Here is a 555,563-nt window from a genome sequence, read left to right on the forward strand (position 1 = left end):
CTGGCATTCCTGGAATTGACCTTTGCCTCCAGGTTTTAATCTGCTTTGAGACTCTTTTGAAGGCTGGGGAGATTGGGAAAGAGAGACAATTTTATTTTCCAACACAGCAAGTCCTGGGTTGGGGATGTTTCCTCTTAATTCTGTTTGAGAACTGAAGATTTCCTTCTTTAATTCATCTATCTATACCTTAATGGGTACAGTTAAAAGCAATCAGCTGGCCTTTTCAACATTTTGCCTTTTAATCTCCTCAGGAAAATCCACAAGTTTATTGGTGTATTTTCTATATTTCATGTTATTTCGGATGATAGTATTGCCACTTATTGCCACTACCTAACACAGGTCACTTCTCCAGCCTTAAAACAATTTCCTCACAGTCCTTTCAGCTTCCATTAACAGTCTTTTTGGACTTCGCACCTTGCCTGATCTCAAAACCAATGTCATAGGTTTAGGTTTTTGCTATAGAAACTCCTCACTTCTAGGTAAAATTATAATTTTAGTTGTATATTGCCATGCAAAAACTACCCCCCAAACTTAGTAGCTTAAAATAACATGTTTTGTTTCTCACAATTCTGTGGATGACGAATTTAGACAGAGCACAGCAGGGGTGGCTCATCTCTTCTCCAAGTCTTTTGGTGAAGCTAACATACCCAACATGGCTTCTCCAACTACATGTCTGATGCTTCAGCTGGGATGACTCAAAGGGCTGGGGGCTGGCTAGAGTGACTTGCCTGGGGTCACATATGTCTGCATTCTCAATTATCACTGTTGACTTGGTTCTTTGGTTCTCCGTTGTATAATCTCGGTATCTCTCCCTCTCCTCATAGCCGCTCTATGTGGTTTCTCTAGTGGGGCAAACAGACTTCTAAGATGGCAGCTTAGGGCTCTGCTAGAAGCTGCTAGGTGTTCTGAAGACTTAGGCCCAGAACTAGCACAACTCCACTCCAACCACATTCTCTTGATTAAAGCAAGTCAGAAGAGCAGCCTGGATTCAAGTGGAGGTAGATAAACAATGTTGTGAATATCAGGAATGATTCATTGGGGAACACCAGTATAATATAATACAATATCCATAATATAATAGACTTCCAATATCAATTAGAATTGGCATGGAAGGTGAATCCTATTTGCTATTCCAGTGTAGTGGTTTGAAATTGTATGTACCCCAGGAAATCATGTTCTTAAAGCTAATCCATCACTGTGGGTGTAAACCTGTTGTAAGCAGGACACTGTGATGAGGTTACTTCAGTTAAGGCAATAAGGCCCAGGGTGCGTCTTAATCTTCTTACTGGAGTCCCTTATAAAAGCAATGAATACAAAGAAAGAGAGAAAATCCACAGAAGCAAAAAGCTGAAATCAGTGAAATCTGGAAGAGAAGGGGGAGACCAGCAGATGCCACCATGTGGCAGAGGAGTCCAGGATTGCAGGCAGCTAGTCTTCAAGAAGAAAGTATCATCTTGACGATGTCTTGATTTGGACATTTTCATGGTCTCAAAACTATAAGCTTGTAAGCTAATAAATTCCCATTGTTAAAAACCAACTCATTTCATGGCATCTCCTCTAAGCACCCTAGCAAACTAAAACACTGATCCATTGCTAGTCCTATTTGTTATAATCGGAAGCATGCCATGGCTTGAAAACAGTTATAAACATCACATAGCAGCATTGCCACATGCTGGCTCTGAGACTTCTCCCACTGTTGTATGTTCCCTTCTTCCCCTCTCCTTACCATTAACCCCACACGTCCCTTGAGAGACTCATGTAACCATTATTATTTGCTTTGGTTCCTTCACTCATATTGCGTATGGAGAAAACTTTTTCAGATTGCCTCTGCCAAACATTTACTATTAATAGAAGTTCTCATTTCTGGGAGGCCAACTGTTGCACCAAACTACAGAACAGAGATATCAGATAACTTCTACTTATGAATGGGGGGCACTTTCATCTCATCTGCTCTGGAGCAAATAACAATTGAAGACTCAACCCTAGGAAGAGATGTAAGGAACACTGAGAATTTATCTACCAGAGGGTGTCTTGCCACAGGGTTAATGGATGGGCTGCAGAGGTCTGTGAACCCTTGAAAACTGCATGCAAAATTTTGAATGTTTGTGCATTTTCTGGGGAAAAGATCCATTAGCTTTCAACAGATTATTAAAATATTCTTTTTTCTGGAGACTCTCTGACTCAGTAAATGCTAAGAACTTGGTCTTATGTAGAATTATGTGATACGCTTTTCCCATCACTCAGAGGCCAATTTGCAACTTTTCTTGTCTGAAACCATGTTTTCCCACTGCCAGTGTGAAGAAGCACAGGCCTGATCAATCATCCAGTCAAAGATAATAGAGATAATAGCATTATCATCCAAAAAATTACAAGTATGGTCTTATTATTCTCTACTGCATGGTCATTTATTCTCCTCTTTTTCTGTCTTCCACATGACCTGATTTTCTTCCTCTCTCCATATCTTTCCATATCCAGTTCACCTCCTGCATGCTCTATTTTTTTTAATGTGCCAATTGTTAAGATAGCACTATTACCCAAATTGATCTACCAATCCAAAGCAATTCCTATCAGGATCCCAGCTCACTTCTTTGCAGAAATCAACAAGCTGATTCGAAACCTCATATGAATTGCAAGAGATCCAGAATAGCCAGAACAATCTTCAGAAAGAATTACAAAGAAGGAGGACTCAAACTTCCCAATTTCAAAATTGGTATTAAGGCAACAGTAGTCAAGAGAGTGTGATACTGGCATAAGGATAAGATGTAAACTTCAAAGGAATAGAATTGAGAGACCAGAAATAAACCCATGTATACAGTTAACTGACTTTGACAGGGTGCTAAAACCCTTTGGTGGGGAAAGAATTGGGTTTTTTGACAAATAGTGCTAGGACAACTGGATAGCCACATGCAAAAGATTGAGATTGGACCCTTGCCTCATACCATGTACAAAAATTAACTCAAAAAAATTTTTAAAAGAAAAACTAATTAAAAATAGATCAAAGGCCTAAATGTAAGATCTAAAGCTATGCAGATAAATCTTCATAACTATATTTGACAATGGTTTCTTAGATACAACACCAAAAGCACAAGCAACAAAAGAAAAAAATAGATAAACTGGACTTGCTCAGAATTTAAAACTTTTGTGCATCAAAGAATACTATCAAGAAAGTGAAAAGACAATCCACAGAATGAAAGAAAATATTTCCAAAATAAAATATATGATAAGGGTCTAGTGCCCCTAATATATAAAAAAAACTTTTGCAACTCAACAACAAAAAGACAAACAACCTAATTTTAAAGTGGTGAAATAACTTAAACAAACATTTTTTCAAAGTTGATATTGAATGGCCAAGAAGCACATGAGAAGATTCCAAATAGCATTCGTCATTAGGAAATGCAAATCAGAACCAAAATGACATACCACTTCATACCTACTAAGATGGCTATTAAAAAAAAAACAAAACAGAAAATAACAAGTGCTGTGGAGGATGTGGAGAAATTGGAATGATCCTACATTGCTGGTGGGTATGTAAAGTGGTACAGCCATTGTGGTAAATGGTTTTGGAGTTCCTCAAAAATAATTACCATATGACCCAGCAATCCAGTCCTATACTCCTAGATATATATATCCAAAAGATTTAAAACGTATGTTTAAACAAAAATTTGTAAATGAAGTGTTCCTAGCAGCACTTTTCTCAATAGCCAAGAAATGGAAACAACCAAAATGTCCATCAATGGATGAGTGGATAAATAAAATGTGTTATATCCATATAATGGAATATTTGGCCATAAAGAGAATTTAAGCTTTAATACATGCTACAACATGGATTAAATGAAAGAAGTTGGACACAAAAGACCATACATTGTATGATTCTATATATTTGAAATGTCCAGAATGGGCAAATCTATAGAGATAGAAAGTAGATTAATGGTTGCTTAGGGTTGGGTGGGTGGGGAGAGGGGTGGTACGGCAGGAATGAAGGGATGGGGGTGAGGGGACAGGGATGGAGGAGGGAATAGATAAAGGTTAGGGAGTTTATTTTTGAGGTGATGAAAATGTCCTATATGGACTGTGATGATTGTTGCACCTATCTGTGACTTTACTAAAAAAATAATGAATACTTTAAATAGATGAATTGTAGGGTATGGGAATCATATCTCAATAAAGCTGTTAAAAAATGTTCCAGCTATATCTCCAAGTATGACTTTATCTATTTCTAATATTAAATGGCCTGTACATTATAACTGGAGGAAATTGAATCACCTTATGCCCATGCAGTGACTTAATCTGAAACAAGAACTGGTAGTTTATTATAATGAAACTCTGGTGCACATTTCCTAGTATCTTTTATCTCACTCAGAGATGTGCTTTCCCTTTAACTACCATAAGAATAGAGTTGACATATGTTGTAGGATATTATTTTAATTTTAATTCTTCCAATGATCTCCAGAAACATCATGTATGGAAGTGCAGAAGTTTTTTCCCTTAATTTTCAGTTTTCTATTCCTTATTATCTATATCCAAAATAGGACAGAGGGAGGAGAAAAAAATTGATTTTCCCATTATCATGGCGAAGTAGTCTCTTTGTATGGATTCATCCACTGTATCAGTCATGTACACCAGAGAAACAGAACCAAAATATAATGCTATATGTCATATAATATTTATTTTAAGGAACTGGCTCATGTGTTTGTGGGGGCTGGCTAATCTGAAATCTGTAGGGCAGACTAGCAGGCTGGAAACAATTCAGACAGACTTTATGCTACAGTCTTCAGGCAAAATTTTTTCTTCTCTGGGAAACCTCAGGTTGTACTGTTAAGGACTTCAACTAATCGGATGAGGACCACCCACATCATGGAGGGTAATCTCCTCTACCTAAGATCAACCAATTGTAGATGTTAACTACATGTAAAAACTACCTTCACTGCAACACCTAGATTAGTCTTTGATTAAATAACGAGGTAGCAAGTGCACATGTAAGACTAACCATCACATCCACTAATGGCTCTTGCTAATTCAATTCATTAAGCATCAAGTGAACCAGCTAATTCCAGTGCTGGATACAAAGAGGAGTAAAACAGATTATCTGTCCTCAAGTTGCTTATGGTCTAGCGGGAGAGCCAAATAAGAACACATGCAGATAGGAAGGGGCCATGGAGAATTAGACTTCAGGTCTAACATTCTCAGAGAGAAAAGAGGAACAAGGAATTGATTCTTATTTCCCATCTCTGCCTTCAATCTCTTCTACAAAACTCTGCTTGTGATATTTCTCCTTCATTGCTTTTCCTAAATAAAGAAACCAAAAGGCTAAAAGAGAAGGTAGACGAGCTTCTCACTCCATAAACTTTTTGTCTTTTTTTTCCCTCCTTCCTTCCAAGCACTCTCATTCCCTTGCTCTCTGGCCCAGGCAAGGACACTTGCGCATTTTGGCCTCCTCTGTTCTGGTCAAAACAGTTCTGACCCTTTCTCCTTCTCCGTTACTTCACCTCATAGACACCCTTTCACACTACAAAACCATCCTGAGCAGCTCATATGTCCAAGCTCGGTGCTAGACCCTGGAGACTCAAAGACAAATCCAGTCACTGCTTAGAGAAAACCTGTTTACAAAACTCTCAATCTCCTAGGGATCTATCTTGCCTCCATACTACGTTTCTCTTTTATTTCTCCCACTCTCTCTCCTCAGACTATTTTTATTTCCATCTCCACTGCTATTAGGGGCCTCCTATGAGAAGGAAATTATCTATAATGGAACAGGAACATTAAAAGCCTCAGTTTCCTTGGAAATTATTGAACTCACGAGGGGTTCACATTGGGTTTTGAATTTTGAGAACAAAGTCCTAAGAAACTTTGTTTTTCTAACCAGATTATTTTAACACTTGCCCTTAATAGCTCTTATTCAGATACTGTTTTTCTTTTTTTTTTTTTTTTTTAATTTCAGGCCATTAAACATCTCCATAGGCTCCAATCAATGCCAGGATATGAAAGAATGCCTTTCTGATTCCTAAACTTGAACTAAATACGTCCAAGCCAGGAAGCCTGGAAGCAGTTGATACCCACATCTCTGCATGGGCAAGCCAGGATGTGCACATGGAACAAGGTGTTGCTGAAGGACCCAGTTGTCAGCTTTTGAGCAGTCATTCAATCATTCATTCACAAAAATATATTCTGAGCCTTACTATGTAGTAGACACTAAACTGGGTGTTGGAATTACCGTGGTGAACAAGACGGACAATCAAATATGTGTAGTAATTCTCATGAAGTGTCCTATGTGCTGTGATGTGATAGCACTCACTAAGTGTCACACACTGTGCTAGGTGTACTGTATTCTGATCTCATTTAATGCTTACAACATCCCTATGAGCTAAGCATTGTTATTCTCCCCAATTCACATATGAGGACTTCAGAGAAGTTAAATAATTCATCAAAGATCACAGACCTCTGAGCTTAGGTCTCTCTGACTCCATAACCAGTTCTTGTTTGCCACACTATGCTGTTTCCCATAAAACTAAGATACGGTGTGATGCTTGACATCATAAACTTGACTGTTGTCAGGACTGGGAGAGGATAAAGTGAAGCAGTGTTAACAGGGTCTCGATCTACTCATGTGCAGGAAGCTCTCTTATGAGAATTAGTAATAAAATAACAACATGCTTTATAAAGTTCATTTTCTATGACCCAAACCATTTTTTAATTCCAGGAATGAAAAGAATCTCTGTAAAATGAATAAAAGTGATAAAAGGATTTTTTAAAAAAAGATTCTCACTCATTTTCACAAAGGCTATATTCATATTTCCAGGGCTTTGTCTGAAATTCAAGAATAAAAAGACAATAAAAAGACTAGCTTCCCTTCTTCAGAAGAAAGAGAGAAAGAGAGAGGGAGAGAGATGGGGAGAGAGGGAGAGAGAGCAACGAAGAAGAGACTATACATAAAAGCACAGTTACAAATTCTGTCTCTGGCCAAGGTCAACAGGCTGCCTAGGTCCAGATAACCCCAACTGGGACCCAAAGTTTATAGATGCCCCCACACCTCACCCCCTGAGGTTTGATGGGACATATTCTTACAGCTGTTGTTACCAACTAGCAGGTCAGAGGGAAGTGGCTATTCTTTGACTTCTCCTGGGGAGATTTTCTTCTATCAGCACAAAAGGTAAAAACCAAAATCTTGCAAAAGGAAGAGTTCTCAAGAAAATGGATACAAAAAATAATCTACTTTGGCAAAACTTGTTTCATACAGAATTTTCTGCTACACATTTATTTGCAGTTTGTACATGTTACCTTGAGATAATTAGAACAGGGACTGCTAGCTGGGATGCTCAGATTCTAGTTCCAGCTTTGGAGTAACCAACAGGGTGACTTTTTGTGAGTCATTTCACCTCATTGGGTTTCAGTTTCCTAATCTATTAATTGAGAGTATTTGGACTTCATCTCTCTTCTTCCCACTCTAATAATCTGTGATTGTTTTGCATGAACTATAACTGGGTAATTACTTAGCCTGATCATCTCTCCACCAGATGACTTCTCAAGGGAAACCAGACAACAGTATAGTATATAATAGTATATAATAGTAGAGTATATAGTATATATAGTATACAAATAGCCATATTTATATCTGAACATGCGGGCCACCCAGCCTTAATGGCCTTCCTCATGCCTGGAGAAGTCTGAGATAGGGCAAAACTTAAGAGAAAAATTAAAGCTAAAGATGGCTTGTATAACTTCCTGACCTGGGAAAACAATAAAGTTCATGCCAACTGAATCTAAAGGGAAGGAAACTAGATTTAATGATCTATGTATATGAGGATAATATTTTGAAAATGTTATTCCTCTGTGTATTTCCAATCTCTTCTAAACTATGTTTCGCAGCAACCATTCCATAGTAAGAACCCAAAGGAAGTGAAGAGAGTGAGAGCCACTTCAAACAGGAGGAAGGTGTGCGTGTGTGTGTGGGTGTGTGTGTGTGTGTGTGTGTGTGTGTGTGCGCGCGCCCTGTAGAAGGAACTGGAATATCACTGACTTGCTGGACAGCCAGCTTACCAGAGGGGTCACCATAGTGGCAAAATGACCCTGTGACAGAAGCCAGTGGGAGTCACAGCCTGATCTCAGGAGGATACTTGGCACTAGTCAAGTCAGAAGAAACACCAGGCCCTTAACAAGCAGAGAGAAAAGAGGTCTCAAGTGTCCACTGTACCTGCCAGCTGGGTGAGCAGCAGCAATACAGGAGAAGGGTACAATCCGGCAAGGCCAGTGAGCGCTCAGAGAACAGCCAAATGGTCTGCAGGAAAACTTCTAGGGCCATTCCTCACTGCCATGGGGACAGAGTAGACTCCCCCCATCCACCTCTGGAGGGGGAGAAGCAAGAGAACTCTGAAAGCCTGAGCATTTACCTGAAAGGAACTATTTTAAACCAAAAAGAGACTGACATACTGTTAATTGGCTCATTTAAAGTTCAGGTTTGTTTCCCTGCTACCCCAGGGCTGGAGAATCCTGAAGAAAATTCAATCAGTTTTAGAGAAATAAAGAAACTACATTTTCTTTGTACAATTGGATTGTGTGAGTAAATTTGAAATCTTGCTACACCTGCTATGTAACAGGCACTATACACATATGTTTTCATAGAGTGCTACCACAACCCTATGAGGTAAGTGTTATTATATTCCCATTTTACAAATGAAGTTGAAACTCTGAAAGGTTAAGTAATTTGCACAAGGTCACACTGCTGGTAAGTGGCAAAGTTTGTATTAGAATCCAAGATCATCTGACTCCTATACTTTGCTCTATTCACTGTACTTCTGTGCAAGTCAGGGTAGGCTAACTTCCGTAACAAGCATTTCCCAAATCTCAGTGGGTTAGCACAATAAAATTTTGATCCTTGCTCATGTTACAGTCCAAGTGGGCTGGTGGATGAGGCTCTGCTCTACATAATCATTCAGAGACCCACACTCCTTCCATCCTCTAGCTCCACCCTCCTCTAAATACTCAGAGTCATCTCCATTCAGCCAGAAAACACAGGAGGAGAGATCATGGAGAATGTTTGCATAGGATGAATTTATGGGCACATCACTTCTGCCAACTTCTATTGGCTGGAACTCAATGACATGATGCCACCCCACTGCAAAGAAGTCTTGGAAATGTAGTCCAGGTATGCACCTAAAAGACAAAGGAATGGGATTTGATAGACATATAGCATTCTTTGCCATGACCTCATATACTCATAAACCTAAAAGACATATATGGCATCTGTCATAGTTTGCCAAGGTGCTATGACAAATATCACATAATGGGTTGGCTTTAAAAACAAGCATTTAATATTTCACAGTTTTGGAGACTAGAGGTCCAAATCAAAATGTCAGTAAGGCCATGCTTTCTCCTGGAGTTGGGAGAATTCTGGTGATGGCAATTGTTTTAGTTTTCTAGGCTGCTCAAGAAAATACCATGCATTGGGTCAGCTTAAACAATGGGAATTTATTAGTTCACAGTTTTGAGGTTAAGAGAAAATCCAAATCAAGGGATCATCCAGACAGTGCTTTCTCCCCAAACACTGTGGTGTTCTGGGGCTGGCTGCTGGTGATCCTTTGTCCTTAGCTTGTCACATGGCAAGGCACCTGGCAGCCTCTTCTGGTCTCTCCTTTCCCTTACAGTTTCCATTGATTTCAGCTTCTGGCTGCTCCCCCTGTGGTTTTCTCTCTGTCTCTGAATTCCATTCCACTTGTAAAGGACTCCAGTAATAGGATTAAGACCCATCCTGATTGAGGTGAGTCATACCTTAACTGAAGTAACCTTATCAGAAGGTCCTGCTTACAATAAGTTCATGCCCACAGGAATGGATTAAGTTTAAGAATATGTTTTTGGGGGGTACATACAGCTTGCAACCACCACAGCTGTCCCTGTCTCATGGCAATCTCTCTTTCCTCTCTGGCTTCTTCTTCTGAGTTCATCTGAATTTCCTCTTTATAAGGCTTCCAGCCATAGGGTTTAAGGCCCACCCTAATTCAGTTTGGCCCCATCTTATCTAATAATAAAATCTTCAAAAGTCCTAATTACAAATGGGTTCATAGTGACAGGAACACAGATTAAGACTTGAACTGGTCTTTTGTTGGTAATCATGATTCAATCCCCCAAAACAGCATCTTCCCCACCTCTCTTTCAGAGAAGTCAGATATTCCTGCCCTTAGATATGAAGGTCAAAATTTAGAAAATTAGTTTGATAATCAAAAGAGTAAAGATAATAGATACAGGCAGTAAACCTCAGGTTTGGCTTGATGATACTCTGCATTTTTCCATGTTATCCATGATCCACTTTGGTTTCCTAAAAAGAAAAACAGCAGCTGAGATCCATGACTTTCGCATGTCCTCTGAGTTTTCTATAGGAAGAAAGTGAGCTATAGGTGATTCTAGTCGCTTAGTTAAAATCATAGCATCATTTTACGATATGTCCACTGCAAATGTTGGAGTTCCTATGGGAGGAGAAATGCAAGGCAATATGATTGTTGCACTATAGTCCTGGACTAGCCCTAACTACCTGGGCTTAAATCATTCACAAAACTGAAGATAATAATTATTTTGCAACTAAAATGAAAGTTACCATGTCAGATTACATTTTGTAGTCCTGAGACTGGTAGGCACTAGATGACTGTTTATTTATTTGATTTTACCAATAAATTCCTTTTAATGGACATTATAGGAAGATAGGCTTTAAAATGTGTCTTTGACTAGAAAAAGGACAATACTTTGCTTTTTAAAATGATTTATGTCTTGCAAGAATATTCTTATGCTGATGCTCAATGCAGATGTGGGATAAATAACTTGGGGATGTTTACCATGCGTCCCTGACTTAGGATGAAATTAGTGATTTTCCATCTGTGCTTTCTTGTATTCTTTAGGGTTTGATGGAGGAACCACAGAGACCATGGGTACTGGAAGGTAGAGCAGGGGGCAAAATATGGATACTAGTCCCCTACTCTTAATTCAACCACAGAAGCTCTGCTACCATATAAGATCTGAAGAACGAATGCTAAGGTTAAAGACATTGGAAAACCACTGGACTAAACCATTGGATTTTCCCAGGCAACTTATATGGTATAAAAAAGTCTGCCTTTTCCTCTATGTCTGAGCAAGAAGCAATTAGGCAGGTGGTAGTGAATAATCAGTCTATCTTTCCCAAAGGCAATTTGGAGAGAGGAAAGAGCATAGATTTTGGAGGTAGACAGACCTGAGATCAAAATATGGATTTTACTAGGTATGTACAGTGATATACTGAGCTTGCAGGATGGTTGTGAAGGATGTGGAAGATCAAAGATTTAAAAGGGAGACAATATATTATAGTGGTTAAGAGTATGGGGTCAGGTATTACACTGCCTGACTCCAGGCTCTGCCACTTACTAGCTGGATGACCTTGGGCAAGCTAATTAACCTCACTGATCCTCAGTCTCCACATCCATAAAATGGTTTAAAAATAGTACCCACATTATAAGGATTGCATGAATCAATGTATGTAAAGCACTACCACAGTGCCTGGCACATAATAAGTGTATAGCAATAACAACTGTTACAAATAATTATTAATAAAATTACAAGCATAGATCCAGACACACAAAAGACATTCAATAAATCATAGCTATCATAATTTTAATGCAAAACCTTAGCTCAGAAAAGGTGAACATAAACTAAAGGGAAGAAAAAGGAGAAGGGCATAGATCGGTGATATAGAGTAAAAGAGCGATTTTTTTTTTTTTAAGCTGAAGATGACTAGAAAAATTGAATATAGATAAGAAAAAGAGCGAGGGTTGTCTGTGGGCTTGGGGAAAATGGTATATAGATAGACAGACATGGGGGCAATTCCATGCTCAAGCATAGCCTGTTACCATGCAAGAGGAAAAGCTAGGAAGTCTGGCATGACTCAGTGGGCCTCCTTCCAAAAGCAGGGCACTGTCTTCAGACAGGCTCAGATAAAATGCACATGAAACAAGGAAGCCAGCTAAAGCACAGATCATTTTATCAGCTTTGCTAACCCACACCATTTACCTTTCTGGGATGGCATCCAGTTCCGGGCTAGACTCAGGCAAGGAGCAGAGACTAAGGTCAAGGAGGAGTGATGGCTAGCTAAGAATGGGGGCGACTCTCCAGTTGGGGTTTTAGTTTTCAAGCCAGCTCCTGCCTATCATTTCACAGGCAAGTGTACAGAGCCCAGTTGTGCAAGGCTCTTCTGCATTAAATAATAGACAAAGGAATTGTGTATATGTAGTTCCTGCCTTCAAGCACCTTTGGATCCAAGACTCATCAGAGTCCTTTTCCTAGGCAGCCCATCAGGCAATAAGACCAGACAGCAACTTTGCAAACTCATGTTTTATCTTCTTAATATAAAAGTCAATTCCCTCAAATCATCCATTAGAGGCAAAAGAAGAAAAAGAAAAAACACCCTACAGTAACTTTTAAAATCCAAACTGATTAATTTCTCAAATGAATAATTTAGATCTTAGTCATGAAATCATTTGGAAGAGCCTCTACTTTAAATGATTTCATTCTACACCTTTCAACACCTATTTCAAATCCTTAGTGTTCATCCCATCTGCTCCATGACCTCCAATACAACCAAAGAGAGAAAGCCAAGACTAATGGCAAGGAAGGGTTCCCTTCCAATTTTGAGGTGGAGAGGGCAGGTTTGGGTAAGCTGTAGTCAGGTCTTTGTGTGTGTGTGTGTGTGTCTGTGTGTGTGTGTGTGTGTGTATTTTTCAAACCTTACATCCAAGGAGCTGAAAATTAGCTTAATCCCTTCAACCTAAGCAAATAGCTCAGTAACTGTGCATGGTCAGGAACTGAGACGTTAATCTAGTAGTGTGAACTGGAGATTGCATGGACTACCCTTCTCCAATCATTTGAGCACAATAGATTGCATCTCCCAACTAAGATCCAGTGAATATATTCTAATCTGCCTTTAAGGATCAAGGTCATTATCATAAATGTAAATTGTCATCATAAGGTAGCTGTGTGGAAAGATATGCCGTTAACAGACATGTCAGATATATGCACAAAACAGAGGTTAGGACCACGGGTTCAAATCCTGACTCCATCTTTACTAACTGGGAGACCTAGACACTAATCTCTGTGCCTCAGTTTGCTGATCTATAAAGTGGGAATCATGATATCACTTACCTCATAAGGTTGAAGTGCGGACTTAATGATTGCTGTAATCCAGGTATAAAGCTTAATGTAGTATCTGACACATAGATGGCACAGTCCCAGTTATTATTATTCATGAACATTGCATCACAGACTGTTTAAAGAAGCACTGTTACCTCTCTTATGCCTCATCTTTATGATTCTCCCATACCATTGAGAAATAAAAATGAAAATTTTTCTATATGAGCTGATATGCACTCCTTCCCTAAAACCTCAGGCTCCAGAATCCAGCATAACTCAAATTCCTGCACATAGTAAGTGTATACTAGCTGTGTGACCTCAGGCAAGTTACTCAATCCTAAGTCTCAGTTTTCTCATCTGTAAAGTAGGAATAATAGTAATAACTCTTCAGAAAGAACTTACGAGCCTTAAATGAATTTAAATATTAGGGCATTTAGCACACTCAGTATTAATATTACTAAAGTAACAAACTTTGCCTCTCTGGCTTGAGGATCCCTTTCTGGAAAATTAAGGATTGAGACTGGATCATCTCCAGGTTCCCCATCAGGGCAAACATATTTTAAATTTCTGAATCTATTGCCACTTTACAGATGCAGAAACTGAGTCCCAAAAGCGATGGTTTCCCAGACCATTACCCTCCTGACTAGACCCTAAATAGCTTATCCTCTTTTAATTTACAGGCCTACCAAAATCTCAGGCCTTTTGAATGTTCAACTGGAATGTTAATTATGGGAAATTCCAGAATCCGTGGCTTAGAGACAAATTCTCATTTATTCTGTTCCCTGGCGCTGGGAACCCTCTTGCCTTGCCTTCAGAACACCAACTTACTTTCCAAAGCCCACTAAACTGAAGCCAGATGGCAATGTCACTGGCTCCTGCAGCCTCAGGCCCTCTCAGCCATGCCAGTCCTCTGAGCTCCATCCCCTAGTAGTCTCTGGTTTCTACCCCTTCTCCCCCCTCCCTCAGGTCTCAATGGTGAGTAAAGAAAGCATTCTTTCTGTCTGACCTCCAGAACAACTTTCTAAACCCTTTTCTGGGCCTGAGCCACTACTAACCAGAGAGAACTACAGGTTCATCTGGTTCTTATCAGATTTAAAAACTGTCCATTTATTTGAAAGAAATCATTTACTTGTCAAGCTTTTGCTTATTTTAATGGTGATGGCATTTTGCACACTGTAATGGAACATTTCACCAGCTGACTCATCCATTAGCTTGTTTGACTCCACTCCCCATAAAGGGGCAGCAAAGGATGACACCAAAGAGATGGCAATGCTTGGCATTCCTGGAGGCAACTATGCACTAGCTGACCTGCGTCCCTTTTATTGCCTGCTCTGCCGCCTGACTTCATGACTTGATACATTAGTGTAATTCAGAAAATCAGGACTTATTAGATGGCACAAGTTTCTAAGCATCCACTCAGTGGTGAGAAGCTTTGGGAAGAGTGGAGTGGTGGTATTTATAAAGGGGTGAGGTTGTTGTGTGGAAAGGGTCTTTAAAAATCCTCAGGATAGTCAGAAGATAGAAAAAAAACCCAGTACCACTAACTTATTTCAACTCCCTAGTGTACCATGCTCTTCCAGGCAATGAGCTTAATGCTCAAGTGTAATCTTTAAGGGTAGGAGCATTTTCAAGGGCAGAGGCACTAGTTAACCCTGGTGGGTGGCTCCACGGGGTGACAGGCATCCATCAGACCATGCTCAGCTCCTTCAAGTGAAGACAGAATGAGGAGACAGACAGGTGCATGGCCATTGTCCCTGAATGCCCCGAGTGACCTCTCCCTTAAGAAGCCCTATGGTCTTGTATCATCGTGAACAGTAGTACATGGCTCTTAGCTGCAAACTTTCACAAATACTTTTGGTTTACCCTCATTTTACAGGAAAAAAAAAAAAAAAAAGTTAGGCCTTCAGGAATCAAAGGATTTTCTTTAGGTTATGTGTCCAGTTAAGCAAAAGAAAGGATAAGACAGCTGGCCCCTGATCTCTACCCAAGTCCCCTCCCCAAGAGGTCACTCTGCCTTCTCTGTGCCGGACAAGACTCTTTAGGATTTGGGGCATTGATCGGAGTTGCTCAGGAGAGCCTGCCTTGTCTTCCTCCCTGGAGGCAACCATTCACATTGACAAGGGAAAATGAATTTTGCCAGGACACCAGACAGTGTCTGAGACACCATCCTTTTTCTCCTCCAAGTATTCAACTCCCAGAGAGTTAAGTAATCTGCCTACTGTAGCAGAAAGCCGTGTCCATTTTTATTCAGAGCTATTTAATACGTATTAGCAACGTGCCAGGCACTGTTCCATAATTCCCAAGAGTCTCCCTACTTACTTTGGACTGATTAATGCTAAAACAATTATACACCCTGGAGTTTCACTCTAATGCCGGCTGTGACCCGCCCCCAGCACACACACACCCTTGAGACCCTATGATAAGTACAAGTGTTATAGCAACATCTTTTTTAAGCTAAGTCACCTCCCGTGAATTCTAAGGCAGACCAGCTTTACATCCAGTTAGCATGACACACACCACATGTGGCTGATCTCTCACTTTCCCTCAAGAATTTCCCAAGAATCCTGCCCCCACCACGCCACACTGCTCTCCCCACATGTCACTGTCACCCCATGACTTTGCTTCTGCTGTTTCCTTTGCTTGGAATCCTCTACCCTCCCTCCCACCACCCTCACCCCACTCGTGAACACTTCATCCTGTCCAAAGCCTTCCCATCCTAAATCTTCCCCAGAGACTGCCTTGGTCTCCCAAGTCAGAAATCACCTCTACTCGCTCGAACTCCCTTTGCATTTGTTTCTTGCTCCTCTATGGCATGTATCATGTTTTAACTTGTATTACATCTTCTTGCCTTAGACTTAGTCCCCTTGCCAGTTTGCAAGGCCACTTGGTCAATTACCAAGACTTCCTCATTTTGGCATCTCCACATTGCCTGCCCAGGGTCTTCTTCAAAACTTCTAACTGCTGCTTTGATTACTAAAGTACTACACCCAAAGGCTAACTAAGCACAGTAGATGATCAAGAAAATATACCTGTTGATAGATTAGGAATGTGTGTCCTTATCCCTAAGAAACATTTTAAATAGGCCGTGCAAACTTCAAAGCATCTTTTATTCACCAGCCAGCTTGCAAGTAATGCAATGCAATGTGCTAAAAGGAAAATTCTTTTAGATGTTTCATTTGTTTGGGAACCTTGCATTCTATGGAGATTTTCCTTCCTGCTGGAAAACATCTGGTTATAAAATGGAAGAAATTAAGTTTTTCCTCATATTTCTGGAAATATTATTCTTCCAGGGATTTTGTTTGTTCTCACATGCCCAGAATGGAGAGGTAAGGAACTATGGAGCACATGATACCTCTTTGGAAATTTCAGAATTCTACAAGTATAATTCTCTCAGTTGCAATTATAAGGGTTATGGATCTGCCTCATCATAAGCTAGGCAACTGTAAATGAGAATGACCTAAGCAATTACCCAAGATGGCCATGATTCTGAAACATTACAGCCCTTAGCCCCTTGAACCAAACACATTCATAAGTACCCAAAATTGCATGTCTCTGAAACACAATCATTTCCAAAGGAAATAATCACAACTCATTAAGGATCTTTATGTTACTAATGAGACTTGGTCAAGTCACCATGCTAATCCAGGCCAGGTCTGCCCAGCTTTTGGCTGATATCCATCACTTAGCGAGCCACTGAAGTAGATCTTGCCTGGGAGGAAGACTTTTCTCATAGAAGGTAGCTTACCTGCCTTTATAAAGGACTTGGAGGGAAGCAGAGTCACACAGTGGAAAGACCATGGGCCAGAGGAGTCAGACAAACACAAACTCACATCTGGCTCTGCTTCTTAAACTGGCAGAGCCTTAGTTTCCTCATCAGCTAAATGGGGAAAAGAATACCTACCAGCAGGGTTGTGGTGGGAAATGAACAAGATACTGTAGGTAAAATGCCTTGCACCTAGAAGATTGCTGTTAATGTACTAGCAAATTCTTTACTTTGATTTGTACATGCTGCATAATTAGCATTTGCACACTCCTCATCTTATCTGTGATAAAGGTAAGGCAAGTACTACAAGTTCAGCATCTGAAATGGCTGATATTTGACATTTTGACCTATAAAAATGGATTATGAATCCACCTAATATTTCTCCATTTTCTAGAGAAGGAAGTTATAGAACCTAGAACTTCTGTCTCTCAGACCTGGTTTGTTTTGCTGAGTGATCAAACAGTTGTTAACAACAAAAGGGAAAAGACAAACACACCAAAAGAAACAAGCAAAAACTATGAGAAGACATTTCAGAGAAGAAATACAAATGGCTGATAAATGCATAAAATTGGACAAACTTACCAGCAATCAAGACATACAAATAAAACAAAAATGAGATGACTTTTCTTCCTCCTCTCAAATTAGCAATTTTTAAATGTCACTCCCCAGTGTTGGAGAAAGTGTAGGGAAATGTACATGCTCACACATACTTGACAGGAGTATAAAACAGCATAATGTCTCTGATATTAGTTCAGAATATGTACAAATACCAAAAACAATTCAGGAGTCAATGCTCAGGAATTTATCTTGAAACACACCCAAAGATTTAAATTCAAAGATGTTTATTACAGCGTTATTTACAAGATGAAAGTATGAACAATCTAAATGTCCAAAATACAGAATTGATGAAATAAATTTAACAACACTCTTATGTAATGTGGACTCTGTACCCATTACAAATCATGCTTTAGGAACTTTGAATAGGAAGTGAGATACGGTAGGTTAGTATAGGCTGGAGTGAAATAGTGACACATCCCAGAGTAATTTGGGCAGACAAAAAAAAATATATTTACAGCTTCCCCCTCCCCAGCCCCAAGGATCTGGGGGAAGGTGCGGATGTGTTGGACATCCTCACCTGGACTGGTGTTGATGTTGTCACAAACATTGGGACTGGCAGTTTGATGTGTTGAGCCCTCGATCATGGGACTTGCCCTTATGAAGCTCATTACTGCAAAGGAGAGTCTAAACTTGCATATAATTGTGCCCAAGAGTCTCCTCCTGAGTACCTCTTTGTTGCTCAGATGTGGCCCTCTCTCTCTCTAACCGAGCCATCTCGACAGGTGAACTCGCTGCCCTCCCCCCTATGTGGGACCCGACTCCCAGGGTTGTAAATCTCCCTGGCAATGCAGAATGACTCCCGGGGATGAATGTGGACCCAGCATCATGGGACTGAGAGTATCTTCTTGACCAAAAGAGGGATGCAAAATGAGACAAAATAGTTTCAGTGGCTGAGAAATTTCAAATGGAGTCGAGAGGTCACTCTGGTGGACATTCTTATGCACTATATAGATAACACGTCTTAGGTTTTAATGTACTGGAATAGATAGAAGTAAATACCTGAAACTACCAAACTCCAACCCAGCAGTCTGGACTCCTGAAGGCAATTATATAATAATGTAGATTAGAAGGGGTGACAGTGTGATTGTGAAGACCTTGTGGATCATACCCCCTTTATCTATTGTATGAATGAGTAGAAAAATGGGGATAAAAACTAAAGGACAAATGGGGTGGGATGGGGGGATGATTTGGGTGTTCTTTTTTCACTTTTATTTTTTATTCTTGTTCTGGTTCTTTCTGATGTAAGGAGAACGTTCAGAGATAGATTGTGGTGATGAATGCATAACTATGTTATCATACTGTGGACAGTGGATTGTATACCATGGATGATTGTATGGTGTGTGAATGTATTTCAATAAAACTGAATTTAATAAAAAAAAATCATGCTTTAGAAGAATATTTAATGACATGAAAAATATTGCATTGCTATATTAAATAAAACAATAGGTTAAAACTTTGAATAAATAAGATACGGTTTTAATTTTGTTATTAATTGTACATACACACACACATACCCAAGCATAAGAAAAAATTCCAGCAAGAAATCTACAGCAAGAATAATTGCTAAAAAATGCAGATTTCTTTCTTTTTCCTAATTTTTTGTATTTTCCTAGATTTTCTTTAGTGAATATGTATTTATTACCAGAAAAATATTTTCTAAAATATTAATATTTTAACCTGAACATTCACATTAAACAAAAGAAGCAATTTTCCTAGAGAACAAAAAGGTAATCATAATCCTCATGCATCATCTTGCCAAATAAAACACTATCTTGATGTGCTGACATATGCAAAAATCCTGCTTAACATTATAACAAAAACAGAGGTGCCAACCCCGTCACAGTCGGAACATGATTGAACCTTACCCAACCATCGACAATGGATATGGCAGATGGAGGAAGACCAGGACATAGCATGTAACTCTCTCACCAAACCAGCAATCAATGTGTTCAGGACATTGAACACAAGGCACCTGGGTGCCCCAAGATGTGAGCCAAGTTCAGTGATTGGGAATCCAGTAGTTAGTGAAAACTGGAAGGTCAGACAGTTGGGAAGCTTCAAGTAAGAGAAATGAACTACCATCTATTAAATATATTTATGGGACAAAAGGAGTAAAAGCAATCCATTCCTCATAGCCTAAAAGATTTTGGATGCATCTGTTGTGGACACATTTTTAATTTCCTTTCCTTTCTTCCCTCACCCATTTTATAATAACACTGGCTCATTCCATGCCAGCAGGGCTGACATGACGACAAATTACCTTCTCCGCAACCCACATCGGGACCTTATGTTGTCCTAAGCCTACCTCATAAAGTCTTCCATCCTTGTGACCACAGTGATGGGTTCAGAGATGTGTGTATGACTCAGCCAGGCCAATCAGTCTTTCCTGGTATTTTGCCAGAATTCTTGGGCAAAATAATTTCTTGGGACTGCCAGCAGCCATCTTGCCACTCATAGAGAGAAACTATGTGAGAATTAAGCTAAGCAAAGAAGAGAGAGAAATAAAATCATTGCTCGAATTGCTGGATCCAACTATCCCTGAAGCTAGCCTTTCTCATGAACTTCTCAGGGACTTGAGCAAATTAATATCCTGTTAAAAAAAAAAAGTTATAAATCAGGCTTCTAACACTTGCAACTGAAATATTTCTTTTTAATACAGCTTTCTTCTCCTCTTCTCTGTTTTTTTCAGTATGTGACTGATGCAATTAAATGGGTTTGGGGGGCCCGTATCCCTGAAATAACTAGCAGGTACAGGAAAAAGTTCTTATGTTTCATGTCTCCTTTAGCCATTAGCATGGTAAAACCTAGAGGACTAAACAAGTGTGAGGAAGTAGAGAAAAAGAGCTTGACCTTAAGTTCACAGGGAAAAACTAGACTTTGATTCCATGAGCTCCTTTCCAGTTCACCAGGGGAGTGAAGCCAAACCCTAGGTATTAACAAAATATTTCCTCCTTGGAAAACATTAATAGTTACCCAGAAAGCATGGAGAAGGGGCTCCCATATCCCCTCACTTTCTTTCTTATTCCTGAACATGCAGATAAACCACATTTTGCAGCCTCCCTTATGGTCAGATGTGGCAATGTGACTAGGTTCCAGTCAATAGAATATGAGTAGAAATATTTTATTTTATGCATTCAACAAATATTTCTGAGCATCTAAAATAGAATTCAAGGGGGGAGGTTGGGTCTTTGCAAAGAGTTAAAGGTCCAGTTTTCCGAACTTGGACACAAGGGACAGAGTACTGGTGGCAGTGACATTATTTTAACCTCAAGGGTGATGGAAAGGAGCTCCTTACATAACTTCTGCCATGGTCAACATTGTTCTTAGAGTCTGGTGTTGGGAGTGCAGTGAGGTCCACAAGTCGAGTTGAAGGGCTCATAACCAAAAGGAGAAAAAGGCTGCAGAATTCAGGAGCCTGAAGGGTCTGACCACAATGGACAGTAGCTATGCATACCAATCTTTGCTAGTCCCCTCTCTATCTGTTCTCCTAAACACATGAGCATATACTCAGCACACAATGCCAGGCATTTAGGAGGCACTAGGACCACAGAGAAGATTAAGACAGTTTCTTCTCAGGTCATACAGTTATACACAAGGTGTTATGGGAACCTAGGAAGAGGAAGGGCCTGAAATCCCTTGGAAGGTTTCCCAAAGAGCAGTTATTTGGGTTGACTCTTGAGTAGCAGATCACATTTGTACAAAGGAGGAGATGTCTGGAGATGCAGAAGAGCATGGCATTTGCAGAAAATGGCAAGAACTTTTGTGTGATTGAAAGATAATTCCAGAGACTGATGAAGAGGAAAGATTGTAGTGTATCTGAGAAACTGCAAACTTCTCATTATATGAGCTAATATTGTAGGAAATAAGAATAGAAAGATGAGAAGAGGTGAGAACAGAGAGGACATCCACCTGCATGGATAGGACCCACAGGTATCCATTCATTTAACAAAAATTTCTTGTGTTCATACTCTTGTGCCAGATACCATTCTAGGTGCTTGGAAAACATTAATGTCCAAAACAAAGATACCTTCCCTTAAGGAGCTTACATACTAATGTGGCAACAGACAATTAATAAACATAATAAACATGCAAACTACATAGTAAGGTAGACAATAAGCAAAAGAAGAAAGAGGAGAGCAGGATAAGAGGGGTCAGGAGTGCTGAGGTTGGGGAAAAGAGGGTGTTGCAGAACTAATCAGGTGGTCGGGGAGGGCCTCATTGAGAAATGATATTTGAGCAAAGACTTGAAGAAGGAAAGGGAGTCAGCCAAGCAGAAGAAGAGCATCTCTGACAGAAGAAGGGAAAAAAAAGATCCTAAGGTTCAAGGAACAGCAAAGAGGGCCAGGGAATCTGAAGTAAAGTGAGCAAGGGAAGAGAATCAGGAGATGAAGTCAGAGAGGTGATGGGAGAGGTGGACTTTGTGGGGCCATGCAGACTTCTGTAAGGATTTTGGCTTTTACTCTGAGTAAATTGGGGTGCCAGGCTGATGGGAGAGCCCCAGTGGAGAGCAAGACACTGAAGATGCTGGAGAGAAGAGAGAAGAGCTATAGTGATGTCTTTCCATAGAAGGGGTATGGGGCTCAGTGCACAGGCAGAGGGCTGGCTTTAGACTAGATGGGAGCATGGGTAGCTCATAGTTCACCTGTGGGAACAGGCCACAAGGCAGAGAGTGTGGGTGCAGATGGTAGTAGGTGGCTGGATGTGGGTGGAAGTCTGTGGACATTCTCTTCTGATTGCTTCAATTTTCTCATTGAAGTAGGAAGCAAGGTCATTAGCTGAGAGGGAGTATGGGGGAGAGGGGTGGGGAGTGGAACTGGTTAACTGAGAGAATGAAAGGACCAGGAGCTAATAGGGTGTTTGCCTGGCAACATTAAGGAACCACTAAGTAAGTGGCTGTATGATTTTCTCCAAGTCATATTCTACTGCAATGATGCAAGTGGAAGAGAATTGGATTTAACCAAGATTGTGATTTCACCAAATAAGTTTGAAGAAATGAGAGAGGGGCAAGGGAGAGGCCAGGGCTTAAGGCAGGACGTGAGTATAATGATTGAGCAAGGGATTTAAGCTCAGTTAGGAGAATGAGGACATGAAGGGAGTAAGGGAAAGCAAAAAGTTAGATGAATCAATAGACTATGATCCTGGTGGATCAAAGGATTGTATACGGGATTCTAGAGAGAATGAACTAGAAAGATAGGAGGGAGTGGCAAAGAGTGGATGCATTAACTTGAGATTCTAGAGGAGCTGCCATTATTGGAATGATAAGGCACAGGAGTGAGTGGCTGAGGTAGGGTCAGAGACTTAGACAAATCATGTCTGGGTGAGACAAACTGGAGAGAAAGAGTCATGGGTCATTGAAGCCATGTGGTGATTGAGCATCCCAGAGAAAGTGTGCAGAAGGAAGAGCGAACAGGGTGGAGTACAGAGCCCTGGAGAGCACAATGCTGGACAGAAGGGAGGGGCCCAAGGAGTGGCCAAGCAGGAAAAAGAGAATCAGGAAAAACAAGTGTCATACAAGCCAAAAGAGAAACACGGACGTTGTGCCAGTTTGAATGTATTATGTCCCCCAAAATGTCATTATCTTTGACGCAATCTTGTGTGGGCAGACCTATTAATGTTGATTAGATTGTAATTCTTTGAGTGCTTCCATGGAGATGCAACCCACCCAACTGTAGGTGATAATTCTGATTAGAAAGTTTCCATGGAGATATGGCCCAGCACATTCATCTTGGGCCTTCATTAGTTTACTGGAGCCCTATATAAGCTCAGACAGAAGGAGCAAGCTTGCTATAGCCAAGAGGGACACTTTGAAGAATGCACTGGAGCTGAGAGAGGAACTGCAGTTTACAGAGACATTTTGGAGATGGCCTTTTAAAGCACACTTTGCTCTGGAGAAGCTAAAAGAGGACAAACACCCCAAGAACGACTAAGAGTGACATTTTTGAGGAACTGCAGCCTAGAGAGGAACATCTTGGGAGAAAGCCATTTTGAAACCAGAACTTGGAGCAGACACCAGCCACGTGCCTTCCCAGCTAACAGAGGTTTTCAGAACGCCATCGGCCATCCTCCAGTGAAGGTACCCGATTGTTGATGCATTACCTTGAACACTATGGCCTTAAGACTGTAACTTTGTAACCAAATAATCCCCTTTTATAAAAGTTGATCCATTTCTGGTGTTTTGCAAAAGGGAAGCATTAGCAAACCGGAACAGACATCAAGGGAGAAAGTTTGCCAGCAGAGTCAGATTCCTCAGAGGTAAAGTAAGGTAAGGACCAAACATTGTCCATCAGATTTGGCAATTAACACATCATCATGTGAAGTTAGTGGCAGCTGGTGGGATGAGGCATGAGGAGGAGGTAAAGAAATGAAGGCACCAAGTGTGGACCTCACTCTTTGAAAACGCTCAGGAGCAAGTCAAGCCAGTCATTAGACTACATGATAGTTAGTCCCCTGTGGCTATAAGTGGAGCCAACCGACAGGACCTTCCCTGGAAATGCAAAATGAAAAGAGAAAATATAAAAATGACTTCACTGCTTTAAATCATGCAGATCAGTATGCACACATCTGTACAATGCTGTTGTCAAGACAACTGGCACAGCCTCACAATCCCACCCCTCACTTCCCTCATCTGTCACCTTGTTCTGTGCCTGTGGGTGCCTGCCTTTTTCTCTCTGTTGCTGCTAGATAACCTTAATTTAGATGAGGACCTGCCCATTTCAGAAACAGTGAAATCGTTATCATCTTTGAATTGGATTATTGCCCATTTGAGGTGGTGGGAGTGAAGAGGGCCCGAGGCAGTCACGAGATGTAGGGATGAGCATGACAGTGTTTAATGGCTTAGGCACAAAGCCATATGTCAGCACAGCCAAGTTACAGTCCTAGCTTGAAAAACTCAGCCATTCGTTAGAACAAACTCCTTTAAAGTCCTGATACTTTCTTATCTGAGAAAATGGGAATGAAAGTACAAACCATCTATTGCGCAGGATTGTTGGAAAATATATTTTGAATAACTACAAAGTATCCCCAGGGAATCCAAGGCCTTACAAGTGAAATTTTCATTTATTCCAGGTGTTATGAAATCTTCTTGGTCATTGGTTGGTTTAAACTATAAATATGGAAAGCATTGTATGTCTCCTAACTTACGGACAAAGGCATATAGTAATAAGGTGACTTCAAGATAGTCAATGGAAGTATCCTCTAAGTTTTATAGTATAATAAACAGAGTCATTAATATGAGGTTTGTGTCTGGGGTTGATAAGAAACTTTCATAAATTCAAGGGAGAAAGCTACCTTTGTACCCCAGATCAGCTGTGCAATGCCTTTAAATGTCCTGTAGAATTTGCAATGCCCTTTTTATCAAGGACATTTTGCCTGTCCCTGACCCAGTTAAGAAAACAACTGTCTAACCACTAACTCATTTCTACCCATTCTTCCAAGTAACGTGGGGCCTCAGGATGCTGGAGACTGGTTCAGTCCTCTGGGAGTACCTGAAGCCAGAGCCCAGCTGCCTGTGCCAGGTTAAACCTTGGGGCAGCCTTCCCCTCAGCCAGGCTTGGGCCCTGGGTGCCCTGAACCAGGCCTGTGCTTTAGATCCTCTGTCCACACTCTTCTGCCATCGCCTTCTCCTCTCCTTCTTCCACCATTATCACCTGCCCTATTATGGGGAACCTCTAACTTTAACCAGGATGAATATGGGTAAGTATGCTTCAAGAATACTGTTATCTTACATATATACAGTGTGTGATAATTAGTAGTAAGTTCTCCCATAAATTGTCTTATTTGAGCCTTATAGCCACTGTTCTAGTTTGCTAATGCTGCTGGAATGCAAAACACCAAAAATGGGTTGGCTTTTATAAAGGGGGGTTATTTGGTTACACAGTTACAATCTTAAGGCCATAAAGTGTCCAAAGTAACACATCAACAATAGGGTACCTTCAGTGGAGGATGGTCGATGGCATCTGGAAAACCTCTGTTAGCTGGGAAGGCACGTGGCTGGCATCTGCTCCAGAGTTATGGTTTCAAAATGGCTTTCTCCCAGGATGTTCCTCTCTAGGCTGCAGTTCCTCAAAAATGTCACTCTTAGTTGCTCTTGGGGTGTTTTTCCTCTCTTAGCTTCTCTGGAGCAAAAGTCTGCTTTTAACAGCTGTCTTCAAACTGTCTCTCATCTGCAGCTCTTCTCTCAGCTCCTTTGCATTTTCAAAGTGTCCCTCTTGGCTGTAGCAAGCTCGCTCCTTCTGTCTGAGCTTATACAGTGCTTTAGTAAACTAATCAAGGCCCATGATGAATGGGTGGGGTAACACCTCCACGGAAATTATCCAATTAGAGTCATCACCCACAGTTGGGTGGGTCGCATCTCCACAGAAACACTCAAAGAATTACAATATAACACTGTTACGTCTGCCCACACAAGAATACATCAAAGATAATGACGTTTTGCGGAATATAATACATTCAAACCAGCAGGGCCACCTCATGGGAGATAGGGCAAGCGCCAGTAGTAGCACCTCCATTTTACAGTTGGGAAGACCAAGGCTTAAGTGTATTAGTTAGGATTCTCTAGGGAAACAGAATCAACAAGAGATATGTATAAATAAAAGATTTTATAAAAGTGTCTCACGCAACTGTGGGGATGCATGAGTCCAAATTCCATGGGGCAGGCAGCAAACTGGCAACTCCAATGAAGGTGTTCAATGAACTCCTCAGGAAACACTTCACTGGCTAGCAAAGAAGTGAAGGTCTGCTGTCTTTCTCCCTTTAAAGTCTTCAACTGATTGTGGATGAATGAAGACAAACCCTTCATTGATGTAACCAGTCACAGCCGCAGTCGATTGATGATTTAACATTCAACATTTGTGGCTTATTAACCAGCCACAAATGTCCTTGCAGTAACGGTTAGGCCAGTGCTTGCTTGACCAGACACCTGGACATCATCACCTGGCCAAGCTGACATATGAACCTAACCCTCACAGCATGCATGAACAGAATCATGCATTGAATTAATTTCCTATGGATACTGTAACTAATTACCACAAACTTGGTGTCTTAAATCAACACAAATTTTTTCTCTTATGGTCTGGAGTTCAGAAGTCTGAACTCAATCTCAGGGGGCTAAAATCGAGGTGTCTGCAGAGCTGTTCCTTCTGGAGGCTTCAGGGGAGAATCCGTTTTCTTTCCTTTTCCAGGATGGTTGCTGTCCTCATTGCTTGACCAATGGTACTAAATCACAACTCCTTTTCTCCCACTGCTTCTCTCATCACACTGCACCTTCCTCTTCCATAGTCAAATCTCCTTCTGCCACTGTTTTAAGAGGATGAGTGTGATGACATTTTGGGTCCACCCAATAATCCAGGATAATCTCCCCATCCCATGATCTTTAATTTGCACATCTGCAAAGTCTCTATTATCATATACACATTCACAGGTTTTGGGGATTAGGAAGTGGATATCTTTGAGAGTCATTATTCAGACTACCACACACATCAAGGAAGCAGCAAGGGTCCTACACTCCCTGCTACCCTCTCTTTGGAATTTACAGTTACTGCAAACATTAGTTTCTTTCTTGCTAAGGAGACCCCAGCACTTTTTCACTTAAGCTTCTGGTCAAGGGATGAGCAAGAGGCCCCTCTGAGTCCCCTGTGGACAGGGTGGGCTACATGGAAACTGACCATCTCCCATAAGTGCCTCCAGGAGGCTGCACATTGCTTTCATGATTCCATACCTGAGCCTTCAGTCCTCTTCTCCCAGTACATCTTTCTATCTGTCTGTCTCTCTCTCTGTCACATTGAGTTCCATGCCCTTTTCTGCCTCATTCCTCTTCACCTCGTCTCTGTGGGTTGCTGCTCCAGTTCACCAGGGTTGACAGCATCCTAATTTAGTATCATCTGCAGTTTTCATTAATCTTCTGTTTACTCCCTGGTAGGTCTAGTCGTTAATGGAGCTTTCACCCTTTCATTGCAAAATGCCAAGACCCCCCACCCCCAGGTCACAAAATGGCCCATCAGAGAAGCTGCTGTGCATCACATCTGGCAAAGGAAAAGCAAACACAAACAGAAAATCAACTCTTCTTTGGGGCAGTTAATTGAAAAAGTCACTTGTTCCTTTCTAGGCCCCATCAATTTAATACCAAGACTAAAATATAAAAGAAAAAATTTGCTGAGAAAATTGGACCCATCCCAGGTGAGGGAGTTCTATGCATCCACTGGCTGAGAGGGGCTAACTCCAAGGGTTTCCTGCAGGTCCAGGAGCCTGAGATCACCTCTGCAGTCTGTCCTAGGAGGCTCTTCTCGGCTTTGGTCAGCACCATCTACCTTCCCCCCATGACCACCCATCCCCTTGTTTCAGGGAAACCCATGGGTAGGCGGCATTGTCTCTATTTGATAGATGAGAAGGTGGGATAACAAGGTCAAGATCACACACCTGTAAGTGCCAGAATCAGGGTTTGAATCTACATATATTTGATTTCAATATCAGCAATGAGTAAAAACTGGAGGCAAATGCCGTGTTTACCACACCCTTTCCAACCGCCATCCAGTGGACCCATTCTGGGAATTCAGAGCATTCCTGAATAGAGATTTGAGTCAACCAAAGCAGATGTGGAAGAAACAAAATCTAGATGTGAAGACTTTCACAGTCTACCTCCTCCCATCTCAAATTGTTCAATTTATACAATTACCTGTTACCTGATTAATTTAGATAATGTAATTTTTTTTAAAAAATGTTTCCTTTGTCTTTATTTTTTTAACTTTTTCTATTGAAATAATTTTAAACTTACAGGTTAATTGCAAAAATAATACAAACCCCATGCAGAGAACTCCAACATACTCCCTCTTCCCCCAGATGCCCAGATCCACCAATTTTAACATTTGCCACATTTGCCACATCATTCTATCTATAATTCATCCATTTTCTGAGCATTTGAGAGCAGATGCACACATCTTACTCTTTGAGCACATAATATTACCATGTACATTTCCTACAAAAAAGGATATTTGCTTATGTAATCACCTCAACTGTAGTTATCAAGCTTAAGAAATTTAACATTGACGTAAAGTTTACATTCTTTATTCCAATTTTTTCTTATGTCCCAATAATGTCCTGCTGAGCCTTTTCCCCGCCACTCTTAAATCCCATCCATTATCATGTACTACACAGAATTGTCATTATCTCTTTAGTTTATCATCTTCCTTTCTTTCCTTTCTTTTTTTTTTTTTTCATCCCAGCCCCTCCTGAGCACACCATTCACTAGGATGAATCATATTCATGATGTTGCAATACCCTCACCACCATCCATTACTAGAACTTCTCCTTCACCCCAGACAGAAACCCTACACTCATTTTGCATTAACTCCCCATTCTCCTTGGCCCCTACCCCTGATAACCTATACTCTACTTTCTGTCTCTATGGTCTATGAGCTCGCATGTTCTCTGAGATTTTCTTTGTGGTTATCATGGAGCTTAAATTTAACATCTTAAATCTACAATAATCTCATTTTCTTTGATACCAACTTAACTTTAATAACATACATAAACTATGTTCCTTTACTCCTCATCCCCCCTTATGCAGCTCTTGTCACAAACTGCATTTTTATTCATTATGAGTTGACTTACCTTTACGTTTTATGTGTTGGTCTTTTAGATCCTGTAGGAAGTAAAATGTGGAGTTACAAATGAAAACTACCATAGCACTGGGACTTATATTTACCCATGTCATTTTCTTTACTGGAGATCTTTATTCTTCATGTGGCTTCAGTCAATTGTCTAGTGCCCCAGAACTCTCTTCAGCATTTCTTATAGGGCTGTTCTACTGGTGATAAACTTTCTCAGCTGTTGTTTATCTGGGAATGTCTTATTTTTAAAAGACAATTTTGCCAGATATAGAATTCTTGGTTGACATATTTTTACTTTCAGCACTTTAAATATGTCATGCCACTGCCTTCTTTTCTCCGTGGTTTCTGATGAGAAATTGGCATTTAATCTTATTGAGGGTGCCTTGTACATGGCATGTTGCTGTCAGAATTCTCTTTATCTTTGGCATTCAACAGTTTGATTATAACATAACATGGTGTGGGTTTATTTGAGTTTATCCTGTTTGGATTTCCTTGAGCATCTTGAGTGTGTATATGCATGTCTTTTGTTAACTCTGGGAAGTTTTCAGCCACTATTTCTTTGACTATTCTCTCTGCCCCTTTCTTTCTTCTCCTTCTGGGAATCCCTCAATTTGTAAATTGGTACACTTGATGGTGTCCCACAGGTTCCTCAGGCTTTGTTCACTTTTCTTCACTTTTTCCTCTTTCTGCTCCTCACACTGGATGATTTCAATTGTCTTATCTTCAAGGTCACTGATTCTTTATTCTGCCAACTCCAATCTGCTATTGAACCCCTCTAGGGAATTTTTAATGTCTTTAACTGTGGTCTTCAGCTCTGGTTCCTTTTCATAATTTCCTTCTCTCTATTGATAGACTGTTTGTGTTCATCTATTATTTTCCTAATTTCCCATAGTTCTTTATCCATATTTTCCTATAGGTCATTGAGCATATTTAACACCATCTTAAAAAGTCTTTGTTTGGATTATCCCAGGTCCGATCCTCCTCACTGATGGTTTCTAAAGCTTTAATCTTGTCCTTTGCCTTGGCCATTCTTTCCTGTTTCTTTAAGTGTTTTGTAATCTCTTCTTGAGACATTTTGATATTTTAATGTGTTATCTCTGGGATTTAGATTCTGAGGCATCTATTCATTAAAGTTTTATCCAGCTAGTGTTATAATAGAGATTTCCTTGAATTCCAGGAGCTAACAACAAGAACAAGAACAACCAAAAAAGCAACTTTCCTGGTCTTTGCAGATTGACCTGTGCGAGTGCTCTCCTTCAGAGCTTATCCATACAATGAGTTTAGAGAGTAACATCAGGCCAAAATGTAGAGGCTTCCTGCTCCTTTCTCTACCTTGACATCTTGTCTTGGGCATGTGAGTGTGGCCCTGGGAATTCCCCCATTTACATGGATACAAATGGCCCTTTTTCCCTAGAAAACAGTTTCCTCATGGTTCCAGGTACTGCAATGTATGTCCTACAGCCAGCCCCAGGCAAGTCACTGGACTGGTCTCCCACAGCATTCTGTAGAAGAGCTCTGTGAACTGTCTTCTACACACAGGGTAAGTTCTGGAGCACCAAGTCCCTGAGGCCACCCCAGAGAGATTGGGCCAGACGTATAAGATCTCAGTACTGCACAAAGGTTACTCTGCTCTCTTCAGAATTACGACCAGGAATCTGCACGGAAAGCATGGGCCAGCACCTTACAAAGCCAGTGAGGAGCCAGCCAGGGTGACAGGAGATCTTACCACTTCTAAGTAGTCTTTTTCTTGATTCAGCACACACCCTGTTACTGCAGTCTTTTAACTGTTTTCTGGAGCTTTGAGAAAAATGTTTCTGCCAGTTCTTGCTGATTATCAATGCTTCTATGGGTGGACAGAGCCCTAAAGCTTCTCTCTCCACTATTTTGATGGGGGCCAGATAATGTACCTTTTTTAAAACCTGTTGGTTTCTGGTTAACTGTACTGCCCAACCTTTCCAAAAAAGTGTCTTTTGTTGAAAATGTGAATTGTTTGTTTGTTTGTTCTCTACATGCTCTGCTCTTTGACCACAAGACAGAATGGAGCCTACTCATAGAAACCTTCCCAGCAGAGTACGTGTGTTGTTTCCATTTCTTTTTCCCTTTTCACCTCTGGACATGAGCTTCAGAAAGCCTGTGTGGGTCATCAGGCTCACCTGGATTCATATTTACAGGCCATTTCCACGGCCTTGTCAGTTTCCTGTGGGCACCCGAGTTTCATGCGTAACAGCGATGGATCATTAGTCCAATTAAGTCCACAGCTTCTATAAGAGGAGATGGAGCACAATATGTAATTTCAGCTTTTTTGTGTGTATGCGGGTTTTCAATCCTTCCATGAACTAAATCATTTTATCAGTTTTTTAATTTTTTTTACTTGTCTCATTAAACTACAGAACTGGAACATACTTATGAATGGTTTCTTTCTGCTTTAACTCGAGCAGTTCCTGACATAACAAAAACTGGTAATTAACTGGCTCGGAGACTTTTACAATAGCCTCTTTAAATAAGTTCCAGCATGCAGCATTCACAGCCCAGACGTTGCTGATACCCCGCAATACACCCTCTATTAAACAAGTTATCATTTCGTGCCATCGTCTCCCCTAGCTCTTTGCTACTGTCGTTCTGCTTGGAAATACCTTCCTCTCTCCAATTTCCTTCTTTAGCAAAGCCATTCCCTGTATGTGTGGCTCCTCCCTCTCCATTCCCAGCCAGGCTCTTCACTCCTCAAAAAATTCAGTCTTGCCAGCATCATAGGGCCATGACTTGGGTTTCCTAAGGTTCATTTTAAATTTAAATGCAAAGACTCAATCATGAAGAATGTCACCTTGATATTGGCTTTCAAAGTGAGAGGTTGTTGAACCCTGCTCTGCTATTCCATTTCTGCTTGCCACTACCAACCTTGGCAAGGACAGTACCAATTTCTTTCTGGAAATAATCAATTCAGCAAATTACCACAAAAGCCCCATAACTGTTCTCTCTGCCTACAAACTTTCCCACCCTCATCCCCTAGCTTCTTTTCCACACAGCAGCCACAGTGCTCTTTGAAAATGTAGATTAAAGTGTGTCACTCTCCCGTTTGAAAGCCTCGAAGGTTCCCTCTGCCCTTAGGATAAAATCTAATTCCTTACCAAGGCAGGCATGACCTGGAACATGCCCATCCCACCAGGCTCATCTCTTACCACTTTGCTCACATGCACTGTGCTCCTGCCTGCCTCAAAACCTCCTCAAAGCCAAGCTCCTTTGCTTTGGGGCCTTTGCATTAGCTTCTCCCACAGCCTGCAAAGCTGATCTTACAGCTGGATCCTTCTTGCCCTCATGTCTCAGCCCAGAAGTTACCTCTTCTGGGAGCCCTTCCCTGGCCCCTCTATAACTCTCCCTCCCCACCCCCATCAGTCATTCTATTACCCTCCAATTTTATTTTTAATAACAATCTTACTCTACAATTATTGCTACAGTCCTTTGCATACCTGTACCTCTGTCTCACCCTATAGAATGTAAGGCCCTGGTGAGCAGCGAGCTCATTTGTCTTTCACTGTCACATCTACAGCAACTGGCATGTAACAGATACTCAGGAAATGTTTCTTGATTGAAGGTTTTTATGACAGGAGCAGTATTTGGCACTGGAACTACAGTGATGACCAAATCTCTGCCCTCTGGAGGTTCACTTGTATTCACAGTCTAGAGGAGGAAACAGACAATATCGTTTGCATTCATATATACTTTGAAAATGCAGCAGTGATATGCTGCACAGGGTGCCGTTGGAGCAGAGCCCTGCCCTAGTGTTCCACCACCATGGCCATCTCTACATCTAGGAGAGGTGATCTTTGGCAGAGACTTGGGGCTGAAAGTGAGTGACTGTGCCCTGAAGTCAAACACCAAAAACCAAACTTAAAAGAAGGTGGGTTCTGGTTAAATACACCAACCCTGTTACTAACTCACCCTGCTGTGCAAATTTATTAAAGCAGTCTCCAAACAAACAAGTCTTAAAACTAATCAGGAAGTGGAAAAACATAAAAATAATCCCCAGCCCACAACACATACCCATGAAAACAAGAAACACCAAAAAAAAAAAAAAAAAAAAAAAATTCTATATAAAACCTGCAGAGCCAACTCTGTCCTCAATTAGTGGTGCATGCTGCCAGCTAAAGTCAATGGAGGTTTTCAGTCCAAAAACAGAGGCAGGATTTGGGGCTTACTATGCATTGCATTCACTTTTAGGTAATAAATCAGGACCATCAAGTGGGTGTGCATTGGCCTCCTTGATGTGGTAATTAAGCTGAACAGTATAATCTTCCACCTCGAAATTGACGAGAGCTCACAGCAGCCACTGAAGATCTAAAGTATGTAGATATTCCCCTGTATGTGTTGTGTTGGCCATCATTGGTAGGAAGAGAACTCTTGGCAGTTAGACCTATACCCTGCCCAGGACACCACCTACACAATCTGGAGGTCCCAGTGCAAAATGAAAATGTCCCTTGTTCAGAAATTATTAGGAATTCCAAGATGGCAACAAGAAAGCATTGAACCAAGTCCAGGGTGCCTCTGAGTGCAGGGTTCTGTTCAGTTGCAGAGGGTACACACTCACGAAGCCAGCCCTGATGGTGGGAATAATTCTGGAAAGGAAGCTTAGGATCAGGTTCAGAGAACTCCATCAGGGTCACAGCTGATGATCTGGGGGCACTTCCCATGTGCCAGTCTCTGTTCAAAGCACTTTACATGACTTAACTCATCTTTTCCTCACAACAAGCCCATGAGACAAAAAGCTAAATTATTCCCATTTTATGTTGAAGAAACTGAGATTCTCAAGGTCATGCAGCTTGTTAGTGACCAAGCTGGGATTCAAACCCAGTTAGTCTAGCTTTAGTAACCAAATTCTACTGCCTCTTACCATGTTCATCAACGGACACACCATTCTATGTCCCTCTCGTTCTGACAAGTCTCTCACCCACATCTCCTGACCAATTCCCACTGCACATCCTGCTTGAATTCAAGTTTCTGCTCTGTGGATTGCCACCTACGTGACCTTGAATAAGTTCCTTGACTTCTCAAAGTCTCCATTTCCTCATCTGAATACAGGAGATTAAAACAGGGCCTATCTCTTAGTGTTGTGAGAAATTATTGAGAGAATTGAAGTGTCAGGTGCATAGGAAGCGCTTATAAGTGTTAGCTACTATTGTTGCTTTTGCTGCTATTGTTGTTATTTGCAAATCTTACATAAAAGACCTCAAGCTGATTGCCGCCACTTGCTTGTCTCTCCCATTTGTGGAATTTCTAGAAAGGACAACCTATGACCTATCACATTTTGCTTAGGAATTTCCCATTAGACTAATAATAACAATAATAATAATAGTTGTCATGTATTGAAATTTATATACCAGGAACTTTATTTAGATTGTGTCATTTATTCCTCAAAACCTAATGAGGTTCTCTGTACTTCTGCAAAAATTTTCTGTAAACCTAAAACTTCTCTAAAAAATAAAGTCTACTAAAAACAAACAAACAAGCAAGCAAGCAGATGTCTTACTGAGGAGTCAACAAATGGTGCTAGGACAATTGGGTATTTGTATGCAAAAGAGTAAAAGTAGGCATCTACCTCACACCACATGCAAAAATGAACTCACATGATTTCTTAAATATGATACCAAAAATACAAAGTGCAAAAGAAAAAACAGACAAACTGGGATTTGCCAAATTAAAAATTTTCATCCTTCCAAGGACACCATCACAAAAGAGAAAAGACAAACCATACATATCCGATAAGGGACTTATGTCCAGAATATATAAAGAGCTCCTACAATTCAACAATAAAAAGTCAAATAACGCAAGTAAAAATCACAAAGGACTTGGGTAGACATTTCTCAAAGAAAACATACAAATGACCAAGAAGTACATGAAAATATGCTCAACATCATTAGCTACTAGGGAAATGCAAATCAAAACCACAATGAGATACAACTTCCCACCCATTAGAATGGCTAAAATAAAAAAAAAAAAAAAAGACAATAATTAGTGTTGTTGAGGATGTAAAGAAATTGGAATTCTAAGTCAGTGTTAGTGAGATTCTAAAATGATGCAGCTGCTTTGGAAAACAGGTAAGCGGTTGTTCAAAAACTCAAACACAGAGTTACCATATGACCCAGAATTGTAGTCCTAGGTATATACCCAAGAAAAATGAAGATATCTGTCCATGCAAAAATGTGTAATGAATGTTCAGAGCAACAGTATTCATAATAGCCAAAGTTAAATGGAAACAACACAAATGTCTATCAACTGATGAATGGATAAACAAGATGTGGTATATCCATACAATGGAATATTATTCAGCAATAAGAAGGCATAAAGTACTAATGCAAGCTATGACATGCCTGAATTTTGAAAACATTATGTTAAGTAAAAGAAGCCAGTCAGAAAAGATCACATATTGCATGATTCCATTGTATGTTATGTCTAGAATAGACCCACCAAAGAGACAGAAGTTGCAAAGGGATGATGGGAATGGGAATGGTGAGTGATTACTAATACATACGGGGTTTCTTTTTGAGGTGATAAAAATGTTCTGGAATTAGTGGTGATGGTTACACAACTCTGTAAATATACTAAAAACCACTAAAACCACTTTAAAAGGGTGAATTTTATGGTATGTAAATTATATATCAATAACACTATTATTTAAAAAAACCAATGAAGTAGGTCTCATTCCCTATTTTGAACAGAGGGAACTGAGGTTCAGAATAACTTAAGTAACTTAGAGTTAAAAGCGAGGAGGTTAGAGCTACTATTTGAACCCCTATGTATCTCATGTCCACATCTACGTCCTATGCACTAAACTGCCTGCAAAGCTTTGGGAATGAAAAGATGTTCTCCTCCTAAAAAGGAAGAGGCTACAGCTACAGCTGGCTTAGATCTGAGGTCACATAATCCAATCCTCATTCTCTTGAGTCCTTTACCGCCAGCTTGATCCCAGGCCCCAGGCAGATGGACATACTGCGAGGTGCATGGGAAACCTATGAAAGGTCACAAACCTTATGTCAGTGTGCCACCAATCCAGACTCTGGCCCATTGGCTCTGATCGGGAAGCCTTTCCCGACAATTGATGGTAATGGCTGAGGCTCAATTCAATTGCTCAGAAACCTCCATCCATCATTAGGACAGCAGAGTGACAGCGTTGGCCTTGCTGGACCTGGTCTTTCACATTCACAGGCTTAATGCAAGTGGATGGTCCTTTGCCCCTAATGGTTCCCCCATTTCGGAGCACTGAAGCTGCTCCTGAAGTGGTACTCAATATATACTCCTGTTATTTTTTATTCTAGTATATGCTATATGCAATATATATATATATATAATTTTCTGCTGATCTCTTTTCCTCTACTCCCTCAAAGGAGGGCTGGATTCCATTCATTTTTAAATTTCCCACACCATGGAAACTTCCCGTCACTTATTAATGAAAATTCTAGCACAATTTCATGAGTGTGTACTGTGTGTCAGGCTCTAGGTGAAAGTTTTAATGCGAAGGATCATTTTTTATTCTCTCATCAACCCTGTGAAATAGAAACTATTGCAAACCCAATTTTACAGCTAGTAAATGGCAGTCCAATCAATCTCTTTGAAATGTCTCTGAAATTTCTTCTTGATCAGTGTAAAGATTCTTCTTTCTGGCTCACCCTGGTAAAGACGTGGGATTTGGTTTCAATGATTTAAAGCTTCTTGTTTAGACTTGGCAAATAGAGATGCCAGGCAGAGTGGTGTCAAGTTGCACTTGACAGACAAAAAGCACTGCCTTAGGTAAACCCACTGCCCTCCCCCTACATGGGACATGACTCCTGGGGATGAGCCTGGACCCAGCATCGTGGGATTGAAAAAATCTTCTCGACCTAAAGGGGGAAGAGAAACGAAACATAATAAAGTTTCAATAGTTGAGAGATTTCAAATAGTGTCAGGAGGTCACTCTGGAGGGTATTCTTATGCACTATATAGATATCCCTTTTTAGTCTTTAGTGTATTGGAGTAGCTAGAAGGAAATACCTGAAACTGTCGAACTGCACCCAGTAACCTTGATTCCTGAAGATGATTGTATAACCATGTAACTTACATGGTGTGACTTTGTGATTGCAAAAACCTTGTGTCTCACACTCCCTTTATCCAATGTTTCGGACAGATGAGTAGAAAAATGGGGGCAAAAATTAAATTAAAAATAGGGTAGGATGGGGGGATGGAATGTTTTTGGGTGTTCTTTTATACTTTTATTTTTGTTCTTATTTTTATCTTTTTTTGGAGCAATGAAAACGTGTAGAAATTGATTGTGGTGATGAATGCACAACTATATGATGGTACTGTGAACAACTGATTGTACACTGTGGATGACTGTATGGTATGTGAATATATCTCAATAAAACTGAAAAAAATTAAAAAGCACTGCCCTTAAATTTGATTATAATCACCATCTTAGGGGCCAGCTGCCTACAATTCAATCTTTCCATTCAGAGGGCTAGTTTATACAATGGTGTGTGTTTGAGAATTATCTTTGTTAGAATTTCTCTTTCTACACTAAAGTAAAGTGAGAAATGGTGGTGTATTTTTAAAGTCTGAGTAATTTAGTTGGAAGCCTTTTTCTTTTTTGGGGGTAGAGGTTGGTATGTTTTCCCACTATTTGAGATTGTTTTACTGACTAAGGTCTATGTCACTCACAGTCTGACAGTGGGTAACAATTTTCTGGAGTATAGGAAACCACCTTTAGTGACTAAAGCAAATCAGAAAAAAAATGGGACTATTGTTTGTCTATTCATAATTGACTGGTTGAAGAACTTGAGGCTGTTTTACTCACATCCCAAACACACATAATGTCCTCTTTTAAAACCAGTTATTCAGTTCAAAATCCATCAACCAGGATTTGAAAGGGGATTTCCTCAAGTTCTTTCTTTGTGACATCAGCCATGGGCAGGAATCCCACATCTTTATCCACTGTGCCACACTCATAAAGGCCCAATTTACATCCTTCCAGTTTCAACTTCACACTCGGGGACAGAATTTAAGACCTGAGTTCTCACTGGCGCGTACACGTGAATAACTGTGTAAACTATAGAATTTCCCCATGGCCACCTTCTGTTGGCCCCGCACAGTCTTAGATTGCCGTTTGTGTCCCCATTAATGAGGTCACCAAGGCTTTTCTGTCCTTGCCACTTCCCACCTCATCTTACCACCATCAAGAAAGTGGGGAGTTTTGTGGTGTTCTTTCCCTATTTTGTGTCACTTTTGGTTTTGGTATGCATTTGTTTTGCTTTCTTTCCTATGGACAAAGTGAGATTTATGAAACAGAACTTCTTTTTCTCTTTAATGATTCCTCTCTCTTTTCTTGGATCCTAGCCCTCTCCCCTCATCTGGTGCTCCATCTTCCCTAACCTCTTTCTGCCAGTAACTCAGCACCCTCATACTACCGGTTGACTATCCTGAACCTGCTCATGGCCCAAGGAGAGAGAAGAGGAAAAGGAGGAGGGGAACGATTGATTCCAGTCAAGCCCAGAACAGGCTGAGTTAGTTTAGGAAAGCCAAGAGCTACTGGAAGCTGGGGTAACCCAGATGTCACTCAGAGGACACCCAGCTCTTGGCAAGCAGAGAAGAAACTGGCCCAAACCCACCCGCTGCCCATTCTGTTGCCTTTGGAAACCCAAGCCTCTTTTCCAGATTTCTGTTCATTCTAGAGGTCCCTCTTCAAGGTCTTTGACCCTGACTTCCTAACTTGCTACCTCTGTCCCACACACATCAACCCCAGTGTGGAATCTCGTTCTTCCTTCATGTTCTACAATCAAATTTTTAAAAGCCCTTCAACCAACTCTTTCACAGTTTTATTAAACTTTATTGAAATGTCCCAGGAAGGTTTACACTTTCTCTCCCCAATCCCATCTCCACTCCTCCTCCCCTCACTCCAAGATTCCTCTCACCCAGCTCCAAAATAATCTCCATTTATGCACAAAGCAGAGTCCCTTCTGCCACCGAAGCCTGCATGCTTTCAGAGACGTTTGCCCAAGCACTCACAAAGGCATTTTTTTTTTAAAACCAAAGACACTTCTCCCCTAAAAGAAACTCTGTTGCCAATTATTGGAATAACAGAATTTTCTCTCCCTGTTACCCTGGGAAATCCTGAAATTGTGCAGAAAATTGGGAGATGTCATGTTTTGCTGAGATGTTGATGGAAGCAAAGATGAAGTTAAGCAATAGGGAGGAAAGGCTGGCAGGGACTGAACAGGTAGATTAAGACTTGGGCTGCACAGATGCCAAGTAAAGAAGGGAACTGAGAGAGAGTGAGAGAAAAGGAGTACTCAAGGAGAAGAAAAATCGTTGGTTGGAGAAAAACCTCAGTGTCAAAGACATCAGACAATGATAGCAAGATAATCCCTCATTGGAGCTCTGCTGCCCCAGGAACTATTTGTCAGTGCTATGGAGACTTACAAGGACTCACTTTCAGCATAGCTGGGAATTTGAGCCTCCCAGAATGCCAGGGTATCATCCATCACTCCTGAGTCATGGGCAGCCCTGCCAGAAAAATGAGGCGTTTGAAGTTCAGCTCTGAATTTTGGGATCCTGGGTTCGTACAAGAAGCTTCCGAGTACTTTTGCTTCCCTCAGCATCATCCCCTCACTGCAGCTTCATCAGCTGATCTCAGAAACACTCATTGCAGGAGGGGAGAGTGGCAGGTTCGAATCCTGACTGAGGACTTCACTACTGTGTGACTGTAGGCAATTTTTTGTGACTCAGTTTGGGTCTCGGTTCCTTTGTCTATTAAATGGCGACAAAAACACCTGGTTTTCAGGGTCGTTAAGAGGACTAGAGACACTCTAAAAGGCACAGGGTCTGACACATAGCAGGGGCTCAGTAAAGGACAGCCGGTTCCATATATGGGTGGTCATCATTTATGCTTAATTATCATCACAAACAATAAATGCAATATACCCCATTGATTTGGTTGCAAGCCTTATTTAACTATGCTCAGTGGTGTAATGGTAAATATATGCCACTGATTATAGATAAATTACAACCGGATAGGAGGAGGTGCCGATTTGTAGCATTTGCTGATTTCCACAGTGTCAACACTCCCATCATGGCGGACTTCAAACTACCGGCGTGACGTCACTGAGCGCACAGGTGGGAAAAGATGACGCAGTTGAGAGGCATCTGAGCGTCTCCAGCATACCCCAGACTATAATGCTCAAAGCTCTTCAAATATGTTCAAATATCACATACTGATGTTCACAAATTACAGTCAGGCACTTCCAACTAAAATAAAAGAGGAAGAAGACATTGTACAATATTCCCACTAAGTCAAGAATAGCCTCTTAACAGGAAGCCAGGATCGCTCCTTTGGATCCTCTTATTGCCACTTCTTGTCACCATGCCAGTTTCAAGATTTTTAAAGAAACAAACCATTAAGGGAGCATTTGTATGCCTGCACATGTGTGTGTGTGTGGGTGTGGGTGGATGTGCACGTGCACTGAGCTTTTCCCACCCTCTTCTCTGGCTATCCACATAAGTACGAACTACATTTTGAAAATTAGCCTTGACTAAACTCTACTAATAGCTTGTAACATTGATTTAATGAAAGATAAGAAAGGAAAATTACATTCTTCCTCATTTAAACACTAAGCCCTTTTAATTGTTTTATTAAAAAAAAAAAAAAAAAACTAATTTCCCCCTGCAATTATCAATATATTTCCATCACCCCAGGAAATAAAAAAGGCTCCTTTCAGGGGCAATTTTAACACCTGTAAATCCCCCAGATGTTAGAATAAGTCTGTGAGAGCTAGAGAGGAAAAGCTCTTGTTTTCTAGTCTGGCGGTTTCTCAGTTCGCTTTTTATTTTTTTAATCTTTTCATTGTATTTTTGATTAGTGCTGGATAAATAGTGCTTGAATTAAAAATCCTGCTGTATGATTATACTCAGCATTCTTGCTACCAGTTTCCCAAATTCAACATTTAATGAAAATATATGTGGGTATCAACATAAGAATCAAGATGGTCATATTTAGAACGAGAGCGGGCTGGAGGGGTCATCTCATTCGACCTTTGCTCTGCAAATGAGAAAACTGAGGTTCAGAAGATACCATGATTTGCCTGCAGGGAATTGCATGGCCCTTTACATTACTCCAGTCTATCAGAGCCACTCGGCCCTCCACCCTCCCTCCCATCCCCTACACACACACACAAACACACACACACACACACACACACACACACACACACACACACGGGAGGATAACTTTGGCTGCTGAAGCCAAAAATTTGAATATGGAAAAAGTATGATACTAATACAAAAGTACTGTATAAATATTTATTCAATCAATAAATATTTATTGAACACCTGCTAGATGCTGGGAATGCCATTTGGTATTATATAATTTTATTTTTGCTACTATATGGTTTAAGCTGATAAATACTCTTTCCTTAAGCTTCACATTGTTAGTGTTACATGCAGCCCTCTCAGATGGAAAGAAACCATTTAAGAAAGCACTTGTAGACTTGCCCACTATTTTTCTCCAGAAACTTAACTGCAAGATACCAGAAGGTCCAGATTTCTTTATAACAAAATCTGGAAAATTTTGCTCTTTGTTGTTTCTTTGTTTTACTCTAGACTTTATAAAGACAAAAAGGATTTATTGTAATGATCAAACATTTACTGTAGAAGGGGAATATGACTTCATTTACTAAGCAAATAACTTAAACATGATTACCATAAATTGGTAAGTTCTTCCTAATCAGTCAATGTCATCAATAGAAAGAGAATGACTCCTTGAATTAGACAGTTTCAGGAAAAGAGCCGGTTCCAGTGTTTACCTGCTGGGTGTACTTTGGCAAGGTACTTCAGTGCTCTGAACCTCGATTTCCTTGTTGGAAAAAAATGGGTATTAGCCTACTTAGCTTAAAGTTTTGTCAGTAGATAACAACGTATGTAGGTATGTAAAACGTCCAGCACAGCACCCCCACAGGATAATCACACTGTATGTGGGAGCTCCTTCTCCTTTTTCTTGGAAGGGGAGTCAACCAGAAAAAAAAAAAATAACTTCAGGTGGATGAACTAGAGGAGGGTATGGATATAAAAAGAAAGGGGTGGGGGAAATGCAAAAAGAATTGCTTAGATCTGGGACCCAAAGATTCAGGAAAGGAGAGACTGCTAGCTAAGAGCAAGTGGGGTTCTTTCTAGGAGTGCTCTTTGTGCAGTGTGAATCCCCAGAAGTTTCAGGAGAAGGCAACCTTCGCACAGAGTGAGAAGGTAAAAGGGGCTTTCTCTCAGTCAGAGAACTAGCACCCCCTACAGAAGTTCCAGTCAGAAAAGCAAATGCTAACCCACCCACAAAGATATTTACACTCTCAGCCCACAAGTTCTGAGAGAGACATTTTTATATAGCAAGACTGTGAGGCCACTCTTAGAGTTGACAACTTGATTTCCAAAGCCTAGTGTTCTTTCAGTGGTCTTCCAAATTTGGGGAAAGCTCCAAAGCAGTCCTGAATTCAGAAAATACTTCTGGAGTCCAACTGCTCTCTAGCAGTTGAATCTGCATGACTCTGAGCTGTTCACTTCACAGCCTGGGATTTCTACCTGTGACATATTTTAAATCTGATTAATTCATAGACCACCCCATGGGGCATAAAGAATTCTTGTTAGCTGTTGCCATGGCTTATGCAGAAACAATATTGATTCTACATCAAGATAATTCTGCTGAATAGAAAATAAAATAGGAAACCATCTAGAAGAACCCTACTCCCCATTAACGGACATGTTAGTAAGGGGACAGTGGTGATATAGGCCACAACCAGTTTATTTTCTAATACAGGATAAATATTTTGTTGTTGTTATTTTCATTTTTGTTTTTTAAGTGATTATATGGGAGGGATAGGGGATATTCCAGTCTCTAGGCTGTATAATAAATTACCCCAAACTTAGTGACTTAAAACAGCAATCCTTTCATTATATCTCATGAATTTGGTAAGTCAGGAATTCAGGCAATGCTCAGTTGGGTGATTCATCTGCTCTGTGTGAAATCAATTGAGCTTACTCTGTGCTACTCAGCTAGCAGATTGCTTCAAGACAGCTTCACCCACATGTTTGCCATCTTGGTGGGGATAGCTAGAAGGCTGGGCTCCATTGGGACAGCTGACCAGGGCACTTACACTTGACCTCTCCAGCATGGTGGTCCTCGGGGAAGTTGAAAAGGCCTAGGTTACTTTGAAGAGATGTTGGTAGAAATGTGGATGCCAAAGTTACTTCTGATGAGGCCTTAGAAAAAAATGAATTTACTGTTGGAAACTGGAGGAAGAGTGGTCCTTGTTTTAAATTGACAGAGAATGTGGCAAAATTGAGATCTGATATTGGATGGAAGGCAGAATTTTAGGGCAATGAACTTGGATATTTGGCTGTGGAGATTTATAAGCTAAATGTGGAAAATGCAGCCCGTTTTCTCCTTGCTGCTTATGGTAAGATCTGAGAGGCGAGGGATAAGCTGAAAAGTGAACACCTGGACACAAAGAAACCAGAAATTAATGGTTTGTAAAATTCTGAGTTTCTAAAAAGTGAGTCCCCAGAAAACAGTGCTCCATGTGAGGTTTCAACTGAACATGGAACCAACCAGTCAGAAATTTCTATGGAAGTCAGGTTTGGCATTGCAGTTATCCAGGAAGGATCTGTGGAAAGTTCTTTTGTTTGATTATTTGGACTCCTGAGTAATACATGCAAAACCAACATATTTTTTGTTTGTTTTTTCCAAGATCTGTATAAATGGAACCACTGCCTGCCTAAAGGTACAGAAAAGGGACAGATTGAAGGAAAAACAGCTTCAAGGGCAGGATCACAGAAGCTGAGGTCTGGACTGAAGACATCTTCTTGGGCCAAAAGAGTGGACCCACACGTGCCTGTGGAAAGGATGAGTCTGCCCCGGAGTTGGAGAGAACAGGCCTTCTGTACCATTGTTCAGGAAGGGTGCTACCACCCCAGTTTTCTCAGGTGCCCCAAGGATTGCGGAGAGTCTGGCCATCACCCCAATGCTTGACAAGGGTAGACCCTATGTCCCAGGGATTGCAGAGGCTGGTATGCCACTTGATGCTTGAAAAGTTGGAGCCTTCACCTCAGTATTCAGGGAGAGCATGGCTGCTGAGCAACGCCTTGGAAGGGTTGGTGTTGCTGTTCCATCAGGCCCAGAAGAAAAAACATCTTTCCATAAATGACTCTCAGGCCTTGAAATCTAATGGGTTTCAGAACTGTTTGGGACCCATGACCCCTATTTTCCTTCCAATTTCTCCCTATGGGAATGGGAATGTTTTTCCTATGTCTGTCCCTCATTTGTATATTAGAAGCAGATAACTTATCCTCTACGTTTCACAGGTCCACAGAGGGTAATTGTACTCTAGGACAGACCACATCCATAACTGATTTTGATGAGACGTTGTATTGCTAGTGAAATGATTTAAGGCTTTTGGGATATTTGTGATAGAATGAATGCATTTTGCATAAGGAAAGAACATGTCTTTTTGGGGTCCAGAGGGTGAAATGTCGTTTGGAGCTGTATGTAGCCCAGAAAAACATATTCTTAAGTTTAATCCATTCCTGTGGGTATGAACCCATTGTAAGTAGACTTTTTGATGAGATGATTTCAGTTAAGGTGTGACCCACTTCATTCAGGTTAAGTCTTAACCCTCTTATTGGAGTCCTTTATAAATGGAATGAATACAGAGAGAGAGAAAAAGCCACAGAAAGAAGCTGAAAGTAGCAAAGCCTGGAAGAGAAGGGAGACACCTGTAGGTGCCGCTATGTTCCTTACCATGTGGCAGAGGAGCCAAGGATCACCAGCAGCCAGTCTTAGGGGAGAAAGCATCACCTTGATGATGCCTTGATCTGGACATTTTCTTAGCGTCAAAACTGTAAGCTAACAAATTCCCATTGTTTATCCAAACCCCCATTTCAAGGTATTCATTTTAAGTGCCTAGGAAACTAAAACAGGTGGAAATGAGACTTAAAAGGGCATGATTAATTACCATCAGAGGGTCACTGAAGTGCATGCTTAGGAGGGTGGGTCTGGCTGGCCAACTCAGAACTTCTGCCTTCCTGGGTGTATTATGCAAGTCTGGGTCAGAGCTGAATTGTTCATGAAAATAGAAGAGAATCAGGATGCTGTCACCAGGGATCCTCCTTGCCCACCCCCCCCCCCATGCAATTCTCAGCCTCTCCTCTAAAGAAGTACGGAACAGATAATTAAAGGATGCTGTGTCACTGTGTGGTCATAAATCCCAGGTCCACTCTAGCCATCAAATATCCCCCCCAAAAGTAACCGTGGGTCAAGGTTGGGTGATGGTCACGGTGCTGGATCAATGAGTTTGAGACTCAGGGTGCAGTTCTGCCTCCTCCAGGCCTTGCTCTCTGGAGTTCACTCTGAAAGCTTTGGTCCTAGTCTTGATCAATATCTTGATTTGCAAAATAGGGATAATAATATTACTACCACCGCTGTAGGATTTTTGTGTGAACTAAATTAGAAAATGCTCATAAGCATCAGTGAATACTGGAGGAGGCATTATTGTTATTGTTTTGGGGTGGTGGTGGTGTTTTTTCCCTCTTCCTAAACACTTGCACAGCTGCCTCATTGGCTACAGAATAGTTTCAGAATAGCATAGGGTTGATCAGTGTCACCTTCACCATTACTAAACTATCCCTGTCTAAAAAGTTTGGCAAATGGTTCTCAAATTAAACAAAACATAAAAGATAATCTACCATGTAGGAACACACAGTGGTTGATATTGCAATACAGGGGGCTTGCATTCTCCTGGAACCATTCTTTCTACCTTGGAAACAGTCATTTTCAAATAAATATAAATTCCAATAGCGGCAGTGCCAAGACCCAGTTGTGACAAAGTGGCCAGTCAAGCCAGTGAAGTTATGTGTTATTAAGAAGAGAGCTAAATGTTTGGTTGAGTTGGAAAACCAAGTAAGGCTGGGGCTTCACTTATCAGGATAGTTTTCTTTGGGATTTGGGGTAACCACCTACTTTCCAAATGCCTGAACATATTCAGAAGTCAAACCATCCAGGCTTCTCTTAGAAAAAATGAGGTGAGCCAAAGGACTCACCTGAAGGTGATTCAGCGGAGATGCCTCTCCATATAGCTCTGCTTGTTCTCACCCTTTGCAGATGTAAACATGCCATGAAATGGGACAAGACCCTTGTGAACCAGCTTTGCAGGTGCTTCATTACTCTGCTAATATCAATATTAATTTTTGCAGGTTCCTTTTTCGGAGCATCAGCCTAGAGTTGCAACTTGTACACACCCTGGTGTTTGGCAAGGGGCTTTGTGAGCCCGCTCTAAAGTCACTGTCCCTGCCACTTCCCCCGTGGCACCATGCAAAAATCTGGTTCAAGCCCAAGACTGCAGGGAGAGAGGAGGAGAAGCAAAGTCAAGCCACCTCTCCCAGGCCAAATTGCCGAAGCTGAAAATGAGTACCTGGGTATTATGTGCTTGCCTCTTGGGTGTTTTCGCCGCCAGTTTCCTACTTGGCCGCATGTGCACATTTAATTAACGCTCTGCTCATCACCTTCTGCAAGTCATTAATAATGATGCTCTGTAGATACCGGCCTGTTTCAGAGCCTGCCAGAAGCACACCACTGGCCGCCATCTCCCAGCCATCCCAGGGCCACCCACTGGCTGCTCACATGGCCTTCCAGCCAGGTTTCAACCTATGAGTCCTTGCTCAGGACCAGCTCGGGTAAATTCCTCTTTCAAGTGAGATTGCTGGATGCATTCATTTCCTTTCCTTCACCCGCTAATGTTGTGGAGTGTTTTTTTTTTTTTTTTTAATTCTATTAAAAAATGCAATTAAATTTGTCTCATGGAATTCGCTCTTTAAAAATCCAGACAGCTGCTTGCTCATAGTGGCATTATGCTCTTGATTCTTACACATTTTTTCTTCATCTCCATTCCATTACTTTACTGAGGATTAAAGACGGGCTTACCAGATGGCAAATGCCAGGATCTCTTCCTGCCCCCACCTCCCATTTGGAAGCTTGGTATCATATTGGCCGTAATACTCAGCCCAGGTTCCTCCATGCGGCTTTTGGAAGAGATGAGCTATTGTTTCCTTTATATTCATTAGCTAATGCCTAAACCGCAATTAAGGGGCAGGGGGTGAGGAATTAGAAAACCTAAGTGCTGCTCCCACTAACTTCCAGGGGTCTCTCTCCTTGTGCCTCAGTTTCTTCATCTCCTCAGTCTCACTTCTTCCCCAACCATTTCCCAGCCATAAAGCATTCATTAGGCTGTGAAGTAAATGAGGTAATGTCTGTGGTGAGATGGTTTGTGCATTTCCAAAGAAAGACACCATATAAAAAGCATTCTGATTGCTGACAGTTAGGGATGCTTAGGATTTGGCCTGGCTGGCTTTATAAACTCTTGAACTGCCTGCTTCTTGCAAAAACTATTTTTATCAGTTAATTACACATTTTTCTTATTAAATAACAATGTGAAAGCATTTCTTACTCATTTTCCTGCCACAATTAATTTAATCTGCCTCCCTTTATTAAAAGTCCAATTTTTTTTTCCCCCTCATCTTATCTACTCTGATAGACTGGTAAAAGCCCCACAACTGTTCAGCTCCTTTGATTAACATTAACCCATTCTACTTCCGTTCTTTTTCTTGCCCCAAATTCCTGAAACAGTCTCTTTCTCTTGCAAAACTGTGTGTCTGATTTCTAAGGAGGCATCAAATACTAAAGGACAGAACTTGCCCCCACAGACAGATTTCCTTCTCCTTTTCTCTCTTGTGCCCTCCCTCAACAGTTCTCAGAGGTAGATCAGATTTTAACCCATCCCTAGATTATATTCTACACTGAGAGTACACAGAGAGGGGACAAGAGAGTTAGAAAGGAGAGCAACTGGTCATGCTGTATTTCAAATCAGATGCATGTGATGTGACCAGAATTGGGGGAAAGGAGTAGGAAGAGAAAGCCAATGCCAGTGGCATTTACCACACTTGGGGACTCTTTTCTAATATTAATGATTATTATCATTAACCTCTTGACCTGGAAAGGGGACATACATAAGGCAGGCCCTCACATGATTGTTTGAACCCACAGGGAGAGAATAGACCCTGGAGAAAAAAAGCCAGATTTTAGAGACAAGATGGTTAGCCACAACAATTACAGAAATGGTAACAGAAAAAAATTTTCATGTGTATTTTTTATTTGCCCCACTTGACTTGTGTTAAGTAGGAAGCTCCTAAGATGGCCCCCAGTTATCTCCACCTCATGACAGTCACTCCTTTGTGTAATTCCTTCCCTTTGACTATGGGCTTGTCTTATTGTGATGCCCTTCTAACAAAGAGAACACTGTATAAAGGATGGCTGTCGCTTCCAAGATTAGGTTACAAAGAGACTGTGGCTTCTGTCTCAAGTACCTTCTTCAGCTGGCTGACTCACTGCACTCTGAGGGAAGCCACTCTCCCTGCTGTGAGCTGCCCTGAGATGGAGCCCATGCAGCAAGGACCTGAGGATCCACCAGAGAGGAACCAAGACCCTCAGTCCAACAGCCTGTGAGGAACTGAATCTGACCACAACCACATGACTGAGCGTGGAAGCAGGTCCTCCCCCAGTTGAGCCTTCAGATGAGATTGCAGCCCCAGTCAACAGCTCAATTGCAGCCACACCAGTGACTTTGAGCCAGAGGCAGCCAGCTAAGCCACACCCCGATTCCTGACCTGCAGATACTGTGAGATAATAAATGTTTGTATTTTAAGCTGCCAAGTCTTGGGATAATTTGTTACTCAGCAATAGATACCTATAAAAGCACTGCCCCCATAGTAAAGTCCATCCAGATTTCCATGACATAGTACAGTACCACTGCTCCCCTATCTTTTGTCAAGAAAATAATTAATCAACCAAAACTCTCTCTCTCACTGAATGTGGCCTTAAAACCCTTCAAAACACAACTTTCCAAGCAGCTACTCCTAATTAATTCATTTGGCAGATGAGAGAAAATCTATTCACCATCCCTGTAAAAATGTAAAGAAAATAAGACTTGGAGTAAGAAGACCTGATTTCTACTTACAAGCCAAGAGTCTTATACTCTTTGAACTTCAGGTTCTTCATTGATAAAATGGACATACTTTGGGAAGATGATTTGGGGTATAACTAGCAGAATACTGAACTAAAAATAACATTAAAAGGCATCCCTCTTCTTTCCATTCTACCGTCTTCTGCATGTTGGCAACTCCCTTTATGGTTGCAAGATAGTTGTAGCAACTCAAAGCCTCATGTCCTCCCAAAACAATGCCCCAAGGCATGAAAGGGAAACAGCCTTGACTTGTGTCCCATAAGTGAGGAAAAATTTCTTGAGAAATCCCCCAGCAAACTTCCCCCAGACCTGACTTACATACCTACCCCTGAAGTAATCACTGGCTAAGGGGAGCAAGATTACTATGAATGGTTTCCCCCATATTTCACCACTGGAGGCTGGGAGAGGACTAGCCTTCCCTGAAGCAGATGACGATCCAGCAGAGAAAAGCTAGCAAAATATGAAATTCTGGAGCATGAACTGCCTGTTGGGTGAGTGTGTTTGTCTACATAGGCTGGAGTCTAACATTCATGGCTTAACTCAACAAATGCTTATTTCTTGCTCATACTACATAACGAGTGCAAGTCAGTGAAGGACTCTGTCCTGCTCCACAGAGTTATTCAGGGTCAGGCTGACAGAGGCTCCACCTCATCAGCACAGGGTCTCAGGATCTACTGAAACAGGAAAAGAGAGAAGCCAGAGAGGCCTTTCCTGCTCCGTTACTTTCACTCACACTTTGCTGGCCAGAATCAGTCAGTAGCTCCATCTAACTGCATGGAGGCTAGAAAGTGTAGTATTCCATGTACCTGAAAGAGGAAAATGAAATAGGAATTGGTAAACAGATGGCTTTGTCTTGACCCAGTAGGTAAACAACAATGACTGCAGTAAGATCTTATCTCCTCATAATGCTTTGTGAGGTTCAAATGATATAATGTCCTTATTCATTACTCAAACGTGCATTGAACACATAAGATCTACCAAGAACTGGGCTGGAAAAAAGTCATACAAGGATCAGTTACCCTCTCCTCATAAATATAACCATTAAGAAAATAATCAAACATCCGAAAGTCATTCAAAATTTCCTTGCCCTTTTCTTCCTCTTCCAGGCCCCAAGTATTCACTCACAAACTGTCTTCCTATTGTTAATTTCAAAGTCTTGGCAATGCTGCCAGGAGGTGTTACAACTAGAAAGGACAAAGGACTAATCTGAAGTGGCTGAGTGTCCAGGGATGTGTGGCAATAGATGGCTGAAACAACTTTATAAGCAACTCAGCAGATATCATCTTTTCCATCATCTCCCTCATCTCAGAGAATGTCAAAAGAGTGAGTTCTCAACTTGTTTCTTTCCAAACCTCTTTTTTTTGTAGCTCCTTTGTCTCTTGAGAGTGATGAGATTCCTGCTTGAATCAATTCTATCAATCCATTCACATCTCTCCTCAAGCCCTCCTTTAGCCAAAGTTATCAGCAACTCAAAGTTTGCTGGTTTCACCTCTCTCACAATGCCAGCTTATTATAGGTGGTGTCATGATTTTGTTAGGATTGGCCAGCCTGCATTTACAGATAGACTCCAAATGTCAATGACAATAAAAATTGCTCACTAGGATTGCCTGTTTGGTTCGGTTCAGTAGAGAGGATTTCTCTAGCCAGTCATCAGAAACCCATGGTTTCCAGGGTTTCCCAGAGCACTGACAGCCCCATAATCTAAAGAGGACAGATCATGGTGGAGTGCACGAGGGAGATTTTCAGTGGACCAAACCTGTATGTGGCACCCATCTCTTCTGCTCACAGACCACTGGAGAGAATTCAGCCATGTGACCACACCTAACTGAGAGTCAGGGAAATATAATTTAATTGTTACCAGGAAGTAAGGAGAACAGATTTTCTTAGACAGTAAGCAGTCTCCCACACATTCACCCACACAACTTCCTATTTTTCAACTTGGCAAAAGCTGAGACCACAGAGTATTTTTATAAAGCAATGTACTCTTTGGCCTGTCAAGGCAAAGCTTCTTCTGGGAAAGAATTCACAAATCTCGTGGTACAATTAATGGACAGAGATATGACCTACCACCCATCTTTCCTGTGGTATCCCTTCACCTAACTTCTTGGTAAAGTCTCCCAATTAAGCATATGGTGTTACCTAGACATTTCCAACATGGGGACAAACAAATTGATGTTTCCCAAGTGTTATGGTTTGCTAATGTTGCCATTTTGCAAAATACCAGACAGGGATTGGCTTTTATAAAGGGGGTTTATTTGATTACAAATTTACAGTCTGAAGGCCATAAAAGTGTCCAAATTAAGGCATCAACAAGAGGATACCTTCACTGAAGAAAGGCCATTGGCATCTGGAAAACCTCTGTTAGCTTGGAAGTCACATGGCTGGCATCTGCTATTCCTGGGTTGTGTGCCAGCTCCTCTCTCATATCCTGTGCATTCTTGGTTATTTCTCCCAGGATGTTTCTCTCTAAGCAGCTGGGGGTCCTGTCTTAGCATATCCTGGGGCAAACTCTGGGATTCATCTCTTAGCTAAACATCCTTCTGTTTGCATCTCCACGCATGTCTAAACATCAGCATAAGCAAATATGTGGTCCTTTGTGGCTCTTTTTAAAAGACTCCAGTAAACTAATCAAGACCCAGGCTGAATGGGTGGGGCCACACCTCCATGAAAATAATCTAATCAAGTACTGATCACAGCTTTTGATTGGCAAATTTAGACCACTGGTCCTGGCTCTGAATCATTCTTTTAGCCTGCCCCAGACAAGAACCAGCCTAGTCAGGTTTCAACCCTGCCCCTCTAAAGGGTGGAGCCAAAGGAGTTTTAAAGACACACTGCCTAATTATGGCTACAGAGAACACTTTGCCAAAGAGCACCATCTGCTGCACAGATCAGGAAAGCATGGGCTTGGGGAGCCAACAAAAATGCTTTTTGAAGTCTTTCCTGACGCTCTACCCAAGGGTCTTTGGAGCTGGTCTATGCTCCCTTCATGGGCCCCTGGCCCAGGAAAGTCCTCTCCAGGGTAACCTTCCTCCTAGAAATTGCCCTCCAGGCAAAAACAGCTAGAGGCAATGAAAAGAGAGTAAAAACATATATAAATATATATAGTATAAAGGCAAAACAAAAACAGAGCAGCTCAAAATTCCTGTAGAAGGAACAGAGGAAAGGAAGCTTTCTCCTGAGGATGAAACAATTGCATGAACAAAAACCTCAAAAACTGTATACCCAGGGCAAGAATTAGATGTAGAAGAGTTGAATAAATCTGATCAGATAAATACAGGCAATTCTAAAGGTCTAGAATAAGTTGAATCAAGTGTCAAAGAAGAGCCTTAACACAAAGCCAATAAACAACAAAACCCTAAACAAGAGACAGAAACTGACCTTTAGAGAAAAGTAATCAAGATAATTAGATGACTACACACATCAACAAAAAATAATAAGCCATTGTAAGAAACAGGAAGATGTGGCCCAGTCAAAGGGACAAGTTAAAAAGTTGGAGGAGATAGAATTTGGAACAACTAATCAAAGATGTTCAAACAAATCTCCTACATCAATTCAAGGAGATGAAGAAAAATAGGGCCAAAGAGACAAAGTATATTAAGGCACTGGATGATCATATAGAAGAATTTGAAAGTATGAAGAAACATAACAGAATTTATGGGAATGAAAGGCACAATAGAAAAAATTTAAAATACAATAGAGGCATACAAAAGCAGATTTGAACAGGCAGAAGAAATAATCAGTGAACTAAAAGTAGAGCATTCAAAATCTTACAGACTGAAGAAAAAAAGAGAAAAGAATGGAAAAAATTAGGCAGGGTCTTAGGGAATTGAATGACAGCATGAAGCACACAAACATATGTGTTGTGGATGTCCCAGAAGAAGATAAAGGAAAAAGAGCAGAAAGACTATTTGAGGAAATAATAGCTGAAAATTTCCCAACTCTTATAAAGACATAAATAAACTTGTCCAAGAAGTGCAATGTACTACAAACAGAATAAATCCTAATAGGCCTACTCTGAGACAAATACTAATCAGAATGTCAAATGCCAAAGATAAAGAAAGAATCCTGAAAGCAGCAAGAGAAAAGTGATTCATCACATGCAAGGGAACAGCAATAGGATTAAGTGCCGATTTCTCATCAGACATCATGGAGGCAAGAAGGTGGCATATGATATATTTAAGGTACTGAAAGAGAAACACTGCCAGCCAAAAATGCTTTCTCCAGCAAAACTGTCCTTCAAAATTGAGAGAAGTCTAAATAGTCACAGATAAATAGAAAATGAGAGAGTTTATCAACAAGAGATATGCCCTTCAAGAAATACTAAAAAGAGTTCTGCAGGCTGAAAAGAAATGACAGGACAGAGGCTTGGAGGAGATTGTAGAAATGAAGATTATCAGTAAGGATAACTACAAGGGTAAAAAAAGTGACAAAAATAAGATACAACAGATAAAAACTAAAGAATAAAATTGTTGAAGTAAGAAGCCTTTACAGTAATATCATTAAATGTTAATGGATTGAACTCCCCAATCAGAAGACATAGATTGGCAAAATGGATGTTTTTTTAAAAGAAGCATGATCTATCTATATGCTGTGCACAGAGATGCACACAAGGACACAAATATGTTGAAAGTGAAAGGTTGGAAAAAGATATTCCACAAAAACAGTAGGCAAAAAAGACCTGGGTAGCCATACTAATATCAGACAAAATGGGCTTTAAATGCAAAACTGTTATAAGAGGCAAAAACAACATTATGTATTAATAAAAGGGACAACCTACCAAGAAGATACAACAATCATAAATATCTATTCACCTAACCAAGGTGCCACAAAATACAAGAGGCAGATAATGGCAAAACTGAAGGGGGAAATAGACATCTCTACAATAATAGTGGAGACTTCAATACACCACTTTCATCAATAGATAGAACATCTAGACAGAGGATCAATAAGGAGACAGAGAACTTGAATAATATGATAAATAATCTAGACCTAACAGATATATAAAGAACATTGCACACAAAACAGTAGGATATATATTCTTCTCAAGTGTTCATGGGTAATTCTCCAGAGCACAAGTTAGGGCACAAAAAAAATTCTCAATAAATTTAAAAAGACTGAAATACAAAGCATTCTCTCTGACCATAATGGAATGAAGCTCGAAATCAATAGCAGATGGAGAACAGGAAAATTCACAAATATTTGGATGTTAAATAATGCACTCTTAAACAATCAGTGGGTCAAAGGAGAAATTGCAAGAGAAATCAGTAAATATCTTGAGATGAATAAAAACAAGAACAGAACATGTCAAAACTTACAAGATGCTGCAAAGGCATTGTTGAGATCAAAATTTAATAGCCCTAAATGCTTACATTACAAAAGAAGAAAGAGCTAAAATCAAAGACCTAACTGCACACCTGGAGAAACTAGAAAAGAACAGCAAACTAATCCCAAAGCAAGCAGAAGGAAACAAATAATAAAGATCAGAGCAGAAACAAATGAAATTGAGAATTAGAAAACAATGAGAGAATCAACAAAACCAAAAGTTGGGTTCTTTGAGAAGATCAATAAAATTTACAAACCCTTAGCTAAACTGACAAAGAAAAAAAGAGAGAAGATACAAATAAATAAAATCAGAAATGAGTGGAGGGACATTATTACTGACCCCACAGGAATAAAAAGGATCATAAGAGGATACTATGAAGTACTGTATGCCAACAATTTAGACTACTTAGGTGAAATGGACAAATTCCTAGAAACACATGAACAACCTAAACTGACTCTAGAAGAAATAGATCTCAACAGACCAGTAACAAATAAAGTGATTGAATCAGTCATCAAAAACCTCCCCAAAAAGAAAACCCAGGATCAGATGGCTTCACTGCTGAATTCTACTAATCATTCCTAGAAGAATTAATAGCAATCCTGCTCAAATTCTTCCAAAAATATTGAAGAAGTTGGAACACTAATGAACTCATTCTATGAACCCAACATCACCCTAATACCAAAGCCAGAAAAAGATACTACAAGAAAAGAAAATTACAGACCAACTTCTCTAACAAATATAGATGCAAAAATCCTCAATAAAATGCTTGAAAATAGAATCAAACAATACTTTAAAAGATTATACACCATGACCGAGGAGGTTTTATCCCAAATATGCAAGGGTGGTTCAACACAAGAAAACCAATTAATGTAATACACCACACTAACAAATTGAAGGAGGAAAACAAAATGATCATCTTGATTGATGCAGAAAAAGGATTTGACAAAATTCAGCATCCTTTCTTGATAAAAACACTTTGAAAAATAGGAATAGAAAGAAACTTCCTCAACATGATAAAGGGCATATATGAAAAACCTCCAGCTAACATCATACCCATTACCCCCATTACCTATGAGATCTGGAACAAGACAAGGATACCAACTGTCACCACTGTTATTCAACATTGTGCTGTAAATTCTAGCTAGAGTAATTATGCAACAACAGCAACAAAAACAACAACAACAACAAAAAGGCATCCAAATTGGAAAGAAAGAAGTAAAACTTTCACTATTTGCAGATGACAAAATCCTATATATATAAAGTCCTGAAAAATCTACAACAAATCTACTAGAGCTAATAAATGAGTTCAGCAAAGTGGCAGGATTTAAGATCAACAAGCAAAAATCAGTAGTGTTTCTATAAACTAGTAATGAGCAATCTGAGGATGAATCAAGAAAAAAATTACATTTACAATAGCAACTAAAAGAATCAAATATCTAGAAAAAAATTTAACCAAGGATATAAAGGACTTGTACACAAAAACTATGAAACATTGCTAAAAGAAATCAAAGACGACCTAAATAAATGGTATGATACTCCGTGTCCATGGATTAGAAGACTAAATAGCATTGAGATGTCAATTCTACCCAAATTGATTTACAGATTCAATGAATTCCCAATCAAAATTCCAACAGCCTACTTTGCAGAAATGGAGAAACCAATTATCAAATTTATTTGGAAGGGCAAGTGGCCCCTTACAGCCAAAAACATCTTGATAAAGAAGAACAAAGTTGGAAGACTCACACCTCCCAACTTTAAAGCATATTACGCTACAGTGGTCAAAACAGTGGCATAAAGATAGATATATTGACCTACGGAATTTAATTGAGAGTTCAGAAATAGACCCTTACATCTATAGCCAATTGATTTTTGGCAAGGTTCCCAAGTTCATTCAACTGTAACAGAATTAGTCTCTTCAACAAATGGTTCTGGGAGAACGGCATATCCATATCCGAAAGAATAAAAGAGGACCCCTATCTCGCATATTATACAAAAATCAACTCAAAGTGGATCAAAGACTTAAATATAAGAGCCAGAACCACAGAACTCCTAGAAGAAAATGTATGGAAGCATCTTCAAGATCTTGGGGTAAGCAATGATTTCTTAGACTTCACATCTAAAGCACAAGCAATTAAAGAAAAAAATAGATCTATGGACCTCTCAAAATTAAAAACTTTTGTGCTTCAAAGGACTTAGTCAAGAAAGTGAAAAGGCAGCTTACTGAATGGGAGAAAATATTTGGAAACCACATATCTGGTAAGGGTTTAACACCCAGAATATATAAAAAAATTCCTACAACCCAACAACAAAGAGACAAACAATCCAATTTTTAAATGGGCAAAACACTTGAATAGACATTTTTCCAAAGAGGAAATATAAATAGCTAAAAAGCAGATGAAAAGATACTCAACATCACTAGCTATTAGGGAAATGCAAATCAAAATCAAAATGACATATAATTTTGCACCTACTATAATGGCCACTATTAAAAAACAGAAAACTACAAGTGTTGGAGAGAACATAGAGAAAAAGGAAAATTCTTTCACTGCTGGTGGGAACATAAAATGGTGTAGCCACTGTAGAAGACAGTTTGACAGTCCCTCAGGAAGCTAAGTATAGAATTGCCATAAGATCTGGCAATCCTGCTACTAGGTATTTACCCGGAAAAATAGAAAGCAGGGATGCAAGCAGACATTTGCTCACTGATGTTTACAGCAGCATTATATGCAACTGACAAATGATGGAAGCAATCCAAGTGTCCATCAACCAATGAATGGATAAGCAAAATGTAGAATATACATATGATGTAATATTACTCAGTTATAAGAAGGAATGAAGTCCTGATGCATGAGACAATACAGACGAACCTTGAAGACACTATGTTGAGTGAAATAAGCCAGGCACAAAAGGACAAATATTATATGATCTCACTAATATGAACTGATTATAATAAGCAAATGCACAGAATTAGAGTCTAGAATATAGTTTACCAGGAGATAGAATGAGTGTAGAGATTGGGAAGCTGATGCTTAATTTATGCAGAATTTTTATTTAGGTTGATTATAAATGTTTGGAAATGGATAGAGGTGATGGTAGCACATTGTTGAGAGTGTAACTAATAGTGCTGAATTATGTGTGTGACTGTGGTTGGGAGAGGAAGTTTAGGGTCATGTACTTCACTAGAAGGAAAGCTAGAGGATAAAACATTGGACTGTATAACACAGTGAACCCTGTTGTAGACAATGACTATGGTCAATAGTACAAATATAAGACTGCTCATGAACTTGAACAAATGTATATCACTATTACAAGGTGTTAATTACAGGGTGGAATATGGGGAAAAATGCATATACCTAATGCAAACTATGGATTATAGTTAACAGTAATATTTTAATATTTTAATATTCTTTCATCAGTTTTAACAAAGGTATCACATCAATGCTAAGTGTCAATACTAGGGGGGGTTCAGGGATATGGGGTTTTTCTTTTGGGAATAATGAAAATGTACTAAATTTGATCATGAGGTTGGATGCACAATTATATACTGATACCATGAGCCAGTGATTGGATACTTTGGATGGTTTTTACGGGGTTTGTGTGGTTTGTATGGTGAACATATCTCAATAAAACTGCATTAAAAAAACTGGATTATGGTGATAAATGCACAACTCTGTGATTATACTGAGAGCCATTGACTGTACACTCTGATGTATGAATATATTTCTAAAACTACTTTAAAAATAAAAAAATAAAAAAAGAATAACAGCAGGAGTGGGAAGGCATGACATTTAAGCTAAGACTTGAAGGATAGAGCTTAACCATGAAAAGAGAGTGGAGGGGAGAGCATTCCAAGTAGCAGGTATAGCACATGCAAAGGCTGTGTGAGGGGAAACAATTTGACATGACTAAGGAAAAGAAAATCAATCAGTCTGGCCGTAATTGGTAAGGCAAGAACTGGCGGGAGATGAGACTGGAAAAGTGGGCAGTGGCCAGATCATGAAGAGTTGTGTAGTTCATGATGAGGAATTTGAATTTGAATCTCAATGATATGGGAAGCCATTGGGGGTTTTAAGGAGTAGAGTGACATGATGCCACATATATTAAGATTACTCTCTGCTGAGTATGAATAGAGGAAGGAAGTAGTTAGACTGGAGGCAGGAGGTAAGTTGGGAAGCAGGTGTAGTTATCCAGGAAAGAGATGATGTTTCCCTGGGCTAGGTCTCCAAGGAGATTGAAGGTATATTTTGTTAATAAAACCGCATAACTGCTGGCATTTCATTGGTTAGGGAAAAGAGTGACTCGAGGATCATTCTCAGGTTTCTGTTGAGCAAAGAGGAAGATGAATGATGTAATTTATGAGTTGAGGAGGAGTTGAGGGATAGAGACACATTTTGGAGTGGAGCCCCATGGTTTTATGTGGGGTATGTTAAGTTTGAGATATGTATGAACCATCCGAGTCATTGTAACCAGTAGAGAGTCACATTGAAGAGTCTGGAACTCAAAGGGGAGGTCTGTGCTACACATATAAATGGGGAATCATCAGCATATAGATTATTTAAAATCACTCAGAGTGGCCAAAGTAAGGAGTTTCCTCCTCTCAGCCCCTCTTGCTCCCCAGCCTGCTCCAGCAATATCGATGACTTTCATCTTGGAGTCTCTATGTAGCAGCGGCTGAGGCCTAAGAGGTTTTGCACAAGATATCCAGAGGCTTTGCTCCTTCTCATGGGCAGCTTGCTGTTCTCAGAGGGCTGAGCATCCTGCCAACCCATGATTGTTCCAATGTGCCAACCCCTGGTTGGGCAGAGCCCTAGCTGGGCTCTATACAGATGCTATGGATCCTTGGTTTGGGGAGAAGATGAAGACAGCATTCCCAATTCTTTCCCAAGTTTATACAAAACGTCATCACCTAGGCCCAAGAAAACCCATACAGCCCAATATATACAGCGACCTAAATCCTATGGACATTGGTGAACACAGATACATACACCCCATCCCTTCAACAGAATTGACCTAAACTTTGTGAGGTTCACATGTCCCTAGAGATGATCTCATTTGCCTGCTTCAAAAGCACTTTGGTCTGCACAGCCTGTAGCAGCAAATTTACACTTCAAAAAGCAGACAGCTTTTTCCACATCTTATTCACTTAATGGGTGAGAATGTAAAATTAGTTCCGTTGCTGATGAGGACCTTGAGCCAAATGAAAAGTGTTCATTTGTCAGCACAGACTTACAGCCTGAGACATGATTATATAGCTAATCCAATAATGGGTTTTGATGCCGAGCATTTATTTATATACAGTATGTCTTGTTATCTGTTGATAATCAGGACCTACAATTTACTCTTTCTTGTGCATGTAGTGTGAAATAGCAACATCTCCCAGACATATTGCATTTAAGAACCAACATGCAAACACATATCAAAAGCGCCATCATCAGCAAAATATTTTATTTGCTTTCTTTTAAAACAAGAAAAGAGAAGCAATGCTTGAATTCAGGCTTCTATATTTTTAAATATAAATATTAAATAATGTGGGAGGTCTCTCTCCTAGGATTGCATAAGGGTTAAAAAAAAAAAAAAAAAAAAAACCCTAGACAAGCAAGTTCTTTTTCTTGCTCTCTAAACATTCTGAGGGTCAAATCCCAAACACAGTTTTACATATACTTTAATAATATGAAACAAAAAGATACCCAGCAAAAACCTTCATGCCACCACCTGACTCTCTGGCTACTGAATCTTACAAAATCTTACTCTGCTTGTTGCAAAGATGCACATTATCACCATGTGAACATGGAAACTGTAATAATTATCTCAGGCAAAATCTTTCTTTAAAAAATAGTAAGTTAAAATTAAATATAAAACCCCCACATTTCTATAAACTCTTGCAGAGACAACATACTGCTACATTATATTGTTTCTTACCCTATGGATGAGCATAAATGTTTATCACTAAAATACAGGGACACTTTCGGCCTAATACAAACATAAAATGCATAAAATCCAACATTTAAAACAAGCCGGCATTTTTATAGGTATCGTAGAGTATGATACATTGTAATATATCCCAGCTATAATAAAGCCTATGGGTAAGGAAAGGCATGTCAGGATTAAGTACTGTGTTAATTGCAGCTGGGTAGCACACCTGTACAAATCTGTGAAAAATCCTATAACACTCCAGGAAAGTCAGTGCGAGTTCCTTTCCACGCTACCATCTCTTGGACGGGCCTAGAAAAGCTCACAACAAGGAGGCATCAGAAAGCCGTTATCTCCAGCTGCCACTTTTCCCCACTTAACAATCTCCAGCCCAAATGAGACTGAACGGACCAGTCACTCCGTGATATATGAGAAGAAGGGGGGCAAGTGCACTTTTTTAAGCTGAAATTTATTCCGCAATAAATACTTCAATGTTGGTGTGACATGATGTTTTATTGGATTACACTAGTTTGCTAAAGAAATCACTTTGGGAATAGCAAAGCTTGTGGTTTTGTGGGTAATGCATTTGTAGATGTGGAGGCTTTACACTGGAGAGTGCTGGAGATGGGTAATGAGCCAAATTAGGAAATGGCTAAATACATGCAAATCTATATTATGGCAATGCTTTGCTTCCTAAGTCCAAGAGGTTTTATCTTTGAAGTTGTTGCTTTACCTAGGCTGGATAATTCATTAGGTTTTGACTCGGGTAAAGAATAAATGAATACAGCATACATTACATTCTTACTTCAGTCGCAGAAACAAATCTTTCTTGTACCAGCCAGTGTAATCTTCAGAGTTTTCGTTATATAAAACACCTCAAGAAAAATGCACCTTGGTAAGATTTACACTTTATTACTCTAATGATTCTACAAACACTACCACAATGTGATGAAAGACAGAGCAGTCCCGGACTGATTGAGAGCTAATAAAAATCAGTACTGAAAACTGAAAAGAGAGCACCCTTATCATCTTTCTTTCATTTAGAGCTGATTACTAGGGGATTATAATGCAATCACAGCTATGTGTGAGAGGTAGCTATGGGAACCAGTTTTAACTGTTTATCTAGCCAAAGATCTTAATTTAAGTTTGAACACTCTGATTCATTTATATGTAAGACACCAAGGAGACAAAATGCAGAAGAAACAGATGCGCACTTGTTCTTTCCATTTAACTTCATAAGCTACCAGCCAATTTGTCTTTCAGGGACAAAATTAATTTCTGATGACAATGTGAGCAAGTAATAAACTAGAAGTTCCTGTCCTGGGAAACTTGTTAATGCCATGTAATGTTCTGGAGTTATTTAGGAGGGGAAAAAGGAGATTTGCTCCTGGAGTTGCAGGGACATCTGCAACAGACTTGCCTTTGTCCCAGCCTGTAGTCACTCTTGCAGAGGTTAATGACACCTTTTCTAGACGTTGAGTTGAGAAAGTTCAGAAGAAACAGGGTTGCTTACTATTTCTTTCCTAAGGGGTATTTTTAAACTGCTATTTTTTTCTTCATATTCTCTCCCATGATTCAGATTTGCTCATAGCACAAACCTCCACCCCATTGCTTCCCAGCCCTGGCCTGGGGGCAAGGCAACTAATGATGGGATGGAAATGAATCACAAGGCCTCTTTCTTGGATCTCATGTTGTTAATAAAACACAGCCCTTTAGACACTAGTGCAGCGCACCCAAGGAGTTCCATGCCAATGCATAAACTTCATAGAGGAACCCAAGATGTATTCAAGGAAATTCCAGGGATGGGATCACATGTGCTAACCTACTGCCATCAAGAGTGAAGGATGCCGGCATGTTTTACAAAACACATGCACATGCAACTCAGATGGAAAATAAGACTGGCATACCTCGAAAGTACTGTATGAAACAGTCTATGCCCAGGTCAGTAACCATAACAATACGCTAATAATAAAAGCTAGCCTTTATTGCACTTTTACTGTATACCAGAGCATAAACACTTTACATCCATCATTTCATTCAATTAACATACCTATCCTGTGAGGAAGTCATTTTTATGGCCATTTTATAGATGTAGAAACTGAGTCACACATAAATTAACTTGTCCAATGTCACAGCTAGCAAGTGGAAAAGTCAACATTTGAACTTGGTCTGCCCGACTGCAAAACTTATGTTTTCAAGCTTTTTGCTCAAGCCGAACCTGACATCTTCTTTATCTTGGCCAGTATGGTTTCCGGTCCTATTATGTACCCTGTTTTTAGTATCTCTAAACCATGTTCAACCCTTAATCCTAAACCCATATCCTTCCTCTCCCCGACCCCTGACTTCCCCGGCCTGTATTTTTCTGTTCGCTGGGGGAACTCCCCCCAGCATAATGGCTGTCCATTAATGTGTTTTTAAAACCTCGCTCTCTCCCATCCTCTGACAGTTTTCATATGCTCCACATGAAGGAGGCTTTTCCAGAAATACTTTTGAAGAAAGTCTAAAGTAAGCTGAAAAGTATTGCATTTTTCATCTCAACAGGGAAATGGATTTAAGAAAAGGAGAGAAGAGCCTGCAGGTCTTTCAGATTTTAAAAAGACTTCAACACACTGCTGCATTGGCACTGGGAACATATCTGTTACAGAAGCCACGAGAGCATCTGCATTTATGCACCGAAACGGTTCCCTCCGTCCTTGATCATGATAATGACTTAGAGTTCTGCTGAGCCTTTCATCCAGAGGGAGGCCAGCGCCCCTGCAGAAGCCAGCCCAGCAAGAAACTCCCACTACCACCAAGTGCTCTCTCCTCCAAGGTGAAAGGGGGAAACTGCTCCATTAGGGGAAAATTGAAAAGGGCAAGAGAACACTGAAAACACTATTTCCAAGGAAAACTAACACAACCATCAGACTCTCCATATTTATTGCCCCATCTGGAACTCAGGCATAAAAGTGCAGTCCTGCAGAAACCATCTATGGGGCATCAAGAGCAATTCATGAAAGAAGGGAAATGTTTTCTGGACCCAGAGAAAGCCCTGTCATGTGATCACCAACACATTTTACTAATATCCCTATTTCCAGTTTCCTAGTTCAGGAAACCAAGGGACATTCCTTATGACAATTCTCACATGCTTCCCCTTGCCCTGCAGGAATCAGTACGGTGTTCGATGAGCATGAGTAATAAAGACAGATACGAGCTGGTTTGTTGTACGGGGAAGAATGGGATCTAGCACAAAGCTGTTTTCCTTACCCATACAAAAGACTGTGTGACACATAACAGGGTGTGCTATCGGTCTGTGGGGGTGGCCACCTGTGGGTTTTAGGAAATCAGGTGAAAGTCAGACTCACTCTCTGCAGGGCACATGTTTGGAGTTGCCTCTCCAGATGTATGATGGATTTGCCCTGATTTAGGTGCACACTGTTACCTGACCCTTTCTATAGGGTCATTTGTTAGGAATTGCTGCAGTCTCTTCTTCCTAGAATTCCTACCTCCTCTTTCTGTTCTCACTCCTCCTCATCCACCAGGAATATTCAACTCAGGTGTCATCTCCGGGCAGTCTTCCTTGAAATCTCTGACGTTGGGCTGAATTCTCTCCATCTATGTTGCCGTAGCCTCGTATACATACCTGGGAACTGCACTTCCCAGCATTGTGTGATAAATAGGCAACAGTTTTTGAATACTTGGTAAAATATTTCATTTAATCCTTCTAATCACCCAAGGTACTATTATCCCCATTTTACAGGTCAGAAAATTGAGGGTCAACAAGTTTGAAGAGCCACAACTAGTAAATGGCAGAGCTGGGATTTGAAAGCAGGTCTTCCTGTCCCCAAAGCCTGTGCTTACCCCCACTGGTTTCAGTACCCTGAGTTGTATCCATTTCAGTTTTCTCAGCACCTACCACATTACCAGGCATACGCAGACCCTTGACACACACTTGTTGAGCTGAATGCCACTGCAGGAGGTGCCCATTTGGGGATAACTAGAGCAATTTCGCACTCTCCCAGTCGACTACTCTGATTTGCCTGAGTAACAATAGAGAGTTAAAAAAAAAAATGTAGAAACCTCTAAGCAGGGTCCTTGGTGTCATGCTGACACACCAGAAAATGTGTTGTCTTCCTGAATTCAGGTGTTCTTTTCACTGAATTCAGTCAAACCAGTTCTGCATATTGACACGGGAGGTGTAACTTATAGCGATACAATTGTCATGCATCACTGCATAATCACTTCAGTCATCCATCGCTGTCCTTCCCTGTCAACGCTGCTGCTGCTGCTGCTCTGGCAGCAGCTATATATTTCCCCAGAGAATGAGCATGGGGCTGAACACCCTGGAGTGAGGTCTGGCAGGAGAGCCCCTTCTCCTTGGGAGAACAAGAGTCCTTTCTGTCTGAGAGACAAGCAGCCCTGTTCATCATTCTCTTTTGTCTCCACACCCAGGAACTTGAGCCCATCTGTTTTGTCTTCATCAGGGGTCTCCCTTCCATCCCTTCCCATCGTCCCTGCTACTGCCCTAGCTCATCTTGATCAAGTCCCTTCTGGCTTTCGGCCTCCTCTTGGTTCAGGTCACTCTGCAGGCCCCACCAAATCATTCCTTAAGTGTGACTTGTTTAATAGCTCACCCCTTCTTACACCCAAAGCCTATGAATGGTTCCTCGCTGTCTTCAGGATAAAGTCTAAACTCCTTTGCTTGGCATTCAAGCCCTCCACCATCTGGCTTTAGCTTACCATTCCAAATGTGTTTTCCTCTATTCTCCAACCCAGTCCCCCTGAACCACCCAGCTGGTCTCTTCACTGGATTCCAAATAAAGCTATGCTCTGTACTGGACCCTGTGCATCCACACCCTGCCCTTTCTTCAAGACCCAGTCCCAATGTTTCCTCTTCTTTGGAATCCCCAATGACCTTTCCCTTCTGGGAACTCTCATAGCACTTCCTGTCTACCTTACAGTCACTGGTTTGGTACGTGTAAAGAGTAAGTGTCCAACTACAAAGTCCAAGGGAACAATAACCACAAGACTGCCCTCGCATCAGACACCAGCTAAAAGTTCAAGGGTCTCCTGGACCACCCTTACTTCAGACAAACTGGCTACAAATTTTGGGGTCCCCACAACTACCTCTCAGGTTCCATAATTTGCTAGAATAACTTACAGAACTCATGGACGCTCTGTACATACCCTTACAGTTTTATTATAGCAAAAGGATACAAATTAGAACTAGCCAAAGGAAGAGACTCATAGGGCAAAGTCTGGGAGAATTCCAAAAGCTTTTCTTCCATCATTCTTGGAGATATATTAACCCTCACAACATCTAAGTGTGACAAAACTCAAAAAGTACTGCCAACCAAGGAAGCCCACACAGACTTCAGTGAGTTTTTATTGAGGCCTCATTATGTAGGTATGATTGAATCATTGGCCACATGGTTGAACTCAATCTCTAGTGCCTCTCCTTTCCCCACCACCCCTGCCCCCACAGGGGCCCCAACCCTCTAGTCATATGGTTGGTTTTACTAGCATGACTAGCTCCCATCCTGAGTCATTTCTCCAGCATAAACTTTCAGGTGTAGTGGAGGGGCCCATCACGAATAACAAAGACACTCCCAACCCTCAGGAAATTCCAAGGAACCAGGGACAAAGTCTAGCCAAATTCTTTATTATACTGTACATCATTGTATATAGCTTTGTATTGTGATTTTACTGTGTGGATATTTGTGTGCAAAGTCCTTGGTGAAGTTATAGGCTCTTTGAAAGTAGAGATCATCTATCTCTTCTATTTGCCCCTAAAGGGCCTAGAACAGACAGTATTTTATTAATTATTCCAAAGCTGTTTAGTAAGACTTGCATTTGGCCTGAAACTGTCTATGTACTCTCCCCTCCAAACATACCAGAGTCCTTGTGGTTCCCCAAATGTGCCATTTCAGCTCTTATTTTTAATTATTTGCACAAGATGTTCCTTCTGCCTGGAACTCTTAACCTGTCACATGCCTATTTTCCTGGAAAGCTGCCTGGTCTCAGCTTTGATGTCATTCTCTCCAGGAAGTCCTCCCTGACCCCTCAAGACCAGATGATTTGGTTCCCCAACCCCCTAACTTTAATCCAATCAGCAATTATCATGCCATGCATTAGTTAGGCCTCTGTTGGTTACATGTAATGGAAAACCAACTCCAACTAGGAAGAACATTTATTAGCTCAGGTAACTGCAATGGCCAGGATGGAACTGGACTCGAAATGTGTAGTCAATTCACACTCATTCTTTTCTCTCTTCTTTCTCTCTCTCTTTCTCCATCTACTGACTCTGCTTCTTTCTGTGCGGTCCTCATCTTCTATGCATTAGAAAATAGAGGCATGAGGGTAGGGTGGGGAGAGCATGACTGTGGAGGCCATTGGGTTTCCATCATCCCAACAACCTCAGGGGAAACAGAGCTGCTTTCTCTCAACAGCCACATATTAAACCTTAGAAAATGATCCTGATTGGCCTGGCTTGGGTTTATTCCTAAGATAATCACTAATCTGAACCACTTGCCTCACCCCCCACCCTATGAGTGTCATGGGGGATGGGGTGAACTACTGTGACTGGCGCTTTCCCAGCACCACTTGGAATTAGAAAAGGGAACTTCCCCATAGGAAGGAGGAACTTATTACTAGATAAATGGGGGAAGGATACTAGATAGGCCAAAACAATAGATGTACACTACACAACATCTATCTGCCTCCTCCATTTACTGAATGCTACCTTAAGATGCTATTATGCCTTGGTCACTCTCTCTTCTTGACACTTGGCACATGAAGATGCCCGGTCAATATTTGATGAATGAATGAATACCCTGAGTGTCAAATACCTTGAGTTCTAGACAAAGAAACAATGTCATGTTCAAAAAGCATAGATTTACATGCTGTGGTCACTGGCTACTGCTGCTTTGCTTTCCCAGAGAATAAGACAGTGTCACAAATGGGTTCTTGGAGGGCCTGCTCAACAAATCCATAAAGCATCATCCAAAGAAGAACAAAAACTTACCTTGGGTCTGCAGGATGTAAATCTAAGGTCAGAAATCTACCTCCTTAGGCCTGAATCCATTCAATTCTGTGATCATAAAAATATCCAGAGCAAGGCTCACCCTCATCAATGACATCCCCAGCAGTGGGCACCTTCAAGGAAAGTCAAGGTCAGGGAAGCTCTCTCTCCATTGAAAAGAAGGCTGTCGTGTCTCCTGTTCTGTCTGGAAAGAGGAAGTTGTATCCTTTATTTATATTAAAGAAACTCACATTCTTAAAAAAAAAAAAAAAAAAAAAATCCAGAGCAGCTTGCTATCAAGACAGAGGACAGCAGGGAGATGCTTCAGGAAAATCAGCATGAAGGCTTCCACATTTCTCATCATATGGGAGCAAAGAGAGGGAGCAAGTAAGTTACTTTATTTGGCCATCCTGTAAGTATATGCTCACAGCATAAGAATAATTCCATTCAGAGATCATAATAAAGTTTGGCTTATATAACCCTGTGTGATGGTAAGCTCTTTGAGATCAAAGATCCTATCTTTATCTCCTTGTAAGCCCTGTAGTGATTGGCACAACAAAGATGCAGAAAGAGGAAGCTGGAACTAAAGTATCTCAACCCATCTGGCGTTTTTACCAACCTAATTTTACAAAATGTAATTTTGCTAAATCTGATGTGATGCTGACTTTCAGAGACAGAACCGCCATCTTGATTGCTTCCAGAAGAACCTCATTTATGATGGTGTAGCTCTTCACCACTAAGGCAAACACAATGCTTTTAAAATCCATTTTTAAATGTGGGTCTTACTCATTTTTCTGTTATCTGCCAAATTCCTGCAGTCTTTTTGTAATGAATTAGGCACCACAATATAATGAATAAAGTGTTCACACCCAAAGCTGTATAACTTTAAACAATTTTGGCCAGAACACACACACACACACACACACACACATACACCCCAACCATTATCTTTAAAGAACAAGTTTGTCTTTAACTTAAAGAAATAAACTTAAAGAATAAGTTTTTCTTTAAAAAATAAATCCTTTTAGAATCCCCTTGCTATGAGATGGAAAGCCATACTCCTTAGTCTTATAGCACTAAAGCATTCACAAAAAAATTTGGAATAAATATTAAGAAGGCTTTATTTAATTCTCAAACTCATTAAAATTTTGGTTTATCACTAAGCAAATATTGCCATTTAATAATTCATCTATTTTACTTTCCAAAGTCTTCTGTTAACATTAAACTTAAAGTGGTAACATTTTTATTAATACCATTGACATAATTAACTATTCTCTATCTTTGTGTCTGAGCTTTCTGTCATTCTCTCCTGATCCTTTACAGCTTCCGTTGTAGCCTTCTTAAGCACCATTCTAATCAAGTTCTCCTCCAAATCTCCATTGGCTAGATTAAGGTTCAAACTCCTTAGTTGGTGTTCTGGGTTGAATAGTGTCCCCCCAAAATTCATGTCTACTCAGAATCTCAGAATCTGGACATAGAGTCTCTGCAGGCAATATTAGCTAAGATGAGATCATATTGGATTAGAGAAGGTCCTAAATCCAATATGACTGGGAAATTTGAGCACAGCAGCACAGACGGAGGGCAGAATGCTATCTGAAAACAGAACACGCAGGAAGAAGACAGCCACACAAAGATGGAGGCAGGGATTGGAGTGATGCAGCCACTAGCTAAGAAACATCTGGGACCACCAGAAGCTAGGAAGGGGCAGGAAAGGAACAGAGCCCTTAGGACCCCTTAATTTCAGATTTCTAGACTCCTGAACCGTAAGAAAAAATTTCCGTTGCTTTAAGCCACCCAATATGTGGCTCTTTACCAGCCCTAGGATACTAATATAGAACTTGTACAAAGCGCCAGCCTCCTTGCTAACTCCCCTTTTCCCTCACTGTTGCAACCCTGATGCTCTCTGCTGATCTCACCAATTTCACCAACTAAACACTGAGCTCAGCAGCCTCAGCCACAACCCTCTTTTTTGCCTGGAGTATTTGCCCTGTCTTCTCAACCAGTCTAACTCCTATCCTTTCTACAAAGGTCAGAGTATGTCTCACAGCCACAAGCCACCTTCTGGGAACCCTCAGGCCTACAGCTAGCTCCACAACCTGTGAATTCACGAACCTGGAGTTCTGGTCTCTGGCTTGGCCCTTGAGTACTAAAATGGGACCTTGTCCCTGCTGCTCCCTACCTTTCCCAGCATATATTTTCAATTCTGCTGGGTAATGAGCATGTTGAGGGCAGAGATCTTACCTTGTACTTCTTTGGATTCCCTTCACCGTTGAGCTCAACACTGTAGCAGATTCCCGACAACGGTTATTGTCTTTTTTTAAATTTTTTAACTTTTTCTGACATGTCCAAAGACACAGCCTAAAACTCATAAACTCAATTTCATCAGGAAGTACCTCTGAAAAGAAACACAATTTGAGGAATATTCTTTAAGACGATGGTTCAGCAGTTTTCTAATATGTTCAGAAGAAGGAAAGAATTGAGATATATTCACATGAAAGAGAATAAATATACCTGTAAAAGAAATGCCACATTTGATATGAGACTGGATAGTATTTTTGTTTTGTGGCTTTCTACATTTCTATCATTATAGAAGAAACAGTCTTCTATTTTCAACTACTTAACCATTCCTTCTTCATTCAGGATACATGTTGGCTAAGAAGACAGTGAAGTAGAAAGTGAGTAGTGTTAGTTAAGAAAATTCTCTCCAGAGAATTAATTCCTTTGTAAAGTGTTGGGTAAGGAGTTTATTTAGGGAAGGAGAGGACAGAATAGAAAAGCTTGAAGTCTCCTAAATGTGTCTCAGTATTACTTCATTATCTACTTTGAGGTGGTGTATATACCAGAAAATCAGAAGCATGCATATTCAGATGCAAATTCAAAATCACAGCACAGGGAGTTCTGGTTCATATTGTGTCCTGAGCACAAATACCTGCCTCCCCTTCCCCAAAGATCCTGTGAAATTATAGAAAAGAAACATTTGAAAGTAAGGAAACCAAAACAGTTCAGGAAAACTAGAAAGCGACATCAATGGACTAGAAATGGAGGAATTCCTGGAAGATAGAAAGTGCATGGGATTAGAATGAGAGAGAAATGAGAACTGAGGAAACTGCAAGGAAGTCCTGGATCAGCTCCAAGCTCAGATTCAACAAATAGCAAATGCAATGCTGGAGGATTAGGGAGACGTGGCAGGGTAGGGTGAGAAATCGTAAGAGCAATTAATTAAAGAACTGCATTTGGAACAGCTGAACCAAAGAAGCAATCTTCCTACCCCCACCCCATGCCCGCACACCAGCTAACAATTAGTGACTTTTGCCTTCTGCTGAAAGCCTGGAGGATTGCTCCCTAGAGAAGGGGGGTGATATGCCTATTGAGGGGTACTACGTAGGGGTTGGGCCCCTAGGTAGGAGAAGAGTACAGCCCAAGGTCTGCAACAGCTGCCAAGGAAAAAAGCTGAAAAAAGTAAAGCCACTCAGCCTTGAATAGGATGATAAGTCATCCTGGTTGACCAGACAGTCCTTGTTTGTGTCATAATCCCCATCCAATTATTGATAGTTTTCCTTTCACTTTAAAAACTATCCCAGTTTGAATAATAAATTACATGGTCACCTTTTCCATGGGTGAAATAAACTGAAGCCATGTTTCACAGACCAGGCCCAAGACTCCATGTGAGGATTCAAGCCTCTCCAAACTCATCTCTGTCTATGCAAGTTGTCATCCGTGCAATGGATTCTGATATCATTTGACCAGCGTGCAAACAGACACAAATGCACAATGCAACCTTTGAATTTGTTTGCCACACTAGATGTTCCAGGATGAACAATTAATATTTTAAAAGATTATCGTTAAAATGAGAACCAAACTTTAAAATTCTCTTAGAAGATTTGTGGACTACTAAGAATATGTCTGGACTCACATTTCTAAGGATCACTAAATATGTAAGAAAATTAGGAAAAAGGGTGGAGGGGGAACAACTCAGAGAGAACAGAGACTGTTCAGAAAACTGAAAATAGCTTTTAAAATTCAATTAGTTCTGAAACAATTCAAGAAGATAATTTTTCCAACAACCACAAACAAGGTGCTATTTAAGAAAAAAAAAGCATTGAAAGAACAAGAGAACAAAAAGTATTCTTGGAAATAGAAAAACATAAAGCCTAGATAAGAAATTCAATGGACAATCTACCTGATTGGATGCAATATGGATGACAAATTGGAGATCTAGCAAACAAACTCCAGAGAATTTCTCACAATATGACACAAGAAATCAAGGTAAAAAAATATGAGAAAAGGGAGAGATTCATGGGGTCAGTAGATATTCTAGAAGCAGAGGACAGAGACAACAGAGAGGAGGATAGGAGGAAATAATCAAAGACATAATACATGAAAAGTTCTTTAAACTGAAGGAAAGACCAGAATCTCCAGATTTAAATGATGATTAGTATGAATTACAAAAAAAAAAAAAATAGAAAGATCCATATCAAGATATATCTTAATGAAATTTCAAAAATTCAAACATAAAGAGAAAATTTTTCCAGAGAGAAGCAATAGACTCCTTGCAATAGAATGAACATTGGATTGACATTAGATGCCTTAATAACATTTGATACTGGAAAATAGAAAATTTCAAAATTCTAAGGGCAAGTTATTTCAAACTGAGAACTCTATATCCAATCAAACTGCAAATCTAGAATGAGGACAAAATGAAGATATTTGCAGAAAAGCAAAGGCTGAACAGATTGCCACCATGAACTCCACATGGCAAAAGAGATTATTCAAGGAGGCATTCCTGAAAAGAAAAAAAAAAAAAAGGAATCCGTGATAGATGGCTACATGAAATAAAACAAAGAGTACAGTTGAGCCAGAAGAAATTCATAAGGGAAAAAGAATCCATTTGACTTTAACATTCAGAGCATTCTCTTTTGAGGGAAATACTCTGAGGATATGGGATTACTTTTCTTTCTCTGTAGGCCCCACTACAGATTCTTTGGTTTTGCAATGAATAATATTTCCATAACCATAGGACTATTTTTATTGGATTTTAATTTTTTAAATCAAACTATAAATTATGCAAAGAAAATATTACAAGGACAAAACAAAATGTAAATATAAACATTAACAATGAGAAATTAATCAAAATTGAGAATAAAGAGAAGAGCTACAAAAAAGTATAAGTAAACTAATCTAATTTGTTTAACGCAGATAGTAGATACTAATTTCAATGAGTCAAGAAGCAGGTATTTAAATATGTTAGTTAAAGTTATAAAGATAATTTTTGGAATAGCTAGATATAACAAACAAACCCTGAGAATGGAGTGGAGGAGATGAGCCATATTGTAATTGCACTAAATTCTTCATGTTCCATAACAAGGAGTCAATAGATACTATCCAAAGTTGAGAAGTCAGTAGGCAGAAGTGCACAGTTTAAAGTTATAAAGGTAACTACTATAAGAATAGAAGACAAAAATTGTTAACAGTTCTTTTTTTACTCCTCTTTTTACTATTTGCTATTTTTATAACTCCCCTTTTTGTTACAGGTAAATTTGTTATTTTTATCACTCCCTTTTTTACTGATTTTTTATGTGCGTGCATTACTTTTCTAATTTAAAATAACTAGTTTAAAAGCTTTGGATTATGTACCCCTCACAATCAACAAAGACCAAAAGAGGGGACCTGATTCCTGAAATACTTTTGGAAATACCTGCTTTTAGAAATAACCAGTTTATATTTACTCAGGGACTTTGATTATTTAGTTGGTGCATTATCTAGACTTTTGGCAATTTGTTCTGTTACGTAATGTTTCAAATTCCATGCTTTTGTTCTCTACCTTTTTATCGTACCCACTTTTCTTAACCTTTATTACTTACATTTCCTTTCAAAAGTTTAGACTGGAGAAAAAGTTCACTAAATTTGGGGTATATTCTGGAATTTAATCTCCCCATGTTATGCGTTTCCTGCCCCACTTCAACAGAAGAAAGAATCAATATTGGATATTCTGTTACTGCACGGTCATATTATATTTGAATAGCATTGGCTTAATATGAAGATAAATCTTGATTCTTACCAGAGGAACTTTTTATCTTTTTGGGGTGTGGGGAAGTTTTCTTTGATATTATTATATCAGTTTTATAATAAAATGGGAATGAGAATTGAAAACTGTTGATGTCTTCTCTAAAACAGAAACCTCAATCCCTGAACAAAAAAAGGTGGTTACTGAGTTGACATGATATGTCTAACTGCACATCCTCCAAAAGTCATCCCCAGGTCGGCAACAGAAAAGATCTGTCCAGAAAAATAAACTAATAGGCCCAAATCTCTGCCATTCCTAGCACCTTTTCACCCAAAGGGGTATATTGTCAGCTTCACAAGTGAAGACTTTGGGGCCATCTATCAGATGAAATTTGCCTTCCTTTCCAGTCCCTGCAACATTTTGCCAAAATGAACAGACTGAGGAGGGTTTAAAGCTAAGGAAAAAAATAAGGAACAGTTGAGAGTCTGACAGTAAAACTGAAGTGGTTACTGAGTTGAAGAGAATAAGCTTCCCTTGGCTTTAGAATGCTGGACACTGAGTTTCCTAAGACTAAGAGAAACTCCAAATTCCTTCCTCCAAAACTGTCTTCTCATATCCCAATTCTCCCCACCCCCACCCTGCTTTGCCACTGCACCTGAAATCTGCTATTAAAACGTTAGTGCTTAGGAAGGAGATTTTTGCTTTACTGGAACCTCCTCATAATGCAAATTGCCCTGAAGCACTAACAAAGGAAGCTTGTTGTCCATATTCTCTGGGATGAGTTTATCAAGTTGTCTTCCCCAAAATAAATCAAAAAAGGAAATAGGCTGGACAGGGAGAAGTGAGTTTGATGGGTGGTAAAATCGGAAGGATGAGCCTGGATCTTAAGACCCTGCCCAGGGAACGGAAGGGGAAGGAAACTCGTTTTCACTGAATGATTATCTCCCAGGCTCTGGTCTTCAGGCTGTCACACACAGCTTCCTAGCAGTCCCAGGAGTGGGGATTACTCTTTCCATTTTCCAGGTAAGAAAATAAAATCTCAAAAACATTCTTTAACTTGCCTATTTGGCATCTATTACTGCATAACAAACAACCCCAAAATAGAATGGCTTAAAATAGCAATTTAATACAGGTATAGTTACATAGTATCTCATACACTGATGCAAAGGAAACCAGAGAGGAGGGTTGGGCAATTGCAGAGGGAGGCATCAGGGAGAAGATTCTAACAAAGACCTGAAGAAGATGAGGGAGTAAGTTCTGCCCACATCTGGGGGAACGGAGTTCCAGGCGCAGGGAACAGCAAAAGCAAACACCTGGAGCAGTAGTCTGTCTGCCTGGAGTCCTTGATTCTCTGGCTTCTGTGCTGGGAACAGGGAGCAAGGGCAGAAACATTCACTCTTTGATTCATTAGTGTAACAATATTATTAACATACCACGTGCCAGCATTGTACTCAGCCCTGGAAATACAAAGATAAATAGGCCTCTACCCTCAAAGAGTTGACAATCTAGACAGCAAAACATGCAAACAGAAATTCTAACCTGGTGTAAAATGCATGATAATGAACGTAAGCAGTATCTCAGCAGGCAAGCCGCTCTGCTTAACTGAAAATGTCTGTTCTCAGTCCATCTGTTGATGCATCAGAGAGACAAGGGTTGTGTTTTGTACTCGAAATAGTATCTCTGCCCATATCCTCAAATATTACAGAGTCATAATTTTTATTAAATGCAAATTTTATTATTGCACTTTAAAGCAAAAGTACTGGGTAAACTGCATAATATAATCACCATATGACTATCACTTTGAGTTAGTATTGCAGATACTTCTAACTACTTAATTATTTATTTTTAAAATATATTCCAATATTTTAATTATGTTCAGTTAAGTGTACTTGAATATTTGCAGCACTCTGCATTATTTATATTAGAGAAAAAGCAGCCTAAATCAAATTGCTCTGGCATTCCATGATTTGTGCTTGCACATCTCTTAAACAGATTTATATATAACTACCAAATGGTTATTCTGGATATGCAATGATTTTAAATTTTTATCTAAATTTTATTTTAATGTACCACAAAAATGAAATTTATTGGTTTCTTTATACTGGTAAGTATCTTATCTGATTATTCATATTCAGTATTTGAGGAATACTGACTAGAGCTGCATACTCTTCAATTAAATACAAATGTGTAGATTTCATGTCATCGTTCCTAAGCCCCATTCCATACTCCCTCCACCCCCATCCCATTCCTGGAAATATTCTAGATTTGGATAAATCAAATTCTCTAGCTGCTAAAGGGTAAAGAATAAGGGAAGCTATGTCGGCTTAGAACAGCACCATTACAAATGGGCAGCAGGGAGAAATTAGAGACCGCAAGGGAATTTGCTATCCTGTACTAAGGAGCATAGCATATTACTGCTCTAAGGGAAGAATCTTGATGGGGAAGCTTACACAGATGTGGGCACTGCTATAACTGGCCTGAAAAATAATGAGAGGCTGTGCTGTTCTTTGGTATCTGTCCAATGTCTTTGCAAGTTTCTAAATTCATTTAAAAGTAATTTTCACCCAGAGGGTAAAAAAATATTAAAGTTACAGTATTTCAATAACCTTCTTTATGTCATATAAATCCAATAGACAGATGCCCACTAAAGAGATTACAGCCTGACTACTTAATCCCAATTTGGATGTTTTTAAAACAAGGCAAACCTGGCCTTAAATGCAATGTGCACAATTTAGCTAAATTTAAAATAGTAATGCAAAAACACGAGTAAAAACATAGCCAGAGAATCTCACCGGTGGAAGCCACCCCATAGCCACCTCTGCACACTATTCTTCCAAATCAAAGTCTGGGTGAATAAAGAATGTACCCATTTCCCGGTCGAAAGTACACATGGCTCCTAACAGACCATCTCGAAGCCTGGGAGAGGAAAGCTGCTTAGACCAAAAGTGATTTCTCAAACTAGGGCTGGGTTCATAGTTTTATTCAGACAGGGACTGGGCTCACAACATTCTCTGCTTTCCTTGGTTATCCTAGATTGGATTCTTTTCTAAAAAGAACCGGCATATTCTCAATACTCACGGACATGGTTTGCACCCAGGGCAACGTAGAACCGTGTTACAAGCCTGGGCTTAAGACCCAGACTGCCAGGCTCAAATCGCTTCCCCACCTCTTACCAACTGTGTGATGTTAGGTAAATTGCTTAATCTATCTGTGTCTCAATTTCTTCATGTGTCAAATGAGGATAGTAAGACTCACTCCATAAAGTCGTTGTGAGAATTAAAAATCACTAAACAATGCTGGCCCACGAAAATAAGATTTGGCTACTATTATTGCTTTACTATTAGAAAACCAGACACCAAGGCTTCTGGCACTGCTTTGTGTGATGAGAGTTTGGGCAGATGGTTACCCCTCTGCCATTTCACTTCCTCACCCACCTTCATCCTCCTCATTTTTCTTGCTGTTTGCCACCTTCTTCAATCTCTGTGAATAGTATGTGAGCTCAATAAATATTTGTTGGGTGAATGAAATCCCAGGTAGATAATCCTTAAGAACACTTCCTGCTGGGACACAGCCACCATGTCTGTGAAAGATGATATATGAATGAAAGGGTCTCAGCTACTCCTAGCACCAGTCTTGCATGTCTTTGGTGAATGAAAGGAAGGGAGGAAAAGAGAAATGGACAAATGGAGGGAGGAAGGAAAGAAAGAAGTGAGGGAGGGAGAGGCAGATCATGCCCTTTGCCCTCAGAGAAGCTAGCAACAATAATCCCAGTAAAGTAGTAAAAAGTAGTACTTTAGAATAACATACTGTCCTTTGCTTAACTCACAATCAAGACCTATTTGCATTTTCTACTGAATATATAGCAATAAAATTATAAATTTCATGTTTTAAAATATCTTGTATAGCACCTTTACAATAATAAACTTCTAATATTATATATTCTAATATTATAATTATAATATTAGAGTATTATAATTATAATAAAGAACTTCTATTCTTCCCTTCAATATATGGAAGTGAAATCCTCACAAGAAGTAGAAATGATTGTTAAATAATTCTGAAGCATTTTGCTTCTTGCTCGGGGAACTTCAATAATTTCATCAAAAATTGGTCCTAATAATAATCATAGTTTTACCTTCACAAATAAAACTCATTCCTCCCACTTGAGTTTCTCATCAAGCTCTGACAATGGACAATCCAAGCTTGGATATGTGGAGATGTGTCGGCTCTTCCCTCTCCTTCCCCAAATGGGGGAATCCAACATTAAGTTGCCAAATGAGAAACCAGGGCAATTAAATTCATCCCAGCTCTGTTCTTCCCTGGCTCTTTGACAAGTTTCCTTAATTACAAAATAGAAATAATCTCTGCTTCATAGGTTGCTGCAAAGATTAGGTAAGGAAGGAATAGACTGGTAAAGTGGTTGGTATATGGTAAGCTCTCAAAAAATGTTAGTATCAATATCGTTATTATTAGTTGTATTTTTACTAAGCAGAGAAGTGGCCTTGAACAAATCATTTTAACTCTCTTGTTCCCTTTTTCCTTATCCATAAAGCCAGAGTTCAGACAAGATCCTCTCTAAGGTCATTTCTGACTACAAAACTGATATATTTGTAGAGTTTTATATTTTATAAAGCACTTTTGTGTACATTTGATCATTCATTCTTCACTACCCTTTGGGGATAGGTGGTATTTCTCCCCATGTAAAGGTTAGAAAATAGAGACTAAAAATAGCTAAGGAAATTGTCCAAAACAAATGTCAATGAGAGAAAAGTCAGGACTCAAGCCTCAGTCCACTGACACCAAAACCATGTTGTTTTCAGTACACAGCACTAATCCCCTTCCCCAAATTTTGTACATCCATCCCATCCTTTCCATTTCTAGTGTCACCGTCTCGGTTCAGACACTCATTCACTCGGTAATTTATTCATTTACTCATTCAATAAATATTTATTGAGTGCCAGACACTGAGATATGTAGTGAGAATACAATGGTGAACATGAAAGATGTATTCCTTCCTTCGTGGAACTTACAGTCTAGTAAAGGAGGCAAACATTAATTAGATAATAAGAAAATGTTAGATTAAAACCATGGAAATAAGATGCATGTAGGACTCTGAACACATAATAACAGGATTTGAACTAAATTGGAGAAGTCAGTGAAGCCTTCCCTGAGGAAATGACAGCTGAGCAAATCCCAAAGGATGAAGAGTGGTGGGAAGAATCTGTCAGAATAGAAAAAATAGCACATGCACAGGCCCTGCGCTCGGAGGAAGCATGGCACATTCCAAAGACTCAGAGAAGGCCATTGCAGATGAAACCACATGAGCACTAAGGAGGGTAATTCAAAATTATGCTGTAGAGGCAGGCTGAGGCCAGGCCACACAAGCCTACACCAGTCTGTTTTGCCTTTGTCTTAAGAGTGATGAGAAGCAGAAGGCTGACATGATCAGATTTTAATTTTGCAAAGATCATTTTAGCTGCAGTGTCTGAAAGACGCATGAGAGGAAGGCAACAGTGGATGCAAACGGACTGGTTAGGAAGCTCCAGATGAAAGGAGACTAGCAAAGCTAGGGTGGTAGTAGAGATGGAGAGAAATTGGTGCATCCTAGAGGTATTCAACAGACAAAGTCACAGAATATAGAGGTGGATTAGATGTGGGATGATTTTGACAGGCTCCTAATTGTTCTTCCTGCATTTATTCTTTCAGGACTATGAGCCATTCTCTGTGGCACTGCAAAACAATCAGTCTTTCAATACTGTTTTTCCTCCAAAGAACACCCACTGCCCATTTTCTATACATATTATTTCTATTACCTAGAATTCCCTCCCTTCTGTTCTCCACATGTACAAATTACATCCATCTTTCCACGTTATACATAAGTCCCTCCTCATTCATTAAAGAATCATCAAATGTTTATTGTGCACCTACTTACTATATTCCAGGCATTGTTCAAGGTGATGAGGGTACAGGAGTGAATAAAACAAATCCCTGACCTCCTGGCTCTAGAATGTTAGAAACATCTAGATCTTGACATTCTGGATCTCTCTGATCCTCCTTCTAAAACTTAACATACCAAATTTATAGACCACATCTCGCAAACTAATGTTGTCTCAAGTTTTTCTATTTGTCTCACTGTATTAATCTTGTCTCCTCAAATAAAATGGAACATCCTTGAAGGTGGAGATCAAAGTGTTAGTTACCTTCCAACTCCTCTCTGCCACCACCTGCAGCACACCAAGTACTTAAATTACTTGGAAAGATTGATAGCAAAATAAAGACCTTGTATTTGCAGAACTTTTAGAGTAAACAAATGCTTTCATATTCGTATCATTAGGACAAGCTCTAAACCACGAAGTCCTCTAGAAATGTGTTGTTGCTATTGTCAATGCCAATATTGCTACTAATGTTGTTGTAGGTTCACAATACTTCCTGACTAGACTTTAAGTCTATTCGCAGTCCTAGTTCTGATGGGTTGTGAATGATAATTATTTTATAGTGGAAAATCTACATGTAGGGTAATATTCCTTTGTCAGGAAACAGTTCTCACTACTGAAGAACAATCAACATCCATTGACAGCAATGTAAAATAACGTGGACGTCAGAGGCATATATAAATCCTCATTTCTTCTCTGGCTGCAGGGAAGCCAAGTTCCAAAGGAAAACCTCCCAATAGATAGTCCCATATCAGCTTTCACCATAGCGTGTCTATATATGAAACTATCATTGTCACTAGTCAGAAGATTATCCAACCAGCTCCAAGCACACTGCAACTTGACACCACAATTCAGAAGGCTTCACAATGTCCTATCTTCAATTGCTAATCAGCCCTCAATCCCCCAAACTCCAGAGAACAAGGATTAAGACAGTCACTTTTTAGATACATCACCTTTTGTGGAAATCCATAGAAAAACAGATTTGAAAAGAAAACAAAAATATAAATTTTAACAAAGACATATTTTTCCCCTTTAGGAACAAGAGTCAAAATTCATTGTGCCAATAAAGGCTTTGCATTTTCTTCCATCACAATCAATGTCTTCAAGTGACCTGACTTGCTGAGAGTTTTGCATGGCTCTTTAAATGTGAGAAGAACTGAAAAGACTCAAGGAGTATCAGACACTCACTGCTACCACACTTCATATAAAATAACTTAGCAACATATGCCTTGAGTGGAATACGTCTTCATGTTTTAGAGGCATATCAAGAGGTGATTATCAAGGACTTAAAGATCGACCCAAAGAATCACATTAAAAATCATAAGGCCCCCAAAAGCCTGTGAAAATGCATTTTAGGGGAACATGTTTTAATAACATTTATTGTTGCACATGTTCAAAAACATAATTTAAATAAAGTGTTTAATATGTATAGTTTAACTGTTTTAACACATCTCCATTTTGGCATTTAAATTACTATCTAATCATGTAACTATAGTGGCCACATTTGGGGGTACCTGTGCTCACCTTATTCTCTGGGGATTTCTGCTGTTCCCTCTGGCTATACATGATGGGTCCAGAGGTAGACACTTGACCACAGCCGGCACAACCAGATTCTCTACTGGGTATTTGGAGTTGGAACCAAGGAACCTTTCATCAGACTCTGTAGATACCTGAACATGTTAAAAACGTCTTTATTCATGTGATCTGAGAAGGAGAGAAATCCATGCAGAGAGAGAGAGACAAGAATGAAGCAAATATATAAATAGGAGAAGAAAATAGAAATAAAGAAATCCCTGATTTCATTTATGTTCCCAATTTCATTCTGGTTCTAGAGCCTGGGCTGCATTCCTGCTCTAAAACCTTATAACAAGTTCCCTCATCTTTGTATAATCAAGTTCAAATTGGTTTCTGTTGCTTGCAATCAAAGAGCCTTATTCAGAACACTCTTTAAAACAGTCAAATGCAACCTGGTCTAGAAGGCGGTGGATTCATTTATTCCACAAACAGTTGCCAAACCAGGCACTGAAGACCCGGCTATGAGTTAGTCACATGCTCAAGAAGTTCATGTTTAGTTGGGGAGACAGAGAAATAAGAAGTAAGAATGCACAATGTAGGCAGTAAATTCAGTGATGGAGGGTTGTATAGGAACAGTGGGGCTGTAAAGGAAAGCATGGTGAAGTTCACCGGGGGGAATCAGAGAAGGCTGTACAAAGAAGGTGATGCTGACAGGACATCCTGAAAGATGACTACTGTAGACAAGGGGAAAAGCTTTCCCAGCAGAATGTTGTGCACACACAAATATGAGTGGAATGAAACAGCATGATGAGTTTAGGGAACTATAAAGAGTTCCATGGCACCTGGTTCAATGAGGGGAATAGGAGATGAGACAGAAGTAGACAGACCATGAAGGGCAGTATGGCATTCAATATGATGAATATTAGGCTCATGGCACTTGTCTCTAAAAAGAAAGAGCTCAAAGACTTTGCTGTGCCCTCCAAGCCTTCTCATGTTCCTGAAGATATGGAGGTGGCCCTTACCTCACTTTTCAGGTAAGAAAAATGAGGCACTGACAAAGTAAAGGTCATGCTCTTTCAAGTCATCTGAGAACTCGAGTTAGAGCTCTAAAGGATGGTGAACTCTGTCCATTCTTGGCCACAGTCATGGAAAGCTTCAAAAGAGGACATCCCTGAGAAAGTAACCCCAACACTGTAGGGCCTGGAAGGGGACGGAGATTAGAAATATGGGTTTCTTGAATATAGTCACAGAATTCTATAAAATCACATCAGGATTTGTCTCAACAGAAGAGCCCTTCTGAACATTTTAATAAATGCTTTTTCAGTTATATCTGTGTTAGAAGACTAATGGGAAAGAAAAACAGGAAAATATTTTGAGAGAACGGTTAAATGATGAGGAGAACTCCAAAATCTCATGGGCTGAACCTCAAAAAGAAAGGAATAAAGGACAAATTCCAAGAAGCAGTGAAACGTAGACAATAAAGAAAGCAAAGTCAAAAAGAGAGAGGTGTGTGTATATTTGCTCAGGGGGGAGGAAGTATTGAATTTTGAAGCAAAGCTTATATGAGGATTAATGGAGATAGAATCATTTACCCAAAGCAAGATGTGAAAATAAAACAAACTTCCCTCATTCAACTTTCAACTCAAAAGTTTTAGTAAAAAATACTTGCAGGAGGGAAAAAGAACAGGTGGGACTCAGAGTTTCCATTCTGAACTATCTCAAAACAATTATTGATAATTGCTTATCCTGACTTGAATTATTTCATTCTAGAGAACCAGATGGTCCGAGCTAGTCTTTTTATTTGTCAGATTTAGTGAAGTTCAAACAAATTTTGCCACCACACAAAAATTTAATAAAGTCAGAGGAACGACTAGTACTTTCTCTTAGGCTTTCTTAGAGCTCTAATCCAACAGCTCTGGCAGGCTGGCCTTAGTGCCTGGCCTGCTGTCTTTTTATGTTGGTCCTTGATTGCAAAATAGCTCCAGCTGTTGAAGGACTTATTAACTCTTTCCCATTATAACTATGCAAGAAAAACAAAGGGTTCCTCTTGGCCCAGCTCAATGCTAGGTCAACTAAATCCAGTCTCAGAAACATGTTCTGCACCCAGGAACATTCACTCTAACTCCTCAAACCCACCCTCCTCCAAAAGTCCTTCTTAAACTTGAATGTGCATATGCATCACCCAGGGATCTTGTTAAAATGCAGATTCTGCAGATTCTGATTCAGTAGGTCTGGGGTGGGATCTGAGACTCTGCATCTCTAACAAGTGCCTGGTGATCTTGATGTGCTGGCCTATTGTCCACTTGACCTAGAGAGGTCTTCTTAGAGGGTTCCCAAAGATAAGCATCTGAACAATCGTTTAAGAGGCTTAAAATACCCATCGGTTAAGAAAGGTGAATTCAAAGCCGAAATGGCCATACGATATTAGGAACTTTTGTAAAGCTTTCGTATCAGCTGCTGCAACAATGTCCCCCAAAACAGTGACTTTCACAACGTGCCAGCTGGAGGTTGAGATAATCACAGCACTTCAGACATGGACTTCATTGCCAGGGCTGATAATCAGACCAAAAAGGGGAAGAGAGCCAGAAGGCATTCAAATCTCTGGGCGAATATGACTTGCAATTTATTATCATATGGAAAGCATAAGTAGCAACAGCATTGTGATTTTTTTTCAGGATATAGAAAAATTGATAACATCAGAGTTGAGCTATCTCCTGCCACTCTCTCCTCCTGATGTCGTCCCATCCTCTGCAGACCTGGAGGGCCTGGCTTATCTTCATCTATCAAGGGGTCATGTGTGGTTACCCAAGTTAGATAGAAAGATTGCAAAAGAAGCGTGACAGAGCGAAGGACCCTTTGCACCACAAGTATAACGTTTGGAACAACTGACAATTATTATCCCAGAAGTATGGTTTTGTCTGCTATGGCTCTGTTCCTGTTTATAAAAGGAAAAGTCATGGTGATGGTGTTGGGGAAGCAGATTCCACGGGTGTAGCTGGAATCCTGGGGCCCATGTCTTCTTGCCTTCATATTTCTGGTTCCTGTCCCTCATCATCCTGGAGAGCTTCTCCCTCCCAAGAAAGGTGTCATGACTCATATCATTAAGAGGCCTTGGCTGTCTTTGGGCGATTTCTCAAATTTTTTTTTTTCCCTTATTATCAATCTGCCTTTCTTAGCAAAGGTCATGAAATGGACAGGGGACGTCTCATCTTCGTTATAATCCACTGTTTGAAACATTTCAATTAAACTTCAGATCAGGCCCCAGAACTGAGGCTGTTTTAACGAGGGTAAGTAATGACCTTCTGTTGCAGGTGGTTTCTGGCACACCATCAGTTTTAATTCTTCTTGATCTTTCTGCACCCTTTGATAGCCGGGATCAAGGGTTCCCTTTATATGCTTCAAGCATGTTAGAGGACTTTTAGAGACTGCACTGACATGGTTTTCATCCCTGCAGTCTCAGCTGAGCTGGTTGTCACCTGTAAGTTCTCCATGCTTGTTCAATTTACCAAAGATTAAAAGACAGCTGAAAGAACCGGGCCCATGTGCTAAGCTGTAAGTATCTGCATGTGTTCCCAAAGTAAGTGAACATCAGGAGGAATCCACGGGGACAGTGGGATAACCCCTTTGTTGCACACTCCCTGGGTGGAAGGAAGCCATGCAGGAGGACGCGAGAGAAGCAGTGTGGGCACGGTAGGCTTAAGGGGGCACACACCGGGAGTGTGCCTGTGTGCATGTGTATATGTGTGTGTGTGCACGTGAGTGTGCCTGGAATATGAGACTTTCAAAAGTTGCACTGGTTTCATATAGTGGGGTCTGGCTCTTGTGAAATTTCATTTCCTTAACTGAGACATGGATACCTTAAGGGAAGTAATGCATTTGAAAAGGATTTATCACATTTCTCATTCTGGATAAGGGGCAGGAAGGACAGATAAAAACCTCCTTTCCTTTCAATATTGAAGAATTCCATTCATTTTACTCATTCTTTAATGATTATTGAACGCTACAGTGTCCCAGGCTCAGTGTTGGGCTATCCCTAGGGAAACAGCAGTGAATAAGACGAAAGATCTTTGTCTCAAGTTTCACCTGTTCTGAAAGATTTATATTTTGAAAAAATAAAAATAATTGAGCAAATAATGGTTCAGAACAAAATGTGAAAGCACTGCTCAGGAGAGGGCCAGGTTCCTGTGTGAACATCTGTCGGACACCCTGCCTGGTCCAAAGGCTCACATTTTGGTCTATGTTCCTGGGGGAGGAATGAGGTTGTCATCCGGGCACCACGGTGGTGAGCAGGGCTTGGAAGAAAAATGATGGTATCCTCACCAAGATGAGGCTGTTAGCAGGTATATTAGGGTGTGGATGTCAGGAACTAACAGCCTCAAGAACTTTCAACATTTATTCCAAGAAAACACAGTTAAATATCTGTGAATTTTTGTGATTCAAACAGCGGAATAGCCTAGTGGCCAAAAGCTTAGACTCAGGAACCAGAATACCTGGTTGCATTCTCAGCTTGGTCACTCGCCAACTGTGCGATCTTGGGCAGGTTCCTTAACCTCTCTGGGCCTCAGTTTCCTCAATTGCAAAATGGGGCTAGTATGGGTGCAACCTCATGAGAGTAAGCTGACAGTTAAATGAATTAGCAAGGATAAAGTATGGAGAACAGTGCATAAAAGTGTTCACTAACGTTCTGAAGGTCAAATACACTTGCCCATGTTGGGAGCCTGAGTCATTCTCACCCATCAAGGCTGCTTCTTGCTCTTCTCTTTGCCAGGGCAGTTTGCCTCAGTGGGGCTGCCCCCAGCATGGCTTTGCCTGCCGTATCTGCTGCTTGCTTCCCAGCGTGCTCCCATCTTCCGCAATGAGGACTGTCCTCCCGCCAGGATGCTGGAAATGGATTATTTGAAAGAAATGGTTTCCTGCGCCTTTTCGTTCCTTAAGCTGTTCTCACATGCAACCAGACGGTTTATCAGGAAGGGTATCAGCAAACACAGTGTGCTTTACTGCCGTCAGACGGCACTGGCACTGAATTGAAAAAGCCTTAAAAATGGCCATCAATCATTTGATATACGTAGGCAGTGATCTATATTGATATGGCTCCAGCTACCATCTGAAATGGTTTGTCTTTCATTTTACCCTTTATATGAGGGTTATTACGGTGCACACCACTTACAACAGACATGGTTATTATGGACAATTGGTTATAGCGGACGAAAACTGATTTCCCAAACCAAACATATTAAATCCAATACATTTTTCATAGGTTATAACCGACAGAAACCTTGGTTTCAGCTGACATTTTCCAGGGGCTTTAATGGCATTACTATAGGACTCCAAAGAGGAAAAGAAGGGATGGCAGGTATCGAAATGAGGCTGGGGAACACCAGAGGTTTCATTTCTGACAAAATAATTATCCAAGGGTGGGAAAGTATTATAGAGTTAACCCCCAGAGAGCCCCTGCTCAGGTGGTAAGGTGTCTGTTAGCAGTTTTTCTGCACACCCCCACCCCAACTGTGGGCCTCATGATGTCAGTGGCAGGGGAAAATCAAGAAAATGCACAGCCTGTCCAACACAGGCCTCCTTTCCAGAAACCAACTGAACTGCAGCTGGTCACATCTTGGCCATGAGAATCTCTAGAGCAATGAGCATTTTTTATTTCTTCATGATAGTCAGGCCAACTGACCCCTTTAAAGAAGTATTTTAAGAGGTTGAATAGGGCAGGACAGGCTAAATGACCTTTGGAATCCATGCCTTGAATTCTCTGTTTCTTCCTAAGCCTGAAGTCATGGGAAATGTGTGGAAACCAACATCTGATTTTTTTAGCACCACAATCCAGCTCACACCATGTGGTGAGTTCTCTTTTCTGGGATTCTTGCTCCACAGAAGTTAAGACTAAAGGTCAGCAAAGTTCACTAGCTGTCATCAGATTGCAAAGTAACTTCCATTCTGCAACGTGTCTACTCACCAAAACCCACTCTTATACTCCCCTTTCTGCTGCACCCACCCCTTTGGGTAGATGGAATAGATTAAAAATGAAGCAGCACTTTGGTAGCTCAGAATGTGGACACCTCAAGCAGATGTGAGTTTGGAGTCAGTGAAATGTGTGTTTGAATCTTTGCTTTACCCCATAATAGCAATGTCACCTTGAGAAAGTTTCTCATTTTTATGGAGCCTCATTTTCTCTTCTGAAAAAAAAATGAGATGATGGTGCCTATGTCAAATGATATGAGATTATTCTGAGATATCATAGATGATGTGGTCTAGGAAGTGCTGGCACAGAGTAGGCCCACAATGAGAATTGGGGGGGCCCTCCTATGTCCTCCCATAGCAACTCTCAGACCTCTAGGTTACTACTCTTCACCCTGTGTTAGCACTGCTGTCCTTTTCTGCGGACCCACCCCCACTTTCAGCAAGCGTTCCTCACTTCATCTGAGTATTCTCAGTGCCACAGGCACAATAGGTGCTTGCTAAAAGTTGGTTGAAAATACATATGAATGCTAGTTTCTTTTCCCACTCAGGTTCCTTCCCTTGGGCGTGCTTAAGATCTCAGCTTTAGGAATTCTGACCTCAGAGTTTTAGTTCCGAGACTTTGAACACTGCGTTTCCCAATAAAAAATGAAGCAACCATCTCTCTGTTCCGTCTTTCCTCACTTGTTCAGTTCTGCCTCCTGCTCCACCTGCAGGAGGTTGGCTGTCCATCTCTTCTGGGGTTTCAGCCCTTATCAAGTTTGAGCACCCTAGTTGCCCCCTTCTCAATCAGCCCAGTCCCTGCTGGTCAGAGGTGGGCAAAGGTCCTCTGCAAGCACAATGCAGAGTAACTGAAAGAGCATGGCCTAGGAAGCAGACAGCAAGCGAGGGCCAAATCCCAACAGCAGGCCCTGTTGTGGGGGGAGCTGCATCTCCCAAAGACACATATTGAAGTCCTAACCCCCAGTACCTCAGAATGTGCCCTTGTCTGGAAGAAGGGTTGTTGCGAATGGAATTGGTTAAGATGAGGTCACATTAAAACAGAGTGAGCCCTTAATCCAATATGACCAATGTCCTTATAAAAAGGGGAGAAAACACACAGACAGACACAAGGGAAGAAAGCCCTGTGATGACGGAGGCAGAGACTGAAGTGCTGCGAGCCAAGGAATGTCAAAGATGGTCCACAGCTACCAGAAGCTAGGAAGAGGCAAGGAAGGACCTGCTCCTGGAGCCTCCTGAGGAAGCACGGCTCTGGTGACACCTTGATTTCAGACTTCCAGCCCCCACAACTGTGACAATGAATTCCTGTTGTTTTAAGGCACCCAGTTTGTGCTGCTTTGTTACAGCAGCCCCAGGAAACTCATACAGGCCCTTAAACAAGCCTCAGTTTCCTGATCTGTAAAGTCTATGGGATCCAGTGCTGGAATACATGGGAAACCACTTTGAAAACTGCGGAATTCCTATGCAATGGTTTTGAGACAGAATTGCACTTAACCTTTAAGGATGCTATTTGAATACTTCACTGCTCAAGTGACTCTTAGACCCACTTTCAATCAAGATTATTCTTATATAATTGAAAACTAAGCAGCAAAGCTCCAGGCAGCTCTCATTAGCCCACTGCCTGGGACCATCCACCCAAACAGCTGTAGACATCTCAAACTTCCTCTCACAGAAGACTTGTCCAGAAACTCAACTGAATACCCAGTTCTAACCCTCTGCATCAGCCATTCTCCCCAAAGGGTTAGGACCCTTAGCTGTGTGTGTGTGCCTCTTTCAAATGCAGCCCATTGAAATCCTCATTGGTCATGCTATTGACAGCAGCTGAAAACAAGTGAAGCTCAAATCAATCAAGTCAATTAATGGATAGTAATTACTGTCCAAGTTTGGGTGGAGAAAGAATTTGAGTGAGGCTTTGGCTGAAACCAGATTTAGAAATCTTCTATGGATTTCACTTAACCCAGTTAGCTGTTATCTTCCCTTTCTCTGTCTCTTCACATTTTTCCCTGCAGTCACCACAGAGAACTGAGAATTTTTAGTTTACCAAATGTATCGTTTGGACCTGGATTGCCTTGAGCATTTTCCATTAAAAACTGCTGGACTTCCTGGGTCCCACCTTATCAGATAGTACATTTCCAAGAAAGAGGCCCAGCAGATGAGAATCTGATCTAGGCTTCTTTCGGGCACTTGTGGAAATTGGTCCTCTAGGGAATTCCTTGTATTTTGTGCTCAAAGAAACAACATTTTTACATTTGGTGTTTGATGAATGAACAAGTGATTTTCCCCCCTAAATAGATCAGTCACAAGCCTGCTCAAAATACAGGGGATCTGTGCCTAAGAGCCTCCTCCCAGATGCCTCTTTGTTGCTCAGATGTGGCCCTCTCTCTCTAGCTAAGACAACTTGGCAGGTGAAATAACTGCCCTCCCCACTACGTGGGATCTGACACCCAGGGGAGTGAATCTCCCTGGCAACGTGGAATATGACTCCTGGGGAGGAATCTAGACCTGGCATCATGGGATGGAGAACATCTTCTTGACCAAAAGGGGGATGTGAAAGGAAATGAAATAAGCTTCAGTGGCTGAGAGATTCCAAAAGGAGCTGAGAGGTCACTCGGGTGGGCACTCTTACGCACAATATAGACAACCCTTTTTAGGTTCTAATGAATTGGAATAGCTAGCAGTAAATACCTGAAACTATCAAACTACAACCCAGAACCCATGAATCTTGAAGACAATTGTATAAAAATGTAGCTTATGAGGGGTGACAATGTGCTTGGGAAAGCCATGTGGACCACACTCCCCTTTGTCTAGTTTATGGATGGATGAGTAGAAAAATGACGGAAGAAAAAAAAAAAAAAAGGCACCCAGTGTTCTTCTTTACTTTAATTGTTCTTTTTCACTTTAATTTTCATTCTTATTATTTTTGTGTGTGTGGTAATGAAAATATCAAAAATTAATTTTGGTGATGAATGCACAACTATATAATGGTACTGTAAACAATTGAATGTACGCTTTGTTTTGTATGACTGCATGGTATGTGAATATATCTCAATAAAAATGAATTTAAAAAAATATAGGGGCCCTGCATTTTGAATGAAGTACACCAAAAACAAAGGCAAACACTATAATGCCTCACTAGTATGGACTAACTAGAATGTGTAAACTCAGAATTGAATCTTAGAGCACAGCCTTTCAGGAGAATGATTATTGTAATGGTCCTAGACTGTAAGCTCTTACAGCAGTCAAATCTATTCCTGACTTGTAATGGCTATCTCCAAACTCTGAGATGATGATACCTTTGTGTATAACCTGATCAGTCTCTGGAACATTGGGTATCTGTGTGACACCTGAAACTCAGAGCTAGAGCTCAGCAGATATGAATGTCAGTATTAGTGCATACAGCAACTGTTACAAAAAAAACAAAAAAAAAAAAAGTTGAAAAAAGCCCAGACTTCAATTAGAGAAGTGAATGAAGCAGATCTGATTAAGACTAGGGCAAATCGGGCCAAAGGGTAAAGGTCGAAACTGACTGTGTTTTGAACTTCAACTTCCATGTGAGACCAATGAAGAGATGTTTATTTGGTGCAGGACCTATATCTTCTAAACAATATAACTTCTATAATTGGTTTGTTCAAATACCATAATTACATGGAACTTTGAATAGGAAGTGAGATCTGGTAGGTTTGTATAGGTTAGTGTGAAATAGCAACACATTCCACAGTAATTTAGGCAGAGAATAAAAATATATATGCAGGGCCCCCTGAGGAGCTGGGGGGAAATGCAGAAGTGTTGGACTTCCTCACCTGGATTGTTGCTGATGTTCTCACAAACATTGAGGACTGATGGCTTGGTATGCTGAACCCTCTATTTTGGGGCTTGTCCTTATGAAACTTGTTTGTGGGGAGCCGCTTTCCGGGTTAGGGCCTGGTGGACACGCCGCGACCTGCTCTAGAGTAGCCCCCGCCCATCGTTTGAGCCAAGATGGCGCCCGTATCCTGCTTCCGCATATGACGCATGAGGCAGCGGTTGCTGCTAGCCTATTGTACACGCTTACGTAGTGCCAGCACATTGGTTGTAACTATTGTATATAAGAAATTGCCCGGGCTAGCCTCGGGGAGACAGCCCACAGGGAGCCGTGCCTGACGGCCGCATAGAGGTTGTTCTCCCACGGGGTGTAGGGCCTCGTGTGGAATATGTAACAGAGAAAGTTTTCTTCCTGGCTCCAGTAAAGGGCTTGCATTCACTGCCATTGTGTGCCTCAAGTGTCAGTTTGTCTGTGTCTCTCCCTCTTTCCCTCTGTTCTCCTTGCCGGCCGAGGACAGGACGCGTGGGACCGAGCGAGAAGGCGACGGACAAGTGGTGGCCCGTACGGGGAAGACGTGTGGCTGTCGAGTGGCCACATCTACTATGTGATTTCCTTGGGCCACGGGACCAGGTAGGCCTGTATGGGCCCTAATGTGAGTTGTGTAAAAGGGATGTTGCCTAGTACGAATCGTCTTTTGCAGCTCGAGAAAGAATGTGCTTACAGTGGAGGAGCATTTTATAATGCCCACAGTTTCTAGGATTTGTAGAGAATTTACGACATAAAGGGAATCAGAGACAATATTCAGGGGGCCAGGAAACTCTCTCAGGACTGTAATAGTAACCTGCAATTCAACCCACTGCGGTTTTTGTGGTTGAAAAAACACTGTTTTGGGAGTGTCCCCTTCCACACAATACGCCCCTGTACCGGAGCTGGAGCCATCCGTGTACACGGTGAGGGCGTTCGCTAGTGGCCTAGACGAAGTCACTTTGGGAAAGATTACCGGATGTTGGGTGACAAACTGTAAGAGGGGGTCTTTGGGATATTGGTTATTAATACATCCCGAAAAGGTGCATCGGAGAACAGCCCACTGATCTATGCATCCGGTAAGCACCTCAATTTGTGGGAGAGAGTAGGGTACTCTAAGGTTTTTTGGTGGTTGGCCAAGGTGTTGGATGGCCTTCTTGATGGCCTCCAGGGCCAGATCTGCAACTGCGGTAGGGTAATGCTCTAAAATCTTTTTTGGAGAAACTCCGGGGTGGATCCAGAGTAATGGCCCCTGTTGCCACAGCACCGCCGTGGGCTGTGACACCGTCGGCAGCAGGCAAGCTTCGAAAGGCTTATCAGGGTTTATTCTTTTTAATGTGGCACTACTGAGTGCCTGTTCTACTTGGCATAGTGCTTGTCTCGCTTCAGGGGTGAAGCTTCGAGGTGAGTTTATATTAGAATCCCCCTTCAACAGGTCGAACAAAGGTGTTAGTTTGACATTGGGTATTTTTAGGTATGGACGGATCCAATTGATATCCCCCATGAGTTTTTGTAGATCATTGAGAGTGTGTATATTGTCTAGCCTGAGAGACACAATTGGGGGGATCAAGTTAAAACCCGTTAAAGTCGATCTCTCCGGGTTAGGCGAGGTTCTACAGAAACTATTGCACAGTGTTTCTTCCTGGTTCTCTTGGCCCAATTTAACTAATTGGATCCTCATTGCAGTGGGATTATTGGTGGGATTAGTCGTTGTTAAATGTTTGCTAGAACGCCTGTTTCAAGCGCAGCAGCAATTGCGTGTTACCACTATGATGGCTATGACTCCCACCTCTGTTACCCCCGATAGTGACCGATTTATTAACCATACCCCTTCCTGGTCGCCTCAGGTGGGGCGCTTTGGAGCAAAATTTGTAGCGAATCGCATGGCTGTTTCTCGGGTGTAAAAGGCGACACCAGTAGTCATAATTTTGTCTCAGGTGGGTCTCTAGGGCAGAGTCCTAGTTGTGGCCAGACTGGACCCTAGCCATTGCACAGAGACACCTAGTGACACCCCCGACTCTGGTTACTGCTGTTCCTGCCCCCGTCGTTGTTCCCCAGTTGCCAGGCAAAGCACTGCAGGGAGAGTCACGTTGCTTCCAGCTTACGGACTCTCCGGTCTCCATATGACGTGAGCATTCTGGTTGGTGCTAGAGGCTCCGCCGCTGGATGGCTGAGGCCTAGTCCAGACTCCCCAAAGCACCAAAGAGGTTGTGAACCATTTGGGTTCACGGGAGCACGCTCATCACTGGAGACACTGGGTCAAAAATAAATAAGAAAGGGGGAGATGTGGAAAGCCGCCTCCCGAATCGGGCCTAGCGTATGCGCTGCAGCCTGCTCTAGAGTTACCCCCGCCCATCGAGTGAGCCAAGATGGCGCCTGCATCCTGTTTCCGCATAGTGACGCATGTATCCGCCACCCGCTCCTACCAATCGAAATCCTGTATACGCGATACTAGCCTAGAAGCTTATTGGTTGTTAATTGTGTATAAAAGGTCTTACCCGGACGGGGTAGGGTGAGACAGCCCACAAGGAGCCGTGCCTGACGGCCACATCGAGGCTGCTCTCCCACGAGGCGCCGTGCCCCGTGTGGGAACCAGTAACACAGAATGTTCATCTAGCTGTAGTAAAGGGCTTGCTTTCACAACTGCCGTGTGGTTCGAGTCGTGATTCATGACCAGGTTAGTTCGCGCAGTCTGCATCTCTCTCTCTCCTTCCCTGTTTCCCCTCGCCGGCCGGGAACCGGGGACCGAGCGGGGCAGCACCGGACACTTGTTACTACAAAGGAGAGACTAAATGTGCTTATAATTGTGCCTAAGAGTCTCCCCGAGTGCCTCTTTGTTGCTCAGATGTGGCCCTCTCTCTTCAACTAAGCCACCTTGGCAGGTGATCTCACTGCCCTCCCCTCTATGTGGGACCTGACTCCCAGGGTATAAATCTCCCTGGCAATGCAGGATATGACTCCCAGGGATGAATCTGGATCCAGCATTGTGGGATTGAGAACATCTTCTTGACCAAAAGAGGGATGTGAAATGAAACAAAATTAAACCGAATTTAATCTTAAAAAAAAATTTCACCAGCTGAGAGATTTCAAATGGAGTCAAGAGGTCACTCTGGTAGGCATTCTTATGCACTATACAGGTAACTCTTTTTAGGTTTTAATTTATTGCAATAGCTAGAAGTAAATACCTGAAACTATCAAACTCGAACCCAATAGCCTCGACTCTTGACGATGATAACAATGTAGCTTACAAGGGGTGACAATGTGATTATGAAAACCTTGTGGATCATACTCCCTTTATCCAGTGTATGGATGGATGAGTAGAAAAATGGGGACGAAAACTAAATGAAAAATAGGGTGGGATGGGGGGGATGGTTTGGGTGTTCTTTTTCACTTTCATTTTTTATTCTTCTTCTTATTCTTTCTGGTGTAAGGAAAATGTTCAAAAATAGTTGGGTGATGAATGCATAACTATGTGATGGTACTATGAACAGCTGATTGTACACCATGGATGATTGTATGGTATGTGAATATATCTCAATAAAACTGAATTTAATTTAAAAAAAAATACAGGGGTTCTGTCTTCTGGTTTGATGATTAGCTTCCCACTAATCCCAGTCCAAGCTCAGCCCTCAGAGAGCCCTTGTTTCTGGGGTTGGGCAGAATGGATGGATTTGCTCGCTCAGGAGCAGCCCCCTCAGTCTAGTGAACCCAAGGCCCAAAGGTCCACCCACTATAAGCTAAAATTACCCTGCCCGACCTATTAGTAGACAGAGGCCATCCTTCAACCACCTCCATATGCTGCTCTCTTGCACACAGGTATCCTCTGCAACAGGGAGAGGTAGAGAGAAACTGAGGCGGAGAGAAGCTCTTTTTTTGCCTTTCTCCGTGTAATAAGTGAGTAGCAGAGGCTAATAATAGAATTCCTCTTTGCTCTAAGCATTGGACCGTATTTCTTCCCAAACAGCTTCCAGCTGCTCCATTTTCTGCCCCAGCTCTGGCCCAGGAATTCCAGCCCTGAAGTTTACCACATAAACTCCCTGTGGCCTCTGGGAGCACACAACCCCTCCCCCCCCCCCAGGAAGCTGGAAACGCTAAGTGGTAATTATTTAGTGGAATAGATCAGACTTGTAATAAGAATTTTGCCAATTAAAGGACATGTGAAAGAACTACCTTCATACAATCTCATTCACTGACTTATTAATCCATTTTTTAAGTATACCATGATTCAAAAACTTCCTTTCTTCATAAGTGGTAAGAATTTCCAGTTAAAGACAATCATTTAATTCCAGCACCCACTATATTCCTAATGAGCTTTATAAAGGAAATTACCAGTTAAAGAGAACTGAAGAAATCTTCATGGGATAAAGTAAAAGGTCCTTAACATGATGTTGTGTCCTCAATAAACAGAAGCAGAAATATACACACACACTCGCACACAAAAAATTAAATACATGTACCCATCTATAAATGTCATCTTTTCATAGACTTTTCCATACCAGAACTTCACAGTCAAGCTACACACCAAAGTTGTGATTCTCCTCATTTTTTTTAAGAGTATGGGTGGGAGAGACAAAGGACAAAGCAAGACAACTTCATTGGCTTAAACTTGCCTCATGAAAATAACGACATTGATCAAACTTATAAGACCTGATTCTAAAGGAAATTATTTAAGCTACTTCCAAGTGAGCACAGTATAATAAAAAAAATGCACATAAGATGTAGTGTTATCATCTAAAGGGCTAACTTTTGCAACCTATTAACCCTGCTTTCCATCGTGTGAAAGCAGATAGGCTGCTCTACCACCTACAGCAGTGATTTAGTGCAATCCCTGGGTACAGCACCTTGGTGGGGTCTGACAGACTATAAAGCTTCATGCGGCTTTGTATTTTTCTGGTACATAATACAAGAGAGGAAATAAAATCAGCTATGTATGAGAAGGGAAGAAACTTCCTTTTTTCCCTATATTTACACTTTTTAAAATTTACCATTTTTCCCTGAGGGTATAGAATCACTAGTGTGTTTATTAAGTTCACAACTGCACACACACAAGCCAGGAAATACCAGAAAAAAAAAAAAAAAAAAAAACTTCACAGCAAATCTGAGTTGCCAGGGCTGCCTGTAGCATATAGTAAAGTTAGACACAGCCCTACCACTCAAGCACTCCAAATTCTGAATGTGCCAAGGAAATTATTTCTTAATCACTGGGGGTTTTAATCCATTTACCCCAATTCTCCTCTGCTCCCCACCCCACAGCGCCTCCCAAGGCATTCTATTTATCTGTACATTTCAGTGTACTACTTTTTAAGTCTTGAAACTAGATTTTTGTATTCTATACTTCAATCACGGAGAAAGGAATTTAGCACAAACATTCCAAAGGAAATTCTAGTAGGGTGATGAAACTAAGTGTGGAAATTTTTGTCTCAAAGGGAATACAGGTTTGGGAAAGTTCTTATTAAGCAGCAATTTTCCATGGACTAAAACTGAACTCTTGTCCCTGCTACTGTAAGCACATTTTTGAATGTCCTTTGTACATCTCTGTGTTTATTGGTCTGAATGAATCCTAAAAATGGAAACTTGAAGGCTATGGGGCACTTTGTACTTTAAGGTTGGTACAAAACAAATCACAAAGTACAAATGATTTCTCTTCTTCCCTAGAAAAGAAAAGTCCCCTTCCAGGTGTGTCCTGGTGAAAACTCTCAAAAGCCCAAAAGGAGATACAGAGAAATAATGCATCCATAGTTTGGAGCTGAAGCTCAGACACATAATTTCTAGTGGCCTGCACTTTCCTCCCCTCAGTTCTTGGAAATGAGGGAGAATTGCGACTTCCATTTTTAAATATAAGGAATCTTAAACTATCAGTGGCTTCCATAAACAGCCACAGACAATGTGGGGCTGTCAGGCCACACCCAAAGATAAGAGCAAAACCAAGGTCTAAAGCCCCAAACTTGATCATCTCGACTCTGAGAAACCTATTAAACTTATTCAGACAATTGTTTGCTCAAGTTTCTTTAGAAAGTTGGCCTCTCATCACATAGGAGAGACAGCACATCTCCTCATAGCATGTGATATTCTGTTTTTGGCTGAGAAAGCTGTACCCTACATCGCACAGCTCTGCAGCAGGACCTCTTTCTACTTAAACACTCTCGCTTCCCACATGAGCTGCCATATGTCTTACCCTTCATAAGAAGTTGGGTGTGAATCCATTTTTATTTTAGCAAGGACTCTGATTCTGTTCGTCATTAATCTTCCCCCTTTGTCTCATCCCTCATCTCTTGCCAAGTGACTTTTCAAGTACTCACTGAACTTATTTTAAAGGACAAAGCATTCTTAAACTCCCTCTGTTAAGAGATGTCATGAGGAATGAAGAAAATGGCTAGAAGAATTTTTTTGTTTAATGAGGGATTTGTGGAAAGGCTTTCACATTTTAGTAAATGTCTTTCACTAAAGGAACCCATTAAAGAAAGAGTGCACATTATTCTAGTGGGCTCTACGTAGACACCAGTGCAGTGATTCTCAAGCTTTGTTGTCCTTAGGAAATCCTGGGGAAGTCATTGAAAATGCAGAATCCTGGGTCCCAGGACTAAGTAATTCCTGAGGCCCAGGAATCGATGTTTTTGAAAGCTCACCGGGTAATTCTGATGCAGTGGTCCCTAGACCACACTTTGAAAAACACTGCTCCAGTGGATGTTTTTTCACATCACAAAGATAATTTGCAGCCCTGGCTGGGGAGAGCCTGGATTCAGGATATTGGAATGTTACGAGGTCAGAGACCGAGGGCTTGGGCCAGGGCGTGGGGGCCTGAGAGGTCAAAGTTTGCCTGCCCACTTCTCTTCTGAATCTGAGTGACTTGGGTTTTCTTGTTTTCTGGAGTTCCAAACTCACCCATTAGCAAAATAAAGAGCAGTCTGTTCAAATTCTTTCCGTGAATCTTTCCCGGGTTCCTTAGGAGCAAAAGGCCTGTGTTCTCCCAGGAGTTGGCTTTGCTCTTTGTATAGCTGTGTGTTTCCTTCTTCCACCCAATTGTCAGTACTTAGCCTATAAAAATCAGTTTTTTTTTTTGTTCTGAATCACATTTTTAATGTGTACCATAACTAATCTGGACTTTGAAAATCAAAATGGGGTGCACATGTGACCCGAATGCAATTTTTTCTCAATAACTGGAGCTCTTATATTTAATTTTGCTTAATGACCTAAGACATGGATCTACAAGGATTACTATTTCTGCCCCCATTCAATTCACGCACAAAGTAGAAATTCACATAACCTGGCTTTAATTTCTTTTCATATAAATAATTATTTCTCCATTTAAAAAACACGTTAAGATGTTTCATTTCTTAATCAGCTAATTTGACCAGGAAACAAAGATGCCTTTTATTCACATTTTCTTTGAGTCCGTGTTACTGTAGTAAAAGTTCCCCACAAGATTTGGCCTTCGCTCACAAGGTTTGCTGCTGCCAATTAGTTCCCAGAGTTGCTATTTCACAAAAATGCTTCTCACTTTTAAAAAATGTAATTGAATGTCTGTTCATCACAGAGTTTCTTGTGTTCGAGCCCAGGGTGTTAAACATTTTTCGGGTTGACTTGGGTCAGCTTTGAAAAATTTCAGACAGTGAAACTTGAGAAGGGACTGTATGTTATAGTGTGTCCCTCACATCCTGTTAGGTATTAAGTGGATATTTAAAATGGAGTTATTATACCTCTAGACTGACTTAAAGTGAGCCGTAGAGTTTACAAGACTATTAATTAAATGAGAGGATTGCATGGGATGCACATGTAGTTTCATAATCATTCACATTGGCCCAGAGCTGCCCTTCAATTTTCAGACTAATTAAAGTAACACATTGAACTGCAAATTGTAGATGGCTGCATTTCTGCATAGATGCTAACACTGATGAAAGTGGAATGGTAAATTTTTCTGTTTTAAAGGAAGGGAAAGGAGTGGGAGAAGAAGAAAGAATTCGCCTGAGTGAACCTGACTCCTTTCCATTCATGGCTCCCCATTTATTCCACTCCTGGATCAAGTTTTTAATTTAACAAGACTGCATTTTCAGAGAAGGAGGGGGTGCTTTCAACCCCATCTGTGTGAGGCCAGAGTGTGCCCCACCTGGTGGTGCAATTGATTCTTGAATTAACTGGGCTTTATTTCAGTACAATAGAGCGATTGTTTAGTTGCTTTTAAGCACTAGGATTCTTGGAATCTGATGGGCAAAGAAAAAAAAATTAAATCAGACTGCAACGTGCAGCTCTTTGGGCTGCTAATTGCATTTGACCCATTATCCTCCACAGCTCTGGTTCAAACTCTGACACGGCTGACTTGGAGTTTGAAATGTAAATGGAAGGGCTGCTTTTACAGGTCATCCTACTACTACAGAAAGTCTGTCTCTGGAGCACTTTCGGAGGCCTGGAAAAGAGAAGAACCAGATAGGAGGAATTATCCCAGGGATTGTGCAGCCGCTGGCATTTGGGGCTGGCAGGCACAGCCACAGGCTCCTTCTCCAGCACCACCCAGCACGGGGAGCCCCGGATAGAGCAAGTCAGGCTGCCCCAGAAAGTGGAGGCGGAGGTGTCAAAAGTCCATGCTTTTGTCTGTCCATTGCAAGACTTAGCAGCTGAGGGATATCTCCCCTCCTACCTCCCACTCCACCCTTAAAAAGGATGTTTCACTGGCATAGAGTTAGCAACTCTTTTTCCTGAGTCTCTAGCTTTATCCTCAACTCAGTGGCTGTGCCTCCCCACCCATAAAGCCTCTTTTAAAAGACCACAGGGTTTATAAAGATCCTCTCTTTCTCTATAAAGAAAAGTTCCTCCACTCCCCAGAGGCTCATCCAAAAGAAATAACCTGACCGGCTCCCCAGCTTGGGTCTAACACAAGGATGGGAGTGTTCACCTTCGCAACACTTGCCTTCTAACCACAGCTCACTCCCTAAAGGGCTCCACCCTAAGTTTATTTAACAGTGACTTTGAAAACAGGGCGCCATTGGCAGCAAACTGGACAGGGGATGTCCATCGGAAATGGGAAGCCAATACCCTGCTCCACCCAACTGCTGGATCTTAGCCCAGATCTTCCAAAAACCAATATCTTGATTTTTAAATTATTTGCCACTAATTCCTTTTTTTAAAATAAAGATTTTTATTAAACATTGTCAATTGCATTCAGTAAAAAACAAAAACAGGGCCAGGGCCAGCACTTTTACATTATGGAGCTGGGCCCTAAGAGGAGAGGAGGGAGAAGGATGGAAAGCATGGGTGGGGAAAAGGGTGATTTCCAAGTCAGGCAGTTCTGTGGGCTCAGAGGCAAATTGCAGCTGGGAGAAGGAATTGGATCCAAGCCCCAGCTCTCCAGCCTGGAGAGAAAACAAGAGCTGGAAGGGCAGGGGATGGGGGACTTCTGGGAGCAGGGCTACTGATGACACAGAAGAACAGGCCCAGAGAGCCATGAGTCGTCGGGGTGCCCCACATACTGTAGCACTGGGAGCTGCATCTATGTCTAGAGGGGCTTTGGGGTATTACTTCTGGAGCCTGACTGCCCCAGTTCAAATCCCAGCTGTGCTACCTACTTCCTGTGTGATCCTGGCCAAGTTACAAAATGCTTCTGCCTCAGTTTACAATATGCTAAAATGAGGACAATAATAAATAGTAACTACACAATAGGGTTGTTGTGGGGGATTCAATGTGAAATCATGTCGTTAAGACCAAGGTTAAGCCTCATCTCCTTGTTTCCTCAGTTAGGTTCAGAAGTTCCATTTAGGATCTCCCACGAGTACAAGCTTCAGACAACAGCATTAATACAGAACAGATCTAGGAGGCCTGGCCTCTGGCAGGCTGAGTTTCTGGTTTTACAGAGCTCACCTTCAAGTGGAGGAGACAGAAGCAGCTACACCTGTAAGAGAGCAAGGGGGATGGTGTCTTATGGTCCTCAAAGCACCTCTTGACCTTCTTTAGGTCCTGTCTTTCAGAGCTCTCCACACCGCCCCTTGGAGGTTCCTGCCCCACCGTCTGTGCCAAGGAGACCACGCCTTGGTACCCCAGGCCAGGCTGGGGTAGGCTCTCTGCCCACTACCATGCTTTGACCTCTCCCCAAAGATCAGGAGTCCAGCCTAATCCTGCTGTCTGCTGGATTTGACCCCGATTCCTTTTCTCATTGGGAAATGAGAAGACGATGCTTTTGTGAGAGTGTAATTATTGCTCCTGTATGTGTTAAAAGATGTATAAGGCACTGACTTCGGCAGTTCTGCAACAGAGTCATCCCACCCATGCTCTAAGGTCAGAGATGGGGAGATGTACTGTGTTTGGGGCCAGGTCTACACCACACCTGGATCCCTGTATTTGCCAGTAAATAGAAGCACATGGAGTTATTAATCAGCATTTATGAGTCCATTAGCATTCATAACTAATGTCAACACAAGATGATGAACTAAGCTGGATTGTTTGGGAAGGAAAGCTGAGGGAGGAAACTACCCCCCACCAACTTGGATTCGTATAAATGTTATTTCCCTGGAGTCAACCCCCACCTAGGAGTCAGCAGAAATAAACACAAACACGCAGGGCAAGACAGCAAATTCCCTGTATATGAGGATGGACTCTCCAGAGTTTCTGGTTCCCATTACTAATCTAGTTCATATTGAATGGATTTGAGACTCGGTGTAAAGAAAACATACAGTAGCAATATTGCCTTGCAGGGTGGTCACATGTGATTCTTTTTCATGAAATTTTCAAGATGAAAGGGAAATCACATCAAATTCCACCACGCTTCAAGTAAGGAAACCTAAAAGTTAGTAACAGGCTGGGTCTAGAGTCTCCTCATCTCTACTTCTTTTTCCATGACTCAAAAATGGGCAAAACTGATCCATCAGATTTGGGGCTAAAAATGTCATTCTGGCCCAATGTTATCACTTCCTTCTAGAAGGCATGCTTCCTTCATTTGCTCTTTTAGGACCAAGTAGCACTCACTTCCCCTTTTGGTCAATGTTTCAGCCTCAGCTCAAGAAGAATCAGTAGCAGTCAATGTCTGTACTTGGTTCTCATCGAGGCAGGGCAACCAAGTGAACGGCTATGGAAACCAGCCCACTTCTAATGGAAACAGGATGGAAATTGTACTGGGATTAAAGAATCCAGCTAACAAGGGACATAAAGAGGCTTTTGGGGGCCAGTGACAGTAATTGGGTGCAGGAGGGAACAGAGGCTTGGTTAGAAAAATAGAGACCCCCCTAGAGGGCTTTCAGTGGTCAGTTCTTCCATCAGTTTGGAAATGTGACCATTCTGATGCGGATCTACAATGTTTGAACTTAAATAGTGTTTTTAATAGGCAAAAACCTCTTTTTAAAGCCTCTCTCACATTCAATTTATACTAGGTGTTTTGGTCACAACAAGTTACTCAGAAAATGATGGCACCATGATTTTGATCGTAGCCCCACCTCTCACTGTTGTCTTACACAATCTTTGCTGTATTAAACTTTCATCTAATTTCTTAAAGATCCCCTGTCTCTCTCAGTTAGGATGCCCAGTTTCAAATCTGACTTTCAGTAGCAGAGCATCACAGCCATTCAGCTCCGCGTCCCTGTGTGCAGTATGTAGGTTGACACCTCAGGTTGTGTTGGAACATTTGGCATTAGATCTGTGTGGACTAGATGGGAAATGAAGGAAGACCAAGTGCCGACCCAGGACACAAACTGTTCAGATCGCAAAGATTTTTATGGATCCTTAATTTGGAATGGCTAGCCCAAATGGGACATCCTGGTAAAGTAATTTTTCAACAATATCACATCGCTGCAAACAAGCATAGTTTCTGTCCTAGTAGACTGACTGCTGTTTCTCAATCTCATTGTTGGTGATTTCAACCCACTATTCTGTATTCTTCACTGTTATTAGTGAATGAAACACCACAGAAGCCAAAGGTGACTCTACCTTCATCCACATAGAATATTGGATTCTACCTGGAATTCAGTGCTGACATTTGACTTGGTCAGGAACTTGTTGCCAAAGTAATTCACATACCTCCTTGTTTCCTTAGACATAATGGTCTTTCTTGACTTTTTTCCTTTTTTGCCTATCAATTTCATCACTTGATAGCATATCATCTGATCTCTAGAGTTCATTGCCTTCCTTACATTCCCTTGTGATGTATTCAGTTTTGTGACCAGGATTGTGTGGTAGTGGTATTTGGATTCTCTGTCTTCATAATTATCACCAGTGGAATGTCTTTCTACCACATAACCTCCTTTTCTCTTAATTCTGCAAGACTAAGCTTGGGCATGAACTCCTCCTAAAGACCTGCCATCACTGCTCTGCTGATCTGACCATCAGGTTAGATAAGGTATTTTTCCTCTGTGCTCATTGCTACCATAAGCACTTCCCATAGAGATTGTAATAGTTTGGTTAGTATATTTTTCCTCCACTAGACTGTTCATTTCTTAAGGACAAGGGCCATGTCTTATTCCTTATTCATTTTCATATTCCCTGTACCAAGGACAAAGCCTGTCTATAGTATATGCTCAATAAGTGTACAATGAATGAATAAAAGGCCTCAAATAACGTAAAAGGTTGTGGAAAGATGGAAACAGCATCCAACAGTCTAATCTGGTGTATCAGAAATGAAAGCATTTATTTTGAGTCCAATGGTAAGGCAACCTGAAACACAAAGGAGCTGAATCACTAACAGAAGCCATATATATCTCCACCAGACCAAGCCCTGCAGACACAGCCCCTACACAGTAGCTGGTGCAAACTATAGTTGTAGCTGCTCTCAAAACTCCAAGTGATAACATTATTTCCCTTCTCCATTGACCATTTTGGATTCCCTTCACCCTCAGCCGACTCTTCTGTCTGGGTGGTTTACCCGGTGGGATGACACAGACCCTCACTAGGGTCTAAGTCCCTAGTCACAATGACTTTCTCAGGCCATGGCTGCTGCATTTGTCCATTTACCATAAAACTTGGGTAAGAGAATACCAAAAGACAGCCAAAGTGGATCACTGGATGCTAAACATAGGTCTCTCTGCCCCCATCATATAAGAGCAGCCCTACCTCTTGATGGTCAAGGTCAATTGCCACTGCTAAGAGTGTGGTCCCTTGGGATATGGAATCCAGCATGCCCAGGAGGTAACAATTGCTTAGAATTCAATGGGACTCTTGTTGTGTCCCATGATAGAGGCTTTCTCCCTTTGGAAGCCAGCACCTCTAACCAGGAGGAGTCCAGATTCATGGGGAAGGAAGCACAAATTCTCCCAGTGAATTGCTGGGAGTGATGGTAAGCAAAGCCACAACTTCTTTCAGGCTTTGGTGCCTAGACCTATATGTTCTTCCTATTGGGACACAGTTCCATATAATGGTCATTGATTTAGAATGTATATGCCCATCCTCACAGATACCAACCCCAAGCTGGTACTTCAATAGGCCATTCCATCACTCCATCAGACCAGCTTCTTTTATGTGATACTATGTCATAGGACTAGTGGGTCCTATGGTATATGTCCACTGCTGTACTTCCTTTGCCATAAAGTGGGTCCTTTGGTGTGATATTATGTTATGTGGGATCCCTGTCAATGGATAAAATACTCTGACGGTGCTGCAGGCTAAGGCTCTGCAGTCAGGAAAGGCAAACCCACACCTGAAATATTGTTTTTTCAAGTTAAAATGAAATGCTTTCCCTTTTCGCAATGTAGTTAACTTGCTGGCTGGTTGGTAATCTCAAAGGATAATGACATGCTGCGGACTCAGAATTGGTCTCTTTTGCTAACAGCTTGGATGTTGGGCAGCAGAATAGCTATATTCACTTGGAGAGTGAAGCCCGTACTTGGGACTCATACATCGTCTCCAACCCTGCCACCATGGCTATTCCATTTATGTGCCCACCATGCCAACACTAGGATGATTAAGGGCAGAGGCTGGCTGATGTCAGTTGGCAAAGTCACTCTTTCTTCTTGGTTGTTCCATGTCTCTTCTGTATTGGATGCTGTGCAGAAAAGGATTAATCTTGTCCAAAAAAAGGTTTGGCCCCTGCCCATCTCCTGAAAGGTAACTTCTAAGCCCTTAAAATGCCTTGCCTGATAAGGGTGTCTCTGTTTACCTGGGTGCCTTGGGCCACACCTGATAGTCTGTGCTGATGATGTGAATTATGGTGGGGCCTTGAGCCACATGGTAACAGACTGGCCTTTGGAGGGGCTGGGACTGAAACCAGCCACATGGGTGGTCAGCTATGCCTGCATGACCAACCCCTCATAAAAACCCTGGACACCAAGGCTCAGGTGAACTTCCCTGATTGGCAATACTCTATGCATGTTATACTGGAAGAAATAAGTGCTGTTCACATAACTCCACTGGGAGAAGACAACTGAAAGCTTGCACCTGGTGTCTACTGGACTTTGCCTATGTGTCTCTTCCCTTTGTTGATGTTGGTCTGTAATCTTTTGCTGAAATAAACTTTAATTGTGAGTATAATGGTTTTTCTGAGTTCTGTGAGCTCTTTTACCCAATCATTGAACCTGAAGGTGGTCTTGGGAACTCCTGAACAATAGATGCTCTCCAGTGGTTTTAACATGTGATACAGAGATCCTCACACTGCATTCCCACTACCAAAGGAGTCCCTTTCCCCTAGATTTCCTTGTCCCTGATATTCCAATTTTCTCCTTCCAAGTCCCTGACCATTTATCCAAGCTACTTGCCATTGCTCATGAGTTCATGTATAGTCTCTTTCCACACAAAGTGGATGAGCAGATGCAACACTTGAAGCTGTGCCCATTGGGAGGATTTTCCCTAACCTCTGATTTTCAGGGTCACCCCTGAGCAGGGCTGTAGTTCAGTGGCGGTCCATTTTTGGCTTATAGCCACAAATCAGGCCAACTTCTCCGTGAATCAAACTCAGCCTTGGTTCTCCATCAGTTGGTCATAAGAATGACCATGTGGTCATAGGTGTCCACTGAAGAAGAGGGCACATAGTAGGAGTCTAGTTCACCTGACTGTGCAGCTGACTTGCACCTTCCGGCCCTGCTCATGCTCAATCCCAAACATACCACTTCCATTTAACAATGGATTACTTCTGGGCTCACCTACCCAATCTTATGACTTGTTGGGTCTGACAGAAACCAGTCCATGATAGGCAATTCTGGCCTCATAATCACTTGATAATTTTTCATCAGATGCTCTATCTATACCAGTGTCCCAAAGCATATCAGGAGCTGTTTTTCAGAATGTGTATAATGTGTTCTCTGGACCCTCCCACTGATCAAAGTCATCTGGTAGATTTTCCAGCCTTACTCAGTATATCCACTCTGGCATCCCATTTCTCTGAGACTTTTGATCTTTTCTCCCACCAACCATCATGATAATTCATTTCTACTTCATTTTAGATGGGTTATTAGTACCATTTCTGAGGATTCTTGTCCCAAATTATTAAATCCTCTATCTCAGGAGAGTGTTCCCATATTGATAAATTCTTCCTTATCCAACTTTATTTTCCACCCAACTTGATCCAGTACTCTTAGAATCCAGTCCCTTAAAAACTGTCCCAGATTCTGCCAATACATGTTGGCTAGATCCTGCAGCTCCTTCAACATACAGCAATTTGTCTCCCCTAGAAGGCACCATACTTCCCCAGCCAGGCAAGGTTATGACTGAACCCTAATTATTAGTCTGGCTGCCAAGAGGGGAAGAGGGAGAAAACCTGAGGGGAACATTTGTCTCACAAGGCAGAGGCCTCTGAATTTCTTCAAACAAGGGGGGAGTAGTGCTAGCCTTTAATAGAGGGGAGGGGCAATCCTGCAGACCCAAAGGGTTATGGGATATGGAAATCTCAAGATGTTCAAGTGCACCAACTCAGATGTCCCCATATAATAACTCAGGGTCCCATCAGAACCCTGTCTTTGGCATAGCACACCTAGGTTGTGCATTCAATCTGCCCTGGAATTCTGCTAATCTTGTGATTAAGTTCTGGCTTGATCTTCAATTTTTCCTGCCTTCTATCTACAGAAGATGAGACTCATTTTATATCCAGACATGAAGCCTTCTGGTTTTCACACTGAGCCTTTAATTGCTAATTAATCACTTTCTTTTTCCAGAGCATTTATTGCCCCCAGCAATACCCATCCAATGCCATTGTTTTTATAGTTTCTATTTTCCCCATAATTCTCAAATTCCTGATACTTTCACCCACTAGTGCATTCCCTTCCTCCAGTATACCATCCCAGGTCACAACTGCTACCTTGGGCCAGGCTCTATCTCTGCTCCATCCACCCCGAGAGATGGAGTCCTCATGAACATCCAGTGGGTGTCCCAGCTCCAGAATCTTGTCTTAGACCTTTCTAAGACCACTCCTGGTAGCAAATGTTTACGTCGATTTCCCTGAGAAGTTGGCTTTGAATCCGAGATTTATGTGCAGAAAATGTACTAGTGCATGCTCTTGGGAATCACCATTTGTAGAAGAGAAAGGAAAGCAGAGGAAACAGGACTGGGCTGAGGGAGAGGTTGGGCTGTGATTCAGTCAACAAAAGCCTCAGCAATCTCATAGATTTCTTTGAAGCTGGTTGGCACTTAAGAGTTGTCCCAAGTTAATGTGAGGTAGACAGACTCATCTATGCCTGCAAAGACCAGTCTTTGGCTACAGACTACTCCAGCAAAGGGGATGTGACCTCGGGTGAATAGGTTCACTTAAGCAGAGGGCAATTTGCAGAGAAGGCTGACAGCTGAAGCGACATCTGGGCGGTATGGCATAGCAATTAAGATAGAGTCCAGCTCTACCTGTTATTATCTATATAAACTTGGGTAAGTTCATCACATTCTCTGAGCCTCAGTTTTCTGATCTGCAAAATGGGAATGATAATAATGCCTACCTCAGCCAGTTGTCAGAAAGATTAAATAAAATAATAATGCAATTCATCTTAAAACAGAGCCTGGTATATAATAAGCACTGTAGCTTCCTGTATTTGTAAGAAGCTTAGAATTTATGTGGGAAGCTAAGGCTAAACCATAGGATAAATCAGAAACAGTTGCTAAATTGTGTGTAGTAGAAGCTTAGAAGAGATGAGGATCAAGAAAAGCAAAGAAAAGCGGTTTCAAAGAGGAGATGGTCAATGGATACATGGAGTTTAAATGGGTGGAACAGGAGAAGACTTCCAGGTGAGATATTTTTAATAAGAGCAAAGGCTCAAGAAACAAGCATGATATTTGTGGGGCAATGAGGAAGCCAGCCTGATGGCTGCAGTTCTTCATACCCTGACGTGGACTAGAAGGGGAAAAGTATTATGGAAAGTTTAGAAATCCAGGCAGAAACAGCATCCCTGGAGACTCCCACAGACCATAGTACAGTTGGGTTCCAAAGTGGTTTGAGGAGCATCCCTGTGGAATTGGACATCTTGGCAGAAGAGGGAAGGGAAGAAGATGGAGAGAGGGAAGAGAGAGGGATGAGGAGAGAGAAGGCTGAGAACAAATCAGGGATTAAAATCCAATCCAGATAGCGAAAGGGAAAACCAGAAATGAAGAAGAAAGGTAGAATCAATAGAGCTTTAAGAAACGATGGCCATTTAATTTCAGATGTTATAACTAAAGAGTTAGAGTGTTGTCAAAATTAATAAGAGTTTGGGGCTAGGTCAGCCATGTAACTTCCTTGGGAAAGAATACAAATATGCTTATTAAGAAGCCCAATGTTTTGCCATATTATAAATAGTTCTGAAAATAATGTCCTTTCCTAAAATGGCTACTTTTTCAACAGGTGCAATATCATACCATCTGCCTAACAAAGAATCTAAATGTCACTAACTTCATAAGACAGTAATTGGCTGCTAGAACCCTAGTTTATTATGATGGTATTTAATAATTTGTACCTATGCAGCATGTAGGGGAATAAAATGCTTTGTAAACGTTAGCCCTCTAACTCACACATTAACTCCTTGGAAAGACAGTAAGCATGGCATTCCCTTTTTGACTGGTCCATTCATTTAACAAACATTATTTGGGTTTCTACCTGCTAGGCATTGTGATGATGCAGAAATTCTGCTACATGGCATTTGATTCACGTGTGCCTGCTCCCCATCTAAAATGGGACCTTCCTAAGAGAGGAACCTCAACTTTTTCCTATGTGAAGTCCTGGGGTCCAGCACTGCACCTGGAAAAAGAGGAGTTACTCCGCAAGTGTTTGTAGATTTTTTTCCAAATGAAATATTCAGAATTAACTATAAGTCTATGCTAACGTTATTAAAAACATAAACCTAGAAATTCCTGACTTCTGAGCCATTCCTGGTCACTAGACCTTACTTTCTAGAGAAACTTCTGATCTAGCCTTATGCCTGCTCTTTTAGATGGTAATATTTACTCATCCTCTGAACACTGTAGATTATGCAAATTTCCATAGCCTTTGGCATTTACCGTGAACAAGTAGAGGCTGAGGCTGGACCCCACACCAAGATCTGCTTTTTCGTAAAGATTTTTGGCTTCTATGAAGATTTTTATATTGAGTGGAAAAATAGTATTCCGGATCTAGAAATCACTCCAAGTCAATATCCTCTTGTTAGTCTGAGTTGGGTGTGGGAAAGTTCCATTTGGCAGTTCTGATTAATAATGGGTCCCAATTGCTATCACGTGGCCAGCACAAAATAGAAATGAATTGGACACTGGGACTTCTCTCCAACTCAGGCCTCGGAGTCTCACTGTGTGGGTAAGACCATGCTCCAGCCAGATTCTTCGCAGGTGTCCAATAATTGAGCCTCCTTGTAAACATCCAAACCCATCTTGTGCCATCACAAAATCCCAGGGAACTAAGATATAGAGTCACAAGTCTGTGCCTGAAGCTTGCACCTTCTCTCCCTCCCGCATCCCAATGTAAGGGCCATTAAAAAGCTGGATTGCTAGGATTTGGAAGGTCACCTTGGCTTCCAGAACCAAGGCAAGGGCGGCGTCTGGGCCCACTCATGAAATCAGCTCTCCAAGCCCCAGGAATGAAGTGGCACCAAAAATTACAGGTGCTCCATTCCAGGCTTACAGTCACTATCCACGGTACAGTCACAGAACAAGGCCCATTTTCACAAATGTCCAAAATCAGACCCCAAACACTCACTAGGCTAGAATACAACTAAATAAGTTGCTGGCCATTTTAATTATTCAAGTAACCAACCCCCAGATCAATTTTTCTTTAACTTTTGCTCCATAACATTGCTCTGAGAGTGGTGGTATCAGTCTACTGCTCCCTAAAGAGCTACAAATAAGTCACATTTAAACAGTGCATCTGAAGAGGGCTGTTTCAGTTTTCCTGATCCTTTGAAAAATATGGCCTATATCACTTAGTTGAATTTTACAGTTAAAAAAAAAACCTCTCACTTTCTTTCTTTTGCCTTTTAGGGGAAGAGGGTGGCACAGTCTGTCTGCGGCTGAGCCCACAGTCGTGCATGAAAGTTAATATTTCCAGAACCCTGCGTGGGATACCTTTCCCAGAATTCATGTTCTCAATGGGAAACTGAAATAGCGCATGAGAGTTACCCTAAGTAGATTTAAATAATTAAATTCAAAAATTCTCAAACCACTTGCTGTTTCAAATTTATTTCTTTAATAACAACTCAGACTCAGCAACAGACTGGATTAAGATTTCATTTATTTGAAATTTAAGGTATATCCAGCTCTGGGTGTTGTTTATCAGTATTTAAGGGGAAATTTGTGCTTGGTGAAAATGAGGAGACTACAGTATTATAAATTCATTTCCTCTATTATAAGCAGGGCCACGCCTGCACACTGCAGCTGTTCCAGAAGGCAGTTCTCGCAGGCCCGAGGGCGAGTTGCACAAGCAGAAGACCCTTTGTTTCACCACGAGGGGAGATTTGGCCGGCCCCACACCCTCAGCAAGAACTATTTCCTCAGTGGCGCCAGGCAGTTGGGCAGGATCATCTGGGGTGGTTTTCATGTGGCGAAGCAAAGCATCCCCGGGAATTCCAGGGCGGCTTCTAAGGATCCATTTTCATCCCTGGCCTCAAACCATTACTTGTACAAGGCCCCCAGGATGGAAGGCCACGGTGGCCTAGGCCCAGCGCACTGACCTCTGAAATAACCCACACCGATACATTCAGCAGAGCAGAGAGCAACTCAGAGAACAGGTGTTACATCGCAGGTAACAGCCCCGTGGTACTTACTATTCATACTAACAATTTTATAAACAAGTGAGTTTCTTATATAGTCATCACCACCCCCAGGCATTCATCTTCTTTTTAAGTACAGAAACCTTAATTAGATTTTGACCACAGACCCGGATTTGACTTACCCTGACAGGGTTTCCATTAGTGTAATCTGTGGGGGAATTCACTGTTTTAACATCTGTGTGCCTGAGGCCTATCTCACATTTACTGCAAAACTCTGAAAAGCCTCCCTTGTATGGCTGTATGTTTCTTCATGCTCCCAATTTCACAGAAGTCATTTCAGCACCAAACGGTAATTAGCAAAGGGATGGGCCTCAGCTGACATGAATGCAATTTATTGTTTTCCACGAGGCCCTGAACCAAGCAAACAAAGAACACAGTCTAGCTGTCTGGCATTTTATTAACTTGTATTGTGCGGTGCACCTTACTGAAGGGAGATCTCCAAGAGAAATTCAGTAGTTGGTGTGTGGCAACATGCAGACTTTGGAAGAATATTAATTTCAATACAATTAGGCAAGTTTTTGTGGTACCTCCGCCTGTAATATAGGACAGCCACTTTTATAATTATCTTCCATATTAACTTTATCATCACCAGACTTTTGCATAAATGCAACCTTTCATCTTTAAAATGCCAACACTTCTTCAATTTTGGCAACCGTACAGCACTGCTAATTATTTGCTCATTATGTGTGGTTAACTGATGAATCATTAATAAATGAATGAATGGCTAATATATTTTTATGGTAATTGGAGATATAACTGATTGCAGACTTCCTCAGCTTCTCAAAACGGCACTGAATGAGCAGTGGCTGCCTAATTGTTTACAGATGATAATAATGCCCCCACCCAGTGTTTCCCACAGTTGTGGTTTATCACTGGCATATTCTCTTCAGTCCAGGGTAGTGGCTCACTGAGGACCAGTCTGGACACAGAGGAGTGGGCAGCAGCAAGCTTCCTTTACTGTATTTCTGCCACCTCATTTGTTTCAGCTCAGTTGACACGAAACCATGTATGGGCCTCACGGCCATTTGCTAGCAATTCGAAGACTCCTCATGGACTCTTGTTTGCACAGACATTGGCAGGCCTATAACTATGACATCGTTGTGGTTACCCCTAGTCAAAAATATATAAAGACTCAGAAGCTGACACACAAACACACACGCCATCCAACTGCCACTTGTCTTGCTTGGCACACCCAAAGGAGCAGTGGCCGGTGGCCATCCAGCCTGGCATCTCTGTGGTTGAGAAGCTAAAGGACACCCTTTGCAAAGTTTGGTTGGGAGCCTGGAGTTCAATTTATACCACCAACTGAAGTCCAGAAAATAAAATTAATCCTCACCTCCACGGTTAATGGGTCTGGAGATAACTGCTCCATTACATAAATTATATCTATAATGCTGCAAATCAGTCTCCACCTATAGGTTAAAAACAAAGGTCTGTATTTGTTGACAATTCTCGTGAAAATGAAAGATAGAATACTGGCCAAATAAGGCTTGTTTAGCTTCATACAAACAGACGGATGATCAAGTTAAAAATGCAAAGGAGATTACCAATTCTTAATTATAATTATTTAACCAGGTGGGTAGTTTCTTCTAATGAACATTTCCATGAAAACAGAATAACTAATGACAGTCTTAAAGAAGGCTTTGTCTTTCCATGTACTAATGATCACATTTATAAATATGCAGCAAGGCCCCCGTGTACATTGCTAATGATAAGTAATTAAGCACCAGGCGTGGGAAGCTAGTGAAAAGGGCCATGTTAATGCAAGAGAGGAAATTAAAAATGCAATAAAATAAGTTGCCTAGAAAAGATTAAATAAACTTCTGGCTTCCCCTCCTTCCAGAAGGAAAAGAATATTTTCCCCACTCTCACAGTAAAGCCATGTCAAGCCCTCCAACAGCTGGTTATAAAGTCAGATAGTAAAAGGTATCAGCTTGCTCCCTGCCCCTATCCCTGTTTTATCCTATTGGTTTGCAGGCAGAGGGTGTGGTTAAAAGTAAAGGGCACTTAAGGTCATTGGGAGAGAAGATGGGCTCCACAGAAAAAGGAAGTAGTCTGCCAGCAAGGATGGATACCTACCATTGGCAAATTAAACAAGACATTTGTTGCTATTGCTAATGTACCACTTCTTTCTTTTTTTTTTTAATTCAAAATTTCTAAAATTTACACTGTGTACCCACCAAGCAACAACTTCTCCTTTCCTCCTCACCCCAGTCCCTGTAAAGTCCAATCTACTTTCTGTGTCTGGGAATTTGCTATTTCTGGATATTTCATATAAGTGGGCTCGTATAATATCTGTCCTTTTGTCCCTGGTTTATTTAACTCAACATGATGTCTTCAAGGTTCATCCATGTTGTAGCAGGTATCAGAACTTCATTCCTTTATACAGCTGAATAATATTCCATTGTGTATATGGATAAATTTTGTTTATCCATTCATCTGTTGATAGACACCAGGTTGTTTCCACCCTTTGGCTATCGTGAATAATACTGCTTTAAACACTGGTGTACAATCTCTCTGAGTCCCTGTTTTCAATTCCTTTGAGTGTATACCTAGAAGTGGGATCACCTAGTTATACGGTAATTCTATGCATAACCTTTTGAGAAGCCACCAAACTGCTTTCCAGAGCAGTTTTCACCATTTTACATCCCCAGCAGCAATGCACAAGAGTTCCGATTTCTCTACATCCTCACCAACTCTTATTTTCCATGTTTGTTGTTGTTGTTAACAGCCATCCTTACCACTTGTTAACTAAACCATGATGCCCAACCCGGGTTTTTTCTCTCAGCTTTCAGATGAAAAAAAGAGGATAAGGTAGGTGCCTCTTTCAATACAGTGGACTATTATCTGCCTCTCTTAACATTATCTGCTACTGGTCTGCTTCCCCCACACTGTATCATCTAGTGCCACACAGGTAGAGTGAGTGCTTAATAAATGCTAAATAATGAATGAATGAATGAAGAGGCCTTGAAACTCACTCCCAGTCCAAACTGCCTTGCCACTTTTGACACTCTGACCCACTCGAAAGAGATGAGGCATTTCTCTCTTATTTGGTTCTTGAGAAAGGCCCTGATTCTTCCTTCAGTGTATCATCACCAAAAGGAACAGAAATTTGAAGCTTTAACAAAAAGTGATCTTTGCAAAAAACCATACAGTTGGTTCTAAGACTCCTGTTTAGGGATTGAATAAGAATCCCAGCATTTTCTTTAAGCATTAAATACACATAAAATGAGTAAGTGGCTTTCTTGGCAAAGGAAAAGGGACTTGCATTCAGATCTCCAAAGCTCTAAAATAGTGTAATTTTAATTCTTTTTTCAAAGTGTCTTAGCGAAGCTCTTACACTGCTGAAGATTTTCTCTTTCAAGCATTTTAAACTCACTGATCTCAAGGGTCTCTAGATCTCCACATTCCCTAACTCCACCATGTGGTTAAACCCTCAGTAAGGGACACTAATTTTCTGCTGCTGCAGTATAGGGTTAACAAGAAGGCAACCTCGATCTGAAGAAAACAGCAGCAACAAATGAAAATTAAAACTCGGTTCGATATTTTGGGCAGGTTTTTTTCCCCCCTCTTCTTTCTTAACCATGTTCTAAGAAAAGAGTCATAAAGCAGAAAATCCAGGGCTTGGCTCTTTCTTCCTTGTTTTAATACTCCTTCTGAATTCAAATGAATCATTTCCTTTTACATAACATTTTCAACAAGGCCACACTTCTTTTGTTATCAGAGTGTTGTCATCAGCAAATCTGCTCGGCTCTTATAAAGGCAGTTTAGTACCTGACAGTGTACGTGCGCCTCGATTTGCCCTACAAGTAAGGGTCGCCCGGAGAACCTCCGAGGAGACGGCAGCGCCAGCTCTCCTGGGGGGACACCGAAGGTGCGTCTTTCAGCGACCTCTCGGGCAGGCCTTTGGTTTCTTGGGGTCTGCTGGTTCTTCCCCTCCCGCGTGAAGCCCAGGCCGGCGGCGGAGACGCTCTGCGAGCTTATCCTGACCCCCAGCGGCAGACCCTGTCATCTGGCCTCCGCTGGTTCCCAACTCCCCTCGTGCAGCAGAGGCAGAGGCGAGCACCGCCCTAAGGTTCCCCCAGATCTGGGGACTCGGGCACCATTCGCTTTAATTCACAATTAAGACAAACTTCAGTTCTCACAAGAATCAACTGCGTGCAATTTCGCAACTGCGAGTTTCACAATTCAATTCCCTTGAAGCAAAACCAACAGTTTCCCTGAGGTTTTCACTCCACACCTCTCTGTTTGTTGTTGAACTTCCCCCCCAAGTTTCTCTTCCCACACACGATTTGATTTCAGAGGCCATCATGGAAACAGTTTAGTTATGTTTCTGGGGGTCCCCGCATCGTCCCTGCCCCGGTGCTGAGTCAGTACTTCCGCGAAGCCCCAGGACGAGAACTCGCTCTGCCGGCGAATGTTTATTAACAGGGAGAGCAGCGTGGCGCTCCCTGGGACACTGGGGACGGGCGGTGGGGATTTATGGCCTTCGCCGGCCCGACTGCCTGTTCAAGCTCTTTCGTTCCGTCAGCCGCCGAAGTCAAACAACCTGAAATAAAGCCTCGGCGGCCATGAATAGAATGGAGTCAGCAAACACTCCTGACCCTAGCGGTGAGGTTGCCAGATTTAGCAAACAAAAACACCGGGCGCCCAGTTACATTTGAATTTCAGATAAACAACACATAATTTTTAATATAAGTATACCCCGTGCAATATTTGGGACCTATTTATCCTAAAAACGCATTTGTTGTTTAGCTGTAATTCAAATTTAACTGGGAGAGGAAAGGAGGTGTTCTGTGTTTTATCTGGCAACCCTACCTAGTGGAGAAAGGAGAGGTTCTGTTTTTGTTTTTACAGGTCATCTTCTGACCAGACATAATCCAGGGGACCTCAGATCCGCCTAAGAGTTAGGCAAGGATTTCAATGGTAGGAAAATAGTCAGAACTTGGATTCACAGAGCCCCTTAGCACTGACCCATTTCTCAGCCTTGCTGCCCCATCTCTCCAGTGCAGAGGCGAGTGCCCCCTTTCCCACAGTCAGCCCTTCCATCTGCCAGAGGCACCCTTGCTCTCAGATGTTGAAGCAAAAGCCAAAAGCAAGGTAACTATTTCTAGGGGGTAATAGATTATAAACTGCAGCCTAGTTTTCAAGGGAGAGAAGTGGCTACATTCTAAAACTGCTGTTTGTATCCACTGGCATGTAAAAGGGAGCAAAAAAAAAAAAGAGTTTTGAATTACTATCTTCCATTTTAAAAAAAAAAGGGCTATGGCCTTGGGAATACTGTACGTATCTGTTACCAGCAACCCTGAAAACCACCTCTGCAAGCTTGTCAGTTAAACCAAATGTTAAATGGAAAATATTTGGCGGGATTTAAAATTAGACCCGCACACATTACTTACAGATGTTTCGATGAGAAACACTTGAAACTGAACCACGCCAAGTAATAAACCCCACAATGGTGTTTTTTTTATACCTCAAGTTAATTTTTATTATATAAGTAGCCATATGAAGAAGGTATTGCATACTGCTTAAATTAAATACGGAGGAATGGAATCAGCAGTATCCCTTTACAGCATATGGCCCAGCAAATCAAATTACAAAGCTTTCCACATCTCATTAACTGCAATGAGTACAGTGAGTTTTCTAATAAGTCACATCTTTTTCATGTGAGTGGTGAGCAGTGACTTATTGTAAGAATTCACGGGATGACCCTTGTGCTGAAATTAAGAACTAATCTAAAATGGGCAGGGTCATCTGGTCAAGACTGATCATAACATTTCCTCATTATTGTTTTAGTTGGCATTGAAGCATATGTTTTCCTGGTGCCCCAGCTGAAAAATGCCTTTGATAATTTCACTGACAGCAAATAACCCACACACTGCCATTTAATGAGTTAGGGCAGGATTAGCTGACAATAAAGAATATAATATAAATGTTTTTATTAGAACTGATTTATTTTTTAGCTGGAATAAAAAAAAATCACAGGAAAATGCAGAGCTGCCTTCTACCCTGGCGATAGCCAGCCACCTTAGCAAGGCAAGTGAAAAGGCAGGCCATACAGAGCCCAGGGCTGGCCAAGACTCCCTTTTGGCTGCAAATGGTGAAAGGCAAATACCAGCTGGAACCCACACTCAGATGTCTGGTTCCTCCTTTGCACAACAAGAAAAAAAATACTTCTATAATTGCTCATCATGTGGCCTTTGGTAGAGATGAATTACCAATTTACAGCCTCTTGTGTTTGGAGAGAAGCAAACTGTGCTCTTTTGAGGCAAGAATCAAGAACCTAAAATCATTCAAGCTTTCTTGTTTATAAGGCCAGAATGAGGCCAGAAATCCATTTCCCTCTATTCCAAGCCCTTTCAATGACAAGTTTCTCACCATCTGCACTAATAAATATGGACTGGTGTGTGTGCAACCATACACTGTGGAGATGAGAAGAGTGAAAGGATTTTAAATGGTTGCAAATTGCCCTCCTGCTGAGATAACAGCAGTTTGCCTGTGAGCCTCAGTTGTTACACATTAAGAATGGGCATTTGGATTCTATTTTGCACAGCTGTGAGAGAAGGGGTACATTTTGGAACTACCAGAGAGAAAAAGGTCTGCTGTTCTTTCTGGTTGCCTGTTTCCCAGAAGCTTTCTTCACAGCTCCAACATGGTGAAGGGGGATAGGACAAGCAGACCAGTGCCTGGAGCTGGGGGCAAAGAGATCATTGAAAATGGTGAGGTGAGCCCTGAGATGGGGATCATAAGCCCCTAAACTCCACAGAGATCAAAGGGATCAAATATTGAGGCAAGTCCAGAAGGTCAATGTAACCCAGGGGGTAAGAAGGTCAAGGTGAGTTTTGCAGAAGGGTCAGGAGGCTTAAGACTGGTGCTGAAGCACCACAAGTGGTCATAGGGAAAGCTCTGTCTTTGGAAGATACAAAAAAAAAAAAAAAGAAAGAAAGAAATAGTAAAAGAAGGTAGTGCAGGTTAGCAGAGCCTAGCGGTTAGTGTAGCATAGAAGTACACCCAGATAGATTAAAGCTGAGCACCCAAGGCTAACTGATAACAAGAAGACTCCTATGTTTCCTCCCAGATAGAATGGAGTGACTCCATCCTCAACCTAATATAATGTGCAATTGTAGAAGCTTCAAAGAGATCAACAGATGATCTACGAAAGAGTCACAGGAGCAGAACAGCAGCCACAGTTAGGCTGGGGTACCCTATACATCAGAAAGTGACCCTTAGGCCAGAACACTTCTAAATGATCCTCCAACAGAAGGCAACCTACCTCAAGACGGGAATGCGGAACCTAAGTCGCCTACGTCCCCTCTCAGTGATCCATAAGTGAGGGGATAAGGGCCCTGGAAAGGAAGGGGGACTGAAACCTCAAGTCCAAGGGAGAAGATGGAGAGCAAGAACTGAGCCCAGGTAAGACAGTGAGATCAGGTTTGTGAAGCAGAGACCAGAAATGTCACATGAGGAGAGACTCTTAACAAGTACCTGAGGCTGAGCCCATAGGAGGAGGAGCAGTTAAGCGTGCCAATCCTTCAGGAACACCCAAGAAGAATGTTGAAAAAACAAACAATGAAAATTAAAAATATATTAAATACATGACAAATCTCTGTTGAGGGGTTGGTAGTTAACATGCAAGGTAACTATTCAGCAAAAGTATACATGGTTCATCTCTAGTGTTGTTTTAAGTCTTCAAAATGAAACCTGCAGTAGTTATTACTCACCTAATGTCACATTTCAGTTGTAACTGAGCCTGGCAAGCCTTCATATGCTTAGACCCTGGTTACTTAACTGGAACCTAAACAAAGACAATCCTTGAGTATTGCTAGGTAACAACAACAAACTAAGTAAGATTTACACAGCTTTACAGTTTACAAAGTGTTATAGCTTTTCTCATTTACTCTTCATTACTATGTTGTGAAGAAGGTGGAACAAGCATTATTAGCCTTACTTTAGGAAAGGCAACTTACCAGTAGCTAGGAAGTCGAAGAACCAGATCTCAGACCCACGTCTTCAAAGCCCAAACCTCATATAATTTCTATCACAGAAAATATCTTTTATGTACTCTTCAGATAACACTTTAAACTGCTCTGGCAGACTGAGGAAATATCCATGTTCTACTGTGGAGGAAACGTGTTCAGGGCTTGAGGCAAGAGTCTTCAGAAGAGACCATCCTCACCTAACCTCCCTGAAAAAATCTCTGTATCGAATGTGTTGTGTGATGGGCCTTCAGACTTTATTCCTTTCCTGATGGGCACAGACAGCACAGTGTTACCAAGATTACATTCTTAAGAGAGATGAATTCTGGTACCCTCTTGGTAGCTGCTCAGTGGCTGTGCTTGGAATTCTAGCCATGACCGTGCTTAGAATTACAGCCATTGTTGCTCTTTTGGCAAAAGAAGAACATGAGAAAAAACTCATGTACAGACCTGGAAGCATGGACTTGGACAATAGCCAAAGGGACCATGGTAATCAACAAACCTACATGGCTTTACAAGCAGCACAAACCAAGGGAGCATCTGGCTCAAAGGAGGTTGGTATTTGGAACTGGAGTAACCAAGGAGTACCTCATGCACCTTCGCTTCTTTCCCTCTCTCTGTCTCTTATCCCTCCCTCCCCCCCCACACACACACCTTTTTCTACCTGTACTATTGATGATGCTCAGTATATAGTCACTGTCTAAAAGGAAATGGGCACTCTCTGCATTCTCTCTGCATTTTGCACCCCCCAACTCCAGCAGGTGAGCAGGGCCAAACTTAGAAAGGTTTCTTGTTGAAGCAATAAAAGCATCGGATGAATGTTAAAAGTTGGTTGTGCAAGTGGTTATGAGAATTCTGCCTCTATTTAGAAGGCATTGGAGACCTTCTCCTTCACCACAGTTTCCTATGCTTGGTGTTACATCCTTCCCACGCATTTGCCCAAAGTAACCAAGCACAGAAAAGAAAGCCCCAGCACACTTATGCATATAATTGACACAAATCGTGAGCTTTATGTTTACGAATAACAAAAAGGTTTAAACCTAGGAAACATTCCTTCTATTCCTATCTCCCAACCCCCCACCCCTGCCTTCTTTTCTAAACCTCCCACATGCTACCTGCTGACTCTCCACAGTTTCCTATGGCTCTTGTTCATTCCCATCAGTTCTAGCTTCTGGCAGTCTCACCATTCTCCATCATGTCACCCCCAAACTCCTGTCCAGTGTACCCCCAGTGCTGAAAGAAGTCCCTTCGTGTTTTCGGTACTGCTTTCCTTTCTTCCTTTGAAGCTCCTCTCTCTCACTACAGGAACAATTCCTGGTACTGTATTCCCAAACCTGCAGTTCATTGAATTCCCTAATGTAGTTAAGTGTTGGAAAATTCATCATTCACAAGCTGATTGATAAGGTCTTAGAGGTGGGAAGGGACCTTTGAATCACAGAATTTGTCTGTTTTCATATTTCTCCAGCTTGTGACAACTTTCTGCAAAATGAGGTTCTAGACCTTTATTTCTAATGTTCTAGATGTGTACAACTTGCTCAAGGCCACACAGCTATAGTGTACTAAAATGCAGACTAGAAGTAGAGCCTGCTCCCTTTGTAAGGCGCTCTTGTTACTCTGTTACGTTGTGTGTGCGCACCAGCACATGACTTGCCTGCCTTGATTCCTCTATTAAAATGGCAATCAAAGTATGAATAACTGTACAAATTAGACAACCTAGGTGAAATGGACAAATTCCTAGAAACACACAAACTACTTATACTGCCTCAACAAGAAACAGAAGATCTCAACAAAACCAGTAACATATAAAGTCACTGAATCAGTGGTCAAAAGCTACCAACAAAGAAAAGCCCAGGACCAGATGGCTTCACTGGTGAATTTTACCTAACATTCCAAGAAGAATTAATACCAATCCTGTTCAAACTCTTCCAAAAAATTGAAGAGGAAGGAACACTTCATAACCTATTCTATGAGGCCAACATCACCCTAATACCACAGCCAGATAAAGATACCACAAGAAAAAATTGCAGACCAGTTTCCCTTATGAATATAGATGCAAATATCCTCAACAAAATACTAGCACCCTGAATCCAACAGCACATTAAACGAATTATATACCATGATCAAGTGGGATTTATCCCAGGTGTGAAACGGTAGTTCAACATAAGAAAATCACTTAATATAATATACCATATTAATGGAACAAAGGGGGAAAAACACATGGTCATCTAAATTGATGCAGAAAAGTTATTTGACAAAATCCAGCACCCCTCCTGATAAAAACACTTGGAAAACTAGGAATAGAAGGGAACTTCCTCAACATGATAAAGGACATGTATTTAAAAAAAAAAAAAGCGAACATCTTACTCAATGGCAAAATACTGAAAACTTTCCCTCTAAAATCAGGAACAAGACCAATGTCACCACTGTTATTCAATATTATACTGGAAGTTCTAACCAGAGCAATTAGGCAAGAAAAAGAAATAAAAGGCAACCACATTGGGAAGAGGTAAAATTTTCCCTATTTGCAGATGACATGATCCTACATATAGAAAATCCTGAAAAACCCACAACAAAGCTGCTAGAGTTAATAAATGAATTCAACAGTGACTGGGTATGTGGTGGTTTGAAATAGTATGTAACCCAGAAAAACATGTTCTTAAATGTAATCCATTTCTGTGGGTGTGAACCCATTGTAAGTAGGACCCTTTGATGAAGTTACTTCAGTTAAGGTGTTGGCCCAGCCCAGTCACGATGGGTCTTAATCCTATTATTGGAGTCCTTTATAAGTGGAATGAAATTCAGAAAGAGAGAGAGCAAATCACTGGGAGCAAGAGGCTGAACATCGACGGGACCCAGAAGAGAAGGAAAGCACCAGGAGATGCTTCCATATGCCTTACCATGTGACAGAGGAGCCCAGGATTGCTGGGAGTCAGCTCCAGAATGCCAGTCTTCCGGAAGAAAGCATCAACTTCATGATGCCTTGATTTGGACTTTCTTTTAGCCTTAAAACTGTAAGCTAAAAAATTCTCTTTGTTTAAGCCAGTCCATTTCATGGTATTTCCTTGGGAAGCTTAGGAAACTAAAACAGAGTACAAGATCAACATGCAAAAATCAGTAGTGTTTCTGTACAATAGTGATGAACAATTTAAAGATGAAATCAAGAAAAAAAATCCATTTATGTTAGCAACTAAAAGAATCAAATATCTAGGAATAAATTTAACCAAGGATGTAAAGGACTTGTACATGGAAAATTACAAAATATTGCTAAAAGAAATAAAAGAAGACCTAAATAAATGGAAGGACATTCTGTGTTCATGGACAGGAAGACTAAACATTGTTAAGATGTCAAATCTACCCAAAGTGATTTACAGATTCAACACACCCCCAATCAAAATTCCGACAGCCTTCTTTACAGAGACAGAAAAGCCAATATGGCTTCCAATATGGAAGGGTAAGAGGCCTTAAATAGCCAAAGCAATCTTGAAAAAGAAGAATAAAGTTGAGGACTCATACTTCCCAATTTTTAAACTTATTACAGTGCTATAGTAATCAAAAGAGTATGGTACTGGCACAAAGACAAACATATAAATCAATGGAATTGAATTGAGAGTTCAGAAATAGACACTCACTTCCATGGCAAACTGATTTTTGACAAAGGTGCCAGGTCTACTCAATAGGGAAAAAATAGTCTCTTCAATAAATGGTGCTAGGAAAATGGGATATCCATATGCAAAAGAATGGAAGTGGACCCCTATCTTATACCATATACAAAAATTAACTCAAAATGGATGAAAGACCTAAATATAAGAACCAAATACATAAAACACCTAGAAGAAAACAGAGGGAAGGATCTTCAGGGCCTTGTGTTAAACAACAGTTTCTTAGACTTTACACCAAAAGCACAAACAATACAAGAAAATTAGATAAACAGAATTTCATCAAAATTAAAAACTTTTGTACATTAAAGGACTTCTTCATAAAAATGAAAAGACAACTTACAGAATGGCAGAAAATGTTTGGAAACCACATATCCAATAAGAATTTAATAGCCCAGCTATATAAAGAATTCCTACAACTTAACAACAAAAAAACAACCCAATTTAAAAACAGGCAAAAGACTTGAATATAAATATCTCTAAAGAAGATATATAAATGGCCAAAAAGCACATGAAAAGTTGTTAAACATCATTAGCTGTTGGGGAAATGCGAATCAAAACCACAATTAGATACCATTTCAGACCCACTAGATTCACTACTATTTTAAAAATACACAGAAAATAACAAGCGTTGGAGAGGATGTGGAGAAATAGGAACACTCATAACCTGTGTGGAAGACAGTTTGGTGGTTCCTTAGAAAGTTAAGCATAGAATTACCATATGACCCAGCAATCTTACTTTTGGGAATATCACACAAAGAATTAAATGCAGGGACTCGAACAGGTATTTGTACATCAATGCTCATAGTGGCATTATTCATAATTGCCAAAAGATGGAAGCAACCTAAACGTACATCAACAGATTAACAGATAAACAAAATGTGTTATATACATACAATAGAATATTATTCAGACATAAAGAGGAATGAAGTTCTGATACATGCAACAACATGGATGAACCCTGAAGACATCATGTTGAATTAAATAAACCAGACACAAAAGGACAAATATTGTATGATCTCACTGATATGAAATAATTAGAATAAGCAAATTCCTAGAGTCAGAAACTAGAATACAGCTTACCAGGAGTTGGGGTGGAAACTGGGAATGGGAAGGTAATGCTTAATTGGTCCAGAGTTTCAGTATGGGGTGATGGAAAAGTTTTGGTAATGGATGCTGTTGATGGTGGCACAAAATCGTGAATGTAATTAACACCACTGAATTACATATTTGAATGCGGTTGAAAGGGGAAATTTTGGGTTGTATATATGTATATATATATATATATATATATATATATATATATATGTATATATATATCTAGAATAAAAATTTTAAACAACCATAGGACTGTACAACACAGTGAACCCTAATGTAAACTATGGACTATAGTTAATAGTGTAAGTATAATAATATTCTTTCATCAGTTGTAACAAAGGTGTCACAGTAATGCAAAATGTTAATAATTGGGGAGTATATGAGAACTCTGTGTTTTCTGCATAGTTATTCTGAAAACTTACAACATCTCTAATAAAAAGTAAATGTTTAAAAAATGGCAATCAATTTGAGACAAAGCACAATTCTTATCTTTCTACCCTTAAATACTTGAGTATTGGCTACTGAATTTTGTCTCCTTAGAGGCAAACACTATATTATTGTACCAGTTTGGATGTATTATATCCCCCAAAATGCCATTATCTTTGATGCAATTTTGTGGGGGCAGACATATTTAATCTTGATTAGGTTGGAACCTTTGAATTATGTTGTTTCCATGGAGATGTGACCTACCCAACTGTAAGTGACACCTTTGGTTAGGGTGTGACCTGTGATTGAATGTTTCTATGGAGGTGTGGCCCTGTCCATTCAGCCTGGGCTTTGATTAGTTCACTGGAGTCTTATAAAGGGGATCACAAACAGAAGGACTTCAGAGCAACTGAGAGTGACATTTTGAAGAGGAGCTGCAGCTAAGAGGACAAAATGCCCCAAGAGCAACATTTTGGAGAACAGCATTTTGAAATGCAACCTGGGAGCAAGGGAATGCCAGCCACTTGCCTTCCGAGCTAACAGAGGTTTTGCAGATGCCAATGGCCTTTCTCCAGTAAAGGTACCTTGGACACTTTATGGCCTTAAGACTGTAAATTTATAACCAAATAAACCCCCTTTATAAAAGCCAATCCATTTCTGGTGTTTTGTGAAATGTCAGCATTAGCAAACCAGAACAATTATCCACCTTTATATCCTCCCACTATCAACCACTACCACCTCTTTTGATATATTCATATCAAAGATGCCTAATAAATGCTTTTGAATGAACACGGGAAGGAAGGATCTCCCATTTTTTTGCTATCCCAATGAGTACTGCTCACCAATTAATTGGAGCCGGGTTGCCCTAACTGTTAGCCCTCCAGGTGTATTTTCCTATGGTCCTGGCTCCACCATTAAATAAGTGTCATTCAGAAATTACATAAGCTTACTGTGCCTCCATTTCCTCTTCTCTAATATGGGGATAAAATAGAGCCTACCTCATAGAATTGTTGTCAAGGTTAAAGAGACAATCCATAACAAGCACCGAGAAAGTGCCTGGCAATACATGACAAGATGCTCAGTAAATATTAGCTATTATTACTCTATACTCTATGTAGTGTAAACCTTGCCACATCTTGTTGCAGTTCCTGGTTAATTTGTTGACTTTCCAGAATGACTGTAAGCTCTTGGAGGTCAGAGGCCAAGTCTTTCCTGGTCTAATCCCCACCATGGTGGTCTGGCTGGTGGTAAGTTGTCAATAAAAATGTCGGAATGCATGCATATGAGGATGAGAATCAGTGGGGTAACCCCTAGATTGTGTTGATGAAAAGGTGGATTGTTCACTGATATTTCATAGCTGATAGGAAATTCCATAACCTTTGGACACTATAGATGATTGCTCTGGTTCAGGCTCCTGAGCCATTTAAGAATAGGGGGTGTAACAGGGACTACTGCAAAGTGGTTAAGAGCACAATGGCAAAGCCACAGCATGGATTTGAACCTGAGCTCCACCAGTTACCAGAGTGTGGCCTCATGTTATGCAACTTCTGTGCCTCTGTTTCCTCATCTATAAAGTGGTAAAATAATACCTACCGGGGAGTTTTTATGCAGATTGAATGAGTGACTATTTGGAAAGTGCTTAGTGCCTAGTTTACATAAGTGATAGCTGTTATTATCAGTAGTATTATCATCAAATATCATCACCACCATCATCATCATCACTTCTGAGTAGAGGACATGATACAAAGAAGACCTGAGAGTTAAAACAGATGTGTTGTATTGTGTTCGCAGCAAAACCTTTTGCTGCAAATACAGAGAATCCATGGCACGGTTAAAAGGCAATGCTCAAAATAAACATGATGTTGTGCCGTCGCAATTTAGCTGTCATTAATGTACTGTTGGAATTATTTTAGGTTCACACAGTCAGAGCCACACTTGAGGGTAGGGGGTGATAGGAACAGCATATTCAGAAGAGTTTCTGATTTGCAAAATACAAATGCTGCCTTGCCCACCAGCTCCCACCACAAATACTGCACTCCAATTAGGTGAAAACACATCTGCAGCCCAGCACTCCTCCTCCCATCCTGCTGCGGCCGTGGACCACTTTTCCCTCCTTGCCAGCTCTTTCTGACATAGATTTGCTCATCACGCTGCAGTTCAAGGACCCTCCAGGAACCTAGGGAGGCCATTCCGTTCTTTGCTGCTGTGTCTCCAAAGCCGTGGGGCTACCTGAGAAGCCAGCTGCTAACACAACAGCCACCCCCTCCCTGGACCTCGCCACTGCGAGACTGCAGCTTGCAGAGGATGTCCAAGAAGGCAGCAAACCAGGACTTGGGCAGGTTTTCCTCCAACCTCCTGCCGGAAGCAGGGGAAGAACTTCACCAGCTGTGCAAGGAAGATAGCAGGACCCACCTCAGGGAAGATTTGGAACACTGTGGCTTCAGGAAACATCAAGGAAAAGAATGTTAAGGCTCAGAGCAATTAAAGAGCAGAAAAGGGATTGAAGGAAGGAATGAGGAAAGCGTTTCAGTTCCTATTCCTTATTCTATTTGACCATAATGGTTATTTTTTCCTCCTGTAACCCCAAGTAGTAAGGTGATCTGGAGCTCACCACATTTAGCCACAGATTGAGTTTTAAATTTTTCATGATTAGCTATCTCACCGCTATCTACCTACCTCAAGATTAGAAGCTGCCACTATCTTACAATTCTTTTATAAGGGCTGAACTCAAAATCTCATGAATGGAATTTATCTCATCAGTTGTAAAGATGCACTGTGGTTTGTTATCAGAGAGTTCTTTGTTCTAGCATTTGCTCAATCCACCTATCCAGTTTATTACATGCACTACTTTTTAAATTGCAAATGCTATGTTGTTTGCAGAAAGAAAATTACAACAGAACTTGTCATAAACCTATTGCTGTTAGTACCTTTTCTATCACATCTGTTGCATATCATGACCTTTTGATGTTTAATACCCAAATCTTCCCCCATTCCCACACACACACAAACTAAAATGAGTCTTTGAAGATACATCACAAATGGGTCAAATTTGCTCAAGATTCATGGCTCTTGCATAATACTACTACAAAACACTTTTGTGCATATTTAAGTAACTTTTACAAGATATTAATACATGAATATTATTTCCTTGGGATAGCCAAACTATTGCATCACAATCACAATGAGTGCCCAACAAGTTTGGGATGACTGGCTGCCAACAAAAAATTAGAGAATGTGATATCAGTAAGGGTCCCAGTAAGGACCCAAAATGTGGTCCAATGGGTGTCTCATATGTAGAGCAAGACGGAAAGCTTCTTTCACTTACTTACCTGGTCATGTGCTCATTCTGCCTGACTGTGGTGGGCAGAGTCCATCTATTTAACATACAATTTTCATTTTTTTAAAGAGGATACTGTCCCTCTTTTAATTATGCAAATAATGTTATAATAATGAAATCAGAATTACTTGTGTCCTTCCCGTGAACGGCATCATGCTCTTTGGAGAGGCAAGGGAAGGGTGGAAATCTGCATGCTGGAATGTGCTGGGTTTGTGGCACTGCTCCTATGGAACACAAGATAGGCACAAACCTCTTGAAGCTGGGTCAGAATCCAAGGTAAACTGCTTCACAAACACTCAGCCAATAATAAAATGTTTTGAAAAGCACTTAAGCTTAATGGGTTGAGGTGTTAACTCAGTGGAAGCTTCTGTTACTATGGAGAGGGACTGTGCAAGTACAGAGCAATCCACAGGGCTGGAAAGGAAACGCCATCAGAAAGAGTCATGCACACACGCACAGCAAGCACACAAGAAAGAGGCCTTCTGCCCACAATGGGCAGCCAACCTGGCCCAAAAGGACAATGATGATGTGCCCAGGCGAGGTCTGCTGAGTTCCAGGACAGTCCTCAGATAACCTTGATGTCTCTTGGTTTGAATCAACCCTGTGGATTCCCCACTCTCCCCAGGATGACACAGATGGATCTCCGAGGACCAATCCCAACTCCTCTTGGCCTTCAGCCCAGTTGCTGAGGGCCATACCCAGATGTTCTGGAGTTGTAGATTGGTGGGTGCCTGCTGGTGTCACAGGTGTACATGTCACATCCCCAAACCTCCCTGACCCATAGCAGGCTGGGGAGATATCACCAGACCCGGGAAGTTCTCCAGCAAGAAGGATGATTTTAGCTCTTGCTGAGTACTCACTCAGCAAGTGGTCTTGATTAGTCATATTATAACGTAGTTTCTTAACAAATGAAGCATTACCTTTAAAAGGATTTCAATCTCCAAACTTCCTTCCATTGCATCATACCCTAAATACTCTGGTTCTAGTGCCCAAGCCATCTGGCAGCCAGTCCAGTTCAAGGGCTGACAAGGGAGAAAACTGGTTCATCCTCACACCATTCAACACTTGCATTCCTGATGGTCTTCTATGGTGCAAGATGTCCCGAGGGGCTGAGTCATCAGCCAGTTAAGTGCCTTCTGCCCCATACTGTTGAGTCATTCAGAACCGTTGCTCTTGGCTCAGCAACAATTTAGTAATTGAAATATATCCTTCACCAGGAATATCAAGTCTCCTAGTCTAAGATTTATGATGTTCTTTGAAACAGATCATGTATTTTTTTTAGATGAAAGAAAAAAAACAAAATAATCATTTACCCACAGACAAGTTTCTTCGGGCGAACCTTGCCAACCCAGGTGGAGACGATGAACACTAAGGGTTTGATTTTTCTAATTACACACATCTTTCAGATAGGGGGTAGGTGAAAGGACATGTGATTCCACTCCCTGTAGTCATGATTGCTCTGTTGCAGCTAATCAAACTCTAATTCATTAGAAACTGGGACAAGAAACAGAAGAGAAAAAGAAATAATGGCTTCCACCAGCCCTTAGCCCTACAGGAACCTCTGATTAAATTTGGCTCATGGGCATCCTAGAATGTGTGAGCCCTGAGAGTAGAGGCCTCGTGTAGCTTGTTCACCAGTGCATCTGCAGCACCAAGATAAGAGATAAGTGCCTGGCACATTGTTGACACTCTATAACTATCTGATGAGTTAAACAATGAATGAATGAATGAATGAATGAACAAATGAACAAACAAACTGGGCCAGAGTCATTCAGAGCAGCAGAGGAATCAAATGTCATGGTGGATCGAACATGCAATTGAAATCAAATGTGTTGCATTGAGTCCTATGAATGCCATCTTCTGACTGGATGAATCTGAGCTATTTCCCCACCACAAAATGGAACTAATAATGATAATATATATTCCATAGGTTATTTTGAGGATTGGGTGATATAATTCATGTAGAAGTACCAGTTGCCTACACTAGAAAGTGGAAGTTACCGTACATCCCACTGCCTCACTCACGCCATGCTCTGTTGCCCTCTTAATCCTACAGATTCTACCTCCTGATGTCTTCCATATCTTTGCTTCCTCTCTCTTCCCACCACCACTGCCTTAGTTGTAGTTTTCATGACTCATCATTCAGATAACTCTAGTCCCTTGAGCCTGGCTCCTCCCCAAGAACACTGATGCTCATGGGGCTGGCTCCATGGGTGAGTGGCACAGGTCCCCAAACTCAGAAGGGCCCCACGGGCTCTGTGCTCTGTTAACTGCCATCTTGAAGATCTTAAAAATTTGATTTTGGGAAGTAAAGTCTGATGGGACAATGGAGCATGTGCTGGGAGCCTTGGCTCACACATGGTTTCACCTCCTACAGCCTCCCCCAATCCCAGGATGGGTTCTCGGCCACCCACTCCCCTGCCCAGCCCTGGTGCCCTGGGCCCTATCTTTCCTCTCTTCTCCTAGCCCCTCCCAGTGACCACTGACCCTTCTCTACTTCCAGCAGGGGCCTAGGTGCAGGTCCAGGGAGGGTCAAAGTTGGATGCATCTCACTCACAGCATCTAGAAGTGGAGCATGGCAGTGGCCAACCCCACCCCAGGCTGGTAGTGCCAGAGCACATTTGGCAGACAACTTGGTGCAGGTAAGCCTCTTGCCCACCTCCAATCTGGGTTTCTAGTGTGTCCAGACAAGGAAGTTGCAATGCCCTTGGGAGTGGCCTGCCCACTGTGGAATGCGTCACTGGGCCTGTGGAAAGGAGAGATGCCTGATTCAACTCTCCAGCCCCTTATGGGATATGACGCATCAATCCAGTTGCTAGTGGAAGGGAGAACCCAGTAGCTGGTGGGGCACACATGTGTACCAAGTCATAGGGTAGGGCCTCCAGTCTACCCATGTGTATTCCTGTGTCCCAAGGAGTATGACATTAAATAGCAAGTTTTCAAAACACAATGACAGGTTGAGAGACTGCAAAATAAAGGCAAAAGCTCTATTTTCATACCTTTAGCAGCACTTTTTTTTCCTGGTTTCTAAACAAGGGGCCTCACATTTTCATTTTTCACTGTGCCCGAATAGCTAGCTGGTCCTGGCTGCCAGCACAACTTTGATCATGTCACTCGCCTGTGAAATTCCTTCGGTACATTCCCATAACTCGGAGCATAAAGTTCAAGTTTCCTGGCTAGGCTCTCAGATCCTTCCTGATCTGGCACCTGTTCATTTCCTTAGCCTCATTTCCTTCCAGTCACCCTGACTCTCCCACCTCCTTGGCCGTCTCGAAACATTAGTGGCTTCCGGAACGTGCCATGCGCCTTTCCGTCTCTGGTCCTTAGGTATTCCCTCTGCCAGGAGTCCTGTATTACTAGTCCTCTACCCACACTTTTATCTGACCATGTTGGCTTCAGCCTCATTTCCTTGCCAGAAGGCATTGCCAACCGCCCCCAGCCCCCAGGCTGAGCTGAGTGCTCTTCCCCTGTGCTCCCACAGCTCCCCCCGCGCTGGGACATCTCTGCCATGGCCCTCAAAAACTCTGACCTGTGATCACTGATAGACCCACCTGGCCTCATCACCGACTCCACCCAGCATGGTCCTGATGACATGGGACTTTCTATTCCTAGCACCTGGTGCAGTGTCTGGCACTTTTTTTGGAAACTGAATTTATTACTAAATTGAACATGCTGTCTCTCTCTTCTTAGTGACATCATGTGAATTAAACAAGTCATCATATGAGCCCTTTTCTCCTGAAAGAAGAGTCTTTTAAAATAACAAAGATGCCCAAGACACCATTTTAAACCTATTTTATAGACCTACCACTTTCTGATCATATTACCTTCATTGATCCCTTGGGTTTCAGCCCTGGCTTATCACTAATTCTTAGCCACAGAAATTGGAGATAGAAAACACTGGGTTCATTCTCTTAAGAGAATAAACTGTTTATCCCTGCAATTCATTCATAAAACTCTAGCAACTGGCTGACATTCTCACAAACACTGGGGACTGATGGCTTGACATGCTGAGCCCTCTGTCTTGGGGCTTGCCCTTATGAAGCTTTTTACTGCAAAGGAGAAGCTAAACCTGCCTATAATTGTGCCTTAGAGTGTCCCACTGTGTGCCTCTTTGTTGCTCAGATGTGGCTTCTCTCTCTCTAACTAAGCCACCTTGGCAAGTGAATTCACTGCCCTCCCCCCTACGGGGGACCCAACTCCCGGTGTAAATCTCCCTGGCAACGCAGGATATGACTCCCAGGGATGAATCTGGACCTGGCATCATGGGATTGAGAACATCTTCTTGACCAAAAGGGGGATGCGAAATGAAATGAAATAAAGCTTCAGTGGCTGAGAGAATTCAAATGGAGTCGAGAGGTCACCCTGGTGGACATTCTTATGCACTACATATTTAACAATTTTTAGGTTTTAATTCATTGGAATAGCGAGAAGTAAATACCTGAAACTACCAAACTCCAACCCAGTAGCCTTGACAATTGAAGACGATTGTATGACAATGTAGCTTACAAGGGGTGACAGTGTGATTGTGAAAACCATGTGAATCACACTCCCTTTATCCAGTGTATGGATGGATGAGTAGAAAAATGGGGACAAAACCTAAATGAAAAATAGGGTGGGATGAGGGGGGTGATTTGGGTGTTCTTTTTTACTTTTATTTTTTATTCTTATCCTGATTCTTTCTCATATAAGGAAAATGTTCAAAAATAGATTGGGGTGATGAATGCACAACTAAATGATGGTGCTGTGAACAGTTGATTGTACACCATGGATGATTGTATGGTACCTGAGTATGTCTCAACAAAACTGAATTAAATAAAAAAAAAATTTCTAGCAACTGAATCCTAACACATGGATCTTCCCTCCACCCCTTCTCTACGGAGACTGATGCCCCATCCAATGGGACTCATAGTCTGGATCCTGGAATCTAGTCCTGTCCTCTCATTTTACAGTTGGAGATCTAAAGAGCAGGAGACCAAATGGGTGCTCCCCTCCCCCATCCTGACCCCTCAGCCCATGCTCTTTCCATAGGCCATCTGGTGAACTTGGCTTTTGTTTCACCCTTTTACCCACCTCTCTTTGAAGATACAAGGTCATCCTTGCTTTTGGGTTTCTTTTTTGCAGAATCTCTAGACAGCCATGTTATCCCATCAACTGTCTATTAACTCAGAACCTATCAGCCTGTATTAAACCAAGCCCTGATTCTGGCATTGTCTATTCTCACTTCTCACTGGAGCTGTTTTTTTTTTCCCCCTTAATGTCCATCAGGTGGTTTATTGAAAATTGGAAAGAGAGAGAGATGAGACTATTGATGAGCCGTCGGTGACAAGACAGTATAGTTTACTTCACAAAGTCGAGTCACCTGAATTATCCAGGAGCCTATGTTAAAGAAATGATCCTTGTTGATAATGTAGAATTGACACAGTAGCCACACAAACCACATTCAATATCTCTCTAAACCAGCTGCTTGCTTGCTTCTTGGGACAATGCACTTGATCCTACTGTCATTTCACAAACAGTCCCCTCCTTCTTCCTCCACCATTAATGGATTAGTTAGTAAGCTAGTAGGTCCATTCCAGAAGCTTTCCCTATATACTGGGAATAGCTGGTTCTATTGTACACATCCCTGTCACCTTGCTTGCTGTCCTCAGGTTTCAGAAGTGTCATTAAATATCCCTTTAAAGAAACACAGGGACCCCTAAATGTGGCCTCCCTTGTCACCTCCCCCTCCCCACACTGTCTCCACCCTTCAGGCACATTCTAAACTTACAGAAATGTGGCCAGGAGAGAGTTAGACTATTTAGTGTGATGCAATACAGCCTGTTCAACTTTTGCATAGCAATTCAGCAAACACAGTTTTAAGCATTCAATTCTACTTCTACAGCTTCTTAAAATTCCCTGCAATATAATTATACTGATGGGAATGCAGAAAGATAATTGCTTTTAGAGGAAAGTTTCTCCTTTGTTCCATGTTCATCTGGCTTCCAGAAATGGAACAAGAGCCCTTGAACAGCAGAAATACACATCCATGTGTCTCTAGTTATCATTTATTTACAAAGACAGACCTTGACAAATGTAATTTGCTCAATAAAATTAAAAGGATGCACGATAATTCACTTAGACAAAGAGATTTGAAAGGGGACGTCATCGGCAGCAACGCCGTCCATCATCCCAAATGATCAGCTGACTTTGAAGCAGTGGCAGGTGCTCCCCTTTTGGAATGCAGCATTGACATAGTATTTAGGAGGGGGAAAAAAGAAAGAGAACTAGGCATTGGAGCAATTCTTTATTCAGGCAATAATTATACAAATTAGATCTATGAAAGCCAGAGAATGACTGTGCCTTGAACCCTGTCTGTGTGCATAGAACAATGGAGAAATTAATAATTAAATCTATTACATATGCTCATAATTCAATACAAAAGATACCTCAGTAGTTCAAACACTCCTGTATTTTCATTTGAATAAGGCTTTCACACATTCTCCTCATTATATATGTATTATATTTTAAATTTAACAGCTTATTTTGTTGCCTTTATGTTTGAATTAATAAGGGCACACTTTAATGCACTAATAGGGAATTGCATTAGCTGGCTTTGCAGACATAACTTTGAAAAATCCCCAGTTCCCCAAGGGTGAAATCAATTTGCCCCATAACATGTTGTCTCACAGACACATCTGGAATCTTGGAATAATAGCTCCCCTCTACAAGCTTCTGATTTGGGCCTCTGTATTTGAAAGAGGAAACCTTTGCTAAATTGAGCAAACCCATCAAGATCATCCTCTCGATTTTGTAATCTCTTAGCCAGCTAACATGGTTTCCAGGCCTGGCTCATGTTATTTTTCCAGAGAGCAAAAATAATTTTCCTATGAAAGAGTAAAGGTTTATTTTGAATACAATCATTCCTTTTCTCATTTTTCTCTTTCTCACTCCCTCTCTCCCTCTGGTTCTCTTCATATCCCTATTTTTAACGTTTCACACTGCCTCTGAGCCATGGAGACTTAAAAAGCTAAGGAAATTAAGGAAGTGAAAAAAAGGAGAGAAAGGAAAGTATGTCTTATAGCAGGTAATGGTAAAAGACCCCCATAATTACTGGAGTGCCAATTAATAGCACTAGAGTTACTGGAGTTCTGGGAGGTGGGGGTGACATTTGTTCAACTGGAGCACTGAAACCCCTGGGAGCAAAAGGAGACATCAAAATGGGGGTCCCAGTCACCTAGAAAATGGGGTGACTCCATTGGAGCATTGAATGCTAAGGATATGGCCAATGGAAAATGCCCTTCTCTCTGCAACCCAGAGAAGAGACAAAGAAGTCAGTAGCTGTGAGAGAGAAAGAGAGGAAACCCAACCAAATGCTCACATCTTGGTGCAAAGCGGCTGCCAGCATAGCCGATGCCGCCCAGGCTTGCGTGGAGGCTGCCACGGCGGTATGACAAGGAGTTTTGTGCCTTCGGAGGAGCGCCAAATCCAATGATGCTAATTGCATTGCAGATTTCTAGCATCATTAGCAATTCTTAAAATTGCATTTGCCCTGCTTAAGTTGTCTATTTTCAGCTTGGTATAGGGAGGGAGCAGGTCTCTGAAGGGGATTTGGTTTCAGATAAATTCAATTGGACACGTTGGCTTCAGGTGTGCAGGTGGAGGCTGGCCATCAGGGATTCACAGACCAGGAAAAATGCTTGTTTGTCTTATTTTAAATGCTGATTGCCGGGAGAATAAACAAAACCCGCAGCTAAATGGGCCTTAAAGGAACACTGGGAATTTTGGAAAGAAAGAAAGCCTTACAGAATAACGGTTGGAACTAGCCCTGTGGGTCCTATGGTGACAAGCAGTATCCAACCACCCCGAGCGGTGGAGTAACTTGCATTGGAAATAGTTGGTGCAGAAATAACCACTCCTCCCCTCTCCTTTTGTTTGTTTGTACTTAAAACAAATGAATAAAAGCCAGATGAATTGGTGTTTCTGCTTTGTTTGTTTCCTTAAAGAGAATATATTTGCTCATTAGGAAAGCTAGACAGCCGGCTCCAGAAACAAAGCCCAAAGTCATTGTCTCTTGTGAGCTTTGGCAAGAACACTGTCCCCCAACATTCCCCTGCTCAGGCATCTCAGTACTGTTGGGAAGGGAAAGAGACACCCCAAGAAGAGAGCAGAGGTTGGAAGCAGGCTCTCCCAAGGCTGCTGGCTCCTGCTAATGGGGCAGGACCCTGTGCATCTGGGTTTTCCACTTCCATGTTACAGAGAGGCCACCACACCATCCTCACACAGGGTGGCCTCTACTCGGACTCTAGCAGCAGAAAGGGGGCCAGTCCTGGGTATTTTTTTCCAACAATTTATCCCACGTAATTAAACTGCTAAGCACATGCATACATACACACACACACACACACACACACGCATACACTTACAAATGTATATATTATGTATACAGCTCTATATATAAGCACACACATAAAGGAAGTGTATGGTTTTTAATTGCGCCATCTTTTAAAAATAATTAAGTCAGTTTCAGTGAAATATTGTTTAAGGCTGCTGGCAGGCTAAGGAGCCATCTTTAGCAGAACATTAATAAACGGAATCACTCGCATTAGGAGATGGCCAGGCCAGCGGTATCTTTTGCATTCATAGTATTAATAAACGAGCTCAGCTTTCTGACATGGGCTAAAGATCACAGGGTCAGGGCCACAGGGGCAAGTGCAGCCAAGTCCAGGTTCCCTTCTGCCACAGACAGTCCTCAGAGCTGCAGTGGAGTTCATGGTCCTGAGCTGGAAGAAGGGTTTGCCTTGTCTCAGAGAGGATCACAGCAGGAATCAAAGTCCATTTGCTCTGACAATGGGATATCAAGGCGACCCACCACCAGGCTGGTCAGACATTCAGAGCTCCCTGCACTGTCTACAGGCCGTGCTGCACCAGAATCGGGAGTCAGGCTGTGGGTGACCAGAGCTTCACGTCTCTGTGTTCCAGTTTCTTCAACAAAGTGAAAAGCAGATACTTGGATTGTCAATCCCATAATATCAATAAGATCAAAAAGTATAGAGGATTATTCAAATATGAGGGAGTGAGAGAGTTAATATTTTAAGCTCTTAAAATGAGGGTAGTCAGTCTCCAATAGCACATGGGCAATCTCTGCAGGATAAAACCGGGAATTTAGATAGGACTTTTCTTTATGGTTTTGGCAGCAGGGGGCATTTAGTGGCAAAGGAATATTGGGTTTGGGTTTTAATCAAAGGAATGATTTGCACAGTCGTATATTGAGAAATCTTCACAAACTGTACTGACTTTCACCAAAAGCAAAGAGACACACTTACTGCTATGTGCAGTTCCATGGGAAGGAGGTGACCTGTATAAAATCCCCATTGTACAAAGGAGGAAGCTGACATGCACCGTGCCATGCCATTTATTCCCTGTGACTTGGCCACGTCATGCATCCCTCCTTAAGAGTCATGGGAGAAGAAAGCAAGCCAGCTACCCTCTCTTCCTTCCTACTAGGGAGAGGAGAGGATGATGTAACCCATAAAAGGAAAGAAAACACTAATAACTCTGGGAACATTTCTCCTAATACCAGACAGGGTGGTTTCTGAAAGATCAGTTTGATGAAATACTAGAGGAGGGGCTCAGATGGGATCACGGTACCAGCTCCCATTTATCGAGCCCTTGACATTTGCCTGGAGGGCATGCCCTGTGCATAGTAATTCATCATCCTCACCACAAACAACCCTATAAGGTAAGTGGTGGGGTCCCATTTTAGAAAGAGGAAACAGGCTCAAGAAGTTAAACACCCTGCCCGCAGTCCCAGAGCTCACACATACTAGACACAGGATTCAGACCCTACAGGGCCCGCAAATATGAGGCCCTGTGACTCCTGCAACCATCTCTGACCCCCCTCTCCCTTTTTCCTGGGCCAACTCTTCATGATCTGTCTAGCTTTTCTCTGGCCTCGTAGCTGAGGCTAAGGTAGTTGAAATTTCCATCAACTTCTCAGCCTCCACTCCAATTGCCAGGAAATCCCCCGCCTCCACGCCTAGCCAATAACACGTGTGAAGTCCTAGGTCAAGCAGACATTGTACTAGTAACATGGCAACTTCTGGGGAAGAGAAAGAAACTATCCTTGCCCTCAAATCACTTTCAGATCCTTCCGCCCTGGCGAACAGAAAAAGAATACCCGCATTGTGCTTCCAGCACTGAGACAAAGGGGAAGGGACAAAACCGCTCAATTCCTGATTCTCCAGAATGGGGAAGTTGTAGGAAGCCTCACTCGGATCGCGAACGCGGATCCGGCCTAACACCAGCGCCTGGCGGTCACGACCTGTGCCGAGTCCTTGAAGAAAGGAGCCGTCAGTTGGTGGAGTGTAACGGGGAGCCGAGAACAAGAAGCTCTTTTTCTGGATGAGGCAGAAGAAACGGATCAAGGTGTAAGTGGTGATGGGGTCCGGACGTGAGAGGACAAGAGTTAGCTTTGAAGCTAGGCAACTTATTTTGATTCGAGAGGCAATTGGCAATCACTGCGGGGTTGCGAAGAGGGGAAAGGACGTGGAGAGAAAAGTGGAGCCCAACAAGCCGTTGGTCAAAGCCCGACTCTGGGCCTCGCGCCCGCCGGGCCCGGTCTCCGGGTCCCCCGGCCGCCTCCAGCGGGCGCTCAGGGCAGCAGGGCTGGAGGAGAGGCGCGCCCAGGACGCCCCTGGCTGAAGAGCCTCGTGCCCCATTCGCCTGGTGCTTACACTCTCTCCCACCCGACAGTCCCCACAGCAACCCCTTAAGGCCACCTCTGAGGCGCCTATCATGCAAGCATAATTTGCATCGTTTCTGCAGCCTTTTAAAAAGAGAAAAATAGGGAGGTGCATTTAGCACCCAAAACCCTTGTAATGATGCCACTGAAAGCAAATGAATCATTAACAACGCACCGGGCCGGAAGTAAGGGGGCAGCAATTGATGAGGAACAAAAACACTTCAGTGTTTAAAAGGCTGAATTTGAGACTCCTAACACCATATGCAGCATGATTTCCACCGCCGTGCAGGAAAACACCAGGCTGTCCCCGCAGAAAAGAGCCGTGATTTTGATGGGAGGTCAGGGTGGCAAGGGGCAACCAGCTGGAACCCTGATCTTGCGTGGAAAGCCTGAGAATTCCGCCGCGAATCCTCCCGGGCTCCGACAGCGCCTCCGGCCGCGAGAATGTTCCTGTGGCGCCACCTAGTGTCCGAGGCGCAGACAAACGCCTTGGCGACAGCCGCGAGGACTGAGGGTCAGTCCTGAGACCTCAGATTCAAGCTCCGGTCCTGGGGATGGGGCGGCCCGTCAGCCCCGGGGGCCTTCTGGCTGTGGATCAGTAAGACCTTTCGGCCCGGCAGAAAGTCCCCAGACCCTTGTTCTTGCTGCCACCAAACCTAAATAGAAAATATGCCAGAATGAGTGGAATAATTGACAGTCCCTTTCAATTAGAAGTCCCTGAGGTGATGTCTGGTTTTTCCTAAACACAATGGTAAGTTGATTATTAATTCGTCTAGAAAATCTGTAGATGCTGTCATCATATAAACATGAGTCCCAGAGCAGAACTGAGCCTTGGACCATCCTGGGGCTGCTGTGTCTGAGAAACACTGAACTCCAGTGCTTTTCTGTCTTTGATTGGGACAAAAAAAAGAATCTTTATTTTTATTTAGTGGTAAATTGAAGACCTCCAGAGAAGAAAATTCTGCAGTGTAATGGAAAAAATAGAGATCTGGGAGCCTGGATACTAGGGTTCTGTTCCCACTTATCTGTGTGGCCTTGGTGAGAGGAAAACACTTTTTACCACTCACAGAAATGCTGAAAGGTCCAGATCACTCTCTCCAAGGGATAGATGAGGGAATAAGGACTCAAGGAAGTTACCTAAGGTCAGACAGCAGGTCAGTGGCAAAACCAGGCTCCAAATCCAAGCACAAGACCATGCTCCTTTCACAAGACATTGCATCTCTCTGTGCTTTGGCTTCCTCATCTGCAACTTGAAGGGGCTATACTAAGTGTTCACTTGGTCCCTTCCAGTTACAGCACACTGATTCTAAAGTTTCATCAGCCCTTTAAAACCCAATTTTAGTGCTCACAAACCTCCTGGTGATAATAAAAGGGCCTTTAAAAAGGATTTATCCACCTATCATTGGATTTTACTTTTGGCTATGGACAAAAGAACACCGAAACAAACGTGTTGGAACATCAAACCACCTTTAAAATTTAGGACAGTGGAGAAAGGAGAAAATCTCCACAGGGTGTGGACTGATAACTTTTAGATCCTGTGGCAAAAACCAGACCTGCAGGGCACTGCTTATCTCTTGCAGCCACTGGCCTCTCAGGGGGTAATTGTCTTCTGATAATTGTTTAGACTTGATAAATACACGAAATCAGGCAGCCAGCAGTTTATCTGGCTACCAGTTCAGATCCGGACAGAACTAGATTAAGATGTCAGGCACATTTGCAATAACCTCAACGATAAAACCTTCCTATCTGAGGCAGTTTATCTCCTCCTCATGGGTCATGTTGTCCAGTAACTGCCAACTCCAGAAGAAGGAAGGAGGAGAACAGGTCAGGAGCCTGAGAACCTGGCCTTCTCGCCTTGACCCCTGTCTTTCTTCCAATCCATACAGGTCATTGCTTGAGGGGGAAGGGGGATGGCACTCTGCCTTTGCCTGGAAAGCTTGGGGGGAAGATGTTGGCACACCTTCTTAGTGGGGGAACTGGGCAACTAGATCCCAAAGCCAAGGTCACCTAACTCCAAGATCAAGTGTTCCTCATGGGCTCTTCCTGTACCATAAAAGAGAAAACTAAGGGAACATCATAGCTCCCCAGCAAAGCTAAGACCCTGAACTGCAGCTCAGAAGATCTTGTCCCTCGTGGGCCACAAATCCTCTACGTGACCAAAGGCAAATTAAGACTTCTCTGGACCTTAATTTTCTCAACTCTGACATCAGGGCTTTGAACTAAATAATTTCTAAGACCCTACTGAGCCATTTTATAGACCTGGATCAAACCAACAGGCTTGACTAAAGTACCGTCTCCCTTACATTCCTCCTCAGTTCCCTTTCCCTGCAGTCCCCAAACTCCTTCCCAACTGTTAGCATCTGACCCTGCAAGGAGACCCGCCGGGCCACTTCCAGGTCGATGGACACTCCCTTTACTTTTCATCTATTATCAAGAAGTGGGGCCACCTGTTGCTCATTTCCTCCTCCCGCTTTTTGTCCTTTCCACCAGTGGACTCTCTTGCCTTCCTTACACAAGATCCCTTGGGGTCAACTATTGAACAACCCCAACCCTCGTCTCCATCTTCCTTCCTTCCTCCCCCAGCCCTAGAGCAATTGTTTCTGTACAGAAAGCCATCATCCCTTGCCGGGCAGCAACCAAAAGTTGTGTTCAGTTGCCCTAAAGGCCTGGCCAGACATCTCTCTTTTTTAACCCTTCAGGGCTTATCCATAATTGAGCAGTATTCCACTGAGAAAGAGCCTTCAAAAAAAAAAAAAAAAGGAATAAACCATTGTTTGTCCAAGAACATTTTCTCTCCCAGCAAGAAACTCATAGTAAACTAGGAACCTTGCACCTTATTTTCCCTTGTGGTAGAGAAGGGCAAAAAGATGTACAGCCTTTTTCTGGGAAGAGAAATCCTAGAGGGTTGAGGTAATTCCTTTGTGGTGGTAAGAACACTCACTTCTTTCAGAGCTCCCCTACTGTGCTGGCTTCAAAATAGGAACTTACTAGGTGTTGGCTAATTGGGTGAGTGGATACAACAGTTTTGATGGATTTATTCAGTGTCATAGAGTTAATAAAAGATGCCAGCAAAGGATCACTATCCCACCCACCCTTCAGACTGATGTCCCCACCCTCCACTTCCTTTTCTGTCCATCCTCTGACCAAAGCCATGGGAAGCCTTGTAAGGAAGCCCCTCTCCTGACCCCTGGATCAGTACCCTCTTCCTGGGTGCCTCGTTTCGCCATCTTCCCTCTGAGCAACGATGATTCATGGCTGATATTAGGAAGAAACAGCATCCTTTGATTCTTTCTACCATTTCTCTTATCTTTACAGGGTTCTTATTAAGCAGTATCTTCAAACTTATTTATGTGGTGTCATGCTAAGAAACAGTGTTGTCAATGTGCCACTTTCCACGAGCACTGAATTTAATATAAATAAGAGATTCACTCCATGCAGAATCTTCTCTAGGCAAAACTGGGAGCTGAATATCCACAATAAGGGGTTAGAGAACCCCTAAGGATAATCAAAATAACTGCAAATTTTCCTTCTTGGGGTAGTTAGAGAGCTCTCTTTTTTCTTTCCTCCTCTTGAGGGATGGACCTGAGGGAAGCCATCTTCTTGCTGGGGCACAACTTCATAGAAGCCAGCTCAAAAGTAAGGACACAAAATTATGGGGGGCTACAGCTAAGGGATCAGTCATTACCCTTTATTTCATATTTTTGTTAGTTCTTTTTTGAATGTGTAAAATACACATATAGATGCTTTTTATCCCTATTTTCACATTGAAAGTGAACAGGCTAGAAGAAGTAGGAAAAGGGAAGAAACTAGCATTGAAACAGCGATGTGCCAAACAATCGAAGCTTGGCATCATTTTTCCAAGGTCCTCCAATTTTGGCCAATGAAGGAAGGGAGTGGGATTACCCTCTTCTTTCATATTTGAGTAAATGTTAATATTTTTAAATGGCTTATATGCCCAACCACAGACTGTGGCTTGCCCCCACAGGATCTCCATATCTTGACTGGGAGCTTCACTTTCTTCTAGTCAGACAGACCATGCTTCTTCAGCCTCCGTTATTACACCATGCCATTCCCTATGGCTTCAGTGCCTCTCCACTCTCCACACCCATATCCCCAATCCTCCTCCAATTTTCAAGACTCCTTTAGGCTTCATTCCCATTAAGTCTTCCGTGATTCCCTGCCTGCCCAGTTCCATCTGAGTGGGCAGCTTATACCAATGTCACCTCTGTGTTGTAATACTCTGCTTATCTTCTGCCTCCCCACGTTACAATGAGCTCTTTGACAGCACGGTCTTGTTCATATGTTCATCCCCAGCACTGTTGGTAGAATTGTAGGCCACCACTTGCCAAAATTACCCCTCAGTGTTCTAAGAAAAAGATGCCCTTTCTGGAAAAGTGTGGGTCCATCCCTCTTACCCCCCCCCCACACACACACACACTATTGGCTCCCAAGCAAGGTGTGACCAGCATCTGATCTCATTGTCAAAATCAGAAAAATGCTCCCCCTTTTCCTAGTGGGCACAGCCCTGCAGCAAGGAGCAAGGCTTGGAAAGCAGTAAATGAGCTGGATTTCCATACCCACTTGCTCCTGCCTCCAGGCAGCCTGCTCCCCCATATTGGGTGGCCCTGGTTGAATCACTCACTCACTCACTGGAACAATGGTCCACTTCTCCTCTCTGGGGCTCCACTTCCAAGACGCCAGTCTGCTTTTCTACTTTTCTTCCTACCACTTCCCACCTAACCATAGCCAATCATGAAGTGAACTGCCTGTGTATCTCCAAAGACACAATGCCCCATGAAACCCAAACACAAAACCCAAAAAAGAGACAGGCTGGGGACGTCCAGTTTCTTCCAGGCCCATTGCCCATCTCCATTCCAGCCTGGACACGTGGGCTCATTTACATGGTTGGTCTGGAGGCTTTGGAGGGTGAAAGTGCTCAGATAGTTTTATATGTGTTGCTCATAATTAAACCTCCCCTTCAGGGTTTCTTGCCGCCTTTGGTTTCTGTCTCAATCTGGAGCAAATTTAAGCAAAGGGTTAGGCCTCTGTGTTTCCTTGCTTTAATTAATAATTCATAATAAAATTTAATCAAGGCATAAGCTTTTGTGGAAGGTTATAAAACACTTTTATTTGCCCTGGAGATCAGAATGACCACTTTCTAAATTGGTGAAATGACTTTTCTTCCCCAGATGAGGAAATTTTACTCCCAACTGTAAATTTCAACTGTTTGCCATATGTAACCACAGAGAATCTGTTTATTGACTTAGTATATTAGAAGTAGTTAGGCAGGAAGAAAAATAAACCCAAACTCCAGACATGAGAAAGTGTAGGGAAGGAATAAACAGTTGGAATTAAAATCTAGCAAAATTAGCCTCAGAGAATAGCAGAGAGAGACAAATGACTGAATACACCTCCCAGAGGAGACGATGCATCTAGTAGCCAGATTGGGATACCAAGAGATTGACTGGATGGTGATCACAAGCCCTTTAAAATCTTTGGAGAAATAAGCAGAGAATGCAAGGGGAAAAAAAATGCACAAGCTTTCAGACATTGGAAGAGTTCTCTAGGGGTTTGAGTTGAGCCCTGATTGTTAAAGTCTTTAAACATAAGACAAATTTTCACCTTCTTGGAATAGCAGAAATGAGTTCTTGTCTGGTGTCAGAGGGCTGATCTAGACAGGGAGTAACTCCAACACCCATCCATGGACAAAGCCATACCACTGGAAAACTACTTAAAAATACAGATTCCTCAGCCTCCACTTTAAATCTCTTTTAAAGCTCTGCAGGGTGCCTCCAATACTCAACCAGTTTTGGTAACCAGTAGTCCAGATGACCTTTAAAAGTCCTTCATCTCTACCTCTCTGAGATTTAAAAAAGTTAGATCAAGGGTAGAAACACACAATTTGTGCAAGGAGAACTTGGCACTATCCATGATTCAGACAATAATGTATAATAATCAGTTCTCTTTAAAAATTATTGTAAAAACAGCAAGTTACTAAGTGTGTGGTTTACCTCATTTAATCTTGCCAACAACCCTGAAAGGAGGGTATTATTCTCCTGTTACACATGAGGAAATGGATTCTCAGATTGTTGAAGCAACTTGACCAAAGCCATACTGCTAATAAGTAGCATGGATGGGTTTTGAACCCAGGTCTCCAGACTTCAAGTACCAAACTCAACCCTTGTGACCTGTGTGGATCAGCCCTCCTTGAAGTCAGGCTAAGGGAAGATCAACAGGTGGTAAAAGTTACAAAGTGGTTTATTTTCCTTGGCTGCTCAAGCAAGTACTGTGCAATGGGCTGGTTTAAACAACCAGAATTTAATGGCTCACAGTTTTGAGGCTAGAAAAAAGTCCAAATCAAGGCATCATTAAGGTGATGCTTTCTTCCTAAAGACTAGAATTCTGGGGCTGGCTGCCAGTGATCCTTGGCCCTTGACTCCTCTGTCATATAGTAATGCACATGGCAGCCTCTCCTGGCCTCTGCCTTCTCTTTAGGGTTCTATTGATTTCAGCTTCTGGCTGCTCCCTCTGTGGCTTTCTCTCTTTTTCTGTCTGAGTTTCATTCTGCTTATAAAGGACCCCAGTAATAGAGTTGGGCCACACCTTAACTGAAGTAGTCTCATTTAAAGGTCCTGCTTACAATGGGTCCGCATCCACAGAAATGAATGAAGTTTAAGAACATGTTTTTCTGGAGAACATGGCTCCAAATCACTTTACAACAGAGAAGCGTCTGGAAGGTCCAGCTACAAACCCCAAAGAGCACAATTTCAGGCCAATAAAGTCAGCAACAACACATGGACTCCTTGGGGCCTGATGACCATCAACAATTTTCCAATGTGAAAAATAACTCCAAGAAATACATCTCTGATCCTAGTTTGGTAGTGTTAGCTTTAATTAAGAAGCCTGAGCCCTTCCTCATTCCACCTATATCCCTCCTCCCCCTCCCCAGCTTCAGCCCTACTCTTATCCCCAAAATTCCTGCGTACTGTGGCCAGAGTGGCTGCATACCCAAATTCACAGCATTTTTGAAGGAAAGTGCTAATGTGGAGTCCCTGAAGGGCCTAGGAGTCCCCAGCAAGATGTAGAATTGTTTTAGAAAGGGAAATGGACTAGCTCAGACCAGTACATTTAGTTATAAGAAAAGTAAACCGCAAATGAGTTCCTGTGTTCCTAAATGCACTGGCCTCCAAGTGAAGGGGGTCATCATGGAACAAGAAGGTCCCCGCTGCCTGAGCCTGCTGCACGATGTGCCACCCAGGGACAAGGATGGGCCCATCCACGTGTGTGAGCATCAGGAAGGCTTTGGGAGCCCATGCACTGAGTGCTTGGCCTGTTCCCTAAATCCTCCCTCAAAGACTATTTACTATTTTTAAATTATATCCTTCCTTGTTCCAAACGGGATTGGAGATACCTTATAGAATGCCTATATGATAAAGAAACACAAACTACAGCTAACAGAAAGCTGTAAATAGAAAATGGAATATAGAATGAGGCTATATCAATTCCCATCACATACGTTTATTTCGGATCAGGAGTACATTTGGCTTTGCTTCCTAGCTGCCATGGCAAATGTAGAGTGTGGGGGTGGGGTGGGGAGGGCACCTGACCCATTGGAGAGTCCAGTGAGCATAAGATGATAAACAAACCAGACCCTCAGGAGAAGTTGGACTGCTTCAGATACTAAAATCAGGAAAAAGTTTCTCCTTGGAGCTCCACCAACAGTTGACTTTGGAAGATCATAAATAATGGTCTCCACAACATGCTTACAGTTGATGCAGCAGTGATGTTTCCAGGGGACATTTCTCAGCCCTCAATATAGGTTAATATTGTTGATGGCTTGGCCCTAAAATGCAATTCAGTGGAAGAAATACCACAGGCAAAGGGGATATGATGTAGTCTAGGTAAACATGTTGGATGGTTCGAGGGGTTGGGAGAAGACACCGTCCATTCACATGGCCATGGGGAGAGAGCCTGCCTGTCCCCCCTGCAGTGACCTCAGCACAGGTGCAGGGCCAAATGGCAGCCCCACCAGTGCCCAGTTTAAAAGTGAGACTTTCAAATAGCCTCTTGACCATCACCAGAGTTAACCTTGATGTTTTGCCAATGTCCCCAAGTTCTCCAGCCTCAGCTCCCGTCCTAGGAGGCTGCAGGAAGGCCAGTCTTTAGCATGTTCTTCCTGTCCCAGGTATTTCTGAGAATTCCTGAAGAAAACTTCCATGTCCCAGAGATGGGGCCCATTTGTCACTTGTCTTGCTGCCCACGGCCATTGTTCTACTCCCTCTAGGTCTCCTCTGGCTTTTCCTGGTTCCCCTGTAGCAGTGTGCCCCAAGTATGGGCACAGGCCTCTTCCTTAGTTCCCCCAGAACATAACCACAACCAATCTATAATACTGAACAAGGTTTTCTGGAAGCTTACAGATAGCAGAAGGGAAATACAAACAGAAAAGAAAAATTTAAATCCTAGACTCAGGGAACCCTAACTAACACTGTCCTTTGCCCCAAATTTGCCCCCACATTTCAGGGGCCAGCCTACTTTCCCCCAGTGAAATACTTTGACTGTGATCTCTCCAACCAGAAGCCAGATTCTCCAATACCTTTCCGGGCCCAGCAAGAGATAGAAACATCTCAGACTGGTTCCACATCCATGCAATAATCATCTCTGAGAAGCAACTCTACACACAAAGAAGACAACCCATTGCATTGTTGTACAGAATTATTTAGCTCCTTTTTTGACTCAAACACATGCATTCCAAACAGGGTTTACTTGAACATGATCAAAATGCTCATTAACACACTTGCTTCAAAATAAAGCACAGTTTCCCTCAAAGATGAAGCTTAAAGTTGCAGTAAGTTTCTTCTCGTTTCTAATTATCATATTTCAAAAATTGGGAGGTGCCACCTAAGTTCAGGAAGCACCGTTATACTCGTTTCCACTGCAGTGAAGCAGAAGGGGGCTGGACCCGTTCGTCCTGCCAGGCGTACTCTTTCTGACAGTGGATAAGATTGCTTTAAATGTTTGTGGCTTGGTAATTTTTGGACTCATTTGCAAGGAAATGCAACTATCTGAAATTAAGGTTCAGTCAAGCAGGGCACTAGCTGAGGATTTCTTTTGTTTGTTTTGTTTTGAAACCATGGACTTGCTCTACAAGATTGTTATCACAACATCTAGCAAGAAGGCTGATGGCTTTAATTCACTGTTTAAAATCTCTTCATTCCCCCTGATGAAGCTCGGATGAAACGGCCGTAATTGAAGGGACTATCCAGGTAGGGTGATTGGCTACATATGGCTGAGTACCAGCACCACTAGGGGAAAGACCTGGCTGGAAAGCTACCTGGCATGGGGGTTGGTTTCTGTAGTGGTTTTATTGTCACCGTCCCCAACAGGGAGGCTTTGGGCTCTGACTTCTCTTGGCAATGTGTGGAGTAGAGTGTTTGGTCAACTTCAAAGACCCATGGAACTTCCTCAGATCTTTATTTCAGATGCAACCCAAATCTGATTCAAACTTGTGGAGGGGGGAGTGGAGGGGTGCAATGCGTTGATCTTAGTTTACTCTTGGCAAAACAGATCTTCCTGAGTCTTGGGGGGTTGGGGGGAAAGAAACCAGCTTAGATAGAAGTAAACAGGCTCTGAGGCCCTTTGGACGTCAAATAACACTAGCAAAACAACCTTTAGATGAGTTAAGTGTAAATCAATCAGAAACACATGGAGCACATTTCCTTGAAACTACACAGGGGTTTACAAATTACAGGCACAGAGGGTTGGCAAAATACAATTCAGGTTTTGCCAAGCCTAAAATGTTTGGAGAAGATTTAAAGAAAGTAGACTGACCCAAAATGCCTCCAACTTTGCCCATCCCTAACGCTGACAATATCCCACATGACCACAAGCATTTAAGTGTGTGGGTTTTAAGAGTTTTATACATTCAATAAACTTAACTACTCACAACAAACTGAGATTCTTTTCCAGATGAGTGTTTATAGAAAGCTGAAACTGCCAATGACCACACTCAAAAAGGAGAAAATGTCTACCTTCTGAGTTGGGCCAAGGAAACATACTTAGATATTTAGACTCACAGCAAAGTGGAATATTCCAAGCATGAAAGCCTGTACAGTGATTAGCTATCACTGCATATTTATGGAGTACAGGATCTGCTGCTTTTCCCTGGCTTGGGTCTGTCTTTGCATGACTAGAGTAGGCAGCATCTTGTGTCACTTTGTTGTACATAGGGAGTGTCTCTATTACTTTGTGACTCTCCCACACGTGGCAGCCAGCCATGAGGCATTTTTGTCTCCAAGAAAGGTAGTTTCAGTGGAACTAGGGCACCCAAGGTCCAATGTCTGGGTTTTGAGATTCAAAAGTGAAATTTCATTAAAAATATCAAAGATTTGTTAGACCCCACCCACTACTCTGTACGCCAAGATGAGATCAAATCCCCAGGTGGGATAGGAGGCCAGAAGAGCTGACAGAAAGCAAGAGGGTCCCTGAGAAAGAGTCCTATTTCAGATGCCCCTGCCACCCTCCACCAGGCTAACTCTTGGAGGATGAAGGGAAATGAGAGAACTACCAGAGGGGCTTGGGGGTCCAAGAGAAAAGGATACCTCTGCCCTTCTTTTCTCTGCTGTGGGGTAGTAGCATCACAAAGGATCTCGGCCCCCAGCATGGGCAGAAGCAGCAGAGTAGAAATGGCTACTGATGGGCCCAGATTGAGAAGACTGGTACAGTCTTCATTGGAGAAAGGCCATTGGCATCAGGAAAACCTCTGTTACCTGGGAAGGCACGTGGCTGGCATCTACTTGCTCCCAGGTTGCATTTCAAAACGGCGTTCTCCAAAATGTCAGCTTTCAACGGGCGTCTTCAAAATGTGTCCCTCAGCTCAAAGTTTCCACAGTCCAGGAGCAGTGTGGGAAGGCAGCAAAATTTCCTCCCAGCCCTCCAGAAAGTGTCAGATGTACACAGGCCTTGCAGTGGGGAGAGAGAGTGCAGCCACCAACCTGCCTGGGTGATTGCCAAGGATCAGATACAATCCTCGGAGGCTGGCATGGACAGACGAGCTGGGTTAGAGGCCCCTTTCCTCCTCCGCCCACCATGGCATGGCACTAAGAAGCCACCCAGGATGGAGACACAATCCCGAAAGATAGAAAGACTATCCAGAAGTAACAAGAATGGGGACTTGAAATAGGAATTACATTGATTTACTAAAAGAAGGTAATGTTTCTTGCACAAACAAGCTGTGGCCTGAGATTCTTGCCTTTTCGTGTAGGTAAGGTCACAAAGCTGGTTGGAGGTGGTGTACCTTTTAGATGTTCAGGATGTACCCTGACCTCTAGGAGAAACACACACACCTGCCTTCACTCCATCCGAGGAAAAAAGGAAACTTGACCTGGGTCATAAGGGATGAACTGAGGCTGTGGGAAGGGGTAGAGATTTGCACTGAAAGAGTAAAGGATCTCAATGGAACTGGAGCAAGTCAACAACTCCATTTCACTGTTTGTCTCCTCACTTCCCTCCTTGTTTCTGTCTTCATGGGTGTGCTGGTTTGGATGTATTATGTCCTCCAAAACTCCATGTTCTTTGATGCAATCTTGTGGGGGCAGATTGATTGAGCTTTTTGATTAGGGTGTGACCTTTTGATTGGATGTTTCTATGGAGATATGACCCACCCAACTGTGGGTGATGACTTTGATTGGGTAATTTCCACAGAGGTGTTACCCCGCCCATTCAGGGTGGGTATTAATTGGATCACTGGAGTCCTATAAAGGAGTTCACAGACAGAAGGACCTGAGAACAACTGAGAGTGACATTTTAGAGATAGCTGCAGCTGAAGGACACATTTTGAAGATGGCTGTTGAAAGTTGACATTTTGGAGAACCCCATTTGAAACGCAACCTGGGAGCACGCAGACATCAGTCACGTGCCTTTCAAGCTAACAGAGGTTTTCTAGATGCCAATGGCCATCCTTCAGTGAAGGTACCCTATTGTTGATGCCTTACCTTGGACACTTTATGGCCTTAAGATTGTAACTTTGTAACCAAATAAACCCCCTTTTATAAAAAGCCAATCCATTTCTGGTGTTTTGCAAAATGGCAGCATTAGGAAACTGGAACAATGGGAAACCCCAAACTTCTTTGTATGACTGAGGTGGTAAGATGGGGTCTGGAAACACTTGGAAGACAACATTTTCCCACCCCACCCCCAGAGAAGGCCTAGAAGGTCCCCAGGGAACACACCACAATAAAGCAAGTGTAGAGTGAGCCCCTCAGGCGGCCCTGCCCTCAGCCTCAATGAGAATCAGGCCTCTCTTGTCTCATCGCTTCCTCCTGGCTGGGGTCTTTCTCTTCCAGTCCAAGGCCCTGGGGTTAAGGCTGGGCCTGGGCACAGGGCAGAGGGCAAGGAGGCCAGGCAGATACATCCACAAGGGGACGAGCTCCCAGGTACTGCACAGAACAGGGCAGGAGTTTGGTTTCCAGGCAGAGAAAATGCAAATAGTAATACAAAATACAGGAGAGGTAAATTTTTTTTTATCATTAAAAAACTTGTCACTCCTATGGTGGGGATCTCTGAGACTGGCTTTGATAATTTCTGCATGTTGGTGCTTGACAGCAGGTACAAACTGGCCTTTCCAAAATGAATGGAAAATTGGGTCCTAAGGGTAGAAGCTGAAATTTCTCTTTGCAGCAGAGACGGTTTTTTTTTCCTGGGGTTTCCCTTTAGAGACTTTCTGGGTCTTGTAGGTGTAAATTAAGTGTCTCCTTTGGTCCTGACATTAGCGAAGCTTTCAACATGCAAAGAACATACTTTAGACAGGGATGTCAGGAGCAGGAAGTCTTCATTATCTAATAATATGGGGAAGGACACTTAATGAGAAGCCATTTAATGGAAAAACCACAATTTTATAGTAAATAGGGAAGAAAAAAGGTTTAGTTGGAGTTTGAAAAATTAAACACAAAATTGTGCAATTAAGCATTTTTCAACTTCTAGTTAAAATTTGAGTTATAATTACAAACATGTTAATTCTTAGACTGAACAAAGAAACACATCAAGATCATACTGGAAAAATTTTTCAAAAAAATTGCACAATAGCACTACATCCTTTGTTTTATATTTTACTTTAGAGCCAATCATATAAAGATAAATTTTTACAAAAGAAGTCAAGCGCTTTATGAATTCCCCCAAAGTCTTCTTGGAATCATTTTTCTTAAAATATTTTTTAATATAGAAGTTGTAGGTTTACAGAAAAATCATGCAGAGTTCCCATGTACACTCATATTAATAACACTTTGCATTAATGTAGTAAATGTGTTATAATTGATGAAAAAATATTGTTCTAATTGTACTATTCGCTATAGTCCATAGTTTGCATTAGGGTTCACTGTATTTTACAGTTCTTTAAATTATTTTTAAATTTTTTATTCTAGTAACTTATATAGAACCAAAATTTTCCCTTTTAACCACATTCAAATAAATAATTGAGTGCTGGTAATTACATCCACGATGTTGTACTACCATCACCACAATCCATTAACAAAAATTTCCGTCACCCCAAAGAGAAGCTCTGTACCAATAAAGCATTAACTCCCTATTCCTTACCCCCACCTCAGTCAGTTTACTTAACTCAATTTGATGTCTTCAAGGTTTATCCATGTTGTTGCATGTATCAGGACTTCATTTCTTTTTATGGCTGAATAATATACCACATTTTATTTACCCATTCATTGGTTGATGGACAATTGGGTTGCTTCCATCTCTTGGCAATTGTGAATAATGCTGATATGAACATTGGTGTGCAAATAGCTGTTTGAGTCCCTTTTTCAATTCTTTTTGGATTTGTACCTAGTAGTGGGATTGCCAGGTCATGCGGTAGTTCTATACTTAGCTTTCTGAGGAACTGCCAAACTGTATTCCACAGTTACTGCACCATTTAATATTGCCACCAGCAATGAATGAGTGTTCCAATTTTTCCACATCCTCTCTGGCACTTGTTATTTTCTGTTTTTTTTAATAGCAACCATTCTAATGAGTAGGAAATGGTATATCATGGTTTTGATTTGCATTTCCCTGATGGCTAGTGATGTTGAGCATATTTTCAGGTGCTTTCTGGTCATTTGTATATCTTCTTTGGAGAGATGTCTGTCAAGTCTTTTGTCTATTCTTTAATTGGGTTGTTTGTCTTTTTGTTAAGTTGAAGGATTTCTTTATATATTCTGGAAATTAATCCTTTAATTTCCAGGGGGAATTAAAGGGGAATTCTACCAAACTTTCCAAAAAGAACTGACACCATTCCTACTTAAACTCTTTCAAAATACTGAGGAAAATGGAACACTACCTAACTCATTTTACGAAGCCAATGTTGCACTAATACCAAAACCAGATAAAGATGCTACAACAAAGGAAAACTACAGGCCAATTTCCCTAATGAAAACAGATGCAAAAATTTTAAACAAAATACTTACAAATCGAATTCAAAGACATATTTAAAAAAATTATACACCCTCACCAAGTGGGGTTCATCCCAGGCATGCAAAGGTGATTCAACATAAGAAAATCAATTAATGTAATAAAGCACATTAACAAATAGAAAGGGAAAAATCAAATGATCATCTCAATAGATGCTGAAAAAGCATTCAACAAAATCCAGCATCCTTTTATGATAAACATACTTCAAAAGTTAGGAATTGAAGGAAACCTCCTCAATACGATAAAGGGCATATATGAAAAACCCACAGCCAGTATAGTTCTCAATGGTGAGAGACTGAAAGCTTTCCCTCTAAGATCAGGAATGAGACAAGGGTGCCTGTTGTCACCATTATTATTGAACATTGTGCTAGAAGTTCTAGCCAGAGCAATTAGGCAAGAGAAAGAAATAAATGGCATCCAAATTGGAAACGAAGAAACAAAATCTCTTTATTTGCAGATGATCTGATCTTCTACTTGGAAAACCCTGAGAAATCAATAGCACACCTACTTGAGTTAATAAAACAAATTCAGCAAAGTGGTGGGATGTAAGATTAATGCACATAAGTTAGCAGTTTTTCTATACAGTAGAAATGGCATAACTGAAGAGACGCTTGAGAAAAAGATTCCACTCTCAACAGCAACTAAAAAAATTAAGTACTTAAGAATAAACTTAACCAAAGATGTAAAAGACCTCTATACAGAGGTATAGAGGTCTACTAAAAGAAATGGAAGGCAACCTAAAGAGATGGAGAAATATTCCATTTTCATGGACAGGAAGGCTAAACATAGTTAAGATGTCAATTCTACCCAACCTGATCTACAGATTTAATGTAATTCCCATAAAAATTCCAACAATCTACTTTGCAGACCTGGAAAAGCTAGTCATCAAATCTATCTGGAAGGAAAAGATGCCTCCAATTGCTAAAAATATTCTAAAAAGCAAAATGAAGTGGAAGGACTTACACTGCCTGATTTTGAAGTCTATTTTAAAGCCACAGTAGTCAAAACACCATGGTATTGGCACAAAGATAGACACACCAATTAATGGAATTGACTTGAGTATTTGGAAATAGACCCCCAGATCTGTGGTCAACTGATTTTTGATAAGGCCCCAAAATCTACTGAATTGGGACATGATAGCCTCTTCAATAAATGGGGCTGGGAGAATTGGATATCTTTATCTAAAAGAATGAAAGAGAACCCCCTACCTCACACCATATACAACAACTAATTCAGCATGGATCAGAGATCTCAATATAAGAGACTTCACCATAGAACTCTTAGAAAATAATGTAGGGAAACATCTTCAATACCTAGTATTAGATGGTCACTTCTTAGACTTTACACCTTAAGCACAGGCAACAAAAGAAAAAAATAGATAAATGGGAACTCCTCAGAATTAAAAGCTTGTGTACCTCAAAGAAACTTGTCAAAAAGGTAAAGAGACAACCAATTCAATGGGAGAAAATATTTGGAAACTATCTATCTGATAAGAGACTGATATCTTGTATATATAAAGAAAACTTACAACTCAACAACATTAGTACAAATAGCCCAATTATAAAATGGCCAAAAATGTAAAAAGACATTTCTACAAAGAGGAAATACAAATGGCTAAAAAACAAATGAAAAAATTTTCTTTTTCACTAATTATTAGGGAGATGCAAATCAAGACCACAATGAGGTATCATCTCACACCAATAAGAACAGCTACCATTAAGCAAACATGAAATTACAAATGCTGGAGAGGATATGGAGAAATTGGAACTCTTATTCATTGCTGGTGGGACTGTATAATGGTTCAGCCACTCTGGAAGACAATTTGGCAGTTCATCAGAAAACCAGGTAATGAGTTACCCTATGATCCAGGAATTTCACTTCTTGGTACTTACCCAGAGGACCTGAAAGCAGTGATATGGACCGATATTTGCACACTGATGTTCATAGTGCCATTGTTCATGATTGCTAAGAGATGGAAGCAACCTAAATGTCCTACATCAGATGAGTGGATAAATAAGCTGTGGTACATACATATGATGGAATACTATGCAGTAGTGAGAAAGAATGAGGTTGTGAAGCATATGACAATGTGGAAGAAACTTGAGAACTTAATGTTGAGTGAAGTCAGATAAAAAAGGAGAGATATTGTATGATACCACTAATGTGAACTCTGTGATAAATATAAAACAAGTGTCTTATATTGTAGAATATAGGGGACCTAGAGATAGACAGCAACTAGTGAAGGGGAAATGATAATCTAATGAAAACAGATAAGATATTGAGGGGAATATTAATGATATGGGAATACTCGGGAATGACTATGGTTTGTTAATTTTTTTTTTGGAGTACAGTAGGAGCATATTGGATTGCATTGAATTCATAAATTGCTTTAGGTAGGACTGACATCTTAATGATATTTAGTCTTCCAATCCATGAACATGGAATGTCCTTGCATTTATTTAGGTCTTCTTTGATTTCTTTTAGCAATGCTTTTGCAGTTTTCTGTGTATAAGTCCTTTGCATCTTTGGTTAGATTTATTCCTAGGTATTTTATTATTTTAGTTGCTTTTGTGAATAGAAATCTTTTATTGATTTCTTCTTCCAATTGCTCACTACTGATTTGGGGGTGTTGATCTTGTACCTACCACTTTGCTGAATTCATTTATTAGTTCCAGGGGCTTTTTGTGGGTTTTTCAGGATTTTCCATATGTGGGATCATATCATCTGCAAATAGGGAAAGTTTTACTTCTTCCTCTCCAATTTGGATGCTTTTATTTCTTTTTCTTGCCTAGTTGCTCTTTCCAGAACTTCCAGTACAATGCTGAATAGTTGTGGTTATAGTGGGAATCTTTCCCTCAAGCTCAAAGGGAAAATTTCTGTCTTTCACAGAAGTATGATGCTAGCTGTGGGTTTTTCATATTTGCCCCTGTTTTGTTTTGCTAAAGCTGGCAGGATGCAATATACCAGAAATGGGTTGGCTTTTAACAATGGGGATTTATTAAGTTACAAGTTACAATTCTAAGGCTGTGAAAATGTCCAAAATTAAAAGGATACCTTCTCTGAAGAAAGGCTGCTGGCACCCAGGGTTCTTTTGTCAGATAGCAAGGCACATAGCTGACGTCTGCTGCTCCTTTGCTCCTGGGATTCATTGCTTTCAGCTTCTGATTCCAGTGGCTTTTTCTCTGAGTGTGGCTTCTCTCTTAGCAGCTCTGGGACATTACTCTCTCAGCTCCCTCCAAATGTTTCTGTCTTTTATCCTTTCATAGAGGATTCCGGTAAAGGAATAAGACCTATCCTGAATGGGCTGGGTTACATCTCAATCGAAACAACCTAATCAAAATGTCCCACTCAAATAGGTCTGCCCCCACAGGGATGGATTAAAAGAACATGGCATTTTCTGGGGTACATAACAGCTTCAGACCAACAGAGCCCCTTATCATGTTGAGGAAATTTCCTTCCATTCCTAGATTTCTAAGTGTCTTTTAATCAGGAAGGAATGCCAGACTTGGTCCAGTGCATTTTGTGTGTGTCAGTTGAGATAATCATGTAGTTTTCATCTTTCCTTCTATTAATATGGTGTATTACATTGATTGATTTTCTTACATTGAACCATCTTTGCATACCTGGGATAAATCCCTCTTGATCATAGTGCATAATTCTTAACTCATGAATGTGCTATTGGATTTGGCTTGCTAATATTTTGTTGAGGATTTTTGTTATCTATATTCATAAGGGAAACTGGTCAGTAATTTTCTTTTCTCGAGGTATCTTAATCTGGCTGTTGTATTTGGGTGATATTAGCCTCATAGAATGAAATAGGAAGTGTTACCTCCTCTTCAATTTTTTGAAAGAGTTTGAGCAAGATTGGTGGTAATTCTTCTTGGAACATTTGGTAAAATTCACCTGTGAAGCCATCTGGTCCTGGGCTTTTCTTTGTTGTGGAGTTTTGGATTACTGATTCAAGCTCTTGTTATTGGTCTTTTGAGATCTTCTATTTCTTCTTGAGTAGAGTCATGTCATATAGGTTATCTAATTTGTTGGCCTATAGTTGTTCATAGTATCCTCTTATAATCTTTTTTATTTCTGTGGGGTCAGTAGTAATGTCTGATTTTAATTATTGCTTCCCACCCCACCCCCCTTTTTGTCAACCTAGCTAAAGGCTTGTTGCTTTCATTGATCTTTTCAAGGAAGCAAATTTTAGTTTTGTTGATTCTCTCTATTGTTTTTTATTCTTGATTTCCTTTAGCTCCACTCTGATCTTTGTTATTTCCTTCCTTCTGTTAGCTTTATATTTAGTTTGCTCATCTTTTTTAGGTCCTCCAGTTATGTGTCTAGGTCTCTGATTTGAGATATTTCTTCCTTTTTAATGTAAGCATTTAGGGCTATCAGTTCCCTCTCAGCTCTGCATTTGCTGCATCCCCTAAGTTTTCATTTTCAATTGCCTCAAGAAATTTCCTAATCTCTTCTATGATTTACTGGTTGTTTAAGAGTGTGTTGCTTAATTTCCACATATTTGTGACTTCTCCAGTTCTCCTTCTGTTATTGATTTCTAGCTTAAATCCAGTGTGATCAGAGAAGATGCATTGTATGATTTCAATATTTTTTAATTTATTGAGACTTGTTTTGTGACCTAACATATGATCCATCTTAGAAAATGATCCATGTGCACTAGAAAAGAATGTGTATTCTGTTGCTGTTCAGTGAGGTGTTCTATATATATCTATTAGGTCTAGTTGGTTAATAACATCATTCAAATCATATATTTCCTGTTTGGTCTTCTGTCCAGATGTTCTATCCATTATTGAAAATGGTGTACTGAAGTCTCCTACTATTAATGTAGAATCATCTATTTCTCTTTTCAAATGTCAACGTTTGTTTCATATATTTTTGGGCTCTGCCATTAGGTACATATATATTTATAACTGTTCTTTCTTCTTGTTGAATTGATCCCCCTTTTAGTATATTATGACAGTCTTTGTCCTTTGTAACAGCTTTTGACTTAAAGCCTATTTTATTTGATATTAGTATAGCAACCTCAGCACTCTTTTGCTTACTATTTGCATGGCATATTTTTCCCCATCCTTTCATGTTCGACCTACTTGTGTCTTTGAATTTCCAGTGAATCTCTTGTATACAGGATATAATTGGGGCATACTTTTTTATTCATTCTGCCAATCTCTGCCTTTTGACTTGGATAACTTAATCCATTTACATTTAAGTAACTACTGATAATGCAGGACTTTCTTCTGTCATTTTGCTATTTGGTCTTTGTGTTTTACTTTTTCTGTCCCTTAATTCTCCATTTAATGCCCATTTTCATACTTGTTTTTTTGAGTCCCTTCTCATTTCTTTCTGTATATATTTTCATATATTTTCTTTTGTGGTTACCATGGATGGGACTTAAATTTAACATCCTAAATCTAAAACAATCACATTTGATACCAACTTAGCTTCAATAGTATACACATACATTCTTTTTATATACTCCAGCCCCCCGCCTTTTTGTTGTACTCCCTCCAGAACAAGACCAGGGATCCACATCCACGATGAGAGTGCAAGCTGGCTCCACACCATGCATGGAAGGGTGTAGGAGGGGTCAGCAAGGGCACCATGTGCTTCTCTTATTCTTTTAAAAAGCTGTGTTTTCTTGATTCAGCCCTTGTCCAGTTACTACAACCCTTTTACTCTTTTCTGGAGTTTTGAGGAAGACGGCTCTACCGGGTTTGCTAGTAGTTCAAAGATTCTGTGGGACAATGGCACCCTGGACATCTTGTACCGCCATCTTAGTTAACCAGTCTTTTTCATAATCATTTGGCACATCCAGGTTTCTCTTTGAAGTGCCTCCAGTTTCATTCTTTCTGCCCATTTTTTTGTTTTGTTTTTATGATTAATTTGCCTAGCTCCACCACACCCATTTGTTACCAGATTGCTATGATTCTCCTTAATGTCAGAAAATCCTCTATCTTTTGCAAGATTAGAAATATGACTTTGCAACAGATTTGCATAGTATACATGGTCCTCTCAGATGTTTATACTATCCCACAATCATCAGCAGACTGATCCAAAATGGGGCTCATGAGATGGGTTGAGGAAGAGTGATGGTGGATGTTCATTAGTAAATATTTTTATCACAAATTTGTTTCCCTGCAGGGACTCAGATATTGAATATTTGGATAACCTCTATAATTCTGTTTATTAAAATAGGAGGAGAAAGCAGTACATCTCCACAGAAAGGTTTGTCTCTCCCCTACCCCCGCCTCTTACCTTTTTCTCTCTTCTTCCCTCATTTTGCCTAGTATTTTTGAGTAGGGCATCCTGTAATTCAGCTTCTAGTTTAGGCTTAAGTTTACAGTTCAAAATAATTCCCAGAGGCTGTCATGAGGTTTCAGGGAAGATCATAAATGTAGGAGATGGAATGTGATTTGAGTCCAGAGTTCTCATTAGAAATAGTGTTTATTTGCCTGAGTGTCCATGGAACTAGTAATAATAACAACAATGATGATGATGATAAACATAACTGGTGCTATTAATTTTCTAGGGCTGCTGTAACAAATTAACACAAACTTGTGGCTTAAAACAATAGAAATTATTCTCTCAGTTTCAGAGGCCAGAAATCTGAAATCAAAATATCAGCAGGGCCCCGCTCCCTCTGCAGACTCTATGGGGGCATCTGTCCCTTGCCTCATCCAGCTTCTGATGGCTGCCAGCATTCCTGGGCTTGTCGCTGCATCACTCCAATCTCACCTCCATCTTCACAGGGCTTTCTCTTCTTCAGTCTGTCAAATCTCTCCCATGTGTCTCTTAACAGGACATTTGTCATTGGACTTAGGGTCCACTCTGATAATCCAGGATGGTCTTACTGCAAAATCCTTAATTACATCTGAAAATAACCTCTTTTTATATACGTCACATTCACAGATTCCTGAAATTAGGATGTAGACATCTCTAATGGACCACCATTCAGTCCACTATATTAGTGTTTTTAACAAGTAAGAAATATAGGGGGTAATCAGAAAATATTTTTATTTTTTCCTCCTCCACTGCCCACTCAGATTAACTCCATGGTCTCCTGTTTCCTCTGCATCCCTGCGAATCTCAGGTTGGCTGTAGAGCTTATCCTTTCACTTGAGATAATTAAGTCCTCTGGTCCCTTCCTATTACAAGAACAGACACAGTTCAGGAACTACCATGTCCAGTTCCACATCATAATAAAAAATGACAAACTTACTTCTCCCATCTTCCAGTTTGGACCTGCTTCGAACTGGAAGGCTTCAGTAAAAGGTAGGGGGTAGGACTGGAATGGGGGGTGTTCTGGTTTGCTAATGCTGCCATTTTGAAAAATACCAGAAATGGATTGGCTTTTATAAAGGGGGCTTATATGGTTATACAGCTAAAGTCTTAAGGCCATAAAGTGTCCAAGGTAAGGCATCAACAATTGGTTACCTTCATGGGAGGATACAATTGGCACCCGGAAAACTTCTGTTAGCTGGGAAGGCACGTGACTGGCATTTGCTGCAGAGTTCTGGTTTCAAAACAGCTTTCTCCAAAATGTCAGTGTCAGCTTCCAATGGCTATCTTCAAAATGTGTCTGTCAGCTGCAGCCAGCTTCTTCTGTCTGACCTCTTATATAGGGCTCTAGTAAACTAATCAAGGCCCACACTGAATGGGCGGGGCCACACCTCCATGAAAATTATCTAATCAGAGTCATCACCTAAAGCTGGGTGGGTCATATCTCCATGGAAACAACCTAATCCAAAGGTTCCAACCTAATCAACAGTAATATGCCCCCACAAGATTGCATCAAAGAACATGGCTTTTTCTGGGGGACATAATATAGCCAAACTGACACAGGGGGCAAGCTTGGCTTTTCTATTTCCTGGTCTAAGGCTCACTTTTCTACCTCTCCTTCCCCTCCAAAGCTTCCATCCATTCTTTGAGAGTGAAAGGGAGTGGCAGGGAGGAGAGAGGGCAGGTTACCTCTTCCTGGGTTTGGCCCTTGTAGCCAGTGTGCTTTGTCTCTGGCCATGGTGGAGGATGACTATAGAATTTCTTGTCTAAGCTAGGACACGTTTGAGGGTGAAAGAAAATGCTATTATAATTATACCAGAACAACAGATATAAACCCAGACTGTCCAGGGCAAACGGGACATGTCATCCCCCTCTCTAAAGTGACTTTCCCTGGCTCTGGAGGATCTTCAAGCCGGGGTTCTCTCATCCACCATTATGCTAACCCAGATGGTGCTTCCTTCTTGGGCCAACAGCTTTCATGCCCACCAGCCCCTGAAGGTCTGCAGACCACTCCCCCTAGGTTCTCTTTTGAGGTCCCCCTGCCCCTCCCAAAGTCCTCAGATCAGAAAAACAGCTCCTTCCCATGTGGTCTGATGCGAAACACTCTTACTTCCCTGCTGTGAGGGTGATGATAATGCCCAGAACACAAATGACTTTTTTTGAAATAAATTTTCTCTCCAATCTCTGCCACTCTTTTTGCCTGTGTTTCTTCTGATGGTCAGCTAATTGTTGGAAAACCAGCTCTAGGCTACCTCCTTTGCACATCCTGTTTAGATGATCAGCATCTCATTTTGGAAAATGAAGAGGTTGGCACTCATTGTTCTAAGGACTTCAGCTGAAACTGTGACAGAGACAGTCCATTTTATCATCCTTTTATAACAATAATAACAATAATTTTAACAGTGGAAGTTGCTCCACTATACAACAGTAACTATGCTAAGGGCTTTAGCATGATCTCAGTTAATCCTTCCAAGACCATGTGAGGTAGGTTCTATTATTATCCCTATTTTGCAGATTAAAACATTGAAGTTTGGAAAGGTGAGTTAACTTGCTGCCAATCATACAGTTGGTAAAGAACAGAGCTCCAAACTTCTATTTCTCTAACCTTGGAGGATTTTGGAATTCTGAACTCTTAACTGAAGCTATCAGGAGACTCTACTCATGATAACTGTTGGGACTAATTAATTGCACCCCTGTACACTGTAGGTTTGGAACCAGTTGAAGGATTACAGTTTCAGCTCTACTGCTAAAAAGACTGGGTTGGAGAATGCAGCTGGACTTACAACACAATGAGGCTTTTTGCTCTTTCTTCTCCAAGTTCATCTAATCCTTTCCACGCCCACCAGTCAGAGGCCCAACTAAAGGAGTTGAGCCTGCCCAAGTGCACTTGCCACAGGGAGAAGGCATGCACAGAGGGGAGAAAAGAGTGCAATCCCTTGGGGGGTCAGACAGTTCTCAAAGACAGCATAGTGTTCCATTGTCTCTCTAGCAGAAATCATGTTCCAGGCTATGGGCAGCCAGACCAGCAAGTCAGCTGCATCCACACACTTTGGAAGGATGGAGGGAGGGGCTGAAAGGTATGGGGAGTTCTAAGATGGTTGATATACCATTCAGGGTTCTTCAGGGAAACAGAACCTATAGAATGGGTTATGGATAGACGACAGATAGTTAGAGATTTATTTCAAGGAATTGCTTATGCAATTATGGGGGCTGGCAAGCCTGAAATCCATAGGACAGACCAGCAGGCAGGAAACTCTTGGGCAGGAGCTGATGCTGCAGTGTTGAGGCAGAATCCTTTCTTTTCCAGGAAACTTGCTTTTTTTTTTTTTTTGTACTAAAGGTTTTTCAACTGACTGGGTAAGGCCCACCCACAATTGAGGATTTTCTACTTGAAGTTAACTAATTACAGATGTTAAACCACATCTACAAAATGCCTCCATGCAACACCCAGATTAATAGCTGGTCGAATAGCTGGGCACTATAGCCTAGCAAAGTTGACACATAAACTTAATCATCACAGTTGGTCTGCTAGGACCAGGGCTCTTTATGGAGAGGAATATGCTGGAGCCAGAGGAGTACTTCCAGACCCAGTAACTTTTAGGAAGGAAGGAGCTTGGGATTGTTCATACATGTGCCATTGGCTATTAAGTAGGAAGTTAACTGGAAGACAGGAGTCATTTTCAGAAGAAGAAATTCCAGGAAGCCTTTTCCATGCTTATGTGGCACACAGGATGGGTTCAAGGGCCAGCCCAAAAGGTTCCTAGCCTCCGGCCTCTTGGATAGAATGTGGTACCAGGTCTAGTGGAGTCTGTAGCAGTTGAAGGTGAGGCTGCAACTATGTTCATGAAAACATCCAGAGATTTTACACAGGTCTCATCAGCATAACATGTGCAGTGAAGCTGCAATAACCATCTCCCCTTATTACTTTCCTGTGGCTGCTATAACAAATTAAGCAAACTTAGTGGCTTAAAACAACACAAATTTATTAGCTTATAGTTCTGAAGGTCACAAGTCCAAAACAGGTCTCACTGGGCTAAAACTGAGGTGTCTGTGTTCCTTTCTGGAGGCTCTAGAGGAGAACCTGTTTCCTTGCCTTTTCCAGGTTATAGAGGCTGCCCACATTCCTTGGCTCATGGCCCCTTTTCCATTTTCAAAGCCAGTGATTGTCAGTTGAGTCTTTTTCATATCACAGCACTCTGACACTGATTCTTCTGCCTCCCTCTTCCATCTTTTAAGGACTCTTTTGATTCTAGTGGGCCCACCTGGATAACTCAAGATTCTCTCCCTATTTTAAGGTCAGCTGATTAGCAACCTGAAGTCCATCTGCTACCTTAATTACTCCTTGTCATGTAACATAACATAGTCACAGGTTCTGGGAATTAGGGCATGAACATCTTCAGGAGGCCATTACTCTGACCACCATACCTGCCTCAACACTACTGAGCATTGGCAAGTACGTATCCCTATGCATGCACTCACACACTCACACATTCAAAACTGATGTACATACTTCCAAAGAGGAAAGCCAAACAATGAGCTCACTCATTTCTAGTGGTTTCTGCATCAGTTTTATATGGCCTCTCTTCTAAAATAAGGCTTTTACTTTTTCAGATTTCAGAGATTCACTACTGTCTGATTCTTAATTGGAAATGCTTTAACCCAATTATGAATAGCATGCTGCATGCAGATGTGATCTTGAGACAGTTATTTAATTATTTAGATTCAGGCGTCAGCTGAGCAGAGTCCTCTAACACTTGCACACTTCTGGAGATCTGCTTGTATGGCTTGGCCCAGCCTCCACAGCAACATCACATTTTTCTGAGCTGCTTCCTAGAAGTGGAAGTGTTGACTGCAGGATTAAAGATGATAAGAAGAAAGAAATATTTTAGATATCTAAAACCCCACAGTTATCTATCTTTATTATAAAAAACATATGTGCCTTCCCTTCTGTAGTAGATGTGTTCCTGACTGGGTATATGTAAATCAAATTCTTTATAAATTGAGTCATATTTTAAATGCACTAGGGGAGCTGGCTATTTAAAGAGACCCTGCTGTGACTCTCTTTGTCAAGCCAAGAGCCTGTTTGTGATGCTAATTTTCACCCTTTAATTTGTCTGTTTCGTCGGTTTAGATTTTCATAAAATCACCCAAATTCACAAACCAAAGCAAGGCATACCTGTATCCTACATTTCAAGGGTATCTTTTTCATAAGAGCTCAAAGAGCTGTCAGGTGGATTATCTCATTTATCTTTCCAACATTCTTCCAAAGGAGTTTGGGGCAGTTATTATTATTCTCAAAGGAGATATAACTGCCTCCCAGACAGCCACTGAGTTGCAGGGGGCCCCATGAAAGGAGAAGGTGCTGCTCAGCTGGAGAGCTATTTATTTTTCCAATTAAAAATAGACTCTGTCCTGTAGGGGTGCTTTGGGAGTTTTCCTTTAAGGCATAGAAATTCTTTTTTTTTCCCCACTCTGTCACTACTGTCCAGATAGAGAAACTGAGGAACAGGGCATTAAGTGCTTGCAATGCTTTAAATGTTTACTGAATGCCCGCTATGCCTCAGTGTTGGGTGGGGTAAATATTAAGATGACTGGCCCAGTCCCTGACCTGGAGCTCGCAGCCTAGTAGAAGAGACAAGCAGGATGACAACACCTAGAATGCAGAATTAGGTATTTCTGGTAACGATACCTAACTAGGTAACACTGATGCCTTCCTCACAACTTTCCTCTCCCAAGGATTTTACAATATGACTTCATTCAATCCTTACAACACTGTAAGGTAAGGTAGGTTTTGGTTTCAATTTTTGTCACAGAAGGAAATCTAGAGATTAGTGATTTTCCAAAAGTTGTATGACAGAGAAGTGACCGAGCTAGGACTTGGAACTAAGTCTATCTCATTCCAAAAGCATGTTCTTTGCATGTCAATATTCTTGAACATAGGCACAAGCAATGGGTTTAGCGGGTTCAGTGACTGGAGAGAGAGATTCTGACTCTCAAAGAAACTGTCCCAGCGAGATGCCTTTTGAGCTAGACATTAAATGGTGAGGATTTCCATAGAGAATTGGGAAAAGAATACCAGCAAGGACGTGAAGTGCGTTTAAGTGGTCTGGTGTTGCCCAGATTACAAGACAGTGGTAGTGGGAAACAAGGCTGAAAGGGGAGTTAGGGACTTAGTGTAGAAGGTCTTGAATGTTTCATTAAGGAGCTGAAACTCCTTCCCACAGATGGGATACCACTGAGACTTTGTGAGGGAGGGAGTAACACAAACTTTCTATCTGCAAGACAATTCTGCCAGCAGAGTGGGAGTGAGTTTGAGCCAGATCAAATCTTAATACTGAAAAGTTGGATAGTATTCTCTCTTCCAACAGAAGGAAAACAGAACCTTATGGACATTATCAGAACCCCTGGTGGGAAAGGGGCAGAGTCAGAACTGCAAGCTATTTTGCCTGACTCTAAGTCTAGTTTTCTTTTCCTTACATTAAAGAAGGAGCTTTGGACTCTCAAATGAAAGAAAGGAGGATAGGTCCTGGCCAAGGTCACCATTGGGTAGGTCTCAGCTCCCTTTGCAGAGCCCAGCAGTGCTGCACACAGGAGTGGCTTCTGTATTTCTCTCTGCCCTCTGAGAATCTGGGATGGTGCTAAGGATGGGGGTGTATGACCAAGCCCAACTCTTGCCTCTATCTTGCAAGGCATCTGTTGGAAGTTATCTTTGTTGTCTATCCTAAGCCACCTAACAACAAGCTGTTAGATCCACAACCTCTGGGGCATGAAGAGGGAAAGATAATCATATTGAATTTTATCTCTTCTTTTAAGTCACAAGTTGATTAGACTCATCCAGATGGAGTTCCAAGGTCTTTGAGCTGCAAAAACCAGATAGAGAAGATGGTAGAAACTGGTGTGGTCTGAGGCAATAAGAAAGCCCCAGATCCCCTTTATCTCCACCCAACCCTGCTTCCCCACCAAAGTTTATAAATCTTTAAAGATCCATCCTACAAAGCAACTAGGCAAGGCCATGAAGGAGGAGAACAGGAATAAGGAATATATTTTTCTCTTCGCCTGCAACATAATTCTTACATTTGTTAAAGATCTTGGGGCTTCTGGAGGAAAGAAAGTTTAGGCATAAAGCCATTATATTAGTATTGCCATTAACACCTGTGGGTTTTGGCATGAGGCCTGGGCCACCCGGACTTCAGAGGCCTACGTGACTAAATGGGAGGCTGTCTGACTCAGATGGTTCTGATCTGTCAGCCAGGAGGGTGCTGGGAAAACCTCCCCTGAACACAAAGGGAATGCGTGGGAGTGGTAGATAGGGGAGAGCAGCATGTTGGGATGGGGAGAGGCAGCAGTAGTGGGTATAACCTGATTTGGGGGTCTCTGGATACACCAGAGCAGGTGCCACCTACGAATCAAGATTTCTGGGTGCAAGAGGCCCTCCTGCCCTCTTGGCACCACACTGCCCACCCCTTCTGATTGAGGATAACTTAACTCCCACAAGGCATAGATTTATACCTTTGGCTGCAGGCCTTGTGTGCACTGCAGAAATTCAGCTCCACCTTGCCACCTGGGATGAGTTAGATTTGCTAGTCAAAATATCTCTGAACCCCAGCTTGGCAGATGGACCCCTGAACACAGGACCAACAGAACAGAGTGAGGGGTTGGCAGGGAGGGGCATAGGACACTGGGAGAGAACCAGGCTTTCAGGGTCCCTGTGTTGTGTCATGGGGCCAAGTCTGCTATGTGCAGTGCATGGAGGAGGCATCAGCTACTCAGCACCTTCCATCTCCCCAGAGGTGGAAGGATTACCTCCCACCACAGTGGCTGTCAGGCAAAGGCAAGGTTTGTACGTGGAGACCTTGCTAGAACCAGAGAGCCTTGAAAGACTTCTTAAGATGCCCTTGTTCACCCCCAGGCACCAAGGACTTGGACTGACTTGCACGCATTCCCAGGCAGATGGAAAAGTAGACCCAAGGCACATATGGTGATTTTCCAAATGCTGAATCTGGTACTCTTTGGACAACAGCAGCAACAAGATAACCACCATTTATTGACCTGGGGATGATGTGTGAAATAATTAAGGGTAGGAAGAGTCATTTTCAATAAACCACAGTGACCTAAACATGCCCAAAGGGAAAGGGACTGCCTATTCTGTGGAGAGACAGGTGGCCATCGTTTCTTGCTCCTCCAAACTTCCAGTTGCAGTCTTTCCCCTGGAGGCCCCAGAGGATTTGCAGTCACAGCTGTTGCCCTCATGGGTGAGTTCACAGCTCCAGGGTCCCACTTCTCCTGTTGCCAAGCCCTGTGGAGCTGTGTGAAAGAGGCTGAAAAAGACACGTGGCAAGGTTTTCAAAACAAGCCCTCTCCTCTGCCCGCCACAGCTGTCACAGCCTAGGCCTCACAGTGCTTAAGAGCTGGAAATCTGTAGTCAGACCTGGATTTGAATGTTGTCTCTGGCACATCCTAGCTGTGTGATCTTGGCAAGTGTCTGGACCTCTAGGAGCCTCAGTTTCCTCATCTTTAAAGTGGGGCTAATGGTAGTAGTACCTTGCTGAGAGGGTTGCAATGATGAAGAAATAGGGTAACATGCAAAACACTTGGTATAATGCAGCACACAGGAAGTGTTCTATAAATGCCAACAGTTTTCCTCTTTTAAAAATTATATGTTGAGAAATGCATTGTACCTGAAGGTTCAGGCTGCTTCTTTGCTGCTCCATCCCTAGACCCTATGGAAGGAAGTCTGTCATTGCCAGACAGGAAGATGATCACTTCTGATTTCTCCGGAGGCCCCTTGAGCTCGGGCTGTTGCTTCAAGTAGAAAAAATATGCAGATGGAATTCATGAGAAACAGGGGGCACTGCTATTTAAGCCAGCCAGCTTGAAGAGTCCACATGTAACCGCAGGGTCTCAATCTGAGCTGGCACATACCACCACCAAGAATAGTACCAGGGATTTCCAAGTAGTTGCCTCAACCCATTGCTCCACAGATGTTGCTAGGGCAGGACAAGGAGGCTTCTTGCCATTAAATCCATCACAGTAAAACATTAGCAGTGACCAAGGCACACTGGGTCAAGCCCACACCTACCAAAGGAAAGGTCAGGGAGGAATTTGATTACTCTGGGTATCTATTTTGGACCCTTGGCCATGTTCTTGAATTTTCTGGCCGTGGGCACTCTAGTAGACATTTTTGGGTTCTTCCTCCCATATTCACTTCACCCAGAAAGCAGAAACTCATCAGATGGCGCAGAATTCATGTCTTATTCCAGAATATATCCAGGGACCTTTTTTTTCTTATTGACCTGCTCTCCTCTTTCCTAATAGATGTTTCAGAAAGTTTACCAAGAATGGAATATCTAAGATAAACTATAGTTTATAAGGCAGCCCAATGTAGATCAGATGGTGTTGACACCCGAGAGACCTCGGTTTAAATCCTAGCTCACAACTTACTTGTTTTGAGAGACCTTGCATGGGTTACTTAACATAGCTGAACTTCAGTTATCTCATATGTAGAATGGTGCTCTAATCCAGGGGTTTTAAAACTTTAACCTGGACCAGAATCATCTGGAGGGCTTGTTAACACCCCAGGTTGCTGGGTCCCAACACCAGAGTTTCTGACTGAGAAGGTCTAGGGCCTGATAATTTGCCTTTCAACAAGTTCCCAAGTGATTCTGATGCCATTGGTCTAGGACTGGACCACACTTTAGGAACCATGCCCTATTTAATCTATATTAGACCCTTGCTTACTTTGAGAGACAGGCACATGGCTGAACAGACATCAGTTTTGGTGACTAGGAATCACAAGGCGTGGATTAGTCCATTTTCTGCTTACTAGCTGTATGAGTTTCCTCAGTTGTAAAATGAGGATGATGATATCCACTTTCCAGGGTGAGAATCAAATGAGAGGACAAATGTCAAAACGTCTTATAAAGTATAAAGTTCTATACAATTGTAAAAGATTAAATATGAGACTTATTGTGCGGGTTAAAGCTGTCTGTACCACAGTACCTGGCACATAGTAAGGGCTCACAAAATATTAAATGGAAAATAAACAAACAAACAAAAAACACAATCCCAAACCAGTAACTAAAAATAGCCACTGATTCCACGCTAGGGATTTCAGCCAGGGATTTGCTTCTGTCATACATTAAACAAAAAATGGTAATAAAGTTACAATACATGAAATTCATATTCTAATCGTGGGTGGCAGGGACCTCCTTCTTGGCTTCTGATCCAATTCATTATTCAAATCCTTTTACATTAGAGTGCTCTGCTGATTAATGTGGAACCAACTGTGGATCTTGATAAGAGGAGAAGTCTGAGCTCTGTTTCCACTTTGCTCTTGGCAGTCCTCAGGCCTCCAGTATAACTTTCTTACAAAATGAATAGTGTTGGCTCCCAGAGAGACCAATCTAATCTCATCTTGTCCACTCAGAAGATACATATCAAACATTACAGACTGTCTGACTGCATGAGCTCAGCAGGAAGGGGCATCTAATTCCATCTGGATTTGGATCAGTGTTTAAATGATCAAGTAGAGAGCTGTTAGCAGGGTAGAAATAGAGAAGCGAAATATAACTGGTCTACTTTTTAAAGATTGTTCTGTCTAAGGTTTTATTTGAAGAGTCCCCAAATGAGACAAAGACAGACAGCGACAGAACAAAAGTGAGAAAGAGAGACAAGGGTGTTTAAAGTCCACAGCCTTTTTTAAAAACACATGAATGAACCAACATCCTGCATTTTCACTGTTTATGGGCACAACTATCTGATCAGATAACCATACTATGCCAAGAGACCTAATTAGTAATCCTTTGGAGAGTTTTAAATTACTTTTAAAGGAGAAAAAAAAAAAGTCTCTGATTACTCTTGGTTGAATAAAATGTCACTGATGCCCAGTCAGCCATTTTCAGAAAGGCTTTGCCCACTTCAAATGGCATTACTGGTGAGCTCAGTTACCTGGAAAAGGTATATTTCAGCAGGTCAGTTTTGAGAGATGCTTAAAAACATACAACAGTTTCTAACACTCTGCATTGTTTTTTATGTCCCAACCTGACTGTAGTGTCAAGGGGGCACCTAGAATCAGTTAAGCAGATGCAAGTGAAATGTTATTGCCACAATCACTTTAAATAAGTCTCTGGAGATGCTGCATGCAATAACCTGATTTAGACTGAATTGGTTCACATTGTGAGAAAAAAAAGAAAGTTCAGAAGACAGATAATTTGGGGACTATAGGCCTATCCTTTGCCAGATTTTTACACTCAATTAAATGCAGGTTCAAGCTTTAATTTGGTACTTTAGAAGGTGCAATCTTTTAACAATTGCAAATTAGTAGAATTTAAATGTCAGAGTTTCTTTGATGCCAAGTTTCTACTAAGAGGTTGAGTGATTTAAGTTGGAAGGAGGGAGAGGAAGAAACTGAGAAGAGAGGGAGAAAGAATAAGAGAAAGAAGGAAATTGTTTCTAGGACCCCAGGATAGTCACTCTTGGATCTGCCTGTGACTCCCATTTCCTTGAGGATGGCCGTGTCTAGTGGACTGCTGACAGAGAGGAATTCCCCAACATTTTTAGAGTCCAAAATACTTTCTCTTTCTTTACAGCAATTCTTTTACCTCCATTTTACTAAAGCCACACTGTTAGAATACAAATGCAGGTCGATCTGACTCTCAAATCCATGCCCTCTGTTCTGCCCCTGTGGGCACAGATCAAATTTCCTGTTTAGAAAATTCATCACTTAACTGGTATTTTATTCAACCCAATATCATATAATATCAAAAGAAACAATCAAATGCTAAAGCAATGAGCCTCAGTGGCTGGGAATTGAAATCTATGTAACTGAGATTTTCTCCTTTAACGGTTCTTAAAAACATAATCATTAGAAATGTGTTTTCTCAATGAAACACATGGACATGTCCAAACTGGGAAAAAAATGTCAATCAGATTTTTTCCTTACACATTTCCTTTTTATTCTAAGTAGAGATAGCCCTTTCCTTATTTTTCTTTTTCTAATTAAATATATATCCTGAGTATACCTTATACATTTTCGATCTGAAATTTCCGCACCAGTGATGAAACACAAAGCAAAAAGCAGCAGAGGCATGTCAGTCAGGATAAAGTACCTTCATAAATAACCTAAAAATCATTACAGGCCAGTGATAATACAAACCATTCTGGTGGCAACAATACCTGAGTTAAGGTGTTGACATTGAACACTGAGTCTGCTTGGAAAATGCCCATCAGTGAATGCTACAGAAGAAAATATTAAAAAGGACACCAAATCACTTTTCCCCTTCCCACTGGGTGTTTATTTTATAGCTTTTGCATCAGGTAATCAACTAAAACACTTCAACAGAAAGCTGGCAGAATGTTAAGGAAAAGAAGTGATTATCTCTCCAACAGATGTGACAAAATGGTTTCAAGTTGGAACAGTATTGCATAAATGAATCAACTGGGGGGAGGGAGGGGAGAAAGTAGAGAGAGAAACCAGAGACAGAGAAATGAGTGAGCATCTTCCAACATAGACTGTGAAGAAAAAAGGCACTATTTAGCTGTGTATTTATAAAATAAAAGTCAAAATACACAATTCACGTTTCTCAAAATTACATTTGACACTACTTTTAACATGTTCACATACCTGACTCTCAACAGAGAAGCCATGAAAGCTGCCTAAAAATCACATAGACATCACCAGTGTGTCTAAATCATAGGCTTGCCATTAATGTGTTTTAAAGGCATCTATACATTTTATAAATAGTACTACAAAGGTCACAAAGCTGTATGAATTTAAATTATAGAATAAAATCAGACTAACTGATCACCCATTTCAATCTCTAAAATTCCCACCCCAGGAAATCAGAAAGTGAGCTCCACTTTGGAGCTCAATTGGCAGTGCATCTGAAACACAGTTGCTTTTTCCCTCTGAAGGCTGGCTGAGCAGTGGTTTCGTTGGCATCATCTATCAATTCTGCGTAGAGCAAACAGATGTGAAAATTTAACAGCAATAGCCCTGCTTCCTCTCAAAGTAAATAGCACTAATTTATGAAGAGGCAAACTTTCAAATCATAAAGAAGCACCTGGGCCTCTTAAAGATGAACTTCATAAAAGGTCACACTGGGTGCTTCTCATAATAGAGGATTCTAGGACCATCTAAGTGTGTTTGAGAATGACCATGGGAAAACCCAGTTAAATGATTTACACAGATGTTCTCTTTGTAGAATTTGAATATAAATCAAAATACCAGCTATGCATTTGGGAACAAGTCTTTAGTAAAATTCTCTAGTGCTTTTAGAATTTTTATTTCATTTTATTAAAAAAAGAGAGAGCCTCATTTACAAACTATTTTCTTTCTTACTATACAATGAGCAAATCATCTGCAATATCAAAATACTGTTTGTAAATCACTGATGGCACTAACAATTTTGAGACTTTCCAGTAGGACATATGTTGAGAAAGATAACAGATTACAAATCATAGGCATTAACTGAATTTTCAGAATAGAAAATTCAAGTTTTATAATGTCAGTAAGTTTAAGTTTTCTGTTTTTTCAAGTTTAAATCCAATCACCAGGAATTCAGGAGCACCCAATATGATCAAAGTTGCACAAATGTTTATGGAAGATAAAAAGTAATCCCCGTGCAATATTTTAGGTGTTGCTATCAGATATATTTAAATGATATTTTACAGATTAAAGCTGGGTAAAATCAAAATATATCCTCCCCATTACATTTTAAAACAGTCACAATAATTTATCAACAGTTGCCATTTCATAGCAATTAGAAAACAGGAGATGATACAAGTTGAACGAAAAGGTACTTTTTCCTCTTTTAGGAAATAAATATATAGATAGATATAGTTATATGCACACATACACACATAACATTATCTTTTAAAATTCAAGGTGGTTAATTTACCTTTGTATTATAAAAAAAAAATCTCCCTATGATCAAAATACTGAAAAAAGCACAAGGCTGAAAAAAGAAAACCACATTTGCCACTTTAAAAAAATACATTATTGTCTTAGTGGTTCTATCTATTTAATTGATTATAAAGTTAGGCATTATAAGGACTCTGCACTTGACTCCCAGAACTGTATTAGACCAGATGGAATTAAATCCACCCCTTCCTCAGCCTCTAGGGACATTTCTAACCTACCCTAAAAGATGACAGAATAAATGCCCCTATTCTGAACTGGTAAACTGAGAAAGAAAACATGCCCAGCTGGAAGCAATCTAAGTCATAAAAGTTTATGAATTTTTGGAAGAGACTGCATGAATCAGAGGGCTATTCTTTGGATGTAAGTTAGGAGCTTCTAGAAGTGCATAAACTCTTTCAGGCCACAGAAGTAAGATCAAAAATGATTTCTCTACAAATAATGATTTCTCTAGTGCAGATGTTGGTAAACTACAGCCCATAGGCAAGAGCTGATATGTCACCTGTTTTTATAGATAAAGTTTTACTGGAACTCAGTCACATACAAACTGTTTATGGCTGCCTTTGCACTATAATGGCAGAGATGAGTAGTTGTGACACAGACCATGTAAACCGCAAAGCCTAAGATATTTACTCCTTGGCTCTTGACACAAAAAGTTTACTGACCTCTATCTAGTGTGCTAAATGCTACCCTAGTTACTGAAAAGAGTTAACGCACCTCTAGAAGATTTTAGCTTGTATTCCAACAATAACCTGAACACTGGAAGTCATTAGCAGATAAATGTCACAAACCCCCAACTTGGTGTTTTCTCCTTTTGGGCAAGGAAATAATTTGTATATATGTTCAACAAATACCTGTAAAAGTTAACTAATATATTTAAAAATAATAAAAAAAAAAAAAAAAAAAGAAAGAAAGAAGAAATCTAAGTAAGAAAAGTATTCCTGGATGTGTTCTCTTAATATTTTCATATTACTGGGAAGAAAGGGTGCTAAAATGATTCTTTTTATCATCTTCCTTTAATTTTTCTTCAAATCTGTTCGTTAAAGTTTTCTGATAAGTAGTGCTCCCCACCCAAACACCTCTCCAGTTAATAACCTTTAAAGATACCTGTCTAAAATGTATACATAGTTTGGTGAACCCCTGTTCTGGAATACTTATTTAAACTAAACATATTAAAAGCTATTCTTTTAGAAAATCTGTTTCTAAAATTCTTTACCTCTGTCACTCCGAGAAGGGGAAAAAGAATGCATAGGGAAATTAAACTCCACAAAATATACCTTAGAAACCATAAGTATAAAACAGTTACCATTTCTGACTGGTAATGTAAAATAAAAACAGAAAAATCTTTCAAATTTGGAGACAAAAGTTTCTCCTGCCCTTAGTCAGCTAAGGAAGTCTATTTCAAACAGGGAACCTTCTGAACTCAAGCAGCAGCTCATGAATTTTAAGAGTTCACAGGTGTTTCATATTTCAAAAGCTGTTGAAACACAGAAGATAAAACGCTAAGATATTTATCAAATATGAATTGACTTTTTTTCAACCAGCTTGTAAGTGGATTTTACCTTTCTTGTGTTAAAAAATGAATGGTATGAAACTATGTTAAGGATGTTTCTACAATAATACCTTACATTTATATAGCGCTTTACTGTTTTCAAAGTGCTTTCACAGGCCATCTCATTTAATCCCCACAACATCCCTGTGAGGTAGGTACAGCAGGTATTATTATCCTCATTTGAAGATGAGGAAATGGAGGCAAGGAGAGGTTAAATGACTTGCCCAAGGTCACAAAGCTGATAAGTGGAAGAGCCAGGACCAGAAATCAAGTATTCTGACTCTGTCCATACTCTTTTCACCATAAATACTGCTCCAATTTTGAATAATGTACTGTGTATCAAAATTGAAAGATTACTGAAATTCATTTCAGTGACGTCTTGACAGTAAGGTTAAATGAAAAATACAAGAATAGTAGGTCTGATGGTTTTACTTGACATAATAAAATTGGTGCAAAACCATTTTTGTTTAATTACTTATAACGTTTTGGTCCAAATACATAAAATATGCAATATTTACAGCATTTTCCTTTTTTGTAAATGCAATGCTTTAAAACACATTATAAAGCACCTTAGTAAAAATAGTCTACAGGTAAAAGTACAGAAGAAGTAGGAAAACCCTACCCATACCACAGCTCACTAATGGAGTCAAATAGAGTCACCGATATTTCAGTTTACAGCTATTACAAATAATCCACAGAGAAACAAATCTAAACTTACTTTTTTTTTTATATCAGTGTATGGAAGTCTTAAGTAAAATTTCAGATAATGTCAACATTCTTTGAAGTGTCTTCCCAATCTTGACACTGGGGAGGCAGGAATGAGAAATACTGCTCTGACTCTATTTTTTTTTCACAGTATTAGTAATGGTTAAAATTTTTTTTTAACACTAATCAGCATTTTAAAAGAATTAAAACAACCTACATAATATGGGCAAATTCAGCTACAGCAGAAACATTTCTTAGCAAACATGATAAACATTCCAACAAATTTCATTGGACCTGATTCACAGAAACAAGCACACACTGTCGACCAGCTATTAACACTATTCAGTAGAGGCGTGTAACCCAAACCTCCAGGTGAAGGTGGAAATAGCAAATGGATTCATCTTCATTCATGTTTAGTTGGAAAAAAGCTTTGTCAAAAACAGGGTATCAGAACCTTTTCTGAAATTGTATTTAGCCTTTTGATTAGACCTGCTATGTGTGTATTTTAGGTGAAGTGTAGGTTTTTTTCAGGCAGGAAGTTGTAACTCCCACCAAAATCTAACCAGAAAAATGAAAAACAAAACCCCGACTTAAACTTCTTAGAACACTGACATACCAGCCAGTAACTACTTCCTTGATGTTATTTTCCTGTTTTCTAAATCAGTATAATACAAATTGTCTTATACACCTATCAGCAATCCAACTTGTGGAGTTGAGAACTAAGGTGAAGAGAGGGTCAAAACATTAGTTCAAGAATCTAACAGCCACATCTTGTACTTAGTTTGATTTAGGGTAAATCTTTTCGTAGAAAAAGTTTTGTGCTAGGATGTAGAGGTCTCCATCTTTTTCTCGAACAGCATGGGCTCTGATGAATTGGAACTGCTCTAGTGCAAATTCATAGAACTCATTCTCCATTTTCCAAATGTCAGACTGCTGCAGTTTTGCAATGGTCTGTTTAGTGGGGAGTTTCTTCTCTGTGGTTTTCCTAAGATGAGATTTCTTTCCTACTTAGGAAGGAAAAAAAGAAAAGATAAATAATTCAATGCCTCTTTATTGGAAGAGATGGTTTAAATTAATATAACACATAGAAGGTTAGGTAATATAACTTAATTGTCTTGTATTAATGTAATTAGGGCAAAATGGAGCCCTAATCATACTAGAACTGTGATTTAGTTCTTTATAATATAAATCCTTAACCTGTTAAAGATGTAATGAGATGTCAAAAAATAAAGATAAGGATCACCACCCGGTGAAGTGTAGGCTGTCACCTCACATGTGTATTCTCAAATGATTGGGGCTCTATGACAAGTTTATCTTTAAAAAATAATCAAATATCTTTTGCTAAATTTAATGCTAATTTCTAATATTCTACATTCTCTGTAATTTTGTGTTGAGAGCTAGGGCATAGAAAGAAATTCCTATGATTACATCTTACCAAAGAACAGCAAAAAAGCCAGAATTAGATGGGACTATCATGGTCACTTTCAGAGATATAATACTGTTGGGGTGCTGAAGCACACTTTTAGAGGTTCTATAATATACCAGACATAGCAAATAATGATCATTATTAGTGTGACTTGCTTCCACCATCTCACTCCTACTCTGAGTGGAATTAGGCTGGTCTAAGTGTGGAATGCATGGTCCCAGTGATTGGCATCCAGTACCATATGTCCCCATGATCAAATTTAGAATATTTTCATTACTCCAGAAAAGAAGCAAAAAGAAAAAGAAAACTCAAATCCTCCAAAACCCCTTATCCCCCATTATTACTGACCCACAGTATTGGAGTGGTACATTTGTTACTGTTGAGGAGAGTATTAAAATATTACTGTTAACTATAGTTCATAGTTTGCAATAGGCACATTTTTCCTCATATACCCCTCTTTTATTACCTCCTTATAATAGTGTCATACATGTTTTCTAGTTCATGAAAGAACTTTTTATATTTGTCCAGTTAATCATGGACATTGTCTACCACGTGATTCACTATGTTATACATTCCTATGTTTTAACCTCCAACTTTCCTTCTGGTGACATACATGACTCAAACTTATCCTTTCCACCACATTCACACAACATTCAGCACTGTTAATTATTCTCACAATAACATGCTATCGTCACCTCGGTTCATTTCCAAATGTTTAAGTTTATCCATTCACATGTCCAGGCAAGTAAGATGATACACTTGCCTTTCTGGAGCTATTTCTTGTCTTATTCTGAAGAATTTTCAAATTATCTATATTTTTCAAGTTGCAAACAAACAAACAAAGTTACAGAAAACTTTCAAAGAAAAGCCATCATTGGCAATCCCACTACTCGGTACATACCCAAAAGAGCAGAAAGCAGGGACTCAAACAGATATTTGCACGCTAATGTTCATAGCGGCATTAATCACAATTGCCAAACAATGGAAGCAACCCAAGTGTCCATCAGCTGATGAATGGATAAATAAAATGTAGTGTGTGTGTATGGACACACACACACACACACGCACGCACACACAATGGAATATTATTCAGTCATGAAAAGGAATGGAGTCCTAATTCGTGTGACAACATGACGAACCTCGAAGACATCATGTTGAGTAAAATACGCCAGACAAAAGGACAAATATTGTATGATCTCACTGATTTGAAACAATTAGAATAAGCAAACTCACAGAGTCAGAATTTAAAATATAGGTTACCAGGGGATGGGGTGGGAATAGGGAAGGGAAATGTTAAGGCTTAAAATGTACACGGTTCCTATTCAGAATGATAGAAATGTTTTGGTAATGGATGGAGTTGATGGTAGCACAACATTGCGAATGCCATTAACAGCACTGAAATATATATTTGAATGTGGTTGAAAGGGGGAGATGTTAGATTGTATATGTGGTAACAGAATTTTTAAAAAATGAAAAGAAACCCATCATTTATATACCTGTACGATAGAGTTCGGTAGCACCCCTGAAGAACCGGGGCAAAGCTGCCTCCAATAACATGATAAAATCTTCCAGCTCTTCAGTAACTCCCACCAGAAAGTATTCATTAATGAGGTTATACTTGGCTTGATCCATAGCCCACCTGCTTCCCACATTCCTAAAGCCAACAAAAAGCATTAAAAACTTGGTTGTGAAATCTGCTAAGTATTTCTGATGCCTATGACCTGTATGTTATGGAGAAAATAGAAAAACACATGCACATCCAAAACCTCAATGTCCTGCTATAAACTTCATTTGCTGACAAACCTGTTTTTCACTTCCTTTGCCTTACACCTCTGGTTTCTGCTCACCCATGCAGTGCTAAATCAGACAAGAACTCTTAAAATGAACAAAGTTTAGTTTGAGAGAAGACATATATTCTTACCATCTCATTTAGTGTGAGTTTGTTTAATTTTTTTGAACTGTTCTAAACTAAATTTTGTTCATATTAAGAGTCCTCTAGTAAAGTCTAAGCAAATTACATTTAGTGCTTATCTTAATTTGTATGCTTATGTTTTTTGTGAGCATAGTTCTTCAGAAATTTCTGAGGAATAGAAAATATATCAGAAATTCAGTAATGGTTCTGCTAAGAATCTCTCTCTCTCTCTTTTTTTTAAAAATATTGTTAGCCAATAGTTATTACTAGAGATTTGGCTCAAAATAAACTGTATTTCTGAGTTCTTTTTAGCATTAACAGCCTCTAATCCTAATTCCAGCTCTGCCCTTATATAGCAGTGTGATCTTTCATCTGGTGGTTTAACCTCTCTAACTTTTAGTTTTTTTTCAACAGTTAAAGAAAAGGGCAAGGGTGAGGTGAATTGGTTGATTTCTAAGGTCCCTCCCAGATCTATGAGTCTATGAAACATATGAAAGAAATCCAAATAAATATTCCCAATTATGCCCAATAAAGCAAAATATTCTTTATTGTTCTGAGACTGGGTTTGGCAAAGGGTCAGAGGGTAAATATTTTAGGCTTTGCAGGCCATATGGTTTCAGTCACAACTACTACTCTTGTTGTTTTAGTGAGAAAACAGCCATAGACAACAAATAAGCAAATGGATGTGGCTGTGTTCCAGTAGAACTTTATTTATAAAAACTGGCAATGGACCAGAATGGTCTACAGGTGGTAGTTTGCCAATTCCTGTTCTAAGGAAAAGGTTAAACATTGAAAAGACATTCTTCTTATGCTTCCAATTCTTCTTATGCTATTATTATGCGTTGATACAGTCTATTGAGTAGGACATAAAGGTTCATGGCAATCCAATAATATATCTTAACTAATAAAGAAAAGAAAGCAGGCATTCCTTGCATTTCTGTTTAGTTTTGAGGAAGATATTAACTTTAAATGTGTTCTTATTTGTCTCTACTTTTCCTATAAAAATGATTGAATTGAACAAATAAATATGTACCACTATTTTCAAAAACTAAAAACTCAGATCATGAGGAAGTAAGTTCATTATTAAGGGAAAATATCTTTATTTTCTACCTCACATTTATTAGCATATTAAACCACAACCATAACCTTGGCTTCTCTCAAAGTCAAATACAATTTTAACAGTAAAATCAGATGAATAATTTACTCACTAAGCCTTGATCAATAAGCTTAGGAGAAAATGAGGTTTATGAAATGACCCCTTATCCCTCAATTCAGAGCTCTGCTGGAATGGAGCAAAACATGTAACACCAAAAACAAACAAAAAGTTTAAAAAACAGTATCTGAGAAAATGGTGCAAGGACATTATAATGAAAAATCTTTTTAATGCATTTAAAAGTAACCACAAGATTTGCTATTACTTAATTACATGCTATTTTTAAATTGGTCTTTCACTGATTTCCCTATACCTAACCCTGACTAACACATTCATACTTGTTAAATACAGATTATAGAAAGAGTATAGATTATCATTTTAAACTAACTTTATCCTACCTACCAGCATTCCGAGCTGTGGCCACAGAAGAACGGGATTTGAAGCCAGAGCTTCTCTGGAGCACAGTCCGAGCCGCCCTCAGCTACACATTCGTCAAATGTCTGGAATCAGGACAAAGCAGCACAGGTGAGTCGTATATATTTAAATCTTACCTATCAAGCATCGTAATGTGTAAGTTTTAAATAAATGGGCAGGAATGGGTGGTTTGAGATAGTAAATGGAAAGGGACAGGCAGGTTAAGAAGACACTTGAGATACTGAGGAAAGTTAAATGTGACTTTTTCTCACAACTTTGTTTAATGCCATGTTTGTAAGACTTCTTTTACTATATGAATGGAAAGTCCTCCATACTTTAATCTGTTCTGGAAAACAAGTACTGGTTTATGTTGAATTTGTGTCCTTGTCTATGCTCTCACCAAAGGAAATTGAATAAAACACAAGGATGGATATATATATATATATCTTTATGAATGATTCTTTGTGAAGTAATCTTTGAAAAGCGTATAAGGCAAGACTAAAACTCTCTCCTTTTTTCCTTAAAACAAACAAAAAAACCATTGTAGAAAGGAGAAATGACTTCAAATACTTAAGACCTGCATGTCCTCCTCTCCAAATGCATCTGACTGAATGAGAAGAGGAGAAATTCCCAGGTGATGGATCTATCAAGTTAATCAACTTCACTTTATCAAGTACTTAACTATCTGTCACAGGCATTTGAATAGTAAGGCAATACTTATTTGAGAGGATGTAACATAACCAGAAGACAAACTTGGGAGCTTTGGTTGGTGCAGTGAGACGTCTACAAATACCACCCGTTATTTCTGCAGAGAGGTAGTATGAAAAAGTAGAAAGAGCACTCATCCTAAGTCAAGACTCCTGAGTTACTAGAACCAGATTTGTTCCTATTTTAAACAAGTCTTTAAGGTCTCCAGTTCTCATTTTTCTAATCTATACAGTTAGATAAACTTAGAGGAAACTTTCAGCCAAAAATCTATGAGAATAGGTCCAAAAAATTCTTAGGTTTGGCTATGTATGGATGGAGCTACATTGGAATGATTCTCCTTATTTTGGCAACATTCAAGAGACAACACAAAAATGCAGTCTGCAATTTATTTGCCCATTTCTCTTACAGATGACCGTCACTGTGATTTAGAGAAAAGAGCTATGAGTTGAATTTGAATCCTGAACCTAGCAAACTGAAGTTGTGTGTTAGTTTCCCTAACAAAAAAATGAGGGCATAATCTTACTATGAGTAACAAATAAAATTATAGATGTAAAATAAGTTACCGCGAGGAGGCGGGGCAAGATGGCAGACTGGTGAGCTGTAAGTTTTAGTTACTCCTCCAGGAAAGTAGGTAAAAAGCCAGGAACTGTGTGGACTGGACACCACAGAGCAATCTGTCTTTGGGCATACTTCATACAACACTCATGAAAACGTGGAACTGCTGAGATCAGAGAAATCTGTAAGTTTTTGCGGCCAGGGGACCCGCGCCCCTCCCTGCCAGGCTCAGTCCCGGGGGAGGAGGGGCTGTCAGCTCCGGGAAGGAGAAGGGAGAACTGCAGTGGCTGCTCTTATCGGAAACTCATTCTACTGATTCAAACTCCAACCATAGATAGACTGAGACCAGACACCAGAGACTCTGAGAGCAGCCAGCCCAGCAGAGAGGAGACAGGCATAGAAAAAAAACAACTCGAAAAACTCCAAAATAAAAGCAGAGGATTTTTGGAGTTCTGGTGAACACAGAAAGGGTAAGGGCGGAGCTCAGGCCTTGAAGCGCATATGCAAATCCCGAAGCAAAGCTGATCTCTCTGCCCTGTGGACCTTTCCTTAATGGCCCTGGTTGCTTTGTCTATTAGCATTAAATTTCAATAACCCATTAGATCTCTGAGGAGGGCCGTTTTTTTTTTTTTTTTTTTTTTTAAATCCTTTTTTCTTTTTCTAAAACAATTACTCTAAGAAGCCCAATACAGAAAGCTTCAAAGAATTGCAATTTGGGCACGTCAAGTCAAGAGCAGAACTAAGAGAGCTCTGAGACAAAAGGCAATAATCCAGTGGCTGAGAAAATTCACTAAACACCACAACTTCCCAAGAAAAGGGGGGTGTCCACTCACAGCCACCATCCTGGTGGACAGGAAACACTCCTGCCCATCGCCAGCCCCATAGCCCAGAGCTGCCCCAGACAACCCAGTGTGACGGAAGTGCTTCAAATAACAGGCACACACCACAAAACTGGGCGTGGACATTAGCCTTCCCTGCAACCTCAGCTGAATGTCCCAGAGCTGGGAAGGGGGAGCAGTGTGAATTAACAAAGCCCCATTCAGCCATCATTTGAGCAGACTGGGAGCCTCCCTACACAGCCCAGCAGCCCAGAACTGCCCTGGGGGGACGGCACTCACTTGTGACATAGCACAGTCATCCCTCAACAGAGGACCCGGGGTGCACAGCCTGGAAGAGGGGCCCACTTGCAAGTCTCAGGAGCCATACGCCAATACCAAAGACTTGTGGGTCAGTGGCAGAGACAAACTGTGGCAGGACTGAACTGAAGGATTAGACTATTGCAGCAGCTTTAAAACTCTAGGATCATCAGGGAGATTTGATTGTTAGGGCCACCCCCCCTCCCCGACTGCCCAGAAACACGCCCCACATACAGGGCAGGCAACACCAACTACACACGCAAGCTTGGTACACCAATTGGGCCCCACAGGACTCACTCCCCCACTCACCAAAAAAGGCTGGGTGGGGGAGAACTGGCTTGTGGAGAACAGGTGGCTCGTGGACGCCACCTGCTGGTTAGTTAGAGAAAGTGTACTCCACGAAGCTGTAGACCTGATAAATTAGAGATAAGGACTTCAATAGGTCTACAAACCCTAAAAGAACCCTATCAAGTTCAGCAAATGCCACGAGGCCAAAAACAACAGAAAATTATAAAGCATATGAAAAAACCAGACGATATGGATAACCCAAGCCCAAGCACCCAAACCAAAAGACCAGAAGAGACACAGCACCTAGAGCAGCTACTCAAAGAACTAAAGATGAACAATGAGACCATAGTACGGGAGACAAAGGAAATCAAGAAGACCCTAGCAGAGCATAAAGAAGACATTGCAAGACTAAATAAAAAAATGGATGATCTTATGGAAATTAAAGAAACTGTTGACCAAATTAAAAAGATTCTGGACACTCATAGTACAAGACTAGAGGAAGTTGAACAACGAATCAGTGACCTCGAAGATGACAGAATGGAAAATGAAAGCATAAAAGAAAGAATGGGGAAAAAAATTGAAAAAATCGAAATGGACCTCAGGGATATGATAGATAATATCAAACGTCCAAATATAAGACTCATTGGTGTCCCAGAAGGGGAAGAAAAGGGTAAAGGTCTAGGAAGAGTATTCAAAGAAATTGTTGGGGAAAACTTCCCAAATCTTATAAACAACATAAATACACAAATCATAAATGCTCAGCGAACTCCAAATAGAATAAATCCAAAAAAACCCACTCCGAGACATATACTGATCACACTGTCAAACATAGAAGACAAGGAGCAAGTTCTGAAAGCAGCAAGAGAAAAGCAATTCACCACATACAAAGGAAACAGCATAAGACTAAGTAGTGACTACTCAGCAGCCACCATGGAGGCAAGAAGGCAGTGGCACGATATATTTAAAATTCTGAGTGAGAGGAATTTCCAGCCAAGAATACTTTATCCAGCAAAGCTCTCCTTCAAATTTGAGGGAGAGCTTAAATTTTTCACAGACAAAGAAATGCTGAGAGAATTTGCTAACAAGAGACCTGCCCTACTGGAGATACTAAAGGGAGCCCTACAGACAGAGAAACAAAGACAGGACAGAGAGACTTGGAGAAAGGTTCAGTACTAAAGAGATTAGGTATGGGTACAATAAAGGATATTAATAGAGAGAGGGAAAAATATGGCAAACATAAACCAAAGAATAAGATGGCCGATTCAAGAAATGCCTTCACGGTTTTAACGTTGAATGTAAATGGATTAAACTCCCCAATTAAAAGATATAGATTCGCAGAATGGATCAAAAAAAATGAACCATCAATATGTTGCATACAAGAGACTCATCTTAGACACAGGGACACAAAGAAACTGAAAGTGAAAGGATGGAAAAAAATATTTCATGCAAGCTACAGCCAAAAGAAAGCAGGTGTAGCAATATTAATCTCAGATAAAATAGACTTCAAATGCAGGGATGTTTTGAGAGACAAAGAAGGCCACTACATACTAATAAAAGGGGCAATTCAGCAAGAAGAAATAACAATCGTAAATGTCTATGCACCCAATCAAGGTGCCACAAAATACATGAGAGAAACACTGGCAAAACTAAAGGAAGCAATTGATGTTTCCACAATAATTGTGGGAGACTTCAACACATCACTCTCTCCTATAGATAGATCAACCAGACAGAAGACCAATAAAGAAATTGAAAACCTAAACAATCTGATAAATGAATTAGATTTAACAGACATCTACAGGACATTACATCCCAAATCACCAGGATACACATACTTTTCTAGTGCTCACGGAACCTTCTCCAGAATAGATCATATGCTGGGACATAAAACAAGCCTCAATAAATTTAAAAAGATTGAAATTATTCAAAGCACATTCTCTGACCACAATGGAATACAATTAGAAGTCAATAACCATCAGAGACTTAGAAAATTCACCAATACCTGGAGGTTAAACAACACACTCCTAAACAATCAGTGGGTTAAAGAAGAAATAGCAAGAGAAATTGCTAAATATATAGAGACGAATGAAAATGAGAACACAACATACCAAAACCTATGGGATGCAGCAAAAGCAGTGCTAAGGGGGAAATTTATAGCACTAAACGCATATATTAAAAAGGAAGAAAGAGCCAAAATCAAAGAACTAATGGATCAACTGAAGAAGCTAGAAAATGAACAGCAAACCAATCCTAAACCAAGTAGAAGAAAAGAAATAACAAGGATTAAAGCAGAAATAAATGACATAGAGAACAAAAAAACAATAGAGAGGATAAATATCACCAAAAGTTGGTTCTTTGAGAAGATCAACAAGATTGACAAGCCCCTAGCTAGACTGACAAAATCAAAAAGAGAGAAGACCCATATAAACAAAATAATGAATGAAAAAAGTGACATAACTGCAGATCCTGAAGAAAGTAAAAAAATTATAAGAGGATATTATGAACAACTGTATGGCAACAAACTGGATAATGTAGAAGAAATGGACAATTTCCTGGAAACATATGAACAACCTAGACTGACCAGAGAAGAAATAGAAGACCTCAACCAACCCATCACAAGCAAAGAGATCCAATCAGTCATCAAAAATCTTCCCACAAATAAATGCCCAGGGCCAGATGGCTTCACAGGGGAATTCTACCAAACTTTCCAGAAAGAACTGACACCAATCTTACTCAAACTCTTTCAAAACATTGAAAAAAATGGAACACTACCTAACTCATTTTATGAAGCTAACATCAATCTAATACCAAAACCAGGCAAAGATGCTACAAAAAAGGAAAACTACCGGCCAATCTCCCTAATGAATATAGATGCAAAAATCCTCAACAAAATACTTGCAAATCGAATCCAAAGACACATTAAAAAAATCATACATCATGACCAAGTGGGGTTCATTCCAGGCATGCAAGGATGGTTCAACATAAGAAAAACAATCAATGTATTACAACACATTAAAAACTCGAAAGGAAAAAATCAATTGATCATCTCAATAGATGCTGAAAAAGCATTTGACAAAATCCAACATCCCTTTTTGATAAAAACACTTCAAAAGGTAGGAATTGAAGGAAACTTCCTCAACATGATAAAGAGCATATATGAAAAACCCACAGCCAGCATAGTACTCAATGGTGAGAGACTGAAAGCCTTCCCTCTAAGATCAGGAACAAGACAAGGATGCCCGCTGTCACCACTGTTATTCAACATTGTGCTGGAAGTGCTAGCCAGGGCAATCCGGCAAGACAAAGAAATAAAAGGCATCCAAATTGGAAAAGAAGAAGTAAAACTGTCATTGTTTGCAGATGATATGATCTTATATCTAGAAAACCCTGAGAAATCAACGATACAGCTACTAGAGCTAATAAACAAATTTAGCAAAGTAGCGGGATACAAGGTTAATGCACATAAGTCAGTAATGTTTCTATATGCTAGAAATGAACAAACTGAAGAGACACTCAAGAAAAAGATACCATTTTCAATAGCAACTAAAAAAATCAAGTACCTAGGAATCAACTTAACCAAAGATGTAAAAGACCTATACAAAGAAAACTACATAACTCTACTAAAAGAAATAGAAGGGGACCTTAAAAGATGGAAAAATATTCCATGTTCATGGATAGGAAGGCTAAATGTCATTAAGATGTCAATTCTACCCAAACTCATCTACAGATTCAATGCAATCCCAATCAAAATTCCAACAACCTACTTTGCAGACTTGGAAAAGCTAGTTATCAAATTTATTTGGAAAGGGAAGATGCCTCGAATTGCTAAAGACACTCTAAAAAAGAAAAACGAAGTGGGAGGACTTACACTCCCTGACTTTGAAGCTTATTATAAAGCCACAGTTGCCAAAACAGCATGGTACTGGCACAAAGATAGACATATAGATCAATGGAATCGAATTGAGAATTCAGAGATAGACCCTCAGATCTATGGCCGACTGATCTTTGATAAGGCCCCCAAAGTCACCGAACTGAGCCATAATGGTCTTTTCAACAAATGGGGCTGGGAGAGTTGGACATCCATATCCAAAAGAATGAAAGAGGACCCCTACCTCACCCCCTACACAAAAATTAACTCAAAATGGACCAAAGATCTCAATATAAAAGAAAGTACCATAAAACTCCTAGAAGATAATGTAGGAAAACATCTTCAAGACCTTGTATTAGGAGGCCACTTCCTAGACTTTACACCCAAAGCACAAGAAACAAAAGAGAAAATAGATAAATGGGAACTCCTCAAGCTTAGAAGTTTCTGCACCTCAAAGGAATTTCTCAAAAAGGTAAAGAGGCAGCCAACTCAATGGGAAAAAATTTTTGGAAACCATGTATCTGACAAAAGACTGATATCTTGCATATACAAAGAAATCCTACAACTCAATGACAATAGTACAGACAGCCCAATTATAAAATGGGCAAAAGATATGAAAAGACAGTTCTCTGAAGAGGAAATACAAATGGCCAAGAAACACATGAAAAAATGTTCAGCTTCACTAGCTATTAGAGAGATGCAAATTAAGACCACAATGAGATACCATCTAACACCGGTTAGAATGGCTGCCATTAAACAAACAGGAAACTACAAATGCTGGAGGGGATGTGGAGAAATTGGAACTCTTATTCATTGTTGGTGGGACTGTATAATGGTTCAGCCACTCTGGAAGTCAGTCTGGCAGTTCCTTAGAAAACTAGATATAGAGCTACCATTCGATCCAGCGATTGCACTTCTCGGTATATACCCGGAAGATCGGAAAGCAGTGACACGAACAGATATCTGCACGCCAATCTTCATAGCAGCATTATTCACAATTGCCAAGAGATGGAAACAACCCAAATGTCCTTCAACAGATGAGTGGATAAATAAAATGTGGTATATACACACGATGGAATACTACGCGGCAGTAAGAAGGAACGATCTGGTGAAACATATGACAACATGGATGAACCTTGAAGACATAATGCTGAGCGAAATAAGCCAGGCACAAAAAGAGAAATATTATATGCTACCACTAATGTGAACTTTGAAAAATGTAAAACAAATGGTTTATAATGTAGAATGTAGGGGAACTAGCAGTAGAGAGCAATTAAGGAAGGGGGAACAATAATCCAAGAAGAACAGATAAGCTATTTAACGTTCTGGGGATGCCCAGAAATGACTATGGTCTGTTAATTTCTGATGGATGTAGTAGGAACAAGTTCACTGAAATGTTGCTATATTATGTAACTTTGTTGGGGTAAAGTAGGAACATGTTGGAAGTTAAGCAGTTATCTTAGGTTAGTTGTCTTTTTCTTACTCCCTTGTTATGGTCTCTTTGAAATGTTCTTTTATTGTATGTTTGTTTTCTTTTTAACTTTTTTTTTCATACAGTTGATTTAAAAAAGAAGGGAAAGTTAAAAAAAAGAAAAAAGAAAAAAGACAAACAAGGAAAAAAAAAAAAAAAAAGATGTAGTGCCCCCTTGAGGAGCCTGTGGAGAATGCAGGGGTATTCGCCTACCCCACCTCCATGGTTGCTAACATGACCACAGACATAGGGGACTGGTGGTTTGATGGGTTGAGCCCTCTACCATAAGTTTTACCCTTGGGAAGACGGTTGCTGCAAAGGAGAGGCTAGGCCTCCCTGTATTTGTGCCTAAGAGTCTCCTCCTGAATGCCTCTTTGTTGCTCAGATGTGGCCCTCTCTCTCTGGCTAAGCCAACTTGAAAGGTGAAATCACTGCCCTCCCCCCTACGTGGGATCAGACACCCAGGCAAGTGAATCTCCCTGGCTACGTGGAATATGACTCCCGGGGAGGAATGTAGACCCGGCATCGTGGGATGGAGAACATCTTCTTGACCAAAAGGGGGATGTGAAAGGAAATGAAATAAGCTTCAGTGGCAGAGAGATTCCAAAACGAGCCGAGAGATCACTCTGGTGGGCACTCTTACGCACACTTTAGACAACCTTTTTTAGGTTCTAAAGAATTGGGGTAGCTGGTGGTGGATACCTGAAACTATTAAACTACAACCCAGAACCCATGAATCTCGAAGACAGTTGTATAAAAATGTAGCTTATGAGGGGTGACAATGGGATTGGGAATGCCATAAGGACCAAACTCCACTTTGTCTAGTTTATGGATGGATGTGTAGAAAAGTAGGGGAAGGAAACAAACAGACAAAGGTACCCAGTGTTCTTTTTTACTTCAATTGCTCTTTTTCACTCTAATTATTATTCTTGTTATTTTTGTGTGTGCGCTAATGAAGGTGTCAGGGATTGATTTAGGTGATGAATGTACAACTATGTAATGGTACTGTAAACAATCGAAAGTACGATTTGTTTTGTATGACTGCGTGGTATGTGAATATCTCTCAATAAAATGATGATTAAAAAAAAAAAAAAAAAAAAAAGAGACACACAGCCCAGATGCTGCAGCAGATGTGAGTGACATTTTGGGGAGCAACATTTTGGAGAATGTCATTTTGAAACGCAACCTGGGAGCAAGCAGACGCCAGCCACGTGCCTTCCCAGCTAACAGAGGTTTTCCGGATGCCAATGGCCTTTCTCCAGTGAAGGTACCCTTTGTTGATGCCTTACCTTTGGACATTTAAAGGCCTTAAGACTATAACTTTGTAACCAAATAAACCCCCTTTATAAAAGTCAAAAAAAAAAAAAAATATATAAGTTACCGCAATTACTTGTTCATAGTAGGCATTCAATAAACAGATGTGCTTTGTTTCTGTCTCTCCCCCCATATCCTTCTCCTCCCAAATAGTCAAATACAATGTTTTGTTTGTTCTTGTTCCCCTTGACTTCCATAGCATTTGGCCCCACTGTCTACCCTATTCTTTCTGAATAACTCTTGGTCTCTCGGCCATGAACATATTTTTTTCTATATGTTAGAACATCCCTTTTGGCCTCTTTTGTTGACTTTCTGTACCTTTTTGAATATTGAAGGCATGTTTTTGTCCTTCTGCCAAGTATGGAAGTTTATCTCAGTTATCTTTTCTTTGCCATCCCTTCCTTAGCCCATTCATCCATACTTCCTTGGCTTCATTTAAAATTTCTAGACAAAGAACTTCCAAATCTGTACCCCCAAGATCTATCACTTCTTACCTATCTTCTAATTCCTACTGCATATTTTCATTTGAATTTCCAGTGTTACCTAATATTTAATATTTCTGGCAATGGGATATTTTTTATCTTGCAACCCAGACTCAAGATCTCAGAACACTTTTTAACCTTTCTTCTACCTCACCTCACTTCCATGAGGTAATGTCTTTCCAGTTCACCTTTTCGTTTTCAATCCTATTTCCTGCTTCCTTGTTAACTTCCATTGGCCCCTTATAAAACTTGGAATTCTTAAAAACAAACAAAAACTTTAGACTCTTTTCCTCTCCTGCAATACTCAAGGGCTCAGTGTACCAGAGAAATGAAAAGTTTTTAAAATTAAGAGAGATGACCAGCTTTTCACTTAAAAACCATCAATAATTAGAGAGATACATTCTTTGTGAACTAGATACAAATGACTTTAAAAGCATAAAATATCAAAATACTCTTTAGATCATCCAGATGAGTTTAGATATTTAATTCTTAAAGATTTAAAAAATTAAACACATTTGATACTTGGTGCTTGTATAGTGATGGCAATTATATTTACATTCAAATCTCTTTCAGCAAATGATCTTGCTTCATATTTTATATAGAAAACTGAAGCTAAGAAGGAGTTCCCTTGATTTTCTGCTTAGATAAAAGCTTACCTGAATCTGCAGCTCCTTACTGCCCCTACCTTAAATAGGTATTTTGTCCTCCTGTCTACGAATACCATTCTCACCACCTTTCAGAGACCCTGCTTCACCACTTTTTCTCCAGTTTTTTGTATCTTCCCCCTCTTGCTTCTTCAGCTATATGAATATGCTCATGTCTGTCATCTTAAAGAAACATTCCCTGATGTTTTCTGTTCCTTTCAAATCCAAACTTCTTTCTCAAAAATAGTTTCCCTCCTGTCTCAGTTACACTTCAACCCTTTGTACCCCACTTAAACTCCTTTCCCTGGAATCGCTACTGATCTCACCATTGACAAATGTAAGAAGAAGTTATCAAGCCTCATTTCACTAACCTCTTTGCAATTGAAACTCTTTTCTCATCCATTTCAAGGACTCTCCAGGCTTGCCTTTCTGATTTTCTGGCCTTGGTCTCCTTGGCATGCTCCTCTTTCTTTGCCTACCTCTTAAATGTTGTTGCTCCCCAGAGGTCCATATTTAGCACAACCCCCACCCCTGCTCTTTTCTTCCTTTTTATTGGTCTTCTTTCATATTCTATATATGCCAAGTACAATTTCATTCAATTCCATAGTTTCAAATACCACCTCATGTTGATGAGTTCCAAATCCATAATTTAGTTCAAACATTTTTTCAGGTACAATTCCCAGCGAATACCTCCACCTATACACACACACACACACACACACGATTCAGTACACACATACGATTCAGTCATGTCCAATCTGAAGTCATCATCTCTTCCCTCAACTCCATTACAATTTGCTCCTCCTCTTGTTTTCCCTCTTTTGGTGAAAGGAACCACCTATGGCCCAATTAGAAACCTTAGAAAGGAAGAGGACAAGGGTGACTCTGGATTGAGCAACTTAGGCAGATACTGGGAACTTTTGCTGAGAAAAAGAACACTGGCCCAAGTAAATTTACTGATATAACCCCATAAAACAAAAGCTCTTTGGGGACCTCAGTAATTTTTAAGAGTGTAAAAGGAGGAGCTGGTGGAGAATTCAGGAGTGTTGGGTCTCCCCACTTTGATGGTTGCTGATGTGCTCACAGACATAGGGGACTGGTAGTTTGATGGGCTGAGCCCTCTACCACAGGACTTGCCCTTGGCAAGACTGTTGCTGCAAAGGAGAGGCTAGGCCTGCCTATAATTGTGCCTAAGAGCCTCCTCCCAAATGCCTCTTTGTTGCTCAGATGTAGCCCCCTCTCTCTAGCTAAGCCAACTTGGCAGGTGAAATCACTGCCCTCCCGCCTATGTGGAATCTGACACCCAGGGGAGTGAATCTCCCTGGCAACGTGGAGGGAGGAAGCTAGACCCAGCAGGCATCGTGGGATGGAGAACATCTTCTTGACCAAAAGGGGGATGTGAAAGGAAATGAAATAAGCTTCAGTGGCAGAGAGATTCCAAAAGGAGCCGAGAGGTCACTCTGGTGGGCACTCTTAGGCACAATATAGACAACCCTTTTTAGGTTCTAATGAATTGGAATAGCTAGCAGTAAATACCTGAAACTATCAACTACAACCCAGAACCCATGAATCTTGAAGGCGATTGTATAAAAATGTAGCAATGTGATTGGGTAAGCCATATGGACCACACTCCCCTTTGTCCAGAGTATGGATGAATGAGTAGAAAAATGGGGGCAAAAAAAAAGGCACCCAGTGTTCTTTTTTACTTTAATTGTTCTTTTTTACTTTAATTTTTACTCATTATTTTTGTGTGTGGTGTGTTGTAATGAAAATGTTCAAAAATTAATTTTGGTGATGAACGCACATCTATATAATGGTACTGTGAACAACTGAATGTACACTTTGTATGACTGCATGGTATGTGAATATATCTCAATAAAAATGAATTTAAAAAAAGCGTAAAAAAGGGGTTCTAAGGCTAAAATGTTTGAGAACCACTGATTTAATCTACACAGTTCTTTAATGTTGACCCTTAGATTACTTAATATCCTGATTTTCCAGGTACTAGGCAGAGATTAAATTAAATAAGTCTTTATTTAGTTCTAGTATATGAAAAACAGAGTATTTGAAATCTCAATCTCCCAAATAAAACAAATCTTTTGTTCCTTACAAGATCAACTGAAAACTATTATAAGTACAGTACCTATATCTGAAACGTGTCTGAAATTATTGTTTGAGAGTGGAACCAGAAATCCGTTCAGATTATTGGAATACTATGTTTGAAACATAATAGTTGCCATGAGTGCTATATTGAATATTGTCTAATATGCTTCAAGGTATCACTTGAGGTGCAAATAATAAGCAGTTTCATGGAAATGAAGCTATCTAGACATTTTGAGAATAAACGCCATTGAAAGGTATTTCCAACATCATTATGGCCACCCTTGAATCCCCATTATTATCAAATACCCAAAAATTTTCAGAAATGTTATGTGCCATGCAGCCTTATCACCTTTACAGATACAAGTTTAAGGAAAACTCTTGCCAGTTAAGGATATATTAAGGGATCCTTTACAATAAAACAAGTACTAATGTCATTAAACTCATTTAGGTCTCAGAATGTTACCAAGATTTGTATCATGAAAAACAGGCCAAATTATTAAAAATGTGTAGTCATCAATGTGTTTCCAAAACTGAAAAGGTCCATTCAGTCTATCACAAAGCAAAATAATTATTCACTTTAATAAAGCATCTGTAGATAGCCCTGCCCTTATAGAATTAAGGCAATACAACAATAATACTATATATAAATAACAAGGTGGATTGATACGTATGCTATAATGACATTAAAAACAAACCCAAACCCTATCACAGGTAGGGTGAAGAATGATTTAAATTCTAGGCTTCAGAGGGCATATCTACCTAAAACTTTCAAGTATGAAAGGGAGATGATACCAAATATCTGAGTTTTTTCATGAGTATTAAATATGCAGCTTTGGAACATCTCTCACATAAAAGTTGTGGAGTAACATGTTGTATTCCCTCCCTCCTTTCTAAAGAGTATAGATGTTAAATGGTGGGTTCTGGAATGAGAATGCTTGGGTTTAAATTTCAGCTCCACTGTTTATTAGGTGCATAACACTGGGCAAAATACTTCAATTTTCTGTGCCTTAGTTTCCTTATCTGTAAAATGGAGACAATAACAGCAAACATCTCATAGGATTGCTGTATAGGCTAACTGATATAAAAATAAATATAAAGAACTTAAAACAGTGCTTGGTATATGATAAGCACTCAATAAATATAAACTTCTAGTGTTATTAATATTATTAATTATTGAGGATTATAATTACCCTATCCTCCAACTACATTGGATAACAACCACAAAACCATGATGTCCAGGGCTGATAGTGACAACTACTGGATGCAGGGACCCACATAACCACAAATCTTTTCTTTACCAACATTAATATCCCTTTGGTTGAAAGAGATAGATGGATATTAACATTTACTGAGTAAGAGGTAGTGTAAATGATAGAGCCATAGTAAAAGAAAAGGCAAGTAGTAAGAGTTGGAGTGAATTTAGAAATAAAAATCAAGAAATTCTAAAGTACTAGATCACAAAAGAGTTACATCAATAGATTTTATAATATTTTGTAGAATCTCCCTAAAAACATAAATATACATATTTTAGGAGATTAAATAATTCTAAAAGATAGGTGGACACTGAAAAAAGGTTTGGCTGATGTTATGGGTTGAATAGCCTACCTCAAAAAGATATGGTAAAGTCCTAACTCCTAGTTCCTATGAATGTGACCTTATTTGGAAATAGGGCCTTTGCAGATGTAATCAAGTTAAGATGAAGTCATACTGAATTAGTGTGGGCCTTACCCCAATGTTACTGGGGTCCTTATAAGAAGAGGAGAAGAGATACACACACTATTTTCATCTGTGAAGACAGAGGTAGAGATTGGAGTGACACATCTACAAGCCAAGAAATACCGTGGATTGTCAGCAACCACCAGAAGCTAGGAAGGGGCAAGGAAGGTCCTCTCCTAGAGCCTTCAGAGAGAATATGGGCCTGCTGACACCTTGATTTTGGACTTCTGGCCTCGAGAACTGTAAGAAAATAAATTTCTGTTGCTTTAAGCCACACAATTTGTGGTAGTTTGTTATAGTGGCTCTAGGAAACTATAATACACCTGGCAATCTCTATTTGGGTTAAGCAGTACTTTCTGCCTAAAACTCTGTGACTAAGAAAAGAAAGAGTAATTTCTAGAAAATATAAAAAAGTACAACAAAACAAAAAACCACTGCTATCTCATGTGATACACAAAGGGGCACATTGGATGTTGATTTGTATCATAATATACCAAGTACGTAGCATAACCACTGTGTAATACTTTAGGTTTAAAAAGGTGCAGAAATCACTAATTTAATCATTTACTAGGTACTTACAAATGAACTAGGCACGTACTATACTGGATACTGGGGAAACACAATGAATGAGCTATAGCCCCTGCTTTATGAAGTTCACAGTATTTAGGAGAAGACAGATATGTAAACAGATAATCCAAATATCACAAAATAAATGCTTAAAAAAGAGAGAGAGAGATTAATGGAGTATTCTGGGATCCTTGAAAAGCCTAGAAGTATCAGAAAAGACCTTAAGGAAGGGGTAACATATGAGCTAGATCTCAAAGTTGAAACAGATTTTCCAGGGTGAAGGAGAGGCATCCTAAATATAGGAAACAAAATTTGTGCAAAAAGTATGGAGCTGACAGGTGGGGGCAAGATGGTGACATAGGGAGGTGTGGAATTTAGTCCTCTGGAACAACTAGCATGTAGCCAGGAACAACTAGTAAATAGTCTTGAACAACTGTTAGGGGACATCTGTAACTGGACACACAGTGTACACCAGTCTAGAATGAGTGGAATGGCTGAGATCACAGCATAGAACTGTAAGTAAAGCTCCCCAAGCTGCAGAGCTGGTGACCCTTCCTCACTGGCATGCAGGCTGAGTTGGAACACTTCCCTGTGGGAAAAAGAAGCAGTCTACTAGGAGGAAGGGAAGGTAGCTCAACCAAGCTCCAATTGAGGTTTTAATTAACAAATTTGGACCATTGAATACAAGATATGAGCACAGATAAACCCGAGCAAGCAGGAAAGGAACCCAGAGGTTTCTCCCAACAGAGAGAAAGCAGGGCTGATGGGATAAACAAAACAAAACAAAACATAAATAAATAAAAACAGAGGCTTTTGGAGTTGTATGAGCTCAGTAAACTGGAAAAGGGCTGTGTCTCAAGAAAAGGGGCGCATATAACCGGGCACCAACTCTGGTTCTTGACTGGTAACTGGGAGTGTGGGAATTGGCTCTGAAAAGGTGACTTCTTTCTTCTCTCCCTTTTTTTCTTTCATTCTAAGTAGCTCATTAGAGAAAGCCTCAGGCATTTTCAATTGTCAGCTCTGACCCAGGCAAGGGTAGAGTTAAGATAGAGAGTCAAAGAAAGAAGTAAAGTGTAGGAGAAAAATCCCTAAAGGGCTTATCTTCCCTAAAAAAAGGAGGAGGTGGGGCCCAGCTCAATTGGCTGCCCTCCCCCAGAGAACTCAGACCCTAGGTCTGGGGGGAAAGAAACACAGAAAGAGTTCAAGCTTGGCTTCTGACACTCTGAAACCCTGGCAAGGACAGGGTCTACTCAGAATTAAAGGCACAGCAGCTGTTTACATCAGTGGGGAGCTGCGGGCTGACAAGTGCCACCTGCTGGGTAGGATAAGAAAAGCACAGCATCTAGAAGCCTCACAGGAAAGTCTGACAACTTCCTGAATCCCATCCTCAGAGAAACCTGATACTGATTACACTCTCTTCCTGAGACCTGGGTCCATCTGGTCTGGGAAAATCTGATTGGGGTAATCAAGAAAACCAGATGTCTAGACAACAAAAAATTACAAATCACACTAGAAAAAAAATGAAGATATAGCCCAAAGAAACAAACTTACACTTCAACTGAGATACAGGAGTTGAAACAACTAATTAAAGATCCTCAAACAAATATGCTAAGTTTGATTCAAAAATCAATGAGTTGAGGGAAGATATGGCAAAAGAGATAAAGGATATAAAGAAGACATTGGGCGAACATAAGGAAGAACTTGAAAATTTGAAAAATGGCATAACTTATGGGAATGAAAGGCATAATAGAAGAGATGAAAAACACAATGGAGACATAACAGCAGATATGAAGAGGCAGAAGAAAGGATTCAGAAACTAGAAGGCAGAACATCTGAAATCCTACACAAAAAAAGAAAAGATAGGGAAAACAATGGAAACATATGAGTTGGATCTCAGGGAATTGAATGACAACATGAAGCACACAAATATATTTATCATGGGTGTCCCAGAAGGAGAAGAGAAGGGATAAGGGGCAGAAACAATAATGGAGGAAAGAAACACTGAAAATTTCTCATCTTTTCTGAAAGACATAAAATTGCAGATCCAAGAAGCACAGTGCATCCCAAAGAGAATAGATCTGAACACACTTACTCTAAGACACTTAACAATCAGATTATCAAATTCAAAGACAAAGAATTCTAAAAGCAGCAAGAGAAAAGCAATCCATCATGTACAAAGGAAGCTTGATTAGACTATGTGTGGATTTCTCAGTAGAAACCATGCAGGTGAGAAGGCAGTGGCATGATATATTTAAGATACTGAAAGAGAAAAACTGCCAACCAAGAAGTCTGTATCTGGCAAAACTGTCCTTCAGAAATAAGGGAGAGTTTAACATATTTTCAGACAAATAGATACTGACAGAGTTTGTGAACATGAGACCTGCTCTACAAAAAATACTAAAGGTAGCACTACAGGCAGATAGGCAAAGATAGGAGAGAGAGGTTTGGAGAATAGAGTAGAAATGAAGACTATCAGTAAGGGTAAAAAGAGACAGAGGGGGAGAAAAATAAAAGAAAATATATTACATAAAAATTCCAAAAGACAAAATGGTAGACTGTAGACATTACATTGAGTGAAATTATCCAGAAACAAAAGGATGGATACTCTATGGACTCACTGATATGAACTAACATTGATGAGCACAATTTGAGAGTTAAAGTTGAAAACACAGGTTATCAGGAGATAGAAAGAGGTTAGAAATTGAGCATTTGATGCTGAAGGAGTACATAAGGATCAACAGGATCGATTGTATAGATCCAGAAATGGATAGCAAAATACTGTGAGATGGTAGCACAATACTGTAAATACTCTGAAAAAAGATGAGTGTGAGTATGGTTGCTAGAGCAAGGCTAGTGGCATGTATGACACCAGAAGGAAAGATAGATAGAAAATAAAGACTGGGATTGTATAATTTAGCAAAACCTAGAGTGGTCAATGATGGTGATTAAATGTACAAATAATAAGAATGTTTTTAAAAGAGGGAGAACAAATGAATGTCAACATGTTCAATGTTGGTGGGGAAGTAGAATGGTGCAGCCCATCTGGAGGGCAGCGTAGTGATTCCACAGGAAGCTAACTCTGGGGTCAGCATATGGTACTGCAACTCCGTTACTGAGTATATATTTGGAAGAACTGAGAGCAGGGACATGAATGGACATTGCACACTGTTGTTTATGGTGGCAGTATTCATGATTTGCAACAGATGAAGGTGACCTAAGGGTACATTGACCAATAAATGGAATGATGAACTGTGGTATATACATACAATGGAATATTGAGCAGCTGCAAGAAGAAATGAAGTTGTGAGGTATGCAACTAGGTGAATGGACATTGAGGACAGTATGTTGAGTGAAATAAGCCAGAATAAAAAAGACAAACATTATAATGCCTCACTAATATGGACTAACTACAGTGTGTAAACTCTGAGAACTGGATCTGAGAGGATAGGTTATCAGGGGAAGGCTTATGGTAAAGTTCCTAGATTGTAAGCTCTTATAGCAGTCACATCTATTCATGAGTTGTAATGGTTATTTCTAAGTTCTGAAATGATGAGCTATTTGTGTATAATTTAGACACTAATTATACACAGAACATTTATAATCAGTAATAAATAAAAAGCACATTGTTCATTGCATTGCATAAACAATTATCTTTACAAAAATATTAAAACTAAAACATTACCTTTTTATCTCCTTGTTTTCGCCTCCTCAACCCTGGTCTATAATCATCTCCAAATCTCAGAAAGTAATAGTAAGAAACTAGCCTCTCAATAGGATCCCTGATGACATTAATGTAAATTGGCTTCTTCTTCACACCAAATCTGAAACAGAACAAAATAAAAGATGAAGTCAACATTTTCATTCTGTTTAGGGATGTCCTGAAATTACATGTTGATGTTTGACGTTCTCCTCCTGTATGGAAAGAAGATAAATTGATTTACATAAAATAGAGTATGTGGATATTGGGGAAATTGTTCTAGTTTGCTAATACTGCCAGAATGCAAAACACCAGAGAAGGATTGGCTTTCATAAAAGGGGGTTTATTTGGTTATACAGTTACAGTCTTAAGGCCATAAAGTGTCCAAGGTAACGCATCAGCAATCGGGTACCTTCATTGGAGGAGGGCCAACGGTGTCTGGAAAACCTCTGTTAGCTGGGAAGGCACATGGCTGGCGTCTGTTCAGGAGTTCTGCTTTCAAAATGACTTTCTCCCAGGACATTCCTCTCTAGGCTTCAGCCCCTCAAAAATGTCACTCTTAGTTGCTCTTGGGGATTTTGTCCTCTCTTAGCTTATCTGAAGCAAAAGTCTGCTTTCAAAAGCTGTCTCCAAAATGTCTCCGTAAGCTGAAGCTCCTCTCTCAGTTCCAGTGCGTTCTTCAAAGCTTCCCTCTTGGCTGTACCTCCTCTTCAAAATGTCACTCTCAGTTGCACTGAGTTCCTTCTGTTTGCCAGCTCATTTATAGGGCTCCAGTGATTTAATTTAGACCCACCCTTAATGGGTGGGGTAACATCTCCATGGAAATTATCCAATCAGAATCATCACCCACAGTTGGGTGGGGTGCATCTCCACGGATACACTCAAAGAATTACAATCGAATCAACACTGACACATCTGCCCACACAAGATTACATCAAAGATAATGGTGTTTTGGGGGACATAATACATTCAAACTGGCACAAAAAATGTTTTATGATTATTTGTGTCACAACAAAGAAAACAAAAAATAAGCATTTAAAAATTATGACTGAAAATAAAGGAAAAAGAAGGAAAATGACTGAAAAATAATTTAAAACCTACTGGTAAGAGTTATATAAAACATTTTAATTCTAAGCCTTCAATAGGTTTCAAGCCCAAGTAGACAACTCCTTCTCAGGTAAGCAGGTACATACCATTAAGAAAGAATTTAATAGTTATAATTTAAAAATGAACTTATAAAAAAGCTTTATTATATTTCATAATCAATCATCTGGTGCTACAAAAAGAGTCACAAATCCTTGTTAAATATGTAGTAATGATTTCTCAAGTTTCTGGCTAATCAAACTAGGTAAACATTATCCAGTGGATGTAACTAGTATAAGTCAACACGAATGTGAACATTTGATTCTGGCTTCTCCTGTTGCTGATTTTAAAGATAAGCTTGAAGCGAACCATGTTAAATTTTCAGTATTATTTCCTTAAGGAATGGTAAAGAGTTGAAGAAACAAAAAGAAGGCTTTTACTTCAGCAATCCTTAGAGAATCTAAAATTGTCAAATCAGCTGGCTTCCTGTTCCAATATCCTCGGACACTTCTCCCAGACTTGAAACCTTAGTTATCTTGACTCTTCCCTTTCCTTTATTTCTCATTTAATAAACTTACCATGCCCTTTTGACTTTTCTTTTGCAAGGTTCTCACAGATTTGACCTGTCTTCATCATTCCCTTTTTCTTTACCATCACTCTCTTCCTAGGCCTCTTGCTTAGATTACTGCAATAAACTTTGAGTTGGTTTTCTTGCATCCAGTCTCTATCCCTTTCAAGCTACTTTCCACATCGATACTCAACTGATATTTCTAAAACACCATTCATTAGATCATTCTTCTTAAGAGCCTGAAAGAACTCTACTGCTCATGTTGATATCAAGCCCAACCTCTGCTTGGTCAGTAAAGCCTTATGACCTGATGACTTCTGGAAGATGGTGGTTAGGAGAGACAGGGTAGAAAAACACCTCCATGAAAAATACTAGATAAAAGCCAGAAAGTGACCCAGAACACCAGTTCCAGTGATGCACCGGCTGGACAAGGTCTGCTAAACCCACAGGGATCGTGCACTTGGTGAAACCAGGAGTTTGAGTTCTGAAACGAGTGAGCGAGCCTGCTGGAGGATTGGCAGCGACGCTGCAGTGTAGGGAAACCGTGGGTTGGTGTTTGGAGTCTGTTCTGGTTTGCTAATGCTGCCGGAATGCAAAACACCCGAAATGGACTGGCTTTTGGAAAAGGGTTTATTTGGTTACAAAGTTATAGTCTTAAGGCCATAAGGTGTCCAAGGTAAGGCATCAACAAAGGGTACAGTCACTGGAGAAAGGCCAATGGCATCTGGAAAACCTCTGTTAGCTGGGAAGGCACGTGGCTGGTGTCTACTTGCTCCCAGCTTGTGTTTCAAAATGGCATTCTCGAAAATGTCTGCATCAGCTTCCAACGGCCATCTTCAAAATGTCTGTCTCAGCTCCAGCAGTGAGCTCCTTATCTCTGAGCTTATATAACACTCTAGTAAACTAGTCAAGGCCCATGCTGAATGGGCAGGGCCACACCTCCATGGAAACTATCCAATCAGAGTTATCACCTACAGTTGGGTGGGTCACATCTCCATGGACACAACCCAATCCAAAGGTTCCAACTTAATCAACACTAATATGTGTGCCCCCACAAGACTGAATCAAAGAACATAGCTTTTTCTGGGGGACACAATATTACAACCCGGCACAGAGTTGGACTAGTTTTTTTTTTTAAAAACCCAAAAGTGGCTGTGGATATGGCAGTGAGAAACACACAGTGAAGTGCAGTAGAAACGGTGTCCCCACAATCTGTGGGTATGCCTCAATATCTGGCGTGGATGATAGACTTTTGTGCACCCACTGCTAACTGTCTTGGAGTGAGGAAGGCACAGGTGAGCCAAAAGGGGAAAATAACCATGCCTCTTACAGCCATCTTCCTGGTGGTCTGGGAAAGCTCCTGCCTGGCACTGGTGCCACAGCCCAGAGCCACGCCAAAAAACCCAGTGCAATGGGAAGTGCTTCCAGCTACAGGCGCATACACTACAATATCAGGTGTGGGCAATAGCCTTTCGCCCACCCACAGCTAACTGTCCCGGAGCAGGGAAGGTGGAGCTGTGTGAAAAGGGAGAAATTAACACGCCCCATACAGCCATCCTTTTAGCAGGCTGGGAAAAGGATTTACACCCAAGGGTGTAAATTCCCCTGGCAACATGGAATATGACTTCTGGGGAGGAATCTAGACTCGGCATCGTGGGATGGAGAACACCTTCTTGACCAAAAGGGGGACGTGAAATGAAATGAAATAAGTTTCAGTGGCTGAGAGATTCCAAAAGGGGCTGAGAGGTCACTCTGGTGGGGACTCTTACGCACATATAGATAACCCTTTTTAGGTTCTAATAACTTGGAATAGCTAGCAGTAAATATCTGAAACTATCAAACTATAACCCAGGACCCTTGAATCTTGAAGACAATTGTATAACAATGTACCTATAGTTTCAGGTATTTACTACTAGCTATTTCAATTCATTAAAACCTAAAAAGAGTTATCTATATTGTGCATAAGAGTGCCCACCAGAGTGACCTCTCGGCCATATTGGATTAAAGCCTATACGTATTCAGTTTGGGCACACTTCAAATAATATCTCTAAAGGCCCTATTTGCAAATGGGTTCACACCCACAGACCCCGAGATGGGACCTGAATATGCCTTTTGTGGGGGACATGATTCAGTCTCTAACAGTCTGCCTGCTGTACCACCAAAAGGCATGTTTTTCTCACATGCAAAATACTTTCATTCCATCACAATATCCTTAAAGCCTAAGTCATTTCAGTAATAAAGCTAAGTACAAAGTCTCATCAAAATTGGTAATGGGTGTTGCCCATCATGGGGGAAAATTCCTCTCTGATGGACCTGTGAAACCTAGCAAACAAGTGCTTCCAATATACAATGGTGGGACAGGCATAAGATAGACACTCCCATTCCAAAAGGGAGAAACTGGAAGGAAAACAGGTTCAAAGATCCCAAATAAGTCAGAAACCTGTATCTGGGCAAATGCCATGAGATCTCAAGGTCTGTGAGCAATCTGGGCTTGTGCTTTGTCCTGGGCCTGATGGAACAGCAGCAACACCACCCTCTACCCCCGCTGCCCCTGCCCTCCAAGTGCATGTGCAACAGTCATGGTGCCTCCAAACACTAGGGGGTAGTCCCCTCTCAGAGCTTTGGAATGGCACTGCCAGGCTCCCTACAAGCACTGGGGCAAAGACCCCACCATCTCTCAACATTGGGATGGTGGCACTCTCCTTGAACAATGGAGCCCCACCAAGCACAGGGAAAGACCGTTCTACATATATGGGTGGGCTTACTCTCTTGGCCTAAGATCTCTTTGGTGCAGACCTCAGTTTCCATGGCTCTGTCCTTGAGCCATTCTTCTTTCAATTTGTTCCTCTCTGTCCCTTTCAGGTACTGCTTCTATTCACACAAATTTCACAAAAGCCTTATGGCTTTGGGTGCAGTTCCAGGGGTCAAACCTTTAAACAATACAACTTCCCACAGATTCTTCCTGGATAACGGCATTCCCAATCCTGACTTCCACTGAAATGGCTGACTGGATCCACGTTCAACCACACCTTCTTTGTTCAGTTAAACCCATACATGGAGCCCTCTGGAGACTCACTTCCCGAAAGCTCAGGGAGATCCCTAACAGAGTTGCTTCTGGCTCTAGTCTCAGAACATGTTACCTAGATAAGCTGATAATATTCAGTGTCATCAATTTCTGGTTCCTTTGTGCTTAAGAGTTTAATTCTCAGCTTATCCCTTTCCTCTTGTATTTTATTATAAGGTGGCAAGGAGAAACTGGGCTGCACCTTCAACATTTCACTTGGGAAGCAACTCAGCTGAATATCCAAGTTCATTGCTTTCAAGTTCTGCCTTCTATCCAACATCAGACTACAACCTCACCAGATTTTCTGCCACTTTATAACAAGGATCACCTTTCCTCCAGTTTCCAATAACACATTCATTATTTCCTTCTATGGAAGTACCTTTCATATCCCTACTTCCATTGACAGTCTCTTCAAAGTAATCTAGGCTTTTTCTATCATGTGCCTCACAATTCTCCCAGCCTCTGCCCATTACCCAATTCCAAAGCTGTTTTCACAGTTTTTGGTATTTACAATAGGGTACCTCTGCTTCCAGTACCAAAAACTGGTTTAGTTTCCAGGCTATTAAACAAATACCACATAATGGGTTGGCATAAACAATGGGAATTTACTGGCTCATGGTTTTGAGGCTAGGAAAACTCCAAAATTGAGGTATCAGCAAGGTGATGTTTTACCCTTGAAGACTGTGGTGTTCTGTGGCTGGCTGCTAGCGATATTTGGACCTTGGCTTTTCTGTCACATGGCAATGAACACTGCACTAGCGTCTTCTCTTTTCTCTTCTGGGTTCCATTGACTTCCAGCTTCTGGCTGCTCCCATGGCTTCCCCTTCATGTCCAACTTCCTCTGCTGATAAGGGCTTCAGTCAGATTGGATGAAGACCCACTCCCATTTAGTCTGGGAACACCTTAACTAATAACATCTTCAAAGGTCCTATTTACAAATGAGTTTACATCAGACCCAGAGTACGAGGTCTTCTGTGGGAGGCATGATTCAATCCAACAGTTATTCTAAAGAGCTAAATAAAATCAGATAAATATAACCAAAAAATGGCATGAGCAGTCAGACCTGCCAATAAAATGTGTGCTTCTTAGCGATCAGTCTAAACTATAAAAGACTTTTCATTTTTTATTCTATCTTATTTCCTGGGTTTTACTGGGTTTACACTCTTTTTATTGTTTCTGCTTATACAATTAAAAAGCTATGTGATTAGATCTAAGATGGTGGCATAGAGAGGAGTGGAAGCTAAGTAGTCCCCCTGGAACAACTAAAAAAAACCAGAAACAACTAGTAAATAATTTGGAATAACTGTGGGGGGACAAACGTGACTATCCACTCATCATACACCAACCTGAATTGGGAGGAAGGAACGCCTGAGATCACAGCATGAAATCTGTAAGTAAAACCTGCGGATCCAAGTCGGGAGACCCCTCCCCCACAGCCCAAGCTGCAAAGCCTTGTGGTGCCAGAGAAGCTCTCTCCCATCAAGTGAATATAGCTCAGCTGGGGTCCAACTGGGGTTTTAATTAGCAAGTGTGAACTGCTCAGTAGGAGGTACAAATCCCCAACAAGCAGACAGAGGCTTTGGGTGACGACTGACCTTGGAGAACTGGAGGGTCACCTCGGACTAGCTCTGAAGGGGACTATCTGTTCCTTTTTCAGCTCAGTGGAGAAAGCCTCAGCCATTTTCAGTTCCCAGTGCTGTGACCCAGAGAAGGGTGGAGACAGTACAGGCAGAGAGAGACCACTGAAATGCTAATGACCTCCCCCTAGGGCATCTATCTTTTCTAAGTGGAAAGGGGTGGGGCCCAGCTGTACTACCCACCTTCCATTCAGAACCAGACCCCAAAGCCTGGGGGAAAACAGCCACACTTCCTTACATCAGTCAAGAATTATAGGTTAACAGGTGCCACCTGCTGGGCAGAAAATCACAATGACATGAGGCATCACAGGGTGTACCAGTTTTCTAAGATACACCCTCAGGGAAACTGGATACTGAATATTTCTTCCTTCTGGGACCTGAGCCTGTTCCGGTCTGGGAAATCCTGATTGGGGTAACCAAGGAAACCATGCCTAGACAACAGAAAACTACAACCTACACTAAGAAAAATGAAGTTATGGCCCAGTCAAAGGAACAAACTTACATTTCAACTGTGATATAGGAATTGAAACAATGAATAATAAGTCAATTCAAAAAGTTTAGGGAAGATATGGCAAAAGAGCTAAATTGTATAACGAAAACACAGGATGTACATAAGGTAGAAATTGAAAGTTCGAAAAACCAACTGGCAGAAACTATGGAAATGAAAGGCACAACACAAGAGATGAAAGACACAATGGAAACATACAGCAGCAGATCTCAAGAGGCAGAAGAAAACACTCAGGAACTGGAGAAAAGGCACCTGAATTCCTACATACAAAAGAACAGATAGAGAAAAGAATGGAAAAATACGAGCAACATCTCCAGGAACTTAAAGACAAAATAAAAAGCAAGAATTTACATGTCATTGGTGTCCCAGGAGGAGAAGAGAAGGGAAAAGGGGCAGAAGCAATAATAGAGGAAATAATCAATGAAAATTTCCCATCTCTTATGAAAGACATAAAATTACCGACCCAAGAAGCGCAGCATACCCCAAACAGAATACATCTGAATAGGCCTATGCCAAGACACTTAATAATCACATTATCAAACGTCAAAGATAAAGAGAGAATCCTGAAAGCAGCAAGAGAAAAGTGATCCATCACGTACAAAGGAAGCTTGATAAGACTATGTGTGGATTTCTCAATCTTGCCATGGAGGCAAGAAGGAAGTGGGGTGACATATTTAAGATACCAGAAGAGAAAAACCACCAACCAAGAATCCTATATCCGGCAAAACTATCCTTCAGATATGAGGGAGAGCTTAAAATATTCTCTGACAAACAGACAATGATAGCGTTTGTGAACAAGGTACCTGCTCTATAGGAAACACTAAAGGAAGCACTGCAAACAGAAAGGAAAAGACAGGAGTGAGAGGTTTGGAAAACAATTTTGGGAGACAGTAGCACAGCAATGTAAGTACACTGAACAAAGATGACTGTGAATATGGTTGAAAGAGGAAGGCTGGGACCACATGGGACACCAGAACAAAAGACGAACAATAAAGACTAGGACTGTGTAACTCAGGGAAACCTAGGGTGCTCAACGATTGTAATAAAAGGTACAAATATGTTTTTACATGAGGTAGAACAAATGAATGTCAACATTGCAAGGTGTTAAAAAGAGGGTGGGACTGGGGGGAAAAGACAATCAATGCAAACTAGAGGCTAGAATTAACAGAAACATTGTATTATGCTTCCTTTAATGTAACAAAGGCAATATCCCAAAGCTAAATGCATATGGTGTGGGGGGTGCAGAACAGGGGAAGGGTATGGGACTCCTGGAATTGGCGATGTTGTCTGACTATTCTACTTTAGGTTAGAATAGGTTATCTTTCCTTTTGCCGCTTTCTAGCTATCAAGTTTTTTTTTTTATTTGTTTGTTTTTCTCTCTTTCTCTTTTCTTTTTCTTTTGCCTCTCTGCCTTTTTGACTCTTCCTCTGTCTTTGTGGAAGAAATGGAGATGTCCTTATATAGAGAGTGGCGATGGTGCTCAATACATAAATAAGTGACTATATGGGGAACCAACGATTGTTTACTTAGGATGGAATGTATAGTGTGTGAAGAAAACCATCTTAAAAGAAATGGGTTGATGAAGAAACCTTGAGGGCATTATATTGAGTGAAATAAGACAGATACATAAAGGCAAATATTGCAGGGTCTCACTGATACGAACTAATTACAATACGTAAACTCATAGAAATGAAATATAAGTTACCAGGATATAGAAATGAGGCTAAAGAATGGGGAGTGGTTTGCTTATTATGAGCAGAATGTTCAACTAGGGTGAACTTCAATGTTTGGAAACTGACATGGGTGATGGTAGCATGTTATGAGACTAGCTAACAGTGCTGAAAGGTGTATGAAGGTGGTGGAAAGGGTAAGCTCAGAATCATGCATGTCATCAGAAGGAAAGTTGGAAGTTAAAAGATGGGAATGTATACAACAGTGAATCTTGTGGTGAACAATGTCCATGATTAACTATACAAATATTAGAAATCTCTCTCATGAACTAGAACAAATGTATGTCACCATAACTAGAAGTCAATAATAGAGAGGCATATAGGGAAAAAATATATACCTATTGTAAACTACATACTACAGTTAGTAGTATTTTAACATTCTTTCATCAACAGTAACAAATGTACTATACCAAAACTATGAATCAATAAAGGAGGGGAGCATGGTTAGGGATATGGGAGGATCTGAGTTTCCTTTTTTTGGTCTTTATTTCTTTTCTGGAGCAGTGAAAACGTTCTAAAAATTGAAAAAAAAATTAATTGTGTTGATGGATGCACAGCTGTATGGTGGTGCTGTGGGCAATTGATTGTACACTTTGGATCTTTGGATAGTTGTATGGTATCTGAACAATCTCAATTAAAAAATTAAAAAAAAAAAAAAAAGCTATGTGATTAAATACTTGTTGCAACAATTCGACTATTTTCTCCTGAAGGCAAATATTTTAATGGACTCCACAAAGTACTGGGTCAGGCAAGAATATTTTTGAAAAATAGGGTATTTTAAAAATTGGTAAGCTGATGTTTCTTTTTCTTTTTCATTCACAGTGAGTATAGCTGTCAAACTAAAAAACATTTTAAAGGATCATAGTTATGTCTACAATAGTTTTTGGCTATATACATTAAAAAACATTTCTTCCAGTTGGTTTTGTTTAGGTGTTTGTTTAAAATCTTGTAAAGTCTATGAAAATATTCAAACCTTTCAACTTTCATGTCAGTATTTAATAAATGAGATTAATTTTTTCAAAAAGCTTTATACTTTTTCAAATATGAGAACCCCAGTGTATACCAGGGCTTCATTCAAGTACAAGACTTTTGCCAAAAGCAAAAGCACTCAATATATTATTTTAATAATGAAAACCTCAAGTATTAGAAACCAAGCTGTGTGTGGAAAAAAATAAATCATTTAGGTGCAAGGGTAACAAATATTCAATTCAAAGATAATGCAGCCCTGAGGGAAAATATGCATATGAATGAAGTTTATGAAATTGGTTCAATGCCTCTGCAAAGAAAAAATAATTAGCTTATTTTAAAGATGCCTATAAAATGTTTTCAATATTGCAGTATGAATTATTTATGGAAAAATGTACATCTAACTTTAAAGCTACCATTTTATTGAAAGATCTAGAATACTAATAGGAGCAACTAGAAATAGGAATTTATCATTTTATATATGTAATACTTGAGAGATTCTTTATCAATCTGTTCGAATCAGTAAGATTTCATTCTTCTCTTATACTTTTCAAATTTAAGAAATTAAATTGAGGGTGATACCAATTTAATTTTCAAATTTTACACAGAATGCCCTTGAAAGTTGACAAATACGAGTGTATTACTTTGAAATCATGACTGCTAATGAAAAGACTAAGCAAACATGTTTAAGTAATTTGCAAAAATAATTAGCTTTAATGTTTTTCATGGTAATCCAGAATCTTGTATTAGGGAAAAGTTTTGGATTTGAGATTTTACTATAATGGCATTATGTGTACTATGAAGAATTTTCAGATGAATCCTAGAGTCACATATGTTTAGAATATTCTTTTGACTAATTTTCTGATTATTGTTTAATATGGCAAAGACTAGGCGAAGTCACACAGGCTTGGATACAGTAAATAGGCCTGTAGTTTTGTGAACTTGTCTTCAGAGAATTATGAAAGAAAAACCTCTCCAAAAATATGAGAAATGAGAATTATCTTCATTTACAGGCAAATTCAAACATAAAAGAAAATATCTTTTTTTTCATATCTCTTCTTAACACATCACAATTTTAAAACTAAAACAAGGTAGCCCAAGGGAAAGGGTTCACTTTACTGTGACTTGGCTGAGAAGCAGACACTTCGGGGCACCAATAACTGAGGAACGACTTCTTTGCTGTCTAAGTTTTCCATGATGTGGAAAGTCACAATCTGATTGGCCTCTAGGTTAAAACTTGAAATGAAATAGTATCATTCTGGTTATGAAAGAAATCATACATGTAATAATGATGAGAATACCTAAATTTAACCTACCTTGAATTTCTATAATTAATGAGAACTGCCAATTTATGAACACTAGAGGGCAGTAAATACTTTAAATTACTCGTATGTTTAAATTACATAGCTTAAAGTGGCAGAGGCAAGCCCATATATTCTTTTCGTGGAAAACCAAAATCATAACAATTGAATGAATTTATCCCTTTTTCGGTTGTTTAGTACAAGACATTCTTTTCTGTGTGATCTGAGGTGTAACTTACTTTGCAAAATCCAAATAAGAAACATGTCCATGATAAAACCCTGGTTTCATCTCTTTCCAGGAAGTTATATTCTTAACAAAGCGCACCTAAAAAAGGGAGAAGACACTGATTACTTACGTACAATTTAAAGAAAATGAAATTTGGTAACAAATTCTCCATTTAGGCATTTAAAACCAGTCATACCATTGTGACAATTATAGAGCTTGAAACTCAGATTTTAGACTAAGTAAAGTATAGTACAATCTGCAACTACTAACTCATCATAGAGGGAGCTAACTATCACTATAGGCAGAAAGGAGTGAAAGATGAGCCTGCAAATACAATCACAAAATGAAGTATATTATAATGCTGTATAGGTGAGTACATTTACAGGTGTGAGGTGGGGGTTAGAGTGTTCATTCCCAATCAGTATACACGAAGCAGTATACATGAAGCAGTCAGCACTGTAGTATAGGGACATTCTACGTAGATTAAAACTGTTTTCCTCTCAGGGGTTTGTTATCAATAAAAATTCATTTAAGACTAGAGACTCAACAAATAAAAAGTAACTAACTCTTGAATAAAAATAATTAAGGAAAAGATGGTGATTATCAGCAGACCTTAAAGAAATAAGAACAGGTACCATAAGTAATCAATTAAAAAAAATTAAACATGCGATTTAGGCCAAATAAAAAATTGAAAATACCTAATCTTACTTATTTTAACTAACTGGAGTTAAAATTATACAAAAGGTTAGTTAACGTGAAAAATTCCAAGAGTGTAAATATATTTAAAAATTTAAGAACTGACTAATATAGAGAACTTTCTAAATCTAAATAACACCAGCAATAAAGCAGTGATATACAATTTCTCAAAGGAAAATAGTTCTGATTTTTAATAACTGAGTATCTATATGATAAACAGCAAAAAAATAAGAATTTTTTCTGGAGAGCAGATACAGTTTGTTGGTGGAAAGAGGAGAGACTGGACAACAATGTCTTATACTGCCCTGAAAGCGTATGCAGCTTTTCAAGCACAGGACTGTCAATCGTTTACTTTTGACCATTTATCAATCTTTCATTTACATTGTAGAATATGATTAGTCACATAGAGATATTCTGGAGCACTTCATACCAGATTAAAGTCAGTAAATGAATAGTAATGAACAGTAATAGTAATGGTTGCCTCCTGGATACAAGAGTGAAGTTAGGATTTAGGAGATGATTATGATTACTGAATCATTATATAGATATTTCTTTTTACTTTCCATATGTGCTGGTTTGAAACTGTTAACGTACCCCAGGAAGGACTATGTTCCTTGAGGTAATCTTGTGGAGGCGGGACTTATTATGGGTGGGGTCTTTTGATCAGGTTGTTTCCATGGATGCAACCAACTTGTGGGTGTGACTTTTGGTTAGATTATTTCCATGGAGGTGTGACCCTGCCCATCAAGGTGGGTCTTGATTAGTTTACTGGAGTCCTCAGAGAGCTCAGGGGCCGACACAGATGCCAGACTTGGAGATGCAGACAGAAAGACATTTGGAGATGCTAAGCTATGAGATGAAAGCCCAGAGTTTGCCCAGAGAAGCTAAGAGAGGACCCCCAGATGCTTAGAGAGAAACACCCTGGGAGAACAAGCAAGGATCCACAGGAGCTGAGAGAGGAAAAGCTAAGAGAGAGGAGAAGCCCAAAGACATTTTTGGAGAAAGCCATTTTTGAAACCAAAACCCAGGAGCAAAGGACCAGCACATGCCAGCCACATGCCCTTCCCAGCTAACAGAGGTGTTCTGGATGCCATCAGCCTTTCCTCAATGAAGATATTCTCTTGTTGATGCCTTAGTTTGGACACTTTTATGGCCTTAAATTATAATTTGTAACCTAATAAATCTCCCTTTATAAAAGCCAGTTCATTTCTGGTATTTGCATAATGGTAGCTTTAGCAATCAGAACACAGTATGTTAGAGTAGACAGAGGGAAATAACTGAAATCTTTGAACTGTAATCCAGCTGCCTTAATCTCTGATAATGATTGTATAGCCTTTATCTGTGCCCTCACTTGTACTCCTTATATCTGGTTTTTTCAACTCTTAGAGTCTTATGATCACTAATGACAGCTCCTAATGTTTTATTAATGAAAGGCCTTGAGTCATTTCAGAACCAACCCACTCCAATTCCAAAGTTATCTTGATAAGTGGCCTATACCTCATTATAATCCTAAAAATCACACCCATCATCATGTTAAGGCAGCCATTTTCTCACATATGTTTTGTGACTAAGCATGTAATCAATCTGTGCATGCTCAATACTTAGGTCACCACTAATTACATCATCTAGAGCCACTGTGCTCATTATCCTAAAACCTGCTCATCTTTCAATACTATAAAACTATCAGAATTACAGCTGTTCAGGGAGACAGATTTTTAGGCCTATAGACTGTTTGATCTCCTGCTTCGTGCCTAGCACTCAACAATTTCTGTCTTTGAAACTCTGATATCTCAAGAATTGGTCATTTTAGTGCAATGGGCAGAGAGCCCACTGCTTTTGATCGGTATCATGGATAAAGCCTAATGGTGGGGCAGGGTAGAGATACAGTGAAGAAGTAGCCATATTTCAGATAATGTGAACTAGAAAAAAAAAATGTTCTGGGAATGAATTTATTTTTTTGGAAAAGCATTAATAGTGATATACGAAGAGAAATAACAGAGCTTTAAAAGGGAAATCCTAACACCTCCCATACACACACACTCTTAAAACAAAATATGAAAATTGGATGTAGACAACAAAATTATATTGCATTAGAAGATACACAATTTCATCTTAGCAGATATTTTCAAATTTTTCCCCACCAAAACAAAGAGCCCAATACATATATCATTTGGGATTTTCATGTTCTTCCCACTTGTTTTTCAAGTAAAGCACCAAACGGAATAAAAATATCAAATGGCAAATGAAAACGAAACAGATAATAAAAAACTAGATAATCCAAAAACTGAATCCTTAAAAATTTTGTGTTGAATATAAAAATCTTTATACATGCCACTTAATGGTAACTTATTTCATAAAAATATTTGGTCCCATGAAAATCAGTTTCAGTATTTCAGCCAAAAATGAGGGGGAAATAAAAAGAATAGAGAATAAGGAATTGGAGGTGGTAGTTAAAAGGAGTTTAGACATATTTAGCAACTTGGCTCTATTTTCCAGAAGATGAGATTTAACATGAACATGGGGGTGTGGGAGAAAATGAAGGGAGATGCTAGATTGAAGGTCTAAGGAAATAGTAGGATATAAGCCAATGTTTACAGAGGCTCATGGCACAACTTGGAGTGAAAGGACTGTTGAAATAAGAATCAGGTATAATCGTCACATATCCTTTTTTCCTCTACCCTTCCTAAGAAAAGTTAACTAAATCTTCCTAGGATGAATGACACTTAACCGATTTTATGTCTTTCAATAGAAAGTGAAAAGCCCAGGCAGCTGGATAATATCTGCACTGCTACAGGAATTCTCAAGTTGAATATGGCAAATGAACCACCTGGGACTTTTGTTGAAATGTGGATTCTGATTCCATAGCTCTGGAGTGGGTCCCAAAACTCTATACTTCTAAGGAGTGTCCAGGTGATGGCCATGCTGCTGGTCCATGGATCCTACTGAGAAGCAAGGCCCAGGAACTGGCTCTTGGTTTTGTTAACAGGAGACTTGTTTTTGTAGTGACTGAAAGGAGGCCTAGGACAACAGAAGCCCTTTGGCAACGATATTCTCATTACTATTGTTTCCATGATAGGAAAAGAAGTATATTCAAATAGACCAATTTTTTAAAAGATTATCTTACAAGCTACCAGAATGTATAAAACAGAAGAGGGGGCAGAAGCAGGGTAAACGCTGCCTACTCAGTCTCTTCGCCTTACCCCTACACAGTAGAGTCTGAGCATTCCAAGTAACTCAGTTTAAAACTAAGAACATAAGAAACAGGGAAAGAGTTAGGTGAAGACCAAGAATAGGGCAAGGCATGAATCTTCCATCGCTGTCACCAATCTCAAATTCTCTTGTTTACAGAATCAGAATTTTAGAGGTAGAAGGGACATTGGATTTGCTGTTTTATTTTATAGATAAGGAAACTGAAGCCCAAGAAACACGTGCCTTGGATTCTGGTCCAATACCACTTCTGTACCACTAGCTAATTTCCCCTAATTTATTATGTATAATTTAAAACAAGGGGGAAACCCCACAAGAGTTTGAAAGGAAAAGAGTGGACATAATTAGTATCATGATTCTGATCAACATACTTGAACACTAAGATTGTCTTATCCACTATTAAGGTAATCTCTCAGATCTAGTCATTACTCAAAACTTCTCCATCTCCAAGATCTGAAAGCTCTGCTGATACCTGTCTCTCAAACTTCATCATAATCTCCTCTTCCTGTCCACACTTGTTCACCATTCTTATTGGACAAATGTTTCAATAATGATCCCTTGATTTATTCATTTGTCTTTTTCATTATTTTGGGTAACTCCATGAGTTGCAGAGTGCTGCTGGTCAAAATCAAAAGACCAACTCCGTATGTCTGTGGGGACCCAGGGCCCAGGCCCCCCTCCCCACCATGGTGATTTCCCTTTGCCGCCTACTTGACCTGGACAGATCTTTAATGTCATCAGGAGAGGAAAAAAATGTATTGTAAACAAAGCATTGAAACTCTTCCCTGATCACTGTTGATAACAAATCTCCACACCCTTGTGTCACAAGACCCTGCCAAAACTCTGTTTTCACATTCTCCTTGTCCTAACCCTATGCTTTTGTGGAGCACTAATTTCCATCTTTCCTGGCTGGCCCCCCACCATGGAACAACCATATCTCTTGTAAGTAAGTCCTATTAAAATGTCTAACTCCTTGCTGGGCATGTTCTTCAGTCTTAGGGCTAAGCTGGGTTGGTAAAGTCTTTGTAGAACTTTGCACTTTATTTCCTAAATTCATGCTACTGAGGTAAACTTAAATGGGTCATTACTACTTTAAAATTCTCTAGACTCTATTATTGTTAAAGTCTCCAAAAAACACAGAATCTCTTTTTAATCTCCAACTAAGAGAATATATTAATACTTAACATATGTATACATATACATGTGTATATATTATCATTTATGGTAGTTGAATACTGAAAATACTGAAACAGTGAATACTGAACCATTGCTCCTAGGGGAAAGACAGTTAGGTTCCTATGAGCCTCTGGTTACAATATTTTCATCAACTGATCAATACATAACCTTGTTGTATGTATGTTTATGTTCAAAGCACCTTATTTTCATAAACTTAATAGATATATTGCTGACTCATTAACACTGAACTCATGGGCAACAGCACTATAACTCATGCCTGTATGAAGCTTATCTAACACACATTTTCTCCACAAGGCACATCACAGCATTCTTTTGCTAAGGAACACTAGACAACACTTTTGCACTATGTTTAGGGGCCATTTTAAACAGCAAAATCACCAGGAGAAAGCACAAAGTGAAAAACCATGGCACTACACATACCACAAAAGGACACTATACAAGCAGGAGAGCACCAGAATGTCACCTTGCTCAACCTCATCTGGGAACATGTGTGTTAGGCAACTCAAAATTTTCACCACTCTGTGCATGTCCAAAGAATGACCTTGAAAGCATAAGTATTGATTACATATAAATTTTAGTGAGTAGGGGAATTCACAAATATGGAGTCTAACACCCTTTGAATAAAAGTATTTTTTGAAAGTTTTCTTTCAAAAAAATCTCCATTTTTTCCCCCTTCATCAGTCCAGCCCAGTTCCTACGCTATCATTTGTTTGGTTTCTCTCCACTCCTGTACTGCTTGTTTTGTCTTTCAGTTTGTTTTCTTCTGGTTTTCCTTTACAGTGGGGCATTTTGTCCTACACCTCAAGATTAAAGCTCTGGAATTCAGAGGAGTAAGTAAGGAAATGGAGATTAGGTGAGCTAACTTTTACTTAGTTCATTTTATGGATTCTTACTGACTATACTTGGCACCAATGAAAAGGTAAAGTGATAGGCAAAAAAGAGCAAAACTTAATCATATCAAATGAAGTCAAGGAGCCTGAAGACACTGAAAATTCTTGCTTGGGGAGAATAGTCACATAGTGACTTTATTCAAAGAGACTTTTCATACTCTGATTGAAATAGGCTATAAAGAAGGATGTTTCTGAAGTAGTAGTGAGATACAGTACATGAAAAAAGACGTTTTTATGGTTAGCCTGGAGCAGAACCTAAACTGTGATTTCTGTCAGGTTTTATAACTCAAGCAGAGTCAGGCTAGCAAGTAATCAGAGGAGACCTTTAGGGAAAACACAAGCAATGTAGGTAGTAGTGTTGTGATTTATTTGCTAGTTGAATTAGATCTGAACCATGCTACATAGGAGAGAAAAGCTAAAAAAGTACCATCTTACTAACAGTTATTTAGAGCCACATTCTTTTTTTTTTTTTTCCCCCTTCATTAAAAAAAAAAATTAGTGCAGTTGTAGTTTTACAGCAAAATCATGTGGAAGGTATAGAGTTTTCCACATATTTGCCACCCACCCCCCCCATTTTCCCTTTTATCACTTTGCGTTAGGGTTAAATCCACATTCTTAATAAGATTAACCTCAACACTATAATTATCTGTGATCATAAAATAACTCGTTTTCACTATTTAAAAGAGGAGGAATGCCATCCTGAATGTCCTGGCCAAACTCCAACTTAGTAATTACTATATATTGATGAATTACTATATATTGAATGAATACTTAGATAATTACCACATACCAAACTACTACTAATGCATTTACTTAAAAATAAACATCCCTTATACAGCTGTGGTTTTTTTCTACACAAAGAGGAAAACTAAGCAATAATTTGATAGAAGTATAAGACAATTTCAGAAGGAATAGAATGTATTAGCTTCATTAAAGTTCAGAATTGTGTTGCTCAATCCCGCCACCCCAGCCTTTTTTTTTTTTTCTTTAATCCCAAATCACACAAGGGATCAGGATAAACCATACTCCCATTTACCAGAGTAGCTCCCTCTGCCAGGAATTATCAACATGAATGGTATTCTCATCTAAGATCTACATTAAAATCTAAGTTGGTTCATTTGTTTATTCCTTCTTTCAACAAAAAGTATATGGAGTGTCTACTATGTCTCAAACAATGTTCTAAGCACAAGGGATAGAGTGTAAACAAGAGAGACAAGGTTTCTTCCTTGAGGAACTTATATTATAATGGAGGAAAGGACAGCCAGTAAATAAGCAACCTAATAAATAAGATAATTTCATAAGTTGACAAGTACTAGGAAGGATACAAAAAGCATGACATGGTACAAAGTTACTTGGTAGAAGCATTTTAATATATACAATGGCTGGGTAATGTTTTCCAAGAGGAGCCATTTAACCTGAAATTTTAAATGGATAACATGAAGCCATTTGTGGGAGAAGCCAGGAGAAGTACATTCCAAGAGGAAATGGTAAGTGCAGAGGCCTTAAGTAGGAGTGAGGCTAGGGAATAAGAGATTGGAGCCATGGGCAGGGGCTTAGGTAAGAAATTTGGATTTGGGGAGGCAGCAAAATGACTTTGAAGATAACTATCCCAACATCCTGGAGAGATTATAATGTGTAGCTTCCCATTTCTCCAAAGAGAACCATGGTCTAGATGTTTGCTACTCAACTCGAATCTAAGGACCAGCATCATGAGCTTTGGCAGCAAGGGGAAGCTTTTTAGAAATTCGGAATATCAGGCACCATCTTGTCCTTCAGAATCAGCAACTGCATTTTAACAAGTGATTAGTATATACATAAGATGCTGCCATTTACAGTTGTTTGACATAGTTACTTTAAAGACAAGATTTTTTTATTGTAGAGACATTTTTATGATAGCAGAGCAAACTCCTTTTACCAACTAGTGGATTGATTACCTGTCTCCTGCCAATTTCAATGTATTTACTAAGTGAAAAATCATCTACAAAATGTAGCTGTCATAACTGAGTCCACCTTATTCTTATTACTCATTCTTCTCATCCCTTATATTTTCAAGTGTTTATCTCCCCTTCTTGTAATTTTTATTTAATCCCAATTTATTAATTTGAAAAATTTCTAAACTACATAAAAGTTGGATGAATAACACAGTCAATATCCAAACACTCTTCACTTACAATTCCCTAATTTTTAACATTTTGCCATTTTCGCTTATCTTTTTTCTCCTCCTCTGTCTATATACACAAACGCACTTAACTTTTTCTTAACCAACTGAAAGCAACTTGGAGACATCATACTTTATCCCTAGATACCTTTGTATGTATTGTCTATGAGTACATTATAATTTTTGATCCAGGATCCAATCACACATCACAGATTACACTTGGTTTTCATGTCTCTGTACTCTTCTCTAATCTAGAGGAGACTGTCCAACCCACTTTTTTTAGTTGTCAGGACATTGACACTTTAAAAGAGTCCAGGAAAGTTGTTCTGCAGAATTTTCTACAATATAGATTTTTCTGTTTCCTCAGGATTAGATCTAGTTTAAACATTTTGGTGAGAATATTACATAAATTAATATGTTTTCTTTTAACTATCCTCCTGGTTCTTATGTCTATGATTTATGTTTCCAAGTAAATTATAAATACACTCCTTGAAAGATAGGGCCTTGCTTTTTATTTCTTTGGTATTTCTCCAAATAATGTAGCACAATCTCTGTATATACTACATATTCAATAAACAAATGAAAAACTTGAAAGTGGTATTGACAACTATTTCTAAGGATAGAAGAATATGCATAACTATGATAAATTGAATAGCTTTATGCTAGACTAAAAATACTTGAGGTTTGACTCAAAATTTTTTGAAAAATATAATTAAGCATGTAAATAGTTTAACACAGTGCCTAGTTCAGTATGTACAAAATATGTCAGGGAAAGAGTTGGAGCTAAAGGCTGAGATAAAGCAGACTAAACTGCTGAGGTTGAAAGGATAAGGGAGTAAAGAGTGGTCGTTTATTGTATCCCAAAATATTTCTCTGAGTAAACTGGGAATACTGAGACAACAGCAGATTTAATAAAATCTCATCTTTTAAGTTTCACTTGAAGTACATACTGATTAGAAACTGTTTTTTAGGGAAGAATAAACAGCAAAATAGGTCATTTAATTCCTATGTAAATAATAAAGCAGCTGAGAACAGCACACAGAGATGATAAAAATATATTAAAATAAAAGTGTGTTACATAAGGAATATTTTAAAAATTATTTTCAAGGCATCTAGTATAATTTTAGAAGTTTGGATTTAGGTAGAGCTTACAGTACTGAAAGTAAAATAAAAAAGCTATCTAATATGTCATGAAAAGGAAAGAGAAGCAATAAATATGACTTGTTTGAAGAACTGCTTCTATATAGAACAAGAGACTAATAAATAGCTTAAATATAGTACATCAGAAGATAGTTTAACTATCTTCTGGTATATTAGCCATTCCTGTTTAAGATCAGGTTTTGAATTATCTGTTGACATTGTGAAGTATGTCAGTTAATGATTAAGATTATATCTTTATTCTGACCCATAAAAACATATTTTGAGTGTTGTTTGTTATATAATCCAACTGCTTTTAAATTAGCATTTATGCTTCCCTTCTGTGGATCCCCTCACCCCCTATATATATATATATTTATATATATATATTAAAAAGCAGAAGCTTTATCCTCATCAAAATACAACTGTGAAAATGTACTACTACATGATGCCTATAAATGTTATATCTGGTGAGCGTCTGTAGATTTTTATTTCATGAACAAAATGACTAATGTCATTGCCAGACATCTTGTAGTTGCCAGACAGCTTTGCGATGCTGGACATAAACATGAACAAGCAAGATAACATTATTTGTTTAAAAACAACTACTGAGGAATCTGTTATTATTATGTGAGCACTAGCAAATGTTCGTTTTAAACCACAGTAGATTCTGAAAAGCAATAATGCAAATAGATTTAAAACCAACTAAACACTGTATAAAAACTGAATACTTAGTACACTTGCCCTTGAGACATATAATATTATGTAATGAATAGTTTTTATGACCCACTTAGCTAAATAAACTCATGTTTCTTCTCATTTACAAAAGAGTTACTCAGTTTGGCAGACAGATGTAGATTTTTGTTTCTATGAAAAAGAGTAATTGAGGATCCTGCAGCACACCAAGAATTATATGGAAAGATGATGTGCTATATACCACTAGCCTTTACAAACAGCTGTCTGGCAAAGAAGCCAATCTTAACCTTGTTTATTAATGCTATTCTTTTGCTTCAATGTAAGGATTACAGTTTTGCCAAAGAGTGTGATAATAGTCAATTCTGTTATGATAAAACAAGTTTGGCTGTTTTCACAAAGGTAAATATTACTCTAACTATAGTACAAGCATAAATACCTTTTTAATAAGGCTACCGTTACATGGTGTTGGGTTCTAAATAGAATTTTCAAATATTATCTTTTTTTCCCTTCCTATGGGGCCCAGTTCCGATTTATAGGCAGAACTTTATTTATAATTCTAGACAGAACTTCAGGCGTGGGGGAAATGTGTGCTACTACTGCTAAAAAGATGGGAAAATGTGATGTCATTAGATAATTTTCCCTACTTTTCTTAAAACCATTTCATGACAATATCTATCCATCTTTTTATCATAATTTCTAAGAACTTTCAGTGCAAAACTTAAAAATATAAGCCACAATCCTGTTTGCTAGGAGTTTATAAATAATAATTATATAAATTACTAGGTAAAGTGAGATGAGGGTAGCTAAAAAATTGACCCATATCAAGTGCAGAATGGTAGCAACAAAATTGACCCATATAGAGTACAGGTATTCTTCAATAAAATAAATATTTCTCTAAAATAACTTGAGACAATAGACTTTTATTGCAGAGTATCTTGCTGAAAATATCAAATATTTTAAAAATGATACAGTACTGAAGAGCATCATTTTCTCTTCAAAAACATAATAAAAATAACTTTATTATTAAATTTAGTAAAGTTAATTCACTTCTTTGACAAATATCTAAATACTTAGTATATACAATAAAATGTGCCGACTACTACGAAAAAAGTAATATTATATAAAAGTTGGTTGGTTCCTTCCCTCAGGTGGCTTATGATTAGTTGAGAACAATATACATATCCCTTTAAAATGTTTTACCCTTTTGAGATACAAACTTTGAGTGAGGAAGTGACAGAAATTATTTGTGCACTCCTAAGTACACTTACTTGATCTTGCAGTGACATCACCGGATTATTTTTGGTAGTATTGATGTGAAGGACATGGTATTTATTCTTTGCACACAGGTCATAGGCAATATTGGTAAAAGAGGTGCTCGCAGTTTTGGGGACTCTGTTATAAATGATCACCATGTCCTCTTCCTCATCTAAAGACATATCTTGCCGAGGGCCATCCATTGTATGTCGCTGCTCAATTTCTCGGACTTCGTGTCTTGCGATAGCCCTTTCTGCAAAAAAAAAACAGATATGAACCAAGCTTTTAGTGAAACTATAAGGAAGTTATGAACACTAAACTTTGGGCCATAAAGAAAGACAAAAACATAAATAAACAAAAGAAAAGCAAAAGGCCAAGACCTAAGAAAAATATGGGTAAACCACCTGAGTTTTTAAGAGGTTCAATCCAGCTGATTCTATAACAGCTATAGAGAGACAGAAACATAATTCTCCTATTCGAGAACTGGGTAAAGAATAGTTGAAGAAATGTTTTGAGGGCCAAAACTTCAGAATTATCTTTGAAGGATACTACATATGCATATCAAGAACAAAAGAATAAACCTTCATCAAGTTTAGAATATCACAGACAAGAGAGTACTTCCGTGCAGTTCAAAAGTCACTTCACATTCTAGCAGAATTTCTACAGCCTGAATTCTTAAACACATAAAGACAGATTACATGGAATATTTAACTTTGCAGTGAATAATGTACTTGGAAAATAAACAATTTATAATTTAAAGATTTTGAAATTTACTATTTAGGATTTAGTTGTTCCCTGGTTTATCAAACTGCGGCAAGGCAATGATTGTAAATGCTGACGCGACTTTGGGTAACAAGAGAACAAAAACAGCACCACAAAACCTATTTCTTTTCGGTGTTGAGTTACAGATAAGTCCTGGCTATGTTTATTCCTAAATTCCTTGTTTCCTTTAATTCAAATCACTGTCTACTATGCAGTTTTGCTTTCTACTTCTCTCCATTTAATGTAAACTTCAGCTTTAAATATTGTTCAGAAAAAGGAAGCAAGAAGGAGAGGAAAAAGGAGAGAGGAGAAATAAGGAAAAAAATCTTCAACAAGACTAAAAATTACTTTGTACGTACCACATACCCTCATACCACTAGATCTTTGTACAAGCTGTCTCACCTGCCTGGAACACTCGTCCACTCTCCTCTCCAGTACTTTATTCCACCAACCTGGCCCTAGTCAACTTCTCAACCTTTACATTTCAACTCAATTCATCATTTCCCAGGGAAGTGCTATCTGATCTCCCCGACTGGGTCAAATCACCTTTATATCTAGTCTAATACTACATGTCTCCTTATACCTATCATAGCTGCAATTTTATATTTATATGTGTGATTATATAATTAGTGTCTTCCTATGATTTAATAAAGTGACATGAAAAAGCTATGTGGTATAATTAATTACAGCAGCCAGTTCAGGCTTCAAATATTGTTCAGACTATAAATCTTAAATTCTGGTTCAGGAGACATGGTCACCATGTTAGAGAGAAAGTACACTCTGAGCTGAGGATTTGCATTCAGAAGACCTGAATTAAAATTCCAGCTTTCCTTAATAGTGGGCTTTGGGTTAACCAAGCAGGAGGAAAAGCACAGATATGACAGGTGTACATATGTTATATATGTATGGGCACATGTATGTATTCTTTTAGGGAGGAGAGGAATAGAAAGAGAGAGATAATGAGTGTAATGTTGAACACATCAGGGACATTTAGTAGATGTTATGTAGATGATTGGGAACATGGGTCTAGAATAGAGAATAAAGGTTCAAGTAGAAGAAAGACATCTGGGAAAACCATGGTAATAGATGAAGCAACCTATACAGAATAGTAGCATGAAAAGAGGTCCTAGAATAGAATCTTGGGAAATAACAGTATTTAAGAGGAAGTGGAAAAGACAATTCCTAGAAAGAGGATAAGAAGAAATAGAAAGGAGAATTAGGAGAGACTTTTCTATTTATGTTAGAAATAGAAAGCATGATATTTTTCCTATCAATAGTGCTTTATAAATCAATCCATAAATCAAAGTAACATGACATAGCATTTACATCAGATTTAGAAGTTGTCTCAGATTAAATTCAACAAGTATTTTCTGAGAACGTATGAACATTATTATATTCAACAATTTTAAAAGAATCCTCAAAATAATCTCAAGGTGTCATCATAGCCCAAAACTATTACAGTAGTGTTAGTTCTACCTGCCCTTTTTTTTCTACTAAAGGTAGAACAGAGCTGTTGACATTCAAGCGCTGACAGGTGTGAGGGGTTTCCTCTAGCAGCCCACATATGCATGAAATTGCTTTTAAAGGATTCACCCACAATCCACAATCTGAAGTTTACTGACACTAGTTTGCCTGAAATCAAATTCTTGGAAAAGATTTTATGTATTTCATAAATGGGTATCCAGTTTACCTAGAGAAAGTATAATGATTAAAGAAAAACTACAATATTAATTGTTTTTGTAAATAGATCAATTCTTATGAAATTTTACTTGCCCAAATAATTGTTTTGAAAATGAGCCAATAAATTAATAAGAATTATATTTTAAAAGAACTTACTTTGTCTCTATGTGGATTTTTTATTTTTTAAGGTGCTAAAATTCCAGACAGATCATGAGACTATCATATTTTAAAAAAGTAATCAGTGTTCTTGGCCCGTTGTATGCATTAAATTCTAATAAATTCTAAGAACCATGTATTTCATGCAACTTAAACATTTTTCTTAAATTATGAAAAGACAGAGCAATTCAAATCATTAATTTGTTTATTCAAATAATACATTTTCTACTTTTTAAGTGTTTTCATTTATACCATATAATTATTAATATAGTTTTAGGCCTAAAATTAAATAAAAAGGTAAAAATAAATCTAGTGAGGAAATTAAGAGTTTTGTTAGTAATACTTATTTATAAAATCACATCTCAGTTTGAATAATGAAAGTGACTACTGTTGATGGTAAATTATTATCTTTTTTTTCCTGTACAATACCAGTTAGTGTTTGAATATGGCCATGTTCTTTATGTACTAAGGAAGTATTTGGTGGTTCCAACTCTTTTTTTATCAAAGATGTTCTGTATCTAGTTAGTACAACGATTCTCAGGCTCCTTTAAATCACTGTGGAAGCTGTTTTAGTCATAGCACATTTGTAATGCACTTAGAGAACACAGGCAGTATATTTAAAATAAGAAGCATTTTGTTGTACTGTTTTCTTCATGTGAGTAATAAGTTACTGAAAATTGGTTATGCAAGCTACTTCATAAACATCTTAAAACGTATAGCCTACAAATAATATGAGATGCAATCTGAGAGTCAAGAAATTAATTACAGACATCCCAGGCACCACTAGCACTAATGTTCCCAACACTGAAGATGGAGATAAGCTTTTAAGAAAATGGACAGTGAACTTCATGGCAATTCTAGTTTTCCTAGCCTTCTGTTTAAGGTGGTACATATCTTGGTTTGATGAACCTTCCCATGGTGACAGAGTATCAAGAAACTCAAATCTTTTAAAAGACCATTAATAGTAGCAATAATTAACTATTTCTGCATAGGCAGGACATTAAGGATTTTATTTATTAAAAGAATGCAATGAGCTCTTTTTCACTCTAATTATTATTCTTGTTATTCTTGTGTGTGTGCTAATGAAGGTGTCAGGGATTGATTTGGGTGATGAATGTACAACTATGTAATGGTACTGTGAACAATCGAAAGTACGATTTGTTTTGTATGACTGCGTGGTATATGAATATATCTCAATAAAATGAAGATTAAAAAAAAAAAAAAGACATAATGCTGAGCAAAATAAGCCAGGCACAAAAAGAGAGATATTGTATGTTACCACTAATGTGAATTCCGTGAAAAATGTACAATGTTTTATACTGTAGAATGTACGGGACCTAGAGATACCAATTAGTGGAGGGGGAATGATAATCTAATAAGAACAGATAAACTATGGAGGGTAATCTCAATGTTATGGGAATGCTCAGGAATGATTATGGTTTGTAAACTTTCTTGGATATAGTAAGATCATGTTGGAAGCAATAGAGTTATTTTAGGGTTTTTTTTTCTCTTATTCCTTTGTTTTCTTAGGGGTTGTTAATTTTCTTGGGGTATGGTAGGAACATGTTGGAAGCAATGTAGTTATTTTAGATTATTTGTTTTTCTTACTCCTCTGTTTGGACATGGTTTATTAATTTTCTTGGGGTATGGTAGGAACATATTGGAAGCAAAGTAGTTATTTTAGGTTATTTGTTTTCCTTAATCCATTGCTTTGTTTGAAATGTTGTGGGGTCTTTTTGGTTGTTGTTTGCCTGTTTGTTTTTAATTTTTTGATAAACAAAGTTAAAAAATTGAAAAAAAATCAGTAGAAAAATGGGAGTAAAAACTAAATGACAAATAGGGTGGGATGGGGGGATGGTTTGGGTACTCTCTTTTCACTTTTATTTTTTATTCTTATTCTGATTCTTTCTGATGTAAGGAAAATGTTCAGAAATAGATTGTGGTGATGAACGCATAACTATATGATCATACTGTGAACAGTTGATTGTATACCATGGATGACTGTATGGTTTGTGAATATATTTCAATAAAACTGAATTAAAAAAAAAAAATTAAAAAAAAAAAAAAGAATACAATGAATAAAAGCTAAGCATAAAACACTGCATTTAATATACCAAATTAAATTACACAAAGCGTGAAAGTCACAAGGATGTATACATCAGACCATAGAAAAATTGAAGAAAAGAGAATTGAAAATGCATAAAATATTTCTGTATTATGGACAACATTTTAGGACTAGAAGGATAAAAGAAACAGTAAATGGAAAGAGCAATAAAATTGCCTTGCCTTGTATTCATGATGCGCAATGGATGGAGGTGGCCTAAGGGTACATCGAGTAATGAATGGAATGGTGAACTGTGGTGTATACATAAATGGAATACTGAGCAGCTGCAAGAAGAAATGAAGTTGTGAGGTATGAAACTAGGTAAATGGACCTTGAGGACAGTATGTTGTGTGAAATAAGCCAGAAATGAAAAGACAGACATTATAACATCTAATATGGACTAACTATAAACTGCAAACTCTGAGAATTGAATCTGAGAGCACAGGTTATCAGGCGAAGGCTTACTGTAATGGTTCCTAGATTTTAAGATCTTACAGCAGTTACCTCTATTCCTGAGTTGTAATGGTTATTTCTAGATTCTGAGATGCTGAACTCCTGTGTATAACCTGGTTGGTCCCTGGAACTTCAGGTATCTGAAGAGCTAGAGTTCGGTAGCTATGAATGTCAACAACACCCCATACAGCAAATGTTAAAAGAAGCTGAAAAAGAGATCAGATTTCAATTAAGAGATATGAACAAAGAGGCCTTGGTTAGGACTAAGGTAAATCACACTAAAGGGAAGAGGATGATATTGACTGTTTTCAAACTTCAATTTCTGTGTGAGACCAAAGGTGGAGAGCTGTTAATTTGGTGGAAAACTTTTACTTTCTGTAGCATGCTATATAATTTAACTTGTATGGCCAGCTTACTCAAACACCATAATTACATGGAACCTTGAATAGGGAGTGAGATCTGGTTGGTTTGTACAGGTTAGTGTGAAGCCCCAATATATCCCAGAGTAATCTGGGTAGATGACAGAAAAGTATTTGAAAAGACCCCTTGAGGGACTGGGGAAAAAATGTGGAAATATTAAATTTACTCACCTATGGAATTCTCACAAACACTGGGGACTAACAATTTAGTAGGCCGAGCCCCTGATCTTGGGGCCTGCCCTTATGAAGCTTGTTACTGCAAAGGAGAGGCTAAGTCTACTTATAGTTGTGCCTAAGAGTCACCCCCAGAGAACCTCTTTTATTGCCCAGATGTGGCCTCTCTCTCTTAGGCAACCTGGCAGGTGGACTCGTTGCCCTCCCCCTACAGGGACATGACTCCTAGGGGTGTAAATCTCCCTGGCAATGTGGGACATGATTCCTGGGGATGAGTCTGCACCCGGCATCATGGGATTCAGAAAGCCTTCTTGACCAAAAGGGGGAAGACAATGAAACAAAGTAAAGTTTCAGTGGCTGAGAGATTTCAAATGGAGTCCAGAGGTCATTCTGGAAGTTAGTTTTATGCATTATATAGATATTCCTTTTTAGTTTTTAGTGTATTAGAATAGCTAGAAGGCAATATCAGAAACGGTTGAACCGCAACCCAGTAGCCTTGATTCTTGAAGACAAGTGTGTTACTATAAAATGTATATGGTATGACTATGTGATTGAAGAAAACCTTGTGGCTCACACTGTCTTTATCCAGTGTATGGACAGATGAGTAGAAAAATGGTGACAAAGAAGCAAATGAATAATGGGGGTGGGTGGGTTCTTTAAGATGCTCTTTTTTACTTTTATTTTTATTTTTTGGAGTAATGAAAATGTTCAAGAATTGACTGTGGTGATGAATGCACAACTATAAGCTGATACTATGAACAACTGATTGTACACTTCTGGATGATTGTATGGTATGTGACTATATCTCAATAAAATTACTGAAACTTCTACATATCAAAGTAAAAAATAAATACATAAGTAATAAATAAATAATACATACATATAAATAACATTAAGAAAAATACAACCAAAATTTTAATATCTATAATTACAGGAAGAAAACATAAAATTGGCAACAACAATCTAAGAATCCAAAAGATAATAAGCTAAGTTGGTTTACAGGAGATCTAAAGTAGATATGCATAATGGAGCAAAGCAAAAATAAGCCTTAGTAGTGCATAAAGATTTTTTAGGTCATGGACTTGAGAATTGGATAAAAACGACAGACCCCCCCCCCTTCCCAGAAAAGTTAGTTTCTACTTTTCAGGCCTTCCCCTTAAAGCTCAAAAATGGGTGGGGGCAGAGGAAGCACAAATCCCAGGTTAAATACCCCTAAAAATGGCTCCTAGGACAGCAGGCCTGAGTAGTATGTCTAGATAAGAAAAAAGTTAATCAAAAGTAAGGACAGGCAAAGAAAAATCAAAGAGAAAACTACCGCTGTCAATCCAAGAATTGTCTATGGATTAAAGGGCTTGGAACAACAACTTGACCTGTCAGGACTCCATGGCAAATATACAGAGCTAGATATGGCTGGGTTCTAAGAGCTTGGTGCCATTAAATATTGGAATAAAAGTTGATCCTTGGTATTTTCTAGGAACAAATCCTGAGTTCTATGTAAACTCCCAAATACTACACTGAAATTTAATTTATCTCCCCATAAAATGTGTACACAATGAGAAGTAAAAAGCAATAAAGCTGCTCCAAAAGATAGCTACTATGAGGCTATTTAACTGAATCTTTTTTTAATACCACTTACTATGAATACCCTATCCAGTAAAACACTATCTGATCCTCATTGAAATAACATTTGATAATCATTGTATATTAAATAAATTGGTTGTCCAGTTGTATACATCATTTTCTCATGAGTATTGCTAGCTTGAGTCAGTCTCCTTAAACTCACCATAGGAAATGACAAAATAAATTTCTATCTGCAAGGCTGAGGTCTGCACTCTTTAATATTGATAACTGCTTTCTTATATGGTAATCAAACAGGGAGGCCTGTATTATCATTTAACCTTACAAGTTCTGGTTACATGGATTACCCCATAAAAATTAGCCTACAATGATGTCTAATTTTGGGAAGATGTAGCAGACGAACTTTGCACTATTCCTCCTATTAAAGAACTCTGGACATTACATATAAAACAAACAAGACTATAAAAGGTAGATAAAAGAAGGAAACTCAGGACTTTGAGAACCAAGGAACAACACAATAGTGAGTTCTTTGAATTTTTTCTTTCTCTTTCATCTCAGACTTACAGTCAAAGAAGCAGGTAACCTGGAAATGCAAATAAGCACAGACAAAAAAAGTACCAAGAAGAGCCTGCTCTTTTTAGCCAAAGAACCAGAAACAGAGCAGCTCTTCAAGACAGAAAACAGAAGACAATAACCACTCTACTCAGTCAAACTCCACAGAAAAAAATCTGTGCTACACCCACACCCACACCAGCAAAGGCCAAGTGGGGAGCTGAGACTTCCACTCACAAGGCTGTAATAAATGCTCAACACCCTACTGGTGTGGTGTCAGAGAAGGCCAGATTTAACAAATGGGTGGAAAGAACTTCTAGAGAAAAGTACACTGAATAAAGTGAGCCTGGATGGGATAGGACTGGCTATCAAAACATGGAGATGGGTAAGAGAAGAAAGCATGAAAGCTTGGGTAGTGGAAAAGGTTGATAAATAACAAATACATTAGTACCATTTGATTACAAAATTATTTAACAACAATAGTGTGATGCAACTGCAAAAACATCTATAGCAATTTCAGGCTACGCTGACACGCACATAATTATACACAGTCACAACTGCTATTGGGCCTTTACTATGGGCCAAGAGCAATACAACAAGTTTAAATGTACAATATTTCATTTAATTCTTAAAATCCTATAAAGTAATATTATGGAAATTTAGATTCAGATTAATCACAGAGTTGTTAGGAACAAAGTCAGGGTTCACATCCCTGTCTATCCGACACCAAAGCCTATATTCCTAACCAAAATATGGTAATTACTGTCTTAAATCATAGGTAGGAATGGTTACTAAGAAATCTGTATTCACAAGAATATGTGTCATTTCAGACACATTTAAGAGGAACACTGAAAACAGGAGTACATCCAGAAGGGGAATGAACTGGATGGACCACCCCTCACAAGGAACTGTTGAAAAAACCAAGGTATTTAGCTTGGTGAAGAAAAAAATCCATAAAAGGACAAAAAGTATCTTGAAATATCTGAAAAGTTATTACAAGAAGGAAAGAAAAGAGGCATTCTTTTTATTACTCCAGAAGACATGACAGACTGTAGTTCAGGAGAGCATGCACTTTCAAATCATTAGTTGTGCACAGTAAAGATAAGCAGTTTAGGAGACAAGCTGAAAGTCATTGAAACTACTCATACAAAGGGTGGATGAGGACCTGCCAAGGGATGATGTAGAAGGGATTTCTGCATTGATGAAAAGAGCTGAAACCAATTGATCTCTGGGGTCCATTACCACTAGATAAATTCCATAAAGCTATATTAATTTCTCCTCTACAGTAAAGATGTGTTTTGGGAGGACCTCTTCCCTGCCACCCCACCCCACACCTCCACTAGGCTCAAAAAAAGTAGGCAAAAAAAGCAGAAATAGAGATCGGTAAGTGACAACTGGGTGGGAAGAAGGGAATGGAATGCTTACTGTCTTAAAATCCTATTTTTCTCAGTGACACCCAGATATAGCTTTGTCTATTCTGAGAAAGGAAAAGAGTATCTTTCTTGTGATTACTGCAAGAATTCAAGTAACTGAGCAGAATTAAACTGTACTATGTAGCTTAGAGTAATGAGGAGAACACTGGGATAATTTATAACCAAGTTCTCCAACCTGGATTTATTAACTAATTCCATATACATAACTAATTCCATAAACAAAGAATTTATTAATTTGAAAGTATTATACCAGGTCCTTGAGATAAACCTACCTATGCTGGTTTGAAACTGTTATGGATCCCAGAGGAGCCATGATCTTTTAATCCAATCTTGTCGGGTAGAAACTTTTGATTGGGTTGTTGCCATTGGAGGTGTGGAACCATTCAGGGTGGGTCTTAATTAGATCACTGGAGTCCTTTAAGAGAGCTCTGAGACACAAGCAGCTCAGAGAAGCTAGGGAGGCTGGAGAGAAGCTAAGATATGTAACCCAGAGTTTGCCCCGGAGAAGCTAAGAGAGGAACCCCAGACGCTTGGAGAGAAACATCCTGGGAGAAAGAAGCAAGAACACACAGGAGCTGAGAGAGAGGAGTTAAGGCAAACATCCAGAGACATTTTGGAGAAAGCCATTTTGAAACACAACCCAGGAGAAAAGGACCAGCAGATGCCAGCCACGTGCCTTCCCAGCTGACAGAGGGGTTCCAGATGCCATCGGCCATTCTTCAGTGAAGGTATCCTTGTGTTGATACCTTAGTTTGGACACTTTTATGGCCTTAGAACTGTAAATCTGTAGCCTACTAAAGCGCCTTTATAAAGCCAATCCATTTCTGGTATTTTGCATAATGGCAGCATTAGAAAACCGGAACACTACCTTTGATTTGGAAGTACAGTGATCCTGAAAAAGGGGTGACTAAGAGAGGATTCACAGACAATGTGTTGAGAAAGATAAGCAAATACTTTCTGAGTAGAAAAAGGGAGGAAAGGCATTCCAGGTAGAAGGAGAAGCATTTGCAAAGATAAAACTGTATGGTGCATACAGCCCTAAAAGAGGTTCTCAATGAGCTTAGAAAGTGGGAGAAGGGGTAAGGGCATGGTAAGATATGCAGCTAGATAAGTGCTCAGAGGCCGGATCACAGTGTCTTAATTACCATACTGGTTACATGAACTGTATCCTATAAGACAGCAGTTCTCAAACTTAATTGTCTCAGGACTTCCTTCTACACTTAAAAATTATTGAGGACCCCAAAGAACTTTTGTTTTATGTAGGCTATATCTAGCTGTGCTGGTTTGAATCTATTATGTACCCCAGAAGAGCCATGTTCTTTTGACCCACTCTTGTGGGTGCAGACTTACTGTGGGGGGGGGGGGGGCTTTTGATTAGGTTGTTTCCATGGAGATGTGATTCAGCCAACTGCAGTGGGACCTTTTGATTAAATTATTTCCATGGAGATGTGACCCTGCTTATTTAAGGTGGGTTTTAATTAGTTTATTGGTACCCTCTATGAAAGGATAAAAGGCAGAGGCATTTTGAAGAGCTCAGAGAGATGCCTGGAGAGAAAATGCCCAGAGACATTCTGAGACAGCATTGAAACTAGAACCGGGAGAGAAGCTAAGAGATGAAATCCAGAGATTTCCCCAGAGAAGCTAAGTGAGAACTGAGAGATGCTTAGAGAGAAAATGCCCAGAGACATTGGAGATAGCCGTTTTGAAACTGGAGCCAGGGAGAGAAGGACCACATGCCTTCCCATGTGATAGAAGAATCCCAGATGCCATCAGCCTTTCTTCAGTGAAGGTATCCTCTTGTTGATGCCTTAGTTTGGACACTTTTATGGCCGTAGAACTATAAATCTGTAACCTAATAAAGCTCCTTTATAAAGCCAAACCATTTCTGGTATATTCCATTTCTTGCAGATTTAGATAACTGGAACACTATCAATACCATAAGAGAAATTAAAACTGAGAAACTTAAAAATATTAATTCATTTAAAAATAACAATCACTACATGTTAGCATAAATGACATATTTCATGTTTTTGTGAACAATTTTTTTTCCAAAACAGAAAGAATTTAATAAAAGGAGTGACATTATCTCATATTTTTGTAAATTTTTTCAAGTGACTGAGAATAGAAGACAACTGGATTCTCATGTCTGCTTCTCCATTCAAAATGTTACCATGTATTATTTGGATTAGAAATCTATGAAGAAAATCAGGTTTATACAGACATATAGTTGGAAAAAGGAGTATTTTAATAGCCTTTTCAGATAATTGTGAATATTCTTTTTTGACATTACATTAAAACTCAAAAAGTGGTAGTTTCTTAAAGGATGGTTGCAATGTGCTATAAAACCATATTAATGAAGTTTCATATACCATTATACAGCTCTACCTTGCACTGGTCGTTTGGAAAATACTGGGACACAGAGTTATGTAGACTTTCCAAATGTCGACAGATTTAGTTATATAATACCAAAAAAAAATATGTTTATTAATATCATCACCAATCCCATCAAAAAACTCTTTAAATATTGGGAAGCTGTCATAGTCATGATGGCAGATACCAGTTTTTTTAAATTTTGTAACTGACAACAAATACTGTCAGGTTCACACTGTTCACTTTTGAGAAAATGTCTGCCAACTACCCAAGTATGAAAAAACATAGTTTGCTTGTCTGTCATTCTTTCAAGTAAAAATAGTGTTCTATGAAAAAAAGTAGCTTGTTAAGTTTACAAGTCATATAATTATACAAGTGCTTTTCTTCGAGACAACAACTGGACATTGGCACGAAGCAGAAGTGCTTAGGGTACCTTCCACTGTGTCACCAAACATTAAAAAGACATACTAAATAAACAAATTTTAATAAAGTTAATTATTTTTACTGCCTTATGATGGATCTTCTTAAATGAAAATGGCTTTTTAAAAAAACTGTGCGTACAAGGCAATAAAGATGTCTACCAGTGAAAAAGGCAAATGAATCCTAGAATTATTATGAAAATAGTGAATCCCCTGATTGGATCTTGAGGATGGCTTGGGTCCATGGGACTGTACTTTTGAGCACCGTTGCTATGTAAGCAATGGAGAGCCATTTTTGAAGGGTTTTAATTAACAGCTCATATGGAACTTCCACAATGCAAGACTGTGAAGCATCACTCTAAAGAGGGATACCTCTTAGAGTTGAGTATCAATAGCCTGAAAACACAATGAGGATTAAGACCTGGAGGAAGGCAACAGCAACAAGTTCAGAGACTGGGAGAAAATAGGTTAAGAGGATAAAAATTTAGGTGAGGAGAAGAGTAGTTGAGGGAATTGGAAGAGGCTAAGATGTCTCCAGGCTTTTGTGCTGAGGAGGATGGCACCATTCACTAAATTTGAGTATTAGGGGCAGGAGGAAGAGCAACTGGTATAAGAGAAGAAAGGAATTCAGGATAGTGTTTACTTTACAATGAAATAAAAAACTTAGAAGGTCTACTGATGAGTCCTGTGCTGGTTTGAATGTATTATGTCCCCCAGAAAAAGCCATATTCTTTGATGCAGTCTTGTGGGGCAGACGTTTTGGTGCTGATTAGATTTGCATGGAAATGTGCTCCACCCAACTGTAGGTGATAACTGATGAGATATTTCCATGGAGGCGTGGCCCCACCCATTTAGGGTGGGCCTTGATCAGTGGAGCCATATAAATAAGCTGCCAGGCAGAGGGAACTCATACAGCTGAGAGTGACCTTTTGAAGAGGAGCTACAGCCAAGAGAGATACTTCGAAGAAAGCACAGGAGCTGCAGATGAGAGAGTTTGTAGACAAACGTTGAAAGCAGACTCTTGCCCCAGAGAAGCTAAGAGAAGACAAAGGCCCCAAGAGCAACTAAGAGTGACATTTTTGAGGAACTGCAGCCTAGAGAGGAACATCCTGGGAGAAAGCCATTTTGAAACCAGAGCTTTGGAGCAGACGCCAGCCACATGCCTTCCCAGCTAACACAGGTTTTCCGGACACCATTGGCCATCCTCCAGTGAAGGTACCTGATTGTTGATGCGTTACCTTGAACACTTTATGGCCTTAAGACTGTAACTGTGTAACCAAATAAACCCCCTTTTATAAAAGCCAATCCATCTCTGGTGTTTTGCATTCCGGCAGCATGAGCAAACTAGAACAAGTCTATTTTGATAAGGGCTTTTACTTCGAGCTTATGTAAGAATACCACCCAAGTGTGAATAGGTCTGTAATAGGGTGGAGAAAAAACAAAAGCAGAAAAAGTCTGGATTAGAAAGTGTAATATGGCATTTGTTCCTGCCGAGTCCCATGGATATCCAGATACTCATATGTATGACTTTTGGAGAAAGGGAATGCAGGCACATGTTGAAAGAGGTGTTCTAATGAAGGGCTCTGTAATAAACAAGAACACTGTATTATTAGGGAAACATCAGATGCCATTTTTCAACTGTTTGCTACCACAGAAGTTTATTTCTTGCTCAAGTACCAATGTGAGTGTTCCTGCTTGGCAGGTGATCTTATGGCAGGTGGTTTTATACAGTGATTAAAGGAATAAGACTCCTTCCTTCTTGTAGCTTTGCCATTCCCAAGGTCCTCAAAGTATTTACATCCAACTGGCAGACATGGGGAGATAGGGTGAAGAAAGCACAAAAGTTTCTTAATCATTTTGGCAAAAACTAATCATATAACCCCACCTAGATGCAGGAGTGATGATGAGAAATTTAGTCCTTGGATGGACAGTTGCTTCCTAGCAATAAATATACAATACGGGAGAGAAATATTTGATATATAGTTTAGCTATCTACTCATGCAGCACTCAAAGCATGTTCACAAGTGATAAAATATAAGATGGATAGGGACGTATAAGCACTTTCTCCCTATCTACATGGAACATAGCATCAATCTTGGCACCACAAGGGCTCTATTACACTGGCATTTCCTCTTCGGGAAAGAAGACATACATCTCAGGAAGAATTTCTGAACTAAAGATAGAAATTCAGGAGTCCTAATTCAATGGCAACAACTGATGTCATAGAAGTGAATGAGATCATGCAGGAAGACTATAGAGTTAAAAATAAAGAGCATCAAAACAAAATTTTGAGACCACCAGTTTTTGATTTAAAGATGTCTATTACCAAAGTTATTCTTATGCATTATACAGATATCCCTTTTTAGTTTTTAGTGTATTAGAATAGCTACAAGGAAATACCTGAAACTGTTGAACTGTAGTCCAGTAGCCTTGATTCTTCAAGATGATTGTATAACTATGTAGCTTTTATGGTGTGACTATGTAATTATGAAAACCTTGCAACTGACACTCCCTTTCTCCAGTGTATGGACAGATGAGTGACAAAAAATAAAAAAATAATAGAGGGGATAAGGAGTATTGGATGTTTTAGGAGATCTTTTTTATTTTTATTTTTGGAATAATGGATATGTTCAAAATTGACTGTGGCATAAAAGCATATGCTGATACCACAAACCATTGATTGTACACTTTGGATGATTATCTGGTATGTGAATATATCTCAATAAAATTGCATTAAAATAATAATAATAAATTTAAAAAGACCTCTATTACCAACATTAGCCTTCTGTACAATGCAACCAAAAAACTCTGTAACATCACTGCAAAATCATGTATTAACCTATTAATGAACACTGTGTTTTTTGACCATGTTGTTCACTCTTCAATATCCACTATTAAGTTCCATATTTCAACAGAAAAAGCAGTTCTATGACATACACGCTTGCTTCATATATTACTGATGTGCCTTTGGATTGTTTCTTGAGGGCATTGATGAGCTTTGTAACTCACAAAGCACATAGATAGGACTCATTATTACAGAATACATTTAATTAAAACAAATCTTTCTGGCATTTTTTAAAAGTAAAAATAAAGAGGTTGTAATGCGGAAGATGTGAAGTAGGTGGAAAGTAAATTATTCAGAAAAGACATATAAAAACTGTTCTTAAAATGTACAACTGGGGGAGAAGACAATAGAAGGGACTCAAATACATGTGGGCTTTGTAATCCAGCTAGCTATACTAATTTTGACATTAAACTGGCAGTAAGATTCTGAGATTTTCTCAAGTCTTAGCAGAAGTTCAAACTGACATTAAAATAGTTATGCTTTCATTGTTGAAATAAATAACAGACCAAGAAGATTAAAGCATTTTCAAAATCAAGAAAAAAAATGCAAGCACTGTTGAAAAAGCTGAGTTATTTTCACACTTCAACAACTGCACCTGGTGCTCCATTCACTAGTAAGCAAAAAGAAAAAGAGTAACTAGTACTCAACTCCAGCTGGGTTTGGAGATCATTAACTAAAACCTAATGCAGCAGCTGTTTGAAAATGAGAATTAGTGATGCTGAAAATGTGCTATCACTTCGTGAGAGTTTGATATGCACCATATTCTAGAGCAATGATTCTCAATTTGAGTATGCATCAGAATCACTTGAAGGATTTGTTTAAAATACAGATCCCTGCTCCTCCACCTCCCTTACTAAATCAGCAGAGCTTGAGAATTTGCACTTTTTGCAAGTTCCCAGGTGATGCTGATATGATGGTCCAGGTAACTTTGAGAACCAAAGTTCATAGAGAGCAATTCTGTTCATTTATTAAGAAGACAGATGCAGAATATTCTCTTTTTCATGTAACTAATTAATTGGTACCCCATTATTTTGGAATTTGTGATAGTTTTAGAAATAATTGAGATTGGTGAAAAACAACATATGTTGTTTTATGTTGTGAGGGTGTTCTGGCCATAACACTTCCAATTCATGACACTGATTCTGTACCAAATAGGAGCCATTACAAAGCAAACGAGAGTACTGGAACCTGGTTAATTCATACCCTATGGGTATTACTCTCTCTTTCACCCATCTATAAAAAACATATTATGGAAGACAATCAGTAGTATAATTTCTCATCTTTGGAGGCCATTTTATTTCTAATGCAATCCCCCCTTATTTCTCAATTTTAGCTGTTTTGTTTTGATTTTTTTTTTTTTTTTGGTGTCCCTAAGATAAAGTAGAAATAATATGTCAAAATAAAAAAAGAGTTTTAAAGACAAATTTTAGGGACAAGGTTATTTGATGGGATCCATCAGAGTATTTATATTCTTAAATCCTTATTTATATTTATTAAAACTGATATTTGCTCATTAAGAGTGAATGATCTACACACCCCAATTAAAAGGCAGAGATTGTCAGATGGGATAAGATTCAACTACATGATGCCTACAACAAACCTACTTTAAATGAAGGAAATAAATAGGTTAGAAGGAAAAGAATGGAAATATATCATGTCAACACAAATCGAAAGAAAGCTTTTTGTTTTGATTTCAGATACCAGAGAAATACAAATCGAAACCACAATGAGAAACCATGTCACACCCCCTAGAAACGGCTACTATTAAAAAAAACAAAACAAACAAAAAACACACAGAAAATAATAAGTGTTAGACCGGATGTGGAGAAAGAGTCACACTCATTCATTGTCGATGGGAATGTAAAAATGGTGCAGCTGCCATGGAAAACAGTTTGGCAGTTCTTCAGAAAGTTAAATACAGAATATCATATGACGCGGCAACCCCATTTCTAGGTATATACCCAAAAGAAATGAAAGAAGGGGCTCGAACAGATATTTGCGGACAAATGTTCACAGTGGTATTATTCACTATTGCCAAAAGCTGGAAGCAACCCAAGTGTCCATCAACAGATGAACAGATAAACAAAATGCGGTATATACATACAATGGAATCGTATTCAGCTGTAAAAAGGAATGAAGTCCTGATTTACGCAACAGCACGGAGGAAACGTGAAGACATCATGTTGAATGAAATAAGCCAGACACAGAAGGACAAATATTGTATGATCTCACTTACATGAAATAATTATAATATGCAAATTAACAGAACCAGAAACGACAATATAGGTGACCAGCGGATGGGGACGCAGAATAGAGAATTAATACTTACTGGGTACAAAGTTTCTGCTTGGTATGATGGAAAAGTTTGGTAATGGATAGTGGTGATGAAAGCACAATATTGTGAAGGCAATTAACATCACTAAATTTTATTCTTCAAAGTGGTTAAAAAGGGAAAATTTTAGATTATATACATATGTTAAAATAAAAATTAAAGAAAAACAAAAGCAAAGAAAAAAGGCTAGAGTATTCATATTCAAAACAAAGTAGATTTCAGAGCAAAGAATATTACTAGGGATAAAGAGAATTATTTCATAATGATAAAAGGTCAATTTATCTAAAGGATTTATCAATCCTAAACACTGTGGATCTACAAGTCTCAAAATACACAAGTAAAAAAGTCAAAGGAAAATAGACAAATCCACAAGTATAGCTGGTGATTTCACTATTCTCTCAATAACTGATTTAAGTAGACAGAAAATCAGTAAAGATAAAGAAAATTTGAACAATATTATCAACCAACTTGACCTAACTGATATTTATAGAACACTTCAAACAGAATACAGATACACATTCTTTTCAAGAATACATGGAACACCTAACATGATAGACCATATTCTAGGACATAAAATAACACTCAATAAATTTAAAAGGATTAAAATCATGCAAACTAAGCTTTCTGACTTCAATGGATGTAATTAGAAATAAATAAAAGAAACATTTGAAAAAAGTCTACAGATACTTAGGAATTAAATAACATGCTTGAAATAACTCACAGATCAAAGAAAAAAATCAAAAGAGAAATTAGAAAGATACTTTGAACCTTATAAAAATGGAGCATATCAAAATTTGAGAGATGTCGCTACAGTACTTATTGGAGCTAAAGTAGTGCTACATAACTTCATGGCTATATTACAAAAGAAGTCTAAGTTCCACTCTAAGATATTAGAAAAAGAAGAGCAAATAAAAGCAGAAATCGATGAAATAGATTTTTTTTAAAAAAGAAAAACCAATAAAACCAAAAAATGACTCTTTGATAAAAATCAATAAAGTTGATATTAACTCTAGCCAGACTAATAAGAAAAATAAAGACACAAATTATCAATCTCAGTAATACGAAAGGAGACAACAGGACAGATAAAAAGGGGTATTATAAACAACTCTATGCCAATAAACTTGATAACTTAGATGAAATAACCAAATTCCTTGAAAAAGAAAAGTTAGCACAGCTCACTCAAGAAGTACACTGAATAATGTCTTATCTCTTAAAAAAGTACATTTATAGATAAAACCTTCCAACAAATAAAACAACAGGCCCAGATGGCTTCACCTGGGAATTCTACCAAACATATAAGAAATAAGTAATAACAATTCAACCCAAACTCTTGAAGAAAATTGGAGGAGAGCACTTCCCAACTCATTCTATTAGGCCAGCATTACTCTGATACCCACATCAGACACATATTACAAGAAAACTAGAGATCAATATCTTTATGAAACAGTGTAAAAAAATAACAATTTAACAAAGTAAATCTAACAATATGTAAAAGGATAATCATCATACTTATGCGTTTTCTCCCAGGAAGCAAGATTGGTTTAACATTCAAAATCTGACGTAATTCACCATATTAACAAGCTACAAAGAAAAACCAAATGACCATCTCAACAGATGCGGAGAAAATAATAGACACAACCCAACATCCATTCATGATTAAAAAAAAAAAAAAATCAGCAAACAGGAATAGAAGAGGACTTCTTTGAACTGATAAAAGGACATATTTGAAAAATCTCCAGGAATTAAAGATAATATGGATAAAAGGAGAGCTAAAAATTGGATTCCAAATTACTATGATTGCATAGGCAATAAAAAATTAGCACTTTACTTTTAAATAAAGATCTGACCTAATATTTCTCCCCTTTATTCTCATTTATTATCTCAGTTTATTTAAATCTACAAGATCAGCTTCTCAAAAAGACTAAAAAAAAAGAAAAAAAAACAGAAAATTGCTGTGAATAAAGGTCAAAAGCGTAGTTATCAAAAACACTTCCCACTTAAAGGAAAGCAATAAAAACAATTCTCTGTGAAATTTTTAAAGGAACTTCAAAAACATCCCATATTTATGTGTTAAAACAGAAATATATCCTGACATTTCATGCAAGGTACTTAGCTGTTGCCATCCTATATTTGCATTCTAGGGAATCAATAAAAATAAATATAATTGAAGGTGATAAGAAAGGAAATGGTATCAAATAGGAAGTCAAGAACAAGTTGAGCTGTAAATGTCCAAAAATGTTGGTACTGCCTGTAATTGTCGTATATTCAGCAGCTTTTGGTTTCTTATTTTCTAATTTCACATAAAAATATTTCCACATTACAAAATTATATAACTACAGAAGCCTTCTCTGGCTCAATATTTTGCCCTGTTGAACTGGATAAAGGTTAATTACCAATTATTTCTTCGGAGCCCAACTTTTAAAGGGTTCTGTATAAATTTTAAAGCATTAGACCTTCACTGCTATAAGACTTCAAGTACAGTGACACTTTCTGGTATTTTCCCAATTTTCTAAAATAAACATCATTACTTTTGTAATCCAACAACATTTATTCTCACAAAATATATAATGGTACAAATACAGTCACCAACTAAAATAGAAAATGTATATTTCTATACATGCATCTTGTGGCTAAATACATACATTTGTTGATAAATACTAAAGATATATAGAAACAAAGATGATGCATTTAAATGAAGTAATATTTGAAAAGCAATTTTTATGTGCATTAAGTCACATACTTCTACGTTTTTCAACAAGACAGATGTCATTTCAGTTTCAAATGACCGTACTCATTGCAGGGCATAGACTAAACTTACAGAATACAAGACAGGACCATAATAATCAAGCCTTCACTTACTTTTCACTTCTGACTGTGTTAAATATAGTAAACAATGACTCTCTATCACTTGGTTGAGATAGGAAAAAATAAATCCAGTAACTTTTGCTTTACAATAAATTTAGAATAAAAACTGTGTTAATTATTAAATCAGTTACTTTAAGTAACAGGCACTTTAAAAAGATTTTTTTTTTTTTTTTTTTTTTGCCTCACTACATGGTTCAATTTAAGGCTTAACTTACAGACACCTACAAAATAAACCTATGGAGTAGTCTTTACAATGTTTATCTTCAAAGCTTATAGTTTTTAAGTTTACACACTTTCTAATTTTCTACCCAGAAATAGGGCTAATTCTAATGAAATAAATCCAGGTTATTTCTCTTTCCTACCAGCCTTTCTCCTCACAAAACAGTAAAGTATCAGAAAGATTCTATCTTTCTAATATCACTTCTTTATCTTGCCAAATATTTTGAATAAGAAAGCAAAATTAATGGAACTGTATTCTATACAGAAAGGGTTGTTACACATGCCCCCTTATGCAAATATATATCATTCCTCTGGCAAAATCTAAGCTTAAAAGAGTAAAAAAAGGGAAGAACAATTCACCTTGATTTAAGTAGCCACCATGAATAGGGCTGGGTTTTAGATAGCAAGCATACAGTCATTTAGCTTTTCCATGTGGACACAAAGCTTTAAAAAAATAAAAAAGCCACACACACGATACAATGCATTTTTCAAAACCTACAGAACTCAACAACACAAAGTGTGAACTCTAATGAAAACTATAGACTTTAGTTACAAATAATGTGTTATTGGTTCATCAATTATAACAATGCACCACACTAATAACAGAACTGTTGGGGGTGGGGTGGTGAGGGGGGTGGGGGTGGATATGGGGTAAATGGGAATGCTGTACTTCCTATGCAATTTTTCTGTAAACCTAAAACTGTTATAAAAATAAAGTTTATTTTTAAAATAAAATTTAAATTAAAAATAAAAAAACTTTGAAATTAAGGGGGAAAAAAAAAAAAAACCTCAGGAAAGGAATCTCCTATGGATCATATACTTTTTCACAGTATTTCATTTAGCATAGTTCCCAAATACATAGTATTACAAGATACCACTAATTAACACCTATCTGACAATGACAATGTAAATCCATCATCTTCTCCAATGATATGTGTATCATCCTGGTACTTTGGCAAAAGCTAAATAAGATAGCCTCTTTTCATCAGGAAGTTTATTTGTTTAGAGAGAAAAGGGCCTTTATATGTAATCCCACTTGGTAGACAATGCAAGAGAGCAGCTCCACTCTGTTTAGCCTAGCTAAGGTCTATCTAACCAAAAATATCAAAAGGAGGCATCCATCAAAAGGAATATGGCTTTTCATTCTTATTTTTAAAATAATAACTGTTTTAAATGGCAATATATTCAAGCGATTCAAACATAAAGAAGTACAAAAAAGGTAACTATCTGCCCCAATTCTCATCCTCCAAATACACAGCCACTATTAATTTATTGAGTGATCATATTATGCAATACAAGCTAAAACAAATATATATTTACTTCATTTTGATGTAAATGTTAGTGTAATATATACTTTTCTTCACCTCCTTGCTTTCACTTTTTTGTTTTTTAAATTATATCAGTTTTATTGAGATATATTCACATACCACACAATCATCCATGGTGTACAATCAACTGTTCACAGCACCATCATATAGTTATGCATTCATCAGCCCAATCTATTTTTGAACATTTTGCTTACACCAGAAAGAATAAAAATAAAAAATAAAAGTAAAAAAGAACACCCAAATCATCCCCCTCCCATCCCACCCTATTTTTCATTTAGTTTTTGTCCCCATTTTTCTACTCATCCATCTGTACACTGGATAAAGAGAGTGCGATCCACAAGGTTTTCACAAACACACTGTCACCCATTGTAAGCTATATTGTTATACAATCGTCTTCAAGAGTCAAGGCTACTGGTTTGGAGTTTCATAGTTTCAGGCACTTATTTCTAGTTATTTCAACACACTAAAATTTAAGAAGGGTTATCTATATAGAGCGTAGGAATGTCCACCAGAGTGACCTCTCAACTCCATTTGAAATCTCTTAGTCAGTGAAACTTTATTCATTTCATTTCACACCCCTCTTTTGGTCAAGAAGATGTTCTCAATCCCATGATGCTGGGTCCATATTCATCCCTGAGAGTCATATCCTGCATTGCCAGCGAGATTTACACTGCTGGGAGTCAGGTCCCACATGGCGGGGGTGGGGGGAGACAGTGAGTTCATCTGCTGCGTTGGCTTAGCTAGAGAGAGAGGGCCACATCTAAGCAACAAAGAGGTACTCAGGGGGAGACTCCAAGGCATAATTATAAGCAGGTTTAGTCTCTCCTTTACAGTAATAAGATTCATAAAGGCAAGCCCCAAGATAGAGGGACTTAAATATAATCTAAAAATTTTTCCATGTCAAAACAAAGTCCTCCCTTGTTCCTTTTCTTATTGAACCAGCATAACACTTTACTGAATGGATGCACCATCATTTATTTGTTCAATTCCTTAGTGATACATATTAAGGTGGTTTCTATTGGCTATGACAAAAAAAAATTCTGGTACATGTTTGTAAATACAGCGAGTTATAATCTTTTCATATCCTTAATGACAATAGTAAGAGTGTTATGAGCTTTTAAGTACAGAAATTCTTCAGCAAGTGTGGCTAACACAACTTCTCAAAAATTATTTTCTTTATCTATAAAATGGGGAGTTGGGCTGGATTAACTCCATATTCTTTTCTTTTTTTTAAATTTTTACTTGAGTTGTAGATTTACAGAACAATCATGCATAAAATGTAGGGTTCCGGTACACTTCCCCACCACCAACACTTGTATTGGTGAGAAAACTTGTTCAAATTGATGATAGCACTATTTTTTGTAATTCCATTTTTTTAACGGTAGTCACATTTGTTACAATTGATGAATGATTATTAAAGTAGTACAATTAATCATTGTTCATAGTTTATGAAGGGGTATTTTTTCCCTGTATTCCCAGTCTATCATTATTAATTTTTTCCATGCATATTTTTATTTTATTACTCATCTACTGGATAAAGGGGTGTTGGTCACAAGGTTTTTACAATTACATGGTCACAAGATGAAGGCTATATAGTCATACAATCATTACCAAAGATCAAGGCTATTGGATTACAGTTCAACAATTTCAAGTATTTCCTTCTGACTATTCTCATATACTAGAAACAAAAAAGAAATATCTATATAATGAGTCAGTAGTCATAATCATTTGTTAAATCCTAATTTCTCAGTTATACCACCTCCCTCTCATTTGATTATTCACTCAATCTTCAGGATATCTGGACAACAACCATTCTAACTTCTGAAAAGGGGTATCGACATTATGGGGCAGAGGAATGAAATTGGTTGATGTCCTTGGAAAGACTGGTACCTCTGGGTTTCAGGGCATATCTGGCATAGGAGCCACCTGAAGGCTTTAAGTTTATGAAAAAAGTAAACTTTACAGGTAAAACTTTCATAGCATCTTAGATAGGGCCCAGGTTATCCTTTAGGGTTTTCAGGAATACTGTTGGTAGGGCTTGGCATATTGTAGCAATTTGCAATATCTGGCTGAAGCTTGCAAAAAAGTAACCTCCAGAATGACCTCTCAAATCTATTTGAGATCTTTTAGCCACTGAAGCTTTATTTTGTTCAATTTTCTTTCCTCTTTTGGTCAAGAAGGCATTGTTGACCCCAAGATGCCAGGGTCAGGCTCATCCCTGGGAATCGTACACTTATACCTCGGGGAGTCATTTCTTACATAGGAGGGAAGGTGGTGAATTTATTTACAGAGTTTGGCTTATAGAAAGAGGCCACATCTTAGCAACAAAAGAGGTTCTCTGGGGGTAACTCTTAGGCATAATTGTAAGTAGGCTTAGCTTCGCCATTATAGAAATAAGCTTCATTAGGGCAAGCCTCAAAATCGAGGGCTTGGCTGATCAAATTGGGAGTCCCAAATGCTTGAGAGAATATCAGGAGTTCCTTAGGTGGGGAATTTTAATAGTCACCTATTTTTTCTCCAGTCCCTCAAGGGACTATGCAAAAAAAAATTTTTTTTTTTAAATTTTCTGCCCCAAAGACTCTGGAATGTATTGGGGTATTAAAATAACTTGTACAGAACAAGACCTCATTCCTTATTCTAGGTTCCATGTAATTAGGTTGTTTAAATAAACTGACCAGATAGGTTAAATCAGATAGTGAGCTACAAAAAATTTAAATTTTGGACAAAATAAACATCTCTTCCTTTGGTCTCACACAGAAGTTGAAGTTTTAAAATACAGACAATAGCATCCTTTACCCTGTATTCTGATTTACCTTAGCCTTAACCAGATCAGCTTCATTCATATCTCTAATTGAAGTCTAATCTCTTTTTCAACTTCTTTAACAGTTGCTGTGTGAAGTAATGCTGCATACAGGGCTGCAGAACTCCAACTCTGAGTCTCAGATGTCACACATATACCCAAAATTCCAAAGAACTACCAGGTTATACATAAAGAGCACAGCAAATCAGAATTTAGAGATAACAGTTAAAATTCAGGAGTAAATGTGACTGCTGTACGAGCTTACAATCTAGGTAAACCTTTACAATGAGTCTTATTGAACATTCTGTACTCCTTAATCATCAATTGCCCAGTCTCTTCCCAGCTGCTCTCTCCTGATAACCTACACTCTCAAATTTAATTCTCAGAGTTTGCTCATTATAGTTAGTTTATATTAGTGAGACCACACAATATTTGTCCTCTTGTTTCTGGCTTCTTTTGCTCAACATAATGTCCCCAAGATTCATTCATGACTTCATTCCTTTCTGCAGCTGCACAATATTCCATCATATATATATATACACACCACAGTTCACCCTTCTGCTCATCAGTCAATGTACCCTTGGGTTACCTCCATCCATCGGCAAATGTGAATAATGCTGCCATAAACACCAGCCTGCAAATATCTACTTGTGTCCCTGCTTTCAGTTCTTCTGAGTATATACCTAGTGACTAGACTGGAGGTTCCTCAGGAAACTAAACAGAATTGCCATATGATCCAGCAATCTCATTACTAGGTATATACTCAGAGAAACTGAAAGCAGGGACAAGAACAGACATTTGTACATTGATGTTTATAGAGGCATTATTCACGATTGACAATAGAAAGAAACAGCATAAATGTCAATCAACTGATGAGTGGATAAACAAATTGTCGTATATACATACAATGGATTATGCAGCTGTAAGATGGAATAAAGTCATGATGCATGAAACAACACAGATGAACCTTGAGGACATTATGCTGAGTAAAATAAGCCAGAAACAAAAGGACAAATACTGTGTGGTCTCACTGATATGAACTAACTATAATGAGCAAACTCTGAGAGTTCAAGTTGAGAACACAGGTTATCAGGAGATAGAAAGAGGGTAGAGATTGGGCATTTGATGCTTAAGGGTACAGAATGTTTAACAAGATTGATTGTAAAGATTCAGAAATGGACAGCACAATATTGTGATAGAAACACAATACTTTAAGTTTAATGAACAAAGCTGAGTGTGAGTATGGTTGAAAGAGGAAGGCCAGGGGCATGTATGGCACTAGAAGGAAAGATAGAGGATCAAAACTGGGACTGTATAATTTAACAAAATCTAGAGTGGACAAAGATGGTGATTAAATGTAAAAATATAAAAAGTTTATACATGAGCAAGAACAAAGATACATCACCACTGTAAGATGTTAAAAATGGAATGGTATATGGAAAAAATGCAATTAATGCAAACTAGGGTCTATAGTTAACAGTAACAATGTAATATTCTTTCATTAATTGTAACAAAGGCAATATATTAAAGCTAAATGTCAATAAGAGGGGGATATAAGGGAGAGGTTTGGGATTATTTCTTTTTCTTCTTTTTCTGTTTCTCTTTTTTTCTCTCTCTTCTTTCTTTGTGAAAGAAATGGAAATATTCACATATAGATTGTGGTGGTGAATGTACAACTTTGTGATTACATCAGGAGCCATTGATTGTACACTTAGTATGGACTGCATAGTGTGTGAATACAACTGTTTAAAAATAAACAGAAAGATACAGTGCTGGAGATGTGGAGAGAGATATATACCTATTCACTGCTGTCAGGGAAATAGAATGGTACAGCCCCTCTGATGGGCAGTGTGGCAGTTCCACAGGAGGCTAAGTACAGGGTTACCATATGATCCTGCAAATTCTCTTCTAATTCAAATTCTTCCTAGACTTTCCAGAATGTCCTCTGCCACATACAACATTCTTAACTTTGATTTTATAAGTTCCAGTTACTTTTTTTTTAATCTTCATTTTATTGAGATATATTCACATACCACGCAGTCATACATAACAAATCGTACATTGATTGTTCACAGTACCATTACATAGTTGTACATTCATCACCTAAATCAATCCCTGACACCTTCATTAGCACACACACAAAAATAACAAGAATAATAATTAAAGTGAAAAAGAGCAATTGAAGTAAAAAAGAACACTGGGTGCCTTTGTCTGTTTCTTTGCTTGTTTCCTTCCCCCATTTTTCTACTCATCCATCCATAAACTAGACAAAGTGGAGTGTGGTCCTTATGGCTTTCCCAATCCCACTGTCACCCCTCATAAGCTACATTTTTATACAATTGTCTTCGAGATTCATGGGTTCTGGGTTGTAGTTTGATAGTTTCAGGTATCCACCACCAGGTACCCCAATTCTTTAGAACCTAAAAAGGGTTGTCTAAATTGTGTGTAAGAGTGCCCACCAGAGTGACCTCTCGGCTCCTTTTGGAATCTCTCTGCCACTGAAGCTTATTTCATTTCCTTTCACATCACCCTTTTGGTCAAGACGGAAAACATCTTCCAGTTACTTTTGATGAACTTAAGTCTTCCATTTGAAATTTAGTTTTGAAAATGCTTCCATGATAATCATCCTAAAAGTCGATGTTAGAATAATATACAGGGTAGTTTAATTACTCACATGTAAACACAGTTTCCATAATGGTACCCCAGACCCAAATTAAAACATATGGACACTATTAAATGTCAAATAATTAAAATAATTATCTCAGTATTAATGATGGAATTTGCTCATCTGTGCATCCATCTCTACATCTCATTATTTTTTCTTAATAAAGATACATCATGAAGTAACTGGAAGTGCTAAGAACACAGCATATTGTCATGGAACTGACTAAAGCCACCTTGATCAAACAGATGATCATGTTCCAACCAAATAAAATGTGACCATTTAATATCAGGAAGGAATATGTTTAAGTTTACAGCATTTTGTGACTAAACACTATTGTTTAAAATAAAGTATATTGATCATTAATCCTATATAGCTTTCATTGTCATTTTGCTTCCATAGAAGGACCAGAACTCTGATTCTATGAGATAAATGAATAGAACAGTAACCAGAAAACATGCTGCTCATGATGAATATTTAATGGGAAAGAAGCCACAAAATAAACTGACCGGACAGTAGGGTATCAATTAAAAATACAAATTATACACATATACAAGTGGAGAAACATATATGTTGTGAGTGGAAATTGGCACAATAGCCCCAAGGGCGTTTTGGTAATATAAAGGATGTACATCCTGTGCCAAGCAATTTCATTTCTAGGCATCTACTAGAAACGCATTTGCTCATGTGTGCAAGGAAACATGAACAAAAATGTTGACTCCTGCATTGCTTATAATTGCTAAAATACTGTACACAACATAAAATTCCAATTAGAAAGAGAAGAGATAAGTGAAAGACAGTGCATATATAATACACAGCAGTGAAAAGAATGAACTAGATCTAGAAGTATCAACATGGTAAGATATCAAATTTATTGAGGAAATAAATGCAAGCTGTAGACTTACTAATACACTATGACAACCATCTCTATAAAAAAAACAAAATGATTTTTTCTATTAGACATATGTAAGTAAAAATATTTATGAAAAAATACTATAGCAGGTCAACCAGAATGCTGGCATAGCTGATACAGGATGCTGCTCCTCCACAGCACCTTTGAACAAGTAGCAAACACTAGCAGGGCCATCTTCCTCAAAATCCAGAAAACAGATAAAGGGTTGCAGTAAAGAGCAAATGCCGAATCAAGAAGATGCAACTTAAAACTGGCAGGAAAAGCTGGTGGAGTTCTTGTGGGCCCCTCCTCCACTCTCTCACCAGTGTGGTGTGGAGCCAGCCTGTCTTCTATTCTGGGTCCTTAGCCTGTTCCAGAGGGAGCAGAGTAACCACTATGCACATAATAGGGTGTCTGGATGTCTATGCCAATCTATCAGTGAGAGTGTGATGAAGTGAACCAGGACACTCATCTCTGGATCAGCCTCCAGAACTTGCTTCATAGGTGGAAGCAGCTTGCAGACAGCTGAAGCAGTATAAGAAATAAATAAATAAAAGCAGCCTAGGACAAAAGATTACCAATTTTCAGACATATAACTGAAAATTAAGTAGTCAGGAGGAAGACTAATAGGCAGTAGGGGAGCGCATTTGGATTATTGACAACAGGGGAATTCCTTAGGCCATGACCTCAAACCCAGGACAAAAGACAGGCTCAAAAAAGATAGGGCATCACACTTTTGCCTTTGGCTTATCTTTTTGATAGGAGGGTTGAACTCTAAAGGAGAGCATCAGCCAAAAAAGAGCCAATTTGCAAAGATAGTGAAAGGAATTTTTTGTTGGTTTGTATGCTTTTATTAGTTCCTGGCACTCAAAGAAATCTATGTCATTATCACTAGCTGGATACAAACTTAAGGAACAGAAACTCAGGGACTAAATACCAGAGTTAACAAATTAAAATATTAAAATTTGCAGCGTACATATTCAGTGGAATATGACTCCCAGGGAGGAATCTAGACCCAGTGTCATGGGATGGAGAACATGTTCTTGACCAAAAGGGGGATGTGAAAGGAAATGAAATAAGCTACAGTGGCAGAGAGATTCCAAAAGGAGCCGAGAGGTCACTCTGGTGGGCACTCTTACGCACAATATAGACAACCCGTTTTAGGTTCTAGTGAATTGGAGTAGCTAGCAGTAAATACCTGAAACTATCAAATTACAACCCAGAACCCATGAATCTTGAAGATGATTGTATAAAAATGTAGCTTATGAGGGGTGACAATGGGATTGGGAAAGCCATATGGACCACACTCCCCTTTGTCTAGTTTATGGATGGATGAGTAGAAAAACGGGGGAAGGAAACAAACAAACAAACAAACAGACAAAGGCACCCAGTGTTCTTTTTTACTTTAATTGCTCTTTTTCACTTTAATTATTATTCTTGTTATTTTTGTGTGTGTGGTAATGAAGGTGTCATGGATTGATTTTGGTGATGAATGCACAACTATGTAATGGTACTGTGAACAATCGAATGTACGCTTTGTTTTGTATGACTGCATGATATGTGAATATATTTCAATAAAATGAATTTAAAAAAACATGCAGTGTACAGCAAAAGATTACAGGACACACAGGAAATGATGGCCCATCCAAAGGAAAAATAAAAAACTTCAGAAACTGTGAACAAACTTATGGACATAACAGACAAAGATTTTTAAGAAAAAGATTTTCATTATGCTCACAGAGATAAAGGAAAGCATGAAGAAAGAACTATAGGATGTCAGGAAAATGATGTAGGAACAACATAAGAATCTCAAAAAAAAAAAAAGTAGAAAATTTAAAAAGGAAGCAAAAAGAAATAATGGAGTTAAAGACCACAATAACTGAAATGAAAAATTCCTTGGAGAGTTTCAACTGCAGATTAGAGCTACCAAAAGAATCAATGAACTCAGAGATAAGACAATTGAAATGATTCAGGTTAAAGAACAGGGTAAAAAAAGAGAGAGAGAGAATGAAAAAAAGTGAACAGAACATAATTGACTTGTGGGACACCATCAAGTATACCAATATACACATTATGAGAGTTCCAGATGAAGAGAGAAAGGGGTAGAAGGAATATTTTTTTAAAAAGGGCAAAAAAACTTACCAAAAGACGAGTATACACATTCAAGAAGCATAACAAACACCAAACAGAATAAATTCAAAGAAAACCACACTCAGATACACATTAGTCAATCTGCCAAATGCCAACGACAAGGAGAGAGTTCTGAAAGCTGCAAGAGATAATCAATGTATTATGTACAAGGGAGTCCTGATAAGTTTACATACCAATTTCTCATAAAAAACCATGAAGGCAAGAAGGCAATGGGACAAAATATTTAAAGTGCTGAAAGAAAATAACTGCAAACAAAAAACTTTTATCTGATGAGACTGTCTTTCAAAAATCAGGGGGAGATTAAGACATTTCCAGATAAACAAAAGCTGAGGGAGTATGTCCCCAGTAGACCTGCCCTACAAGCAATGCTCAAGGGAGCTCTTCTGACTGAAAGGAAAGGACACCAGATGTGGAGGCTTGGAGCTATGTACCCAGAAAAATATGTTCTTAAACTTAGTCCATTCCTGTTGGTGTAAACCCATTATAAATAGGACCTTCGGATGAGGTTACTTCAGTTAAGGTGTGGCCCAAGTGAATCAGGATGTGTCTTAGTCCTATTATTGGAGTCTTTTACAAGCAGAATGAAATTTAGAGATAGAAAGCCATGGGAAACAAGAACCTGAAAGTCAACAGGACCCAGAAGAGAAAGGAGAAGACACTGTCATGTGCATTGCCATGTGACAAAAAAGCCAAGGATCGAGGATTCCTGGCAGCCAATCCCAGAATGCCACAATATTCTGGGAAAAAGAATCACCTTGATGATACCCTGACTTCTAGTAGCCTCAAAACCATAAGCCAATAATTCCTATTGTTTAAGCTAACACAATGCATGTTCTTTGTTTTAGCAGCCAACAAAAAAATAACAAAAAACAGACAATAGATTGAAGCAACATAACGACATAAAAGACCTCTAGTAAAGGTATATGGGTTTATAATGTATGCCAGTAATACTGTATTGAATCTTCTGGTATGTTGCTCCACCTTTCACTTCTTATAGGTTCTAAAAAAGCAAATGCACAAAAAATCATGATAACTATAGTTTTGGAAATACAGTGTAAAAAGATATCATTTTTAATAGGTCAACAAAAAGGTGGTGGGAGGTTGAAGGGTTATAGGAACAGTGTTAGTGTATAAATGAAGTTAAGCTGATATCAAATCAATTGTGATTGTTATAGATTTAGGATGTTAAAGTTAGGCTGCATGGTAATCACAAAGAAAATATGTGAAAAACAAATAAGGAAATGGGAAGAGACTCAACAGTATACTTCAAAAAAATCAAATCAATATGAAAATAACCATTAACAGAAGAAGTGAAGGACAAAATGGTATAAGACTTACAAAGGCCAAATAGCAAAATGTCAGAAGAAAATCCTGATTATCAGTAGTAACATTAAATGTGAATGGATTAAACTCTCCAGTAAAAAAGGCAGATTTTGGCAGAAGGGATATAAAACCATGACCCAATTATATGCTGTTTACAAGGGACCCACCTTAAATTCAAAGACACTGGCAGGCTGAAAGTGAGGGAATGGAAAAAATTAATCCATGTAAATAAAGAGTAACCAAAGGAGTAGCTATGCTAATATCAGATAAAAATAGACTTTAAGTCAAAAACTGTTAGGAGGGACAAAGAAGGACACTGTATGCTGATAAAGTGGCTAATTTGAAAAAGAAGACAGAACAATTATAAATATCTAGGCACCTAATGGCAAAGCCCCAAAATATACGAAGCAAGTAGATTTGAAGGGAGAAATAGATGGTTCTACATTAATAGTAGGAGACTTCAATATACTACTTTTAATAATGAATTTGAACATCTAGAGAAAATATCAGTATGGAAATCGAAGACTTGGACAATATTACACACCAACTAGACTTAACAGACACATATAGAACACTTCACCAAACAGCAGCAGAATATACATTTTTCTCTAGTGCACGTGGGTCATTCTCAAGGATAGACCACATTAGGTCACAAAACAAGTCACAATAAGTTTTAAAATATTGAACTCATACAATGTGTCTTCTCCAACAATACTGGAAAGAAGCTAGAAATCAATAACAGAAGGAGAAATGGAAAATTCACAAACATATTTGTAGTGGTATGCAGCTGTTATGTACCCCAGAGAAGGCCATTTTCTTTTAATCCTCCATTCCTGTGGGTGGGAACTTTTTGTTTGGTTATTTTAATTGAGTTGTGACCTACCCCATTCAAGGTGGATTTTAATCCTTTTACTGGAGTCCTTTATGAGAGGATAAGAGAGCTCAGAGAAGCCCCAGAGAAGCTGAGAAACAATGACATACCCACAGACACTAAGAGAGGAAGCCACTGAAGCCAGAAGCTGAAATCGGGAGAGAAGGACCAGCAGACACCAGCCATCTGCCTGTCCACGTGACAGAGGTGTCTGGGATGCCAGAAGCCTTTCTTTGGAGAAGGCATCATCCTGTTGATGCCTTAATTTGGACATTTTCATGGCCTTAGAACTGTAAATTCATAAGCTAATAAATCCTCATTGTAAAAGCTAACCCATTTCTGGTATATTGCATTTTGGTAGCTTTCACAAACCAGAACAATGTGCAATCTAAACAATACACACTTAAACGATGAGTCAAAGAAAAATTACAAGAAATCAGGAAATAACTTCAGGTGACTGAAAACAAAAATACAACATAACAAAACTAATGGGATGCAGCAAAGGTAGTGCTCTAAATGCTTATGTTAAAAAAGAAGAAAGATCTCAAATCAGACACCTAACCTCACAATTGGAGGATACAGAAAAAGAAGAGTAAACTAAACCTAAAGTAAACAGAAGGAAGGAAATTACAAAGACTAGAGCAGACATAGATGAAATAGCACATAGAGAAAACAAGAAAGAATCAATGAAAACAAAAGTTTGTTCTTTGAAAAGATTAATAAAATGGCAAACCTTTAGCTACACTGACTAAATAAATATGAAAGAGGACACAACTAAAATCAGAAATGAGGGAGGGTGGGGCATTACTACTAACCCCAAAGAAATAAAAAGGATTGGAATACTATGAACAATTGTGCACAGACAAATGTAAAAACTTATGAGATAGACAAATTCCTGGGAACACACAACCTATCTACATACTGACTCATGAAGAAACAGAAGATCTCAATAAACCAGCAAGACATAAAGTAATTGAATCAGTAATCAAAAATCTCCCAGCAAAGAAAAACTCAGAGCTAGATGGCTTCATGGTAAATTTTATAAAACAGCCTAAGAAGAGTCAATACCAATACTGCTCAATCACTTCCAAAAAAGTGAAGAGGAGGGAAGACTTCCTAATTTATTCTATGAGGCCAGCATCTGCTTAACATAAAAGCCAGATAAAGATATTTCAAGAAAAGAAAATCACAGAGCAATATACCTTATAAATATAGATGCAAGCTTCCTCAACAAAATACCAGCAAACCCAATACAACATTAAAGGAATGACAGACCATGATCAAGTGGGATGTATTCAAAGCATCAAGGGTGGTTAAAAATAAGACAATCAATTAATGTAATACACCACATTAATAGAATGACGAAAAAAACACACAGCCATCTAAAATATTCCACTTACAGTAGAATTAAAAGAATCATCTATCTAGGAATAAATTTAACCAATAATGTCAAGGACTTATATATGGAAAACTACAGAACAAAAGAAATCAAAGAAGACCTAAATAAATGGAAGGACATTCCACATTCATGATTGGAAGGCTAAATCTTGTTAAGAGGTCAATTCTACCAAAAACAATTTACAGATTCAACACAATCCCAGTCAAAATTCTAACACCTCTCTTTGCAGAAATGGAAAGGCCAATCATCAAATTTACATGAAAATGTAAGGGGCCCCAAATAGCCAAAACCATCTTGAAAAAAGAATGAAGTTGGAAGAGTCACACTCCTGAATTTTAAAACTTATTAAAAAGCTATGGTAATCAAAACAGCATGGTCCTGGCACCAGAAAAAAAACATATGCACAATGGAATTGAGATGAGAGTTTAGATAAAAACTCCTCACATTTATGGTAAATTGATTTTAAGAGTGATGTCTCCACTCAATAGGGAAAGAATAGTCTCTTCAACAACAGTGCTGGGAAAACTAGATATTCATAGGCAAAAGAATGAAGATGGACCCCTACCTCACACCATATACAAAAATCAGCTCAAAATGGATCAAAAACTATAAATCTCCTTGAGGAAAACAGGGAAGCATCTTCAGGACCTTATGTTAGCTAAAAGTTTGTTAGACTTTCCACCAAAAGCACAAGCAACAAAAGAAAAAATAGATAAATGGGACTTCATCAAAATTTAAAACTTTTGTGCAAAGGTGTTTACCATGAAGACAACCTACAGAATGGGAGAAAATATTTTGAAACCACATGTACGATAACGGTTTAATATCCAGAATATATACAGAAATTCTATAACCGAACCACTAAAAGACAAAGGAATTACCATATGACCCAGCAATCCCACTTCTAGGCATATTCTCAAAAGATTTGAAAGCAGGGACTCAAACAGATATTTGCACATTAATTTTCATAATGGCAGTACTCAAAATTGCCAAAAGATGGAACCAACCCATGTATCCATCAACAACTCAATGGATAAGCAAAATATCATATATGTATACAATGGAATATTATTCAGCCATAAAAAGAAATAAAAGTTGTGATACATGCTATAACTTGGATGAACCCTGAAGATATAATGTTGAATGAGACAGGTCAGATACAAAAGGACAAATATTGCATGATCTCTCTTATATGAAATAATTAGAGCATGCTAATTCATCGAGTCAGAAAGTAGAATACAGGTCCAGGAGCCAGAGTAGGGGTAGGGATAGGGAGTTAATGCTTAATTGGTACAGAGTCTATGTATGGGGTGACTGAAGCACAACATTGTGAGCATAATTAACACAAGTGAATTGTATATTTGAAAGTGTCTAAAATGGGAAATTTTAGGTGGTATATGTTACCAGAAGAAAAAGTTTAAAAACCATAGAACTGTACAACAGAAACAGTGACAAAATGGACTACAGTTAACAGTATATTTATAATAATAGTGTTTCATCAATTTTAACAAAAGTATCATACTAATATAAAGTGTTAATAATATAGAAAACTGAGTGTATGAGGGGGATATATGGGAACTCTACTTTCTGTATGATTTTTCTGTAAACCTACAACTTCTCTAATTAAAAAAGAAAGAAAAAAATACAGATGGAAAAAAAAAGATGATAATACCAAGGTACTGTAATAGTTAGGTTGCTTCTTTTACAAAGTAATTCCTTCAAAAATACAAAACTCCTCCAAATAGGAGACTAGAATTGGGATGGTCAAAATAAGGTGATTTATTTCCTTCTTGCTACTTTTCTATATTCTTTTAATTTCTATAAATTAAAAAAAAAAAAAAGAAAAATACTGAGGGCCACTTATCCATGGATTTATTGAGAGAATTTTATTTTATATTCTAATTACAAACACACAAAATAAGTGGAATGAACAGAAAACATTTTAACCTGTGCTTTTCAACAGCAAGCTATGTTAGGTAATTAAAACATTTATGCAACTCAAACTAACCAGCAACTCTGGTTGTCTGTCTCACATCAAAGGGAGATATTTTCACTTTTGGAGCAAAACAGACAGATCACTAAGATATTCACAATTCACAATATTATGTAATTAGCAATCATTCAGGTATGACTTTCACAACCAGAAGACAAGTACATTCAAATGACAATAAAGCAAAACAATTTGGAGCAGTTAAAGAAAATATCAGCATCTGCAAATCCATGAATGTGATCAATTGGAAAATTAGAGGAACAAATGAATCAATTCATAACATTCATTTCATTAGAAAAGGAAAAAACAAACACTTCAATTACCAAAATGAATAATGTTTCATTTAACAAATATTGTTTGGAAATTAAGTGACAAATGCAAATGAACTTTCGAGATAATTGGAGTTTATCCTTTTAAGCATCAAAACCTTTCCATTTAATCTGGAAATCTCTCCAAAATTACAAATTTCCTTGGGTTTTAACATAAGTGCACTGAAAACCAGGAGTAATCATTCATTCATGCTTTCACTTTTTCCTTCACAAATTAGTACTATATGGAAGACATAAAAAGTAGATAATAAAGTTCATACCTGTCTTAAAGGCCTTAAAATCTAGATGTTCTAACCTTGATATTAAATAATCAGATCAAGGTAATTTTACAGTTAGTTCATCAACTGAATTAAAATTAATTTTTTTTAAAAAATGGAAATATCTAAGCATCTTTTCAGCTTTATTTCTCTCCATTTCCCCCTAAACAAATATTCTAACCAAATTGTATGCACCCATAACCTAGTCCATGCTTTCACATCTTTGAATCTTTGCTCAATATTCACTCCATTTGGAATGTCCTCCTTCCAGCTGCTGTCAAAAACCCACTCATTCTTCAAAGCCCATCTCATACCTCACCTAGAGTATAAATGGTATTTATCTTCCCAATTAAAGTAACTGTGCCTAAAAAACTAAGATACTCATCTTCCCAAACAATCCATTTTACTTCTTAAACAACAGTATTAGAAGTGGATTTTTAAATTCTACTGGGAGAGAAAGATTTTCCGAACAAATATTAACTTATTTCAAACTAATTGGTCATGAGGTCGCACTCAGGATCCTCACTTGTAAAATACAGATAGTACCAAACTTGTAAGATTATTGTGGAACTTATAACAGCAATGTTGGATACATAGTAGATGCATAAAAAATGATATTATAATCTACACCATAAATAGAAAAACAAGTCAAGAAGTCATTTGCCAAATTATCATGATAATATTCTTTCACTGACATGAAGGAATATCAGAAAATCTCCTGGGCCATGGAACTCAACTATGTGATATCTCTAAGAAAAAAAAGTAATTTGGAAGAGGGTTCATTTTTTTCCTTGAGTGCAGGAAAAGTCTGAATCCTAAGGGGGGATAAAGTTTTTCAAGGAAAGTCATGTTTGGCTGTGGGAAAGACAGAGTTCCCATATAGCCCTCCAACTTCCCCACGGTTTTCCCAATTTTAACACTTGGCATTAGTGTGTAGCTTTGTTACAATTGATGCAGTCATATTATAATTATACTATCAACAATAGTGAATAGTTTACATTAGGGTTCACTGTGGCGAACAGTCCTATGATTTTTTTTTTAAAAATTTATTCTAGTAATATAAATGCAATCTAAACATTCACCTTTTAAACACATTCAAATATAAATTTGGTGGTATTTATTACATTAAAATGTTCTGCCATCATCACCACCATTCATTACCAAAACTTTTCCATCATCTATTGAGATTCATTTTACTATTCAAGACATAAATGCGTATCTTCTGAATGTCCATAACTATTCTTAAATATATATTATCTCAGGTTGTACAACAGTTTTAAAACATTTAAACAATGGCATTTATCATTTTTATTTTTCAAACAGAGGCCCATCATGATTAGAAGATGAGGTTTACAAAATACTAAATAGATGAGGAAAACCCATAGACTGGGACTGAATAGATGAAAGGAAGAAAATTATTTTTATAAAGGGCAGCATTTACATATGGTCAAACTGAAACAGCTGCTCATCCAGAAAATCTATAGGAGTTATTCCATCATGGAGCTTATTCAAAACTTTTAATTACACTGGTCTTCCATATATACATTTCATAGCTTTTTAGGCCAAGATAGCTGTTACTGGGCTTACCTTTTCTGTCCAAATAGTTGCAAAAAAGTGATAAAAAGAGAAAACAAAATGCCTTTTTCCTAAAAGCAAGAACTCAAAGTAGTGAAGTAGTAAGCTGGACCACTAATAAAGGGAATTCTGATTATTTTGGAAATTAACCCCTGATACTAAAGAGCAGTAAGTGCCAATCCAAAACTTGCTGAGATATTTAAAGAAAATAAATTCCTATAACAACTAAAAATTAATCATAACAGAAGAAGAAAGGCTCAGATATATCAATAAAAGAAATAAACATGATCCTTAACTTGTTTTAACTCTGGTGGACATTCTTATGCACTATATAGATAACACCTCTTAGATTTTAATGTATTGGAATAGCTAGAAGTAAATACCTGAAACTACCAAACTCCAACCCAGCAGTCTGGACTCCTGAAGACAATTATATAATAATGTAGATTATAAGGGGTGACAGTGTGATTGTGAAGACCTTGTGGATCACACCCCCTTTATCTAGTGTATGGATGAGTAGAAAAATGGGATAAAAACTAAAGGACAAATGGGGTGGGATGGGGGGATGATTTGGGTGTTCTTTTTCACTTTTATTTTTTATTCTTGTTCTGGTTCTTTCTGATGTAAGGAAAATGTTCAGAGATAGATTGTGGTGATGAACGCATAACTATGTTATCATACTGTGGACAGTGGATTGTATATCATGGATGATTGTAGGGTGTGTGAATGTATTTCAATAAAACTGAATTTAATAAAAAAAAAAAAGAATTAAAAAAAAAAAGTGACTGGAAGGCTCAGAATGACCTCAAATTAACATCCTAGTATTCAGGTCCACTTTTGACCTTTAATAAATAAAATTATGCAGGACTAAGAAAAAGAACTGCTATACCACAATTATTCCAAAATAGGGTTTCACCCAATAATTTTTTTCTTTTCCTTTATTTTTTTAAATTTTTTTATTTTTTTATTGAGTGTTCACATACCATACAACTATCCAAAGATCCAAAGTGTACAAACAATTGCCAATGGTACCATCATACAGCTGTGTATAATTTTTTTTTCCATTTTTAGAACATTTTTATTACTCCAGAAAACAAATAAAGACAAAAAAAGGAAACTCCAATCCAATAGGCTTATTTTTCCCTATATGCCCCTATATTATTAACTTCTAGTTATAGTGTCATACATTTGTTCTGGTTCATGACAGAGATTTCTAATATTTGTACAGTTAATCATGGACACTGTCCACAACAAGATTCACTGTTTTATACATTCCCATCTTTTAACCTCCAACTTTCCTTCTGGTGACATACGTGACTCCGAGCTTATCCGTTCCACCACATTCACACACCATTCAGCACTGTTAGTTATTCTCACAATGTGCTACCATCACCTCTGTCCATTTTCAAATGTTTAAGTTCACCCGAGTTGAACATTCTGCTCATAATAAGCAACTGCTCCCCATTCTTTAGCTTCATTCTATATTCTGGTAACTTATATTTCATGTCTATGAGTTTACATATTATTAGTTCATACCCTGCAATATTTGTCCTTATGTGTGTCTTATTTCACTTAATATAGTGTCCTCAAGGTTTCTTCATCAACCCGTATTTTTAAGACACACCATACATTCTATCCTAAGTGCGTTGGTTCCCTGTATAGTCATGTACTTATGTATTCAGCACCATCACCATTATATGTCCTTATATATCCATTTCTTTCACAAAGAAGGAGGAAGAGTCAAAGAAGGTAGAGAGAAAAAAGAAAAAGAAAAAAGAAAGAGAGAAAAAAACATGACAGCTAGAAAGCAACAAAAGGAAAGACAGCATTCAACTAAAGTAGAATAGTCAGACAACATCACCAATGCCAAGAGTCCCATATCCTTCCCCTATGTCTGCATCTCCCCCATATGCATTTAGCTTTGGTATATAGCCTTTGTTTTGTACCTTTTATTACAATCGCTGAGTACCCTAGGTTTCACTGAGTTATACCGTCCCAGTCTCTATCTTTCGTCCTTCTTTCTGGTGTCCCACATGGGCCTACCCTTCCTCTTTCAACCCGCTCACAATCATCTTTGTTCAGTGTACTTACACTGCTGTGCTACTATCTCCCAAAACTGTTTTCCAAGCCTCTCATTTCTGTCTTTTCCTTTCTGTCTGCAGTGCTTCCTTTAGTGTTCCCTGTAAAGCAGGTATCTTGTTCACAAACTGTCATTGTCTGTTTGTCAGAGAATATTTTAAGCTCTCCCTCATATTTGAAGGACAGTTTTGCTGGATATAGGATTCTTGGTTGGTGGATCACTTTTCCCTTGCTGCTTTCAGGATTCTCTCTTTATCTTTGACATTTGATAGTCTGATTATTAAGTGTCTTGGCATAGGCTCATTCAGATCTATTCTGTTTGCGGTATGCTGTGCTTCCTGGATCCGTAATTTTATGACTTTAATAAGAGATGGGAAATTTTCATTGATTATATCCTCTGCTATTACTTCTGCCCCTTTTCCCTTCGCCTTCTGGGACACCAATGACACGTACATTCCTGCATTTCATTTTGTCCTTAAGTTTCCGGAGACGTTGCTCATATTTTTTCCATTCTTTTCTCTAACTGTTCTTTTGTGTATAGGCTTTCAGGTGCCTTGTTCTCCAGTTCCTGAGTGTTTTATTCTGTGTCTTGAGATCTGCTATTGTGTGTTTCCATTGTGTCTTTCATCTCTTGTGCTGTGCCTTTCATTTCCATAGATTCTGCCAGTTGGTTTTTTGAACTTTCAATTTCTTCCTTACGTACGCCCAGTGTTTTCATTATATGCTTCATCTCTTTTGCCATATCTTCCCTGAACTTTTTGAATTGATTTAGTATTAGTTGTTTAAATTCCTGTATCTCGGTTGAAGTGTAAGTTTGTTCTTTTGACTGGGCCATAACTTCATTTTTCTTAGTGTAGGTTGTAGTTTTCTATTGTCTAGGCATCCGATTTCCTTGATTACCCCAATCAGGTTTTGCCAGACCAGAACGAGTACAGGTCTCAGAAGGAGGCAATAGTATCACATCTCCCTGAGGGTGTGCCTTAGAAGATTGGTACACCCTATGAGGCCTCAAGTCACTATGCTTTTCTGCCCAGCAGGTGGCGCCCATCAGCCTGTAGCTCTAGACTGGTGTAAGGATGTGTGGCTGTTTTCCCCCAGGCTCTGGGGTCTGGTTCTGAATGGCAGGCAGGTAGTAGAGCTTGGCACCACCTTCTTCCTCTTAGGGAAAATAGACTTCCTAGGGAGAGATCATTAGCATTTGAATAGTCTCTCTGCCTGTGCTATCTCCACCCTTGTCTGGGTCACAGTGCTGGGAACCGAAAATGGCTGAGGCTTTCTACACTGAGCTGAAAAAGGGACAGAAAGCCACTTTCAGGGCCAGTCCATGGCTACCCTCTGGCTCTCCAAGGTCAGTTATCACCAAAAAGCTCTGTCTGCTTGTTGGGGGTTCGTATCTTGAATTGAGCAGACCACATTTGTAATTAAACCCCCAGTTGGAGCTCAGCTGAGCTATATTCACTTGCTAGAAGAGTGCTGCTCTCTAGCACCGTGAAGCTTTGCAGTTCGGACCATGATGGGGAAGGGGCTCCTGCCTTGGATCCACAGTTTTTACTTACAGATTTTATGCTGCGATCTCAGGCATTTCTCTCCATTCAGCTTGGTATATGATGACTGGACAGTCATTTTTGTCCCCCTGCAGTTATTCCAGATTATTTACTAGTTGTTTCTGGTTGTTTATTAGTTGTTCCAGGGGGACAAACTCACTTCTACTCCTCTCTATGCTGCCATCTTCTTCTGTCCTCCCCAATAATGTTTCAAATATTACTATCTTCAAATAAAAAAATATATATAAATTTAAAAGTTTCATATCATATAATCAATTTAAAATGTTTTCCATAATAGTCAAAACATTCTCATAAGCCCATTGCTCTACAGGTGGTATTCTCAGTCTACTCAGGAACAGCCCTTTTGGTATGAGTTAAGTTGTTTGCAGAATAAGGTTTACTGGTTAACTGATACGTTTAAGAGCAATTATTTTCTAAATTTTTTTCAGCTATCATTATTGAAGCCTTATTATTTATCACTTAAGCAGAATATATTACATTTTAAAACTGTTCTGCTTTTAATAATTATCCATGGTGTGTCAAAGTGGTAAATAATACCATAAAATATTAGAGTTAAAATATCATGGTGGTAGAGGGGAACATTTTCCATTTTAGAAGAATGTCACCTAATTTTTTTCGTTTCTTCTTTAAAATATCTAACATTTTTAACCTATCAAATCTTGCCATTTCCAACATCTAAAGGGCATCCTTACATTTATTATAATTAAAATAGCATTCCAATAGGCTCTGCCCTGAACAGTGAATTAGGTGCTTCAGGGCTCTATCTCCCCACATAAGCTTTGAACAATCAGCAAGACTGGCAAGAACTGACACAAAAATATTTATCAGGGCCGCAGAAAACATTTAAATGACCTCAGTAGCAAGGGGAGTGGAAAGAAAGAAAGAAAGAGAAGGAAGGAAGGAAGAAAAGAAGGAAGGAAGGAAAAAAAGGAAAAAAAAAAGAGGAAGGGAAGGAGGGAGGGAGGGAGGGAAGGAAGGGATGAAGGAAGGAAGAAAGAAAGCTTCTGAAATGTGATAGGATCTCCTGGCACCCTGGCTGGCCTGATCCCATGTGCTGCACCAGCTCCAGGCAGAGCCAGCTCATGCTCCAAGTGTGGATCCCTGGTCCAGTTCCAAATGGAACAGAGTAACACTCATGCACATCTTGGGAGCATGTATGTCTGGCCCAATATGTCTGGTAGTGGCCGAAGGGACTTGCCATTCCAGAACTTGCCCTGTGTGTAGAAGGCGGATCAGAAAACTCTCCTACAGAAGGCTGCGGGAGAGCAATCAAGTAGTGGCTGCCTAGGACAATGGAATGCTTGTTGTAGAATATACAGTGCACTGCCCAGGACTGTGAGGAAACTGTTTCCTAGGGAATTACAAATGTCCAGGGAAAATTTGTAATTGGGTAAATGGGGAATTCCTAGGTTCACATGTGCATGCCCCAGACAAGACACATGTGCAGAAAGGATCAGGAGGCCCCTATGCTTTGGCTTGGAGCTATTCTCATACAACCCATTTTATGGATAAGTCTTAAGGAAGAGCACTTGCACAGGTCAATCTGCAAAGACTGTGTGATGGTGTGAAGCTGTATGTACCCCAGAAAAGTTTGTTCTTAAAGTTAATCTATCCCTGTGGGCATAGGCGCATTGTAGGTAGGATCATTGAGTGAGTAGGATATTAACTTAAAATGTGACCCACTTCACTCAGGGTGGGTCTGAATCCTTTTATTGGAGTCCTTTATAAGAGAATGAAATTTAGATGAAGGAGAGAAAACCACAGAAGCAAAAAGCTGAAAGCAATGAAACGTGGAAGAGAAAGGAGAGACAAGCACATGCTGCCATGTGCTTGCCACATGATGGAGGAGTCCAGGATTGTCAGCAGCCAGTCTTGGTGGAAAAAGCATTGCCTGATGATGCCTTGATTCAGACATTTTTCTCAGCCTCAAAACTGTAAGCTTGTAAGCTAATAAATTCCCATAGTTAAAGCCAATACATTTTATGGAGTCTGCTTTTGGCAGCTTAGCAAACTAACCAGAATAACTGGGAAAAGTGTTTTCTTTCCTTCTTCTTCTTTTTTTTTTTTTTTTCAGTTAGCACCTGGCATAAAAAGAAACTCAGTCACAACACTAGCTGGCTACAAGCTTAAGGAATAGACACCACAGAGTCAAATTCTAGTAGTAACACACTGAAATATCAAAATATCCAGGTTTCAACAAAAGTTTACAAAACATACGAAAAAAAAAAAAATCACAGAAGTGATGGCCCAGGCAAAAGAGACGATTAAAGCATTAGAATTCATCACCGGGGAAAACCAGACCTGGAATATACCAGACAAAGACTTTGAAAAAATAGTCCTAAACATGATCAAAGAACTACCGGGGAATATGGACAAAGAGCTAAAGGCAATCAGGAAAATGATAAACACAAAGAGATATCAAGTGAGATATGGAAAGTACTAAAACGAACCAAACAGAGCTGACGACCACAGTCACAGAAATTAAAAATTCCCAAGGGGGTTTCAACAGCAGATTGGAGCTGGCAGAAGAAAGAATCATGTAAGGCAAATAAAATAAGTCTGAGGAGGAGAAAGAAGAAAGAATGAAAAAAAGTGAATAGAGCCTGAGGACACTGTGGGACCCCATCAAGCATAACAATATACACATTGTGGGAGTCCTAGAAGGAAAAGAAAGACAGAAAGGGGCAGAGACACTATTCAAGGAAATAATGGCTGAAAACTAACCAAATTTAACAAAAGACATACATATACATATCCAAGACGCTCAAGGAACTCCAAGCAAGATAAACACAAATAGGCCCATAGCCACAGCATATTATAACCAGATTGCTGAATGCCAAAGATAAAGGGAGAATTCTGAAAGCGGCATGGGAGACCAATGTGCCACTTAATAAGATTAAGCGTCACTCTTTCATTGGAAACCATGGAGGCAAAAAGGCAGTGGGATGCCATACTTAAAGTGCTGAAAGCTGATGATGACTGTACAACTAAGTGAAGATAATGTGAGAAACTGACTGTTTATCTTGGGACAGAATATATGCTATGTGAAATTAGGAACCCTCTACGTAATAAATCAGGCCCTCAATCTTGAGGCTTGCTCTTGTGAAAGTCAGAGCTGTAAATGGGAGGCCAAGCCTTCCTATAACTAAGCTTAAGAGAAATCTCCAGAGAACCTCTTTTCTTGCTCAGATGTAGCCTTTCTCTCTCTAAGCCCAACTCGGCAAATAAATTCATTAACCTCCCCCCCTGCCCCAATGTGGGACATGACTTCCAGGGGAATGAATCTCCCTGGCGATGTCGGACACAACTCCCAGGAATGAGCCTGGCAATCGAGATTGCAAATGCCTATTTGACCAAAAGGGGGAAACGAAAGGTAACAAAATAAAGTTACAAGGGGCTAAGAGATCTCAGAGTTGAGAGGCTATCTGGAAGTTTCTCTTATGCAAGCTCCAGCTAGATATCCCAAATGGCCACAATATGCCATGCCCTTACCAACAGTCATCCTGAAATACCTGGTTCCCTATCTTAGATTCTATAAAAGATTCACTCACTAAGTTTTATCTCTTGGAAACTTAAATCCACCTATGCCAGTCAAGTTCTAAAACTCAGAGGCAACAGCCTGTTTAAGAACAACAACCAGATACAGTCCCCTGCCCCCTTTCAATATGAACAAGTTAGGTGGTCACTGCCTAGACACCCCTGAAGATCGAGAAAGTGATTAAATGAGAGGAAGAGGTGGCAACAGACAAGATAGGATTTAATAAAGGAGTAAGAATAAATATATATACACATATGTATTAGATTCTAGGGTATTAGAATAATGAGAAGGAAATAATGGAAATGGTGGAACTATAATCTATAGCATTCTTTGAAATTTGCTCTATGGCTGTTCATCGAATTGTGTTTTGAAAGTTATCACCTTTCTGTACATATCCTGTATTTCACAGTAAGGGAAGAACCGAAACTGTGGAACTGTAACCCATAATATTCTTTGAACTCTGCTTTCTAACTACTTGTTAATCATATTTTGAAAGTTATCACTGTTATGTATACATGTTAAAAGTATACGGTAAAAAAATGCATTAAAAAAAGAATGAGAGATGGATTCAGGGAAAATGGTAACAACATGGCAGAATTTAACAACTATTAGATGGAAAACCAACCCCCCATAACAGCATTTACAAAAAACCAGGTGACAAGATGTTATGACAAATCCCAAAAAGAAAAAAAAGAAAAAAGAAAAAAAAAAAAACGGATAATATGAAACAAGAGAAAATTAGAGGCTCAAAAGCTGAGGGAGTTCATCACCACTAGACCTGTCCCACAAGAGAGTTCTGCAGGTTGAAAGGAAGGGACAATAGACAGTAGATTAAGGAAGGATAATGACACCGGTAAATATAAAAGGCAGTACTATTGTATTTTTGGTTTGTAACTCCACTTTTTACTTCCTACGGGATCTAAAAGGCAAATATATAAAACATAATAATAAATCAGTGGTTCTGGATTCATAATGAATAAATATGTAATCTGTGACAAGAACTACGTAAGGTGGAGAGACAGAGGAGTATAGAGAAATAGTTTGTATACACTATTGAAGTTGGTATCAAAAGCAAACAAGACTGCTAAAGATTTAAGATGTTAAATTTAAGACCCATGGTAACTACCAAAAAAATATCAGAAAATATGCACACACACAGAGATAGAAATTAGAGCACAAGTTGCCAGGGGTGGGAGGCAGGGAGCATGGGGAGTTATTGTATAATGGATACAGGATTTCTTTTTGGGGAGATAGGGAAGTTTTAGTAATGGAAGGTGATGAAGTTATTGCAATATTGTGAATGTAATTAATCCCACTGAATTATGCTTGGGAGTAGCTGAGATGGGGAAGTTTATATTGTATTTGTGTTCCCACAATTAAAATTAAAAAGATCAAATTATCCTGGATGGGATCTAGCAAGGAAGAAGAAAAGGCTCAGAGATATTTTGGGGATACATGAAAAAACTGGAATATAGACTGTAAACTTTATATTAACGTTAAATTGCTTGAACTTAAATACTGACTGTACTTAAGGCAGTTATATAAGTGAATATCCTTGTTCTTAGAATATGTACGTGACACTAGTTAAGTGTTCAAGGAGCATGATGCATGCAACTTACTCAAGTGTTCAGTAAATTGACTGATGAAAGAAAGGAAGCACGGGAGGGAGGGAAGGAGAGAAGAAGGGTGGAAGGTAGCAAACAAGCAAATGTGGCAAAAAGTTCAAATTTGGTGTATATGAGTTTCTAGGAGTGGGTAGGAGTATGTTGGAGTTCTTTGTATGGGATTTGTCTTATTTTTGTAACTGTCCTGTAAGTTTGAACATATCTTAAAATAAAAAGTTAAAAAAATAGTTTTCTAATAACACTTTAGATCAGCAAATTTTAAACAATGATATATCAAGTATTCAGTCACAGAATATGAGAGAGAAAAAAGCTTAGAGTGTTACTCAAAGTGCGGGTGTGAGACCAAACAAAGGAGCTTGTGCCAGAGGGTACAATTAAATTAAATTCACCATTTCCTTAACCAACTTCTTGCTCCAAAAAAAAAAAAAAAAAGTCAGCCAAACTAAGCTAGTGCCTTAGTTGATTTACATTTCGGCACAAGCTCCAAATCGCATATCTCATATCTCCTGGGGGACTGGTAATAAATAGTTTATAGTTTGGCAGCCAATTCATGTACCACACTTTGCGCAGCACTGTCTTACAAATCATGTGGTCTAGCAGTTCTCAACTGTGGCTCCACATGAGAATCATCTGGAAAACTAAAAATTACAAACTTATGGGCTTAACCTCCAGAAACTGACTTAATTACTCTGGGGGTATTTCTGATCTAGACCCATCCCCTTTTTGCATATGAAGGCAATGAGTCTTAGAGAACCAAAAAATTTATTCTGAATTTATGTGACCTGAGAACAAAAAAACTGACTCCCAGTACTATATTCATTCCACTGTACCCCATTCATAAGATTAGTTAAAATTATCATGGCACTATTTTGTGTTCAGGACACTGGATGAATAGAAACATTTGTCTATAAAATTTTTGCTTTCTCATTATTGGAGTAAAGTATAATAAAAGCATTAGGGAAGAATTACATGCTGAATTTAGTTTACTAGAAGGATCAATCATGTATTCCTTAAGTAATTTCTGTTACTTAGGGTAAATCTAAAAAGGGACATTACTAAGTTAAAATGGCAAAGCTATTCATAATACATACCCTGCCTGCTGTTTTCTTTAAAATACTGATTTATCCATTTTTGAGCAACAAGCCTTAAGCAACTTAACTTACTTGTTTAAATGACAAATGGAAAGACATCACTGCCCCTTCCCAAGTTGAAAAGGTTCTGTGAACATAAAAACCAACAGACTTTTACATGTTTCTCTCCTTCCTTACTACTCAGTGTGAAACAGTTAACCAGCATATCCTGGTCAGTGACAATGATGTGCTGGTTAAATAAGGACTCCAGGCTTTGCAATTCTTTCTGCAAGTTCTATAAACAGGCAAAATCATAGATGGGAACAAACTGGAATTAATATTTCTAACTTCTAAGTACTTTGCTGCTTCTGCATGTCAAAGGAAAACTGTGGCACTAATTTCCTTTCATTTTTACTGAAATACTTTTCCTCTGGGGCATGAAAACAAAAAGTGGTGTACATATTACAGAGTCAAACAATTCTATCTGGAGGACCAATGGCTATGGGAGAGGGAGCTGATACATTTAAATATTGCCTTTACTCATTTGTATGTACTTTGCTTATGCTTCTTCACCTTTTGGAGCTTCAGTTTCCTCATCTGGATAAACCTTCTAAACACTTTGCCTAATACCATTTTTCTGGCCTGCCCCACCTGACTAAATTAAGTGCCTCTCCTCTTTGTTTCTTTAACCCCCAATATACACAGGGATGTCTCATTTTTAACAAGAAGGATTTGTTCCTGAAGACATCAACATTAAATCAAAACTTGGTCTTAAATACTAATTTTCTCATAGGAAAGAAAAAAGTACAGGCGACAGGTGTGAGAACATACAAGAACATTAAAGAACAGTTAGTTGCTCTCTCTGTGCCAACTGCCCACTCTTGCAGCAGGCCGCTGTGGGTTCTAGTCCCTGGCTAGCTCGCTGGTGACAGAAAGGGACATCAAAGTCCTCTTCCCCAAGACATGGGGTGGGCACAGCTGATCACTGATCAAGGCTTTTGATTAGCAACTTCAAATCACAGGGGGCCTGGCTCTGAGGGCAGCCATTGTTTCAACCAGCCCCAGACAAAGGCTACAGCTTAGGAGACTTAAATACACTATGCTTTCTCAGACCTGTGGGGGGACAGTTAGTTGAAGGGCTGCATTTGCTGGTAGGCCATGAAAGCTCAGCTTTGGGGAGCCATGGAAGAAGTTCTTGGCGCCCCTCCTGATCCCCTCCCCAGGGCACTTTAGAGCTGGTCCGCACCTCCTTTGCCAGCTGGCGAAGTCCACAGATGGTAGTTTTGGCAGAAGCATTGCATGCAGGGAAGGCAAACCCATATCCAGAGCATGTGTCTATTCCACTTAGAACAAATCACTGCCCCTTCCATGACGGAAGTGGTCTAATGTAATCAACCTGCCACCAGGTAGCAGGCTGATCACCTCAGGGAATGGTGCCATCTCAGGGACTGAGTGTGGGTCTCTACTTCTGTAGCTGTGGCCAGGTCAGCCTTGGTGAGTGGAAGTTCATGTTGCTAAGCCCATGCATAACCTCCATCCCTACCACCATGACCACTTTGTTCATGAGCCCATTGGGCAATGACAGGAGTAGCTGGGAAAAGGGGCTGACTAGTATCCACAAAATGGATCATCTTATCCACTTGATTATTAATATCTGTCTCTGCTGAAGTCACCCTTCATTGACGTAATCAGCCACAGATGCAATCAACTAACTGATGATTTAATAAAGCAGCTTTCTGGTTTATTAACCAGCCACAAATGTCCTTGCAGTAACGGTTAGGCCAGTGCTTGCTTGACCAGACACCTGGGCACCATCACCTGGCCTAGTCTGCACATGAACCTCACCATCACAGAAGTTAAGGCTTAAAATGTACAAGGTTCCTATTTGGAATGATGGAAATGTTTTGGTAATGGATGGTAGCGATGGTGGCACAACATTGTGAATGTAATTAACAGCACTGAAATATGTATCTGAATGTGATTAAAAGGGGAAATGTTAGATTGTAAATATGGTAACAGAATAAAAATTTAAAAAAAGAAATCCATGGACCATATTACACAGTGAACCCTAAGTTAACCATGAACTATAGTTAATAATACAATTATGAAAATGTGCTATCATCAATTGTAACAAATGTTCCATACCACTGCAATGTGTTAATAATAGGGTGGTATTTCAGAATCCTGTATTTTATGCATTATTGTTCTGTAAACCCAGAAGTTCTCTAATAATGAAAAAAAAAAAAGTAGGTACATCTTATACAATGTTAAAACCAAAACAAATTTTTAATACTGACAAAACTACAAAACCAGTATAACTTAAATTGAAATTAATTTAATATTATACTTTTTTTACTAAAAAAAAAAAAAAGCTGCTCAAAATGTAAATGTGGTATTTAAACCCACAGTGCAGGTTCTTCTGAATTCAGTAAGCCTAGCCTACTATGTCCCATGTGATGACTTAATTCTTCCAATACTTTTCTCTATCTGAACTTCTGTCCAACCTGGACAGTATGCCATCATCAAAGCAAATTTCAACATAAAAATAAACATAGGCACTGAATTCATGGACCAGTTTTCTGTTAGAAGATTGAGAGCAAGCTTCTATATATAAGATCATCATGAAAATGAAAACCCAAAATTATCTTGTAAAGAATTCCTAGACTACTGAGAATAAGCTCATGGGTCTCCCTGAAAATACAATGATCTGAATATATGCTTTCCATGAGCTTTAAAATGTTTTTTCCCAGTATTAGTAAAATTTTTTTTTCTGGTTCTCTTTGAGAGTATAGGGTGAAATCCACTCTTTAGTATAGGAAATAAAATAGTCCATAAGAGGATTAAATGATGGCCTTGGCCTTAGTTTATTAACTCAAATCAATTGGCCAGTGAAGTGGTAAACATTGATATTATATATTAAAGAGAGCTATAGTGGTAGTGAAGATTTGAGAAGCCAAATAATAAAAATTAACAGTTGAATGAAATCTTAGAGATTATTATAGCTAATTCTATCACTGTATAGATGAGGAAATCAAAACTAAGGTTCACTGCGGTTAAACAGTTCTGCCAAGTTCACACAAATTAGTGGCACAATCAGAAAAAATTATCCATCCCATATATTCTTTCCAATATTACCTATGACAATGCCTGAAAGATGATGGAATTTAACTAGGATGGTAAGACATGATACATGAAACCATTAAACAAAAATGTAAGGTAGCATATAACCAAGTAGTCAACTATGTGGTTCAGATAATAAAGATATACATTTCAGAAGAATATAAATGAGACCTGGGACTGCTGATGCCAAAGACGGAATCTGACCTGGGCTTTGAAAAATGGGTAGAATTTTAAAATGGAGGAAAGCAAGCAAGCAGGGAATTTCTGAAGAAAGAAATAATACTAGTGAAAGCACTATGGCATATTATTGAAATTAGGAAGAGCCCTGCTTCTTTAGATCCAATGAGCCTTGGAGTATAGTAGAAAATGTCAGTGTGGGTAAGGGGTGGGAGTGGGGGTGGATAGGACCAGATTATAAAAGGTCTAGAAAACTAGTTTATGACTTGACTTGTAAGGAAATAAGGAGATACCAAATGTTATAAAGGAAAGCAGTGATAAAGTGATCCTTAAAGATTAATGTGGCAAAACTGTGCAAGCACAGCTTCCAGGAAGGGTTATTAAAAAAAAAATACCCGCCAAACCAAACAACTTTAAAGTAATATGTCCTCATAATTAACTCTATACCAGGAACCTAGAGATAAAATTGAGGTGGCCTAGAGATAGTTATGAACTGAGATGTAAGGGACAATGTAACAATTTTTTATCAGATGTCAAGGAAATTACAGAACAATTTCTGGGTAGAAAATCTGGGTCAGGAACTGCTCGGATAACTTATTGTTTCACAGGTAGTCTTGTTTTTGATAGACTTCTCTCAGTCATAGCAGTCATCATAATCATTATCCTGTCCTCAAAGAAAACAAAAAACAAAAACAACCAAGCAACCTAATAATGAATTCAATCTAAAAGAAGATAACTTGGGAGGATTTGTTCCTTAAATCCAAAATAAGAACATCCAATTATTTCAATCCAAATACAGAACACTAGGGTAAATGTTCTGTTTTGCTACCTTTTGTGTAAAACAGGCTCTGATTTCAATGGGGTTAAACAAACAACCACAACAACAACAAAAAAAACCCTTGCTTTTTTGGAGGAAACTTATTTTTAAATAGAAAATAATAAAAGAATGGTGATGGTTAGTAAACTTCAGAAATAACAGCTTTCCTGTTTTTATACTAGTCTTTTCAACCATCCAGTCTGAAAATTATGGGTCAATATTACTTTTAGTCACAGGTTGTGCCATTCAAATACAGTACCTGCTCTCTAGAAATTCCTTTAAGAATATGTTGCTATTTTCTATAAATTAAGAGTTCACAAGTATGTGTGTGTGTGTGTGTGTGTGTGTGTGTATGTGTGTGTATCTCCAATATATAGTATATATCCACTGTTGAATATCCAAAATAAGATTTATTTTAATTAACTTTCTAACTTTTCTACAATTTATTTACTGGATGGTCTTTAGAAAAAGAAAGTTTTCTGGGCAGTTACACCAACTACAAAAGGGAAAATAGTGGCATTTGTGGGAATGCTATTCAACAGTTACCCAAATTATTTTTTTTTAAGCCAGTGGAATTATTTTCTTCCCCTAGTAAAGTTTTTTACAAATAAACCCAAAACAAACAAAATCCCCCCCCCCCGCCCCCAAAAAAAGTGAAAGTGCTCTGAATTGAAGGGTAGAGAAATCCTAGTAGATTTTGCCTATGGCTCCAAAGTAGGTCTTGAAGCACCTTTTCAGGGCTCTGGGGTTCTCTGATACACTGTTTAAACATCACTGCCCAGATGGGACTTTGGATGGGAATTTCATTTTGGAGTTCTGACATGAAAATTACCGGCCTACTAGAACCACTGAATGGCCTACTTAAAATTCACCATCTATTGTTTACCTGAGATCTTGGTTTGCCCTTAGAAGGAAAATGGATCTAATTAGACCTGTAGGGTGTGGGAGGGAAGTAACAGTTTTAATGCCAGAAGACATACAGATACAATCCAAGGTGATGTTTCTCAACATTTTTTAAACTTATGTGCTATTGCTTAAATGTATGTGCTATTCTGATAAACATAAAAATCTTATATTCCCAGTTTTCTGTTGAGGATCTATAACTGCTCATCCACACCAGTTACTAAATTTTACTTCTGTGGTCTGTATTACAAAACAAATCTTTTTTTTTTTCATTTTCCCAGTATAAAATTATGTTATGTTAAAAACTCATTTTCAAACGACATCACCACCTATTTTGATCTATCTCTAGGTTGAGAAACAATGATCTAAGGTTTGTATGCCTATGGATCCTAATTCAGATGTCTAAAATCACGCCTCTTTCCTAGGATTTTCAAACATGTTGCCCATTGTATACTTCCCTCCCAAAGATCACCGGTAAAATGCCTTAACAATGACACTGAATAAATTAGGGTTTAAACCACAATAATGCAATTGTCCTTATTTGATAAAAGAGAGCAGACACCAAAAAATGGTATGAAAGCAGCTCATAAGAGGATATCAGCTGGAGAGAATTTCAGTTGGACAGAACACAGGGAGATGTACAGTGTCTGAAAAGTGACACCAGCATTCCAATGGTATTCCAAAACCCAAAATCCACACTGTTCTCAATTGCTATTAAATAATGGAATTTACTCATTTTCATGATGAATTAAAAATATGAAGAAAATTGTTTTCTATAAACATGTTTCAGTCTGTTTAGACTATTACCAACATATATAACATTGTGGAGGGTTCGTTCTGATAAATACAAATCAGAAAAACTTGACTTATAATTTAAATTTCACTATTAAAATCAACATATTAATGAGTTTCACTAAATTTTAGGATATTTTAATCAAGTTTTTTTAATATTTATGCTTAAGATAATTATCCTCTTTTTTTATTTTTAAGCTGTTATTTGAAGTCCCAAGTTTTATGTTGCCATTCAATCAGAAGTTGTAGTGCAGGCTTCTCACATCTAAAGCTGCTAAATATCTCTAAAACGCCATCCCTGAAATGCCACTAAATTAGGGCATGCACAATTTAAACCTCATAATCGATAACTGATGACATGAAAGGATACATTAAAAAGAACATCTATTAAGAAACCTTGCCAATAATTTTTCTGTTAATCAAATATTCCTTATTTAACAAAACAGCAACCAAACTATAAATTTTGAGTAATTTTGTAAAAGGCTTAGAATATTTGTTTTAATAATGTAAAACCTTACCTATCTCCCAAAATATTTTAAAGGTATTATGTCTATTTATTAACATTTACTTCTATAAATCTTTACTGTGTGTGACATAATCTACCCAATGCCAGCTCTCAGACAAAAGAATAGTTATTTTTAAAGTCTGGTCCTACCACATTTTTTACAATGGCTACATGTTAGTGCATGCCTTTAGAACAACTATAAGTATATTTCATTAGAATATATCTCAGAGAAAGCAACAATCAATAAACAACTGTGGCTTCACTGGGAACTGTATAACTAAATGAAATTTAAGGGACATGCCTAGTCTTAACAGTCTTAATTATATAAGAACATTTGCTATGAATAACAGTATCTGAAAAAATATTACTTTTTTCAAAGATACCAAACTATTTTTAATAAAAAAAATGCATTTACAAACAATTGGCTCACTTTTGTAAAGGCAGATAAGAACATATCTTTCTTAACATAATACTTAGAGACAGTCATCTCTATCAGTCAACCCTGCTCCAACTGCAAAAACCCACACACGGTAAACTCGTGACTGCAAAAATGAAGTCATTTTTTCAGGTTATAATTTTTAATTTGTGTTACATTCTGCAAAATTCCTGGAAAAATTACTTAAAATAAGAAAGAAAAAAGTTTTCTAGAGATTCTTGAAGCTTTAGATCAAAATTTTAGCAAAAAGTTTGGAGGGGGGAGTAAATTGCATAGAATTCTTAGTGAATTAAGTCATCCCTTCTGAAAGGAACACATCAAAGCACTGATGGAAAGTATACGGCTAGTTAAGTTTCTTCTATGAGAGAAAAGGATTTCAAAATGAAGGTTTTCTAAATAAAAAGACACATATATAAATTTGGTATTAAAATATGAAGTAAAAGATATTCTACATGGAAGTCTTTGTGCCATTTATTAAGCTATTGTCTTAATTCTAAATTCACCCTTCAATACTCTGCTTTGTGACCCTGGGGCTGGGGATCTGCAAACTGCATTTCTCCTTTTCTTTGCCAATGGCTTCCTGCTAGGTTCTGCCAATGAGAAACCAAAGGGAGACTGAAAGGCAAGAGAAGGGGAGAGCATCTTCTCCCTGTTTGCTTGATATTCCTCTCAATGTCATCCTAGCAACAGTGCTTTGCGTTTGACAACAGTTGATTCCAGGCTCAAGCTTCATTATAACTCTTTAGAGGTAGCAGCAGCCACTAGACAACACAATTTCCTCAGAGGTTTGAGCCCCAGCTTTGTTTGGTTCCTCCCCAACTTTTTTTCTCCAGCCTGGAAGTGGGAGTTGCTTTCAGCGTTTCTCATTCAGTTACCTCTCGGTGTTCCCATTTTGCTCATTCAGGCCTCCAACACTGATATATGTTAAATTTCCTCCGTGGAAAAACATGATGAATTTGTTTTACTGACTGATCCCTTACTGATATAGTCTCTACTGTGGTATTTATAGATATTTAGCCTTGGGTAATTAGTTGAACTGTCAAAACATCTTTAAATTATTAAAATAAACATTAAGCATGATTAGTATACTACAAGGACTTTAGTTAACAATTTCTCATAATTCAAAATTATATTTGAGCTATGAAAATTCCAACATTGACATTTATAATTGTATCTTACTGAAGACAGTAGGTAAAATAAAACTTATAAAAAAAAATCTGCTTTAGAATGGCCCTTAGAGACCAAATAGTATATAACTCTCTATCCAACAAGGTATATGTACTTCAATGGCAACAGTAATCACTTACTGAGGGCCAACTATAATATGCTGATTTCAGTGTTGGTAGTTACATTTTCTTAATCCTCATCGCAACTCTATGAAATACATTTTATTATTTCCATTTCATGGTAAACGACATTATAAAGGTTACCTTTTTTTGCCAATGTCACAATAGTTCCTAAGTGGAACAACATGCATTCAAACCCAGATCTGCTTGATTCTAAAAAAAGATTACATAATCTCTTCATTTATCAAGCTTAGTCCTTTCATTAACCCTGATAAGCACTTTTGCACAAACAATTGCTACCAAAAGCTTTTATGCTGTTGCTCTTGCAATTGTTAATAGGTATTAGTATGCTCTTATGTTAAGCTGAAATCCATTAGTCTTATTTTTGTCCTTTAGAAAAACACAGAAGCAACTTAAATACTCCTCCAAATGAAAGCTCTTCAAAAACTAAATAACTTAATATGTCTGCTCTTTGTCCTGTTTCCTCCCTTCTCTAGTTTCTTCAGTGACTCTTCATAAATTAAGTTTCTAGAGCCATTATCATTATCATTACGGTTACTCTACTATGGATATGTTCCAGTAGTATGATCTCAGAAGATACATTTAAATCAAAATAGTGAAAATACAATAATGTTCTAAGCATAGGAAAAAAGCTCATTGTATTTTTCAAAAAAAACCCACAAAAAACAGTAATATGAATGAATACCTTTGTGACTGAATCATCCTAAGTCTGTTTTGTATTTGGAATTTTGCATAACAATATTTGTTTGTGACATAAGTGTTAAGAGACACATTCATTTATTCCATTCAACATATCCCAACTCCACAGTGACAACTAGGCTACCCACTGGGAAGAGGGACATAAGACATATTTCTGTTCTCAAGTAACTCAAAGTCTGACATTGTCAAGATACTAGCTTGTGCCTCAGTTTTATTCTGTGCATATAAGCACACAAGTACATATTATTTTTATGCAAGTGATAACATACTATACATATTGTTCTAAACTCTGCTTTTAAACAATGTGTCTTGGAAAACATTACAAATCAGTTCATATATATGGTTCTCCTTAACCATTACTTATCTAGCCATTGATTTATTGATAGACATTTAGGATGTTTATAATCTTTTTTATTACAAACAATGCTGCAATGATATTCTTGTAAATCCATCACTTTGCATAAGCACTTATCTATCTCTGGGATAACTAGAATTTGTGAGTAAAAGGGCATGTACATTTTATATGTATATATGTGTGTGTTTATATAGACATATAAACACACACATATATGTACACACATTGTTCTAGTTTGCTAAAGCTGCTGGAATGCAAAACACCAGAGATGGATTGGCTTTTATAAAGGGGGTTTATTCGGTTACAGTTACAGTCTGAAGGCCATAAAGTGTCCAAGGTAACACATCAGCAATCGAGTACCTTCACTGGAGGATGGCCAATGGGGTCCAGAAAACCTCTGTTAGCTGGGAAGGCATGTGGCTGGTGTCTGCTCTAAAGTTCTGGTTTCAAAATGGCTTTCTCCCAGGACATTCCTCTCTAGGCTGCAGTTCCTCAAAAATGTCACTCTTAGTTGGACTTGGGATATTTGTCCTCTCTCAGCTTCTCCAGAGCAAGAGTCTGCTTTCAACAGCCGTTTTCAAACTCTCTCTCATCTGCAGCTCCTGTGCTTTCTTCAAAGTGTCCCTCTTGGCTGTAGCTCCTCTACAAAATGTCACTCACAGCTGCACTGAGTTCCCTCTGCCCATCAGCTCATTTATATGGCTCCACTAATCAAGGCCCACCCTAGATGGGTGGGGCCACACCTCCAAGGAAATATCCAATCAGTGTCATCACCCACAGCTGGGTGGGGCGCAGCTCCAAAGAAACACTTAAAGAAATCTAATCAAAACTGATAACGTCTGCCCACACAAGATTACATCAAGATAATGGCATTTGGGGGACACAATACATTCAAACTGGCACATTCCACCCCCTGGACCCCAAAAGGACATTATCTTTCCATATACAAAATACATTCATCCCATCACAATAGCACAAAAACTTAAATCATTTCAGAAACAATAGTTAAGTACAAGATCTCATCAAAATCAATTATAGGCGTGGTCAGTCCTAAGGCATAATTTTCCTTTAGCTGTGGATCTGTGAACTCGGAACAAGTTATGTGCTTCCAATATACAAAGGAGGGACATTCATAGGATAAACATTCCCATTGCCATAAGGAGAAACAGTAAGGAAAACAGGGTTAACAGGACCAAAACACTTCCTAAAACCTGCAGGACAAATTCCATTAGATTTCGAAGTCTGAGACTCATTTAGAGAATGATGTTGCATCCTTGGGGCTTGAGAGAGCGGGAGTCTAACCCTTCCTAAGGGCCTTTTCGGCAGCCCTTTCCTCTCCAAATGCTTAGGTGAGTGCTCCAACATATCCACACACTGGGGAGACCACCTTCTCGGCCCCACCCTCCTCAAACATCGGGGCAGCTCCCGGATTCCCTTCCATCTCCAGGGCACACGCTCAACCCCTTCAGAACAGTGGGGTGGCAGCCAGGCTCTCCCCAACTCCCTGGGAATGTGCTCTACTCTCTTTGGGACCTCGGGTGGCAAAACTCTTCCAAAGCATTGAGGTGGAATGCCTACCCTTGGCCTCCAAGGCAAACTCACCCTTTCCATGCATGTGGGCTGCTCCACACTCCCAGCCCAAGGCCTCTTGACTCCAGAACTCAACCTCCATGGCTCTGTCTTTATAGAAATTTTTCCTTCAATTTGTTCCTTGTCTTTCTCCTCCAGTCCCGACTGGCAGCGGCTCTGTCTGTAAAGAGCTCACAAAAATTCTGTTGGCTTTGCATGAAGCACACAGGGGTCAAAGCCGTCAGACAATAAGACTTTCCACAAATCCTTTCTGCTTAACTCCTTTTCCAATCTTGGCTTGTACTGAAATGGCAGCTTGTACTGAAACAGTGGCTGGGTTCCATGTTTAGTTACATCCTCATGTTGGGCTGTAGCTTCTGGGATTCCATCCCCTGGAAGCCTGTAATTTTCCAAGCCATCAGCTTCTGGTTTCTTTGAACCCAAGAGTTCAGTTCTCAGTTTATCTCTCTCTGCTTGCATTTTACTACAAGCTGCAAGGAGAAGCCAGGGTACATCCTCCACACGTAGCCTCAGCTAAGTATTCCAGATTGTCGCTTTCAACTTCTTCCTTCCATGTGACACCAGGGCTCAATTTTCCCAAATTCTCTGCCACTTTAAAACAAGGATTGCTTTTTGAAGTGGGGCCCCTTTCCCTTAATCCTGTAACATCTGCAAAACAAAATTGTTGTGTAAACAGCATTAGGCCATGAGGAGTGGGGAGTCAGACTGTACCTGTACCAATTAAAGGAAGCAAAACTTTACCGTTTAGGGGAGGTGAAGCTGCGGTTGCACGCATCAGCCAAGCATAACCCTTTAAACAATAACTGCTCCAGGTCCAAGTGAAACTCTTTGTAACCCTTTAATAATCAATAACTGCTCCAGTTCCAAGTGAAACTCTTTGTAAAGTGAAACTCTTTGTAAAATTGTTTTTTGTGATCAAAAGCTAACTGCCAACTCTGCTTCTGTTAAAATAGCTTGCTTGCGTTTCTAGGATACGGTTTCTGTCTATATAAGACACAAGCGCACACAGGTCGGGACTGCTCACTGAATTCCCTGTGCAGAGGAGGTCAAGCTGAGCAGTCGCTGGCCAGCTAATAAAGGCTCTTTAAATTCTGTTTGGCTGTCTCGTACTTTAACTCGTGGGCACCGTAACACTTTTCTTCCAGTTTGCAACAACACATTCATCATTTCTGTTCAAGTCCTAGTCTGAAGTATCTTTAGAGTTCATATTTCCATAAACAGTCTCTTCAAAGCAGTTTAGGCCTTTTCTATCAAGCTCCTCACAATTCTTCCAGAATCTTCCCCTTATCCATTTAAAAAGCCATTCCAACAAGTTTGGTATTTGCAAACTCAGCAGCAAAAGAACCCCACTTCTCTGGTACCAAAATCTGTTCTAGTTTGCTAATGCTGCTGGAGTGCAAAACACCAGAGATGGATCAGCTTTTATAAAAGGGGGTTTATTTGGTTACACAGTTACAGTCTGAAGGCCATAAAGTGTCCAAGGTAACACATCAGCAATCGGGTACCTTCACTGGAGGATGGCCAATGGTGTCCGGAAAACCTCTGTTAGCTGGGAAGGCACATGGCTGGCGTCTGCTCCAAAGTTCTATTTTCAAAATGGCTTTCTCCCAGGACATTCCTCTCTAGGCTGCAGTTCCTCCAAAATGTCACTCTTAGTTGCACTTGGGGTATTTGTCCTCTCTTAGCTTCTCTGGAGCAAGAGTCTGCTTTCAACGGCCGTCTTCAAACTGTCTTTCATCTGCAGCTCCTGTGCTTTCTTCAAAGTGTCCCTCTTGGCTGTAGCTCCTCTTCAAAACATCACTCACAGCTGCACTGAGTTCCCTCTGCCCATCAGCTCATTTATATGGCTCCACTGATCAAGGCCCACCCTGAATGGGTGGGGCCATGCCTCCATGGAAATATCCAATCAGAGTCATCACCCACAGCTGGGTGGGGCGCATTCCAAAGAAACACTCAAAGAATTACAATCTAATCAACACTGATGACATCTGCCTACACAAGATTACATCAAAGATAACGGCATTTGGGGGACACAATATATTCAAACTGGCACACACATATATACACATATATATTTATATTTTCCCAAATTGCTTTCCATAGAAGTTATACCAGTTTAATCAGTTCTGCTATAACTTTTGCTCTGAAATGTGAATTTGTTCCAACAAGAATGATATATTTGGCCATAACACAGATTTCATGTTTGCTAATGCCTGATCTCATCCCCAAAAAGTTCTACATAAATGAAGAATACTACACCCAACTAAACTAAGCAGGGTAGGAACACATAAAATGTACACACAGGCCTCTCAAACATTTGCCAGCCACCTTAGCTTACTGACTGAGGAATGAGCCATGCCCGTTCACATCTGATATTACAAGTTTTTGGCCAATTTCAGATACCCTTCCTTCCACCGCTTCACATGGCAAAGTGCAATCCTTTGAAGGCTCATTTCCACAAGCAGGCTTTCTTTTTCAAGATAAAAATCCATATTTATTGTAGTATTTATAAATTTCTTAACCACTTAATACATATAAAACTATGCAGTCATTTTTATTAGGTTCTTATCGTTTCTATGTGTCACTGATGATGTTTTTGAATGTTATGCCCCTAACTCAATTTTCCAACAAGTCCTTTGGTTTTTATTGCACAATTTTCCCTAGCGGAGTGATTTTCAAGAATGCATGTCAAATTATGGCAGAACTGACTAGTCTCTCATAACAGTGTATGAAAGTGTCTGTTTTCCATACCAATGAAAACAGTGTGCTGGCAACTTTTTTAATCTTATCAGTAAGATAGGTAAGAAAGGCAACTTATCAAAGGTTTAATTTGCATTTTAATAGGAAGAAAATTCATCTTTAAAAAAATTAAAATATCCAAATTTTTTCCACTTGATAAAACAGTCAATTGTTTTCAAATTAAAATAATTTCTGTCAACACAGACCCACTGACCCACTGACTTCAACTATTCTACTAATTTTCCTTTCTAATTACTCAGAAGAATTTTGGGACTCCTGTGCCGAAACAGTATACCTGTTTCCTCTTTACTTATAAATTATCTCAATGCACATTTGCATACCATATTATAAGAAGCAGGGCATCACTTTTTAATTTGGTACAACATAAAAAAGAACCAAACTTTTGGTTGAAATATACAGTCAAGCTGATGGATCTGTGGTATCACTATTTGTGTAAAAGAATATTGTGAACTACCAATGATCAAATGAACCTTATTTAATTTTTGTTTAAAAAAAATATGAATTTGACAAGCAAGCTGAGTGTCCTGATTTAAAAGACCACAATTCATTATTCCAACAAAGGATTCACAAAAAAAGATGGAATCTTTTTGCAGGGGTTGCAAACATTGACTGGAGCGAGGAACTAATCAATATCATGTGGTCTCTGAACAAGGTCTAAATTGTGAACTCCTTGCAAACTCAAAATATGCATGCTGGGGGTGGGGAGGTATAAATGAACATTGGTAGGATGGGTCTGCTGGGGATCTATTTGTGTGTAACAGACGAACACGATGAGAAAGACAAATCAGTGGGAACCTTCAAGTAGGCAGCTGGTCTCTGCACTAAATCTCTTAAGTGACATAAAAGCTAACCATTTAAACCAAATTCTCTAATAAAAAAAATTCTAATGGGGAAAAATTTACCCCTTAACTAATTTCCCAGCCAATGTCTGGGATAGGGTCAAAGGTCACTATAACGGGAAGAGAAGTGCAGCTTGGGTACAAAAGAATTTGATGAGGGATAAAGAGAGAAGGGGCTATAAAAATGAAATTAATCGATTAAGAAAGGTAACTAAAGTCTGTTTGAAACTCAGGAACATGAGTGGGGTGCAGCATTGGTAAGGGAAGCATGGTTTACACCATTCACTTCAGCATTGCATACACTAGAGTAAAGAATTGAAAAGTAAATGACTAGATAGCAGCAGATTAGACATGAGAATGAGAGAGGCATTTTATAACACTAATACAGAGGCAAACACACACCATGTGAACTAGAAGCCTTAGAATTATTAAATACTTTATGAAACACTTCAGGGACCATCATTGCATCGGTTTTCCTCTTAAAGCCAAAGAGATATGAAGTGGTTAGAGGTCCATGTGATAAGAGGAATCCATTTTATTTAATAAACGTAAACAGACTTCCAGAATAAAATTTAGCAAAAATTGCTGTCTAAAAATAAAGTCAAAATGACTCCCTCTCTCCCACCTCCACAGTCAAGGCACACAAGATAGTGGAATATATTCTGTATGCTAATAGAAAAAAGGATTTTTTTAAGGTTATTCAAATTGATTTATACAGTCTCCCTGCTTGCCTAGCTTCCAATATTCGTATACATATAAGCAATTTGATAGATGTCTATGGAAGACAGCAAAAGCTTTTATTGTTGACAGCACAAACACACTCTGTAAAGCAGATGCTGTCATCAAACTGTAGTATTCAGTTACTCTGTTTTGAAATTAAGTGAAGTATTTGCTTAAAAATGTTTTCTCATTAGAATGTACAATGATCACTTTAAATTCTATCTGCTATAATAGGATATTTCTATCACATTGCAATCTGGACTACACCATAAGCACTATTGTACTTGAACAGATGGAAATCATAAAGTGATATTTAGCCACATATTTCCTGTCATATAGTTTTGCAAACTGAAAAAGGAGAAATCAACATTCGCAACCAACTAAAAACAAAATGCTATCTAGTAAGTTAAAATGATGCTAATGTAACACAAGAATATAAATGTCTTCAATTTAAGTACTATGGCTTTCAGAGAAAAAAGAAGATATTAAAATGATGCCCTGAAACTGTCAAACTGCAACCCAGTAGTCTTGATTCTTAAAGATGATTATGTAACTATATAGCTTACATGGTTATGACTGTGTGATTGTGAAACCTCGTGACTCACATTCCCTTTGTCCTGTGCATGGACACGTAAGTAGAAAAATGGGAACAAAAACTAAATGAAAAATAAGGTGGGATGGGGGGATGGAATGTTTTGAGTGTTCTTTTATTTATTTATTTATTTATTTAGGGTAAGGAAAATGTTCAAAAGTTGATTCTGGTGATGAATCCATAACTATATGATAGTACTGTGAATTGTACACTGTGGATGACTGCAGGGTATGTGAATATATCTCAATAAAACTGTATTTAAAAAAAAATAAATATAAATAGTAGGCCAAGCCCTCGATCTTGGGCCTTGCTGTTATGAAGTTTGTTACTACAAAGGAGAGGTTAAGCCTACTTATAATTGTACCTAAGAGTCTCCCCCAGAGAACTTCTTTTGTTGCTCAGATGTGGCCTCTCTCTCTCTAAGCCCAATCAGCAGTTAAACTCACTGCCCTCCCCTCTACATGGGACATGATTCCTAGGGGTATAAATCGCCCTGGCAACATGAGACATGACTCCCAGGTATGAGCCCGGACCCGGCATTGTGGAATTGAGAGTCTTCTTGACCAAAAGAGGGAAGCAAAATGAAACAAAATAAATTTTCAGTGGCTGAGAGATTTCAAATGGAGGTGAGAGGTCATTCTGGAGGGTATTCTTATGTGCTATACAGATATCCCTTTTTAGTTTTTAGTGTATTGGAATTGCTAAAAGGAAATACTTGAAAGTGTCAAACTGCAACCCAGTAGCCTTGATTCTTGAAGACAAGTATATAACTGTAGCTTACATGGTGTGACTGTGTGATTGTGAAAACCTTGTGGCTCACACTCCTTTTATCCAGTGTATGGACAGATATGTAGAAAAATGGGGACAAAAATTAAATGAAAAATGGGGGGATGGGATGCTTTAGGTATTCTTTTTTACTTTTATTTTTAATTTTTTTTTTGGAGTAATGAAAATGTTCAAAAACTGACTGTGGTGATGAATGCACAACTATATACAGTATTGTGAACAATTGATTGTAAACTGTGGATGATTTTATGGTTTGTGAATATATCTCAATGAAATTGAATTTTTAAAATATGATGTTTCCCCAGTTAGTCAAGATTGTGATTAGGGAAGGGGCAGGGTTAGGGGAAGGGATGAGTATGATCTTAAAGACACTTCACAGCAGACAGTCTGGCATCTCGCACAATGGCTTTAACTGATGAAGTGACATGTTCTAGTGAACTGACCACTTGATGATTAAGAAATATCCAATGAGAACCCTCTGAACTTTAGAGTTTCAATTTCTTCTTACGGAAAATTAGATAATGATACCTGCCACCTATTTCATAAAATTACTAAGGAAATTAATAGATTTATGCAAAGTACTATATATTGCAAAGTGATTTTAATTCCATAGAGGGGTTTTTTAGCTCATTAATATGTCACGTGATGACATCAGATATGTCATATCAACAATATGTCATTGTTGATACATACATCTAAAATTCTGTGTTCTAAACTTTCAGTTTTGAAAATCAGTATAATTATCAAAACTAACATTCTGGTGAAATATATTCCAGACTATGTGCTCAAGAATGTCAATCAAAAGAAACACCTTAATTAGTAATTTATGTACAAACTCCAAGCATTTTACAAACATACAATGTATCAGACAAGGTCCAATCAGGAATTAGAAACCATCCAGCAATTTGAATGGGGAAAAGTTTAATATAAAGAACTACTAACTATAACTACTAACTACTAACTATAATTGAAATAAGAAAAGAGACTGGCTACTAACAAGTAAAGGGAACTCTGAAGAATACAGAAATGCAGATATAAGGAGTAGCCACTACCCCTAGGACTGAAATACAGTACTCAGTAAGAACCTCCCAGGTCCCACCCTTGGCTAAGATTCAGACACTGATGTAAAGGACATCACTGAATGGCAGAGAAGTCATTGTGGTGCTGCACCAGAAGAACTTGCTAGAAATCCATCTTCTAGGTTATCAAGGAAAGCTGTTCATAGGGAGGTGTCTTGTTGGAGGCACTCCACTATAAACCATTCTGAAGCTGCTGGCTGCTATGTGCTGCAGGAGCAAGACACTGGAACTGCAAGTGCTAAAGGCAGCAGGGGCACTGTGCCACAAAACTACTATGGAGGAAAAAGAGTAGAGGTATGGGGTGGGGGGAGCTGCTGGCTATTAGGTATTGCTGACCTCTGTGTACTGCAGAAGCCACAAAAGCTACAAGCACTCCAAAACCAGGAAAGAAGGCCCCTTTCTCCTTCAATGTCTCTCTAGCATTTTCAACTAACAAAGCTTAATACTCTGCCAGGCAGCACAGGAAAATATTGAAAGTGCCATCTATCTTTTCCCAGAGCAGGCAATGAAGGGTAAATATGGAGTTCAGAGGAATAAAATGATGACTGGCATACTCAACCGGAATTCCAAATTACTATACATGTTATCTTGGGAAACAAAATAAAGATGTAAGTGAAGGAGTCAAGGATAGGAAGACCTTAGATAAAATTCATCTCTTGAACCTCAGTTTTCCTAATTTTATAATAAAGGAACAACCATTCCTATTTAAGACACATTTGTAGAGGATAGATCGATAAAACATAAAATATGAAAATTATGATTTGAGGCCTATTTTCCCTCTGAAACGTAAGCTAAGCCAAGGGAAAGGACAGGCTTGTCAAAAAAAAAAACACAAAAAACAAAAAAAAACAGCACGCTCCTTATATTTATATGCAAATAACTTTTTCACAAGTTATACTATGTTGAAACTACAGAGACCTAATGACTATCTCCATTCCCTTTTGCTACCATTCCTACCAAGCATTGCCAAACATGATTAACATTTAAAAGTGGCCATTTCTCCTTGCCATGTGGGTATAATATACTGGTTTTAATGGTTAAACTACAGTATATGGTAAGTATAAAAAATGGTAATTAAAAAAATTAGGCTGCTACACAGATTCAAGTTTTGTTCTTGGTTCTCTTCTTTCTTAACTTTTTAGCCTTGACCTAGAAACTTCAGTCATTCCCATGTTGATGTCTAAATCTTCATCTCCAGGTTAACCTCGTTCCCAAGTTCCAGATTCTTAAGACACCTTAAATACAACATGACTTATGAAATGGTCAAATTACTAGGAAATTATAAATGATAAAAACTGATCCCCAAAAGAAAAAGAAAACCTGAAAAGATCAATAACCATTAGAGAAACTAATAATTGGTAGTCAAAAATCTCCACTACCCCTCCACCAACCTATACCCTATCCCAAAGGCATCAGATTCAGATGGCTTTACAATTGAATTTTATCAAACTCATCCTAAGAAAACAGTTAGCCTATGTTTTGGTTTGCTAAAGCTGCCGAAATGCTGCAGAAATGGGTTGGACCTTTACAATGAGGATTTATTAGCTTACAAATTTACAGTTCTAAGGCCATGAAAATATCTAATTTAAGGCATCAAAAGGTTGATAACTTCTCTGAAGACCAGTTACAGGCTCCTCTGTCACATGGGAAGGTACATGGTAACGTCTGCTGGTCCCTCTCTCTCAGGTTTTGTTGCTTCAGCTTCTGGTTCCAGTGCCTTCCTCTCTGAGCTTCTGTGGGTCCTCTTTTAGCTTCTCTGGAGCTTTTCTCTATGAGCGTCTTTTAATTTCATCTCTCTTATGGGACTCCAGTAAAAGAATTAAGACCCACCTTGAATGGGGTGGGTCATATCTCACTTGAAATAACCTAACCAAAAGGTCTCACCCACAACAGGTTTGCACTCACAGGACTGGATTAAAAGAACGTGGCCTTTTCTGGGGTACGTAACAGCTTTAAACCACCACAGCATATAAAAGGAAGAAGAAATGCCATTTTATGAGGCATTTAATACCTTATTCCCAACAAAATCAGACACATACAATAAAAGAACCTTATATACCAATATCCCTTATAAACACAGATGTAAAAACCTGAAGTAAAATATCAGCAAATTAAATCCAATAATGTTGATAATAATAATAATAATGATGACAACAATACATCAAGACTAAATACGGTTTATTCCAGGAATGGTGGGATGGTTCACTAATAAAAAAAGCAATAATTTATTATAGTAACAGATTAAGGGGGGGGGGAACCCCAAATTATCATTTCAGTGAATAACAAAAACTTGGTTTGTCTAAAAGCTGATTTAATCTTTGTTTTCAATGCTGTTTCCCCTCCTATATTTTAGATAGATAATAAATGTATCATCTTTGTGAACTTTTCCCTCTTCCTCATTTTTTTTTTATCGAATTAGTTCTCAAGCACTCCTGACCACAGCTCCATAATGCCTTTGTTAATGGAATAGAAATACAACAACTCTCTATTTGATTCCTTGCTCCTAAATAGACCCTCATGTCTCATGCCTAGATTATTTAAAGACTCTACTAATGAGTCTTTCTGTTTCCAGCTCCTTTTCTTTGATGCAGTGAATGTTTTTATACCCTTCCATGCTTTCCAAAGAATAAGTTTATTTTAAAAAGACATCTTCAATAAGATCCATAAAAGGGAAAAAAAGTGAGTTGAGAAAAAGAACGATGTCAACCTTAAGAGTCAGCATACTTGCCATAATTGTAAAGCCCCCAAGCAACCAAGGCCTTAAAGAAAATTCAATTATATTTACAGAAATCTTTATTGAAAATGAGAAAATACACAAATTCCTTAGAGAAGATGGAGATTTTCACCAAAATAAACCTCTTAGAAACTGTTTACAAGCAAATTATATAAAGCACAATAGCTTGCCGGTAAATAAGGAAATAAAATTCACAAAACTGGCTCTTCCAAAGACTACAAAAATGTAGGTAGTATAAAATTGAGGTACAACTCAGTAATTTTACAGAAAATCAGGGTGATGTGGTCCAAATACATATATTCTTAGTAACCCTAATTTATCCAAGGAGAAGATTAAGAATACTTAAAAGGAAAGGATAGGTTGCCTGTTCTAATTATATTTCTCAGAGCCTGTGGGGCTCCCTGAGAATACTAAAAAGGCATGTTGGTAGAGAACAGGAAGTGAAGGAGGACAAAGTGGGATTCTAATCCCCTTCATAAATCAGAGCCACTCTAATTTTATGTGTACATACTTACAGGCATTTGCGCTATAAGTAATATATTTAGTTCCTAGGGGAAGGAAAAAAAACAAAAAAACCTCATGTTCTGCAAAGTCACACACAATAAATAACTGGCCTTGGAAGAAAAACAGGTTTGTACAGACCACTCTAAAACCTATGCAATTTGAACCAGTAAACAAACATCATAACAATGCTAATAAAAAGACATGTAAAATTCTTAATAATTACTACAATAAATATAGGGCATTGCTTTTAAGATAAAAATGAAGATAGCTTGACAGAGGAGGATATAAGGAAGGGGTGAGTTATGGGGAAAAAAAGCAAAGTGAACAAAAAGCATTATGTTGGAGCCTAGAAGAATAAATACTTTTAAAATATAGCATGTGGTCAGAGACAAACAGTGGAAGGTAGGAAGAATAGGTTGCAGGCCTTCAGGTGCAGCTTATGATTTAGTGTGTTTTACATTCAGCTACTGTAACTTGAGGGGACTGGAAAATACCAATATAAACCAACTCTACTTCCATATTATACTGATATCACCCCCTTATTTACCTGTGTATAAGCCAAATTATTTTTAAAAATAAGCAAAATGTATATTAATATATATGTAAATACGTGTGTAATATACATACTAATATGTAACATGTAATAAAATAGATCGTACCATGATTCTGTAAAATTTTATTTGAAAAAGAATTCTACTGGAAATAGGGAAGAAGGGAAGGAAGGGTAGAAGGGAGAAAGGGAGGGAGAAATGGAAAGAGAGGAAAGGGGAGAGACAGGGCAAGAAAGAGTGAGGAATTAATTAATTTGGAAAACAAGTTCATTAGATTATGTTCCCTAAAACTCCCTTTTCCCATCTAGATACAGAGGTAATGCTCCCTAAGATTAAATATCACTGATAACAAACTAAGGTCCTTGGAAGCTATGCTATTCTGTTTTTAAGTGGGTCTATCACAGAGGGAAGGCACATTTGGTGTTAAATTCTAAGTTATATAAAGATATTAAAACTAGAGAAATCAGGATTCTTATTGCAAAAAAAGAGAGAAATTACTTTTCACTGGCTTCAATTTTCAACTCTATGACAGAAATTCAAAGGGCACCACTATAAACCAGACATTTTTACTTAGAGTAAGCTGGGCCACCTTAAAGCATCCTGTCTTAGTGTTCCAGAGGTGCTATAACAAATACTACACAATGGGTTGTCTTATGCAACAGGAATGTATTGGCACATGGTAAATGAGTCTAGAAGTCCAAATTCAAGGTGTCAGCAAGGCCATGCTTTCTTCTCTCAGTCTGTAGCATTCTGGTGCTTGGCTTGTGCCTCTGTCTCCCATAACAGGGCGATTTGTCTCTCCCTGTGTCTTGATCTTCTGGTTTCTGCTAACTTCTGGCTTCTTCCTGTGGCCTTTTCTGACTCACTGCATTCAAATTTCTTCTGTTTATAAAGGATTACAGTAATTCAGATTAAGGCCCATCTCCAAAGAGTCCTATTTACAAACTGGTTCACACCCACAGGAATTCAGTTAAGATTAGGAGTATATCATTTGTTGTACTACGCATCTCCTTCCAAATATCCTTTTAGAAAACATCTAGCAAAAAACTCATAGCAAAGTAAGGTACTGCTGAGTAAAGGTACGCTTTATAGCTGTCCTAAAATTCCATTTTGCAAAATGCATGTTAATAGTGATAGGAAAATATATAATTTAAATATAAGGGTCAGTAGAAACGTAAAACACTGATGGAGAAGCAATCCTCAAATAAAGAAAAAAAATGTGGGAAACTTCTAAGCAGTTTTTATCCTCTAAAATCATTAAAGATAATGTTGTCGAGATATGAATCAATTAGTTACGAATTAATGATTGAACACAGACTGATTAAACTTTGATAATTATGTTACTATGCAGATATGAAAAAAAAATGTATTGAACAAGATTTCAAGTTAACCTTCCCCAGCCACTTCGAAATATATTCTTACATTCTAGGTATGCTACTTGCATCTCCAAAACCATGCATACAAAGAGGAAAGTTACAGCATCAATTCCTCACCTTACACCTAAATCTGTCATTTTGACAAACTACCTTTGGCTCCAGATTGTAGTGTTACCAAATAAGAAAAATTCATGTCTACTCTGTTGGAGGAGCTCAATATGATACGAAGAATTAAATTATGCTGATTTGTTAGATAAGACAGATAGCTGTCCTAATATACAATGCCCTGATTGTATTATTGATGAGTGAATTGAGGAATGAAAAGGAGAGAAGACATGTTTATAGAACCAAACTTTTGAAATATATTAAGAATAATGAGAATACAATTTTGATAAAAAGTAATGATGAGTAAATGAGCAAAAACATGCTGAAACTTGGTATCCTGATGGGACAGGCTTGAGAGAAAGTTACAGATCTCTATTTTATGTTCAAATTGATTTGCTGTGCAAATCTTAGACATTAATAAGACTATTTCTCTGTAATAGGCTTACAAAAGCCTTAAAGTTCTTATAGTATAAGACTCACTATTCCTATACCTCCTAATATTTTTTTGTGCAGGGTAATTTTGTTAATCTCACTTGGTTATCACCAGGACACTACCCTGCCAAAAAAATTTCCTCAAAAATCTTCACAACAACCCTACAAGACAGGTACTATTCTTAGCACTATTTTATCAATAAGGATAAAATAAAACCACACCATGGAGAGGTTTAGGGAACTTATTCAAGACACCAAAACTGGTAAGGGCAAAGTTGAGATATGTACCTAAACTATGGGTAGAAGAAAAGTTTCTGGTTTCTATCCATCCCATTTTCCTATATTATAATTCATATCAATGGCAGTTGGTTTTCCAGGTGAGTTGACACTGTTAGTTAAATGCAATTTCCACAGGAAAACAAATGCTGAATGACTAACAAATTTTCCAGAACAAATTTTTTTGTAATTTGAGAACTCTTTCTGTATTTGACCACATCTATTGTCTTGGATGCAATAACATTATGGGGAGTAAAACACAGGTAGATATCTCATAGGTACTTTAAAGAGCAGAGCCAGGCAGGGTGGCATTATAATATAATTAATATTTTTGAGCTTAGTTATTAGCATAATAACTAATTCAATTTGGTTTGGTTTTAATATTTACTACTTTACAGTTCACTTTGTTTTCTGCTTTCTTTACTTTTGAAGACTCTATAAACTTAAGAATAGAGTAAGCAACAGAAATTTGAGTTTTTCGTACATTGCTGTTCTATTTCTGACATTTTAAAGTCTCTGCTTGTTACTTTGTTTTTTCATCCCCCATTTTCCTGTCTCTAGTAATCTCCTATGGTACAACAGGGTACCCTTTAGTATCTCTCTTTCTCCCTCTCTCATTGTTTGCTTTCTTGGCTTCATCCCAGAAAACATTGTCAAATCCTTTCTGTCCATAAGGCCACTGTCATAATCTCAATCTTCATCAAGTCTGTCTTGGATTTTGCAACTGGCTTCTCTAAAGCAGTAATGCTTTATTCATACTCTACTAGGGAGAAAGAATTTTATTCCCCTCAAAACAAAGCTTATTATTTTATCCTAATTAAAAAAAATAACTATTGATGTCACATGATAAAAAAAATCCAAATTCCTTAGTTTGCCACATAAAGCTTTTAGTAATCTAGCCTCAAACTACCATTCCCAGTTTATCCATACCAGTTTCCTTCTCCTCAGTGGATTTCTCCCTATTCCCTGGTTATAATATATAATCTTGTATGGTTCCCTCTATTTTGATTATTGTTCCTCAGTCCTAGAATGACCTTCTCAACTTCCCACTCAATCCTGAAGATTCAGCTCAAATCCCATTTCCTTGAAGACGTACTTTCTCTAGGCATTAAGTTACAATATTTTGTTTCCATCTAGATGATAATACAGTACATTTTACATTTATTCACTATTTACATGTCTGCCTTCCCCATCAGAGGAGTTCCTTAAAGGAAGTAACAAAGCATATCTATTTTATCTTTATAACCCAAGCTTCTAGTCTAGAGCCTGGCATAAAATAAATGCTTGATGTGTCCGCTGTTTATGGAATTGAAGAATACAATGTTGATGAATGGTATCAGTTGGGATACCTGCAGAATAAGCTTGCTAAAAAGCAAAGAGAGTTTGCTAAATCTGCCAGCAACAGCTGGTTCAGGTTCTTGGGACTGAAATGTATAAAATTATGAGAGAGAAAAATATAAACAGAAATGACTTCCAAAGGGAGAATACTAGCCAGGCTGAAGACTGTCAATTTACTATTAAGAGGAAGTTAGAACTATTAAGTACAAGAAAAGATACTTAAAATTTAAGCAGAGAAGAAATGGGGAGAAAAATATTTTCTGATTGATAGGGTTGTACACTTGAGAGAAGAGTTGAGGCTCATTTTTATTGTGCAGTAATCTACTGGCAACAACAAACTTGAGGTGGAGAAGCCACTAATAAAAATGGGATGAGGGGAGGGTAGGAGGCAAGAGAGAGGAACTGGTAACCTAGATTCTTGATGGTATTTTGAGTGAGGAGAGTCAGAGTTCTGTGGAATTCAGAATTACTAAGGGGTTTGATTTAGTGAGAACAGTGTACCTATCATCAAGCTTGGTGACATCAGCTCTTAAGTGCTGGCAGAGATTCTCACATTAAGAGAGAAAAAGAAGTAACTTGGGACAAGCTGTCAAACCCTTCCCTGAGTCCAATATTTACATAAATGAGAAAATACATATAAACGGGCATTGTAAACTAGAAAGTTAGATATAAGTTCTCTATAGTTATGTAGATTTATAGTTGTATTTTATTGCTATTAGTTTAGTAATATTCATTAAGTAATATTTGTAAGAAAGGAATAAGTTTCGTTTTCACATAGAGACAGCATGGAATAAGGGAAATGGAGGCAAAACCAGTTTAAACAAGCCCCAGACAAAGAGAAGAGAGAATCTGCCTGCTCCTTATATGGAAAAGTAACCATAGTTACTGAAATGTAAAGAGATATGAGGTAATATCAGAGGCGGGAACTCACAGCAAAAAAATAATAAAAAAATAAAAATTTGGGGGGGAATAGGCTGATCAGTTCAAAATCTCAATAATGAGCTAGTTGGCTCTCTGGGATTGGCTGATCAATTCAAAATCTCAATAATGAGCTAGTTGGCTCTCTGGGATTGGCTGTACAAATTATAATCTCAAAAGATGAATTAGTTAGTGTTCTCCGATAGGCTGTAACCTCTGCAGTACCCAGTCAATGGGGAAACGGGAGGGACTTGCGAATTAGGAGTAGGAGATTTAAACATCGCCATTCTCTTCCTCTGGCGCGCCAGCCTTCCACGTATTTGGCTGGACACCGTATCTTGCAAGATCGTAAATAAATTCTTTTCTCCTCCAGAACCGAGTGAGCGTTTATTCCCTTACAGGTACCGCTTTATTTCCGACATATTCACATAGCAATATTTGTATATGGCTAATTTCTAATGCAATCTGAGTTCCATTAGTTATCTTATGACACAGATAACCTATGACATTCAGATTTTTTTAGTATCACACATAAAATGTTAATGGCATTATGGTTATTTTCTGTTTAATGAATAGCAAAGGTAAAACTCACCAGTCTCCAGCATATTATGCTTTAGTTGAGCAAACATTATTTATCTAGCACTTCGTTATTTTTACTTATATAGCATGTGAATATATATTTTCTACCAATCTTCACAAAAAGTGGCTAAAAAAGACAAATGACAATTACTAAAAAAAAATCCTGTCATTATATTTTTCCACAGACCATCTCACATCACTTTGTAATTACATATTCTAAAACTCAAAGTCCCTTGAATTCATTAGGTAGCAAATATTTGTTGATTTCTTTCTAATTCTAAGCAGATAATCTAGCAAACTTAATAACACTGTATATAACACCTAATATAATAATGCAACAGTCATTTCTTAAATTTCTAGACACCTTTTTTATTTTCTTAAAAGTTATTTATAATAAATTGGAAGCGGGGCAAGATGGCGGAGTGGTGAGGAGCAGAATTTCGTCTCTCCCCTAGAGCAGCTGGCAATTATCCAAGAACTACATGAAACAGTGTTTTCTGGGTCTCCAGTAACCAGTCACACATTGGACACAAGTTTGGAATTGGAGGAAAAGCTGAGATCGCAGCGAACATTGTAAGTTCCCCGGACCAGGGGTCTGGTGCCCCTCCCCACCCAGACCTCACAGACTGTCTTGCTGCCGGCTCCCTGAAAGGGGGGTAAAAAAAAAAAACAAAAAACAGCAATCTGCTGAGGGCAAGAAGGGAGGCTCAACCCAGCCTCAACTGCAGAATTAATTAACAAATTAATTAACTAACTTTGGGAGCTGGGGTGCTAAAGAAGGGCTGGGCTCCAAGAAGTGGGGGCACATAAAAGTGGGCACCCATTCCCAGACCCCAAAAAAGCCATTTTTTTTCCCCTACATTTTGTCCCTTCTGGCTTCTCACTGATCCCTTATCTTTTTGCATTTCAACAGCCCCCGGCAGGGGTGGAACTGAAGAGGTTGGAGAGTAATTATCAGACAATAGCCCAAAGCATATCTTTAAATGCTCTATTCTGACACTGACAAAACTTCCAAGCTGGGGAAAGACTTTTAAAAGAGACTCTTTTTTTTTTTTTTTCCTTTTTTCTTTTTCTTGATTTCTTTTCTATTTTTTTTTTTTTTTTAATCTAAAAGTAATATATGTGGTTATTTTCTATCGGAAAGCCCAGGTTGAGGGACTAGGCTGGGCTTGGGGGGAGACAGAGTACCCACAGTGTCTCTGAATTCCGTATTCACTACTGAAGGCCTCCACCCCAGTCTTTAATTGGCAACTCAGGCTGACCAAGGAATCTACCTGGAGGGGCCCCAAAGAGGAGAGGGGAGAAGGGAATAGTGCCCCTGAGAGACAACTGGAGTTCTGAGGATTGGGAGAGTGGAGGGAGGTCCAGCTCAACTGGCAGTCCTCCTTCTGGGAATTCAGACCCCATGGGCTGGAATTCAGATTCCGGCTTCAGTCAGCCACGCCCCTGACAGGATCAGAGTCACCAGGAGAACTAAAGGCTCCATACCTCCTTATACTGGTGGGGGAGCTGCGGACTGGCCAGCGCCACCTGCTGGACAGGAGAGGAAAAGCACCAATTCTAAAGGCCTCATAGGAGGGTCTCATTCTCAGGAAAACTCCATACCCTCCCAAATGAGACCTGGGCCTCACTAGACTGGGAAAATCTGACTAGGGTCGACCATATCTGAGGAGACCCACTCACAAAAAGGTTACATAGAGGCAGAGCAAGAAACAGCAAAAATAAGAGGGGAAAAATTCTGATCAACTAAATAGAACCTAAGTTAGAGGTCTAGAAAAAAGTTATTTATAATAAATAATGTGGCTTTTATGATTTACAGCATTGCATTCATTTTTTCTCCTTCACCTTGGTTTAATTATATGAAAAATTTATCAAAAAAACTCCCACAAATATTTGGGGTTCAACTGGGAGATATTCTGCAGTGAGGTAAAATGAGTTAGAATTTAGTGATTTAACTTTAGAGGGAAGACTGTAACACGTAAAAAACAATTCTGTTTCAATTACTTTAGTACTAAACACAGCATTTATTATTATAATTACAACATTTTAAATATGTTGATGACCTTTTCAGTAAAACCATCAAGGATTTGCAAAATCAAAAAGAATTAACTCCAAGTAGAAAAGCTATCTATTTAAAATGTGGCTTTTTAAAGTTTATTCTGACTGCTCCAACTTTGTATTCTGTCTATTCCTAACATCTTGAGACCAATTTTCTTCTCTAATTTCAGGAAGCTACATGAAAAACTAATCAAGGAGCATAAGTACCATTTTCTATCTATTTCAGTGAAAGACAGGGAGGAGAGGAGCCTGGAAAATCTGAAACACATCAATACCAAGTCCCAGTCACTATATATGGAAGGAGTGCTTTAGGCTTAGTTGGCCTTTGTTCACATGAGGTGACTTCAGCTCAACAATCCCATTAACTAGAGCACATATGGGAAGCAGTTTTTCCATTTACGGTAGGGAAAAAAATGAACTGAAAATTTATAAGTGTGAATACTACTCAGACCCAGTAATAACAAGATTTCTTAATGACAAAGTCTTTAAAGGAGTGGGTTTCAAGAAGTATTTTTGGTTTTTTTTTCTAAGAACATTTCAGTTTAGTAACTGAAGTGAAATCTGGCTTTATAGTATATAAAATCACTAGTATAAACTTCCATTATAGTATTTATATTGTATGTTAATTATGTCTTCTTCAGGAGACTGAATTTTTCATGGGTAGGAACAACCCATAACCTAGAACATGGTAAGTAGTCTGCTGAATGAAGGAATGGTTCTGCTCTTAAAAGCACTTTTGAAAGATTCTGTCTACCAAAATGTACCCAGTTGATTTAAAACAAAATAAATGCAAATCAAACAAAATTGTAAAGTAATTTTTAAATTAAAAATAAACTCAGGGTATCTAAAACAGATGCAGGAAACAATCGAACAAAGAATGCAGCGAACTACTACAGTACGTAAAAAATAAAACTCCACAATCTACAAATAAATCAGTATCCCTATATATATTAAAATGTACCATAAGGTATGCTTTTAAAAGAAAGGCAATTGGATTTACAATTAACCTTGACAATTTCCGTGATTTGTATTATAAGCGGTCGGTGGCTAAATTTGTGTGACTGATACCTGTATCCACTAAAACTGCAGTATTGTCTTTTTCCAAATGCTAAAAACAAATGCTTGATTAACATTATGTAACTATATCTCCATTCTGATCACAGCCACACTGAACATTTCATTAATATATGCATACAATACACTGAAGTCAGTTCACATTACCACAATAACATTTCTACAGTAATAACCGAGTATTAAGCAGAATGGCTTACGAAAGGTGATACAAAAATACAAATAGCCAACAGTAGAAATAAAAAATTTTATGTTATTTTTTATCAAAGTGAAAGCAAGAAAGTCTATGTTGATTTTTATGTACTTATATGATGCTTTAAATAAATAAGACATCTTGTCAAAGCTTTGGTACTTCAGTACTTTAAATTTATGGCCATATGAATATGAGAGCATTTAGTTTTAGTCTACTTAAGGAAATATCTAATATGAGATACAAAAATGTATAATGTAATTTCTTTGTTATTCTACATTTCTCTATTGGTTTCTGAATCCCTAAAATGGCACTTTATACAAAACGAAGAGGGGACGAATAGTTTTTTCCTATATTTTCATCAACTCTTTTTGTAATAACTCAGAAGAGGCTGCCAGAATGGATATGAATGACATAAGATGTTCTGTAAACTAATGTCTCTACTACATTTACCAGTGTCATTGATTTTATGTTACTTCCTAATTCCTGTTCTAAAATATGTAAACCAAAATTAAGAAAAAAAAATCCAGAATCATGTAAAAGTAATAAAAATTTCTGTATTTCTCCACAGCAATCAAAAGGGTCAGGGGCTGTTGGTGGTGGGCAGATAGAAATGTTAACCCTTGTATGATAGACTGTATTACTGTCCTACTGTCAACTGTCCTATACTGGGTCTATTCCTACAGGATGACTATACTTCTTGCCTCCACCTACAAAATGTGAAAGTTACATGACTTTTTCCTTTTCCTTTAGCCTTGGTCTCAGAATGAAGAGGACACAGAGCAGAGACACAGTAGAGGTGCAAAGTACATATAATAATAAGAAAAATTAAGCCACTGAGAATTTGGAGTTGTTTCTTACCTATCACATGGTGTGAGAAAAATGCTTAAAATTATAAACAACGCTAACAATAATAATGACCAAATGGTATATATCCATGGCAAATGTTCAATATAAAGCCCATTTCTGTGTTAATCAATACCAGCCTAGTTATGTTAGGAGACTACCATAAGAAAGCTAGTTGATCCCATCTACTTGATTGTCCCCCTGATGTCTAAGGTTCCATTTAATTTGAGCTTGCTTATTCTTTCTTTCTCTTAATTTCCAAAGATTACAGGTTAATAATTATAGTTACTATATTATACACAGTTTCAGGGAATGGAGAAAGATAACACATAATACACATTATACACAACAGAGGCAGAAGCAGTCAGCTGGACGTTAGAAATCCTGGACACCATGATTTTCCAATCCCAAACTCCCATTTGGGTAGCTAGAGAATTAGCACCTAGATTTTAATATTAATTATGAGGGATTTTTAATAAAATGGTGCTTATCAAATCTTCTTAACATATATCCAGTGAAATAATACGTCATTACACCTATTTCAAGTCTTTTAAATTTTATCCTGCATTGTTTCCTAATAAATGCACCTCCTTGCCATTTTAAAAGACTTGTCAAAACATTAATTTATGAGCTGGGCTAAAAGGTTACTTGCTGCTGAATTTGGAAAGTTCACTGAAAAAAAATGTGTCAAAACTTTTAAATAACTGATAATGGAGTAAATGCAATTAAATAAAGCATTCACATGTCATATTTTACTCAGCAATTATTACAAAATATTACAGTGTATAAATGCTTTGTCAAAACATGGCACAATCAGTCTTCACTTTTGCTTAAGTACTAGAAATAATTTAATTATCAAATTCCAAATATGAGTCATTAACTAATGGTCTACGTACTTCAACCTATCATACATTATTTTGTCCTAAGAACATGAGCTGTGTGAAGAAAAATAATGAGATAGATATCCATGTAAGACCTGTTGAACTTGTCTTATATTTTAATTACCTCATACACATTTGATTATACTTAGAGAAGATTCTAGGTAATCTGACTTGGCTTCTCTGAGATTTAACACAAGAAGATGTTTAATATAAATCATTTGTCAGGAAGACTAGACCTAAAGCAGTGTCCAAAAATGCCCAACTAAAGTAATTTTCTTTCTTTAATATTATTATTTTCTCTTCTCCATAATTTGGAAATCTGAGTTCATTTTTCAGTTATTGTATGCTACAATTCAAACAAACAATTTTTACTTTAAGATTAATTATGCAAATAGCTTCAGAGAACAGAAAGATTTATACCATTTTATTTAACTGAAAATAAAGGTAACAGTTGAAATTGTTAACAGTTTTAAAAAAGGACATGGGTGCCAAGAAAGTAATGGTAATTATGTATCAACATGGTGCATAAATGGTAAAATACTTACATTACAATATACTGCTTAAAGAATACTATGCAGCTGTGTGTCAGAGATGTCAGAAATGCCAAGCTGGGTTTTTACATGCTTTAGATTTTATTTTATTAATAAAAATGTATATTTATAACATAGACTTTTCTATTTTAACCATTTTTAAGTGTATAATTGAATGGCATTAATCACATTTACCATGCTGTGCTATGGTAAATCACCACTATGCATTATCAAAACTTTTTCACCACGCCAAAAAGAAACTCTGTACCTATTAAGCAATAATTCCCAAAATTCTTCCTCCCCGCAATCCCTGGTGACCTCTAATCTACTTTCTGTCTCTATGAATTTGCTTATTCTAGATATTTCATATAAGCAGCCAGGTGTTTTAAGGTGAAGTTTTTTTAATGGAATATAAAAGGTATGAAGTTAAATAGAAGTAGCAGTTTCTTCGATCACATTTAACCAGCCTTGCCATGTTAGCAGTGTATTGGTAGCAGCATAGCTCTCGCCTGAATTCATGTCCTTCTGTGAATTCTCTGTAATAACCAGAGGCTGAACGCAATCATTGTGGGAATATGGGCAAGAGCTATAAATTAAACATTTTGTACATATTTTTATTCATGTGTTAGCAAGCTAAGGGCCACAAAATCTAAAGGTAGATAGAAAGATACATATACACACATATCTATATATCTTAAAGTTTTATATGAATGTATGTGTATGAGACTATGTGTATGAAAGACAATGTATTCTAGAATACAACTTTTTAAAAGCTAAAACAAATAGTTGTATAAACTGATGAATCTGAGTTTCTAAGTGACTTCCATTAGTTTCTGGTGTGACCTCAACACCCCATGGCAGTAGCGATGAGGCTGAAGGAAAGAGATTAAGAGGTAATATAGGGAACCCACATATCTGCGGCCAGCTAGTTTTCAACAAGTGCACCAAGTACATTAAATGGGAAAAGAATGGTCTCTTTAACAATGGGGCTAGGGAAACTGGATATCTACATACAAAAGGATGAAGATGGTGCGCCACCTCACACAATATACAAAAATTAACTCAAAATGAATCCAGGGAGCTGAACTTAAGGTGGATACATAGATGAGAGTCCTTGTACTTACGAAATGTACATGGAAATGTTAAGTGTTAAAGGAGAATATATGCAACCTACTCTCAAATATTTAGAAAACAGATAAAGAGAGAGAGGTAGAATAATATAACAAATGTGGCAAAATGCCAATAGTTGGTAAATTGTGGTATCTGGGAGGGAGAGTATGTTGGAGTACTAGGTAACTGGTTTTGTATGCTATTTTCCTGTAAATCTGACGTTATTTTTAAAAATGTTAAAAATGGATGCAGGGCATAAACATAAGAGCCAAAACAATAAAAATCTTAGAAGAAAACATAAGGGGAAATCTTCATGACCTTGGATTTGGCAATAATTTCTTTGACATAACAGAGGAGGAGAGGGGAGAGGTGGGGAGGGGAAGGAAAATTGGCTTCATTAAAATTAAAAACTTTTATACAAAAGACACAACTAAGAAAGTGAAAATACAACCTACAGGATGGGAGAAAACAGTTATAAATTATGTATCTGATAAGGTCTTAATAGGCCGAATATATAAAGAAATCCCACAACTTAACAACAAAAAGAAAACAACTCAAATAAAAAATGGGCAAAGGACTTGAACAGATATGTCTCCAAAGAACATATACAAATGATGAATAAGTACACGAAAAGATGTTCAACATCATTAGCCGTCAGGGAAAGGCAAATCAAAAACCACAATAAGATACCATTTCTCACCCACTAGAAGGTTTACTATTAAAAAAACAGATAATAACAAGTGTTGGACAAGATGTAGAGAAATAGAAATCCTCAAACATTGTTGGTGGGATTGTAAAATGGTACAGCTGTCATGGAAAACAGTTTGGAAGTTCCTCAGAAAGATAAGTATAGAATTACCACATATGTTGGCAATCCCACTTCTAGGTATATCCCAAAAGAAATGAAAGCCGAGACTTGAACAGATTATTTGCACACAGATGTTCATAGTGGTATTTATTCACAATTTCAAAAGACGGAAGCAACCCATGTGTATGAATGAAATGGATAAACAAAATGTAATATCTACATACAATGAAATACTATTCAGCTATAAAAAGGAATGAAGTTCTGATACATGCTACAACATAAACACTGAAGACTTCATATTGAGTGAAATAAGCCAAAGTGACAAAAATTTTATGATTCCACTTATATTTTATGAAAATATGCAAATTATGTCATAGAGATAAAAAGTAGATTACAGGTTGTGAGGGTAGGGGGAGTTATTGCTTAATGGGTAGAGTTTCTGTTTAGGGTGACAAAAAAGTTTTGGTAATACATGGTGGTGATGGTTAACACAATATTGTGACTAATTAATATCCCTAACTTGTACACAAGGAAGTGGTTAAATGGGAAATTTGTGTTTTATATATATGTTACCACAATTCAAAATAATAATGATAAAAGAGGTTACTGAGGTATAATCCATACAGGATATGTTTATCAACAATATCTCATGTTATCAACTCTTCTTCCCACTGTATTAATCAGCAATGGATAGCCATCAGACTACTGAAAAGCAACAGTCTAATATGCCTTTCAGACTTTTATAAGATTGCTATTTCACTCAATCCACATTGTAGGTAAAAAAAAAGATTTAGGTTAAAAAGTACTTTGTATGCACATAATGAAAGGACTAGATGAACTATGTATCAAAATATTAATAATGACATTTTTTAATAAAGGGATTAAGACAATATCTTGTGTTAGCAAATACTTGATCTATTTTAGATTAACTATAATATGTTAATACTGTGAAAATTGACTAAAATGATTCAAACTTTATTTAGAATACTCACACCAGGACCTAACTTTATGTAGCTGTCTTAAACCTTAATAATTTCAAGTAGAATGAATCAATATAATAGAAGGATTCAATTTAATTTCATTCACAATTTTTATCTTTACTTGCCCATTCTAATTAACTAAAATCTATAATCATTTTGCTGTTAATCATTTGTGGAGAGAATTACTTATGTGTTGCTTTAATAAATGTAATCTCATGGTAATAGGCCTTCATTAATCAGGAGGCAGGCATTGCCTCTATATGCAAACAAGCCCCAGTTGACTACTAAATGCTCTGTGTGCATTATTTACTTTGATGCCCTTTATTTAAGGATTCCCTGCATATTTATTTGGGTTGTGCTATGATAGTGAACTAGCTCAGCAACTCCTATGATTCACAGCATTACTAAATGTCTCCTCCTGAATATTTTGGCAGCAAAAAATAAGCTGAGTGGGTCATGTCAATGCTAAGATTTTTCATTAATTCACTTCTATCCCTAGGCATTTGTGGTGCACTTCAAGACAATGGAGAACATTAGGAGGAAAACAGGAGGCATTTCTCCAAATTTCACTGAGACAATAAATAGCCTATTACAAAACCTGTCACAGTGTTTCAGCAACTTAATTTAATTTTTAAAATGTTTACCTGCCTAATATTTAAAAGATTATGAATTACTCTATTTTAATACAAAAATAACATAGCTCTAGAAATATATCTTCTCTTCACTCAATTAAAAATGCAATGAGCCTATTTTCTTCACAGGGAAGAAGTAGAGGCAAAGGTAATGTCATTTTCTACTGCTCACAAAACAGCTAATAGAAAATTACTTTCATCTGCAATTATATTTTTTAAAAATCCTAATAAAAAGTTATTTCACCAGAGGAGAATCCCTCTAAATATACTAAATTTTGGTAATGTGATTTAACAAGAGCAAGGATTGGCATGTGATGTCTTTTATTATTTAATTACATTTCAAGAACATCTCAGTTCACCTAGTAAAAGAGAATCTTTTAAACATGCCACAAAAGCAACCTGAATACTCATGCATGCAGCAAATAGTGATTTATAAGGGAGGAGAAGTAAAAATATTTATCTCACTCCTGTTGTACAACATATGGTCGAGTGGGCTGGAAAAACATCAAAAGTAAATGTCCAGCACTTTGGCATTAATACCTCTACCCAATTAATTTTGTTACTGTATTTTTCTTAAGATTCTTCTCTTTGTAGTTACTTTTCCTAAAATCTTTTTCCCCCTAAGTTTCTCCATTAATGGAGGCCCCCCAAAATATGAAATTTTTAATTGTTGAATCCAGGATTGCTACAAAGAGATCATGTTTACAATGTGATTATTATGCCAATTGTGTAAATTATTGATATGTATTTAAACACACTCAATTTTGCCTTTAATTGTAATTAATTTTTTAAATGGCTATACTGTAATATTTATATCACTAAATATAATTATTTTAAGAGTAATACACAAAAATAGAGAAAATATTTCCTTTGCCTAAAAAAGTATCAGCATTGATTTTATTTAAACATTTAGGAAAATTATAGACACAAGTATCCCCCTCCCCCAAAAGTTCCTGACAGGTATAGAAGAAGAAACCAAAAAAAGAAAAGAAAAAGAAAAAAAATCCCCCCAAAACAAAAAAAACAACAAATTCTAATATATACAGAAGAAGATTCTGTCCATAAGTGGGCAAACAGAATTCACACTATGATAAATGATGCTTCTGAATTTGAAATTTATGTAAAAAGATACATGACTGGGAATTCTTTTAAAAAGGCTACTGGACTACTAGAAGTATATGATAATTATCTTTAAACATGTTAACTGCCATCATGTGGAAGACAAGATTAGATTAACTCCAGAGGTCAAAACTGGGATCACAGAACAGAAATAAGAGGTACCTTTAGTTCAACCAACAAAGAACTTTTGAGACTTACTTAAAAATGAAATGGATTGTCCTTTACTAACATGTCACAGTTTCTAGAAGTACTCAAGTAGAGAACTGACGCTGGCCTATCAAAAATGATATGGTGTGGATTCCTCTATTGGCTGTAAGGGTGGACTATGGTGGTTTCTAAGTTTCAGTCTAACTTTTAATGTTTTTATTCTTATAAAAAAGAAGCTTTATAGCGTCTTTTGTGTTCACCATGAGGCCACTGCCTGATATTCCTAAATAGAATTCTTTTAATATCCTCCATAACTAACTATATATTAAATTAGTTCAGGGAACATACTAAAATTGGTGCATACAATTTTATTCTGTCATTCCTCAGATGACAGTGACTCCAATACAGGAGTAAATATTCCTTTTATAAAAGCTTATAAGTAATGTTTACTATGGGATGTATTGCTCTGACAAACATCATAGTAAATAATAACATATAATTGTATTCTTTAGGTTCTAAAGTTAAGTATTTGATATGTACTGCTGATACTCAATATTTTTTTGAATCAAATGAACAATGACAAAAAATATTAAGGAACTATGCTTGGTGACGTAAGCAAAAATTTTTCTTAGCCACATAATAAGAATCCTATGCTTTAAATAAAAAAGGTTATGCTAAGCTGCTAACTTAAAAAACAATTACAAATCTGGCAAGGCCTATAAAGCTATTTTGCCTCAAGCAAAATTCAAGAGATAAACATAAAAGGAATTACAAAAATCGACTATTTTTATTCTAACACAAACCCAGAATATGTACTCAGAAAAGTGCATTTGATTAAATAGGTCAATGGTATATAAGCACTTAACTTCATAATGCTATTTCATGAGGAAAAAAAAAAAAACTCAATAGCTTTTACTGATAATACTGTATGCATTCAAAATTATTTTTTTAACTGTGGCTAACTGGGTATAAAACCCCATCTAGTATGAATATTAATAACAAGCTTCCATCCAACTTCAAGACTGTGTGAACATTATTCTATCTTTTCTCCCGAAACTTAGTCTCAACTAATTTCATACCTAACATAAAACAGATGTAATGTATTTTAAACTACTTTTGATTTAATCCCATGTCCTACTTCCAAGAAATCAACCATAATCAACCAAATGTTTCCTAAAAACTTATGAGGCAGCAACACTTCACTTTCCCTGTCCAAAGATCCTTCACCAGATTCACAACAGTTACTAAAAGACCCATTCTTCTAGTCTGGACAAGGATCAATGGAGCCCTACGAAACTGGGTTACATACCTTCCCTGCCTTGCTCACACAAGTAGGGAGGGTCCCAAACTCCACCTCTGCACCAATGGCTTCAAAAGAGCAACAGTACATTTATGTATCTTACATTTATACATGTTAAGCTTCTATGAAAGACTTTAAAGAGTTTCACTGCTAACAAGTTTGAAGAGCTATTGCTCTAGTCTACATTCTAGGTTGGACAATGATTTCCAAATGGCCTCAGATTAATAACCCCCACCCACAAAAGGACAGTTTAAAACTCCTACTAAAAAAAGCAGAGCTAAGTATGAGTGTGCTCTCAATCTCTCAATCTCTTTCCCTCCCTCTCTGCCTGCCCCCGCCACCCCCCCCACCCCCCCCCCCGCTTTTCTATCAACCACTCAGGTGAAATTCAAGAGAACATATAGGATCTTTGGTAACAATCCCAACAAATGATATACAATACTGGAAGCAACTGAAATTATTTTCCACATCTGCCTAATCTAACTACTTGAATCCATCCTTTTCTAGGTCCTTTAATTCCTTTTCTTCTTATTCTTATGTTTGGCCCATGTATATCTAACCCACTTGTCAAATCTGTTTCCAATAGACTGCAAGCCTTCCATACTACATGTTCACCTCTGAATATCATCAAGCTGTTCCAGATCAGGACCAGCCTACCACCACCCTTACTAGAACAGAGAAAGTGTTTTCACTTAAAACAGCAGGAAGAAGTTACAGAAGTCAGATCTTCGCCCCTCAGCACCCCCTTAAGATTAAGGGTGCTGCTCAACTCTTTCAGGGGGAAGTTGAGGCAGGATAGAAACGGGCATCAAGGTTGTGGTCCTTGATCTTCTATTCAGCTTCAAAAAAGTTAATCTAGACCCACGAACTTGTCATGGGACAAAAATTTCCCCTAAAGCCCTGAAACTTCCCCAAACCATAAACACTTGTAACACTATGGGCTCAAAGCAAATTCTTAGTTAATGGCAGAAAGCATGGGTTATAAAGGTTGTTAAACATCTGCCCAAAGACAAATTTTAGATAAGCAAGGGCAGGTCACAACTTCCAATAACCATGATAACTATCTCCTCCTGGAACAAAGAAGAAACCCAGTGTTCAAGTCAAGATAAGAAAATCACTTTCCTATATAATAAGCCAACCCACTTAGTGATTGCTTTTCCTCGAACATGTCCACATTATCTCTTTAATGTGTAATCTTTCTGTTTTCTTCAATAAACTTTACTACTTATTCCTACTGGCCCCTCTTGTCTCTGAATTCTTTCCATGGCAAGAGTCCCAAACCTGGAATGGGGTTCTGCCTGGCACCGTTGCCAACAGGGCGCAGTTTAAACCATCAGAAGTCACACAAGGATTTTCAGGGTTGTAGGCTACTGTTTCAGTTTGCTAATGCTGCCAGAATGCAAAATACCAGAAATGGATTGGCTTTTATAAAGGGGGTTTATTTGGTTACAGTCTTAAGGCCATAAAGTGTCCAAGATAAAGCATCAACAATTGGATACCTTCACTGGAGAAAAGCCATTGGCATTAGGAAAACCTCTGTTAGCTGGGAAAGCACGTGGCTGGCGTCTGCTTGCTCCCAGGTTGCATTTCAAAATGGCATTCTCCAAAATGTCTCTGTGTCAGCTTCTCGGGGCAAACTATGGGCTAGTACCTCCAAAGCATCAGCAAAACTCTGCTTTCAACAGCTGTCTTCAAAATGTCTCTGTAAGTTGCAGTGCTTTTCCAAAATGTCACTCACAGTTGCTCCTTCTGTCTGAGCTCTTACATAGGGCTCTAGTAAACTAATCAAGGCCCAAGCTGAATGGGTGGGCCACACCTCCACGGAAATTATCTCATCAGAGTTATCACCTACAGTTGGGTGGGTCACATCTCCATGAAAACAACCTAATCCAAAGTTTCCAACCTAACCAACACTAAAACGTCTGCCCACACAAGACTGCAACAAAGATAATGGAGTTTTGGGGACCATAATACATCCAAACCAGCACAGCTACCAAAAAGTGGACTACATTAAGGTATCAGTAGAAAAAGGAAAAAAAATCGGTATTTATTTTGTGGAAAGGGTAAAGGAAAAGAACACAGATTTTGTGTCCAAAAATAAAAAAACCCATGCAGAAATTTAAGTGAGATACATAGGTTTAACATTTAAGAGACTGAATAGTAGCTACATACAAAATTGTCACCTCCCAAAAGATTCAGAAGCAAATGTTACATGTAAAAAAATACAATAGGAATTGATATTAAAATAAAAAGTTTCCCTAGCAATAGTCTTTTTAGATTATACTTTATTGTTTATTTTTTAAGTTCTTTGTTCTGAGCTCTAATGGTTCTAAAAGACACAATTTTCAGAGTTTTGGATTTTTTTTAACCACTGAAAAGTAAAAAAATTGAAGTAACATTAAATTTAGACTTCAAATTTCCTCCTTTGCAGATAATTCATATAGACTGGGCAAGGAAGATTTGGAAAACAACTACTAAAGCAGACAATTTTCTTCCCAAAAATGAAGATTTGAATCTCATGATAGTAACAAAATTTAACCCAGATATCATACAGGATATGTTTTGGAGACAGAATTTGTTTCTAAAAGATAAACAACAGATCATAAGGTAAGTCTATGTACAGTAAATCCAAAGATACTTATTTGCATATAAGCAACTCTTTCTCCTGAATGTGCCAAACATTTTAGCATTTTAGATAAATATATATTTTTTTAATGTTTTTGTTCTAGCTTTTCATCTGTTTTTCCTATTCCCCAAAGTAATATAGTGAGACTATTAGGCTTATGCTCATTTGACTAAACACAAACATTTTTCCCCATTTTATTTGAGACCAGGCTTCTGGGGCACCTGCTGAACACAAGAAAACAAATCCTGGAAACCAATACACTGCAGGCATTCATTCTGATTCTGAGGGACTGGTCTCCTAAATATCTTTAAAATGGCAGGAATATTTGGCTAATCTTCAATAGAAACAACTGAGGGTAAAATTGTTGAAATTGTTTCAGTAGTTACAATCCAGCAAACAAGGGAGTATTTTGCCAAGTACAAAACCGAGTACATTCCCACTGTGCTATATAGCTAAAGCATACAAAAGCTATAAAAGGTAAAATGCTTACCATGCCTTACAAAGAAAAATACAGTGGGAAAAATGCAAGTGAAACTCGGCAAAATCTTACGAGCTTTTAAATGCACAATTCCAGATGTCCCCAACAATCCATTACAGCAAACTACCAAGTACATCCTACTCTTTGGATTATTTTTTAGAACATGAAGTCTCCTTGTGTTAAAAATACCCATTTGCATAGTCTGATGCCAAATGCTGTCATTTAATCCAAGTGCTAACCTTTTATTCTAAATTACAAGTGAACAAAATTAGGAAACTTCATCTTCAAGTTTGTGGACCTAAGACTAAAAATCGAATGCTGAGATGTATGCTCTGTATGCTATTTTGGCAAGAAATAGAAACAGCATGTAAATGCTGTCTCAGTTTCTTTTCTGTAAAATAAGTTGTAAAATTACTGTGTTTTTAAAGTTAGTATTCATTACTTTCTATTTGTATAATTTAATGAAACCTTAAGAAATAACTACCTGTTTTATGCTAATCAATTAAATGGAAATGTTTATTCCAATTCTTTTGTTTCATCATCAAAATGTGCACCCAAGGGTGAGAGCACTGTTTATTTGCTTTAAAAGAAACACTGTATTGTTGGACTTTTTATTTAGTCTAATGAAAATGAATAAAAATTTTTTTAAAGAGTTGGTTCTGCATAACACGTAAAACACAAAAACATAAAAATTATTCATGAATAACCAACTGGCAACGTGTATATTCTGACACAACTGTTCTCAACTTAATGATTTAGAATAATTTCCTCAGTGAAAAAAGGTGTATCCCAAAGTCACATTTTACCATCAGAAAGGTTATTACTAGAAGAAGAAGTAAGTTGGAAATAGGGAGTGTGTTAAAGACATGGATTCTATCTCCATCTCTTATAGGAGAGAGAAAAATTGTTGTAGAAGTAAGAAAGGGGAAATCACTGTATACTAGAAAGTTATAAAAAGACTCATGGAGAATATAACACTTACTGGACCTAAAATAGATAGATGATTAACAAAAGGAAGTTAGGAAAGGAAGAAAGGTTTGGAAAGAATGATCATATAATCCGTTTGGGGCATGATTAATGTCCTATGAGAAGTCAGAAATATAAGATAAGAACTCAAGTGAGAGAGGTTAGGGCTGATATTGGTTTTAAAAGTCTACAGCAAAGAGCTGAGAGCTAAAGATGTGAGACTAGATTAAATAACCAAGAAGGAAGGGGGGTATAACAAATGACATGGTAAAACCATTAGGAACAAAATACATATTATTTTCTAAAAAGTACCAGATTACATCAGCCCCTGAAATATTCTTTAAAAGCTTTTAAAAAACTTTGATCTTTGCTTGTGCTTTGTTTATTTTCTAAAGTATAGGGCTCTTTTCCTTCAAGGGTCAGGTAGATTGCAAATAAGCATTAGGAACCAGGCCTTTAGATCAGAGCTTCTCAAACTTTAAAGTGCATATGAATAATTTGAATGTATTAAAATGCAGATTATGAGTCAGTATGTCTGGGGTGGGGTCCAAGATTCTGTATTTCTAATAAGCTCCCAAGTAATGGACATACAGTATTTGGTCTATGGACTACAATTTGAATAACAAATTTTAAATGAATTTCTAAAAAACTGGCATTAATATTAAAATTAGATTTGGGGGAAGAAGCAACAAAATAATATATTTAGTGAATTTCATTGAAACATTCAATAGAAAATGCTTGAAACATGGCAAAAATAAAAATAAATTCTGAATAAAGGAGAATAACTTTTAAAAACTCATATTAAATGTATGTGTACATACAAACCTAAAAAAATTCAAGATCTCAAGACCTAATAAAATCAGTATGTTAAAAGCTCTCCAAATTAATAATTCCCACTAAGTAGAAAAAAAGAATGATTTTTGTGTTTTGTAGTAAAACTACTGTGAACAGTAAGTAAAATAGAGACATTTTATCACTTGAGAGAAGAACCAATTTGTTTAGTGTTTTGCTTTATTTATTGCCTGGAAAGTATCTAGTGCAATGGACTTATTGACTTAGACAAGCATATTTGAAAAGGTGCTTTAAAAATAATTCTCAGCAATAGCTCTACTGAAAATTCACTGACCTGTAAAAAAACATGCTCCTGAGTGCTGTATATTCCTGCGGATGCTGAATGCATTCAGTCAAGCTTTAACTATACTCATCATTCCTGAGGATATTTTAGTGCTTGTATCAAATTTCCCTAAGCATGTAAAATTGGTCGTATATGAGAACAAAAAAAAGTCAGAAACCTTTAGGAAGATAGAAACAGAAAGAGAATTATGTATAAACCTACACAAGGATATCCTTGACCTCTAAGTACTTTTCACCTGTAGCAATCAGGTACAGCAAACGAAAAGTCAGCAAGGATCATGCATTGCTTCATTCAGATAATGGACAGTTTTTATCCCAGGATGCACTATTTTCATAGTTTAATCTCTAAAACTTCAACAACATTTGCATTTGAGACATAGCGTAACTCTTCTGTATATTTATAAGATAAAAGATCACAGTCCCTGATCTATTATTGTAGTTCCTTAATCGGATTCTCTTTCTTCCTTAACTCTTAAGGACAAAGGAACCATACCATCCTGGATGTATATGAGTTTTAGATAATAATCTAAGTGCGCCACTTACTAGTTTTTGAGGAACTTGAACTCCAATCTGTATCCCCCAAGGTTGCTGAAATTTCTGCCCAGCTCTTTAGCTTCACAGCCTGTTTTCTGCTGGGTTTCAGGGAACCCTGCTTTGGGCCTGGTAGTTAATAAACCTCCTTAACGAGAATTTATATTCACTCCCCTCCAGGATTTGGTCTCAGTTCCTAGCTTCTTTGGCAGGTCTGGACTTGAACCTCTGCCTCCTTAGCCCAGCAAAACTGCTACTTTCTGCTTGAACTCTATCCAGCACCAAGAATTGGAAAATTCCTTCAAGGAAAAAGCCAGAGTAAATTGGAGATCAATCCATGAGCTTCCCTTTTCTCAAGAATCACAGCCCCTCAAGTCCAGCCAGAACTGGTTGCTCTTCAATGCCTTCAAAGAGTTGTTATATATATATGGTCCAACTTTCATAACTGATTTCAGTAAAAGACTTCATTTGATACAAACCAACACTGTCTAACCCAAGCAGAAACAGAAGGCTCATCAAATTTCAGTTAGCATGTTTCTCATTTCTAGAAATTTTCTTTAGCTCTTTTTCATATCTGCTATATCGCTTTTTATAGTTTCCCTGCAGATATTTTCACATCATAATTCATAAGCACAGTTGTTTTAAATATGTGTCCAATAATTTCAATATCTAAAGTCTATAGCATTCTTTTTCTGCTGTCTGGTCTCACTGGCTCTTGCTTAGCTGTGTTTCTTTGTGTGCCTTATAATCTTTGATTACTTGCTTGTAAATTTATTTGTAGGGGTTAACTGAGGCCTAGGATAATAAGCCTCATCTGTATAGGCTTACCTTTGTTTCTGGAATCACTACCAGATTGCACCATCTCAAACCAAGTTGGGTTACATGTACCTGTGACACAAATATGTGTGAAGGGCAGTTTATGACCATACTTTGTATCAGATACTTTTATTAAAAATCTCTTCCTATTTTACTCTCCTGTTCTACTCAGCATTGAAACAGTCTCCCTTCTTCTTTAACAGTTTCAATCTGGTTATAGACTGTCATCTAAAATGTGGCTGCCTTTTCAGAGTTTAAGTGTTTTTAAAGAATTTTAAAATATATTTTATAAAGTATATTTCCTTAATTTCAATGAAAAGGTTGTTCTGAATCATTTAGGTTACCAATTTAAGAAACTAGACCCACCAGCTCCTTCTCATCATCTTATCACCTTTTAAGAGAGACTACCTTGAGCACTGGATATAAAATAGCTTCCCAATCACTCTATTACTCTATCCCCTTTTGTTTTTTTCTTAGCACTTATTACTCTATGAAGTTATTTTCTTTACTTATTTTTTGTTATTCCTGAGTTGAATGTAAGCTCCAGTGAAGTAGGGAGCTCATCTATCCTGTTGAGTATTGTATCCCCAGAATTTAACTAGCATAGTTACTGACATAAGGTGGTGACTCCAATAGATATTTATTAAAGTAACATGTTACATCAATAAACAAGTTCACAAACCTGAGATTTCCAAGTAAACTAATACCCCTTCCACCCAAAAAACTATCATTTTTTTTTTCTCTTTACAAATACCTCCATTTTCTAACAGACCAATCACAAGTGGCCTAATTTAATTTCCTATATCTTGTCCTATGTCATCTCTACATTGTTGAGGAACTTCTAAATATAGAGAAGTAAAACATAATGTTTGTGTTTTAAAGAGTTTTCAAGTATCAGACTGTGAAAATAACTGTGGATCATACTCTGGTATATAGATTAATACTCATCAGAGCTCTTAAACACTGAGGTAATCATACATACAATAGGAATAGCTATTTTTACATAGATATGTTAATGATTCAGGTAAATGGTTTACTTTAAATTTAAATTTTGATATATAAATGCAGTTTTGAAAACAAATAGGTCAACTGTAAAATAAACTGTGGATTTTTTTAAATTTTTGACACCAATAGCAACTTTTATAAGTTTTTTTTAATAACCAACTTTATTCTTTATTGTGCATAAAGTTTTGTCAAAAGAATGATTAGAAATTTAAAGGATTCACATTCCTATTCTAAGCACCCTTACTCAGTTACCAGAATTCCAGAAAACTGCATCATTTAATAAAAGTATGTTATTCTGTTAGTTGAAGATGTGGTCAAAATATTTCAAGTCAATTCTTAATATGCTTGCTCAATTAAGCAAAAGGCATGCATTTTTAGTTTACTAATTTTTCAAGAAATAGTGCCACTTCCATTTTGTAATAAAAGATAGAGCATAAAACACCTTTACATGTTCAAGCACTAGGTTTAAGCATTGCTAAACCTCTTTCTGATCCCACTACAATCTCAGATCTCACTGTTAAAGATTAAACTGCACTTTCACACTCTTCTTTTTGAAACTACCACTACTGTTAATTTATTTTAAATAAATAAATTGAATATCCAGAAAAGGGGAAAAAACACCTTTGTGTTGTAGACTTCAATCTCCCACAGCAGCTTTTTTTTTTAATCACAAGTACTTTTGTACTCTAGAATTAGCCAAAGCCAACTGTGAGCTGTTTTCACTAAGGGACATAGTAAGCTATAATAAGCAAAGGAATTTTTTGCCCAGAATGAAGTTGAAAGAAAACATGTACTTCATCCAATTTCTCTAGGATATACCCCCCACACATATACCCACTGAAGAGCACTGAAAATAAAAACATATAAAACTGCATTAGCTGTGGAACATTACCTTGTATCTACACAAACTCCAGTTTACCAAACTGCATCAAGAGAAAATGCAATCATACTGAATAGATTATATAATTATGAAATGATTATATTAAGTTTTCCCTCTTGGTGTAATTTGGCAAATGTGAATTTATGTAAATGTGAAATAATAATTCACAGGTAAAGTAATTCATACAGAAATACTATACAGCTATGGGAATAAGGTGCTTATTTAACATGCTTTCAGAACACTATATTTATAAACTGTAAGTGTCAATATAACAAATGAGTTGGGTTTTTTTTTAAGTACTATTAAGAAAGGACATGAACTGTATAGAATCTAGAAGGGTCATACAGAAATCATGTATAACTTCCAGACAAGACTACATTTATAAGCCTCTAAAAAGAGAGTATCTAACCAATTTTTAAATTATCTAGAAATAAAAACAACAAATCCTTAAATAGCATGTTCCAGTAGACATAAAAATAGCAGCAAAAAAAGCATCGCTGTATTTTTACAAAGGGCTAGCAATTTTGATCTAAGCACCAGCTATGCGTTTACAGTAGATATGGGGCAAACCACCACCCGCCTCACCCTTGTAGGTCTTTAGTTTTCTAAATATGGTTGCATAAATTACCAACAGGACCTTTCATCACAGAGGATTAAAAAGCTTCTGAATTAAAAGCAAGTACATATAAAGGAACAGAAAATCAAAGTATAAAACTTCAAAAGCCTGAACTCTCAGAGTATGAGTTGTTCAAGATAGGAAAGCTTTCCAGATAGTTAAAACCTAATCTCTTTAAAAGGCCCAAAGTATACTTAATAATTTTGATTACTAAGATGAATCTTCCTTCTTAGAAAGAATATTTTTACATATTTTAATCCTCTGTATAGTCATGCTAATATCAGTATCAAAGTGCCAAACTATGCCAGGTATTTTTATATATCTTCTCATTTAATCCCTACAACAACTCTGAGACATGTCTTATCACTCCCATTTAGCAAATAAGGAAACAGGGCCTTGGAAGGATTAAGTTTCTTGCCAAAGGAAGTGGCACATTTGGGATTCAAACTTAGTAAATTTAATTCCAAGTACAAGCTCTTTATAGCACATCATAAATTGTTTACTCCAACTTTAAAAATGGTTTTTATCTTAGATGCATATACACAGAGCTTCAGTAAAGAAGATATGCCCACTATATGCTAAGAGTCAAAACCTTAAAAGAAATAGAAGATAGAGGCAAAATGTATTTGTGATAGGAATTAAACTGAAGTATATTTAAGACTATGGACTCATGTCTTTCTAGATCCTCCACTTCTAAGACAGTTGTGATCAATCAAGTGACAGATCTATAAACTTGATTCAAGGACAAAAAAAAAACTGCAATCCATGTCTAGTAAGACTAGGGTAACAAAAAAGAGAGAAAAGAAAGAGGGTAAAAGAGAACAGAGGTGGTAAAAAAATCAAAGGAATAATAAAATGAATTAGATTTTAAATCTAATTTTAAATTTGGAGACTTTTAAAGTGCTAAGAAACATAGTATGAGGAGCCTCTTACATGAGGAAAAAGACCCCAGAAGTTAAGGAAAAAAATAGACAGGAGGGCAGAGCCTAAACCCTTCATTGAGATCTGTTACGTTGGCATCTGTGTTTTCAATTTTTAAGATGCTGCTTTAGAGATCATCTACAATTTCTTTTTCCCATTGTAGGCAGGACAGGAAAAACTGCTGGACAATAGCACAGTGATATCTCCTGCCAATCCCACTGCCACCCCCATCATCTTTGCTTCTAATTACAGTCATTGGAAGATTTAGAAAAGGGATTAGGACTGCGACATCCTTGAAGGGCTGTTATTCTGCTCATGATCAGAAGGCTAACTGGGTAACAGGATACTTGGGATGGAACAGTTGTGAAAGTACTAAGATACTGAACTAGTGGTATTAATGCAGCCCTGAGATTGACAAAGTATGTAGCTAATGTAGCTGTTATAAACATGGTTCAGGAAAGGCCTTTTATTTTGTGAATTTAAATAAATAAATATTTACCTGAAAAAAATTCAAAGAACAAATAAAAACCTAAATGATATAAATCAAATCATATACTTAATGAATGAATTAATTTTAATAAAATTAAAAGTAAAATAATATTCAGCAAATATATCAGAGAAAATAATCCTTGATTGCATGCATTAGGGCTGTTCTGTAAAATTGGGCAGGAGGTCTTTCTGTGCTTTCTGAAGAAATAAAGCCAAGCTCATTAATCACTACAAGCAGGTAATGAGCACTTATAACATGGCAGGCAAAGCTCATAAACTTAAGATGATTTTATAAAAGGAGAAAGATTTTATAAAATGAGAATGATTTGTGTTGCTTTCTAAAAAGCCAAGTGTCAGTTCCTACCTTCTAGATGATTGGAAATGTTGGTCCTTTGTATGGTTGCTGTAGATCAACATTTTAAAGAAGTATGAACTAATGTAGGAAGTAAGGGGGAAGAAGCATGCAACAAAATATCATAAAAGATTTAGAAGTCTGGCCCTCAAAAATACATTCTTCTTAAGATAAAATCTCTCTAAACTAATGAGACTAAGAATGCTATTTATGCTCTTGCCAGATACTTTTTTCAAGGTAAAATGTAGACTTTTTTTTTTCCTGGAGGAAATTTAAGTTCAAACACATTAAAAAAATCAATTGTACACTAAGATTGGAATTGGGATTATTTTGTGATAGACTTTTATATACTTCTAGAAACTATCTGACCACAAATAGAAGGGAAAACTGCAGAGTAGGTTTAAACTAACCAATTCAACACTTTTATATAAAGAGGGAGGGAGCAAATAACAATAATGGCTTAAAATTAACCAAAAACTGGCTTTACATAGATTTACAAACAATTTTGAGGAACTAATTCACATTAAGCAAATACAGAGGACATGATTTATAAAACAGAATGCCAATTTATGGTGTCAATTAACAGAAAAGCTAAAATAAGGGGGTGGGGGTGGGAGGTGGTGTCTTCTTTCCCTATCTTTCAGTGGCCACCTCAACATACGTGTACATACAAAAAATATCACCAAACTGGTAATTAAAAGATACTAGCAATTAAAGAGTAAAACACAATGAATAAATGTCAATATCTAGCCTACTGAGGGAGTTTTATACTTCTTTGAATTTCCTGCCAATGCTCACAGGATACTTAATAAAGAATTTATTGCATTTAATTGAATTAAACTATTATCTGTAAAAAATGACATAGCTTATATTTCTTTTAAACATTTGACTCACATGAAGTGAATTAAAACCCATAAGAAAATAGGATTAAGTTGAGTATTTCTTAGATCTCTCATATTCCTTTTTTTCCAATTTTTATTGAATTCTTGTATGCACAAGCCTTAGATCTTTCATATTCCTTTTTTCTTTTTTCAATTTTTATTGAATTCTTGTATGCACAAGCCCTAATTACTTACTTCCATTTTCTCTCATTTCAGTTAGGGTGGGACGAGCGGGTAGGGATTTCAGAAAAGCTTCCTCCTACAGACAGTTGAGGTATAAAACAAATTCAAAGCTAGATAACTTGTAAACCAGGCAGGTTAGGTCAACAGATGGCTACTAATTTTTAATCAGACATCATAGTTTTATGAATACATTCATTTTTAGGTTTTGTTAGGAAATATATTGTAAGTTTCTTGGTAACCATTTTTTTTAACCTGAGACCTACATATTAACTTGTGACTTTGGAAAAATTAAATACCATTGCTGGGCCTCAGTTTTCTCATCTATAATATCTACTTTTACAAGGTTAGAGACACTGTGTGCTAATATCAGGCATCTAATAAATGGTTAGTACTCAGTTGAAATAATATATTTTTTAAAAGGACATTTTCCATACTGGTCAGGAAAAATTGAGGGAAGGGAAATCACAGAAAGGTTCTCAGTGCTGCTGTGCCTCAATGAGAATGTCACAGCCCAGGATGAAAGGAAGAAAGAAGGCTAGGGTCAAGGGTGACTGACACTCTTCCTTCCAAGATACCGGAACCAATGCCCAAGATTCAATTCCTCCCTCTCCAGAGCTCCTTTCCAGAAGCATTATTGCAATACCAGGGAATATACGATACCTGTTATGCTGAGAGATACTCTTCAAATCAGAATGTGATATCAATTCAAAATAACAGGGCTATCCAAAATACAGTAATCTTTCATTGTCTCTTATATAATAATGCATTGTCTTAGCCAAGAAGAACAAACTACAATGAATTTTCTATTATTTTTCTTTTTTGACAAAAATGCAAGCTTCCACTAATAAAAATTCAGCTGTTTAAAAACTGGTATTTTAAATTTTAGGTTAAGATATCCTGCTAGTGCTGGAAAATAAAAACTAATTTCCTAGAATTCAATTTAATATTCTTCCTCAGTCACAATAAACTCTCCATTTATTTGGCATAAATTCAAGGTAGATTAAACTCTACTAATACTTAGTTAGCATTTTGGGCCACTATTTTGGTTACATAAGAGAAAGAAGGATTAAATATCATCCCTAAATTCTTCTTTTATTGCTTATGTAATTATTTGCTATTTCTAAAGTAATAATACATGCACAATGCAGAAATTGAGAAAAGGAAAAAAAAAATAATAAATGGTTTCATTATCCTAGAACCACTGTTACCATTTTTTGACCTTATCTTAATCTGTTTTCACATTTTTTTAAATGAGGTTTTAATTGGTGTATATACAATATATATGTATATATTATTTTACAACATGCATTCATTTAATATTACCATTTTCGCCCAATACTGTAAGTGTTGTCTTTGAAGTCACAATCTCAAATTCCATGACATCTATTAATTATATTTTATGTTTCTGTTCATTAGTTTATATCTGTCTTTCCCACTAGATTACAAGCTCCCTCAAGGCACAGGCTGTGATTTTCATTCATGATTGCATACTCAATACTTAGGAAGCAGGTGTTGAAAATAATTTTGAATGAATGAATGGATGAACTTATTTACCATTCTCCTATTGTTAAAGATAATTCTCCCTTAAAGCAACAAGATATTAGAGTTTTCATGTCAGCATTTACCCTGTCTAGTACTCTTGTCTTTCATATTGACTAAAATTTTCCAAGGAAAAATAATAAATCTAGTGAAGAGGGAGAATAATCTTAAAACAGAATGGAAGAAAAAAAAAAAGCTAACGATTCATAAATTTAAAACCCAAGGAATCAGCATTTTCCAATAAAAAGATTTCATCTTTTAGGCAAAATACTGAGGTACAGTACTACTTAGACATACAATTATTCAGCTAGGAACGTAATTATGATGGAATACATATTCTCTATGTTCTGATATTCTCCAAAATGCCAAGTCATACAACCATAGATTTATTAAACACTCAATCACAATATCATCTGATAATTTAGGTGCTAGTCTTTTTAAATTAGGTATTATTTTTCTTCTAAAGTCAAACTTGTCTAGTACAGATAACATTTGAATTTTCTCCACCTTGTGGAAAAAATGACCAATATTTATTGTGACTAAAATGTGCATAGTACATAATACTTGATAAATTCTTAAGATACTCTAAACACTTAAAATATTTAGGATTCTCTAAGATTTTTATTAACTTTTATATGTGTATTAACACCATGCAAATTAATGCCCTGAACTTTCCTTTAGTTACTTGTTAATTTCTGATGCTCTCCACACCTCTACACTTCTGCCACTCTCAAAACAGGAAATAGTATAATCATCAGCTAATATACTCAATTCTCTCAAAGTTACCAAAGAGCCAAAAAACAGAGAGACAAGACTTGATACATTTATGACACTACCTTGCTTTCTTTTAGGCTTGGCTTAGGGCTAAAGGCCTTTCCTATTTGAAAGTCTGTTTCAGTACTGAGTATCCTCATTCACAAACAAGATTTTTTATATTTTAGTAAATGGTCTTTCATATGCTCAGATGACTAAGGATCATAATTCTGTCCCAGTAAATGTCACCACAATAACTATATTATTTTAGAATGTGACATTACAAATATGTAATGTGCCTTAAAGTTGCCAAACCAATATGATACAAAATATCTCAAATTAATCAGACATACATTGGCCTTATAAAAACCCAGATACTGCACATAGCTCAATGTGTACATTAATAGTCAAAGCCACACAAATTGAGGTAAATGGCAAATGGCTAACAGTAATTTTGCCAACAAAGATCTCCCAAATTAACAAATGTGACTTTCAGAGTCAAACACAATGGAGTGAGAAAATTTCCTCCAGTGTTCTACATTGTCCAATGACAAAAAAAAAAAAAAACAGGTAAGGAAAAAGACTAGGATTTATTTTGGGGTTAATATCCATCATGAAGGTAATTATTTGTTTAGCAAGAATTGAATGACTATTCTTCCTTATAGAAATAAGTTAATGTAAAACAAAATACCTTGTCAGTCTTCAAAAATCACTTATGCCAGATTATGATGTCATGGTTTTCAAGAGAACAAGTGGAAAAAACAAGGGCGATGAAAGGGCAGGGGAGACTTGGGTATATTACTTTCTTTAAAAACAAAGATATCAATTATATAAAGAAAGAAAGGATTTCTTTACACATTTTTCATGCTCTAGAAATAATAGCTAATTCGTATAAAAGAAAACCCTTTTCACAGCATATAATTTAGATATGCTATTCATTGAATTAGTCAAACATATAGGTTCATATTTTTCCTCTTCAAAAATGTGCTGGCATTATCATGTCTGTTTTTAATTGAGAAGAATCAATTCTAATTATACCTAACCAGAGCCAATGGTTGCAGAATGCTTTAGTCTCTCTAACATATTCCATTAGGAAGCATTCAGTGTTGTCCTAATGAAAGCTTTCAAACAGAACAGTTCATCCTCTCTACTCATGGGAATAAGCAGCCAGATAGATCACTTCAATAGCAAAGATAAAAGATGAGACAGCAAGTTACTTTGCCATGGCAACAACTTTTAAAATTCTAAACAGATCACTTTCTCTTATTTAAATATCTGTCTAAAGCAGCTGCTACAATGACTGACAAGTTCTCAATCAAAATCTATTACCATGAGGGTTTCCAACTTAAAATGTGTAACAATATCTGCTATTGAACAGAAACAGAAACTTTAAACATATCACTCCAAACTATGTTTCAGTTTAGATACCTAAATTGCAACATTGGAGGCTAATCTTAATCATGTATTTAATAAAAGTGTACTTTGACTTTATTCTGGAGAATTAGGAGAAGAAAATATCCTAGATTTACATCTGTCATGGCCTTGTAAGTTTGGGTTTATCAAGTTAGCTCTCATGAGAGCTATTTAATTCCTTCAAAGAACATGACAAACATTTACAGCCAATAGAAAGATAATGTTTTTTTAGTGATTAGCTCCTGTACTCATAAAAGAGTCAGATTCCCATAGGAATATAACCTGGGAATGAAACAGGTAAGCTTTTTGATCAATAATGATATCCTATGTACATAAAGATTTACTAAATGCCATCAGCTACATTCCAAAGAACAATGTAGCATTTGGCACAAGGTATAAAACATACAACATCATAAACAATTTCTGCTTAGTCCAATCCTGATTTGTATCTCAGACTGAAATAGGTCATGTTTGTAATTTATCCAACACAGTTTACAGTCATCTTGATATCATCAACAAAATTTTATTAAAATACTACTATACATGTGAGTCTAATTCTCTGCCCTTGCCTTTAAGCAGTCTATCATTTAGTAACTTATCTAGAGATTCAGAATTTCTACTTAAGTATCTTACTATCCTAATAACTATAAGTCTGTGTTTGTGGTTTCTCTTTTCAGCCTTGATCTTTCGATGGAGCGCTACCAAATAACTTTACCTCAAGCACAGAAAAAAATTATGCTGCCTTTCATATGCTGCCAGTTAGCATTTTGAGCACTACAAATTCCAACAGTATTCCTTCCTTTGACTAGTGCCAAAATAGGAAAAGCTAGAATTATAAAGCATGAGATCCGTTCCACAGAATATGACATATTTTAAATCACAAGGAAAGTAACAAGATTTTCAAATATACATACCCAAATTCCTTCTCTACTAAAGTCTTCAAGTACTTTGAAAGAGAATAAACTAAATGTAAGGCACATAATTATATATACATGGGTATGCTGACAAAATAGATCTTAAAAACTGGAGATTACCAAATAGTTCTCACTTACAGCAGCTTGTCAGGCCCCAGCCAGGTCTGGTGTTGTCAAGTGAAAGGGATAATCTGTAATCAAAAAGTCCCATGGAGCTCTTGGTCCATCAATTTGACCCCCTAAATAATCAAACCCTCTAGACAATCAATTTAAAAGATTCTCCAGAGACTAAAAGAGATCTAAAGGTCTGGAATCAACTTAAAGAGAAAAAATATACATTGAGAGCCCAAGACCTCAAGACATATCAAAATGTGATAACTAAAACACTCAGGCATCACAAGGCTCCTCTGTACTAAGAGACAACAAGGTGACTTCCAAAGCCCAAAGATTTATATGGATTCCAAGTTTAAAACACTTTATTATTATTAACAGGAACACAGGGTTCAAGGAGAATCATCTCAGTTTTTAAATCAATTTCACTGAGGTATAATTTACATACACCCATTTCAAATGTACAGCATGATGAATTTTAGGGAATAAAATTAAGATATAGGATATATCTGTTATTCCAGAAAGCTTCCTATGTCCCCTTTGAAGTCAACTTCCCACCCTCAGTCTCCTAGTTTTCCCTCTTCTAAAATTGTATATAACTGGGATTATACTGTAAGTACTCTTTTGGTCTGGCTTCTTTTGCTCAGTTTAATGTTTTGAGATTCACACAGGTTGTTATATTTATCAGTAGTAGGTTACTTTGGAGTAGTACTCCATGTATAGATACACCACAATTTGTTTTTTCAAGTTGAACTACTTTTTCTTCGAAAAATTTAAACATCTCATTTTTAGCCCACAACATGCATCGGTTACCATATTTTAACTACTTCTACTGGTTCATGGTAATTAGCTAGGTCAATTATGATCCCTTCCTCCAGAATTTCAATGGAAAAGAACCCGTAAGATAGTAGCAGGAAGATAAACAAAACTCAAGAAGCAGATACCAAATGTGGAACAAAATATCCTTAAATATAGACCAGTAGAGTGAAGTTCTAGTGAACTCAAGCTTTACTTAGAGTAAAGAAAAAAGGTGTGGATAGAAGATAGGAGTAGTTTACCCAATCCCTTGAGCTAAATGATGTTTTTTTTTTATATTCATTTTACTGAGATATATTCACATACCTTGCAGTCATACAAAACAAATCGTACATTCGATTGTTCACAGTACCATTACATAGTTGTACATTCGTCACCAAAATCAATCCCTGACACCTTCATTACCACACACATAAAAATAACAATAATAATAATTGAAGTGAAAAAGAGCAATTAAAGTAAAAAAGAACACTGGGTGCCTTTGTCTGGTTGTTTGTTTGTTTCCTTCCCCCATTTTCCTACTCATCCATCCATCAACTAGACAAAGGGGACTATGGTCCATATGGCTTTCCCAATCCCATTGTCACTCCTCATAAGCTACATTTTTATACAATCATCTTCAAGATTCATGTGTTCTGGGTTGTAATTTGATAGTTTCATGTATCTACCACCAGCTACCCCAATTCATTAGAACCTAAAAAGGGTTGTCTATATTGTGCATAAGAGTGCCCACCAGAGTGACCTCTTGGCTCCTTTTGGAATCTCTCTGCCACTGAAGCTTATTTCATTTCCTTTCATTTCCCACTTTTGGTCAAGAAGATGTTCTCCATCCCACGATGCTGGGTCTACATTCCTCCCCGGTAGTCATTAAATGTTTTATAAAAGAATAAGTTCCAATTAGGTTCCAGACAGATAAATCTTGGAATTTACCTAGATAAAGACAGGTAAATCTTGGAATCAAAACAAGCCTGATAAATAATATTAAAATTATCATTTCTAATTATTGAACACTTACTATGTGTGAAGCACCATGCTATACATTTTACATGCCTCATTTCTCCCTTATTAATAATTCCATGAGAAAATCTGAGCTCAACAAACTTAAGCAACTTGCATGACTCCAAGATTTGAGTTCAGGTCTGCTAATGCCAAAGCCAACCATTAATAGATACTACACAGTATGAGTCTTGCTCATTTTTGCATTCCTAGCATAGCACCTGGCCTGTGAACAATGAAATGAATTTAATGAAACTGATCTGGAATGAGACTCAAGAAAAAGAAAGATCCATTATGAATAATAAGTCAGTAGGTCTTTGTCATTAATTAGATAAAGGGGACAAAGAAAGACAAAGAGTCTTTAGGTTTTATTGCATAGCCTCAAAATACTTCCTCCAAGAAATTTATTAGCTACAAAGGGATGACAGTAGCTTTACAGTGGAGAAATCTGGAGAAACACCTTAACGAAGTGATTAAGGTTAACATCACCAATAGATGGGACATACTGACTCGCAAACCCATGGTATAATGTGCTGAGAAAGACATGCATAATTTCTGTGGTATTCTTGTCAAAGATGTATAACCTCAGTCTAATTGTGAGAAAACATTGGACAAACCCAAAATGAAGTCATAAAAAACTAAGTTTGAGGAACTGTTACAGAACTTCAAGAGAATAAAAACAAAATAACAACTAGATCCAATATGGGATCCTGAATTGGATCCTGGAGCAGAAAAAGAACATTAATGGAAAAGCTAGTAAAATTCAAAGAAGGTCTGTAGTTTACATAATAATACTGTCCAATATTAAGTTTCCTGGTTTTAATAACCATTAAGTGCATAACCATTTAATAAAAACAGTTACGCAAAATGTTAACATTAGATGAAGCTGGGTAAGAGATATACGGAAACTTTACTATTGTTACAACTTTTCTATAAGTGTAAAATTAGTTCAAAATTGAAAGTTAAAAAAAAAAAATAAGAGTCCTTGGATTTTATTTTAAAACTCTAACATAGTTCATTATCTTGCACTAATGAATGGATTTAAATGAATCCTATAATAAAACCACATATGGTCAATTTTTATTGAACTCAAATCATTTCAACATTTATTGAACATGATCTGTTCGTAAGTTACTAAAGAATGTGATGACATTGTGACTACCTTCAAGGTATTTACAATTTAATAGGTGAGCTTTTACAAATACAAAAAGTTGAAGGTCAAAATCTTGAAAGAGCTAGTATAAAGCACAAAACCAATTATTCTGAGAACTAACAGTTTTCATATCTTCTGAGACTGTAATTTTTTTTCTTTTAGAAACCAAGAATTCAACTTCTAACATAAGTATAAAACACTCTCCTTGCACAAAATTCCTACAAATTCTGAAAAAAATCTGATACCATGGAACGTAATTTAAAAGTCCTAACCAAACACAACATATATAATAGGTATTCACTTTATTAGACATTGTTTTATCTGTCCAGAACAAAATAGTATACTCCTTCTGATGTGAAATGTTTATTTCCCTATTCTAAGATTGCAATTTGGGAAATGCTACATTTATATTCCTTTCTTCATGGCCAGTTTGATATACAGGTAGGTATCTGATCCAAGCTGAGTCCATCATAAAATTCCACTCCAGGTCCAATTTATATATTAGTTAAGGTCTTCTGGTTGAAACCAATTTAAAAAATTAAAAATAAGGATGGGAAAGAGGTCATCAGTTTTATCAGAAAGACTGGAAGGATAATGGGGTAGCTCAAAGAACAAAGGAACTAAACAATCAGGCCTCAGGCATTAGGATGGCAGGAACCAGGGGGGTTCTGCAAACCTTAACATAAGATGTGCCTGGGATTTCTCTCTTGGATGTCACTAACCACCATTTTATTTATTTGTTTCAGAAGCGTAGAGTGGTTGTTTTTTACTACCACTGTATCCCTAGTAACTAAAACAAGATAAAGCACATATTAGGTCTTAACAAATATTTGTTCACTGAATGAAGGCTCAGTTGAAGCCATTTTGGGGACCTTTTGCACAGAAGAAAGACTTGTGAATTGATACCTACTATATATAAAAATATTGAAATATTGGACGTGTTGGTTATTTTCACGTTAAATAAAGAGTTTTTATGTAAATTTTAAGATCTCCATACTTGCATATTTGTGTCACCCCTTTTAATTTTCTCATTTTCCTCTCATAAACAAAAGGCAAAAGCTATTTTTAATATGATTTAAATGCATAAAGCAAAATAATCTTAAATGTGGAATTCACCTATGCGATCATGGGCAAAACTGAATAAACAGCATAAATGCTAAATTAGACTTAAAATCTTTTAAATTGGATTTAATTAAGCAGATTTATTCATTCAGATTTTTTTTTTTTAATTCACAACTAACCTATATTTCTTTCAGGGTCTTTTCAAGATTTTTCAATTGCTTATATAATACACATTTTATTCATTAACTATAAAACATGCATTGCCAGAATGAATAAATAACCTAAACAAGATTTAATCATTCTATTATCAGTGTTAAAGTTGCCTCTTTAATTAAGAAATGCTCTTAATTAAAACATTTTATGTAACTCAGTCTCATCAGTAAACAAGTTTAAACTAATTGTTACAGCTAAAAGAAAAAACCAACTAAAGAGTCAGAGAATTTATCAAATTATTCCGAAAAATTATTTTGAAAAATTATTTTGATAAATTTGTGAAGTTACCACCACTTCTTCATAGGATCACAAATAATTCTAAATTTCGATAGCACCCAGACAAGTTATCTATTAGGCACATACTAACATAGAGTGTCTCCAATAATCTCTTCTGGTATTAGTAGATATTACACAGACCTTAGGTTTCATCATTCATTTACATCACATTCCTTTTCTGAAGAAGGTAGAAATAGTCCCTTATTCCTCACTTCAGTGTTGTTTTTCTTTAAAAAAATCCATCACGATATCTAAAACTGTGAATAATATATCTAAATATTTCAAAACCTACAGGATTCCAAAGGTCACCTATCCAACTGGTTGGATTTTAATCCCTACTACAGATTTCAGTCATGTAGGGAGTTTTTTTTTAAAAATACCAATGCCCAGGCCCCAACCTAGATCAATTAAATTAGAATCTCTAAAAGTGGGGAACAGACATTGGTAATTTTTTTAAACCTCTCCTAAGAAGGTCTTGAATTTGCCAGAATTCTAAATATTAAAAACTAAAATACATTCAATGACACCCTTATATCACAGCCAGAAGAGGGCAGCAAGGAACTATTCTGGAAAGCCATACAGGGAAAAGGAAGGTATTAAGAAGGGAGCTGTCCCGGGGGAGATACTCCACAGAGATTCAAGTGTTCTGGGAGAAATGCCATGTCTCCAGAAGTGAAAAGTAATGAATAATAAGGAAACAAGTAGAAATAAGCCAGCAAGGAGAATAAGTCGAAGGAACAAGAGCAAGATGGGAAGGGTCAGAGGAGAGGCTGTCACAAAAGTACCACTCAGATGAAGAGGCTACGAGTCACAAGCAAGCAGAAAGTAATTCTCCAAAATGAGAAGACACAGGTTAGGGCAGTTTCCAGAAGCTTCCATTTCAACAATTAAGAGTCCCAGCTGAGCTAGAGAAATGTGAATCTTGAACTTATAGTATAGTATCAGAACTTACAAAATAGAAAAACTTTAGCATAAATCAGGAAGCTAAAAAAAACTTGGATAGCACAATAAAAAGAACCAATGTGAATATGCGAGTATTCCACAATGAAGAATATATTCTCATTTTAAAATTAAAACTATGGAAGTTATTACCTTTAGCAATATGCATATCACTTCATATCGCTCTTCTTAATGATGCTGGGGTGGGGGCAGGGGATGTTCCAATTCAGGAACTTATCTACAACTCTTTATAACCTACATATTGTTTGGCAAAAAACAAAACAAAAGGAGATTACATCTGTTGTGCCATACAGTCAGTCCTTCATTTCATTAGCCATTAGGAATCTCAGAGCCTTATTTTTTTTAACCTTTTTAAAAAAATTTTAACAGTTTTATTCACATACCATACAATCCATCCTAAGTGTACAATCGGTGGCTCTTAGTATAATCACATAGTTATGCATTCACCACCACAATCAATATGAGAACATTCTCATTTCTTCTGGGAAAAAAAAAATCCCATACCCCTCGTACTCCCTATTATTGACATTTAGCTTTGGTATGGTGTCTTCGTTACAATTAATGAAAGAATATTACAATGTTACTGTTAACTATAGACCTCAGCTTGCGTTAATTGTATTTTTTCCCATATACTAGCCTATGTAATAGTGACATACGTTCGTTCTAATTCATGTAAGATCTTTCTTAATATTTGTACAATTAACAACAGTCATCGTCCACTCTAGGATTTGCTAAGTTATACAGTCCCAGTTTTTATCCTCTATCTTTCCTTCTGGTACTATACGTGTCCCTACCTTCCTACCTTCGTCTTTCAACCATCTCACACTCAGCAGCTGCCTTTTTACTTTTCTGATGAAGTCTTTTGATACACAAAAGTATTGTATTCTGAGGAGATCTCATTTATCTATTTCTTCTTTTGTTGCTTGTGTTTTGGGTATAAGGTCTAAGAAACCACTTCCTACCACAAGATCTTTAAGATATTTCCCTACATTTTCTCCTAGGAGTTTTATGGTCCTAGCTCTAATGTTTAACTCTTTGATCCATTTTAAGTTAATTTTTCGATAAGGTGTGAGATAGGGATCCTCTTTCATTCTTTTGGATATGGATATCCAGTTCTCCCAGCGCCATTTGTTGAAGAGGCTGTTCTGTCCCAGTTGAGTGGACTTGGCTGCCTTGTCAAAAATCTATTGGTTGTAGATGAGAAGGTCTACTTCTGAACTCCCAATCCAATCCTACTGATCATTATATCTATCCTTTTGCACCACCATGTGTTTTCACCTCTCTGGCTTTGTAATATGCTTTGAAGTCAGGTCATGTAAGAATTCCAACTTCATTTTTTGTTCTCAAGATATTTTTAGCTATTCAGGGCACCTTGCCCTTGAACATTGATTATTGGTTTTTCTATTTCTGCAATATAAGTTGTTAGGATTTTGCTTGGTTTTGTGTTGATCTGTAAATGAATTTGAATAGAAATGACATTTTAACTATATTTAGTCTGGAAATCCATGAACATGGTATGTTCTTCCATCTATTTAGGTCTTCCTTCATTTCTTTTAGCAGTGTCTTGTAGTTTTCTGTGTACAAGTCCTTTACATACTTGGTTAAATTTATTCCTAGATATTTGATTCTTTTGGTTGCTAATGCAAATGGAATTTTTTCCTTGATTTCTACCACAGATTGCTCATTACTAGTGTATAGAAACACTACTGATTTTTGCAATTGATCTTGTATCCCACCTGTGCCGGTTTGAATGTATTGTGTCCCCCAAATGCCATTATCTTCGTGGTCTTGTGGGACAGACGTTTTGGTGCTGGTTAGATTTGCTTGGAATGTGCCCCACCCAGCTGTGGGCAATGATTCTGATGAGATGTTCTCATGGAGGCGTGGCCCCACCCATTCAGGGTGGGCCTTGATCGGTGGAGCTAAATAAATGAGCTGACTCGGGGGGAGGAAAGAGAGTGCAGCTGGGAGTGATGTTTTGAAGAGAAGCAAGCTTGCTAGAGAGGAACATCCTGGGAGAAAGCCGTTTTGAGGCCGGAGCTTTGGAGCAGACGCCAGCTGCCTTCCCAGCTAACAACGGTTTTCTGGACGCCATTGGCCATCCTCCAGTGAAGGTACCCGATTGCTGAGGTATTACCTTGGACGCTTTGTGGCCTTAAGACTGTAACTGTGTAGTGAAATAAACCCCCATTTTATAAAAGCCTATCCATCTCTGGTGTTTTGTATTCTGCAGCATTAGCAAACTAGAACACCACCACCTTGCTGGACTTGTTTATTAGCTCTAGTAGCTTTGTTGTAGAATTTTTGGGACTTGCTAAATATAGGATCATGTCATCTGTAATTAAAATTTTACTTCTTTCTCTCCAGTATGGATGCGTTTTATTTATTTTTCTTGCCTAATTGCTCTAGTTAGAATTTCCAGCACAATGTTGAAGAACAATGGTAACAGTGGGCATAATTATCCTGTTCCAGAACCTAGATGGACCTCTTTCCACTGAGTATGATGTTAGCTGTGGGTTTTTATATATGCCCTTTATCATGCTGAGGAAATTTCCTTCTATTCCTACCTTTTCAAAGTGTTATCAAGAAAGATGTCAAATTTTGTCAAATGCCTTTTCCTCACCAATTGAGATGATCATGTGATTTTTCCCCTTCAATTTGTTAATGTGGTGTATTACATTAACTGATTTTGTGTTGAACCGCCCTTGCACACCTAGGATAAAATCCACTTGATCATGGTGTATAATTCTTTTAATATCCTCCTGGATTTGATTTGCAAGTATTTTGTTGAGGATTTTTGCATCTATATTCATCAGAGAGATTGGTCTGCAATTTTCCTTTCTTTTAGTATCTTTGTCTTGCTTTGATATTAGAATGATGTTGGCTTCACAGAATGCATTGGGTAGCATTCCCTCCTCTTCAATTTTTTGGAAGAGTCTGAGCAGGATTTGTATTAATTCTTCTTGGAATGCTTGGTAGAATTCATCTGTGAAACCATCTAATCCTGGGCTCTCTCTGTTGGAAGGTTTTTGGTGGCTGATTCAATTTCTCTACTTGTGATTGGTCTATTGAAGTCTTCTATTTCATCTACAGTCAGTGTAGGTTATTAATGTTTTTCTAGGAAGTTGCCCATTTCATCTAAGTTGCCTAGTTTGTTGGCATACAGTTGCTCATAGTATCCTCTTTATGATCTTTATCTCTGTGGGGTCAGTAGTAATGTAACCCCTCCATTACTGATTTAATTTATTTGCATCCTCTCTTTTTCTTTGTCAGTCTAGCTAAGGGTCTGTCAATTTTATTGATTTTCTCAAAGAACCAACTTCTGGTTTTGTTGATTCTCTCTATTGTTTGTTGTTGTTGTTCTCAATTTCATTTATTTCTGCTCTAATATTTGTTGTTTCTTTCCTTCTGTTTGCTTTGGGGTTAGTTTGCTGTTTTTTTTGTTTGTTTGTTTGGTTTGGTTTGTTTTTTTCTAATTCCTCCAGGTATGCTGTTAAGTCTTCAATTTTAGTTCTTTCTTCATTTTTAATATAGGCACTTAGGGCAATAAATTTTCTTCTCAGCACTGCCTTCACTGCATCCCATAAGTTATAATATGTTGTGTTCTCATTTTCATTTGTCTTGAGATATTTACTGATTTCTTTTGTAATTTCTTACAGTCTTATTTCTTTAAGCTTGAAGCTTATAGCATGCATTTTTTGTATGTGTCATAATATTATCCTTCAATTTATCTTCTCTGGGCTTGTTTTCCATTCATCCTCATTTACTTTATCCTATTGTATTTTTGAAAGATGTCTAAGCCTTTCTGAAATGAGGCTGAGATTAGGGAATCAATTAAAATATGACCCATACTCACCTAATCTTTGCTATCAGATTGACTTAGTACTTTATCAGCACGATCAGTTACTAAAAATGCATGATGTTCAAGAGGGTCAAGTTTGAGTTTTACCAATATAAATCCATCATGATTACTAAAAAAAAAACCAGTTCTGTGCATATGTGAGATTACTGTCACTTTTCACTTTTTATATATGAAGACAGAAAATTTGCTTCTAATAATACTGCTGCTACTATTACCAGTAGTGCTACACCACATAATAAAAACAATACATTTAGCTCTTTAACTATCACTTTAACAATCACACTGGTGCCCAACCGTTACTTGTTCATTATTTTTAAAACCACAAAGCATGCTATTACTGAAGAGTATTTTCAAAGATGTTTTAGCTTTAAAATTTTAATGAACACAATTTTTCTGGACTTTTAGACAGAAGAAGAAACATGAGAAGTATTTAAAATTTCTCTGGACTTTTAAATTTTAGCTAAAATTTAGTCACTATCCTTTATTTGTTCAAAAATAAACAGCAATACCACCACCTTTTTCTAGGGGTCAGGGAATAGAGGAGGATGACAGCCTTGGAAGAAAAGAAATCAATTATTAGAGGTTTTTACTTGTAACTCACTTGTAATCACAGATGTCTAGTTGACCGCAGCTGTCAAATGAGCCCACAGTCCTAACCAATCACGTGTGTGCGCTTTTCATATTTAATAATTGTCTGTATTAACTCAATCTGTATTACCTGAAAACTACTTCAATGGGAGCCTCAATTCTATTTTGTGGCTCTTTCTTTGTATAAGGTACACTGATAGTTTACTGCTTTTGTAATTCCACCATAAAATTCTGTATCCTGTATTATGTCTAATTTCTGGGGAGTAATGGCCATGCTTAATTCATCTTTATAACTATCAATATTTAGCCCAGTGCCATTGGTGGTAGTACATATGGTTCCAACAAGATCTTTTTCCTTCTCATTTTTTTCTTGCATGCATTGTAATGCATAAAACTATATATACAGTTCAGGGCAGCATTGTTCACAATTGCCAAGAGATGGAAACAACCCAAGTGTCCATCAACCGATGAATGGATAAACAAAATGTGGTATGTACATACAATGGAATACTATTCAGCAGTAAGAAGGAATGAAGTCCTGAAGCACGTGACAACATGGATGAACCTTGAGGATACTGTGTTGAGTGAAATAAGTCAGACACAAAGGGACAAATATTGTATGATCTCACTAATATGAACTAATTAAAATATGCAATCTCAAAGACATAGAATCTAGAATATAGGTTACCAGGAGATAGAATAAGGTTAAAGAATGAGGAACAGTTGCTTAAGATATGCAGAAATTTTAACTAGGCTGAAATTAAATGAGTGGAAACAGACAGAGGTGATGGTAGCACATTATGTGAGTATAATTACGAGTGCTGAACTGTGTATGAATACGGTTGCTAGGGGGAGTTTAGAGTCGTATATGTCACCCAATGGGAAGCCAGAGGTTAAAACCTGGGGACTGTATGACTCAGTAAATCTTGTGGTAGATGATGAGAGTGATTAACAGTACAAATAAAAAAAAAAAAATTCTTCTATGAACTAGAACAAATGTACAAAACTATTACAAAGAGTTAAATAATAAAGTATATGGGAAAAACATACCTATTGTAAACTATGGACTATAGTTAACAGCAATATCTTAATATTTTTTCATCAAGAGTAACAAATGTACCACACTAATGCTAGGGCTAACCAATGATGGGGGAAACAAAGGTATGAGATGTTTTGGGTTTTCTTTTTCTCTCTCTCTCTTTTTTTTTTTTTTTTAAGTAATGAAAATGATCTAAACTTGATTGTGATGAATGCAAAACTATGTGATAATACTGTAAGCCACTGATTGTGTATTTTGGATAGATTGTATGGTATGTCAATATATCTCAATAAAATTGTACCAAGAAAGAAAAAATAAACTATATTTACAATTTAAAGGGTTATAAAATGAACACCTGTGTAACTTCCACAAGACTGGGAAATAGAACTTCTCTAGTACCACAGAAGCCCCTCAAGCATCCCTCAGTGATCTTCCTTTTTCCATGGAGACAAAAACTATCTTTTAGTAATCATTTCTAAAGGCTTTTCTTTGTATATTTACCAGCTAAATACCTAACCTTAAACAATGCTGTAAAATTCTCTTGTCTTGTTTTCTTGCACTCAACATTTTCTTTATAAGATTCATTCATGTTGTTGTATGTACGTATAATTCATTTTCATTGCTTGAATAGTAAGGAATAAAACATTTAGTTTTCAGGAAGATATGTGGAGGCAAAATAATAGTAGTTGCCTGTTTTTAAACCCCTAAGATCTTCCAGGTAATCATTCTCATACTTTAAAAATAGTCTGACAAATGTTCTAACACTTAAACGACAGTATCTTTGTAATTTTTCAACAAACTTATGAATTATTAACTCCCTTATTAATCCCTTATTACAAATAAAGCAAGTGAACACAATAAAATAATTCGCTTGTGGTCACACAGCTAGTATACAGAGAGAAGATTCAGTCTTTTAACCCAAGTATGTTTAACACTAAAACTTCTATTTCCTATAGAATTTATTATGAAAACAAGAAAAAATTGGGAGTCAGAGAAGCAAACAGAAAAGTAAAGTGAATGGCATTCAACCTTAGGAAAAACATGGAAAGAAACATGCTGCAAGAGCACTTATTCTACACTTTTTGAGAAAAAAGCATAACATAGTGGTTAAGAATAAGACTGTTCAGGTTTAAATCTTGACTCTATCACTTGGTAGATGTGAGACTGCAGGAGATTTACCCCCAGGAGAGTCATGTTTCCTTCTCTGTAAAATGGGATGATAGATTTATATTACTTTTTTATAAACATTAAATCACCAAATTAAATAATCTAGTCCATGTAAAGAACGTAAATAAAAGTCAGAATTTTTTTCTTTAATAATTTGCCATTCTTTTTAAAATGAGAAAATTTATTCAAGGAATTTAGACTCAATGTTCAGAAACTTATTCATTATCTAAAAATTCACTTTGCCCATAATGACTGATGATTTGTAATCCAGAAGTCACTTGCCAATTTAGGTTAATATAGCCCCCTTCATAGCATAAGGAACAAAATGTAGCAGATCTTTTCACAGCATTACCATGTGGAATTTCAAATGACAAAATCGTGAATAATTTCAATGTTAAACACAATGCTGCTTTTTACTGTCCAAAGATTCAGGGATGAGAAGAGAAGTTCTATTTTGCAGTTTTGGAATGTATTTCCTAATTCCTTAAATTCGACTAGTAAGGATCTGTGTGTAAGTAACAAAAAAATGTTACTCAAAGTCTGCAGAAGAAAAACTATGTAGCAGTATCAATATCTCCAAATGCAGGGTTATTTACAATGGAGATGCATCAAGCACCAAAGATTAAGATGGTATTTTTCCTGTTGGGAAAGTCTCCTTGGTGGCACTCTATAAGAAACCAGTCCTTCCTAACTAAACTATAGATTTTCCTATAAAACATCAGAAATTAAGGCAGCAGAACAAAAAGTTAAGATCAGAGAGAGAAAATGGGAGTAAAGGCACTGCAAGGAGAACATTTTAAGGAAAAAAAAAATACGTTTTACCGACAGTTCCTTCTGAGCAAGTTTACACTATTCCAAATCCAATTTCATGGGAGTATTACTGATATTTTTCTATAGCCATGGCGGCCAACTGGTAACACTTGCTTTGAAACTACCTTTCAGCTAAAAGTATCTAGGCCATGCTATGTATGAAAGAACTTTGAGAACTTGACTGATTCCTTTTCAACCACTGAATCAGACATAAAATTGCTTCTTCAGAGAAAACCTGGCTTTACTTTCCTCTCAATGTGAGACAACCTTGGTTTCAAATGGAAATCTTTCTTATAATCCTAAATTATCACAAACAGATGTCAATATTACTCCTTAAAGCAATGCATCTACCCCTAGTCAATAATCCAAGATAACTGCTGCTCAAACTCTGTCTTATCAACAAAGAGATTCAAAGAAGTTATATATACATGCATAAACATAAATACATACACATATATATGCATATGTATATATGTATGTGTGTATATAGTGAGGGAGAAAGAAAGAGGACTATTTTTTTGAAGGATATGCAAATCAACCATTTCTTGATATATTCTAAGTTTTATTTGGGGGTAAAGGTTACTTTTTAGCTCCTCACCCTTCATCCCATTAAGAACTGCACCTCAGCCTCATGACCTCAGCTTTCAATTAGGAACACCATAAGAAAACAGGCTTGTGGAACTTCACACTGAATTCACTAAAGGGATATTGGGAGGACAATACTCATTACATTATTCAGCGTTCCTGTATTAGTTAGGGTTCTCTAGGGAAACAGAATCAACAAGAGAATCTATAAATATAAGATTTATAAAAGTGTCTCACGCAACTGTGGGTATTCATGAGTCCAAATTCCATAGGGCAGGCAGCAGACTGGCAACTCCAATGAACGTGTTCAATGAACTCCTCAGGCAACAAACCGGCAACTTCAACTCAGGAAATGCTTCTCTCATCAGTTGAAGAAGTGAAGGTCCTCTATCTGTATTGCTTAAAAGTCTTCAACTGATTGGATTAAATCCAGCTGACTGCATTCTCTCATTGTGGAAGACATGCCCTTCGTTGATGTAATCAGTCATAGCTGCAGCCAACTGACTGATGATTTAATAAACCAGCCTTCTGGTTTATTAACCAGTCACAAATGTCCTTGCAGTAACAGTTAGGCCAGTGCTTGCTTGACAAGACACCTGGGTACCATCACCTGGCCAAGTTGACACATGAACCTAACCACAACAGTTCCCTATATGAAGTTCCATGCTAGGAATGTTTTTCAGAAATAAGCACCAAGAAAAGTTTTGCCCCCTCCAAAGAACTAGTGTGTTTTCTTTTTGGCTTTAGACCAAAGGAAATTCATAACCAAATTTCCAGCTCATATATTCATCAAGCTGTCTATCTGTACATTTTATTGTAGGTAAATTATAACTCAAAAAAAAATTTCTGATCAACTTTAGTAGATAATTTAGGACTCTGAGACAGAATATATCTTCTAACTAATAGAAAGTCTTGACTTTGATTTCTAATTAATATTTTGCTCTGATCCTAAAAATCTCTATCCCTTTTTTATTTATTTTTCCATTGAAAATATTCATAGAGGGAACCTGAAAATATCCTGCAACATACTTGAAAAGAAAACAGAACACAACAGACTGGGGCTTTGACAAAGCCAATCCTGCCCAGTGTATTTTTACCATCAATTTCCAAAAGAAGAGGAAATAGTGGTCAAAATAAAATTCATACTTCTTGCTTACAGTATACAGGACATTTATATTTGTTGAATAATATATAATTAAACACTTTGGTAAGCCTATTAACAATATATGTATGTTGAACATGAAGATATTATTCTCAAATGCCTTTTCATTTTAAAATCCCAATTCAAGATCCTTAACCATATATTTTTTCTAACACATACCTGAATCTAGATGTTCAGAATGATAAGAAGGCAGAAACAAGCAATCCCTAATTGAGTCTACCTGCAGTTGCCTACCTTTTAGATATTAAAAGCATAAAAATCAGGAGAATTGATATGCAAATACTTCTCAGATGCATTATAATTTTCAATAAAAGGGAAGAACAAATCTGAACAATCTACTGCTAATAAATTCTGGCTATAACAAAGCCTGAAACATATAAACAAACAAGTAAGATGCTTTTACTTATGTTGTTCCCTTGCCTGAAATACCATTTTTCCTATTAACCTGGTTTGGCCAACTCTTTCTAAGATTCAGCTCATGAAAGGGTTGTAGAAAACTTGACAGATCCATTCCATTGCAATCACATAGCAGGAATTAGGGAAGGGAAATTCTTGGAATTGTCTGCTAAGCAGAGTAAGAGTCCACTTTTTTTCACCAAACTTTTTTATTTTGAAAAATTTCAAACCTAAAATAAGGTTGTAAGAAAGTATAATGAACAACCTTAGATCCTTCATCTAGATCATGCAGTTTCAGTGGGAGTAATATTGCCCCAAAGAGGCAAAAATGATTCTTGGGTATGAAAAAAACAGATATTACAAAAAGGTTGAGAAACCTAGATTGACCAATTTTTAACACTTTGCCACATTTGTTTTTCTCTTTCTCACACACACACAAACACAATACACACATGCACAGGGTTGCTAACAGATCTGGAAACAGAGGTGAATACATAATAGTTGGCTTATTGAAATTATATGGTAATACATGATAAAGTAATATTACTCGTGTCTCCAGAATTCATCACACAAAAAGATACATTTATTTTGGGGGGAGGTTGACCAATTTGAAAGTTACTTGTTGCATCATATCATTTCACTCCTAAATGTCAACATGTACCCCCACTAAGAACAAGGGTATTTTCCTATGTAAACACAATACAATTATCACATTCAGATAATGTAATAGCATTATTATTATATTCATACTAATATCTACTATACCACCCACTCTCAAATTTCTCCAATAATCCAAATAATGTCCTTTATTTCTGTTTTACTGCCAAATCCAAGAACCATTGAAGGACTGATCACACTATGTGGTTAATTACTATGTCTTTTAGCATTCTAACTTCCCTGTTTTTTTTTAATTTTTTGACCTTTCATGATGATGCTATCATTTTTAAGGGTCCAAGCCAGTGGTTTTACAGATTTCCTATTTGGATTTGTCTATTGTTGCTTTGTTAAATTCTGGTTTTAAATTTTTTTTAGCAGAAGTACCACATGGGTGATGGTGTGTTCTTTGCAGTGCATCACAATGAAAAACATGATGTCAGTTTGTCCCATAACATTGATGTTAAGTTTGATCATCTGGTTAAACCGGTCAGAGTTCTCCATATCCTGCACCAACAATCTTTCAACCAATGGTTTCAGCATCCTCTAGAGTCTTGTCTCAAACAAATATTTCTATGGTGCTTGTTCTATTTATGGATTTTCCTGTTTCTGTCATTCTTTCTACATTTATTAGTTGTTTAATAACAATAAAGAGAAAATGGTCACTACCTAACTAAATTCCTAAAAATCCCACATTCTAAGTACTAATGGAAGGTTAAATGGAATGGATTCTACATCTCCTGATGAGCACCTCTGCATTTACTACTTTTTATATGGGATTCTGTTTAAAATGTTATTATTAAAGGGTTCCACTAATTGGGAAGAAAAATGAAAATGTTTAGCTTAGAACAAGACTGTCCAATAGAACCTTCCATGATGATGAAAATGTTCTGTATCTTTAATATTGACAGTGGCCTCTTGCCACATGCAGCTATTAAGCACCTGGAATGTGGCTAGTAGGACCAAGAAAAAGAATGTTTCATTAAATTTAACTTTAAATAATCACATGTGACTAGTGGCTACTGTACTGTACAGTACAGGCTTAAGAGAATCTCCACTTTAAAATTTTTATCAACATTTTTTGGGGACAGTTTGCCATCTAAATGCAAATGCATGTAACAAACTAATTCAGCTTTTAAAAATAATACTAAGCACCCCATATACAAAAATTAATTCAAGAAACTTCCAGGAAAATGGAGGATTAGGAGAGGAAAAGCAAAATTCTCCTAAGTGAAAAACACTAAAGGCCAGAAAGCACTCCAGAACAGCAGTTCCAAGGTGCCACCACCCAGGAAGGACCTAGCTGGAAAAGCCGAGAGGCTGCATTTAGGATGGGTGAGTGTTCGGCCTGGAATGCTGCCTCGGATGGGCGGTTGGAGCCGGAGGATGAGTGCAGAAGGGGGCAGCGTTCCAGGGCTCCCTGCACCCATCTCAGCAGTTGGCTGGAAGGACAAACTTCACAGCCCCATGGCCAAGAGCCCCTGTTTGGGAACTCGAGATTCAGCGGGCTTGTGACCATAACCACTCTTCCTCCACAGGAGTCCTTGGTGTGCACAGCCAAGAGGCAAGGGGGCCACAAGGAAGTGCCAGAAGGCCCTCCCCAACCCCAGGGACGTGCAGGTGCACATTGGACAGGAACTGTGGTGCATTTGAGATGGAAGGTGAGATGTGCAGCTCCGCAGCCCCAGAGTAGTCCACCCGCAGCCCTGGGAGCCGCCGGGACCACTGTGCCCTGAAGCGAACTCCCTGCAGAACTGTGCAGGACTTGCTCTCTGCCCACAGGGTGGGCAGTCCCCAGTGCACATGGAGAATTGGTGCACTGACTGGATTTCCACCCAGTTTGGACCCTGCTCAGTGCATAGACGAAGTTGGGGGAGAACTGGCTTGAGGGTAAAAGGTGGCTCAAGAGTGCCATCTGCTGATAGGACAGGGAAAGTGCACTCCACCAAGCTGTAGCTCTGCCAAATTAGAGATAAATGTTTAAATAATCCTGCATATCCTAAAATAACCTTATCAAGATAAGCAAATGCCACGAGGGCAACAGAAAATTATAAAGCATAGGAAGAAACAAGACATGGACAACCCAAACGACCAAATTAAAAAGCCAGAGGGGACACAGAACTTGAAGCAATCAAAGAAGTAAACAGATCTTCAAAGCAACTTCGAATAGATGGCTAAGAACATCAAGAAGACCCTAGAAGAGCACAAAGAAGAATTTGAAAGAGTAAATAAAAAACAGCCGATCTTATGGAAATAAAAGATACTGTTGATCAAATTAAAAATTGAGACACACAACAGATTTGAAGAGGCAGAGGAAAGAATTAGCAAACTTGAGGACAAGGCAATGGAATAAGAAAGCACAAGAGAACAAACGGTGAAAAAAATTGAAAAATTTGAAAAGGATCTCAGGGAAATGAAGTACAACATGAAGTGCAAAAACTAAGAATCTTTAGTGCTCCAAAAGGTGAAGAGAAGAGTAAAGGGCTAGGAAGAGTATTCAAGGACTCTGCTGGGGAAAACTTCCCAATTCTCCTAAATGAAATAAATATACAATGAAAGATGCCCAACAAACTCCAAATAGAATAAATCCAAATAAGCCCACTCCAATATATTCTGATCAGATTGTCAAATGCTGAAGAGGAGGAGAAAATTCTGAAAGTAGCACGAGAGAAACAATTCACCACTTACAAGAGAAACAACACTAAGTACTGACCACTAAGTGGGTACCACGGAGGCAAGAAGGCAGTGGTATGACGTACTCAGAATTCTGAAAGAGAAAAATTGCCAGCCAAGAATTCTTTACCCAGCAAAGCTCTCCTTCAAAACTGAGGAAGAAGTTAAAATTTTCACAAACAAGTGCTGAGACATGATAATGAGGGTGAACTTAATGGTATGAGAATGGACAGGTGTGATTATGGCTTGTTAATGGGATTATAAGTATCAGTGCTACACTGAAGGCAAACAGGCTGGAAAGTGGTTGATTAAAGGCATGTAACCCACAGAATAGCACTATAAACATAAGTAAGTGTTAGCATGATATAAGGTATGACACTGGTACAAAGAGTTAACAATAGAGTTGTATATGGAAAAACGAACCATTACCTATTATAGACTATATTTAAGAGGGGTATCTTACCAGCACTACACTAATACTAGGGATGAATAATTAGCAGCTGATGAGAGCTCTAGGATGTTTTATATTATGATAATTGTTTAAAATTGAGAGTGATGATGATTGTACAACTAAGCGAAAATAGTGTGAGAAACTGTTTATCTCTGGACAGAATATACGTTATGTGAAATTAGAAACCCACTATGTAATAAATCAGACCCTTAACTTGAGGCTTGTTCTTGTGAAACTTAGGGCTGAAAATGGGAGCTTAAGCCTTCCTATAATTATGCCTAAGAGGCACCTCCAGGGAACCTCTTTTCTTGCTGAGAGGTGGCCTTCCTTTCTCTAGGCCCAACTCGGCAAATAAACTACCCCCAATGTGGGACATGACCCCCAGGGGAATGAATCTCCCTGGTGACATGGGACATGACTCGCAGGTATGAGTCTGGTCCTGGCAGCAAGGAACTGAAAATGTCTACTTAACTAAAAAGGGGAAAAGAAAGGTAACAAAATAAGGTTACAGTGGCTAAGAGGTCTCAAATAGTGTCAGAAGGCAATCTTGGAGGTCTCTCTTAAGCAAGCTCTAGCTAGATATCCCAAATAGCCACAATATACTATACTATTACCAACAGTAGTTCCAAAATACCTAGGTCCCTATTTAGATTCTATAAAAGATTCTCTCACTAAGTTTTCTCTCTCAGAAACTTAAATCCACCAGAGCATTCCTATGCCAGACAGGCCCTAAAACCCAGAACAACAACAATCAGATGCAGCCCCCTTCCCCATAGCCTTGACATCCCCTTTCAATATGAACAAGTTAGGGTGGTCACTGCCTAGACACCCCTAAAGATCAAGAAAGTGATTAAACAAAAGGGGTAGCAACAGACAAGATAGATAGGATTTAATAAAGAATTAAAAATACTGAAACTTTATATAAACATATATATTCTTTAGATGCTAGGGTATTAGAATAGCGAGAAAGAAATAACTGAAATGGTAGAAAAGTAACCTATAATATTCTTTTAAATTTGCTCTATAGCTGTTTGTTGAATTGTGCTTTGAAAGTTAGCACCATTCTGTATATATCCTATATTTCACAATAAGGAAAGAACTGAAACTGTGGAACATTTTTTTTGAAGTTACCTATATAACTGCTTGTTAAACTGTATTTTGAAAGTTAACACCTCTCTGTATATATATTTTACAACAATGGAAATAACTGAAATTATGGAACTGTAAACCGTAACATTCTTTGAAATTTGCTCTCTAACTAGTTGTTAAATAGTACTTTGAAATTTTTTACTGTTAGGTGTATATGTTAAAGTTCACAATTTTAAAAATGCATTAAAATTTAGAACTCAAAATGGATCAAAGTGCTTAACATAAAAACTAAAACTATAAAACTCCTATTAAGAAAACACAGAGGAACACCTTCAGGACCTTGTATTAGGCAATGGATTCTTCAATTCTTTATACCAAGAGCATAAGCAACAAAAAGAAAAATAGATAAAATGGACTTCATCAAAATTAAAAACTTTTTTGCATCAAAGAACCTTATCAAGAAAGTGAAAAGACAACCTACAGAATAGGAGAAAATATTTGAAAACCATATATCTGATAAGGGTTTAATATCCAGAATACATGAAGAACTGCTACAACTCAACAATAACAACAAAAGGCAGGGAGAAGAAATCACAATAAAATAATGATAACAATGTAAGAGGAATACTATCACTTGGGAACTTTCTATTTGCGAAGTTTTATATTAGGCGCTTTACATACATTCTCATTTAATTCTCATTATGACCTTCTAATCAAGAGTATACCTTTTTGAAAGAGCCCAGACTTCAATTAGTGATATGAATGAAGCAGGTCTGGTTAAGACCAGGGCAAGCCAGGCCAAAGGGTAAAGGTTGAAACTGATTGTGTTTTAAAACTTCAACTTCCATATGAGACCAAGGGAAGAGATATCTATTTGGTACAGGATCTAAATTTTCTAAATGGTACAACTCTACAGTCGATTTGTTCAAACACCACAATTGCATGGAACTTTGAATAGGAAGTGAGATATGGTAGGTTAGTATAGGCTGCAGTGAAATAGTGACACATCCCAGAGTAATCCGGGCAGATAATAAAAAATATATTTACAGCCTCCCCCTCCCCAGCCCCGAGGATCTGGGGGAAGGTGCGGATGTGTTGGACATCCTCACCTGGACTGGTGTTGATGTTGTCACAAACATTGGGACTGGCGGTTTGATGTGCTGAGCCCTCAATCATGGGACTTGCCTTTACGAAGCTCGTTACCGCAAAGGAGAGTCTAAACTTGCATATAATTGGGCCTAAGAGTCTCCCCCTTAGTACCTCTTTGTTGCTCAGATGTGGCCCTCTCTCTCTCTAACTGAGCCATCTCGACAGGTGAACTCGCTGCCCTCCCCCCTACGTGGGACCCCACTCCCAGGGATGTAAATCTCCCTGGCAATGCAGAATATGACTCCCGGGGATGAATGTGGACCTGGCATCGTGGGACTGAGAGTATCTTCTAGACCAAAAGGGGGATGCAAAATGAGACGAAATAGTTTCACTGGCTGAGAGATTTCAAATGGAGTTGAGAGGTCACTCTGGTGGACATTCTTATGCACTATATAGATACCTCTTAGGTTTTAATGTATTGGAATAGCTAGAAGTAAATACCTGAAACTACCAAACTCCAACCCAGCAGTCTGGACTCCTGAAGACAATTATATAATAATGTAGATTACAAGGAGTGACAGTGTGATTGTGAAGACCTTGTGGATCACACCCCCTTTATCTAGTGTATGGATGAGTAGAAAAATGGGGATAAAAACTAAAGGACAAATGGGGTGGGATGGGGGGATGATTTGGGTGTTCTTTTTTCACTTTTATTTTTTATTCTTGTTCTGGTTCTTTCTGATGTAAGGAAAATGTTCAGAGATAGATTGTGGTGATGAACGCATAACTATGTTATCATACTGTGGACAGTGGATTGTATACCATGGATGATTGTATGGTGTGTGAATGTATTTCAATAAAACTGAATTTAATAAAAAAAAAAAAAAGAGTATACCTTTTTGAGAAATGTTTTTAATGAAATTACTCACGTAATTATAGTGGCACTCTCCCAGACAAAATACGTGTAGAAAAACAAGGGCCACTTAAATTAATTGAACATGCATTTTAAAAAACTAAAAATTTTCATATAAGATAAAAGCATTAGTTGGAGTAAACCAATAGCTAATAAAAACCTCTAATTTCAAGACAAAAAAAATGTAGCAACGACTTCTCTATTCTGACTTAAAATAAATGGTATAGGAGAAACTTTAATTCTAATGTCACTAGGCAGCACAACAATATGAATCATATATATTATTACAGCAAGTGGTAAGATTTTCAAGTGAAAATTCAAACCACAATTCAGGTCAACAGGCAAATATAGAAGTCTGGTTAATAAAGCTAGTTTGAAATTTTCATTACTGATATATAACCAAAAAGGAATGAAAATCATGCTTTAAACTATGTCATAAACATTTCTTCTAAAAAAAAAAAAAAAAAACTGATCCCTTTTTCCTAAAAGGGGATTTATTAGTTACAAATTTACAGTTCTAAGGTCATAAAAGTGTCCAAACTAAGCCATCAGCAAGAGGATGCCTTCTACCTTCACTGAAGGAAGGCCAGTGGCGTCTGGAACACCTCTGTCAGCTGGGAAGGCACGTGGCCGGCATCTGCTGGTCCTTTGCTCCTGGGTTGCGTTTCAAAGCAGCTTTCTCCACAATATCTCTGGGCTTCTGTCTGTCTTAGCTTCTCTCAGCTCTGCTTGGTTCTCCTGGAGCATTTCTCTCTAAGTATCTGGGGGTCCTCTCTTAGCTTCTCCAGGGCAAACTCTGGGCTTCATCTCTTAAAACTGATACCTTTTATATGGTAGCATTCTAACACTAAAAAATACATAGTGATTTGTACCCCCAACTCTAGCTTCCCACAATAAAAAGGAAGATTTGAGAAGTCTGCATGGAAGGCTTTGTATATGTTAACTATATGATAGGTAGAATCACTGAGATCCATAAAAGCAGAACTTCACACCCAACAGAATATAATTTTCAAAAACCTCAACAGATTAAATTCTAAATGTTAGTTTAAAAAAATAGGTCAATATCAATATCATGAAGTGCTCACAATCCTACTTTCTTTCACTCTTCTGAACAGCCATGTCTTGTACCTCTGCTCAAGATGCCCTTTGCTGCCTATCTCGTCTTCTCCAAACCCTTTGCACATTGCTGTTCACTCCCCCAGGAACCTTTAGTCCCCTCCATTTCCTCCCCTCAAATGGCAGCAAGTTGGTGTGAGGATTATATGAAAAGTGTCTGGCATCTAATAATTTTGAATAAATGATACACATATCTGTATCTCTAACTAGCATACAGTATCTGGCCCACGATAGGCACACTTAAGTATCTGCTGAAATAAAAACACAGAAGAAAACAGTTTTGTGCTCAAAACAGAGAGCAAAGATAGAGGAATAGAGCATGTCTTTTTGAAATAAAAGAACTTAAATATTTAAAAAGAAAATCCAGTTAACCAGAACACCCTTCATCAAAACTAAGCAAGTTAACGTTCTTGTTACTATACTTATGGGGACATGTACTATGCAAACAAGAAGTTTTCCTGGAATTAAAAACAAAGTTCCTGAGGGTCCTACTTCTGACTCCCTGTTTAGGATTTGTGAACTTACTTCATTTAGACTGAGAATAAACAATGACCTAGTTTGTCTGATATAATACGATGTCTGTTGAAAGACAATCCTCCATTGGTTTCTCATATTTCTGCACACCCTGTGAGCAGAGGCACTGACTGCCTTTTGTTCCAGGCTATCTTTTCAAGCATGGTTGTATAGCAATAGTATTGGAAGAGAGAATAAAAATTTGGGTTCCCTAAACTTGGGGTGTCTTTCCAAGAATGCACTCCACTGTGTATGCAGTTCTCATTCAGCTCACTTCATGACGCCTAGCGTTAGCTAGAGCTCAAGAAATCAGAACAAAAATACTGATACTTGTGTCTTCTTACCAGCACCCATGAAATTGTGACAGGCTAATATGTAAACTTGCAATAAAATCTCAGACTCTTAACACTTCTTGACAATGAGAATTTGAACATCCATAACAATAATACTGTGAAAAAAATCAGAGGCCTCCAAATCTAATATATTTACTCAAAACATTTATGGTAACCCAATCAAATGTCTTTTGTTAATGAACACTGAAGGACAACTTTATGGTATCCATCTATTATTATTATTATTAATGCTATTATTAATTAGGTTATTAATCTATAGTTTTCTAGACACCTATTTCCAAAAAAAATATTTTTATATGTCTTCTAGCCATATGACCTATGCTTCCTGATTAAAGATGATCTTTAGCCAAGGAGTTTTCAATTAAAAAGACTTCACTGAACTCTTGCCATAATCCCTGTCAACTTTAAAATTCTTTGATTTTACATGCTACCAGTTACTCAAATTATGATTCAATTAAAGACATTCACTTACCTAACTGTAACAACAACAACAAAAATACTTCAATTTGATATTCTTTTCAAATACAAACAATGCCACCTTTGGGTAAAGAAAAAAATTAGAACACATAAGAATCAACTTTTAAATTCAAGAAGCTAAAAACAGGCGGCCATGTTATTAGTAAAGTGAGGCTTTTTGGCTCCTAAATTTTCAAATACATATGGCCTAGAAAGAGTGATGAGATTGTCCTTGAACATACAGCTTTGAGCATTTGTCCCAGAGGCTCTCATTTTTTTTAAAGAGCCTCAGATATCAAGAAGTAGTTTTGTTATTCAGGCCATCAGTTTATGAAAATGGTGAGTTAATATCTGAAGTTCCTCAAACATATTAACACACTGATAAGCATCGTTCTTCCCATTAGTCCAAGATAACAATAATCACCTAGTTTGTCTTTATTACACTAAATCACCTAGTCTACAAATTCAGGATTGTTGCAAATTTCTTCTTGTATAAAAATCTAAAGGTCATTGCAAAGCAATTTTAATTAGATTGAGGGGTCTATGATGTTAGCATATTTTAAAAGTAACCTGGATTCAAATCTGACTTACTAGCTCTTTGAGTCTCAACAACCTATTTAATATCCTTAAATTCCAGTTTCTTTAGAAGATAACATCTGCAACACAGGACTGCTGCATGTAGGAATTAAATTAGATTATTTCCTAAAGGGTCAAACACAGAGTTGGATACATAGTAAGCATTCATTACAACAGGCAATATCACTAAATGACCTAGAATTCATTGAATTCCACAATCTCTATCTTCACAATCACCCTTTACTACATCCTAACAGTATTCTATATTTCTACCATACCATATCATGTCTCATGTCAAATGCACACTATGTGCCTCCTTTTCATACCTGAGACCAGGCCATCCTCTCTGCCTGAATCTTCTCTGTCAAATTCCTATCCATTCTTAAAAACTCTGATCAAATTCCATTCTCCACCTGGAGAATATCAAATACCTGCTCCTTCCAAAAAGTCAACCTGACCCCTGTGCTTGCAGCTGGTGCTCAAAAGGAAGCAAACTATTAACCTCCAAGAAAATTTAGAGGGCTATAAGAGATAATAGGTGCTAGCTTTGTGGAAGTAGCAGCTTGAATATTAGAAATAGGCCAAAGGAATAAATCTTCGGTTTGAAGTGAAACTGATAATGAAAGCGGGGCTAAGACAGTAGAGTGTCCAGTGTAAAAAGAAGTTGCTTTGTGACTATCTGAATTATGAACATACGCAAATAGACATGGCAAGTTAAAAATACTTTCATTCACGGTTCTGTGAAGATTCAGGAAGTGGGACAGCTATGCTACAGAAAGTCTCATAACATTTATAGCTGTAAAGCAAACATGTTTTCTAATGTTAAAAAGAAATCCTAACTATCGAGACACCATTTAGAAAATCATATCAATTTTTACTAATGATTCCTCTTTTTAATCACTAGGTCAAAAAAGTTTTATGTCATTATGGCATAAACGTCATTAAGACATTTTCTGATTTACCTATTTTAATTTACCTCCCACTCTGCCTCATCTATCACCTTTTGGTCTTTGGTGTGTTGGAGGGGCTGGAGGGGGGTGCCTGGTGACCCTGTTTTTGAAGACAATTGTATAACTGTGCAGACTGCATAATGTGGCTGTGTAACTGTGGGGGCCTTCTGGCTCGCACTCCCTTCATCCAGTGTATGGATGGATGGGTGGAAAAATGGGGACAAAGATTGGAAGAAGAATGGGGTGGGATGGAGGGGATGGAAAGATTTGGGTGTCCTTTTTTGCTTTTGTTTTTGTTTTGGAGTGAGGAGGAGGTTCGAGGGTTGATTCTGGTGATGGTTGCCAGCTGTATGGTGGTGCTGTGAACAGATGATTGTGCACTGTAGATGACTGTGGGGTATGTGAATGTATCTCAATTAAACTGTATTAAAAAAAAGTAAATGAACAATGGGAGGAGGGGAATGGACTGTTTGGATTTTTTTTATTTTAATTTTTATTTTATTCTTTGGAGTGATGAAAATATTCAAGGTTTGACTGTGGTGATGGGCGCACAACTGTGTGATGATATTGTGAACCAACTGGGCACTTTGAATAACTGTATGTGTGTGATTATATTTCAATAAAATTGCATTTTAAAAAGGCATCATATCCTCAAAAACTCCCTGTCCTCAAAACTTTGTGCTTCCTAGCCACTCTCCCAGCCACCCCTCCCTTTCCACTACAAAAGACATTTTGTCTTAATTCACAGTATTTGCATAAGACCAATCTATACACAATGGTCTCTTTTGAAAATTTATGATTCTCCAAATAAATGGGTAACAGACACTAACTCCTTCAAAGTAACTTTTGAAATCCTTTTTAAAAAGTCTTCAGAAATGCAAACTTTGAATTAAAATTTGTATATCTTTTGGGACCGGATCCTCCCATTGTCAGTAGCTGAGGAACCTACTTGCCCAAATGCTTGCTGATAAGATATTACAGTAAATGTACTCCCCTTTCTTCAATAAGAATCCAAAACTTTTCCTTCAGAAAAAGCTACATGTGAAGCTCAATATTAGACATTTAAACTGTATTAATAAATATGCAATGATTCATATGTAATATTAATATTAAAACTTCACACTAAGTACAAAGTTGTAAACGTCTTACTGTGAATTTTTAGGATCCTTTTTAAAGTCAGTACTTTTTTCAAAATGTATTACTACGATTACTGCAATAAGCCTTTAACACTCCACTCCAACAAGTAATTTTAGATCTAAAAGGTCACAGGAGTTTAAAGCTAGAAGAAACCGCTAACATCTCATGCTTGTTATAAACTATACAGTTTTTAAATGTTATTATTAAAGTAAGCCTAAAAGAGAAAAGAGATAGAATCCAGAAAGCTTGGTGACTGACAATATATAAAGGGCAAAGAACCAAGGATGATGCCTAGTTTTCAAGCCTAGGAGATATAGAAAGATGAAGGAATCCTTGACTGAAACAGAGTTCAGAAGGTAAGTTAATTTGGGGGCAGGAAGAGTGGAAGAAGAGGAGGGTAGTTTTGTTTGTTTTATAAACTGAGTATGAAGCACTAGGATATCAAAATGGAGACACATTATCAAAGAAACGCTTATTTCTTCTTAAAGATATGGAGGTGGGGGAATGAAAGGGGAGGGTATTATTCATTGTCTCAGCATGAAGTAGAAAATCTGTGTCAACTTCAACATATGAATAGCTAAAGGGTGCTATTATAGTCTTTCAAAAAGAGTTAATTTTATTAGAAATAATACAAAATATTTTAATTATTTCTGAAATAATTTTACTTACATTTTGAACCCTAAAAATGTTTATGCTCTTTGTACCTCCTTCTTCAGCATTATTACTTCAGCCCTTTTCATCTGAACCAAATAAAAGAGCATAAAGAACTAAGACAATATAATCAATGGTAAACTACTTTAACTGTGCATTTTAAATTTAAATCCAAATGAATTCTGTTCATTATCTAAAATTTAAAAGGGATAGATCTCTATTTGACAAGAGTATGTACTAAAGATAAGAGTTGGCCAATTTGAGTGATGTTGGCAGTGTTAATTGTGCCAGCCAACAACTTAGTTCCATAAACACTGAATTTTGTTCATCCATTGGTTCCTTTTCAACAAGCCATAATCACATTTTGACACGCAATAGTAGGTTTTAACAAAGCATAACCAATCTTTTGTGTCTGTGCCCCTTTATAACCTAGGTTCACTAACTTTCACAATTTTTTTTGAGCAAGAAAGTTTTTAAACAATCAGTACTGAGCATTCATATACAGAAGGATGAAAAAATCCCAGATGCAGAACTGGTTTCAGTAACTATTTATAACCTTTTAAATGGGGTATAAGCTTCTGCTCATAAACATCTTCCTCCCAAATTTCACTCATTTTGATTTATTACTTAAAAGATTGGTTTAAGAAAATGTTGGGAAAAAATCTCACACAGCAGTTATCTGTGCAGAGGAAGGGAGGGAAATGGGTTCAAGGAGAATACCAGAGGCTTCTATATTTCTGTAATATTTTATTATAAATGAAGAAATATATTTAATAAAGTCAAGTGTTAGGTATACAGGCTATATGGAAGGTATATGGCTGAGGGGCAATGGTGTAAAATTGCTTTGTCTGTCTGTCAACCTGCCTCCCCCCTCACCCCCCAAATGAAAACCCCATGGCTAAGAAGAAATTTTGTCTAAACGGTAAAAAGAAATAATTTGGAATATTGTAAAGAAGACAAACCCAGGTAGTATGATAGAAGGCAAATGAGAGAGAATGTGTCATCACACTAGAGGGATAGTTGCCAGGATTCCAGAAAACAGGAAGGCATCAAATACAAACTATAATATAATTTTGTCCCAAATCAGCCTGAATCAGTAACTATCAATGAAGATGTCTCTAAAATTATCTTTAAACATTTTTCCAGTTCTTACAACAGAATACAGAAGTTTGAGCCACATGTCAGCAGCTTTTCTATCTTCCAAGGTGTTTCTAATAAGTCATTATTTTCCAAAGTCACATGAGAATTTTGGTTTAATTAATTTTCCCATATGTATGCTGAAATAAGAAGATAGCCACCAGACTCTCCACATGTCAGATCAAATTATTCTAAGAGTAAAACATTAGATATCAGAAAATAAGATATCTGAAGTCACCTACAGAAGCTCTTAAACATGTAGCTTTGGTAAACAGTAACTAGGTATTAAAATGATAAATCTATTTTAATAATGCTGGTACATACATCAAAAATCTCTATCCCAAAGAAAAAATAGATAAATGGGACCTCATCAAAATAAAAAACTTTTGTTCCCCAAAGAACTTTACCAAGAAAGTAAAAAAACAACCTACACAATGGGAAAAAACCACATATCTGAAAAGTAATTAATTTCCAGTATATAAAAAGAAATCCTTCAACTTAACAACAAAAAGACAAACAATCCAAAGTGGGCAAAAGACTTGGACATCTCTCCAAGGAAGATACACAAATGGCCAGAAATACATGAAAAGATGAACAGCATCTTAGCTATCAGGGAAACGCAAATAAAAACCATGATGATATACCATTTCACACCCATTAGAATGCCTATTTAAAAATAAAAAACAAACAAACAAAAGCCAAAAATAACAAGTGTTGGAAAGGATGCGAATAAATAGGTACACTCATTCATTGTTGGTGGCAACGTAAAATGGTGCAGCTGCTATGGAAGACAGTTTGGTGGTTCATCAGAAAGCTAAGTAGACCCCAGCAATACCATAGCAAGATATGACCTAGCAGTTCCACTACTATATACATACACAAAATAATTGAAAGCAGGGTTTTAAACAGATATTTGCATACTGATGTTCATAGCAGCATTATTCACAATTGCCAAAAGATGGAAGCAACCCAAGTGTCCACCAACCGATGAGTGGATAAATAAAATGTGGAATATACATGCAATGGAATATTATTCAGCCTGAAATATGCAACAACATGGATGAACTCTGAAGACAGGATGTTGAGTGAAATCAACCAGATACAAAAGGACAAATCTTGTATGATCTCACTGATTTGAAACAATTAGAATAAGAAAACTCAGAGTCAGAATCTAGAATACAGGTTACAGGTGTGCCAGTTTGTATATATTATGTCCCTCAGAAAAAGCAATATTCTTTAATGCAATCTTGTGGGGGCAGATTGACTAATCTTTTTCATTAGGGTGTGACCTCTTGATTGAATGTTTCCATGGAGATTTGACCCCACCCATTCAGGGTAGCACTGGAGTATTTACTAGAGAAACTAAGAGCCAACACAGACCCAGACGCTTGCTAATGATCTAAGATGCTAGTCCAAAGTTTGCTCCCAAGAAGCTAAGACAGGACAAAATGCCTCAAGAGCAGCTGAGAGAGACTTTTGGAGACAAGCTTGGGAGCTGACGCTTAGAGATGGCTTGGAGACGTCTGGAGATGCTAGTACAGGGTTTGCTGATGCTTTGAGAACAACGGGGAACAGGCTGGGGATAGGGAATGGGCAATTAAGGTTAAAACGTACAAGTTTCCTACTTGGAATGATGAAAATGTCTTGGTAATGTTTGATGGCGATGGTAGCACAACACTGTGATGCAATTAACAGCACTTAAATATATATCTGAATATGATTAAAAGGGGAAATGTTAGATTGTATATATGGTAACAGAATAAAAATTAAAAAAAAAAAAATCCATGGAACTACACTACACAGTGACCCCTAAATTAAACCATGGAATTTAATTAATAGTACAATTATAAAAATGTGCCATCAATTGCAACAAATGCTCCACACCAATGCAAGGTGTTAGTGGTGGGGTGGTACGTGGGAATCCTGTATTTTATGCATGATTATTCTGTAAACCCACAACTTCTCTAATCAAGGAAAAAAAAAATCTCTGTTCCAGTTTTAAGAAGGAGAGAAAAAGGAATAGATGGTGTACTGTAGATTTACAAAACCCCTTACAAATAATTACGCTAGCAGGAAATAGACTAACTGGGATTTTATTCACCCCCCTGAAATAAATGTTTCTGAGCAAACAAAGAAAACAGTACTTCTCTACCCATCTTGTTACTTCTCCTTATATTTTGAAACAAATAACAGCTCACTATCAAAGGCTATAATTGTTGAACCATTTGTTCTTTTGGTCGAATCTGGTAAACAACTTTCAAAATATATGTAACATTAACAATGCTCATTTTAACGTGAACATGTTAAACTCAAGAACACAATTTAAAATATTCGTAATAAATTAGACTTGTAATGATGACAACAATTAGGATTAATTTTTAAAGTGTTATTTTGAGCGATAAGTGAGTAGGTACTGTATGAGTCTCTACAACAGAGACTCTCAATCTTAGCTTTAGCTGCACATGAAATCACCTAGGGAACTGAGGCCGAAGTCACACCTAAAGCCAATGGTAGTAGGACCCAAGCACCAGCATTTTTAACAGCTTCCCACATGATTTCTATCATGTAACCAAAGTTGAGAACCACTGCTCTAAGATCCTATCAGTATAAACCTAATTTAATATTCAACCTATTAGAAAATACAAACATATACATGATGTGTAGTTAAAAAGGTTAAGTAAGAGTCTATTTCTTTGGTGGATGACATATACAATAACTTTTTTTCTAAGCAATCCTGACACAATTCTTCTCAAGCAAATTAATTTTCCCACCACAGAAATGAATTCACGGCAAACTGATGACATGAGAAATAAGCCCGAAGAACTGGGGAGGAATGGAAGCAGCTTTTTACAACTGATTATTGAGCATAGTTGCATAATTACTCTGAAATAAGTGCGACATGAGAAACATTTTTTTTTAAACATTTATTTTTACTAGGAACTTATATTTAACTCTTGTCCTTAACAAAAACAAAAGATCAAAAGGTAAATGACAGAAACGGTTCATCCCTATCAATGATAAAACACTAAGTTTGAAAGCAAATCTCAAGAAGCCCTCCTACACATTTTATATGGCAAGAAATTTAAACTGTATCTATTTGCATAAACATTTCACAACTATATTTAAAAAAAAAACACACAAATTTTTTATATCTTCAAGTACTAATTAGTATTCAGAATAAAAGACCATATAGAAATTCAAATCAAATCTCTCCTTTAAAGGACTATATCTTCTACCAGTTGAATTACTTTTTTTTTTAAGCGGCTTTTATTTTGTCATAATAGTAGGTTGCATTTATAGTGTTTTGATATTTCCCAGGCTCTCTAAGAATCAATTAATCCATCCAACACCTCTGTGAGGTAGATACTAATCTATTACCCACACATTATCATCAACTCCTTATTTTCCGAGACTGTGTGAAAAACTCACTCATAAGGAGTTACTAAAATGTGCCAAGGTGAGATAAAAGATGAAATATCTGAACACTTGCCAACATTCACTTTTTTTGTAACTAATCCACCCAACTCCAGCCAAAAACAGGGAGTCATAACACGTGAACATTTATCCCATTGCTTTCATAACAAAAGCTACAAAGGAGTCCCCGCCTTCCAAAAAAAAAAAATGCTGTCAAAGAGAGAAGAATAAAGAACTCAACTGGGAAGAGAATGAGAAAGAAAGCTCAGGAGAAATGGGTGGGAGGAATTATTCTATAGCAACTTAATTAAAAGTGACTGAGACTTTAACTATTGGAAAAGAAGATCCTCGTTAAAAAAAATGACCCACAGTGATTTAATCAAGTCTAGAAAATTCCTCCATTCCCATAAAGAAAAGACTATGCACACATTAATTTCAAAATTTAAAGCTATTTGCCTTTGCAAGAAAATGAGCTCACCCAATCTCTCATGAACTTAGGACAGAGTGCTGGAAAAAAGATGTCTCAACATCAAGCCCATCTTAAATATAAAACGGAAGTAATAGAGTCTAAACATCCCATTCTACCAATGTGCCTTTCCACTGACCAGAAAAAAACTAATATAGTCTTACTTTTTTTCCTTCCAGGGGATCTCAGAGTATCATCGTTACCGTAATGCCTCAGTGCTAGCATACAAGCTAAAAACATCTAACAAGTGATCTAGTTAGACATCAAAGAATGATTATTTTCTGAGTACACATGTAATGAAGATCAATATTGACATAATACATTTAAAGAGTACATTATATAGTTAAGATCTATAAGCACAAGCATGGTTTTACAGATTTTACCTAATTAAATTAATGAAATAAGAATAAGATGTGGAAGAGAGGGTTCTACAAAATCTGGTAATAAAATGTCAATTAATACCAATGAAGAAGATAAAGGAACCTAAAGAAAACAGTACAGCTAGACAAAAATTCTGATAGGCTCAGATTTGAAAAGGATATATACACACAACAGAAGGAAAGGTAAGAACAAATACAAAAGTGACACAAACTCTTCAGAAAAATGTCAGAAACTGAAGCAAATAATAAAAAATTAAGTCCTTCTCCCAAAAACACATACTAAGAAATATCAGAGGGAGGGATTGCTACACTGGAAGGAAACTGAATAAATTGTCCCTCAAAGTCCCTTCTTTATTATTTTAGGATTCATTCACTGTAAGTCACAGTAAATTTCTGACATCATAAAATCAACAGAAATAAAAATAAATGTATACCAAATTTACATGTGATGTTCCTCAAAAAGAAAACTATGTTGTTCTTCATATTTAAGGTTCAAAATATCAGTTTCTTTGTATTCCCACATTTAATTCCAAATCTTTCTAATTTTAAAATTTATGATATATTCAGATATTCATTAGTGGCTACACCTCCTAACAAATATTTAACTTTAAACAAGAAAGGAAGGAAGGCATGGATGGAAGAAAGGAGGAAAGGAGGGATGGGGCAAGGGCTGGCTTAGTATTCAGTAGCAACCCTTAAAAAAAAAAACAAAATTTTTATAAAGTCTACTTGAAGATTAGAATATCAATTTGCAATATATGTGCAATATGAATTTTATTTATGAAATTAACTTAATTTTAGAATGCCACTTCCTAGGACTAAATGCATACCCTAGAATCAAATTCATCTGAGTAGCTTACAATTTGTTTTCTATTGCTATAGGAAACAATAGAAAAGAACTCTTAAATACTTATTGAATAAATTTTTTAGAACTTGGGTTTGAACTACTTCCTAGACTATGTGACCTTCAACAAGTATATTATTTAGCCTAAGCTAATTTACTCATCCGTAAACAGGGATAATGCGACAATTGTCTTACAAGATTGTGAGGATTATATAAGATGATTGATCTGAAGTGATTAGAATTCCTGAAACATGGTAAAAACATTTGTGATAGTTAATGTCATGGGTCAACTTGGCTAGTTACGGTGTCCAGTTGTCTGGTCAAACATTAGTCTAGACGTTGCAGTGAAGGTGTTTTGTAAATGGTCTTGGGTGGGTAGGCCTCTTCCGAACAGTTGAAAGCATACAGTCAGATGCACACCATTTCTGCTCCTCAATGCTATAAGGCATATAGGACCCCATTCTGGCCCTGTAAAGAGGCCTAGTTGCCTAGTGCAATGACTAGCTGGATACATCTAATTCAGAGGTGAAATATTAGGAAGCCCACTGTTGCTACACATCTAAGCCAAATCTTTCAATCCAGTTTTAGCCAACCAAAATTCTGATTACCATCTGACTCTTTTAAATATTTACTCAACTGGTACTGAATTCAGAGGGGAAACGGGTATTAATTATCTGCCCAGAAACCAAGTGGTTATCTCCAACATTAGAGCGATCTTATAATTTCATGTAAATGTTTCAAAAACCAAGTACTCAAAATGTAAAGGGCTGAGATATAGATACAGAGATAGAGATATACAGATGGAGAGGTAAATAAATAGTTTGTTTTAACGAAAAAAGAACAGTTCTTTAGCACAGAGATTGTTTTCCATCTTGGACTTTGGGTTTATAGGTATTAGAAGAATGAAACCAAAGATGGATTTATACTGTAAAGCTAATAAAGTTTACCTATAGTTGGCATGGCATCCCTTCCAAGGCCCTGTCTCTGATTTTATATTCATGATTTTATACTTTTTCTTAAAAAGGACCCTTGAAATTATAAAACAGTGAGGCCCCACAAAACCTGGAAGTCCTTCAGAACCTAGATCAATCCTGGATGAAACCCATGAGGCAAAGCAGAATAAAGCCAAATGCATTCTGGATTGAGATCTTTAATTTCAGTCCATCTAAGAAGGTTATGAAACTCACAAGTTATTGTAAATATTCTACAACACATCAACTGTATAATAAAAAGCTGAAACACTTTAAAAGGAAAAACTCTTTTCATATTTCCCCATTTCAAAGAAGGGGCTTATTATTCCACCTTTAGGTTAGCTATCATGGTAGCAACATAGGAAAATGTTTATAATCTGATAATAAAAGTAAGTATAAAGATATGATTACTTCTATCTAAGATACCTGTATGAAAGATGTTTGCAAATAATAATATTTTTTTTGTACAGTGAAATAAGTTACTTGTTCTTTCCTATTTTTCCAAATATTTTATATATTTATAATTTAAAATTTTAAATACTTTTATACTATGGTAATAAAGAAATAAAAATGATCTTGTTTTAAAGACATTCTGAAACCAATTCCACCAATCTTAGCAATTGCATTTTTTAGTGTACAACTTTCTCAATGTGACCAATTTGAAAAATATTTATTTATAATTTTGCTCCATTACTTTATGAGCACCCCATAAGTATGTTACCTTCTTCAGATTTGTGCTCAGAAGCTTTTGAGAAACATAGGTTTACTATACTAACAATCTAGATTGTTGAGCTTTTCCTGCCTTCTTCTGTCTCCTTTGAAAAGAGCTCCCATTTCCTATGACTGATATTGCATGTGCTTTTAGTAACTAAACTACTTACTTCTTATTACAAAAGTTGTTCTAATAGAGAGAGGCTGACAGATCTTACTATTTATTAAATGGGTCATTTTAATTTCATCAACCATAAATCAACATATTTGATCATGACTCTAGTCTACAATGAAAATTATATGACTTCAGTGCATCACTTTATTTATTCAAGAATATTTTTATCCCCATGAAGGATTTAGGCTGCTGCTGCTATGACTATAAAATAAATGAGGATATTACATTAACTGTGAAATTTTACATATCATACCATGGACAACCAGAGGAATAGTGTAAGTGCAATAGCTCTCCCCCAAAATGTGTTTCATTTGTGCATTCATAGTTTCATTTTAACCCCTAATGTTAATATAGCATTAATTATTTTAAATCATGTTTGAAATTTGTAGCTTAGATTAGCCAAATTAATCCAAATTAATTAATTAGTATTTTCTCAGCTACTATGGTTACATTAATAAGTTATAAATTATTTTATCAGATTTTCTTAGATGAAAAACACAATTGAATGAAGAAATATCACTTCAATTGACTTATTTTTAATCCCGCATAGAAACTAAATACACTTATTGACAGAAACAGAAAAAGATTACTTGCACATAATTTTTTCTCTAACTTATCAACAATTTGGTATTCAATTCTCCATCAAAATGTAGTAAAAATCATTATATAAGAAATGTATTTTACTGATGGTTTCTATATTGAAAACAACTTTAATTCACAAAGCATCACAATAAATCATTTATGCTATAATTTCCTAAATTCAGTTCTTAGGATTAGATACCTAATTTACCAAACTATCTTTGCTATTATTAATTAATAAACTTTCCCACTCCACTTTTATTTTGTAACCAAAATACAAGTTTGGAATCTGCTCTTCCCAGCTCCTTAAATAAAAGGCTGCATATATGCCATCACTCCAAAATGTATCTCAGAATCTGAAGCAAGGGTTATATCTCATTGTACTTGGCAAGTCAATCTACAGATATCTTTCTGGTACTTTAACACTTCAATGCCCACTGAAGGAAAAGAAAATGGACCAAAAAATTTAAATGGCAGTTATTTAATATCTACACAAATACCCAACTTTAACATCTTTTCCTATTTCATTCTGTATTACATGTACATCTGTAAATCTCCTCAACTCTTTTTCAGGATAAGGAAGGATTAAAATGAATAATGAATGTGAATAAATGTATAATATAATTCACGATAGACAGAAAATTACAAACTTTTAACTACATTCAACACAATTTAAGAAAAACGCACAAAACCTTGCATACTTGGTTAGACAGGCAGATTAAAGTTTTCATATTAAAGTAGTAATTCAAGGGAGTGAGGGGAAATGGTGTTTATGCCGGTTTGGATATATTGTGTCTCCCAAAACGCCATGTTCTTTGATGCAATCTTGTAAAGGCAGACGTATTTAGTCTTGATTAGACTGGCACCTTTGGATCATGTTGTTTCCATGGAGATGTGACCCACCCAACTGTAGGTGATAATTCTGACTGGATTATTTCCATGGAAGTGTGGCCCTGTCCATTCAGCATGGGTCTTAATTAAATCGCCCTGTAACAGCTCAGACAGAAGGAGCTCAGTACTGCAGCCAAGAGAGAAACATTTTGGAGACGGCAGTTGAAAGGAGACTTTTGCTGATGCTTTGGAGATACCAGTCCAGAGTTTGCCCCCAAGAAGCTGAGCTAGAGACATTTTGGAGAACGCCATTTTGAAATACAACCTGGGAATAAAAGAAGACTTGAGCCATGTGCCTTCCCAGACAACAGAGGTGTTCCAGACACCATTGGCCATTCTTCTGTTAAGGTACCCTATTGTTAATGCCTTAGCTTGGACACTTTTATGGCCTTAAGACTATAACTCTGTAACCAAATAAACCCCCTTTATAAAAGCCAATCCATTTCTGGTATTTCTGGTATTTTTCATAACGGCAGCATTAGCAAACCAGAACAGTGTCCTAAGACATTGTTTAAATGAAAACAAAAGAATAGAGTCAACTATTCCAATGTGATTATAAACTTAGAATAAAATCTACTTAGAAAATAATAAAATGCCCTGATAATCTGGGTCTAGATGATAATGCCTCCAAAGTGCAGACTAACATATGCTTCAAGTTTCTGGAACCAAATGAAAATTAAGACAGTTTCTACCTATGGGGCCCTATACTTCATGTGGGGATGGGGGAAGATCAGATGAAATGTACACAAAGGTCCATGGAATTCTTTAATTCTATCAGCCTTAATTCTGGATTAGTAAACTCACTAAGGAATGAATTTAGAGCAGTCTTAGGTAGAGCTAAATTGCAATAAAGCTCTCAATGTTTCACTAGAAAAACAAATCCAGCATCTTTTTCCAGATGTTTTCACTGATAATTAGGAAAATAAAAAGAAAGTACCCATAAACATAAAAATTTTCATAATATGCCAATCAAATCACCACTCCACTCATGAAATTATGTATAGCAACTATATGTTAAAACTTCAGTAAGGTTTACCTGAACTTAAGAATAATGTTATAACACCTGAAAAAAGAAGTAATGATAATGTATGATGAGAGAGGTGATCATAATACAGTTTATCTCACATAGTTGCTATCATTCTGGCTACCAAAATTTCTTATTGTAGAATGGCAAATCATCGTTTACCTGAGTTAATAGCTTTTGAAGCTGTGTAAGATTCAGGAATTTTGTTTTTCTAAAATCATTCTCATAATTCAGCAATACTTATAAAAGTACAACCTAATTTACTGTATATTCTAGTGAAAAACATTAAGGTGAACTTCCTAAATTAAGATAAAGGATATTTCCTCTCTCTAAGACTATGACAATGAATCACTGTGGGAAAATTGACAATATAATAAAGATACACCATAAAAGTTTTTCCAAAGTGAAGAAATAGGTTTGTGTCCTTTCTTCCTTCACTAATTTGGCTATCGTTTCTGCTTTAAAAAATTATTTAGAAGCCAAGAATTATAGTTTACAAATATATACATATATATGTAAATAATATACATACATACAGAAATATATACAGACAATACATATACCACACACAAATTCCCTTGTCACAATTCAAATTTAATTTGCATTTTATAAAAATCTATCCCTAAGCTGCCAAATTGCCAAAGCTTAGAAGGAAAGAGTCAAGAGAATTCAGTAACATTAAAAAGCCAGAGTTTGTCGATAATTTATGCGAAAGCAAGCAAATTTCTTTCTTTTGATGCAAAAAATAACATGAATTGCCAGTGGTTTTTACTCCTTCCTAGGAGAGAAAGGAAATAAATAGCTGATCTGAAAGTCAAATCCATAATTCATGCAACATCATTTGATTTATCTGAATTCTTATCATACAACTGTCATCCCACAAAATGGGGTACTGAGAAAGCCTATGCCAGCAAGAAATGTAGACACTAGACTACATTAAACCATAAAGACAACAGGAAAAAAAAGTAACTATATCTTATCACTATTAATAACAATTTCTAATTGCACTGTTTTTATAGCTTATAAACATTTTCACATTCATTGTATCATTTGATCTTCACAGCAATTCTCTAAGGAAGGCAGAGATAATTTATATTAAATGAAGTTATACCTGCAAAACACTTAAAATATGCCTAGCACACAATAAATATTCAACAATGGTTAGTTGTTATTGTCAGCTACAGATTAAGATTCAGAGGTCACGATGGCTTGCTGATAATGGGAAAAGCACAAAACCATGAGCCCCAATGGTAAAAAGGAAGAGACTCAAAACAAGTTTAAAAGAAAAAAAAGACCAAAAGAAGAATCAGAGTGGTCATGAGGAAGACTAGACTCTAATCACAGGGTTAATTAGTCACTGAGTTTCAACCTTGGAATAAACATTTTAAAAAGAACAACTGTGTGCAACAACAGTTAAAAGCAATCACAGCTCTTAGCTAAAAGTATATATGAACCACAAAATACATAAGAAGCCGGAGAAGGTGCTACTGCAAACAGTCAGGAATATATAGAAGAATATATAGAAGCACTTTGACAAGAGATATTATGTTTTCTATATTTCTGCACCCTAGGGTCCAGTATATAGGATGGTACACAAGTGAAAATATATATTAAACAAATTAAAGTGTTTAGAGAAAAGAAAAAAATATATTGGTTTTGAAAGATGATGCATTCAATTGGAAAGGTTCTGCAGGTAAGAAAACAGAAGAAGGAATGGTAAATTTGGGAATTAGGCTATACAGCAAGATTCTTAAAACTTGTAATATAACAAAGTATATAAGCATATACATTTTCCCCAACGTACTCTCAGAACATTTGGGAATAAGCCTATCTATAACAGAAAATTACCAAATGAGCCATAGAAAAAACAGCTTAAAAACTAAAGAAATAGATTCCTCTATTTTAACTTCAAAAGTGGTTTCATCTTTCTAAACCTAAACTACTACACATAGAACCACAGCATAAACTACTGGCAAGGAGGCTCATCCCTGTTATATTTCTATGGGCAAATATATTTTACAACTGATGATTAAAATAGCAATTAATAAGCTTTGACTAAAATCTATGACATCAGGGACTTCTATGAAGTCTGGTCAAAGAGCTTGTGTTCTAGGTCAACTGGTAAATAGGAATGAATTACTTAAATAAAAGTGTTATAATTTTTTCTAAAGTTAGTTCAGTTGCTAAACGTACCTAAGTTCGTTTTATATGCATTACTTAAGATGAAGCAAGAACTTTTTCCATAAAAAACCTTTGATCAGAAAATATTTAACTATACTTATGTGCTGGGTAAATAATGAGACCAATTTTTAAAAAGCCAAAGACATTGGGAATATCAACACACCCTCCAACAGTACTACTGCAATAGTACACACTTTCTTTCAGAATCTGTTTTTGAAGGGGAAATGCTTTTTTTTTAATTTCCATATATTAAAGTGAAACAAAGTACTAAAGGCCAAATAAAAAGAGGCAAAATATTTCACACAGAAATTATTATTCTCCCCTTTAATCTTCCTATGTTTGTATTTTATAATTATTCAACAATGATAAAAGAAAACGGAATAAAAAAATACAAAATGAAGACATAAAAGCATCTTGGGAAATTCTGGAAGGACTTTCAGGGGGAAAGGAATGGAATACCCTTTCAGAAAATTCAGAGACAACAAATATTTATTAAAAAACCTACTACCAACAAAATGACTATATGTTCTATGATACACAGATGAGCAAGACATTGTAACCACCACCCCAAGGAAATTTCACTCATCAGTTATAACAAAACAGTCTACCACAGAGAGATGTGAAAATAAGGTCTCAAATTACAGAATCTGGTTTTGCCTCCAAACTAATACTGCATAGTTTTGAAAGAGTTTCTCAATTTTCCTGTGGCTATCAGTTACAATGATTCCTGGTGGACTCTACCAAGATGGGACAGAAGCATCGAAGACTGTTCTTCCCACTCCTGAGACCCTGATTGCCCTGATATACCTGAGCAAGTTCCAGACGAAAGCTTTTTGGTTACTTGAGGCAATTTTAAGAAGAATAAAAATCCTAAAGCTCACCTTTAATCAACTACCATCCAAACATTTTTGGATTTAACTGTACTTTATTATAGATGACCAACAAATACTGGCTCTAACTGGTAAGTTTTAGACAAACGCTTTTTTTTTTTTTTGCTTATATATACATTTTTTAATTCATTTTATTGAGATATATTCATATACCATGCAGTCACACAAAACAAATTGTACATTTGATTGTTCACAGTACCATTACATAGTTGTACATTCATTACCAAAATCAATCCCTGACACCCTCATTACCACACACACAAAAATAACAAGAATAATACTTAAAGTGAAAAAAGAGCAACTAAAGTAAAAAAGAACACTGGGCACCCTTGTCTGTTTGTTTGTTTGTTTGTTTCCTTCCCCCACCTTTCCACTCATCCATCCACAAACTAGACAAACGGGAGTGTGATCCCTATGGCCCCCCCAATCCCACTGTCCCCCCTCATAAGCCACATTTTTATACAATTGTCTTCAAGATTCATGGGTTCTGGGTTGTAGTTTGATAGTTTCAGGTATCCACCACCAGCTACCCCAATTCATTAGAACCTAAAAAGGGTTGTCTATATTGTGCATAAGAGTGCCCACCAGGGTGACCTCTCGGCTCCTTTTGGAATCTCTCTGCCACTGAAGCTTATTTCATTTCCTTTCACATCCCCCTTTTGGTCAAGAAGATGTTCTCCATCCCACGATGCTGGGTCTACATTCCTCCCCGGGAGTCATATTCCACATTGCCAGGGAGATTCACTCCCCTGGGTGTCTGATTCCACGTAGGGGGGAGGGCAGTGATTTCACCTTTCAAGTTGGCTTAGCTAGAGAGAGAAGGCTGCAACTGAGCAACAAAGAGGCATTCGGGAGGAGGCTCTCAGGCACAATTATAGGGAGGCCTAGCCTCTCCGTTGCAGCAACAGTTAGACAAACGCTTTTTACAAAACTTACCTCCCATTGATTTATGGTCCTAGGGACATTGTAAGAAGTCCTGCTACTTAAAATCAGGAAGATGTTGCTCTAAGTAGTAGATAAAAAATGAAAAACCAAACTGGTAAATGCAAAAATCCTATCAGGGAATAGGTAGAAAAAAATTCCTTACTCTAAGAAGAGAATCTGATCATTAACAGTAGCAAGATATTGATAGAAGTTGACTTTGCATAGAAAGGTACCAATGATACATATCAACCATACCACCAAGACACAAAGCTTTAAAAATGGTCTCATTAGGAGGAAGAAAGCCACAAAGTTTGTCATATACAACAAAGACACCATGGTTATTACTGGCCCCTGTTGTGTTCTTCCACTGCCTTGACTACATAACAGCCACTCATTCAACAGATGTCACTGGGACAAGCTCCTCCCAAGTTAATCAGAGAATATCACTAACAATTCCCAGGAACAAAAATCACACATACCCTTAATTTTCTGAACAGAGAGACTGATTTCAAGACACTGAAATATTATCACACAGTATGTTTTTTTGCTTAAACTTCAAAACATCAAGGGAAGATAATAAATTTATGTTCTAGAAGAAAATGGTGAATGGTTTTTATTCTATCCTATTTAACAAAAGGAAAAACTTGTCTATTAAAACATACCTTGAGAGAGTTCGGAAGATGGCAGCATACAGCAGAGTGGATGCTAGTTAGTCACCCTGGAACAACTAATAAACAACCAGGAACAACTAGTAAATAGTCTGGAATAACTGCAGGAGGACAAATGTGATTGTCCACTCATCATACCACAAACCTGAATTGGGAGGAATGCCTGAGATAGCAGCATAAAATCTGTAAGTAAAAACTGCGGACCAGAACAGAAAGCCCCCTCCCCCCGCCGAGCCCGAACTACAAAGCCTCGCTGCGATAGAGAGCAGCACTCTCTGAGCAAGCAAATATAGGTCAGCTGAGCTCCAAATGGACTGCTCAGTACAAGTCACGAACCCCAACAAACAGACAGAGGCCTTTGGTGACAACTGATTTTGGAGAGCTGGAGGACCTCTCTGAGAGGGTGGGGAAGCCCAGAGGACTGGGTGCTGTCTCTGGCCAACAATGAAACTGGATGTGGCCACAAACTGGCCCTGAAGGGGGGATTTCTCTCCCTTTTTTGGCTCAGTGCCCTGACCCAGAGAAGGGTGGAGATAGCACAGTCAGAGAAGCTATTCAAATGCTGACATCTCCTTAGGGGGTGTATCTTTCCTATGAGGAAAGAATTGGTGCCAAGCTCTACTACCCACCCTCCATTCAGAGCCAGACCCCAGAGCCTGGGGGAAAACAGCCATGGGCCACACCTCCTTACACCAGTCTGGAGCTACAGGCCAACAGGTGCCACCCGCTGGGCAGAGAAGTACAGTGACTTGAGGCCTCACAGGGTGTATCAATCTAAGACACCCTCAGGGAAACCAAATACTATTGCCTCCTTCTAGACCTGAGCCCATTCTGGCCCAGGAAGACGTGACTGGGGTAACCAAGGACACCAGATGCTTAGACCACAGAAAACTACAACCTACACTAAGAAAAACAAAGTTATGGCCCAGTCAAATGAATAACTTACACTTCGAGATACAGGAATTTAAACAACTAATGCTAAATCAATTCAAAAAGTTTAGGGAAGATACGGCAAAAGAGATGAAGCGTATAATGAAAACACTGGGCGTACATAAGGAGAAATGGAAAGTTCAAAAAAAAAGCTGGCAGAATCTATGGAAATAAAAGGCACAACACAAGAGATGAAAGAAAAAAATTGAAACATACAACAGCAGATCTCAAGAGGCAGAAGAAAACACTCAGGAACTGGAGAACAAGACACCTGAAAGCCTACACACAAAAGAACAGATAGAGAAAAGAATGGAAAATATAAGCAATGTCTCTGGGAACTGAATGACTACATGAAACTCAGGAATGTACGTGTCATGGGTGTCCCAGCAGGAGAAGAGAAGGGAAAAGGGCAGAAGCAATAAGAGAGGAAATAATCAATGAAAACTTCCCATCTCTTATGAAAGACATAAAATTACAGATCCAAGAAGCACAGCGTACCCCAAACAGAATAGATCTGAATAAGCCTAGGCCAAGACACTTAATAATCAGATTATCTAACATCAAAGATAAAGAGAGAATCCTGAAAGCAGCAAGAGAAAAGCAATCCATCACATACAAAGGAAGCTTGATAAGACAATCTGCAGATTTCTCAATAGAAACCATGGAGGCAAGAAGGAAGTGGGGTGATATATTTCAGATACTGAAAGAGAAAAACCACCCACCAAGAATCCTATATCCAGCAAAACTGTCCTTCAAATATGAGGGAGAGCTTAAAATATTGTCTGACAAACAAACAATGACAGAGTTTGTGAACAAGATACCCAATCTACAGGAAACACTAAAGAAAGCACTACAGACTGAAAGGAAAAGACAGGAGCGAGAAGTTTAGAACACAATTTTGGGAGATAGTAGCACAGCAATGTGCCACACTGAACAAAGATTGTGAATATGGTTGAAGGAGGAAGGTTAGGAGCATGTGAGACACCAGAAGGAAAGAGGAAAGATAGAGACTGGGACTGTATAACTCAGTGAAACCTAGGGTGCTCAATGATTATGATAAAAGGTACAAATATGTTTTTACATGAGCTAGAACAAACGAATGTCAACATTGCAAGGTGTTAAAAATAGGGTGGGATTGGGGGGAAAAGATAATCAATGCAAACTAGAGACTATAATTAACAGAAACATTGTATTATGCTTCCTTTAATATAACAAAGGCAATATACAAAGCTAAATGCGTACTGGGGGCATGGAGGAAGGGTATGGGACTCTTGGCATTGGTGCTGTTGTCTGACTTTATCCTACTTAGTTTAACGCTCTCTTTCCTTTCGGTACTTCCTAACTGTTATGTTTTGTTTTTTGTTTTTTCCCTCTCTTTCTTTTCTCTTTCTCTTTTGTCTGTCTGCCTTCTTTGACTCTTCCTCCTCCTTTGTGGAACAAATGGAGATGTCCTTATATAGAGAGTAGCGATGGTGGTGAATACATAAATACATGACTATACAGGGAACCATCAATTGTTTACTTAGGATGGAATGTACGGTATTGTGAACAAAACTGCCTTTAAAAAATGGGTTGATGAAGAAACCTTGAGTGCACTATATTGAGTGAAATAAGACAGACACATAAGGACAAATATTGCAGGGTCTCACTGATACGAACTAAGAATAATATGTAAACTCATAGACTTGAAATATAAGTTACCAGGATATAGAATGAGACTAAAGAATGGGGAGCAGTTGCTTATTATGAGCAGAATGTTCAACTAGGGTGAACTTAAATGTTTGGAAATGGACAGAGGTGATGGTAGCACATTGTGGGAATAACTAACAGTGCTGAATGGTGTGTGAATGTGATGGAAAGGATAAGCTTAGAGTCACATATGTCACCAGAAGAAAAGTTGGAGATTAGAAGATGGGAATGTATAAAACAGTGAATCTTGTGGTGGACAGTGTCCATGATTAACTGTACAAATATTAGAAATCTCTCTCATGAACTAGAACAAATATATGACACTATAATTAGAAGTTAATAATAGAGGGGCACACAGGAAAAAAATATGCCTACTGCAAACTATATACTACAGTTAGCAGTATTTCAACATTCTTTCATCAACAGTAACAAATACACTATACCAATACTATGAGTTAACAATGGAGGTGAGTGGTTAGGGGTATGGGAGAATCTGAGTTTCCTTTTTTTGTCTTTATCTCTTTTCTGGAGAAATGAAAATGTTCTAAAAATTGAAAAAAAATTAATTGTGTCGATGGATGCACAACTGTATGATGGTGCCATGGGCAATTTATTGTACACTTTGGATCTCTGGATAATTGTATGATATGTGAACAACCTCAAAAAAAAAAAAAAAACATACCTTGATATTATGTCAAGTCAATCTTTCTAATCGGCCCTTCTATGGAGAAAACAACTGAGCTAAGTAGATTTTCTGCCAAAGGCATATAACACAACAGCAACCAAGCAATGCTTTATAAAAGAGATGAATATGTTTTTGTTGAGAAGTAATAAAACTATAGTGAAATTAAAAATGCTGACAACTGCAGGCAGCTTCCTAACATCCAAATACAAAATAATCATGAACTTGAGTCATTATATTTGATAAAAAAATTTTAGCATCAAAACTAATCACTGGACTAGTTTCCATTTGGCGTGGCCAAAGCTGAAACAACTAGGTCAAATGCAAGGTTGAAGGGGAATTTTATTGTCTTTATTTAAAGCCAATAACTCAATTTTAATCGAAACTCCAAAATTCCTCTGTATACTCAAAATATAATTTTTTTTATCACTAAATACTTAAGATATTGTCCTTTTACATCACACCTTAGAAACTGGAAGGACATTACATAGTCCTAATTAATCACCTAGTTTTTAGAAAGAATGAAAGTAGAGTGGAATTTTCAACTTTGTTGACTATGAAATAAAAATCTGATTTTGCAGGATTTTAGTTATGATGTTTATGCAGAGCTGCTAGATTTTTAAAGAGACTTCATATTTTTTTAAAGTTCCTATTAACTAAAATAAAAGGCATACTTGTAACAAGGCATTATTTTGAAAGCACCATAGTAACAGAGTACTTTATGCAGAACGCATTGTCTAAAACCAAGCTATGAAGACTCAGATACAACTGACTTATTTAACAGAAAAAAAGTAAACTAGATTGATCAGATCATTTCTTATACTATATTGCTTTAAAGCACAAAGGGAGTACATACCTAGAGTCTATTACCAATGAACCAACATCTCTAAACTACACTCATTAAGACCAACCTGAACATTAATTTATTATTAAAATTAAACCAAGGGCTAGATTTGCACCCACATAGCTAGTTAATCTCAAACACATAATCATACTGAGCAAAATTTTAAGATGTTTCCCAAAAGACTTAACCTCACGACATCTAATGAGTCTCTAAAGTCATTTCTGCATACTTAGCTGTACAAATCACTTATTTCTAGCTATGTCACAAATTTAGGAATAAATAATTATAAAACTTAAGGTGATCCTAATGGATGAGTCCTGTTTCTAATGGAATTTAAGAGAGTAGGCATTACTTCCCTCTAAATCCAGTTTTAAGTTGCTAAGTAAGTCTTACCAATTTGCAATTTTTAAAACCACTACCTTCCAAAAGAAGAATACAAGAATTCAAATTAAAGGGTTGTACTGGTTTGGATCTCTCATGTACCCCAGTGTTCTAGTGTGCTAATGCTGCAGAATGCAAAACACCAGAGATGGATTGGCTTTTATAAAAAGGGGGTTTATTTGGCTACACAGTTACAGTCTTAAGGCCATAAAGTGTCCAAGGTAACACATCAGTAATTGGGTATCTTCACTGGAGGATGGCCAATGGTATCCGGAAAACCTCCATTAGCTGGGAAGGCATGTGGCTGGCAACTGCTCCAAAGTTCTGGTTTCAAAATGGCTTTCTCCCAGGACATTCCTCTCTAGCAAGCTTGCTCCTCTTCAAAATGTCACTCACAGCTGCAGTGAATTCCTTCTCTTTGAGTCAGCTCATTTATATGGCTCCACAGATCAAGCCCCACCCTGAATGGGTGGGGCCATGCCTCCATGGGAATATCTCATCAGTGTCATCACCCACAGCTGGGTGGGGCACATTCCAAGCAAATCTAATCAGCACCAAAACGTCTGCCCCACAAGACTACATCAAAGATAATGGCGTTTGGGGGACACAATACATTCAAACTGGCACATCCAGAAAAGACTATGTTCTTTTAATTCATTCTTGTGAGGGAAGACCTATTGTTGGGTGGGACTTTTTGATTAAGTTGTTTCCTAATGCAGATGTAACCCAGCCCATTCCAAATGGGTCTTTAATCCCCTTGCTGGAGTCCTCTCTGAGAGGATAAAAGGCAGAGACATTCTGAAGAGAGCTCATAGACACTTAGAAAGAAAACGACCCTGGAGAGGCAAGAAAGACCCACAGGAGAAGCTAAGAGAGACAGAAACCCAAAGACATTTTGGACAAAGTCATTTTGAAACCAGAACCCAGGAGAAGAAGGACCAGCAGACATCACTATGTGCATTCCCTGTGACAGAGGACCACGGATGCCAGCGGCCTTTCCTCCAAGAAGGTACCTATATCTTGATGCCTTAATTTGGGCATTTTCATGGCCTTAGAACTGTAAATTTGCAAACTAATAAATCTCCATTGAAAAACCCAACCCATTTCTGGTATACTGCATTCCAGCAGCTTACAAACCAAGACCAGGGATGTCCCTGGGACTTTACAGTACCCACAGGTTCAGTCCAACTTAAGAATCTTTAGCAAGAATTAAATCACACAACGTTGAAGATATAGTAACTATAATAACAATGTTCATCTTTTTTTTTTTTTTAATCATCATTTTATTGAGATATATTCACATACCACGCAGTCATACAAAACAAATTGTACTTTCGATTGTTTACAGTACCATTACATAGTTGTACATTCATCACCTAAATCAATCCCTGACACCTTCATTAGCACACACACAAAAATAACAAGAATAATCATTAGAGTGAAAAAGAGCAATTGAAGTAAAAAAGAACACTGGGTACCTTTGTCTGTTTGTTTGCTTCCCCTACTTTTCTACACATCCATCCATAAACTAGACAAAGTGGAGTTTGGTCCTTATGGCATTCCCAATCCCACTGTCACCCCTCATAAGCTACATTTTTATACAACTGTCTTCGAGATTCATGGGTTCTGGGTTGTAGTTTAATAGTTTCAGGTATCCACCACCAGCTACCCCAATTCTTTAGAACCTAAAAAAGGTTGTCTAAAGTGTGCGTAAGAGTGCCCACCAGAGTGATCTCTCGGCTCGTTTTGGAATCTCTCTGCCACTGAAGCTTATTTCATTTCCTTTCAAATCCCCCTTTTGGTCAAGAAGATGTTCTTCATCCCACGATGCCGGGTCTACATTCCTCCCCGGGAGTCATATTCCACGTTGCCAGGGAGATTCACTTCCCTGGGTGTCTGATCCCACGTAGGGGGGAGGGCAGTGATTTCACCTTTCAAGTTGGCTTAGCCAAAGAGAGAGGGCCACATCTGAGCAACAAAGAGGCATTCGGGAGGAGACTCTTAGGCACAAATACAGGGAGGCCTAGCCTCTCCTTTGCAGCAACCGTCTTCCCAAGGGTAAAACTTATGGTAGAGGGCTCAACCCATCAAACCACCAGTCCCCTATGTCTGTGGTCATGTTAGCAACCATGGAGGTGGGGTAGGCGAATACCCCTGCATTCTCCACAGGCGCCTCAAGGGGGCACTACATCTTTTTTTTTTTTTTTCCTTGTTTGTCTTTTTTCTTTTTTTTTTTTAACTTTCCCTTCTTTTTTAAATCAACTGTATGAAAAAAAAAAGTTAAAAAGAAAACAAACATACAATAAAAGAACATTTCAAAGAGACCATAACAAGGGAGTAAGAAAAAGACAACTAACCTAAGATAACTGCTTAACTTCCAACATGTTCCTACTTTACCCCAAGAAAGTTACATAATATAGCAACATTTCAGTGAACTTGTTCCTACTACATCCATCAGAAATTAACAGACCATAGTCATTTCTGGGCATCCCCAGAACGTTAAATAGCTTATCTGTTCTTCTTGGATTATTGTTCCCCCCTTCCTTAATTGCTCTCTACTGCTAGTTCCCCTACATTCTACATTATAAACCATTTGTTTTACATTTTTCAAAGTTCACATTAGTGGTAGCATATAATATTTCTCTTTTGTGCCTGGCTTATTTCGCTCAGCATTATGTCTTCAAGGTTCATCCATGTTGTCATATGTTTCACCAGATCGTTCCTTCTTACTGCCGTGTAGTATTCCATCGTGTGTATATACCACATTTTATTTATCCACTCATCTGTTGAAGGACATTTGGGTTGTTTCCATCTCTTGGCAATTGTGAATAATGCTGCTATGAACATTGGCGTGCAGATATCTGTTCGTGTCACTGCTTTCCGATCTTCCGGGTATATACCGAGAAGTGCAATCGCTGGATCGAATGGTAGCTCTATATCTAGTTTTCTAAGGAACTGCCAGACTGACTTCCAGAGTGGCTGAACCATTATACAGTCCCACCAACAATGAATAAGAGTTCCAATTTCTCCACATCCCCTCCAGCATTTGTAGTTTCCTGTTTGTTTAATGGCAGCCATTCTAACCGGTGTTAGATGGTATCTCATTGTGGTCTTAATTTGCATCTCTCTAATAGCTAGTGAAGCTGAACATTTTTTCATGTGTTTCTTGGCCATTTGTATTTCCTCTTCAGAGAACTGTCTTTTCATATCTTTTGCCCATTTTATGATTGGGCTGTCTGTACTATTGTCATTGAGTTGTAGGATTTCTTTGTATATGCAAGATATCAGTCTTTTGTCAGATACATGGTTTCCAAAAATTTTTTCCCATTGAGTTGGCTGCCTCTTTACCTTTTTGAGAAATTCCTTTGAGGTGCAGAAACTTCTAAGCTTGAGGAGTTCCCATTTATCTATTTTCTCTTTTGTTGCTTGTGCTTTGGGTGTAAAGTCTAGGAAGTGGCCTCCTAATACAAGGTCTTGAAGATGTTTTCCTACATTATCTTCTAGGAGTTTTATGGTACTTTCTTTTATATTGAGATCTTTGGTCCATTTTGAGTTAATTTTTGTGTAGGGGGTGAGGTAGGGGTCCTCTTTCATTCTTTTGTATATGGATATCCAACTCTCCCAGCCCCATTTGTTGAAAAGACCATTATGGCTCAGTTCGGTGACTTTGGGGGCCTTATCAAAGATCAGTCGGCCATAGATCTGAGGGTCTATCTCTGAATTCTCAATTCAATTCCATTGATCTATATGTCTATCTTTGTGCCAGTACCATGCTGTTTTGGCAACTGTGGCTTTATAATAAGCTTCAAAGTCAGGGAGTGTAAGTCCTCCCACTTCGTTTTTCTTTTTTAGAGTGTCTTTAGCAATTCGAGGCATCTTCCCTTTCCAAATAAATTTGATAACTAGCTTTTCCAAGTCTGCAAAGTAGGTTGTTGGAATTTTGATTGGGATTGCATTGACTCTGTAGATGAGTTTGGGTAGAATTGACATCTTAATGACATTTAGCCTTCCTATCCATGAACATGGAATATTTTTCCATCTTTTAAGGTCCCCTTCTATTTCTTTTAGTAGAGTTATGTAGTTTTCTTTGTATAGGTCTTTTACATCTTTGGTTAAGTTGATTCCTAGGTACTTGATTTTTTTAGTTGCTATTGAAAATGGTATCTTTTTCTTGAGTGTCTCTTCAGTTTGTTCATTTCTAGCATATAGAAACATTACTGACTTATGTGCATTAATCTTGTATCCCGCTACTTTGCTAAATTTGTTTATTAGCTCTAGTAGCTGTATCGTTGATTTCTCAGGGTTTTCTAGATATAAGATCATATCATCTGCAAACAATGACAGTTTTACTTCTTCTTTTCCAATTTGGATGCCTTTTATTTCTTTGTCTTGCCGGATTGCCCTGGCTAGCACTTCCAGCACAATGTTGAATAACAGTGGTGACAGCGGGCATCCTTGTCTTGTTCCTGATCTTAGAGGGAAGGCTTTCAGTCTCTCACCATTGAGTACTATGCTGGCTGTGGGTTTTTCATATATGCTCTTTATCATGTTGAGGAAGTTTCCTTCAATTCCTACCTTTTGAAGTGTTTTTATCAAAAAGGGATGTTGGATTTTGTCAAATGCTTTTCAGCATCTATTGAGATGATCAATTGATTTTTCCCTTTCGAGTTTTTAATGTGTTGTAATACATTGATTGTTTTTCTTATGTTGAACCATCCTTGCATGCCTGGAATGAACCCCACTTGGTCATGGTGTATGATTTTTTTAATGTGTCTTTGGATTCGATTTGCAAGTATTTTGTTGAGGATTTTTGCATCTATATTCATTAGGGAAATTGGCCGGTAGTTTTCCTTTTTTGTAGCATCTTTGCCTGGTTTTGGTATTAGATTGATGTTAGCTTCATAAAATGAGTTAGGTAGTGTTCCATTTTTTTCAATGTTTTGAAAGAGTTTGAGTAAGATTGGTGTCAGTTCTTTCTGGAAAGTTTGGTAGAATTCCCCTGTGAAGCCATCTGGCCCTGGGCATTTATTTGTGGGAAGATTTTTGATGACTGATTGGATCTCTTTGCTTGTGATGGGTTGGTTGAGGTCTTCTATTTCTTCTCTGGTCAGTCTAGGTTGTTCATATGTTTCCAGGAAATTGTCCATTTCTTCTACATTATCCAGTTTGTTGCCATACAGTTGTTCATAATATCCTCTTATAATTTTTTTAATTTCTTCAGGATCTGCAGTTATGTCACCTTTTTCATTCATTATTTTGTTTATATGGGTCTTCTCTCTTTTTGATTTTGTCAGTCTAGCTAGGGGCTTGTCAATCTTGTTGATCTTCTCAAAGAACCAACTGTTGGTGATATTTATCCTTTCTATTGTTTTTTTGTTCTCTATGTCATTTATTTCTGCTTTAATCCTTGTTATTTCTTTTCTTGTACTTGGTTTAGGATTGGTTTGCTGTTCATTTTCTAGCTTCTTCAGTTGATCCATTAGTTCTTTGATTTTGGCTCTTTCTTCCTTTTTAATATATGCGTTTAGTGCTATAAATTTCCCCCTTAGCACTGCTTTTGCTGCATCCCATAGGTTTTGGTATGTTGTGTTCTCATTTTCATTCGTCTCTATGTATTTAGCAATTTCTCTTGCTATTTCTTCTTTAACCCACTGATTGTTTAGGAGTGCGTTGTTTAACCTCCAGGTATTTGTGAATTTTCTAAGTCTCTGATGGTTATTGACTTCTAATTGTATTCCATTGTGGTCAGAGAATGTGCTTTGAATAATTTCAATCTTTTTAAATTTATTGAGGCTTGTTTTATGTCCCAGCATATGATCTATTCTGGAGAAAGTTCCGTGAGCACTAGAAAAGTATGTGTATCCTGGTGATTTGGGATGTAATGTCCTGTAGATGTCTGTTAAATCTAATTCATTTATCAGATTGTTTAGGTTTTCAATTTCCTTACTGGTCTTCTGTCTGGTTGATCTATCTATAGGAGAGAGTGATGTGTTGAAGTCTCCCACAATTATTGTGGAAACATCAATTGCTTCCTTTAGTTTTGCCAATGTTTCTCTCATGTATTTTGTGGCACCTTGATTGGGTGCATAGACATTTACGATTGTTATTTCTTCTTGCTGAATTGCCCCTTTTATTAGTATGTAGTGGCCTTCTTTGTCTCTCAAAACATCCCTGCATTTGAAGTCTATTTTATCTGAGATTAATATTGCTACACCTGCTTTCTTTTGGCTGTAGCTTGCATGAAATATTTTTTTCCATCCTTTCACTTTCAGTTTCTTTGTGTCCCTGTGTCTAAGATGAGTCTCTTGTATGCAACATATTGATGGTTCATTTTTTTTGATCCATTCTGCGAATCTATATCTTTTAATTGGGGAGTTTAATCCATTTACATTCAACGTTAAAACCGTGAAGGCATTTCTTGAATCGGCCATCTTATCCTTTGGATTATGTTTGCCATATTTTTCCCTCTCTCTATTAATATCCTTTATTGTACCCATACCGAATCTCTTTAGTACTGAACCTTTCTCCAAGTCTCTCTGTCCTGTCTTTGTTTCTCTGTCTGTAGGGCTCCCTTTAGTATCTCCAGTAGGGCAGGTCTCTTGTTAGCAAATTCTCTCAGCATTTCTTTGTCTGTGAAAAATTTAAGCTCTCCCTCAAATTTGAAGGAGAGCTTTGCTGGATAAAGTATTCTTCGCTGGAAATTCCTCTCACTCAGAATTTTAAATATATCATGCCACTGCCTTCTCGCCTCCATGGTGGCTGCTGAGTAGTCACTACTTAGTCTTATGCTGTTTCCTTTGTATGTGGTGAATTGCTTTTCTCTTGCTGCTTTCAGAACTTGCTCCTTCTCTTCTATGTTTGACAGTGTGATCAGTATATGTCTCGGAGTGGGTTTTTTTGGATTTATTCTATTTGGAGTTCGCTGAGCATTTATGATTTGTGTATTTATGTTGTTTAGAAGATTTGGGAAGTTTTCCCCAACAATTTCTTTGAATACTCTTCCTAGACCTTTACCCTTTTCTTCCCCTTCTGGGACACCAATGAGTCTTATATTCGGACGTTTCATATTATCTATCATATCCCTGAGGTCCATTTCGAGTTTTTCAATTTTTTTCCCCATTCTTTCTTTTATGCTTTCATTTTCCATTCTGTCATCTTCCAGGTCACTGATTCGTTGTTCAACTTCCTCTAGTCTTGTACTATGAGTGTCCAGAATCTTTTTAATTTGGTCAACAGTTTCTTTAATTTCCATAAGATCATCCATTTTTTTATTTAGTCTTGCAATGTCTTCTTTATGCTCTTCTAGGGTCTTCTTGATTTCCTTCATATCCCGTACTATGGTCTCATTGTTCATCTTTAGTTCTTTGAGTAGCTGCTCTAGGTGCTGTGTCTCTTCTGGTCTTTTGATTTGGGTGCTTGGGCTTGGGTTATCCATATCGTCTGTTTTTTTCATATGCTTTATAATTTTCTGTTGTTTTTGGCCTCGTGGCATTTGCTGAACTTGATAGGGTTCTTTTAGGGTTTGTAGACCAGTTGAAGTCCTTATCTCTAATTTATCAGATCTACAGCTTCGTGGAGTACACTTTCTCTAACTAACCAGCAGGTGGCGTCCACGAGCCACCTGTTCTCCACAAGCCAGATCTCCCCTGCTTAGCCTTTTTGGTGAGTGGGGGAGTGAGTCTTGTGGGGCCCAATTGGTGTACCAAGCTTGCGTGTGTAGTTGGTGTTGCCCGCCCTGTATGTGGGGCGTGTTTCTGGGCAGTCGGGGGAGGGGGGGTGGCCCTAACAATCAAATCTCCCTGATGATCCTAGAGTTTTAAAGCTGCTGCAATAGTCTAATCCTTCAGTTCAGTCCTGCCAGAGTTTGTCTCTGCCACTGACCCACAAGTCTTTGGTATTGGCGTATGGCTCCTGAGACTTGCAAGTGGGCCCCTCTTCCAGGCTGTGCACCCCGGGTCCTCTGTTGAGGGATGACTGTGCTATGTCACAGGTGAGTGCCGTCCCCCCAGGGCAGTTCTGGGCTGCTGGGCTGTGTTGGGAGGCTCCCAGTCTGCTCAAATGATGGCTGAATGGGGCTCTGTTAATTCACACTGCTCCCCCTTCCCAGCTCTGGGACATTCAGCTGAGGTTGCAGGGAAGGCTAATGTCCACGCCCAGTTTTGTGGTGTGTGCCTGTTATTTGAAGCACTTCCGTCACACTGGGTTGTCTGGGGCAGCTCTGGGCTATGGGGCTGGCGATGGGCAGGAGTGTTTCCTGTCCACCAGGATGGTGGCTGTGAGCGGACACCCCCCTTTTCTTGGGAAGTTGTGTTGTTTAGTGAATTTTCTCAGCCACTGGATTATTGCCTTTTGTCTCAGAGCTCTCTTAGTTCTGCTCTTGACTTGACGTGCCCAAATTTCAATTCTTTGAAGCTTTCTGTATTGAGCTTCTTAGAGTAATTGTTTTAGAAAAAGCAAAAAGGATTTAAAAAAAAAAAAAAAAAAAAAAAAAAAAAAACGGCCCTCCTCAGAGATCTAATGGGTTATTGAAATGCTAATAGACAAAGCAACCAGGGCCATTAAGGAAAGGTGCACAGGGCAGAGAGATCAGCTTTGCTTCGGGATTTGCATATGCGCCTCAAGGCCTGATCTCCGCCCTTCCCCTTTCTGTGTTCACCAGAACTCCAAAAATCCTCTGCTTTTATTTTGGAGTTTTTCGTGTTTTTTTTTTCTATGCCTGTCTCCTCTCTGCTGGGCTGGCTGCTCTCAGAGTCTCTGGTGTCTGGTCTCAGTCTATCTGTGGTTGGAGTTTGAATCAGTAGAATGAGTTTCCGATAAGAGCAGCCACTGCAATTCTCCCTTCTCCTTCCTGGAGCTGACAGCCCCTCCTCCCCCGGGACTGAGCCTGGCAGGGAGGGGCGCGGGTCCCCTGGCCGCAAAAACTTACAGATTTCGCTGATCTCAGCAGTTCCACGTTTTCATGAGTGTTGTATGAATTATGCCCAAAGACAGATTGCTCTGTGGTGTCCAGTCCACGCAGTTCCTGGCTTTTTACCTACTTTCCTGGAGGAGTAACTAAAACATACAGCTCACCAGTCTGCCATCTTGCCCCGCCCTCAACAATGTTCATCTTAAAGTAAACTAAGTATATATCCTCTTTAAACTCAACATAATGATTTAAATTACTAATGCCACCATCATCCCTTACAATTCCTTTCCCCACTATTTAGCTCGGAATAGGGGCATTACAGGAGGAACACAGGAAAGAAACCTCTGAAGAGGACTATTCTTCCACCTGCTAAAATAACAGGAAAAGTAGAAACCCCTTTGTCACTAGCCTCTTCACTGACCAGTCTGAAAGATCCTCAGTCATGGAGTCAACTACATCTGAAAGGATGCAATAAGAATGATTTCTTGAAGTTAGAATAAAATTGGTAACACTCAAAAGAATTAATTAATGAAGTCCACTTGAAACTTCCCATGGGGAAGGGAGTGAGGTAGGGCTATCATGACTAGATCTCACCTCTAACTTTCAGTTAACAACGTACTGAAGATCTGGGACCAGCACCATGCTACAGATTATGAGGGAACGGATAAGACACATAGTAATTCATGGTACCTTCACTTGAATTTACAGTATTAGCTTTAATTATCAATTATAATTCAAATTATCCAACTTGACTATTTCCCTAAGTCAGTACATAGTTGTCAACCCTGGCCAACCCATCAAAACTATAGAGCATTTAAAGGGAGAAAAAAAAAAAAACAAAAACCTTTGGTTTAAACCCAGGGGTTGATTCAATAGATCTGGAAAAAGAGAACTGCACACAAAATTATATATTTTTAAAAACAAATCTTTATATATTTTTAATAGCTCGAAGAGTGATGATTCTAACATGCACAGCCAGGACTGACAGATACTGGCTTACTAATACATCATTATATCCTTCTAACTGGTAGCTGTTCAAAGAAAAGCATTTTCTTCTCTATCTCAAGGTAGACACTTGCCCAAGCTCTGGATGGGTAATTTAAAACAGTGTGTTGATACAGCAGAAGTATCTGTTTGGAAAGGTACTTTTTAAGATTGTGTGCCTTACTTGTATTTAGAAGAGTACACACTTTCTTTTTTTCAGGCCTTTTATTAACACACTGCAAAACAATGTGAACTGAAAAGAGAGATAAGGCTCTCTTTCCTAGGTCACTACTGTAGTACAAAAGAGTAACTTGTCTGCAAACAAAATAACCACTAATCCATCCCATCATCAGGCAGCTCTGCAGGAAAAAAAAAAAAAAAAAAAAAAAGAAGTCTCACAGAGCTAGTAAGATGGTGAGAAAATTATACAGCAAAGAAGAGGGAAAAGATAGAAGAGGAGAGCCCAGCACTTGTGCTTTAGGAGCAAAAGAAAAATGACTTGAGATACTAGGCTGCATTTTTAGTGGCTTAACAGAGCTATCGGGACTAGGGTGAATGTAGAATCTAACAAGGATGCGGGGTATGGTAAACCACCCTGAAGGGCTGTACCCTAGGAATAATAGTAAAGTGAAAGCAAACCAGCCTTTGAATTTAGATGAAATGATCATGGAATGCTGCCAACCTCAGACACCCAACAAACTGATGGCTAATCTTTGGAGGAAGACATCATCTTCCTGGGCTTAAAATGATTTCCCCAAATATGTTCAAGCATATTTTGTTCAATACACAAAGATAACCAAGCCATCAGCTTCACTTTCAGACAAGACGGAGTAACAGAGACCGGATTTACCCTCCCTTTCAAAACAATTTAAAATCTGGATAAAATACGTAACAATGGTTTTCAGACACTGGACATTAGACAGGCCATCAACATAGGACAGTGATCCCTGAAAGAGAAAAAGGAGTGTACACAGCAAGTCTTATGACTGCTCTAACTAACTACCTGAAGAGATTCCAGGCCACAGCACAGTGAGGAAGAACCCAGACCCAGACAGTGTCCAAAAGACTCCCTGCATTAATGTACCAAAATCAGAAGTTCATGAAGGCCAAAGCAGCTGGAGTTTGCCAAACAGAGAATAAAGCTGCAAAACGAGTCTTCAGCTGAATACCATCAAGTGCATGTGTGTGAAGAAACTTTTTGAAGCCCAGGAAAGAATCATCCATAAGAGGGATATGGAACAATCTCTGGGGCTAACTAAACCATTGTTCCCTCCAGTCAGAACAAAAAAACCTTATAATAAATGGGGCACCGGGTAGAATACTCTGAAAGGTACTGCCTCAGTAGTAGGGAAAAAGTAGACCTAGACTAAAAGTCATTTTTGTCCCAGCTAACAAACTTAAAAGCAAACCTTATAAGGAATAAAAACTATTTCCAGGTAACTTAAATTTCTCCGAAAACAAAGCTGAAGAATATTTATAGGAATGCCAAAATAGCCAGCATCTAACAGTAAAATTCACAATATCTGGCATCCAATTAAAAATTACCAGGCTTATAATGAAGCAGGAAAATATGAACTATAACAAGGAGAAAAAACAATCAATAGAAAGCTATCCAGAAATGACAAAGATGATAGGATTAGAAAACAAGGACATCAAAACAGTTATAAAAATATTACATTGTTCAAGAAAATAAAGGAAAGCAAGAGCATGTCAAGAAGAGACATGGATGATATATTTTAAAGAACCTAACTGAACTTCTAGAAATGGGGGGAAGGGGCGGGGGAGGGACACAAAACAAACCAAGGTCTAAGACGAAACATATATTGGATGGGATTCAAAATAGATGAGATGCAGAAGAAAGGTAAACTGAAGACACAGAAGCAAAAATTATCTAAAAAACAGAGAAAGAAAAGACTGGGAAAAATGAAAAGAATATCACTGAACTGTGAGACAACTCGAGTAATTTGAATTCCTGAAGTAGGAAGGACACAGAAAAAATTTTGTAGAACTAATGGTCAAATTTTCTAGAATAATGAACACTGCGAACCCATAAGTCCCAGGAGCTCAACAAACTCCAAGCACAAGAAGCATGAAGAAAACTATAGCAAGGCATGTCATAATCAAATTACTTAAAACCTAGTGAAAATCTTAAAACTAGCCAACGGGAAAAATAACACATCACATACAGAGTAACAAAAGTAAGAATGAGGTTCAAGATGGCAGAGAGAGGCACTTTAGTGCTCTGTCCCCCTACAGAAGCTTTGAACAACCAGCAAAAACTGGCAGAAACATCTTTCACAAAGCTCCAAAAAAACAGTTAAAGGAATGCAGTAGCAGGGTGAGTGCCGAATCAAGAAAAACGCCACTTAAAAGCCGTAGGATTTCATGGTGCCCTGGCTGGTTCTCTCGCTCACTGACTAGGTACAGAGCCAAAACATGCTCTCAGCATGGATCCCTGGTCCCAATTCTGGAAGGAGGAGAGGAACCCTCAAGCACATACTGGTAGCATGTATGTCTGGCCCAATCTGTCTGGTGGTAGCCTGACGGACTCACTGCCCCAGAACTTGCCCCGCATGTAGAAGTCATCTCATCGAACCCTCCTACAGACCACTGTGGGAGAGCAGTCAACTCCTGCTGCCTGGGGCAAGGGATTGCTGGCTGTAGACATACAGTGCAGTGCCCAGGACCATGAGGAAACTGTTTCCTAGGGAAAAAGGTGACATTTGTATCCATGTTAAAAGGGTAATTCCTAGGGTAAAATGCGCATGCCCAAGGTAAGACACATGCACAGAAAGGACCAGGGAGGTCTCTTCGCTTTGGTCTGGGGCTATTCTCCAAAGTCACTGTATGGAAAAGTCTTGAAGAAGACCACTAGTACAGGTCAATCTTCAAAGACTAGGAAGTATTTTCTTTTATTCCATTCTTGTTTATTTGTTTGTTTGTTGGTTGGTTAGTTTCTGATATTCAAGGAAAGCTCTGCCATAACATGAGCTGGATACAAGCTTAAGGGACAGGCAGCTCAGAGTCTAAATTCCAGTAAATACTCTAAAATATCAAAATGTCCAGTTTTCAACAAAAGGTTACAAAACATACAAAGAAGCAGGAAGTGATGGCCCAAGCAAAGGACACAATTAAAATATTAGAACCCAACAATGAGGAGGACCAGAACTGGAACATGCCAAAGACTTTTGAAAAATCGTCCTACATATGCTCAAAGAGCTAAAGGAAAACATGGACAAAGAACCAAAGGAAAACTGAAAGATGAAAGATGAACACAAAGTAAAGATCAATAGAGAGACAGGAATCATGAAAAGGAACCAAACAGAGCTGAAGACCACAGCAACAGAAAATAAAAATTTCCTAGAGGGGCTCAACAGCAGATTGGAGCTGGAAGAGGAAAGAATCATGTAACCTGAAGACAGGACAATTGAAATCATCCAGTCTGAGGAGCAGAAAGAGGAAAGAATGAAGAAAAGTGAACAGAGCTTGAGGAAACTGTGGAATACCATCAAGCATACCAAAATACACATTGTGAGAGTACTAATATATAGAATGAGAGAAAGGAGCAGAGAGAATATTCAAAGAAATAATGGCTGAAAACTTCCCAAATTTAACTAAAGACATGAATATACACATCAAAGATGATCAACAAACTAAATAGGCTCACACAGCACCATGTTATAACCAAACTGTCGAATGCAAAGATAAAAAGAGAATTCTGGAAGCTGCAAGAGAGAAGCAACATGTCACATACAAAGGAACTCAACAAGATTAAGTGCCAATTTCTCATCAGAAACCTTGGAAGCAAAAAGCAGTGGGAAGACATTTAAAGTGCTGAAAGCAAAGAACTGCTAACAAACAATTCTGTATCTGGCCAAACTGTCTTTCAAAAATAAGAAAGGAATTAAGACATTCCCAGATAAACAAAAGCTGAGGGACTGTATCACCACTTGACTGGGCCTCCAAGAAATTGCTGAAGGGAATTCTGAGGTTGAAAGGAAAAGTCACTAGACAACTGAATGAAGCCACATGAAGAAATAATGATTTCACATAAAGATAATGACAGGGATAAACATAAATACAAGTACTATTGCATTTTTGGTTTGTAACTCTGCTTTTTACTTCCTACAGGATCTAAAAGGCAAATATATAAAATGTAATGGTAAATCAATGATTTTGGACTCAATGTATAAATATATCATTCATAACAAGAACTGCTAAAAGGTGAGAAGGTGAGAGGGGTACAGGAAGATGTTGATATGAAAGCATATGAGACCGTTACAAATTTAGGATGTTAAATTTAAATCCCATGGTAACCACAAAAATATCAGAGAATATGCAAACAAACAAAAAGGAGAGTACAGGCTTCCAGAGGTGGGGGCCAAGGAGAATGAGGAGCTAATGTAAAATGGGTGTAGGGTTTTTGTTTGGGGTAAAGAGAAAGTTATTGTAATGGATGGTAGTGAGGGTACTGAATACTAATGCTTGGAAGGGGCTGGGATGAGAAGATTAATGTGGTATATATGTTTCCACAATAGAAAAGAAGGAAAGATAAACTAGAGAGATTAACAATTAAATGCAATACATGATATTGGATGTGCTCTAGGAATGGAAAAGAAAAGGCTCCAAAGGTCATTATTGACACATAAGGAAAAATTAGAATATAGAATGTAAGCTTTATATCAATGCTTAATTTCTTGAACTTGATAACTACTCTTAAGGTGATTACATAAGTGAATAGCCTTGTTCACAGAAAATGTACGTGAAAGTATTATGTGTGTGATGGTTTGAATCTACTATGTACTCCAGAGAAGCTCATGTTCCTTTAATCCAACCTTGTGGGGGCAAACCTATTGTGGGTGGACCTTTTGCTTAGGTTGTTTCCATAGAGATGTGATTCCGTCCATTCAAGGTGGTCTTAATTCCATTGCTGGAGTCCTCTATGAGAGGACAAAAGGCAGAGACATTTTGGAGAGAACTAGGGAAGCTTAAGAGAGAAAGAAAACATTCCAGGAGAAGCAAGGAGACCCACAGAAACTGCGAGAACCATTTTGAAACCAGAACCCAGGAGAAGGACCGGCAAACACTGCCATGTGCGTTTCCATGTGACAGAGGAACCCTGGATGGCAGTGGCCTTTCCTCAGTGTGCCAGTTTGAATGTATTGTGTCCCCCAAATACCATTATCTTTGATGTAGTCTTGTGGGGCAGACATTTTGGTGCTGATTAGATTTGCTTGGAATGTGCCCCACCCAGCTGTGGGTGATAACTGATGAGATATTCCCATGGAGGCGTGGCCCCACCCATTCAGGGTGGGCCTTGATCAGTGGAGCTATATAAATGAGCTGACTCAAAGAGAAGGAACTCAGTGCAGCTGTGAGTGACGTTTTGAAGAGGAGCAAGCTTGCTAGAGAGGAATGTCCTGGAAGAAAGCCATTTTGAAACCAGAACTTTGGAGCAGATGCCAGCCACGTGCCTCCCCAGCTAACAGAGGTTTTCCGGACGCCACTGGCCATCCTCCAGTGAAGGTACCCGAATACTGATGTGTTACCTTGGACACTTTATGGCCTTAAGACTGTAACTGTGTAGCCAAATAAATCCCCTTTTATAAAAGCCAATTCATCTCTGGTGTTTTACATTCCATAGCATTAGCAAACTAGAACACTCAAAAAAGGTTATCTACCCTCCTGATGCTTAATTTGGACATTTTCATAGCCTTGGAACTTAAAATTTGTGAATTAATAAACCCCCATTGTAAAAGCCAATCCATTTCTGGTATATTGCATTCTGGCAGCTTTAGCAGACCAGAACAGTGTTCAAGGAGTATGATGTATGCAACCTGCTCTCAAATATTCAAAAAAATAAACAGAATAATAAGGTAAAGGTGGCAAAATGTTAAAATTGGGTTTCTTGGGATGGGGAGGTATGTTGGAGCTCTCTGATTGGGGTTTGTATGATTTTTGCAACTGTCCTGTAAGTTTGAAATTCTTTCAAAATAAAGTTAGAAAAAAGGTAAGAACAACAGCAGACTTATCATTAGATACCATGCAAGCCAGAAGCAGTGGAGCAACACCTTTAAAGCACTGAAAGAAAAAAAATGTCAGCCTAAAATTCTATATGCAGCAAAAATATCTGTCAAACACTAAGGCAAATAAAGACTTTTAAAATGGAAAGAATTTGTCACCAGCAGATTTGCAGTATAAGTAATGTTAAAAGAAATCCTTCAAGATGAAGGAAAATGGTACCAGACAGAAATTTGCCTCTATACAAAAGAATGAAGAGCACTGGAAATGATAAACATGTGAGCAAATATAGACCACTTAACAAAAACAAACAAACAAAAAAAAAAAAAACTCTTTAAAAGCTAACTGATTGGTTAAAGCAATAACAATAACAACGTATTGTAGGATTTATAATGAATGTAGAAGCAAAATGTATAAAAACAATACTAAAAAGCCAGGAAAGAGGAAATGGAAGTATATTGATTTAAGTTCATACACTATACATGAAGTACTGTAATGTGTACTACAAACCCTAAAAGAATCACTGAAAAAAAAAAAAAGCAAGAAAAAAGTAAAACAACTAGAAAGAGCACTACTGGTAAGCCATCAAATGAGATGAAATGGCATCATTAAAAAATACAATTAATACCAAAGAAGGCAGAAAAAGAGGAAAAGAGGAACAGAGAACAAACAGCACAAATAGCAATTCAGAGATTTAAACCCAATCTATCAATAATTACATTAAAAGATGCTCTAGTTTGCCAATGCTGCCGGAATGCAAAACACCAGAAATGGATTGGCTTTTATAAAAGGGGGTTGATGGGATCCTGAAATAAAAAAGGGGGGAGGGGTTTATTTGGTTACACAGTTACAGTCTTAAGGCCATAAAGTATCTATCAACAAAGGGTACCTTCACTGGAGAAAGGCCATTGGCATCCGGAAAACTTGTTAACTGGGAAGGCACATGGCTGGTGTCTGCTCACTCCTAGTTGTGTTTCAAAATTGCCTTCTCCAAAATGTCCACATCAGCTTCCAACGGCCATCTTCAAAATGTCTGTCTCAGCTCCAGCTAGCTATAAGCTCCTTCTGTCTGAGCTTATATAGTGCTCCAGTAAACTAAACAAGGCCCAGGCTGAATGGGTGGGGCCATGCCTCCACGAAAATTATCCAATCAGAGTTGTCACCTACAGTTGGGTGGGTCACATCTCCATTGACACTGAAACAATAGATTCCAACCCAATCCACACTAATATGGCTGCCCCCCCAAGAATACATTAAAGAATATGGCTTTTTCTGGGGGACATAAATATACAAACTGGCACAAAAGTAAAAGCTCTAAATACCCCATTTTAAAAAGAAGAGATTGTATAATTTGATGCAAGACCCAACTACATGCTGCCTACAAGAAACCCTTTAAAAAGAAAGACCCCCCAATAGGTTAATGTTAAAAGGATGGAAAAAGTTATACCATGCAAACACTAATCAAAAGAAAACTGAAAAATACCAACTTTTTCTTTCCGGATATTATACTGAATGTGTTTTGTAACTTGCTTTTTTAACTTAATATTTTCTGAAGATTTTTCTATTTCAATAAATAACGGAAGGAAGGGAAGGGGGAGGGAGGGAGGGAGGGAGGAAGGGAGAGAAGAAAGGAGGGAGGGAGAGAAGGAGAGAGGGAGAGAGGGAAGGAAACAAACTGAAGATGCTATATTAATATCAGACAAAAGTAGATTTCAGAGCAAAGAATATCACCAAGGATAAAGACAAACATTTCATAATGAAAAAGGGGCTAATTAATCAAATAGAGATGACAAGCCTAAACATTAATGTACCTAATAACAGAACATCAAAATACATGAAGCAAAAAATGGCAAGGAGAAATAGCAAATCTAAAATTATAGTCAATGATTTCAAAACCCTTCTCTCTATAACTGAAAGAACAAGTAGGCAGAGTATCAGTAAGAATACAGAAGACTTGAACAACAGTATCAACCAACCTGACCTAACTGATGTTTATAACAGAATATACATTTTTTTCACATGGAACACTTACCAAGACTGTTTATATTCTGGGCCACAAAACACATCTAAATAAATTTTAAGATTTATTCGAAAGGATTCAAAAAATTCAGATGTATACTCCCCCTTCCATAGTACACAGCTGTAGCTGGTAGTGACTGCCCGCTAAAAATCCCACTGCCCAACTTCTCCTCTTGCATATCGATGGTAACTAATCCTCACCAATAAATAACAGTAAGAGAATCAAAAGCAGTTGAGAATCTTTCTGGTTGGCAACTGAGAAGATAATGCGGAGGGCACTTAATTCCGAGGTCCTAAGTCTAGATATATCACCCCCCCCCAACACACAAAAACATAGCTTTTAAGACTTAAGGCATGAGGAGAAAATAGCACAATGAATGGACTAAAGCTAGAGTATTTATATGGAAGTTTCTAGCCAAAAAAATCAAACTTGAGTTTCACAAACTCCTCTTGAAGCTCTTCCAGTGAGGACTGAACATTAGTGTGAAACACATTCCTCTCAAAAGCTACCATAGTTTTAAAACATGGCATTGCTGTACAACTAACAGCAAAGAAGGATGAGCTGATGTTTTAAAATCTGAAGTCTGATATGCTCAGTCATCAATTCAGAGATTAGTCTGAAGAAGATGAAGAAATACTGGAATTCCTCAATTGCCTCTCAAACTTGTGGCAGCACTTGGAATGCACGGTTACAGAATTTTCTTGATTTTTTCCTCCTTGGTAATTAAAAGGGCTCTTAAATATTAAGCTTTCAAGGCCTTTGAAGATTCCTGTTAATATGCCAATACTATCCAATCTGAAAAGCTGCAGAGAATTGTGCTTTGCAGAACACTCTACTTTTTTTTTTTTTAGTGATGTGCCAGTTTGAATGTATTATGTCCTCCCAAACGCCATTATCTTTGATGTAATCTTGTGTGGACAGACCTATCAGTGTTAATTAGATTGTAATTCTTTGAGTGTTTCCACGGAGATGTGCCCCACCCGAATGTGGGTGATGACTCTGATTGCATAATTTCTATGGAGGTGTTGGCCCGGCCATTCAGGGTGGGTCTGAATTGAATTACTGGAGCACTATATAAGATTAGACAGAAGAAGCAAGCTGCTACAGCCAAGAGGGACACTTTGAAGAAAGCACAGGAGCTGCAGATGAGAGACAGTTTGAAGACGGCTGTTGAAAGCAGACTCTTGCTCTGGAGAAGCTAAGAAAGGACAAATATCCCAAATGCAACTAAGAGTGACATTTTTGAGGAACTGCAGCCTAGAGAGGAACATCCTGGGAGAAAGCCATTTTGAACCCAGAACTTTGGAGCAAACACCAGCCACATGCCTTCCCAGCTAACAGAGGTTTTCTGGACGCCATTGGCCATCCTCCAGCAAAGGTACCCGATTGCTGATGTGTTACCTTGGACATTTTATGGCCTTAAGACTGTAACTGTGTAACCAAATAACCTTTATAAAAGCCAATCCATCTCTGGTGTTTTGCATTCCAGCAGCATTAGCAAACTAGAACAAATGGCAAAAATGAATTTAACAGTATTCAGCATGTGTCACTGACCAACATTTTCAGTTAACTCAACTAAAGAAGTTTTCCCTATCTTCTGAATATATACTTGATAAAAGCCTAAATTTTTTTGTCTGCCATCTTTAGCTACCTCCAAGGAGAAAACAGGAAAACTAGGAGCACTGATGAGAGAACCATCTGGTCCCTCTCACAGAGCGATGAATGATTTTATTGGCGGCGGGTGGGTGGCAGGGCAATAGAGGCATCCAATTATGCCTGAGCCCCAATAAGTGAAATCTTTGTTGATTTTCTTTTGTATACACCCTATTGCCCCCTAAAACCTGACACCATTTAAAATGGTGTCCTCGGTCAAATCTAAAAGATTTACCTTACTTGCATAATCCTCTGATTCTAGCTTGCCGAGTCAAGATGAACTATAACTCACGGGATGGACAAAATGGAAGATATAAATAAGTAAGCTTTTCAGTGCTCAAAAGCCTCTTCTTACACAAAATCAAATTTTAAAAGCACACTGACCTCAAAATAATATAATTGTACTAGATATATGGTAGAAAGCAGTGTAAATAACACCATATTCACAATGACCATCTCCTGTAACTACCCAACCTTTTACACAACCCATCAATTCATAGGGCTTACTCTGAATGCTTTCTTGCTCTATCTTTGTATTCCCCACTAGCCAAGGAGTTCTTTCTAACTTTATTTCCTTTATTATGAAAGATAAAGTATTTTTATCAAAATTAGAACACTGAATATGATTTTATAAACTATAACCCTTCCCATACCCTGCAATGCTGATATAATCTGCAGGGGAAGAAGGAGAGAATGCTTTTCTCTCCTAGTCCTGAAAATAAACAGTCCTTAGGTCTATGAGTAACAACCTTCCTACTCATGGCCCCTAAAACTAAAAAGCTTGATTACCTCTGAAATAGATTTTTTTTAAATGGCAGTGAATTAGCAGACAGAATTCACCGCAAGGAGAATGTGTGATGGGATATTGTATTCCATAACATACAATGCACATGTTTAACAGTGAAAGGAAGAGACAAAATGTGAACTGTACAAAGAATGAAAGAGAATAAAAATGTCAAGTGTTTAAAGGGAAAAAAAAGCAGTTGAAAAAGGTGCATCTCTAACCCTTCTCACACTCCTTCCCCAGGCTGAAAGCAGTGAACTCCAAGGCCCAAGAAGATGACAGAACCACAAAACAAAAGGTACCAAAGACCCTGAAATCACCAAGTAGGGGAAAATTGCCCACCAAAAGGAACACCTAAAACATGAGTTTTTTTGTCATGTTAAGCCAATAAAATTGTGGCCCTGTTTTAAAAGCAGACAGCATTACTTTAATTCAGGAAGCTAATGAAGAATTTTATCCAGAGGAGTGACATTATCTGATTTACATTTTAAAAGGACCACTCTATCTGCTGTATTGAGAATAGGTGGTAGGGAAGCAAGTGTGGAAGCAGGGACTAGTTAAGAAGTGGCATAATTAAGGGAAGATAAAATGGTAGCTTGAATCAGGGTGATAACAGTGGAAATGTCCAGAAGTAGTCATATTCTAGAAATATTTTGAAGTAAGGCCAATGGGATTTTCCTAAAGTTTATCTGAAAAAGAATGTTATAAAAAGAAAAGTCAAGGAAAACATTAGCAACTGGAAGGACGAAGGTGCCATTAATAGATAGGAAAGGATACAGGTGAAACAAGTTGGGACTGGGGGGAGTAGGCACTTGGTTATATGAACCTAATGTTTAGGAACAAGAAATATATTTCTGGAAGTTAACAGTATATATAAATCACCAACTAAGAGAGAGTATATAGAAAAGAGAAGAGTTCCAAAAACTGAGCCCTGGCACGTTATTATGTTGAAAGGTTGGGAAGAAAAGGACACTCCAACATGACACAGAAAAGCAGCCAATGAAGTGAGAAAAAAACCAAGAGTGTAGTATCATGGAAACCAAATGAAAAAAGTCTATGACAAAAACAGAAGTGATCAGCTGTGTCAAATTCTGCTGATAGGTCAAGTAAAATGAGGACTAAAAATTGACCAATGGATATAGGGCCGTTACTGGTGACTTTAGCAATTAGCAAGAATAGACAATTTTGTAGAGTTTTGCTGCAAAAGGGAGCAGGAAATATAAAGCCAGGGTTGTCTGGGGGAAGAGAGGGAGGTCAAGAGGAAGTATTGTTTGTTTTGTTGGTTGGGAAAAATAGCATGTTCATGTTATAAAAATTACCCAGCAAGGGAAAAAATCATGATTACAGGAAAGAGAGGGAAAACTTTTGAAAACATGTCCTTAAGTAGGTGAGGATATGATCAGCTGCACAAGTGGCCCAACAGAAACACTGAGAGTTAATCTATGGTTAGGGGACTTTGGGTTAATAGGAATGCAGTTATTCTAGATTTGCTAATTGGTGCCTCACTTAGAGTCCTGGATATCTAGCATACAGGTGCAGTTACTGGCATATGGGTAGATAATTGTAAATAATTAGGCTATAGTGAACCACGATTTTGAAGTCCATCTATAAGTACATCCACCAAAAGTAGTCTTTCTGAAGAGCAGTGTTTGAATATTCATTATTATTTCAATTTTACTAAGTGCTAAAAAACTATTAGAAGGCTAAGAGTGGTAGGCAGACATCCTGAAATTAACCTTAATTGAGATCAACTGTTTCAGGTGACTACTCCATGCACTAGATATCTAGGACTCATAAGTGACACACCAATTAGCAATTCTAGAATAATTGCACTCTTATTAACCCACAGTCCCCTAAGCAGCAGCTATTATGAGAGATCTTCAAACAATTTCAGAAGTGGGGAAATGTATCATTCTTGGGAATATTTTACAGGTATCCTTGGATGGTGTGAGGCACTTGTAAAAATCACCAAATTCCAAAAAGCAGTCTCAATGTTGGCCATGAAGTTAATTCACTAGTTTAGGAGGATTTTAAGAACACACTAAATAACATAATTCTCACTAACGCAGATGACTACATAATCCATTCTGAATTACTGTCCTCATTTAAATTACCTTAATGCAGTCATAAACTTATGTAGTGGTGTTATAAGCATATGATTAACAAACACTACTTAAAATAATTAGACCCTACAGAAAATAAAATTAATGAACCCAAAATGTTAACATATATGTAACGAAAGAAGCTTCATCATACTGTTCCATCACTTATTATTAGCAATCGACATGCTCCTAAGATTCAGAAAGAACTACACTTCAAGAGCAAAAAAATTTGATTTACATACAGTTCTAAGTAACAACTAAATAGTCGTTCTCTATTTCTCATCAGAAAAATTAAGTAAACATTTTAATAAAATGAAGTATTTTCAGCCTAACTTACTACTCACCCTACAGAAATTTTTTTCATTATTAATATGCTTGTCTCCTAAATTTAACTCACAAGCTGCATGTTGTACCATGTTAATATTAAAAACAAACAGAAAACATAATCACTCCATTAAGTATGTAACACAGCCACTATAAATCAGTGATTCTACCATTAAAGGGATCACATACTCCGTTGCAAAACTAACAAAAGCTATGCATATAGTTTCAGGGAATTTATGGATGCCCTGAATCCTGTATATGGGCTTCTGAGGTTTAAAAGAATCCCTGATGAAAAGAAAAGAAAAGAGCCCAAAAGCAATCCAATAACATGAAAATTTAATTTATGATTAGAACGATTATAAGATATAGTGGGAAAAATGCATTGTTTAGTAATATAAAACTTGGCATAATAGCTATTCACTGAGAGAACTTAGTTCTATAAGCATATGAATGGTTTAAAGAGCTAAATTTAAAAAGTAAAACTATAAAATACTATAAGAAAATATAGAGAATGTTTATAATCTTGGTTGGGGAGGAGTCTTTTTAAGCAATATAGGAAACCTTGCCTAAATTAATAGATTTGATTGTATCAAACTAAAGGCTTCTATATAAGCAGACACCATAAACAAAGTCAGATTTAGAGAAAAGCAGAGGCAAGATATATGACACATTAAGGATTACTAATTCTAATATCTAAAAAAACACTAAAAATTGGTAAGATTAACTATTCAATGGAAAAATACACAAATGAAAATGAAGTAGCAACTAATATATGTGTAAAGATGTCAACCAACTAGATGTTGGAGAAATGTTAATTAATGTAACGTATCATTTCACAGCCTCAGATGGAAAAAATTAAAAGCTGGTAATATTCAGTGCTTGTGAATGTGGAGTGGCAGTATAAATTAATGTAATTTTTTGGAAAATAATTTTTTTGAAAAGTAAAATATTTTTAAAATACATATATCCTTTGTCCCAGCAATCTCACTTCATAAAGGCAGTGAATCTATCCTACTGAGAAAGCACTAGCACATAAGGAGATAAATGGACATATCAGAATGGTTCTTGTGGCATTGTTTGTAATACCAATAAAGAGAAAAGAAAAGGTAAAATAAAGGGGGGTGGGGCAGTAGGGCTGGGGAGGCAACCACATGAATGTCCATTACTGGCATAATGACTTAATAATTTATGACACACACATCCTATGGAATATTATACAGCTATTAGAATAAGTCAAACTTATATGTAATGACCTAAAAAGATGTCTATGACATTAAATGAAAAAAAAGCAAGCTGAGTAATATGTTTACCATGATCTCATATTTAAAAGAAAAAAACATAAATTAAATAAAACTATATTAGGTGATATTGGGTTATTTTGGAAGTCTTATTTATGTATTTAATTTCCCAAATGGCCAATGAATATGCCTTACTTTTGAATACACTTACTGCTGTATTAGAGGTCTCATCATCAAAATATTCTCAAATCAAGGTGCATACAAGGCAATATGAAGCAATACAAACCTTTGGAATATTCTGCTTATAAAAACTGCTTTTTAAGGCAAAATATTTAATAGTGTTTCTAACACCAAAATAAAAATGTCTTTAATGTGATTTTACACTTATAGAGAACCACAGATTTTTTTTTTTTTCTATAATGGAAATAAGCTATCTATTTCAGTCATTTCATTGGGTAATATAATTATGTCATTATACAGATATAAACAAGGAGCATACATTATACTAAACCAATTCCTTTGGTTCAGAAATTAGATTTTCTCAGAATGATATTAATTCCTAGCAATAAAGGCAATTAAATACTGGTATTACAATTTAAAAATTCTATTCAAACAGCTAAAACTTGGTGTTAACACCACTATAAAGTCTCAGGCAGTACAGTATATTAAAGGGGCACTGGATTTGGAATCAGACATCCTGGTTCTGCCACTTGTTAACTATGTGGTCTTGGGAGAGTTATATAATCTCTGAGCCTGTTCTTGCATCTGTAAAAATGGCTCTCTATGGCATTCTTAGATGATTAAATAAGACTATAACAGCTTAAAGTGCCTAGTTCAGAGTGTGGTGGTCAAATATATACCTTCTGCCTTCTTTTCCTAAGAGGTCAGATAACTAACCGGCAACATCTCTTTTAACATTCCCTTGTATAAAACATTTAAAAAAATCAAGATTGCTGATGTAAACATAAAGTCATACTTTTTTTTTTTGCCATGTGTTTGCATCTCCAGAAAATTATTATTTCCTTCACCTGTTTTGCTTTTCAAGCTCCTTTTCTGGGATCATTTGAGAATTATATATTTTCAGTCATATTTAGTCTTTCTTATGGAATTTAAAGATTTCTTTCTTTTCAAAACATGTTTTCTTACCTGTGGCTTTTTACATCTTTGGATGAATTTCTTTTTAAAATTATTCAGGTTGTGTCTTTGGAAACCACTTTCAAGTATTATGAAAAAAATGTTGGGCATGGAAAGACAATCCAAAGTTGAAGTTATTCTAACACTGTAATATATCTAAGAAATCAACTCCAGAGAATTCCAAATAGCAATAACAAAATATAAAATTAAATTTTAATTTTAATATAACTTTCAACTTCCTCTAAGAAGAGTTATTTTTGTCTGTAAAACTAGCCCATTAAAAGAGTCCAGAATATGACCCTGAATGCTGCTAAAGGGATCCAAATACAGAAGAAAAAGCATTTGGTCAACCTTCAGTATTTAAAGTGAACATTTTTGTCCCCTCATGCGAGACATATATTAATACAATCATTGTAAATAAATTGTGATGGCTTCAGAACTGTATAGGGTAAGTTTTACTCTAGTGTTGAAAACTAGGGTTATATCTAGCTCCTTTTCAACTTCAGTTGCACCTCAATCAGACTTATTTCAAGTTCTCTATACACGGCTCTTTAAAATGTCTCCAAGGCTTTTGCAAAGTCTACCAAAACTGAAAACTGTCAGCCATTATATGTAATATTACGATTATTTTCTGATACATTTTCCCCAAATCACTCACAGCAGTATCTAGCTGCCCCTCATAGTTACTCCTTAATCTAAATTATACTCCTGAAATATTTTATGCTTGCTTCTCAAATTGACGCTGAAGTGAAACTGTATGCATGAAAACACTTTACATTACTTTTCTATACCCAAATTAGAGCCTTTTAAGTTGATTTTAAGTGCCATTTCAAATCAAAATTTATCGCTGACATTCTTTTAACTCTCCCTCCCCATTCTGAGCTCTTTAAAATGCCAAAGTTCCCTACTAATCTGAATGTGCCTATATGTGTATTTTTCTGGTCTTTTACAACTTCACAGTCCAACTTTTTGTACTTCGGTCCCTTTCACACACTAAAGTAAGCATCGCTAACTCCTTACAGGTACTTAACCATATGGTTAACTTTTTGCATAATCTTACTTTAACTTTCATAAACGTAAATCTCACTAATTCCTCTTCAGATTTCCCTCCTCTCTTAAATGCACTACCTCACCAGTGCCGCGGAAGAACGTATTCATTCGCATTCCTAAGCCCAACACTTTAATCAGTTTCCCTCCACTAAAAAAAGAATTTAAAGCCCCGGATGGCTCCTTTCGGTACTTCATCTAAGCTAATTATTTGCTTTCCTATCCTGTCCTGTCCTGGGCAACCTACCTATTCCGTCAGTTGTATGGTCCCTTGCTGCCCCCAGCACAAGAGTACAACTCACTACAAGTATTTCTTTTACTACTCACCAACATTTCCAGCATCTCCTTCCATTTCTGCCCATCTATCCCTTAGTGTAAACTCCCATCCCCAAAAGATTCCGTAACCAGACGCCAACATTTCAAATTAGAATATCCCTCGCCTGAATAGCCGGGGCTTTCTGGACGACTTTTAAGAGAACAGAAGAGGCTGAGCATTCCTATCTCCTCCAGCAACACCCGCTACCCACCGAGTTCTGTCTCCTTTTGCTCTCTCTCTCTCGCCGTGGAATGTCCACTTCGGGACAACCCTTTGGCTGGGGGAAGCCCAACCTTGCAGCCCCTGCCCCGTGATCCCGCAAGCCCAGCACGCCACTCAAGCTAAATTCGCCCCATTCATTCTTGGAGACTGTGCTCTCGATGCCACCCCGTCCCAGATCTCTTTGCAACCTCTTTCAGCCTCCTGCCCCCCTGAGCCAGTCCCCAGGTTAGACGAACGCCCACTTGCTCCGGCTACCACGTCTACCCGGCCCGGCCCCTTCCACATCACTCAGCTCGGAGTGGGTCGGCTCCTCACCTAGCTTCGACCGGGACTCCTCCAATTTCTGTATCTGGTTCTCCAAGAAGAGCATCGCCACCGCGAAGGCCACCACTGCCAGCAGCTGCAACTTAGGCGGCATCATAATCCTGAGGAGCCCCATGAAACCCGCTGTTCGGGATCAAGACATACCGCGGGGGGCGGGGAGTGGGGCCCCGGAGGCTAGGGAGACGCCAGGAGGAACCCACCGAGTCGGGAGATAGGCAAGGAGAGCGCGATAGCGAGAGAACCACCGCAGCGACCCCCCTTCTCGCCTCCCCGGTCCCCCGCCCCCAGGCGCCAGCACCAACGCCACCGGTACCCGCTTCTCTTCAGCAGACTCAACGGCCGCCCCCTCCAAAAGCCCGCGCAGCAAGCACAGAACGAAGCGGCTGGCGGGCTCTCTCCTTCCTCTACTGCTTCAGTCCCCGATCCCCGCACCCGGCAGCTTGCCGCCTCCTTTCCTTCCTTCCTTCCCTCCCTCCTTTGCTCGGGGCCGCGCGCTGCTCACCAGCGCCGCGGCTGCGGCTGCGCCGCCCTCAGCCCCGCCCTCAGCCCCGCCCCTTAGCCCTCCCCCTCCGCTACCACGCGCACGCATTCACGTACGCTGCTCGGCAACCAGAAGCTCCACCCCTTCTCCAGTTCGGTCGCGCTTATTGGACCGAAGAATCGCTGCACTTCGCTCTCGCTTCGTGTTATGGTTGGTTTCTTTCTGCCACAGGTCTCAACCAAGACAGCATTCGATTGGGTAAACTCCGAGAAGGAGGCAGGCAACTGGTGAAGGCCGGGTTTCTTGGCTGCTTGACGGAATGTCGTGGATGAAAGGAAGGAGCCCGAAAATGCACAGATTTAGGTAGTTTAGGAAAGTGCCTGATTTGGGTTATCGGAGGGACCCAGCGACAGTCTTAATATTTGGTCACCTCTAAGGTTTCATATGCCTGTAGTTAATAAACATCTCTTCAGAGTGAGATATTTGATGGTAGCGGCGTTTAGCAGCTTGTTTGGGGTCAGGCTCTGGAGTGGACGCCCCTACTGAGGGGACCTCTGGGCAGCCCGAGACCTACGGAAGATGGTGGCGATGGCTGCTGGGGCAAGTGGCTGGCTTGGGCCGGTGTTTGGACTGAGATTACTGGTAGCGACGGTGCTTCAAGCGGTGAGTAGAGATCACCTTCTTAGCTGCCCCAGGACTAATGGGAGGAGTTGCAGCTGAGGAAGACGGGGACATTAGACCCGGTTTAGGAGCCACACTTGAAGAGGGCGGGAGGACGGCTTCTTCAGCGAATGCTGAGGAGGTGTGCGACGTGGCTTAATTCCTCGCTTGATGCTTATCCTTCCCGACTCTGGGTTTCTGCGGTGCTGTTTCCTTACTTCAGACCGTGTCTTGGGTACTTATCTTTCCTTACAAAACTCCAGCAAGAAACAGTCCGCAAATCACAGAAGGGGAGAAAAAAGCTCAGTAAAGCTTGGACAGGACTGAAGGTTGTTTCTAAACGGGCAGAAATGCGAGGGACTAACTACCATTCCTTATGACGAGGCTCCCAAGTCTTAGAGGATAGCCCTCAAGTTTTGGGTCCAGCCGTACAATTCCTGTTTACCTCTCTCTCAATTGTTAGTGTTCTCTACTTCATGATTACTTTTTCCTGCGATCTTCTGTGGCATTCACCGTTGGGTGCGTTAAACAAAGCTGTTGCAATGAAAGGAAACACTCTATACCATAGAATACTTTATATCTAAAATGTGTTTTTTTTAAGTAATGGCCTTTTCTTCTTTTAAAGTTGCGCATTGTAACCAAGCTTTTTATTTCGTTTTTCCCCCATTAACAGAATAGATGCATTCTTTAATCTTTGAATGGGACAAGGACAATTTTGACTGACTTTCCTGTTCGTTCACGAAACAACTACATATTGTTTAACTCCTCATATGAGTTTTACAATCTGTGTTTTACTGTTTGAATAATAAGATATTTTTATAGGCGCTGTGCTAGGAACTTCTGCCTTTCTTATCTCAGTGTAATTCTTCAGGTATTTTCTTTTCTTAGCCTGCTGAAAAGTTTTCTCCTACCAGACCTGGTAATTTGGTTTATGCAAAGTTTTGGGGGAGAATTAGGGATACCCCCTAAGCCTCTAAATACCTCTGCATTTCTTTCATCTACAGATTTTAAGTACATGCTTGTTGGCTTTTACTACAAAGGTGGATTCTTTACTTTTCTGATTAAGAGGCCTAATCCCCACTCAGGCATTTGGTGCCTTAGAAATTCCTGGAGTCCCTTCCCCAACTTAATTTTCTACTGTTTTAGGTTGTTTACCCATCCTAGGTCAATTCGGTTAAGTTCATCACCAAGCAGAGATAAGAAGGAATAACCTTTGAGGTGCCTTCTCCTGATTTCCCCATCTCTTTGACTGTTTTAAGTTATCTGTGGCTGTTTAACCACAAAACTTAGTGGCTTAAAACATTGATTTCTCCTAATTGTCTGAGATGGTTGGGCACTTCCACTGCTGATGTCCTCTGGCCTCATTTATACAGCTGTGTTGAGTTATTGGGTCAGTGGGACTGGAAGAGCCAAGATGGCTTGATTCATAGTTGTTGCTGCTAACTGAGGCAAATTGGTTTTCCCTGTGGCGTTTCATCCTGCAGTAGGCTAGACCAGCTTCTTTACATGGCAGTCTCAGGGCAGCACTGCAAAACAGAATTAAGTTTTGGAAGTCACATTCATCACTTCCACCACAAAGTATTTGGAAAGCAAGTCACAAAGCAAGCCAAGATTTCAGGGGTGGGGAAATAGACTCCGTCTCTTCATGGGAAGAGTGACAGTCACATTAAAAAGTATAACGCATACCAGAATAGGGGAAATTTATGGCTATTAAACAATCTACCACAGTGACCATCCACAGAATCCAAGCCAGAAACTTCCTTTCCTTACATAATTCACATTCAGGCAATTACCAAGTCCTCTTGATTTTACTTCCTAAATATCTCTCAAATCCAGCCACTTATTATTAACTCCTTGTTCAGGCCACCATCACCTCTCTTCTTAGAAATAACAGCCTTCTGCTTCACCCTTTGAATTGTCTCTTGTCTACATTCAGAATCTAAGGGTTGACTTTGCAAGCTTCCTGATTGCCCAAGCCAGAAATGAGTTGCTTTAAATTTACATATTTCCTTTCATTCTCCAATTCCATTTAGTCATTGAATTCTTAAATTTCTGATCCTTAAATATTCTGTTTCCACAGATAGTATATAAATTCAGGCCACCATCTTTGCTTGTTTGGAATTACCACAAGAGTTTCCTAACTGATCTCCCCATCTCATTTTCTGCCTTTCTAATCTAGTCTCTACAGTGCATCCAGAATGATCTTTCTGAAACTTAGAGTTGAATGGAGCTCAAAAGAGAGAGACCCTGTCTTTCCTGTTCACTGTTTTGTCTATATAAATTAATACAAAAGCTGACATATAAATGAAATATTTGTTGACTGAATCAGGGAATCAATGAGCAAAGGTCTGAAGACATGGACGTGTGAGACCTCCTTGAAAACTACGTGAAAGGAATACTTGTCGTTTATCATTTATTTCAGTTTGTTTTATAGATCTCTGCTATCGGTGGTCCCAACCACAGATGCTTGGATTCTGTCTTACATCTAATTCAAAATCTCCTTGTAACTGTAAAACTCTAGCTAATAAGTACACACCAGACTGAAACCTTTTGAGGATAGGAATCAACGTATCCATCCTTTTGTGAATTTGACCCCCATAGGGCTAGCATCCTAACTTACACACAATAAGCTACTAAATAAAACTGTGGGTCTCTTAATCTGTGAGCATTCATTTCTCAGATCACATGACACATGTTTATTTTGAGCTTATGCAGTAAATACCAAAAGTTCTGAGTTAACTCCCATCCATTGGCTTTTCTCTTTGAAGAAAAAAAAAAACAAAACATCAAGGTAATTATACTACTTAATTATTATGAGAATCATTTTCTTGGAAAATAACTTTGTTAGACACATGTTATTGAATAAATCCTATATGTTGGTGTCATGCAAATCAGTCTCAGACAGATGCAATCAGTTGGACATTTGAACTGTGAGATCCCCAATGTAGGCACAACCAGTGTGTCTTTTCTCAAATCATAAAGAACAGAGACCTTCTAAAGGCCAGGCAGCCAAGCTGTTTCATGGGAAGTCATAGTATAAACATGGCTCACAAATACAAAGATAGTAAAAAGGCCTTCCTTTACCCTGACAGCTGAACTTTCCCACCCAAATGATACCAATGTTTCTTCCAGCACTGTTTAAATTTTTGTAATATTTGGATGGAATTGTACATGAGAATTCCTAGTTGTTTAACTGATTCTACACTGTACTAATATGAGAACAGTTCACCAAGAGAAATCTAAGTGTATAATTAAGCCTCAAACCAGAAAAACAAAACATCAGCTACTCTAGGGCAAACACAATAATTCAGAGCTCCCATCAACTCATAGTCCTATGAAAAAAATCATCAAATCCATATGGGTTTCTGGTTGTAGTAGAATAAAGTATCAGTGGTTTTGAGTTATACCCCCAGACAGTTTTACTGGTCACCGCCCTCAAGAGTTAACATTACCAAGATTCTTGCACATCTAGAGAATGTTCATTCTTAGTCTATTTGGTCTCAGGTTGAATGCATAAATCACATATGCACCTTCCTTTAATACCAGTCCTTCCTGAAAACCAGAATTAAATCTCATAGCCAGTGGGTCCTTAATGACACCTTCCCCTTCTTTAAAATCTCACTGGCGACTATCTGACACTCCTGGACCTAGAATTTCTCTTTCCCAGCTTTACTGAGTAATTGAGCATAGTGTAAAAATACTGACTTAAAAGTGCCACAGTTTTCCTTACCTCTCTAAGGCCCACAGTATCCGATTCTTGCCTCATCTTCCCCTGCTAGGCGCTCACTCAGACAATATGAACAATGTCATCTGCCTTCTGCAAACCCAGCCTTTAAAAGGTCTGACTGTTTTACCCTGGACAGTCTTAGATAGAAACTCTGCAAATAAAAGTCCCGTTGTTTATTGTCAAGGTCATAATCAAATAGGGGAAAAAAGCCAAAACTGCTGGGTTATTAGCCATAATCATATTGTTCCACCCTAATATTCCCAAAGACATCCATGCTACACAGCCTTTCTCTCAGTGTTCTCTGTAAACTCTGCTTGTTGAATTCATACCCATGATACAGTGTAACCTGGTAGAAAGAACACTAAAGTTTAAGGAAATCTATTTTCTAGTTTTAACTGCTAATGATAATTTATGTAATGTAATTTAAGGCAAATTAATTTACTCTTGGCCTTGATTTCCTTATATCCTTCCCTATAAAGAAAGGTGGTTAGTTAAAATGCAGGCTCACATTCCCCTTCCAGGTTTGCAAAGTCAGATATTATCTTTTCCTTGCATATTCTGTCATTATATTTCATACCATATTACACTGGTCCGTAGCTTAAACCTCATCATAGCTCTTTCTGTATCTTTATGTCCCTCCACTCCTTCTGCCTCCTTACCAATTAGAATGTAGCCAAAGGGAATACAGGGTCTATTTTTCTTTTCTGTTTTTTCCCTCACACCTCACAGGTATTTGTTCATTTTTTAGTTCATTTGTGTTCCATGCAATCAGAGTCAGTAATTTCAGAATATTTGCAGTTTGTATAGGTCATTGATAAACCCTACCCACTCCCAAAATACAAAATGACTCAAGAAAGAGGAGTCCTAGAAGTCAGAACCAGGAACTTTCACCTTTGTTGAACTGTTTTAACTTCCATAAGGAAGGTTTATACAAGTATATGCAAATCATGCCTCTTTCTTCTACCATGACTACTGTTTTTTCTGTAATAACTAGCATTTTTAAGAAAAGAAACCAGCAAAAACCTTGAAAACGAAAAGGGGTATAGAGACTTGTTTAAAAAACAGTAAAAATTAGAAAAACGCCTCTATTTCACCATTAGCCCAAGAGGAGATAAAGCCAGGTAGACTTAGAGTATTTGGCAGTATTGAAAATTAGCCAAATCTTTAGGACGTGACAGATGAATAAAAAGAAAATGAGGGAAGGATTCTTTGACACCTTGAGGTTAAGCTACTGCTATGGATAGGATAAAACTGCCAGTGGGATTTAGCTTGTACTTTCTTAATTCACACCTCTTAGTCCTCAGGCTAGACAAGTTAGTTTTATCATTGCTTCTGCACCTCCGAATAGCTGTAACTTCAAGTTAATAGTAAGGCATAGCTATTAGCATTTCAATGAAGTGACAACTGGGAGGTATCAAGTGATTTAATCTGAAAGTACGTTATGAGTATGCTTAAACTTTAGAAAAGTAGTGTTTCAGGGCAGCCTAAGGGAGCAGTTTACTAGAGCATCCCAGGACCAAGTGATTTTCAGTCTTTTCATTCAAATTGTGTATAATATTTCTTCATTCAGAAAGGTGCTGTCCTGAGACAGATGCTAGTGTGATATTGTATATCAGTGATTCTGAGACTTCCATTTTTACAGGTTAATATCCTGGATAGTTCTTATTATCAGTGGGTCACACAATTAAAATTGTCTACATTTTTGTTGTTATTCTTAGTGGTACATATAATAATGGTGCATCATTGATCCTGTGAAATAAATGGTAGTTAAGAACAGTGGATGAAGGTTTTGAGGGCAGGCCAGGATTAGAATCTTGATGCTGCCTCCTGTTGTTTCTGTGTAGTCTTAAATGAGTTACCTTCTAGCGTAAGCCTCTGTTTAGGGAATAATATTGGATTTTAGTGGTAATAATAGTACCTATTTCATAGGGTGATTAAGGTAAAATGGAATAGTAATGTAAAGTGCTTAGCAAAATATCTGGTGCTTTGTAAGAGCTTACTCTAGTGGTTATGTTTCTGTTGTTCATTTTCATGAGTGGATTTATTTCCCAGCACTATGAACAGAGTGGCTTAAAGCAGAAATTTATTCTCTCCTGGTTCTGGAGGCCAAGAGTCTAAAATGAAGGTGTTGGCAGGGCCGCATTCTCTCTAAAGACTCTAGGAGAGAATCATTCCTTGCCTATTCCAGCTTCTGGGGCTCCTGGCATTCCTTGGCTTGTGGCAGCATAACTCTGAATCTCTGTCTGTATCAGTTTTCACATGGTCTTCTCTGTGTATCTATATGTCCTTATCTATCTCTTACAAGGGCACTTTCATTGGATATAACACCCATCCCAATCCAGTGTAATCTCATCTCAGTCCTACCTAATTATATCTGCAAAGGCCCTGTTTCCAATAAGGTCACATTCTGTGGTTCTGGGTGGACGTGAATTTATAGAGGACGCTATTCAGCCACTACTTGGGATTCATTCTATAAACCCATCTAGTTACTTTTGTTTCATATTTGAAGTCTGTTCTAAGTTAGAAACCTAACAACAAAAACCAAGTAAGGGGCAACTAATCATATGTGTGTATAAATAACATAAAATGTGTAGCCAGACTTTTTGGAAAGGTAATGTTACAGTATAGTTAACCCAGTTTCCCTGCTTATAGCCCATATCCACAAGGAGCTCATTAATACTAAGAAAATAAGTGAGTAATGCATGGGGCAGGGGCAGTCAGGATCATGTCCTTCAAATCTATGTCTTTTCTTACAAGTGTGGCTAATTACTTTTGAATCTGTTTGGCCTTAATGTGCAAATTTGAAGCTATTATTTATTTTTTTGGTAATAAAAGGATGGGCAGGCATAATTTATAATTTTGAACTCTTCTATAAATATTTAGTGTTTGGTATTTATCTCTAAAATGCTTAAAAATATATTCTGATATCCTAGGTAAGATTCAGAGCCTTATGTCAAAACTAGTTAATGATAGCAGCCAGAAAAAATTCACTCATAAAGCAGTTTATCTTGTCTCTCTCCTACACTCACCCCTGTCTAATATAATACTTAAAACATTTATATAGTGTTTTGTAGTTCTTAAGTGTGCTTTCACAGTGGAGGGTAAGAAATACCTACTGTATACCTCAAGCAGGATACTAGATGCTTTCTGTACATTTTCTCATATAATCCTCAAAACTCTGTGAGATAAGTGATAATTATCCCTGTTCTGAATGAAGCTCAAGAGGTAAAGTTGCTCTGACTGATGTTTGAATCAAGATGTCTTCAGACTGAAATACGTATGTTTTGTGTAACCCATGCCACCTTCAGTAAGTGATCAGTGATGACTCGAATAAAACCAAATAGTCTTTTGAGTTCCTTATTTTGTAAAACATACTTTGATAACAATTTCTTAAATTTGCTAAGTGGTTCAGTTTTCAAAGTGATGTTACTTTTATTGCCGGTTTCAATTACAATGATAAATTACTCCAAAAGTTATTTAAAATAATTTATTTTGATCATAGAAATTAAAATAGGGTACAGCAGAGGAGGCTTTTTTGTTCCATGGTGTCTCAGGATTCAGCTGAGAAACTTGAATTCTAGGACCGGAACTCATCTGAAGACACTCTACTTATACGTGTAGTACTTGATGCTCATTGTTGACTAGGAGCCTTCACATTGGCCTCTCCATGTAGTCCGTCTAGTTTAGGCTTTCTTACAGCATGGTGGCTAAGTTCTAAGGGTGAATATTTCCAGATAGAGTGCTAGACAGGCAGAGGCTGTTTCCTTTTGTGTGACCTGATCTCAGAAATTAGGGTGTAACATCTGCTGCGCTTTATTGGTCAGAACAGTCACAAGCCCCCACCCGAACAAGAGGAATGAACATAGACCCCCACCTCTCTGTGGAGGACTGCCGGCATGTGACCATGTGGGATGGTGTGACTATGTTGATGTGATGCATCTTTGTAAAATACAATCTGCCACATTGCTGTACTTGATTTCACATTAACCTGTGAAACAGATCAGACAGATCACTTTAAAAATGGAGAAATTAGCCAAGGTACTAGTAAAAGTAGTAAGGGTCTTATAGCAGAACTAGAGGAATCAAACACAAAAACTAACCAATAAACTCATAGGTCTTTCACACTAGGCTGGGCTACTTGATCTGTTTTGAAGATTATATACATTCCGTCATTGAAGGGAAAAAACATAAGATGTTTTATGTTAATAGATCATTGATTAACATAAGACCAGTGGGACAGTCAGCATTTTGGGGAAGTGAGCCAGCAGTACTTGAAGTTTTTTACATTGGGAAATGCAACTGGATTTTAATACACCTGGTCAGTCTAGAAAAGTGTCTACAAACTGCAGCAGGTGGGCAATATCCTTCCAGCCACCTGTTTTTGTAAATAAGATTTTATGGAACACTGACACACCTATTTATTTATGTATCATCTGTGACTGCTGTTTCAGTACAATAGCAGAGTTGTTAAAGTTTGGGCAGAAAACATATGGCCAGCAAAGCCTAAAATATTACCATCTGGTCCTTGATGTAAAAGTTTGCAGACCCTTGGTGTAGAAGATAAACTAGTTGCAGTCAAACAATCTGAAATTCCCCTTACTTGAGGCTGTGGTTCTGTCCAGTTCATTTGTTCAACAAAATGTGAGAACTATGAGAACGAGTATAAGGCTTGGAAATGCAGAGAAACAACTTAATACTTGCTCTCAAGAGAGCTCACAGTATTGTTGGGCAGACAACAGTCTTAGATTTGTAAAGTACAGTGTTGTGAGTGGTGCTTTTTTATACCTATGCACAGAATTCTTTCTCAGAGAAGAACAGTAACATGGCTAAAGATTGGAATCTGATTTTTTTTTTTTCAGAGAAGGTATCCTGGAAGATTAATAAGTAATAATAAGTTGAAGAAGTGTTAGTAAAGACCCTTAGACACAGGGAAAAGTACAGGCAAAGACATGTTGGAGTAGACATTTTATACTTTAGGGGACTACAGGAATTCATTATAGCTGGAAAGTAGAATGGGATTGGGGAAGAAATGAGAGGTAGAACTGGCAGTGACTATTTTCTCCCCTTTGGGGCAGGAAAAGATAAGAGAGCCTTTTAAGAGACAGAATTGTCAGAACTTGTTAATTGATTGTGACACTGGTGAAAAAGACTGAGGAATCTGTGATGACTGACTTGGACAATTAGGTAGTCAGGGAAAATAGTGCCATTTTACTAAGACTCCAAATACATGAGAAGGAATGGATTTTAAAAGAGAACATAAGTTTCACTGTTGGAGATTTCCAGTTTGTGTTATATATGCAACTTCTAAATGAGGCATCCAATGGGCTGTTGGCTCTAGAAGCTTGTCACTCCAGGAAAAGATTTGGGAATTTTCAATGAATGGGTATTTAAGGACATGAATAGAAATGAGGCTGTCCATAGAAAGTATGTAGTATGAAGAGAGGGCCAAAAAACAGAACTTTAGGGAACAACACCGTTTAAGAGATCCATAGAGGAGGGAAGAGAAGGAAGGACATGCCTATAGAAGGAGCAGCTGGAGTAGCAAGAGACGTTGGAGGATAACTAGTAGAGTGGTATCACAGAAGCCAAAAGAGAGAGTTTAGTTTCAAGAAATGGCTGTTTTGAACATCTTTGCATTTGGTAATTTTTGGCAAGTTTAGTGAAGTGGTGGGGTTAGAAACCATGTTATGGTACAAATCAGAAATGACAGAATGTGGGGAGAGTGATTAGAACTAGAAGGCTTGAATACACTGAAGGACTGAGTTATTGACGAAACGAAGCCCCTGAAAGATGGGACAGAATCCAAAGCATAGGTAGAAGAATTTGCCTCAAGACAGTAAGTAAAACCATATTCACTGAGACATGAGAGAAGGATAGACAAGGAAAAAGAATTAATATTTTTGAAAGTCTGCTTTTACCAGTTATTCTAATTGGTTACTTTACATAAGTCATCTCATTTAATCTTTACAACAGGTTTTATGTAAGAAGGAGCGCCCCCTGCTCTATCAGTGAAATTAAGGCTTATGAAGGTTACTTTGCCCACAGTCACCCATCTACTGAATGGTAGAGCTAGTACCAGAACCCAAGTTTTGTTTCTGATGTGCTCATGCCAACCCCTACCCTTCCCATACTGGACCGCATTGCAGATATGTTTGTAAGGTATGATAGGGACCTAGAAGTTAATATTACTCTGTAGACTCATATGTATAGGTGCTAATTTCTTAAAATGAAATGGGAACTTTTTTCTTCTAAGGAATTTCCTTTTTAAAAAAAGCCATTGAATTTAATAAAATAAAGATATTATATGTAATATCGTACATATTGAAATTAATACATATTGTCTTTTTTTGGTAAATCTGTATTTTACCAAAATACAGTTTTTAAGGGAAAGGCCTGTGTGGGATATGAAGGAAGTAGGAGAAATCAGAAAAGACTCTTATATAAAGTCACAGGTTTTAAAAAATCAAGAATTTGTCTCTAAATAAAACATTTCAGTAACTGCTCTTCAGTGTGTTAGATTTTGATGGCCCGTTTCCCTTTATTTGAAAATTTTAAAATACAAATATGGATATGTGTTATTTCTCATTTTTTATTTTCAGGTATCTGCATTTGGGGCAGAGTTTTCATCGGAAGCATGCAGAGAGTTAGGCTTCTCTAGCAACTTGCTCTGCAGCTCTTGTGATCTTCTTGGACAGTTCAACCTGCTTCAGCTGGATCCTGACTGCAGAGGATGCTGTCAGGAAGAAGCACAATTTGAAACCAAAAAGGTATTGCTTGCTAGTAGGGATCTTCCATTAAATGGTTTAGTTGAGAGACGGTAAAATACAGTAAATTGCTTAATCAATTTAAGTATAAAGAAGTACCTAACTTTTACAGTCTTTAATTTTGGAAATTCAACTAATTTCTTGCCTGAACCATTACATTAGTCAAAGCAAATAAGAAGGGAAAGTATGGTTACATACCAGGATCCCATTCCAACATATGGTGATACAACAGAGCAGCAGCAGAACCACTATAGCACACTTGGATCCTATAGTTCTCCAGTATTCCTAACTTCTGGCCAAATGAAACCAAAGAATAATTAATTAAGTCCTTTTATTCATTCCTATAAGAACCTAGTATTATGAAATTTGAGATGAAAATAAAGCACCTAATACCCGAAACATAATTAATAGACAATAAATTATTACTTTTAATCTGATAAACAAGGACTGTAAACTTAATTTTAATTCACACCTCTTAATATTTGCAGACACCTAACCTCACCTTTAACTTCTGAAAATTGAGCCAAGGATAAATAGTTCTAAGTAAAATCTGTTATGCTTTGAAATATAATTAAATTCAAACTGAAATTAATAGTGAATTTGCTCAATATGATATCTTCTCATTAAAACACTCAAATTTCTTTAAATTATAAGACGGCTTGAAAAGATTATTTATATTATCCAAATATAACTGAATTAGTGAAATCCGTGTGGGATGAGAAAGAATTTTAACATCTCTCTCTTATGGTTTCTTTAATAATCTCTTTGATTTGTTCATGCTTCACTCTATTTGAGGTGTCCTGGTTCATAAAGCTTTCAGACAGTAATGGTATCTTTTCATTGTTAGGTAGAAAAGGTTTATTCTTAACATTGGGTACAGTTTTATATTTCTAATAAAAGAAAAACAAGCAGATAAGCTTTTTAAATGCTAGTATTCAGTCACCAAAACTTAATACTTGATTTCCCAGTATTGTGAACCAGAAATTCCCAGTTTTCAAAAATGTCTTACATAAGCGAATAATGCATTTCATTGTGTAGAAGATCTCTACACTTAAATCAGTCTTTACTGCATGTAAGTAAAATCTAAACAAGTTTAAAAAACTTGATTTTAAATTGATTAAGATGTAGAACTTAACTATTTTAATATGATCCTTCTCCCTTGTTTGTTTTTTTAAAAGAGATATTCAGGTGGGACCAATTACTAGAGGAATATCTATGAGTCATCCTCTCCTTAAAGCTATTATTCTGTGGACTGTAGTACTTTACATGACCAACAATGATTATTCATTGAGATGCCAATCTGTATAAGAATTAAATGACTAGAAGTATTTTTTAATAAACAATCTTTATCACATACCCCCTTCTTGTGAATAAAGATAATTTGAGAGGGTCTGCCCTTTAAATAACATCAGATGTGCCTAAATTGTAAATTAAGCACATATGAAGGCTATTTTTACTTATTACCTTCATAATAAGGCAGTAGTCCTTCATAATACTACAGTTTTGTGATAAAATTTTAGTAGAACTAATCTTAAAGTAAACACTTCTAACATTAATTACATTCCTGTTCAATTTTCAGTATTGAGCCATGTGTGATATTTTGACACCTTTAAGCAGTTACAGCTCAGCAATAACAATAGGCAGGTAGTCTGCCAGTTAATATGTGCCCAACGAATTACAAGCTGGAATGATTATTAAATTTAAATATAATTGAGCCTGTATATTTACACTTGGAGCATCATCTCAACTATGCTTTTTTTTTTTAATCATGTTTTTTTATTGTGGAATATAACATATATACATCCAAGTGCAGTTTAACAAGTAGTTAGCAAATTTCAAAGAATGTTATGGGTTACAGCATAATATACTTTTATGATAAATCCAGTGTTTTTTCTTTGCTCTTTAGACCCAGTCTCTAAGATATACTTTATTCTCATTAAGCCTTTGCCTAGTACACTGTTGCACAATATGGGTGAATGTTTTTCTTAAATAAGCATAGTGGCACCAAAACAGCAAGAACACTTAAAAATATTATTGGAAATATAAAAGTATTGCATGTTGGGTAAGCCCCCATTTAGGTGCAAATCAAGAAGTAGGAGTTGATTTAGTCTGTATGCTGCTGTCTGGATTATTGGTACATGATCACAGTTAACACAATATATTTCTCACTCAACTCCAGCTTAAGGTGTAATTTTGAAAGCATAGTTTAATTTAATCCTAGTTAATAAAAGTAAAAATCTGCGGAATATAGACTAATGCCTTACATTAAAAATACCTAAACATGGCCATATTTGTGTGTATGTAAATCATACTGTGAATATAAGTTCTTTAAAAGAAAAAGTAATTTATACATAAGAATGTTTTAGTCGTTGCTGTATAATAGAGAAATGTTGCCAGAACACTAATTTTGGCTTTTACTTAGTTGCACACTTTGTAGGTCTGTCCAAGGATGAAGAAGATGAAGTGGCTAAATTTAGGCTTTGATAGCCAGAAGCATAAAGTTCACTCTGAAAAAAAACTTATACACAGACCTTACACCTTTCACAAAAATTAAGTCAAAATGGATCGTGGACCTAAATGTAAAACACAATAGCATAGAACTTCTAGAAGATAACGTAGGAGAAGATCTAGGTAACCTTGGGTTTGGTGATGAGTTTTTAGATGTAACACTGAAAGTATGATTCATGAAAAAAAAAATTGTGGGGAAGTTAGACTTAATTATAAAAACTTCTGCTCTGAGAAAGGCACTGAGAATGAAGAGACAAGCCACAGACTAGGAGAAAAGGTTAGCAAAACACATCTGGCAAAGGACTTGTATAAAACGTACAAAAAAATTCTTAAAAACCAATTAAAAAATGGGCAAAAGATCTGAATAGACACCTCAGCAAAGAAGAAATACAGGCGGCAAATAAGCATATGAAAAGATGCTTAACATCCTATATCATTAAGGAATTGCAAATTAAAACACAGGTGACCAAAACATACCTATTAGAATGGCTAAAATCCAAAACATTGGCAACACCAAATGATGGCAAGGATGTGTAGCAACAGGAACTCGCATTCATTGCTGGTGGGAATGCAAAATGGTTCAGCTACTTTGGAAGACAGTTAGGTACTTTCTTACAAAGCCAAACATAGGGTTAGCATATGATCCAGCAATCACACTGCTAGGGTTTTACCCAAAGGAATTGAAAACTTATGTGCACACAAAAACCTGGATACAAACGTTTATATCAGCGTTATTCTTAACTGCCATAAAAAGAAATGCACTATCAAGCCACAAAAAGACTTCGAGGAACCTTAAATGCATATTGCTAAGTGAAATAAGCTAGTTCAAAAAGAGTTCGTAAGTAACATTCCAAAGGCATGACATTCTGGGAAAGGCAAAACCGTAGAGACAATAAAAAAAGATCAGTTTTGCCAGAGTTTCAGGGAGAAGGGTACATGGGATTTTTACCGCAGTGAGACTGTTCTGTATGGATGGGTTATTTTTGTTCTTTTTATAAATCTTCCCAATTCTGTGAACTTGAACTTACTTATGACAGGCACTTTTTTCCTCTCATCATTCATTTAAGATTTTCATATCTTAATCACTTCAGCTTCTTTTAGGCATTGCTATTGTAGAACTTTTGTCTTTGTCCTTGATTGATTATATGCTCCTATTTCTATAGCTAGTACATGTTTTTTAGATCTTGGTTTATCAAAATCTTGTTGTCATATTGGTTTCTCTTTTCTTCTTCCTTCAAAATATTTATTTAATGGTTTTGAACACTTTCTATTTTGTATTTACACCTCCCTTATTTCTGAACTACTATTCTGAAGGTCAAGCTACTTACCAAACCAGAGCAACTACTTGGAGATTACGCCTATATATGAATCAGTAAGCAGATTGTTTCAATTTAATTTGCTGTCCATTCTGTCTTGATTGTATCAGGAGAAAGTTTAGGGTAATGGTTAAGAGCACAGACTCTGGAACCAGACTACTTAGCTTCAAATGCACTCTCTGCCACTCAGCTGGTGATCTTGGGCAAATTACTTGATCACTCTTTGCCTCAGTTTCTTCATCTATAAATTGGAGGATAATGATAGTACCTACCTTATAGAGTTGTTGTGAGGATTAAATAGCTAATACCTTTACATGGCTTAGAATAGTTCCTGGTATGTAGTGAGTACTAGGTAAATGTTAGCTGCTGGTGGTAATGGCAGTAATAGCAGTAGTAGTAGTATCTGGTTTGCTGATGAAAAACAGGAACAAAAAAATAGAAAATTTGGAGAACTTAGTAAATAGCATAATGATGATCTATTGGGAAAGTAAGGTTAAAAGAATAGTTAGGCGATACACCATAACTGTTGCTCCACTTTAAGCTCCTGGATTAGTTGAATCAAGAGGAAGTATCTTACAACAGACTGAGTAGTATGAAAACATTTATTATTTACAGCTACTTCTATGTGAAACAAAATATAGAAATAAATTAATAACAACAAACATAATCCAAGAATTCAAATTTTCAAGTCCTACTGATTGAGACATTTTAATGAGGAAAATACCACAAATTTGAACTTTGAAAATGTGTGTCATTTTGGTCATTTAAAAATATTTTGTAAAAGATTGCATTTGGGAAGAAAAGGTTTTTGCTACTAAAAGAAATTTCAAAGCCATCTAAAAGGAGGCATTCAATTTTATCAGAACAAACCTATTCTGAAAATTGAAGGAGGCCCATGTTTTAAAGTCATTTTAGAAGAAGGTACATTATTGGTTTTCAAGCTTTTTCAGGTGGCAGAGCAGGTAGAAGCCGTGACATTCTTTGAAACCAAACATATTATAGCAGGTAACATTTAAACTATGTTTATAATATAAAAGTAATCACTTTGTGAAAAACGCAGGCAATCAAACTAATTACAAGTATTTCTAGTTTTTCCCCTAGCATTCGTCTACTACTTATATCTTTAATCTAACACTTGGTAAAATTTCAGAGAAAATTTTTATTTTTCTCTTTTTAATGTTTTTTTTTCCTTTTCCAGTTTACCCACATGGGAGGGTTCATATATTTATTGTGAAGCACAGAATAGGTGTTTTACAAGTGAAAGTAATTTTTTTTTAAACTCTACAGATTGGGAAGGGATTTCTTTTATTTGAGTTTTGGTCTCATTCACAGAATACCGGTATTCCATAGAAACCTAGGCTACACATCACTAAATGCACCATAACTGGTCTACGAAAATATCTCAGTAGTTCAGGTATTTGATAAAGGACTTTTATTTCCACTTACTCAGAAATGTACTTTTCAGATAATGGGGGGTGGGAGGGATAAAAATATTTATCTTCAGTAATGGTCTTAATTCACTAAATTTAAGAAATAGACCTAAGTAGTACATGAAGTAAATTCAAGAGTATAGTTAGATTCCTTCCACTTCCCATTCCATTATCTAGTTGGAGTTAGACTCATTTGAATTGACCAGCTTTATATGGCAGCATTATCATTTTCAATGTGTGTGATATTCTGCCTTCACATTTTACATGCCCTCCAAGCAGGCCAGAGGCAGCACAGAGTTAATATTCATATGTATGTAGTTCATTAGAAGTTCATTCCCTTCTATTTTTACAAGGTTTTCAAGAGACAGTTGAGTTTTCATTTCAACTTCGTTGCTTATTTGAAACTCTACACTATTTTTGCCTCTCATCTTGAAAATGTTAATAGTAATACCTACTGCACAGAGTTACTGTAAAAAATTCAATGGGTTAAATATAAAATACCCAGACTGGCTTCTGAAGGTCCCTTTTGCAATTACAGTTTACAGTTTTAATAATGCAACCCCATTACTAGTTTTGTTGTTGTTGTTGCTTCTGCTTTTGGCTTTTATATAGGGGATTTATTAGGTCACGGATTGACAGTTCTATGGCCATAAAAGTGTCCAAACTGTTACTAGTTCTTATTTTTAATTATCAAATCTTTATTCCTCAATTTACACATTCTTTAGTGGCTCCCATTTAAATAAGTGTTTTTTTTCAAGAATGTATCACCAAATTGTTTTTATTTAAGGCCCAACCAAGACAACATTTAAAATTGATTACATAGTTTTTCTTAATTCTGGTAAAAGAGCAGCAAACATTGGGTTATTTTTAATTTACATGGAAATTCCGTAGCCTGTTTCGGAGTAAATCAGAAGTCAGCTTAAACAACATTATTCAAGACTGGCCAATTTTAAGCCTGTCAGAAACAGAGTGCTGCTAGTGTGTAAAACATAGAAGGATGAAATGGAGGTTAAGCTCACTGTGTGTGAAATTGTAGTTGCTGAAGAAATTTCACAGTTGCTTAAAATAGCTCCACTATTGTAGTGTGTCTGTAGCATCAGTGTATAAACTAATTTCTTCAAAGGAAACAAAAATATAAACAAATATTTTTAACAGACTCTTTAATTATAATATAAAAACATTATTCGCAAAGCTTTTTAAAAATATGAATAATGTTTGGCAACGGTTCAATTTGAGAGTATCACTTAAAACTTGAGTAACAAGACTAAATAATGACACAAGTATTTACTTAATAATAGCCACTAGTATTCATTAAGTTCTTACTCTATTCCAAGAACTTTATGTGAATTAATTTATATCATCCTCACATCAACTCTATAAGTTCCATTTTCCTGTTTCATAATTGAAGACTCCAAGGCATAGATATCTTAATTGTCCAAGTTCACACAGCCAGTAAGTAGCTGTAAATATGTCATTTGTGTATGTGAAAAAAAAAAGTTTTAGAGTAAAAATATTATTTAAATTTATATTGTTATATTTTCTAAATGTATTATTTCATCTGTCTTAAGTAGGAAAAATAAATGTAGTCAGCTTTTTGTAAATATTAGTATCTACTTATATCTAAGCATATTAAAACATTCTGTCACATCTGCAGATTGTAATATTTCCAAAGGAAGTAACCTTTCAAGTCATTCATGATCTATCACTGGGCTGCCTTACAACTATATTTCTTAGACATACCTAAATCCGAATCATAATAAACTTTGTATTCACACACTAAATATTTCTTCTTTGTATGGGCTCAAAGAATGCCGAAGTCAGATAAAAGTCACTGCCCTCAAGCAGTAGAAAAAAAACGGCTGTAAACTGAACTACTTGAATGCCATTGGCAGGATTTTCTATGTTTGCTGGACTAAAACATGATACTAATATTCTGAATGTAGCCACTAAAAGAATTTAAAAATAAAATAAAAATTGAAATGAGGAGAAAATCAACAGATCTCTTAAAGTTGATGGTAAATTGGAAATTGGTTAGAAAAAGGCAAAAGAAAAAAGGACAAGGCACAGAGGCCTGAGAGAGTATGGCCATCTAAGATAAAACAGGTATCTTGGTTATGATGGAAGATGATGATGCTTAGGTAAGCATATGATGTCTGGCCTTGTGTACCTTGATAAGGAATTTGAATTTTATCCTGTAGGCATTGTACAAAATTAAAGGACAACAGGCAGTAAACTGACATCAGATTTGTATTTTAACACCTTTTGTTGGTGATCTGAATGATAGTTGGTAGGGCTGAAGAGAATACTGGTAGCAGAAAAATAACTTGCCATTTTCCAGAGGTTAGATAAAAGGGTTTGAGCCAATATATTGGCAGGGAAAAATGGAGAAGGGATAGATTTGAAAGAGATTTAAGCAGTAAAGCCTGCAGGATTTTTTCAAACTCGATTGGAGGAGGAAAGGAATGAGGGAGATGCTTCCCAGTATTCTAATTTGAGGAACTGGTAACCAACAGAACAGGGCTACAATAGCCTTCAACTAATGGTGGCTCATTAAGGCATTGGAGTGAATGGGTGAATGGATGGATGGGAGAAGGGAATAACTTTTAACACAGCATACTCTCTTAGACACAAACTGCTTGTTCGGTTTTTGAAGAAATAAGTGTTAAAAGTTTTAATTTAGAAGGCTCTTTTGGTACCATAATGAATTCCAAAATAGATAGTATGCATGTCAAAGAGTGAGCAAAAAATTAAAATGTGTGGAATGCCCTAGTTTCTTTTTTCTAGTGTCTTGCTACTCCTAAGTTTTGCATAATATTTAAACTTTTGGATTGTTGTAGCTTTATTTTTATCTCTGTTCTTAAAATATATCAGGTTATTACTTTCTTTAGTTTTAGTAGAGAGATACTTTAATTCAATTTGTGCCAACTGTTTTAGTTTCTTTGTTAGATATTATTTGTAACCTTTCTTAAAGAGTATCATAATTTCCCCCTTTTTATGACAAGCAATGTTCAGTGTCGGAGTGATAGCATCAACACTAACAGAAGGAATTGACTTCTCTTTTGAAACCAAGCTTTTGCTGTCATATATCAGCTTCATGATCAGTTTCTGAGTATAGCTACTGAACCATATTTTGACTGGATCTCAGTTTTTCAAATTAACCAGAAATTAGGTTGTACTTTTCAGACAAGAGAAAAAGACATTGTATTTTCTTCATGTTGAGTACTATATACTAAATGTTTGCTGATTTCTAATTTTTTTTTTTATTTTTGCTTACCACCAAGGGACTGGCTTTATTTTAAAACTACTTATTAAAATAGTTCAAGCTTAAGGTTGTTTTTACTAATTCTTTAGATATTTTGACCTCAGGAAATAAAACTTGTTCAAGTTATCTCAAATTGTTTCTTCTTACTATGTGATATTTCCTAAGTATCAGATTTAAATGCATTGTTCCTAAAGTGAAGACCATGGAGCATTTCCTACTTCTAGATGAAGTATGTATGTATGGGTATATGTGTGTTTTGTTTCCAGGAAAGTCTCATGGTTATAGTCTCACAACCTTGTTAATGCAATTCAAATTGTTTTAGAGGTATATACAAATTCTATTCCTCATATTCATATACTATTGAAAAAAAACTATTTTTCTCAGATTTCATAGTATGGTCTGATGTTGTATAGTGATGGCAAAGAAACATTTTCAGTTTATTTTATTTTTGTGCATTTTGATTGAACTTGTTAGTGGAACATTGTATATTTATGGAAAGATTCCCCTAGTGCATCTTTACCTTCTTTAGAGCCTAATTTAAATTAAGTAGATGTTAACTTGCTTGTTTTATAACATTTCTTCTCAATCTCAAGGCAGGAAGTAAAGACAAAAAAAGGAATAGCACTTTAATAGTGTAGTAGAATAAGTTTTAAACTTAGCTTCCTTAGGCATAGAGTCATTCCTTTATATTTTTTCAGAGTTCAATAGAAGGCACCTAAAAATAAGTAGTTTAATCTCAGGAGTATAGTATTAGAGAATTTATATTTGCTACCTTGCTTTGCTAAAACTATAAAACTGATTTTTCTCCTAATCCTCAGTTTGCATTCCTTGTTCCTAGGTGAGCATGCTATCAGTTAAGTCAGAGTGGGTATGAAAGTGTTAACAGATACACCATTTGCTTTAAACATTGTAGGAAATTTGTTGCTTCAGTGGCTTAAACAGTAAAATCTTGATAAAAGCTTAACTAGATCACAATTTAGTCTAATTACTTGTCCATGTGTAATTGTAGCTTATTGTTTCTAGCACTCTAGTATTTTTTAAAATGTCAAAAAAATCTGTGATTTGATATCAACAATGAATAAAAATTGTAAACAGATCACTAAAGTACGGTTTTTGATATAAGCATTTTCCTTGAGAACTAACTGGCCAAATTTCACCAAGAATAGCTTCTGAGTGGTACATTTTTCCACTATATGAAAATAATAGTTAAAATTTTAAGAAATTACATGGCAGTTAATTTTTGGAAGAGTGATTCACATATATTTGGATGTATCATAATTGTTTTTTAATTAGGATCTCAAGACACTACATTGCTCAGCTTTTGTCATACTATAGCTGTACTTAGATTTAAATTCCTTCATTTTATTTAAGAGCAAGCCATTAGTAGATCAATAAATTAGTTGCCCTCCTGTCTGAATTCTGCTTTTCAGCAATTAATATTTTTATTTTTGTTCACCTGAGTGTTTTCTTCATATTGCTATTAGTATAATATATATTATATATAATATAATATAATAATATTCATAATTATGTCACTTAATGCTACTTAATATAACATATATATAATATGACATTAAAATTATCATGTTAATGGAAAGTTGGTGTGGAAAAATTTTAATATGAACAAAACTAGCTGTTTTGGAGAATAAAAAGTTTATTTACAGTTTTTTCAAGATTCTTCACTTTTTTCTAATAATTTGAATTTCTTTAAAACTAAAATATTGCCTTTAAATAAAATAAAGGCTATCCAAAATGAGAAAATATGGCTGCAAGTCATACTTAATAAGGAAATAAAAAAAGAAAAACAGATGCTGCAGCATTTGTCTTGTTTTAGTCATTCCTTATCTGGTTTACTTTTAGAATTAATTTGGTTAAGTCTATTGAGCTAAAGCCTACTGTTTATTCATTTTGCAGTTTTTGCCGTATAGTGATGTAGTTTAGTATAGTCCAAGGCAGTGGTTCTCAACTCTGGCTGCACATGACAAAGTGACTTGGAGAGCTTTAGAAATAGTAATAATTAAAATACTAATGCCTGGGCCTCACCTACCAGAGATCCTAATTTAATGGGGCTGAGCTGGGTTCCAGAAAACATTATTTTTCATAAGCTTTCTGGGTAATTCTAGTGTACAGCCATGTTGGGAACCACTGGTCTGGGGTAATTTGCATTTTGAATGCTTTAAAAATTTTGGAGTGGCCATTCTAACTATAGAGGAACAATGAATGATAACCCTGAATAGTACATGAACAGAAAACTGCTTTAACTATGCATGAAAATTATTTCAGGTACTCCATTTGAACTTAACCAAGGGTGTGAAAGAAAATATTGTAATAATAGCTACTGTCACTTGTTCAGCATCTAAAGTATTCAGGCATTTTGTGTGCATATAAATATATGTATAATATGTATATTTTTAATTTAATTCCTTACAGTAACCTTAGAAGGTCAGTAATGTTTCTTTTGTTCAAGCAGCAATCTGAGGCTTTAAGAGATTGATTTGTCTAAGGGGCCATGCTGGTTGTAAGTAGCAGAGCCAGAATTGGACCACATACACATTGACTTCATAACTTGAAATCCTTTCACTATACAATGCAGTTTGAAATTTTGATAGTTTGACTCTGCTTAAATAAATGGTTTATTTCAAGATTTTTACTGTCGTGTTTCTTTAGAGCCATGATTGTCATCAACAAAAATATATTAGGTACTTAGTGCTGGAGAGTAGTAGAATCAGACTAAGTCAGAAGACTTGGACCAGCTTTACAGATTTTGTTGTTATGATATGGTGGTGTCAGCAAAAGTTGACACATGCAACACCTTTTTCTAAATTCAGAAAATTTATATAACTCATGAATGTTATAGTGTTCAGTGTTATAAATTATTTTGAGAGCTGGCTATCATAAGAAACAGCATAAACCAGCTTTTGTCTTATGAACCTTTTTGTAGCAAGTTATAGCTATAAAATAAAATGTTGGCATTTTTCTGTATGTGAAACCTCACTATAAACCCTTACTAAATAGATGGGAAATTTTGTAACAAGAGGTTGATTGGGTAGATGTGAGGGGAAAATCATAAACAGTAATTTGTTATCAGGGACGTTTTACTACAAGGAAAACAGTACATTGTTCCAAATATACTTAGTGAAATAGTATGAAATTTACAGAATCTAAAGTTGAGCTACCTACAAATAATATTCTTAGTAATACTTAAAATATGTTAATTTAAATAGAGAAAATCAGCTAATCACAAAGCTAGAATTTATTTTAAGAATGAATGAAGATAATTTATTTTTAAATGAGAAGGAAACCAGCATCTTCAAAAATCCTGTTACTAATATGGTAAATTAGTGATAGAACTGACTTAGTTAGATATTTCCTACTTAGCACCCAAATGACCTTATCAGAAGTTTGGGAAAACCCAGCAATCATAAGTAACATGGTAAAGATAAGGACTCCAAAGAAAGAAAATGCAATTTTGTTTATCGTTTTCATATTTTTCTGTTTCCATGTATTTCAGTTTAAATTGTTTGAGCTAGTATAATATAATTCTAATGGAATAATGAACTGCTAGTGCTGAGATAGATTATCTGTGCAAAGCTTCTTTGATGCATATGAAAAAGAGGCCTACCAACTTGCTATTAAAAATTATATAGCTTACTGCTTTGATTTTTCACGTCTATTGATATATATCCCTAAATGTTTGAGGGTCAGCACTTTTGTATGCCAGTGGTGTAACTTTAAAATGTAACAATGCTAGGGTTGAAATTCAGTGAAAGTCAAGGAATTACAAGTTTTAATCTTTTGTAGTCCTTTCATACTTTATGCCCTAATGAATTCTTATTATTTATAAGTAGCATACATTTCATTGTGTATGAATTTTTATCTCTAATGCCAGAAATGCTTATGGTTACGTTATATGGCATTTAAAAATTATCACAGTCTGTAGTTAAATTGTTTATTTGCCATGAAAAACAGATGCTTTCCTATAAACATTATAGGTTCATAAGTAAAATGCCAACTAGAATCACAAATTAATGCTTTTAGAATTTGGTGGTTATGCAGCTTTGGATTATATTTTCTTTTTTGGTTACCCAAGACTGCAATTAAGCACAGTCCACTCTAAAGTATGTCAAAATAACTTGAAATATTTGTAAAGTTATGTGATGAGAAAATGAGCATTTAGTTCTGTTAAATGAATAATTCTTTATTTTTGGCACACATTTATTGAGCAGCTTTGTGTCTGCTTCTGGGGGAAATTAAGATAAATTAAGATATTTCCTGCCCACAATCAAGTTAGAGAGCAGAGTTCTGTGGAAGTTCACTAGGAAAATCTCTGATACTAGAAGATCAACAAAAGGTTTCCTGGAGAAGGTCACATCTGAGCTACCTGTTCTTTAAAGAATATATTTCTAGTATTTTGAATTATTAAGTTGGTGTTTTGTGGTACAGAGAAGTGCTTTCTATGCATGGGTTGCAAGTGTGGTAGGATCTGAGTCCTTCAGCCCTTGGAACAGCCAGGTAGGGCCTGGAGTGAGCAGGTCCTCCAGGCTAGTTAGTCATTTTCGGCTCCAAACATCCTCCTCTTACTCCAGTGCACCATACAATTATTACCATTTTCCACATGTGTCATGCATGATATGAAGAATAATTTGGAAAATGTGGTATAAAGAAATGCCGTTATATAAAGTAATGGAATCACCACCAGCAGTTTCCAAGGGATCACAAACTTGTAAATAAATGATAAATCTAATAACCAAATTTTTAAGTATTTTTCCTGGGAGTAGTGTATTAAACTAAGATGAGCCAGATCTTACTCAAAAGCACTTTACTGTATAACAGTAGATTAACCAAATCTTAAATTTTTATTGCTGGAAAGACTTTAGAAAGATCATTCAAGTTCTTAATCTAAAATATGTCATTGGTTTTAGAGAGTCCAAGAATAGCTTGAATTAAAACAAAATTCCATTAGATTTTCAAAAGGATCTGTGACCCTCAAAAACTTAACTATTGAATCAAAAAAAATGTTAAATGTGAAAAGTTAAATCTTTTGAGTAGATAGAATTACAGGATTTTTTAATTTCTACTTTGTACTTTTCTGTATTTTCCAAAGTATCTAAAATAAACAGGCATGGCACATTTTTAAAATTAAATAAATGGTATTTTAGAAGTTAAAAAGTAAAGTCCATATTTAGCTCTTAGACATACCATGCAAGAGTAATCTAAAAGTTAAGAAAAAATGGAATGCATATGTTCTAATTAGATCCTGCCTTCTCTTGGGCTCAAAGCAATCCCAAGTCATTATAAAAAGAATAGGCAGAGTTTCTCCTCCAGGAAAGTAGGTAGAAAGCCAGGAACTGCATGGACTGGACCCCACAGAGCAATCTGACTTTGGGCATACTTCATACAACACTCATGAAAATGTGGAACTGCTGAGATCAGCGAAATCTGTAAGTTTTTGTGGCCAGGGGACCCGCACCCCTCCCTGCCAGGCTCAGTCCCGTGGGAGGAGGGGCTGTCAGCTCCGGGAAGGAGAAGGGAGAAGTGCAGTGGCAGCTCTTATCAGAAACTCATTCTGCTGATCCAAACTCCAACCATAGATAGACTGAGACCAGACACCAGAGAATCTGAGAGCAGCCAGCCCAGCAGAGAGGAGACAGGCATAGAAAAAAACAGCACGAAAAACTCCAAAATAAAAACCGAGGATTTTTGGAGTTCTGGTGAACATGGAAAGGGGAAGGGCCCTGAGGCTCATATGCAAATCGCGAAGAAAAGCTGATCTCTCTGCCCTGTGGACCTTCCCTTAATGGCCCTAATTGCTTTGTCTGTTAGCATTTCAATAACCCATTAGATCTGTGAGGAGGGCCCTTTTTTTTTTTAATCCTTTTTTCTTTTTCTAAAACAATTACTCTAAAAAGCCCAATACAGAAAGCTTCAAAGACTTTTAGTTTGGGCAGGTCAAGACAAGAGCAGAACTAAGAGAGCTCTGAGACAAAAGGCAGTAATCCAGTGGCTGAGAAAATTCACTAAACACCACAACTTCCCAAGAAAAGGGGGGTGTCCGCTCACAGCCATCATCCTGGTGGACAGGAAACACTGCTGCCCATCGCCAGCCCCATAGCCCAGAGCTGCCCCAGACAACCCAGTGTGATGGAAGTGCTTCAAATAACAGGCACACACCACAAAACTGGGCGTGGACATTAGCCTTCCCTGCAACCTCAGCTGATTGTCCCAGAGTTGGGAAGGTGGAGCAGTGTGAATTAACGAAGCCCCATTCAGCCATCATTTCAGCTGACTGGGAGCCTCCCTACACAGCCCAGCAGCCTAGAACTGCACTCACCTGTGACATAGCACAGTCATCCCTCAACAGAGGACCATGGGGTGCACGGCCTGGAAGAGGGACCCACTTGCAAGTCTCAGGAGCCATACGCCAATACCAAGGACTTGTGGGTCAGTGGCAGAGACAAACTGTGGCAAGACTGAACTGAAGGATTAGACTATTGCAGCAGCTTTAAAACTCCAGTATCACCGGGGAGATTTGATTGTTAGAGACACCCCCCTCCCTGACTGCCCAGAAACACGCCCCATATACAGGGTGGGCAACACCAACTACACACGCAAGCTTGGTACACCAATTGGACCCCACAAGACTCACTCCCCCACTCACCACAAAGGCAAAGCAGGGGAGAACTGGCTTGTGGAGAACAGGTGGCTCGTGGACGCCACCTGCTGGTTAGAGAAAGTGTACTCCACGAAGCTGTAGATCTGATAAATTAGAGATAAGGACTTCAATTGGTCTGCAAATCCTAAAAGAACCCTATCAAGTTCAGCAAATGCCAGGAGGCGAAAAACAACAGAAAATTATAAAGCATATGAAAAAACCAAACGATATGGATAACCCAAGCCCAAGCACCGAAATCAAAAGATCAGAAGAGACACAGCACCTAGAGCAGCTACTCAAAGAACTAAAGATGAACAATGAGACCATAGTACGGGATACAAAGGATATCAAGAAGACCCTAGAAGAGCATAAAGAAGACATTGCAAGACTAAATTAAAAAAATGGATGATCTTATGGAAATTAAAGAAACGTTGACCAAATTAAAAAGATTCTGGACACTCATAGTACAAGACTAGAGGAAGTTGAACAACGAATCAGTGACCTGGAAGATGACACAATGGAAAATGAAAGCATAAAAGAAAGAATGGGGAAAAAAATTGAAAAAATCAAAACGGACCTCAGGGACATGATAGATAATATAAAATGTCCGAATATAAGACTCATTGGTGTTCCAGAAGGGGAAGAAAAGGGTAAAGGTCTAGGAAGAGTATTCAAAGAAATTGTTGGGGAAAACTTCCCAAATCTTCTAAACAACATAAATACACAAATCATAAATGCTCAGCGAACTCCAAATAGAATAAATCCAGATAAACCCACCCCTAGACATATTCTGATCCCACTGTCAAACACGGAAGAGAAGGAGCAAGTTCTGAAAACAGCAAGAGAAAAGCAATTCACCACATACAAAGGAAACAGCATAAGACTAAGTAGTGACTACTCAGCAGCCACCATGGAGGTGAGAAGGCAGTGGCATGATATATTTAAAATTCTGACAGAGAAAAATTTCCAACCAAGAATACTTTATCCAGCAAAGCTCTCCTTCAGATTTGAGGGAGAGCTTAAATTTTTCACAGACAAACAAATGCTGAAAGAATTTACTAACAAGAGACCTGCCCTACTTCAGATACTAAAGGGAGCCCTACAGACAGACACACAAAGAAAGGACAGAGAGACTTGGAGAAAGGTTCAGTACTAAAGAGATTCAGTATGGGTACAATAAAGGATATTAATAGAGAGAGGGGAAAAATATATATGACAAACATAAACCAAAGGATAAGATGGCTGATTCAAGAAATGCCTTCACGGTTATAACGTTGAATGTAAATGGATTAAACTCCCCAATTAAAAGATATAGATTCGCAGAATGGCTCAAAAAAAATGAACCATCAATCTGTTGCATACAAGAGACTCATCTTAGACACAGGGACACAAAGAAATTGAAAGTGAAAGGATGGAAAAAAATATTTCATGCAAGCTACAGCCAAAAGAAAGCAGGTGTAGCAATATTAATCTCAGATAAAATAGACTTTAAACGCAGGGATGTTTTGAGAGACAAAGAAGGCCACTACGTACTAATAAAAGGGGCAATTCAGCAAGAAGAAATAACAATCGTAAATGTCTATGCACCCAATCAAGGTGCCACAAAATACATGAGCAAAACACTGGCAAAACTAAAGAAGCAATTGATGTTTCCACAATAATTGTGGGAGACTTCAACACATCACTCTCTCCTATAGATAGATCAGCCAGACAGAAGACCAGTAAGGAAATTGAAAACCTAAACAATCTGATAAATGAATTAGATTTAACAGACATATACAGAACATTACATCCCAAATCACCAGGATACACATACTTTTCTAGTGCTCATGGAACTTTCTCCAGAATAGATCATATGCTGGGACATAAAACAAGGCTCAATAAATTTAAAAAGATTGAAATTATTCAAAGCACATTCTCTGACCACAATGGAATACAATTAGAAGTCAATAACCATCAGAGACTTAGAAAATTCACAAATACCTGGAGGTTAAACAACACGCTCCTAAACAATCAGTGGGTTAAAGAAGAAATAGCAAGAGAAATTGCTAAATATATAGAGACGAATGAAAATGAGAACACAACATACCAAAACCTATGGGATGCAGCAAAAGCACTGCTGAGGGGGAAATTCATAGCACTAAACGCATATATTGAAAAGGAAGAAAGAGCCAAAATCAAAGAACTAATGGATCAACTGAAGAAGCTAGAAAATGAACAGCAAACCGATCCTAAACCAAGTAGAAGAAAAGAAATAACAAGGATTAAAGCAGAAATAAATGACATAGAGAACAAAAAAACAATAGAGAGGATAAATATCACCAAAAGTTGGTTCCTTGAGAAGTTCAACAAGATTGACAAGCCCCTAGCCTAGACTGACAAAATCAAAAAGAGAGAAGACCATATAAACAAAATAATGAATGAAAAAGGTGACATAACTGCAGATCCTGAAGAAATTAAAAAAATTATAAGAGGATACTATGAACAACTGTATGGCAACAAACTGGATAATGTAGAGGATATGGACAATTTCCTGGAAACATATGAACAACCTAGACTTGACCAGAGAAGAAATAGAAGACCTCAACCAACCCATCACAAGCAAAGAGATCCAATCAGTCATCAAAAATCTTCCCACAAACAAATGCCCAGGGACAGATGGCTTCACAGGGGAATTCTACCAAACTTTCCAGAAAGAACTGACACCAGTCTTACTCAAACTCTTTCAAAACATTGAAGAAAATGGAACACTACCTAACTCATTTTATGAAGCTAACATCAATCTAATACCAAAACCAGGCAAAGATGCTACAAAAAAGGAAAACTACCGGCCAATCTCCCTAATGAATATAGATGCAAAAATCCTCAACAAAATACTTGCAAATCGAATCCAAAGACACATTAAAAAAATCATACACCATGACCAAGTGGGGTTCATTCCAGGCATGCAAGGATGGTTCAACATCAGAAAATCAATCAATGTATTACAACACATTAAAAATTCGAAAGGGAAAAATAAAATGATCACCTCAATAGATGCTGAAAAAGCATTTGACAAAATCCAACATCCGTTTTTGATAAAAATACATCAAAAGGTAGGAATTGAAGGAAACTTCCTCAATATGATAAAGAGCATATATGAAAAACCCACAGCCAGCATAGCACTCAATGGTGAGAGACTGAAAGCCTTCCCTCTAAGATCAGGAAAAAGACAAGGATGCCCGCTGTCACCACTGTTATTCAACATTGTGCTGGAAGTGCTAGCCAGGGCAATCCGGCAAGACAAAGAAATAAAAGGCATCCAAATTGTAAAAGAAGAAGTAAAACTGTCATTGTTTGCAGATGATATGATCTTATATCTGGAAAACCCTGAGAAATCGATGGTACAGCTACTAGAGCTAATAAACATTTAGCAAAGTAGCGGGATACAAGATTAATGCACATAAGTCAGTAATGTTTCTATATGCTAGAAATGAATGAACTGAAGAGACACTCAAGAAAAAGATACCATTTTCAATAGCAACTAAAAAATTCAAGTACCTAGGAATAAACTTAACCAAAGATGTAAAAGACCTATACAAAGAAAACTACGTAACTCTACTAAAAGAAATAGAAGGGGACCTTAAAAGATGGAAAAATATTTCATGTTCATGGATAGGAAGGCTAAATGTCATTAAGATGTCAATTCTACCCAAACTCATCTACAGATTCAATGCAATCCCAATCAAAATTCCAACAACCTACTTTGCAGACTTGGAAAAGCTAGTTATCAAATTTATTTGGAAAGGGAAGATGCCTCGAATTGCTAAAGACACTCTAAAAAGGAAAAACAAAGTGGGAAGACTTACACTCCCTGACTTTGAAGCTTATTATAAACCCACAGTTGTCAAAACAGCATGGTACTAGCACAAAGATAGACATATAGATCAACAGAATCGAATTGAGAATTCAGAGATAGACACTCAGATCTATGGCCGACTGATCTTTGATAAGGCCCCCAAAGTCACTGAATTGAGTCATGATGGTCTTTTCAACAAATGAGGCTGGGAGAGTTGGATATCCATACCCTAAAGAATGAAAGAGGACCCCTACCTCACACCCTACACAAAAATTAACTCAAAATGGATGAAAGATCTCAATATAAAAGAAAGTACCATAAAACTCCTAGAAGATAATGTAGGAAAACATCTTCAAGACCTTGTATTAGGCGGCCACTTCCTAGACTTTACACCCAAAGCACAAGCAACAAAAGAAAAAATAGATAAATGGGTACTCCTCAAGCTTAGAAGTTTCTGCACCTCAAAGGAATTTCTCAAAAAGGTAAAGAGGCAGCCAACTCAATGGGAAAAAATTTTTGGAAACCATGTATCTGACAAAAAAGACTGATATCTTGCATATATAAAGAAATCCTACAACTCAGTGACAGTAGTACAGACAGCCCAATTATAAAATGGGCAAAAGATATGAAAAGACAGTTCTCTGAAGAGGAAATGCAAATGGCCAAGAAACACATGAAAAAATGTTCAGCTTCACTAGCTATTAGAGAGATGCAAATTAAGACCACAATGAGATACCATCTAACACCAATTAGAGTGGCTGCCATTAAACAAACAGGAAACTACAAATGCTGGAGAGGATGTGGAGAAATTGGAACTCTTATTCATTGTTGGTGGGACTGTATAATGGTTCAGCCACTCTGGAAGTCAGTCTGGCAGTTCCTTAGAAAACTAGATATAGAGCTACCATTCGATCCAGCGATTGCACTTCTCGGTATATACCCGGAAGATCGGAAAGCAGTGACACGAACAGATATCTGCACGCCAATGTTCATAGCAGCATTATTCACAATTGCCAAGAGATGGAAACAACCCAAATGTCCTTCGACAGATGAGTGGATAAATAAAATGTGGTATATACACACAATGGAATACTATGCAGCAGTAAGAAGGAACGATGTCATGAAACATATGACAACGTGGATGAACCTTGAAGACATAATGTTGAGCGAAACAAGCCAGGCACTAAAAGAGAAATATTATATGCTACCACTAATGTGAACTTTGAAAAATGTAAATCAAATAGTTTATAATGTAGAATGTAGGGGAACTAACAATACAGAGCAATTAAGGAAGGGGGAACAATAATCCAAGAAGAACAGATAAGCTATTTAACGTTCTGGGGATTCCCAGGAATGACTATGGTCTGTTAATTTCTGATGGATATAGTAGGAACAAGTTCACAGAAATGTTGTTATATTAGGTAACTTTCTTGGGGTAAAGTAGGAACAGTTTGGAAGTAAAGCAGTTATCTTAGGTTAGTTGTCTTTTTCTTACTCCCTTGTTATGGTCTCTCTGAAATGTTCTTTTATTGTATTTTTTTTTTCTTTCATACAGTTGATTTAAAAAAGAAAAGAGTTAAAAAAAAAAGGGGGGGGGGGGAATATGTAGTGCCCCCTTGAGGAGCCTGTGGAGAATGCAGGGGTATTGGCCTACCCCACCTCCATGGTTGCTAACATGACCACAGACATAGGGGACTGGTGGTTTGATAGGTTGAGCCCTCTACCATAGGTTTTACTCTTGTGAAGATGGTTGCTGTAAAGGAGAGGCTAGGCCTCACTATATTTGTGCTTAAGAGCCTCCTCCCGAATGCCTCTTTGTTGCTCAGATGTGGCCCTCTCTCTCTAGCTAAGCCAACTTGAAAGGTGAAATCACTGCCCTCCCCCCTACGTCGGATCAGACACCAGGGGAGTGAATCTCCCTGGCAACGTGGAATATGACTCCCAGGGAGGAATGTAGACCTGGCATCGTGGGACGGAGAACATCTTGACCAAAAGGGGGATGTGAAAGGAAATGAAATAAGCTTTAGTGGCAGAGAGATTCCAAAAGAGCCGAGAGGTCACTCTGGTGGGCACTCTTACGCACAATTTAGACAATCCTTTTTAGGTTCTAAAGAATTGGGGTAGCTGGTGGTGGATACCTGAAACTCTCAAACTACAACCCAGAACCCATGAATCTTGAAGACAATTGTATAAAAATGTAGCTTATGAGGGGTGACAGTGGGATTGGGAAAGCCGTAAGGACCACACTCCACTTTGTCTAGTTTATGGATGGATGAGTAGAAAAATAGGGGAAGGAAACAAACAGACAAAGGTACCCAGTGTTCTTTTTTACTTTAATTGCTCTTTTTCACTTTAATTATTATTCTTGTTATTTTTGTGTGTGTGCTAATGAAGGTGTCAGGGATTGATGTAGGTGATGAATGTACAACTATGTAATAGTACTGTGAAGAATTGAATGTACGATTTGTTTTGTATGACTGGTATGTGAGTATATCTCAATATAATGAAGATTTAAAAAAAAAGCATTCATCAAATGCACAGCTGTATGATGGTGCTGTGAACAGTTGATTGTACACCATGGATGATTGTATGGTATATGAATATATCTCAATAAAACTGAATTAAAAAAAAAAAAGATGGGAATGTATAAAACAGTGAATTTTGTGGTGGACAGTGTCCGTGATTATACAATATTAGAAATCTCTCTCATGAACTAGAACAAATGTATGACATTATAACTAGGAGTTAATACTAGAGAGGCATATAGGAAAAAAATATATACCTATTGCAAACTATATACTACAGTTAGTAGTATTTTAACATTCTTTCATCAACAGTAACAAATGTACTATACCAAAACTATGAATCATTAATGGAGGGGGGGATGGCTAGGGGTATGGGAGGATTTAAATTTCCTTTTTTTGTCTTTATTTCTTTTCTGGAGTAATGAAAATGTTCTAAAAATTGAAAAAAAATTTAATTGTGATGGTTGCACAGCTGTATGATGATATCATGGGCAACTGATTGTACACTTTCGATCTTTGGATAGCTGTATGGTATGTGAACAATCTCAATAAAATATATATATACATATATAAAAAAAAAGAATAGGCAGGCTCTACAGCTACAAAAAAAAGTAATGTTTACCACTGAATCCATTTCAGCAGAACTCACTGCAATAAAATATTTGCATTTGGGTTTTTTATAATGAGCTTTTACTTGAAAGAGAATGTGCAGACTCTGTAGCTAGAAAGGCAGTATTTACCACTGAATCCTTTTCACCTGAATTTCATTAAAGGTAAATATTTGCATTTGAGTTTCTTTTAATGAGATTTTACTGGTTTTCCTATGTCTTTACATAGTACTTATAGTAATTACTTTTTAAAAGAATTGGGTTTTTATTTTAATTTTAAAACATTGATCACTTATAATAAAAGCAACCAGAAGGAGTTTATATTAGGTGTGTCTATTTTAGACAGACAGATCCTTATCTGTATTCAATTTACCACCCTAAAAAAAAAAAAAACAACTGTAGGACATCTTTAAAAGTTTATAGACTTTCCTGGAGGATCTTACCTGTACAAGTTCCTTCTGTCTTTTTGCCTAGACAGGAATGCTCCAGCTAGGGCTTAAGCACCTCTACATAGATAAACCACTTAGTATCCTTTAGCCTCTGTTTCCTTTTCTGTTGGACTGAAACTAGATGGTCCTGTCCATTCTGACATTTCTTTGATCTGTGCATCTGTTTAACCTGTAATGTTTATGCTGTTTATTTTATAAATACATTTTTAAGTTTATATCCATTTTTTTAATTACTGTTTTTCCTTTTGTAGCTGTATGCAGGAGCTATTCTTGAAGTCTGTGGATGAAAATTGGGGAGGTTCCCTCAAGTCCAAGGTATGTAAATTTAATATAGTTAAACTCTTAGTTCAATGATTTAAAATCAACATTTCATAAGAATAGTCTCATTAACTATTTCTAGGATAAGTATTTTTAGAATTAGTTTCTTAGTAGTATATGATTTTTTTTTTTACATTTGTGTGATGGTAAAGTGTTACAGTAATCGGTGTATACGATTAGTTTAGGCAAAACCAATATATGAAATTCAGATTTAAAATATGAGGTAGTTATTTTCATACAAGGAGAGACTTTCCTATACCAGTTGAAATGTTATTCATTTAAATAGCATATCATTCTTCTATACTTAAATGTGAATTGATTTATATGAAACTCCTAAGAAACAGTTTTAAAGGAAAATAGACCTGCACAAAATGACAAATCATCAAGAAGAGAAATAACTACCACAGGATTCAGAGTACAGAAGAATTAAAGAGAAAACCATACATGTGTATCTTCACAGGAGTTTTTAAGGATAAACATTTGAAAGGATAATTGCGAAAGTTTTTTTTTTTACTTGATATCAAACAATAATTGAGCTTTGTGTCACCAAAAATGCTTGGACTAAGGCTTTTCTATTGTGTCCTTGCATGTCACTTAAAAAATCAGTTCTGTGAAACTGAACTTATCTGAAGGTAATGAAGCTCTTTTTTTTTTTAACCAAAATATGCAAGTGCTTCATAGGCCTTCAAGTCTGTTTTGATTTCTGCTGACTTTCCCAAAATTTATTTCCTTGTTTACCTAACAGCAAGATAATTTTTTGGATTTAGTATTTTATAAAATTGCCTTTATTAGCACATGCCTTTTATTGCTGACCTAGAATAGTTTATAATAAAATGTTGCTCATTGTGGCACAGAAATATAGTAAAGTCTTTTGAATTAAAAACATTTTATATGAGCCCCAAAGAAGATGCATATCTAATTAAATACATTCTTTGTTAGAGTAAGCATGTATTCTGATGTAGCAAAGAATGTAGTTTCTACTGCTTGGGGAAAAAATTCCTTTTTCTGTGTGACAGATTTTTGCATCATACATTTAAACTCAAAGCAAATTCTTATTAGAAAGTTTTGGCATTTGATTTTTAATTGTATTGATTGTTCATATTTACTAACTTGTTTTATATTTATTTTTGTGTCTTAATTATATTTTCATGAGGATCAAGAGTAGCTTTGATGTAGCAATTAGCCCTCCTGTTACTCATATCAGATTTTATTGCATCTACAGTAATGGTTTCTACAGTTGATAGTGTGGTCAGTCTTTAAAAGCTTAAGTGTTAATTATCACTACTGTAGTAGGACTTAATTATATGTACTTCTTATTTATAGTTAATTATCAAACCTCCAGGTCCATGTAATCATAGTGTCTCTATAAATGTAAGTACAAACTTAGATTGTACCAACTAGCTTTCTAATAGTCCTGCAGACTGTGGCCTACACTTTTAGTAGAAAGGCCTTAAACCCAGCATTTCCAAAAATTAAGTTAATCCTCTTCTCTCATAAAATTATACTATCTTCCTCCCCATTTCCACAAATGGCAGTATCTGTCAGGCGAAAACATAAGCATAAACCCGAGTCATGATTAATCTTTTTTTATATACTTTATACCCAGTTAGTAACCAAGTTGTGTCTCCTCTCCCTTCTTGATAACTTTGAAATGTTAGTCCCTTCTCCTTCCCTTTTGCTTTTGATTCAAGCCCATAGCTCATCCAGAGGATTCAGTTACCTGCTATTTGGTCTACCTGTTTCTGTTTCCTTCTCTTGGCTTCTATTGCCTCTTCCATGCAACTACAAAAAGACATTTTCTAGAATGCAAATCTGATTATGTGGCTCTTTTTCTTAAAATCCTTTATAGTTCCCCATCACATAGAATAGATATCAAACTCAATAGTATCACATATAGGACCCAGTACAATATGGATTCTCTTTTGTAGGTTCGCATCTCTTCCCCAAAACACCTTTAGAGAACTAAATACACTAGAGTGTATAATTTGTAGTCTTTTTTTTTTTTTTTAACTTTCATTGAACACATTTGAGAATTTAAAATGTTTCACTTTCTGTTAATAATGACAGAGAAGAAAATTGACAAAAATGTTTCATAATGATTAAATGGATCAGAAGATGAGTGCAAAGAGACAAACAATAGCACTTTAAGCCTACATTATCCAGTTAGGTCACCATTAGCCACACGTGGCTGTTTAATTAAAATTAAATAAAATTAAAAATTCAGTTCCTTAGTCGCTTAACCACATTTCACATGCTTAATAGCCACCATATGGAACACAGCAGATATAGAATAATTACATTATTGCAGAAAATACTATTGAACAGTGCTGCTCTTTATCTCTAATAATGGTGAAATCAATCATAAAAGCAAAATCTAACTGTGAAACCTCATTTGATGATATCCTGGGTGCGTTTTCTCAATCAGTGAATAATATATTTCCAAGGACAGAAAAGAAATATAGTATTTTCATTTAGGAAGGACATTATCACAAGATATTTTGCAACAAGAATCTGGATCATTGTATTTTGCTTTAAAAAAAAAAGTGACATTTTTTCAACTTATTTGATGTTCGTACACTAAAATTTATTTGACACAGTTCATAAGTAAACAAATGCTGAAAGAAGCCATCAGTGTTTCCAAAAGTATTGTACTTTGGCAATGTAAGTGCAGGAAAAACAACCAAAGAAATGATAACATAATAGAGATGTATTTGAGATCTGAAATCATTGTTTACAAAATGACTATATTCCAGGTTTATACATAAGAGTTGATGAGCAGTTAGTTGCATTCAAAGTACGGGCCCATTTTGGTTGCATTTACCTTCAAAACCAGGAAAATATGGAATCAATATTTGAATTTACTATGTTTAAATTTTTATTGAAACTTCTAATAAACTTGTTTTTTAACTTCTCCTTTATTCTTTTGTAAAATTATTCATAAAATCATTTAAAAATATAGAAAATAAGATGAAAAGGCTACACTAGAACCAGATGGTAAATGGTGTTCACTGTTTTTCCTTTTGTACCGAGAATTAAATGTTCCAACTCTCTTCTTCCAGGTTCTTTTAATGGAAAAAAAGAAATGCCTGTTAAAAGGGTACTATAAATTTCATCATTTGCTGTTTCCATATTTCATATTTGGCAAGTCATGCAGCTGTAAAGTACATGAAATTTGATTATAATGTGTAATCATTAAACCAGGAATGCTACAAGTGACAATACTACATTTTGAAATACCAATCTTTTTACAAATTTTTTTTTAAATTCACTCCTATGATTTTATTTATAATTTGTGAAACAGAATTTTTCCCCAGTCATAAGTGAGCCAACTATATTTTTACATTGAGAATTTAAATACAATGCAAATTCATTGGTAAAAGTGGGACAAAAGAATTGGACTTAAGGAACTATAATTTTTTTCCTGGCTGGCTGAAGATTGTTGCCTTTCTTAGAATCCCTTTTTTTTTTTTTTTAATTTTTATTTTAGTAACACATACAACCTAAAATTTCCCCTTTTAACCACATTCACATAATATGATTCAGTGCTGTTAATTACATTCACAATATTGTACTGTCTTCACCACCATCCATTACCAAAACTATTATAAGTCAAATTTTAGGAATAAATTGAAGTAGTAAAAAAATTCTTTTGAATCTTTTAAAATTATGTTTAAGGAGGGACATCATTTTATGTTCAAGTGTATATATATACTCAGTTCTTTGTCAAATGCTACAACATGGAATATCCTTTCTTGAACTCAGAGTACTTATTGTCTATTGTTAAATTGATGGCATTTTTTTTATGCCTTCCTTTTATGCTTTTATTTGTTGCAGACCTGTTTAAACAGATTGTGGGCTTCTTGAAGTTAAAGGACTTAATTTCCTTATCTTCTCATATAGCCTATCCTGGTGCCATGTACATACAACTACTCAAATATTTAAGATTCATTTCTATATGTAAAATATGACTTGCTACTACAAGGTATTTAAAGATACTCCCCTCATTCAAAGTTAGGAAGCTTATGGATTTATCTTTAGCAGAGAGAAGAGGAAAGAACTGATGAAAATAGTCATTAGTGACTCATCTGCCTATTCTCTTTAAATTTGTTCACTCATTCCAGTCTGTTAAAAATGTGTTGAGAATGAAAATTATTAAATGTTCTAAGCTCTGTTACGGATACAAAGAAGTATAAGAGAATAATCCTTTTCTCAGAGAGCTTTCTTATGTAGTAAGGAAAGTAGATAGAGTTACTATGTGTTATATGGTGTTTTGCATTCTTGCTTTCTGTGAGATTTGATATATTAATTATCAATGAAACTAATTCTACTTCCATATTTTACCTCTTTTTAACTGCTCCAACTATTCTCACACATGTACTGTTAAAGATAAGCTTTATTTAGCCTTCCTATCCAAAAACATGTTTATTTTTCTCTGTCTATTCATGTCTGTTTAAATTTCCTGATTATTCTATATAAGGCCTAACTATTTCATTTCTCAAGTCTATTTCTCCTTTTTATAGCTAGCTTGGGCCTGAACAGGAACATTTTCAATCTTATTTTTTTTCTTTTCTCTTAAGCTTTTGTCAGGAGTGATAAACCAAAACTATTCAGAGGACTACAAATCAAGGTAAGGATGATTTTAATGGAATCTCTTTTTTTTTTTTTCCCCAGTGTTAGTTTCTCATTGCTTTTTTTTGGATTAAAGTTAAGTGAATTTTTTAATAAATAGGTAAATTTTTAAAAACAGTATATGTAGATCACTTTATATAGATAGTGTTTAAGTATTAATGTTATTATTGATTCATTAGCTCAAGGCCTATAATTTAGGAGGCAGCTTTTCCTAAAACTTGGGTAATTTTTATGCTCACCGAGAATAATATTGTGCATTTTAGTTGTTTTCAAATTACAGAACTTGTAATTGATCAAAGTGACCAAAAAAAAATCAACAACTCTGAAACCCATATTCTAATGTTACTAATCAAGTATGTATATCTAGCATGAGTAGCAAAAAATGATGCATTGACTTTTTGATTTTGGTCTCAGGGTTAAAAGATTTCACAGCATTTGCTTCATGGCTAAAACTAATAATTACCCTTCCTGGTCCCCTAAATCCCAGTGCCAGTGATAGTATATATGTCTCTGAGGTCAGACATGCACAGCCCTCAGCTTACATATCTAAAATCCACAAATGGATTGGGAGTATACCAAATACTAGTAATTATGTCAGGGTTTGCCTCCACCTCAAGAGTTTTCGACCCCAGAAGACCTAGAAAAACTATAGTATAATTGCTGAGTTCTAAGAGTTCCCTTCATTATCACTGCTACATTTAGTTCTGCCTAATTTAAAATGGAAGGTATGAATTGTATCATGTTTGTCATATTTACCCAGAGTTAGAATTTCTCAGAGCTATCTAGAGATACTAGACCCAACTGGTAGTACTGAATCCAGCCCAATTCTAGACTGATTAAATGCCATTGTGGAATTCTGGGTCTGAGTGCATAGCCCATTTCAGTATTGCTCTAACACTATCATTGTCTCTCATATTATTTTGAACTTGTCTGTCTCCTCCATTAGATGTTTTTTTCTTTTATTAGAGAAGTTGTGGGCTTACAAAACAATCACAATTGATTGCATGAGATTTTAAGCTCATTTGAAAGTTTGTGTCATAATTATTTGTTGAATTCCATTATAAGCTTTAATCCCAAATGTAATTATTTTAATTCTCATATTTGAAGAAACCTCATTAAATATTTTTTCAAAACTTCCTTTAATACATGTTAATTCTGATGTTGTCTGAAAGCTTTTTAAAATTACTATTGAATTTAATTAAGCAGGTTGAATTGTCTGGGATCTTGGTTGAGGCTGAGAAGTTTCTTTTATAAACAGGAAATAAAGAAGATTTCCCTCTTTTTTGTAGTATGTTCGCGGTTCAGACCCTGTACTAAAGCTTTTGGACGACAGTGGGAACATTGCTGAAGAACTGAGCATCCTCAAATGGAACACAGACAGTGTAGAAGAATTCCTGAGTGAAAAGTTGGAACGCTTATAAATCTTGCTTAAATTTTCTCCTATCCTTTTTCTATCTTATCAAATGAAATATTGCAGCATCTAGAAGATGATTTAGTTTTTGCTTTCTTCCATTGATCAGTCTTTTACTGTAAGGCATTGAACATCTGATTAGAAGTTGAAATGGCAGTACAGCCCATATCTAATGAGTTGGCAAGCTTAACAAATCCCATTTTTTTATAAATCCATCCTCCTTCATTTGTTGATACCACTAACAAAATGCTTTGTAACAGACTTGTGGTTAATTATGCAAATGATAGTTTGTGATAATTTGTCCTGTTTTACAAACAATGGATTTGTAAATTAGATTAATAAGGGAGATGATTACTCTGCATCATATGCTGTATGCTCTTTGAAAGTAATGACAAAACTACAAAGCAAGTAAGACATACTGAGTCTCAACAGGTTGCTCCTTGGTCTTTAACATTTTTGTATTACCCAGCTTTCTTTTTAATAGAAATGTTATTTATAGTTTATAATGAATATAGTGCATAAAAACTGTAGTTTCATTATCGCAAAACAGGATCTACAGTGAAGAGTGAAGCATTCACAAAGATTGGCACTAATGAAGACTACACAGAAAACCTTTCTAAGGATTTGTGTGGATCTGATATTTGGCAAATTTTTGTGTTTTACATTCTAGCAGAAAAAGGAATTTAAAAAGGATCATTTATAAGACCAAAATATAAATAAAAAGTTTCAAAAATCTATCTGAATTTGAAATTTTTCTAGTTTGTCTTTTCTTGTTTAAAAATGACTATCTCCTCATTGTATTTTTATCATTTTCTTTCCTTATAAGTTTTTCACCAAAATTTTAAATAGCTACACTGTTTAAAATTTATCATAATTTCATGTTGTTGGTAATCATGGTTTTATATTTGTGTAATGATTTTTAATTTTTTAAGTTTTTATTTATCACATTTTCTTTGGTATCTTTTATAAGGAATGCCTGTTTTAATATAGAATATTTATGAGTTATTCAAATGCTGATTTTCTCTTTTGTTTAACCTTCTGTCTGGTTAAAGAGACATCTTCCATAGAAGTGGTTCATTAGGTTTAGCATTCATCCAATGACTTCTAGATCACTTAAAACTCTTGCTAGCTTATCTAATTGGTCAAAATCCTATTACATCACCTTATCTCAGAATAAATTCTTAAAATCTGAAGACTTTCCTAAAGGCTAATTTTGAATTAAAATTCAATAAATGTGAGTATCAATATTTTTGATATTTGGAAGCTTTAAATGCAGTTTGTAATAGTCATCTGCTATTTATGGATTTGTTCTCCACTGCCATAATTATGTTACTTACAACCTTAATCAGTTAATTTATCTATAAATTTCTGATTACAACAAAAGCCTCTTATAAGAAGCTGTGAGCAAGTTCTGACTTTTCCTGTTCTAAGACAATTTGAGGCTTGAATACCTTTCTAAAATTAACTACTTTAGAACTACTAAAGAGACTGCTTTTCAATGTTTGTAAAATATTTGTTTTTGATAGGGATCAATTATCTTATTAGCAGTCTGTATCACCTAATACTTAGAAGTCTATTTTTAAAGTAAGCAAGAACAGGGAAAAACCCTGGGAAATTTAGCTAATCAAAATAGTGTAATGTGAGAAATCCCAGCAAAAAGCTGTGGTCTACTTTTGATCACCCATAGTAATGGGGAGAGCCATCATTTTGATATTACAAGGCACTGGTTGTTATTACTTCAGAGCAAGAGGGAATCGAAGCCTATCATGGACAGTGGAATAAAACAGTAAGAAAGGAGTCACCACTGCATACATAATAATGTGGAAGAAGTGATGAAATTTCAGCACTTCTGAAATTGGCATGAAAAAGTAAATTGGACTGTTCTCTGGCCAGGAAGTGCCAGTTAAATGAGTTATCTGGCATTGAGAGGATTGGCCTAAAATGTCTATTACATTCAGTTATTATAAGGGATCAAAAGAGGCAGAAGAATCTTACAGAGTTTGAAGTTCTCACGTTAATGAATAAAAATGTATCTACCAAACCCCCCTATTTTAAATAGGAGGTTGGAGTTAATTCCCACTGCTTTTCACCAGTTCCAGTCAAAGAACAGCTAAAAGCTTTTCAAAGAAACAAAACTGCTGATTACTAAAAAGGGATGTATAAATACTGATACAAGAGGGACCACTCTGTAGCCAAATTCTGATATTTGATTAAACTTATTCAGATTCAAAAACAGGAATGTAATGTCATCTGCTATTTATGGATTTGCTCTCCACTGCCAAAACTATGTTACTTAAACCTTAATCAGTTAATTTATCCATAGATTTCTGATTTCAACAAAACCCTCTTATAAGAAGCTGTGAGCAAGTTCTGACTTTTCCTGTTCTAAGACAATTTGAGGCTTGAACACCATTCTAAAATTAACTGCTTGAGAACTACTAAAGAAACTACTTTAATTATGAAAGAAACTACTTTTCAAAGCACATACTGCAGGTAATATGTGAAAACCTGTCTACAAATGCCTAAAAGGTAGGAAGACAGATTCCAGATAAGAGCACAACTAGGTAAGTATTGTCCTTGGAAATTATACCTTTTAATTATATTCTGTGGTGGCAGAGGACTTTCACTAGAAGGAGGGAAGAGAGTGCCCATTTGTGATCAAAAAACTCAAAGGAGACTTTTGCTGCTTTGATACAAATATTTTAGCTTTGAACTGGCCCTTAGCCCAGGAATCATTTTTATGAAACATGGTTATTCAGAAATCCTGAAGAAAAACTTTCAGACCCAAACTAGGATAATTGTCTGAAATCTCTAAAATTAGTTCTTTCCTGTTAGCCACTCCTGAAACATATCCCAGCTCTGGTGTTCTTTTATTTATCCAACATTATAAGGAGATTGACGTTAGACCTTTAAATTCAAAACATTTTTTAAAACCACTTTGGTACAAAAATTAAACTAACTTTTTAGTGTCTATTTAAATATGTCTCATAATAAAATTCACCCATTTAGACTATATAATTCAGTGTTTTTAGTATATTCACAGAGTTTTGCAACCATCTCCACAATCTAAGTGTGTAACATTTTCATTATCCCAAAAAGAAACCCAGTGCCCATTTGCAATCTCTCCTCTTTCCCTCCTCCAGCTGTGGGCAACCACTAATCTACTTTTTGCCTTGTATAGATCTGCACATTCTTGAGATTTCATATAAATGGGATCACATAATATGTGATCCTTTGTGACTGGCTTCTTCATTTTTTAGTTCATCCATATTGTAACATTTATCAGTACTTCATTTCTTTTTATGGTTGAATAATATTCCATTGTACAGATATTCCATATTTTATTTATCCATTCCTCAGTTGATAGACATTTGTTTTTTTTTCCAGTTGTATCCAGATTTTGGCTCTTAAGAATAATGCTGCTTGCTGTAAACACTCATGTGCAAGTTTTCATGTAGAAATATGTTTGCATTTCTCTTATTTACCTAGGAGTGGAATTGCTAACTTTTTGAAGAACTGATAAACTTCCAAATCAGCTGCACCATTTTGCATTCCCTCCAGCAATGAATGCAAGTTCCAATTTCTGCACTTTCTAGAGTTTCTTGATATCTCATTAAGCATACCCATTATTTTACAGCCTTAGTATCATCAGGGGCTATTGAGATGTATTGAGCATTCTTCACTCAGTGTTCTTTAGACTGCTATTCTTTTTTCATTCTTTTAATGGTATGAATCTCTTAATTTTAGCTGCTGCTTCCACCTTCTGTCATTACTGGATTTTAACTCATTTTCCTCTTCTCCCGGCTTCAATCTTGAAAAAAACCGCAATGACCCCAGCTTTGGTACAAATCATATTCTAGTGGGAGAGGTAACCATTAAATAAAAACACCAATTATGATTGTAATTATGGTAAAAAGCAATGAAGAAAATAATAGTTACTAGGAGATAATTACAGAGGAGACATTTATAAATGAGTTTAGAAATTCAGGGATCTCTGAGGATGTGGCATTGAAACAGTCCTAAAAGATGAACAGGAACTATCCATGAAAAGACTGAAAATGCCTTCCAAGTCAAAGGCAAGAGCATGTGCAAAGACCCTGACTTCACAAACTGAAAGAAAGCCAATGTGTTTGGAGCCTGGTGAGCCGGGAGGTGGGGTAGTTAGAAATAAGGTTGGGAATGTAAGCAAGAGGATGCAGTCCATGCCACCTTAAGAATTTAATTTTCTGCTAAGTTCTTTTTAGAGTAAAACCAGGAAAGGAAAGAACAAGTAGAGGAATGACAAAATCCAATTTGATTTCTAATGGTCATGAACAATCAGCAAATATTCCATTATGCCTATGTAGACACTTAAGTACTTTATCTAGTGGCTCCACTAATGACCCATAACCCCATTAGGAGCTTCTTGTGTACAATTTGCTTTCTTAAACTACTCACCAATTTGCTTTGAGAACAAAAAAAGATGAGCCTAAGCATAAAATGTTAAATTTTATGAGATTTCAATGTTCATTTGTATATACTCAACGGAGTCTTAGAATACTCACTAGTGTGAACTAATGGGAAGTGCCTGCATCACGCTTGGGTACTCCTTCTGCCCTGTCTTTGAGCTGAGCAACTCAATTTGGGCTCTAAAAACAATGGAGCTCCAGCCTTTGAACCAGTTGACCCCATCCCCACTGTAACTAGTACCAGGATTCTTGGTACTGAGTTTTACCTCCTTCTACATCCAGACTTTTCACCTATGTGCCTAGTTCCTATTGCCTGATCTCCGAGATCCTGAATACCCTAATGACCCTCGTAGACCACTCATATTTGCCATTCCTGATTTTGAAATGATCCTAGCTTCCTAGACTGAATTGTGGTTCTGTTTCTTCTTGAATTGATGTCTTGATATTGACCTGTAGCCCACACACACTCTGTGATGTGATTTGTTTTCCTGCCTAGCCTAAATGATGACTCTTAACACATTACTTTAAATCCACACATTTCATCATCTTCGCATGACACTAGAACTCGTCAGCTTTGAGCTGCATCAGTGTTACATTCTTCCCGATATGGAATGAAATCTCTTTGTCCATCTGTAACCCTCACTTATCCATTCAGTATCAGCCAGATCTTACCCCTTAGGCCCAGCCCAGATCTCAGCAAAGCCTCTTCTAGTCTAGTCTGTCCCACTGTTCTGGTTATCTATTGCTGCATAACAAATCACTCCAAAATTTAATGGTTTAAAAGAACAACAAGCAATTAATTTTGCTCACCAGTCTAATTCAGGTGGGTACAGTAAGGACAGCTCATCTCTGCTCCACAAGGTGTCACCTAGAACAGCTCAACTGGGGCTAGAGGACCCACTTTCAAGTTAGCTCATTCATAAGCTAGCAAACTGATACTGGCTCTCCATTCTTCACCGGACACTTCGTGTTTCCCTATAATATGACTGGGTTCCAAAAGCAAGCATCTCTTAGAATGCTTAGGAAAGTAGGTTTTGTCAATTCCTTATGGCCTGAGCCAAGAAACAGCACAGGGTCACTTCCACCATATTCTGTGGATCAAGCAATTACAGAGCCCAGATTCAGAGGGAGAGGGCATAGACTCGAAAGAGGAGTGTTAAAAGAGGTTAGGAACCATGTTTTAAAACCACCAAACATACTTATCTACAGCCCAGTGCATTGGATGGCTTTTTTGTTGCTTTAGTTTGTTTATTCCTTTGCCTTGAGGAGGTTAGGACTTGCTTTTAGGGCTGTTTGAGAAATTCTGAGTTGCTCTGTGTGGTTCTAGGTCTGTCAGTTGTTGAGGCAGACAACTTGTAGGAACCAGAACTTGCCTCTCAGACTTCTAATTTTATCCAAGCAACTTCAGCTTTGCACTGCCAAGGTTATTTTCAAAGCAACTTGAAGGTCTTCAAAGTTTGTTTCACACAATTCCCTCCCAACTTTAAAGCAGTTCTGGCATAGGACACCTACCCATTCTTGAAGCACATCAATAATTTTGTGTATCTAGCTACCTTATTTGTAATAAATTCCTTAGTATGATGATTTGGTTTGGATAAATTAACATTCCCTCTTGCAATGTTCTGTGCATTAATGATTAAGGTTCACTTATAAAGATTTGCATGGAAAAGATTAACTTCAGTCTAGACTATTGCAGACTCTATATGCAACCATTGTATGTAAAGATTTTCAGACTGTGATAATATTTCAGTTTTAACAAAATTTTGACAGGCTGCTCTTCACAGCCACCTAGCCAAAGTGCCTTTGCCAAGGTGGTGGTGTTTTCCTCATTAGCAGTAACATATGGAATTGTGTTTATGTTTAACTGTACATAGTATGTATATACCATCCAAGCTGATTAAATGAGTCATTTAGCACTGTTTACAGGAAGTCATATTTTGAGTATAAACAATGATGTCGATGCGTTCCAAAGTTTCTGAAAGGCAGAACAATAATGGGAAAAACTTTCGTAATTGATTTGCAAACAGACGTGAAAAGTTACTGGATAATAAAACAGCATAGCTCTGGAAGAAATACTTCTTGTCAAATTAATGCAGTCTTCTTTGACAGAGTTATTGGCCTATTATGAACAGGGAAAAGTGATGGATGTAATCTGTCTTCAGTATTGCAAGGTATTTTATCCTATCTGACATTACATAGTTAATTGTAATCTAGAAAAAATATGGTCTAACACCTTAGTTCCTAAGTGGGTGCACCTGGAAATGCTGGAAGATTGTTCTCATTTATTTTTAATAGCTCAGTAGCAACATAGAGCAAAGCAAGTAACATCTTCAAGTTTCCATTATGTTGCTAGAATCATAATACTTGGCAGTGAGTAGCCACAAGGGGGAAAAGGGATTACCAACAATTAGGGGTTATCTCATTCTCTCATTTTTTTTCTATTGGCATTTGACTTGACAGTTTTCCTTTCTCTGTGACTTCTGGAATAGACTATAAATTTGCTTCTACCTCCTGGTGCCAGTCATCTATAAAGGTAGCCTCTCTGTCCTCTCTCTTTTTTTAAATGTTATTGTTTATTGTTATAACATTCATGCAACATAAATTTCCTATTTTAACCACTTTCAAGTATACAATTCAGTGGCGTTAAGTACATTCACAATGTTGTGCTACCATCACCACCATCTGTTACCAAAACTTTTCTATCGCCCCAAACAGAAACTATACTAATTAAACAGTAATTTCCCATTCCCCACATCTACCCCCACCCTGGCCCCGGTAACTTGTTTTCTAATTTCTGACTCTGAATTTGCATATTCTGATTATTTCATATAAGTGACATCATACAATATTTGTCCTATTGTGTCTGATTTATTTTATTCAACGTGTCTTCGTGGTTCATCCATGTTGTAGAATGTATCAGAACTTCATTCCTTTTTACAACTGAATAATATTCCATTTTGTTTATCCATTCATCTGTTGAGGGACACTTGAGTTGCTTCCACCTTTTGGCAATTGTGAATAATACTGCTATGGACATCAGTGTACAACTGTCTGAATCCCTGCTTTCAATTCTTCTGGATATATGCCTAGAAGTGGGATTGCTGGGTCATATGATAATTCTATAATTAACTTTCTGAGGAACAACCAAACTTTTCCAGAACAGCTGCACCATTTTACATGTTGCTATGTTAAATTCCCACTAACAATGTACAAGGATTACTATTTCTCCACATCCTCACCACCTTGTTATTTTCTGTTTTTTAAATAGCCATTCTAGGGGGTGTGAAGTAGTATCTCATTATGGTTTTGATTTGCATTTCCCAGTAATGATGTTGAGAATCTTTTCATGTGCTTATTAGCCATTTGTATATATTCCTTGGAGAAATGTCTATTCAGGTCCTTTGTCCATTTTTTTAATCATGGTAATATATTTTTATTTATTTCTACCTTTATTTCTGCCTTTTGTCCTCTGTTTCTTTTGTGTTTTTTTAATTCAGTTTCACTGAGATATATTCATATACCCTACAGTCATCCAAAGTGTACAGTTGTACACTTGTAGTTGTGCATTCATCACCGTAATCAATTTCAAAGAATTTTCATTGCTCCAAAAAAAGGATAAAAATAAGAATAAAAAAATTAAAGTATAAAAGAAGACCCAAAACGTTTCACCCCCCCACCCTATTTTTCATTTAATTTTTGTCCCCATTTTTCTCCTCATCTTTTCATACATTGGATAAAGGGAGTGTGAACCACAAGCTTTTACAATCACAAAGTCACCCCACGTAAGCTACATAAACAATCGTCTTCAAGAATTAAGGTTACTGGGTTGCAGTTCGACAATTGCAGGTATTTCCTTCTAGCTACTCCAATACGCTAAAGACTGAAAAGGGATGTCTATAGAGCACATAAAAATAGCCTCTGGAGTGATTTCTTGACTCCATTTGAAGTCTCTCAGTCACTGAAACTATTTTGTTTCATTTTGCTTCCCCCTTTTAGTCAAGATTTCCTCAGTCCCACAATGCCAGGTACAGGCTCATCCCCAGGAGTCATGTCCCACATTGCCAGGGAGATTTACTTTCCTGGGAGTCATGTCCCATGTAGGGGGGAAGGCAGTGGGTTTACCTACTGAGTGGGCTTAGAGGCCACATCTGAGCAACAAAAGAGGTTCTCTGGGGGAGACTCTTAGGCACAATTGCAAGTAGGTTTGGCCCCTCCTTTGCGGTAAAAAGCCCCAAGATTGAGGGCTCAGCCTACAAAACTGGTCATCCTCAGTGCTTGCAAGAACATCAGTAATAACCCAAGTGGGGAAGTTTAATATTTCCACATTTTTCCCCAGTTCCTCAGGGGGGCCCTGCAAATTCTCTGCACAAATTACTTTGGGATGTATCAGAATTTCACACCAACCTTTCTTTGTCCATTTTTAAACTGGATTGTTTGTTTTTTTGTTGTAGAATTGTAGGAGTTCTTTATATACTTTGGATATTAAAACCATATCAGATATATTGTTACCAAATATTTTCTCCCATTCTGTAGGTTGTCTTTTCACTTTCTTGATAATATCCTTTGATTCACAAAAGTTTTTAATTTTGATGGTGACCCATTTATCTATTTTTTCTTTTGTTGCTTGTGCTTTTGGTGTAAAATCTAAGAATCCATTGCCTAACACAAGGTCCTAAAGATCTTCCCCTACATTTTCTTCCAGGAGTTTTATAATTTTAGTTCTTATATTTAGGTCTTTGACCCATTTTGAGCTAATTTCTGTGTACAGTGTAGGGTAGGGATCCATTTCATTCTTTTGCATGTGGATATCCAGTTTTTCCAGCACTGTTTGTTGAAGATACTGTGCTTTGTCCATTGAGTGGACCCTTGTCAAAAGCCAGTTGGCCATAGATGTGAGGATTTATTTGTGAACCGTCAAGTCTATTCCATTAGTTTGTATGTATGTCCTTGTGCCAGTGCTACACTGTTTTGATTACTGTAGCTTTGTCATAAGTTTTTTTATATTGGGAAGTGTGAATCCTCCAACTTTATTATTTTTCAAGATGATTTTGGCTATCTGGTCTGGCCTCTCTTTTTAGTATTTGGCATCACTTACTGATTTTCTCATGACCACTGTGTGCAATGGAGCCTGTCTCTTCTGTGCTGTAATCCAGGGGAAAAGCCCTCTTAGATTTCTGCTGTTTGAGTTGAGAGATTTCTTTAGACTTTGTCCTTTTCAATGCTCCATTCTTTCACTGCTGTGAATCATCATCTGTTGGCTTTAGAAGCCTGTCTCATATTAAGATCATACCACCCATACTTTCTAAACAAATAAATTAGAAACAAATTACATTTCCAGGGGATTCTTTATTGAGTGATATATCACATCTTTTCTTTATATGGCAAAATTGCCCTAATGTGTTTAAAGTATGGCTTAATTTGTAAACGTTCAATTTAGGAAGCAACTTTTCAAGAATTCATCAATGCATGTTGAGAAGCTTGGACTTTACCTATTGATTAGTGGTTCTCAGAAGTTAGAGTACATAAAATTATCTATAAAAGTTGTTATTGGTGCAGAGTCTGAGGCCCCAGTCTCAGTTTTTGTTTCAACAGGTCTGGTTCCATGATCTGCATTTTTAACAAGCACCACACATAACTGCAATACAGGAAATCCTTAGACCACGCTGAAAAACACAGTTGTAGGAAGAAAACTGCTGAAAGTTCTTAAGCAAGTGCTTGGCATTTTGGCATAAACATATATATGTATATATTTTACAATAGATTTGCTGTAGATGAATTGGAGGAAAGACCATTTTGTAGGCTACTGCAGTAGCCCAAGAAAGCAATAGTGGGTGGAGATGGGAGAAAACAGTATTAGTGAGGACCGAAAGGAGAAGACAGATAGGAAAATATATTAGGAGCTCCAATGTAAAATGCCTATAGGAACCAGGCAGGTAACATAAATAAGTGCAGAAGCTCATGACAAGACCAAATAGTGATAGGTGTAGAGTACACACCTACCTGGAGGACAGCTGCTTTTCTGTTCCAGCTGATCTGTGCTGTGCAGGAGTGTAGGTCCAAAGTTGCCAAATAACTTAGTTTTTCAAGAGAATCCTGAAATTGGGAATTTTATATGAAATACACTGATTTGCAAATAGTGTCAACAAGCTTAAATTCTTTCCAAACTCTATGGATGTCAAACATGTTTTTAGGCCCACAAATCATCAATTTGCAACTTCTTATTTGGACAAGGAGGGAAAAGGGAATATCAAGGATGGCTTAACACATGGATGCTAAAAATGAGAATTCAGTTAAGGGGGAAATGAGAACATCTGAGGTATCTGTGAGATTGGATAGAAGTTCCTATAAATGTCTGAAGCTCAGATAAGAGGTCTGAGGGGGAAATAGAGGATTGGAAGTCATTAGGAAATACACTGCGACAATGGAATTGATCATTTGTAAATTCACCTTGTACAAATTCAAACACTTGGCAAAAGAAAAAAGAGAAAAGTATCAATTTAAATAAAATGATTTCTTCAACATATGCACCAAAGTGAGTTTGAGATGGAAGATACGAGTCTCTTCCTTTTTTGTCTCATTTCCCACATGCTGTACTATGTCCAATACTGAGTGCTTTCCTAAGGGATTTTCAAGGGTAAATTTCACTATACACAGTATGTTTGCCTTATATACCAACTTTGGGACCTACCTCCCATCTGAATCCACAGTGTTAAAACCAGGAGAAAACATGAGATCATCCCAGAAAAGAATATAATGAAAAGAGCAGTGGTGTGAGCACTGAATCCAGGAGAACATCAGTGTTTGAGAAGGAAAGCAAAGAAAAAGGAGCCAATGAAAAAGAAAGGGAACAAATGGGAAGATATGAAGAGGCCCAAAAGAGTTTCATGGAGGCCAAGGGACTGATCTATCATGTCACAGTCAGAAGAAAAATCTAGTAAAATCAGGACTAAAAAAAAATGTCTACTAGATTTCTCAATTGTAAGGTTATTGGTGACCTTAGCAGGAACTCTTTCAAACTGCCAAAAACCAGATTTCAGAGAAGTGAGGAGAGAAGTGATTTTACGAGAGATTGGGAGTGGGCAGTAGAGACAACTGGAGACACTTAGATGAGACCAGAAAGAGCTAGGTTGGATTGCAAGGTCAAAGGAAGAGTTTTTCAGCCCAAGAGAAACTTGACCATGTCTATAAACTGAGGGGAAAGGAGAGGTAAAAGGGAGGGGGAGACCTGAGTACCTCTTTGTTGCTCAGATGTAGCCCTTTCTCTCTAGCTAAGCCAACTCTGCAGGTGAACTCACTGCCCTGCCCCCTACGTGGGCTCTGACTCCCAGGGGTGTAAATCTCCTTGGCAACGCGGGATGTGACTCCCAGGGATGAATCTGGACCTGACATCATGGGATTGAGAACATCTTGACCAAAAGGGAGATGCAAAATGAAACAAAGTTTCAGTGGTTGAGAGATTCCAAATGGAGTCAAGAGGTCATCCTGGTGGGCATTCTTATGCACTATATAGATAACCCTTTTTAGGTTTTAATGTATTGGAATAGCTAAAAGTAAATACCTTAAACTATCAAACTGCAACCCAGTAGCCTTGACTCTTGAAGATGATTGTATAGCAATGTAGCTTACAAGGGGTGACTGTGATTCTGAAACCTTGTGGATCGCACTCCCTTTATCCAGTGTATGGATAGATGAGTAGAAAAATGGGGACAATAACAATGAAAAATAGAGTGGAACCGGAGGTGGGGGATGATTTGGGTGTTCTTTTTTACTTTTATTTTTTATTCTTATTTTTACTTTTTCTAGTACAGGGAAAATGCTCAAAAAATAGATTGGGGTGATGAATGCACAACTATATGATGGTACTGTGAACAATTTACACTTTGGATGATTGTATGGTATGTGAATATATCTCAATAAAATTGAATTTTAAAAAAAGTGAGGGAGAGAGGCAATAGGCAAAATTTATGCATAGAGAAACAGCTTTAAACAAAAGGGAAAAAAACCTGGAGGAGAAGGAGGTGAGGCAAGAAAATAGACAACATGATAAGAACATAATACAGAAAGTTCAGAAACCTCAGCTTTCTCAGAGATACAGGAGACAAAGTCATCAGGATTTGAGAGAGTGAATGGAAAGGTTGGGTAGGATTTGTGAAGAAAGTTTGGAACACTTGCTGAGAAAAAGAGAAGAGGGAGAATAGAGGGCAAATCTAGAGTAGCACCGAGCTGCCTGTTTGGAGTCTAACCCTGCCTCTTCACTGTGGCAGTGTGTGACTTTGACTTTGGCTAAATCATCTCTTTTTTCACATTATTCTCATCTGTGAAATAGGGTTAATAATAGCTACTGTGAACACTTCATATAATGGTAAAGATTAAATAAGAAAAATATTTAAATTTTGAAAGGGTTAAAATGCAATACCATTTTTTAGCAACATTATTATTGGCCTTCTGCTTCTTACATTGCCCAACTCTGGTACCCTTGTTTAGCAAACTAGTTCTAAGTTCCTTCTCATTTTTCATTATTCACGCTTCACCTGGGCCATTTACCAAAGGTCTGTTTGTCTGATTGTGTACATTTGATATCAGTACTACCATTTCTCATTCAAAAATTAAGCCAGGAGGCATTACCTTGCCCATTTAACTATTTCCAGAGCATCCCAAATGAGGCCTGTTTTTTCTCAAAAAAAGTAAAACATGCACACTCCAAAACATTTTCAAATTAAAATAGGCACTGAACAGACTTACTTCTGCCAGGAATAATCTCTGCCTTACTCAAAGGAGGTTTGTAGGATTGTAAATCGAGACCAGACTTTGCTTTTTACCCTATAGGGGCAGTGAGTCAGGATTTCCTGAAATTAAGCAATCATGTAAAATGCATTAGCGGCTTCTAGAATATCTCAGACTTCCTTGTGCCAAGAAATTAGATTGTTTTCTATATGGCATCACTTTCATATTCCCTAATGACCTCAGTTAAGGTCTTTCCCTCAGCCTTGGATTCCATGTGACAATGTAGCTAAGACTCATCACTGAAAGTTTATTTTTTCTGGAAACGTATAAGTCTGGTGATGATTACTACATATCAGTGGGAGGGTTGGATTCCAAATCTGAATCATGATTTTATAGTCAAGGCTACACTAGCTATTAGTCCTTCAACTCCTTGCTGTGCTCAACCCAATTATAATCTGATTTCTTTCCCAACTCAACCACTGAAAATTTTCATCACTACCAGGGATTTCCTAATTGCTAATCTCTTCTTCTCATTCTGTTTGTACTTTCTGGTCCAATTCACCTCCTTATTAAAACATCTTTTGTTTCCAGCATACCACTTTTTCCTAGCTCTCTTCTATCCTCCTTCATTGGTTACTCCTCCTCTGTCTACCCCATAAATATTGCATTTGCCTCAATGCAGCCTCATTGCCCTCTTCTCTCAGTAAAGTATCAGCAATTCAAATGGCAGCAGGGGCCTGGCCAGGCAGGTAACTTGTAGATCAAATTAATAGGGAGTGGTGGGAAATCTGGCAAACAGAAAATGCAAACCCTGTCTAAAGGCACCCACAATTGAAAGTTTTTTAAACTCTATCTCACCCAAAACTATTTCATGGTAGGGCTTCACAGCTGGTGAGTGACAGAGCAGTTCTAAGAACCTGTGTCTTCCTGCCGAGGACCCTTAAAACAGAGCCCATTTATACTGTGGTTTGTATACCACTTGACCCCTGCGCAATAGAAAAATAATCCTTCCAGACTTTGAGTTCAGGGGACCTTGGGTAAGTCACTCAACCTGATTTAGTTTTAATCTGTAAAATAAATTTTCCTAGAGGTGCATTTAAATTTGTTTCTCAGTGGGACACAAACAACCTTTCACTGAGGGGTAGTGTCATTTAAATTTTAAAAGTTTTCCAAAGGGCCCTTTTCTACTTCTCTAACTTAGCAATGTCACCTTCATGTATCCTGAGGTTCCCCTCTCATCTGTGCCACCCACTCAGAGTTTACTCACATGGCTACATCTGACATTTGTGCAGAATCCATAAGGAATCATCATAACTCATAAGAGGAACTCACCTTTACCCAGAAACTTTAGTGTTATGCTCTGCCTGCGCAGAATTTAAAGACTCCCTTCTCCTGGGTTTTGTGACCAAAAATTTGCACTTGTTAAACATACTTTCTTACTGAAGGTCGATTTTCTATGAGAAAAATTGTCTCAAAGAAGAATCCAAATGAAAACTCTACATCTTAAGGTGCTTTTCCCTCCACAATCAGAGTAGACATTAAAAAAGAAAACAATAGGAGAATATTTTCTTGAGAAAGTCCTTGAAATGGTGCATAAACCTCATAGTCTGGTCTGCTGAAGCTTCTATGAAGACACCAGAGTTGATGCTCTTGGGGCAGAGACTGAAGAGATTCTACTCTTTCTCCATGCTGTGTTATCACCAGGCCAGGAGGGCCAGTTCAATTCGACTCAAGAACCAATGGTCCTTATTTCACCGGGTGCTAAACATGTGAAACAGGCCCTGCCCTTAGTTAGAAATGAAAAAGGACTCAGGTTTTTTGGGTCTAAGACAAAAGAAGACACAGGATGAAGTCCATGGCTGGAGTTCAAACTTTTCCATCATCCTCCCACACTCACATTGGCCTCCATTATCCCACTTCCTCCTATCTCAATCCCCTCTACACACCGTGTATTCAAATACCAGGCATTTTCATCAAGTCATCCCTTGAAGCAGTCACATCATTTCCATGTTCCTCCATCTCCCATTTTGCCTCCAATGATTTATACAAATAAATTATGTCTTCTCAGCCCAGTGTTCCCTGCATACCTGCCAGACTGTAAGTACCACAAGTGCAGGGGCTCCGTTCCTCTTATTACCATTCACAGGGCTGAGTCCAATATCTGGCCCAATATTTATTTCTTCATAAATATTTGTTAAATTAAATGGAATGCTCATGCACAGTGCCAGGTCTTTGTCCCAATAATTCTGTCACCTGGAGTGTCCTTACTCTTCGTTCCTCTATAGAGCCTTCTCCAAAATCTCTAGCCAACATTAATCTCACTCTCCTGATAGGACAGCATTTCAGATTTGCTCTGAACAATTTAGTATTTGATTCTATCCCACACTGGTGATAGTCCTTCAGTCTGCAGGTAAAGATGCTGATGACTGTTGAGTTCTTTGCTGCTCCGACACATTTGATTGCTCAGTGAACACTGAAACTCCTTAAGCAGATACTTACATATAATATCTGCAACTTACCAGCAGCAGCTCTACTCACATTTGAGGATTGGGCCTACAGTGTTCAGCTTTCAAATGTCAGCTTATTTCCAGAAAAATCTGAGTAACTGCAAGAAATTAGAAAGGATAGAACAAGCGGCACTGATCCAAGGAACATGAGAGCCTCTATATAGCAAAGTCATTTCCTAAGAAGGGTGATAAATTTCCTTGACAGGAACATTTGGCCCTGGGTATAAAGATCCCATCCTCCCCCTCCATACAGCACACCCACACTCCCATTTTTATGTGGCTTGGATAAGAACCCTTCTACAGGGTTCTTAAATATTTGAAGATGGCAGCCACTGGGATCATGTTGTTCTGCAATAATTCAAGTGAGTATTTTGGTCTCTTGTTGGATTGCTTCCTGTAAAGCAAAGACTCATGAGGGTACCTCTTTCTCCTTCATGGCAAAAATGAGATAAATTCCCAATGAAATCCAACTTCTTATGGCAGCAACACAGGGCATCAAACACCTAGCAATTGCAGAATGGACTTAGAAAGAAAGGGGATTTTTTTCCCCAAAAAAAGTTTCTACTTTATGTATGAATGACCACTTTCTCACCATTAGGTAATATGTGATATACTGGGTGAATTAGATCTTATTTTGTTAAATGGAAACTTGTGTCAACTCTTTCCATTGTAATGGTATAAATCTAACTCAAACTGGCTTAAGCTAAAAAGGAAATTTAGTGGCAAACCTAACTGAAAAGTCCAAAGGTGTTCTGACTTTAGACTGGGAATCAGCAAACTACAGCTCCTGTCTGTTTTTTGTAAATAAAGTTATATTAGCATACAGCCACACCCATTCTTTTGTGTATTGTCTATGGCTGCTTTCACTCTACAATGTCAGAGTCAAGTAGCTCAAAGAAACCTTATGGCCTGAAAACCCTGAAATATTTACTATCTGGGCCTTTCCAGAAAAAGTTTGCCAACCCCTGGTTCAGATGATGTCATCAGGAGTCTGGCTCCGTTTCTTGGCTGTGATTTTTCTCTGAGATGGCCTCACTCTCCAGCTCCACATATTCTCAGAAGCTCCATATTGATATCATCCCTTTCTGCTAATAGTCCCAATTGAAAAGAGCACTTCTTTTACACTAACGCTTAGGAAATTCCTAGGATTTACCCTATACTGGCCTGCTTTATTTTATTGTACTTCAGTTTGTAAAAAATTGTGTTTTTTTACAAAGAGGTTTGTGGCAACCCTGTCTCGAGAAAAGCTATTGGTGCCATTTTTCCAACATCGTGTGCTCATTTCATGTCTCTGTGTCACGGTTTGATAATGCACGCAGTATTTCAAACTTTTTCATTATTGTTATATCTCTTATGGTGATGTGTGATTAGTGACCTTTGATGTTACTATTATTAATTGCTCTGGGGCAACACAACCTGCATTTATATAAGATGACAAACTTAACTGATGAAATGTTTTATGTGTTCTGACTGCTCCACCAGCAGGCCATTCTCCTTTCTCTCTCCCTTTCCTTGGACCTCCCTATTTCCTGACATACAACAATAATGAAATTAGGCCAACTAATAACCCTACAATTACCACTAAAAGTGTTCAAGTGAAAGGAAGGGTTGCACGTTTCTCACTTTAAATCAAAAGCTGGAAATAATTAAGCCTAGTGAGGAAGGCATGCCAAAAGCTGAGATAGGCCAAAAGCTATGTCTCTTACACCAAACAGTTAGCCAAGGTGTGAATGCAAAGGAAAAGTTCTTGAAGAAAATTAAAAGTGCTACTCCAGTGAACACACAAACGATAAAAAAGCAAAACAGCCTACTTGCTATATGGAGAAAGTTTTAGTGGGTTTGGATAGAAGATCAAACCAGCTACAAAATGTGGCCCTTAAGCCAAAGCCTAATCCAGAGCAAGGCCCTGTCTTCAAGTCTATGAAGGCTGAGAGAGGCAAGGAAGATGCAGAAGAAAAGTTTGAAGCTAGCAAAGGTTGGTTCATGAGGTTTGAGAAAAGACACCATCTCCATAAAATAAAAGTGCAAGATGAAGCAGCAAGTGCTGATATAGAAGCTGCCGCAAGTTATCCAGAAGGTCTAGCTAAGATCACTGATGAAGGCAGTGACACTGAACAACAGATTTTCAATGTAGATGAAACAGCCTTCTATTGGAAGAAGATGCTATCTCGGACTTTCATAGCTAGAGAGGAGAAGTCAATGCCTGGCTTCAAAGACTCTCTTGTTAGGGGCTAATGTAACTGGTAACTTTAAGTTGAAACCAATGCTCATTTACCATTCCAAAAATTGTAGGGCCCTTAAGAATTATGCTAAATCTACTCTGCCTATACTCTATAAATGGAAAAACAAAGCCTGGATGACAGCACATCTGTTTGCAACATGGTCGACTGAGTATTTTAAGCCCAATGTTGAGACCTACTACTCAGAAAAAGATTTCTTTCAAAATATTACTGCTCATTTGACAATGCATCTGGTCACCCAAGAGATCTGATGGAGATGTACAATGAGATGAAAGTTGTTTTCATGCCTGGTAACACAATATCCATTCTTTAGCCCATAGATCAAGGAGTCATTTTTTTTTTTTTTTTTTTTTTTTTTTAAATCATCATTTTATTGAGATATATTCACATACCACGCAGTCATACAAAACAAATTGTACTTTCGATTGTTTACAGTACCATTACATAGTTGTACATTCATCACCTAAATCAATCCCTGACACCTTCATTAGCACACACACAAAAATAACAAGAATAATAATTAGAGTGAAAAAGAGCAATTGAAGTAAAAAAGAACACTGGGTACCTTTGTCTGTTTGTTTCCTTCCCCTACTTTTCTACACATCCATCCATAAACTAGACAAAATGGTGTTTGGTCCTTATGGCTTTCCCAATCCCATTGTCACCCCTCATAAGCTACATTTTTATACAACTGTCTTCGAGATTCATGGGTTCTGGGTTGTAGTTTGATAGTTTCAGGTATCCACCACCAGCTACCCCAATTCTTTAGAACCTAAAAAGGGTTGTCTAAAGTGTGCATAAGAGTGCCCACCAGAGTGACCTCTCGGCTCCTTTTGGAATCTCTCTGCCACTGAAGCTTATTTCATTTCTCAAGGAGTCATTTTGACTTTCAAGTCTTATTATTTCAGAAATAATTTCTGTAAGGCTATAGCTGCCAGAGATTGCAATTACTCTGGTGGATTTGAGGAAAGACAATTGAAAATCTCTGGGAAAGGATTTACCATTCTAGATGCCATTAATAACATTTGTGATTTGTGGGAGGAGGTCAAAATGTCAACATTAACAGGAGTTTAGAAGAAGTTGATTCCAACCCTCATGGATGACTTTCAGGTGTTCAAGACTTCAGTGGAGGAAATAATGCAGATGTGATGGAAATAGCAAGACAATTAGAATTAGAAGTGGAATCTGAAGAATGAATTACTGCAATCTCATGACAAAATTTTAACAGATGAGTATTTGCTTCTTATGGATGAGCAAAGAAAGTGGTTTTTTGAGATGGAATCTACCCCTGGTAAAGATGCTGAAGACATTGTTGAAATGACAACAAAAGATTAAGAAAATTACATCAACTGAGTTGTTAAAGCAGTGGCAGTATATGAGACGATCGATTTCAATTTTGAAAGAAGTTCTACTGTGGGTAAAATGCTTTAAAAAGAAAACACCATACACTAAAGAGAAATCTTTTATGAAAGAGAGTCAGTCAATGTTGCAAACTTCATAGTAGTCTTTTTTTTTTTTTTTTAATTCAGTTTTATTGAAATATATTCACAAACCATACAGTCATCCATGGTATACAATCAACTGTTCACAGTATGATCATATAGCCATGCGTTCATCACCACAATCCATTTCTGAACATTTTCCCTACATCAGAAAGAATCAGAATAAGAATAAAAAACAAAAGTGAAAAGAGAATACCCAAACCATCCCCCCATCCCACCCTATTTGTCATTTAGTTTTTACTCCCATTTTTCTACTGATTTTTTTTCAATTTTTTAACTTTGTTTATCAAAAAATTAAAAACAAACAGGCAAACAACAACCAAAAAAACCCCACAACATTTCAAACAAAGCAATGGATTAAGGAAAACAAATAACCTAAAATAACTACTTTGCTTCCAATATGTTCCTACCATACCCCAAGAAAATTAATAAACCATGTCCAAACAGAGGAGTAAGAAAAACAAATAATCTAAAATAACTACATTGCTTCCAACATGTTCCTACCATACCCCAAGAAAATTAACAACCCCTAAGAAAACAAAGGAATAAGAGAAAAAAAAACCCTAAAATAACTCTATTGCTTCCAACATGATCTTACTATATCCAAGAAAGTTTACAAACCATAATCATTCCTGAGCATTCCCATAACATTGAGATTACCCTCCATAGTTTATCTGTTCTTATTAGATTATCATTCCCCCTCCACTAATTGGTATCTCTAGGTCCCCTACATTCTACAGTATAAAACATTGTACATTTTTCACAGAATTCACATTAGTGGTAACATACAATATCTCTCTTTTTGTGCCTGGCTTATTTTGCTCAGCATTATGTCTTTTTTTTTTTTTTTTTTTAATCTTCATTTTATTGAGATACATTCATATACCACGCAGTCATACAAAACAAATCGTACTTTTGATTGTTCACAGTACCATTACATAGTTGTACATTCATCACCTAAATCAATCCCTGACACCTTCATTAGCACACACACAAGAATAACAAGAATAATAATTAGAGTGAAAAGGAGCAATTGAAATAAAAAAGAACACTGGGTACCTTTGTCTGTTTGTTTCCTTCCCCTATTTTTCTACTCATACATCCATAAACTAGACAAAGTGGAGTGTGGTCCTTATGGCTTTCCCAATCCCCTTGTCACCCCTCATAAGCTACATTTTTATACAACTGTCTTTGAGATTCATGGGTTCTGGGTTGTAGTTTGATAGTTTCAGGTATCCACCACCAGCTACCCCAATTCTTTAGAACCTAAAAAGGGTTGTCTAAAGTGTGCGTAAGAGTGCCCACCAGAGTGACCTCTCGGCTCCTTTTGGATTCTCTCTGCCACTGAAGCTTATTTCATTTCCTTTCACATCCCCCTTTTGGTCAAGAAGATGTTCTCTGTCCCACGATGCCAGGTCTACATTCCTCCCCGGAAGTCATATTCCACGTTGCCAGGGAGATTCACTCCCCTGGGTGTCTGATCCCATGTAGGGGGGAGGGCAGTGATTTCACCTTTCAAGTTGGCTTAGCTAGAGAGAGAGGGCCACATCTGAGCAACAAAGAGGCATTCGGGAGGAGGCTCTTAGGCACAACCATAGGGAGGCCTAGCCTCTCCTTTGCAGCAACCGTCTTCCCAAGGGTAAAACCTGTGGTAGAGGGCTCAACCCATCAAACCACCAGTCCCCTATGTCTGTGGTCATGTTAGCAACCATGGAGGTGGGGTAGGCGAATACCCCTGCATTCTCCACAGGCTCCTCAAGGGGGCACTGCATCTTTTTTTTTTCCTTGTTTTTTTTTTTTTTTAACTTTCCCTTCTTTTTTAAATCAACTGTATGAAAAAAAAGTTAAAAAGAAAACAAACATACAATAAAAGAACATTTTAAAGAGACCATAACAAGGGAGTAAGAAAAAGACAACTAACCTAAGATAACTGCTTAACTTCCAACATGTTCCTACTTTACCCCAAGAAAGTTACCTAATATAGCAACATTTCTGTGAACTTGCTCCTACTATATCCATCAGAAATTAACAGACCATAGTCATTCCTGGGCATCCCCAGAACGTTAAATAGCTTATCTGTTCTTCTTGGATTATTGTTCCCCCTTCCTTAATTGCTCTCTATTGCTAGTTCCCCTACATTCTACATTATTAGCCATTTGTTTTATATTTTTCAAAGTTCACATTAGTGGTAGCATATAATATTTCTCTTTTTGTGCCTGGCTTATTTCGCTTAGCATTATGTCTTCAAGGTTCATCCATGTTGTCATATGTTTCACAAGATCGTTCCTTCTTACTGCCGCATAGTAGTCTTTTAAGAAATTGCCACAACCACCCCAACCCTCAGCAACCACTACCCTGCTCAGTCAGCAGCCATCAACTCCAAGGAAAGACCCTCCACCAGCAAAAAGCTATGACTTGCTGAAGGCTCAGATGATGGTTAGCATTTTTTTTTTAGCAATAAAGTATTTTTAAATTGAGGTATGTACATTTTTAGACATAATGCTATTGTACACTTAATAGACAACACTATAGTATAAGCATAACTTTTATAAGCACTGGGAAACCAAAAATTCCTGTGACTCACTTTATTGTGATAGTCACTATACTGTGGTGGTCTGGAACTGAACTTACAATATCTCCAAGATATACCTATACTGACAACTCAAGTGTGATACCCATCCATGGATGGTATCCATCCACCCCTTATGGCAAAGAGGGTGGATTTACACTGATTGGCTTAGGCCTGGGCCACACCACCTGCCCTGGTACTGGGCTTGGGGTCAGCCACACCCAAGCCACATCAACTGAGAACGAGGATGAGGTTCTCCAAATCAGGATGCTGTTACCAGAGAAGAGAGGATGGATGCCAGGAAGGCATAAACAACAAATGTCCATTACAAAATCTCTCTCTGCACCTCATGATTGGTCACATTCTGTCTTGGACATGTCTCAAGGAATGTCAATGAGAACTTTGTGTGATTTCAGGTAACTTTAAGGCAGTTGCTATTAATAAAAATGACCAGTTATTGATGAGGTTCGGTACAAAACACTGTTCCACACACTTTATAAACATTATCTTGTTTATCTTCCCAATAGCTAGATAAATGAAGCAAATGGGAATGAGAGGTTTGACGGTAACTTGCCCTAAAAGTCCCAGAGCCAGGATTTGAACCTATGTCTGTCTGACTCCAACTTTGAACTATGCTCTCACATCAACCCAGTATAGCCTCACATTTCTGGGAATTCTCTACCACATCTTCAGTGCCTGAATCATGTTTGAGCACTGAACTGGGAACCAGGAGGCCTGAGTTGTCATGGACAACTCTGCCACTATTTCACTGGGTGACTGTTAGCTAGTTACTCAATTTTTAGCATCCATACATGTAAAATAAATCACTGTAATGGCAGATAATATAAAAATGTGAATAATGATGATTTCAGATTGTGGGATTATGGATGATTTTCCATATTTCCTAAATCTTGTTAATGAATAAGCACTGATTTTTTTAAATTCAGTTTTATTGAGATATATTCACATACCATACAATCATCCATGGTGTAAAATCAACTGTTCACAGTATCATCATATAGTTGTGCATTCATTATCCCAATCCATTTTTTAACATTTTCCTTACACTAGAAAGAATAAAAATAAGAATAAAAAATAAAAGTAAAAAAGAACACCCAAATCATCTGCCTCCCACCCTATTTTTCATTTAGCTTTGGTCCCCATTTTTCTGCTCATCCATCCATACACTGGATAAATGGAGTGTGAACCACAAGGTTTTCACAATCACACCATCACCTGATGTGAGCTACATAGTAATACAATCATCTTCAAGAATCATGGTTACTGGGTTGCAGTTTGATAGTTTCAGGTATTTACTTCCAGCTATTTCAATACACAAAAACCTAAAAAGGGATATCTATATACTGCATAACAATGCCCTCCAGAGTGACCGCTCAACTCCATTTCAAATCTCTGAGCCACTGAAACTTTATTTCATTTCATTTCGCTTCCCCTTTTTGGTCAAGAAGATTTTCTCAATCCCATGATGCTGGGTCCAGATTCATCCCCAGGAGTCATATCCTGCATTGCCAGGGAGATTTACACCCCGGGAGTCAGGTAGGGGGAAGGGCAGTGAATTCACCTGCCAAGTTGTCTTAGAGAGGGAGAGGGCCACATCTGAGCAACAAAGGGGTTCTCTTGGGGAGACTCTTAGGCACAATTATAAGTAGGCTTAGCCTCTCCTTTGCAGCAAAAAGCTTCACAAGGGAAGCCCCAAGATCAAGGGCTCGGCATACCAAACTTTCAGTCCTCAATGTTTGCAAGAACATCAGTAACAATTGGGCTTCTTCTTAAGTATCATATATAAAGAATAAAGGTTTCTGCTGCCCAAAAAAACATGTTTTTAACCATGGGATTAAAAGAACTCCAAGATGTCTGTCAATAGCCTCTGCTTGCTCTTGCAAAATCCTTCTTCACCCTTTCCCACATTGCTCTGTGCCCTGGGAGGCTGGCCTGTATTGTCTGCATCAAGAGGGGTTCCCTTGTACTCTGGCTTCCTTTTCGGTTTGGCCAATAAGAGAAAGTAGCAGAAAAACAAAGGATGGCAGGAGAGAGAGGTTGGGGTATTAGTTCCCCTGGCTCAGTGGCTGAGTTCCTCTACCAAAGGCCACAACTACTGTTGGGTGGCCCTCTCCTTCAGCCCTCTCCAGGTTTGAATAACTGCTCTATGCTCTGGCCCCTCCAGTCTAGGGTTTGTAATGATTCAATGCCATCGCTAGCCCTGGGGTGCATGCATTACCATCCTTTGCAAAGTTGTTGCAACGAAAATGTGCCTGGTTTCTACCCATACCTTTGTAAGTATTCTCTTCATTAAGTACTCCTTAATCATCCATTTTAAGTGGGCCACCTATTTCCTGCCAAAATCCTAACTATACAATCTGTTAGGGCTTTAAGATCAATGGTCCTATGTATAGAAAAGTTAGATTCACTATCCCACTTTCAGATCCATTCCCACACCACTTGAGTGTCTGCTAAATGCCAGGCACAGATGACAATTGATAGTTCCTCTAGTGCTAACACTCCTTGAGCCTATGACACAAAACCCTTCATTAGAAATTATTTTCATGCCCCTTTTTAGCAGCAGGAGGCAAAAGACAGCAAAATAAGCTGATAATGTGGGGATTTCTTTGAAAGGATCTAAAAGAGCAGGCAGGTATTTTTCTGAATCATTATTTCTTTTTTCCTTCACTCCTCCATTTACCAAACACTTATGGAGTGCCTATTATATTCTAGGTCCTAGGCTTGGCTCTGGAGATTTAGGCCCAACACAGGTGCCAAGGAATTCACAGGCCCATGAGTGAAAGACAAGTAAATGAGCCATTTAGCTATCACACTCACTTAAGGGGAACACCTATCCCTCAAATTACTTACTTTCAGACATTGATATACCCTGTAGCATCAAAGAAGGCTCTATATCAGTCTTTCAATAATGGTTGAGTGAATAGGTGTCTGGTTAATTTCCAGTTAATCTGAAAATAAATTTTACTGTTAAAATGTAATCTGTCTCCAAATATAGTAAATTCTTATTCATTTGGATTCTGATTCAGATTTAAAGTAATTGACTAAAGTATTCATCTTTCCTGTTGATTAAAATTTCTAAATATGGTCATTTCTTCCTCTGCTCATTAGTAAGAGGAATATAGTAAAAAATCTAGGGTTGGTTGGGTTAAGATAAATAAATAGCTAAAATATAATGGGAAGATAGGAGAAATGTGAGAGTTGTTGATGTTCAGAAAAGGATTATATCCAAGGGCAGTAAGGAGATTTTATTTGAATAATGAGTGTCAAGGAGGATTGGCCAGGAGAGCTTGGAAGAAGGAAATCAAGTGTTTCAGATTAAGAAAAGAGTATGACCACAGGCCTGCCAGCAAGAAAGTACAGGATATTCTTCAGATACCACAAATAGTTCAATTTGACTAGAATGTAGGTGTGAGAGACATCTGTTGTTTTTGTCACTCAACAACCATTCATCCTCCTAAGTAGAAGTAATACCCCAAATTGTACTTGAAGACTAACACTTTCTCACTGTTGTCTCATGGGATATGAATGAGGTTGACAACTTTCAGCTCTAAGCACAGGCCCCAAATGATCTTAATATATCAATGTATTCTAGGTCCCCGACCAAAGTGATTGGTTCAGTTATGGACATATGACCCAATTTAGATCAATGAGAATTAGACCCAGGACTTCTCTTTGTATGTGGCAGAGATCTAGTCAGAATTCAACTATGAGAATTGTCTTTCCAATGGATTTGAAGTAATACGATGTGGAGGCAGGAGCTGCTGCAGCCAGTTTGTGACCACGAGGAAGCGCCTGTCTGAGATGAGTGGCAGCCAAAAGATGGAAAGAAAGTGGTTTCTGACCAAGTCACTCTTGACACTGAAATATTTCTCTAGAATTCCATTAGCCAGTCAACTAATTATTACATTAATCAATAAATTCCCTCCATTTCCTGCGCAGTTTTGATTGGGATTTCCATAATGTCCACTTAGAAACTTGTAGAAGAAGATAAGACTGGAAAAATAGTTTGAAACCAGAATAGAAAAGACCTTGAACTAGGTTCAATAGCAAGATTTTTAGCAGCAAATTTACATAATTCTTACATTTCTCTTTAGTGTGCAAAGCAGTTTCACACAAACAATTTCATCAAAACATCACAGTTAACCAATGCAGTACATATTATCATCCACAATTTGGAAATGAGGAAATGGAGGCCCAGAAAGGCTAACATAACTTGCTTAAAGTCATGTGGTTCAAAAAAGACGGAGCAAAGTCTCAATCTTGGATCTTTTGATTCAAAATCCATGATGCTAATACCAAAGCTGCCTCACCAACATCTTCAAACAGTTGACTCTGAAGATACTCCCAAGATACCTTTCTGATTTCATGACTTGCCCATATTGGAATTGATGTAACTTCTGGACTGAATCAGGATGGTGCTAGTGCAGATCTCTCCTGATTCTAGGAAGCATCTAGAATGCAGTGCCATGGAAGGAGCATGGGCTTTGAATATATAAGGGCCTTGACTACTAGTTATCCTTGTTTGTAAAATGGTGATGACAATAATTCTCACCTCATTGGACTGATAAGAAAATTAAATAATATGTAAAGTTCCTGGCACATAACAGGCATTCAGTAAAATTAGCTGTTTTTATTATGGAAGGCAGTAAGAGCAAGGCTTTTGAATCAGACAGGTTCTGATTCAAAACTAGCTATATGGCACCTAGTTAGACATTAAGTTCCAGGAAGGTAGGGACCCTGTCTGTTCTGATCCCTGCTGAATCCACAGGGCACCAGGAGGCACTCTGTAAATGCTTGAAGGAATTTAAGCAAACAATCTCAATTTACTGAGCCTGAAGTTTTTAACCTGAGATAATAAAACATATGGGTTCAAGACTCTCATAAGTAATAAGTGACATGAGACATATAAAACACAGCCCAATGCCTGGCCTGTAGTAAGTACTCAATAAATAATAGCTGCAGTTAATTTGTATTGAGTGCTTACCACGTGCCAGCTGCTGTTCTAAACGCTCTATGTATATTTACTCACCTAATTTGCAAAACCTCCCAATTCCCATGATACGGATAAAGGAACGGAGGACATCTTTTTATTATTGTTACCATAAATTCTTGATGCCACATTAAGCCCCAAGACCAGTGAGTCCAACTCTTTTCTTTTTAAAGTTTGGTTCTTTCAAGGCATCTGATTCAGCCTCCATTAAATGATGGCTTTTCTTTTTCTCTTTACATTATTAGGAAGTAATAAAAGCTTCTTTCTTTAAAAACACAATGAAGACTTTTCTCTCAGTCTTCCACCTTCCCCCATTATTCCCGCCGGGCGAGGTTGGCTGCCTGAGGTTTTGTCATCTGGCAGGAGTCCTTTAATTCAAAGACTGCCAACTCAATGAGCCAGCCAGGCCTTTGCCCCTCTCCTGGTTCAGTGACACTGAAGCAGCAACAGCAGCGGGTCTCCCAGCTCTGGTTCTCGCTGGATTTTTTCCTGAAGTGCCTGGTGCCATCTGCTGGACAAACTAAGCTAAATCCTGACATTCTTTCATCAACACTAACAGCTTGCACAAGACTTGTATTGCCATGACAATTATCTACTTATTTTTTTTTTCAAACAGTTTCACACAGAAAAGTTGCAAGAATAGTACAAAGAACTCCCCTATATCCTTCTCCCACAGACCCTATTCAAGTTTTCCCAATTGTCTCCGTGGCAACCTTTACAGCAAAGGACTCATTCCAGGATCACGTGTTGCATTCATACCGATGCTTCCTCTGGAACATCCGTCAGTTTTTCCTTGATTTTCATAACCTTGAAATTTTTTAAAATTACAGGTCAATCATTTTGTAGAATATGCCTCAATTTGGGTTTGTCTGATGTTTCACGATCAAATGCAGTTCATGCGTTATCGGCTGAAATATAACAAGCAATATGTCATTTCATCGGGGTGCCTCGCAATATCTATTTTTCCATTTCTGATGGCATTAATTTTGGTCATTTTCATTAAGATGGTATCTGTTCTACTGGAAAGTTCTTTTTTTCTTTCATAATTATATTTGTTTCCTATTGCTTCTGTAACAGATTATCACAAATATAGTGACTTAAAACAACACAGTTTTATTATCTGGCAGTTCTGGAGGTTAGAAGTCAAGGTGTCAGCACGACTGTGTTCCTTCTGGGGACTTTAGGGGAAATATGTTTCCTTGCTTCTGTAGTCTACCCGTATTCTTCATCTCCATGGCCCCTTCCTCTATCTTCAGAGCCAGGAATAAAGCGCCTTCACATGTTTCTCTGATTCCAACCCCTGTTTCTGTCATTATAGCTCCTTCTCTGACCCTTCGGGCCTCCCTCTTTCACTCATAAAGACCCTTGTATTTACCTTGGGCCCACTTGGATAATCTCTCCATTTCAAGATCATTAACTTAATCGTAGGTACAAAGTCCCTTTTGCCATGTTCAGTTTCCAGGGATTAGGACATGGAACCATTATTCTGTCTACCACAGTAATTGATAAATATTTTGTGGAGAGACCATTTGAGACTAAGGAAACTGCTGTTACTTATCCCACTTTCACCCAGGGGATTAAAAATCCACTGATGTTTCTTGCCTGAATTAATTATTACTATAATTATTACTGATGCCAAATGGTGATTTTCTGATTCCATAATTCCTTATACATTTACTAGTTGGCTTTCTACTGTAAGGAGGAACTTTCCCTTCTCTCTATTTTTTATTTATTCATTTATTTATATAGATGTGGACTCATGGGTTCCTATTTTGTCTGACAGGTTATGGTCCATTATTACTAGTATTTATTTTGATGCTTTCATTGTCCCAGATCTGGCCAGTGGAAGCTCCTTCGAGCTGTCTTTGTTGTCCGTATATCACTCTTTATCATCTGAGCACATCCTTACTTTCTGCCTAAAAAAGATAGTTCAGGCTTGTCTTGTCAATTCCGTGTCCCAATCCTGGAATCAGCCATTTCTCTAAAGAGACCTGGCTCTTTTTAGTGGAGAGAGGTGTTTAGAAACCAGGATCTGGGCAGAAAGTTTCTGGGATATCACTGCTCTCAGTTCCTTTCAGTCAACAGAGCTAGGAAATATATGTGTGTGTGTAGATACACACACACACACACATGCATATTTACATCTCTATTTCTCTATCTGTATATATTGAAAACCAGTTGCTCATCACAATACCACAATACCTCCAATTCTAACAACATCATGAGGGTTGTTCTGGCTTTTCTTCTTTTCATATTTGTGCCTTCCTTCTCTGACAGGAGAAACCTGGCTCAGATTTACCCACAATATACTGACTTATTTGCTCTATTTTTCTTTGTGTAGCCAATCTCTCAACCCTGGTAGGCTGCCTTTCCTCTCTAATGCAGATTGCAATACCGCTCAGGCCTCCCTCCACCATTCAGACTCCTGCCTCATTTGGGCCTGCTTAAAGCCTTTTTTGAGGAAGGAAGGCAAGAAGACAGGGAGCAAGGAGGAAGGCAGAAAGGAAAGTGGGTGACAATTTTTTTTAAAGGAAGGAAAGGGAAGGGAAGGGATGGAAACAGGAAGAGACAATCATGTCCATTTTTTTTGAGAAGTTGCAGGTTTACCGAAAAATCATGCAGAAAGTCCAGAGTTGCCATATACCATCCCATACCTCACCCCCACACACAGTTTTACCTATTATCAACACTTTGCATTAGTGTGGGACTTTTGCTACAGTTAATAAAATAATATTATTATAATTAGACTATTAACTATAGTCCATATCATGTACATATTAATGGACCACTTTACCACTATTGTAATGAATTATTTGTTAATGGTTATTTTCTCTACTAAAACATAAGGTCCAAGAAGCAGTGACCATGTCTGCTTTGCTCATTGTGCTACCCCAGGGCCCAGCAGGATGCCTAGCTTGTAGTAGATACTCAATACATAGTTTTTGATTGAACAATTAAGTTATTTAATAAGTTAATAAGAAAATGATAACTATTTTATGGTTTATAACACAACCAAGGGTCCACCACCCAAACAATTACCAGCATCTACATAGCCCAAATCATCTATGACCTTTTTCAACCATATATCAAATTTTTCAACAACTTAATCTCGGTTCTTTTTCTCTCTGGGGTAAAGAGTCCTGGGGTAAAGAGCTCTTCTGATGTATTGAGAATTTGTTGTTAAATACTTCTTTTGGTTTGGGGATCTGATTTTGTTAAAACAATTTTTTTAAACTAAGAATTTCAGCAAAAAGTTGTACTCAAGACAATTTCAAACACTGCTGCCCATAGCATTTGGTAGAATTGGTGTTGGTCATGTTGGCAAGACAACGGAGCATACCAGAGTTGTTATTATACGAAACACCTTCATCATGCCTAGCAATGTGCCAACAAAACAGGCAAAATCAGTTGCAGTCAGACCTGTCCCAAGGTTTTCCTACAAGCAGTTTTTTCTTTTAATAGCTGTAATTATTTACTCCCAACTTTTACCAGCAAATGCCAGAGCCATTGTTCACTGTTTGCCCTCTCTGTCCTTTTTTCCTCCCAGACATGAAGTCCTGATGTATTTGTGCTTCCCCCAAGAAAAAAGGCATCCTTTACAGTGACTGATGGAACTGACCAGCCAGACTCTTTCAGAGGGCTCATAGACAGTGACGGAACATCTGAAACACAGCTGCCACAGTGGCTGAAAGTGGTTGCCCAGCACAGACGGCTGAAACTTCAGGCACTAAGAGCCATATTTTTTTCCTTCTCTCAGAAATCCTGCCTCTCAGGGGTCACCATGGTTCAATGGAAAATAAGTACAAGTGGTGCTGCCTCCCTGAAGTTAGAGCATCAGGAGCAGGAAAGGGGCTGAGCACAAAAACTTAGAAGTTGCGTTTGGTGGCCCGCCCTCTCAGCATCTCACTGGTCTCCATGGTGAGGTTCAGAGTATGCCCCACCCCGTCCCCAAACCCCCAGCTGCAACCCCTGACTGTGGGCCATGTAGACCCAGCAAAGGTGAAAGATTTGAAACCCCAAGGGCTGCTTCTGACTACAGGCCCTGGAGAAGGACATGAACTGATCTCCTCACGTTTTTTGTTTTTTTTTTTTAAATATCAGGAATTCCCCACATGGGGAAGTTTAATATGACCACACTTTCCCCCAGTCCCTCCAGGGGACTTTGCAAATACTTTTTATTCTCTGCCCAAATTACTCTGGGATGTATCAGGGCTTCACACTGACCTATACAAACCAACCAGGTCTCAACCCCTATTCAAGGTTCCATGTAATTATGGTGTTTGCATAAACTGACCATACAAGTTAAATTATATAGTGTGCTACAGAAAATATAGATTTTGCACCAAATAAACATTTTTTCCTTTGGTCTCACATAGAAGTTGAAGTTTTAAAACACCATCAATACCATCCTTTACCCTTTGGCCTGATTTGCCTTAGCCCTAACCAAGTTCATTTCATTCATATCTCTAGTGAACTGTGATCCTCTTTTTCAGCTTTTTTAACAATTGCTATATGGGGTAATGCTGACATTTTAAAAAAACAATTGCTGTATGGGGTAATGCTGACATTCATAGCTGCCAAACTCTGGCTCTGAGTCTCAGGTATCATATAGATACCGACCAGGTTGTATACAAACAGCTCAGCATCCCAGAATTTAGAAATAACCGTTACAACTCATAATGAATGTAACTGCTGTAAGAGTTTACAATCTAGGAACATTTACCAGAAGCCTTCCCCTGATAACCTATGCTCTCAGATTCAATTCTCAGAGTTTGCACATTATAGTTAGTCCATAATCCATAATAGTGATGCATTATAATGTTTGTCTCTTTGATTCTAGCTTATTTCACTCAACATACTGCCCTCAAGGTCCATTCACCTAGTTGCATACCTCACAACTTCATTCCTTCTTGCCACTGCTCAATATTCCATTGTTGAACTCCTCACTTTTGATGATCCCATCTGCAACCAGATTTCTTAACCCAGTGGTTCTCAACCCTGACTGCCTTTGGAATGACATACAATCATTTTATTAAAATACCAGTGCCCTGGACCGATGACTGAAGGTTCTGATTTAATTTCTTTGAGTGGGACCCAGGCATGCATCTGTTTAAAGGCGTTCCCGTGATTCCTCTGTGCAGCCAGGGCTGAGACCCACTGTCCCCACCCTTTATCCTGTTCCAGGTATGTGAGGGTGAAACTAAGAACCCCAGAGAACGTAAGCTGGGAAAACTCCAGTGCAGTGGTTCTTTACCTTGAACATGTTGCCCAGGAATCTTTTAAAAATCCCAGTGCCCAGGCTGCTCACCAGAAAAATTCCATCTCAATCTCTGGGGTTGGGACCCAGGAGTTGTATTTTTTTAAAACTCCTCAGGAGATTAAAATGTGCAACCCAGCTGAGGTTGAGAGCCTCTGAGCCAGCCGTGTTCCCACAGTGTCTTCTGAGTCAGTGCTTCTCAAACTACATGTGGTAATGGACCAGCTTTGTTTTTGTTTTTAATTTTTTATGTTTGTTGACAGATACTTTTATAAAATATAATAAAAAATGAATTACTAGGAAAGTGAAATAAAACAGAGACATAAAATACAGCCCAGATATTTTAATGTTAGGTTAAAAGACACAAAATTTCTTCATCAAATTGCTTTGAAAGGTTTCTAAGGAGTCGGATTTATGTACTTATCTCATCATGGATTATTAATAGTCTGTGAACCATTGTTGGTCTGTGGGCTATGCTTTGAGTAACACTCTTCTGAGAAATGCTTTTACAGGAAATATCAATAAATGTTGTGTGGTGGGACTGGACAGTGGGGGGCTGTGTGGGGTGGGAGGGTTGTGTGTATCAGGGGATGTAGCACCAAAACAGGTTTGATAAATATAGCAGATTAGATCCCAGTTCAGGACATCAAGGGTGGGCCATTAGCTATTAAGGGCTCTGAATAGTTTCGAAGTAACAAAAACTGTTTTGCTTCATTTAATCCATTGTTTCCCATCTTATAGTATAGGGAGAACTTTTTACCCCCCAGCGACCCTGTTAACACATAATGAAGCGTGATCTGTCTGTTTAATGATTTATTCTCAGCCACATGAAGCATGCTGAATCACCAAGGGAGAGACACAAATTTGAGGAATTATTTCCCTGCCTTGCCCTATGCCTGGCTGTGCCTCATTTCCTCTGTGACCTGAATCTCACTGACTGGTTTTAGCAGCCATCCAGAGATCCCAGCTAGAGTTCTCTCTCCTCCTCATTCCCCATGTCCTAACAGTCTCCTGGTCCTTCCAGCCCTTCCCCTAAATGCCTCTGGGTCTGCCCACTCATGCCCACTGGTCCTGCTAGACTCTGGCCACATGGTCACCTCTCACTCAGATTGCGGAAACACGCTCCTTACTCGTCTCCCTGCCCTCTGCCGTGCCCACCTTCCGGACCTGCTCTCCACACCGAAACCAGAGTGATCTTTCTGAAACTCAAATATGATATGTCACATCCTTGCCTAAAACTCTTCTTCAGCTGCCCATTTTCTTCAGGATCATTCACACTTTACCCTGATAAGCAACGTCCCTTAGGATCTGCTCTGCCTGCCCCTCCAGCCTCATCTTTTGTTTCTCTCCACTTGTCCACACCAAACTGCTGGCTGTTCCTCTAGCTTTCCCCACCTTCCCCTCTCTTCTTGCCCTATCTGGCTAATTCAGGCTTCAGGGTCATTGTAGAGGTCACCTCCCAGGGAGGGCTTCCCTACTTGCCCTGCTGAGAGGGGTATCCCTCTTCTGTGATTCCTTGGGACCACTTATCATACATACTGTGTTGAGATCGGCTGATGACTGTTGATCTCTCCTATTAGACTTGAACTCCTTCAGGACAGGGTTTGTGTCTTACTTCTTATTCTATCCCCAGCACCTGACATCTGCCTAGCACAGACAAGTAATCAATGTATATTTGTTGGATGAATAAATGAGCAAATGAATCTCATGCCATCCTATGCCTGAACCACTAGAGTAGTCCTGAAGAGCACATTTCAGCATTTCAGAAGGGTCCCAGCCCCAGCATTTCCCTCCATTCCAAACTTCATCATCAGTCCAGTTTCCAAGGGCCCTCCTTTCCCCACGCTTCTAACTCTACTGAGCTCCCTCAGATGACTCCTCTGTTGGACCATCTGCTTGGTTTGCAGTTTGGGTTTTGCTTTTTAGAAGCCGCCTTTCAGATCATTCTCAGAGCCATAATCCACATTCCAAGGGTCATCAGGGGTCCCCATTTTCCTGACCCTAGATCAGCAATTTGCGCTCTGTATTAGTTCCCTGGGACTGTCATAACAAATTACCATGAACGGGGTGGCTTCAAACAATGGAAATTTATCCTCGCACAGTTCTGGAGGCCAGAAGTCCAAAATCAAGGTATCAGCAGGGTTGGTTCCTTCTGGGGGATCTGAGAGATAATCGGTTTCAGGTATCTCTCCTAGCTTCTGGTGTCTGCTGGCAATTCTTGGTGTTCCTTGGTTTGTGGCAGCATAGCTTCAATCTCTGCCTCCATCTTGAAGTGAATTTCTTCATTCTTCCTCCTCTCTGTGTCTGTCTCTTCTCCTCCTATAAGGACACCAGCGACTGGATTTAGGAACTACCCTAATCCCAGATGGTCTAATTTTAATTTACATCTTAGTTACATTTGCAAAGACCCTATTTCCAAACAAGCTCACATTTGCAGTTACTGGGGTTTAGGGCTTCAATATACCTTTTTTGGGAGGAGGACACATTCAACCTACAACAGGCTCCCACTTTTCCTAGGGAGGTGTTTTGGATTGCTAAAGCTGCCAGAAAGCAACATACCAGAAATGGGTTGGCTTTTACAATGGGATTTTTATTAGGTTACGAAGTTTTAGTTCTAAGGCCATGTGAATGTTCAAATTAAGGCATCAAGAGGAAGATACCTTCTCTGAGGAAAGGCTGCTGGGGTCCCTGTCACATGGGAAGGCACATGGTGACATCTGCTGGTCCTTCCCTCCTGGTTCTGGATTCAATGGTTGTTTCCAAATGTCTCTGGGCATTTCTCTCTCTGCTCTCTGGGTTTTTAATGCCTTTTATCATCTCACAAAGGGCCCCAGTAAAGTATTAAAACCCACTTTGAATTGGGTGGGTCACATCTCCATGGAAACAACCTTAGCAAAAGGTCCCACCCATAATAGGTCTGCACCCATAGGGATGGATTAAAATAACGTAGGCTTTTCTGGGGTACACAAAAGATTCAAACCAGCACAGGAGGTTTAGAACATCTACGGCCAGGCTACTGCACCTACTTAATACAATCCTCCATTCCGGGTTGTTCTAGCCAGCGCAGAGAACTTTCTGAGACTTCTGGAATTATAAACCTGCTGGGCTCCTTGGTTTGCCCCTCTAGACTCATTCTCCACCACTCTCTGTCCTGAAGACTTCCTTGACCCATGGTTTCCTATTGGATTTAGCCAACCCAAGGCACTAGCAGTAGACTGGAGATCAGTAGGAGAGAGAAGAATGGAATGTATTCCTTTGCTCCTCCCTGCTGGGTTGGGATTTTGGTGGTTGTCTGTCTTCCTCTAGAACCACAGCTCTTGTGGGCTGGCTTCTCTTCCAGGGCTCCAATTTTTGCCAGGTTCTAGTACCCTTAGCCCTGTCAGGCTGGGCAATGGTTCCTGCTGCTGCTGGTCCTTGGATGCTCCACAGTCTCTCTTGTTCTCTCTTGTTGGTTCCCTTAACCCTGCCCACACCTATGTAAAGAAAAAATCCCTTTATTAAACCCTTTAGTTACACCTTTTGAATGCACCATCTGGTTCTGACTGGGATCCTCATCTAGATCAGTACCTTCATTTCACAGCACAGAAGTTGAGCAGCTAGAATTTAGGTCTCTGGACTAGTCTAGGACTCTTTCCCACTCCACTGTCATCACCTCCCTTGTCATCACCTCCCTTGCTCTAGAATCTAGACTCTTGGGTCCAAATGGTAAATATCTAAAAATAAGAATAGCCCACCTGGGTTTTTATTGCTTGTGAGGCAGGTTTTATTTATTATCCTCATTTTTATAAAGAAAAATCTGCATCTTAGAGAGATTAAGTAATCTGCAAAAGTCACACACCAGTAAAGGATTTTTGTCTGACCACTTGACTCTGAAACTGGTATTTTGTAACTTCTAGGTTATTTATTCTTGGTATGACCTCCTCACCCTGTTGACTCTTTGAGCTCACTGTCAAGTTAAACCCCATCAAATGATAGATGTGGTCTGCTTGTGACCTGCTGGAAAATCGGTATGAGGGGAAAACCAGACCAGGAAATAGCACTCAGAGATGAGATAGTTCTGCTTGAACAAAAGTGTTGGCAAAGAGTCAGAGTTAAAAAGGCAAAGGTGGTGGCTTAGCAAAGACAAGGGCAGAACAGGCTTCAGCGGAAAAAGCTGCAGGCAGTTCACATCATAAACTCCCATCCCCCTTAAAGCCACCACCCTCAGTGACAATAAGGTTAAGGAACAGGAGTCCCGGATTCCCACACTGAAGTCAGACTTGTTCTTGGATTTTATAGACAGCAGGAGAGCAATCCTGGCCACCGAATGTGCTGGGAGCCACAGCAGGGCATCTAGGCCAGAAGTTAAAATAAACACTGTTTATTTGCCACTGACATCTCCAGGCAAAGGAAAAGAAAACAAGAGCCTTTGAACACAGAAAGACCAAATTGCTTTCTCCTGCAATCCTGTTCTCAAGTGGTTCCAAAGTGATCAAAATGAGTCCTTTATTCTGTCACTTACTTGTCTCTTGATAGGAGGCAGAAACCTGAATTTCTTTACCTTTCTGAGTTTCTTTATATTTGTGTCTTTAAAACCCCTAAATGTTATTGGTTTTTCCCATATAAAAAACACATTTTTATGAAAGCAAAATACAGAGAGAAAAATGACAGAAGTGAAAATCACCTCTAATCTCACTATCCACAGGTAATCATTAATGACATTTTGATATATCATAAAGTTTTTAAACGGTGCTCCAGAGAACTTCTCAAAATACGGAAGCTGACAGCACCGAAGAGAGCAAGTGGACAGTGTTCCAGCTCCCTTCCTTGGATCACAGCAGAGCTATATCTATTCCCTTTAATTTCCTCCATGGTTTAGTGTTCTGCATAAGACTTTGGGGCAAAAAAAAAAAAGCTGCTTTTAAAAAGTTTGGAAACTTCTAATATGCCTCATTGTTTTTAATGGCTTCTTAGTATATGGAAGTGTCATAATTTGTTAAAGCGTACATCCAAAATTAGACAAATCGTAACTTCAGAGAGGTATCTGAGAGAGGATAGTAAGACACATCCATTTGAGAGAGTTTCAAACACTCTCCCAATTGAATATCAAGGTATTTATTTTACTAGAATTAAATTCAAAACTCTCCAGTTCCCCGAAGAAGCCTTCAGTTAGTCCTGTAGCACCTCAGTTTCCTTCTCCATCAAATATGTGCTTAAATTCACCTCCCTGAAGAGTAACCACTCGAGTTAAGAATGGTGGAATAGTCACTATGCTCCTTTCACAGACAGAAGTAATCTACTCTAAGATGTTTTCCTAAGAAACATGGATAGCTGAGAGTTCTTTCCTGTTCTAAATTGAAGAATGAAGTTCTTATCATTGGTGGCATTTCTGCACCATAGGGTTAGTTACAGAAAACGAAAATAGGTACCCAGTGTTATAACCATTTTCCCAAGCAAACTCTATTATATGTTCTTTGAAGGGTGAGGTTATTTTCGAGTATGTACCATCATGGGTACTTTTCAATGAGAAACTATGATTTCAAAAGCACTACATTTAAGAGGTCGTAGCTTTGGATAATAGTATTAAATATATGATGTGAGAAGCGGCAAGTGCACTCAACAGACACTGCACTTCTAGAAGGTAGAGAATCAGTAGCTGGTCAAGATGCCATTTTCTTCCCCTTACACAAATCACAATGCCTCTTATGAGACTCAGACTGTATTTTTATATTAATACCTAGTCTTATGGATTTAAGAGTGTTTTATTTGTGGAGGTATAGCTTTCAGATCTCTCTTGTTCTTTTTTGAAGTGGCAATTTTCCAATTTATATTCCAATTTTAGCAATTTTGCTTCCACCCATAATTGTACAGAGACATTTTTAAGCTTTAATTCAGTTTGCAATACTAAATAGTTCCCCTTCAATCGTTCATGTCAGACACCTATTAAGATTTCTTAAAAATTTATAAAATAATTCTGAGCTGTCAGAAAAAAAAAGCCTCTTTAAAATTCAGATTATTAACTTGCTGCCTGTTCTCCATGTGAACGTGTTTTCTATCAGTCACTGGTGTCACAAACCTATTTGTACAAGGCTTAATATTCAGAAAGTAATTATGTATTTCCATATGTGGGGAATGTTTTCCCACATTATCCCAGTCTAAAATATGCTGTCCATCAACCTCTTCTACTTGTTATGTTCTGCTGTTTCTTCTCAGTGTCTTTCATCTGGAGGGGCTGGTGAGCCTCTCTCTATGGGAAATGACCAACCATATATGTAATTGTTAAAAGCATGCCTCTGGACTGAGACAAGCCAGGGTTTAAGTCTAAGCATGGTCCCTTCTTAGCTATATAACCTTGTGCAAGACAAACCTTCTCTAAGCCTCTGATCTCCAACTGTTAAATGGAGCAATAATGGTACCTACTTTAGAGGTAAATGTAAAGGTGAATCCCTAGCATGGTATCTGGCTCATAATAAGCAGTTTATTAGTTGCAGACACACACATACTCTCACACAGAGGCACAGTACGTATCTGTTTACTTAGTGGCAGAGTAACTGTTCATCCTTCATTTCCAAGGTAAGATGAGTTGAGAGCCGTTTCTATTACTGCTACAGAACTCACAGGACCTACTGAAATTTAGTCTTAAGAGAAGGCATAGATTGGGAATGGAAGTCATGAAGGTTTGTTACCTTCATCTATAGCATCGGAAATAGACTAAGTTGGTAGAAATCATGGGTATTGAGTAAAAACATTTCTAGATAAGTGAATAATGTGACATGAGTTACAAGAGATTGTTAGACATGGTGAAGATTTTTTTTAATTTTCTTCCATTTATAAATAGTCTTTGTTAACAACAAATCAGAGATTTCTAATAGGCAAGGTAAGTGTGTAGTAATAAAAAATGATTATTATTCCATACCTAACACATTTTTCTGGTTTGCTAAAGCTGCTGGAATGCAATATACCAGAAATTGAATGGCTTTTACAATGGGGGTTGGTTTGTTCACAATTTTACAGTTTTAAGGCCATGAAAACGTCCCGATTAAGGCATCAATAGGACGATACCTTCTCTGAAGAGAGGCCAATGGCATCTGGGGTTCCTTTGTAACATGGGAAAGCACATGTCCAGAGTCTGCTGGCCCTCTCCCACAGTTAACTTTGGGTTTCCGTTGCTTTCTCCCAAAACGTCTCTGGGCTTCAGTCTCGGCTTCTCTCTCAGCTCCTGTGCGTCCTTGCTTGTCTCTTCCAGGGCATTTATCTCTAAGCATCTGAGGGTCCTCTCTTAGCTTCTCCAGGGCAAACTCTGGTTTTATCTCTTAGCTTCTCTCCTGGTTCTGGTTTCCATGGTTGTCTCCAAAATGTCTCCAGGTGTTTTCTCTATAAGCACCTCTGAGCTCTCTTCAAAATGTCTCTGCCTTTTATCTTCTCATAGAGGATACCAGTAAACTAATTAAGACCCACTTTGAATGGGCAGGGTCACATCTCCATGGAAGTAATCTAATCAAAGTTCCCACCCACAATAAGTGTGCACCCACAAGATTGGAATAAAAGAAGATGGCTTTTGTGGGGTATATAATAAATTCAAAACAGCATACTTTCTGAGAAGAATATTAAAAATATGAGAATTTCTGCCAGTATCATGGAAAGAGACTCTGTGTAAAAATCCTGTCTTGGTAAAAACTCCATTCACTCTGGAGTCTTGGACAACCAACTTAAACCACCACAGTTTCCTCACCTGTGAAGAAGGGTAAATACCTCACAGAGGTGTTGTAAAAGAGGGTCAATGGATGTAAAAGTATCTAGCTCTATGCCTGGCCCAAAGAGTTCTCAATAAATGTCTGTCCTTTCCCTTCAGAGGGCTTCCAGGTTTAGTGAGGAGAAGTGGAAAAGATAATCCAGACACTGTGATGCTAAATATAATCGAGGATAAGAGAGAATGGGTGTGGCTAGAATGGCGAGTGAAGCCTCCTAAAGGATGGGGTCTTAACAATGCAAGTTGGTGCTCGTGAGAAAGGAATGACTAATACACCCAGAAATTCATCCAATTTTCTACTCTTCAGTGAAGGAGGAGCCTATGTTTGGGCATGAGTACTTCCTAATGAGCACGCCTCAGCCCACAGTCCTTTCATCGTTTGCTTCAAAACAGGCTGAAAGCCCTTCAGCTTATGAATCCTGAGCAGCAGCTGGCTGGAGTAACATTCTTTAGTTTCCCTTCCAAAAAGCCAATGTAAGCAGAGTGGGCTCAGGATCAAGAGAGAAGGCCCCATCTCATTGCTTCCCAGGCTTTGAAAAAAGGGAGAAGCCCTGCCTGCTGTGATCTGATTTTTAAAATAGAGCCTCATTCTTTTCATCAATAATTATATTTCATTTTTTAAAAAGTAAAGAAGGAGTGAAACAAAACTCTCCTGCCATCTTCTTTGCTCTGATAAGTTTTCCCTTCTCCCCTCTTCTTGCCTCCTTTGGAGCTCTAAATAAGTTCAGCATCCAGCAGCAGAATCTCACCACAGCAAATCACAGTGGCCCCAGGCACAGAACACAGCTGTCCTCTCTCTCCTGGTCATCTGTCGATTTCCCTGTCCTGGACTTCACCGCCCTCTTTTTTTCCCCCACTTTTTCTTGTTCTCTGTCACTGCATCCAAGGAAAAGCTCACCAGAGGGGAAACCATCCTGAGAAGAAAATTGAGGACCCAGATGGGCTTTTGAACCTAGGCAGTGTGTGTTTACACTTATGCCCTCTGCAAATGGTTCCTGAAGTCATGAATGGCTTTCTTTCCTCAGATTGCTCTCTGCAACAACCAGACATTCCTGTGTGTTCCAGGACACCAATAAAATAAAAGGCCAACTGTGGTTGCCTCTTCCCTTTCCTTCAAAGAGCAAAAATATGACTTAGAGGAGAAAAATACCCACAAATATGCTCCTGAAATCTCAATACTAAGTTGCACTGACATATTTTAGCGGGAACATCAACCATCTCCAGACCCTGTGAACACCAGCAGTGAAAAGCAGCTCCCCCTGCCTCCTACTAGAGCCGGGCCCTGAGCAGGGGGACTGGGCAGGGGGCACAGGAGGAAGCTCATTCAGTTGGGGGCTTCTAGTATTCCCAAGAAAAGGGCTTCCTGGAGGGCTCCTGATCAAAGAAAGGAGGTAGTGAAGGAACTGAAAACCCTATCACTTGGAGCAGCTGAAGGAAAGCAGGGCAGCCTTCTTCAAATGCCAGCGGGGCCCTTAGGGAGATGAGAGATCACACACACACACACACACACACACAGACACACACACACACACCACAGCCATAGTGATTGATTCAGTGAATATTGGGTATGTTCCCTTAGAGTAAATTATAGGAATTTGCTAGGAGTGTTAAGAAAAATATGTTTTCTCTTCCCTGCTAGCTATGAATAAAGAAGCAAGAAATCCTAGTTGCTGTTGGTAGATATGTGGGGACCACTACAAAAGCCATCTTCAGGAGACAGGCAAAGATGCAGGAGGGAAAGAAGCAGGGACCTTGGTGACATGGTAAATCAGGAATAAAGCCTCTTCTAAAGCCAGCTCCACCTTTGTTTGGGCTTTTCAATGCCTAGAACCAATAAAATCCTTTGATTGTTGAAGGCAGTTTTAGTTGGCTTTTCTGTTATCTGCAAATAAAAGTATCTTATTCATTCTGGGGGCAATATCAGGAAGTGTAAGTCTCAGTCCCTGCCCTAAAAGAGCTTCCAGTATAGTTGCGGACCTGAGATATTTACAAGATAGGTAGAATACTACAGGGGAGGAATATAAGAGATATCAGACATAGCCACATAAGATAAAGGACTGAAAACATGGCAAACCACAGGAACATTGAAGACGATTCCACAAGATACTGGAGAACAGACACTGGGTCCTAATTCCCTCCTTCCTTGTTTCTGGGAAGATGGTGAAGCCTGTTGGCCCAATGGTTAAGAGCATGGTCTCTGGTGTCAGATTGCATAGACTTGAACTGTAGTTTAGCCACTTACTAGCTGTGTGATCTTTGGCTAGTAACTTAACCTTTCTGCACCTTAATTTTCTGATCTTCAAAATGAGCATAAAAATAATAATTACCTCTTGGGATTATTGTGAGGATTAAATGGATAATACAACAGTGTCTGGCACATAATCAGTGGGCAGAGAGTAATAGTTATTAACAAGATTCAACAAATAAGTTTTGAATACTTATTGTCTTAGTTTGCCAGAGATGCTATAACACCATACAATAGGTTGTCTTAAATAACAGAAATTTATTGTCTCATGGTTTTGGAGGCTAGAAGTCCAACATCAAGGTATTGCCAGTGTTCTGGTTACTGCTGTTACACAAAATACCAGAAATGGATTGGCTTTTATAAAAGGGTTTTATTAGGTTACAAATGTACAGTTCTAAGGCCATAGAAGTGTCCATACTAAGGCACCAACAAGAGGATACCTTCACTGAGGAGAGGCAGATGGTGTCTGGAACACTCTGTCAACTGGGAAGGCACTGGCTGGCATCTGTTGGTCCTTTGCTCCTGGGTTGTGTTTCAAAATGGCTTTCTCCAAAATGTCTCTGGGCTTCTGTCTTCACTCCTCTCTCACAGCTCCTGTGCATCTTTGCTTCTTTTTTCCAGGGCATTTCTCCCTAAGCATCTGGGGGTCCTCTCTTAGCTTCTCTGGGGCAAACTCTGGGCTTCCTCTCTTAGCTTAGCATCTCCAAACATCCTTCTGTCTGCATCTCCAAGCATCATCGTCTGTGTCAGCTTTTGAGCTCTCTTAAGTACTCCAGTGACTAATCAAGACCCACCCTGAGTGGGCGGGGTCCACACCTCCATGGAAATAATTTAATCAAAGGTCTCACCCATAGTTGAGTGAGTCACATGCTCATGGAAACTCTCAATCAAAAGGTTCCACCCTAATCAGAAGCCTAATAAGTCTGCCCCCACAAGATTGTATTAAAGAACATGGCTTTTGTGGGAGACATATTTGATTCAAACCAGAACAGGCTTGCTTTCTCCAAGAGTCTGCAGTGTTTCAGCAATCCTCCAACACATGGCCATTCCCTTCTCTTTTTCCTGTATCTGCTCCTCTGGTTTCCACTGATTCCTGGCTTCTGGCTTCTACTGACTGATGGCATCAGAATTCCATTTGCTATGACTCCAGTCATATGGATTAAAGCCCACCCTGATTCAATTTGTCTTCATCTAAATAGGGTCTTCAAATTCCTCTTCACAAATGAGTCCACATATTAACTAATAATAACATCTTCAAAGGTCCTATTAACCAACAGGTTCACATTCACAGGACTGGGTGGTTAGGACTTGAACATGTCTTTTGTGGGGAGAAATGATTTGATCTCCAAATTGGGATATAATAATAGTGAGTAAAATACAGTCTCTGCCCTTAAAGAGGTTAACACTTCCAGTGAAGGATAGAGACAGGTGAACTGGCAGTTGGCACACATGACAAGAAAGCACAGGGAGACTTTGTTAAGACTCTTTGTTATGAAAAACAAAAAACAGCTGAATGCTCTTAAACAAAAGAGGGCTTTTTTTTTTTTTTAATAAGGATGTAGGCGCCTAGAACCAGGACCTAGAAAGCCATTGGGAGCCTCTTAAGTACTCTTTCTCTGCATGTTGGCTTCATTCTTCTCCCCTTTTCTTTTTGCAGATTGGCCTCCTGCTTTTCCTTCCCCACAGAGGATATGGCCGCCCCATGCTCCTTGGTTTGCATGTTGGAGCCTCACCAAGAGGCTGGCTGGCTGATTCTAAGTCCCTATTCCACATTCCTGGGGCAGATAACCTGATTGGCTCAGATGGTTGTAGAGTTCAACCCTGTTCTAATTGGCAGGGCCATAGTAGAAACTGTTTTCTGGGGGCCAGTGACTGTAAATTGTGGTGAAGTGTCATGTGGGGGTCAGTTCTCCATGTTGAAAGCATGGTTCATGGCTCATGGGCTGATTAGATAGCTCCAAACGTTTCTACTCTAGCAGGGAATCTAAACCAACCTTGAGGAGTCAGTAAGTCTCCCTAGAGGAGATGATGTCTAGGCTGATGTTTTGAAGACAGTGGGAATTAACAGGTAAAGGGGATGGGGAGAAGAGTATTCCTGTAACAGGGAGAGACATGAGCAAAGGACTGTGGCATTTCCAGAGAACTTCAGGAAGGCCAGTGATAAGAGATGGGCCTGGAAAAGTTAGCAAAAGCTAGATCATAATGGGTCATGTAAGCTTCACTGTATTTAGGCTCTGCAATGAGTTCAGAGGGAAAGGATTACAGGTTTTAAATGAAAAGTGAGGGACATGATAAAATGTTTATGTTAGAAAAATTATTCTAGCAACAATATGGAGAATATGTTGGAGTTGGGCAAGACTGGAGGCTGTGGAGTTGGGCAAGACTGGAGGCTGTGGAGGGAATTTAGGTGAGTGGGCTGATGATAGGCTGAACTGAGGTAGTTATAGTGATAATGGAGGGAAAAAACACATATGGCTCTTAGACACCCAGACTAGCACAGTGTCTGTTTACATTGAGATGTTTGTTAAATGATAGCAACACAGAAATCAGATAAGCTGGAGCAGCTCCATTCAGTTCAGATATTTCTTGTTGCTTTGGTAATCAACAGTACTAGAAAGGAGCAAGGGCTGGTAAATTCTGGACACAGGTCAGTACCACTGAATGGTATATTAAAGACACTTTTCCCCAGCATCAGTTGTAACAGTTTGCATCTCTTGACGTGCCAGGGCTTTGTAACTCAGGACAGTGAGAAGAGTTATGATGGAGAGAAGAGTTATGGTTGAAAGCCAGGGTCAAAAGGAGGAGAAAAGAGGAGAAGGAAGGATGGGTGGTATAGCTCTCCTTCCCAACTGGCCTCTTTAGTTGGAGGAGTGGACATAAAAATCAAAGATTGTTTTCTTGTGAGTCTTTGTGAGACTTGCGAGTAGGGATGACGGGCAGAAGCTGACAGCTGTTGGCAGGAAATGGTGTGGGAGTCAAGCAGGAAAAGAAGAATATGGTAGGTGCTGTGGGTGACAGCAACTGATAGAGTGTTTCATGAGCCCACATAGAATCTCTTTTTAGAAATACCAGGGGAGAGAGGGATAGAACTTAAGGGGAAGGGCCGAGTTCCTGCTTATGTGGGAGTGGGAGAGGGAGGTGGAAGGCACAGGGCATGGGGTATTCTTGCTCATTCTCTGGGTCCACAGGACATATTACCATGCTGATCCGGTCTCAGTGTGGTGCTTCCAAATGCGTCAGAGCAGCACAGCTGAGCTCAACCACTGGTAAACATCCGCAAGCTCCAGTGGTTTCTTCTACATAGCAGGCAAAATAGAGAGTTTTCCTTCTATAAATCTGAGGGTGTGGTCTGCTGTCTTTCATCTTTTTAATTTTTTTTTTTTCGCATCTCAACATCCTCTTTTAAGGTAAACAGTATTTGTTAGTTTTGTTTTTTAAAAAAAGCCACATCAAATCAGTAATTTAAAAAATTAATTTAAGATGACAATTTGTAAAGTCCTATGTTTAATTATGAAAAGTTCTGAATTTTGATAAAAAATTGACATTGAAATTTTGATCTAAAATTTCCATTCAGGTTGCAAAAAAATCATTTGCCATCTTATGTAGTTAATTAACTTACTTTGGATGGCAAATGTACTACATAAGAACCTTCAACTATCTGAAAATCAGTGTTTCTTTTAGAAAATCAACTGTATTAACTGATTGCTTTGAATTTGACTAATCTTGAGGCAAATTTCTTTGATGGGAAGATTCAAATCTGGATATTTTACCATAGGAAAACAGAGCTCCTTTGTTCTAAAAGGAAGTTGGTGCATTGAACGTGTGTTCTGTTACCTTGAGGATGATACTGTTTCTTGATAAATGAAAATGTTTGTTTGTTTGTTTGTTTTTTAACTAATGGCTCACATTCTTTAGACTCTCACATTTCAGTAAACTCCGAGATTTCCAGCTTCCCGTGTCTGTTCCTTTATGCCTGAGAACTTTCTCCAGAACTGAGAAAAGCTGCAACTTAGCAGGAAGTGCTGGAGAATTAACACTTTAAGGAGCAGTCCTCAACAAATGGCTAATAGGAGTTGGTGTATAAATATCACACTTCATCCTCCCTGGGTGAGATCATTCTGACGTGTGTTTTATACTGTTTCTTGCAGTTTCCCTGTGGGATTAAGGTCCAATCACCCATGTGGTTGTAAGCTTAATCATTCTTTGTTGGCTCCCTTCCCTTCCCTGTGTCACTGCCTCTCTCCCCTCCCAGAATTCCCTGCACCTTCCAAATAAGCAACTTGGACTCAAATGCTTGTCTCGAGGTCTGCTTCTAGGGAACCCAAACTAAGACGGGCCCATTTGTAAAAAACGGAATCATTCTGTCACTTAAAATTCTGGGTCTAATGCTGGTAGAGTGTCAAAACATAATTTTCAAACTGTTGAGATAATTCTTCATCTACGAAAGAATTGGCAGAATGACAAAGCTGACAATTGATTTTGTCTATAGAAAAATGAATGTTGAAATAAGTTTGCTAATTAGATGTAAAGCTGCTTAATGTCCTATAGGCCAACAAAATCATAACAATTGGAATTATAGTATCATTTAGTGGGAAAAATATTATTATACCTTATCAGTTTTATACAAAGGTAAACCCTAACTTTATAGCTTATAAAAGCTCTGGGCCTCTGGTCAATTGTTGATAGTAAGTCAAATAACCTTACACCCCATTCTGATAAGATGGACTTATTAGAAAATGCTCTAACATTAACAAAATATCACCCAATTACCTTTTTCATTTATTCCCAAGTTTGGGATCACTTTTATGAACAATAGAATTTTAAGTTGTTTATAAGTAGTCTATGGGATGAATGAATGAAATATTCTTACTGGTAAATCTATCAGTTGTGAAACATATGAAAGTCTGCATGTATTTTAAAATATTCATTTCTCTTGCTTGGAACCAAAATAGGTGTTTTTTTAATTTAAAAAAATTTTTATTAGAGAAGTTGGGGTTTTAAAAACAATCATGCATAAAATACAAGATTCCCATACACCACCCCACAACTTAATCCTGTAACAAATTGCATTGGGGTGGAACATTTATTAGAATTGATGACAGCACTTTTTATTAATTGTACTTTTTTTTAACATTATTTAACCTTGTTACAATTGATGAAAGATTATTAAAGTCACAGTATTATCTATCATCCATAATTCACATTAGGGGTATTTCTTTCCGTGTACCACCCAATTGTTAACACCCTTTATTAGTATTGTACATTTTCTATAATTCATGAAAGAACATTCTTGTATTATTAACTACTGTCCATCATCTACAATAGTATTCACTGCATTGTACAGTCCTATGTTTTATCTCTCAATTTTTGTTCTATTAATATATATATCCTAAAGTTTCCTCTTTTAGCCAATTCACCTCTGTTACGGTTTGCTAATGCTGCCTTTTTGCAAAACACCAGAAATGGATTGGCTTTTATGAAGGGGGTTTATTTGGTTACAAAGTTACAGTCTTAAGGCCATAAATTGTCCAAGGTAACACATCAACAATCGGGTTCCTTCACTGGAGAAAGGCTATTGGCATCCAGAAAACCTCAGTTAGGTCGGAAAGCACGTGGCTGGTGTCCACTTGCTCCCAGGTTGTGTGTCAAAATGGCATTCTCCAAAATGTCAGTGTCAGCTTCCAAAGGCCATCTTCAAAATGTGTTTCTCAGCTGCAGCTGCTGTCTCAGTTCCTATGCTTTCTTCAAAGTGTCCCTCTTGGCTGTAGCAAGCTCACTCCTGTCTGAGCTTATATAGTGCTCTAGCAAACTAATCAAGGTCCACACTGAATGGGCAGGGCCACACCTCCATGGAAATTATCTAATCAGAGTTATCACCTACAGTTGGGTGGGTCACATCTCCATGGAAACACTCAATCAAAGAATTACAATCTAATTGACACTAATACATCCGCCCACACAAGACTGCATCAAAGATAATGGCATTTGGGGGACATAATACATTCAAACTGGCATATTCCACTCCCTGGGCCCCAAAATGATATGATCTTTCCGTATACAAAATACATTCATCCCATCACAATATCACATAAACTTAAATCATTTCAGTAACAATAGGTAAGTACAAGATCCCATCAAAATCAGTTACAAGCTGTGGACCTGTGAAACTTAGAACAAGTTATCTGCTTCCAATATAAAAGGAGGGACATTCATAGGATAAACATTCCCATTGCCATAAGGAGAAAGTGAAAGGAAAACAGGGTTCACAGAACCAAAACAGTTCCTAAAACCCGCAGGGCAAACTCCATTAGATTTCAAAGTCTGAGAGTCATTTACAGAATGACGTTGCATCCTTGGGGCTTGAGAGAGTTGGAGTCTAACCCTTCCTAAGGGCTTTTGCAGCAGACTTCTCTCCAAACACTGGGATGAGTGCTCCAACATATCCATACATTGGGAAGACCACCTTCTCAGCCCCACCCTCCTCAAACATTGGGGCAGCACCCAGATTCTCTTCCATCTCTGGGGCACATGCTCAACCCCTTCAGAACAGTGGGGTGGCAGCCAGGCTCTCCCCAGTCCCCGGGGAATGTGTTCCACCCTCTCTGACGCCTGGGGTGACAGCACTCCCTGAACATTGAGGTGCAAGGCCCACCCTCAACATCCAGGGCAAACTCACCCTTTCCATGCGTGTGGGCCTCTCCCCTCTCCCTTCCTGAGACCTCTTGACTCTAGGCCTCAACCTCCATGACTCTGTCATTGAAGAAATATTTCCTTCAATTTGTTCCTTGTCTGTCTACTCCAGTGCATACTGGCAGCGGCTCCATCTATAAAAATCTCGCAGAAATTCTGTTGGCTTTGCATGAAGCGCACAGGGCTCAAAACCATCAAACAATAGGACTTTCCACAAATCCTTTCTGGATAACTCCATCTCCAATTTTGGCTTGTACTGAAATGGTGGTGGGGTTCCATGTTTGGTTAAATCCTCATGTGGGGCTGTAACTTCTGGGGTTCCAACACCTGGAAGCCTGGAATTTTCCAAACCATCAGTTTCTGGTTTCTTTGAACCCAAGAGTTTAGTTCTAAGTTTCTCTCTCTCTGCTTGCATTTTGCTATAAGCTGCAAGGAGAAGCCATGCTATATTTACAACTTTTAGTTTCGAAACCTCATCAGCCAAGTATTCCAGCTCATCACTTCCAAATTCTGCCTTTCATCTGACACCAGGACTCAATTTTGCCAAATTCTCTGCCACTTTAAAACAAGGCTCACCTTTCTTCCTGTTCGCAACAACATATTAATCATTTCTGCTCAAGTCCTCATCAAAAGTATCTTTAGAATCCATATTTCCACAGTCTCTTCAAAGCAGTTTAGGCCTTTTCTATCAAGCTCCTCACAATTCTTCCAGAATCTTCCCCTTATCCATTTAAAAAGCCATTCCAACATGTTTGGTATTTGCAATCTCAGCAGCACCCCTTTTCTGGTACCGAAATCTGTTCTGGTTTGCTAATGCTGCCTTTTTGCACAACACCAGAAATGGACTGGCTTTTATGAAGGGGGTTTATTTTGTTACAAAGTTACAGTCTTAAGGCCATAAAGTGTCCAAGGTAAGACATCAACAATTGGGCTCCTTTACTGGAGAAAGGCCATTGGCCTCTGTTAGATCAGAAAGCATGTGGCTGGTGTCCACTTGCTTCCAGGTTGCATTTCAAAATGGCATTCTCCAAAATGTCAGTGTCAGCTTCCAACAGCTGTCTTCAAATTGTGTCTCTCAGCTGCAGCTACTCTCTCAGCTCCTGTGCTTTCTTCAGAGTGTCCTTCTTGGCTGTAGCAAGCTCACTCCTTCTGTCTGAGCATATAGTGCCCTAGAAAACTAATCAAGGCCCACACTGAATGGGCAGGACCACACCTCCATGGAAATTATCTATTCAGAGTTATCACCTATAGTTGGGTGGGTTGCATCTCCATGGAAACACTCAATCAAAGAATTATAATCTAATCAACACTAATACGTCTGCCCACACAAGACTGCATCAAAGATAATGGCATTTGGGGGACATAATACATTCAAATTGGCACAACCTCTGTAGTTCAGTGTTATTAATTACACTCACACTAAAGTGCTACCACCACCACATCCATTTCCAAACCTTTATCATCAACCTAAATAAAAATTCTGTACAAGTTAAGCATCAGTTCCCCATTCTTTAACCCCTATTTACCTCTCTTAAGTTTTCTTATTATAATTGTTCATATCACTGAGCTCATACAACATTTGTCCTTTGGGTCTGGCTTATTTCACACAACAAATATCTCCAATGTTCATCATGCACCAGGACTTCATTCCTTTTTACAGCTAAATTATATTCCATTGTATGTATATACCACATTTCGTTTATCCATTCATCAGTTGATGGACACTTGGGTTGATTCTATCTTTCAGCAATTGTGAATAATGCCAAAATGAACATTAGTGTGCAAATATCTTTTCAGGTCTTTGTTTTCAGATCTTCTGAGTATATACCTAGTAGGGGGAGTGCCAGATCATATGGTCAGTCTATACTTAGCTTCCTGAGAAACTGCCAAACTGTCTTCCACAGCAGCAACACCATTTTACATTCCCACTAGTGGAGAATAAGTGTTCCTATCTCTCCACAACCTCTCCAACACTTGTAGTTTTCTGTTTTTTTTTTAATAGTGGTCATTTCTAGTGGGTGTGAAATGATCTCATTGTGGTTTTGATTTACATTTCCCTAATAGCTAATGATGTTGAGCATCTTTTCATGTGCTTTTTAGCCATTTGAATTTCCTCTTTGGAGAAATGTCTATTCTAGTCTTTTGCCCATTTTTAAATTGAGTTTCTTGTCTTCTTATTGTTGATTTGTAGGATTTTTTTATACATTGAGAACATTAAATCCTTATTAGATATGTGCTTTCCAAATATTTTCTCCCATTGAGTAGGTTGCCTTTTCACCTTTTTGACAAAGTTATTTGAAGCACAGAAGTCTTCAGTTTTGAGGAGGTGCCATTTATTTATTTTTGTTGTTGTTGCTTGTGCTTTGTGTGTAAGGTCTAAGAAACCCCTGCCTACCACAAGATCTTGAAAATGATTCCCTACATTTTCTTCCAGAATTTTTATGGCACTGGGTTTTATATTTAGGTGTTTGATTCACTTTGAGTTAATTTTTGTATATGATGTGAGATGGGGGTCTTCTTTCATTCTTTTGCATATGGATATCCAGTTCTCTCAGCACCATTTGTTGAAGGGAATATTCTTTCCCAGTTGAGTTGTCTTGGAAGCCTTGTCAAAAATCAATTGGCCATAGATGTGAGGGTCTATTACTGAACTCGATTTCATTGGTCAATATATTTACCCATATGCCAGTACCATGCTGTTTTGACCACTGTAGCTATGTAATATGCTTTAAAATCAGGAATTGTGAGTCCTCCAACTTCAGAATTCATTTTTAAGATTTTTTTTTTGGCTATTTGGGGTCTCTTATCCTTCCAAATAAATTTTATAATTGGCTTTCTAATTTCTGCAAAGTAGCCTGTTGGAATTTTTACTGGGCTTCTGTTGAATCTGCAAATCAATTTGGGTAGAATTGACATTTAGTCTTCCAATCCATGAACATGGGATGTCTTTCCACTTATTTAGGTCTTCTTTGATTTCTTTTAGCAATGTTTTGTAGTTCTCTGCTACAAATTCTTTACATCCTTGGTTAAATTTATTCCTAAATATTTGATTCTTTTAGATGCTATTGTTAATGGAATTTATTTCTTGATTTCCTCCTCAGATAGCTCATTACTAGTGTATAGAAATGCTTCTGATTTTTTCAGGTTGACCTTGTATCCAGCCACTTTGCTAAACTTGTTTATTAGCTCTAATAGTAGCTTTGTTGTAGATATTTTGGGACTTTCTCTATATAGAGGCATGTCTTATGAAAATAGTGAAAGTTTTACTTCTTCCTTTCCAATTTGAATATCTTTTATTTCTTTTTCTTGCCTAATTGCTCTGGCTAGAACTTCCAGTACAATGTTGAATAACAGTGGAGACAGTGGGCATCCTTTTATTGTTCCAGATCTTAAAGGGAAAATCTTCAGTCTTTCACCATTGAGAACATGTTAGTTGTGGATTTTTCATATATGCCCCTTATCATGTTGAGGAAGTTTCCTTCTGTTCCTATCCTTCAAAGTGTTTTTGTCAAGAAAGGATGTCAGATTTTGTCAAATGTCTTTTCTGCATCAATCAAGATGATCATATGTTTCTTTTCTTTTTAATTTAATGTGGTGCATTACATTAATTGATCTTCTTGTGTAGAGCCACCCTTGCATACCTGGGATAAAACCCACTTGATCATGGTGTATAATTCTTTTAATGTGCTGTTGGATTCAATTTGCAAGTATATTTTGTTGAGCAGTTTTTCATCTGTATTCATTAGGGAACTTGGTATGTAATTTTCTTTTCTTCTAGTATGTTTATTTGGTTTTGGTATTAGGCTTCATAGAATGAGTTAGGTAGTGTTTTTGGAAGAGTTTGAGCAGGATTGATGTTAATTCTTGGAAGTCCTACTAGAATTCACCTGTGAAACCATCTGGTCCTGGGCTTTTCATTGTTGTGAAGTTTTTGATGACTGATTCAATCTCTTTACTTGCAATGATCTGTTGACGTCATTCATTTCTTCTTGAATTAATATAGGTTGTTCATGTGTTTCTAGGAATTTGTCCATTTCATCTATGTTGACTAATTTTTGGCATACAGTTATTTATAGCATCCACTTATGATCCATTTATTTCTGTGGGGTCAGTAGTTATGTCTCCCCTATCATTTCTAATTTTATTTATTTTTATTTTCTCTCTTTCTTTATTTGACAGTCTAGCCATGTGTTTGTTGGTTCTCTCTAATGATTTTTTAATTCTCAATTTCATTGATTTCTGCTCTAATCTTTATTGTTTCTTTCCTTCTGCTTGCTTTGGGATTAGTTTGGTGTTCTTTTTCTAATTCCTTCAGATGTGCAGTTTGATCTTTGATTTTAGTTCTTTCTTCTTTTTTAAGGTGGATGTTTAGGGCTATAAATTTCCCTCTCAACATCACCTTTGCTGCATCCCATATGTTTTGATATGTTATTTCTCATTTTCATTTTTCTTGAGATATTTACTGATTTCACTTGCAAATTTCTTCTTTGACCCACTGATTAAGAGCACATTACTTAACTTCCATATACTTCTGAATTTACCAGTTTTCTTCCTTTTATTGATTTCCAGCTTCATTCCATTATGGCCAGAGAAAATGCTTTGTATTATTTCAATGTTTTTAAATTTATTGAGACTTATTTTGTGACACAACATGTGGTCTATCCTGGAGATGACCCATGTGCACATGAGAAGAATGTATATCTTGTTGTTGTGGCTGCAATGTTCTGTATATATCTGTTAGGTTTAGTTCATTCATATTATTCATGTTGTCTTTCCTTAATGATTCTCTGTCTGGATGCTCTATCTATTGATGAGAGTGGTGTATTGAAGTTTCCAACTATTACTGTAGGGACATCTATATCTCCCTTCAGATTTGCCAGTGTTTGCTTCATGTATTTGGGAGCACCCTGGTTAGGTGCATAAATAGTTATGTTTGGTATTTTTTCTTGGTGGATAGCTCCTTTTATTAATATAAAGTGTCCTTCTTTGAGTTTCATAACAGCTTTGCTTTTAAAGTCTGTTTTGTCTGATATTAGTATAGCTACCCCAGTTGTTTTTTCATTACTGTTTTATGGAATATCTTTTTCCAACATTTCGCTTTCAACCTATTTGTGTCTTTGGGTCTAAGGTGAGTCTCTTGTAAACAACACATAGTTAGATCATCCCTGTTTTTTTTTTTTTTTTTTTTTCAATCATTCTGCCAAGCTGTATCTTTTGATTGAGAGTTTAATCCATTAACATTCAATGTTATTACTCTAAAGGCAGTATTTATTCAGCCATTTCATCCTTTGGCTTTTATATGTCATATATTATTTTTGTCTCTCTTTTTACTCTTTTAGTTACCCTTTTTGACAATGTTCATTTATACATTCTCCTCTGAGCCTCTCTCTTCTGTCTTTCCCTTTCAAACCTGCAGAATTCCTTTAGTACTACTTGTAGGGAAGGTTTCTTGTTGACAAATTCTCTCAGTTTCTGTTTATCTGTGAATATTTTAAACTGTCCCTCATTTTTGAAGGTCAGTTTTGCTGGACAAACTATTTTTTGGCTGGCAGATTTTCTCTTTCAGTACCTTAAATTTATCACACTACTGCCTTCTCACCTCCACAGTTCCTGAAAAGAAATGTAGATCCCTTTTCTGTGACAAATTGCTTTTCTTTTGCTGCTTTCAGAATTTTCCCTTTATCTTTGGTATTTGACATTCTTATTAGTATGTTTCTTGGGACAGGTCTATTAGTATTTATTATGTTTGGAGTATTTTGCACTTCTTGGACATGTATATTTATGTGTTTCATAAGAGTTGGGAAATTTTCATCCATTATTTCCTCAAACATTCTTTCTGTCCCTTTTCCCTTCTCTTCTCCTTCTGGAATACCCCTGATGTGTATGTTTGTACACTTCATGCTGTCACTCAAATCTCTGATACACTGCTCAATTTTTTCTATTCTTTTCTCTATCTGTTCTCTGTAAGCTTTTGATTGTTCTGTTTTCTAGCTTACTGATTCTTTCTTCTGCCTGTTCAAATCCGATCCTATATGCCTCTAGTGCAGTTTTAATCTCTTCTATTGTGTCTTTTATCCCCATAATTTATTTTCCTATTCATACTTTCAAGTTCTTCATGTTCACACATTGTCTTTCTAATACCCTTTTTTTCTTCATATCCTTGAATTGATTTAGGAAATTTGTTTGAACATCTTTGATTAGTTGTTCCAAATTCTGTGCCTCCTTTGGAGTTTTAATCTCTTCCTTTGTGCCATTTCTTCCAGTTTCTTAGTGTGGCTTGTAATTTTTTGCTGATGTCTAGGTATCTGATTATCTTGATGACTTTACTCTGAAGATCAGCTTCTCTCTCTTATCTAGGATTTTATTGTTGATTAACTTTGTGTTAAGGCTCTTCTTTGATCTTTAGCCCACCTTATTCCAGACCTTTAGAATAGCCCTTATTTAACTGATTAGATTTTTCAGCTCTTCTTCATCTGATTCTTGCTCTGGATATATGGTACAATTTTTGATTTTGCACTTTTTGTGCAATTGTTTCACTTCCAGGAGAAAGCTTCCTTTCCTCTTTTCCTTCTCTGGGAGTCTTCATCTGTTCTACTTGTTTTTTTGCAGAATTTTCTCCCCAGCTCCTACAATTTGTTCTCCCCTCACTCAGTGACCTGTTTTCCTTGCACTTTTAAGTTCTGGGAACCTCCTGTCTTACAGCAGTTCAACTTACTTCTCCCCTTTTTTTACCCTTCTCCCTGAGGCTTTTCTGTCTCCAGTTTCTTCCTTATTAGGGTATTCTACCTCAGGAAGCCAGATGGTGTCAATGCAGAAAGGTGGGGCACTCCAGAAAAATCCATTTGCATTTAGATGGTCCAGTCAACAGAAACTGGAATGAGTGAGTGCACCACTTTCCAGCTGCAGTTCCTCCCCCCTCACCCCCCATGTGGCACTCTCAAGCGGCTTATCTTCTGCCCTCAGTTTCTGAGGACTTGAGACCCAGTGCCTGGATATGTATGGGGTTCCAACACACTTCTGCAAGTGGTTCTAAAATCTGTGACCACAGGGGGAGGGATGGATCCTGGTCTCTCTGTTACTGCAGGGGCTTGAGTGAGGAGAGGGAGTGGGACTGGTATTCTGGGACAGCAATTTCTACCTGGTATTTTTCTGTTTCTTTGCTTCAGTGTTTGTGGAGTCCTTCTCTAGTCTCTACTGTCCTCCAGAGTTTTAAGCAAATGGGGTTTCTCCTTTTATTTGCTGAATGTGTGGGAAGGTTTTTTCAGGGGAAATTTTATGTCACCATGTTGATGACATCACTCTCTCCAAAATATGTGCTTTTTGAAGTAATTTTTTAAAAATGATAAATACTGCAGTATTTAATATCATGTAGCAGTTTGGATGTTTTTTTTTTTCTGTTTTTCTGTTTAAATTTATATCAAGTGTGTCTAGTATTTTGGTGAAACTATCTGGCAATTCTAGATCTGGAAACTGGTTTGGATGTATTATCTCCAAATTCTCCTTACTGGCAAAGGGTCTTTGTGAAAACATTAATTACCCTAGATTCATTAAGGTTTTTGAAAATTGCTGGTTATTGGTTCTTCTAAATAGGCGTAAGGCAGTCTTAACAATAACACAGGGTACAGATCACCATAATTATATCTTTTTGGATTTATTGTAAAGGAATCTGAATGGATATCTTTAAAGCCATAATATCTTTTTTTTTTTTTTTCCTCCAGGTCAAATTGTGTTCCATGGCATCAAAAGGTGAAAATATAAATTTATTCCTGCCACTGTACTTTATTAGCGAGCCCTAAAGGGCTGTCCCATTATGAGCTCAGAAGAACCTACCTGCCTGCCAGCCAGTCTGGTTAAACACCCAATTCGAAAACTCAGAAAAGATAACTGATGTGTACCCACAACTCCCTGATACCAGGTGAAGTGGAGCAGAATGGTTTTGCTTATCAGGATTTAAGTGAAACTAGTTTAAGAGACTTCTCTAAGTCGGAGTTCAAATAGTCTCTTCTCTTCCTTGATCTCTTTAAAAGCAAGCAATGCCTGAATACTGGTGGTAAGAGAAGGGAGCATTCGTGCTTCACAAACTGAATGACCTGATTTTTATCTCTAGTTCTATTCCAGGAGGAAGCATGATGTCATTTCAACCACTGGCCAGAAAACTTCTTGCTTAATGAGCACTTTGAGCTTACTGTCAGCCAAGAAGGCCTTTGTTTACTGTGCTTAGAAACAGGGGTCAAAGATCTTTCTCTGGCTCTTAGGAACACAGGGATGGGCTTTCTAACTGGCCGGTCTGTGAGCAAGTCTCAGACAATGGCAGACAAATAAATTTAACCAGCTCCCCAAAAGGTTATAAAGTCAAAGAGATCAATAGGACAGGAGAGAGAAGGAACTAAAATGCCATCAAAGATGGTTTTGTGCCTCCTTATTATGGTGTATAAGTCATCCTGTCTGACCTCAAGAGGGGGCTGAGTTTCAGCCAGGCATCCTGGGGCAGGAGTGTGCCCTCACCTCCAGCTCTCACAAATTCCTGTCCTGCTCTCCCCCATTAAATCTTCCCTCAGCTGTTAGAGTAGTTGCTGATGGGCTTGGATGGTTTCCAGCCACTGGCAGCTGTTGAGCTGTATTCTGGGGATGAAAAAAATCTCTAGGACTCTTATTTCTAAATGCTGAGGGCAATACTGGGAATATAAGAAGGGAAGTACAGAGGGTTGTTTTCTACCTGGTGCATAGTAAATCAGATATTAGGTGAAACAAGCTGAGTATTAAGGAAAACACACAAGTCCATTCTCCAGTAGACATAGTATAAGCCTTCTATCTGATATTTTTTCTTAAAAAAAAAAGCTTTGTTGAAGTATAATTGGCATACAATAAACTGCTCATGTTTAAAGTATACAATTTGATAAGTTTTGACATATATCTACATCCATGAAAAAAACATCACCACAGTCAAGATAATAAACACATCCATCACTCCAAAACATTCTCTCCTGCCTCTTTGTAATCCCTCCTCTCCAAGGCCAGCCCTTCCCACATTCCCTTTTTCCTATCCCTAAGCAACCACTGACCTGTTTTCTATCACTAAGGATTAGTTTGGATTTTGTAGAGTTTTATATAAATGGAATCATACAGTGTACTCGTTTTTTGTCTGGCTTCTTTCACTCACCTTAATTACTTTAAGGTTCACCCATGTTGTTGTTTGCATTGTGCTTCATTTATTTTTACTTCTGAGTAGTATTCCATTTGTGGCTATACCACAGCCTGTTGATACACAGTTGGGTTGTTTCCAGTTTCTGGTTGTTAAAATTGTGTACGTTGGATATTTGTGTACAAGTCTTTGCATGGACATATACTTTTCATCTATCTTTGGTAAATAAATACCTAGGAGTGAAATGGCTGGGTCATATGGTAACCAGTTTAACTTTTAAAGAAACTGCTAAACTACTTCCCAAAGGGATTGTACCATTTTGCATTCTCATGAGTAGTATATGATGGTTTCATTTCCTCCATATCCTCACCAACAGCTCATTTTAATAGAAGTGTAGCAGTATCATGTTATGGTTTTAATTTCCATTTTCCTAATGAAAAATTATGATATGCATCTTTTTTTGTGCTTATTTGCCATTAATAGCTTTTTTTTTTTTTTTGATGATGCATTTGTTGAAATACTTTGCCCATTTTTAAAATGGGTTTTTGGTTTTCTTATTGTTCAGTTTTGGAAGTTCTTTATATATTCTGGATACCAGTCCTTTATCAGATATACACCATGCAAATATGTCCTTTCAGTCTCTGTCTTGTCTTTTCATTCTCTTATCAGTGACTTTTTTTTTAATTGTGGTGACATACATACATAACAGAACATTTCCTATTGTAACTACCTTCAAGCGTACGATTCAGTGGCATTAATTACATTCACAATGTTGTGCTTCCATCACCACCATCACTACCAAAACTTTCCCATTATCCCAACAGAAAGTCTGCACCCATTAAACAGTAACTCTTCATTCCCCCCAGTCCTGCCCCTGGTAATCTGTCTTTTGAAGAAATTCTTAATTCTGATGAAGTCCAACTTATCAATTTTTCTCATAATATTCCTAAAAGGTCAGAGTACAATCTAGGCAATGAGATTGACTTTATATAATTGTCAGTCTCTTCTTAGACCTATGACTTGATTTTTAAGGTTATAGTGTAAGAAAGGGTTAAGTTTAGCTTTCACATAAAGGCCACATGGAATAGGGAAGGTGGAGATTGGGCAGAAGAACTGGCTTAAACTAGCCCCGTGGTGAGGGGAAGGAAAGAGAGAGAGAAAGCGCTGTGATGTAAGTCTAGAATCAGCACCAGTTCCTCATATGGGAAAGATAACCAGGGTTACTGGAATGTAAAAGAACGTGGGGGTATGGTCAAAGGCGGGGACTCTCGGTGAAACATTTGAACTAGTTAACTCTCTGACAGGCTGTAGAATTCAAAATCTCAAAGGCAGGCTAGTTAGCTTTCTCTAATAGGCTGTAACCTCTGGAGTACCCAGCTAATGGGGAAACGGGAGGGACACGCATATTAGGTGTAGGATATAACTATCACCATGGTTTTTTTTGTTTGTTTGTTTTGTTTTTTTGTTTTGCGCACCTGTCATGTTTCTGGCTGTGCACCTGTTCTTGCAAGATCGTGAATAAATTCTTTTCTCTTCTACAACTGGGTGAGAGTTTTTAAGGTATAATGCTCGTTTCTAACATATAGTAAGTCCTTTTCTGGTCAAATCTCATTACCAAAACAATCAATTACCTAACAGATATCCAGGCTCTGATGCAGATCTACTTATTTCAAGCAAAATTTGATAAAGCAACAAGGAAATCTGGACTGAAGGAGAAAGGTATGGTGGTGATATTTTGATAAGTTCAACTCCAGTGGTGGATAAAATCCCAGGTACTCACCCAGAGGTGGATAACACTGAGTTGGGCTGCTGAGTGGTGTGGTGAGAACAGCTTCGTCTTCAACTATAGAGGAGAATATGAGCCACTAAATAAGGCCCCAATCACCTGAGAATCAGGGATAAAAAGATTCAAGATCAGCCCCTCGAGGAGCCTGTCATGGCTGCTTCTGCCCTTTAGAAGGAGAAATTCTCCAAATGCCTCTGTAGGAAGCCAGAACCTTTCTATTTTCAATTATTTATAATTCAGATAAATACCATGCCTAGACCCAAATAATAAAAACTGCAATAAACACTGCTGGTGCTCATGCTAGCTAAAGGTGAATGTTTTATCGTAGTATCTCATGTGACCTCCCAGCAATGCTGTGAGGGGGACCATTGTAATCTCATTTCACAGACAAGGCAACTGAAGCATAGAGAAGTCAAGGGAGCAGCAAAGCCAGACAATTCCATATGACTTCAGGGTCTTTGTTCTTCCTCTCCGTTCTCTACTGCCACTTTCTCAGGGCACCTTCATAATTTGGCTCTTTTACTGCTAGGAGCAGTTTTTCGTTAACTGTATCCTGTTTCCTTTAGGCTATCCCCTTATATAGGGTGATACGAGCACCAGGGTGAATGAGCACAGCCCCTGCCCCAGGAGGGGTGGCTGATGCTTCTTGACTAGTGCACAAGCCCTTCCTGTCTCCCCTGTACCCCAGGTTCTGCGTCTATGCACACTTAACTGAACTGTTCTCAGCTTTAGAAGTCTGTCTCCCTCACAGCTACTGTAAGCTCGTAAGGACAATGTTTTAATTTTCTAGGCTGCTTAAGCAAATATCATGAAATGATTCTGTTTAAACAATGGGAATGCATTCCCTCATGGTTTTGAAGCCAGGAAAATGTGCAAATCAAGGTATCATCTGAAGACTGGCATTCTGGGGCTGGCTGCTGGTGATCCTGGGTTCCTCTGTCACATGGCAAGACACATGGCAGCATCTCCTGGGCTCCCTTCTCTTCCAGGTTTTGTTGATTTCAGCTTCCTACTTCCTGTGGCTTTTTCTCTCTCTGTCTGAATTTCATTCTCTTATAAAGGACTCCAGTGATAAGATTAAGACCCAACCTGATTGAGGTGGGTGACACCTTAACTGAATAGCCTCATCAAAAAGTCCTACTTACAATGGGTCCACACCCACAGGAATGGATTAGGCTCAAGAATGTGCTTTTCTGAAGCACATACCACTTCAAACGACCACAAGCAGGAACTGTGTTTTATGAGTGCTGATGCCTGGTGGGTTCTTGACATGCTGATTGAGGAATGAAGGAATATACCCTGTCAGCCCTTAAAGAAGTCTTTGATTCTAAAGTTAGGTGGCTAAGAAAGACTGATTGCTTCATGTAAAAAAATCACTCAGCATCCAGATAACTGAGGGCATGCACCAAATCAATTATTCCCAAAGGGAAGTAGTCAGACTAGCTCCAAAGATAGCTCAGAGGGCTTTATTCCAGGAACATGCTGTTATCTGGTTTCCAGATGATTCAGAGGCTCCATGTAGAGATGTGTGAGATAAACACTATGGGCTTTGACAGATAAAACCACAAGATTATAGGCAGTCCTCCTGAGGGACCCGTACCACGGTCATAGAAAGAAAGAAGTGGGGAGCTTTTCTCAAAAGAATCATTCATTTTAGCAGCCGTTCCTTATCACATGCTTGCCTACCACTGCACTGTCCTTTACAAGCATTAACTCATTTCATCCCCAAAACAAGATCAACAAACAAGTCACAGCATCACAGACCATTTGATATGGTTCAAAGAGAAGTATGCAACATTCCCATGTAATATTTTTGCCAAAAATGTTTAACCTGAATCCAATCATGAGGAAGTAATCAGACAAATCCAGGGACAATCTATAAGACAACTACCTTGAATGCTACAAAATGTCCAGATCATGAAAGTTAAACAAAACAAAACAAAACAAAAAAATACAGGAAGAGTGTTTTCTATTAAAGTAGACAAAAGAGATATGATAGCCAATGTAGTCCCTGATATTGATTGAACCTGAACTAAAAATAGCCATAAAAGTCACTTTTGGAACAATTTAGGAAATTTGAATATGAGCTGCTTACTAGATGATAGTTTTAAATCCAAGCTAAATGTCTTGGGTCTGATAATGATACGTGTATATACAAAAGAATGTCCTTGTTTTTAGGAGATGAATGCTAAAATATTTAGGGGTGAAATGTCATGATGCTACAATTCATACATGATGTCTGCAATACAAAGCCAGCAACTACTGCACAGGACAGCATATTAACAGTTGGTGAATCTACATTCAGTTTATAAAGGTATTCTTTAAACTTCTGGTAGATTTAGTTCTCACACTAGAAAGTTAGGGAAAAAGAAAACCCCATGAGACATTATTTATTCTTATCATCCCTATTTCACAGATAAGAAAACAGAGGTTCAGAGAGATTAAGTAGCTAACTCTGGGTTCGACAGTAGAAAGGCTGGGAATTCAACCCTGGTAGGTTCACCCCAATCTTTATATTTTATTAAAGTGAATTCACAGTGCTTAGGAATTGTTGTTACCATTTGTTTTGTTTTAATAGAGAATCTGAGGCCCAGAGGGATGAAGTGATTTCTTAGGGACAAGAAAGTGGACAGGGGCTAAAAGCCTAAAGTTCTCCCTTGTTGGTCAACTCCCCACTTTTACCCTGACAAGGGTTTTAGTAAGATCTCGGAATGGGACCAGCCATGAGATATGGCAACCCTCAGCTCAGTTTCCAGTCTGACGGATCCTATGCACATGCATTTCCCCCTGACTACTCTCCCCTCCTCCTTGTACCTGCTCCCAGCCCCTCCAACATTCTCTGCCACCCCACATGCACTCAGACCCCACAAGGCTTACTCCTACTCATCCTTCAGGTCTCAGATTTAACTCCTTTTATTTCAGGAAACTTTTCATAGCGCCCTCCCCCAACCGGCAACATCTCCTCTCATGTCCACCCCACTCCCATCCCTCACCTCGTAGGTTAACACACTCTATCTCAGAGCTTCCTGTGACCTTGGTTAATATTCATTGGGCACCAAGTATGAGCATTTATAATGTATTAACTCATTCAGTTCCCTGAACCTATGAGATACACAGTATCATTATTAACCCCATTTTCTGATGAAGAAATCAGGGATAGAAAAGTTACTTAACTTTTCAAAGATTACACTGCTAGTGTGGATTCAGAGGGAGCCATCTGATTCAGATCCTATGTCTAAGTTTAATTGTTCTCCTTAGCACATGTAACAATTGCAAGTGTTGGTTCACTGTACGTCTTCTCTGTTTAACTGTTTATCTGAAAGCTCCATATCTAGTATTTCCTGGCACTTAGCCTAGGGCCTGGCATCAGCAATGCCCAATAATTATTTGTTGAATGACTAATAGTGTACATAGTGTAATGGGACGAGTGAGGCATCAGGAGTCAAACAGACCAGAGTTTGTCACTTGGCCTATTACCAACTGGGTGATTTCAATTAGGTCAATTAACTTTACAGTGCAGCAGTTTTTGCATCTATAAAAAATGGGCATTAAATTATTGTGAGAATTTATTGTGGTTGTGTAGGAAAGTACATTTGAAGTGAAGTCTTGTATAAATGTTAGTTACCGTGTTTTTTTTTAATACCTGATGGATTACCAGAGCTTGATTCTTTCTACTTCCAAAAGGGAAACAAGGTAGAGACTGTGACCAGGAAAAAGTTACTCTCTGCCTGTGCCACGCATACCTCCAGGAGAGGCCTGAAATTCTAAGTCAGGCCCGGAGAACCTGTGGCTGCCCAGAGGGGCCTGATGTGGGATTTGTTTGTAGTGGCCAACTTCCCCTCCCCTTCATGAGTTCCCTGGGGATCAGAGGCTCCCTGTTTCATTATGGCGCTGATGGGCTGAATCCCTGGATGAAAACAGTGCCTAGAGACAGCTGTGGGAATGAGAGAGGAATCTGTGTCTCCTTCATCTACACAACCGCCTTTCCCCAGGGACGGAATAAGAGCGACGGATCAAGGTCTCTGCCAAAGATGCAGCCGTGAAACTTGTTCCCTATACACCCAAGCCACCACCTTCTGCTCAGACCAAGGGAAACTCAGGATGCACCAGTAACCACAGGCTCATCCTGGGTGATGTTGGAAAAAGAAAGTAAAGGAAACAAATTCCAGAAATACTTGCTTGGTTGTGTAAAGAAGTCAGGCTAGTTCTTAAAAAGGATTTCTATGTCTAGGTGTGTCAGTTTACTTATAAGTTGGACAGGATTCTAGAATTATTATTAAACAGATGTTTTGTGAAGGCTAAGAAAAGAAAGTGGCAGCTCTCTGAGCCAGGGTGAACATGGCAGGAGCAAGTGAAGTCTTTAACAAAAAGGCTGGTCCTGGGGAATTAGAAGCCTCGGGAAGTTTCAGACACAGTAGATCTGGATTTTAGAGAGGTGGACAAGGCTTCCTAAAGGATGTGGGGGGAAAATATGGATCAGATACAACTGTCTGCCAGGCCCTAGGCTAGATGATAGGAATATTAATTAAAGATGAATAAGCAGCATTCTTGCCCTCAAGGAGCACTCAATTTAATGGCGTTTTATTTAGACTAATAATAAGAAACAAAAATATACAAAGTGGTGGATCAATAAACAATTAATTGGAGTTCTACTTCTAGAGTAGTGCTATTATAGTGTGTATGTGTGTATGTGTGTGTGTGTGTGTGTGTATATATAAAACCTTTAAAAAAAATCAATGTTATGGAAACATAGAAGTCATGATAATCAAATTTTTAGATGACAAAAATCTGGGAGGGTGACTAAAAGGTTGGATGTTTGAATCAATACTTTTAGAAAGTTTTCACAGACCAGAATCTTTGAAGTCCAAATTTAACCCTATTAATTAACTAGATAAGTATACTGTTAAAAGCCTTCTGATTTAATCTATGTTTTGAAAAGTAATGTTTTAGTTAACCACAGACTCAGTATGAGCCAGGAGCATAATGTGGTTGCCTTAAATGCGAATACAACCAGAAGATGCTGTGATAGAAGTAGCACGTAGGGAACAAGGGAAGTAGTTATACCACCATCTTTGCCTGTTCTGGTCCATTCTTGCCTGGAAAGCATAGTGTGTGATTTTGAGTACCACTTTTTATGAAGGATATCTTCATAAGTTCCCTTTTTCTTCACAAAACATGTCTTCCATTTTTGGTAGCTAGACTGTTGAAAATGCATTGAGAATTTTAATGAAAAACCAACTACAAAAAGCTTTAAATAATGGTTTTATACTTAAGACCCAGGAGTCAAAATACTCACAGGTTTAGAATAGTCTTCATTTTTCTGTACTTTGTCACCACATCCCATAAATTTCACCCTTTGTTGTTGAAATGCTCTGTGGCCTTCTGGACACAATATCCTCTTTCTGCAATCTTTTCCTTAAAACACAATTTCACCACCCCCTGATTATTGTGGATATTCTTTTGAATGCTGTCATCAGTTCCTTTCTTTTCCCTCCCTCCTTGAGAATCCATTTACTCCTGAGGTTTACAACTTCTTTCCTTGTGAATAACCTAGAAATCTGTTGTTCCAGCCTTGATCTCCCCTTTGAACAAGTTGCTGCATTCCAAGTATTTATGGAAAAAGGCACAGGATAAGAGAATTAATATTTACTTAGTGCTTTGCCCATGTTCTCTCACTTAATAACCACCATAGCCCTATGGTTATTTGGTTTGAGTATTAGTGTCAGCATACTTAATTTTTCAGATTGGACACAGGCTCAGAGAGCTCAATCAGACCATAATAGAAGGAGAGGATAGTGAACTTCTGACTTTTATTCCAGGGCTGTTCCACCACAGCATAACTGCCTCTCTTTCAGAATTTATGGTCTATATTTGGCATTTATTTCTTCACTTCATCTATTTATGTACGCACAAACGTCGTGTGTCTACCATATTTCAGGAGCCATTGTAGGGACTGGGAATAAAAAAATGAACAGGACACAGCCCTTTCTTTTAGAAGCTAACAGTTGAGTTCAGGAAACTGAAAAGCAGGTGACACAGTACAAGGTGAAAAAGACTCTGATCCTGCTATGGAATGAATGATATGTGGTAAATACCCAGGAGAGGCAGTCCCACTGGGCTTCATAAGTGAGGGGATATTTGGTGAGGACTTGGATGAGAAATTTGTCTTCCCATTCTAATATGGCAATGACTTTTATTTCACTTTTCATATTTATATATATGTTGTTTCCTCCCCACTACATGCATATATGTAGCAGGCCTGCAAATAGTTGTTGAACGAAAACTTCCAACAGGACTATGGCTAAAATGCAATAAAGTACTCATACTTAATTCTTGCATTAAAATCTTAACACATCAAACAGGTGGGTGTTCATTTTCCATACCAGAATATTTATAAGATGTTTCCTCTCTATTTTGTACAGGAAGAAATCATGCAGCAGTGAAGTTCAGTGACTGGCGTAAGGTACAGCATTTAGTATCTTTCTGGTTTGCTAATGTTGCCATTTTGCAAAATGCCAGAAATGGATTGGCTTTTATAAAGGGGGTTTATTTGGTTACAAAGTTACAGTTTTAAGGCCATAAAGTATCCAAGGTAAGGCATCAACAAAGGGTACCTTCACTGGAGAAAGGCCATTGGCATCCAGGAAACCTCTATTAGCTGGGAAGGCACGTGGCTGGCATCTGCTTGCTCCCAGGTTGTGTTTCAAAATGGCGTTCTCCAAAATGTCAGCTTCCAACTCCCGTCTTCAAAATGTCTCTCAGCTGCAGCTCCTAGGTCCTTCTGTTTGTGAGCCCCTTTATAAGACTCCAGTGAACTCATTAAGGCCCATGCTGAATGGGCAGGTCCACACCACATCCTAACCAAAGGTGTCACTCACAGTTGGGTGGGTCACATCTCCATGGAAACACTCAATCAGAAGGTTCCAACCTAATCAACACTAATACCTCTGCCCCTAAAGTTTGCATTAAAGAATATGGCTTTTTTTGGGGGGGACATAATATATACAAACCGGCACAGTATCTAAACCCATATCAGGTTCTGCTGCCTGGGCTCCCAAGCCTGTGTGCTCACCTTTGTAACACTCAACATCTGAATGTGCTTGTCTCTTCACAGAGCAGCTGGAGACAGAACCTGAGCATGAAGAGTCATGTTTCATCACTGTGGGTGGAAGGAGGAGTCCACAAAAGTGCATCCAGTATGGAGATATTAATGGCCTATTAGGATCTCACTATTCAGGCAATTTCTTACCACCTGGATGTTAATGGCTGCAATTAGTTTGCCACCTTGGTCTGACCCTGCCAGTTGCTGTCCTGCCCTGCAGAAACCACTTTGCTGCCAAGGAGAAAAAGGCTGTTTCTTGCCACTGAATTCATAAAAGGGGAAGCAGTTCTTTCTAATATGTCTTGAATTTGAACTTTCATAAAGGCACCTTATCCCCCCAACTTTCTCATATGTCTTCATCTGTTCCATTGACTCTCTTTGATGGAATAGATCAGCAGGCTCTGCAAAGTGCTTTTGAATACTTTAGTAAACAGTTGAGAGAGAACCTCATTACAGATAAAGTGAGAAGTGAGGTTGGACAGCCCATTTATCTTACTCAAGACGAAATAAGGGTCATTGTTCAATTAGGCTAAAATAAAACCTCTCAGGTTTCTTTCCTAATGTCTTGTTTGGGGGCAGAGGTGTGGGGACTGGGGAAGCAGGGACAAAGGGAAGTGCGTGGCAGCATACTCACCCTGCTTCTGAAATACTGCCCAAGAATGAGACAACAGAAAAATATGCTCTAACATTGAGGGGTGAAGGGTCTGCCAGGTGGGGGTGGGGAGGGGGGCTGGGTAGGAACAGGCCTCAGCAGCTGTTCTACAAAAGACGCTTTGCATTGATTTCTGCTGGCATGTCCAATTAGGAATCAGGGGCATGAGATAGTTAGGAATCCATCAGAGAGTGAAAATCCTTCCTCAATTCTGGCATCGAATTTTCATTAGCATGCCTCAGAAGGAGAAAGGAGGGGAGGGCAGCAGGCAGCAAAGGATTATTGGTGGGGCTTTAGGAAGAGAAGATGAGACAAGCCAATTTGATTCAAACCTAAAATGTATTAAGATTGTGTGTCTGCTGTTATTCTTCAGTTATCAATCATAGCAAAGGTTTTTGCCTATTTGTTTGCTTTTTAATAGGGATGGAAGGAGAGAGGTATTGGAGTGGAGGGTGGAATGCAGGAGTTCAGAAAGGATGGTGGCAGACGAAAAAAGAAGTAAAACTTGTTGTTGGCCAAAACTTGCACCTGGCTTTTTCTCTGTTTGCTGATATTTTAATTTTGTTTTCCTCTGAACTTCTTTATTCTCAAAAAAAAAAAGGGAAAATCTCATTTTTGCATTGAGACATTAATTTGGTGGAAGGCTAAAATTTTTGCTAGGAGATATCTTTTTTCCCCCACAACATTTCCCCTTTTCCTTGAATCAGATCAAATTTAACCTGAGATATCTGATATATCAAAAAAAAAAAAAAAAAGTCAGCAATGTAACCAAGAAGTTAGGATTTATGGATGATTATGATTACTGAAGCTTTATATAGATATTCCTTTATACTTTCCATATATTAGAGTGGACAGACGGAAATAACTGAAATCTCTGAACTGTAATCCAGCTGCCTTGATCTCCAATAATGATTGTGTGGTCTTTATCTTGTGCCTTTGTGATTGTAAAAATCTTGTGACTAACCTTCGCTTGCACCCATTTTTTTTTTTTTTTTTTTTTCACTTCAGAGTCTTATGCTCAGTAAAGACAGCCCTTAATGTTTATTAACAAAGGGTCTTGGGTCAGCCCAGAACTAACCTACCCCAAGTCTAATGTCATCTTGATAACGGAAGCTGGATCTATTCAAAAAGGGCCTGCCTGACTTGCGCAGCAGCTTAGTTTAACCTATAAGTGATCTATACCTCGTTATAATACTAAAAATCATGCCTATCATCACATTAAGGCTGCCATTTCCTTACATACGTTCTATGACTAAGCATGTAATCAATCTGCACATTCTCGATAATTAGATCACCTGTAATTACATCATCTGGAGACACTGTGCCCATTATCCTAAAACTTGACCATCATTTGATACTGTAAAACTATCAGAATTACTGAAGTTCAAGGGGACAGATTTTTGGGCCATTAGGCCATCTGCTCTCCTGCTTTGCGCCTAGCAATAAACTCTCTCTTTGAAACCCTGGTATCTCAGGAATTGGCCAATTGAACACACTGGGCAAAGAATCCACCGACTTGGTCCAGTAAAAGCAAGAATAAGGACCAAAGTTCTGGCTCATTCATTTGATGTCTCAGAACTTCCAGATACAAATAGCTCCTCCTGCTCTCAGGTGTTAATCCTGTAGGGACTTGTTTTATGTATGATATCCTGGATCGGGGGAGCTTGTATTCTACTCTTCAAACTACGATTCCAGTATTTTAAAAAAATTTACCTAGATAGGAAATGCAAACTATTCACCTGTTCTCCAAAACTTTTTTCTTAGTCTTGGAGAATCATGCACAAAGACATTGCCAAAGGTATTCTGATTTAGTTCCTCTAATTAGATTCTTAAAATAAAAGGATTTCATTTCCTTGAGCCTTCCTCCCATTCAAGGAATAACCAAGTGCCCCAAGTTGCCTACCTGTTGGAGGGGAACTTTTCCATGGGGCACTTAAATTAATTTTAAGGGTATTAATTTCTAAATTTTCTCAATTTCCAACTGCAGTTTTTCCTAAAATTGTTCTCACACCTGTCCAGATTGAATTAATGTGCGTTGTCCTAGAGCACCAAACAAAGGGAAAATTCCAGCATGCCTTGCTCCTGAGAGGAGTCCCAAGGACAAGAGAGCAGGGAATACTGAAGTCCCTTATTTCATCCATGAGACGAACTCTTGGCAGGCTCCGGCTTACTTCCTTATCCATCTCTTTTGATTAAAATTCAAAAGTGAGATGGTTGTCACAGGTGTGGGTATTATTAGCATGCTTATTTGAATTGAAAAATGAAGTAAGGCTTTTTCTGAAAGAAAGTGAGTCGGATTTGGATGATCAGTTTGACAATGAGAACTGGACTTGCCAAGTTATATGATGCATATTGTCTATATATTGAATGATCTAATTACAGTTCCAAGATTTTGACAAAAATATATTCAAAGCCCCAAATGCACTATAGAATACTCTGGAAATTAAACTTACAATGAACATTTTTAGTTGTTAGTTTTAAAACATGTAGGGTGTAGTACATAGACTATTTTTCAAAAAAAATTAAGGGACAAGGCAAGAGAGTTTGAAGATAACTGCTCTCTGGGTTCTGAGGGAACTGGGATAGGCGAGAGCCATCGGAGGAGGTTTCTTGAAGTGGTGGGATTGAGCTGGGTTTTAGAGGACGGTGGGATGATTCAAAGAGACAAGGCAGAGGAAGAACATCTGGTCAATGAATATGAGCAGCCTCTGCAAAGACCTTGACCAAATGTGTCCAGTGGTGGGGTGGTGATGTGGCCGGCCTCACCTGAGGACAGGGACTGATGGAAAGGCCACTACCTCAGCCTGAAAATATTTAATAAATTTCCTGCTGGGGAGTAGAAGGAAGGCAGACTGAATGGATGAGTGGGCAATAAAGCAGATTGGGAAAGGCATTGGGAGCCCCATCAAGGAATCTGGATTTCAAGCCACATAAGCCAAACAAGATTTAATTTCTCTCACCTCCTCTATGCAAGATTTGTTGCTCTTCCTCTGAATTCCCATAAAATTATTTCCATTCTTCTATTCTAGATGCCTCCCACTTCATGGCAGTTATTTATTTACATGTTGGTCTTTTCCATTAGTCTACAAATTCTTCTTCAAGAACATGTGTTATATCTTATTTATCTTTGTAACCCCAGTGCCTAGTCCAACTTCCCTCAAATAACAAGATCTTAAATAACTTTTTAAGAAAATGAATGCAAGAATGAACAAAAGAAATACAAAAAGAAGGTGAAGAGGGATGAGAGAGGAAAAAAGGACTAATACTGCGGTGTAGTCCTATGTATCCAGATATTGTACTAGTTATCAAGTTAATCCTCACCTGAGGGATAAGTGCCAGCACCTTGCTCACTGCACCAAACAATCAATCAGAAGAGAGACACTTTCTACCACCTCCAGGGGAGGGGTCTCACGGCAGGGACTGATGCCTGCCACCTGGAAGAGCTGTCCGAGGGTCCCAACCCAATCCATCCTTTGCAGGTGTCGGGGTCGCCAGCCAAAGCATGACTCACACAGGCACTGGATGGGACCATCTTTACGCACATAGAGAAAAGACAGAGCAAGGTCAGCTTCACTAGTGGGCGTCAGTCCCCCATGGCCAGTGGGACTCAAATCAGCCAACACAGGATGATCTCCGCATGCCTATCTTGTGCTGTGCCATAGTGGAGGGACACTACTCCCTCCCTACCAGGGACAGATACACCAGCGGGGGTGAGCTAGATGCCATAAAACTTACGTGCTTTAGCCAGACTGTCTCTAGTGATTGTTTACATATGCTGGGAGCAAAAGGGGAAGGAATGTGCCAGCAGACTACTCTCTACTAGGGGATGAGTTTCACCTCAAGACACTTCCAAGAAGGGAGTCAGTGCACATTTATCATGCCCTCTTAGGAGCAGGGCTAACACATGTAGTCCAGAGCACAGGGTTTATTTGTGGTTCGTGGGGAAATGTGGCTGGCTGTGCCTGGCTGTCCTCTACCACCATAAGTATCACTGTTGTAGTTTCAAAATTGAGGAAATGATGCCTAAATTCACACAAGTCATTAATAGCAAAGCCATTTTTTAATCTGGTTTCATTTTAAAGTACATAGGATTTCAACACTAGAGTCTTTCAAATAGCAGCTTACAATCCAGTTGTGGTTAATGAAATCAATTTTGTGGATCTTAACCAGCATTTTTTAAAAAAAGAATATAACAGAATAATAGGAGTGATTTTATGGAATTTTACTTTCAGTTAAGTGTGTATGCTTTTGCACTTCATCTCAATTTAAATGCATTTCTAACTCTGGGTTGTGGTAGAAAATGTCTGACTAGCACTGTACCATACTCTATTGTCTGGACTAGGTAGTAACAGTGTTAATGAAAAGTAAGGGATTGATGGGAGAGACACTTTGAAGCAAAAGTGGACAAGACTTGGATTAGCTGTAAGGGTTTAAAGAGAGCTTGGGCAGAGCCTTTGGACCAGTTCAGGCCATAAGTCATGGCTGGAGCGTGTAATGGCTGATGTGAGATCCTCCAGAACTCTCACGTCCTCTGCCATGGCACCTGACAATTCTTGAAATAGGGGATCCACTGTCAGTCTGGAGAGCTCCTTGGAAAACCTGCAGTGGAAGGAGCAAGAAGTAAACGTTTGCTGTCTTAAGCAAATGAGAACTGGAGATTATTTATTACCATAGCATAATTTAGCGTATTACAACTGACAGAGGAGTAATGCTGGTGGAAGTTATGCTTCCTTTTTATGTCACTGAACTGGGAAGGGGAAGCACCTACTTATTACATTCAGTTTCTGAAGGAGCAGTAGGCTGGGGAATAAGGCCTGAGTTTCCATTATCTAATACCTCTAGATCAAGGAGGGCCACAAATGTAGGAATTTTACCTCCATCTCTTTCCACACTCTGGATCCCTCTGCTGGGAAAGGTCAGTTCTTGGACCAGCTGCTTTCCTCTCTGTTGTTGGCAGAATAATGGCTGCCAGCGATGTCCATGCCCCTATTCCTGTGAATATGTTGCCTTACAATTGCAAAAGCCACCTTGTTGATTTCCTTTAGGTTGAGAGTTTGAGATGCAACGGTTATCCTGATCCAGGAGGGCCCAATCTAGTCTCATGACTCTTTAAAAGTAGAGAATCAGAGATGGCAGCGTGAGAAGGACTCAAGCCACTGTTGCTTACTTTGAGGTTGGAGGAAGGGGCCTCAGCCAGGGAATGAAGGTGGTCTTTAGAAGCTAGAAAGGGCAAAGAAACAGATTATCTTCTAGAGACTCCAGAAAGGAATGCAGTCCTGACAACACCTTGATTTTAGGCCAGTGAGACCTGGTTCAGACTTTGGGCCTGCAGAACCGTAAGTTAATAAATTTGTATTCTTTTAGCCACCAAGTTTGTGGAAATTTGTTACAGTAGCAAGAAAACTGATACACCCCCCCATTCTTATACAGAAACATTCCTCATGCTTTCATGCTTGTGCATCTTGCTCCCACCATCCCTTTAGTCTGAAATGCTTTCCAGTCTTGCTGATATCTCACCTGCTCTTTGAGGCTCAACTCAAACCCCACCTCTTCAATGGCGCCCTCCAAAGTTCCTCCAGCTGAAATAAATACTTCCTTCTCGGAGCAGTTACTGTGCCTTGTTCATAACTTTGCACTTTCGGCCTACTGTACAATCACTTACTTGTAATTGATGTTCACCATGTCATTAGGTGAATGAAGACTGTTTTGTCTAACTCACACATAAATGACATGCTGTAATTAGAAAGAAATACTTGAAGGAAACAACTAGATATTTTTTCTGTTAACCATTGGACACTGTAGCTGGTAGAGAATATCTGAAAGTGCAACCCAGAAAAGAATAATAGAGTTTTTTTCTTTTATTTAGGGATTAGGATGCTAAACATTAAAGTTGTCATTTCCACTCTAAAAGTCTGTGCTGTCAATGAAGCCCTTCATCATGGGCACTACTGGTTGCATACCCAGCACCCATTCCTTGATTCCTTGCTAAGAAAACCCTGAACCACTACTCCCACCCCCCACCCCCCACCCCGCACATGATTTAGGAGACTGCATCTCCAGCTCCTAGCATAGGTTCCATTTGTCTAAGCTAATTATGGTGAACCCATTTCCCCTTGCTAGTGATTGGTTTAGACATGACCAGAGACAGTTGAAATAGAAATATCCTTGTAGCACGAGACAGAAGGGACCAAGTCCCCTCTTTAAAGGCAGTTTTAAGGAAAGAAAGAAGATTCTCTTTAGTGCAATGATCATACATTAGGTAAAAGCAGAGATTTTTTTTTTTTTTTAAGTCGATGAGGTTAGCAAGGATCTTAATTAATTTCTCATGCTTTGCTTAGACAAGATAATGCACTTAGTATTGCTTGGTTGGTCTCAAATGCTTGGCTGGCTCTCAAAGAGCTTTTGATTTGGGGAAGGGATAGTACAGGGCATTCCCAGCCAGCCTTATCAGGACCAGACAGTACTCAGAACTGCAGCCTCAGTTGTATGTGTGCCCTTTTGTGAAACCTTTTAAAGGCTGGATCTGCTTACAGAGCCATTAACTGCAGGGTCCCAAAAGTCACCTTACAGGGATGGCTGAATACTCCTCTCTTAAGTGCACACCAGTCATTAGGCAGGAGCCGTTCACTCTTAACCATTTCCAACCCAAGCCATACTTAATAGATTCAGGAATTTACATAATCCATGCAGAAAATTAAACTTCTGTTAATTAATGTATCATTAACCAATCTCAGAATGGGGTGGTAAGATGAGGCTACTTGGAGAAGTGTGACTTGTTACCCATTCATTCACTCATGAACTCTTTAATTCAATCATCCTTTCTCAACCAGAACTCCTCACCTGAGCCACAGCACACAGAAAGTGATCTGAGTGACTAAATTTTCCCAGTCCTCCCAAGAATTGTACATAACTGGCACCATTCTTCATGCGTAAGAGAGAAGTTAATTCATTCATTGGATGATTGGGACATTAGAGCTTAATCCTCTCATGGAACCACAGTTCATTTATTCAATTATATTTATTGCATGCCTACTATGTGCCAAGCACTCTTATAGGTACTGGATTTACAAGAGTGAGCAAAATGCAACCCCTGTGGTAGCACAAAATGATGTGAACAAAATGAAGCTTACATTCTAGTGGAGGATTCAGATTCAGAATATATATAAACAATAAATATGCAATATATCTTGGCTGAAGAAAGGATGGGATATAGACAGTAGAAGGAAAGGGAAATCATTTAACATGGTCTGGGAAGGCCAGGACATATGGAGATGGATTTGGGAACTGGCTGGTTTCTGCTCACTTTTCCCACATGAAGGGCTTAAGGGCAGGCTCTCCCCGACTTTGACCACTGAACCTCACAATCCCTAAGCACATGCCTTTTGTCCACTGGTGCCATGGTCAGGCTGCACTTCTAGGGCCAGATGGTCCTGAAGTCAGGTGTCCCTTAGGACGGAACCGGGAATTTGGTGACAAGGCTGCCCATCTTGACCCACTGGGTCAAGATGCTTTTCCCTAGACCTTGGCAATGTTTCCAAATGCCACTCCTACCTACCCCTTTGGCTTAAGGCAGAGGTTTCCAAACTTTCTCAGTTCATTGTACATTTAGTGGGCCAATGTTTTTTTCACAACTCCCTAAGGCCAAAACAAATATCTAACAGTTCTGTTTATCAAGTAGTTAAGTCCAAATAACTTAAGAGTAGTAGTTTATGTGTGATCTGACAGCTGTCTCTGTGTTTTCCTTGAAAATTTTAAAATATCCTGCAATACCCCCGTGAGTTCACTGTAGAACACTTGGTACAGATTTGGCATTGAGAGCTGAAGTCATGGAAAGTCCCTGTAAAGATATAAATAATTTTTAACAGGAGCAACTCATTATCAACCATGAATTCCAGATGCATCTATCTGGCTTGTTGGAGAGTGCTCTCAGCCAAAAGAGGGGCCACAGGGTGGTTATGTTTTGATGGGGGGGAAAAAGAGGCAAAGGCCCAATTATAAAGTGCTGTGGGAATTAGATACACCTGTGAGGGGAAATGGTTGTCTGACAGGAGGAGAAAGAGAAAGGCACTGAAAGCCCTGGAAGGGAAGCCCTTAGAGCCACAGGAAGTGAAGACAAAGTGGTAGGGGGTGAGGCAAATATAACTTACCTATTTCCTGGATAGGCTGCAGCCCCCAGTATGTCCTTCAGGGGAAGGAAGCCTCCTTCCCGTACCCATGCGAGAGCCTCTCCCCCAGGCAAGAGGTCACACTGAGGGACTGGCTCCCTCTCTTTAGGTGAAGTTCCACAGATACCTATCTTTGATCTACCTGCTCGACAAATACAACACAATGGATTGGCTTAAACAATAAGCATTTATTGTCTTGCAGTTTTAGAAGATGGAAGTCCAAAATATCAAGGCATCAGTGAGGTTGTGCTTTCTTCAGTGGTCTGTGGTGTTCTGGGGCTGGCTGCCAGCAATCCTTGGGTTCCTTGGCTTGTAGTTCTGCTTCCCATCACACGGTGATGTCCTCTCCTTTCTCAGCTATGTGACTTCCAGGTCCTCTTTATAAGGCTTCCAGTAATCCAGATTAAGACCCACCCTCATTCAGTCAGGCCAAACTTTATCTAAAAATAACGTCTTCAAGAGGTCCCATTTACAGTGGGTTCATACCCACCATGGAGCGAGTTGCCACATGGTGTGCCATGGGAACACAAGCTCAGGCTCAACAGAAACTTTCAGCAAATTACCCTTTATTACTTATACAGAACAAAGAGTCCAAAAAAAGCAGGGGAGGAGACCCCATTGTGGCTGGTCTCCAGGGGAGGCTGACTGCTAGGGTCAGTGTCAGTGGATGGCAGCTCCCCATACCCCACTTTGCGTCAGAGAAGAGAGACAAATCAGGACGAGGGAGCCCTGCCATTTAGAGTTCCTGCCGTAATAAGCATCTGGGGATGCTCATTCCCAGGTTCTTAGTTTATGGTCTAGTCAGGTCTTTTAATTAGATCAAATATCTCCCCTTAGCTGCAGAATGGATACAGACTGAAACTTCTGCACACAACAAAAAAGAAGGTGGGGTGGGGGGTAGGTGAGGGCTGGGAGATGGCTGTTGAATTGTGGATGTTGACTTCCCCAGCACCCACAGGAATGCAGATTAAGAGTAAGAACATGGTTTTTTTCTGGGGTACATAACTCACTCCACCAGAGTGTTCTATTCTGATTTGTTTCTATAAACAAACATTTGCCAAGCATCTACCTTGAGTCAGAGGCTCAGGTGCTATGGGTGAATGAAGCACAGTTTCTGCTTTTGTGATCTTGGAGACCCAACATCCATTTGGAAGACTTTCTGATCCTCCCTGTCTCCTCTCAAAGCTGGAGGATATTCAATTTCATCAGGCTTTAGTGGAGCATGGGTCTCATTACTTCTGTTCCATGTATTTTTTTTTTTTTTTTTTTTTTTGTACTTTGACAATTCATCTCTTTTTCTGACTTGTGAATTAGGGAGAATCTGAGAGGTGACTACCAAATTTCAAAGACTGTAGAATGACAACTATTGCAAGATGCACCCAATATTTATGTGTCTCTAAGAAAGAAAAAGTGCTACCAATTAGAGTGGTAAGATATGATTGATTTTAAGATATAAACCATCTTTAGAAATGTTAAAATGTGCAATAAAAGGTGTGTCTTAGAGCACACATTGAGTAATAACCTATCACAGTTAGTCATTTGTCTAGGTACTTTTTATATGTTATCTCATTTAACCCCTACCTTCTGCACTTACCCCTAATGATCAATGTCTGCATAGCCAAATCATATAAAATTTTTTGCTATGTCAGCTAATAGATCAGTCTCTTAATTTGGGTTCCTCCGAAAGCAGAGCCAAGGTCAAGAATTTGGAGAGGAATATAGGTATTCGGGAGGTGATCTCAGGACTCAGGTGTGAAGGAACAAGAGCAGTGCACAAGGCAGAGGGTAAAGTCAATATATAATGTGCACTATTCAGGTCACTGCTTTAGGCTACAGGGGATTGCCTCTGCAGGGACCAGTGAAGCTTACAGAATGGCCGTCAGAATTAGCCATTCTGGGAGATTGGGCTGGGAGGTTGAGGCATTTGTCCAATGCTTCCCTTTTCCCTTTGGTGAAGAGTTGTCCCTGGGGGCTTTGGCAACCCCCTCTTCCAGCCCAAATCTGTATGTGGGCTGAGTGGGCTCCCGTGATTTTGGAGAAATTATTGAGGTGGAAGAATGAAGAAAAGCAGGGGTACACTTGAGCTGAGACTGGTCATCACAGCTGCAGCTGGGGCTGAGGGGATGTGCTGCAGGGCTCCAAGGGCATCTGCTATACCATGAGAAAACACTGGTGGGTTTAGGGCTTCCTTCTGTGCTTAAGCTATTTATTGAGTTACATTTCTATCACTTGCAACCTTGAGTTCTGACTAATATAATAACTTAGGATGAGTCAGGGGATTTGGGCACCAGAGTTTTAGTCTTGGGTCTGTGGTATTGGGTGGGATTTTTACTTTTTGGAACCTCAGCTTCCTCCTCTGCTGAATGAGGGAGGAGGACCAAACAAGTTATCAGGAGCTCTTTAGTCAATAGCCTATCACTTGACTTCAACTTTCTATTAATTATGACTATATTGATTATGAATTTCAGCATGAGCCACCTTGCTATCACTTCCAAATCCTTGAAGGAGTGGGGCTGGAATTCATATGTAAGTTTGTCTGACTGCACCGTACAATCCTGCCTCTGCTTTGAAACACAGTACTCAGAAGGTTGTGGGAAAATGGCTGTGTAGGAAGCACCAGGAGTCAGTCCCTCCACCAAAACAACTATTGAACTGGCAAGAACTGTCTGAATAATTTATTCCCTCTCCCCCCTTTTTTTTCTGTTAGTTACAGTCTCTAGTTTATGTTGATTGCATCCTTCCCCCAATGTCTCCCCATTTTTAACACCTTGCAAGGTTAACATTTGCTTGTTCTCCCTCATAAAAGCACATATTTGTACATTTTATCACAATTGTTGAACACTCTAGATTTCACCAAGTTACACAGTCCCATTCTTTATCTTTCCTCCTTTCTTCTGGTGTCTCACATGCTCCCAACCTTCCTCTCTCAACCATATTCATAGTTATCTTTGTTCAGTGTACTTACATTGCTGTGCTACCATCTCCCAAAATTGTGTTCCAAACCATGCGCTCCTGTCTTCTCCTATCACTCTGTAATGCTCCCTTTAGTATTTCCTGTAGGGTGGGTGTCTTGTTCACAAAGTCTCTCATTGTCTGTTTGTTGGAAAATATTTTGAGCTCTCCCTCATATTTGAAGGACAGCTTTGCTTGATTTAGGATTCTTGGTTGGTGGTTTTTCTCTTTCAGTATCTTTAATATATCACACCACTTCCTTCTTGCCTCCATGGTTTCTGCTGAGAGATCTGCACATAGTCTTATTAAGCTTCCTTTGTATGTGATGGATTGCTTTTCTCTTGCTGTTTTCAGGATTCTCTGTTTGTCTTTGACATTTGATAATCTGATTATTAAATGTCTTGGCATAGGCCTATTCAGATCTATTCTGTTTGGAGTATGCTGTGCTTCTTGGATCTGTAATTTTATGTCTTTCATAAGAGATGGGAAATTTTCATTGATTATTTCCTCTATTATTGCCTCTTCCCCTTTTCCCTTCTCTTCTCCTTCTGGAACACCGATGATACATACATTCTTGTACTTTGTTAGAGATGTTGCTCATATTTTTTCATTCTTTTCTCCATCTGCTCCTTTGTGTGTAGGCTTTCAGGTGTTTTGTTCTCCAGTTCTTGAGTGTTTTCTTCTGCCTCTTGAGATCTGCTGTTGTATGTTTCCATTGTGCCTTTCATCTCTTGTGTTGTGACTTTCATTTCCATAGATTCTACTAGTTGTTTTTTTGAACTTTCGATTTCTGCCTTATGTATGCCCAGTGTTTTCTTTACAGCCTCTATCTCTTTTGTGAAATATTCTCTAAACTTTTTGAATTGATTTAGCATTAGTTTTTAAATTCCTGTATCTCAGTTGAAGTGTATGTTTGTTCCTTTGACTGGGCCACAGTCTCATATTTTTTTAGTGTAGGTTGTAGTTTTCTGTTGTCTAGGCATCTGACCTCCTAGGCCACCCCAATCAGATTTTCTCAGACAAGAACAGGCTCAGGTCACAGAAGGAGGTAATATTCAGTATATGGTTTCCCTGATGGTTTTTCTTAGAGGATTGATACACCTGTGCTTTTCTGCCCAGCAGGTGCACCTGTCAGCCTGTCACGGCCTTGTAAGAGGGTGTGGCCTGTAGCTCTCCTCCTTTAGGCTTTGGCGTCTGGTTCCAGAAAGACAGGTAATAGAGCTGGGCCCCTCCCTTTCCTCTTGGGAAGCTATGCCCCCTCCAGAGATGTCATCTGCAATATCAATAAGTTCTTTGTTTCTCTGACACTGCTGATCAAAGTGTTTTGATTTTAAAATGGCTGAGGCTGTCTTTACTGCAAAGCGCTGTGGGCTGAAAATGGCTGAAGTTTTCTCCACAGAGAGAGAAAGGGACAGAAAAGCTCCCAGGTTCACCCATCAGCCAGAGATAGCACCTGATCCTCTGGGCTCCCCATCCTGAGAGAGATATGTCCCCCAACTCTCCCAAGGTTAGTTGTCACCAAAAGCCTCTGTCTGCTTGTTGAGGATTCACTGTCTGTATTGAGCAGTTAACATTAAAACCCCAGTTGGAGCTGGGCTGAGAGAGTGCACCGCACAGCTTCCGTGAGGGAGGGGCGCTTGGCTCTCGGCTCTCAGCACGGGTCCAGTTTTACTTACAGATTTTATGCTGCGATCTTGGGCATTCCTCCCAATTCAGGTTAGTGGATGATGAGTGGACAGTCACGTTTGTCTCCCCACAGTTATTCCAGGTTAATTACTAGTTTTTTGGTCATTTATGAATTGTTCCAGTGGGGGACTAACAGTCTTCCACTCCTCTCTATGCTACCATTTTAGCTCCTCCCCCCCCCTCTTTTTTTAAATAACTTTCTGTTGTTGTTAGAGAAGTTGTAGCTTTACGGAAACATAATGCATAAAATATATAAAATACAGAGTTCCAAAATACCACCCTATTAATAACACCTTGCATTAGTGAGGTATATTTGTTATAATTCATGGAGCTAACACCAATACTGCTTAAACTCTTCCAAAAAGTGGAAGAATAAGGAATACTTCCCAAATCATTCTATGAAGCCAGTATCACCCTAATATGAAAACCAGATAAAGACTCAAGAAAAGAAAACTATAGACCAATATCCTTTATGAATATAGATGCAAAATCCTCAAGAAAATATTAGCAAACTGAATCCAACAGGACATTGAAACAATTATACACCATAATCTACTGGGATTTATCTCAGGCAAGCAAGGGTGTTCAACATAACAAAATCAATTAACATAATATATCTCATTAAATTGAATGAAGGGAAAAAAAACCACATGATCATATTGATTGCTGCAGAAAAGGCATCAGACAAAATCCAGCACACTTGCTTGATAAAAACACTTAGAAAACTAGGAGTAGAAGGAAATTTCCTCAACATGATAAAGAGCATGTATGAAAAATTCACTGCTAACATATTACTCAATTGTGAAAACCTGAAAGTTTTCCCCTTAAGATCAGGAACAAGAAGACAAGGATGACCACTGTCACAACTGCTATTCAACATTTTACTGGAAGTTCTAATTTCTGGAGAAATTAGGCAAGAAAAAGAAATAATAGGAATCCAAATTGAAAAGGAAGAAGCAAAACTTTTCCCATTTGCAGACAACATGATCCTATATATAGAAAATTTTAAAAAAGTCTACAACAAACCCCAAAAAACTACAACAAAGCTACTAGAGCTATTAAATGATTCAGTAAAGTGATGGGGTACAAGATCAACATGTAAAAATCAGTAGTATTTCTATACACTAGTATCGAATAATCTAAAGAGAAATGAAAACATTTCATTTAAAACAGCAACTACAAGAATCAAATATCTTGGAATTAATTTAACCAAGAATATAAAGGGTTTATATGTAAAACTACAAGCATTGCCAAAAAATATCAAAGAACACCTAAATAAATGGAAGGACAATTCTGTTCATGAATTGAAAGCTAAATATTGTCAAAATGTCAATTCTACCCAAAGTACTTTGTACAGATTCAATGAAATCCTAATCAAACTTCCAAGAGCTTTCTCTGCTGAAATGGAAAAGCCAATCACCAAATTGTGTGGAAGAATAGGAGGCCTCAAACAGTCAAAACCATCTTAAAAAAGAACAAAGTTAGAGGACTCACACTTCCCAATTTAAAAGCTTGTTACAAAGCTAAAATGATGAAAACAGCATGGTACTGGAATTCAGAAATAGACTGTCACGTGGTCAATTGATTTTTTTTTTTAATTCAAGAAGTTGTGGGTTACAGACCAATCATGTATAAAATACAGGATTCCCATATACCATCGTATTGTTAACACCTTGCATTAGTGTGGCAGTAGTTACAACTGATGAAAACATATTTTCATAACTGTACTATTAACTATAGCCTATGGTTTAACTTAGGGTTCACTTTTTGTGTTGTGCAGTTCCATGGATTTTTCTTAAAAAGTTTAGCCAATTGAATTTTTAAAGAGAGTGTCAAGTTCACTCCATTGGGAAAGCATATATCAACAAACAGTGCTGAGAAAACTAGAAATACATATGCAAAAGAATGAAGGGTGAACCCCAATCTCACACCATATATAAAAATTAACTCAAAATATATCAAAGGTCTAAATATAAGAACCAGAACTATAAAATTCCCAGAAGGAAACATAAGGAAGCATCTTCAGAACTTTGTGTTATGCAATTGTTTCTTAGATGTTGTACCAATAGCATGAGCAACAAAAGAAAAAATAGATAAATGTGACTTCATCAAAATTTAAAACTTTTGTGCATCAAAGAACTTCATCAAGAAAATGACAAACTACAGAATGGGGGAAACTATTTGAAAACCACCTATTTCCTAAGAGTTTATTATCCAGAATTAAAAACCAACAACAAAAAGACAAATAACCCAACTAAAAAATGGGCAAAAGACTTGGATAGACTTTTCTCTGTAGAAGATTTACAAATGGCCAAAAAGCACATGAAAGGATACTCAACATCATTAGCCATTAGGGAAATGCAAATGAAAACCATAATGAGATACCATTTCATATCCACGGGAATGGCTGCTATTAATAAAATAGAAAATAACAACAGCTGGCGAGGATATGGAGAAATAGAAATAATCATTCATTGTTGGTGGGAAAGTGATACGGTGCAGTCATTATGGGAAATAGTTTGGTGGTTCCTCAAAAAATTAAATATAAAGTCACCATATGACCTGGCAATCCCACTTCTAGGTATATACCCAAAAGAATTGAAAGCAGGGCATTGTACAGATATTTGTATACCAATGTTCATAGTGGGATTATTCACAATTGCCAAAAGATGGAAGCAACCCAAGTGTCCATCAACAGATTAATGAATAAATAAAATATGGTATATATATGCAGTGGAATATTATTCGGCAACTAAGTTCTGATACATGCAACAATGTGGATGAAATTTGAAGACAGCATGTTAAAGGAAATACACCAGACACAAAAGCACAAATATTGTATGATCTCACTGATATAAAATAACTTGACTAAGCAAATTCATAAAGTCAGAAACTAGAATACAGATTACCAGAGGCAGGATTTGGGTAAGTAATGGGGAGTTAATGCTTAATTGGTCCAGAATTTCTGTTTGGGGTGATGGAAAAGTTTTGGTAATGGATGGTGGTGATGGTAGCACAATATTGTAAATGTGGTTAATACCACTGAATTATGTATCTGAATGTGTTAAAAGGAAATTGTAGGTGGTATATATGTTATTAGAATAAAAACAGTGACTCCTAATGTAAAAACTATGGACTATAGTTAATAGTACCATTATAGTAATATTGTCTCATCAGTTGTAACAAAGTTACCACACTAATGCAAACTGTTAATAATGCAGGCTGGTATACGGGAACCATTAATTTTCTTCATGATTTTCTGTAAATCTACAACCTCTCTACTGAAAAACAAACAGACAAAAAAACCACAGAACGCATCTTAACATTTTCCTGTTGTTATAGCCTGTTCATTCACCCATTCCTTCACTTAGTACAATTTTATTGAGTGCCCACCATGTGTCAGGCAACATTCTAGACTGTGGTACACAGTAAAGAAAAAGACAAGTCCCTGTCCTTTTGGCGTTATATTCCAGAGGAGGGTGACATATAAAAAACAAGTAATTCAGTACCTATAAGGCAGGGTAAGAGGATAGAAAGCGGTGGGGTACTAGACAGTTACCAGCAGGGTCTCCATCGATGACCTTCAGTGGTGTGGTAGATGTCTGGATGTCAACTACTGTAAACTCTCTGTTTCCACATTTGAAGACACCTCCCCAATTTCTTCCATCCCTACCCATTTCTAGCTGGAACCTTGTGTGGCATATTGTATTTCCTGAAGATTGATCTAACAACATCTCCCACCACACATGTTCTTCTTATATGTAGCTTTGACACTTCTATTAAGACATGGGGTCCGTGCTGTCTCCCTTTGAGACTGGGCAGGCTGTGACTATGGTGGAAGTAACACTTGACTTCCAGGCTAAGTTAAAAAAGGCGATGCAGCTTCTGCCTTACTGAAAAAATTGTAGCAGAGTCCTGAGCCACCTTGGAAGTTGTCCAACTACCCTGAGGCCACTCTGCTGTGATGAAGCCCAAGCTTGTTCATGCAGAGAGAACACATGAAGTGGCCCTGAGGCTACACATGAAAAAGATTCCTGACCAGCCCTCTGGATCTCCAGCCACAATCTGACTGGGTCTCACGAGATACCTTGAGCCAGACAAGCTCTTCCCAAATTTCTGTCTCACAGAAACCTTGGGAGATAATAAAATAATTGCTGTTTTAAGCCCCTAAATTTTGGCATGATTTATGATGCAGCAGTAGCTAAATAGAACACCTTGCCTCAATCTCTAAAGTCAATCCCTGGAAGGGGTTTGGCCTGCTGTTCTGCAACAGCTGATAATCTGATCTTGTACATTCAAAGCTCCTTGAGGGAAGGGCCTGGTTTAAAAGAAAATTTTTTTTAGGTAGGGCATTTGGAGATTTACAGAAAAATCATTCAGAAAGTACAGATTTCCAATATCCTGCCCCTCACAGTTTTCCCTAGTAACATATTCATTAGTGTGGTACCCTTGTTACAATTGATAAAGCATAATTATTTATATTATTAATTATAGTCTGTAGTAGTTCACATTAGGGTTTACTGTTTGGGCTGTACAATTCTATTCTAGTAACATATATATATATATATATATATATATATATATATATATATGTACACATATATATATATATATACACAACAATTAATCATTTTAGCTATTTTCAAGTATACAGTATTGTGCTACTATCACCACCATTCATTACCAAAACTTTTACATAAGCCCAAATAGAAACTCTGTACAAATTGAGCATTAACTTTCCATTCCCCACCCCCTTTCTAATTTCTGACTCCATGAACTTGCATATTGTAATTATTTCATGTAAGATCATGCAATATTTGTCCTTTTGTGCCTTGTTTATTTCACTCAACATGTCTTCAAGGTTCATCTATTGGTAACATGTATCAGAACTTCATTCCCTTTTACAGCTGAATAATATTCCATTACATGCATATACAATATTTTGTTTATCCATTCATCTATTGATGGGCATTTGGGTTGCTTCCATCTTTTGGCAAATGTGAATAATGCTACTAGAAATTGGTGTGCAAATATCTGTTCAACTCCTTGCTTTCAATTCTTTTATGTATATACTCAGACGTGGGATTGCCAGGTTATATGGTAATTCTATACTTAACTTAGTGAGGAACTGCTAAACTGTTTTCCACAGTGGTTGCACCATTGTACATGCCCACTAATTATGTATAAGGGTTCCTATTTTTCCACATACTCACCAGCACTTGCTATTTTCTGTTGTTTAATAGTATCCATTCCAGTGGGTGTGAAATGGTATCTCATTGTGGTTTTGATTTGCATTTGTCTAATATCTAATGATGTTGAACATCTTTTCATGTGATCAATGGTCATTTGGATATAGAAGCATTCTGTTTTTATCATTTAGCCCCATTGTCCAGAAAAGTGCTTTACTGAATGTTCTAGTTTGCTAATGCTGCCGGAATGCAAAACAACAGAGACAGATTGGCTTTTATAAAAGGGGGTTGATTTGGTTACACAGTTATAGTCTGAAGGACATAAAGTGTCCAGGGTAACACATCAGCAGTCAGGTACCTTCACTGGAGGATGGCCAATGGTGTCCGGAAAACCTCTGTTAGCTGGGAAGGCATGTGGCTGGCGTGTGCTCCAAAGTTCTGGTTTCAAAACAGCTTTCTCCCAGGACTTTCCTCTCTAGGCTGCAGTTCCTCAAAATGTCACTCTTAGTTGCACTTGGGGTATCTGTCCTCTCTTAGCTTCTCTGGAGCGAGTCTGCTTTCAACGGCCGTCTTCAAAATGTCTCTCATCTGCAGTTCCTGTGCTTTCTTCCAAGTGTCCCTCTTGGCTGTAGCTCCTCTTCAAAACATCACTCACAGCTGCACTGAGTTCCCTCTGCCCGTCAGCTCATTTATATAGCTCCACTGCTCAAGGCCCACCCTGAATGGGTGGGGCCACGCCTCCATGGAAATATCTCATCAGAGTTATCACCTACAGTTGGGTGGGGCACATTTCCATGCAAACAACCTAATCCAAACGTTCCAACTTAATCCCCACTAATATGTCTGCCCCACAAGACTGCATCAAAGAATATGGCTTTTCCTAGGGGACATAATACATTCAAACCAGCACACTGAGTGCTTACTGTATATCAGAGACTGTGCTAGAATTAGCTATAAACTGTCTAAGGCAAGCTCCTTGCTCTTAAGGAGTTTAATCTAATGGAAGAAACAAACATTAAAAAAATAAACCAATTGTGGTAAGTTCAATGTCGGAAAAGAAAAAGGTATATTTAGAAAAAGTTCGCAAAGGGGCATGATTTAGTTTGGAGAAAAGTCATGGCAGGGGTCTCTGAGAAAGTGACATGTAATCAGAGACTGGAAGGCTGAGAAGTCGTTAGCCTTTAAAGAATGCAGGGAAGAGTATTTCTGGCCAAAGGAATAGCTCATGTGAAGGCCTTGAAGTAAAAAATAACTTGCTTTTATAGTATACACATTAAATACACGTTTGCCTGGGCTTGGCTCTGAGCTGTGGGCATGGTCCAGGTCTGCTCCAGAGGCCTCTCATCCTGTCTGAACTTGTGCTTCCAAAGCATGCTCTTCTCATGGTGTTGGCAGATGCCCCCAAGGGCGAGCCTAAACTGTGCACTTTACAAGCCTCTGCTGATTGTGCCTGCTCACATCCCACTGGACAAAGCAAGTCACATGGCCAAGCCAAACATTAATGGAGCACAGGAGTGTACTCCTTCCATGGAGGCGAAAGGAAAGAGTACTCAACTTTTGGGGACAATCCTCTACGTGTGTTGAATGCCCATATCCTCAACTATTATGACTGTTGCCTGGGATCCCACTTTTATCTGTACCTTTACCTTTGCAGATTGTACCAACACTGCCTAGATTATTCTTTCCATCACTTCCAGTTGGATTATGCCACCCTTAACTTGCCTCCAGCCACCCATGTTAGCCCACATCAATGCCTTGTTTGATTCTAGATCTCTGTCCTCATCAGTCTGCCATTCTGCAGTACTTAAATGTCTGTGCCAGTCAGATCTGGGGTTAACAAGAAAATCCAGTGAAAATATCAGACACTGGCAAAAATCATTTCATGGAGATAAATTAACATACAATTGCCTAGGCTGATTAAAATACTGAGAAGAATTGAATTGGAACAGGATAATAAAACTCACTTATTTTATAGGGATGCCATGAAAATTAACTAGTCAGTATTCATGGTTTGAACACAAAAGAAAATTTTTTATTGATGTATGTGTAATGTCTCTGGTGTGTCTTCAAAAAGCCCCCTCAGCTAATATATAACAGGGGATGGTGAAACTAAATGTTGAGTTTAGGAGCCATCCATCTTGGCTTTCTTTTTTTTTTCTGCCAATCAAAGAATAGCATCAGTGATGGCAAAGCTAGCAACACTTCTCAGCAGCGGGAGGGAAACAAGCAGGGAGTGCTGGCCCTGGATTTCCACATTTTAAAGAATTGCAGGGAGGATCGTAAAACATCATTGTATTCATAAAGTATGGTTCATTGGATTTTTGATGAAAAACTTGAAGGGGCATCTGTTTTCCCTCATCTCTTCTCGTCCCACCCCCTATCACCATTAGAGACCATTTCAGAGAAAATTATGGCCTGCTCTCAAGCCTGATTGTTCTGGGCCTGCTTGGCTTGGCTGCCTTTTTCCTCCTGCCAACCAATGTTCCTTCATTTCACAGCTCCTTAGTCCTAACCTCTGAGAGCCCAGAAGCAGAAATGAGGAGGTGGGACTCAAGCCAATTCATTATGCCTCTTGTTAGTAGTGCCGGTAAAAGGTTTGCTGGGAAAGTAGACAGGAATTATGGCCCTCATTAGCAGAGGCAATGGAGGCTGGGCTCTGCCACTGCCATTCAGCTCTACATCAAAGTTTAGGAACAAACCTCCTTCCCGTCAAGCTTTCCTTGGTGATATCTGTCCAGATGGGCTTTCCAGTGGGCTTTGGCTTTTTTCAGAGTAAGTGATAATCATGCTGTAATGATAATTGTTCATAATCCTAAGAGGATATGTTCATTGAGTGGGTGCCAACTATCCTGAAAAGCACTTCATGTGAATTCTCTCATTTAATCGCCACCATGGCTCTAGAGATGAAACTGTTATAATCTTTATTTTACACAACCATAAGTGACTTTCTTAAGGTCATGCCCCAGAGCAGCAGTAGAAATTCTGTGAAGAAAGGAGCAAACTGCAGCTCCATCACTTCTTGGTGCTAGACCTCCCTGACCTACTGATGCCTTCTTGGGAGGCAAAGAAGCTTGTGTGAATGTCTGTATCACACAGTTCCCCAGCTTTGTGGGAGAATTCACCAGCCTCCCATCCAGCCCACTTCCCACCTGCTGGCTGGGGCAATTTCCCTGTGTGCATCATGGGAGAGCCTCTATCCGCTTCCAGTCCTTTCTTTAACTGTCAGACAACAAAGACCCACTGAGGTAATACATCACAGTGGTTAGTCACACCAGATTTGGATCCACATTGCTTGGGCTACATTCCTGCTTCTATTGCTTATCAGCTTTGTGACCATGGGAAGCTATTTAATTTCTCTGTGCCTCAGTTTCCTGCAGCTAATAATCGTGTATATGACCAAGAGCTGCTGTGAAGGTCAACTGAGATAATGCATTTAGATCAGTGTCAAGCACCTGGTAAATGCTCAATAGATGCTAACTATTATTATTTTCTACTACATACTTGCTACTGCACTGGGACTGATGGGGCATGAGAAAGCCTGAACTCAGGGAAATTTAGGAGTCTTCAGCAACCCTACATTGTTCTGGGTTGGGCTGCAGTAACTATTAAAACTATTTTAGGAGATGGAAGAAGATGGCAGCATAGAGAGGAGTGGAAGTTAGTTTGTCCCCCTGGAGCAACTAATAAACAACCAGGAACAACTAGTAAATGATCTGGAATAACTGCTGGGGGACAAGCGTGACTGTCCACATATCATACACTAATCTGGATTGGGAGGGATGCCTGAGATTGCAGCATGGAATCTGTGAGTAGAAACTGTGGACCCAAGCTGGGAGCCCCCTCCCCCCATGGCAGCCTGAACTGCAAAGCCTCACTGTGATAGAGAGCAGCACTCTCTGAACAAGCAAACATACTTCAGTCCAGCTCCAACTGGGATTTTAATTGGCAAATGTGGACTGCTCAATGCAAGCTACAAATCCCCAACAGGCAGACAGAGGGAGAACAAATGAATGTCAACCTTGCAAGATGTTAAAAATAGGGAGGTATTGGGGGAAAAATACAATCAATGCAAACTAGAGACCATAGTAAACAGAAACATTGTATTATGCTTCCTTTAATGTAAAAAATGCAATATACCAAAGCTAAATGCATATAAGGGGGAAGATAAGACAGGGTATGGGACTCTTGGCATGACAGCTAGGAAGCAACAAAAGGAAAGATAGCATTAAACTAAAGTAGAATAAACTAACAGGGCTGAATGGTGTGAATATGGTGGAAAGGGTAAGCTCAGAGTCATGTGTCACCAGAAGGAAAGTTGGAGGTTAAAAGATGGGAATGTATAAACAATGAATCTTGTGGTGGACAATGTCTGAGATTAATGGTACAAATATTAGAAATCTCTTTCATGAGCCAGCACATATGTATGACACTATAACTAGATGTTAATAATAGAAGAGCATATAGGGAAAAAATATACCTATTGCAAATTGTATACTACAGTTAGTAAGGTTTTAATGTTTTTTCATCAACAGTAACAAATGTACTATAGCAATATTATGAGTCAATAATGGAGGGGGGGTGGCTAGGGGTATGGGAGGATTAGAGTTTCCTTTTTTTTTTTTTTTGTCTTTATTTCTTTTCTGGGGTAATGAAAATGTTCAAAAAATTGAAAAAAATTAATTGTGGTGATGGATGCACAGCTGTATGATGGTACCAGGGGCAATAGACTGTACACTTTGGATCTTTGGATAATTGTATGGTATGTGAACAATCGCAATTAAAAAAAAAACAACTATTTTAGGCATATTATAGATTAAATAGATTTTGCTTCACTAACCTGGGAGCCTCATCACCATTATAACATCATAAATGTGCTCTGAGTCTCAAGCAAATGATCTTCAAAAGACCCTTTGGACAAGCCAGTTACTGAGGCGAGCTGAGTAGTTTGGGTTCAAAAGAATTGCAGAGGCACTCATTTCCTATACTAGTAATGAGGGCTAGTAAGGGTCTCTGCTCGCCCTGAGAGTGGGGCTTTCACAACCCCTTGGAGGCACCATAATGGTGGGCCCATTGTGAGGAAGGGGAAACCATTTCCTGGATTAGCACCCACTGGGCAGGAACCATCAGACTGTGCTGGAGTTACTAGTTTGTTCGGCTGCATTTGAAAAACGGCCCTGTACTTTGATTGTAGAAAAGAAAGTCTCTGCTCCTATCAATTCTAATTATTGTTTGATCAGGAGAAATGGTTCATTCCCAGTGGTTCATTGGTAAGCCCTAGAATGTAGAAATTAAGAGAAAGACTTTTGGGATTAGGGAGCCTGTGTCAAGTACAGGCTCTGTCTTTCCACCAGCTGTTTGTTTTAAGAGCTTTAGGGTGGTACCTACCTCACAGATTAGAATGAGCCAGTGGGTGTAAATCACTTTGAGCATAGTGCCTGGCACCCAGTGGGTACTTAAATCATTGTAGCTATTTTTATTCAATTTTTTTTTTCTAAAGTTGTAAGATCTCTGCTGTTAGGACTTTTGGAAGAGAGGAAGCTAGGATAGAGGAAGGAAGACAGGCAAAGGAATCCCTGCCAAGCCACCCTGCATGTTACAACTGCTACTGTGGACAGCAATATGAAGCTACCACAAATGAAACAAGTGACCACAAATGGAAGGCGACTTCTCAACCACAGCCAGCTCGGTTTCTAATGTATATATAGGGCTGCTAAGAGCTTAACAAATTTCTGGGTCAGTATTAATATTTGTTCATTACCAAATGAAGGGAATTTTTTTTTCATTTTTGCATGGAAATGTATGCTCCGTTACTGGATATATGTTCTCTACTCTAGGAAACCCTCGATATGACCAAGGGCCCTCCAACTCTGAAGTAGTGAGCAGACAGACATGCTCCCTGTTCAGCAAACTCTGAAGTGTAGCATTGTCATAGTAGTAACGAAGTCACTACTCCAACAAAATACACAAAGTTAATTCAACCCATTTAATAATTTGTACACTAGCTATTGTGTTACATGGTAGTGAAACAGAAATGGTAGGCTATTAACATAAATGATCTGATTTTCCAAGGTTTTCCTATTGATGATTAACATTTTTAATTTTTTCTCTTTGCCAGTTTTTTAGTATCTCTATGTTCAGTACCACTGTTGATGCATTTTCCCACATTCTATTAAGTCTTCCCTCCTGCTATTATTACCACTCTTCTACTCTTTACCTGCTAGGAGACATTCCTTGTCCCCCAGCCCCCTTAGATTCTTGAGTCTCAGCAGCCCTGTTAGGTCAGCTGTCTGGGTGTTTAGTAGTTCAAGTTTGCAGATACTGGGCTTGACGTTAGCCAGAATAGGTACCATGTTGAGAGTAAACTGTAGATGGGCCCTGAAGGAAGGCCTAGGGCTCTGGCTTTCTGTGTCGGAAAGCCTTGGGGCAAAGGAATGGGAGGAACTAGAGTCAAGAAAAAGAGAGGAAAAGGGAGGTGCAGGCTCTTTCCCTTGTTGCTGGGAAAATTGCATTCCGAGCATTTTTACCTACTTATCAAATTACTCATTAGTAAATGGCCAATTCAACTGATAGATTCAGTAGGCTGGCATTAATTTCAGTATAATTCAATACTTGGAGAGGATTTGGGACCTGTCATTATTATTTTACTGTCTCTACAGGACAGTCAGTTTCAAAGTGAGTGACAAAAAGGTAGTTTCAGCCTCTGCTTTATTTAAACAAGTGGCTTGGGCGCATGTGCATCAGAATCACCTGGAGGGCTTGTTGAAATATGGGGTTGGTGGGTCCCACTTTCAGAGTTCATGGAAACACACTTTGAGAACCCCCGAATTAAACCAAGGGTGATTTCTTAAAACTTTCAGTTGTGGCAGTAATGGGGCTAAAAGATGCTCATGTGGCCTTTGCCCTTTAGGGTAAGCTGTGGCTTATAGCTATTTTATGTTGAGGAACACTTAATCTACCCCAAGAGAAATTACTAACCCCCAAATGTAATTGGGCCCAGGAAATTAGACATTGACCATATTGGGGGCGTGTATAAAAAATTCTTGTCAGTGTTGCACACTTATTAAGAGCTTGGGCTTTGGAGATGGGCAGACAAGAGATGAGACTTAACTTGGCCTCTTTCTGGCTATGTGACTCTCTAAATTCTGTTTCTTCATCTGTAAAATGGGGGCAATGACACCTACTTTCTTACCAGGTTTAAAGGAGATAATGCACAAAAAGTGCTCAGTAGGAGAGGCGGGGCAAGATGGCAGACTGGTGAGCTGTATGTTTTAGTTACTCCTCCAGGAAAGTAGGTAAAAAGCCAGGAACTGCGTGGACTGGACACCACAGAGCAATCTGTCTTTGGGCATACTTCATACAACACTCATGAAAACGTGGAACTGCTGAGATCAGCGAAATCTGTAAGTTTTTGCGGCCAGGGGACCCGCGCCCCTCCCTGCCAGGCTCAGTCCCCTGGGAGGAGGGGCTGTCAGCTCCGGGAAGGAGAAGGGAGAATTGCAGTGGCTGCTCTTATCGGAAACTCATTCTACTGATTCAAACTCCAACCATAGATAGACTGAGACCAGACACCAGAGACTCTGAGAGCAGCCAGCCCAGCAGAGAGGAGACAGACATAGAAAAATAACAACACGAAAAACTCCAAAATAAAAGCAGAGGATTTTTGGAGTTCTGGTGAACACAGAAAGGGGAAGGGCGGAGATCAGGCCTTGAGGCGCATATGCAAATCCCGAAGCAAAGCTGATCTCTCTGCCCTGTGGACCTTTCCTTAATGGCCCTGGTTGCTTTGTCTATTAGCATTTCAATAACCCATTAGATCTCTGAGGAGGGCCGTTTTTTTTTTTTTTTTTTTAAATCCTTTTTGCTTTTTCTAAAACAATTACTCTAAGAAGCTCAATACAGAAAGCTTCAAAGAATTGAAATTTGGGCACGTCAAGTCAAGAGCAGAACTAAGAGAGCTCTGAGACAAAAGGCAATAATCCAGTGGCTGAGAAAATTCACTAAACAACACAACTTCCCAAGAAAAGGGGGGTGTCCGCTCACAGCCACCATCCTGGTGGACAGGAAACACTCCTGCCCATCGCCAGCCCCATAGCCCAGAGCTGCCCCAGACAACCCAGTGTGACGGAAGTGCTTCAAATAACAGGCACACACCACAAAACTGGGCGTGGACATTAGCCTTCCCTGCAACCTCAGCTGAATGTCCCAGAGCTGGGAAGGGGGAGCAGTGTGAATTAACAGAGCCCCATTCAGCCATCATTTGAGCAGACTGGGAGCCTCCCAACACAGCCCAGCAGCCCAGAACTGCCCTGGGGGGACGGCACTCACCTGTGACATAGCACAGTCATCCCTCAACAGAGGACCCGGGGTGCACAGCCTGGAAGAGGGGCCCACTTGCAAGTCTCAGGAGCCATACGCCAATACCAAAGACTTGTGGGTCAGTGGCAGAGACAAACTGTGGCAGGACTGAACTGAAGGATTAGACTATTGCAGCAGCTTTAAAACTCTAGGATCATCAGGGAGATTTGATTGTTAGGGCCACCCCCCCTCCCCGACTGCCCAGAAACACGCCCCACATACAGGGCAGGCAACACCAACTACACACGCAAGCTTGGTACACCAATTGGGCCCCACAAGACTCACTCCCCCACTCACCAAAAAGGCTAAGCAGGGGAGATCTGGCTTGTGGAGAACAGGTGGCTCGTGGACGCCACCTGCTGGTTAGTTAGAGAAAGTGTACTCCACGAAGCTGTAGATCTGATAAATTAGAGATAAGGACTTCAACTGGTCTACAAACCCTAAAAGAACCCTATCAAGTTCAGCAAATGCCACGAGGCCAAAAACAACAGAAAATTATAAAGCATATGAAAAAACCAGACGATATGGATAACCCAAGCCCAAGCACCCAAATCAAAATACCAGAAGAGACACACCACCTAGAGCAGCTACTCAAAGAACTAAAGATGAACAATGAGACCATAGTACGGGATATGAAGGAAATCAAGAAGACCCTAGAAGAGCATAAAGAAGACATTGCAAGACTAAATAAAAAAATGGATGATCTTATGGAAATTAAAGAAACTGTTGACCAAATTAAAAAGATTCTGGACACTCATAGTACAAGACTAGAGGAAGTTGAACAACGAATCAGTGACCTGGAAGATGACAGAATGGAAAATGAAAGCATAAAAGAAAGAATGGGGAAAAAAATTGAAAAACTCGAAATGGACCTCAGGGATATGATAGATAATATGAAACGTCCGAATATAAGACTCATTGGTGTCCCAGAAGGGGAAGAAAAGGGTAAAGGTCTAGGAAGAGTATTCAAAGAAATTGTTGGGGAAAACTTCCCAAATCTTCTAAACAACATAAATACACAAATCATAAATGCTCAGCGAACTCCAAATAGAATAAATCCAAAAAAACCCACTCCGAGACATATACTGATCACACTGTCAAACATAGAAGAGAAGGAGCAAGTTCTGAAAGCAGCAAGAGAAAAGCAATTCACCACATACAAAGGAAACAGCATAAGACTAAGTAGTGACTACTCAGCAGCCACCATGGAGGCAAGAAGGCAGTGGCACGATATATTTAAAATTCTGAGTGAGAGGAATTTCCAGCCAAGAATACTTTATCCAGCAAAGCTCTCCTTCAAATTTGAGGGAGAGCTTAAATTTTTCACAGACAAACAAATGCTGAGAGAATTTGCTAACAAGAGACCTGCCCTACTGGAGATACTCAAGGGAGCCCTACAGACAGAGAAACAAAGACAGGACAGAGAGACCTGGAGAAAGGTTCAGTACTAAAGAGATTCGGTATGGGTACAATAAAGGATATTAATAGAGAGAGGGAAAAATATGGCAAACATAATCCAAAGGATAAGATGGCCGATTCAAGAAATGCCTTCACGGTTTTAACGTTGAATGTAAATGGATTAAACTCCCCAATTAAAAGATATAGATTCGCAGAATGGATCAAAAAAAATGAACCATCAATATGTTGCATACAAGAGACTCATCTTAGACACAGGGACACAAAGAAACTGAAAGTGAAAGGATGGAAAAAAATATTTCATGCAAGCTACAGCCAAAAGAAAGCAGGTGTAGCAATATTAATCTCAGTAAAATAGACTTCAAATGCAGGGATGTTTTGAGAGACAAAGAAGGCCACTACATACTAATAAAAGGGGCAATTCATCAAGAAGAAATAACAATCGTAAATGTCTATGCACCCAATCAAGGTGCCACAAAATACATGAGAGAAACATTGGCAAAACTAAAGGAAGCAATTGATGTTTCCACAATAATTGTGGGAGACTTCAACACATCACTCTCTCCTATAGATAGATCAACCAGACAGAAGACCAATAAGGAAATTGAAAACCTAAACAATCTGATAAATGAATTAGATTTAACAGACATCTACAGGACATTACATCCCAAATCACCAGGATACACATACTTTTCTAGTGCTCACGGAACTTTCTCCAGAATAGATCATATGCTGGGACATAAAACAAGCCTCAATAAATTTAAAAAGATTGAAATTATTCAAAGCACATTCTCTGACCACAATGGAATACAATTAGAAGTCAATAACCATCAGAGACTTAGAAAATTCACAAATACCTGGAGGTTAAACAACACACTCCTAAACAATCAGTGGGTTAAAGAAGAAATAGCAAGAGAAATTGCTAAATATATAGAGACGAATGAAAATGAGAACACAACATACCAAAACTTATGGGATGCAGCAAAAGCAGTGCTAAGGGGGGAAATTTATAGCACTAAACGCATATATTAAAAAGGAAGAAAGAGCCAAAATCAAAGAACTAATGGATCAACTGAAGAAGCTAGAAAATGAACAGCAAACCAATCCTAAACCAAGTACAAGAAAAGAAATAACAAGGATTAAAGCAGAAATAAATGACATAGAGAACAAAAAAACAATAGAAAGGATAAATATCACCAAAAGTTGGTTCTTTGAGAAGATCAACAAGATTGACAAGCCCCTAGCTAGACTGACAAAATCAAAAAGAGAGAAGACCCATATAAACAAAATAATGAATGAAAAAGGTAACATAACTGCAGATCCTGAAGAAATTAAAAAATTATAAGAGGATATTATGAACAACTGTATGGCAACAAACTGGATAATGTAGAAGAAATGGACAATTTCCTGGAAACATATGAACAACCTAGACTGACCACAGAAGAAATAGAAGACCTCAACCAACCCATCACAAGCAAAGAGATCCAATCAGTCATCAAAAATCTTCCCACAAATAAATGCCCAGGGCCAGATGGCTTCACAGGGGAATTCTACCAAACTTTCCAGAAAGAACTGACACCAATCTTACTCAAACTCTTTCAAAACATTGAAAAAAATGGAACACTACCTAACTCATTTTATGAAGCTAACATCAATCTAATACCAAAACCAGGCAAAGATGCTACAAAAAAGGAAAACTACCGGCCAATCTCCCTAATGAATATAGATGCAAAAATCCTCAACAAAATACTTGCAAATCGAATCCAAAGACACATTAAAAAAATCATACACCATGACCAAGTGGGGTTCATTCCAGGCATGCAAGGATGGTTCAACATAAGAAAAACAATCAATGTATTACAACACATTAAAAACTCGAAAGGGAAAAATCAATTGATCATCTCAATAGATGCTGAAAAAGCATTTGACAAAATCCAACATCCCTTTTTGATAAAAACACTTCAAAAGGTAGGAATTGAAGGAAACTTCCTCAACATGATAAAGAGCATATATGAAAAACCCACAGCCAGCATAGTACTCAATGGTGAGAGACTGAAAGCCTTCCCTCTAAGATCAGGAACAAGACAAGGATGCCCGCTGTCACCACTGTTATTCAACATTGTGCTGGAAGTGCTAGCCAGGGCAATCCGGCAAGACAAAGAAATAAAAGGCATCCAAATTGTAAAAGAAGAAGTAAAACTGTCATTGTTTGCAGATGATATGATCTTATATCTAGAAAACCCTGAGAAATCGACGATACACCTACTAGAGCTAATAAACAAATTTAGCAAAGTAGCGGGATACAAGATTAATGCACATAAGTCAGTAATGTTTCTATATGCTAGAAATGAACAAACTGAAGAGACACTCAAGAAAAAGATACCATTTTCAATAGCAACTAAAAAAATCAAGTACCTAGGAATCAACTTAACCAAAGATGTAAAAGACCTATACAAAGAAAACTACATAACTCTACTAAAAGAAATAGAAGGGGACCTTAAAAGATGGAAAAATATTCCATGTTCATGGATAGGAAGGCTAAATGTCATTAAGATGTCAATTCTACCCAAACTCATCTACAGATTCAATGCAATCCCAATCAAAATTCCAACAACCTACTTTGCAGACTTGGAAAAGCTAGTTATCAAATTTATTTGGAAAGGGAAGATGCCTCGAATTGCTAAAGACACTCTAAAAAAGAAAAACGAAGTGGGAGGACTTACACTCCCTGACTTTGAAGCTTATTATAAAGCCACAGTTGCCAAAAGAGCATGGTACTGGCACAAAGATAGACATATAGATCAATGGAATCGAATTGAGAATTCAGAGATAGACCCTCAGATCTATGGCCGACTGATCTTTGATAAGGCCCCCAAAGTCACCGAACTGAGCCATAATGGTCTTTTCAACAAATGGGGCTGGGAGAGTTGGATATCCATATCCAAAAGAATGAAGAGGACCCCTACACAAAAATTAACTCAAAATGGACCAAAGATCTCAATATAAAAGAAAGTACCATAAAACTCCTAGAAGATAATGTAGGAAAACATCTTCAAGACCTTGTATTAGGAGGCCACTTCCTAGACTTTACACCCAAAGCACAAGCAACAAAAGAGAAAATAGATAAATGGGAACTCCTCAAGCTTAGAAGTTTCTGCACCTCAAAGGAATTTCTCAAAAAAGGTAAAGAGGCAGCCAACTCAATGGGAAAAAATTTTTGGAAACCATGTATCTGACAAAAGACTGATATCTTGCATATACAAAGAAATCCTACAACTCAATGACAATAGTACAGACAGCCCAAGTATAAAATGGGCAAAAGATATGAAAAGACAGTTCTCTGAAGAGGAAATACAAATGGCCAAGAAACACATGAAAAATGTTCAGCTTCACTAGCTATTAGAGAGATGCAAATTAAGACCACAATGAGATACCATCTAACACCGGTTAGAATGGCTGCCATTAAACAAACAGGAAACTACAAATGCTGGAGGGGATGTGGAGAAATTGGAACTCTTATTCATTGTTGGTGGGACTGTATAATGGTTCAGCCACTCTGGAAGTCAGTTTGGCAGTTCCTTAGAAAACTAGATATAGAGCTACCATTCGATCCAGCGATTGCACTTCTCGGTATATACCCGGAAGGTCGGAAAGCAGTGACACGAACAGATATCTGCACGCCAATGTTCATAGCAGCATTATTCACAATTGCCAAGAGATGGAAACAACCCAAATGTCCTTCAACAGATGAGTGGATAAATAAAATGTGGTATATACACACGATGGAATACTACGCGGCAGTAAGAAGGAACGATCTGGTGAAACATATGACAACATGGATGAACCCTGAAGACATAATGCTGAGCGAAATAAGCCAGGCACAAAAAGAGAAATATTATATGCTACCACTAATGTGAACTTTGAAAAAATGTAAACAAATGGTTTATAATGTAGAATGTAGGGGAACTAGCAGTAGAGAGCAATTAAGGAAGGGGGAACAATAATCCAAGAAGAACAGATAAGCTAATTAACGTTCTGGGGATGCCCAGAAATGACTATGGTCTGTTAATTTCTGATGGATGTAGTAGGAACAAGTTCACTGAAATGTTGCTATATTATGTAACTTTCTTGGGGTAAAGTAGGAACATGTTGGAAGTTAAGCAGTTATCTTAGGTTAGTTGTCTTTTTTCTTACTCCCTTGTTATGGTCTCTTTGAAATGTTTTTTTATTTTTTTTTTTTTTTCTTTTTAAATTTTTTTTTAATACAGTTGATTTAAAAAAGAAGGGAAAGTTAAAAAAAAAAAAAAAAAAAGACAAACAAGGAAAAAAAAAAAAAAAAGATGTAGTGCCCCCTTGAGGAGCCTGTGGAGAATGCAGGGGGATTTGCCTACCCCACCACCATGGTTGCTAACATGACCACAGACATAGGGGACTGGGGGTTTGATGGGTTGAGCCCTCTACCATAAGTTTTACCCTTGGGAAGACGGTTGCTGCAAAGGAGAGGCTAGGCCTCCCTGTATTTGTGCCTAAGAGTCTCCTCCTGAATGCCTCTTTGTTGCTCAGATGTGGCCCTCTCTCTCTGGCTAAGCCAACTTGAAAGGTGAAATCACTGCCCTCCCCCCTACGTGGGATCAGACACCCAGGGAAGTGAATCTCCCTGGCAAACGTGGAATATGACTCCCGGGGAGGAATGTAGACCCGGCATCGTGAGATGGAGAACATCTTCTTGACCAAAAGGGGGATGTGAAAGGAAATGAAATAAGCTTCAGTGGCAGAGAGATTCCAAAACGAGCCGAGAGATCACTCTGGTGGGCACTCTTACGCACACTTTAGACAACCTTTTTTAGGTTCTAAAGAATTGGGGTAGCTGGTGGTGGATACCTGAAACTATTAAACTACAACCCAGAACCCATGAATCTCGAAGACAGTTGTATAAAAATGTAGCTTATGAGGGGTGACAGTGGGATTGGGAATGCCATAAGGACCAAACTCCACTTTGTCTAGTTTATGGATGGATGTGTAGAAAGTAGGGGAAGGAAACAAACAGACAAAGGTACCCAGTGTTCTTTTTTACTTCAATTGCTCTTTTTCACTCTAATTATTATTCTTGTTATTTTTGTGTGTGTGCTAATGAAGGTGTCAGGGATTGATTTAGGTGATGAATGTACAACTATGTAATGGTACTGTAAACAATCGAAAGTACAATTTGTTTTGTATGACTGCGTGGTATGTGAATATATCTCAATAAAATGATGATTAAAAAAATGAGGGTATATAGATAGATGATGATGATAATAGATGATAAATAGATAAATAGGAAGAATGATGCAGCAAATGTGGCACCATACTAATTAAAAGTTGGTAAATCTCTGGGTATCTGGGTAGAGGATACTTTGGAGCTCCATGTATTATGTTATTTTTGCAGCCATCCTGTAAGTTGGAAATTATTTAAAAATAAAAAGTTTAAAAAAATAAAAAAAAAAAAAAATACTACTGAAGAACATTAAAATATAGGTAATCCACTGATTAAAAAATATAACCTTATAGTACTTGTAATGCCTGATACCACAAAATTTGCCCATGGTTCTGTTCTTATAAGCCATATAAAATTACTTTTCACATGCTAAAAGCTTTTGTTCTAAATTAAACTCACACTCAGAAATGAAAAAAAAAAAAAGTGCTCAGTAAATGTTAGCAATTATTTTCAAAGTAATATAAAAACCTAGAAATACCCAAGACCATGAATGCCACTGTTCATATTTGCTCGATAGAACCCCTCAGGAAGTCCAAGCACAAAGTGCATCCTTTCTGTTTAAGGTCTAGATCAGTTAGTCTCTGTCAGTCCAGATAGAGAGGTATTCCAAAAGGAATCTTTCATAAGATGTCATTCAGTCTTTTCTAGAAAATTCTGACTGAAGAGCTTTTTTTTTAAGCTGTTTTTTTCACATACCATATAATCCATCCAATGTGTACAATCAGTAGCTGTCGGTATAATCACAGAGCTGTGCTTACATCACCACAATCCATTTTAGAGCATTTTCATTGCTCCAAAAAGAAAAACTCCATACCCCTTATACCTCCCTATTATTGACACTTAGCATTTTTTTTTTTTTTTAACAATTGCTGGAAGAATGTTATACTACTGTTAACTATAGTCCAAAGTTTGCATCAGGTGTATTTTCACCCATATACCAGTCTATTATTGCCACCCTGTAATAGCAACATACATTTCATTCTAGTTCATTGGAAGAACATTCTTATCTTTGTACTATTAACCACCTTTGTCATTTACAACAGGGTTCATTATGTTACACAGTCCTATGTTTTATCCTCTAGCTTTCGTTCTAGTGACATACATGACCCTAAACTTCCCCTTTCAACCACAATCACACACACGATTCAGCACTGTTAATTACACTCACAAGAATGTACTACTATCACTTCAATCCATTTCCAAACACTTACAATCAACCTTATTAAAAATTCTGCACAATTAAGCATCAGCTCCCCATTCTCTATCCTCATTCTACCTTCTGGTAACTTACATTCTAGATATTCACTCAATGAGTTTGCTCATTGTATTTGGTTTGTATTAGTGAGATCATACAATATTTATCCTTTTGTGCCTGGCTTATTTCACTCAATATAATGTCCTCAAGGTCATCCGTATTGTCGCATGCATCAGGACTTCATTTCTTACAGCTCAATAATATTCCATTGTATGTATAGTCCACATTTTGTTTAGCAATTCATCAGTTGATAGACACTTGGGTTGTTTCCATCTTTTGGCAGCTGTGAATAATGCCACTTTGAACATCAGTGTGAAAATGTCTGTTCGTGTCCCTGCTTTCAGTTCTTCTGAAAATATATACCTAGTAGCAGGATTGCCAGATCATATGGCGGTTCTATACTTAGCTTCTTGAGGAACTGCTATACTGTCTTCCACAGTGCTATACCATTTTACATTCCCCCAACAGTGAATAGGTGTTCCTGTTTCTCCACATCCTCTCCAACACTTGTTTTTTTTTGTTTGTGGCCATTCTAGTTGGTGTGAAATGATATTTAACTGTAGTTTTGATTTGCATTTCCCTAATAGTGAGTGATGTTGAGCACCTTTCCATGTGCTTTTTAGCCATTTGTATTTCCCCCTTGGAAGAATGTCTAGTCAAGTCTTTTGCCCATTTTTTAATTGGGTTGTTTACCTTTTTATTGTTGAGTTGTAGGATTTCTTTATATATTTTGAATATTAAATCCTTATTGGATATGTGGTTTCCAAATATTTTCTCTCATTGTAGGCTGTGTTTTCACCTTTTTAACAAAGTCCTTTGAAGCACAGAAGTCTTCAGTTTTGAGGAGGTGCCATTTACCTATTTTTTATTTTGTTGCTGTGCTTTGAGTGTAAGGTCTAAGAAACCACCACCTACCACAAGACCCTGAAGATGCATTTTCTTCTAGGAGTTTTATGGTCCTGGCTCTTATATTCAAGTCTTTAATCCATTTTGAGTTAATTTTTGTATAAGATATGAGATCAGGGTCCTCTTTCATTCTTTTGCATATGAATATTCAGTTATTGCAGTACCATTTGTTGAAGAGACTGTTCTATTTTAGTTGAATAGACTTGGAAACCTTGTCAAAAATAAATTGACCATAAATGCATGGGTCTATTTCTGAACTCTTAATTTCATTCCTTTGCTCAGTATGTCTATCCTTATGCCACTACCATGCTGTTTTGATGACTTTTGCTTTATAATGTGCTTTAAAGTCAGGAAGTGTGAGCCCTACACCTTTATTCCTCTTTTTCAAGATGTTTTTGGGTTATTCAGCATCCCTTAACCTTCCAAATAAATTTGTTAATTTGCTTTTCCATTTCTTCAGAGTGGGCTGTTGGAATTTTGATTAGGATGGCATTGAATCTGTAAATCAATTTGGGTAGAAATGACATCTTGATAGTTAGTCTTCTAATCCATCAATGTGGAATGTCTAGTTTATTTAGGTCTTCTATGATTTCTTTTAGCAATGTTTTGTAGTTTTCTGAATACAGGTCCTTTACATCCTTAGTTAAATTTATTCCTGATATTTGATTCTTTTAGATGCTATTGTAAATGGAATTTTTTTCTTGATTTCCTCCTCAGATTGCTTGTTAGTAGCGTATAGAGACACTACTGATTTTTTCATGTTGATCTTGTATTCTGCCACTTTACTGAACTTGTTTATCAGCTCTTGTATTATCTAGTAGTTTTGTTGTAGATACTGTAGGACTATCTATATGTCACCTGCAAATAGCAAAAGTTTAACTTCTTCCTTTCCAATATGAATGCCTTTTATTTCATTTTCTTGCCTAGTTGCTCTGGCTAGAACTTCCAGTACAATGTTGAATAACAGTGGTGACAGTGGGCATCTTTGTCATGTTATAGATCTTAGGGGGAAAGCTTTCAGTCTTTCACCATGGAGTACGAAGTTAACTGTGAGTTTTTCATCTATGCCCTTTATCATATTGAGGAAGTTTCCTTCTATTCCTATCTTTTAAAGTATTCTTATCAAGAAAAGATGCTGGATTTTGTCAAATGCATTTTCTGCTTCAATTGAGATGATCATGTGCTTTTTCCCTTTCAATGTGTTGATGTGGTATATTATATTAATTGATTTTATTATGTTGAAACACCCTGGGAAAAAACACACTTGATTATGGTGTAGAATACTTTTAATGTGTTGTTGGATTCAATTTGTAAGTACTTTGTTGAGGATTTTTGCATCTGTATTCATTTGATTGGCTTGTAATTTTCTTTTCTTATAGAATCTTATTCTGGCTTTGGTATTAGGGTGAGGTTAGCGTCATAGAATGAATTAGGTAGTGTTCCCTCCTCTTCAATTTTTTGGAAGATTTTGAGTAGAATCTTCCTGGAATGATTGGTAGAATTCACCTTTGAATTCTGGTTCTGACTTTTCTTTGCTGGGAGCTTTTGGATGACTGATTTTCTCTTTCCTTGTGATTGATTTGCTGAGGTATTCTTTTTATCCTAGAGTCAATGTAGATTATTCATGTTTTTTAGGAAATTGTCCATTGCATTTAAGTTGTCTAATTTGTTGGTGTACAGTTGTTCATAGTATCCTTTTATGATCCTTTTTATTTCTGGGGTGTCAGTAGTTATGTTCCCCTTCTTATTTCTGATTTTATTTATTTGCATCTTCTCTCTTCTTTTCTTTGGTAGTCAAGCTAAGGGTTTGTCAATTTTGTTGATGTCAAAAAACCAACTTTTGGTTTTGTTGATTCTATTGTTTCTGTTGTTGCTCTCAATTTCTTTAATTTCTGCTCTAATCTTTGTTATTTCTTTCCTTCTGCTTTGTAATTAGCTTCCTGTTCTTTTTCTAGTTCCTCTAGGTGTGCAGTTAGGTCTTTAATTTTACGTCTTTCTTCCTTCTTAATATAGGTGTTTAGGGCTATAAATTTCTCTCTCAACACTGCCTTCACTATGTTCCATAAGTTTTGATATTTTCTGTTCTTGTTTTCATTTCTCTTGAGATATTTACTGCCATTTCTTCTTTGACCCATTGTTCTAGCTTGCTAATGCTGCTGGAATGCAAAACAGCAGAAATGGATTGGCTTTTATGAAAGGGGGTTTATTTGGTTACACAGTTACAGTCTTAAGGCCATAAAGCATCCAAGGTAATGCAGCAACAATTGGGTACCTTTACTGGAGGATGGCCAATGGTGTCCGGAAAACCTCTGTTAGCTGGGAATGCACGTGGCTGGCATCTGCTCCAAGTTCTGGTTTCAAAATGGCTTTCTCCCAGGGCATTCCTCTCTAGGCTGCAGCTCCTTTTCAAAATGTCACTCTCAGAGAGGTGGGCAAGATGACGGAGTGGTGAGGTGTAGGTTTTAGTTACTCCTCCAGGGCAGTAGGTAGAAAGCCAGGAACTGCACGGACAGGACTCCACCGAGCAATTTGACTTTGGGCATACTTCATACAACACTCATGAATGCATGGAACAGCTGAGATCAGTGAAATCTGTAAGTTTTTGCAGCCAGGGGACCTGTGCCCCTCCCTGCCAGGCTCAGTCCCAGGGGAGGACGGGCCGTCAGTGCTGGGGACGAGGAGGGAGAACTGCAGTTGTGGCTCTTATCGGAAACTCATTCTACTGATCCAAACTCCAAATATAGATAGACTGCGACCAGACACCAGAGAATCCAGGAGAAGTCAGCCCAGCAGAGAGGAGATAGGATAGCAAAAACAGCAAGGAAAACCCAAAAATAAAAGAGGAGAATTTTTGGAATTCTGGTGAACATAGAATGGGGAAGGACAGGGCTCAGGTAGAGTCAGGCTCATATGCTAATCCAGAAGGCAAGTTTCTTTGTCTGAAGAGTCATTTTCTCTGCACCCTTGATCATTCCTTAATGGCCCTAATGTCCTTGTCTCTTAGCATTTCAATAGCCCATTAGATCTGCAAGGAGGGCCCTTCCTTTTTTTTTTTTTTTTTTTAATCTTTTTCTCTTTTTCTAAAACAATTACTCTAATAAGCCCATTACAGAAAACCTCAAAGACTTGCAACTTGGGCTCAGACAAAAGCAGAGCTAAGAGAGCTCTGAGACACAAGGCAATAAGTCCAGTGCCTGAGAAAATTTGCTAAACACCACAACTTCCCAAGAAAACGGGGCATCACCTTATAGCCATTTTCCCTGTGGGCAAGGAATGCTCCTGCCTGGTGCCAGCACCACAGCCCAGAGCTGTCCCAAACAACCCAGAGTTACGGGAAGTGTTTCCAACAACACACACACACACCACAAAATTGGTCATGGACATTAGCCTTTCCTGCACCCTCAGCTAATTGTCCCAGAGTTGAGAAGGCAGAGCTGTGTGAAAAGGGGGAAATTAATATGCCCATTCAGACATCCTTTCAGCCCCTACACAGCCCTGCAGCCCAGAACTGCCCTGGGGAGATGGCACTCACCTGTGACATAGCACAGTTATCCCTCAACAGAGGGCCTAGGAGTGCAGGGCTTGGAAGAGGGACCCACTTGCAAGTCCCAGGGACCATACGCCAATACCAAGGACTTGTGGGTCAGCAGCAGAGAAAAACTGTGGCAAGACTGAACTGAAGGATTAGACTATTGCAACAGCTTTAAATCTCCAGGAACACCAGGGATATTTGATTATTAAAGCCTCCCCCCCCTCCAACCACTCAAATACACGCCCCATATACAGAGCGGGCAATACCTACTACACACGCAAGCCTGGTGCACCAATTGGACCCCACAAGACTCACACCCCCACTCACCAAAAAGACAAAGTTGGGGAGAACTGGCTTGAGGGGAATAGGTGGCTCGTGGATGCCACCTGCTGGTTAGTTCAAGTATACTCCACGTAGCGGTAGATCTGACAAATTAGAGATAAAGGTTTTAATCAGTCTACAAATCCTAAAAGAACCAAATCAAGTTAAGCAAATGCCAAAAGGCCAAAAACAACAGAAAATTTTAAAGCATGTGAAAAAACCAGGTGATATGGATAACCCAAGCCCAAACACCCAAATCAAAAGGTCAGAGGAGACACAGTACTTGGAGCAATTAATCAAAGTACTAAAGATGAACAATGAGACCATGGCACAGGATATAAAGGACATGAAGAAGCCCTAGAAGAGCATAAAGAAGAAATTGCAAGAGTAAATAAAAAAAATAGACGATCTTATGGAAATAAAAGAAACTGTTGACAAAATTAAAAAGATTCTGGATACTCATAGTACAAGACCAGAGGAAGATGAACAGAGAATCAGTGACCTGGAGGATGACAGAATGGAAAATGAAAGAACAAAAGAAAGAATGGGGAAAAAAATTAAAAAATTGAAATGGGCCTCAGGGATATGATAGATAATATAAAATGTCCAAATATAAGACTCACTGGTGTTCCAGAAGGGGAAGAGAAGGGAAAAGGTCTAGGAACAGTATTCAAAGAAGTTGTTGGGGAAAACTTCCCAAATCTTCTAAACACCATAAATACACAAATCATAAATACCCAGTGAACTCCAAATAGAATAAATCCAAATAAACCACTCTGAGACATAGTCTGATCACACTGCCAAATACAGAAGAGAAGGCACAAGTTCTGAAAGCAGCAAGAGAATAGCAATTCACCACATACAAAGGAAACAGCATAAGACTAAGTGGTGACTACTCAGCAGCCACCATGGAGGCAAGAAGGCAGTGGCATGACATATATAAAATTCTGAGAGAAAAATTGCCAACCAGGAATTCTTTATCCAGCAAAGCTCTCCTTCAAATTTGAGAGAGAGCTTAAATTTTTCACAGACAAACAAATGCTGAAAGAATTTACTAACAAGAGACCTGCCCTACTTCAGATACTAAAGGGAGCCCTACTGACAGACAAAGAAAGAAAGGAGAGAGAGATATGGAGAAAGGTTCAGTACTAAAGAGGTTCAGTATGGGTACATTTAAGGACATTAAGAGAGAGAGAGAAAAAATGTATATGACAAACATAAACCAAAGGATAAGATGGATGATTCAAGAAATGCCTTCACAGTAATAACATTTAATGTAAATGGATTAATCTCCATAATTAAAAGATACAGATTGGCCAAATGGATTAAAAAAAATGAACCATCAATGTGTTGCATACAAGAGACTCATCTTAGACACAGGGACACAAAGAAATTGAAAGTGAAAGAATGGAAAAGAATATTTCATGCAAGCTGCAGCCAAAAGAAAGCAGGAGTAGCAATATTAATCTCAGATAAAATAGACTTTAAATGCAAGGATGTTATGAAAGACAAAGAAGGCCACTACATACTAATAAAAGGGGCAATTCAACAAGAAGAAATAACAATCATAAATGTTTATGCACCCAAACAAGGTGCCACAAAATACATGAGACAAACACTGGCAAAACTAAAGGAAGCAACTGATGTTTCCACAATAATTGTGGGAGACTTCCACACATCACGCTCTCCTATAGATAGATCAACCAGACTGAAGACCAGTAAGGAAATTGAAAACCTAAACAATCTGATGAATGAATTGGATTAAAGAGACATATATAGAACATTACATCCCAAATCACCAGGATACACATTCTTCTCTAGTGATCATGGAACTTTCTCCAGAATAGACCATACACTGGGACATAAAACAAGCCTCAATAGATTTTAAAAAAATTGAAATTATTCAAAGCACATTCTCTGACCACAATGGAATACAATTATTGTCAATAACCATCAGAAACCTAGAAAATTCGCAAATACCTGGAGGTTAAACAACATGCTCCTAAACAATCAGTGGGTTAAAGAAGAAATAGCAAGAGAAATTTTTCAATATATACAGACAAATGAAAATGAAAACACAACCTACCAAAACCTACGGGATGCAGCAAAAGTGGTACTGAGGGGGAAATTTATAGCACTAAACACATATTTTAAAAAGGAAGAAAGAGCCAAAATCAAAGAACTAATGGATCAACTGAAGAAGCTAGAAAATGAACAGCAAACCAATTCTAAAACAAGTAGCAGAAAAGAAATAACAAGGATTAAAGCAGAAATAAATCACATAGAGAACAAAAAAACAATAGGATAAATAACACCAAAAGTTAGTTCTTTGAGAAGTTCAACAAGATTGATGAGCCCCTAGCTAGACTGACAAAATCAAGATGAGAGAAGACCCATATAAACAAAACAATGAATGAGAAAGGTGACATTACTGTGGCTCCCACAGAAATTAAAAAAATTATAAGAGGATACTATGAACAACTGTAGGCCAACAAACTAGATAATGTAGAGGAAATGGACAATTTCCTGGAGACATATGAACAACCTAGACTGACCAGAGAAGAAACAGAAGACCTTAACCAATCAATCACAAGCAAAGAGATCCAATCAGTCATCAAAAAGCTTCCCACAAATAAATGCCCAGGGCCAGATGGCTTCACAGGGGAATTCTACGAAACTGTCCAAAAAGAATTGACACCAATCTTACTTAAACTCTTTCAAAACATTGAAGAAAATGGAACACTACCTAACTCATTTTATGAAGCTAACATCAATCTAATACCAAAACCAGACAAAGATGCTACAAAAAAGGAAAACTACAGGCCTATCTCCCTAATGAATACAGATGCAAAAATTCTCAACAAAATACTTGCAAATCAAATCCAAAGACACATGAAAAAAATCATACACCATGACCAAGTGGGATTCATTCCAGCCATGCAAGAATGCTTCAACATAAGAAAATCAATCAATGTATTACAAACATTAACAAATCAAAAGGGAAAAATCAAATGATCATCCCAATAGAAGCTTAAAAAGCATTTGACAAAATCCAACATCCCTTTTTGATAGATGTTGTTCAAAAGGTAGGAATTGAAGGAAACTTTCTCAACATGATAAAGAGCCTATATGAAAAACCCACAGCCAGCATAGTACTCAATGGTGACAGACTGAAAGCCTTCCCTTTAAGATCAGGAACAAGACAAGGATGCCTGCTGTCACCACTGTTATTCAGCATTCTGCTGGAGGTGCTAGCCAGGGCAATCTGGGAAGACAAAGAAATAAAAGGCATCCAAATTGGAAAGAAAGAAGTAAAATTGTCATTGTTTGCAGATGATATGGTCTTATATCTGGAAAACCCTGAGAAATTGACGATACAGCTACTAGAGCTAATAAATTTAGCAAAGTAGTGGGATACAAGATTAATGCACATAAGTCAGTAATGTTTCTATATGCTAGAAATGAACAAACTGAAGAGACACTCAAGAAAAAGATACCATTTTCTATAGCAACTAAAAAAATCAAGTACCTAGGAATAAACTTAACCAAAGATGTAAAAGACCTATACAAAGAAAACTACATAACTCTACTAAAAGAAACAAAAGGGGACCTTAAAAGATGGAAAAATATTCCATGTTCATGGATAGGAAGGCTAAATGTCATTAAGGTGTCAATTCTACCCAAACTCATATACAGATTCAATGCAATCCCAGTCAAAATTCCAACAACCTACTTTGCAGACTTGGAAAAGCTAGTAATCAAATTTATTTGGAAAGGAAAGATGCCTCAAATTGCTAAAGACACTCTAAAAAAGAAAAACAAAGTGGGAGGACTTCCACTTACTGACTTTGAAGCTTATTATAAAGCCACAGTTGTCAAAACAGCATGGTACTGGCACAAAGATAGACATATTGATCAATGGAATCGAATTGAGAATTCGGAGATAGACCTCCAGATCTACAGCTGAGTGATCTTTGATAAGACCCCCAAAGCCACTGAACTGGGACATAGCAACAAATGGGGCTGGGAGAGTTGGATATCCATATCCAAAAGAATGAAAGAGGACCCCTACCTCACACCCTACACAAAAATTAACTCGAAGTGGATCAAAGATCTCAATATAAAAGACAGTACCATAAAACTCCTAGTAGATAATGTAGGGAAACATCTTCAAGACCTTGTATTAGGCGGCCACTTCCTTGACTTTACACAAGCAACAAAATTAAAAATAGATAAATGGGGATTCCTCAAGCTTAGAAGTTTCCGTACATCAAAGGAATTTGTCAAAAAGGTGAAGAGGCAGCCAACTCAATGGGAAAAAATTTTAGGAAATCATGTATCTGACAAAAGACTGATATCTTGCATATATAAAGAAATCCTACAACTCAATGACAATACTACAGACAGCCCAATTATAAAATGGGCAAAAGATATGAAAAGACAGTTCTCTGAAGAGGAAATACAAATGGCCAAGAAACACATGAAGAAATGTTTAGCTTCACTAGCTATTAGAGAGATGCAAAATAAGACCATGATGAGATACCATCTCACATCAATTAGAATGGCTGCCATTAAACAAACAGGAAACTACAAATGCTGGAGAGGATGTGGAGAAATTGGAACTCATTCATTGTTGGTGGGACTGTATAATGGTTCAGCCACTCTGGAAGTCAGTCTGGCAGTTCCTTAGAAAACTAGATATAGAGTTACCCTTTGATCCAGCGATTGCACTTCTTGGTATATACCCGGAAGATCTGAAAGCAGAGATACGAATAGATATCTGCAAGCCAATGTTCATAGCAGCATTATTCACAATTGCCAAGAGGTGGAAACAACCCAAATGTCCTTCAACAGATGAGTGGATAAATAAAATGTGGTATATACACACAATGTAATACTACATGGCAGTAAGAAGGAACGATGTCGTGAAACATATGACAACATGGATGAACCTTGAAGACATAATGCTGAGCGAAATAAGTCAGGCAGAAAAAGAGAAATATTATATGCTACCATTAATGTGTACATTGAAAAATGTAAAACAAATGGTTTATAATGTAGAATGTAGGGGAACTATTGATAGGGAGCAGTTAAGGAAGGGGGAAGGGTAACCCAATAAGAACAGATAAGCTATCATGGGTAAATTTAACATTCTGGGAATGCCCAGGAATGACTATGGTCTGTTAATTTCTGATGGGTATGGTGGAGCAAGTTCACAGAAATGTTGCTATGTTAGGTTACTTTCTTGGGGTAGAGTAGGAACATGTTGGTTGGAAGTAAAGTAGTTATCTTAGGGTAGTTGTCTTTTTCTTATTCCCTTGTTATGGTTTGTTTCAAATTTTTTTTATTGTATTTTTAATTTTTTTGATACAGTTTATTAAAAAAAAATTAATGAAAAAAATGAAAAAAATATGCAGAGCCCCCTTGAGGAGCTGGTGGAGAATGCAGTGGTATTAGGCTTCTCCACCTCGATGGTTGCTGATGTGCTCACAGACATAGGGGACTGGTGGTTTGATGGGCTGAGCCCTCTACCACAGGACTTGCCCTTGGGGAGACTGTTGCTGCAAAGGAGAGGCTAGGCCTGCCTATAATTGTGCCTAAGAGCCTCCTCCTGAATGCCTCTTTGTTGCTCAGATGTGGCCCTCTCTCTCTACCTAAGCCAACTTGGCAGGTGAAATCACTGCCCTCCCCCCTATGTGGGATCAGACACCCAGGGGAGTGAATCTCCCTGGCAACGTGGAATATGACTCCTGAGGAGGAATCTAGACCCAGCATTGTGGGATGGAGAACATCTTCTTAATCAAAAGGGGGAAATGAAAGGAAATGAAATAAGCTTCAGTGGCAGAGAGATACCAAAAGGAGCTGAGAGGTCACTCTGGTGGGCACTCTTACATACAATATAGACAACTCTTTTTAGCTTCTAGTGAATTGGAGGAGTTAGCAGTAAATACCTGAAACTATCAAACTACAACCCAGAACCCATGAATCTTGAAGACAATTGTATAAAAATGTAGCTTATGAGGGGTGAATGTGATTGGGAAAGCCATATGGACCACACTCCCCTTTGTCTAGTTTATGGATGGATGAGTAGAAAAATGGGGTAAGGAAAACAAACAAACAAACAAAAAAGGCACCTAGTGTTCTTTTTTACTTTAATTGCTCTTTTTCACTTTAATTTTTATTTTTGTTATTTTTGTGTGTGTGGTAATGAAGGTGTCTGGGATTGATTTTGGTAATGAATGCACAACTATGTGGTGGTGCTGTGAACAACTGAATGTACACTTTGTTTTGTATGACTGCATGGTATGTGAATATATCTCAATAAAATGAATTAAAAAAATGTCACTCTCAGTTGCCCTTGGGGTGTTTGTCCTTTCTTAGCTTCTCTGGAGCAAGAGTCTGCTTTCAACAGCCATCTTCAAACTGTCTCTCATCTGCAGCTACTCTCTTAGCTTCTGTGAATTCTTCAAAGTGTCCCTCTCGGCTGTAGCAAGCTTGCTCCTTCTGTCTGAGCTTACATAGTGCTCTAGTAAACTAATCAAGGCCCACGCTGAATGGGCCAGGCCACACCTCCATGGAAACCATCCAATCAGAGTCATCACCCACAGTTGGGTGGGGCACATCTCCATGGAAACACTCAAAGAATTACAATCTAACAAACACTGATACATCTGCCCACACAAGATTACACCAAAGATAATGGCATTTTGGGGGACATATTACATTCAAACTGGCATACCCACTGATTGTTTCAGTGTGTTGTTTAACCTTCATTTGTGATTTTTCCAGTTCTCCACTTGTTATTAATATCCAGCTTCATTCCATTGTGATCAGAGAAAGTGCTTTGTATAATTTCAATTTTTTTTTTTTAATTTATTGAGACTTGTTTTGTGACCCAACATGGTGGTTTATCCTGGAGATAGACTTGAGAATAATGTATATCCTGCTGTGTTATGATGCAATGTTCTGTATATGTCTATTAGTTCTAGTTTGTTTATCAGATTATTCAAGATTTCTGTTTCTTTATTAATCCTTTGTCTGGATGTTCTATCCATTGATGAGAGTGGTATATGGAAGCCTCCACCTGTTAGAGACATTATTACTCCCTTTACTTTTGCCAGTGTTTGCCTCATGTAATTTGGGGCATCCTGATTTGGTGTATAAATATTTATAACTATTATTTCTTCTTGGTGGATTGCCCCTTTTATTAATATATAGTGTCCTTCTTTGTCTCTTTTAACAGTTTTACATTTAAAGTGTATTTTGCCTGATATTAGTTAGCTACCCCAGCTCTTTTTAGGTTACTGTTTGTGTGGAATATCTTTTTCAAACTTTGACTTTCAATATATTTGTATCCTTGAGTCTAAAGCAAGTGTCTTGTAGATAGCATATAAATGGCTCATGATTTTTTATCCAGTCTACCAATCTGTATCTTTTTATTGGGGAGTTTAATCCATTAATATTCAATGCTACTACTTTAAAGGCAGTACTTACTTCAGCCATTTTATCATTTTGTTTTTTATATCTTCTTTCCCTCTCTTTTTATCCTTTTAGTTACCCTTACTGATAATCTTCTTTTCTACACTCTCCTCCAAGCCTCTCTCTCCTGTTCTGTCTTTTTCTTTCAGCCTGCAGAACTACTTTTAATATATATTTTTTAGGGCAGGTCTCCTGTTAATGAACTCTCTCATCTTTTATCTGTGAATGTTTTAAATGCTCCCTCATTTTTGAAGGACAGTTGTGCAAGATAAAGAATTCTTTGCTGGCAGTTTTTCTTTTTCAGTATCTTAAATATACCACTGCCTTCTTGCCTCCATAATTCCTGATATGAAATCATCACCTAGTCTTATTGAGTGTTCCTTGTATGTGACAGATCACTTTTCTCTTGCTTTCAGAATTCTCTCTTTATCTTTGGCAGATGACAGTATGATTAGTATGTGTCTTGGAGTAGGTCTATTTTGATTTATTCTGTTTGGAGTATGTTGCGCTTCTTAGATATGTATATTTACATCTTTGATAAGAATTGGGAAGTTTTCAGCCATTATTTTCTCAATTATTCTTTCTTTCCCTTTTCCCTTCTGGGACACCCATGGTACACATGTTCATGTGCTTCATGTTGTCATTCAATTCCCTGAGATCTTGCTCAAATTTTTCCATGCTTTTGGATGTCCTGTCTTCTAAGTCACTGTTCCTTTCTTCTGCCTGTTCAAATCTGCAGTTGTAGCATATTTTTTAATCTCATCTATTGTGCCTTTCATTCCTGTAAATTCTGCTATTTTTCTTTGTATGATTTCAAATTCTTTTCATGCTCACTCAGTGTCTTCTGAATATTGTTTATATCTTTAGCTGTATTTTCCTTCCTCAACTTGAATTGGTTTAGGAGATGTTCCAGTTTGCTAAAGCTGCCATTATGCAAATGGATTGGCTTTTATAAATAGGGTTTATTAGGTTACAAATTTATAGTTCTAAGGTCATAAAAGTGTCCAAACTAAGGCATCAACAGAGGATAACTTCACTGAAGGAAGGCCAATAGCATCCAGAACACCTCTGTCAGCTGAGAAGCATGTGGCTAGCATCTGCTTGTCCTTTGCTTCTGGGTTGTATTTCAAAATGGCTTTCTCCAACATGTCTCTGGGCATCTCTCTTAGCTTCTCTCAGCTCTTTGCTTGGTTCTCCTGGGGCATTTCTCTCTAAGCATCTGAGAGTCCTCTCTTAGCTTCTCCAGAGCAAACTCTGAGCTTCTTCTCTTAGCTTAGCATCTCCAAACATCTTCCTGTCTGCATCTCCCAGCATCTCCAAGCATCTGCATCTCTATGGGCTCTCAGCTTTCAAGGACTTCAGTGTTCTAATTAAGATCCACCCAGAATGGGTGGGGGTCACATCTTTATGGAAATAATCTAATTAAAGGTCCCACCCCACAAGATTAGAATAAAGGAACATGGCTTTCTGGGGTCCATAACAGCTCCAAACCAGCAAAGAAGATTTGCTTGAATACCTTTGATTAGTTGTCCCAAATTTTGTATCTCCTCTTTTTAATTTGTTCCTTGAGAGGGCCATATCTTCCTGTTTCATATTATGGCTTGTAATTTTTTGCTGATATTTGGGCATCTGATTTTCTTGATGAAATTGTTCTGAAGATTGGTTTCCCTTTCTTGTCTAGGATTTTGTTGTTGACTGAATTTGTGTTAAGGCTCTTTTTTGACCCTTGGTTCATCAATATTTCCCAGCCAAAATGGTCCAGGGATCCATGGGCACAGATCAGTTCCAAAGGGCCCTGAGGAGAAGGTCAGGAAAGATGCCAAAAAGCCTTTATTTCTGCTGACCAACAGTGTGTTTTCCTGGCCTGCCCAGCAGATGGCACTCTTATTTGGCAACCTATTTCTCACAGCCCCAAGAAGTCAAGGTAGTTTTAGCACCCTGGGGGTTCTGCCTCTTAAGTGTGTCAAAACAATGGCATGGTTGGGGCATATTTGGGACATGCTAAAGCAGTAGGACCCAGTGATCTAAATTTGCCAGCTAATAGATCAGTGGGCTGTGTCCCCTTCTGTTCTTGCGGAGAAGGGCTTTTACAGCCCTCCCAGTCTGCAGTAGCCTGCTAAGCAGGACAGGGCTGCCAGGAGCTGCTTGCCTTGAGGGTAGGGGATGGGCACCTGAAGGCTTGGCCACGTGAATTACTCACACTGCAGTTCTTCACTCTCTTAGTCCTGCTCTTGTCTGGATGCTGTGTAGTACTCCCTTGGTCTCTGGAACCCCAGAGCAGTTATTTCAATTTCTTCCTATCCATTAGCTGTTTTGGGTAGAGGATTGAGTGAGCCCTGCAACTCCCTATTCCACCATTTTTCTGGAAGACCCCTGAAGAGCTTCTTACTATATAATTAAATATAAAGAAACAACTCCATTGAATATCTATCAGTAGATATGCTTGCAATTCAAGTTAATAATTTGGGGGTTGACATTGGTTACTATTAAAATGTGTAACAACTTTGGCCTATTTAGAGCATCATGGGATGTAAGGTTATCTGCTTTAATCTTTTCATTTCACAGATGAGAAATCTGTGGGCCTAAGAGGTTAGCTGAATAATTTGCCTGAGGGTACATACCCACAAATTTAATTCCTACTGGACGTGCTATCTAAATGTTCTCAGAAAGAATGGTTTATGATGAACTACTCTAAAACCACAGTTGTTTTAGTCTCCTGCAACATGTAATTGGTTTACATCTAAACACCCTATGTAGAAGTTAAAGTTATTTCATTTTCTAAGGTTACAGTATACCACAAATTTATCTTGAGGCATTCATCAGGAAGTTACCTGAAATAAAAGCTATTTTATGGGTGCATGATTGACATTGTTTTATAATCACACTATGCAATTTGTAACATACACTTTGAAAAACTTCAGGTCAGAATGATCATGGTATACTCTATGATATGGAACATTGGAGCTTTGATTATCCCATTTTTTCCTACAGACCCTGGACTATTTTTATTTTCTGAGAAAAACCTTGACCCTTCCTCCAAGTACTCCTTTTCGCAGAGGTGGAACAACCTTTTATTCAGATTTCAGTTGATTAATTTTTGTTAAAAGAATTTCAACGTATTTTCCATATGATTGTTGTGTACACCATATTCTTATCAGAAAATTTACCCTCAAACTTTCAGCTGACAAATTCTTATGAATAGCTTGGTTATGAGAAATATATATGGAACTTTGTCTGAGGTATGTGTAGA

The 555,563-nt window shown here is 38.3% G+C and overlaps 2 protein-coding genes and 1 long non-coding RNA gene across 6 annotated transcripts; 1 reads left to right on the plus strand and 2 right to left on the minus strand.

Annotated features, from left to right (window-relative positions):
• Positions 1-8,919: 8,919 nt before the first annotated feature.
• Positions 8,920-118,542, minus strand: LOC119527081. Its single transcript, XR_005215321.1, has 5 exons — positions 118,495-118,542; positions 69,665-69,818; positions 67,527-67,628; positions 10,234-10,306; positions 8,920-9,147 (listed from the first exon to the last, which is right to left on the minus strand). It is a non-coding gene; the product is annotated as an uncharacterized LOC119527081 (long non-coding RNA).
• Positions 118,543-173,564: 55,022 nt separating this feature from the next.
• HS2ST1 (heparan sulfate 2-O-sulfotransferase 1) lies at positions 173,565-398,086 on the minus strand. 3 transcript variants are annotated; one of them, XM_037826726.1, is made up of 8 exons: positions 397,935-398,086; positions 397,613-397,722; positions 220,687-220,925; positions 209,451-209,536; positions 198,340-198,478; positions 179,797-179,894; positions 177,826-177,983; positions 173,565-175,910 (listed from the first exon to the last, which is right to left on the minus strand). In XM_037826726.1, the coding sequence occupies exons 2-8, from the start codon at positions 397,716-397,718 to the stop codon at positions 175,681-175,683; spliced, it is 1,056 nt and encodes a 351-aa protein (XP_037682654.1). In that variant the 5' UTR covers positions 397,719-397,722; positions 397,935-398,086; the 3' UTR covers positions 173,565-175,680. The 3 variants fall into 3 exon arrangements, with proteins under 3 accessions (XP_037682654.1, XP_037682652.1, XP_037682653.1); XM_037826724.1 differs by lacking the exon at positions 397,935-398,086 and having other exon boundaries at positions 397,613-397,924; XM_037826725.1 differs by lacking the exon at positions 397,935-398,086 and having other exon boundaries at positions 175,681-175,907; positions 397,613-397,924.
• A 298-nt stretch (positions 398,087-398,384) lies between these two features.
• Positions 398,385-438,949, plus strand: SELENOF (selenoprotein F). Of its 2 annotated transcripts, XM_037826727.1 has the most exons (5): positions 398,401-398,765; positions 409,089-409,256; positions 432,093-432,156; positions 436,737-436,786; positions 438,078-438,936. In XM_037826727.1, the coding sequence occupies exons 1-5, from the start codon at positions 398,682-398,684 to the stop codon at positions 438,207-438,209; spliced, it is 498 nt and encodes a 165-aa protein (XP_037682655.1). In that variant the 5' UTR covers positions 398,401-398,681; the 3' UTR covers positions 438,210-438,936. The 2 variants fall into 2 exon arrangements, with proteins under 2 accessions (XP_037682656.1, XP_037682655.1); XM_037826728.1 differs by lacking the exon at positions 436,737-436,786 and having other exon boundaries at positions 398,385-398,765; positions 438,078-438,949.
• Positions 438,950-555,563: the final 116,614 nt, after the last annotated feature.

The sequence above is a fragment of the Choloepus didactylus genome, chromosome 2 (assembly GCF_015220235.1).
Source record: "Choloepus didactylus isolate mChoDid1 chromosome 2, mChoDid1.pri, whole genome shotgun sequence".
Lineage (NCBI taxonomy): Eukaryota > Metazoa > Chordata > Mammalia > Pilosa > Megalonychidae > Choloepus > Choloepus didactylus.

Excerpts from the sequence above, each read along its gene's own strand:
- HS2ST1 (XM_037826724.1), bottom strand. The coding sequence starts at position 397,736 with ATGGGGCTCCTCAGGATTATGATGCCGCCTAAGTTGCAGCTGCTGGCA. Across the intron at positions 198,479-209,450 it reads TCTTATTTGGATTTTGCAAA|ATTTGGTGTGAAGAAGAAGC; the intron begins GTAAGTTACACC and ends GTTCTGTTTCAG. Across the intron at positions 175,911-177,825 it reads TACCGAACTCTATCGTACAG|TAGGAAAGAAATCTCATCTT; the intron begins GTATATAAATGA and ends TTCCTTCCTAAG.